General features: G+C 45.1%; 2 protein-coding genes, 2 long non-coding RNA genes and 1 pseudogene across 9 annotated transcripts; 1 reads left to right on the forward strand and 4 right to left on the reverse strand.

Annotated features, from left to right (window-relative positions):
- Positions 1-158,860: 158,860 nt before the first annotated feature.
- On the forward strand, positions 158,861-451,785 carry Fndc3b (fibronectin type III domain containing 3B). 5 transcript variants are annotated; one of them, XM_087899629.1, is made up of 26 exons: positions 158,861-159,009; positions 226,904-227,042; positions 253,875-253,950; positions 316,821-316,897; positions 330,454-330,697; positions 334,301-334,591; positions 362,891-362,949; positions 369,682-369,833; positions 372,900-372,959; positions 379,880-380,018; positions 382,696-382,749; positions 399,268-399,392; positions 400,428-400,602; positions 402,419-402,505; positions 404,017-404,155; positions 406,047-406,118; positions 408,238-408,356; positions 409,602-409,707; positions 410,728-410,900; positions 412,144-412,257; positions 412,475-412,624; positions 416,235-416,515; positions 427,215-427,427; positions 439,008-439,174; positions 442,030-442,157; positions 448,119-451,785. In XM_087899629.1, the coding sequence occupies exons 2-26, from the start codon at positions 226,932-226,934 to the stop codon at positions 448,428-448,430; spliced, it is 3,624 nt and encodes a 1,207-aa protein (XP_087755755.1). In that variant the 5' UTR covers positions 158,861-159,009; positions 226,904-226,931; the 3' UTR covers positions 448,431-451,785. The 5 variants fall into 5 exon arrangements, with proteins under 5 accessions (XP_087755755.1, XP_087755754.1, XP_087755756.1 ...); XM_087899628.1 differs by lacking the exon at positions 158,861-159,009 and adding an exon at positions 159,692-159,795; XM_087899630.1 differs by lacking the exon at positions 158,861-159,009 and adding an exon at positions 159,748-159,770.
- On the reverse strand, positions 378,238-381,686 carry LOC146890013 (uncharacterized). The gene is made up of 2 exons (XR_014999283.2): positions 381,435-381,686; positions 378,238-380,343 (listed from the first exon to the last, which is right to left on the reverse strand). It is a non-coding gene; the product is annotated as an uncharacterized LOC146890013 (long non-coding RNA).
- A 33,986-nt stretch (positions 451,786-485,771) lies between the features above and the next one.
- Positions 485,772-486,544, reverse strand: LOC125412126 (large ribosomal subunit protein eL8 pseudogene; annotated as a pseudogene).
- A 24,017-nt stretch (positions 486,545-510,561) lies between these two features.
- Positions 510,562-518,519, reverse strand: Ghsr (growth hormone secretagogue receptor). Its single transcript, XM_048452682.3, has 2 exons — positions 517,606-518,519; positions 510,562-515,161 (listed from the first exon to the last, which is right to left on the reverse strand). The coding sequence occupies exons 1-2, from the start codon at positions 518,393-518,395 to the stop codon at positions 514,857-514,859; spliced, it is 1,095 nt and encodes a 364-aa protein (XP_048308639.3). The 5' UTR covers positions 518,396-518,519; the 3' UTR covers positions 510,562-514,856.
- A 10,536-nt stretch (positions 518,520-529,055) lies between these two features.
- Positions 529,056-546,205, reverse strand: LOC125412138 (uncharacterized). 2 transcript variants are annotated; one of them, XR_007235491.3, is made up of 4 exons: positions 546,133-546,205; positions 538,242-538,398; positions 530,919-530,990; positions 529,056-529,266 (listed from the first exon to the last, which is right to left on the reverse strand). It is a non-coding gene; the product is annotated as an uncharacterized LOC125412138 (long non-coding RNA). The 2 variants fall into 2 exon arrangements; XR_007235492.3 differs by having other exon boundaries at positions 538,242-538,394; positions 546,133-546,183.
- Between the last annotated feature and the right edge of the window lie 13,626 nt (positions 546,206-559,831).

The following is a 559,831-nucleotide window of genomic DNA, read 5'->3' on the forward strand; positions in this document are numbered from 1 at the left end:
GGGCATTCGAAGAACCTTCTTATGGAGTTTGCTTTCAATGTGGCAAAGCCAGCTACTGGGTAAAAAAACTGTCCTTGTCTCAACTGCTGACAGTATGGTGTCCAAATTGGACAAGCAGGACACAAAAGAAGTCGACTGTTGAACTTAGCCAAGACAATGCATGCCAGTCCTTCACAATTCCTGCTTCACAGAAAAGTCTGTGAGATATTCTAGGTCTGTAGACTGAAGATGGATGCCCCAACATTGCTGAAGACTCCCAGGAAGCCAGCTGTCACTGTCATTTCTAAAGTTTTGGAAGTTGCTTGTTCTGCACTTCTTGTTTATTCAGGTAATATTTTATCCATCTCAGGTCTCTGATGGGGTTGAAGACTAGATAGTTACATTTTTACAGTTTTCCTTGCTAGCAAATTCAGAAAAGAAACTCACAAAAGAGATGTAAAGTTTATAAAGATTGAGAAACATAAAAGCTTAAGTTGATTATCTAAGAAAATGTTTTAAGGTCTAAAAGGATATTTTTAGACTGGTGATACAAGTTATTACAGAAAGTGGCTTAGGTATAAAACTTTGGATTTGCCAAGATAGGATAGATAATACAGTGCTTTCTCCAAATTACCAATACAAATGAACTTGATGTTATGCAGATGTAATTCTTACCTCATAGTTGTTCGTATTATATATAGTTTAACTGTGTTAGAGTTAAAAACCTTTCCTTTTTATTTAAGACATAAAGGGGGAAATGTTGTGGGATATTTGATCACACTGTGTAGTTGTTTCTCTGCTTTACTTCTCCTGCCTTTAAGGCACCTTCTGAATGGTTTCATAAAGAGCTGAATGACCAATAGCTATGAAGGAGCAGATAGGCTGAACTTCCAGGGAAAGAGAAGAACTCAGGAGAAGAATCTGAGAGGTGAGGATTCATCAGCAAGATGTGGAGAAAGATGGATGTAGTGTACTGAGGAAATGTAACAAGCCACAGGGAAGAATGTAGATTAAAGTAAATGGGTCAAGTTTTAAGTGTCAGTTGGGAACAAGCCAAAGATAAGGTCAAACTTTCATAACTAATAAAAATCACCATGTCATTATTTGGGAGCTGGTGGTCCTAAGAAAGACCTGTTACAGCTTTATAAACAAAGAGATTCCTTCTTAAAATGTTCCATTAGCAGTAGGCAGTGGTTGCACATGCCTTTAATCCCAGCATTCATGATGCAGAATTAGGTGAATCTCTGTGAGTTTGAAGCCAGCTTGCTTACAGAGTGAGTTCCAGGACAGTCAGGGCTACACAGAAAAATCCTATTTTGAAAAACCCAAATGAAATCCAACCAAATAAACAAAAACTATTTGTAAACTCATGGAGTTCTTACCCTCATCCATGCTTACCCATGTTTGTCCCACCTGGTTGACCCACATTCCCCACATTCTGTCTTTTCTTATTCCTTCAGTCTGTTCTTTTTCTTCTCTTCCCAATAACTGCTGTTTCATTAGAGTCCACCAGTTTTAGACATTTTTTTCAGCATTTATGCATCTCGTCTTTCTTACTGTTTGGTAGATTACATTTTGCTGGCTTTTTTGGATGCAGTCATGCAGCAATGCCATGACTTATTTGAGTCAATCAAATCTAAGAGCAAGGGCTGAGGAGTTGCCTCAAATAGCAGATGCTTGTCTTGAAAACATGAAGAACTGACATTGAGCCCCAGAATTGACTTTTAAAAACATGGCAGGTGACAGGCTTTCCCCAGTGCTGGGGAAACAGAGGCCTGCAAAAGAAGCCTGGGACTCACTGCTGGCCCGTCTAGCCTACCTGTTAATGGCTTTTGTCTTTTCCTTATTGATCAGTGGTTCTTTAAGCATTCTGTCTACAAGTCGTTGGTGAGTTCTATGCTTTACAAATGCATTCCCTCATTTTTGTGGTTGGTCTTTTTAATGTTAGTGCTATCTTTTGATGATAAAAACTATTAATTGTTGAAGTTCTGTGTGTTAGTCTTTTCCTTGGTTAGCACTTTTTTGTCATATGTTTTGTTGAATAAATATTTTTCCACTCCCGAGTAACAACACTATTTCTCTATATTAAGTTCTATAATTGAGTTAATTTTACATTTAGGGTTTTGGTTCTGTGAGTTAGCTGTCATATGCATGTGTGTGTGTTCACATGGAGGAGTCAAGGGCCACATTTGTATACATATGTGCATACATACATACACAGCACGTATGTGGAGTTAAGAGGACAGCTTTCAGGAGTTGACTTCATTGTGCCTTTCAGTCCCTGACCCCCAGACAGTCATGTCTGTCTTCATACCACACTCAGGACTGTCCACCAACCTGAGCATGCCCAGACACATAACCAAAACAGCTGTCAAAGGCATAGCCAAGACAAATGTTACCAGGTGCCCCTCACCTACACCAGACAGTGACATCATTGTGGGTCTTAATGTTATAAACACTGTACCCCTGAGCTTCATTGTTGAGAGTTCTGCTCTCAGTCACAGGCTACTGAAGGACTCTAATTTGGCCCTATATGCATGGCAGCCTTTCTTGCGCTGCACCTTATTGAAGCAGGGTCTCTCTTGGCTCCACTGCCGTGCTGTGTACATTAGCTGGCCCGTGACACTCCTGTCTCCAGCTTCACCTTGCTGTAGGAGTGCTAGGGTTATAGAGGCACACCGCTGCATCTGGCAATTTTTTTTAATAAAGATAAAAATCTCACTTTGTAGTCCAGACTGGCCTAGAACTCACAGAACTTACGTAGCTCTGGCTTCTGAGTGCTGGAATTAAAGGTGTGCACCGACATACTCAGCATATCTGAGTTTTTACATGCGTTCTGGGAGTTGACAGGTCTTCAGGCTTGTGTGGCAAGTGTTTTTTCCCACAGAGCCACCACCCCAGGCCTTGCATTCAGTTTTTATAACATAATGTGAAGTCTGGATCAGTGTTTATGTGTGTGTGTGTGTGTGTGTGTGTGTGTGTGTGTGTTGCTGTTATTGTTTGAGACAATGCGAACCTGGCTGGAGATCTGTGCCTGCTCTGGAGGTCACTCTGTGTACTATGCTGGCCTCTGACTTACATTGGTCTGCTTCTGCCTCTGCTTCACAAGTTCTGTCATTAAAGGCATGCTGATCACCACCATGCTTGAATTTTTTTTCTTTGTTTTGTTCTTTGGGGTGGCTTATTCTTTCTTTGTTTTGGTTTTTGAGAAACTCACGTGTTGCCCAGGTTGTCCTTGAATTCACTGTGTTGCCAAAGCTAGTCTCTGTCTGTTCCTGCCTCCACCTCTCCAGTGCTGGAATTCCTAGCTAGTGCCACAGGTCAGATCTACCATAGGGTGTTTGTTTTCTTTTTGTTTTGTTTTGTTTTTTCAAGACAAGGTCTTGCTATGTAGCTCTGGCTGTTCTGGAACACACTCTGTAGACTAGGCTGGCCTCAAACTCACAGGCCTGTTTCTGCCTCCTGAGTGCTGGGACTAAAGGCATGTGCCACCATGTGTGGTATATCATGGATTTTTAAGCTTCTCACATAGAAGGCATCTGATAGCCGCCTCCCATTATTTTTCTACTACTGTGCTAAAACCCAACTAATTGGTACTAACCCTGGGCCTCTCTGAGGTACAGCAGTGCTACAAACTGGTGTGAGGAGGTTGCTGTTAGTGCACAGGAACCTAGCACCCTTCCGTGAGTGTGCACACGCCTCCCACACAGTCCGGGAGCTCATCTTGATCAAGGAAAGCATTAATTTTATTTGCTTGTTTGAGTTTGTTTTGCCTCTTTGTTTGATTGCTTTGGTTTTTGTTTTGTTGTGGTGAAATAGAGTCTCGCATACCCTAGAGAGGCCTCAGAATCACTGTGCAGTCAAGGCTGGCCTCGTATTCCAGGTCCTCCTGCCTCTGCTTCCCCAGGGCTAGGATTGAGGTGTGCGCACTATGCCCAGCTAACAGGAGAATGGTTTCCATGTCAAGATTCTTTCCAGAGGTGTGCAGAGTAGGCTAAATAGGGAAATGTCATGCAGCTGTGGAACTGAAGGGTGTTGTGTGCCTCTAAGTTCTATGGCTTTGTTCTGTGGTTCTGGCTCATGGCTCCACTCTGTGATTCTGATTCATGGCTCCATTCTGTGATTCTGGCTCATGGCTCCATTTTGTGATTCTGTCTCATGGCTCCGTTCTGTGGTTGTGCTCTGTGGTTCCATTCTGTGGTATCACTCTGTGGCTCTGTCCTGTAGCTCCATTCTGTGGTTCTGCCTTACAGATCTGTTCTTTTGGTTCCGCTCTGTGGTTTTGTGGCTCCTTTCTCCTTGCTCGGGGCAGCATTTCCACAGTGACTATTTTATTTGGTTTTGTGTATCCTGAGGCAGGAAAGGTCTCTCTGATTTAACTGGCCTTTAATAATATAGTGCAAGAAAAATATTCTAGCTCATTAAAATAAATCAGTATTAAGATTACAAAATTATTTCAACATTAATTGATGTATTGAGGATGACTAAAGACTGTATTTCTAAAGATGAAGGCAGTCATGAGAAAGGATTAAAGTTCCTTCATTACCTTTCTTCCTCAGAGAGTCCAAGGATTACTGTGACCCTGCTTACCTCAAGTAGGCAAAAGGTCTTGTCCCAAAGAATGAGATCAACCACTTCAAATAGGAGAACTATCTTTCCCTAGAAGTTGCATTTGAATGATTCTCTTTTGGCTTCTTCCGTGATTCAGTCCTACCTAGTGCATACAAATGGTTAAAACCTATATGTAAGCAGTTTCCAAGACAGGGAAGTCCAATCTCAATGGACAGGCAGAAAGCTCTTCCTTCTAAACATATTTGCTGTTTGTTTTGTTGGTAACTTTGTTTTGTTTTGCTGTGCTGGACTTGTAGGCCAGGGTCTCACGAGGACTTTACAAATGTTCTACCCCTCCACCCCCAGCATAAAACCATGTCTCTGAAAGACTCCCGTGGGAGAGACCCCGTGCCCAAAGATCAGTCGAAAACACGCAGCCGGATGCAAACAGCAAGAGGTTTATTGGGGATACGCAGGTACCTGGGGCGACCAAGTCTCTCGGAGGACTTGCGCGCCTGCAGGTTGGGGGTGAGGGGTTTTTATAGGAGAGCAAAAAGCGAGGTTTACAGAAGCAAGATGCAGGGTGGTAAATTCTTAACCTAAATAACAATGAGGGGACTACTTAGCGGTTTACTGTTCCTCTTATCCTGCCTCCCCCCTTTTCCTGGCTGGCGACCAGATGTCTGATTGCACAGCCCCTGACTCGTGACGAGCCCCACTTTATACGTGACTCAGGCCTCACAATCCTCTCTTTCTTTGTTTTCTATGGCCAGTTCATAAATTCCCTGTCTTGCAGCCAGATAAGGCTGTCCTTACTCTAACCTCAGGTATCTTTGCTCAGCATTCCAGAGGCCCTGAATTCCGGAGGCCCTTAATTAAGCCTGTTATTTGCTCAGCATTCCGGAGGTCCTGAGCTAGTTATCTGTGAACCTTTGCAAAACGGTATAACTGTGGTTAAAACGAGGGGTTCTTCATTCCCCCATTTTTTTTTAGTGCCTAGTTCTAATCATAGAACTAGATTTCAGTATCTTCTTGACCTCATAAAGCACTGTATTGGAGGTGTAACATCAAAATCTGAACAGCACTTGTTCTTTTTCTAATAAAGGTAATATTAGTAGCAGAAGCAAAATTAGGAGTGGTCCCATAAGGGAGGATATCAAAGTAGTCATCCAGGGAGATCTATTCGCATAATCCTCCATCCTTTAAGAATAACAAATCTAATCCCCTTCTATTCTGTAAGACCATTTCTGAGAGGGAAGTCAATGACTCTTCGAGTTTGGAAACAGATTGTTCTAAAGCCCTCAAATCTTAATACATTGAAGTACTGAGGGGCCTGTATTAGGGCAGCAGTACCTGTCCCAACACCGGCAGCTTTTCTAAGGCCCAGGATTACTGCTAGTGTCAGAGAAATAGGTTCTCGTCGAAAGCGAGATGGGTGCCTGTCAAACTCATACCAGTTGTGCAAACACACAGTAATCTTTGGTATCATCAAAAATTAACATTGACATGCAAGGCATCAAGCCTGTACTACAAACCCATCATCTATCTAAACCAGGAACCAAGTACTAGGCGTCAGGAGTCTTAGGGCCCTTTAGAGTCTCATTACATAACCTCAGTAAGAGTCCGTCTATGATTAGTCCTCTAAACCCAAGCCTTTTGACTGGTAGCGTTGTCAAAAGCCTCGGATACTGTAGTTTGGGTAGTTCAGGAGCTCGCTTCATGTGGGAGGTGTGGATCCAGGCAGAGATGCATATTTCTTTCAGTTGTTTTCAGATCTGGTGTCTCTCCATTTCAAGGGCCTTTATACGGGGAAAATAAAGGTCTAGAAAGAATAACATCAGGATTATACATTTTATCCGACTCAGTGAGCAGTGGTGGTTCTCCATATAGGATCTCATAAGGGATGAGTTTAAATCGCCCTAGGGTATTCCAAACCTGGAACAGGGCAAAAAGGGAAGGAGGGCTGTCCAGTCATTTCCACAGGTCTCTTTTAGAATTCTATTTATCCTTTCTACCTGTCCTGACTCTGGGGTCGGTAAGCACAATGTAATTTCCAATTGATCCCCAATTGGGCGGCCAGTCCCTGACTTACCTGGGCAACAAAGGCAGGTCCATTATCAGACCCAATTACCTTGGGTATCCCAAACCTTGGGAAGATTTCTTCTTTGATCTTCTTAGCCACCACATTGGCTGTCTCAGTCCTGGTAGGAAAAGCTTCTACCCAGCCTGAAAAGGTATCTATAAAAACTAATAAGTACTTGTTGCCATATCTGGTTGGCTTAATTTCTGTAAAATATACTTCCCAGTAGGCTCCAGGCCAATTGCCCCTGAGCCTCTTCCCAGGAGCATATATGGAGTGTCCTGCATTAATCATAGCACAGGCCTTGCAGTTTTTGACTACTTCTTCTGCCAAGACAGAGAGTCTGCCATCTGATTTCCTTTAGCCACAGCATCTCAAGCTTTTTGGTGTCTTGGACAAGTATATGTCTTTTCCTGCAGATGTTAACAGTCCTCTTCGTCTGTATATTGCTCCATGAATATGAGCAGTGGCAAAAGCATACCTGCTGTCAGTGTAGATGCTGAGACTTCTCCCTCTGCCACTCGTATCCAAGCCGCAAGTCCGGCTTTTTGTGTCAACGTCCTTCAGGGAGGCTATGCCCAGGCCATTTGCTTCCCATCCACCACTGCTGTCCCCGCCTTCCGCTTACCTTCGATCACGAAACAGCTGCCATCCATACACCAGCTCGGACTTTCAGGCCACGGCTGATCCTTCAGATCATTTCTGGTGCCAGCTTCTCAGCGCATTGATGAGTAGACGAGATATCATCAGTCTCAGGCAGTAGGGTAGCGGGATGGAGGACAGCAGGGGGAGCGAAGGTCACTGGTTCAGTCAACAAAAGGCTTTAATCATCTCCAGCCTGGTTTGAGTAAACCCGATCTGGGCCTTCAGCTTCGTTAGCAAGTCTCTTTCTAATAAAGATAGGACGCTCGGGGATAACCAGGAAGGAATGAGTCACTTGTCCTCTCCCCAAATCTACAGTTCGTGAGGTGGTCCACAGATATTGTTTCTGTCCAGTTGCTCCAATTACTATAGTCTTTTATTCTCTCCCCTCTAATCATCTTTTGCTAGGGCCAGTACCTTAGAGTCCCTTCCTTTCTTCTTTGGGCAATTTCTTGCCCAATGTTCTTTTTCTTTGCAATAAGCACATCATCCTTTGTCCAAGGGGTGCCTGTCCATGTTCATCTTTGGTCTTCTGTTGCCCAGGTTCCCTATCTGTCCATGTTCTATCTTTTCTTTTTTTCCTACCATTGCGGCCAAAATTTTATCAAATTTCCCTTTTGTCTATGATCCCTCCAGTCCTCTTTCTTCTGCCTATATCTCTCTCTCTTTTTCTCTCTTTTTCAGTTTCTCGCTTATGAAACATTTTCTCTGCCTCCTTAACCAAATCCTGCAAGATATAATCCTGCAACCCTTTTAATCATTGTAACTTTTTTTAATATCTGATGCTGACTGTCCTATAAAGGCCATAGCTACCATTGACCCTCAGAGGTTGGGTCAAAGGGGAGTATAATGCTTGTAAGCCTCCTTTAAATGCTCAAGAAACATAGATGGCAGAGCCCTGTGGTGATGGACTGTCAGCTGCTCCCTACCTGCTTTAAGCTTGACCTTAAAAACATACACGGGAAACTAGATAAGGCCCATCTATTTACATATTTTTTTAACCAAAATTTCCCTTGCTTTTAGACAACATAGCAAAAATTTCTCTTGCTTTTTAGACAACATAAAAACTCTTACCAAAGTCTTTCTTGTGGTTTTTCTCAGTGGGGATATATGGCTATATTTTAAACAAGAACAGCATACAAGAACAGCATATAAAATCCTATACCAGTGTGAAACATTTGAGATCAACAATAGGCTCATTTTTTAAAAAAAAAATAAAACATTAACCAATGATAATTTTTAAATAAGAACAGTACATACCAGTATGAAACATTTGAGACCAGCAATTTTTTAACATTAACCGACAATAATTTGTAACCAGCCTCTATAAATGATGACAGATATTTATAATATTTATAACCCATAGGATCTGAAAGAGCTCTTCATAGGTGGAGTTAAGCCTTGGCCAGCTTTGACCAAAGGTTTGAGGCGCACAGCTCCCAGGGCACTGAGGAAAAAAAAAGATTGTTAACCTCTTTAGGTAATAGCAATTACTCCGCAGCCACGTGCTTGGGGCTGAGGCTGACTCTTTTTTTGAAATATACCCTTATGCTTATGGCCATATCTCTAAAGTCTTGTAAGTGATCACAATATCAAAGTCAAAGAAGTCATTAAGTCAGTCAGCGTCAGTCAAAGGCTGATAAGACAGATAAGGCTGTCCTTACTCTAACCTCAGGTATCTTTGCTCAGCATTCCAGAGGCCCTGAATTCCGGAGGCCCTTAATTAAGCCTGTTATTTGCTCAGCATTCCGGAGGTCCTGAGCTAGTTATCTGTGAACCTTTGCAAAACGGTATAACTGTGGTTAAAACGAGGGGTCCTTCATCTCAATATGTTGAGTAGGAGAACAACAAACCACCCAATTTTCAGAGCCCCAGGAAAGAAGAAATTGGCCCTAAAGCCTGGGGGTGATTCCCATTGAGTCAGTGTGTATGAGCAGTGTGTATGAGAGCTCAAACCCCAACACGAGGCTGAGCAGAGTGTCTGCCTCTCCCTTGCTGCAGATGTTGGGATTGAGCAGAGTGCCCGCCTCTCCCTTGCTGCGGATGCTGGAGCTCTGTGTCCTTGCTCTACAGACAGGGAAGGAGGAACTGGAAAATGATGTGCATGAGCAGAAGTGGCAGTCACCTTGGGTGAAGGTCAACTCTATGCAGAGCTAATTTCTCCACCTGTGGCCCACCTGCTGCTGAGGACACCAGTCACAGGACAAGAGACCTTTATTGACCACAGCAGATGCAAGCCATCTGGGATTCCCCTGTGCTCCAGGCAGGTCTCTTGTCCTGTGACTGGTGTCCTCAGCAGCAGGTGGGCCACAGCTGGAGAAATTAGCATTAACATATACTATCACTCCTCAGGCAACTTACAACCTCCATGCTTCTTCATCTATCAGAAACTCATAAGATAAGCAGTACACAGCCACATAGATGTACACAGGCAAGCTGGGGAGAGGCTGGGAAGCACTGTGCAAACACCGAGTGTCTGGAATTATCTCTAGTCACACACTAGTCACAGACCCATCTAGAAATGAGAAAAAAAACCCAACCCCTAAACTGAACAGCATGCCCCTGGCAAAAATAGAAAAGAGAAGGAAATTAGTTTGAATAGGTCTTTGACCATGAAAAGGTGGTGCTTCTGAAGAAAAATTGGAGCAGGACATTTTGGTAGATTGAGGGAGGTTTGAGCGTGTGGAACACACTACCACAGGAGGCAGCCGCTCTTTCCTTCCATGCCATTCCACGCAGAGCAAAGCTGACCACCCTGAATGTCCCTTTCGTTAAAATAAGAAACTTGAAATGGATGCTACAGGTACAGTGGGTACCATCATCATCATCATCATCATTATCTGTGAGGTTTCCTGGAAGAGCAGAAGTGGGGCTACCTTCCGGCCAAAGTCAGCAAAATTGAGCCTTGGAAGATTCCATAGAAAATTCACTATATGTTTTCAGGGTAAATTACTTGTAATTCTTTAACTAACAAGATGGTCTTCTCCAGCCCAGGGGTCCAATGAGATGGATAAAGAAAATGTAAACTTCATAGGTATATGTATGGATATAAAATAATGAAATCATCCACACAAAAATGGGTTAAATTAGAGCTGAGTGGTGGTGTACCCCTTTAATCCCAGCACTCAGATCTGCAGAGGCAGGCAGATCTCTGAATTCGAGGCCACCCTGGTCGACAGAACAAGTTCCAGGATAGCCAGGGCAACACAGAGAAACCGTGTCTCAAGAAAAACAAAACAAAAAGTGAAATAAGAATATTGTTTGTTTTCTTTCATATGTGGTTCCTAGATTTCATATAGACACATACATTTGATGTTTTGGTGCATACTTTAAACACCAACACTTGAGAGGCAGAAGCAGACAGATCTCTGAATTCAAGTCTAGCCTAATCTACATAGATAGTTCTAGGCCACCTAGGGCTACACAGTGAGACCCTGTCTCAAAAAATATAAAGAAATTAAAAAGAAGAAATAAAAAGAAGAGAAATTGAATTATCTAGTGGGCACATAGAGGATGAATGGGGAGGGAATAACCAAGGAAAGACAGGCAGTTGAGAGAGCACATTCAATAGACAACATGTCCTTGTATGAAAATATCCTTATGTACACAGTACCAGACACAAGTAATACACAATGGTGAGGATTAAAATACCCCCTAACAACCAAACAAAATACACCCTCTCGGTTGTTCAATTGACCATCCGTCCACAGATGTCTCTGCCCAGCAGCTACCCTGTGTGAGGGAGGCTTTAGGCTAAGCTTTTTGTGTCAGAGACATTTTGAAAAACAGCAAAATCCAACACAAAAGATAAAGCAGTGCTTGCTCCTAAGAGCTCCAAATCTAACTGGACAGATAAGGCATATACCTGGGACAGATAAGGCATATACTCGGGACAGATAAGGCATATACCCGGGACAGATAAGGCACATACCCGGGACAGATAAGGCATATACCCGGGACAGATAAGGCATATACCTGGGACAGATAAGGCATATACCTGGGACAGATAAAGCATATACCTGGGACAGATAAGGCATATACCTGGGACAGATAAGGCATATACCCGGGACAGATAAGGCATATACCTGGGACAGATAAGTGGCTCCACCAGGCTGTCACTGATGTGGACAAAATGACAAGTTCAGTCCTAAGCAGAAAGCAAGGGGCAAAGCACTTTGGGAGCAACGGTAGGGAAGGATGGCTCCTAAGAACAACGAAACAGCGAGTGGGCTGAACCCTGGGTCCTAGAGAGTCCGTGTGAGAGTTGGCAAAAGAGGGAGATGAAAACAGAGGTGGAGAAGCAGCAAGTAGGGGTGGTAAGTAGTCAGCCAGTAAACCCGAGAATCTTCCATAGAACTCACTTGGAGATGGTGGCTGTCAGGCCACCAAGATGTCTCAGCAGGTAAAGGCCATTGCTCAGTGACAACCTGAGTCCTGTTTCCGGGATCCACACGGTAGAAAGAACTGACTGTTGCCAGTTGTCTTCAGGCCTCTGCACACACACGTGCGCGCACACACACACGCATACACACATGTACATGCACACGCACACACGTGCTCACGCATACTCACACACACGCAATACACTCACACACATGCACGCACGTGCACACACACACGCACGCACGCACGCACGCACAGTGTAAAGGGAGACCGTGCCGAATGCGCAAACTGAAGCACTGTGGACCTCTCAATACTAAATGCTTTTCGCCTCTCATGGGCCCCTCTCTTTCTCTTCTTTTCCTCCCTTTTCTCTTTCAGTCTGAGTTTTCTCAGGCACCAGAGCACTGCTGACTTCCAATCGTTCTGGTATACTACAGAAAGGGCTTTAGGGGTCTGTTCCTGAGCATCACAGTGTTTAGGTCTTAGAACCATGGAATATTGCAAACAAAGAGCTCAAAGGGGCACTAAATTCATATTCTTTCAACACGAGCTCGATGAGGGGCGGCCATTACCAGCCTTTCTGCTTCACATCTTTTGTCCCTTTGATACTCCTTGAAGCAAGCGCATCGGAAACTCTTCGTGTACACTGAGTAGGAATTAGACCTTAATTTCTCAGATCGGATTGGCTTTCTGCCACTCACTGCGGTTTTTTTTTTTTGTCCTGTTTTTTGAAGCAGGGTTTCATGTAGCCTCGGCTGATCTCAGAGTCACTATGGAGCCAGAGATGTCCTTTAACTTCTGATCCTATGGACTCCACCTCCTAAGTGCCATAATTACAGGTGTGTGCCAACACATCCAGCTAATGCAGTGCTGAATCAAACTCACGGCTCTGTGCCTGCAAGGCAAGAGCTCTGACAACCGAGATACATCTTGAACCCTGCAAGTCATTGTGGGTTTTTAAAAATGATTATTAACTGAGTTATTCCATATCTGCATTAGGGTTCTCTAGAGAAACGATGTATAGAATGGATGTGTATTACCAAAGGATAGGGGCTGGATTGCATAGTACATGCTAAGTAGTCCGTGGTGGCTGCGTACTGGAGAACTAGAGAGCTTGGTATACCTCAGTCCTTGAGGTTGGATGGCTCAGCTGCTCAGGCGGTGCTGAGAGTGTTACAGGACTCCTGGTCAGGCTGGTGCTGAGGGTGTTACAGGAATCCTGGTCAGGCTGGTGTTGAGGGTGTTACAGGACTCCTGGTCAGGCTGGTGCTGAGGGTGTTACAGGACTCCTGGTCAGGCTGGTGCTGAGGGTGTTACAGGACTCCTGGAAAGCTTGTGGTCTTTGGTTCATACTGGAAGGCCACGATGGTGTATTCCACTATCAGTGAAGGATGGTGGTAGCCATAGCAGCAGCAGTGTAGTAGATGGGCTTCTCAGCAGGGCGTGAAGGCAAGCAGACAAAAGGAGCATGCTTCCCCTTCCTGTCTAGGCTGCTGCTGGATGGTGCTGCCCACTCAGCCACAGGGTCTTCTCCCCTCGGATCTAGGCTGCCACTGTAAGGTGCTGCCACTCGGTCACAGGGTCTTCTCCTCTCTGTTAGTCATTTCTAGAAATGCCTTCATGGACTCAACAAAGGCATGTCTCTTAGTTGATTACAAATCCAATCAAATTGAAAAGCAAGATCAGCCATCCAATTTATTGATGAAATATTTGGGTACAATGCTGACAGCATCAGAATCATTTCAAGTTCAATACATGTCAGTGGAACATTGGCATGTATTGTAGAATCTGTCTGACTTTACCCACTGTGGATTGAAAACGGGGGTGGGGACCAGAAACTGTGGTTTTCCTTTAAATCAGAGATTCCCCAGAGACATTGCCAAAAAAAGTGGCTCAAGAGTTTGAGCTAGCTGATGGGATTCATGTCACCTTAGCTTTGCAAATAACAGCAGCCCTGGCTGGGGTTTCTATTGCTGTGATAAACACCATGGCCAAAAACAACTTGGGGAGAAAAGTTTCTTTCAGCTTAAAGCTCTCAGGTAATACTCCATCCCTGGAGGAAGCCAAGGCAGGATCTAGGAGATGGGAACTGAGACAGAGACCATGGCTTGTTCAGCCTACTTTCTTATACAACTCAGGACCACCAGGGCATAGTCCACAGTGGGATGGGCCCTCCCATATCAATCATTAACCCAGAAGATGCCTGGTGTGCTTGCCTATAAGCTGGCCTGCTGGGGGCATTTTCTCACTGAAGGTCCTGCTCCTCACAAAGCTCCCAGTCAAGTGGAGTTGATAAGAGAACTCGGCAGGCTAGCAGATAGCTCAACCTTCTGGGCATTTCAATAATGGATGTCCATGGTTGCTATTGATGGACATGATCTAAAATCACCCCGGAGGCAGGTTTGCAGCCATGCCTGTGAGGGAGTTTCTACATTAGGTTAGTTAGGATGGCAAGACAATGGCTGTGAGCAGACTCATTCCGTGGACGGCGGTTCTGGATGGAATAAGAAGTAGAAAGTGGGTTGAGCCCAGCATCCTCCTCTCTCTGCTTCCTGGCTGTGGATGCAGTGTGACAGCTGCCTCACACCCCCAATCATGCCCTCCCCCAGCATAGTGCACTGACGATACACCCTCAAACTCTGATGTTCAAATGAGCTCTTCTTTCCCTGTGCTAATTTTGTCAGGTGTTTTTGGTTTGTTTGTTTGTTTGTTTTTGCAAAAACAAGAAAGTAATTGAGGAGTAACTTTTCACTTCCAGGCTATGATGCTATTTTGATGAGCTAGAGAGATGATGACTCAATAGATAGAACACTGGCTGCTCTTCCAAAGGTCCTGTGTTCATTCCCAGCAACCACATGGTGGCTCATAGTCATCTGTAATGAAATCTGGTGCCCTCTTGAGGAAGAGACCTTGTCAGTTGTCCTCATCAACTTAGACTGTGAAACCCAATACAGACGAGTCCAACAGAACCATCATATACGGGCTGCCCATGCATGCTTCAGCATTGCCAGGACATAGATTTCACTGTATTTATTCTTCAAACGACATAGACTTTATTAGCCAGATCAAATTCCTTCCAGCCCTTCGCCCTCCCCTCTCTTAAACACATGTTTGTACAGAGGATTCTAGGGAGAAAATGAAGAAACAGATTTAGTCCCAGAACAGCAGAAACTGAGAATTCCTCAGACAACAGATGAGCCATGTTTCCACTCACCTTATGTTGATCGGTGTGCTCTTTAATGCAAAAGTTTTTCACAAAATGTCCCCTTTGCCTTCACCGCAGGGCATTTCAGTCCTCAGAGCAAGCTGTTGTGATTTTGATGGTAGTTTACAGAATGACCTGACTGATGCTGGCGGGAAGGGTTTTGTTGTTAGGTTTTTGTTTGTTTGGTGGTGGGGGGGTGTTGTTCTCGTGGGGGGTGATTTTGACTTTGGGTTGGGGTTTTGAATTTTGAAAGAGCTCAAATTTCATGGAGCTCAGGTGTGCCTCCGATTTGCTTTGTGACCTTTGATGGTCTTGAATTCCTGACTGAGGAAGTATTGTACAAAACTCAACGAGGACAGAATCCTTTAAAATTGAATTTTAGCCTTGGTTCTGTGACATTGGATAAACAGCCTATTGAGATCTGGCCTTAGGCCTGATCCTTCTCTAATCTTTGACATAACTAATGACATTATTGTAAGCTGGAGTCTGGGCTGGGGTGACACCTCAGTAGTAAGGTGAGTTTGCTCTCCAGGCACCCACATTGAGAAATAGAACTAAAGAAAGCAGGCGTGGTGGCATGCAATTGTAACCTGAGCACTGATGAGGGACAGTCAGGAGGAAACGGGGACTTGCTAGCCTGTCAGCTGAGCCTACTCCGTGACCTCCAGACTAATGTCTGAAAACCTGAGGTGGATGGTCACAATTGAGGTGTGACTTCAGGCCTTTACAGGCCATGTACACATGTGCGCATGCACGAGCCTGTACTCAGGAACACATACGCACAGACAAAATAAACTGAAGTTCCTTTCTACTAAATTATTTAGAATTTCCAACACACGCGCTCTACATAAAACTAAAACTAATGCAATCAAGAGGTGGCTTCATTAGGTAAAGCAGAGCTTTTTATTTGAAATGCCTGTGCCCCCCCCCCAATACTTTCCGTTAAAGGAGACTTGGTCTGCTGCTACTGAAGAATACTGTCTTTCCTTCCAAACACGGCTTCAAAGCAGTTTTAATTTAATTCCAATCTTGCAGAGGCACGAGGGTCAGAAGAAGGCTTCTTGGCTACGTCAGGAGCTTCAGATTAGTCTAGGCTACCTCAGACGTTGTCTAAAACAAAAACAAAAACAAACAAACAATAAAAACTTACTTGCCCAGGTACAGCCGTTTTTTCTTTTAATCTCAGGAAACTGAGATTCCCTGTGTATCTAGACTTCCCTTCCTTCTTCCTCCCTTCTTTCCTTCCTTTCTCTCCTTGTCCTCCTTTCCTTTCTTTCTCTTTCTCCCTTCCTGTCCCCGCTCTCCCTCCTTCTCTTTTCTCTCTTCTCTCCCTGGTATCCCCCTCCCCTCTTTTGCTCTCCCCCTCTCCCCCCCATCCTCCCTTGCCTGAATACTTGAACCGTCTAAAGCACAGGGAGACTATTGATGTCTTCCAGGGCCTTAATTGGAAGAACAGCTTTATCTCAAAGGCAGACAGACACTACACAAATGTTTGGTTTACTCTATATCGCAGCGTTAACAAGGTCCTTACAGGTTCAAGGAAAATGATTGTAGGACTTCTCTAGGAGGACTCAATATTCCGGAAGAAGGAAAAAAAAAGAAAAACTAACAGATAAGTCTGAGGAGACTGAAGCATTTTTAAATGGCCCCCAGCTGGATGTGATTCTACGGGGAAAGGTGGAGCGTTGGGTTTAGAGGCCAAAGAGCAGGAGAAAAGCTAGGGTCTGCTCTCGCAGCCCCTCCCTAGACCGTGTGGCTGCTCTCGGCAGATGCTTAACTGATTCCTGGCCTCGTCATTGAACGCTGCCCTTCAAACTGTCCAGACCACAGGAAATGCTGCCGAAGAAAGCTCTTCAGCCCGCTGTCCCCTGGTCGGCAGAGGTTTCAATCAGTTTTAAAAGGCAGGTCCTCGCTCCATAAGCCCTGTAGGCTGCCTTCTGCATTTGTTTCCTCCTCTAGCTGACACCAGGAAAGGAAGTGAAAGGGCTGCTAAGCTGGGCTGTAGCTCCCTTAGTGGAGAGCTCACTTAGCATGCTCCAGTTGTGTTTAACTCCCAGAGCCACACAAACCAGGAATAACGGTGCCTACCTGTAATTCCAGCATTCAGGTGGGTGACTGGTCCTTTGCTCAGATGCCATCCGTGAACTCTCTTCAAAACAGTCCTTGCAGTTCTGGTTCCCTGCCATGGGGGACCTGCTGAGTCTCATTGGACCCGAAAATACTTAAATCTGAAGGGCTTAGGATTCCCACGGAGAGCGTGCTTGGTGAGTATAATAGGCTTAGGATGCCCACAGGGGCCGTGATTGGTGGAGTGTAGCTTTCTCTCTATGAGAGACACAGGGCACAGCACAGACACTTGTTGCGTCCTCTGTCTTTGACAAAAAGCTAGAAATGTTCTCTAGAAGCGCTTGAGGGAAAAATCAACAATTCCCTGAGGAAACCCGACGGCTTTGCACACGAAGGCTTAGAGCATGCGTCAGCTGACAGGCCCGGTAGGCAGGAAGATGACGAGCTGGTGGGATGTCTGTTCGACGTCAGTAAGGAACAAGGATGTACCCTGATATGAGCCTGGAGGATGCCAAGAAATGTCTCCGGGAATATCCTGCAATAACAGACCATTTCAGGTGACTGGGGGCTTCTGAACGAGATGTTCCTATTGGAAGACGGCTTCCAGCTGGGGCAAGTCCTCTTACACTAAATGGATGATTTGTCATTAGTACTTGGAAGGGATGGTCAGAAGAATAGGATGTGGCAGCTGGTTTTGGTCCCTACATAAAACAGCGAAGCATGCTAAGCATATGCTTGCAATCCTGGCGCTGGAGAGGCAGGGACAGGCACATCCCTAGAACCCTGTGACCAGCCAGTGTAGCCCACCTAACTGGTGAGCCCCGGGCCAGTGAGAATCTCTGTCTCACACAAACCAAGATGGCTGGTACCTGAGGCCTGGCTCTCAGGTTGATCTCTCGCATACACATACACATTCAAACATGCATGCACACACAACACACAAAATAAGAGAATTTGTGAACAAGCAGGGACACGAATAGTTTTATAAGCTGTCTCTGGGTCTTCCGATCTCCCTTTCCATTCTTCCATGAGCCTTTCATTGTTAGGAGCCCATAGTCTGACAAGTCCGTGTCTACAAGGCCCCGCAGCCCAACGCTATCGTGAGGCCTCTTCAGTTCCCTCCCTGCCGTGTCCTCTGGCCTCCACTGCCACCGTCATCTCATGGCCACCTCTGGCCAGCCTCAGGACCTGACTACCATGCCCCTCCTCCGTGTTCCTTTGCAGTGACGTGGTTCATTGTTTGTTCTCCTCACGAAGTCAGAGACCGTGTCTCCTTTGTTCTCTTTCCCAGCAGGGCTTAGCACAATACCTGGCTTCTGGAAGGGCCTCACAAATATTTACTTAGCAGAAGAATACAAGCAGAGGTACTGGGGCCAAAACAGGTGAAAAAAGAAAAAAAAAACGCTCAAACACTCCTAAGTCATTAAGAGAGCACGGGGCAAGCATGACACTTGCCTAAGAGACGCCGCCTTGTCAAGGTGGTGAGGACGGGTCAGGTAAGGGCTTTGACCTCTATGCAAGAGCTGGCGGTAATGCTTTGGAGACAGCACACAAGGAAGCTAGAAGAGGTGAGGATGAGGTCAGTGAAGCCGACTTCCGGTGGGCCTCATGCTATCCTTTCTCCTCCCCCAATTCAGCATCTCAGGCAGGCTAGCCTCCGTTATCCCCACCCCACCCCTAGGCTACATCTCATGACCCACAGCCCTTGGTTATAGCTTACTCAGGTCCTGTTCTTTCTCCCAGGTCTTATCTATGCAGTAAGACAATTGTTTTGGGTTCCCATTGCAGGTTTTTATTTCCAATGCTTATTTAGGGAGGACTGACGGGAGGGGGGGGAGGACGAAGATGGGGGAAGGACTAAGATTGGGGGGTTTAAACAGCGCTCTGTTTACAGCCTCTGTATAAAACCAGCTTTTAAATAGATGTTATCTTGGCTCTGCCTGAGTCAAGTACAGCGAGATTATTTATTTACTTTTTTTGTTAATATTTTAAAGGAAATCTTAATCCTAGTTTTGAAATTCCCCAGAGGATCTTCAGTAGCACAAAGGGTGTTACAAAATTCTCAAGTTGATTGAAGTGAAATTATTCAATCCAATAAACATGTCACACAATACACTGCGGGGCCAGGGAAAGGGGGCTTGATGAAATCAAGTAGGCCAGCTTTTAAGACTCCCCAAAGGACAGTCAGCACAGGGTACGTGATTCCTTGGTGTTGAGACGGGCTTTGTTTCTGTAACCTCATCTTTCCTCCATAATCACCCTGTTCTGCTCATACATGCTGTGGAAGGCAATAGGGACACCAAGAATAGCTCCCCTAGACCAATCCTGACCACGCTGTCTGGACTTACAGCACCCTTAGCAGGTGGAAATGGTTATCAATACTCCAAGTGAAAACTCAGCACTCGGTAAACAGCTCCATATTCAAGTAGATGCTCAGATCTGCCAGAGCCTTCGAGCCTGTGCTGGACGTCAGGGTTGCACCCTGAGTGACTGAGGATACGGCATTCATCTTTACTACACACGAACAATACCCACCTCCAAAACACACAATGTGAGCGGGAAGCCTCATGTGTGCTGGAGAACTCTTAATTCTCCCACTCTCAAGTTTTGAGGCAGAGTATCGGGTAGCCCAGGATGACCTCAAACTTGCTAAGTAAATGAAGATGACCTTGAACTAATATACTTGCTCCTACCACCCAAGCACTGAGACTGTAGGTGTGGACCAGCCTCTATCCACCCACCCCCGTGCACCAGCCTCCACCCCCAAGTGCACCAGCCTCCACCCTCCCCCCCCATTGCACCAGCCTCCACCAGCAAGCGCACCAGCCTTCACCCCCAAGTTCACCAGCCTTCACCTCCCAAGCGCTGAGATTACAGGTGTTCACCGCCACACTTGGTTTTATATGGTAAAAAAATACTTTATACTGGGATCAAACCCAGGGCTCCAGGCATGCCCCAAAAAACCATTTTATCAACTAAACTGTATTCCAGGCTGCTTCCTCTTTAAGAGGTCTGTCATCCGAGGTCACTCTCAGCAGAAATTCTAGAAGCAATAGTGCTTTGCTCTGGGTCATGTTACATGTGAACAGAACAAGGGTTGTATTAGTTCAAATTTTGCATTGAATTCAGAGTCCCATTTATAATACACCACAAGACCAGCAAATTAAAAACTTCAACCAGTCACCTGAATCTTTGAACTTATTTTCCCCAAGCTGTCTTCATATTTATGACACTCTTACTGCGTTACCTACTCAACGATGAGCATCAAGAAAATATGAAGTAGATATTGATGGCCTTCTGACAGCATCAGACTACCAGGGCGCCCATAACTGTAAAAGCCCTTTATCCCATGTACCCCGGCTCAATAAATGTATCTGATTTGGGTTGGGGAGACAGCTGCCTGAATAAAGTGCTTTCTGTGCAAGCATGAGGCTCCCCAAAACTCATGAGAAGGACTGGAATGGTGGCACACATCTGTGACCCCCCCCACAATGAGGAGGGCAGAGAGACAGATGTCAAGGGCCTTGCTGAGCAGCTGGCCTGGCTAAAACAGTCAGCTTCAGTTCTGGCACACTGTCTCAAAAATTCAGGTGAAGAGCAATAGAGGAAGACATAAGACAGCCAGCAGTGACTTCTGGCCTCCACGGATGCATGGGCAGGCATGTGTACCCCCACACATGAGTACCCCTCCCTCACACGTAACAGGTGTCTAATCTGTGTCATAATTCCTAAGTCTTATTCCTAACAGCAATGGGAAGAAGCTGCTGGTTCTCCATCTACAGAGAGCTTGCCTAGCATACACGAGACCCTGGGTTCAACCCTTGGTACCAAAAGAACTGGGTGTAGTGCAGGAGATGCATAACCCAGCACAGGGAAAGTGGGGGTGACAAGATGATCAGTGACAGGTCATCCTCAGACACACTGGGCTCTAAAGCTAGCCTGGACTGTGTGAGAGTCTGCCTAGAAAAAAAGAAGACTGCCAAGAATACCGCCGTCGCCTTTGATCCAGAGCACATCACCCTTCCGCCTAGGAGGCCAGCCCACTATTCCTAGCCATAATGGTTCCTATAACCAAAGGAACACAGCCCTGTGCCCTGTTGTTCTTCAGACACTGTCGTGGGGGGCACACAGAGACCAAGTGTCCACCTCAACTACTTTCCACCTGACTTTGTGGTTGCTGTTTCATTATTCCCTCACAATTTTATATATACATACATATATGTATGTGTGTGTGTAATTACTTTGGAAACATATAACTATCGATATGTACAGTGTACATGCGCACACTTTGCTCACATTTGCTCTCAATATCCTCCTTTTCTCCCTTATTCTACTTCCATTCCCACCAAACTCCTTTCTAGCAATTCCCCCTTTTATTTCTCTCTCTCTCTCTCTTTCTCTCTCCTTTCTACCTTCCCTCCTTTCTTCATGCATTTGATTAGGGAGACTTGCATGAGCACGGCTGAGGGGTTATTACTTGAGCAAAGGTCTCTCACTAACCCATTGTGGCTAGACTGACTAGCCAATGAGCTGTGGGGTCCTGTTTCACCATCACCATGCCTGCACCACACAGAAACTCTTTACAGTACACACTGATGCACCTGACTTTCACGTGGATGCTGAGGATCTAAGTTCAGGTCCTCACTGCTTGTATGGCCAGCACTTCTGATAGAACTAGCCTCAGCCCCTTCTGCCTCATGTTGACGGAGCTGTGTCGGGAAGAGGTCTCAGCCTGGGTTTCCTTTTGAGTTGGGGCAAAACCAAAGCCGATCAGTGCTGACCACACAGCGACCACAACACTGGCCTCTTCAGATGATGGTCTTGTCCTAGACTCGCACCGTCTTCAGCCACCTAGCAGAAGGTGGGAAATGCTCTCTTGCCAAAGTAGAATTAACCAGGAAGTTTCCAGGTCCTTACTAGGAACCAATTCTTTTCAGCCAGAGAAGGGACAACTGAGCACCCAGGACCTCCTGAGACTCTTCGTCTGGCTCCACAGTCTGGTCTCGGGGGCTGTGAGGTTCTTGGAGTCTGCTTTTTCTTTAAGCACACGTTAATTACACAAAGTAAAGACTTTATTATGACCCTTTCATATGTGCATGCAGTGGTCTATGATTTGATTCCTCTGAAAACGTAAATGAGGGCAGTGGTGTTTTTGTTTTTGAACTCTTCTGTAGGCCACACAAATAGGATCAAACTCATCGTGCAACCGAAGGAGGCCATAAACGGTTGGTCTTCTGCTTCTCTGCCTCCCCAGGGCTGGGAGGTCATTACACCTGCTTGATGCGAGCTAGAAGCGGTTTTGTGCCTCTTGGGCAAGCACTCTCCCTATGAACCTAGCTACAGTCCCACCTGAGGCCAGAGCATGCAAAGCACAGTTTGCTTGGGAATCACAGAAAGCAGCTCTGTCCGGAGAGCAACAGGAAGCTCTGTGCTCCGCACACTCAGCTCCTTGTTAGAGGAACAAGTGTGAGGCCCTCCTGGCTCTCGTTCTCAGCTCCCTGTTCTTTTCATGTGGTAAAGCTGCCTCCATAGTTTCAGCCCACAGTCATTCCATGGGAAGAATTTGCTTTCATGTTTTTTAAAATTCTGTTCTCTCTTTTTAAGAATACTTTAAAAAATGCATCATTTTTATTATGTCTCAACGGGTTTCAAATAATAAAACTGTTTCTAAAAGGCTTCCAAACTAGAGAACAATTTACAATGGCTTGTGTCTTCAATTTTTCAAAAAAGAGTTTAGTATTTTTGTATATTCCCTTCTAGTGTTCATATTCATATTCTATAGCATTTAGTCATAATTTATATAAAACGACTACCTTTTAATATACTTGCCACAATAAGACAGTCATTATGTATATAAAATTAAATATATAAAATAAAATAATATATAAAATAAAATTAAATATATGTAATATAAAATATATTTTTAATGTTGATTTTTGCTATCTTTACTCTCTTTCTAGCTGATTTCCAAATGATCACATTATCATGCCTATTTGGGGTTATTTCCATCTAAAATTATTTTAAGCTCACTTTTATAATTACATAAATATACAAACTGCAGAAAATTTGGAATAAAAAGAAATAAAAATCTACATATAAAATTTGATATACAAACATGCAGTTTTGATTCTTTTTCATGCGTTTACCTTGGTTTTATGGTATCCTGGGTTTGGATGTGGTTTGTTTGGCGTCGTCTCCAGTGTGGAGGTCTAAACGATGGCAGAGTCTTAGGTGGATCTGATCACCATACTGCAGACTCTTAACTGGCAATGTGCAGAGAACAGAGACTGTGGATGCTCAGACCTCTACAGCACCCTTCGACATTCAGGAACATCACAAAAGAGAGGCAGAAAGAATGTAGGGGCTGGAAGGCATTGTGGGATACTCTTCAGGGCATGATGTGGTCATGGAACTTTGAACTCAGCTGCTTTTTATTTACACAGGACCAAGACAAGATTGGGCCCATTGACATCCTGGAAGGCATGGAGAGGCAGCTCACATGGATGCCCCCTCCTTTATAGATTTATAGATTTATAGACAGATAGCTAAGGAGGTAACTAAGAAGAGCTAGTGAGGCGTGAATGCTCCCGAGAGACAGGCAAGGGCTGTTGGGGGAAGGAGAGCATGTCCTTCGGTGGAATAGCCACTGGTAGGGTGCCCAGACCCCATCAGTAACCCTGATGCAAAGCCAAAGCCATGAAAGCAGTGGAGAAGTCGGGAAGAGGAAGAGGACCAGCAAGCGTGGGTGAGGAAAAGAGAAGGATGGGGTGAGTATGATCAAAATATTCTATACATCCATGAAAATGTCAATGATCTCTTTATTGATAAATAAAAACATTAAAACGAGAGGAGAATCCAGCTGAAAGTGATTAGGTCGCTGGGCATCATGGAAGGTGATCAGTTCACTTGGTCCATGGAAAGTGTCAACTCACCGGGGTTATGGAGTTGGACAGTTCACTGAGGCCATTGAAGATGGCCTCACTACAGTTCAGGAAAGGTGATCAAGTCACTGTGGGCCCCACCCTCAGAAAGGATTCAAATCAGAGTGAGGTGGTTTCCAAAAGAGTCCACTCCAATCCACACACTTACCTCTTTTCCAAGCATCTGTCTCCTTCTGTGCTTCTCTGTTAAGTGTGGCAAACACCACCGGCCTGTTCTTATTGGAGATGGAGCAGCCAGTACCATTCTGTCTCAGGCTTTCGGCCTCCCGCACTAACCTTTCTTCGTGTTGTTTCTTATATTGCAGATGGATTAATGCACATGGTTACTACAAGAAAGGTCACTTGACTTCATGAGGCTCTTGGGGCATCACAGAGTCTCAGGCACCTGGAAACAAATCCAAATTTCAATCTCTAGTTTGTAATTGGTGTCACCTGCAGCCACTCTGAGATCACCCTGTCCTTCAGTCCCTATCAGTTTCCATGTTCTCTCTCTCTCTCTCTCTCTCTCTCTCTCTCTCTCTCTCTCTCTCTCTGCAGGGCAGTTCTGTGATGAGAATATACGCCGGAGCTCCATACAGAAGCACCCACGTCACCCACAGAAGGGACCATCCCCTCTCTCAGCAGCAAAGGTTTCTGAAGTGTGGAGAGCTGTCTGATAAACTAACCTGTCTACATCATTGTGTTTTTCTTTAATATTGCTTATAACATGAGGGGCCAGCTTGTTGGGGTTTCTGTCCTGCCCGGTACCCCAAAGCCGGCAACTCCCAAGGAAAATCACAGACGGGACTCCATAACATTATAAACTGATTGGCCCATTAGGTCAGTGGTGCGGGAGAATTATCTGTATTCTGTCAATCATATTTTAATAAAACGCTGATTGGCCAGGCAGGCAGTATAGGCGGGAAAGCCAGACAGGAAGTAGGGGTGGAGCAAAGAGACTGGGAGTATTCTGGAAGCAGAAGCTCTCTCTCAGCCACTCCTGCACAGACCACCGAAGAGGCAACATGTAAGCTGTCACACTGAGAAAGGTACTGAGCCCATGTGGCTAAAATAGATAAGGATAATGGGGTAATATATGTTATAAGAGCTAATAAGTAGCCTGACCAAATGGGCCAATCAGTTTATAACCTTATGGAGTCCTGTGTGTAATTTCTCTTTGGGATTTGCCGGCTGTTGGGGTACCGGGCGGGACGGAAACCCCAACAAGCCGGCCCTCATGTTACAGGTCAGGCTACTTATTAGTTCTTATAACTTATGTTACCCCATTATCCTTATCTATGCTAGCCACACGACTCAGTACCTTTCTCAGCTGGGCAGCTTACGTCTTTCCTCTCCAGTGGTCTGGGCAGAACTGGCAGAGGGAGCTTCCTAGAATACTCCCAATCTCTTTGCTCCACCTCTACTTCCTGTCTGGCTTTCCTGCCTATACTGCCTGCCTGGCCAATCAGCGTTTTATTAAAATATGATTGACAGAATACAGATAATTCTCCCGCACCAATTGCTGAGTATTTTTATAATTGCTTTGCTCAGCAAGCCTGCTAAATAATTGGTAGTCCTCGGTTTTACAGATGTGGGAACTGAGGCGCAGGGCGGACGAATGACTTGCCTTAACTGGTCACAAAACTGTATCAGTAGAGGCTCAAATGTGAAGCCTCCTCCCTGTTCAGATGGTGTTTGTAGGGTGCAGATAAATGGTACAGTTCTGAAGGGAGTGACCTCGAGGCGACCTTACACACTAGTGTGACCACACAGGAGATGAAGGAAGTAGAACGGAAAGGGCCCTGAGAGCTAAGAAGGTGGTTTGCAGGAAAAACACTTGTCCATCTCCTATGGCTTAGTGAGATCTCTTTGTGTGTGTTTGTGGGCACATGCTGGCTCCTGATTCAATCAGGGTTTGCCTCCATGTTTCTCTAAAGATGTATTTATTTTTATTTTATGTGTATGGGAGTTTTGAACTGCATGCCTTTCTGTCTGTGCACCTCATGCATGCAGTCCCGTCCAACTGTGTGGATTCATGAACAATTAATTGCTCTTAACCGCTACACCTTCTCTCCAGCCCTTCTTCTCCGTTTTTATCCGAACAGAACGGAAGTGTCCGTCATCTCAACCCCTTGCACGGATCAGCGTGCACTAGAACCTTCTGGTACCCAGAGATGAGCGTCACATGACAGTAGTGTCAGTACGATTCTGCTCTAACCCTTGGAAGTCTTCCGTGTCCCGCAGTGCACGGCGCTACCCAGGCTCACTGTTCTGCCTTCAGCACCCAAATTATCCTCCCATGGCCAACCCGACCTCAGAGGAGGGAGCCAAAACTCAAGGTTACTCGTGGCTTTCGTACCTTGCCTGTCCTTTCCCCAGAACCAGTGGCACCAGGCTCATGGTGTCACACCCTATGCAGGGTTTGAGTTGGAGAAGCATGAGATGGCTCCTGAGCTGAGCTGGTAGCTGAGGGAGGGCAAGAGAAAAATGTGTTCATTGAGCACTCCAAAATAAAAGGTAGGATAAAACCACAAATGCTCCGTATAATCGCTCCCAGAGCTCGGATACAGGAAATCTCTTGTACAGTTCTATCCATGAGGATCCCACGAATCCTGGCCAAGCTATTTTTGTCTTTGGAGCACCTCTCTATCTCCTATTTCTCCTGGAAGACTTACATTTTAGTTCTTCACAGTGTGAATCGCTGCCCATGCGGTCACCCTGACACCCTCACTACATCTGTCTCACAACCACAGGACAGTAATTCTCGGGAGTCTGATTCTCGGAACCTCCCCAAGGCCACCTAGAAAGACAAACACAGGCTTGTTATCTCGGCAGTGACCCAGGGTGGTCTTTGGGGATTCTGTTCCCAAACTTCCCGAGTTCCTCTGCCAAGATCAAGCAAAGGCATGGCTCTCATTCTCTTTGCAAATGTGTGACAGGTGTCCTGAAAGCTGAAAAGCAAATAATTCTTAGGAAATTCCAGCTAATCAAAATTACATTAATTAGAAAATTCTTCTCTATAGTTCTTATGCACTACAAAGACTTATCTAGAAATAAATGCTGAAAATAGACCCTTATATTAACACTCAGGACCTCTGCTTGGTTGTGGCTTTTTGTTTCTTTGTCTTTTTTTTTTTTCTTCAATTTCAGCTTCTAAATTCTTCCCCAAGGATGCACCAGGGACAAAGACACTGTCTGTTACAAGTCTATTTAAACATGACCCCCGTGTGCCCCCAGCCTTTATCCCGGACCTACGCAAACTCTGGCAGATACCTTGGATCCACAGTTTTTACTTAGTTTAGTGAATCTTTATCCAACTTGAACTTTTAGGCAGAAGTTTTTCCTTTGTCAACCAATTTCAGTCTTCGCATGAGGACTCCTTCAGAGTGAACTAGCTTCTTTCTCCCCTTCTCTCTCTCTCTCTCTCTCTCTCTCTCTCTCTCTCTCTCTCTCTCTCTCTCTCCCCTCTCTGGCTAGAAACTACAGCACATTGTTGACCTATCTTATTTCTGATCTTTGGACAGGATCTTTCAACCATTCACCTCTATGCAGACTGTGGTGTCTTGCAAATGACGTACGTCAAGGTGAGGGTGGTTGCTCTATTCCTAGTTTTTTGGATGTTTAAAAAAATATGTTAACATTTTGGCAAATGCTCTTGTTCATCTTGGTGAAGTTCTTTCGTTCTGTCTTCATGGTAGTATATTACGGTAATTGATCTTCATGCTAGTATATTACAGTAATTGGTTTTCACATGTTGGGTATGGCTCCATTTCTGAACCTATTTGGCCATGATACAGCATTTTCTTTAGTATTTTCAAGCTTGGTTTCCTGGAATTCTGTTGAGGGTTTTGAATCTGTATGCATTAAGTTTATTTGGTTTCATTGTGAGGATTTTTATCTAGTTTTTGTATTTGGCTAGGAGCAGCTTCATAGAATAAGTCGGAATGTAATTCTTCCTGAGAACTGAGTCCGTGAAGGGTTTGTGCTAGCTGTCCTGAGTCTTTGGCAGAGCTCACCAGGGCAGCCAGGTGACTCCGAGGTTTTCTATTTTTTCCCCTGGATCTGCTTTCCATGTTGTGTCTCCTCTGAGTTTATCGATGTTGTCCAGGCACGCTCTCTCTAACTGCTGGCGCATGCGTGTTCTTCATTGCCTTAGACTCTTTATTTTCTGTGCAGAGTCGATAGCAACACCCTCCCCTCCGTTTCGGCTCTTAGGAACATTCCCATTTTCTCTTTTTTGTTTGGTCACGAACCCTTGATTGTATGTTAACGAACCCAGAAGGAAGGTCTAGAGAAACAATCCAGTGGGTAGGAGCACTGGGTGCTCTCACTGCCGACCCAGGTTTGATTGCCAGCACCCACATGGGGTAGCCCACAACTGTCTGCAACTCTGACAATTCCCCCTTCCCACATCCACACAGAAGCACCGCATACATATAACACATACACTAACATGCAGGCTCACACAAATAGACGTAAATGAAAATAAAATCTTTAAAGAAATAATAGCAGAATAATTTGTGCACCCTTCCTCTATGCCTCTGTATCCTTATGAGGCAACATTGTGGAAGAGGTTTAGCAGCATTTGTGCGTGGACCTTGTAGCATTATTTTTCCACTGACTCTGGTACCTCTGTTCAATGCTAGGAGACCTCAGTCCATGAGAATGGCTTTACAGAGAAATGGTCTTCTCCTGGGATTTGCAAGAGAATCTAGGCGTGAGATTTCTTAATGTTTTTTAAGCATTTATTTTTAAATGACTTAGGTGAGTGTGGGAGAGGGTGTGAGCACACAGTACAGGTAGAGGCCGGGGTAGAGTCTCGGGGCCCCTAGAGCAGGAGTGCAAGCAGCTGTGAGCACTGGCTGGTTATGGAAGCTGTGTTCCTCTCTCCTGTAACCATCCTCCACCTTCCTAGCCCACCCCGTTCTCCCAGTACTCAGACACATGTTACCTAGAGCCTCTAGTGGCCACATATGTCAGGATACCAGAAGAATTTCCTATGAGACTGCACACAACCACCACACTCCCCTACAAACAAGAAAGAAAGAAAGAAACCAAGGGACAGAACACACACCCACAAAGACAACACCAGATATCAGTACCTAGAATAACAGTCTTCCCAATCCCAGATGCTGGCATAAAACGACAATCAAAAACAGCCAGGACGATATGTCTCCACTAGAGTCCCGCAAACCCTACCACAGCAGGCCCTAAATATTCCAACATAGCTGAAGAAAACATGCCAAAGGCACATATTTTCAACAAAATCATAGAAGAAAATTTTCCTATCTTAAAAAAGAAGATATCTATCAAAGATCAAGAAGCATGCAGAACATCAAATATACTGGACCAGAAAATAAAGACCCCTCAGCTCATAATAATCAAAACACTGAATGTACAGAAGAAAGGATATTAAAAGCCACAAGAGTAAAGTAACAAATAGCATATAAAGGCACACCTACTAGAATTACAGCCAACTTCTCAATGGACTCTAAAAGCCAGAAGGGTCTGGACAAAAGTGCTGCAGACTCTAAGAAACCACAGATGCCAGCCCAGACTACTACACCCAGTAAAACTTTCAATCACCATAGATAGAGAATATTAGACATTCCATGATAAACCCAAATTTAAGCAGTATTTATCTACATATCCAACCCTACAGAAGGTACTAAATGGTAAACCCCAACCTGAAGATGCTGACTACACCCGTGAAAACACAGGAAATAACTCAGACCATCAAAATCAAAATCAAAGTGCTTACACACACACACACACACACACACACACACACACACACCAGCACCACCAGCACCAGCACCAGCACCACCATCACCACAACCACCACCAATAATAGCAACAAAATTACAGAAATCAACAATCACTGGACATTAATGGTCTCAATTCCCCAATATACACAGACTAACAGAGTGGATTCAAAAACAGAGTCCATCCTTCTGTTGCATTCGAGAAACAGATCTTAGCATCAAGAATAGACATCACCTCAGGGCAAAAGGTTGAGAAAAGATATTCCAAGCAAGTGAACCTAAGAAACGAGCTCATGTAGCCATTTTAATATCTAACAAGATAGACTTCAAGCCAAAACTAACCAGAAGAGATAGTGAAAAACACTATATGGTCATTAGAGGAAAAATCCACCAAAGGAAAATCCAGTTTTTAGCATCTGTGCCCCAAGCACAAGGGCACCAGTAGCCTCAGTCACACATTGACCTTCACACACTGATAGTGGAAGAACTCACTCCCCCACTCTCACCCATAGACGGCTCATCCAGACAAAGCTAAACAGAGAAGCCTGGAGCTAACTGAAGTTATAAACTAAATGGACTTAGCAGATGTTTACAGAACACTTCGCCCAAACAAAGAAGGATATACATTCTTCTCAGCGCTTCATGGAGCTTTCTCCAAAATGAACCGTGCACTCAGACACAAAACAAACCGAAACAGACACAAGGAAATACAAATAATACCCTGAATCCTATCAGAACACCAAGGATTAAAGCTGGTTATCAATAAAAGAAACAACAGGAAGCTTACAAACTCATGGAATCTGAACAAGTCTCTACTGAAGGAAGAATGGGTCAAGACAGAAATTTAAAAAAAAATAAAGACTTTCTAGAATTGAATGAAAATGAATACACAACACCCCAAAACTTATGGGACACAATGAAGGCAGGTCTAAGAGGCAAGTTCATAGCATTAAGTGTCCACACTGAAAAAAAGTGGTGAAATCTCATGCTGGCAACTAATCATCACCTCTGAAAGTTCTAGGGAAAGAAGGAGAAGGAGAAGAAGGAAGAGGAGGAGGAGGAGGAGGAGGAGGAGGAGGAGGAAGAGGAAGAGGAAGAGGAAGAAGAAGAAGAAGAAGAAGAAGAAGAAGAAGAAGAAGAAGAAGAAGAAGAAGAAGAAGAAGAAGAAGAAGAAGAAGAAGAAATTATACCCAACAAAAGGAATAGAAAGCAAGAAATAATCAAACTCGGGGCTGAAATCTATAAAACAGAAAGAAAACAAACAATACAAAAGTATCAATGTTTTCTCTCTCAGACTGTTTGCCATTGTATATGGAGAGTTGTTGATTTTGGTTTTGCGTCCAGCTACTTTGTGGAAGTGTTTAATCAGCTCTAGGAGTTTCCTGGGGGAGCTTTAGGGTCTCTGAAGTACACTATCAGATCATCTGCAAATAAAGATACTTTGTCTTCTCCCTTTCCAACTTGTATCCCTTTGATCTCCTCCTTTTGTCTTATTCCTCCAGCTAAGGCTTCAAATACTATATTGCATAGGCATGGAGGGAGGGAAGGAGGGAGGGAGGGAGGGAGGGAGGGAGGGAGGGAGGGAGGGAGGGAGCAACCTTGTCTTGAGTTCCTGATTTTAGTAGAATTGCTTTGAATTTCTCTCCATTTGAGTTGAAGTTGGTTATGAAATCATTGTAAACTGCCTCTATTATGTTGAGGTATTTCCCTTGTATCCCTAATCTCCCCAGAACTTTTATCATGAAGCAGTGTTGGATTTTGTCAAAAGCCCTTTCTGCATGCAATGATATGATTGTGTGGTTTCTGTCTTTAACCTTGTTTAAATGGTGGATTACATTCATTGATTTATGTATGTTAAACTACTTTAAGATTTCATCTTATACTTGTCAGAATGGCTAAGAGCAACAAAATAGTTGACAGCTCATGCTGGTGAGGATGTGGAGTAAGAGGAACAGTCATCTTCTGTTGGTGGGAGTGAAAATTTATACAGCTGGTGCAGGAGAATTATCTGTATTCTGTCAATCATGTATTTTAATAAAATGCTGATTGGCCAGGCAGGAAGTATAGGTGGGTGAACCAGACAGGAAGTAGAGGCGGGGCGATGAGAACAGGACTATTCTGGGAAGCAGGAAGCTCCCTCTGCCATTCCTGCCCAGATCACCAAAGAAGCAACATGTGAGCTGACAGCTGAAAAAGGTACCAAGCCATATGGCTAATGTAGATAAGGATAATGAGGTGATATATGTTATAAGAGCTAATAAGTAGACTGAGCTAATGGGCCAATCAGTGTATAACCTAATGTAGACTATGTGTGATTTTCTTTGGGACTTGCTGGCTATGGGGTACTGGGTGGGACAGAAACCCCAACAAGCTAGCTGGCCTTCATGTTACATACAGCCATTGTGGAAGTCAGTTCCTTGGGAAGATGGAAATTGATCTACCTCAAGATCCAGCCATACCACTCTTGGGCATCTACCCGAAGGTCGCTTCACTATACCACAGGGACACTTGCTCAGCCATGCTCACTGATGCTCTGTTCATTGTAATCAGAAACTGGAAACATCCTAGATGTCTCTTAATGGAAGAACAGATAAAGAAAAGATGGCACATTTACACAGTGGAGCATTACTCCACCATTAAAATGAAGTAACAGCATCAGGAAATTTTCAGGCAAATGGGTGGAACTAGAAAAAATTATCCTGAGTGAGGTATCTCAGACACAGGTAGACCAATATGGTATGTATCCACATATAAATGGATATTAGCTGTGAGGTCAATGGTAACCAAGCTACAATCTGTAGAATCGCAGAGGGTAAGCATAGCATAAGGGACTAGAGGGAGCAGATAGATCTCATTAGGAAAAGGAAATAGAATAGATAATTATGGACATATGGGGGGCTGGAGCAGGAAGATCAAGTCAGAAGGGGAAAGAAAGGAGTGAGGAAGAGACTGTGAGGGAGTGACAACTAAAATTAGGGCCACTGAAGAGAAGTATGGAAACCTCATACAGTAGAAGCTTCCTAAAATATGCAGGCAATCTAAGTAAGGTCATCCAACAATTAGGGAGACCGAGTCCCATCTGGCCTTCTCGTGTCCCCAAACGAAGCTCTCAGTACAGGGGTTGGGTCACATCTAAATGGGTTGGTGGCTAAAGTGCCCCATGAAAATCCCCCAGACAACCAGGATGTTTCCAAGAATGTAGATCTCTCTCTGTAAACTAAAGGCAGGGCTCCATTGCTGAAGAGAGCGCCTACCCAGCTCACGGAACACTGGAGAGGTCAAGCTGGTGTCTATGTAGAGTCTTCAGCCTCATGTTCCAGTAGTCCAGGATGACGTCTACACATTGCCAAAAAAGAAATGCAAGTGTCATACCAGTCACACTCCCTTTGATCTGAAGTGTCTGTAAGATATACTAGGGTAGCAGTGGTACAAAGCTTATCGGAGCACCCAACCTGTAACTGATTTGACTTAAGCCCGTCCCTACAAGGTGGAGCCAGTACCCACACCACTTGGGTGGCCAGAGACTAGATAGGCCAGGGATCTAGGCTTAAACCAAATGGTACTTGTCTAAAACAAAACAAAGCAAAAATGTAGTGATAAAATTACTCCTAACAATATTGTGCTATACTCATAGCTTGGTGCCTTATTCAGGCATCATCAGAGAAGCTTCCTCCTGCAGCAATGGGGGGGGAAAATACAGACTCACAGCCAGACACTACACAGAAAGTGAAAGACCTTGAAACACTCAGTCTCAAGTGGGATGGCTCCCCCACCAAGATAAACTAAACCTTCAAACCAAAAGTGAAAATGAACACCTTGTTCTTAAGGTGATTCTCTCGGTTATTTCCTCACAAGAATGAGAAAAGTAACTAATTGTTCCTCCAGCTGCAGAAATGCTGTAACCGGGACAGCTGCCTCGACCTCCCAGGCTCCCTAGACCAGTTTCTCTTCCTCCAGTGACCCGGTCTGTGCAGTTGACATTGCCTGCTCTCTCGCTCAGACTATGAAAGATTCTAGACACTTCCCAGAGTTCCTTCTGCTAGAGCTAAGACACGGATTATAACTGTTCCTCAGCCAAAGTCTCTGTCAGTCCTAAACTCTCCCTTACGGCAAAGACACTAACCTCAAGGACTTTCCTGCTTTCCATATCTGTTCAGAACCTGCTTTCTGGAGAACCTCGCCTGTGATATACAGGCACGTGTAATAAAGGCTCCCTGCTAACAAAATCATGGTGCAAGTTCAAATCAGAAAGCAGGATGAAGGACATTGTACCACAGCAGTGAGCTCCGTCTCCCTTGTTCTTAACAGAAAGAATTAGCTTTATCTGGGGAAGTCTGTGCTCTACTACAAGGTTGTAGTGGTTCCACAACTATGACACAGCTGTTGAACCTCCACGTGTTGCTGGTCCTCCAGTGAGATCTCGTGAGGAGTATATCTAAATGCCTGGTTCTCGATGGGTGTCTCTACGCTTTCCTTCCTGCCTGGAATGGGAGTGCAATGGCTGGAGTTCCAGCAGCCATTCTGTGGAGGCTGAAAGCCACAGCGTGCATACAAGAAATCCAACTGCTCACAGTTTCATGGGACACCATGCTATACCGCATCTTCACTTAGCACTCCACAAACTTTGGTATGTATGTAGGAAATTTGATCAACATTTGGTATCGAGGCCCTGTCAGTTTTGATTTTTCATTGTAAGTAAGTGTGGTGGCAAATACATGTAGTCTCACACTTGGGAGGTGGAGGCAAGAAGATGAAAAACTGAAGGTTTCTCAGCTGCTGTGGTTTGAAAGAGAACGCCCCTCGTGTGCACAAGTATGTGAATGCTTGGACCTCCAGTTGGTAGAACTATTTGGGAAGGATTAGGAACTGTGGCCTTGTCGGAGGAGGAGTGTCAATGTGGGTGAGCTTCAGGGTTCAGAAGTCCATGCCTCTCCCAGTCAGTCTTTGCTCTGCCCTAGCTTACAGACCTAGCTGGGCTCTCAGCTACTGTTCCAGCGCCTTTCCTGCCTACCTGCCGCCACGCTCCCCACCAGGATGCTCATGTAGAACCTTCTGGCACCATTAGCTCAGATAAATGCTTTCCTTTATGAGTTGCTTTGGTCGTGGTTTGGGTCTCTTCACAGCAATAAGAAATAACTAACGCAGCTACATAGTGACTTAGAGACCAGCCTGGGAGACATCGCAGACTGTGGCAGAAAGAGCTTTATGCCCCAGTGGAAGACCGCACATCCAAGAGTATTCGGGTGGCACCAATCGGTCTTAAAAGGCTTTAAAAGGAGTGGGGAACACCAAACGGGGTAGTTAGAGAACTCAAGGTGAATCTGGGAAGAGCTGGGAGGTGACCGTGGTGAAATCACATCGTACAAAACTTGAGCCTCTCAGAGAACTAACAATGAAAGCTAAAACAAAAGCCTTGTAAACTGTCAAACTCAATGACGATTTAAACAAATGGACAACTTTATGCTCTGATGGTCAAAGAGAAGTGAAAATAAGCTTTGGAAAATGATTAAGCATTTGGCTTGTGATGTTCTTGCTGAGTAATTGTGCATCAAGACCTAAATTATAACAACAGTAATAAAATATGTGGATATTTTTCTAACACCATCACAATTTAAGAAAAATAAGAAATGTCTAAATATTTAGCATAATAACATTAAAAATCTGATATAACAATGGTATGGAAAACAATGTCATCAACTAACCAGCCAGGTATGGTGGCTCACGTGTACAGTCCCGGCACTTCAGGGAAGGACTGCCACACGTGACGAGGCCAGTCTGGGCAACACGTTCAGTTTCAGGCCAAACTGGGTCACTCTGCCTCAGTCAGAAACAAATCACATTTTTTTTGTAACAATGCAAGGAATATAGATGTTTCTGGAGTTAGAATCGCACCCCACTGCCTCTCCTTCAAGTCCCCTCTCCACCTGCCTGTGTCTGGCATGTCTTCCTACATTGTTTCCTTTGTCTGTAAAACACATAAAACACACCCAGATATCTGTGCACACATACTAGATTTTGTTTTTTTGAGACAGGGTCTATGTAGCCCTGGCTGACCTAGAACCCACCAAGTAGATCAGTCAGACTAGTCTAGAACTCACAACTCTAAAGTGCTGGGATTAAGTCTTTCATGACCACATCCGGCATATACAAAGTCTTTAAAAACTGAACTTAAATGCATCCAAAAGAAAAAAAATATCAATGGTTTGAAGCGATAATGTTTATACAACAATGGCAAGTTTTATATATAACATAAAACTTGATATAGCAAGAGCTTGATCACATTTCAAAAAGCTCTCTAAAAAGACTAAGATCCATATAACAAGCAAGTATGTAAGAAGATAAACAATGAATATCTTTAGCATTAGTAATGTTTACTGTTAATAGCAGCATTATTTTTCCCAAGACTGGACCCTGAGTTCTCACTATCCTCATAAAGCTGGTGATAAAAGCAGCATCCCGACTTTCCTGGCAAACAGTGGAGGCCAGGGGCACATATTTGAACCACCTGCTTCCACGTTCCATCCAAAATGACCCAGAAACTTTTAAAATATGTAAAACCCCGAATCAGGCATGGAGGCTGGGGAAGGAAACCACTCAAATGCCAAAAACTTCAAAGAATTTCTTTGAAATCCTTTGCAATTGGGACCAGACTAAAGAAGGGCATCCAGGACCAAGCCCACAACTGCAGAAGCGTGGTATAGCCCCAGATACAGGGTGCAGGACTCACCTGGCTCCTGGGGCTCTTCAGATGCCAAACCGGCCAGGTTGGCACGCAGTGGCAAACATTCCCAGCAGAAACATGTGCTTGGCAGCCTTACTTGCATTTTTGACTCCTAAAGGCCCAGAGATTTTCATAGTCTCCATGGAGCTGGCCCCAGCAGGACCCTTGTGCTGCTGGTGACAGCAGCCATCTTGGGTGATGCCAGTGACACCTGACCAGAGACCAGAGTTGAGCTGGGATCCCAGCATCGGAAGCAGCTCACCGCCAGGGCTTGCAGAGCCACGGCAAGTGTGATCCCTTGTGTAGAAAAGACCAGGACTGGTGGCCACGCCTGTACTCTCAGCACCTAGGACACCAAGGAAAGGGGATCAGAAGTTCAGGGTGAATTCTTACACAGTTCCTTGTACAGAACTGAGTTCCAGGACATCTTGACCTGTAAGAGACAAGTGAGGCTACCAAAAATAAATAAGGTAAAGGTGAAGTTCAGGTCACTACATTAAAAAAAAAATCCCTCTTCACATAATATATAGGAATTAATTTGAGATGGAGTTCGGAGGCCCATAAGAAAAGTAAACCAAGGGAAGCAGCCCTCTTCATGATCTTTGCTTGGGCAGAATGTCTCAAATAGGCCACCCAAACACTCGTCTGTGAAGGAAAGGTTGAAGTATTGAATTTGGTTAAACAAAGGAGCTTCATTTTAACAAAAGACAGTGTAAAGAGAGTGACAGGGTAGACCGTGATTGGAGGAAAATTCTGCAGCAATGCTACTGGGGAGGGACTCAGTCTGTGAAAAGAATTCCCCATCAGCAAGAACACAGTTGAGGGCCTGGAGAGATGGGCCAGTGACTAACAGCAACGGCTGCTCTTTTGAAGGCCAAGTTTAGTTCCTAGCACCCATGTCGAATAGTGTACAACCACTTGAAACTCCAGCCAAAAAGAAATCTTACACCTCTTATAGTCTACACACACATAAATAAAAAATAAAACGAAATAAAAAGAAAACCAAAAACCAAACCAAAACAAAAAAATCTAACTCCAAAGTTGTAGGAGGTAGAGATTTGGGGAGATGACCAAGTCATGAGCGCAAAGCCTTCCTGAGATGAAAATCGTTGTTAAAGAGGCCCCAGAAAGAACTGCTGGGTCCTGCTGTACGCGGAAGCAATCTGATGACCGTGAACAAGGAAACAGCCCCATCCCAGACACCAAGTCTCTTACAGCCTCCATAATTTAAGAAATTCATTTCTCATCTTAATAAGCCACACAGTTTATTACATTTTGTTACAGTGGCCCAAATGGCATGACATAAACAACCAAGATGACTTAAGGCTCAAGAGAGGAGAATATAGAGCAAGTGCAGTGGGAGCAATATTCTAAGTTAAAATACAGAAACCATGAGTTTCTAAACCGGAGATTTTCTGGCAGACTTGACTGTGAGATATGAGCACCTATAAGAATCCCGTGGAAGGCCTCAAGAGCTAAGGAGAGCTGAAACGGCACTGTGAGCATCAGGCTTCTGAGGCCAATTTCCTAGGAGTGGTTCTCAACTCTGGTTACGCTTTGAAATCACTGGGTAAGCCTTGTAATAGGCAGTATTGTCCAGGCTCCATCTTAAAGGGTTCTATTTAATCATAAATAAATAAAGTTGGATCCCGGGAACAGACATTTCTAAAAAGAAATCCCTCAGTAATTTAAATGTGCAGCCAGAGTTGAAAAAACACTGCCTTGAGGGGAAAAAAAAGCATGGACTTTTCCAGAAAACTAAACAGCACCAATAAGTGGAGAATTTCTTCCAATCTAGGGAGGGAAAAAATTATGTACTTAAGTCAATCGGTTGTTTGTAGGAAAACTCAACATTCTCCTGCTAGCCCGTCCGCAGAAAGCACCACAGTCGCAGCCAGAGCTGTGCTCACGGTTTGACACGTACAAAACACCTAGGAAGGGGTCAACGCTGAGGATCCAAGAACTGGGGTGCCACAGCACAGGAACTACTGGAAAGCAATGGAGAGGAGCCGGAGAGGAGCCGGAGAGGAGCCGGAGAGGGGGCTGGAGAGGAGCCGGAGAGGAGCCGGAGAGGAGCCGGAGAGGAGCTGGAGGGGGGCTGGAGAGGAGCTGGAGGGGGGCTGGAGAGGAGCCGGAGAGGAGCCGGAGAGGAGCCGGAGAGGAGCTGGAGGGGGGCTGGAGAGGAGCCGGAGAGGGGGCTCGCTGTGGAAAGCTCTTGCTGCTCTTGCAGAGGACCTGGACTCCGTTCTCTGCACCCAAGTCGTGGCTCAAACCATTCGTAACTCCAGCTTCAGGGGATCTGACCTCCAGAGGCACCAAGTACATATGTGGTGTACATTCATATATGCAGGCAAAGCACTCACACACATAAAAATAAATAAGAATTTAAATCTAAAAAAGAAAGCAGTGGAAGCGAGTCAAACCTTGTAACGCTGGTCATTAATATATTTAATTAATATGTAACAAGCGCACTACATCAAGTCATTAATACAATTAGAAAACAAGACACATTTCAAACATTAGTATTAAAATAAAAAGGTTAGTGCTATAAAACAGCAGCAATTTAGCTCTATATCTCTAAACTGAACAGAAGTAGCTAGACAAGATACAGTAAGCATAATAAAAGTCTGAAAGATCTTTGTTTTATACAGTTGGTAATTAATAAGTAACAAATACATTCCTAATGTTGATTCACAGAGACAAAAGAGTTTCAAAATCCTTTGCCAGGCGTAATGGTGCTGTCCTTTATCCCAGCACTTAGGAGATGGAAGCAGACAAATAAATCTTTGTGAGTTTGAGGCCAGCCAGGCCTACAAAATAATGTATGTCCCACCATATGCATGCTTAATGTCTGTGGAGGTCAGAAGAGGGTGTCAGATTCCCTGGAAACAGAGTTATAGATAATTATCAGTCACCATGTGGGTGCCTAGAAGGACCAACTGCTCTGGGCCACTGAGCCATCCCTTCAGCCTCAGAACTTGCTCTTGTAGAGAAGATGGGTCTAATTCTCATCACCCATGTGATGGCTTACAACGATCCATAACTCTAGTTCCAGAGGATCCAGTGCGCTCTTCTGATCTCTGAGGACACCAGGCAAGCACATGGTGCACATACATGACAGCAAACACACACACATATAAAAACACACAAATCTTAAAAAGAGAAAAAAAAATCACTATTAGAAATATGATTATAGTGAAGGGTTAAGCTCGACGACTTTCACACCTGAATCTAAGTTTCAGTTCTCTGAGAAGGGCAAAATGGGTGTCTCTCCCAGTGAAGGGCCATTTCTCCGCGACACCCTTGCATTCAGGGCTGAAGGAGAGAGAATGCACAGGCCTGAGTCAGTCCCACGGTGTCAAGGACAGTCCTTGCAACTCCCTTGAAACTGACCCAAGCACGTCCAAAGAAGTATACTAACACAACTGATGCTTGCTTACTCAATTACGTTTGAGATGACCTGGCTGTTCCCGGAACTCCCCCAGCTGCGCTGAACAGGAGCCTGCACGCTCCTCTCAGGGTCGTCGCATTTTGCACGAGTGAACGACCCCACACATGCTGGCTGTTTCCGCAGAATGAAGAATAGATGCTCTTTGCTTCTACATCCTATTTGAGTCTGGGGTCTTCTTCAGTGTTTCTGGACCTTACGATAGCTTCCAAACCACGCAAGACATAAGGACTAAAACAATACAGCTTATAAAAACATAAAAGGATTATGTATTGGTATATAACACGTGTTAAATGCTCAAGATTCTGCTAGTAATTTTCTTCCTATTGAAACCATAGAGCTGGTGGCTTGTTCTCCTATCAGTGTCTTTTAACTTTTTCTTAATATTCCATAATTAGAAGTGGCTTTTTTGATAAGTTGAAAAAATTAAATTGTGACATTTAAAATTAATATTCATCTCATTTATCCTCCGTGTGTTTCCATGGTACTGACTTATGCTAAGGGATAAAAGTTAAGTTTCTAAGTGGGCTCAGTTTGGCATTTATAAGATTTTCTTGGCTGATCTGATCTAATAATGTTTTAATAAATAAACATCTCTGAATACTGTAAAGGTTTTTCTACGAACACTTACACATGGTCACTTTTTGGAAGTGACTGGCTGTGAAAAGTCATGCCCCAAACCAAGAATATTAAAATGTGTTCTGAAATAAGAAGGAATCTATATTATAAGTATATTGGGAATAAACAAGATTTAGCAGTAAAAACACAACAGGAAACCAGGGGAGCTCAGGAAAAATGTGTTCACAACTGGAAATTCTTACCTGTGTAGATAGAACCCTTAGAGGCACTGTATCCAGGGGCAGTCAAGTTTGAAACTGAGCATGGTTATCAAAAATGTCTCCTGTTAGGGGCTGGAGAGGTGTCACAGCTCTTAAGAGATCTTTCAAAGGACCCATGTTCAATTCCCAGCACCCACAAGGGTGGGTCAGTGCCTTCCTCTGCCCTCCACAGGCACCAGGCCCTCACACGGTACCCATACCTACACGCAGGCAAACACCCCACACATAACATGATAGTGTAAGGAAGACCTTCTCAAGTATTCTCACACTGCTTGAATACATTGTAGACTGTTAACTCCTTTCTCCAAGGTGATATTCAGAGCTTTCTTGGCAGTTACAATGCCAGGCTCTCTAAGCCACTGGACTTTGAGTTCTTAGAAATGTGAAACAGAACTTTAATTAATTTTCTGTGGAGGCCCAAAAATGTGAGCCCATTTCCACCTTGACCAAAGGTCAGAGAGGTGGAACTTTCCTCTATTCCTTCAAGGTTATTGTGTTTCTACTTCAAAGGTCCTGCCTAGATTTAGGTCAGAGAGTTCTGCTAGCTTAAGGTTGTTGTCAACAGTTGTGGCTAATAGCCAGACCTTGTATTTCAGGAATAGAGAGGTAGATATGTTTCTACCTCAAACGAAAGTCTAAGGATCCATCTAAGGTTCCAGTTCCTTTAAGGAGATAACATTGGATTCCACCCAGGGAGTGGTTTGCCTACAGAATGTTTTGGTCTAGGGTGTAAGTGTGACTTATTTTGTTATAGCAACAGAATGTTTAACTATGGATGTAGCCTGTGACCTTCAACTGGTCTGGTCATTTCCTTATATCATGCTAATGTAGTTTTTTTCTTACTCCTACCCTTTGGGGTCAAGGGCATTTTAAGCAATTGAAAATTAAATGCGGTGATTTCAGTATGCACTGGAACTCCCTCCCAATACTAGTCTATGTTTTTCTGTTTTATTATTTTCACAGGCATCTTCATATTCTTTACTAATATTTTTAAATCCCAATGTCCCTACCCTAGAAAGTGGTATTTTTGTGAGACTGGTCCCCGACAATTTTCTTCACTAATTGGACAGACTAGGTCAATGGTTCACATGGGAAATTTGCCTTTTTTATGCAGTCAAAAAAACATAAAAGCTGGATTGTGATCAAAAAAATATTTCTTTCTCACTAACCAATTTTAATATTTAAAACAAGAACAACACAAAGTCAGTTGCCCTTCACTGTCATTCCAGGAGTTCTACCCAAGCAAAGGACTTGGAAGTCTATTTCATCCCTGGCTCTCTAAACTCCAGTGGCCTCACAGTAGGATCCAAATTCCATAACATGGGCTGCCTGCTTCAGCAGGACCCATCTAGTGTCCTGTTCTGTTTGCTTTTGAGAAAGAGTCTCAGTTTATAGCCCAGGATGCCCTTGAATTCTCTAGAATTCAAGGTTGCCTTGAACTTGTATCAATCCTCCTGCCTCAGATCTCCAAGTATAAGCTACCAAGTCTGGACTCCAAGCCAGGTTGGACAGGCAGGTCTATACTAGTTCAGGTAGATTCAAACTGGGCACTCACATTCGAAGGGACTTCAGGGGTTAATCTTTATTGTCTGCTTGATTGAAGTAACATCACCATGGAAACACATCTCTGGGTACATCTAGGAGAGTATTTCCAAAAGGATTTAACTGAAGTAGGAAGACACACCCTAACAATGGAAACATGTCTCTAGGTGTGCCCATCAGGGTATTTCCAGAAAGCTTTGATGGAAGAAGAAAGGGCTCTCTAAAAAATTTTTTGATTACATTTATCTATTTATTGGTAAATGGGTGGGAGGGTGGAGTGGGTTCACTTATACCATGGCAAAAATATAAAGGTCAGAGGTCAACTTTTAGGTGTCAGCTCTATTTTTACACATGGGTCCCAAGGATCAATCCTGGGTGTTAGTTTTGGTGGCAAGCACTTTGCTTGACAAGATGGCACGCCATCTTTAAATCTCCTTTATATGACAGTGGTTAGGGAGAAATTCCTACCAAGAATCAAGGGGAAGAAGAAAAAACACTTAGAGCAAGTATGAAGACTGTTCCAGAAAAACAGTGCTGGCGGGAGAGAGGTTTTTTGGCTTTTCTTTTCCTGAAACAGGGTTCTCTGTGTAACAGTCCTGGCTGTCCCGGAACTGGTTTGGTATAAAAGGCTGGCCTTGAACTCACAGAGATCCTCCTGCCTCTGCCTCTGCCTCCCAAGTGCTGGGATTAAAGGTGTGCACCACCACCACCCAGCTATAGGAGAGAGTGTTTAAGATTAAAATCACAGAATTTTTCAAAAGACTTGGTTTCTATTAGGGAACAAAGGAAAATGGTTCAGAGGCAATACTCCTTCTGGGAAGGAAAATGTGGCCACCGTGGAACTCGAAGACCAAGCAAGAGCTAAATTCTGACAACCATGTGGGCTGGGAACCCTGTGACCCTAGCACAGTGAGCAGAGCCAGTAGGCACATTGCATGGAACGAAGAGGACTGAAAGATCTAGTTAGGAGTGACCAGAGTCATTGGAATCCAGTTTTTTTAATTTTTAAAAATATTTATTTATTTTTGTTTGTGTATATGTTGGGGCTGCCACGGCGGCCAGAAAATCAGATTTGCCGAAGCTGGACTCACAGACAGTCGCGAGCCACCAGAAGTGGGTGTTGAAACTGAGACTGGGACCCCTAGAAGAACAAGTGTTCTCAACTGCTGAGCCATCTTTGCAGCCCCAAGAGAAACATGTGTGCACACGCATGTGGAGGTCAGAAATTCAGAAGTCACTCACCTTGTTTTCTGAGGCAGGTCTCTCGCTGAGATCTGAGGCACACAGACTAGGCTACACTGGCCAGCCAGAAAGACCCAGGGTTCTTCCTGTCTCTGCCTCCCCATCTCTGAGATAACAAGTCCATGCCACTGTGCCCAGTTTTTTATGTGTATGCTGAAGACTGAACTCAGGTCCTCAGACTTGAGTAGCAAAGCCTTTACCCTCTTAGCTATCTTCTGAGGACTTTGGCAAACATTTTATGCTGTTAAGAGAGAGAAACTCCCTTCTAGCCCAGTGTGGTGGCGCACGCATTTAATCCCAGAACTTGGTGGCAGAGGCAAAAGGATCTCTGTGAGTTCAAGGCCAGCTTGGCCTACAAAGTGAGTTCTATAACAGCCAGAGCTACACAGAGAAACCCTGTCTTGAAACCTCCCAAACACAAGAAAAGAAAGAAAGAAAGAAAGAAAGAAAGAAAGGAAGGAAGGAAGGAAGGAAGGAAGGAAGGAAGGAAGACAGACAGACAGACTACCTTCTTTAACCATAGTTTGACAGGTTAAAAGCTCTGATAACCAGCCATCTTGTTCACAGGGCAGCTAATGGAGAGAAAAGCAGATCAAGAGAAAGACTAGACACTAACTTTTAATGGAGACAATAATATCCTACTACAGTTCCTAGAATAAAGCTCTCCAAACTACAAAAGCATTCTTCAGTTTTTAAAAGCTTTCTTTATTAGTTTTTGGAGACGGGGTCTCTCTGTGTAACAACTCTGGCTATCTTTGAACTCACTTCATAGACCAGGCTGGCCTTGAACTCAGAGAGAGCAGCCTGCTTCTGCCTCCCGAGCACTGGGATTAAAGGTGTGTGCCATGAACACTATTTTGAGACCTCAGTCTAGACCCTGTGATGAAGAAAGCTGTGAAATACCAACCAAAGACTGAGGAAATCCTAGCCCTGTGATAGCCTGAGACATGGCTCCTGCCGGCAGTGCACCAACTTCATCCACCCTGTGGGCACTACCCAAACTCCTTCCTCAGCTTCAGCTGACTCTCTGCTCATCACTGACACTCTCCAATTACTATCTGATTCACTTCCTTAAAAAAACTCTCCAATTACTATCTGATTCACTTCCTTAAAAAATTTATCACATTTTTTTTTTTGATTTTTGAGACAGGGTTTCTCTGTAGTTTTTGGTGCCTGTCCTGGAACTAGCTCTTATAGACCAGGCTGGCCTCGAACTCACAGAGATCCACCTGCCTCTGTCTCCCAAGTGCTGGGATTAAAGGCGTGCGCCACCACCGCCCGGCTCACATTTTTATTGGAATAAAAACTCTAAGTTTTTTGAGGTCCAGAATTCCTGTCTGGTCTGCATGTGGAAGTGTGTTCTCCTAGCTCCTGGGATAATGCACGGTACATGTGCTGTGAAAAGTATGAGGAAGGGAGTGAATGAGGTTAAATGAGAGCTGATAGGAAGCCACTCTTCATAAAGGAACCTGATCATTGCTTGGTGAAGAAACCATCTGGGTGGCATGGAACAGGGTACTTTGGTAACAGAGACAAGGGTAATAGGTCACCCCCCCAAAAAAAAAGAAAGCCTTATCAGAAGGAATGCAAACCCAGCTTTAAATGTTTAGAAAAAAAAAAATCCAAGGAGTGAAAGAGGAGCAGAAATCCACCACGGAGAGACTTGTGGTCTCCACTGGGGAATTCAGACATTATTCAGAAGTGTGATGATCTGAATAAGAATAGCCCCCTTAGGCACAGATATTTGAAAGCAATGCTTAGTCATCAGGGAGTGGCACTACTTGAAAAGGATTAGGAGGCGTGGCCTCATTGGAGGAAGTGTGCCACTGGGGGTGACTCTTAACCAGTACCTCTCTCTTTCTGCTGCCCGCAGATCCAGATGTGGAACTCTCAGCGGCTTCTCCAGCACATCTGCCTATGTGCTCCATGCTCCTTATCATGCGTCCTGCCATGGTAACAAAGCCTCTGAAACCATAAGCAAGCCCCAGTTAAATGCTTTCTTTTATGGAAGTTGCAGTGGTCATGGTGTCTCTTCTCAGCAATAGAACACTAGCTAAGTAAAAAACTCAACATCTTAGACTGTATGCTATGGTGAAGGGTGGTGGGGGACAAGGCACAGGGCAGATCTGTACTGTAGAACACTCAACTGAAAAGCACTGTGAAGACCAGGATGGACGAGACTCGTGAGCTGACCATGTAGGAAGTGGTGAGAACTTGAACTAAAGCTGAGGTTATGGAAGCAGAGACCAGGGTGGATTGGAGAATGATCTGGAAGGAAAAAGCAAAGAAAGGGGTTACACTCCACCCTACCCCATCCCAGGCCCTTCCTCTCCCAACTCCTGCAAACAAAACTCCTCTGCTGAGTTGTCCAATGCTGTAGATTCCCCTGGGACTGTTGCTGTGCCTTTGTAGGCTGCACAAACTGGAGTCCCATCCATGTCCTTCTATGATCACACGGTCCAATGGAAAACTGGGAGGGCCAACTGCTCTTGCTGAGAGCAGCAAACAGGACATGGCAGTGTTAGGTTTAGAAGACAGTTCAGTCAGTAAAAGAGAGGAACCTTAGAACTGATGTGTTATTGGGGCTAGGGGGTCACAGACTATGCCCCCAACAAGCCCCAAACAAGAATTGGACACCTATTCTTAATAAGCCAATTAAAGAATCCACATTAGCAATGAAAACAAACAAATAAACATGTATTCAGTGTGACCACACTGGGAAGAGGGACAGAGAGATTCAATGACTCCCCCAAGTCTGTCTTAGGGAGGGGAATCACCTCAAGGTTTTAAATAAAAAGCCATAACTAAAGATCCGGGTAAAGTGACCCCCAGACCATGACTGCCCCAGCTCTACGGGTCTCCCACAAGGTCCTCCAGTAAACTACAAATCTTTGTCCAGATGACAGGTTCTTCTGTAGGTATCTTCAAGGCTTTGACAATCTCCTCTCCTCTCAGGAAACCCCTGGGCAAATTCAAATTTCTTTGGGTTTATTATTTCAACAGTCTGGTATCAAATCAGGGAGCACAGGTATCTCTTTAGAAAATACTCATTCTTGTCAGAAAGACTGGTTAAAACATTTAAAAGCCAACCATAAGGAGTCATGGACCTGTAATCTCAGGGGCAGAGAGAAAAAGCGGGCAGCACACATACACCTATATACATATACACACACTCACATCTATACACATGAATAGGCATATACACACACATGCATGCACACAGGCACACACATTCTAGAATGATCCAACCAAAACATAGACAAAGTTTCTCAAGTGTTAGCTTTGTATCCAGCTGTAAGGATTCTCTTTCTGCTGTGTACTGTAAGGTGGGATTTTAGGAATTTTTTTCTCCCTTTCCATAAAAATATCTTTCAGAGAAGGAAATCTCATCATGTTTGAGTTTATCTCAGAGAAGTTAGTGAAGGTCTGCTGTCTTTGCTAAACTCTGAGAAAAGAACTGTGGTCCTCAAACAGTCTGTAAGTTGATGAAAGAAACAAGAAAATACAAATACAATAAAATTTCAATAATATTTATAGTAAGCATTCAAATAGAAGTATTTATGCTAAAAGTATGAAGCAGAGACTGGTGGAGAGATGACTCAGAGGTTAAGAACACTGACTATTTCTTTCTGGAGGACCTAGGTTCATTTCCAGTACCCAGACAGTGGCTCACAACTGTCTATAACTCCAGTCCTGGGGGATCCAATACCCTCTTCTAGCCTCCTTGGGCATTGTATATATCTGGTGCTCAGATAGACAGACAGACAGACAAAACACCCATACACAAAAAATATGTCAATTTGGAGGGGGAAGAGTCTTGAATCAAGAATAATAACCCCTTCTCAAAAAGAAAAGTAACCTATAACAAACACAAGATAAGTGGTCATTAAAGAGTGTGTAGCCCCTGGAAAAAAGACAATATATCCAACATATCACCAGGTGGAGATGCAGCCCAGCTGGTACAGCGCATGTCTAGCATGCAAGAAGCCCTTGGTGGGAAGCTCAGCACTGGTGTGGTGGCCCATTCCTTTACTGCTACACTCTGTGGATGAGGTGGGAGAGTCCTCTGCCATGTAGCACATTCTAGGTTACCCTGGGTGAGACCTTGACCCAGACCCTGGCCCTCAAACAAACAACAAAAGCCTATAAAACAAAAATGTGAATGAAAGGGCTTATTTTTAAGGATATCTACAGTTAATATCAGTGGGTAATAAACACTGAGCGATAACACACCAAGGGCTTTTGAGTCTTAGGGGCTTTTATCTTCTAGTCTTATACAGGTTAGGAGCTAGCAACGCTTTTATAGACAGCAAGCTGAAGTTCAAAGACATTACAGGCCTCGCCCAGAAGCAGCTCACGCCTGGACAGCTGAAGGTGGAGTTCCTAGGTGGAATGTGGCCCTGTCCTCCACAGTGAGTGCCATTGGGTCTTCCCGTCTGCTGGGGAAGCAGCTTCGACAAGTATATCACTTACCAGGGTTGGGACATGGGGATGAGAAAAATAAGTAAAGAGAAGGAAGATGCAAGTGAAAATCAAAAGACAGAAACAGGATAGTGCTGGGAGGGAGTTTGCCAACGTTTAATTTTCCATACACTTTTATACCCAATTCAATAGAAGGGAGAAGGCAGAAGACGATTTTAACATGATACAAGGACAACTAGAACAGTTACTTGCTTCAATGCTAGAGACATAAAGTCATTCATTCTTGAGAAAAGCATTCTGTTGTTTAGGCAGTGAACCCACCCTAGACCAAGTATCCTGAAGGCAACCACTTCCTAGGTCAAACCTCCTAATTCAAAAGTAGGAGCAGAAGTATGCTTGAATTCTGACTTTTGGTCAGAGTAGAGAGAATCTACCTGTGTGGGTCATCTTACCGTCCAAAACACCAAGCAACCCCACCCTAGGACAGGGTGTGCAGCCACACTTGTGGTCAACAACTCTGAGCAAGCTGAATTCCCTGACCTTCAGACAAGGTGGAAATGGGTTCACAGTTTCAGGCCTTGTCACCTGTACTCCTCCGGGAGTATTGAAGAGACTTGCCCTGTGTCTTACACAGCCAGGACTGGGGTTCCATCCAGTTTGCCCGAGGTTCTGCCCTCTCATTCAAATCAAACTTCAGGCTCATATACACTTACCATGGAGAAAGAATGAGGAAATGGACGAGGAAGATGCACCTTCCCTCCATTTTCTTCTTTGCCTCTGTTCTTACAGGATGACCCAATGTGTATGTCCTGCCTCAAGCCCCAGTTTCACAGGAGTCTCTGTCAAAGGTTACTGGGCCTGGAGCAGAGAGGCTGCTCTGGTTGCTGTGGCTGACTCATCATTCCTGTCTGTTTAACATCCCCAGCCTGGATGCCTGGGAGTGGCCTGATGGGCCAGAACACCAGTAAATAGTTCTGAGGGAAAGGTCCTTCCCTTCCCTTCCCTTCCCTTCCCTTCCCTTCCCTTCCCTTCCCTTCCCTTCCCTTCCCTTCCCTTCCCTTCCCTTCCCTTCCCTTCCCTTCCCTCCCCTCCCCTCCCCTCCCCTCCCCTCCCCTCCCCTCCCTTCCCCTCCCCTCCCCTCCCCTCCCCTCCCCTCCTCTCTCCTCCCCTCCCATCTCCTTTCTTTTCTTCCTTCTTTATTTTATTTCTTCTTTGCATAGTCTCATTCTGGCTGGGCTCTCGTAGAACTCACAGCAATCAATCAGTTTGCCCTGACCGAACAAGTTCTGGGATTATAGGTGTGAGCCACTGTACACAGTTTTTAAAACTAGTAATTTGAAAGCAGGAATATTTTATAAATTCATTATTTTTCTTTATTATTTCACAATCCCTCCCTATTTCCCCCCCCCTTTTTGAAACAGGGTCTCTAGCCTAGGCTGATCTCAGACTAGTGTGTAGCTGAGGATGACCTTGGAGTTCTGCCCTTCCTGACTCTGCCTCTTAAGAGCTGGGATTACGGACACAGCCTCAAGGCCCAGGGTTTCATGAAGGCTAGACAAGTACTGCATCAACTGAGCAGCACCCCCAACTCCAGAACTGCATAGTGTTTACAGTCAGAGTGTTCAACATTTGTAATTCTGCATCCCAAGAGCTTGCTAATTACAGACACAGGGGCCCCTGTCAACGTGTGTGGCATTTTCATCAGCTCCTTTTTGTACAATTGCAAGACCTTCCTCCAATAGCGTAAGTACTCCAGGTTTTTTTGTGGGAGTCCAGGACACATCTATCATTTCCTGAGAGCCCCTTTCCTCTCAGGCTCCCAGAGCTACGGCTCGCCTGCCTCCGAAAGAACTGCTTTCATCCCTGTGCCTTCTGCTGCCTCACACAAGGACGCAGGAGCTTCTCCACCAGCACCTCGGTCCTCTCCGATAGGATGTGCCTCTCTCTTCACTGCTGCCCCTCACACCTCACTCGCTGGGCTTGGGACCAGCACTGCTTCTTGCAAAGTCGTTTGTGAAAACCTCCATTCTCCAGCCCTATCCTCCCTGCCCAAGGAGCTCTGACAGGAACAAACCCTAGAATTCCTTTCTTCACCCAGAGTTCCTCTCTGACACTTGCTCCCAGGAGACCCTGTGCCTTCTCTTCTGTGGATTCCTCTAAGGAGGTGCTTCCCCCAAATGGGGAATCAGACTTTCTCCAATAAACACAGACACAGTAATGATGACAGTGGGCTAGAGTATCTGTGAAGGGGGAAGGCTGCCCTGAGAAGAGAGAAAAAGTGACCGAATGTCCAAAGTGCCCGTACGTCATTTGTATACTTCCCTAAGAGCTTTTTCTTTTTTTTCTTTTTTTTTTTTCTAACCTTAAAAGTAGAACCTAATAAAACATCTTTCTCACCTGTTTGAGGCCTCTGGCCTGCTGGGAAGCCCAGGTAGACTGAGGCAGAGAAGCATGGCCCAGGCAATCACACTGCTTGTGAGACTAACGGTGGAGCCCACAATACACACAGTGATGGTGGAGCCCACAATACACACAGTGATGGTGGAGCCCGCAATACACACAGTGATGGTGGAGCCCGCAATACACACAGTGATGGTGGAGCCCGCAATACACACAGTGATGGTGGAGCCCGCAATACACACAGTGATGGTGGAGCCCGCAATACACACAAGCAAGCAAGTCTCTGAGCTTATGTTTGTCTTCATGGGAAATGAGGATAAGGAAATCATCCTGATGGGTTGTTTGGGCTCAATGTAATTTACTATGTATTTTTAGTTGCAAATGCCAAGATACAGTTGTAATTATATTGCTTCTAGGGATGAATTAGACAGGGAATACGTTGAGAAAGGATAAGGGCAAGAAAATTGAGGGAAGGATCTGGGGATTGTGGGAGCATAGAAAGTGGGGGTGAAGGGTGTCTGTGTGACTAAAGCAAAATGGTGCATCCCCAGATGGCAGGAAGAGGAGCCTCGAGGGATGGGAAAAGCACCAAACACATTCTCTACACAGATTCCTAGTTTATTTATTGGGTGTCCTAGGAGACTTCCCAAAGGCCTCACCTCATCCCTGGAGTGACATCGGAATACCGGAGTAACACTTGGGTGTTGGAGTAACACCCAGGTACTGGAGTGACACCTGGGCACTGGAGTAACAGCCGGGTACTGGAGTGACAGCCGGGTATTGGATTACTCATGTTTCTTGTTGCTGTAACAAAAAATTTAAAGGTGGCGAGAGCTTTGCTTGGTTTCACAGCTTATAGTTTAAGGTTACAGTCTGTCATGACTGCATAGGTGTGGTGTCAGGGTACAGTACATCATGAATATGTAGATGTGACTATAAAGATGTGGCATCAGGAGCTTTGGTCAGCTGGTCCATGGCATCCACAGTGAGGGTGCCGAGAGAGACGGATGCTGGTGTACAGTTTACCTTCTTCTTTTGAGTCAGTCTTGGACCCCAGCCCTGGGAAGATATAAGCCACATGTAAGATGGCTTTTTCATACTCAGTTAAAGTCACTGAACTCCCTCACAGATATGCCCAGGACTGGGTCTAGGTGTCCCAAGACGCTGGCAAGCTGGCAATGAAAATTAGCCCCCACAGACACACAGCAGAGACCTGTGGAAGAAAGCCGGGAACGCTCAGATTTGAGTTGATGCAGGAATGAGAGTCCAGAGCCTGTGTACCTGTGTGTGTGTGTGTGTGTGTGTGTGTGTGTGTGTGTGTGTGTGTGCGTGCGCGCACGCGTGTGGACCTGTGTGTTGGTAGTTTACTCACATGGCCAGACTTCTCCAAACCTGAGTTAAACAAGACCACACAGTGTTGATGGTCTTCATAGTTCACCTCCAGCTGCTGATCACTTTCCTCCCTCTCTGGCTGCATCCCTCAGCCCCTTCCCTGGGGCAGTGTTTTCCCTTCAGAGTAGGGACAATACTGAAGAATTTACTGTGAAAGTAGTAGACCAGTGTAACTAACCTCGCTAGGCAAGAAACTCAGGTAGGGTCTAAGAAGACCTTCCTCCTCCTCTTCCTCCTCTTCCTCCTCCTCCTCCTCCCACTTGAGACAGGGTTTCACTGATGCCAGGCTGGCCTCAAATTCTCAACAACCTCCTGCATCAACCACTCCTGTACTGGGATTAGAGGCATGCCCTGTCATGCCCAGCTGTACCCGAGCTACACAATGAAAGCAGTTTGTTTCAGGATCCGTTGGGAATGTGTATTTGGTAGGAACTGAGTAGTGAAGATTACAGTTTAATTATCACACTGTTTCTTTAAAACCGTAAAATATACTAAGTGATTCTATTTCGATTTCTGGTGGAAGCCTTGGGCTTCATGCCAAAGAGGCATGGGCAGATCATACACTCATTGCATACGGTCTAGGGAGGGTATTTAAAACACGGAGGGTGACGGGGACCATCTTACAACCAAAGGGGAAACCTTTTTCCTAGCAGAGAGGTACAACAGCGGGTATCCTGTAGATCCCCACACAAGCAGTTGTATGTAACAAACTGGGAAAGCCACCTGGACAATCTTCCATTCTAGCCGGGGTACACGACATGGCCCTATGGAATTCTGGGTAAGTCCTTCCTTTCTCTGCATAAGAGCTCACAGTGGAGCATCATGGTACCTGAGGCAGCTGGGGGGTTGCATCTCCATCCTTCTGCCTCTCTTGAGTTTTTCACACCTCCTTTAAGAAGTGTTGGTTTTAGCAATAGAGAATATATCTGGGGTGGGGTTGGGAGGTAGCTCAGGGCCTGCCTACCTTACAGGAGGCCCTGGGCTTGATCCCAGCACCGCATAAAACAGAGCGTCCTGGCACAAGGCTAAAATCTCAGTAGTCCACTGTGGTTGGTGAAGACAGGAAGATTCCAAGGTGAAGTTCACATCCTGTGAAGGATGGTCACATATTGGCTCAGGGCCAGATTGGACCACGTCAGACTCTGTCTCAGGAAGTGGTGGGGTGAATATAAAGGTCACTATCTTTCATTTGAATCTGTACCTTAAGTGTGCTGGCACCTAGGAGCAAGGTCTCGAGTTTGAATATTAAAGGGCCAGGAAAGAGAGCCTTTCTAAGAACTCTAAGAACTCTAATTGTTCTTAGAGTTCTCACTTTCATTTCTCTTGTCTAGATCATGTTAGTCTGTGGGCTTATCTTGATTATCAGCTGATGCAGGAGGGAAGGGACTGGTCTATTCTGGGTGGTACCATCCCTAAGCCATTGGTCCTAGGTTGTATAAGAACCAAGCTATGCTTGACCCTGTGAGCCAACCAGAGAGACAGCCAGCAGCATTGATCCTCCATGGTTCCTGCCTCCTGTTCAGTTCAATTTTTGCCCCGATTCCCTCAGTGGTAGACTGTGACCTGGAGTGCAGGGTGAAATAAATCCTTTCCTTTCTCTGTTTTTTGTTCAAAATGTTTCGTCACAGCAGCCAAAAGAACATGGGAAGTCCTATGAGTCACCTTGTCAGCTCCCATTCACATTTTAAGGAAATTCTAGTTAAAAGGAGATAATCCCTACTGTAAGGAAATGACTGAGTCAATAGCACTTGGGCTTATTCCCCCAAACTGCCCTTTAGAGGAACTTGGACCTTTCTGGTTTCTTTCAAACCATACAGAAAATGGCAGCCCATGGGCTGGTCCTCAGCACATAGGAGCACATGTCGATGTTAGTGGTCATGGGAGTTTGCAGGTGATCGTGGATGCAGAAGTTTCCTAGGGCTGGTGGTGAGAGCACTATATATCCAGGATGGCTGGGGCAGCCAGTGAGGGCATTGACATTTTAGTAGCTTCAAGAAGGTGGAGTATATTTGAGGTCAAGTTTGTCACAGACAACTCCTTCACCTGACATTTCTGTCTATCTAAGTTTTCTTTCCACATGTAATTCCTCTCTCCTCTCCTCCCTAACCCCGCCCCTCGCTGCAGTCAAGTTTCAGGCCTCCTGGAGGCTACTGGGGGTGGTACCTGCTCCTAATAGCCGGGTGGGTGTAAAGGGAGTACTTTCTCTTTGGTAAGACAGACAAGAATGTCTTCCTCTCTGGCAACAAGGATAAGCCCCCCCAAAAGCATCCAGATGACAGGCTCTAAATGTGGTGAGGCCTCTCTTAATCCCCTCTTAAACTCTCTCGCTTTCTCTCTTGCTCTCTCTCTCCTGTGTGTGTGTGTCTGTGTGTGTATGTGTGTCTGTGTGTGTGTCTATGTCTGTGTGTGTGTCTGTGTGTGTGTCTATGTCTGTGTGTGTGTGTGTCTGTGTGTGTGTGTCTGTGTGTGTGTCTATGTCTGTGTGTGTCTGTGTGTGTCTATGTCTGTGTGTGCCTGTGTGTGCATGTGTGTGTGTGTCTGTGTGTGTGTCTATGTCTGTGTGTGTGTCTGTGTCTGTGTGTGTGTCTGTCTCTGTGTGTGTCTGTGTGTGTGTCTGTGTCTGTATGTGTATGTGTGTGTCTGTGTGTGTGTGTCTATGTCTGTGTGTGTATGTGTGTCTGTGTGTGTTTGTGTGTGTGTCTGTGTGTGTGTCTCTGTGTGTGTGTTTGGTGATGCAGTGTGTGGGTGCATGTTGGCACGCATATGGAAACGAGAAGGACAACCTCTGATGTCATGCTGTCTGTCTCTAAGGTGCTGCCCACCTTGTGTTTTGTTTGGGACAGGGTCTCTCTCTGATCTGGAACTCACCAAGCAGCCTAGGCTGGGTGGCCAGCAAGCCCCAGGGACCTCCTGTCTCTCTCGGCTTCTGGACACAAGGGTTACAGCAGCGCAGTGCCTGTCACTCCTGTCACTCATGGGTTTGATTTAGTTTTTGTGTGGGTCCTAGGACTTGAACTCGGGCCCTTAAGCTTGTGCAGCAAACACTGTTCGAACCAAGCCATTTGCTGGTTCCCCATTGATATTTTTCAAATTTAATCTTTACCAGTGAAGAAATGTTTATCCAGAAGAAGACTCACAGTTTTTGTCCTAATGGAGACTTCACTAAAATTTCCAAGTCACAAATACATGTCTGCTTCTCGTTGCCAGGGCCCTGTGCCATTCATCTGTTCCTTGTCTTAGTCTTATCTCCTCTTTTCTCAAGTGAGCCTGGCTGTGGTGAGGACAAGCGGAACTCTGCCGGAACACTACCTCCCCAGTGCTGGGAAAACAGCCGCGAGCCGCCACAGCTGTCTTACTTGGTACTAGCAATTGAGCCACAGCCTGGGGCATGCCTGGGAAGCCACCTGGCAACTAAACCACATCTGCCCTGTTTGCTTCTCAATGCCATTGCCTGTGAAACCTTGAGTTTGGGCTCTACCTAAAGAAATACAAAGAGAAATTAGGGACGACCCTTTCTTCCTTGTTTTATTTAGTTATGATAGCACAGATTGCAAAATAATAATTTAAAAAATGTCCTGACTCTTGAACTCTGCGTGAACTTCTTTTATTTGTCATTGAGGAGCTAATGAGGAAAGAATTACAAATGTTCACAGGGCTCCCCAAACTTACAACCTGTAACTCAATTCAATGCTATTTTAAAGCTAATTAAAGTGTTCTAATTGATGTCATTCTCTACTTGAGGAGAGTGTTTTCCAGGTCAAAGTTTACAGGTCTATAATCGACAGTTCTTCTCTCATCTTGATCAGAATAATATGCAAACGCATACAGATACTCGGCTCACCTGTGGAAGGCAGCTTCTCGCACATCCTTTGAAAACAAGGTTTTAAAGAAGAAACTACTTACGTTTTATTATAAAAACACTTCTCACTCACATGTTGGTCCTAGGAGATACGTTGGGTTGTTACAGCATACATTCACTCACCGGCAAGCCTGGTGATTTGACTCCATGTAAATGACTCATTTTTGCTTTAATGAATGACACTATGTTATTCATTATGTATACTTGTAGCAATACTTCCTTTCTTTCTTTAAAACACAATTCATTTATTTATTATTAATTAACTAACATTCCCCAGCCTGATCACAGCTTCCTCTCCCTCCCTCCCCTCCTCCAGTCCCTCCCACACCCGCATCCCCATCCACTCCTCCTTTGTCTTCAGGAAAAGTGCGGGTCTCCCATGGACACCAGTCAGCCATATCAAGCTGCAGACAGACTGCGCACTACTCTCCTGTTGAGGCTGGACGAGGCAAACCCAGTAGGAGGAAAGGGTCCCAAAAGCAGGCCAAGGAGTCAGAGACAGACTCTGTTAGGAGTCCCACGGGGAGACCAAGCTACACAACTGTGACATGTATGCAGAGAACCTAGGTCAGTCCCGTGCAGCTCTCTGGTGGGTGCGTCAGTCCCGGTGAGCCTCTCTGAGCCCAGGTTAGCTGATTCTGTGTTTTGCTTGTGGTAAAACACACAGTTTTAGTTTTTCCTTCACGAATGTTTCTTGACCTTACCTGCTTTGCCCCTCCTCCCTCTAAGACCTTTCCCCTTCCCAATGATCCCCCCCACACACACACACTTTCACGCCTTTTTAACTCCATGGCATTTAATTAGAGTAGGTTGCCTGAGCATGGGCAACTCACCTGCGGCTACACTGCTGAGGAATAATGACCCCTCAGCCTTCAGCAACTGTTAAGTACCAGAGCTCCTCGGGGAGAGGCGGGACCTCATGAGCTCCTTTCCAGTTCATGAAAGGATGATGTCTGGCCTGGTCGTGTGCAGACAGCCACAGCTATTGTGGATTTGTGAGCGCGTCGGCCATGTCACGTGGAGAAGACAGTACCTCACAGCACTGCGCCCTGTCCTCCGGCTCCTTCTGCTCCCTCCTCAATGCTCCCCGAGCTTTGTGGGGAGCAGTTTACCTGTCTGGGCTGAACACTCAGCAGTCATTTGCTCTCCCTTTTGTGACCAGTTATGAGTCTCTGCGCTATCCGCTGCCCCCCTACAAAATTAAGCCTCTCTGATTAAGGCTGAGAACGTCTTTATATTTTGAATATAAATAAATATTTAAAAGGCAACTCTCATGGCCGGAGAGATTAGGAGCACTGATTGCTCTTCCAGAGGACCCAGGTTTAATTCCCAGCACCCACATGGCAGTTCACAACTGTCTGTAGCTCCAGCTCCAAGTGATTTGACCCCTCACACAGATATACATGCAAAACTAATGTGTATAAAAGTTAAAAAATCATTTAAAAAGTTTAAAAAGGCAACTCTTTCAACTCATTCCTCCCCCGTCTCTCTCTGTCTTTCTCTTTCTCGTGTGTGTGTGTGTGTGTGTGTGTGTCCACAAACACAACAATAGCACATGGATAAACATTTATTTAGCTTATTCTTCTACAACTTGGGCCATAAACATAGAAAACAAATAATTCCAGTTTGCTCTCTATCATTCTGTGATCTTGTGCCCATTGACAGTTTCAGCCATTAGCCAAATTATCAAGCAAGAGAGCGAGTGTGTGCAGGAAACCAACACAACTTGGAACTTTCTAGAAGTTCATGGAGTAGAAAGCAGACAGTAAAAACCTTTGTTCTACCCTCAGCAGTTTGCACTGTTTTCTGTCTGGTTACCCTCTCTTTATGGTGCTTAGGAAGTTATGGAAGCCAGGCATTGTCATTCCCCTACCCGTGATCCCAGCATGTCGGTGCTCGAGGGGTTCAAGACCAGTCCAGGCTATATGAAGCCCTGTCTCAAACAAACAAAAAGGACTATAGGACAGTTCCTAACATGTGAGTTACAACCCTTCTGGGGGTCAAAAGACCTTTTCACTGGGGTCGCCTAAGACCATCGGAAAACACAGATGTTTACATTGCGGTTCATAACAGTAGCGAAACTGCGGTTATGAAGTAGGAAGGGAAATAATTTTGTGGTTGGGGGTCACCGGAGCAGGAGGGTTGCAGCATTAGGAAGGCTGAGAACCAATGCAATGGAAGAATCTCATTGGAGACTCCCAGTAAGAGGGACTCTGCCTGAACTAGAAAGCAGAAAATAGAGCGCTGTGTTCACCAATACAAATGGCAAGCAAGTTTCTTTTTTGATTTTGAATTTGCATGTAGAGATACAGGTGTTATATGTTACATGTTGGGTCCATGGAGAAGTTACAGGTGGTGTGCAGCCCTTGGTGTGGTTCTGGGACTCGAACTCAAGTCCTCGGGTTTGGTAGCAAACGGTTTACCCACTGCGCCATCTTTCTGGTCCCTACTTCTTTCTTCGTGCTGCTGTATTTGACTGACAAGTTCTATATCTAAGCTAAAGAAGACAAAATTTAACTCTCATCCTAATGTTATGAAACTTGTGACCGGAGAGATTCAGTCCACGACCTAGATCTATGGAGTGGCCCTCTGCCTCCCAACAGTCCCCAGGTAGCCAATGACCATCTCCTAATGGAAACCAGAGCCACATTTGCCCAATTAGACACCCCAAGATGTCAGGACTATGGCCCTATCACAGTCAGGGGCTGTGCTAATGCCCATGCAGGGTTATCATGGACACCTCTGGTCTGGGCTGCCCATGTTGAAGTTCAAGGGCCATGCTGCTGCTAGGGTCATACTGAGCTGAGTGACCGGTACTGCCACCCAAGGCCATACTGATGTCAAGACCCACATTTCAGCAGAAGACCATTGCTGGGTCCATGGACCTATCCCAATCATGGTCTATGCTGATGTCCATGGTCCATTTAACCGCTGGAGCCCATGGGAGAACTGTCTCTGGCGGCCCTAACCAGCTACCTCGATGGAAGAGCTGCATCCCCAGGAGAATTGGCTCTGACTCTTGATGGCCAAGGAGAACTGCCCGCCCCCCAGTCTGAAGTCACTGCAAAGAGAGAGCTGGCCCCATACATAGAAAAGCTAGTTCCACCACTTACCAAGCAAAGGGGAGAGTTGGCATGGTTGGTTTGGGGCAGGCAAACACTCTTGCCTGAGGTCCCAGTGGAGACCCGGCCTGACCATCTCATCTACCACCCAGGTATATATCCAGGGCTCTGAGTCTGCCTGCCCCAACATCTACCCCATCCCACAGCAGCAGGATCTCCATGACTCGGGGCAATAGCAGGATATCTGAGAGAAGTTTTAGTGAGTGTTTCAATTAAGGTTTCTGTTGCTGTGAAGAGACACCATAACTACAGAAACTATTATAAAGGAAACATTTCCTTAAGGTGCCTCCCTTACAGTTTCAGAGGTTCAGACCCTTTATCATCATGGCAGGGAGTGTGGCAGCATGCAGGCAGACCTTGTGCTGGAGTCGTAGCTGAGAGTCCTACATCTTACAGGCAACAGGACGTCAACTGGAAATCTGGGCGGTATCCTGAACTCAGGAAACCTCAAAGCCCACGTAGATGTTCAGATATTGGTTTAAAAAATGCTTGAGGACTGAGAGATGACTCAGCAGTCAAGACTGCTTGGTTTATCCAGGCAGTGGGAACACATGCCTTAAGTCTCTATACCCAGGAGGTAGAGGCAGGCAGATCGCAGCTGGAGGTCAGCCTGGTCTATAGAGGGAGTTCCAGGACAGCCAGGGCTACACAGAGAAACCCTGTCTCAAACAAGAAAAACAATAAACAAACAAACAACAGCAGAAAAGAGTGCTCGCTGCTCTTACAGAGGACCAGAGATTGGATGAGTGGCTCCTAACTGCCCATAACTCCAGTTCCAGGGCCTGACACCCTCTGCTGGCCTCTGTGTGCAACTGCACACACACACACACACACACACACACACACACACACACACACACACTCACACACACACACACACTTCAAATATAAATAAATCTTTTAGAAACGTGTTTCAAATTATATACAATAGAACCCTATTTATAGACCCAGCTCATATTCCTGAATAGAACAATGAACTCCTCAAGTACCTGCCATGGGCTACTTCCCTACAGTCGTCTCTACCCAAGGACAAAATTCAGAAATGCCAACCCAGGTTTCCAGCCTATAAACATAGAAGCATATGCCCTACCTCCCAATCTGCACGCCATACAATCTTAAGGCTTAGGACTAGAGAGATGGCTCTGTGGGGAAGCTGTTTGGCGTGTCATCTTGAAGACATGTGTTCAGATCCTCGGTACCCATCCTGGCTAGTCTTACATCAACTTGACACAAGTCAATGAGGACAGTCCTGCAGTTGAATATAAGATCCAGCTGTAAGGCATTTTCTTTTTTTTTTTTGAAAGTAAATTTTATTAAATTATAAAAGTTTCCATTTCCGCCCCTCTTCCCAACACCCTCCCACTCCCCCCACTCCCTCTCCTCCTCCCTCTTCGTCCCTTAGGGCAGTCAGGGTTTCCTGTGTAAGGCATTTTCTTAATTAGTGATCAACGGGAGAGGGCCCAGCCCATTGTGGGTGCTGCCATCCCTGGGCTGGTGGCCCTGGATTCTATAAGAAAGCAGGCTGAGCAAGGCATGGGAGCAGAACAGTGAGCAGCACCCCTCCATGGCCTCTGCATCAGCTCCTGCCCCCACGCTCTGTCCTGTGTGCGTGCCTGTCCTGACTTCCTTCAACAATAGACTAGAATGTGGAAGGGCAAGCCCGATCAACCTTTCCTTCCCAGGCTGCTTTGATCATGATGTTTCATCGCACAGTAGTAAGGTGGAGCACATGTAGAAAGCCAGGTGTGATGACACAAGCCTGTGACCCTGGACCTGGGGAGGAAGGACACAGGATACCTGGAGCTCACTGATTGGCTAGTCTAGCCTCAAGCTATGGATCCAGTGAGACCCTAGTCTCAAACTCCGTCTCAAAAATAAGATGAAGAGCCCTTGAACAACACCTCAACTTTGACCTATGATCTGTCCCCAACACCCTAATGGTTTTGTTCCCCTTAAACTCTTTGTTGAGTTTATGAAAAGTGGTTTCAGCCCCTTCTGATGTCTAGCAGTGTTTGCTCCCTACGCGCAGGCCTGACTAGTGAGTTGCTGTATCCCAGAAGAATCTCGACTCAGAACAGATTTTAAAGGAACTAGTAGAAAAGAAACACTTATTTTGAATAAACAAAAAATAGTTCTTCCTTTTCCTTTACTTATGTGTTTTTATTTAGGAAAGTTGAAAGCAGATCGGTTACCACCAACAATAAAAATCTGTGGAAAGTTTCTTATTTTAGTTTGGTTTCGCTGTCTGTGTTCGTGGATGTTTCAGCAGTAAAAGAGAGCTACTTATCACATTAAAACCTGGCTTGATGATGCAGACTTTGAAATTTTTATAACTTGTAAACAAAGCTTTAATCCTCCAATTTGGAATTTCTTCAAGGCAGAAAAAGAGGAGGGAAGTTTGAAGAGGTTAGGAGGCTCACAAGGAATTTTCTCAGGAGCTGGAGCAGAATAATATTGAAGTCATAGCGAAGGGCTGACTGACACTGTATGGAACTGAGATACTGCAACCAAAGCTTGATGCTTCTTTCTCTCTGGACTGGGCAACACAGTGGCAAAGTGATTTTATAGTGTGCAAAATTGGACAATGTGTTTGTGAATGACTATGTGTTCTATGTTTTATAAAATTCAGCAGAGTTTTACCAAATGGAAAACAGTAGATTTCTTTTCTTTGTTATGGCCCAGTTAGTTAGTGCTTCTAAGTCCTCCTCTGCAGCCAGAACCCTCTGCCCTGTCTACAAACAGGGATACTAGAGTAGTCTGTCCTGTGTCGGACAGTTCAAGACTGAACGATGGGTACTCCGAAGCAATGCCTTCTGATTTGTGAGCTATCCATGGATGTGAAGTCAGTTTAGTAGATTACATGCAGAACTTTTTAAAGAATTACAAACAGTGGGAATAATTATAGTTTTGTGAAATTCTAGATTTAATATTTATTAAATTATTTGTTATATTTAATTTTATTAAATTGTCTAACTTAATAACTTATATTATTATGTCATGTTAAATCATTATACTTATATTGTATCTATGTACATACACACATGTGTCTATGTACATACACACATCTACAGACCATGATTCCTCTCTCTCTTTCTTTCTCTCCTTTCTTTTCTCTCTCTCTCTCTCTCTCTCTCTCTCTCTCTCTCTCTTTCTTTCTTTCTTCCTCTGTGTCAGGATGTTAGGCCTCATGTATGCATGGCAAGTATTCTTCCAAATAAGGACTATCCCCAGCCACAGGCTCATGAATACTTATAATAATGTATTTCTTTCTGCAATTCAGTCAAAATAATTTGAAAACAACCTCTCTAATAGTAGTGGAGAAAACCACAGCTATCAAATCTTCAGACACCAGTGGAAAATATTCCCTATCTTCAGTCTGGGATTGCCGTGCAAACCTAGTTTTCTCTTCAACAAGCCATGAAAGTCGTATAAGAAAACATGACAGGCCCAAAGCCACACTGCTAATTCTAAAACACACAGAGAAATGGTGTTCACCATACAGTGCTTTGGCTACACCTAGACTTCAGAGCTATGGCAGAGGCAGCTAAAGTCTTGGTTGTAAGAAACGTCCTGAGTACTGTCTCTAACATCACCTCCTTCATCCGCTCAGGACAGCAAGGGATGGCAGAAGTGAATAACAGCATGTACTCATTGTGCCTTTGAACACGTCTGACACATGACGTAAGGAAGGAAGGATGTGTGGCTCGGGATTTGTGGTTTTCAGCCTGTATAGTCTGGTTCTTTTAACTCTGGGCACCACAACAATGGGAATGTGTGGCAAGGGCTGCTCTCATGGGGCAGACAGGAAGCAGCACCCTGGTGCTGAGGAATTGACTCCTTTCCCATTTCCATTCAGGCCTCCAGCCTGGGGATGGCACCACCCACTGTCAGGGTGAGGCCTCCAGCCTAGGGGGTGGCACCACCCACTGTCAGGGTGAGGCCTCCAGCCTAGGGGGTGGCACCACCCACTGTCAGGGCGAGGCCTCCAGCCTAGGGGGTGGCACCACCCACTGTCAGGGCGAGGCCTCCAGCCTTAGCTGATCTCCTCTGGAAACAGCATCACAGACATACCCAGAGGCTCACTATCCTCTCTTTTAAATGTTTGCCATTCCAGTCAAGTGACCAGAGTCATCACTACCCCGCAGTCAGGATAAACTCAGACTTATACTAAAGTCCGTGAAGAGAAGGAAGAGGCAAATAACTTACAAATATTAGCTTCTAACTTTTACAAGATTTGGGAGGCACTTCACAGCTGGGTCTTGAGACCACGTGATTGGGGATCTCTGGAATGCCGCATCTTTAGATCTTCTCCCACGCTTGAGACTGAATATAGTTTTACATACAACCGCCTAAATTGGAGTCTTTATAGATGATATCCCAGGTGTCAAACCAAGGTGGTATCCTCAAAAAATAACGTACCAGAGCTGCCAGATTAAGAAATGGTCACAATTAGGAAAACCGGCTGACGCACCTCTTCACGTGATCGCTTTCTCTCAGGAGCCTCTTGTTTGGGGGCAGGGTATTAAGATTGACAAGAAAACATTCTCCCCTCATTTTTGTTTGTTTGTTGTATATAAATAATGCACAAGAAGCAACCTGAGGAAGAAAGGATGTGTTTTGATTTACCAACTCCAGGGGCTACAATCCACTGAGGCAGGGAAGGCGTGGCAGATAGAGCCTGAAGCAGCTGACCGTATTCTATCTACTGTCGGGAAAACAGGGCCCCAAAGACTACAGCTCATCTGCTCTCTCCAGTCTGGGACTTGGGCCCATGGTATGGTGCCCCCCACATCTAAGGTGGGTTTTCTCTTTCTCGGTTATAGCCTTTAGGAAGTACTTTTGCAGACATGCCCAGAGCTATAGTCGACATTGACTCTAAATCCAGTCAAGCTGATAGTGAGGCAGCACCATCCCATTAGATTCCTTTGACTGTTGAGTTGGTTGGTTTTCCTCTTTAAACTCTAAGTGTAGATAAAGGACCACTGGGTCATGGGCAACTTGTAGAGGGCTCATCCCTGAAGGAAGCCATCTCTTCCTCCTCAGCAGCTGCCCACTACCTACATCTCCTCAACTAGGGGTGGGGCCTTGTGAGCCCTCCCTTCACCCATGCTATAGTGTTGACCTGGCCTTGTGCAAACCTTTTGTAGACAACCACAGCTGATGATAGTTCATGGGCGCAGCATCCGCCATGCCCGGCAGATAGTAGTCTGTGGCAGTCCTCCAAGTCCTCTGGATCTTACGACCTTTCCACCCTTCTTCCGCTAAGCTCCCTTAGTCATGGGGAAAGGGGCTGTGTTGCACATGTTAGCTTTGGGGCTGGGCACTCGACAGTCACTTCTTCTCTTCATTTTGACAAGTGTGGACCTCTGTAATAACCTCTGTCTGCTGCAAAAGGAACCTGCTTTGATGAGGGCCGAGAACTGCACTAATCTATGGGTAGGATAGGTATTTTGAAGGCAGTTGGATACCACATCAATTTAGCCGAAAGGTAATAGCAGGTTCTCTTCCACAGTCTATGCCTCTCCAGCCATGGGAGTTGGCTATGTTTACAGTACCAAACACCAAGTCTATCCTATTGCAGAGAACTTAAGTCCAATCTGACAGCTGTTGGTTACTCCCAAGATATTAGTGTCACTATGGCACCACTGGGCACATCCTGCCCGGTCAATTGTTATTGTGGTTCATAGGATTCACAGCTAGGTAGGATCGCTTGTAAGTTTTCTCACACAGCAGTGAGCTTCCTCGCTCAGGTGGGGAAGGGCTTCTGGTCCACTCTGCCTCCTAACTTCCGGTGTATGCTAGGTGTATGCTAATCTTCTGTAGCTCTCTCCAGTCCCCGTGCTGCAGAATCACTTGTTTATCCACCCAGTCAGACGCTATCTCAGTTACAGCCGTGAAGGATTCACAGGGGAGTATGACTGATTCCTGCCTCATAAAGTTACTTCAGCACAGAAAAAAATCATATGAGATGAATAATATCACAGTTTAAAGAGGCGACCGTGTTCGAATAAACCAGTTTAAGAAAGTAGTAACTTGCTTCACCTAGGACTTCTGGTGACTGGTACCTGTGGCTGTTAGGGGATCATCCAAGAATAGAGTCAGCTCTGAGTTCAGCATTGCACCAGCAACCCAAGAAGCCACGTGCATGATCTGGTACAAGGTTCTCAAAGTTGGATGTGTACATCTTATTAAAATGCAGTTTATGAGTTAGTGAGATTCTGTGTTTCCAGCTAGACCCCACACGGCACACACCCGGTGGGTACAGGGTCCACACTGAAGAACACGGTCTAGCTCATGGAGGGAGGAGTGGAATTCTTCTTCTGCCTCCTATAGCTGGTGATCTCAAACCGGACTAATGGAAAATAGATCTTGCGACAGCTGAATAAGAAGGTATGCACAGTGTTCCAGAGGAAGGAAAAGCCCGATCCAAATTAGTTCCTTTCGTCTCAATTTTGAATATACAATATATAATTGCTTTTGAAAATAAAGTTGGCTCCAAAGGACAAACTTAACATAGGAAGCTTGTTTGAATCCACTGAGCCTCCACTGAGCCTCGTGACCCTTTTCCAAGTGAAAATCCCTGATATGCGTTTGCTTTTACAGCAAATTAAGGCATTAAGCTTCTCCCCGGGGCAGTAACCACACAATGGCCAAGTCAGATAAGAACACAGGAAGCAGTTTGCCGTACAAACCGCTAATCCACTCAACCTTTTCCTTAATGAAGTAATGTCTTCGTGGCTGAGAGAAGCCTGGGCCCTGCCGGAACTCACCAACATAGCAAGAGAAAGGAGCCTGCAACCTGCAGGCTCACAAGCCTAAGCTTTATTTTCCTTTGCAGGGGTGTGTGAGAGGAGGGAGCGGGGCATGCGTGTGTGCAGTTCGTGTGCTTCTGTGCATGTCAGGCATATGTGCGGTTCGTGTGCTTCTGTGCCTGTAGAGGCCAGAGGAGCACATCTGGTGTCCTGCTCTATCATTAGCCACCTCATTCCCTTGAGAGTCTCTCACTGGACCCTGAGCTAGCCGCTCACCAACCCAGTGATCCTCCTGACTCCTGGTCCTTCTTGCTAGTGCGCACGCAGGTTACAGGTGCAGCCGATCACGCCAGGCTCTTTAAGTAAACGCCGGGATCTAAACACAGCATGGCTGGGTAGCCAGCCCTCTGGCCCGCTGAGTCCTTCTCCGGCCAGCCTAAGCTTTCACAGAGATGCTTGGGAAGGCACCACGTGAAACAAGCTGTACCTGTATCTGCAGTTCCCTGCTTCGTGGTTCTCATGCCATTTGAGGCTCAAAAAGAATACGACAGGAAAGGCAGCTGCTAAGTGACGTCTAAAGGGGGCGAAATGACATCCTCCACTATCCATTGTCAAGTAGCAAAAGCCAATCAGAGCATCCCAGAGGGCCTGCTCCATGCTCGACTGCTGTGTTTTGTTGCTTTGTTGACAAGGGTGGAAGAAGTCTGGAAACAGAGGTGGAGACAAAGGGTAGGCCAGTGTGGGAGGCAGGTAGGAACCCTCAGAGGTGGAGACAAAGGGTAGGCCAGTGTGGGAGGCAGGTAGGAACCCTCAGAAGTGGAGACAAGGGGGAGGCCAGTGTGGGAGGCAGGTAGGAACCCTCAGAAGTGGAGACAAGGGGGAGGCCAGTGTGGGAGGCAGGTAGGAACCCTCAGAAGTGGAGACAAGGGGGAGGCCAGTGTGGGAGGCAGGTAGGAACCCTCAGAAGTGGAGACAAGGGGGAGGCCAGTGTGGGAGGCAGGTAGGAAACCCTCGGTAGACTGCGCTTCTTTCGCCTACTGCTCAATGGTGGGGCAAGACCGTGTGCTTGTGTTCTTGGTGACAGCTGTTGAGTTGGAGTTGAGGGAGTCACACTAGGTGGGGCTGAGGAGTCACGTGGCTATTTTCAAAATGTTCTGGCAAACTTGCAAGCTGAGTTTTGGGGGAGTCACCCAGTTTTGTTTCTCTTGGTTTAATCGGCATGCCTTTATTTGTTTTTTTTTAAATCTTGGCTTCATTTTTTTTTCCCTGTTTGCTCTAATGTTTTCTGATAATATTCCAACTTAAAGAAAGTTGACAAATGATTGAAACACCTCACTCCATCCCCATGCTGGGATTAAAGGTATGCACTACTACAACTAGTGAGAAATATTTGTGACTTTAGGGAATTTCGCTACTTATGTAGGGGAATGTGTTACAGTAGTGGTGTTTGGGATATTCTGACTTATGGGAAAGCCAGGCTATACTTACAGCTGCAACAGGACGGCTCTGGAGGCTGGAACTGCAATGGGACAGCTCAGTTCTGGAGGAAAGGTGTCCTGACTATCAGAAGCCAGGCTACCTGAAGCTGGGGTGCAGTGGTCTCCCCGCAGGATATTGGGAACCTGGAGAGTCGAGCCGCTACAGCTGAGTTCTGCTCTGTTCCCTTATGGGAGGGAGGGAGCATCCTAACAGAGCTATCTGCTTTTTCTGCTAACACTCTGCTAAGGAAAGTCCCCTGCAGAAATGTAGCAATCTCCTTTGGCTCAGGCAAAAAGTTGTTGCTTCTCCCCAGCTGGCCTTGCTCAGCCCCCTTAAGGAGCTTCCTAGCAAGGGAAGCATCTCAACAAAATTTTTTAGCTCCCAGCCATGTTCTTCTTCTCTGTGCCGGCAAATGATGGCCATCACCCAAGACTCTTTTGAGAAAGAGATTTATTTGGGAAGGAGGAGTCCAGGAGAGTGGCTGCCTCCACCAGGGAGGGATTAAGGGCAGCTCTTAACTGAAGGGGTGGAGAGGTTTATATAGGGCTTCTTCGGGGCGGAGTTTTCCCAGGGAGAGGGGGGGATTGGTTACTTTTTTCCTGCTCAGAGATTGGTCGGTTTAGCAGGTCAGGGGCAGAGATGGCTCTGACTTCATGGCCAAACTGTGTTTCGTTCACTGGTCCTTTTAGCTTTTTTATTCTAATCTTAGGACCAGGGCATATTTCTTCCATTGACTTTGATTCTAGGGACAAAGTGTGTTTCTTTGACACTAGTTTCAGAACCAGCACACATGTGTTTAGTCAGGGATAAAGATGTTTCTTTCCCTGGCCCAGGTCTCAAACATAGGGTGTATTTCTTTCTCTGACTCTGGGTTCAAAGTCAGGGTGCTCAGTGATTGGTTGGTTTCCTGCTCCAGTTGTCCCCTTTATCCTACAACTTATGTAAATCTACACCTGTAATACTTAGCCTATTTGAGGTTTTAGCCTGACCTGTGCCAGCCTGTAGGAACTACATAGTTTTCATGAGGTCTTATTGCTTTCTTACAACTGCAAACTCTCTCACATAGGCCAGAACCATAATAATAAAGATACAATGTTCAAAAACTACTATTTTGAAGAGCCTGCCTTGAGCATACAGTGTGTGTGACTTTGGGGGTGGGGATCCAGGGCTTAGAGTCATCAACCCCACCAACTGTTCCATCTACGAGCTGCGGGACCGCAAGGAGGAGCCGGTGCTGCAGAACAGATCCAGGAGCACATTGTGGCCACCAGAGATGAAACCTGAAGCATGACTGTCATTGAAGATGGCAGTGGTCACCAACATCTGCCTCAGAACCAAGAAGCAATTCCGAGGAGGCTGAGAGACTCAAGGAAGTCCCTATGAGAAGATTAGAAAAGTGAACTCACTAAATTAGAACAAAAGATGGTGGAACAGAGCAGCCATGGAGGTAGATGGTGAAACTACAGATGTCGTGAAGGAGGGTATGGGAGCAATGTGGAAGCGCAGCTGCAGCAAACAAATAACAGGGCAACACTAAATAGAACCGTAGTCCTCTGTCTGAGGGCTGGAGAAGCAGGGAGCTGCCACTAAGGCATGCTGGGAGATGTAGTTGAGGGCCCACCACTGCCCACAGACTGCAAGCACAAGAGTCATGCCCAGTACTTCTCAGGGTAGCATCGAGTGAAGGGAGGAGGGAGGCAGTCTGGAGCTTGCTCTGCTCCTGCCCTGGTTGCCCTACTTAACCAGCACCGTCCTGACTCTGGGCAACACCAAGATATCCCTGCCGAGGTCCTGTGATGGTCCAGTATTGATGATGCTTTAGAAACCACAAACCTGAAACCAGGCCAGTGACTCATTGCAATGAGTACTGCTTGTGTATGAAGATGCTTGGGCAAATACATAGACCGAGTGACACAATGCAGTTTCCAATGTCACTACAACAAACGAATTTGTGACGGAGAAGTGGGAAAGACGGAGGAACAAAGCCGTATATATAAGGAGGAGGGAGGCAGAGCCATGTGGATGTCCAGGCCCATGCTGTTGCTCGGAGCTGTGTTGATGTATATATAACCTATAGTATTACCTGAGTCCATGGTAACATCTGTGGCCATGTTCCCACAGAAGGCCATGGTAGCCACGTGGATGTCCATGGTCTGTGCACTGCCGGGGCCATATTGATGTTCGTGATCTGTGCTGCCACTGAGGAGTCCGTGGTCCTGCTCCAGTTGGGCCAAGTTGATGTCCATGGACCCTGTTATCACGAAAAGCCATGCAGATGTCCATGCTGACATGTGAAGCCATGTTGATATCCACAGGCCAGGATTCTGCCGGGGATCCTTTGGTGCCTGTGACCTGTACTGACTCTAGAGACCATGCTGAGGTCCGTGGCACATGCTGATGAAAGAGGCTAGGCAGATGTCCACGGTGTGTGCTGTGGTCAAATGCCACGTGGAAGTCTACGATCTGTGCTGCCCCTGCTTGACTATAAAGGACAGGGAGGGCTCTGCAGCGCTGTCCATGACTGCAGACTCACAGTGGAGAACGAGAGACTCAGAAGGCTTCTGCCACAACCCCCAGCCCCACCCCAAAGAAGCAACCTAGCAAGAAAGCCTCCCAAGAGAACTCTTAAAAATCATGATAAGGATGCTGAAGTGTAGCTCTCTGGAATAGATGGCTACTGATGGGGTGCGAGGGAGTGGGGAGATGACTCTTTAAGGAGCTGACACTGGAAGTTTGACCACGCTCCAGGGACCATATGAACAACACAAATTAGGTTTTTTTGTTTGTTGTTGATGTGTGAGGGAGCTCAGAAAGGTGGGGAGGAGGTGGACAGGGAAATAAGAGTAATTGGGGTGCATTATGTGAAATTCCCAAATAATTAACAAAAACATTATGTTTAAAAAACTCTTGCTTCTTTCTTATAAAGATCTATAGAGTATTAGATGTAAGCTTTTAAAAGGATGCGCTGTCTCTGCGACCAGGTTGATATTTGTTCCCACAAAGCAAGAGAATTTGAGATAAAATAACTATTTAATAAACTCTATTTCTTCGTGCTGTCAATTTACCAGATTTTCTGAATAATCTGCCCAGAAACTTGAATTCATAAATGTTACCTGAGTGACTATCATAAGCTCAAGGCTTTGCTAAAAGTAACTGAAAATGAAAACCAGGGACCTCGGTTCCAGGGCTCTCATAACCAGGGAGGGTTGAAACTTACCCTTCTGTAGTTAATAATCTCTAAAAACTTTTCAACCCAAAGATATGAAAGTGCTAGTTTATGCTCAGTAGACCTTTGGGTTCCCAGTTCCAGAGGGAGAAGAGTCTATGACCATGAGTAGTGACAGAGCAGCAGGCATAGCTGGTAGACTAGCAAGCTGAGGGCTTGCTTCTGAAGCCACCAGCAGGAAGCAGAGAGGATGAACCAGCAATGATTTGAAACTCAGTCTTCCACCAGAGAGTTACTCCATCCTGCAAGGCCACACCTCTTAAGCCTTTTCAAACAGCACTGCCAACTGGGAGCCAGGCCTTCCTACGGGGGACATTCTCATTCAGATCATCACAGAAGCCCATGGTAGGCAAAGGGCTTACTTGTGTGACCTGTCAGCTTCTTCTAAGACCTGTGACAACTTGACAAAAGGGATGTGGGATGTCCTTCTGTAGGTGTGTTGCTTTTATTGGTTGATGAATAAAGCTGTTTTGGCCAATGGCTTGGCAGAGTAAAGCCAGGTGGGAAATACAAACAGAGATAGAGAAAAAGAGAGTAGGTGGAGTCAGGGAGATGCCAGACATTGGCGAAGACAGATGCTGGAACCTTTCCAGTAAGACACAGCCTTGTGTCTATACACAGATTAAAAGAAATGGGTTAATCTAAGATGTAAGAGCTAGGCAGAAACACACCTAAGCTATTGCCAAGCAATGTTGTAATTAATACAGTTTTTGTATGATTATTCAGGTCTGGGCAGCCAGGAAATGAATAGGCAGCCTCTGCTTACACAAAAACATCTGATTGCTGGGCTGGGGAGGCGGGGCAATAAAGGGCTTGCAGTGCAGGCAGAGTAAGCACGAAGGCCTGAGCTCAGTCTCGGGAATTCCAGAAACAGCCGGGTGCAGTGGTTCACCCAGCAATCCTAGTGCTTCCAGAGAGTTCTGGTCAGTCACACTAGGCAGCTTTGCCAGCTCCAAGGTCAGGGAGAGGTCATGTCTCAATAGATAAGGTGGAGAGTAACTGAGTGAAATATCTGACCCCCAACCTCTGGCCTCCATATACATATGTACTTGTGCACATACACCTATACACATACATGCACTTACACACCAACATGCATAATTTTTTTCAACATAAGTATTATTAGGGACACATTTTAAGACAATACCGGCCCTATAGTCTTTATTTTCTTTTTCATTCAGCATGTCCCCATCTAGTCACTGATGATCAAATGACTTAATAGTTAAACAAAGTAAACTAGGACCTAACAAAATCTAAGTCACAAGACAGGATTGGGCTGAGAATGGCCCAACAGCCACTGTCTTTGTTTGGGTTTCTGTTGCTGTGAAGGGACACCATGACCATGGCAACTCTTACAAAGAAAAATGTTTAATTTATCCTCATGGCATGAAGCATGGCCGCATTCAGGAAGACAAGATGGTGAAGAGGTAGCTGAGAATTCTACATCTCGTCTGCAGGCAACAGTGAATTCTGAGCCCCTAGACATGACTTGAGCATTTTAACCTCAAAGCCTGCCCCAGTGACTTCCTCCATCAAAACTACACCTACTCCAACAAGTTCACACCTCCTAATAGTGCCACTCCCTATGGACCAAGCATTCAAACACAGGGTCTAGAGGGGCCATACGTAGTTAAAAATTTCTTATTAAGAGAAGAGGCACAGATATTGATGACTGAACCTAAGATCATCCAATGTCTTATAGCGTTTGATGCTCCTTGAGTGGGATGTGCTGGTAAGTATTTGACAGTGGCTCTCTGAAAAGAGAAACACCCTGGCCTACAGTGCTTGGGGATTTTCATGGCATCGTCTCCATCCACAGCTGGATGACAGGAAGTCCCAGAACATGGGATTGGGAGGAATGCTACAACTGGTACCGGTGACTCTGTCACACCACTCAGTAAAATATTACACAAATGGTAAAAATCAATTCACAGTCGAATTTGGTAAAATGATTGGCAGGCATCTCAAAGAAAAGAATTCTAAGACAGCTCTAAATACCTGAATCCCTCATAGGACAATAGGATGGCATTACAGACATTTAGAAAATGCAAAGTGCAAATGAAGGGCTCTATTAATCTATAAATAGATGGGGTGTTAACATTCTGTTTTCCTTTAAAAAATACATCTGTTTGTGTGTGTGTGTGCGCGCGCGCGTGCACACACACGTGCACACTTGTGTATGGCAGCTAGTAGGCTGGAGTGGTTGTTCAACAAACCCTAGGAATCTGCTGTCCCTCCCCTGACCACCCCCCAAAGTGGGATTAGACACGCACACCACTGAATCCAGCTTTCCCCTCTGGATTCTAGAAGTCAAACTTGGGCCTGAGTCATCTCACTAGCCCTTAATGTATTATTTTTACAAGTCAGTCTTCACTAGAAATTCTTTAAAATTGAGAATCCATCATTTAGTATTGCTAGGGAATACATATTGCATTTATTCTATCACTAATGTGGGGGTGGGGCCGCAGGCTTTGGTGCACATGTGGAGGTCAGAGGACAATAAGCAAGAATCAGTGCTGTCTGCCCACTGTTATGTAGGCTCCAAGAGCTAAACTCTTGTAGCTTGCATGGCAAATGCCCTTGCCCCAGTGGGCCATATCTCTGACCTGTGTTTTTATTTAGATTAGTAAAATTTATAATTCAGCTAAAAAAATCCTTAAATAATATTCTAGTCCTATTGCTTTAAAATCGGGGGAAATATCACATTTCTCTGGCCTCTTAGACAAAGCAGAATGGATGCTATTCAAGCCCTGGTTCTTTGGGGCCGCGGAGAAGGCTGGTCTGTGGAATGCTGGATGCTTGGAGGAGCTGTTCAAATAAATGAAGCAGTGGGAGTGCAGCCTCAAACCTGGTGTTCTGGGGTGTTTAGGTTAGCTTTTCCGGTCCCCCTGCCTTTCATCCTTCTGCCTGCTGTCATCTGTCACTCGCCCTCTGAGTGACTGGCCGCTGGCTATTTCATTGCCTTCTGGTTGCAAATTTGCTTCTTCCAACCTGCTGAGGATGGAGAAGCCAAGCAGGCAGCTCACCTCCTTCACCTAGTGTAGAAGAACAGACTCCGAGAGAAGTCCCGGGAGAGCCTCCTGGGGGGGAGGGGGGAACGGGCCACTATTTCAATCCATCAACTTGCCATGAGGCTTCTCTACTGAATTTAATCTGTACATGTCCTAAAACAAGAAAAATCATATAGTGCAGCTTTGATCCCATACAATTGAACTTAGGGCTAGCATCTATATTGTCACAAATTGACTGACTTATTGATACTCTGTCTTTCATCTGCCTAGTGGAACACCGAATGGCTCTTCCTACCTCAGGACATGCTGAAGGACAGACTCGCCCTACTAATCAGAGTTGGGTCTGTTGCTCTGCCTCCGACTCAGGGTCCTTTGCCACCCTTCATTCATCACCCACTAGCATACAAAAAGACAAGTCCACTTAAAATGTTGAACTCTTTCTTTTTCGATCTTTTCTCTCCACTAAGGCAAATTTTGCATCTAAAATTTACATATGAAAATGCACAGATGGAGGGTTTCAATTGTCCTCTTCCTGATAATGTGCATGCCCAGGAATCCATCACTCTAGACCTGTTACCAACATCCCATCCCTCCTGAGAGCTCTGTTCCTCTCCCCTTCCAACCCCTCACAGGCTGTCACAGTTCTGTCTGTTGCTGAATTTCATCTCTGTGCTATTTGAGCCATAAAATGTCATGGGAAAAGGAACATCATGGCATGTGTCAGTGACTCACTTCTTTTCTTTGAATGATTGAATAGTTCTCAAGCACATAAATGTATCACAGTTTAAATATAGATTCCTCCGCTGGTGGACACCATTTTAGTTCGGAGTCCTGAGTCTTCACTGAATGGTCACCAAGCCCAGGTCAGCAATGTGCTCAGACACAACTCAAGAGAGATTGTTATAACTCTGGGTGGCACAGAGGCCTGTGCTCCCAACACTTAAGAGCCAGAGACAGAAAGATCACTTTGAGTTCAAGAAAAAGACTGGTCTATATAGCAAGCTCCATCCAGCCAGGATCACATACTGAGACTACCTATTTTCTTTCCCTGCAGGAGGGTGACTAATTGACAGTGGCCTCCTAGGTCAGTTGTGTGGCCCTAACAATACTCTTCCAAAACTCAGAACCTATAAAGTTTTACTGAGAATGCAGTATGTTACAGAATGTGACTTGTAAACACACGTAGAAACACTCACACACACACACACACACACACACACACATGCATACACTGGGGATAGAAGGGAAAAAGATGGACAGGAGAAACAGGGAGAGGGAAGAGAGAAGAAAGATGATAGCAAAATGCACATTGGTTCAACAGCATCCCTATCCCTTCCCTCCCCTGGTCTCCTTCTCCTGTACATTTTCCTGCTCCTCTCCAAGGACTTGTGTCGTCTGTCACCTTCTCTAGGGTGAAGCAACAGCAAGTGATTCCTTGTATTGAGTCACGTAACATCAATGGTGAAGGGGGCTCGTGTGCTCTGTATGCAGGTGCTCAAAGCTCAAGGTTTTTGGTCTTTGTATTTTTTTTTTTTTGGAAGAAAAAAAAACCCTCTTCACCAAAACTTTTTCATAGCTCAAGCAGCCAGTCTTAATATCAACCATCAAAGGCCAAAGGAGACGCCCTCCTGCTGCTTTGTTGTCGCATAGCCCAATGCTGTGGGACAGTGGTCGTTGTCACTTATACTGTATTGCTTTAATAAAACACTGATTGGCCAGTAGCAGGGCAGGAAATATAGGTGGGGTGACCAGGCAGGAAGTAGAGGTAGGGTGACAAGAACAGGAGAATTCTGGGAAGAGGAAGAGTCGGTCTGCAGTTGTCACCCAGACACAGAGGAAGCAAGATGAGAATACAATACCTCACTGGTAAATGTACCAAGACACATGGTTAACATAGACAAGAATAATGGGCTAGTTTAAGATGTAAGAATTAGTTAATAAGAAGCCTGAGCTAGTAGGCCAACCAGTTTATAACTAATGTAGGCCTCTGTGTGTTTCTTTGGAACTGAACGACTAGGGATCTAGGAGGGACAGAAACCTCAGTCAACAGCCCAAGCTGGTAATGTAGTCAATAATTTGAAGGTGTTCCTCCAGCTCCACCTCCCAAAGTGCTGGGATTATGAGATTGAGTCTGTGCAGCCCTACACATAGAATCCAGGCACTGCACACACTAGGCAAGTATTCTCCCGAATGAACGGCAGTCCGGCCCCTCTGTTGTTCATTGATCTATTCTGCTGCCTCTAGAAGGCATGCCAGTAGGAAGAGCTGCACGTGTCTCTCCAGTCTTCTGTAGAAGGTGGTGGTTTCTAACATTACGAATCCATTGTGAAGTAGGGACCTTTGAACTTTGGCCTATCTGGGGGTCACTTGTCGTGTCCTCTAGAGACCAGCAGCTTCTTCTCTGTTGTGTTTAGTTCACCCGAGGACAAAGTCAGACTGTGGGAAAGATATATGCCCCACCTCTGAAAATAGTCTACACTGGAAATGTATTTAACGGTACTGGAACAGTTCATCTACTTGGTTTAGTAAAACTTGGTAGAGTAGTTCAGAGCATTTGCTGTTCTTGCAGAGGACTGGAGTTCAGATCCCAGAACTCACAACAGGACTCTGACAACCATCTCTCACTCCAGCTCCAGCGTTACTGAGTCCTCCTCTGACTGCCAGTGTACCTGCCCATGCATGCACGCGCGCGCGCACACACACAACTATACCAAACACTTTTTAAAATGTATTTGAGTTGTGTATGGTGGCATGTGTCTATGATACTGGCATAAAGGAGGCTGAGACAGGAGGATCTCATGTCTGACTGAGGTCCAACGGTTGCACAGAGAGATCTTGTTTTAAAAAGTGTGTGTGTGTGTGTGTGTGTGTGTGTGTGGTGTGTGCAATATTTTTTATGATTTAGCGCTGTAGAGTTTTGGGTTTTTGTTTGTTTTTATGCTTAATTTTTGGAATCAGGCCATTTATTTTACGATTGATAGAGGTCCTCAAGATGGACCAATGCTGCAACAGCTGCCCTCTTGGGTTTAGGGTGCTGGTCCCTCAGTGAATCCGTGCCTGATTCTGTGATAGAGAGTTTGAGGCGCCTCATCCACCCTGTCCTGACAGTGTTTCCTCCCTTAGCCTGGCACTCCAGTGAAACTTTCTCCTTGCACTCGGCAGTGTAGCCACATTTGTCGGTCTGGACTTCTGAAGTTTGTAGGCCATAGAACCGCGGCGGCGGCACAGTGTGTGCAACTTTCTGAGCATTCCCCAAAGGATGCCCCTTCCTTCTGCCACTGAGGCCCAGGCTGTAGGGATTTTAAGTGCACTTACAATGTTAAGTTCTTTCTTTCCCAGTACTTTCTCTCTATTAAGGTAAAGTTTACCTGTAAAATGGCACCGATGGAGGTTCAGCTGCCCTCACCTATGAATGGCACAGCCACGAAGTGCACTGGCTGCTCTTGGAGAGGACCTGGGTTCAGGTCCCTGCACCTCCATGGTGGCTCACACCCATCCATAACTCTAGTTCCAGAGGATTCAATACTCTCTTCTGACTCTTCAAGGCACCAGGCATGCATACGGTGCACATGTATCCATGTAGGCAAAACACATACATAAAATAAAAAATAATAAACATAAAAAGGAATGTGATTTATAGTTTGTTTAGCAATCTAAAGATTCTAATATTTTGCAGTTGTTTTGACTTCTTACCAACATCGCCTTTGTCAAATTGTCGCTTTAAGTAGACTTACTTCTCTTTCCACATCCAGTCTGCCCTAACAGTTCATACATTTAATTGTAACAAAGTCAGTAAATACAATAAAGTTTTGCAAGAAAATTCCTGGGTAAACATTTTAATTGGTGAGAGTATCATTAGTTTAAAAACCGATTAGACTAAATAAGGGTTGACAAAGTCCTAACCTTAAGACAAATTGTTCACATTTTTCTTTATTTGTTCATGCTTATTACCATGGAGACAGCACAGTCAAACATACCAGCCAGTACATTGTTCTCCTCGGACTTCCTACTATAGATTTGATTAGGTAATCTGGCAAGCCCATTTTAAGACTCTGAGAACACAACATTGTTTCTTTAGTGAAAACACAGTCAGCATTCAAACACAATCAATAAAACAATGGTTATTGGATTTTAAATTCCACCATTGCCCTCCCCCTTCTAATCTGAAAATGGAAGAAAAAGGCAAATCACCTCAATTAGCTATTTTTGTGGCAAATTCAAGTGTCAGATTGGTTCACCAGAACAACAGGGCTTGATCTTGCAAAGGGATTGGGGTAAAGGATGCTCATTCGGTATACAGGGCAGGGGACCTTTTAAATTGAAGTCCAAATATGGTGAGTTTCAAAGCATTTCCTTTCAGACGAACTGAATATCACTCTCCAATTTCCTGCTCTGTGCTACGCAGGAACAATGGGAGGTGCACTTCTTTTCAACGGGGTGCACCTGTGTTCTGATACATTTGCCTTTTCCAGACCCATTCATGCTGTGGGAATGCCAGTTTTTAATCCCTTTGGGGGTTCATCTAGAAATTATGTATGGTTACTGCATCTACATTCCATTTCTTTGCCCTCCAGACTGGCAAAGGGGACATTCCTATGTTTGTAGCTATTTCAAGGAAGACGTGCTAACAGTGATCAGAAGAGAGAGCCTTACACCCCTGGAGGCATTCCTTCCTGGCACCTCATGAAGACACAGGAGGGAAAATGGTTTCTGTTGTTTTTTTCAAATAAAATGATTTGGCTGAATTGCCAGCAGACAGCCAGAAGCCACCATTTCACCTTCTTCCCATGACAACAGAGAACGTGATTTCTATTTTAACCTCTATTTTCTCTATATCCAAGCTCCCGTGGACTTCTAAAAACCAGACCACAGACTGTGATAATAAACTTGACTTTGACGCGAGGCTTTTATTCATAGTGATCCAGTCACTCAAGAGGTTTCATAATTTTGGTCCCTTTCATTTAAAAAAATATGCTGTTTGGACTAAATTAATTCCTTAGGTTTTCCTACTTGGCGTTATGTGAAAATATTAATATTTCAATATAATACTAAGGGGTTTCTTCCTAATAATTAAATGTGAGCATTGGACCAAGTAATTGCAACTCATCAGTAGGAAAGTGTACAAGCATAATTTCTACACACTTTAAATTTTTACTATAGTGTGTGCATGCAAGACTGGGGTGTGGTGGGAATGTCCATGGCAAGGGGTATGTGTTTGGTGTGTGTGTGTGTGTGGTGTGTGTGTGTGTGTGTGTGTGTGTGTAGATCAGAGGACAACTTGTGGTCTCCTTCCAGGGACTGAATCAAGACGCCGAGCTTCTGTAGCCAGTACACTACTAACTGAGCCATCTCCCCACCCAGTGCCCTAGACAAGGTCCTGTGTCATCTCTTCACAGCTTAGTCGTCCACACCAGGCCTTCAGAAGGCACCTAGTCAAATACAGCTTTCAGGGTGTGTTGTTGGACAAGAAGAGATTGGGCCTTGAGCTTGCCCAATGAAAAGTCTGTTCCAGAGACACCTACTTTCTGTTGGTCTGGAGGTAGAGCCTGGAGGGAGTTGGCCTTCTGGAAGCTTCGGGCCTCTTTTCTGAGGGAGAGTCAGAACAGACCCGCAGTGTGTTTAAGAGGGAACCCCTGCATCCTCGATTCCGTGCCCTTCTGCTCTGCTTTAAAAGCAGCCCTGTTTTCCGTGTTGGAGTTGGCGGCTCTGCCGGCCGCTGGCTGCAAGAGAACAATCCTTCATTGAAGCCGGGCGGCCCCGACCCAGACGCAGTAGAAAGCTGGGATGGAGGTACAGAGGGCCTTTCCACCCTCCACCCTGCAGAGGGTGAGGGCTCTGTCAGACGCCCTGAGAGTCCACAGGGGCGGAACTTAGCCGCCTTCGTATACAGCATCCATTATGCCAGTGTCCCAAGGGCTCCCACACTGAAGGGAGGCACAGTTCGTCGTTCCTGACCACCTCTCTCTGGTGCCACCCACCAAACAGCCCCTAAGCAGGAGGCTTTGGTCCATCTCCTCACCCAGAGAGCTCTTAAACCACACCGTAGCACTGATATTTCTAAGTGAACCTCCAAATAAAATGTCCCTTCTATAGGAAGGAGGCCATGCAGCAAAGTGGGCAGGGCTTGCCACAAGGCAAGGCCAGAAAAGAATCAGAGGGGGGCCTGCTAACGACTTCAAGTCTTTCATAACAACAGAGCTGAGACATAGTCATCCTTAAAGTGAACTCTCATCTAAAACAGCAAACACCACCACCACCACCACCACCACCCGACATTCACGCAACAAAACCAGCTGTAGTCTACCACCATGGCATTCTGAGCACCGACCTTTGCTCTCCAATGCGGGAACCTGGTTAGTATGTGGAAAGACAATGCACTCAGCCGTTTCCCTTTCCTAAGGCTGCTATAACAAACCATCAAATAAAGTGGGTTCTTTGCAGCTGCAGAAACTGGTTATCTCAGAATTCCAGAGGAGAGAGGACCAAGATCAAGACCTGACAAGACCAGGCTCTCTCTGGTCGCTCTTGAGAACTTTATCTTGCCTCTTCTAGTTCATGGTGTTTACCAGCTATTCTCAGCAGCCATTGGCTTGCAGACACCTTCCCTCTGTTTCATGGTCACCTTCTCCCTTGGTGTCTCCTTTTCAGCTTCCCGTAGGGACACTAACTGTGTAAGATTGGGACTTACCCCAATAACCTCATTTTAACATGATTGCTTCTATAATGAGACTATCTGTAAAGAAGATCACATTTTCAGCTAATAAAATGTTAGGTTTTAAACAGACATTGTTGGAACAGTCAATGAGATAGTTCAGCAGAAAAAGGCAACTGTGCAAAATGTGACAACCATTGAGCCCCAGAACACACACACACACACACACACACACACACACACACACAGAGGAATGTTTGTGCACACATGCACACACATGCACATATGCATGAGCGCACACACATACATGCACACCAAAACAAAAAGGTTTATTTAAAAAGCATTGAAAGTATGACATAATTCAACTTTGACCTCAGCTATCAAAGCACTTCCCGCTGTCCTGTGCTTGCTTACTCACGAACAGTCCACTGCATAATAGGAGGGAAGAAACTCTTGGCATCATAGGACAAACTGGATAAGACCCATTTCTGTAACACTCTAAGGTACATAGATGAGGGCGTTGGAAGGCACAGGCCCCTTCTCTCTCAATGTCACCCCTGCTGTCTCCTCTGACTGTCTATTAACGAACTGATCCCAGGATACCCAGAGATCACTAAAACCGAAGATAGTCTAGTAACTTCTGCGTAATGTCAAGGCGTTTGCAAATTCACTTTGTCATCACCATTACTATCATCGCTAGACAGCTTATGATAGCAAATGCATCATAAGGCCTTGATACATACGGACTTGGGAGGCTGAGTCAGTTGTAGGCACTAGGTCGATGCTCTTTGCTTTCAAAATCATGTATCGTCTAAGGGGTGCATCACCTAGTTCCTCTTAACTTTGCTATCTTCTCAAATCCTAAGGACTTTACCTCATAGGAGACTATGGATGCTCCCCCAGAATATCAACTCTGTCTGGTGATGTATTTTAGGATTAGAACAGAGTTTGTGTTGCAAGGAGGGGACTTGCCTGTCCGTCCCAGCCTCCCAGCTAGCTTACACTTGAAATAACCACACAGAAACTGTATTAATTAAAGCACTGCTTGGCCCATTAGCTCTAACTTCCTATTGGCTAACTCTTACATCTCAGTTTAAGCCATTTCTATTAATCTGTATATTGCCATGTGCCTGTGGCTTACTGGGAAAGATTCAGCATGTCTGTCTCTGGCAGATCCATGGTGTCTCTCTGACCCTGGCTCCTTTCTTCCAGCATGCCATGTAGTTTTCTCCGTCTACCTATCAACAGGCCCAAAACAGTTTCTTTATTAACCAATGAAAGCAACACAAAGACAGAAGGACCTCCTACACCAGGTTTGGACCAAAAATTTATTGATTCAGCAGGCTTTGACTAAATCTTTCTTGTAATTAATTTTGATGGTATTTGGAAAATGGAAATAAACTCAACTTTTAGTTAGCCCTACCCCTCCCCAATCAGAGCAGTTAGGCAGGCTGACAGACTCGCCTGCATCACTCCCTGAGGTGTTGCCGTTTCCTGTTGATTTCTCTCAGGATTAGAGAGGATGGCAAATTCACTTTTGATGTTTTGTAGTTGATGTCCCTTTCCTGAATGACTGTGTCTTTGCCTACAGGTAGATGATGGAAAACTCAGAGAGAAATGGACACAGCCCATCTTCAGGAAGTATGAAGACTTGTGGAAGGAGGTAACCCCACTGTAAGAGTAAACATCCCGCTACACATTCTTTAATGTGTCAGGAGGAGGCTAGAGGGGCCTGGCAGTTGGATGGTCCCTAAATGCAAATTAATTGGGTGTTATGAGTTGGGCATTTGGTCCAGGATGAAAGTCTTTGTTGTGGAGGCTGACAGTGAGTTGTCATGGCTGTGGCAGCCGTGTGTCAGGTCCTGGAGACCAGACCACTGACAGGGGACTGGGGAGATGGCTGAGTTGGTAAAATCTGCTGCCCAAGTATGAAGACCTGAGTGTGAGCCCCAGCATTCACCTAGAAAGACAGATGTGGTGGTTCATGTTCATAATCTCTGGGCTGGGGAGGTAAAGACAAGCAGATTCCTAGCACTCTCTAGCCAACCAACCTAGCCTACTCAGGCAAGCTCTTGGCCAATGAGAGACACTATCTCAAAAACCAAGGTGGATGACTCTTGAGGAATAACTCCTGAGGTTGATGTTCAGTTTTCTACACATACCAGGTACACCAGGAACCCCCGTGGCACACAGTCATACATGCAGGCAAAACACTTATGTATGTATAAATATCATAAATAGTTAATTTTTAAAATTCTTTCTCTCTCTCTCTCTCTCTCTCTCTCTCTCTCTCTCTCTCTCTCTCGTGTGTGTGTGTGTGTGTGTTTTCATGGGCATACCAAGCTGAGCCTGTAGAGGTCAGAGGGCAACCTTTGGAAGTTGCCTTATTCCTTTTCCTCTGTGAATACCAGGAACTGAAGTCAGGTCATCAGGCTTGGTGGCAAGTGCCCTTACTCATTCAGCCATTGGCCCTGAAGTTGCTTCTGACGCAGGGGACTGATTGAAATAAGAGGTCTAGTGAAGCCCTGGCTGTGATGAAGGAACCTTTGGAATGCCTAACTTCTCTCTTACAAACACCCAGCATCAGGCCAGGGCTATCCTCCTGAGGTAAGCAAGTGCAGGTGTGTCTCAAGCAAGAAGGTAGGTATGTGCAGTTAGTATAACAAAAGTTATATTTTATTATGTAGAGGGTCATCCCACAAGGTTCACACTCTAAATTCCTAATTCTAAGATCCTAAGCTTAGCTCCCCAAAGCTGCTCACCTACGTGGATGCTTAGCCGAAGGTCAGGTCTAATCTCTAACAGAAGTCTCTAATTCAAGGATCAGGATCCTAGGGCAGACTCTCCAGTTATAGGATAGATCAAGATGGCGTCTCTCCAGATGTGCAGAGCAGAGCATTGCTCCTGGTCTCTGCTTGCATAAGTCCAGTGGGCATCATGGGGTTCTTGGACAGTGTCTGGTTATCTTGAGTGAGTGATGTCACTGGGTTCTGATTATCAGCTACAGTCTCGGGTATAGTGCAGGTCCTGACTAAGCTATTTTTACAGGTCTAGAAGGCAGTTTGTTTCACTGTGCTCCTTACAAGGTGGTACCCCCAAGCCCTAGCACTTCCCAGGAACCCCAAGAGAGTGCTTGCTCAGTTGTGGGAAAACTCACCTTCAGGGACCAAGGGGAATGCCCCTGACAGATTGTTGGGAAAGAGCCAGAAGGTGGGAGCTCCTGGCTTCTCAGAAAACCCTTTCCCCTCCCTTTGTTCTTCCTCGTCTACAGCACTAATTTCTAAGCCGTCTCCATAGCAAAATTCACAAGACATTGCGGTATGTCTGTATACGTGTTGTCCAGCTGAGCTGTTTCCAGTCATGGGTTCTGTTTTGTTTTTTAGTTGAAAGCTCTGAGCCATTTCTGAGATTGCCTTCCCCAAAAGTGAGATGTCATCAGGTCTCTCTGTCTTTGCAGTCTGGTTTTAAGAGGCCAGCATGAGGGAGAGGGGCTCATCCATGTCACGTTTGTGTCAGATTTGTCCAAAAAACACACTCTCTGAGAAGAGAAAAACAAACTTCAGAACAGGTTTCAACATTTCAGTTCCTATGACCCAAGTGCCAAGTAGGGGGAAAAATCAATTCAAGTTAATTTTATTTGGTTTCAGATATCAAGTTCTATCAAGAGATATCACATTCTATCAAAAGCTTCCGTCAAAACATTGTGTTTACATGCGCATTGATTCTGAGTAGAACAGGGAAGTTCAAGAAGAGTTTTTCTCAAAATTCCCTTCACACAACAAATGGGTCTGAACACATGTCCTGAAAGCTAACCTAGACCACAGACTACATAAGATGTTGGGGTTCTAAGGTACAGTCCCACTACTGCAGGAGATGAAATAAAGTTGACACATGTACCATTTTGGGGGGGAGAGATGTTTCAAGACAGGATTTCCTTGTGTATCCTTGGTTGTATTGGGACTCACTGTGTAGACTAGGCTGGCTTCGAATTCACAGAGATTTCTCTGCCTCTGCCTCCCGAGTGCTGGGATTAAAGGAGTGCACCACCACCTGGTTCTATATGTTCTCATTTTTTATCTTTATCATAATGAAAGAAAGGGGTCTGGGGAGGTGGTTCGTGACTCAGATGCCTGCCTGGTGCACAAGGGGAAGTGGCTTGTGACTCGGGCACCTGCCTGGTGCACCAGCACGGGATCTGACTCTACTCCTGAGTCCACATAAAAAGACATGCGTGGTTGAATGAATGTGTATCCCAGCACTGAGGAGGCAGAGGCAGGAGGGTCCTGCAGCTCAATGGGCATCCAATCTATCTTAGTAGGCGAGCCCTAGACCCCAGTCTCAAAGCACAAGTGGGCAGCTGAGGAATGGATCCCAGCATTGACCTCTGGCTTCCATACGCAGGCATATAATGTGTGTGTATCCCCCACTCACATACACCTGCACACTCACACACCCCGAAAGGAAACCACAGTGTAGGGATTCAGTTCGTAAAGGATCTTCTCGGCTGTGAATCAGATGTTAATTTTCATACAGCACAGACTCCATCTGGAGGAGGGAGGAAAACTGGGAGTTTTCATTCTTCTGTATGGGTTGGGGGTTGTGGGTGGTTCTGCAGGGTGGGACAGCCTGCTGCCCAGGGATCCTGTGACCTACCGAATCACCCTCCCCACATTCTAGCCCTTCAATGGAATTCCCAGGGCTTGCCTTCCTCTCCACCACAGTAGCCCAGAGAAAGATGACTTTGCCTCCTGCCTGTGTTCCAGGTGTGGCCAGAGAATGACTTCTCAGGAAGGCTGCTCCACCCTGGGAGATGGAAGGCCACTCTTTCCTGTTCTTGGCCTATCCCGCGGACAAACCCTGGGTATGACTTGAAGGCTCTTCACAGTTTACCACATCCTTTCCTCCCTGGTAAAGAGCGCATTCGCCGAGGGCAAAGGGGCTAGCCTCTAAACTTCAACAGCAGCAATCAGAGTGCAGCCAGCAGGGAAAATGGGTGGAAACGGGACCGGAAACCCGGCTTCCGAATTCAGCTTTGAATTTCTGAGAAAAAAAAAAAATCGATTGACTTCACTCAATGTCCTTTTTAATTCTCTTGTATTTTAGCTCTGTAATTTTTAGATGATTGGTTTTGAGACAAGGTCTCACACCGCAGCCTGGGTGGCCTAGAGCTCGCAGCAGCCCTCCAACCAACCGTGGTTGCAGCCGTCCATTCCCACTGCCCCTGTCCCCAAGGCATATGAAAAACGCTACTCAGTAAAGGTTCCAAATTTATTTTTAAAAATATAAAAATACGAATTTTGAGAGAAAACCCTTTTCAATTTTAAGACAAAGTGTAAACTAAAAAGAAAGAACAAAACAACGTTTAAAAGAATATAAAATACAAGCCCTGGGATTGCAGATATAAGCTATTACGTCTAGTGAATTTTTTAAATTATTTAAAACAAACTAACCGCTGTAGCAATTTCTTAGAAATGACGTGACATGGCAAAGCATACTGCACATGATGCCTGGCGGTCAGATCACGGTTACTGGTACACAGTCAGCCCAAACATTTAAAGAACACACACACCCCTTCATTAGCTATTCTGAAACACATAGAATAACTTACCTCATCAGCGGTGTCTCCAGTGCCACACAATGTTACAACGCCTGTCCCATCGCCCACGCTTGTCAACCACCAGTTTCTGGTGTTAATGTTGTTAGTGTTAGTTTTTTGTTTCGATGTTTTTTTTAATTTTTCAGTTTGTGGCTTTTACATTTTTTTTCAAGTTTTAAACAAATTTAAATTTTTACAATTCATAGTTTGTGCCATCTTATTTTGAGTTATATTTGTGCGTATGACTCAGGGTGCTGTGGTGGCCGAGAACAACTTTGGGGACTGAACTCAGGTTGTCAGATTTGCTTAGATTTGCTCAGCGGGTGTTCTCACACCCTGAGCCATCTCACTGTTCCCCTCCCCCCTGCCCCTGAGACAAGGCCTCATGCAGCCCAGGCTGGCCTCAAACTCACTATATAGCCAAGGATAACCTTTTGCCGCTATGTTCTGTGTGCTGGACTAATAGGCATAGGTCCCCCACTCCTAGTTTATGTGGTGCTGGGTCAAACCCATGGCTTTATGTGTACCAGGCAAGGTAGCTGCCGACTGAGCCATGTCCCCAGTCTGTTTTATAATTCTCATTTTTTAAATTTTCACTGAACTGTCCTTCATTGGAACAGCATTATTCTTTGGGGACACTGATCACTGGGAAGCGTGATAGGAAGAGACGGACAACTTTGCTGGTTACTTTCTGATATGAGGAGAGAATAGCACGACCCGAAACTGACTTATGGAAGAAAAAGTTCGCTTTGGCTTCCAGTTCCAGAGGGGGAGTCCGTGGTGGCAGCAGGCAGCAGGCAGCCGGAGCAGGGAGCTGGGTGACCACATCAACCACACAGGAAAACCAGAGAGAGCAAACCAGAAGGGGCCAAGACTACAAACCCTCAAAGCCATCTCCAGTGATGTTCTTCCTCCAACAAGGCTGCACCACCTAGAGATTTCACAACCTTCTGCAGCAGTGCCTCGAACCCAGGACCACACGTTTAAATCCGTGAGCCCTGGGGACATTTCTCGTGCAAACTACTACAACAACTGAACCAGTTTTTATGGTTGTAATGGTGGGCCCGAGTCGTCAGGTTGATACAACCTGGAATCTCCTGAGAAGAGTCCCGGTGAAGAATTATCTGCATGGGGTTGTCTGTCACATGTCTATAAGGGATTGTCTTCATTAAGTCAATCAATGTGGGGTGACCCAGGACAATGTGGGTGGCGCTATTTCCAAGGCAGGCGTCCTGACCTGTGGGGGGGGGGGATAGGAGGGATGAAGAACTCAAGCTGAGCACAAGCAAGCAGGCAAGTAATTGTGGGTGTTGTCCTTCCTCTCTGCCCTTGCATCTGGAGTGATTCGCTCCACTGCTTCCAGCTGCTGCAGTTTCCAGCTGCTGCCACTGAAATGTTCCTGCAGTGTTGGACTCAAAGCTGGAATTACACACACACACAAAAACAAACCCAGCAAAAAATAACAGAAACAAAACAAAACACAAAAGCAAAACCCTTTCTCCTCTAAGTTGCTTTTGTGAGGGCATTTTATTTCAGTGACGGAAATGAAAGCGGAACCGTAGCCAATATTAAAATGGAGCAAAGGCAGAGAGCTAGGCGGGACAGGACAACAGGCCATGGCCTGAAGAAAACACACCCTATGAGGGTTGCGAGCACGGAATCCAAGACAGATGACACGCACTCCGGTTTTCCCTAGCTGTATCTAGAAGCAGAATGAGCAGTCGAGAACAGCTGTCGGATCAAGGGATGGGAATCAAACGCAGCATCTGAGAATAGAGCAGAACTTTGAAAAGCAACGTCTACCAGCGTGGCATGCTAGCATCTGACCCCAATCTTGCAAACAAATGCCCACAGACCTGTCTGGCCAGCAGTTCGAGGCCTGCACTGATGCTCAATTAGCTATAGACTTGCAATCCGGATGCCAGCCGATGGTTCCTTTTCATCTACCTGGTTTCTGAGCAAACAGAGCCCTGAGTGGTGCTCTCACGCCAAAGGCTACACTGACGATTGCTCAGATCAATGTCACTACACTGGTCCTTTTCAGTTTTTAAGCATGGCATTGGAAATTGAAGATAAATAAGACAGGGCTCTGCCTCCAAGGGAGGGAGACAAGCAAACAAATAAATTACAATACAGCATCCTCAAAACCATGACACGGTGGCCTAGGCAGGAAGGAGGAGGAAGTGATTAACTCCTTCTGGGAATGTGTCACCGGGATGACAAAGCCGGGGGAGGGAAGATTGCATTCAGACAGACTCCTAAATTATTTATAGACGTGTTGTTTAAAAAAATGTGGGAGGAAACACTTCATTGTCAGCTCTTTAAACAGGTCTCGGCTTCAGTCTCTTTGGCCTTGAAACAGAAGCAAGATCACCACCATCACCTGGAAAACTCAGCCATGACGCACATGCATTGTCCCACCTGTTGCTCTTTTCCCTACAGAGGCCAGTGACTTGTGGCAAATGTGACTGCCCTGCCAAGCCCACAGAAAAGTATAGCCTTGCCCCAAGACTAAAGGGCCAAACACTACCAGGACTGGGCCAGTGAGGCTCCTAAAACTGTCTGTCTCCATCAGACACGAATATGTGGGGGAGCACCAGCTGAGCCCTCGCGTGAGGTGGCGGCAGCATCCTCTTCATCGTGAGGATTTCAGTGATCTGTCACAAAATAAAGGCTCTGATTTCAAAAGCCGAGAAAAAGGACGAGTCTTTACTGCAAAATTAGTTTCTCCATTGACTTTTTATTAGATTGAAAATGCACATGTGTGTCTTCACAGCTACCGCTACATCTTGGAATTACCACTCTAATTACACACGATGCTTAACCCCACCCTACAGGTGAAACAATGAGGTGAAGAGAGATCTGACTGCCTAAGGCATGTCGCCAATGAAGGTACAGGCTATACCCATGTGTGAAGGAACAGGCTATACCCATGTGTAAAGAGACACCCAGTACCATAATACCTGGGGCTGCCGTGTTATGAGAAGGAAGGGCAAGGCTAGAAATGGTGACGGCTTCCTAGCAGGAGGATCCTGGATCTTCCTATTTCACAAAAGGAAAGAGGAAATCAACAAGGAAAAAGCCTTCACTGCATGAGAAGCCCACCCATGCCTAGTCAGGACCTGTTAGTGTCTGAAGGGAAGCACAGAAAACTGTTCAGAGTCTTCAGTGTTGGGGATGAAGTCAGCTCCAGGCCACTCTGTTGAAGCGTGGACACATTCAAACAAAAACAACAGAACTCCTGACTGTGTGTCTCCTAAGCATTCCTGAGTGAATCAGGGTTGACGGTCCGCCTGATCTTCAGCAGGGAAACAGTGCCTTTCCCTGTTAGAGAGAGGTCGGGAGTAACAGCTTCTGCCTGCTGCAAACCTGAAACTTCAGAAGTGTTGCTTTGAGAGCAGAGGACCTAGGTTCGACCCCCAGAGTCCATGCGAGGACTCACAAGTCTGGAACTCTAGTTTCGGGGTCTATGTTCTCTCCTGACCGCTGGCACCAGGCACACATGTGGTTCACAGACAGGCACGCTGGCAAAACACTCGCAGAGTTTAGAAAGCACAGTCGCTTTGAGATCAGAGACGCCCAGGAGTTCAGACCCCAGTCATTGCTCCTATGAATGTCTCTCTGTGCCCTCCCTGGCAAGATATTAACTCCAGCCTCTCAAAGACACTGTGAAGACTTAGTGTCTCCTACACAGAAAGCACACAGGGTAAGAACCTGGCCTATGAACTCAGTCTTGCATCCGGTAGTCACCGCGACTCCGGTAGTCACCGCGACTCCGGTAGTCACCGCGACTCCGGTAGTCACCGCGACTCCGGTAGTCACCGCACCGCTCTCCTGAGAGCAGGTAGGACACATAGGTGGATGAGTTTTGGGAGAAGAAGAATATTTCGCTCAGCCCCTTGAATAACTGCAGCTGCTGTTCACTATCATTCATTTTTCAATTTATTTTTCTTGTCCGTGCACGGGTGTTTTCTCTGTACAAACGTCCAGGCACCACACGCGAGCCTGGAGTCCACAGAAGCCAGGAGAAAGTGTCAGGCTCCCTGGAACTGGAGTTGCAGACAGTTGTCAGCTGCCATGTGGGTGCTGGGAATTGAACCCAGTTCCTCTGGGAGAGCAACCAATGCTCTTGACCACCGAGTTATATCTCTCCAGCTCCTTGTTTGGTTTCATGAAGACAGGGTCTCAGACAACTCAGGCTGGTCTGAAACTGGCTAGGTAGCAGAGACTGGCCTTGAACTCCCCAAGTCTCCACCCCTTAAATCCTAGGCTTACAGGTATGCAGCACAAATCCAGATTCTTTTCTTTTTCTTTTCTTCTTTTTTTCTTTTATGTTTTTTTTTTCTTCTCTGTGTAACAGCCCTGGCTATCCTGGAACTAGCTTTGTAAATCAGGGTGGCCTCGAACTCACAGAGATCGGCTTGTCTCTGCCTCCCGGATGCTGGGATAAAAGGCCTGCACCACCACCACTCAGTTTACAGTTTCTCTGAAAGGAGAAATGCTGATAATGAATGTGAAGATGAAATCCTCACATACTGCCGGCAGGAATGTGCATCCACCTGAGAAAGCAGAGCCAGTTTCTCAAAAAGTCCGTCATGGAGTCCAGCGTGGTGCAGCCCACCACGCTATACATGCCTGAGAGAAACTAGCTGCTGAATTCCAGCAATAATTCCAAAAGGAATTCTTTGGGCCAGGGAGCTGGCTCCTGATGATTTGAATTTGGATACTCAGCACCCAGGGGGGAAGTTGAGCGTTGCTCTGCACATCTCCAGCAGATGGGAAGGGAGATAGACTCACCATTAAACTGTCCTGGAGTCTGCAGCACCAGAAAGCAAGAGACCTCATTCAGCAAGAGGGAAGGTGAGAACCAATTCCACACACTTGGCCCCTGACCACACACAGGCACGCACACCGCTTTTGCACGTATACACACACTTGAACACAAACACACAATAATAAAATTTTGAAAGAAGAAATACCATGGTACTACTTGGGAATATTTCCACTCCATTGAACATTTGTTCTCTTAGAAGCCATTCGAAGAATTAAGAGAACAGAAATCATAAGCAGCCATGTTAATGCAAGATCTTCAGTTACCAGAATTTGTGAGGTGAATACAGGCTGCTAGCAATGTCACTCCAGGAGAAAAGAAAAGAGAAAGTACCTTATCCATACAATGGGACAGTTTCCATCCATGAAAAGGAACTAAAGGTAATATACACTAATAGAGGAACCTTGAAAATGCTAGGCTGTCGCAAAAGGTCACTGTGCACAATTTCATTGTCAGAAAATATCTGGAATGGGAAAGCCCATAAAGGTTAAAAAGATTGCCTTCCAGTGACCAGGGAAGAAAGGGAAGGGAAGAGAAAGCCAGGGGATACGATCTTTGTTAAGGGAAGGACACAGATGGTCTAGACGGTAGCGACACTTGCTCAGCGCTCTAGATGTATTAAACTCCTGGAATTTACACTGTGGATTGCCACGATTTCCTTATGTAAAATATTTCTCAATAAAACAATTTAAGAACTCACAAAATAGAAACTAGAGGAATCAAGACACAGGCAGAGGGATGGAGACAGAGGGACAGAGAGGCAGAGGGAACACTGTGGGTCAAAGCTCAGAAGTAGTAACAGACTTTTGTCCAAAACATAGTGACAATCTGATAAAGACAGAGCCCTGTGGCCAGTGGACTATGACTTGTTTGCGACATTCTGTTGACCATATAAGAAGAGAGACTGAGGGTGAGCAGGGAACACCAGCAGCTGGACACGTAGGACAGAGCAGGGCTGGACAAAGCTAATAACACAGCTACTAAGCATGCACAGTAGGACCACAAAGGGAAATGAAAACAGCCGGCCCCTCCCTTTTCACAGCTTGAGAAACGCCATCATATGAAATATACTACAGAGGAACAAGCTGGAAAAGCACAAGGGGGACCATGTGTAAGAAGAAAAGAATACTTCAGGGCCTTATGCGGGTCCTTCTTTCATTGCTGTAGACGAATGTTAGTCAAAGACAGCTGGGGAGAAAAGCGTTATTCTGGTCTCAGCTTTCAGGGGACTGAGTTCATGTTGACAGAGAAGACAACGGCAGTGGGAGAGACAGTGGGCATGTGCAGTGGTAGCCGCTATCTGGGCAGACAAAGGACAGAATACAGCCTAGGGTGAGGAGCAGCTTAGACACTGTAAAGTCCTCTCTTGAGGGCCTACTTCTGTCAGGAAGGCTCTACCCTCCGAGGCCTCCACATTCTGCAAAAATCCGAAGGAGCTATAAGACAAGCGTTCAAAACATTATCCTTTGGAGGACATTTTAGGGTCAAACCATATCATTTCTGGTACCTATGGCACATTGTCTGGCCTCCTAGATTTTCCCCGGAGCCTTAGTATAAAGCCTCTTTAACGCCATGAGTCTTGTATTGAGCGTATTTGTGAGGCAACAGCACAGAGACGATGCCAGGCTCTGCTGCCAGCTCTCTATGTCACCGTGTCCCCTTCACGGTTGCTGCAAGAGACCGAGCGAGCACTTGTGTGACAACCCGAGAAAATATCCCCCCAGGTTGTCACTGTCCATCCAGGACCCCTTCAGCTGTCTCCTTCAAGGAACAGTGCTGACATGGGCTTATGCTTGAAGGGCGTGGTCGATCGGTAGTTAAAAATTAACCAGACTAGCTTAATATAAAAGATATAGCTTTAATAAACAGAAGAAAGGAAAACTTACAAAACCAGGGTTCCAGTGATCCGAGAACGCAGGGGGCAAAGAGGAGGCGGCAAGTGTACCTTGATCTTTTATTTGTTTTGTCTGGCCCCAGGGGGACACACCCTAAGCAGAGTATGATTGGCTGAAGTTCCCCATCATATGTTTTCACGCTTTGGAGCCCCTCGGTTGGGTCTGTCCTTCGAGCACACTTCCTACTGTCCCATGACCCTTTGCAGGGTCAACAGCACAAATCTCTTCAGCAGTTCTACCCACTTGGTCCTCATTTGCACCGACACCAACTTTAGCTGTGTTTGCACTCCTTTTCTCTCTACACGGAGCATTTCTTTACGTTTACATAGTAGTGGGGTGTATGTCCAAGGAACGTAGATGTGAGGGACTACACAGGCCTCAGCACACGTGATCAGGTCAGAGGACAACTTCGCGGTCGGCTCTCCTTTCCTGGATCTACGTGGGTCCCGGACCTCAAACCCAGGTCACCAGTCTCGTTCAGCAAGTCCCGTTCACTGCAGAGACAACTCATTCGCAGCACCCTAGGCAACCCATTTTCGACATCTTTCTGCTTCACTTCTGTCCATTTCTCTCTGTAAATCTGGCTGAAAGCAGCAATTCTCACAATCTGAATGCCATGCTCGCTTGAAATCTCTCCTACCGAATGAATTAGTCCATTTTTTTTATTAATTTATAAAAATTTCCACTTCCGCTCCTCCTTCCACTACCCTCCCACTCCCCCCACTCCCTCTCCTCCTCCCTCTCCAGTCCTAAGAGCAGTCAGGGTTTCCTGGCCTGTGGGAAGTTCAAGTTCCTCCCCCCTCCCTCCAGGTCTAGGAAGCTGAGCTTCCAAACAGACTAGGATCCCAAAAAGCCAGCACATGCAGAGGAAACAAGTCCCAGTGCCATTATCAATGGCTTCTCAGGAATTAGTCCATTTTTAATTGAGCTTCACTCGTTGTTTCAGGACGACAGAGTGTAACTCACGGTTTTTAGCTCCACCCCTGGCGGAGTTTTTGTTTGTTTGTTTTGTTTTATTTCAGCTGACACCTCATGGACCCCATGTTTCCTGTCCACCTTCCCATGAATGCTGTGGTCTTCTAAACATCCATCAGAATGGCTCAGCAAGCTCTGCTGACAGCGGCCTAGGGCTTTCTGCTGTTCCATCTTTTCCATGCCCTCCAACAATTCTTAAGGCCTGATAGTCACGTGGTCAGGCTCATCTCCACACACACACACACACACACACACACACTCACACTTTAGTTACTTGTCTTGTATCTGTGACCAAGATTTTTGACAGAAACAAGAGAGGGAAGATGGTGCAGTCCCTCGTTCCAGAGGTCTCAGTCCATCACAAGAGGTGCTCAGCTCAGTCCGTGCAGTAGGAATTTGTTGTTCGCATGGCACAGGCAGAGAGCAGAACTGGAAAATATGGCAGGCATAGATCTCAAAAGCCCAACTCTGGTGGCCTACGTCTACTGCCCATGCTCCACAGTCTTCAAAGCAGAGCCAGGAGCCAGGAGAGGGGAGTTCAGAGCATTAGCCTGCGGGGGCTCTGCACGTACAGACACAGCAGCCCACCTCCATCATCAATGGTTAGGATCCCTTCGTCAGGCCTGCCTAGTTCTGCAGCACAGCTGTGCGCCTTGACACTTCTAAGTATGGATTGTCTCTTTGGACCTAGAGAAAACAGAGCAATCAGGAAGTTGGGGGGAAAAGAAAACTTTAATGAAAACAAACTTCATGGAAATAAATAAAGGCCTATGTACTGCAAATCGGGATCAGAAAATAGTATATGGAATAACCAAAAGGGTTTAAAAGAGGTCCCGAGCACACCCAGCAGCCCTCACACATTGATTTACATTTATTGAGTGAGAGAAATCAGAAGAAAGCATCCCAGGAGGAACCTGGGCTGAGAGCCAGCTTAAGGGTGACAGTGGGAAGGCAGGGAAGGAGCAGGAAAGAGTAAAGCCGGCACCATGGGTGTGGGGGGGAAGGGAGGATGGACACTCTCTCAGCCAACTGAAGAGCCCTGACGAGATTCCAGACATTGATTCCTGCACACAGGGAGGTAGAGAAAGGAAGAGAAACTGAGGCACTGACGGGGAAAACTAGCTTCTATTTCCTCATCTGCCCTGCATGGTACTGTGAAGGGACCACGAGATGTCCCCTGGGGTCACACGCTGGCTCCTTTCTCACGCAGAGGCCAGTTGCTTAGCATTAAGTTTTGTTGAAGTCAATGAGTCTACAGCGAGGCCACCCTAGCTTCTTTGTCCATGCTGGTGCAGAATGGAGGAAGCTCACATCTAGCACAAGCAAAGCGATGTGTCATATCATATTGCCAAAAGGTTGCATCATTTCTAAACTTTCCGGAAGCCTGGATGGGAGAGAGGTCATCTGTGTTTATTTTGTGAAGTTTGGCCTACCAGGAAATGTGTGGGTACAAGAGATATTTCGGGCCCCTGAGACTAACTTAAGACACTCAAATCTGGCAGCCTGCGCTATAAGCTTTGGTCTCTAAGTAGATCTTTGAAAAGAGGGGCAAATTGCAAAGCATGCAAGGTTTCTTGGCTGCACGAACCAAGCCACGTATAAAACCCTGTTGCCAAACAGAGAATAGAACCAGATGGCAAGTCTGAAAACACACAGCACACATTGAGTCCTCCGTAAAACACTCCTGCCGCCTAATCCAGTCACAGTCATTTCTAGAAGCATTGCGTAATCCTCACCAATCCCTTTTAATTCAGGCTGCAAACTGACCTTAACCGAAGATTTTTTAACAAAATTTTTTTATGTCAAGTTGCTCTAAGAAAATAATGGAATCTCTTCATCATGGGAGAAAAAGGAAACATCTGATGGATGTAATTTTCACAACAGTTCAAATATATGTGGTTGTTAGTAGTCTGCTCACAGGCCTCCTCCATTTCTGGCATAGTTTAGTTTGGTCTTTGCGTCATTGGTAACCTAGAAGGTGACTAGAGCCCTTACTTTGAAGAAACCTGTTTTTTTCCTGTGGGACTGACAAGGAAAATCCTACACATACACACACACACACACACACGCACACGCACACGCATACACACATACACACACACATACACACATACACACACACGCACACATGCACACACATACACACACACGCACACATGCACACACATACACACACACGCACACATGCACACACATACACACACGCACGCACATGTACACACCCGCACGCATGCACACACATGCACACACATGTGCACACACATGCACACACACATACACACTCATGCACGCACACACACACACACACGCACACACACCTCCAGACCCAGTCCCAATCACATGAGAAAAGAGTATGGGAAGTCATAGCAGGGCTAATGCAAACAGCACACAGAGGAAGCCAATGCTAAATGATGGATGCAGAGGACAGTTCTGTCCCCAGAGGCAGGTCAATCGAAGGACCACCTCTCTTACCCATTGCAGTTACTATTACTAGGGCTCAGGAGGTCCTAACAAGAGGAACGCAGCATTTTCATTTCCCTAGCAGCCCACATTCCCATTCCATTCTGGGGGAAATCCTCCTAGACCCTGCAATGGGGCATACAGCCATGCTGACAGACAGTAAGTCAGAAGACCACCTAGAGCTGAGAAACTTCCATCCATCAGCATCGTGCACGAATCCCCTCCCTGCCTGGGCAAGCATCCAGTAGGATGCAGATGCAAGCCACTCCCAGGTTCACACATCTAAGAGGGAGGGCCCTCGGCTGTTGGCCCTCTCATCAGGACAAAGCAAGGACTGCCTCCTCCATCAAGACACCCACTCACACCCCCCCCAACACCCACGCCCCCCCCCCCACCCTGTTGGAACCAGGCCACTACCAGCAGTAGAAAGAGGCCAATTGCTTAAGCGTAATCCTGACTCCATGGTTCTGCTACTTGAGTCTCATGTTTCCAGTACTCCACACTGTACGGTCATTCCTCACTGTGCCTCAAGCCACACATTCTTCCATCTTGCTCCGTTCCCCAGGACAGTTTCTTCTGACTTGCCCTTCCTTGCATACTGGAGTTGAAAACCCATCTTTCCTGTCTGCTTTTAATATAACCCTGACTCACAAATGTCCTGCCTCGTCTTAAGAAGTGTTTTAAATCTTGGAATCTTTGTGTGTGGGGATGTGCATCCTTGCCAAGCCCTGGATTCTTATGTTGTTGGTTCAAGATATGTCTTAGAGGTTCATTGCGTGTAACTCCAAGGATCCTGAAATGTGTGTGTGTGTGTGTGTGTGTGTGTGTATGTGCCTGCCTGTCTGTGTGTCTGTCTGTCTGCCTGTCTGTCTGTGCCTGTCTGTGTATGTGTCTGCATGTGTGTATATAGATGCTCATGTGTGTGTGTATGAAGGTCAGAGATCAATCTCAGACAGCATTTCTTTTTTTCTTCTACCTGAGACAGGCCTCTCATTGGCCTGGAGCCTGCTGACTGGGCCAGGCCGGCTGCTGGTAAGCCCATGGACCCTCCTGTCTCCACCTCTCCAGTGCAGGTATTTCAACTATGTACAACTCTTTCTGGCTTTATACAGTGGTCCTGGGTATCAAACTCAGTTCTTCATGAGTGGCGAGAAGTTTACCACTGAGCTATCTCTCCAGGCTGCAGGGGTCCTGAAACTACCACAAAACCGAGAAGGGGCTCCTATCTGGAAACATTCTCAATAGAAAAGAAAAGCAAGACAAACTTCATTGTCACACCTCCAACCAAATTAATAGAAAGCAGCAATAGACAATGACAATATAAAAAACCCTGGTAGGTCAAAATACTATTCAAATATCTGTTGAAAGCGATGACTCCATGGGTAAGGCTGGCTAAGGGGGAGAGCCTGAGCATAGATTCCTAGCATGGCAGTGTGTGTCTGTGTATCAGGAATACCAGCATGGAGGGCAGTGGGCGGAGACAGGCAGATCCCAGCAGCCAGCGGGCCAGTCGGCCTAGCCATTGAGCTTTGCATTCACTGCAATAGCCCGCCTCAGACATGAGGTAGAGGTCAATTGTCTTAGTTATCTCTGGGTTGCTGTGTTTAAAGAACACACAAAACAAACAGCTAACTCTGACAAGGGCAGCACAGGAGAGAAAGAGCTCATCCTGACTCACAGATGGAGAGTATGAAGCAGGAGCTGGAGGCAGCCGGTCACTGAAATCCACCCGTGATACTGCACAGTTCCTGATTCCACAGGTCTCCCAGGGTCTAAAGGAATGGGGCGGGCCTTTCCACTTCATTTAGCCCAATCAAGATAATGTACCACAGATAAGTTCAGAGATTAACTAGGCCTGGAAAATCTCTCAGGTGTGCCCAATGCTTTGTCTCTTACCAAAGTTTAGATTCTGTCAGGTTGACAATTAACACGAATCAGAGTAGCTGTCGATAAAAAAGACCTAATATCAACCTGTGACCTCCGCATATGCACATACTATGTGCCCTTACACCCAGATGCACATGTGAACACACATACTAACAGGCACATACACCACACACACATGCACACAAAAATAGTTTTAAAGAGTCACTCTTAAAGAGTGACTTTGCACGCTGAAAGTGGAAAGGGGTGTGAGTTGGGCTGTAGAAAAACAGTGGGGGCCTTGAGTGAGTTGGGGTATAGGAAAACAGTGGAGGCCTTGGGTGAGTTGGGGTATAGGAAAACAGTGGAGGCCTTCTGTATAACATTCTTCCTGGAACCAGCTAGAAGCTCATCTTGGAACATCGCAACCCTGCCACCTTACTTCCACATGTCTGCATCAGTTTGTTTCCAGTCTGGACACATTCATTTGTTCATTCATCACTTTTGCATCGCACTTATTGTACCTTCTGTGCTCCAGGAGCCATTGTATAAACCAGGAATAGGGGAAAGGAGAGCAAGGCCTCCGTTCTTGTAGAGACTGTATCTACTGAGGGAGAAAGGCTGCAGACATACAACTAAGGCAGTCTCAGCCCACAGCCAGATAGGCACAAGATCAGGATTATCGCTTGCCTTGAATCCAATCTTGTAAAAATTGCTTCAGAACTGAACATGGTGGTGTATACTCCTGCTACCGCAGCACCCAAGAGGATCAGAAGTTCAGTAAATAAATAAGGCAATCAAGATGTCACCCAAGCCTTGCTGCCTGAGTTTAATCCCTGGCCAGAGTGTATGGAAGCCACTCTGGATGGATGTGGACTCTCCCCGTGGCCGATTGAAGCTAGGTGATACATCTCGGGGGATGCGAATCGGACAACAGTTGTTCTAAGTGTGTGCTGTGGGCTGAACGCTCCGGTCTCCTCCCCAGTTCACATGTGGCATCCTACCTCAGAATGAGGTAGTGATTGGGATGGGGCTGTGGGTGGGAAATGTCCTTATTGAAGAGAACTCACCGAGATTTCTGTGGTTAAGATATATTTACATATATATTAATTGAGAGCCTCATATATGTATACAGTGTATTTTGAACATATTTCCCCCACATTCCCTGTGTATACCTTCTCTCAGATCTGCCACCCACCCTCAAGCCCTTCCAATTTCAGGCCCTTTTTTCAGAATCTACCAAGTCTAATTTGTACTGACTATATATTCACTTTTATGGGGCCATCCACCACTCAAACTCCAGGGCCCACGCTTTTAAAGAAAACTGACTTTCCTTCCCTGAGAAGTCATCAACTGTCAACAACCCCTCCACTAGAAGTCGGGGCTCATGAGCCCCTCCCTCTCCATGCTGGGATGTTGCCTGACTTGATTTTGTACAGGTCTTATGCAGGCAGCTACGGTTGCCTTGAGTTAAGGACTTCTCTCATATCCAGAAGACACTGCTTCATCTGGTCCTCCGTGACCTCCGGCTCAGACGCTCTTTCTGTTCCCTCTTCCTTGATGGTCCCTAGGCCTTGGGAGCAGGGGAGGGGTATGTTCTTATAGCTGAGCACTCCACAGATACTATCTGCACCTTCGCCAGCACATAGTTTTCCTGAGATTGTTCTGCTATGAGAGAGTTCAACAGGAGGACAACACTTTAGAAGAGGCCCTTGACAGATGGTGACCATGCTGGCACTCGATATGGGACTACAAATAAACATGTTTTGATAAAACCCTAAGTCTATCGTACATTGTTTTTGTTTTCTTGAGTGTATAACCACGGGTATGTGTGTTCTTATGTGTGCACATGTGCACATGTGTGCACACACATGTGGAAACTAGAGCTAAACAATGAACCAGATGTCTCCGTCCGTTGCTCTATACTTAATCCCTTTGAAACAGAGTCTTTCGCTGAGTCCAGAGTCGTGATTGGCCAGACTGGCTGACCAGAAAGCTTCAGGGATCCTCTCTCTCCATCTCCCTAGCCCTAGGATTGCAGGGATGCACGGCTGTGCTCCACTTCATATATGAGGGCTAGGGATCCAAACTTGGGTCCTCGTGGTTGTACAGCAAGCACGTTGTAGACTAAGGCACTTCTCCACTTTTGTCTGGTTTGGTTATTTCTGAGAATTTTATACATGTTCGCAATGAAATTTGATCATATTTATTCCTTCTTTATTCCTTTTTCCTACTGTCCCATGTTAATCCTAACATACCCCTCCTAACTCCTTGCCTTTCACTTATTCAGTTATTTTATTTTTATTGATTGACAACCCACCAAGTCAAGCTAGAGCTACCTACTGTGCATGAATATGGGGCTATCCCCAGAGTATGGGAAACAGAAGACAGCCCTGCACAGCATTCTTCCCCTTCCTTCAGCTCATAAACGTTGCTGCCTCCTCTTCTGTAGTGCCCCCTTAGCTTTGAAGGTGAGGATATAGATGTCTCATTTATAGCTGAGCACTCACCGTTGCTGCTCAGCACTCTAACCAGTTAGGAGACTCTTCACTAACTGCTGCCCATTGTAAAAGGAAACTTCTCTGACCAAGACGTATAGCTCAGTTACGGGGTTAAAACATGAGCGTCCAGAAAGCAGCCTGACCACATGGTGTCCACGGGTGTCTCTTAAGTGAAGGAATGGCTTCATGGTATGGCAGGCAAGGCATAGGCCGTGCATGCCAGTATTAGTCAACCGTGACCTTTAAATGAGGGGAGGGGTGGGGAGATAAGTGAATTTACAAAAAGATCATCAGTTTCCTCTTTCCATACACTTTGGAGCCAGAAAACCAGATGTTCCCTTCTCCTCACTCTGTGTCCTTGGCAAGAGAAAGGCTTCTTCCACTCAGAGAAATTCACTCTGACCTTGGAGTTATCTCTTCAAAGATGGCATTAAACACAAAGCATGGGCCAGGAAGGAAGAAATTCTGCTCTTTCTTTTGTAACATAGGTGGAAAATAAGTAAAAGATTTAACATAAGATCAGAAAATACCATTTTAAAATGAGATGGCAAGGCAGGCTGGAGAGAAGGCTCAGGGTTTAAAAGCACTGGCTGCTCTTCCAGAGGACCCAGACTTAATACCCAGCACCAACTTGGTGGCCCAGAACCATCTATAACTTAAGTATCAGGAGATCCAATGTCTTCTTCTGGTCTCTGTGGGCACCAAGCACATGTGTGACGAAAAGACATACGTGTAAGCAAAATAATCATACATAGGGAATAAAACCTAAAAAATAAATGATATGGGGAAGTGGTTCAATTGGTGGAGAGCTTGCCTAGAAGACACAGCGTCCTAGGTTCAATCCCCACATTCCTGCAACCAGTGTTGCATAAACCAAATGTAATAATAGGGCCTGCCTATAATTCAAGCTCTCGGGAGGCAGAGGTAAGAAAGTCATCCCAGGCTACAAGAGCAGTATGAGGCCAGCCTGGGAATTATGATAACCTGCAAATATATGATATATGAATGACAATTTTCTGGGCAGAAGTTTTAGAATTATTTAGTGTTTAGAATTTTCTGAATTTTTTTTTTTTTTGAGGTAGAGGATATTTAGAGACAATCTCGTCTTGAAAACTGGGAAGGAGGAAAAACTGACATTTTCAGGGCTCAGGTCCCTCATCTGCCTTATTTGCTGAAGAAGGAATGCCCCATTACTGCTAGCTACAGAAACACCATTATGCAAGAATCTGAGGAACGCCAAGGAAAGGAGAGCCTGGTATTCAAAAATAAACAGAGACAACTTCTCTTGGTCACAGCCACATGGACTTTCCACACTACCTCGGTTCTCCAGCAGATTTCATTTCTCTCTGGTTTCCCTTCAGAGCTAGGGAGAAGGAATCCTGGATTTGGCAGGCGCTGTTCTGAAATCCACACCCACCGGAGCAACATTATTGGTTCAGTCCTTGAGGCCAGTAACACTTCTAGCCCCAGGGAAACCTCAGTTCCAAACTTTTCCGTCATCCCACCAGGGAGTTCTTTTTGCAAAAGGTTTTGGCTGCTCCTGGCCCTTTCTCTCACATTTCTCTCTTAAAGCATCCTTTGTAGGGCTGGAACGCTGCAGGGTTTGTCCTCTGTCTTCACCCAGATGTTTCTGGTTCCCAGGATGCACACCTGTGAATCGGGGTCACTGGGGAGGGAAGCTTGAGCTTTATTTACAGCAAAGAAGAATGTGTTCTTCACATGCAAATGTTTAAAATGGTCGGGTCAGTCCCAGGACTCAATTGCAAGATCTGCTAACATGGACTCTGCAGGGACATAAAAACAAAATGTTAAGGTCAAAACCATCTAATCATTAAATGTTTTCAAACGTACATCCTGGCTCCCTCACACTATTTTTGGTGTTGGGAATAGAGAGGTAGGGTGAGAGATGAAGAAAAATGTTTTAGTTAAGAAAGAAGGGGGCTTGGGGAGGATGGGCAGTTTGCAAAACTAACAAATGTGGAGTTGTAGATAGTGGGTTTGATGACATTGTCTTGAAATTTAGAAGATAAATGAGCCTCCTGAGCTATGCTTTTCACCATGCGGGTGATCTTGCTTGGATGACTGTCCGGCGATGTTCACAAAACATTTGATGCACTGGTTGAAAGAGGGTGGGTACTCAACACCAGACCTTAACTAACTGGAAGACTCCCACACTGCTGGTTAGCTTACATACTGCCGGGAGGTGCTTTGCAGGTAGAGAAAAAACATTAGCGGTCTCACCCAAAGCTGTACGCTTCCTAGTACAATATCAACCCGCCTGATCCTACATGCCTGCCGGTGCAGTGATGGCATGATAACTCTCAGGGTGGCCAATTTCAGATTGGATATGAAACCTGCAGAATGGAAGGGATTTCTTACCTGGTTCCATAACCTGGTCAAAAGTCTATGACTGGGGAGATCATAGGCCCTAGAGGGAATGTACTATTGTTGTTATGAAAAATAGTCATGTTGTCAAACTATCTTCTAAATATGTTTGTACTCAGGGATTGATGCAGCTCTCAACTTCGATCAGAGACGTCTCTTTTGTTGCAATGGGTGGGAACTAAGGCAGAAAGCCATCAGTCGGGGGAGAGTCACAAGTAACTGCGAGTGCTCAGCTGTCGGTGACTCATCTGGATTAATCTCCCCAGCCAAGAGTCAGGCACCAGCTCAGGACGTTTTGTCAGCGCAGAAGTACGTGCACCTTGTGCGTGCCTGGTGCCCACAGAGGCCGGGAGACGGCACTGGATCCCTGGAACTGAAGTTACAGATGGTTGTGAGCCACCATGTGGGTGCTAAAACCCAAATTCAAGCTCTCTGCAAGAGCAACTAGTGGTCTTAAACCCCGAGCCTTCTCACTAACCTTACAAAATTTTAGTCAAAAGCACAATAATAATTGTTACCAGCTTGAGCTACCAAGGCATGGCATACTCTCTTAGAATCAGGTTTAACCTCTTATTTATGACAGCCCATCCCTTCCTTTCCATGTACCTCAAAGTTCACACTCTGGGGTTTGACCTGTCACCCTCCCCACAGCTGCAGACATTTGTTACAATCCTCCATGATCTTGCTCTGTTCCGGCTGTTTTAACAAGGTACCATGTGGGACTAGTATTGTAGCTTAGTTGGTAGAGTGTTCTCCTAGCACCCCATAAACTGGTCATGCTGGTTCATTCATACTGTAATTCCGGCACTTGTGAGGTAGAATCAAGAGGATCAAGAGTTCAAAGTCATTCCCAGCTCCACCTTGATTTGGCGGCCAGCCTGGAACACATGAGACTATCTCAACTCTCCCAGACACTGCTAGGGAGCATATTCTACAATGGAGACGCTGGCACATTCCTGTTTGTTACAACTTTGTTCACAGTAGCTAGGAAATGGAGTCAACCTAGATGCCCACCAACAGATGAACTGATAAGAAAAATGTGATACATACACACAATGGAGTATTATTCATCTGTAAAGAAAATCAGAATATACAGGAATCTGGATGGAACTGGGAAAATTTTCTGGTGGGGTAACCCCAGTGTGCTGACAGCTACTGGGTCTTCTCTCATATAATGATCTGCTCCAGTTCTCTTGTTCTATATATCTGGTTTGTAGAACAACTGAAAGCCAGGAAACTAGAAAGGAACTTTGGGAAGAACAGCCATGTTGTGGTGGTTTGAATGAGAATGGCCCCATAGCTCATACATATTTGAAAGTTTCATCACCAGAAAGCAGAACTCTTTGATAGGAATAGAAGAATTAGGAGGCGTGGCCTTGGTGAGGAGGTATGCTGCAGGGGGTGGGCTTTGGGTTTCAGATGCCCATAGCAGACCCAGTCTCTCTCTGCCTGGGATGTCAAGCTTTCAACTACTTTCCAGCGCCATGTCTGTCTGCTTCGCCGTGATAATGCACGAACCCTCTGAAATCATAAGCAAGCTCCCAGTTAAATGCTGTCCATGAAATGCTGTCTTACGGACATGCCATGGCTATAAGAGTTCATGATCATGAACTCACAGCAGCTGCGGCTACCGGGATGACAAGTGTGCAAGACCAAGTTGACCAACGTTCCAGCATGGATGGGGAGAAGCTAAGGAATCCCCACCCCGAACAGAGAGGCTAGCTTTTTAGCTACCCGGGGGAGAAGAACCATCCTCTTTGGGTATGACTGTGTAGGCTGCTCACGCCCCAGTAGATGGCCCACACCTATGTGCACATGGACAGCACTAATTGGATGTGGTGGGGTTTAAAGAAAGAAAGGACAGAAGAACACATGGAACTGGGAGAAGGACAAGTAGGAAAGAATCAATGAAGCAACTTGCGAGAAAGGAAATATAAACTTAAACAATATATGTAAGAGGCCAGAAGTGAGACACAGCAGACATCCCTACAGAAGCATAGCTGGCTTCAGGAAGTTGAAGGGTCAATGGGAGGTAGAGGAGGTAAAACACAGGCTGACGAGGGACTGTATCGTGAAGAGTGCAAAAGTGAGCAGGGACCAGGAAGGGACATGACCAGAGCCTGAGAAAGATCGCTGTGTGTGTAGTAAGATCAGAAATCAGGAGGCTCATTCAGAGCCAAGGTGGTGATCTGCAAAGATAGCCAAGCTAAGCCAGTGTGGAAGTAGAGGCAAACCCTTAGAGCTGGGGACTGCTGGGGAGTCGGGATCTTCCAGGGTCGGTCATTGACTGGATGCCAGGGTCAGGCAGAAGGGGCAGAAACATGTCCAGGAGAGAGGAGAGGAACAAAGAAGAATGCCAGTCCTGCCCAGCTAAACTGGAAAACTCTCGAGCTTCCAAGACGAAAGCTCAGGCCATAGCATGTTTTCCAGGGCGATGGATGTAGGAGCATAAATTGTATTCATGAAAATGGGTGAGATCATGTAGGAAGCATGCACAGGGGACGAAGAGAATAAAGGTCAGATACTGAGAGCAGTGAGTTATACAGGAGGGCAGAGAGACTCATCAGAAAAGAGGGCAAACAGGACCAGTAGGGTACAGAGATACCAGGAAACTGAGGAAGGAGGCTGGAAGATGGCAGAGCTGGGAGCACTACCAGGTGCTCTGAAGAGTCAAAAAAATTTGCCCTAGACGTTTAGCTACACACAGACAGCTTGTGATGCAGATGAGGGACCTCTGTGGCCTTTAGAAGGGCAGTGAATGACAAGAATAAGGGCAGTTAGTGACCAGGATGAAGGATCTGACCAATGCTACCTATAAAAGGATGAGGGAAGTGGGCTGTCCTTCTATAACTGGCATCGGTCAGATCCTTCATCCTGGATGAGGGCATTCGTGACCAGGATGAAGGCAGTTAGGGACCAGGATGGGGGTAATTAGTGACCAAGATAAAGGCATTAGTGACCAGAATGAAGGCATTAGCAACCTGGATGAGGGCAGTTAGTGACCAGATGGATCTGACTTCCTTCGATGATGAACGACCACGGAAGAGTAAGCCAAATAAACCCTTTCCTCCCCAACTTGCTTTTGATAGTGGTGTTTCACCGCAGTAATAGGAACCCTAACTAAGACAGAGATTGCCCTAAGGCTGGAAAGCCCAACGGGGTATCACCACAGACATACATGTGCAATCCCAACACTTGGGAGGTCGAGGCAGAAGGATCAGAAGGGCAAAGTCATCCTTGGTGTCCTAGCGAGGGATATTGTGGCAACAAAACACCAAGACCAAAAAGAACATTTCTGGAATTGGAGAAAAGGGTTTATATGGGCTACATTTCGGTATCTCTGTTCTTCACTGAAGGAAGTCAGGACAGGAACTCAAACATGGCAGAGACATGGAGACAGGAGCTGATGAAGAGACCATGGAGGCGTGCTGCTTATTGGCTTGTTCAGGCTGCTTTCTTATAGAACCCAAGACCACCAGTCCAGGGATGGCCCCACCTACAATGTGCTAGGCCCTCCTCATCAATCACCAATTAATAAAACACCCTACAGGCTTATCTACAGGGGCTCCTGTGGCAGCATTTTCTCAATTGAGGTTCCCTTCTCTCAGATGAGTCTAGGTTTGTCAAATTGACTTAGATTGGCCATCACATTTGGCTATATACAGTGAGTTCAAGAAAAGCCTGGGATAAGTGAGAAGCTGTCTCAAATTAAAAATAATAAAATACAGCAGCAAAAATCAAAGCTGAAGGAGCACCATGTTCTGGAGTAAAGCGGGCATCAGGAAAGAAGAGATTACGTACAGAGGAACAGGTAGGTAGGTGTGTTCCCCTTCGCAAAGAAAGAACAGACATGGTCAGGAGAAGCATGGCAGCAAGGGCAGAGAAACTCCAGAGCACAATAGTGAGAGGAAAAAGTTGTCATCTCGAGAGACCCAGGAAGGCGGAGTACATAGATTACCCCATGACACGGTACAGAAGTCATCTCTTAGCCAAAGAAACTGCCATGAAGGAATAAAAGTGTCTTACACAAATGCTCTAAAAGAGTCCCGGCTCATCACCTAGGCCCAACGGGATCAGTGGCCTCTGTGGCCTTCCACATAGAAAGTTTATACCTCTAGAGCTGGAGTGTTAATCCTGCCAGTCGAGAATAAGAGCACTACCAGAGTTTAAAGTCAAATTTGAAGCAAGCTTTAATTAAATACTGACCAGGTGGATGGACTCTGGCCAGGTCCATACCTAGGTTCCTGGGAAATGGCCCAGATTGAAGCATGGCAAGGGCTTAAAAAGAAAAAACCCATAATTCATTGCAGTTCCTATCAGGTCCAATCGGGGACAAGCATATACCCTGGTGTGCCTTCAGCCTACATCCAGTCAGGGACAGGCATCTCTCCTGACATACTTTCTGCCTTTGGAGCTCCCGCACACATGAGATCAAGCACATCTTCAAGCACATCTGGTGCAGATGGGTCAAACAAGCTTGTTTAGGGGAGTGAAAACCATGTGACATGCTATCTCCCAGAACAACACCTCCAGCATCCCAGGAACTCTCTGTCCTTGAGCAAGAGGCTTGCAGATCAGAGACATCTTTGTTTTATGGATCTCTGAGGCATAGTCATTAAAACTTAAAATGTAGTTTTGGCTCTTACATTGGGACCCCAGTTCCCTGGAAGGAATGAGCTCATGTGGGCCAGCTCCTTTCTCTGAGGCTTTGCATAACTTTATTGGAGAACCTTGAGCCTGAGGAGGTAAGATGAGTTAGGACGTACCACCCGTCTCTCATTCACAGAAGGTTAAAGTTTAGCAGCTGCAATGGCTCCAGGCCTTTTGCTGAGGAGTGGAAGAAGTGGAACTGAGTTCATTTTTCAACCCTTCATTCAACCCTCTATGTTACAGTACAGCCAAACTTCAGTGACTTCAAAACCAAAGGTTTTAATGGTTTTGAAAATGTAGACTGATCTGAAGCTTACATTAGTCCCCGGAACCTAGGTCCCTCTGACTCACATGAAGACTACAGATGAAATGGTTCAGAAGTACTTTTAGTTCTTCCGGTGATGGAGGACCCCACTAGCATTTGCTGAATGGTCAACAATGTCGTGACAATCCTGCTTCAAAAAAAATTGCCCAGGACTGATGGCCATGCTGTTCCTCCTGGGGACACTGATAGAACACTATGATAAACAGCCTTCAAGATGGCACCCAACAGTCCTCACGTCTGGTTGCTTCGATCTGTGTGAGTTCTCTCACACTGTATACTAAAGCCAGCCCAGGAGACCAGAAGGATATGACAGAAGCATGACATGTCATGTCCCAGATTAACCTTTGAAAGATTGCACCGTCTTAGTCACTGTCCTTATGTCCCTTGCTCTGAGGAAATCCGTGTCATGAGCAGTCTTACGAAAAGGTCCCTGGTCAGGAAGTGAAGCCTCCTCTATGCAGCCACGCTCACAAGCTTGGGGAGGGCACTCCAGCTGCGGTCACAGCTTCAGAGACCTCACCACAAACAGCTTGACCATGACCTCAGGAGCCTAGCGACTCCAGCCCTCAGACACAGGGACACTGTACTTGTTTGACATTGCTAAGCCGGTGGGAGGATAATTTCTTATGTAACAATAGATGATCAATGTGAACAATTACTCATAGCTCAGCTTAATTCTCTGTCTTTCTGTCTGTCCTAATGCGGAGCAAAACTAGCCTTGCAAGCCAAGCCTGGGAGGCAGAGCCCAGAAAGTTCTGTAACTCAGAATGTGAAACAACAGAAGTTCACGTCTAAATAAGAGAAAAAGGAAGCAAAAATGCCTTGGGGAGGAGATGAGAAGATAATGAAGGAGAAAAAGGAAGCATTCAAGGACTTACATCATAGCCAGATGGATTAGCACGCATCTGCCATCCCAGAGGTCAACAGGCAGAGACAGGAAGATCACGAGTTCCAGGCCAGTCTGTGCTGTGTAGCAAGATCCTGTCAGGAGAGGAGGGGAGAAATTCGATGGAAAAAAAAATTCATTTGAATAGCAACTTTTGTCTCCAGGGCCAATGTGTACAGGCATGTAGTCCATCATCTGTATACAGACATGCATTCCATCTGTATGCAGGCATGCAGTTCATCTGTATACAGACATGTAGTCCATCTGTGTACAGACATGCAGTTCTTCTGTATAAAGACATGCATTCCATCTGTATGCAGGCATGCAGTCTATCTGTATACAGGCATGTAGTCCATCATCTGTATACAGACATACATTCCATCTGTATACAGGCATGCAGTCCATTTGTATACAGGCATGCAGCACATCTGTATACAGGCATGCAGTACATCTATATACAGGCATGCAGTCCATCTGTAATATCATAATTCATTTACAACCAGATACAACAGAAAACAATGGGTTTAGCTGGGTGGCTTTAGTATTTAGGAGGCCAAAGCAAGAGAATTCCTGCTAAAAGTGAGTTCTAGGCTAGTTTGCCTTGAGGGTGAGATCTCAAGAAGACCAAATACAAAACAACAAAAACAAAAACACAAACAAACAAAAACTCAGAAAAGCTCCTACCGTAAGTCACAATTTTGAGATGTGACCCCCACTCTACATTTATTATTCAGGTGACCCCACAGGAATTTTCAAGGTATTACAGCTGCATAGTCTCAGCAATAGATAGGACACCTGTGTCAACAACTGCCACCCCCAAGGGCTCAGGGAGCATCTCAGAAGAGGGTATGGAAAGAATTTAAGTGCCAGAGGATGGGAATTATGTTGTAAAATTCTATCTCCTGAACATGGCATGGCTATCACTATTGTGACCTCACAGCAGCTGTGGCTACCTGCAGAAAATCAAGCTATTTAAAATTTTCAGCATAGGAGACAAGGCCCCTGCTGCAGACTACCAACACTCCTTCAGTACCCGCCCACCCTGCTCCCAGCCTCCCCTCCTCTCCTCATCACATCTTGACCCAACTCCAGCCACCAGAACCACAGGTAGTCCAGCACCTGCCCAGCCTACCCTCAATCGCCTCACCCATTCCCATCACCATATTCCAGCCCCCAACTCCGTTGGAAGATGCAGGCTAAGCCAGAGACCATGCCAGCCTCCAAAACTACAGTCCCCAACTCATTCAGAAACCCTCAGTCTACCAGAGGCCACCCCCAACTCGGGTGGACCTGCTCAACCACAGGTCACAACATCAGAAGACCAGAGAGGAAAGAGAAGTCAGGAAACAAAACATTCATCCACCAAAGACAAACACGGAAACCTACGCCTAGATGACAGTGTCAGCACCAGTCAGGGCACTATGGCACCGCCAGAGTCCAACACTTTACTACAGCAAACCCTGAATGTTATAACACAGCTGAAGTGCAAGAGAATGACCTGAGATTCAACTTTATGAAGAAAATAGAGGTCTGCAAAGAGGAGACGAATAAACCCATTAAAGAAATCAAGGAAATGATAAACAAAATTTGGAGGAAATTAATAAATCCCTTAAAGACAGACAAACAAACAGTTGACGGAAATAAATAAAGCTATTCAAGACCTGAAAATGGAAATAGAAGCAATAAAGAGAACAAGCTGATAGGATTCTGTAAATGGAAATTTTAGGTAAGCGAACAGGAACTGCAGACTCAAACATCACCAACAGAATACAAGAGATGGAAGAGAGAATCTTAGGCATTGAAGATACATTCGAAGAAGTAGATACATTGATGAAAGAAAATGTTAAATCCAAAAATGTTTGACACGAGACATCTAGGAAATCTGGGGCAACATGAAAAGACTAAGAATAATGGAAATAGAAGGAGAAGAATCTCATCTCAAAGACCCAGAAAATATCTTTAACAAAATCATAGATCGAAGAAAATTAATTAATTAATTAATTAATTAATCTAATGTCTATACAAGTATAAGAAACATATAGAACACCAAATAGGTTGAACCAAAAAGAAAGTCTTCTCACCACTTAATAACCAAAACACTAAAGAAACAGAACAAAGAAAGAATATTAAAAGTTACAAGAGAAAAAGGCCAAGTAACAAATAAAGGCAGAACTATTCAGAATTACACCCAGCCATTAATTTGGTGCATGCATTTAATCCCAACACTTGAGAGACAGAGGAAGGTGGAACTCTGAGTTCGAGGCCAGCCTGGTCTACAGAACAAGTTCCAGGAAAGCCAGAGCTACACAGAGAAACCTTGTCTCAAAAAGCAAGCAAACAGCAACAAAAAAAATGATACTCAACTTCTCAATGGAGACTCTAAGAGCCCCAAGGGCCTGGACAAATGTTCTGCAGTCTCTAAGAGACCACAGATGCCAGCCCAGACTACTATATCAAACAAAACTTTCAGTCACCACAGATGGAGAAGACAAGATATTCCATGATGAAATCAAACTTAAACAATATATTATCTACAAGTCCAGCCCTACAGAAGGTACTAGAAGGAAAACTCCAACCCAAGCAGGTTAACTATACTGATGAAAACACAGGAAATAAACTATATCACAAGAGCAAAACCCAAAGAAGGGAAGCACACACACACACACACACACACACACACACACACCACCACCACCACCACCACCACCAACAACAACAACAACAACAACAAGATAACAGAAATTAAAAATCTCTCAATATCAATGGGCTCAATTTTCCTCAATAAAAAAGACACAGGCTAACAGAATGGATGTAATGTAAAAACAGGATCTATCTTCCTGCTACAAACAAGAAATACAAATCAACATCAATAGGTAAATATTACATTAAAATAAAAAGTTGGAAAAAGTTTTTTTAAGCAAATGGACTTAAGACACAAGCTGATATAGTCATTTAGTATCTAACAAAATAGACTTTAATCCAAAATTAATCAGAAGAGATAGGGAAGGATACTTCCTACTCATCAAGGAAAATCCACCAAGTAAAAGAATGTATTTGTATTATATGTACATGATGTTTTGCCTGCTTGTATGTATTTGTGAAGGTGTCGGACCCACTGGAACAGGAGTTACCGATGGTTGTGAGCTGCTACATGGGTACTGGGAATTGAACCTGGGTCCTCTGGCAAAACATTCAGTGATCTTAAGCATTGAGATAGCTATCCAGCCGTGACTTTTCGATTCTTAACATCTATGCTGCAAACACAGGGCACACACATTTATAAAGGAAGCACTGCTAAGGCTAAACCACACATTGACCCTCACACATTGAGAGTGGAAGATTTCAGTACCCCCTCTCACCAATGAACAGGCCATCCAGACAAAAACTAAACAGATAAATATTGGAGCTAACAGACTTTATGACCCAAATGGACTTAACAGAACATTTCCCCCAAACACACAATAATATGCCTTCTCAGTACTTCATGGAACTTTCTCCAAAACTGACCACATACTTGGTCACAAAGCAAACCTCAACAGACACAAGAAAACTGAAATAACTCCGTGCATCCTATCAGACTGCCATGGATTAAATCTGGATTTCAACAACAGAAAGAACAAAATGTCTTTTAACTCATAAAAACAGAACAACTCTCTACTGAATAGCTTCTGAATAAAGACAGACAGACGGACGGACAGACAGACAGACAGACAGACAGAAAGGGGGGAAAGAAAGGAATAAATTAAAGACTTCCTAGAATTCAATGAAAATGAATACACAGCATACCCAAATTTATGAGACACAATGAAAGCAGTGTTAAGAGAAAATTTCATAGCACTCATGCTTACATAAAGAAAATTGAGAAATCTTACACTAGCAATTTAACAACACACCTGAAAGCTCTAGGAAAAAAAAGAAAAGAAATAAGCTCACCCAAAATGAGTAGATGGTAAGAAATAATCATGCTGAAGACTGAAATCGATATGTAAAGAATCAATGAAAAAAGACTTGGTTATTTGAGAAAATCATCAAGATAGACAAATCCTTATACAAGCTAACCAAAAGACAGAGAGAGAATAAACAAATTAACAAATCAGAAATGAAAAGGAGGATAAAACAACAGACACCAAGAAAACCCAAAGAATCTTTAGGTAATACTTTAAAAACCTGTGCTTCACAAAATTTGAAAACCTAAAAGAAATGGGTTTCTCAATAGATGCCACTTATCGAAGTTAAGTGGAAATTATAGAACTATAATCTCTAAGGAAATAGAAGCAGTCATTAAAATCCATCCCCCCCAAAAAAGAAAAAAAAATCCTCAAGGCCAGACAGTTTTAGTGCAGAATTCTACCAGACCCTCAAAGAAGAGCTAAGAGCAATACTCCTCAAACTTTTCTGCAGAATAGAAACAGAAGGAACATTGCCAAACTCATTCTATGAAGCCACAGACTCCTTGATACTCCAGCCACAAGGATTTAACAAAGAAGGAGAATTACAGAACAATTTCCTCCATGAACATTTATGCAAAAATACTCAAAAAGATACTCGCAAACCAAATCCAAGAATACATCAAAAAGATCATCCACCCAAAAAGACTTCATCTGAGAGATACAGGAAAATCAGTAAATGTAACCCACCATATAAACAAACTGAATGAAGAAAAAAAACCACATGATCATCTCATTAGATGAAGAAAAGGCTCTGACAAAATCCAATCCCCTTCATGATAAAAGTCCTAGAGAGATCAGAGACAGAATGAACATACTTAAACATAATAAAGGCAGTTTACAGCAAGTCTATGCCAACATCAAATTAAATGGAGAGAAAAACAAAGGGAGTCCGCTAAAATCAGGCAAAAATCAAGGTTGTCCATTCTTTCCATATTTATTCAATAAAGTACTTGAAGTTCTAGCAAGAGCAACAAAACAGCTAAAGGAGATCAAGGAGATACAAATTGGAAAGGAAAAAGTTTAAGTATTGATATTCAAAGATAATGATACCACACACAAGTGATCCCAAAAATTCTACCAGGGAACTCTTACAGCTGATACATGCCTTCAGCAACGGGACTGGCTACAAGATCAAGTCGAAAAAAATCAGTTGACTTCCTATACACAAATGACAAATGGGCTAAGAAATAAATCAAGAAAACAACACACTTTACAACAGCACCAAATAATATAAATATAAAATATCTTGGGAATAACTCTAATAAAGCAAGTGAAAGACTTGTACGACAAAAACTTCAAACTAGCAATTAAGGAAGCTATCAGAGAATGGAAAGATGCTTAGGGATCGGTGGGATTAACATAGTACAAATTACCAAGTAACGGGTGTGCACACCTTTAATCCCAGCACTCAGGCGGTAGAAATAGGAAGATCTCTGTGAGTTTGAGGCCGGCCTGGTCTACAAGAGCTAGTTCCAGGACAGTCAGGGTTATACACAGAGAAACCCTGTCTCTATAAAACAAAAAAGTAAACTTGGTCATTTTACCAAAAACAACCTCCAGATTCAATGCAATGACCATCAAAATTCCAACATAATTGTTTTTTATTAATTTATTTTATCTGATTTTTTATGAAAAGAAAACAACTATCTTTTCTTTCATTTTATATACCAATCCCAGTTCCCACTCCCTTCCCTCCTACCATTCCCTCCATCTACCCCCTTCCAACACAATTCTTTACAGACTTTGAAAGAACAATTCTCAGATTCGTATGGAAAAACAAAGCAATCAAGGGTAATTAAAAAAACACTACACAGTAAGAGAATCTCTGGAGATAACCACCATCCCTGATTTCAAGCTTACTGTATAGCTATAGTAATAAAAACTGCAGGATACTGGCATAAAAACAGACAGGTATGGATCAGTAGGATTTAACCAAAGACCCAGACATAAATCCACACACCTATGGACACCTTACTTATTTTTGATAAAGGATTCAGAAAGACACAATGAAAAGAAAAAGCATATTTAACAACTGGTGCTGGCACAACTGATGTCAGCACGTAGAAGAATGCAAATAGATCCATATCTATCTCCCTGCACAATACTGAAGTCCAAGTGGGTCAGAGACCTCAATATAATACCAATACCCTGAACCTGATAGAACAGAAATCGGGGAATAGCCTGAAATGCAATGGCACAGGAGACAACTTCCTGAACAGAACACCAATGGCACAGGCAGTAAGATAACAATTCATAAATGGGACCCATGAAACTTAAGAGCTCTTATAAGCAAATGGGGCTCTTAATAAGACAAAATGGCAAAAATCTTCACCAAACCCACGTGACAGAGTTAGTATTCAAAATATATAAAGAACTCAAGAAACTATACATTAACAAACCAAATAATCCAATTTAAAAATGGGGTACAGATCTAAACAGAATTCTCAACAGAGGAATCTCAAATGGATGAGAAAAACTTAAATGCTTAGCATCCTTCGTCATCAAGGAAATGCAAATCAAAATGACTTTGAGATTCCATCTTACACCTGTCAGAGTGGCTCAGATCAAATGGACTTCCCACAGGGCAGGGTACCCTGCCCTCTCTCAGGGCTGGAGGGGAGGGGAGAGTATGAGTGGGAGAGTGGGAGGGAAATGGGAGGAGGGGGAAATTTTGAATGGTATGATTTTTATAAGTAAAAAAATGATTCAATTAAAAAAAATAAATAAAATCTTTGAATTTTTGAAATGTTTGAATTAAAATAAACAAATAAATAAATGTTTGAATTAAAAAAATAAATTCAAAGAAAATACAATCATATATATAAAAAAACCACAAATGACAGCTCATTCTGGAAAAGATGTGAAGGAGGGAGAGCACTCCCTCATTGCTGGTGGGGATACAAACTTGTACAGCCACTGATTCACCTAAGTACCCAACTACGCTACTCTGGGCAGATACCCAAAGGACACTCTATCCTGTCACAAGAACTCTTGCTCAACTATTTCATAGCAGCTTTATTCATAATACTCAGAAACTAGAAACACCTAGATGTCCCTCAACCCAAGAATGAATAAAAAAAAAAAAAGTGGTACATTTACACAATGGAGCATTACTCAACTGTCAAAAACAAAGAAAATGTGAAATTTGCTGGCGAATGGGTGGAACTAGAAAAAAAAATCATCCCGAGTGAGGTAACCCAGACCTAGAAAGACAAACATGGTATGTGCTCACTCATAAGTGGACATTAGCTGTTCAGTAAAGGCTAATCATGGTATAGTTCACAGACCCAGAGACGCTGTGACAAGGAGGGCTCAAGGGAAAACGTGTGGGGGATGGGAACAGGAGGGATTAGATGGGGGGCAGAGGGCGGAAGAAGAGAGTACTGAGAGAGACGACTAGAATTGGGGGCGTTTGGCTGGGCGGGGGTGGGGGGTGATATAGAAACCTAGTGCGGTGGAAACTCCCTGGAATCTACTCTCGTGAAGCTAGCACAGTCTCCTAGTGATGCGGGACACGGAGCCTGGGTGGGGGGCGCGTCTTCTGTAACCAGGCTGGGCTCCCAGCTGTGAGACTGGAACATCAAGCTATACTCCTAGATCAGTGCCTAGCCCAATTTTCATCAGAGAGGCATTATCCAGCAACTGATGGGAGCAGATGAAGTGATCCACAGCCAAAGACTAGGAAATCCCTCAGAAGAGGAGGAAGAAGAATTTTAAGAGTCAGAGGGGTCTAAGACATCACTTGATGTTTTTACATAGCCCACAGAATCAACTAAGCAGGGCTCACAGGGGCTCACAGAGACTGAAACAACCACCAAGGAGCCTGTATGTGTCTGCCCTAGGCCCTCTGCATATATGTTATAGTTATGTAGCTGGGCGCTCCTGTAGAAGTTTTAATAGTGGGAGCGGGGATGTGTCTGACATTTTCTTTAACTGCTTTTGGGCTCCTTTTCCTCCTGCTGGGTTACCTCATCCAGCCTTGATATGAGGGTTTGGCCTAGTCTTTTTGCAGCTTGATTTGTCATGTTTGGTTGATTACCCTGGGAGGCCTATTCTCTCTCTCTCTCTCTCTCTCTCTCTCTCTCTCTCTCTCTCTCTCTCTCTCGATCTGGGGGGTGGGGGAGGAACTAGGAGGAGTGGATGGAGGGGAAACTGCTCTAGGGATGTAATGTATGAGAGAAGAACAGAAATTTTAGAAAATAATAACATGAAGTTAGAAGAGAGATGTGTTTGTGGGATCTCAGGAGGAACTGGAGAGACCGATTTGGGGTGGATACAATCAGGATACATTGTATACACATATGATTTTTTTTTTTTTTTGAGACAGGGTTTCTCTGTGTAGCCCTGGCTGTCCTGGAACTCACTTTGTAGACCAGGCTGGCTTTGAACTCAGAGAGTCAACTACCTCTGCCTCTCAAGCGCTGGGATTAAAGGCTTACACCACCACTGCCTGATGAAAAATTCAAAGATCAAATAAAAATATTTTCAAAAAACTGCATACACGCCAGAGTTTCTGCGAGAGCACAGTGGAAAGGCATCGTATGGAGCCAACACTATCTGGAGCAGTTTCCGACACCACTTACGTGTGACAGTTCTAGACAACTCACACAGCAGACAAGAAATGCTTCTTCCAGCAAACAAGAAATGCCTCTTCCAGACCACAGCAAAGAGACGCTGCGGAGGACACGATGTGGGGCCAGCATATGTCTGCAACCCTGTTCCAGGATTGACAACCTGATACTAACTACCCAACGTCAGCCGAAGCAGAGAACATCTGTGATCTCACCGCCCGATGAAACAGGACGGATGAGATGTTCTGGGGCATCCTCCACCGAACACAGATTCTGCATAGTGAGTTTTAGGCGAGCCTGGGATATATAAGACCTTGCTTTAAATATCAAAAATGGAGGTGATCTCTCAGCCAACTAATGTTGAACCGATATTGGCATTCGCCAGGAAGTTAAAATTCTATCAAAAATGGAGGTGATCTCTCAGCCGACTAACACTGAATTGATGTTGGCCAGGAAACTAAAATTCGTCTTAGTAAAGGAGCTCCAGCTCTAGCAATACATGAGCTGGTTATGATATCACATCAACATCAATCAAGAACAGTGTGGTCCAATGATTTTATTACTTCATATCATTAAAAATGAAATTTGGGGCTATGGAGATGGCTACATGGGCAATGTGTTTTCTGCACAAACATGAAGACCTGAGTTTGGATCCCCAGCTTCCATATAAAAAACTGGTAGCCTGCACCTGCAACCCACACCTGCAACCCACACCTGCAACCCACACCTGCAACCCGCACCTGTAACCCACACCTGCAACCCGCACCTGTAACCCAAGCCCTAATGGGAGGAGAGAGCTAGATTCCAAAGGCTTGATGACCACAGGTCTAGTCAATTCAGCATCCTCTATGTTCAGTGAGAAACCTTTAGCAAAATAATAAAGTGGAGAGCAATAGAGGAAGATCTATGAAGTCAGTTTCTTGTCTCCACACATGTACAGACAGCACAAACACATATGCACACACATACAAACATACAAATACTACCTCGTCTTTTTTTTTTTTTTTCAGTTTTCACATAGACATTCCTGGAACTGGGACTGTAGCTCACTTGGCAGAATGCTTCACAGCATGGACAAAGTCCTGGGCTCCAGCACTACAGGAGTGTAATCTCAGCTCAAAGAAAGTGGATGCAGGAAGGAATTCAAGGCTAGCCTCAGCTACATCATGATTTGAAGCCTAGCCTGGGGTACATGAGACTCTTAATTTCTTTTCCTCTTGCTTGGATAAAAAACACTGACCATCTCCCTCTCCAAAAAAACAAAAAAAAAACTTAAGAAAGAATATGTTTATTTTGGCTCACAATCATTGTACAGTTCATTATGGTGGGGAAGTCTAGGCTATAGAAACTTGGAGCAGCTGGTCACAGTATTACATCCACCATCAAGAGCAGGGAGCAATGAATGCAGGCTCAACCTGCTTCTTTGTTCTCTACAGTTCAGGATCTCTGCCCAGAAATTGCTCCTGTCTACAGGTAAGATGGGTCTTCCCATACCAATTAATATAATCAAGATATTCCCCATAGGCATGCCCAGAGAGCCATATCCTAAGGACGCTAGATCACCCAAAGTAAACAATTAGCACTGACCATCACAAACTGTCTCAGATGAATAAGCCAACGTTCTTGTTAACCTTGTCTTATGCATGTATCTATTTATTTTGCACAAACGTGTGTGTGAACATATGCGTGAATGTGTATATGTACTTATGCACGAATGCGCGTGCCTGTACAAATGCAATCAGAGGACAGGTTGCAGGAGTCAGTTCTCTCCTTCCAGTATGTGGATTTGAAGATTGATCTCAGGTCACTAGACTTGGTGGCAGGTGCCTTTGCCCACTGAACCATCTTACTGGCTCAAATGTAAACATTCTTATGGGTTTGGGTCTTCTCCAAGCTTCTTTCACTGCGAGGCTGAAATGACTTGCAGAAGTCAGGGACAGGGAATTTTCTCCCCGAATTAGTTTGCAGACCTTAGACAGTAATGTGCAAGGGTGGAAGAGACCTGCAGATAGATTCACATGTCCTGAGCAATCTGAGATTTCCCATGCAAGAATGCTCGAAAGGGCAAGCAGTTCAGGTGTCCCAAACCAAGAGCTGGCTCTCAGTGGTCATGTTCACGGTCATGAAAACACATAGCGGGGATGTTCACATTATTGGCAAAAACAGGCAAGGTGGCAAGCTCTGCCCCACCGCAGCTCAGTGATGGGAAACCGTTGGCTGTGGAAGCAGATCAAACATGCCACAGAAAACACAGCTTTTAAGGAGGTGGCTGCTATTAAAAGCTGCATCTGTGGCTCTACGATAATGATATAAAAGCTAAAGTGTTATTTCCTGGTCTTTATTACATCTTAACTGTCACTAAAACTAAAGTAATGGAAAAATTACATTTGTATATGCAAAGTAACCATAAATTATCCATTCATTGCAAAAACACTTTATCCCGTATCTATTCAAATGTAATTACAGCCTTGCTCTTTAGCTGTAGGGGAAGGAATGCTGGCTGATAAAAATTCCAGTTAAGTAAGTGTTCCCTTTTATTTGGGGGTACTGGGGCTGGGGTTTCTTATTCCCTCCCACCACCCCATATACTTTACTCATCAACTGGCCAAAACAAGAGTGTCCCAGCGATATAGGATTTTTTTTTTTACAAGCAAATGAATGATTCTAAGCCTAGTCTGCACCATTTTCACAAAAACCATTGAAAACTTGTTTGACAGATTGCCTAATGTAGCTAGATCAGAAAAATACTAATCAGCATAATTTAGCTGTAAGTCCACTTCACCGTTGTCTGAGACAAGATTTTGTGTGCACTAGGCTGCCCTCAAACTCACTAGACAGTCAAGAATGACCTTCAACTTCTGATCCTCTTGCCTCTACCTCTCAGGCACAGCATCATGGGTGTGTGCCCCTGTGCTGGATGGAGCCCAGGGCTTTCTGCATGCTAAGTAAGTACTCTACCAGCTGAGATACATCCTCAGACCCTCCAATTCCTCTTTAAACACTGCAGTATAAATAAATACCTTTGTCCTATGTGCAAATAAGTTCTACTTCATTCTCAGTTCCATGAGGAGTAGCTTCATCTGTCTCATTTATTTCCATGTTCCTTGGATATAAAATAGTCCCTAGCATTTAGTAAGCATACAGAATATCTGATAATATGTATTTACTGTGTTATGGTTAGTCTTGGCAGAAGCTGGGTTATATAAAACTTCACAACGAAAGAGAGGAAATGTTTGGTCCCATGGTGTTATGTTCTAGAAAGGAATAAGGAGCAAGGAAGCAATGAGCCCATGAATACAACTTTGAAGAAAAAGCTAAGTAAGTAACAGATGTGAGTGGCCACCTGGTGCTGGATGGCAGCAAAAGCTGTGTGATGTCACCTGGATGGCCCTAGAGGATGAGAGGCTCCTTCCCCCAGATTCTGCAACTCTCTGCCAAGAGTTCCCAACTGGATCTTAACCAGGAGCTGTTCTCAGTGGAAGGGACCACTCCAGGCTTTCTCCTCACTGAGGGGGAATGTGTCTGATGAAATTGGGTCACACATGCATAGACCTGTCTTACCTCAACTGGAACGATTCTGAGTGTTCCCCCAGCTCCATAGCTGCCTATGTGGTCCCCCAAATCTCTGCTCTAACCTCATCTGCAGCTCAGTTTCTCCTTCTCGTCCATCACTAGGAAATCTCAGCAAGTATTCGTATCTGCATTTGGATTTTGTTCTCACTTGGTTAGTAAATACCAGTCATGTGACTCCGGAGTGCGAGGCAGAAGTGGAGCTCAAGATAGGAATTTGGGAACTGCAGCAATTCCCAAACAGTGAAACTACATAAATGGCGCCGGGAGTAGAAAGAAAAGACAAGGGGCCCAAGAGTGAAATTTCAGAGTCCCTCTGGCATTTACAAATCAGTGAATGTCAGGAATTTAGAAAGAAGATTGAAGAGACGCAACCACTGAGACAGTGGACTGTTGGCTACAGTCCTCAGGGCCGGGGAGGAAACCGCCCTGAAGGAAGGCACCAGCTAGGTCACAAGCTGCCGCCGCCGACGAGGTGGTAAAGCTGTGAACAGAAGAGGAGTGGCCATAGCGGGTCCCTGGTGACGCAAGGTTTCTAGCAGAATGACGAGAAAATGAGAGCTTCCCAGAAGAGTCCAGTACTCTCCCGAGGAAGAGCATCTATGACTTTGACAGGATGAACCTTTACTTCCTCCATATTTAAGCTGAGCTGGCAGTTCGTCTGTTTCTTCTGTCTAGAACAAAGCAGGCCACAGGGGTGGGTCTAGGACATCATCAGAATGGATGAATGAAGTATTCGATACCATTTTTGTTAGGTAAGGAGGCATCACTGGTCTAACAATATTTTAAACAGGAAAAGAGATTATAGATGCATATGTGCACATACATGACCACGTGTGAACACACACACACACACAGAGAGAGAGAGAGAGAGAGAGAGAGAGAGAGAGAGAGAGAGAGAGCTTTTAGAATGTAGCATCCCACAACCTAGAGATTACCACACAAGCAGAGCTGGAACGAAACCCCATCTTCCTTTTAGCTAAAACATCATGATACATGAATAAAGCTTTTGCTTTATGTAACTTTATAAGCCTAGAATTACCATCAGTTCCAGGGAGAGAGAAATTGGGGGGAAAATCCCATGATGTAAAAATAAACGTTTCGGTAATTCCTCAGTGAATTCTCTTCATACCGCTACATATCGCGGGAAGCCTTCTGATTAAGATTTACATGTCTTTTTGTTCAGTGTGGGAATCAACCCCCTAGAGCCTCCTTTGTGCTCTGCCACTAAACTCTACCCAAAGTCTCGAAACTGCTTTTAAATTGTATGCTTTCCCTGGCAAAAGGCTGGAAATGCATGTCGTGATGAGCGTCCATGCCACTTCCAGAGCAGCTCTGAGGAGATCAGCACAGAACTTAGCTTTTCAGACAAAGGGTCACAAGCTTGACTCTTTGCAGATTAGACTCTAAGGGAGCCAGACAGCATCATCTGTGCATCATTGGAACAGACTTGAAAACTTTTCATGTACATAGTCTCCTCTCTCTCTCTCTCTCTCTCTCTCTCTCTCTCTCTCTCTCTCTCTCTCTCGATGGAACCCAGGGCCTTACACAAATGAAACATGCTTTGCCACAGAACCACACCTCCAGACAATTCAGTTTAAGTCAAGATAATTTACATTTTTAGTCCCGGGTACTAAAAAGGATCTAGCTTACTTTCAAAGAGTCCAAGCACTAAACATCAAAAAAAACAGGCAGTAAAAAATATGTAGCATTGTGAAATTTCCCAGTGGAGACGGATTATTTATTTATTTATTTATTTATTTATTTATTTATTTATTTATTTTAGTCTACTCAGAAAATACTACTAATGTGTAATATCACAAAGCCAGCCTTTGGCAGAACTTCAAAAAGAAACTGTCAAATGCAGAAGTGTTAGAGTAGATAAATAATTTTATTCTGGTTTTACTAATCTATACCACCAATGCAGTTGCCAAAATCACAGGTATAGTTTACCTGTCTCTTTCACTAATAGTTTTTTCTTAAAGTGTAAGATAGTCTCGAAGAAAACACAATGTTGGCCACATTCAGTTTGGCTGTAGTGGAAACAAGCAGGCTTGAGGTAAGTCTCCATGTTTAGTTGATAGGGCCACTTTGAAGGAGAGGAAGGCCACCTCTATCGTAGATCATGCAGCCCCTGAAGCCTGTTGTGAGCAAAAGGAGTTTTAGAAATGATTGGATATTCTCCAATAGAGTTTATTTTAAATAAGTAAGCTTCTCTTTTGCAACCACCAACGGAGTAATTGATTTAGGCTAGGATCTGTGATGGGATGCTCACAGGATAGAAGGTAACTGGGTTACATGTTATTAATTTGACTTCAGAAAAGCAATGCATAGGTGGCATATTAGTTACAAAGAGAGGTGATACCATAACGGTAGAAGAGTCTAAATGATACATCCATTCATACACACACATTTAAGTACATAAATCTTCTTAAGTATACACATCAGTGAATCTTGTGTTTTGCATACAACAGAACCGCGCAAAATTTTCAAATCAACTAGATAGTTCTAGTTTGCCATCTCTTAACCTTTTAAATATTGAACAACATTCCGTGGTAATGAATACAGCATGATGTATTGATCCTGCTATGCCATCCCGAATTGCTACCTCTACAGATAATATTATGAAATAGGTATCCTTGTTAATATGATTTTTGAGTTGATTCTTAGCATTCAAGAGTGGACCCAATGTATGTATACCAGCTATATTAATGTAATGTCCAATACAAGGCTGCTTTTCAGGAGTTTGGGAGATAGTCGGTGGTAAGAGTCCTCACCACACAGCATGAGGACTTAAACGCAGCGCTCCCAGAAACCACGTGAAATGCAAGGCATGGCCAGGAATGCCTACAGCCTCCTTGATTGGATGGGTAGAGACAAGAAGATCCTGAGATGCCGCTGGCTGACCAGCGTCGTTGAGAGTTCAGTGAGAAACTCTGTCCCGGGGCATAAAGTGGAGAATGACAGCAGGCCATTCGATGTCCTCTTCGGGACTCTGTGGACACACATGAACACACACGAGCATAAATACTACACACAAACACGTTTTTTTTGACATTTTAATTCAAACGGGCTGATAATAGTACACAAGTTTCTACAAGAATGGTGGACGTGTTCTTGTTCCTCAATCTCATTCTCACCAACAGTAAATGCTGTTGCTCAATGCCTCTTCCACTTCGATGGCTGAGTCAACTGCAGTGTACTGTAACCTGGAATTATGGGCTGCACTGGACGGCTCCCTCCCCTAAGCGGCTGCTTGGTTGCTTCTCGGATGCTTGAGTTGGCGTGATTTTGGCATGCTTTGGTTGATAGATGGAAGGTGTGTTTCCTCAATTGTCTTTGCCCTTCAAGTCCTCGTCTCTTTTCTCTCTGTTTCTTTTCTATTTCTCTTGTACTGTTTAAAGGAGCTAGTAACAAAGGCTCATTTTGACAGCTGATAAAGTTTTCCTCAAATAGATTATTTTTGAAGTTGATCTTTTCCATATGGCACTTTTTGGCCATAAAACTATTTAGCTTTTATTTGTATATGTTCAAATTTAACAAATAATATCACTGAAGGATTTCATTAGTAAAGAAGGTCTTCCATTTTTATATTACCCATACCCAAAGAAAGAATATTTTACAGTTTTTATGCAAGTTCTTTTCAAATGTACTTCTGTATATTTTGAAATTTTCCTTTAATAATCACCTCACTGAGGCATAATACACACCCATCAAACACGTCTGTGCTTATGTAGAGTGCAATGTCTCTAGCAAGTTTGCACATTTCCCCATCCATCCTACTGTGTTTCTTCATTCCACTTTAGTCTGTGTCTTCTCGTCATAGCTCCTGGCACCTTGGGTTGCTTTCAGACTGTGTAGCCTTTTCTGAATATTTTGTATGAGGTTTAACTTTGTATGAGGTTTTAGCTTTTGGTGTTCAGCATTATTTTCCTAGATTCATGTTTTAAGGTTGTTTTCTGATGTGATCACAGCAAAGACTCCAAACTGAGTGACCCAAAGAGCAGAAATGTGTGACTTCTGGAAGACAGAGGCCAGAACAAAGGTATCACGGGGATGCTTACATTAAGCATTGCAGGAAGATGTGCCTTTCCTCCTCCTCCTCTTCCTTCTCCTCCTCCTCTTCCTTCTCCTCCTCCTCTTCCTCTTCCTCCTCCTAGGAGCTGTGTGCAGCTGCTGTTGGCATGCCCGTGAGTGCCAGGGAGGAATTATTTAGATCGACTTGGCCTTCAGGTGTGTCTGTGGGTGCTGTGTTATCATGTGGAGAGGCCAGCAGAAGCAGATGGCAGCATTCTTCGAGTTTGGACTGCACCAGAGTGCAGAGCTAGCTAAGCACAAGCATGCTCACCCATGCACCTGCTGCTCTTGACTGTGGAGCTGCGTGGTTTTCAAATTCTTGCTGCTGTGGCTTCCTCACTATGGTGGACGGGAACCTGCACTTGCGAGTTGAAGTAAACCCTTTCTCCCTTAAGCTGCTTTTGTCGACTTCTTAAAAAGATGTTTTGGTGTTGTTTATATATCTGTGTGTGTGCATACCTATGTGAGATTTGTTCACCACCTATGTGCAAGTGTCTATGGAGGCCAGAAGAGGTCAGGTCCCCCTAAGACTTGCGCAGCTTCAAGTCACCATGTGGATGCTGGGAACTGAGCTTGGGTCCTCTCAAGAGTGCTGAGATCTCTTCCACTGAGGATGCTTTTTCTCGAGCCCCAACTGTTAAGGGTCACAGCAACAGGAAAAGGAACAGGGACAACAGGTCTCTCAGCCTGCAGTGTCATCCAGCCGTCCCCTTATCGCTCTTCTTTCCTAGTGGCTCTGAGGTATCTACCTGCGTGCCTTCCCTTATATGGACGCTGGCTGCTGCTTTGGGTCCTGTGCTGGCTGATCTTTGTCAGCCTGGGGCAAACTAGAGTCACCAAGTCACCTCGGCTGAAGAGTGGCCCAAGGCAGATGAGGCATTTTCCTAAGTGCTAATTGATGTAATACAGTGACTTGTCCCATGGTAACCAGCACCACCTGGGCAGACAGACTGAGCAAGGATGAACAAACTGAGCAAGCCAAGGAAAGCAAGCCAGGAAGCAGTGTTCCTCCACTGTCTCTGGTTTAGTCCTGACTCCAGGATCCCCGCGTCGTACTTCTGCTCTGGCTTCCCTCGAGGAAGACTGCAATTAAACCCTTTCATCCTCCCAAGTTGCTCCTAGTATTAATCCCAGCAACAAAGAGCGAACTAGGGCTGGCCACACCCCGATAGCCTAGACTCATCCCGTCTCAGAATCCACCGCTAAATTGTACCTCAAAGATCCTGTTTCCAAGTGACTTTCTAGAAACTGAGATAATGGACACTCTTGTGCCATTCAGTCCAGGCAAGCCACTCCTCTGTGCTACAGTGTGGGTCGGTGTTCTCGTTCCCGAATAATGTTCCATTGTGTGGCCGTAATTTGGGTACCGTACTTTGTGTACATGTTTTTTCACCTTGTGGACGTTTAAGTTGTTCCAACTATAACAACAAATACTTCTATGAATATTCACAAATTCAAGTTGTCGTGCGGACATTTGAATTCTTTGGGATATGGACCTAAGGGGAGAATCACTGGGTCATGTGGATACCATGTGTTTAACCTTTTCAGATACTGCAAAGCCAGCACAGCTGCAAGTGGTTCCTCCATATCCTGTCTGATAGATGTATAGAGATCTATATGTATGTATATGTGTACATATATATTTCTAAATACATTACAATGGGTGTAATTAGATATATATCTAATATTATTAAATATGTTATACTTATGCAATATAAATTATATTACAATTATATTACATAAGTACATTTATATCATATAAATATAATATATACAATAATATATTATCTAATATATATCTAATTACAGTCATTCTAGTGAGATTGCTGGATTTCTTATAGTTTAAACTTACATATATTTCTAGCTCTATCTCTTTAGAGAGTCGGGAAACTCAGCACTTTAATAGTAACCACGAGGAACCTGAATTTGGTTCCCTCCCTTCCTTCTTTGCTTGCTTCTTTCCTCTCTACCATCTCTTCTTTCCTTCATTTCTTTTCTTTCCTTTACTTTCTTCCCTTCCATTTCTATTAATCTGTGTATCACCAAATGGCCGTGACTCACCAGCAACATTCCAGTGTCTGTTCCCAGTTATGGCTATATGGCACCTCCTCACTTTGCCTTCTTTCTCCCAGCATTCTGTTTAGTTTTCCCCGCCTAGCTTTACTCTGCCCTATCACAGGTCAATGCAGATTCTTTATTCATTAACCAATAAAAGCAACACATATACAGATGGACTTTGGTCTCCCCTTCCTTCTTTGTGTCCCTCTTTCCTCTCTAGCATCTCTTCCTTTCTTCCTTCCTTCTTTCTTTCCTCTTTTATTTTTGACAGTGTTTATGTAGCTCAGGCTGAACTTGAACTAGAAGGTCTCAGCTTTCTAGATGCTCAGATTACCAGGTTTTGGGTTCTTCTCTCTGTGCTTTCAAGACGTGGCCTCATGTATGCTGGCTGGCCTCCAAGGCAACATGTAGTTAAGGATGACCTTTGAGTTTTGATTCTCTCAATTCTTCCTCTAAAGTAAGTGTTGAGGTTACAGGTGTGGACCACCATGTGGGTTTTCTTTGGTGCAGACTATCAACCCCAGGGCCTTGGGAACACTAGTTAAACACTCTCACAACTTAGCTACATCCTCATCTCTGTCTCATCTTGGTTTCTAAACATGTTTTCTTTTAACGTGAAAGCATGACCTTTAGTAAACCGGCTGGAGTATGGTTAATCTTGAATCTTAATTGTCAACTGAATTCTAATCAGCTAGGTCTAGGTTAGTAAAACACACTTCTGGGTACAAGGGCATTTCCAGGATGATTGACACATGGAAAAATAACTGAGGAGAAATGATGTGCTCTGAATGTGGGCAGTATCACCTAATAAGCTGGGAACATGGGCAGAACAAAAAGGAAAGAACAAAAAGCCAACCATCAGTGCCTGAGCCAGTGGGTTCTGTGGCAGCGGTTTCTAATGGAGGTTTGCCTGCTGCTTCTTGTGTGTCTCACTGGGGTGCTCTTCGGGGAGTCTTCAGTCCTTCATCATCTGACTGGTGCTATTTTCTTACTGAGACTCCCATTGCTTTGATTGTGTGGTCACCAGGTTCTCTTTCCTTCCTTAGACAGGTTCATGACCATTGTCTGACTACCCAGCCTCTAATTATGTAAGCAAATGCAGCAAATATCTGTTTTCTCGTATTGTTTTTGTTGCTTTAAGGGAACCTTAACTACTACACTTGATTTCAAGACCGGAATGAGAAAGTAAAGGGTAAGTCCACCTTGCTGTGATGAAACATGGTGATGTGACCACAGAGAAAGAAGCATATACAAGAAGGACATCAGGAACAAAGTTATAGGGCCGTCATGAGTCAAGACGGACAATAGCTAGCTGTAGGAAAGGCTGTATCCCTGATACAGATAGGAAGTAAATAATGACAGGAAAGGACCGTGTTCCTGGGTAACTCTTAGTCCATATTGACATAAATGAGCAAATTAGAAAAGAAAGTTCTTTACAGCATGATGTCAACCACTAAGGGCAAAAGACACGAGGCAGTTGAATATATGCATTATATAACCACGGTCATAGCAATGAACTCAGGCCAAAAGCATCCAGTAAAAGGCTAGTGAGTGAAAGGCGGGCAGGACTAGTATCAAAACACCAAAACACCAACTACAAAGGGAAAGGAAAAGCTTTATAATGGAGAAACATGGCAGATGGGTGAGAACTGTTATCAGCAAGGGCATCGAATGCACTGTGTAGCCACCTTGAACTTCTGATCCTCCTGCCTCCACCTCCCAGGTGCTAGGATGACAGGCATGTGCCACCATCCTTGGTTTGCAAAGTGCTGAGGGTAGAACCAGGGCCTGAGATGCTCTACCATCTGAACTACATCTCTAGTCCCTAACAGTTATATTTTAAATAATCTAAAACTTTGCTTGTTTTGCTGTTAGTCTGTATGCATGAAAAGGTGATAGCTCCATTTTCTTCACCAGTTAATATTTGTATTATTGGAGTCCCCCCTTTTGTTAATTTACAGCTTTTAAGCTTAAATTCTATGCTCTATGCTCATATACATATTACAATATGTGTGTGTACATGCATGCGTGTGTGTGTGTGCTCAGTCATATCACAGTGCTCATGTGGAGGGTTTCTTAGAGAAGTCCGTTCTCTGTTTCTACCATGTGGGCTCCAGGGATTGAACTTAGGTTGGTAGTTCCATCAGGCTGGCTGGCAAGTGCCCCCGGCTGGCTGGCAAGTGCCTTATGCCTCTGGCCAACCCACTCCGAGATTCTGCTGGCCTTTCACATTTCACAGCTGCCCGCTCTTTACCAGCTCTCCTATGTAATCAAACAAAATTCCCCTATTATTACATGAAAGCGAGACATCAACTCTCCCTCCAGCTGAGAGCTTTCATTACTCCTCTCCACCCAGAGGTACAGCCTGAAGAGAGGCTCCCCATCACTTCCTCCTCCCTCTCCTCCTAAGAGATGAAGCCTCAGGAGGTTGGGAACTCTTGGTTTCTCTGCCCCTCCCCCACCACACTTCAGTTCTGCTAAGGTGGTTACTGCTTCACCTTGTGCACAGGGATCAAAGCTTCCTCTCCATAGGCACCCTCTCATGTGTTGGCCTTCAGCAGGTACCCTGCGAGCCCCCACCCCAGCGTCACACACATTTGTCACACCTTGGTATCCTTGCTCGCCGTCTCTTCATATCTGTTGCATTTGCTTTTCTTTGTAGAAAGACTTCTTCAAGTATTTTCCTCAGACGAGTTAGTTATGTGTGTCACCTCTCTGAATCCTCACAGGTCTGCAAACATATTTTATTTCAACAGGGAAGAAGCATATCTTAGCTGATTTTGGACACCCCAGTCTTCTTTGGAAAGGAGAGTTCCAGAGTTGAGGAGATGCTTTGTAGTGCATAAGATTTTGAGTTGCAATGAGGGAGCAAACTCCAAGAGAGAAGGCCTGAGTCAGCGATCTCTGTGGGATGGCCCAAGCCATCAACCTCCACAGAAGCAGATGCAAGCTAGTGACCTCCATAGGAGCAGGCCCAAGCTAGCAAACTCTATGGGACCAGGCCCAAGCCACTGGAGTAGGACCAATTCAACCACTTCCGTGGGCCCTCCATGGGAGCAGGCCCAAGCAAAACAACCTCTATATAGGGGAGCAGGCCTGAATGACCTCCAGGATTGCAGAGTGATCTCCAGGAACTCCAAGCAACCTCTGGAGTGCCCTCAGGGTGACTGGAACTGTGGCCCCAACTCCACCTGGAGGAGCAATCATCTGAGCTTTGGATCCACTGCCATTTGGAAGAGTGATCATCAGAGACACAGCTCCAGCTACACCAATCAGAAAAAAAGATGGGCAGACAAGGTAAGAACACACTCAACACCACAAAGAGCAACATGACACTTCCAAAAACTAGTAGCTCTAAAACAACAAGACTTGAACACCCCAGTACAGATGAAGCGGAAGAAAATTACCTAAGAAATGACTTTAGCAGACTGTTTGAAGAATTGAAAAATTCTCTCAAAGAAATGGAGGAAAAGACAAACAAAAACATTGGAAGAAATCAGGAAATCCCTTAAAGAAAACCAAGAAAAAGCAATCAAATAGGTGAAATAAATGATTCAAGACCAAACCAAAATAAAGGCAATAAAGAAAACTTAAACCAAGAAAATTCTGGAAACAGAAAATATGGGGAAATGATCTCAGGAACCACAAATGACCAAATAAGCAAATTAAATAGACCTATAACTGCTAAAGAAATAGAAACAGTCATCAAAATCTCTTAACCAAAAAGAGTCCAGGACCAGATGGTTTCAGCTCAGAATTTTACAAGTTTTTCAAAGAAGAACTAATACCAATACTCCTCAAATTGTTCCACACAGTAGAAACAGAAGGAATATTGTCAAACTCTGTATGAGGTTACAGTTACCCTGATATCCAAACAACACAAAGACATTACTAAGAAAGAGAATTATAGATCATCTCGAACTCATAAGCACTGATGCAAAATCACTCAAATACCAGCAAACCAAATCCAAGAACACATCAGAAAAATTATCCACCATGACCAAGTTGGCTTCATCCCAGAGATACAGGGATGGTTCAACATAGAAAATATGTCAATGTAATCCACCATATAAGTGGTGAGGAAACCCAGACTCAGAAAGACAAATATCATATGTACTCACTCATAAGTGACTTTTAGACATAAAGCAAAGAAAAACCAGCCTACAATTCACAATCCCAGAGAACCTAGACAACAAAGAGGACCCTAAGAGAGAAATACGTGGATCTAATCTACATGGGAAATAGGAAAAGACAAGATCTCCTGAGTCAATTGAGAGCATGGGAATCATGGGATAGGGGAGAGTGGGAGTGGGGAGGGAGGGGAGAGGAGAAAAATATATAGCACAATTAAATAAAAAGAACACTTGCAAAACAAGATTTTGAGAGTCTGTGCAGAAAGAATGTGATGATTGTTTTTAATCTCTAGATTTTCAGTCTTTCATGTATTAAGTGTGTGTGTATACTGTATTTTCACAGTTCCTGCCTTGGGTAGATAGGTTTGGGTTTGCTTGCTGTCTTTCTCTCCTCTGTGATCAGCACAGTTTCTCCTGTAGAGCTCCTATTATGTCCACATCTGTTCTCTTAAACCTTTGCTCCCTCTCTCCATATCGATCCTCATGGCTTACATTTTTTATTGTCTAAAGTTTTTAAAACACTTTTATTTTTACTCTTTTGGGGATAGGCTATGCTTGAGCCCCAGCTGGCCTCAAACTCTCTATGCGGTCAAGGATTATCTCGAACTTCCAATCCTCCTGCCTCCGCCTCTCAAGTCGTAACTTACAGGTGTGTGCCATCTGCCCATTTCATGCCACATTGTGGAGTGAACCCACTATGCTTTGTGCATCGTAGGCAAACACCCTGCCAGCTGAGACATGTTATCAGAAATTGCTTTTGCTCTGTGCTGCCCAGACACAAAAACTACATTAATTACAACACTGTTTCGCCAATGGCTCAGGCATATTCCTATCTTAAATGAACTCATTTTTATTAATCTGAGAATTGCCATGAGGCTTGTGTCTTACTGGTAAGATTATTGTGTCTTTCGTCTTCAGCAGCTACATGGCTGCTGGCTCCAACTTCTTTCTCCCTATATTCAGTTTAGTTTTCCTGCCTAGCTATATTCTGCTTCTTCATTAACCAATGATAATAAAACATATTCACAGGATATTGAGGAGGGTCCCATATCAGAGTTATGTCCCCAACCCTTGGAGGGTTTCTTGGTCCAGTTTCCAGTCAGTTGGTTCACAACCCTCGCCATTTGTGGGAGGGGGTGAATTTAAAAGTGTACAATTGTATGTTGCTAATCCAGAACATCTTCTGCATTAAATCATGTGTCACCTTCCTTAATCCTAATGCCTTTTCTTTTCTGATTTGTGTCCTAGGCCCCCCAGTCTCACCGTCATCCTGTTCTGAGTGTGGGCTTTACTCCTCTCCCCTGACAGCTTGCTCTTTCCCAATTTGTGACAGTTCAGGGCTGATGACCTACCCAAAAGTTGTCACCACACCGATAGTGAGTATCCTGTAGGCAGCAAGAAAGATCCGTTTATCCTTGGTCACTTTTCTTGTCCCTCCTGGGGTCAGAAGGTCATGCACACACCTGCTGAGTGAGGACAGTGCTCACAAACTCCTTCATCAGTTCTGGTCCTTTCCTTGTATGTGCACCTACAATCTCACTATATAAAATGCTACTGTTGTGGCTCCACCCTGCTAGCTTCCCCGCCAGCCATCCCAGCTTCCATCCAGAGGGCCTTCGGAGTGGTGAGTTGATTCGGGCCCGCGGCAGGGGCCTGGCGAGGGGGAGCTAGGACTCTCCCCGACCCCATAGACTCCCAGGTCAGCCTGCTCTGTTGGCTCCACCCTACTAGCTTCCCCGCCAGCCATCCCAGCTTCCATCCAGAGGGCCTTCAGAGCGGTGAGTTGATTCGGGCCCGCGGCAGGGGCCCGGCGAGGGGGAGCTAGGACTCTCCCCGACCCCATAGATTCCCAGGTCAGCCTGCTCTGCTGGCTCCACCCTGTTAGCTTCCCCACCAGCCATCCCAGCTTCCATCCAGGTACAAATTTCTATATTTCTCCCCTCCCACTGAGGCCATAAAATTTCCCCAGTTCAGCTGCCTTGCACACTGGGCCTGCTCTGTAGGGGCATCCCGGAAAGAGGGAGTGTCTGTGCTTCAATACCCTGCCTGGGGAAAGGTAGGCATTCTATCAGTGAACTCCCTGCCCAACAAGGGAACCTGACCCGTTACCAGAAGTTCCAATAGAGAGCATTTGATCGAAGAGATGGGCAGACGCCAAGGCAAGACCTCCTCCAACAATCTGAAAAACAACATGAAAATATCAGATCCCAACGACCCTACAACAGAAGGATTTGAACACTCTAACCCAGATGAAGTGGAAAAAAGTGCCATTATGAAAACAATAGAGTCCCTTAAACAGGATATGAATAACTCCCTTAAGGAACTGGTCGAGAAGTATAACAAAAAGTTTGAAGAAATGAGTATAGAAATGGATGAGAAATATAACAAAAAGTTTGAAGAAATAAGTAAATCCGTGAGTGATACCCTGAGAAACCAAGAAAAAACAATCAAACAAGTAAAGGAAACAGTCCAAGAATTGAAAACTGAAATGGAGGCAATGAAGAAAACACAAAACGAGAACCGGCTGGATATGGAAAACCTAGGTAAACGAGTGGAGACTACAGAATCAAGCATAACCAATAGAATACAAGAGATAGAAGAACGAATCTCAGATTCTGAAGATACCATAGAGAAAATAAATGCTCTGGTCTGAAAAACCGGCAAATCCAACAAATTCTCTTCACAAAACATTCAGGAAATCTGGGACACAATAAAAAAACCAAATCTAAGAATAATAGGGATTGAAGAAGGAGAAGAACTGCAGATCAAAGGCCCAGAAAATATATTCAACAAAATTATAGAAGAAAACTTTCCCAACCTAAAGAACGATATTCCTATGAAGGTTCAAGAAGCATACAGAAAACCGAATAGATTGGATCAGAAAAAAACATCCCCGCGCCATATAATAATCAAAACACAAAACATAAATATTAAAGAAAAAATTTTAAGAGCTGCAAAGGAAAAAGGTCAAGTAACTTATAAAGGTAAACCTATCAGGCTTACACCGGATTTCTCTATGGAAACCATGAAAGCCAGAAGATCCTGGATAGAGGTACTGCAGAAACTAAGAGACCATGCATGCAAACCCAGACTAATATACCCAGCCAAGCTATTGTTCACTATCAACGGAGAAAACAAAATATTCCAGGATAAAAACAAATTTAAACAATACGTAGCTACTAATCCAGCCTTACAGAGAATATTAGAAGGAAAATCACTACCGAAGGAATCCAACATTCCCAACACGACCTACAATAACTCGAACATCTAGCGACCATTCACAAGCACAAATCAAAGAAGAAAAACACACTCTACTACCTAAAAAAAAAAAAAAAAAATGACCGGAGTCAACAACCACTGGTCATTAATATCACTTAATATCAATGGACTCAATTCACCTATAAAGAGGCACAGACTTAGAGATTGGATACGAAAACAGGATCCAACATTCTGCTGTTTACAAGAAACACACCTCAACCACAAAGACAGACACTTACTCAGAGTAAAGGGTTGGGAAAAGGTTTTCCAAGCAAATGGACCTAAGAAACAAGCGGGCGTGGCCATTCTAATATCTAACAAAATCGACTTCAAACTAAAATCAATCAGAAGAAATGGAGATGGACATTTCATACTCATAACTGGAACAATTCATCAGGAGGAAGTCTCAATCCTGAATATCTATGCTCCTAATATAAAGGCACCCACATATGTAAAAGAAACTCTTCTAGAACTCAAGGCGGTCATCAAACCATACACACTAATAGTAGGAGACTTCAACACTCCTCTCTCACCAATGGACAGGTCAATCAGACAGAAACCAAACAGAGAATTGAGAGACCTATTGGAGGTATTGAATCAAATGGACTTAATAGACATCTATAGAACACTCCACCCAAATAGGAAAGAATATACCTTTTTCTCTGCAGCTCATGGAACCTTCTCGAAAATTGACCACATACTCGGTAACAAAGCAAACTTCCACAGATACAAAAAAATATTAGTAACTACCTGTGTCTTGTCAGATCACCATGGACTAAAATTAGAATTCAACAACAATGCTCCCCCCAGGAAGCCAACAAACTCATGGAAACTGAACAGTCAACTACTAAATCACCCCTGGGTCAAGGAAGAAATAAAGAAAGAAATTAAACTCTTCCTTGAATTTAATGAAAACAAAGACACAACATACTCAAACCTATGGGACACTATGAAAGCAGTGATAAGAGGAAAGTTCATAGCACTAAGTGCCCAATTAAAGAAAGCGGAGAAAGCACACATTGGAGACTTAACAGCACACTTGAAAGATCTAGGAAAAAAAGAAGCTGATTCACCCAGGAGGTCTAGAAGACTGGAAATAATCAAACTGAGGGCTGAAATCAACAAAATAGAAACAGAGAAAACAATCCAAAGAATCAATGAATCAAAAAGCTGGTTCTTGGAGAAAATCAACAAGTTTGACAAACCCCTATCCAAGTTAATCAAACGGCAGAGAGAGAACATGCAAATTAATAAGATCAGAAATGAAAAGGGGGACATAACCAGAGACACAGAGGAAATTCAGAGAATCATTAGATCTTACTATGAAAGTTTATATGCCACAAAGTTGGAAAATGTAAAAGAAATGGACATTTTTTTAGATAAGTACCATATACCAAAGTTTAACCAAGAACAGGTGAACAATCTAAATAGACCTGTTAGTCGCGAAGAATTAGAAGCTGTTATCAAAAATCTCCCTACCAAAAAAAGCCCAGGACCAGATGGTTTCAATGCAGAATTCTACCAGAACTTCCAGGAAGAGCTAATACCTATACTCCTTAACGTATTCCACAATATAGAAACAGAAGAGTCACTGCTTTTATGAAGCTACAGTTACCCTAATACCAAAACCACACAAAGACACAACCAAGAAAGAGAATTACAGGCCAATCTCACTCATGAACATCGACGCGAAAATTCTCAATAAAATTCTGGCAAACCGAATCCAAGAGCACATTAGAAAAATTATCCATTATGATCAAGTCGGCTTCATTCCAGAGATGCAGGGCTGGTTCAACATACGCAAATCTATCAATGTAATCCATCATATAAATAAACTGAAAGAAAAAAACCATATGATCATCTCACTAGATGCTGAAAAAGCATTTGACAAAATTCAACACCCATTTATGATAAAGGTGTTGGAGAGACTGGGGATACACGGATCATACCTAAATATAATAAAAGCAATATACAGCAAGCCGACAGCTAACATCAAACTGAATGGAGAGAAACTCAAAGCCTTTCCACTAAAATCAGGAACGCGACAAGGCTGTCCACTCTCTCCATACCTCTTCAATATAGTGCTTGAAGTTCTAGCAATAGCAATAAGACAACATAAGGAGATCAAGGGGATTCGTATTGGAAAGGATGAAGTTAAACTTTCGTTATTTGCTGACGATATGATAGTGTACATAAGTGACCCCAAAAACTCTACCAAAGAACTCCTACAGCTGATAAACACCTTTAGTAACGTGGCAGGATACAAGATCAACTCCAAAAAATCAGTGGCCCTCCTATACACAAAGGATAAAGAAGCAGAGAGGGAAATCAGAGAAGCATCACCTTTCATGATAGCCACAAATAGCATAAATTATCTTGGGGTTACTCTAACCAAGGAAGTGAAAGACCTATTTGACAAAAACTTTAAGTCTTTGAAGAAAGAAATTGAGGAGGATACCAGAAAATGGAAAGACCTCCCCTGCTCTTGGATTGGGAGAATCAACATAGTAAAAATGGCAATTCTACCAAAAGCAATCTATAGATTCAATGCAATCCCCATCAAAATCCCATCAAACTTCTTCACAGACCTTGAGAGAACAATAATCAAGTTTATATGGCAAAACAAAAAACCCAGGATAGCCAAAACAATCTTATACAATAAAAGAACTTCTGGAGGCAGTACCATCCCTGACTTCAAACTCTATTATAGAGCTACAGTATTGAAAACAGCTTGGTATTGGCATAAGAACAGAGAAGTCGACCTATGGAATCGAATAGAAGACCCAGTTATTAACCCACAAACTTATGAACACCTAATTTTCGACAAGGGAGCTAAAGGTATACAATGGAAGAAGGAAAGCATCTTTAACAAATGGTGCTGGCATAACTGGATGTCAACCTGTAGAAGGATGAAAGTAGATCCATATCTATCACCATGCACAAAAATCAAGTCCAAATGGATTAAAGACATCAACATTAATCCGTCCACTTTGAACCTGATAGAAGAGAAAGTGGGAAGTAGTCTACAAGATTTAGGCACAGGAGGCCTCTTCCTAAGTAGGACCCCAGCAGCACAGACAATAAGAGAAACAATGAATAAATGGGATCTACTGAAACTGGGAAGCTTCTGTAAAGCAAAGGACACTGTCAGTAGGACAAAAAGGCTGCCTTCTGACTGGGAGAAGATCTTCACCAACCCCTCATCAGACAAAGGTCTGATCTCAAAATATACAAAGAACTCAAGAAACTAGGCACTAAAACTCTAATTAACCCAATTAAAAAATGGGGTACTGAACTTAACAGAGAATTCACAACAGATGAACTTCGAATGGCCAGAAGACACTTAAGGTCATGCTCAACCTCCCTAGCGATCAGGGAAATGCAAATCAAAACCACTTTGAGATACCATCTTACACCTGTCAGAATAGCTAAAGTCAAAAACACCAACGATAGCCTATGCTGGAGAGGATGTGGGGTGAGGGGAACACTCATCCATTGTTGGTGGGAATGCAAACTTGTGCAGCCTCTGTGGAAATCAGTGTGGCGGTTTCTCAGGAAACTGGGAGTCAACCTCCCTCAGGACCCAGCAATTCCACTCTTGGGAATATACCCTAGAGATTCCCTAACATACTACAAAAGCATTTGTTCTACTATGTTCATAGCAGCACTATTTGTAATAGCCAGAACCTGGAAACAGCCTAGGTGCCCCTCAATAGAAGAATGGTTAAAAAAGGTGTGGAACATATACACATTAGAGTTTTACTCAGCGGTAAAAAACAATGACATCTTGAATTTTGCATGCAAATGGATGGAAATAGAAAACGCTTTACTGAGTGAGGTAAGCCAGACCCAAAAAGAGGAACACGGTATGTATTCACTCATAAGTGGATTCTAACCATAATTAAAGGTCTTTGAGCCTATTATTCGTGATCCTAGAGAAGCTAAATAAGAAGATGAACCTGATGAAGATTATTTAGCTATCCGCCAGGAGGTAGGAAATAGACAAGAGTCCCAGGTAACCTCGGGTGCATGGGGGGGTGGGAGGGTTGTCGGAGAGGGAGAGGGTTAGAGAGAAGGGAGTAGGGGAGGATTGGGGAAAGATCAGGGGACTGGGATGGGGGGAGGGAGGAAGGATGGATATTGGATCAGGCAAGTATATACCTCAACTAAGGGAATCATTTTAGGGTTTACAAGAGACTTGATTATAAAGGGGATCCCCGGTCCAAGGAGAGATCCCCAGATGGTTCTCTGGACAGAGGAGAGGGTGCCTGAACCGGCCTTGGCCCACAACCATACTGATGAATATTTTGCATGTCACCATAGAACCCTCATCTGGCGATGGATGGAGATGGAGGCGGAGAACCACGTTGGAACACTGGACCTAGCTCCCTAGGTCCAAATGAGAGGCAGAGGGAAGGAGATCGTGAGCAAAGAAGGCAAGGGCACAGGAAACCTTCATTCGACGTTGTATGGCAATACGGATGGAGACCCATATTGGAACACCGAACTGAGCACTCCACAGTCCAAATGGGGAACAGAATGATGAAGAAAATAAAAAAAGTAATCAGGACTGCGAGGGATGCGAGCACCCACTGATACAGGGGGACTGATATAATGGGAGTCCACCAAGGCCTGTTGGACTGGGACTGAGCGAGGACGTGATCCAGCCAGATTCTCTAAATATGGCTGGCCCGGAGCCTTTTTGAAGGGCCGTTGACAATGACACTGGGACTTGCTTCCTCTGCATATACTGGATTTTGGCGCTCCAGTCTGTTTGGACTCTCACCTTCCCTGGACCTGGAGGGAGGGGGGAGGAGCTTGGACTTCCCACAGGGCAGGAAACCCTGACTGCTCTGGGGGATGGAGAGGGAGGAGGAGAGGGAGTGGGGGTGGGGGTGGGGAGGTGGTAGGAGGAGGGGCTGAAATGGAAACTTTTATAATTTAATAAAAAAAATAAAATAAAATGCTACTGTTTTAATTTTGACAAATAATGATATTGCTAATGAGTGTGTGTGTGTGTAAGAGAGAGGAGGGAGAATGAGAGATTTAAAATTTATGCTTCCCTTTTCTTTTTCTAAGATTTCTTATTAAGACTGAGCAGGGCATAGTGTTTATACACCTTTTGTTAGTTTTTGTTTTGTTTTGATTCTTTTGTCAGCTTGACACAAGCCATGATCATTTGGGAAGAGGTAACTTCAATTGAGGAAATAACTCCCATCAGATTGTCCTGTAGGCAAGTGGGGAGGGGCATTGTCTTAATTCATGAACGATTTGGGAGGACCCAGCCCACTGTGGGTGGTGCCTCCCATGGCCAGGTGGTCTTGAGTTGTCTTCAAAAGCAAGCTAAGTAAGCCAAGGAGAGCAAGCCATGAAGCAGCACTCCTCCGTGGCCTCTGGTTCAGTTCTGCCTCCAGGTTCCTGCTCTGAGTGCCTTAACTTCCCTTAATGATGGGTGTAAGTGGACCTTTCTGTTCCACCAGCCAGCTCCCAAATCATAACATGGAGACTTACTATTATGGAATCTCGGCTGATAGCTTAGGCTTATTTTTAACTAACTCTTATAATTCAAATTAACCCATATTTTTTAATGGTGTATGTTCTACCGTGTGACACTTACCTCTATTCCATTTTATTTGTCTGACTAATTTGTGATTTTTTTCTGGCTTCTCTGCCCTTCTTTTTTCTAGCATCCTCCATGTCTGGCTGTCCCACCTATACCTCCTGCCTCACTAATGGCTGTTTCGCTTTTTATTAAAACAACAAGAAGGTACCTTGGCAACGACACATCTTCACAGTGTAGAAAAAGATTATCTGAGTTGGGCTGTGGTAGAGAAATTCTCTCCTTTTCAAGTTGCTCAGACAGAATGTCTGTCGCTGTAATAAGACCCACACTAGGGCACAGCATCACACCTGGAACCCCAGTCCTTGGGGATCTCAGGGAGTCTAGCCTGGGCTACACAGTGAGAGCTTATCAGAGGGAGGAGAGTGGGGGAAAGGCTGACAAGCCACCATGTCCAGGTCAAAGCATCTGCCTCTGAGCCTGGCCACCTGGGTGCAAACTCCAGAGCACAACCATGCACACACACTGCATACATTAAATAAGTAGAATTTAAATAAATGTAAAAAGAAAGAAAATTATAGCAGGATTTCATCACTTTACTGAGGAGATGGGGGAGTTGTTTCTGGGGACCCCAGAGTACACATGCTATACATGGTGGGTGTGCACCAGAGGTCAGCTTTGTGACGTCACTTCTCTACCTTTATGAGAATGCTAGAGACTCGAATCAGGTCACAGGTTCTTCTAGTCATTGCCTTTACCCATTGAACTGTCTCACTGCCCCCAAACCAACCACGGGGTGAGCTAGTTCGAGTATGAGAACATTCAGTGCTGTTCAACTGCCCGCACCAAGCTCTAGGAGCCTAATAGCTCCAAACAAAACCCCTACCTGCCACAGTTCTCTGCTTCCCTTTCTCCAACCATCGGCAATTGCTGAAGTGCTTTCAGTCTCCATAAAGTTATTCATTCTGTGTTTTCATGTAAATAGAATCATACTGTTTTTGGCATTTTGTGTCTGGCCTCTTTCACTTGGTACTTTAAAAAAATGCAAAGATTTTTTTTGCCGTTTATAGCAATACAGTGTACTGATAACCTCTTTTAAATGTTTCTGAGACCATCACACTACCCATGTGCACACACACACACACACATGTGTTCGCACACGTGTGCCTGTGTGTACATACCTACCTACACTAGAATTGGTATTTTCAGATTTATTGCTGCTTATCTTTAAAGAGACCATTACAGAAAACCACAATCAATCAAAACATAGAGTTCTGGGGCAAGTCTCAGATCATACATCTACAGCCCAACTCCTGCACCAAAAACTCATGGATTATTGACGAAGAGAGGCAAAGACTGTTAGAGCCAGGGAAAGATGAGAGAGTGGGTCTCCCAGGAACCTATGCCATCGAGTCTCACCGACAAGGCTGCCTTTGCCAGAGACACACAAAAGAACTCTCCTCCAAATATCTTGAAATTAGTAGCATCTTTCCAAAGAATTAAAAAAAAATCACCAAAAAAACCCTCAGAGAATGTCTTAAATGGAATAAAAATGGAAATATCATTGGAATTTAGGGAGAGCAGCTAATGTGGTATTCAGAGGGAGATTTGTAGCTTTCAAATGCTCAACTATAAAGTTACTTTGGGGAACTATAAAAGAAGTAATTCAACTAGAAATAAAAAGAAGAAAGGATAAATCTTAGAGCTGAAATAAATGATAATTTTTCAAAAAATCAATGACCTTTAAAACTGCTTTTTGAAGAGATTACACGTAAGCCCCTACTGCTTAAACATAACAAACAATTCAGAGCACTTTAAATTATTATTATTATTATTATTATTATTATTACTATTTTGTTGACCTGGAACTCACTCTGTATATCAGGCTGGCCTCAAACTCACAGAGATCTGCCTGCCTCTGCCTCCCAAGTGCTGGGATTAAAGATGTGTGCCCCCATCACCCGGCCACTTATGAAATTTACTGAAAATACAAATACTCCAATATTGAAAAAGAAAAGCAAAGTTGAGGAATGTGTACTTCTTATTTTCATAACCTACATTAATCAAGATGATAGTGTCAGCACAAAGACAGACATATGACTAAACATGTAGTGTAGAAACCAGAGAAGACACACATAGATACATAGACTGGCACTGGAGTTTTGACAAAGGTAAAAAAAAAAAAAAACAAAAAAACTCAGTCATAGTTATGTTTCCAACAAATGATGAATGTAGTCTAGATGGTAGATGTTTCCCTGAATACATGCAGCATTGGGTTCAATACAAGCATTGAATTAAAAGAAGTATGATATTATACTCCTATAATCATAATCCCAACACTTGGGAGGTAGAGGCAGAAATATCACAAGTTTAAAGCCAGCCTGTGCTACATGAGTCCCTGTCCAAGAAAAAAGAAGACAAGGTGGAGGAGAGAGAGAGAGAGAGAGAGAGAGAGAGAGAGAGAGAGAGAGAGAGAGAGAGGTGGTGAGGAAGGACATAAGCAAGCTTCAATCTTATGCCATATTTTAAATTTAATTCCAGGTTTGAAAAATGGCTCAGCAGGTAAAATCACTAGCCAAGACAAGTTTGGTTGCCTGAGTTTGATCCATGTAACATACACATGCATACACAAACACACAAACACACACACACACAAACACACACACACACACACACAGAGATAGATACACACACAAAACCAAATAAATCCAAACAGATCTAGACCTAAATATAGAAGCTGAAATAAGACTCTAAGAAAAAAAAATAAACCCTTGTGGCCTTCAGTTAAGCAGTTTTTTAAAACTAGGATACCCAGTATGAACCTTTGAGGGAAAAAAAAATTAGTTAAATTGAATTTCTTGAGATTAACCCTTTTTCTGAAGTAAGGCATGATTAGTGAAGGATCTGGGGCTCATGGCTGTTCTGGGTTATGCAGGGAGACTGTCTCAAAAACACAAAGAGGGTCAGGGCTGGGTTCAGCAAGCAAAGACACTTGCTGCTAAACCTGACGACCTGAGTTCAGTTCCAAGGCTTACATGGTGAAGGGAGCTCCCCGAGTCGTGAAAATGTCATGTGACCTCCACATACATCCTGTGCCATATGTGTGCCTCCCCCAGGCTCACTCCCAAGAAAGAAAGAACTAAAATGTAGCAATTTTTGAAAAAGTACAGCAGAAATTTGGAACAAGCCAAGGATTGAACCCCAGATGAATGGATCAGCACACCTGTCTTCTGTATTCGGGGGGCAACTGTGGGCCAGTGAGGGGAAGACAAGGCCTGGGGCCCTTCCTATCCAAGGTGGCCTCAACAATGCCACTCTGAGGCAAAGAAGCAAACCACAGAATGATGGCAGGAAAAGCCCAATGTAATCTACAAATGCCAAAATCAGAACCAGTGGCTGTCATGGTCCGGCTTGGGGCTGAATGGCTGCGTTGGAGCTTCATAAAGCGATAAAGATGGCTGAGCATAGGCATTTATCAGAGTTCCTGAAAATGTAAAGAAGACGCATTCTGTTGCTGGAAACTATAGGTCCTTAACATTGGTGTCTAAAACTGTGTGTGTGTGTGTGTGTGTGTATGGGTGTGTGTATGTGTGTGTGTATGTGTGTGTATGTGTGTGTGTGTGCGTGCGTGCGCGCGTGTGTATGTGTGTGTGTGTATGTGTATGTGTGTGTATGTGTGTGTGTGTGTGCGTGCGTGCGCGTGTGTGTGTGTGTGTGTGTCTGGGTGACTGGGTGGGAGCTAGGTGTACTTGCACATGCATACCATGGCAAATGTGTGAGGTAAGAGGACATTTGGACATTAGTTCTCTTCTTCTGCCTTGTGGGTCCCAGCGATTAAATTCAGGTCACCAGGCTGGGGACAGTCGCCCTCATTCACCCACTGGGTCATCCCACCTGCATTCAGTTGCTTTTTAAAAGTGGCGGAGGCAGGAATGATTAGGAAGGACATGCTTAGAATTACTTTTCCTGGCCTTTTGCTCTCTCTCTCTCTCTCTCTCTCTCTCTCTCTCTCTCTTTTCTTCTTCTTCTTCTTCCGTCCCCCCCACCCCACCCCACCCCCACCATGCTCCTCACTCAGTGCTCTCCTTCATTTACTCAGCTCTCCAAATATTTGAAGAGGTCTCTATCAATGGTGGCCTTCACCCACCCACCCCCACCAAAGTCTCCTCTCCTCTGGGTTAAACATTGCCAGCCCTTTCGCCTTTCACACGGCTGTCTTTCCACTGCTGATAAGTGGAACTGTTAGAGCTACGTGGTTTACAGCAGGGAGGCAAGCTCTGGAAGGGTTGTGGATTCCCCAGACTTCAGAGGGGGCAGCAGGGCAGGGTGGCCAAAACGAACAGAAACACGAATAAACAGAGGTCCACACACGAGAGGTCCCAGGAACCACAGGAAAGAATTTATCCCCGCTCAGATACAGTGCGGGAAAGAAACGATGTGATAGACTAGGCCAGGCCCTTGATTAACTTAACCAGCGCGCAGAACTAGTAACCTGAACTGTACCATTGCTCCTTTTCACACGTCCTGTGCTCTGTAAGCAGAGTCTCCTTGATGTCTTTGGATATTTCCTCATCCCCCATCCCTGCCTACTGGCAATCCTAACAATCAGTGGAAAGTATTTTATTTAGATCAAAAGCTCACTTAATCCCCTTTCCGTTCTGTGTGTCCCCCCCCCCCCCCCCGCCTGTAACGGAATATGGCAACCTTCAGTTCCAAAGCCTCATTGTGGTGATTGAGCTATGTGTGACCCTTTTGGTATCAAATGTTCCCTGCTATTTACTCAAGGAGGAGGAGAGAAGTCTTGCAAGCTTCCACGCAGAATTTGAATAAGAAGAGCTTCATAAAGAGGAGGAAAAGTTTCCTGGTGCTGGAAGTCTCCTTTACGTCCTTACAAACCCTTCAACCTAAAACCCTTCTGACTAGTTGCTTGCTACCTTGTTGGGGAAGTCTGGACGACTTTCTTGTGGTCAAGCGTGGTCCGCCGCACAGAGCAAAGGTTGGTGGGGAGGGTTTTGCCGACAGAGCCTGCTAATCTGCCTTCCTGGGCTGCAGACTTCTCCTGGCATTCCACACGTGCCATCTGCCTCCCTCCTCCCGACCCACCCTCCTCCTCCTCTCTTTCCCACTGCTCACTGTGCTGGTTTCAGCCCAGGGACAATAGAAAAGGTCTCTTTTCTCTGAGTTGGTGGCTCAGTTGTCCTGGTGTTCTAGTTAGTCAGATACAGCAAGGCCCAACGAGGACAGGAGAAAAGAGAATACACACGGTCTGTCTAAGTCTTAGGATATGTCAGAAGCCTGGAAGACGCCAAGACCAAAGAAAATTTTGCCTGTTTCATGAGATTTCCTTTGCATTCCTTTAATGTTTAAACTCTTAGCATCATCAGAATGTTCTGTGTTTTTTTCTGCGTTCTACCCGCCAGCAGCACATACATAAATATACACACACACTCATATTCACATTCATACATATATAATCATGCTCAGTTACACATATACACACATACACACTCAGACTCACACAAGTCACATGCGTATATACTCAGCACACATACACACACACACTCTCTCACACTCACACCACATATATATACATTCACACTATCATACATATGCATACATTCTCACATTCACACATACACACACATACATACATTACACTTAGACATACATACACTCTCATACTTAAACACATACACACATATACGTATTCATATATACACTCAGATACACAAACACACATGCATTCATTGCTTTTTTTCTTATAGTTGACACATTCATCATTTCAATATTATTCAATTATTATCTGATATTATTACTATAATTTATTTTAAGTTAATGTTCTAGTCCAAGCAGACTTCAAAATCTCTATACTGAGAATGGCATTGGGCTTTACCCTCCCGAGTCCACCTCTAGAGTACTAGAAATGCAGGTGTCGAACACCACACTGGGTGGGTACAGTGCTGGGGACAGGACCCAGGGCCTTGCACACACTAGGCAAGCACCCAGCCAACTGATTTTCCTCTTTCAATATCACGCCTTCTACCCCCCGGAACTAATTTCGTTAATGCCAATTTTAGAGTGTTTACAAAGCTGCCGTTTGAAATTCAAAAATTCAGACTTGACGAAGAAGAGAAAAAGATTAAGAAGCTATCCAAACATATCTGCCAAGAATTTTTAGCCTGACCATAGCAAGTTAAGGGGAAAAGAAATTCTTGGATTTTTAATTCATTTGTGTTTGCTTCATCAAATGGTTTTACAGAAGCTATTTGATGAGCTACTGGGTTTTGAATCCTTAAGACGTTGCAGTGTTTGTGGGTTTTACCCACCACTGTAGCCCATGCTTAACCCACACGCATCAGGCAGACCCACCTACTAGAACAAGTCTGCTCTCCCAGGCTCTGAGTATTCTCTTTTCTCTGCCTGAAACACTCAAGATTTGACACTTCCATGTTCAACCTCTTTGTCTCCCTTGTTGAAAAGTCATCTTTTCAAACCAGCCTGCATTTACCACACTATTAATAGATAAGTCATGTGTGTTGGCGCCAAACACCTGAGTGTCTGAGTCAAGGGGCTGGTGGAGGAGGTTCCCTGGGGAGGGGGTTCCCTGCGGGGAGGTTCCCTGGGGAGGAGGCTTCATGGGTAAAGCACCTCCTGGGCAAACATGGGGACTTGAGTTCAGATCCTTGTCATCCATAGACATACTTGTGAGCTGGGGGACATAGACGGATAGAACCCAAACTTGCTGACTCCAGGTTAAATGAGAGAGAGAGAGAGTTTGTCTTAAAGGATAAAGAGAGAGAGAGAGAGAGAGAGAGAGAGAGAGAGAAGAAAAATGTGGAGAAGTGACTAAGGAAGACATCCTGATCTACTTACATCTACTCACATGTGAACACACCACACACACATACACACATATACACCACACACACATGTGAACATCCACCACACAGGCACATACATCCACGTTCATACACCGCATGCAGGCATACACAGAAAAAACAACTAAATAAAAAAATGTTCAAGGCCTGAACACACTTGTCATCTGAATAGGCTGAGCCCGGAAGATTGCTAGTTTGAGGCTTGTGTGGGCTACATAATTAGACACTGCCTCAAAACGAAATAAAAATTCAAAAACTAATTAAAATGACCTAGTAGTGCATCTAATGCAAATGTCCCACTTTATGGAAGTCTAGAGGAGCTAAGTGACTTCCCCTGGCTCACAAGCAGTTGCGTTTAATAAATGTCTCGCACTCAACATGTGACACTGTGATCCCAGTGATTCCTGTTGTCCCCAGCCTGCTGTTTGGGTGACTTCCCTGGCTTGGCTGGGCACCTCCTCCAGATTCTCTTTCCCTTTTCTTGTGCCCCGTGTCTCCTAGGCTAGCAGTCTTCTCTACCCCACCATGCTCTATGCACCACCCTGTCCAAGGTGCCCTCCTGGGACTCCTAGAATTGGTCAGAGCCTTCCTACTCCGCTCTTTTCCCAGGCTGTCTATTTTTAAGCCGCACGCAGCAGAGCACTTCTCAGGTAGTTAGTTCAGGCCACCCTTGCAGTCCTCCTCCAGCCCTGGAGTTTCCCATTCCCCATGTGCATGAGCTGCTGTCGGCCGCTGCAATAAATGGCATGCCCAAAAGTGACTTCTGGAAGAGACAGTTTCTTTGGCTGACAGTTCAGAAGGGAGAGTCCATTATAGCAGGGAAGCCTGGCAGCTGTTGTCCTGAGTTGAAAGCTGAGAGATCACATTTTCAGCCATGCACAGGAAACAGAGTGAGCTGGAAGTAGGGCAAGGCTATAAACTCCAAAGACTACCCCCAGTGACATCCTTCCTCTCAAAGGTTCCATTTCCTCCTCAGACAGTGCCACCACCTAAAGGACCAAGTATTCAAATGCCTGTGCCTATGGGGGACATTGCTAGTTCAATGCACTATGCTGTAGTTACCTACAGAACCTTCCAGTGTTTGTCCTGCTAGCATTACTTCCTATTACTATGTCCTTGCTCTGTGCACTCTAAATTCATCAGTCTTCTTGCTAGTCCTTGAAAAACCAGGACATGCCCATTTGATGGCCCCCACGGCTTCTTCTGTGACCTGGAATAGTCTTCATATAGATATCCTCATAGTAGGGATGGGACTATAACTCAGTAGGTAGATTGTCAGCCTAGCATGCATGCATAAGGTCTTGGGTTTGATTCCAAGCACCACATATAACCATACGAGGCCCTTTCTAAGAAAGAAAAAAAGGCAGGAAGTACGGATTCCTAGAAGTAGATCCGTTTAGAATCCTTCACCCTACATGGTGAAGAACGGAGTTTACTTCCTGAGCTTGTTATTAGCCGCCTCTTCCTGTTGTGAATGAATATTTCCAAGGTGAGAAGCTTGATTGTAACATTGTATCCTGTACCAGGAACAAGCTAATTACAAGGCATTATGCAAAACCAAGCATTAGGATCTGCCTGCTCTGCTCTTGGGAGGGGCTGGGGAGGGGCTGGGGAGTTGGGGGGGTGTTGATGGGGGGGTGGGAGATATTGGGGAGTGGGGGGATGTTAGGGGATGGGGGGGTGGGGGTTTACCAGGGCAGACTCCATTCTACTTCTGTTAGTCTATTCAGAATTGTCCTGTGGAGTGTCTCTGGGAACTCTTTACCAGGGGGAACGTAAACAAATGTTAATACCGCCCTAAAAGGGCACCAAAAGACAAACCAAAGTATGATTGCATCTACATCAAACTTGGGGAACAAATGAGTCCATCGTGCTTTCTTACAAAGCTTGCATGAGGGTCACTTAAACAGCATGAATGAGGGGGGCACTTTTCAGGAACATAGATGACCCCAAAGCAGTCAAACCTAAGTCCTACCATATTGTTGATCGTCACTTGCCACAGATGCATGGATGGAGGCCCCCTCTGTCCACCTTCCACCCTCGATGTGCTCTTTAACCACCTGAGACCACAAAAAAAAAACAACAAAAACCCTCAGTTAGGTCAGAATTACAAACGGCTGGCTGGGAGGCACAGGAGGGAGTGGCTGGATTCTCAGGTGAGGGTCCAAGGACCCTCTCCATCTCCTTCTTCTGTGTGGGACTGTCAAAAGCCTGCAGTCCTGACCTCAGGGGTCTCGTGCAAGGAGTGCACAACCACTCTGATGAAGTTCTGTTCTAGATCTCTATAAATGGAGCTATTAATTAACCTAATTCTTAAAACCCTTCTCACTATAGCTTTGCTTAGCAATGCCTTACTCTGTCCTGGGTTATTTACATTTTAAGGTTAACCAGCAGGAAGAAGGCAATGAACCTGAGACAATGAGTCTTTATTAGTGCATTCCTGGCAGGATGGTAAGAAGTCTCAGTTTACCAGCACAAGTATCTGTTCAGTCAAGGTTAATTTACCCTACCTGTCTGGATTGGCCAAAATCTTATTAAATTAATGCAAAGTTAGTTGATGAACAAAATAAAAGGATAAATGTAAAGTGGACATTGTTTCCATATGTCTATGTCCTGTATAGCCAAAGCTCCGATTAGGAAGGGCATAAATCTTGTGCGACTTAATGAAACATAGTGGGAAATAAACTGCCACATTTATTGTAAGGAAGATGTAATTACATAGCAAAAAAAGTGAAGGTGGGAATTTATGGTGTAGGGGAAGAGGTGGAGGTGAAGTGTGGGTGCGCAAGAGGGGATGTGTAAGAGGAGATGGATAAGTGTGGATGTGTAAGTGTGGATATGTAAGAGGGGATTTGTAAGAGGGGATGTGTAAGAGGGGACATGTGAGTGTGGATGTGTAAGAGGCGACGTGTAAGAGGGGATTTGTAAGAGGGGACGTATAAGAGGGGACATGTAAGAGGGGATGTGTAAGAGGAGACCTGTAAGAGGGGACGTGTAAGTGTGGATGTGTAAGAGGGGACGTGTAAGAGGGGATGTGTAAGAGGGGACGTGTAAGAGGGGATGTGTAAGAGGGGACCTGTAAGAGGGGACGTGTAAGAGGGGATGTGTAAGAGGGGAAGAAAAAGCTTTTGAAGGGCGGGCTCAATTCATCATGGAAGCGGATGTCCAGATGGCTCCTGAAAAACGGTCTGTGTATTTTTGACCAGGCTGGTCAGTGTGGGGTCAGATAGACCAGACCAGCTTAAATACAGACAAGAGACACCAAAATGGGTACAAATGTATTAAGAAAAGAAAATTGACTTGGGGTATAACAAAACAAAACAAAAAGGTTGATTGGTTGAGGTGTGAGGCAATAACTTTGGGGTAGATTCATCAATGAAGGCCATGAGACTGCCAAGAATAAGTATGGCAGTGTGATCCACTGATGAAATAAGGTGATTCAGTCTTATTTAGCACACACAAAGGTCATTCCTGGAACTTTGTACAAAACAATCAGCATAGTTATTTTTTAATTTTTTTTAGGTGTGTGTATATGTGTTTGCACATGTAGCTGTGTGTGTGTGTGTGCATGTACGTGTGTGTCTGTGAGCACTCGTGGATATGTAGGTGTCTCTGGAGGACAGAAGAGGTTGTCAAACTCCTTGGGGCTGGAGTTGTAGGTGGTTGTGAACCATCCATGCATATTCTGGGAACCAAATTCGGGGCCTGCAGAAGCATCACACACTCTTAACCACAGAGCCCTGACATGTTTACTTCTGAGCAAGTTACAAAGGTGGGAAGATCAGGGTTGGGCAGAAGCAGGGGAAGGACAAAGTATGGGAAATGCTGCGATGAAGTCCATTACTTTTGCACTAAGTTAAAGTTTTAAAGATATATTTATGAAAAGAAAGCAATATTATAGACATTAAAAACTAGGTTTCTTTCTGGTGTTTCTGTATATAGGGCTCAGCATAAGGCATTTAATTTACTTGCAAAATCCACTTAAACTTTTACTGGTTCTAAAAGCTTGCAAAAATTATATAATTTCTTTCAGCTCTCTTTCTTCATATACAAGGAGATAATGAGACTAACAGATTCTAGAAGTTATTGCCTAGTTTAAATACAATAACATGCATAGTGCATTTCCTTTGGTTTTTGGAAAGTGTTTCAAAGTTTTCCCAAAATTTCTATAAGGAAAGGTTGTTCCAGCACTAGCATTCATTTCTTGAACCAAACTTCCGAGAATAAAGTAAGTTGTTACGGACTTTTACATAAGGTTCACTAAAAGAAAGAACTTAGAGATATTTACTTATTGAACTTTGTCAGTGATTTATTGTGATCAAATTATATGAATCCCTGATCACCTGCCCATGGGAAAACCCTAGCAATGTCCCTCTCTAGCTCAGATACAAGGTATGAGAGAAACTTCAATTTATCGTGTCACAAGATTCAGTGACATCGGGCCAACAGGCAGCAGTCCCCTGCACTACGTGGAAGCCTGTGAATTGCTGTCATTCTGAAGGGCTGGAGGAGAATGAGTCACCAGAGTCGTGCATACGCAACAAATCCAGACACATATCAGGTTCATCTGACTGATAGGGTCACCAGGCTAGTAGAATGGCCTAGAGACAAGTCTTGTGATACCTTTATGAACAAAATACAGACATGTTTGGGTTATTAAAAAAAAAAAAAGCTCATTCACTCATCTATAGGACCCAGACCTTAGAAGCAAATGACTCTACTGATATATCAGATCCAGTCTGAGCTCCACAGAAGTCAGGTTGTCATGGTAACAGTTAAGTTGCTGGCCTGTCCACCAGCACCCTTTCCTTTAGATAAGATTACCAGGCTCACATTTTGCTCTGACTGGGGCGGGAAGCAAGTAGATGTGCTTTGCTCATCCCTGAGGTATTTGTTTGGAGAATAGACTGGGCCGAAGGTTGGGGTTGAATGTCTGAAGGCCCCTGCAAGGTTGGTGTGGAGAATCTGTGAGAAGCTGGGGAGCAATCTTATCCTCCGAGAAGCTCCTTGTGAGGAAAGCAGGAGCACTGTCTGTAGTGGAGTGGGTCCCAGCTGTCCCCATCGGTCAGGGATCCGGGATGGAGAAGGGAGGCATGGTTTGGGCTTGCTTCTTTACCTACTGAGCCTTCAAGGAGTTAGTGTCTACGTTCCATGGACAAGTGAAAACGGAGAATGTAGTTTCTTCGTACATTTTTCTGCTTCCAGTGAGAAGTCAGTGAGCTTGGGTCTGTCCTATCAGACATCCCTAGTTTTAGTTCATTTATTTCTATCTTTACCACCGTTGCCCGAGCGCAAGCTAAGAAGCCATTTCTGACCTGAGCCGATGTGAAAGGCCTGTCTGCCTGGTGTCCAGGTGGCTGGATAGAGCAATGTTTTTGCAGAGTAAGTGATTCCCCCCTCCTAAACTCCATCCTGGGAACTGGGGGTGCAGCTCAGTTGGTACAATGCTTGCCTGTCATTCATAGAAGCCTTTGGTTCCATCCCCACATAAATATGGGTTGGTGGTCCACAATCATAACCCCGGAGCTTGGGAGGTAGAGGCAGGAGGATCAGAAGTTCAAGGTCATCCTCATCTATATCGTAAGTTCAAGGCTAGCCTGAGCTTTGTGAGACTGATTCAAAAATAAGCAAGCAAGCAATCGGCAGGCAGGCAGGCAGCCATTAGCTTTTGGGAGAGTAACTGAACCTCCATCCTGACCTGCAAAGTCTTCCGTGACCTGACTCTGTTTATCAGTTCAGTGTCCTCACTGGTCACTCAATCTGAGAGCCACCAGAGTAAAAGGTGTCAGGACACTAAGTTCTCCTCAGCGTCAGCCTCTTTCTTCTTTTTGTTGTTACTCTGCATTTGAGTGTCTGAGCCCCCTCTTCCTCCTCACCCTGGTGAATTTTCATGTATGCATCATTCCTACAGAGAGAGTCCTACCTGAGCAGTCCCCTGCCCTCTCCTCTTGATGGCCATCCCCTCACCTAGATCTCTTCGTTTGTGGCTCTTTTCTCCGTACGTTGACTTAGGGATTGTCTCTAAGGCCATAAGACTTAGTGTATGTGCCCAGCTCCCATCCACAATCCATAAAGTAGCAGCTGCATCATTGGGGCACTCAGTGAATTAATGAACAATGGCCATAAGATATTGAAAACCAAGGCTCTTTCGTTGGTTATCAGTATAACTAAATATGGCATTGAGAAAGAAATCTGTCAGAAGATTAATGTGACTTTATGAAGAGATGCGGAGGGGACTTCTGACTGGACTCCCAAGTCATCTCTCAGGCATTAACAGACTGAAAAAGTTGCTCACAAACGCATAGGAAACTTCCAGAAAGAAGTGGAAAATTTTGACAGTACTCACGAAGTTCTATAATAAAACAGAGAAAGAATGTTTCTGGGGGTTAATGAGTTTACATTAGACACCCTGACTAGTAAGGTTGGAGACACAGGAATTACAAAGGGACTATTAGAGCCTATGCTTCCAAGAACTGAGACAAATACTGTCTTATGGAATCTGAAAGACAGAGGGCTGCGAGATGGGTGCATAGGAACGCTGTAGCTTAAGCTTGGCCACTTAAGTCTGACCTTTCACGACTGTCCTCTGATCTCACATGTGGGGCACATTGCACCCCGAACACACCCACCCTCCCAGACACGCACTTGTGTACATCACACACACACACACACACACACACACACACTCACTCACGAATAAATAAAATGAACACTTTTCTCAAAAAGATGAGAAACTATTTTAGCTAGTGTGCTTCATTCTTCCCAAGCCAGAGGCAGCCCCATTGTCTCTGCAATGTCTTCTGGTTTCAAGTCAAATCTCAGACTCTTTCCTTTACCAAAACTGTTTATCTTAGAGCCAACCTGCTCAAACGAAATACTTTTTTTGGTTTATTTCTCTGAGAAGGAATTAACTGTGTTTTCCCCCAAATCTTAAACTCTAAGGTTGGAGATGGGAATATAGGTGATTAGCTCATGAGTGTGAAGAACTTCAGAAAGAAGAGTGATGTTTCCGTTTGTATTTGATCTCCTGGCCTTTTTCTCTTCCCGTCCTCTGTAGCTCTCCTTCAGGGGCACATAGCCTGAGTCTGATCTCCACCCTACAAAAGATCAGTCAGTGCATTGATCTTGGATTACCTATTCAGGGCTGTCAGAAACACATTTCCAATATTTAAGCCATCTAGTATATGGTGTTCTTTTATAGAATATCCAACTGGCTAGGATGGACCCACTCCCCCCCAGAGCATTTTGAATCCACACCAGCTAGGGAGGAATATATATATCATTTAGTAGTCTTGACTCCAAAGGAAGAGATAATGACCATAGTAGCAAATCAGATGGGAGGGATGGGCAGGAAAGATGGCCATCACCATGCAAACATGATTGAACCGTCCTGCTTTTCTAAGGTGACACAGTTCAGAGCAAGTCAGTGTGATGGATGTGTCTCATGAGAACAGTTTGTTCAGGTGTGTCCTTGGCTTTGTGACTTTATTAGTGACATCGATGGCCATGTGGAAAGCATTTCTAGAATGTTGATCAACGCCAAAACACCAAGAAGGGAAGTTCGTTGACTGTCTTCATTTCTTTTTCTGTTGCTGTGATAGCATGCCCCGAAGGATGCAATTTATTGAGGAGAGCAGTTCAGTGGTAGAGTCCTTCAGGGCAGGAGAGTCACGGAGGCAGGGGCTGGTCACACTGCTTCTGTTGTTAAGAGCAGAATTAACAAGAATGCGTGTTAGTAGTCAGTTTGCTTTCTCCAAATTATATGGTTCAGGATCCCCTGCCCAGGAAATGATTCCACCCACAGTTAAGATGGATCTTCCCAGGTCAATTAACAAACTCAGGATAATCACCCACAGCTGTGCCCAGAAGGCCCTCTCTCTGGTGAGTCTGTCAAGCTGACAGCTAACACTAACCATTATGTGGCTGGGCTCCAAAAGTCTTAATTAGCTGAAATGGGAGGATGTAACATAAATAAAATTTAATAAAATTAAGTATCCCATCAATTAATAAGCTAATATTAAGATTTTATCAGTTGATTATGCAGTGTGCATCTTGACATGTTTCTGTGGCACAAATGCCTGAGTTAATAGGATGAGCAACTTATTAACAAACTTAATATCGTATTTTGACTAAACTGGGGCCAGAACAAGAAACACTGTTTGGGGTTGTATTCTGGTCATGCCTGAAACACTAGGAACAGAAACCGGACACCTAGCTTTCAGAGATGAACAACTGGGTCCCCAGGAGTGATAGGACATCCTTGAAGACTTCCGTGTGTCACAGACATTTAAATATACTCTTCAGGGAATAATGGCAGGTGGGTGAAAGTTGAGTATTGTCAGTGTGTCTGTCTCTCAGGGGCAGAGGCAGGGGGAGTGCTGCAAAGAGGCAGGTTCCCTCTGGAGCTGAGGCTGAGAGTTGCTTCACAAGAGGCACTTTCCTTTTCTTTGGTGGTCTTTGGTTGGCTTTTCAGGTCTTAGGATGTGGACGGAGGGATGCTGCTTTGAGAGACAGAGTAAGACCGGAGAGCTGGGGAGACACCGCGTTTGGTAAAGGCCTTGCTGTGTATTATGCAAACCTGGGTTTGATTCCCAGTGCCCACACTGAGAGCTGTAAGTGATGTCATACACTTGTGATCCTAGTTCAGGGAAGGGAGAAACAGTGGGCAGCTTGGCCTACTTAGAAGGTTCTCGGCCAGTGAGAGAACCTTTCCTGAAACAATACGGATAGCTCCTGAGGCATGACACTTGAGAGTCATCTCCAACCTGCATGGGAGCCAACCCTGGGCTCAAAATTATGAGAATCGACAACCATTTTGCTTCTTTCTTTATCTTGGTAACTGCAGGGCAGATCTCATTGGAGATGTTTCATTTCTTCTCTCTTTAACATTTGTCTAACATTTGTCCATATTTTACCTTGAGCAATAGTAAAGAAGACAGAACCACAGCTTTATCTAGCTAAATTGTTCTGGAAGAATCAGTTTCACTGAAGTTTCTGTGATCATTTTATATTATACTGTGAACACAATTGACTGTCCTTTAGTAGTATTCTAGTAAATTCTGAATATTCTTCAGAAAGGAGTGATTAGCATTTTGTCATCATGCATCCAAAAGCTGACTCCAGGTCTGTCTTTGGACATAAGAATAAATTGTAAACAAACTAATAAACAAAAAAGTGGGGAGGTGGTACCACACACTTTTAATCCCAGCACTAGGGAGGCAGAGGCAGGAGGATCTCTGTGAGTTTGAGGCCAGCCTGATCTACAAGAGCAAGTTTCCAGAACAGGCTCCAAAGCTACAGAGAAACTCTGTCTTGAAAAAAACAAAAGCAAAACAAACAAACAAAAGAATAAATTGTATGTGGAAAGAGTTCATGTTTTCTATCTATAGCTAAGATTAAGTTTCAAAAATAAGAGCAAGCCCGAGCCTGCCTATGCTGTAGCCTCAGTGACCCTGGGAGGAAGGATACTGAGGCTGGGCAACAATAGGGGCTTGGAGAAGTTGTGAACACTAGCCTCATCCACCTTTGAAAGCCTCCTAGGTCCAAACCGGATGGAGTATGAGGGTGCAGGCTTCATGCTTCTGTGTTCCCCCTTAAGACAGTGTTGCCTTCCTTTGTTACAATGTAAATCAAGATCAGGGAAGTCTAAGTTTGCATTCTTTAGCTCTGTGTGAGGTAACCTACACACTCCATGAATGACAGAATGTTTTGCAGTCTCTATACTGTATTATCTATTTTTTTTCTTTTCTCAAGACATTGTTTCTCTGTGTAACAGCTTTGACTGTCCTGGATCTCCATATGCAGACCAGGGTAATCTCGAACTCACAGAAATCCACCTGCCTATGCTGGAATGAAAGGTCTGACCCACCACTGCCAGGTTAGGGTTATGAGGCTCGTGTGATCATTTTAATTTCATGGCACCTTCATTCAGATGTTATCTTGTGATTTAAATAAAACCTAAACTCTTTGGGAGTAGAATCGTAACTGTAAGCATGGTTTCCTAACTTGGGATGCAGGGCTGGTGGCTCAGGTTGCTGACATGGGTTAGTGGATATCATCACTCTAGATTGAGGCCCTTCTTTCCATTTCCAGAAACATGACTCCGGGCCCAGTCTTCATCATTTTCTAACTAGGCTCAGAATATGTCTCTGATTCAAGCTTTGTTCTCTGTCCTGCTGTGAAAACAATCAACCTTGAAACCCATTTCAATCAGTTCATGCCTCAGTAATCCCAATGTTTCCCATTGTATGAAAGCTAAGTACTCAGTGGTCAGGAGCCCGTGATCAAAAGTCGCTCTTTTTCTTTGAAGCTTCCAATTTTCTGTCTTGTTAATACCTCTAGGAGAGACAGCTTCATTCACGCAGTCACTCTTCCATTCATTTGCTCATTCATTCAGGGAGGAATTAATATTTATTTGGTGAGTATCAGGTACTGATGATTATGATTTTAGCAGGAAACAATGGCACAATTTCAAAAGGAAATTCAGGCACAGGGGACTTTGGTAACTTGCCTGTGGCTATGGCATCCATGCTTTTCCTTATTCACTGATTGCTACATTTTACCAGCGTCCACTGTGTTTCTTTTCCAGTTTTAAACCTGTTTCAGAGGCTGGGCTAAGAAGGTGTCTAAACACTGGGAGCACACCTGTGGACATGCGCGTTAGGTTTGCGCATCTTGGCACATTGATTCTCGGGATAGGCAGGATTTAAGACAAGTCCTTACCTCTGGCTAGCCTTGGACTGAGCCCGCAGAGGGCTGTGGTTGCTAGGGAGGTGTCACCGCACCTAGTGTGTTGACCCTTCTTAATAAAGAAAAATCCAATCAGTCTGTGGGAAGAAATAGGCAGAACTAGGTCTGTTCTCTTAATTTTTCGCGTCTACTTTGACCTTCTTTGCCAAGCTTGTCCTTTAATTCCTGGATTTAACCTTTCTCCCTCTGAAGTTTGCTCTTTTATCTCGTCCTTCAAATTCTCCCACACACTTTATAATCAATATATTCAACAAACAAGGGGGGTTCTATAGTCAAAGGACAGTTCCAGGCTGATGTGGAGAAGATGGAATGAACATGACTCAGCCAAGTGGAAGACATAAACAACTGCTGAGCAATATGAGAACCGGAAATAATTTTGGAGGACAGAACTGTGGCCTGGAGGCCGAGCAAGGGCAAGTGCTTTTGGTGGGAACTGTGAGGAGTAAAATCACCTTGGACAAAGAGGAAAAAGGCATGTGTAGGGTCAGAAATGTCTTTGGGAGCCAGGAGAGGTAAGCTAGGCTGGAAGGCATGGCTAGGGGAAGTGGGAGAAGGCACTGACTCAAACACAGAATGCATGGCTGGAACCTAAAACATGGGAAATGAGCTCTGTGGGCACCGAGGAACCCACTGCCTTTAAGGCAGGTTTCTCTTCCAGATAGGGCCAAGGTCTAGGACTAGAACTGTATTTTACTGTACTCCAGAGCCTCCGGGGACATCAGCATGAAAGGGTCAGCTTGATTATATTCACTATCTTAAAAATAAAAAAAAATCACACATTCCACCAGGGGAAGAGCTGTTTCTTAGGGTTCATATGTCCTTGGGTTTTAATAAAGTCGTATTTACTGTTATATTTTAAGCTAATGAACATGATAGATCCTTTTTGGTCATTGTAGAACAGTTTAATAGTAGATGCTGGATGGAGTTATTCAGCATACCTAAGTAATAGAGAAGGAGAATTGCATATCTGAGTTAATATTCCTGCTTTCAGAAAACCTTTCTATTTGTGGAGTGGGATGCCACAGCTCCCTTAACCTTTGATAGAGTCCATGAAACAGGAATATATTGCATATTTAATTAATACACAGCCAACAGCTATTGAGTCCTTTTGCATTTGACACAAAAAATCTGGATAAACAACATGAAGCAGTCTTCAGGGCCGGCCAGACAGCGTGTAAGGGCACTTGTTCTGTGAGCCTCACAACCAGAGTTGGATACCCAGACCCATGTGAGGTGGACAGAACTGTTTCAAGCTTCTCACCCACACAGAAGCCAAGGCACCTGTGTACCTGAAGTCTTGCTCATGCAACAGAAATAAAGTATGTCCAAACTAAGCATTACTGAAAACTAAAAGGAAGACTCTTAGCACACGGGAGGCTGAGGCAGGCAGATCTCTGTGAGTTCAAGGCCAGCCTGGTCTACAAAGCTAGTACCAGGACAGACTCCAAAGCTACACAAAGAAACCCTGTCTCGAAAAACAAAACAAAACAAAACAGAACAAAACAAACAAACAAAAGAGAGTAAGGTGCATAGCTGCTACTGATGAAAGGGAAAATAGACATTTAAATCTTGATATCATAAAGTTTGCCCACGCTATTAGCCGCATGATCAGAATGCGGTGGCAAGTTTAAGGAGTACAAATCCCTGAAAGATTCCTCTGGGAATTACAAATGAAAAAGGAAATATGTGTTCTAGGTGAAACTAACACGTCAGCTTGAAAAATTACTGAGCAAAGATTGTGATATTTCTGCCATCAGCACCTCCTCCGGAGTCTCCTAACTCCCTTCAGTTCAGACTTCTCTATCCCGCTGAACCAAAATGAGCCGGTGAGTAGTCAGCCCTGGCTTAGGGGGAAAAGGAGGCCTGGCCAAGCTACAGTGAGCTTGCAATTGTGGCTGCGTGTGTACTCGCAGGCGTACGGCAGTGGGCGGGCCCCGAATCCCCATGTGGTCCCGACATCATTGACATGGCGGAATCCCCCATCAAACCCTCCTGGTAGTTATTTGAGCAGCGGCGGCGGCCCGAGGAGGCGGCGGAGAGCAGCAGCGGGAGCGGCGGCAGCGGCGCAGGGGGCGGCGGGGATCCCGCGGACGGCTGGCTGGGACGGGCGCCCGGAGCCCCGTTTCAGCCCGAGGGGAGGTAAGGCGTGCGGGAGCGGCGGGCTGCCTGGGGACGTGCCACCCACGGTCGCTCTCGGGTCCCCGCGCTTCGGAGCCCGGGCCGGACACCGAGTCCGCCCGAGTGCGCTGCCGGCCCCGGAGCGCTCCGGGATGCCCGAGGAAAAACTTAGCTGCGGAGTCCCGGTCGCCTCGCGACCGCTCGGCTACCCCAATCTCCCGACCGAGTAGGGGGCGGCCCCGCCTGCCCCAACTCGCCCCCGCTCGCCGTGGAAGAAAGCGGAGGATGCGGGACGCGGAGCTCCCCTCCTCCCCGGCCCGTCGCTCGGAGGAGGAATCCGCTCCCCCGCCCGGATCCCCGCGGCAGGACCGCTGCCCGGGAGGGGGAGGGCGCGCGGCCAGGCCGAGGAATCTTCGACGTGTCACTTTGGGAGGCTGTAGATTTCCTTATGGTGGAGGGAGGAGGGCGTGAATGCGCGCGGAGCTGGGAGTCGGGGACGCCTCTGCCCCCTCGGGGGCGCGGGGCTGCGACCCGGGACCCGGGATGCCTCCCGGGAGGGTCCCTGGACGACCGGTCGCCCCCGCCCCCGCCAGGGCCTCTTGGGGACACTCCCCGCCCGCCGCTGGCCACCTCTGCGCGCCACGTCCTCCCTCCCCGTCCTGCCCCCTGGGCTCCCCCCGGGCTGGGGGCGGGAACCGGCGGCCGCGGCTGGACTCGGCGAGCCAGGCGGCTGCAGGCTCGGGCGGGGGAGCGGGGCGCGGCGGGAAGCAGAGGACGACCCGGTGCGTGTGGGCCAGCGGAGCGCGGGTCAGTCGGTCAGCCTCGAGGGGCGCCCCTGTCGGGGGTGGGGCGGCCGGGAGACGGAACGGGTGGAATCCGCGCCCTGAGGCGGCGGGCGGGCTGGGCGGGCCGCGGGGACCGTCTGGTTCGGATGGCAGGCAGGGACGGGCTGCCGTGGGAAGGGCCTGTCACTCCTCGCGGAAAACGGGGCCCGGGGCCGTGCCCGCCTAGCGTCCCCAGCGCAGGGCCGCGGGAGCCCCGGGGACTCTGCGGCCGTCCCGGGAGACCTGGCTGGGCCGCCGGGCGGCGCCGCTGGCCGGGAGCCTTCTCGGAGTGAGCGGCTGGGCTTGGAGATTTTTCGAATCTCGGCGGCTCCCACCCGGCGATCCCAGACGAAGGAAGCACTGGCATTTTATCCAGACAGTGCCGATTGCAGACTTCCTTAAAAGTTACAACTTTTATTTTCTTTTCTCGCAGGCCCAGCGTTTTCTTTAAACAAAATGTAGAATTTGGCCGCTATGAGGCTGACGCTGGGGCCAAAAATGCACACGTTTATCTCCATCCCGGCCAGTCCCCCTCCCCCTCTCCCCTCCCTGGTTTAATCATATTTTGGAACTGGTGAGGGCTTTGTTGGGTAGCCACCCTTGATGCTTGTCTGTTTATTTTTTAATGTGCAACTAATTTGATTTGAATTTCCTCCAGTTTCCAGGCCTTACTAGGAAAAGCTAGGGGAGAAGGAATATGCCACTTTCTTTTCTTTTCTTTTCTTTTTTCTTTTTTATAAATGTGGCAAGAGGTGGGGCATTGGGAAAGGGGAGGCACCGTGGTTGTGGCAGAGAGTCAGTAGGAACAGACAGACCCGGAAGAAAAGGAATCCGTTCTGGAATAACATTCTTTTTAAAACAACAACAACAAAACAAAACAAAATTCAGGCTTTGAGCAAAAATTCACTGCTCTGTTTGGATTTGAGTCCCCGGCCCTCCTGCACCTCAAAGTTAACCTGGGACCTAGCCTGGGACCCAGCGAACTTGAGCGATGCCACAGAGCCCACAGCAGCTCTGACCAGGTTTTGTGACTTTTTTGGGGGCTGTGGGCTCACTCCTCTTTGGAGGCTGACTCTGGCTGCTGTAAAGACTGGTTGCAGTTAATTTCCTGGCTCCCTAGGAGCAGCTGTTGAGGAGGGTAAAGGCTCTCTCTGGGCATGCTTCTGGCCGGGATGGCACAGTTCTCAACAGCAGTTCTTTTTTGTTGAGATCCTGGCTTGGCTAAAAAATGAAACATAGTTAATTGATAATTGTTTTTTTAAGGAATTGCTGTCCTAATATTGTTTTTAAAACCACATGTGCTTTTTAAGCATTTTGGTTTGAATGCTTATGCGAGAAAACATTCGTTTGTCAAGATAGTGTTCCGTGAGGATCTCTTAAAATTTTGAGATTCTGGGGTGGGGGCTTGCAGTATCTAATGACAGTATATACAGTTTCAGAAGGACATACTGGTAATCTTTTAAGACCCTTAAAAATAGCTGTCTTTAGAGCGTTGGCTGTATGGAGCTGGCTTCTGGAGGGGTATGTTGAGGATGGGCACCAGGAACTGGTTAGCTGTTTATTTCCCTGGCATTTGTGCCCTTTCTGTTCAACTCTTAAAACTTCCCAAACTTCTCAGTTTAGGAAAATGATGCACAGGGCATGGAAGGGACTGGTTCAGAGTTACAATCATAGAACAAAATACAGGATTTCTGTGTGTTGTAGCCCAGGCTGGCCTCCCAGAGCCTGCTCCCTGCCTTGGCTTCCCTGGTGCTGGGATGAGGGATGAAGCACCGTGCCTGTTCGAGATGTACTTACAGTTTGTTCCTTCTTAGATATACACCATTTCTGCCTTATAATTTTATACATTATTTGATTAAAATTCTCGAATTTTGACTTAAGTTGCAGTACATGTACATTTTGCAAACAAGGGCATCTAAGGTCATAGATCAGGATCAAGTAGTTCCAAACACCGTCTAGTAGAGTTTCTCCAGGCTAGACATGTTCTGTCTAGACTGTCATACTGCAGCCAGGAGGCACACGCAAACTGACTGTTTGAAATGTGGCAGTGTGATTCAAGAACTGTCTTTTGAATTTTAGTTTCTCTAAATTACTTTAAACTTAAATGTGAAACACAGAACTTTCCGACTCCCGAGGCATTCAACTGACCTGTATTGCTTTTTGAATCTCCAAGTTAAGTGTTGACTTTATTCACAACCAGAAGACTTAGGGCTACATTTTTCGTGTTTGCTATTGAACCCAGGGCCTTGTGCATGCTGGAGGCAAGTATTCCACTACAGAGCTAGATCCTCAGCTCATCCCTTGAATTCATATTCTGAATGGAATTTAAAGTCTAGGATGGCTGTGCTTTTCTAAAAAAGAGTGGAAACATAGGTACTTAACATTTTTAAGTGCTTATATGTCATAGTCAAAGCTGATTGGCTGCTCTTTAAATAGTTATTTAGTTGGAATAATTATGTGTAGGAATTGCTGGAAGAGTAGCCAATTCTTACCTGCATTTCAGGGCAATGAAGTTGCATAGCCAGGCATTGTGGCTCACACCTGTAATCTTGGCATTCAGGAGGCAGAGGCAGGAAGGTCAAGTGAGTTTGATGGGTTACATAGTAAATCCCAGGTCAGTTTGTCTAAGAAGAGAGACTCACGTTTCACCCTGTCTCTCCTCAAAGTAGTATAAATATTAGGAAGCAAGATGCAAGCCGTTAGCAGAGTTGGAAGAAATAGAAGCACAACTCTTCACACTCCATCACCTGGTCATTGGGGTGTTCTTTTTGCGTGACCTCAAGGTTGTCTTTCTGGAGTTGCAGCATTGGGTTGAAGAGTTTAAGTAAGTAGCCTTATTATCAAAACATAAAATTAAATCATCAAACAGGGTGTGGTGGCCCATGCCTTTAGTCCCAGCACTCTGGAGGCAGAGGCAAGTGGATCTCTGAAAGTTTAAGGCTAGCCTGGTCTACATAGGGAGCTCCAGGCAAGGATGTATAGTGAAACACTGTTTCAAAAAACAAACCAGACCCCCAAATAGTCAAGCACTAGATTTATTCACAAATTGTGCTAGACCAGAACAGCCCGAATGACCCTCTGCATAGCAATAAGCAAATGGTTAAAGATTTTTTTTTTGACAAGTAGGTTTAATTTCCATCTGTCACATTTTTGAAGTTTCATTTGGTAAAAGGAATTCCAAAAACTTCCTGATCTTGTATGAGATAGTGAAACTCCAAGCTCATTTATCTGACTCAATTCCATCTGTAGGTATTCCAGAACTCGGCACTCATTTTTGTTTTTGTTTTGAGGATAGGGGAGGGTGGAGGATGTTGGAAGGGGCATGCTCATTCTTCATGATGGCACAGCAGGAAGATCAAGTTAATGTTTGAGGGTTTAATTTGTAAAAAGTATTTTCCCCCATGATATAAAGAAGAGAAATATATTTTAACTTTGGGATGTGTTTCATTTATGAATGTGTGTGCACGCGTGTGTATTAGTTGTGGAAGCCAGAGGAGAATGCCAGGGTCCTAGCCTATCGCTGTCTGCCTCACTCTCTTGAGACAGGTTCCTCCCTGAATGAACCTGGAGCTAGGTTAGCAGGCACCAAGCCCAACAAGCCTCCGGTCCCGCTCCCATCATGCTGATGTGGTTACAGGAGCGTGTGGCCACACCAGGCTTTTTATGTGGGTCTGGGGATTTGAACTCAAGCCTTCGTGATTACAGAGAAAGCACTTTTACCCACGGAGCCTTCTCTCAGTTCTGTTTGCTTATACTTTTAATCGCTTGGCCTTATTTCTCAAACACTCCAGGAAAAGACAGGTGAGGAATAACGTCTGGTTATTGGGATTTTAAAGAAAACTTATTTTTCATTGTGTGTGTTTTTTTTTTGGGGGGGGGGGACCTGTGCGTGTGAATTCCGGTGCTCTGGGGGCCCACGCTGTAAAAGGTCTCCTGCAGCTGGAGTCACAGGTGGTTGTGAGCTGTCTCATGTTAATGCTGGGGACTGAACTCTCCCTCTGCCGGAGCAGAGCAAACTCTTAACTGCTGAAACTGCTTTTCAGCCCACACTTTAATAGGAAAGCAACAACTTCCATGTTCAGTATAAAGAGTTTGAATCTCTGTGTATCCTCTAGAGTTACAGGGATAATTGTGGGTTATAATTGTGACTCCAGAACACAGTCGGATCCCAAAGACTTATGTCAATGAATCAGTTTTAAACTGCAGTATTATTTTAGTGTGAGTATAAATCACATTGCCTCCAGCTATTGGAAAGTTACAAATTCAACTACAGGCAAAGCATTGGTTAATGAGAGCATGCAGACATTTGAATGTCTTGTTCATACCCATTCCTGGCCGTGGGGAACATCGCACTGTTTTCTCAGAATCAGGGTAAGAACTGTGTTATAAATAGAATTATAGTGTCCTAGGGAGTGTGCCAAATATGGAAACAAGATTTAACCATGATATATGTGTGGTTCAATTTGCTGGGACACAAAGATGCTTAATACAAACGAGAGCCTCACTGTGATCTTAAGATGCTGAGTGACAGGCAGAGATTAAGGGCTGTATCTTAGCATCCGTTTGGTGTCATCAAACCTAGTTTGTCAAGGAATCATTTTCACGTTCACCCACATGTCTCTCAGTTTGAGTTTTTCCATCTTAATATACGGAAAAAGCTACTCATGTATCTTTTAAAACGATTACCATAGACATTTGTTGGTGTCTTTAAATGTGTTTGACAAAGCTTTATATAAACTCAATAATAGTTCATTATTCTCCAGAGTTTCCATTGGACCTAGCCCTGTGGAATTTGCATGTATTTAGAGACTGTAGATTTGTGCTGGGACAGTTTGAAAAAATAATTTAGTTTTCTTTCTGCGGTCAGTAAGTAAACCTTTAAGCTTAGATTATTTCCTTACTTCCTCCCTACTCTCAATAGACTAGCCCATAAGTGAGGTCTCAAAAGCTGGTGCTCCACGTAAGCTATCCTCTCGGAACTGTTTGGCAAGTCACGGTAGGGTTGGACTAGCACTGTTGAGTGCGTGGCCTGGCCAGCGTGGTTTTCTCGGCTCAGGGTCACTGCTGAGATGAAGCAGGAAGTGCAGTTTCTGAGAGGAGAGCTTCCAGTACTAAATGCCGGGCAAGGCTTCAGCCCTTGTGTTATCTGCGCCTTTCCCTTGAGCTCACAGTCCTTGAGCTGGCAAACGAGTCGTGGTCTCTGTGCAGGCCGGTCTTCGCAGCCTCCTGCTCTCTACGACACAACTGTTGTTCTTCACATTGATGTCAGTGTGCTAGAACTGGAGTTTCCTGGTAGGACTCCATTTCCAGGTAAACCTTAGTCTGTGGGTGGTGGAGAAGCAGCTTTATTCTTCAGTTTTCTTTGGTATTTGAATTAATAAAATGCACATAAACACATGCTTAGATTCTGTTTTGGAGCGATGGAACATGCTTGGATTGTGTTGGCTAGACAGGGGAGCTCGGTCAAACCAAGTACAGGCACTCATGAGAGGGTCACTTGGGGATTACCTGAGCCCTTGTCAATATACAACCAAGGAGATGCCAGTCTGAAGTTGTGGCTTACCCCGGGGGACAGTTCTTTGTAGTAGATTTAGCAGCAAGGATCAGTCCTTGGAGAACAAAGGTATATGGGACCGAGAGGGGGATCAGACGGTGTGGAGTTTAAACCTAGTGAGTGCCAGCCTGTGAGGTTCAGTGGCCAGCTGTCTGCCGGTGAGGATGTTTCCTCCTGTGAAAATAGATCAATCAGTCTTTGCATTTCTCTTCTTTGCCCGGGTCTCAGATGCGCCGGTTTTGCATCCGTAAGTCCTGATGTTCCTGGCAGTATTGTCGGTTCCGATACAGTTCCTGATTGGAGCCCGTGTTATATTTCCTAACTATGGTGTCACTTAACCTCCTGTAACTTTTAAATAACAGACTGTTTGAGTGTGTGTGCGGGGCAGGGGGTTGTGAGCTGATATTGAGCGATGTGAGTTGAGGTTTTAGCATCAGTGTTTAAAGTGTCTTGTGGTAAATGATTGTATTTGAGCTGAGAGTTTAATTTTATTTCATACCCTTGTTGATGCAGAGGACTTTGACATCTAGACTAGGTTCTTTGTTAATGGAATATTCTACTTTTTTCCCTTTAGATAAAGGCAAAGCATTTTTCTTTTCACATGCAGAGCTACTTTGCTTGTCTTTTTGGGAAGTGTATGGAGCAGTCTTCCTCAACCCCTAGGGCAGACTGGTGGCGACTCCAAGTCTCTTGCTTCCAGAACCTGAAAAAGAATAAAACTGGAGCACCTTCCGTCTCCTGAATTTAGGGGCTTGGGAGCGGAATCCGTCAGTACTTGTACAAGTGTTAGAACCCGAGTTCAGCTCCCTAGCAGCACGTGACAGGCCGAGTGGAGTAGGCATGTCTGTTAACTGCCCTGCTGGGGCAGCCCGCACTCGCCGGTCAGCTGGGGAAGCTGTGTCCATTGGGAGACCCTGTCTCAAATACGAGGTGGAGAGTGACCGAGGAAGACACCAGTGTTGACCTCAGCCCCTCACCCTCTTACACACAAAACTCCAGGGCTTGGATTGTCCGCGTTCTGGGAAAGAGATCTTTGTTAGAAGTGCCTTCGTTGTTCTAGATACAGGTAATTAGAAATGTTCAACTATCCAGGCAAAACCAGGATGAGGTTTGACCTCCTATTCCTAATGAAGAGGTTTAGGGTCACCAAAGTGGCAAAGCCAGTAAAGGCACTGGCTGCCAAGGCTTGCATGACAAGCACCTTTCCAGGCCTGAGCCACCTCCTTGTCCGCTAAAGGCTTGAAGGATGTCCTTGCTTTTGTTTTCCTTTTTGAGGTCGGGTCTCATTTAGCTCAGGCTATCCTCCATCACCGTGTGCTGAGGATGCCTTCAGTGTCTGCTCCTCCGAGACCGAGGACTGGGATTGAGTGCTGGAATTGCAGCTGTACCTTAGCCCTGTATTTGCGGAGCAGGCCTTCTGACAGTTGACCGTCTGCTGTGCCTCTGCCTTGGTTGCGGAGCAGGCCTTCTGACAGTTGACCAGCTGCTGTGCCTCTGCCTTGGTTGCGGAGCAGGCCTTCTGACAGTTGACTGCTGTGCCTCTGCCTTGGGCCTACTTGGAGGCATTCGTGAATTAAGTATTTAGATTTCTACTAAAGAAAGACGTTCTGAGTGATGGGAGAAATTTACCAGAAATAAGTACATATCTTTAAACACATCTGCGATGACTAATCTTGGTTGTCAACTTGACACGCCTGGGAATAGGACCCTCAGTTGAAGAATTGCCTCTGTCAAGTGGTTGTGGGCAAGTCTGTGAAGCATTTTCATGATTGCTAATTGATGTGGTGGTACCATTCCCTAGGTTGCTGATTCTGCACTGTGTAGGAAACGTAGCTGAGCATAAGCCGGGTGGCGAAGTCAGCGGTGGTCCTCCGCGCTTCAGTTCTTGCTCTGTGTACTCGTAGCGGCTTCCTTCCGGGGTAAACTGCAACCTGTAAGCCAAATAACCCCTTTCCTCATGAGTTGGATGTAGTTAGTGTTTTATCATAGTAACAATCAGTAAGCTGGAATAACATCTCAGTATATTTTACACCCAGTCACTCAACTATGAGAGTTTTTACAGCTTGACTACTGTGGGAATAGATCTGTCAACTTAAAAAAATATTTGCCAGGTGGTGGTGGTGCACACCTTTAGCCCCAGCCCTCAGGAGGCAGTGACAGGCGGATCGCTGAGTTTGAGGCCAGTCAGGTCTACAGAGCAAGTTCCAGGACAGCCAGAGCTACACAGAGAAGCCCTGTTCCAAAGCAGAATAAAACAACAACAACAACAACAAATTTATGTATCTATTATGTATCTAACCCACTGGATTCCTGGCATGTGTACTCCCGCTGGGGTATGAGGAGAGAGCCGCGGGCCACACTTCCAGAGCAGCCGACCCTTGTGCCGTCACCAGCTGCCGGCAGCTCTTCAGTCTGAGGTGAAAGCTCAGGAGATTTGCCAACTTTTTATAGTAGTGTAAAATCTTTAATGTATTTTTAGGATGCGTGCTCCATTTCTCTCGTGTTTTAAGAGGTTTTCTGGGGGTCCTGGAGGGCATGTAGATGCAGCGCTCACCTAGTGTAGAAGCCCTTGGTTTAATTTCTGCACAGTACTTAATTATTGACAGCCAGTCACAGCCCCCTGGTATCTTCCATTGTTTAAATCCGCTGAGGAAGATAAGGAAAGCGATGAATATCGCTGTCTCTTTTTTTCTATTGTATGTTTTCTTACCTCAGGAAAAATAGTTTTGTTTTAGACTAACATCATTCTTGATGATTGAACCTGAGAATACTTAAAAATACATTGAGTTAGATCCCTTGTGTGTGTTGCAGTTGGGCATGTAAAATTGTATATTTTCTGTGGAAAAGTTTTGTAGTTCATGAAAATATTCAACCCGAATTACCGTATTGCCAGCAACTTTCTTCTGAGGTTTGACCCAGAAGAAAGTGGGGGCTCAGATGTGCTTAAGTCATGGTTTATAATGGCATTATTTGCAGCAGGCCGGAGGTGGAAATAACTCATGTCCATCTACAGAGGAACGCATAAACCAAATACGGTATCCCATGAATACTCAGCTCTGAGGGGGATAGAGTGCACCTTGCAACATTCAAGGACCCTGAGGCACAGAAGGGCGCGTAGTAGTTGGTGTGCTAAAATGCCCGAAGGAAACCAACTCAGGGAATAGTTTATTTTGGCTTCTGGGTCTGGATGTATAAAAGTCCATCATGGTGGGGAAGGCATGGTCGCTGGCAGGTGTGGGAAGCTTCCTGATGAGGGAGCAAGAGGAGAGAGAGGAGTAAAGACCGGAGGAGAGAGGAGAGAAGAGAAAGTCGGACTAGGCCACAGACCTTCAGAGCTCGCCCTGAAGTGTACTTCCTCAGCAAGGGTCACCATCTAAATGTCCCCTAACCTTCCCAGATGGCACCACCAAATGGGGATAGTGTTCACATCCATGAGCCTGTGGGAGAGGTTTTTCATTTAAACTACCATAGATACATATCATATATTAGATATCATACATTTCTACTTGTATGGGATACCAATGGTAAGGAAGGTGGCGGAGACAAAGTAGCTGGGTGGGGCAGGAGGATAGTAATGGAGGGCTAGGGTCTGTGTTGGGAATGATGAGGAACTAAAACTGGATTGTGAAGATGGTTGCGCAGCCATTATGGATGTATGTAACCCTATGAAATTGCATGCTTAAAAATGACTAGAATGTGGACTTGTTACTGTGTTGTGAGAAAAATTGAAGCTGTAATCTGGTAAGGCAGACTCCTCTTTCATCTTTTGCTTGTTTATTTTTTGAGATGAGGGCTCACATAGTCCAGGCCCACCTCCAGCTTGCTGTGTAGCTCAGGATAACCCTCGGATCCTCCCACTTCCATCTCCTGGGTGCTTAAAGATTTCACAGGCATCACACACTCTGTGTGGTGCTGGGGGTCAAGCTGTGCTAGGCATTTCTGAACACCAACTGAACACCACTGCCCCCTCCCCGTGTGAAGATGTGTCTCCTCAGTTTTAACTGGTTTCAGTGAAGAGGAAGCAAAGTTGTAGCTCCCTGAGGGTGAGAAAGGCACCTCAGTAGTTACACAGAGCAGGCGGCCTGTTTGTGTATGTGGCCGCATAAGAACACAGTCTTTCCTGACATGCACGGAGAGCTGCGGAGAAGTGAACTGGATGGATTATTCCGAGCCTTGAGCTCTCGATGCACTCTTATGGAACACGTGGCTGTTTCCGTCTATGAAACTAGCCTGGTCATCTCAAGTAGTTGTGTTGAAAGTGGTCACTTAACTGATGGGATAAAAAACCTGGGCATCCTGGGTAATTTATACATTTGAGACATTGGAACTATCAGGTGCATATGCCAGTGGAAAGACTTACATTCACATACAGATACACTCTAGGGACAATCGGACCCCACTTCCTGCTGCTCTTGGAAATAGTGAACCCACAAGTGTGTGTCAGCAGTGTGCACGTGTATTCTCCCAGTGGGTACATTTCCTTTTGACTATAACCATGTATAACTATCTATTGTATATCTATGTATACATTATAAAAATATTCCGTACATGTAAGTGACTTGGCACAATGCCACTCTGTGAGTGTTTGTACTGTGGCTGGTCATTTTTGTGACCTTTTTTCTCAAGAGGAAAACTATTCCCAAGCAATAGGAAAAGATGCTAGAGTCACGGTCTTCTATTGAGGAGAAGTGTGAAGAAGAGCCACGCTGCACTTACAGAATCACGGAGGGGCAAACAATGGGCCTTTCTTCGCCTATCACCAGCGTGTTCCAGCATTATCATTTTAGATACTTTATCCCAGTGGCTCTCAACCTTCCCCGTGCTGTGACCCTCCACTGCGGCTCCTCATGTTGTGGGGACTCCTACGATAAACTTCTTTTGCTGATACTTCTAACTGTGATTTTGCTTCTGTTATGAAGAGTAGTGTAAATATCTGATACGCAGGCTATCTGATATGTGACCCCCAAAGGGGTCATGACCCACTACTGCGTTATCATTTCCTCAGACTTGAACATCTCCTAGAACACGACCTCTTCAGGGTTGTTGGATTGTCTCATTGTCTCTCTGGACAATAGAGATGACTGCTGATCTAAATTAGGCTTCCCTTCCCCTCTCCTCCCCTCCACCCCTCCCATCTTTGGTGCTGAGATGGCCAGGGCCCATGTGCTATGAGCAAGCACTTTGCCAATGCGCTGGACCCCCAGCCTAACTAAAGGGTCTACGTGTTGATAGATGCGTCCTACGTTGAGTTTGAACTTATTATCTCTCTTCAAGCACTCAGTTGGGATTCTTCTACTGAAGAATCTTGTTAATTATAGATATTTTGAGTTCCTATTATATTGAGTTTTTTTCCATTCAGGGTAATACATATGGAAACAAATTAAAGACATTTAATTTGTTTAATTAGATTTTCATCTATTGCTATTTTAGAAAAATCAAACTACTTCTAAGAGTTTTGTGGGCTTTTCCCTGAACTCAGATTGTTGATTTAGAAAATTTTTATTTACTAAAAATGTGGCCTTTGATACATAGGTTTTGCTTGTTATTGGAACCAGCAGAAATTATAACTACAACCATAGCCATATATATATATATTTGTGTTCATATATATATATATATGCAAATACATATATACATACACACACATTAAATCAGGTCTGTCATATAGCTCAGGATAGCCTAGAACTTGCTTTATAGCCTAGGGTAATTTCAGACTCATGATACTTCTCTGTCAGCCTCTGAGGTGCTAGGATTACAGGCATGTGCCACCATGCCCCCTTCCACATTTGTCATGATGCATGTTTCTTCAGGCTTGAAACAATGAATGTGTGTGTTCCCAGGTAGCTGAATATTAAGGCCAACCAAAGTTGAATCCTTCCTATGTTCTTGTCTATTGCTTAGAAACCTAATTTTTTTTTGATACAATGATAATATTCTGAGCTCTCCCAAGAGGGAGCTTTTTCCTGGATTGTTTTCTGTAATGCCAATTTAAACATAGGTTGAGAGACCATGGAAAACAAAAGTAGGCTTCCCAGAAAGCAATCTGTATGTCTCTAAATGTGGAGAATGGGGAAAAGGTGAGGCATTGCTTCAAGAAGTAGCAGTGAGGCCTCACTGAACAGACGTGTTCTATGTGAGGGAGGCTCTTTGAAAGCTTACTCTGTGTCTCTGAGTTAGGCTGCTCTGTGGAATGACATGCTGTACCCCTCATTTGCACCTGGAAAAGCAAACACATTCCTGACCTGCCTCTGTTTTCACAGTGAACCCTGTGGTGCTGTCGGTTGTCCCGAAGCCGGCACAGGTCTGGGATGCACAGGTCTGCCTAGAGCTGGAGGAGCGGCTTCTGTGCTTAATTAACGGTGACCTCAAGATCGGAGGAGGCTAAACCCGGCTCGCTGGCAGCCCTAAATGCGTCCTTTGTTAGATGTCACTTAGCTTTCTGCTTCATCTTTAGAAGTGAGTTCCCTGGAGGTGAGTTAAGGACAAGGGGCTGAAGTGAGGCCTCACTGATTTCTGGCCTTGTTAAGTTTGTTGGACAAAGACCACGTAGAGATGTTCCTCCTGACCACCACCCACGGCCATTTTCTCGCTCCTTCATGGGAGTGTGGTCATGGTGCAGAGGGCCCTGGGTTGCTGTCTACTTGCACTGGTGACAGTGGTTCAGATCATCTTCTGGTTTGGCTGTGTATGCCGAAACAGGAAGCACCTCACAGAAGCCAGTCCTTAGAGCCTTTGTCCGTCTCTGCAGAGGGCCCTCATCCTGGCTATCAGGGTTTGAGTGTTTGTAAAAAGTATTTCCCCCTGAGATATAAAGAAGAGAAATATATTTTAACTTTGGGATGTGTTTCATTTATGAATGTGTGTGCACGCGTGTGTGTATTAGTTGTGGAAGCCAGAGGAGAATGCCAGGGTCCTAGCCTATCGCTGTCTGCCTCATTCTCTTGAGACAGGTTCCTCCCTGAATGAACCTGGAGCTAGGTTAGCAGGCACCAAGCCCAACAAGCCTCCGGTCCCGCTCCCATCATGCTGATGTGGTTACAGGAGTGTGTGACCACACCAGGCCTTTTATGTGGGTCTGGGGATTTGAACTCAAGCCTTCGTGATTACAGAGAAAGCACTTTTACCCACGGAGCCTTCTCTCAGTTCTGTTTGCTTATACTTTTAATCACTTGAACTTGGTTCTCACTTTACCACCATCTCCTACAAGTGGAGATTTAATTAATTAATTTTGGATAAGAGATGCCAAAATTTGCTTGTGTATCTGACATCCCTCCCCCACCACACGCCCCTTGATTTGAACCAAGTTTGACTATATAGCCCTGCAACTCACTGTGTAGACTGGGCTGCCTTCAGGTATGGGTATTCTCTTGACTCCTCCATGCTCAGGACGCTCTGCCCTCTACACCCAAATTTGAGGATATTTTTATGAAATTATAGTCTTTTAGGAAGTAAGTTGATTATTAGAAATCTTTTTTTTAAAGCGAGAGGTCTGTGATGACAATGAAAGAAATAGATTAATACATTTTGTAGCTTTTATTTTATTTCAGACTTTATTTAGCAGTACTTTAAATTGCCATAACTTTTCGTCATTATTGAAGAGACTGTTACTTGCAGGTTTTTGATTTTGGACATAATTTAACCTGCGCTGTTACCCATCTTCTGTCCCTATTGCCTGTGGCAATCTTGAGAGATCTTAGGATGCAATTTCCTTTTTAGCTTTTCTTGTTTGCTTGTTAGATTCGAGGTCAATGTGGGAACTGTGGCACTTTCTATTTATGTATTTATTACTATCTATTTTTGAAAATTTACTTCATGCTTCTTAGGAGTGTATTTAAGGGCTGGAGAGATGGTCCAGTGGTTAAGAGCACTGGCTACCCTTCCAGAGGACCTGACGTCTGCATGACAGCTCACAACTGTCTGTCACTGCAGTTCCAGGGGATCTTACACGCTCACATAGACATACATGCAGGTAAAACAACCAATGAATCCAAAATAAAAAGAAATAAATATAAAAAAAATCCAGCAAGACTCAGCGCTTGGCTAAGAGTGGACAGAGGGCTCCAGTGTCTCCAATATGGATTCTTCTAGCTTTCCTCTGTCACTGGAAGTTTGGGTCCCAAGTGTTTGCCATTCATTTCCTTGTTTTGAAAGTTTGTTTTTCTTAGTTTGAGGAGCTGAGATGGTTGGGGCATAGACTGGTTGGTAGGCGGGTACTTGAGGAAGGATGGGGAACCAGCCGAGGTGAGTTTGTTCTATTGCATTTCGTGTGGGGTGACAGATTTTCCATTCACTGAGTCATGGGCCAGTTTAGGAGAGCGACTGCCCTGCTCTTTGACAGAGAGCCCTCCCTCCCTTCTTCCCTCCCTCCCTCCCTTCCTCCCTCCCTCCCTCCCTCCCTCCCTCCTTCCTTCCTTCCTTCCTTCCTTCCAACAAAACAATAAAGCTGACTGCAGTGTTTGTATGTCTTCAATACTTTTCATTTCGAGGCAAAAAAATATATTTGACCAACATTTTCAAGAAATCATAACCAATAAATATATACATGAATGAAAATAGAATGATTTTTAGAAAATTAGATTATAGAATATGTTATATGTAAAGGAAACATCTTTTTAGGAAAACCATTTCTTTGGCATTCTTTAGCCTTTGTGCATAAATAATAGATCATTATCACATAGTTTTCATGCTTGGGGCCATGTGAAACTACTCACTTCGCTTGGAATTCATGTTTCAGTAAGAAGAGAAACCCTAATTTAAGTGATTTGTAGTCCGTGGCTGAAGCTGAGTGCCCCGGAGGGTTTCGTCCGGTCTGTAAGTCCAGTCTTGTCTGTCTGGAGGACTCCCCAGGACTGCCACCTGCTCAGAAAGTGACATTGCCATCTTCCTGTTTTCTTGCTTTCGTCAGCACTCAGAGATTGATGAGGTGCATTCCCAGGGGGATGGCAGGTACCTAAACAGTCCAGTCGTGTCGGATGTCTGCCCCCTTCCTCTGAGCTCCGGGGTGGGTGGGTGGGAAGGGCGTTTCTGAAGGGCAAGCATTGCTTAGGATGGCTTTATTCCTAGCGTTTTTCTTTCTCCTTTCCTCTATGAAGAAAAGTTCTTTTTAAAACGGATATATGATGAGTCTGCTGCTGCCTCTTCTCCATCCGGGATCAAAGGCAGTGATAAGGGAGAGTCCCTCTCCTCCACCCCTTTTCTCTTTCTGTGGATAGCTCTCATTTTTAAAGTGAGATCCAGTCTTGATATGAGTGGGTGAAACCACAGGGATTCCAGATCCTGCCTTTCATCTCTGAGTCAGCACTTCAGATACGTTCCTCCCTCTTTAGACATCAGAACTCCTTCGCAAGATGTCCTTTTTCATTAAAGTGACCTGGAGGACCTGCAAGATGGCTCAGCAGGTTAAAGGTACTCTTGGCACATTCTATCCCCAGAACCCACCCTGAGTGTGAAAGAGAATGGAGTCTGCCAGGTTGTCATCTGATTGCCACACACACACATACACACAGTTGTCATAAGTCAGATAAATGATACCAAATGTCCTGACTTTAGCAGTGCTGAACCCTCACTGACCTTGCAAGTGATAAACTTTGCTTCACAAAGTAGAAGATGGGAACAGCACTGAGTTCCAGCCAGCCGTTTGCTGGCAGGTTCTTTTGTAGACATAAACACGGTTGAATGGAGAGCGTGGTGGGGACTGCACCCTGTCCTGCATCAGAAGGACGAGTGAGCCAACGTTAGGCCTTCGTGCTGGGGAATAACAGCCCCTTTTCCTTTCTAAAGCTGCCTATGCAAACCGATGAAAATGAAAGGTTCTTTTTTTCCCAGACTGAGCTCCACCTCAGTGCAAGCCTCGGGTCATGTCAATAATGGCCGTCCCATTATTGTCTTACAGCTCCGGAAGTGCTGTGGGTACCCATCAGACCTGCTGGAGTGGCCCTGGCTGGAAAGGAAGAAAATCTAACTTGGTGACTTGCTAGGAGGAAGGGAAAAAGTCCCCACACTGTGCCACGGGGACTCACTCTTGGAATGAGAATAGTGTCATTTAAAAAACTTTGCAGGTTTTAGTTATTGGGACGTTTGGCCTTTTCCCACTTGGAAATGGTAAACAGGTTTATGTGCAAGTTAGGTGTGTAGCCAGCCTTTCCTGATGGACGTCAGACTGACCCAATTTTGGCCCTTTTTTTTTCTTAACGTTACGTTTGCAAGTTACCCCGTTGCTCCACATTCCTTGGCAGTTGGCGACCTGTTTCTCATAGACGACTTTGCTAGTTCCCAAGCACCCCTTGGGCCGGGGATGCGCTTAGCAGGTAGAGCATTTGTTTAGAGCATGCATGACACCCTGGGTTGGCTCTCTAGCAAGGCTTCAAACTGCTATGGTAGGACACATCTGTAATCGCAGAACCCAGGAAGCAGAGGTGGAAGGGTCAAGAGTTCAAGTCTGTCCTCAGGCTGCATATGGAGTTTGAGGTTGGCCTAGTTTCCTGAGCCCCTTTCACAAACACATGTGCACACATGCACACACACACCAGTCATGTTGGAGAGAATCTATATTCTTTAGGGTAAGCAGCTTTGTAATTTCTGTAGCAAGAAAGAAATAGTATTGGTACAGAGAAGAACTTACGTGATCTCACTGTGAGTTGGGATCTATATCAATTGATTATATATGCTGTGCTGTGTTTAATATTTATTTCTTTGGTTGACAACCATTCTTTTTTAATCTTTGTTTTTCTTATAAGCCATGAGATTTTTGCTGTTGTTGGTTTTTTTTTTTTCCCTCAAGACATCTGTGTAGCAACCTCGGCTGTCGTGGAACTCACTTTGTAGACCATTCTGGCCTCAAACTCACAGAGATCTGCCTGCCTTTGCCTCCCGAGTTCTGGGATTAAAGGCGTGTGCCACCACCACCCAGCTTAAGCCATGAGGTCTTTATTGCTATTTTGATAGGGTCTTTGATTTATTGAGATGTTTTGTTCTGGCTCTTCAGTTGTCTGGTTCACTCTGAGACACTCAGTGTCTGTGAGAGGAAGACCTTGAGTCACGGGGCCATGTCACCCTCTTAGAAGGTGACAGTCGACAGGAGATGCATCAGTCTCCCATCTAAATGGCTCTGTAGTGCACACTGAAGAAAACCTCTGTGTTGGCACCCTAGCTCAGGCTCTTGCTTTCTGAAGTGGTACAGAGGAAAGCAAGGACCTCCCAGCATCTTTGTAGGAGGATGGCAGCGAGGGTGGTTTCATCAGCATTTTTCTTTCTTTGTCTTAATTAGTGAAGCGTTGGGTACAAGGCTGTCTACGATGTAGGCCCCTTTACCTTTGACAAGTTGTCCACATTAATTAATGGTATTCCAGATCTCATGGCTGCCAGCATTTTCCCTGCTCAGTTGCCTCATTCCTCACAAGTGCAGGCCCTTGACTAGCATCATGACTGTGTGTTAGATGGTAGCCCTCTGTGGGGTATGTATCAGGAAATGTGCCACTAACCTTTTCCAAATGTTATATTCCATTTATAAAACCATCAGGCTTTCTTTGTGACCTTTTCCATGTCAGAGGCTGTAGGACCCACAGATGTTGTGTTGAGATTTCTGTGACATCTGTTCTCAGGACTCTTGACACTAATTGTGACCTGTGACAATGGAGAGTTTGAAGCTTTTACCAGAGAGTTAAAGGCTTTGAAAAAATTCTCTTGTTACCTAGACATTTGGGAGTAAAACTTTTGATCTGAAGAATTACTTGCTTGGGTATTTAGATTTAAAATGATTGTATGGATTATTAACTATCTGTACAGGTGTAGAATAATGCATTTATTTGAAATGTATCTAATTTACTTCAGTTTGGCAAGAAATTAGGGCATAGATACAGGTTAGGTGTGATTGTTTATTTTTCTTAGTCAATAAGGTAGTTTGTTTTGCCATGGAAAAGCAATCATTGAACACATTTTACTTGATAACGTGTATAAACTTGCTTAACCTTGAGCATAATGCTGTTTCATTGTTTCCAGGATGTGGATCTAATGCTCACATACAAGGATGTTTATCACCCAGTCAATCAAACCTAGTTGGCAAATATTCCTGTCCCTTTGATCTGTTTGACTATTAAAACCTTCATTTAGAAGTGTTTCAAACCAGTTAGCTAGCCATCCTATGAACTTTAGCCTTAGGGAATGCATATTTTGGTTTTCTAGGATTTAGCCAGAAAGTCAGTTGCTACAGACAGTGAGAGATTATTTGTTTTAAATGACCTTACTAAATGTCTGTTTTCTATAGACCTGTTACCATCATGAAAGATACCCAGTGGACAATGAGACTGACTAATGTTTCTTGATTATTTTTTTAAGGGTTCTTAGACTAGTCCTGTTGCAGACTCCCTAAAAGGTTTAAATAATGACCAATGGGACTTTTAGAAAAGATTCATTTTATTTTATTTAGTTGTGAGATGGTGGTTACCTGTGAGCAGAAGAGGCTGGGAGATGATCACTTGGAACTGGACTTCCAGGCTGTTGTGGACTTCCTGATGAGGGGCTGGGAACCATTGGGTCTTCTGCAGGAGCAGTGTGTGCTCTCAATGCTGAGCCTTCTTGCCAGCCCCAGATGGGACTGTTCGTTCAGTCTAGACCTTCATCTTCTGGGTATCTTGCAGTGATGTGTTCTGGGTTGGTAGTGCTGGACAGTGGCGAAGCCTTTTATAAGTCGGTTCCTACCCCATTTTCTCTCCTGGAAACTCTGTCCTGTATGAATACTGGATACTTCTAATATAATTTTAGGTTTTCTTCTGTATCCCTGAGCTTATAAAGTTGATTCCCCCACCCCACCACACGGGGAGAACACCTTGAAGTGTGGTCCATGCCTGACATTTCATTTGCCCTTTAGAAGAGGAGTGTGGTAGGAGCCATGGGTCACATGGACCAGGACCTGAAGTCTGCTCTCTGCTCAGGGTACTGGTGCTGACGTGTGACAAGGCAGTGGCCAGGATGCGACAGACTTCTGAGTCCTCTTCCCAGTGGTTTCCCACTAGATAGGAATTCATTGAAGGCAGGTTCCATGTGTTTCTTGTTCTCTTGTACACAGTGTCTGGCGAACAGTGAGTGCTCAGTTAGTGTTTATTGAACGAGTGACTGAATGAGCGTAAGACATCTGTTGTTCTGCTGCAGAGATGCCGTGTGTTTGAGCTAGTAGGGTACTGCTGGTGGATCTTCTCTTGAAAGCAGAATTCTAATTCTATTTCTCAGAACTGTAGGGAAATTTCAACCAAAGGCAGCAGCAACTGTGCTGCTTGGATATGTGTGCAGATGGAAAGAATTGTAGTGTTCAGGGAAAGTTTATTGTGTTTACAGATAATAAAAACCCACTCCACCTGGCTTCCTCTAAAGGACTTGGCCTGCTGGAGGGGAATGTGAGCCCCAGGATGTGTCCCTCCTCCTTCTGTGTTCTTCCTTTTCTTCCTTCCTTCCTACCTGTCCTGTAGAATTAGAATTTATACTATGTGGAAACTGGATGCTTCTGAACTTATAAAGTTAAGTTCTGCCAGGTGTTTTGGGAGGCAAGGTCTGTGTAGCTCAGGCTGGCCTTGAAGTCACTGTGTAACAGGTGGCCTTTCACTTCTGATCTTCCTGCTTCTCCCTCCCAAATGCTGGATGTCTGGGCATGGACTGCATGCGGGAGTGGAACCCAGGGCTGCATGACGCTGGGCTGGTGGAGCTATACCCCAAGCCCCATAGCTGAACCTAGTTTGTATATTTCTTTAAAGATTAGAAGTGGTGTTATTATTGTGTGTGTGTGGTGTGTTGTTGTGTGTACGAGTGTAGACGCTTGTGGGCCGTAACACTTGTGGGAGTCTGGGACATTTGTGGAGGTTGATTCTCGTCTTAGTTCTGGGGCGTGCACTTGGGTCATCAGGTTTGTGCAGCAAGTGCATCTACCTGCTGAGTCAGCACTGCCAGCCCTCCCTATAGCTCCGCTAACCACGAATGCTGAGGAATGGGTGCAGCTCACTGTTTCATAGCGGTGTCGAAGCGAATTCTCCTGGCTTCGCCATCTGCAGCGCGTGGGGGAAGACAGCACAAAGGAGGGACCGCTGTTCGGCAAGATACCGGTGACCAGTGTTTTCCTTTCCTCTTGTGCCTTTAAGACACCACCAGGCTGACTTCTTCCATTAAATCTTCCCCCGGGTTGTACCAGTCCAGCAACTGCTTTGTGCAGCGCACAGGAAATGGCTCTATTTGTACAAGTTGCACAATCTTAACGAAGTCAGGGCGGAGAGCCAAAGGGACCTCTGGTTTTCCTTAGGGTTAACCTTTCAGTTGCACAAATGAGCATGACGAAGTCACTGGGGATATGTGTTAAAACATGGCTTTGTCTGTCGGTAGGGCAGGGATACCTGTGTAGGGACACTGAGGAAAGCTGTGTGTGGCTTGCCCAGGTCTCTGTTTTTCTCAGTGGCTCCCCACACAGGCTTGTGGAGATGGCCTGATGCTGGTGCCTGCCAGCTCGGACGGTTCTGTTCTTTCCCAGGCTCTTTGACGGCTGTTGAGAAGTTGGCCACTTTCCTTATCTAAGGCTGGTGGCTTCCTTCCCCCCCCCCACCTGCCCATCCCTGCTCCTGTACCCCAGCTGTCAGCTACTTTCTGCCTAGAAAGTGGCATTTCTTTTTGTCCCCGCTCTCTAGGCACAGTGATTGCTATGTCACAGTTTTAGTAGGACTGATTTTGTATGTACTATTTTAATGCACTTAGGACCCAGCCTAAGTCTTTTTGTTTGTTTGTTTTTGTTTATTTGAGGCAGGGTCTTATATAGTTCAAGCTGGCTTTAATCGAACTTGGCTGCACAGATGAAGCTGGCCTTTTAAACTCTGATCCTCTGGCCACCATCCCCCAACTGCTCTGATTATAGGCATTTGCCACCAGGCCCAGCTTTCTGCTTTCTGCCTAAATCTTTGTTTGTTCATTCATTTTGATTTCTTAAGGACAAGGCTTCTCAGTGAAGTCCTGGCTGTCTTGGAACTAGCTTTGCAGACCAGGCTGTCCTCAGACTCGTAGATCCCCTGCTGCCTCTGCCTCCTGCGTGCTGCGATTAAAAGTGAGCTTATTAGTTCCCCCCTTCCGTTACTCTTCCCCCTTTCTCTCTTTCCTTCTCATTTTGATTTCTGTTGGTCTGATAGAATATGGTGTGGATACAATATCAAGTGAGCGATTAAATGATAAGAGTCAGAATTCGAGGAGAACGGCAGAACCGAGTGGAGGTAGAGTCAGGAATGGGTTCTCCTTAGCCCTCTGACCCTTGGCAGAAGTCACTGTGAACTTTTGCTGCAGAAGCCTGTTCTGCTCCTGTCGGTAGTTAAGGTGTCTCTATTGAAGGACCCACCAATATTTTTTTAAAATGTATTTGTGTCTTAGCTGTCTTTTCTTACTTTCTAAGTATTTGTTTTATTATAAGCCCTTTGTTTCTTTTTTGAGTCAGTTTTCGTGTAGCCCAGGCTAACTGTTCTGGGAGCTGGCCTTGAACTCCCCATCCTCTGTTTCTCCCTCTCAGTGCTGTGACTATAGCTTTGAGCATTTGCACTGGTTTTGATGCACGCTTTTGAAGGATGTCCCCATTTTGTCTGTTTTTCCCACTTTTTTCAGTTCTCTAGTTCCTTAGAAGTAGCACAGCATCCCCAATCTTTGTCATTCTCTCATTTGACGTTTGTATCTTTGCTTTTTCCTGGGCTCTTGCTTTTAATTGTGCTTACTTATTTATTACTTGTGTGTGTGTATGTGTTTGTGTGTGTGTTATTGTGTATGTGTTTGTGTGTGTGTGTATGTGTGTGTATGTATATATGTGTGTATGTTTGTGTGTGTGTATAGCATAGTATGCTTGTGAGGGTCAGAGAACAAATTTTCAGGGGTCAGTTCTCTCCTTCACTGTGGGTCTGTGGGTTCCAGGGATTGAACTCAGGCCTTCAGACTTGTAGGACAAGCTCTTTAGCCCATGAGCCCTCTTGGGGCCCTGCTTGTGTTTTGAGTCTTCCCCCTGGTTGGCTGCCAACGATTTCTGGGGTTCTCTTCCCAGTCACTCTGCTCCCAGCAGTTTCTTGGTGGCTCTGCTTTCGAGGCTCCATTTGAACGTGTGACACCAAGTTTGTGGGAGATACGATTTTCTCAGTGTCCCTTTTCCTCTGTGGTCCTACGATGAGCCTGTCCTAGGGAGCCCTTTCCCTCCGTCGTAGTTCTGAGTTCTGTGCGACTCCATGCTCAGTCACTAAGTCACCAGTCCCTTCCCTTTTCCCAGGGTAGATCCTGGGGGCTGCAAGGGGAGGGGACTTGGTGCAGTCCATCGAGTGGCCATAGATGTAGACACGAGTAAGCACTACCCTGAAGGCCAACCGCTCATAGAGAAAAGAGGACTGGAAGGAAGCTCAGACAGGAGTCTGCACACTGGTGAGCCCTCTACCTGCTGATCCATCCCTCCCCCCCATAAGAAATATGTTTCTGTTGTTTATTATCCAGTCAGAGGTCTTTTTGAGTAGCCTAATTGGGCAGCCTTATCACTTAGTTTATGTTTTTATTGACTATCTGCGGCCTGCTTTGAAGTCCACAGTTATTTGACTCATCTGTGGAACTCCTTAGGACTTCTCCTTCAGAAGCCGTCCTTGCTACTACTGCATCCAACTTCAGATGGCTCTGTTTTAAAATACTCCAATTAAAGTTCTCCAGTGCTGAATGGTAAGGTGGCTATCATGTCTTTGAGCCCTGCTCCCTCCATAAAACCCTTTTTAAAATAGAAAGTCTGTATTGGTTGATGTCTTCTCATTGAGCTTCAAGGAAGATTTGCAAGTATATTTTTTTTTAACTAATTTTGTTAGGTATGTGTGAGATATTTTGTCTGGTATATATAATTTTTAGTGTGTGTGTGTGTGTGTGTGTGTGTGTATGTATGTTTGTATACCTGGGTGCATGTATGGGACAGAGGTAGGTATTAGGTGTCTTTTTTCCTTTCCTTTCCATCTTTAGACTTTGAGGTAGAGTCTCTCACTGACCACGAGGTTTGTTGATTTGGCTAGTTTGGCTGGCCAGTGTGCCTAGTGGTCTGTCTGTTTCTACATGCACCCCACCTTCCCCCCAGTGCTGGGCTTACACATGTACTCTTCCTTATCTGCCTTGGACGTGCATTCTGGGGATCCAGACTCAGGTTCTCATGTTTAGGTGGTAGGTACCTACTGTCAGGTGCCTATCAATGACTTTGCAGACTTGTGTTTTGTCCTTTGCCATTGAACCTGGCACATCATAGCTGACCATTTGGTATGGTGATGAAGAAAGGGATGTTGCTGACTTAGGGCTTAAGAAGCTCCTGCCCATGTACAGGTTGCCATCAATACAGAGTTCGCCACTGTAGTCTAGTATATAATGTAACCCACATGATTGTGATGTTTGATGTCCTGTGGGAGGGGCAGGATTTCACATTTCTCTTGTTCAGTCTGCATAGCAGTAATGGATGCATACAAACTTTACTGCAATTCACAGGTGGCCCTTTTCATTAAACTCACAAATGTCCTACTTCAGTGTATGCAGTAGTGTAGTGTGTGTGTGAGCGCGTGCACACACGCGCGCGTGTGCACGCACACACACACACACACACACACACACACACGGTGTCTTCTTCTGAAGTTATGCTGTTGCCGCATTACTCACAGGTTTTGTTGGAAGCACATTGTTTGTACTGTGTGTGTGAAACTCCAGGGAGCACAGAGGATGTGAGGTGCTCTCGTTGGCTGCTGCTGGAGACGTGGCAGTTACTGATCTACCATTTACGAAGTGTTGGCCCTGTGCCTGTAGTAGCTCCAGATGGTCAGAAAAGCCTTGTACTATAGTCAGAAAGTGTATTGCAGTGACAGACCTGGGCTGATCATATTTGCGTGAAAACAGGGCTGCCCTGCTTTATCCCTCTGCCTCGGAGAGGACAAACTGTGTCTGGACTTATGGAATCTAATTTTCTGAATACCTTTGTTCTTGATGAGAGTGGTGTGGAGGTGTGATCTATGGTGGATATGCTTGCTCTGTCCCCTTTGGCAGCTGTGGTGGTTTTATATTTCCAAAGGATGCCGAAAGATGAAGCTAGCCCATGACCGATGTAGCTCCATCGGTAGGAGGCTTCATTGGGGTTCTCTGTGCTGCTCAAACAGGCTGGTTCTAGTTTCTACTGGACCATGGCTGCTGTAGGTGGGCATCGGTAGGAGGCTTCACTGAGGTTCTCTGTGCTTCTCGGACAGGCTGGCTCCAGTTCTTACCGGTAAGTTAGTAGTTTTTCTTACTTCATCTCCTTTTTCATTTCCTCAGGATTCTGTCGTCACTATGGCAACGATGAAATTTCTTGTGTAGTCTTGCAAGATAAGCAGTGGAGAAGGGGTCAGGGCACTAAGCCACCCACGGTCACCCAGGTTTGCTGTTCTGGACCCCATAACTTCCTTAAGTCTAGTCACACTTAAGTAAGAAAATGCCACACTGAAGCACATTGCTGTCCACGGGCCTAAACATTCTCTTAAAACGGCTGCACCTAACTTTATATTCCTTCTGATTAACCCCAGAGGGGGGTGAATTGTGGTTCTTAGTTTCCAGATGAGAGCAGTGAGACTCGGGGAAACAGTATCTGCCCAGGCTAACAACGGGAAACTCCCTGCTGCCTGCCCACATGCAGCCCTGGTGAAACCGTGAGAAGGTCTCTGCTCATTCCGGTGACTGCTACAGGCTTCATGAAACACAGCTCCTTTTTCCCCTGGGAAACACAAGGCTCGCCTGAGTTGAGCCTTTTAAGTAAAGCATGGTCACAAGGCTCCAATTAAGTCCTAAACTGGCCTGTTGCTCTAACAATGTTCAGTTACTTTTGTGGTTATTGAGTAACCTGGGAAGTTTGAAAGCCATTAACACTGCTTCATGTTTTCTAAGAAAATGCTGCCCAGGTGGGAAGGGACGTTCTATTGCATGCGTTGGTAAGGAGTACTTATCCCTCTTGAGATTTCGATATATTGTTGAGATAACTTTTAAATAGCTGTTTGACTATTACTTCTAAGAGGCTGCAAGGGTGTTCGAGGCAATGCATTTGAGGCTCCTTCCATGAAAAGTGTACGGATTTATGTTGTGGTTGCTCAGTTGCAGACACAAGATCCTTTATTGTGGTCTCTTCGGACTTGAACCAGCTCCCCTTTCCTCTTTCTTGGGTTTCTGCTCTGGAAGGAACAGTTTCTTGGGTGGATGCTTTTCCTGGCCAGGGCTCTCCTCACCAGCCACCCCGCCCCCAGCCAGTCTGCGTGAGCCAGCAGCAGCCTGGAGGCCTTTCGTGTTCTGCCTCAGTTTCCAGGACTGGCACTCCGCCCCCTGTTCCCACAGCAGGTGCCCATTACCTGACCTCAGTTAGCTCTTGAACTCCTTGGGCACTGAGTCCTCAATTGATGTGCTTCTTGAAGCCCCTCACCGTCTTCAGAATAACGGTGAAAAGTATGGAGGTGGGTTTGTCAGTCTGACCATTCAGGCTTTTCTGTCTCACAATAGCACCAGAGTAAGGCTCTTTTCTTTTTATTTCTTTATTTCAATTATGAATGAAACATTATGAAAGACCAAAGGAACTGCTCCTTATTTTTTTAATGTATTAAGAAAAGACAAAGTGCTGTGAGTCAGAGCTGAAGTTTCAACAGGTTTGTCACTGGGGACGAAGTCTTAGTGTGACTTTTCATGTACTTTTTATTCTTCCTTGCCTTAATAGAATGTGATGTCATCATTTCTGAGACCTATTGAGAGTGGAAGTTTGAATCTGCCCAAGACTTGTGGTCTCCCTTGCACTGTGGGCTAGGGAGACCCCGTTACTGCTTCACCCCGGAGACACCCTTCAGTGCTTTCCTTCCCTGCTTATTTCTAATAGGATTCTGGGAATTGGTGGTAGAGGATTTGTGCCCCCCACCCCCAGAAGCCCCAATAATCAGGACATCTTCTTGCCTCTGTAGCCTTCCTGATGGTGTTCAGCTTGCTGCTTCCCAGCGGTCCCCAGATGCCGCTGAGCTCCTCCTCTGTGTAGGTTTTATGTTCAGTTTTTGATTTTCAGGAGCATCGCCCTGTAGCCCTTCTGTTAGCTGTTGTCTCTCTGTGGCAATACTTGAGGGGCATTGATGTAGAGGAGGAGTGCTTTATTTGCCTTGTAGTTCCGAGGCTTTAGTCCGTGCCCCAGGCAGGGGCTTTGCTGTTTCGGGGCCAGTGGCTGGCCAGAGTAACAGTGACTTCATTGTTCTGGCACCGCAGCAGGTTGGAGGAGCAAGGCTGTTTGTCCCAGCCTGGTCAGGGAGGAGAAAGATGTGTGTGTGGGAGGAGCCAGTGACCCCTTCAAGAGCCCCTATTGTCGCCACCTCCTTAGGTTCCATTGCCTGCCAGTACCAAAGGCTGGAGGCGAAGCCTTTGAAGGGTTTTAAAGTCCAAGAGGTAACAGCCCCCACAGCGTTTCCAGCAGTGTCTCTTTTGTCTCTCAGGTGGTTGCCATTAGTCAGAGGGTGTTGCCCCCCTAGACTCTGAAGATGGGCTCCTTCAGAAGGAATGTAGCGTCCCTTTCATATTTCCGGGACCACAGACATTTGTTGTGGGGGGTATAATGCTGAGCCCAGAAAAAGAAAAAGAAAGACCAACTAACCAAACAAAACTAGCACCCCCTTCCTGCCTTAAGTTTACTTCAGTTAATGTGTCTCCTTTACAACTGTTACCAAGGATTTGGACCAGAACCTAGTTTTAAAAACTTGTTTGAAGAATAAGTGGTTTATGCAAGAATAAGAGTGTTTTATAGGGACTCAGCCCTGGACTGAGCGCCTACTACCTGCCAGGTTCTAAGCTCTTGGTATGTCCTGGTCACAGCTTACCCAGGAACTTGGGGTCACCTTCACCTGGCGAGGGAAGAAACTGAGGCATCCAGAAGCTGTGCCTCACTAGAGCTAAGATACAGAGTAGAGGTATTCATTCCTCTGCAATGTGTGCGATGGGGAATGGCAGATGAGCTCTTCTGGAAATGCCAGATTCCCTGTAAATAGCTCCAGCGAACGTTTCCTTGACAAGTATGGTGGCTTGGGTCAGCTTCTTGCACGGCTGCAGTAGAACCTCACTGTCAGCTTTACCTGGTGCAGTCTTGCTCCCTTGCACTTGTAGGTCTGGAGGATGTGGGAAGGGGGAGAGACCTTACACCCTGCCCTGCAGGAGGCCTGCCCTGCAGGAGGTGATCTTACGCTCCCATCCCTGCAGGAGGCAGTTTTCAGTATCTTTGTTGTTAGGAAATTAAAAGATTGAGCCCAGAGCCGCATGGCTGCTGGGCAGATGTCTGCCCACTTAGCTGTATCCCTGGCCCTTTTTGTTTACTGTCTTACTTTGAATTGCATTTTCCTTCATTGGTTGTGTGTGTGTGAGTGTGGGATGCACACATACCAGAGTGAACGCCTGTGGAGGACAGAGGACAGCTTGGGGGAGTCTGCGCTCCCCTTCCACCACGTGGGTCCTTGGGTCGAACTCAGGCCACCAGGGTCTAAGCCTCTGTCCCTTGGGCATATCCTCCTCTCTCTAAAGCCCAGCTCTTCAGTCTGAGTTGTCAGTTATTGGCCAAGGGGCCTTTATGTCATCCTCTCCAGGAAGGAGTCCTGGAGTCCCCACAGAGGTTATTTTCTTGTCTTTCGGAATTGAAATAGGGGACTAGTCTCAACCCATTCCCAGAGAGGCCGCCGCCGTAGCTCGCGTGTTGATGCCTGATGCCTTATGCGTGAGCGACACCTGTTTGAGGACCGGTTTCCTGTGTCTCGTTTATCGTGTTCTCACGGTGACCTGAAGTGAACAAGGTAGTTGATGTTCCTGTTAACAGGTGAGAGAAGCTGGTCTGAGAGAGCTTGTCCTTCTTCAGCACACAGAACGAACACTGAACACTGAGCAACGGTTCAGTTCCAAGTTCTCACCCCGTTTCTTCCTAGGACACCGTGTCTCAAAGTTGCTAATCTGTAACTGCAAACGTGTAGGTCGGCACGTCTCTGTGTGCTTGACACCGGGCAGAAAATAAGATGCTTTTATCCTGCTGACGTGTTCTCCTGACTGTTGTTAATGGAGTGTATTGACATTTTCCTTTCTAGGCAGGGAGCGCAGTGAATGTGCACTAGGCAACAGTAGCTTTCTGCTGGCTGGGGCCAGACGGGGTCCACAAGGACACTGCAACCCCAGCCTTGAGTTTTTATTTTATTTTGTTTTACGTATTGGCTTTTTGAACAAAAGGAACACATTTTGAGCTCAAGAATTATGATATCCAAATAAGACCCTGACTATTTCCATATTGTTAGCTAATTTACTTTGTTGTTTACTTTGGAATTGGTGAAGAATGAGACAAAAATCCACAACCAAGTTACATGAAAGAATTAACACTCAGTTGACTTGAGGTCACTTGGGCTAATTATATATTCATTTTCCTGTTCTGGCTGACAAATACATGCCTTGATAATACTGAAAGTCAGTACATTTTACTCTTGTCTTTTTTATCGGAAGAAACAGTATGGTTTATTAACTGTTGAACTGCTGTGTAGGAGCATGGTGGTTTTCAGGCTTTGATTTTATGGCTACTGTATTTTCAGCTGTTTATGTGGTTCTCAGAGTATCCCCAGAGCATCCGCAGTCTTTCCTTAGACTCTGTTGGCTTGAACTTTTAGTAAATGTAACCTAAGTTCTTCTACACTTTTCACTGAAGAATGGACTTGTAGGTGGTTAAGGAGACTAGAATATAAGGAAGTGCCTCCCAGGCACATACATATTACACATATATAATAGATAAATAGATAATGAGAAAAGAAAATTATATATTGGATGCTGTGAATTTATTCTACCTTAGAAAACTCTTGTATTTGTTAAATCAGCTAAGTGATTCAATTAAAAAATATTTTTTGAGAAAGGTCTCATGTAGCCCTGGCCAGGCTAGCTTCACATTTCTCCTGTATCTTAAGCTGGCCTTGAACTCCTGATCCTCCTGCCTTAACCTCCCACATGCTAGGATTACAGATTTATTTTAAATAATGAAACAAATAAAATCAGAGTTGAATTTTTTGTTTTAAAATAGTCATTCTTGGTAAAAACGTCATTTGTGAAATGTCGTAGACTTGGGAGGCCGTCTTGGCTGATGACCCCGCTTCTTTGTATGGTGCAGGAGACCAGCCCCAGTGCTAGTGTGCGCTGGCCAAGCATTCCACTTAGCTGTGACCCTTCAGAAGGAATCCGAGTTGTTTTCTCTGAGGTCCCTTGGAATTGGTGGAGACTTGCTGTCCCAGTAGGTGCACGCATAGGAGGAAGGAATGGTTCTTAACTAGAAAAAGTTATGAGCATTTTTTGGGAAGGTTTTGAAAACATACGTAGAGCTTCCTAAAAGCCAGAGCCCTGGAGACTGGTGAGCTGCTTCTGTGGTGAGAGTCCTTGCTATGTAAGCCTGGCAACTTGAGTTCAAGCCCCAGAAAGGCGGAAGAAGAACCAACTTTGCAGAGTTGCCTTCTGGCCTTCATTCCACCTACAAAACAAGTAGAAACTGAAGAAAGAACACTATAGGAGAATTAATAATCAATCCATTCACAGTAGCTCAAGGTCAGTCTTTAAGAATTATTGTTATATTTTACTGTGTGTGGTGGTTTTGGTGGTGAAAGCTGGGTGTTAGGTGTTCATCTTCATCAGTGTATTCTAATAGAAGTCAGCAGGCAAATTGTAGGGATTTAGTTTCTGTACCTGGTGTTACTCCCAGGGGATCGAAACCTGTGTCATCTGGCTGGGTGGCAAGCCTGTTTACTGTTGAACTAACTTGCTGACCCAAATGTAGCCAGGCCTTTTAATTGCCTTTGTTTCACAGATAGACAGCTGAGGTTCAGAGAGGTGTAGTAATTGACCTAATCCCATTGGTAGTTAAGTGGTTGAGCAGGGGTGGAGAATTATCACTAATAGCCCTGCTACAGTGTCTCATTTGCCCTCTGAGGTGAAATACTTTGTAACATGAAGGGCCTGCTTGTTGGGGTTTATGTCCCACCTGGTACCTCTCAGCTGACAAGGTCCCAAAGAAAATCACACAGAGGACTCCATAAGATTATAAACTGATTGGCCCATTAGCTCGGGCTACTTATTAGCTCTTGTAGCTTATATTAACCCATTATTCTTATCTATGTTAGCCACGTGGCTTGGTACCTTTCACAGCATGGCAAGTCACATGCTGCTTTTTTGGTGGTCTGGGCTGGACTGGTGGAGGGAGCTTCCTGCTTCCCAGAATACTTCTGTTCTCTTTGCATCATTTCTACTTCCTATCTGGTTTTCCCGTCTATACTTCCTGCCTGGCCAATCAGTGTTTATTTAAAACGTGATTGACAGAATACAGACAATTCTCCCGCACCAATACTTGTATTCTCTGTGCTTTAGTGAGATTAGCACAGAGTGCTAGCTTAGCATATAGGTGCCCTGGCTCCATCCCCACCTAGCACTGTGCAAACCGAATTCCATGACTGGAACCCCAGCATTAGGAGGTATGGGAGGAATAAGAGATGAAGACCATCTTTTGTTACATGGGGAGTGTGAGGCCAGCCTGGGCTACATGACCTGTTAAAACGAGAACATAGCAAAACCTCGAATCAAAGCTCATGGCGCTCCATAGCACTGGCTGTTGACTAGCGCTTTCGGAATCGTGAAACTACCCTGTCTGTGTTATCTAACAAACCTGGTCACACACTCTACTGAGCGCTCGAAATGTGGCTAGTGAGACCAAGCAGCAGAATTTAAGATTTTATTTTGTTTCAGTGAGCTTTTAAACTCAACGGGAGGTTTTAGAGTGGAACCCAGAAGAATTTAGAGTGTGTCCTTTCTTGAGGTAAGGGCCATATCTCACCATTTTTGTGACTGTGTCTTGGCCTTTTTAGGGTAGTGTGTGATTGTGTGATTACATAGTAATGGTGCTAATGAGAGTGAAGGTAGGTTTACAAATCAGATAATTGAATGTTTAAAATTAGAAAGCCTCAGAACAAAATCCTGTTTGATCGCTTACATCCGAGATTGCCAGCCTGCTACACCTGGAAGGTTCTCCTCAATTCCTTTTAGGTCAGCGAAAGTTGCTTTGACATGCCTGTGTCCTTTCCAGCCTCACAGAGGGGCTCTCCATCTGTAGAGATTCTAGCTTCTTGGTCAGTCTTAACAATAAGAAGTGATGATGATCAGAGGTTAAAGTGGACTTTTTGGTTAACAGCGTCCTGGTGAAGCCAGTGTGTGCTGCGTGTCACCCTGTGAAGCCAGTGTGTGTTGTGGGTCACCCTGTGAAGCCAGTGTGTGTTGTGGGTCACCCTGTGAAGCCAGTGTGTGATGCATGTCACCCTGTGAAGCCAGTGTGTGTTGTGGGTCACCCTGTGAAGTCAGTGTGTGCTGCGTGTCACCCTGTGAAGCCAGTGTGTGTTGTGGGTCACCCTGTGAAGCCAGTATGTGATGCATGTCATCCCGTTAAATCACTGTGTGCTGTGTCTTCCTTCTGCTGTCAGGCTCTGCAGACTCCTGTTGACAGAGTTCCTGCCTGTGGATGTGCATCAGGTAATTCAGTGGTAATGAAGCTGAGTTTCATTTCCAATGAGATCACATTAACTATGGACGGGCGCCTCTTACGATGCACTTCCATCTCAGCCTTTCTGAGGCACTTAAGCCTGATGATTTTAATCTGTTCTTTATGCTGATGGAAAGGGCCTGGGTGGTTGTTCCGCCGGCCGCGGTGGAGCTCTGAAGCAGGCAGAGCCTCCACATGACGGCAGGTTTTGGATATTAGCCACTCAGCTGACGAACTTAAACATGTCTGCAGTCCTCTCATTTAGTGTACTAGCACAGACATTTTAATGTTTATGGTTTGAACTGTTAATATTAGCAGCGAGTATCTAGCCAGGTGCAGTTACCCACTTCCTTGTTAAGTCCTGGGTCTGGAATTCGGCTTTGAATTTTTTTTTTAAACAAAGTTTGTTTCTCCAAACATGGTGAGCAAGCAAACAAAATTAGTTTTCTGTTGTATATTTTTTCCTCTTAGACTCGGCTCTTCCCCTAGTAAACTATCCTTCAGAACTGTTCTCTTCTTGAAAGCCAGGCCTTTTGTTATTAATTTTGGTGATTGTTCAGTATATCTTCAAGCAAGGGATGTATCCCACAGGTAACTTTGGTTATGACCTTGGGGACCTCAGGTTGAAATGGCCTGCGAGTGAACTGATCCTGTTAGACGTCATCTTGAAGGAAAGGGTGCTTCGAACTGAGAGAGGCATTTATGAACCTCTGGCTTGCGGACACTGTGACTGCCTCTGAGGGGACCTTCTTGCTGTGTGAGCAGAAGTGTTTCATTAGGCAGGGATTCAAAGCTATTTCTCTCTTTGTAAATTCTGTAGCTTCCATAACTGAGGTGCCATGCAGACCCTTATGTGTGTAATCACATGAAATCAACCCCTCCCATACAAGAATTCCTGAAGGGCTGGAGAGATGGCTCAGTGGTTAAGAGCATTGCCTGCTCTTCCAAAGGTCCTGAGTTCAATTCCCAGCAACCACATGGTGGCTCACAACCATCTGTAACGAGGTCTGGTGCCCTCTTCTGGCCTGCAGACATACACACAGACAGAATATTGTATATATAATAAATAGATATTTAAAAAAAAAGATTAAAAAAAAAGAATTCCTGAAGACATTTGATCCTTGATCTCTATATTAAATGAGTTATGCGATTTGTATGTTGTATATATTACATGTTGTGTGCATTCATACGTGTGGAGGCAGGATCTCTGGCTGAATTCGGTGCTTGATGACTTGGCTAGTGTCTCCTTCACCTTGCCCCAGGAGCCCTGTGTCTGTCTCTCTGCTCACAGAGAGCTGGGATTACAGGCAGGCTGCCACGCCTCCAGCTTTGACATGGACTCTGTGCATCTGAGTCCTGGTCCTTATGCTTCTGAGGCAAGAGTATTCACCACTGAGCCAACTCCCCAGCCTTGACCGCTTTTTCAACAGGAAAAAAAATAGCATAAGGTTAAATCCATACCAAAAAACATTAGATGGATCCAGTTCAGAGCAAATTGTCTCTTCATGTTTTTGTATGTCATAACTTGTTCCACAGTCAGCCATATCTGTTGCCTGCACTATGGAATCTTCTGACTGTAGAGGGTGATTTCATGGTGGTTGCGGGTATTTTAGCTTGCTATTTTGCAGCACTGGTCATGCTTTTAAGGCTAAAAAACAAGGCAATTTAAGTCTGTTTTGAGACACATGGAAAGGAAACGATTTCATAACTATCGGTCACGTGAAACTTGGTCGGCCCTAAGCTCATTAGTGGTCACAGTCACAGGATTGATTGCCAGTTGGGGACCCATCGTTAGCTTATTGCAGAACTGCATGTGGCGTAATTGGTGCTGTCAGCCATTGCCGACTTCTTCCCGTGACAACAGCGTCTTGCTTCCCTTGTGCAGAATTAACTACAGTTTAAACATGAGGCAGCCATTCCCCTCCTGCTGCCACCAATACCATGCTGGGGTTGAACCCCAGGGCCCTGTGTGGTGCTAGGCAAGTGCTCTACTGGTGAGGGAGCTACACTCAGCCCCTGAACGTGAAGATCTCACCCGTCTCCTCATCCCCATAGTTGGGAAATTTGTGGGTTTCTTCTTACCAAGTGGGTTAGAAGGAAGAGACAAAGATTGTCCTGAATATGGCAATTACTTTGTGTTTTCTTTCTAAAAGAAATTACAGGAATAGGTGGGCCTCTAAGTGATCCAGTAACTTGAGAATGTTGAATACTACGAATATTGAATGGTGGTTGTTGGCTTTATGGAAATCAGTGGGTGTTTCCTGTGGAGTTTGCTAGAAGGAGCCATTTTGTTCTTGTAGATGGAATGGGGGTGGGAAATAGAAATGAGGAGTTGTGCAGACCAGGCTTCCTACACACTGCTACTGCCTGCAGACACTCAAGGCTTAGGGGCTCACTTCTCTCTATGGGGAAAACACAGCAAAGGGCCATTTTGATTTCCAAGACCCCAAGTTTCTAAAACTTACCCTAAGATAGAGTATGTTTGTTCTCATTGAGACTAATCTAATCTTTATTTTATTAGAGTTTTTTCTTTAAAGAATAATCATACCATTATTTTATTAAAAGTGAGTAAACTTAACCAATATACAGAAAATTATTTTATAATTTCAGTAAATATGTCCCCTGTGTAGTTTGAGTAAATAAATTGAATTTCAGGTTTATAAAAGGCTTCCAGAATTGCTTATGAATACATAATAAAAAATTGGAGTATATTCCTGTTTCCCTGTCTTGCTCAGCTGATGTGGTCACAGGGAGTCCTATTGGAGGCTGGGATACTGGATGGGTGAAGGAAGGTTGAAGGAGGAGGTCTTTGTGATCCATTGGGGATGGGGTCAGAGAGGAAAGGGAGACCACAGCAGATTTTTCCGCTGACAGAGCTGCAGATGAGGCTGGGGAATGGTGTTTTTTTTTTTTTTTTATAGTTCACTTATTTTAATTTTAGCCAAAGAAAAGCTAGTTAATTCTCTTGCCAGATTTATTATGGACCACTATTTATTTTTATTTTTTTCTTATTTCTTTAATCCATGCTTGGGGTTCTGAGTTCTGTAAAAGAAGTCTCTTCCTTGTCTGTATGCTGATAATCTACAAGTCTGGCCCTCCTAGATGGGTGAGGTCTGTTATCTCATGCAGCCTTAACCTTGAGGAGCCAGGTGGACCACAGCCTGCGCCTCTGCACTGCCGTCTTGCATGCCTCGGCATTTAGGTATCTTCATTCTGTGAGAAAAGCGGACCATGGCCATGAAGGTTCCTGCTTGACATCTGGGAATGGCCACAGCTTGGGGCTTCAGCTGTGAGGAGAGAGACATCCAGTAAGCCTTGGTTTTTGAAATCTCTTATAGTTTAGAATGGCTTGAGTGTGCTTGTAAACAAACACACAAGTATTTATATGCATCTAACTGAATCTGAAGTTTCACAATCCTCGCTAGCATTTCTCTGTGCCACGCAGTTCTCTCCTATTCATTTCTAGCGGAAGAATGCCGGTCAGTGATCCAGTGACTTGTTTATATGTCCAGCAGTGGTTTTGACCTGTAGTTCAAGAAACAAGTGTGTTGTAACCTAGAAGAGACTTGCGTCTTCATAGAGGCAGCACCACGCTTGGCTCTGTCACTTTGCGGGGTGTACCTTCTCTCTGGCTTATGGTTCCAGCTCTTGAGGTTGCCCTGACTTTATTTAACTTGATTTTGACTTAATTCCATCCTCAGCAGTGTCTCTGGATCTATGGTTCTCTTAAAGTACAGTAATGGAGACATGCAATTGCAAGCTGGAACTGGACCGGGACGTCTCCTTTTGCTGCCGTGTTGCTTTTTGTTACACAGAGTCTTGTCCTGCCCGTGTGTACAGGCTCCACTGTATGTGAAGACAGTTCACGGTTCCTGTGGCCACCACTGTCACAGAGACTGCTCTCAGGCGAACTCTGTAGAGACTTGTCCTAGCCTCCAGGACTGTGAAATATATCTACCAGCCTCTTTCTCAGAGGCCCCTGTTTGGTGCCGCGTTATGTGTGGCCCTTTGAGCCTGGGGTAATGGCATGCTAGTTTGGCATTCGGAATTCAGACTGTGAGCTCCTCCTGCCTCTTCCACCTAAGCACACATTTTGGCAGAGGTGAAGTGACAGTTTCTAGGGAAGAGAGCTGTTTTGATTTGTACCTTGTTGAACAAGGTGGTTTGAAGGTAGGAGCTGGAAGGCCATTCTGAGGTCCTGAGTGGTATAGGAAAGGGAAGCACACACTCAGTCCAGGTCCCAGGAACAGCAAGACCGTCTCGTTAGCCCTTTGGGAGCGTGACATGTCCTTAGAGAACAAAATTCAAATTCACCTGGAGTTATACTGTCTTGGCCTGATTTGAGTCAATGATTGTCTGAGAGGTTGAAATTATTAAAATATGTGTGGTACTGGAGAGAAGTTGTAGTGGACCAAGTAAATAAGCGATGGTTCGGGCCATCGAAGATTACCATGGTTGTTGCAAGAAAGTAATTTAAGGAATCGGTACATCCAGAATATCTGCAGAAGGGAAGTTGCTGTCTTTTCTCTTTTAGAAATTGTCTGAATCTTACTTCTTTTGAAAAATTAGCAACTTTGGAGTTTGTCATAGAAGACAGGAAGATATCTCGCAGAGGTGTGGCTGCTCCAGGGGCACAGGACGCAAGCCTCTCTGTAGCCCATGGGGAAGGTTGTGTGGTTCAGGAGGCGGCGCTCATCTGGGAGTGTTCACACAAAGCTCTCCTTTCCGTGGTCTGAGCTACATGGCTAGCAGTTAAAGCTTTCTAGTCCACGTTACCAGACGGCAGTCTATGTCAGGCCTTGAGACAAAGCTGGGAACACTGCTGTACTTAATTCACGAGTGCACCCTCCCTTCCTGAAACGAAGATTTTGGCCTCCTGTGTGGTTGTCTGAGAGAAAATTAGTGATTTATTTTCTGTGATCTCATAGAGAAAGGTCCTCACTATAGAAAGAAGTATTTGACTTCCCCTGCCAAAGAAGGAAACTTGAATATTTAAAAAAAAAGTGTGCGTGTGCGTGTGCGTGTGTGTGTGTGTGTGTGTGTGTAAACATTTGGTGCTAGAGGACAGGTGAGGTGAATCACTTCTACCATTGTGAGTCTCTGGAGTAACTGGACTTGCGTTATCAAGCATGGCTGCAAATCCCTTTGCCACATTTTCCTATCTCATTGTTTCCAGACGCGAATACATGCTCAAAAAGCCCTTGTACATACTTGCCTGCTCCCTCAAAATCATGGCTTTTTATTTTTTATTTATTTATTTTTTTGGTCGTTGTTGTTTTTGCTCAGTCTGTTTAGTATTACTTGTGTGTGTATGATTTGGGGTCTGACTGCTTAGTACTGGATAACCAGCTAGGGGCTCGTCACTGAGGATTTATTCCTTGTGCTGTAGGCAGTTCTTAGTTGCCTGTAGTTCTCTCTCTCTCTCTCTCTCTCTCTCTCTCTCTCTCTCTCTCTCTCTCTTTCTTTTTTTGTCTGTGGCCCTATGAGATTTCCCCTTCCCATATGGCTTGTCTATTGGTGTTGAGTTTGCCCTGGGCTTCTCTAGTCAGCCATATTGTTGTGGTATCATGGGTGAAAATCTACAACCTGGGTGCTGTAATTTGCCTGCAGGTTAAGCTCACGAAGGTAGACTGAAGTGGAGCTCTGACAGGACGCATTCAATTCTGCAGTGTCGTGGTTTCAGTTTCAAACCAGAGTGATGTCCCCAGCATCTAAACTGAAGCATCCAGAGAAGTGAGAGAAATTCTGAACGTAGAGCTCAGGTTTTAAAGCTTATTAATATTTTTCATAATTTGCATTTTTCCTTTGGATTGATTTTCATAAAGAGTTTATTCCATGGGCTAGGGAGATGGCTCAGTATAGACCACGTATCATGCAAACTTAAGGACCTGAGTTCCTTCAGCTCCTTAGCACCCTTGAAAATGCCAGGTGGGTGTCACCAGCACCTGTAATCACAGCACCTGGGAGGCGGAGGCAAGCTGCCTAGAGCAAGCTGCTAGGTTGGTAGCCGTGTAGCTAAAGAAATCTTGCCTCAGTGAGGAGGGTGCAGAGTGACGGCAGGACTCTTGCTGCTAACCTTTGACCTCTGTGCACATGCACGTGCATACTCCTGCACACACTGCACACCCCAGGAATGCACGACATCATCCCCATGAGCACACGCAACAACAACTTCTTATTTCAGTTTTTAAAATGCACCCTTTCCTCAGAGTGAAATCTGTAGAAGTAATTGTTATAATGTGCCAGTATCTGCGGGGTCTTGGAGTTCATGAAGCTATTGCAGGTGCGCCTGTCAGTGGAATGTGGATCTCTGTATCTGAGGGGGGGATGAGCCACTCGACTGACGGACCTTGTTATGTCCCCTTTTGTTACATGGAAATGTTAGTTTCAGCTTGTGGAAAAGCCTACCTCTACCTTCCACCTAGCATGTGTGAAATGTATGGCAGTTTGAATGTATGGAAATAACTGGCTGCTTTAGATGAAGACATTGGCCATGGCTGAGGACAGTGTATGTAAACACTTAGGCATTTAGCGATAGATCTCCCCTGGCTGCCATCCCAGGAGATTTCCTTATTGTCAACAATTTGAGGGGCATTTCACAAGTAGGAGTTGGGGTGGGGTATCATATGGTCCTGCCAAGCAGCTTTTTGAAGAGTCACATGATCCTGATGGGTCTGTGCTCATTTGACCTGAGCTGAAGAAGAGTCATGTGATTAAGGTGGGCTGGTACTCATTTGACATGTGCTGAAGAAGTCACATGATCGCAGGAAGCCTTGCTCATTTGACATGCCCTGACAGTGATACAGGAGATGAAGAACACTGGTCTCTAGTTTCTGTCCTACCGATATGCGATTCAGGTGGTAATTCACTCACACTTAATAGGATGGTCAGCGTTTTCTAGATTCCGGGGACGGGGTGGGGGAGGGGGGAGAAATTAGTCTGCATTATCCCAGAACTGGGAAGACATGGCTTTAAAAATAGGACTTTGTGGATTTTTGTAATGTCTGGATAGAAGTCATGCTGTTGACACAGAATTTGAGCTAAGATTTGAGGGTTGTGGGTGCTGGTTGAAGAGAAGCAAGAAATAGACAAGAGTTCTAGTGGCCTGCCTCGTCCTCTTGCCTCTTAGCATCCTGAACAGGCTGTGGGTTTTTCCAAAACTGGAGAACTTGTCAGGGGCTGCACCCTGGTACAAGTATGCGCGCACACACCCACCCACACTCACACGCACACATGCTTTTGCTAATTTAGGAGAAGGAAAGAGCAGGGTAAGTCGGCCAATGGGAAGTGAATTAATAAGTCTTTAGATCATTGGAAAGAACCTTGTCAGGAGGGCTCCGCATGTTTTGTAACCAGCAGGCAGAAGGGCTCCCTTGACACAGATTTGCCTGAGTATGTGGAATATGTGGGGTGATAACTAATTCCTAGATAGCTGCAGCCTGGGGAATTGCCAGTGCCCGTCGAGGAAGGGGCTGGGTCGGGGAGGAGCCAGGCTTGTTTCTGAGTGTTCCTTGTTTGTTTGGCAAGTCTCGACTTGTCATGGAGGGTGTTGTTCCTGGACGGGGACCTCAGGGCGGCAGAAGTCACAGTTGTAGTCTGTCCTCTTTGTGGCTGTGAAGATTCTCAGATGCCCACAAGGAGTTGGTCTCAATCAGCAAAGCAGCAGTGCACAACTCAAAAGCAGAAAAGCAAGGCTGACTTTATAAAATGTCCAAATGTCACACTCACATCCCCAGAAAAGTTACTGAGTGTGTGGCTGTGTGTGTCCCACCCGGCTCCCCAAGTCCAGAGTTCAAGGGAGATCTGGCGAGTCATGGAGTGGTTGTTTGAGGTTTGATGTACTTCGGTAGTGACTGACTGTTGTAGGTTTGGTGTAAATTGGTAGTGACTATGGCTGTTGGAGGTTTGGCATAGTTTGGTAGTGACTGTGGCTATTGGAGGTTTGGTGTACTTCGGTAGTGACTGACTGTTGGAGGTTTGGTGTACTTCGGTAGTGACTGACTGTTGGGGGTTTGGTGTAGTTCAGTAGTGACTGTATCTTGGGAGTCTTCAATTTGAAAACATTCCTTCAAAGCTTGGAATTTGGGACTGTTGTTAGTTTAAGGGGAACAAAGCTGTGTGTCTGGAACTCATTTTGGGGTGTAGGTTAGAGCCCAGCTCCTACCTGTAATTTGATAGACAGGTTGACATATCTTGGGTTCAAAGTTGACATTCATTTAAGTAAAAACCTGCTCACCCCAAGGAGCACATACATAAGTTGTGAGTCCGTTGTTTGAGTTTAGTTAAGGCTTCTCACAGGCTGCAGCCAACTTCGCGTCGTTTAGAGTCTTTGAGTCTGGGTGTTGGAGCCTTTGCAGAGCCTGTGCTGCCGTTCGAACCACGTGTAGAAGAGCCAGCTGAGAACCTTACCGCTTACTTTTCCCAGGGCTTGGGAGTAACTAACGTGCCTTTGAAAACTGGTGAGCTGATTGTCGGAGGTCACTGGAGCCAAAGATTTGTTTGTTTAAAACTTGAACACAAAGACTGGAACCTGTGGTTCATTTACTCTGTTTCGCTAAGTGTTATCTGTCCCGTTTACTCTTGTATCCCTTTAGGATTGGCTGAGACCTTGGTCTTTACTAGCGCTTGTAGGCTATGAAAAGGAAGGGTTTAATTATCTTTTGGGTTCTCCTATTGTAGCAACCATGGAAATTGCCTCTTTGCTGCTTTTCTGTCTTGAGTAGGAGTAGCTATTTCTTCACCAATCCGAAGTGGAGTCCCAGTGGCCTTTCTTTTGTCTCATTGGCATTTTGAATTTTACCGTTTTTGCTCCTTCCTACTCCTTCTCCCCTCTCCTCTTTTCATCTTTTTCAGTGGTGATAGTTGTACCTAGGCCTCACTCATGCTCGGTGAGCACTCTGATACTGAGCCATGCCCTAAGATCTAGAAGTCTTAAGTTTGGGCTGGTTGGAAAAATTGAGATTTTCCACATTTGTACTGTATATAAAGAGACTTTTGAGTTCCCTCCCACCAGGATTGAGCTAAAGGCCTTGCCAGCCCTGTGCTCTCTGCAGGTATAAACCGGCTCCCCGGCTCCTCTAGTTTGAGTTTTGCATTTTATCATTTGCAAATCCTATCGCCTAAGGCCTGAAGAGAATGCCCAGTGGTTAAGAGCGTTTGCTGCTCTTTCAAGGACCCAGGTTCAGCTTTCAGTACCACATGGTACTTTGCAATCTCCTGTAACTTCAGTTCGAGGGAACATGGCACCCTGTTCTGACTTCTGAGAGCATAGAGCCATGATGCGGTATACATACATACGTGTAGGCATCTTACACATATACATCCATTTATAATAAAACAAATAAATCTTATTCCAAGCATTGATTTTAAATACAGTGTTGACTTGGTACAAGTTTCTTTTATCTTCAAAGAGTAGTGAGTAATTTAGGGTGCCAAAGCTAAAATGAAGAGCAGTGTTGTAAAATTAGAAGTCAGGTGCCTGTGTTGGTTAGGGTGCTGATAGGGGACAACTTTCCCATTTGTGACTTTTAGGTCATCATTCCTCATGGAATTTTGGTCACCATTCCTCATGTGTTAAGCTTCTAGGCTTCAGATGTGCTTAATGCCAACCGGACTGGCTGGGAAGAACTTCTGTTCTGTTGAGAGCAACACTTTTCTCTTTGGTGAAATCACTTTTAGCTTACAACACATGGTTTATGGATGTGACTATTTCCTGAGTGCTCTTGACACTCTGATCCTAGTTGGTTGTGGAACAGACATAGTCACATGTAACATGTTGCTATAAGTCGGGGGATCGACAGTGTCTATTGGTTCAATAATAGGAGACTCCTCATTCACTAAGATTGTAAGAAATACATGGTATTTATCTTTTTCTGTACCACTTACATGAATTAATATGAAATTTGGTTCAATACATATTTTTTTCTTTTATAAACATTTTCCTACCCCAAAATTAACTTGAATACACTAAGCTTTATTCCTGCCTGTCCTAATCATTTCCTTTCAATGGATAGTGTTCCTTGTTATTTGTGAGGTTGATGTAACAACACAGCTGTTGAATGCTTGGCATTTCTGCTTCTAGTGAAATGCTATTTGTGCAGGTTTATCTGATCCAGATGTGTGACTAGCGAGCTCCATTTCTAATTATAAGAGCAGCCAAATTCCATTATGAGCAGATCATGGGATTCTCAGGCTGAGAGGCATCCTGAGAGGACATCTAGTTCATTCTCTGGCCTTGCAGCAAAGCCACAGTCCATAGACCACTCCAGCACTGAACAGAGCAGTAGGAATGCTGCCCTCAGACTCGGTTCCCTCTGCTCTGACTTTCTTGTGACAAGGGGAAGCAGATTTAGACCCAGAAGAGTGTGACTTCATCTGGCTGGACTTGTAGGTCTCTGCCTAGAACTCCCAGTGCTTATTCTGAAGTGTTCTGTGCTAAGGGAGGGTGGAGGAGGTGGTGGCCTGGTTCAGTTTGACAAGCAGGCCATTCGCTCCTTGTTTAGAAGTGGTGAGTTTGTGACAGCTGAATTCCACTGGAGTCATAACTGTTTATGAAACCTAATATGGAGTGAGGTATTTCATTATATGTGTATGTGTGATGGTGTGCTCAAATAGACATGCTATTAGAACTGAGAGATTGTCAGATGTGCATGGGCTTATAAAGACACATCAGTGTTTCTGAATAAGTGTATGAATAAATGAATGAATGCTCTTTAACTTGACATTGAATCTTGGATTCCATTTGATTCATGTTGAGCTCTCAGTGGCCTCTGGCTGTCTCACCTGTAGAAGAGGAGGAAGGCCTGCATCATCGAGAAAGGACTTTATTGTTTGGGTCACCAAATAGGATACACGTCGACATATTGGTCAATCCTTGCTCTAGCTTCTGTGGGGTGATAGGGAGTTGTCCAAATGACTTCATCTCACTCAGCAGTGAGTTTGCGTTGCTGCCCAGCAGTGCTGAACTGGGAAGCCTCTCTGCCTTTACAGCATGCAGTCAGTAGATGAGCTTGGTTCTGACTCCAGGAGCAAGGTTGTTCCTGCAAACATAATTCGGAGAAATGACCCCAGTGCAAACAGGCTGAGGAGGACACGCAGGAGCATGCGATGAGAGCTCTGTAGAGGAGAGTCTCGCAGAATTGATGCTCTTTGGTTTCCACACAGTTATATGCAAGGACAGATGAGGGCAAATGCAAAGGCTTAGCTGGAAACGGCACTTGCCTCCAAGCCTGACGACTTCAGTTTGATCCTCAGGGTCACATGGTAGAAGGAGGGAGCTGACTTGCACAGGTTGTCCTCTCTCCTCAGCACATGCACTAGGGCACGCATCAGTGCACGGATGAGTGTGTGCACATGCACCCACACACTAAATGCAATAAACAGTTTTAAAAGGGAAACTGATGAGCATGTGGAACAGTATGGGCAGCTTCATAGGGGAGAAAAGTTTGGGGGATTATGGAGAAGCGTATTCATAATAGAGAATGTTAATGTTGGATAATCTGGAGCCTCAAAATGGAAGGAAAATAAGATGTTAAATTTGATGTCTTTCATAAATCAACATTACCATGACTTCAGAATATGGTAATATCATTACAAATTAACATTACAAACAAACAAAAAAAGGTTAACAGGTCATGTTTTGGATCATATTATCCATGTATCTTTTTGTGAAGTTCAAACAAAGTTAGCCCTTTGGATGTACACATTTGATTGGCTGTTTCCCAACCATTTTGATCTTTGTCTAAAGTATAGAAGTTCTTGATATTCTTTATAAAAATTATTTTCAGGTTAGGGGTAGGAAAGGCAAGCCCTGTCCTTGCCTCCCAGCTCTCCAGCCTTCACTGAGGCTGCTGTTTGTGACCTTGGACTACACAGAGGGTGGGAAGGGAGTGTGCAGGTCACAGAGCACCTTATGGAGAGAACTGAGCTTGCTTGGTTTGTTGCTTGGCAGATGGTTTTCCTTTTTTTTTTTTTTTTAAAAAAGATTTACTTATTTTTATTTTTTGTGTTTAATTCTTTTGCCTGCATGTATGCCTGTGTATCATGTGTGTATGGTACCCGCAGAGGGCAGAAGAGGGTGTCACAATCTCCTGTAACTGGAGTTACAGATGGTCTGACCTATCATATCAGTGCTGGGAATTGAACCCAGGTCCTCTGGAAGAGTAATCATTGCTCTAAAGTGCCGAGCCATTGTGCAAGCTCAGTTTCTTATAGTTTAAAAACATTTTTTGTTCAAATAAAACATTACTTTTGTCATTTAAATTAGTTCATTAATTGATGTGTTAAGAATTTGTTTACTTTCCATTCTGTATAGTGTGCATGTGTGTAGACATGTTCGCATGTGTGTGGATACATGTACAAGTATATGTCCACCTGTGTGTGCTGCATGTGGAGGCCAGAGGTTGATATCTAGTGTCTTCAGTCCCTCTGTGCTTTATTCTTTGAGGGTCTGTTGCTGATCAAGAGCTCACCAACTCAGCTAGTTCATCTAGCATGTTTGCCCTGAGCATCTCTTGTGCCCCTCGTCAGAGCCCTGGGATTAAGGTTGAACTACCGCTCTGCCAGGCTTTTGATGTGGGTGCTGGGCAGCTGAGCCCCCATCTTCATGCTTGGGTAGCAAGTTCTTGATGTACTGAACTGTTTTCCCAGCCCCACAAATGAAACTTTTCTAATATAGAGACTGGTGGTTTGCAGTCACCTGCCTTCAGCTCCAGGGATCCCTCTTTGACCTGGGTTGGTACCTGCACTCCCCTGCTCCCCCACTCTCTCATATATACACTTGCCCCAAGTAAAATACATGCTAAAAATGTAGGAGGCTAAGTATGGCAAATTTGCGATTCTAGCTACCCTGTTTGTTTTAATCTTGTGTGTTATTTTCTTGCATATTAGATAACTTGGTTACTACTTTCATTATTTCCCCACATCATAGTCTGAGCTCATGAAAACGGGGGGTGGTGACAGGACACATACTGTGGTAAAGACACTGGAGAAAGGTCACCACCCCCCGCCAGTGTGTTGTATATCCATGCTCCTATAAGGAGACAAGGCCAGACTCTCAGCTCATCAGTTCCCAGTCTTGGGCAAGTGGTTGTATTAGATGTCTTTGGATGCCGTGGACTGCCTCGCCTCATTCTATGAGATGTAATTTATCAACTCGGATAAAAAGGTGGAACCTGCAGGTTTGGCTTGGATTTTGGCTTCCATTTTGTGTTTATGGAAAATTGGAAGTGGTATTGGAAGTACCTAAGTGATTCATAGGAAAGATTTCTAGTTTTATTTGAAAAATGGAGAAACCTGGCTCTGTGACCTACATTCATCTTAGTGAAGGGACAATTGCTCTACAGTGTGTCCCCATGTCTCTCTCTGTTTACTCTGTAACACTGAAGTAAGCGTTTTTGCTATCATGTAATAGTTTAAACAACTAAATATGGAAACCTAGCCCTCTGTAGCCATCTTCTGAGCTGTGTGGGCGGGGACACAGATTTGGTGCTGATGGGCACTGTGGTTGTGATCTTTGCAGGCCCTTGAACACCATAGCGCTTGATGTATTTGTGTCTAGAGAACTGAGTCCTCCTCCTTTAGAGTTTGTGGTTTTGACTGCTGACAGTATGCAAGAGTAAGAGAGAGTTACCTCCAAAACAACTCAGTGCTCTGTCTGTGGAATGAGAATGGGAATTTACCTCAGTTGTTAACTGGTAATTAACAGGCGTTAAGAGGGCGTTGGCCACATTGGATGGCAGCCAGATAAAACACTGCAAAGGCCCTAAAGGTATAACATATATCCCTTACTGGAGAGACAATCATTGTTTCTATTTGTAATGGTGCTATAAAATGCAAACGATTAAAAACAATTGTTTGGGGAAATGAAACTTTGTCAGGACAGAACAAATGCTCAGGTCCCCTGGCATTACACGTGGCAGCAGGCCCTAGAGTGTGTTAGAATGGGGGATTTCAAACTGGGCTTGCATGGAGAAGTAGCTTCTATGTTGATACTAAATGGGTGAATAAGATTGTACGATGATTCTTTTCTACATCCAAACTGCTTATTTAACATGGGCTTAGCTAGTAGAGCTGATTTTATTTGACTCTACCTGAAAATTGAGCGACGTTCTTACTTGAAGGGATTATGTAAGTGACGTGCTAATAACATTTTATATGTTCTTATTATCTCTATAAAATTCATATTTAATTAGGAAAATTGAGATTTATGTTGTTATAGATTACCAAGGGCATTCTCCGGTGAGCATGAGGAACATTGATAGTCAGCCCTGTCCATCCTGAGGTGATTCTTTCTGCAGGTCTAGTGTTCAAGAACCTTCTACTGCTTAACTTTCTTAGCTGACTTGCTGAGGGCATTCCTTTTCCCGTGGGATGTAATTGTATGTAGTATGGTATTTGTCCCATGGCAAATTTGGAAATTCTCACCCAGGTGGATTCAGGAGCAAAGCCACCACATGTGGCACATTCTTGGTCTGAGTACTGTTTTTTGCTTTTCTTACTTCTAACCTGGTTTTATAGTGACATTTCTCCAAGGATGCTCTCAGGAATATAATTTTGGAGATACGATTTAGTTGGCCTAGAATTCAGAAGGAATGGAGAAAATAATTGTTGAGTCTTTGTTTGGGGACCAGAAGACAATATATCCATGTTGTAAGAAATTGCTGTCCTCCAGCTCCTAGGCGGGGAACCCAGTTTACCATGGCTGTGTTACAGCTGCCAGCCTAGCCGTGGGAGCTCCGCTGCCCCTGAGCCCCAGCACTTGTGTTAGGACTGTCTGCAGAAGCTGGTGTGCTGGGCAGAGACATTGGGCATCATTTGGAGCGTCTGGTGAATAAGACTGAGTCTGTATTGGTGTGGGTGTGGTAAAGAGATTGTAACTTGGTTGTGTGGAAAATATAAATTGTGTAGACTTAGATGGCAAGTATATTTATAAATGCAAAGTGGTTTGAGAGTCAAGAGGCCTTTCCTTGTCATTTGGATCCTGAAAAATAAGAAACAGAACACAGATAATCCCAAAGGGGCTGCTGATTAAAGAATATTTTTAAAATTCCCATTGCAAATTTTAAATGCTGAAGTTAAGTTTTTCAAATTAGTGCTGATAGTAATGTGCTAGAAGGGAAATCACATCCTGTGGTAGAGCAGTAATACTGATGTGAAAATAGTATTTCCTTGTATTTGCCAGGGGCTGTAAAAACTAAAGTGTTCCTTGTCTGTCTTGTATAACTCATGAAAGAAATCCAGAAACCCCTCCCTCAAAATAATTAGCCGTGTGTAGCAGGGACAGCCCAGCTAGTAAGGAACAAGAGGAGTGTGGTCCCCTTCCTGGATCTCCGCTCCACCTCCCAGCCAGTCCTTTTCCTTAGTGAGTAAGGAGCGACTGAGAACCAGGAAGCTGCTTGCCGTGTCTTGTTCCAGGAACAGTTAGCAGTTCAGAAATGCTTCTCTTCTAAGGCGTGACCCAGCAGTGGCCGTACAGCAGTCCTGTTTTCTTCAGAGGTACGTGGCTACATGGGGTGCTTTCTAGGGCAAGCGTCCTCCTTTATTGGTAACTCTGATCTCACAGACACAAAGATCCAAATCATAATCACAGACCCTCACAGTAGGAGGGAGTCTGTCTGTCATCTGGGCTCAGTATTCGATACTATACTGTAAATAAATGGCAGTCTGAGAAATTGAGTTCCTCAGGGCAGAACTTGGATTGGGCTTAGCTCTCAAACTTTCCACGTCTTCCTCAGTATCACAGAGATTGATTCAGGCCACGATGGCATGTGGTTGGAATCCTTCAGAAATGTCTTTGCCACTTAAATATAGTTAATCTTTGTTAGATTACTGGAGCCTTCATGATGATGTATAGAAGTATAATTGATTGCTAAGAAACACTTTCAAAATAGCTCTCAAAAGGTACAGTGCACGGCTTTGCTCGCGCTAACTGTGCTGTATGGAATGCGTGATACGAAGCTGGTAACTGCACTGAACACATAGTCATTTCGTCCAAGCCTGCAAGATGTACAGACAATGGCCAGATGGCACTGAGGCTCTGAAGTGGTAAGGACCTTGGCTTTCTTGTGGGATAGAGCAGGCATTGATAGAGAACTGTATATGGGAATTGAATTGCACAGAATTAGCTTTGAATACATGCACTTTTCAATTTCTCGAGTTTCTTAAACTCACTGGGATCAACTAATACCCACAAGATAAGAATTAGATTTGGGGAAATTATTGCTAATCTTCACTGATTTTTGGCTTCTGAGTTAGATAAAAGAATCAAGAACATACAAAGACATCCTGTGAAATACCTGATAGGATATGACATTTGAGGCAAGAAGCTTACCACAGAATTTTCTTAACCCCCAGAGAAAACCAGTAGGAATTCATCAGGGATGAGTAAATTTCCGGAGGAACGTTGGAGACAGGATGCAGTGTGGCACAGCTCTGTGTGTGTGTGTGTGTGTGTGTGTGTGTGTGTGTGTCTGGAGGGTTGCCCTGGATGGCCAGACTTGAGTCATTGGACCGTTGATGTGGCTGGCTGCACAGTACAGCACCCACCTTGAATGTGAGTGTTGTCAGGCTCTCCACACTGTAAAGACTTTAAGGAGCAACGGCAGCCAGAGCACTGTCTTAGTTATGACGGAGGGTCTCGGAACACTGCAAACAGATTCTCAGGCCATTCTGTGAAAATCACGGGTGTGAAGCAGAGTCTGCACAGTGGGTGTCTGAACAACGGAGGGATGAATTTGCTCTCATCTCTTACACTTAAGTTACAGTGTGATTGCAGTGCATATTCTTCAGCTGTATCACTGTTTGGAGTGTGATGTCTCTTAGATATGGTGTCTATTGAATGAACTAGCTGTCTGTCTGTCCGTCCTTCTGTCCGTCTGTCCGTCCGTCCATCCGTCCGTCCATCCGGGATCCATCCATCCATCCATCCATCCATCCATCCATCCATCCATCCATCCACCCATCCGTCCATCCATCCGTCCACCCATCCGTCCATCCATCCGTCCATCCACCCGTCCATCCATCCACCCACCCACCCACCCATCCATCCATCCATCCATCCGTCTACCCATCCGTCCATCCATCCGTCCATCCACCCATCTGTTCATCCACCCACCCACCATCCAGTTTTCTGGAGACAGGTTTCACGTAGCCCAGACTGTCGCTAAGGATGCCCCTGAATTCTGATTCCTTTGCCTGCACTTCCTTGGTGCTGGGATGGCAGGCATGTACTACCACACCCAGTTTTACACAGTGCTGTGGATGAACCCCAGGGCTTTGTGCATATATATATGATGTGAATGTATGCACATGCATGTGGAGGTCAGAGGTTAATACCAGGTGTCATTCTTCAGGTACTGTCTACTTCTTTTGAACTTGCCCATTAGGCTGGGCTAATTGAGCCTAAGACTCTTGCTTGTCTCTGCCTTCCTAGTGCATAGATTCTAGGGGGATTGAACTCAGATCCTTATGCTTGCAAGGCAGCCACTTTCCCCAGTGGGGACCCCACATCTTTTCTTTTTGAGACAGAATCAGACTGGCGGTGAGGCAACAGTCCACCTGCCACAACTTCCTAAGCTCTGGTGTCGTGAGAGTGTGCCACTGCTCCCTGCACAGGAGCTGAAGCTTCGTTAGCGGCACACAGTAGAGTAGTTCTTGGTGCCTAGGAAGGTAGTATTGATGTTGACACCGATGTCCTGAGGAGTGCTCTGAAGTCTGTAGTGAGATGCACACAAGCACTCTTTCTGTTCAAAGGAAAGATACCCTGCCGTCTAGAGATTCCGGTCTCTGAAATGTAAGGTAGGATTGAGATCTCTCTCTCTCTCTCTCTCTCTCTCTCTCTCTCTCTCTCTCTCTCTCTCTCTCTGTGTGTGTGTGTGTGTGTGTGCATGTGTGCATGTGTACACATGAGAGCTTCTCAGGACACTTGTCTACCTGGTTTTTCATTTAGTTTTGCTCTTGAGTCAGGGTCTCTCCCTCATCTTTAACTCATCGCATAGGCTGGGCTGGTAGGATATAGAGCCTCAGGGATCCACTTGTCTCTGCCTCCCCAGGACTTGGCTTTTTAAATGTGGGTTGTGGGGATTAAACTCAAGTCCTCCTGCTTGCTTGGTTAAGCACTTTACTGAGTGAGCCATTTAATACCTGTGAGTTATAGTCCACATATAATTCAGTCCATTTGTTTGACTTACAAATGGCAAGATCACAAGCGTATGTCTAAAGGTGTGCATTCATTGCTGTTATCGCGTGCCTTAAAAAATCAAAACTCTGCCTGTATTAGGGGTAGCAGTTGCTTCTTACTCAAACTCCAAACAACCCAAGACAGTCTTCTTTCTGTTTCTGCATGTTCTGAACATTTCATTTAGAGGGGATCATACAACGTATGAACCTTTGTGAACTTTTTCCTTGAGTAAATTTTTTCAAGGGTCATGTAACACGTATTAGCACTTCACTCTTTTTATTGTTAAAATGTTTTTGCTGTGTGGATCTTCCATCTTTATCTGTGAGGAGTCTCCATTTCAAACCTGCAGCCCCTTGGGTTCTGCTGACAACAGGCCCAGTACCAGACCTGGAGAGACCATAACCAAAATAGTTGTTTTGTGGAACTATCTTCTCGACCGTTCCCTCTCTCATGATGCTCTTCTGACCCAACCCCTGCTTGGAAAATCTCTGCTCAGTGAATGAAGGTGTAGGAGCTCAGTGGGAAGGATGTCCTGGAAATGAGTCATGTGGCCTGCATTGCTGGACAAAGTGGACCAAAGGGAAAGGAGAGAGAGAGAAGACTGGAGAAACTGGTCCTACTCTTTTTTTTTAAAAAAAAAAATATAAATGTGTCTGGATTCACTTCAGAGCTAGGGAGCTGCTGTGCTTTCTAGTGTCATTGGAGAGGAAGGAGCAGAGGTGACAGGCGTCTTCAAAGCAAGATACCATTCAGCAAGCATGGCTTAAAAGTATCCCGCAGTTCATGTTTTTCATCGACTCAGGAGCAGTTCTGATTCCGACCTTAACTATTCTTGCCTTCCTGTTGTTCTAGTAAGTACATTTTATTGACTGTTTGACAGAGGAAATCCTGGGATAACTAACCGAAGGATATGCTATAATAAAAGAAAATTCTGGGTTATGATATTTGAAGCTCTGATATGTGGGGGATGTTTACATATTCTGCAAGTCTGAGTCAGAGTTGAAATTTGTGAAGTTCCTTTTTAGACTGGATTTTGTAGTATATTTTGAAATTTAAAGTTGTTTCTGGGGGGTTCACAAACCTGATGGTCTTCCCCGTGGTTCAGGGGTTCCTGCAATGGAGGGGGGCATATTTTCTTATATCCACATCTTCTATGGTGAACTGTCTCATTGACAGCTGTGGGGAGGTGGGGCTGTGTAGGGAGGTGGGCTGTGGGGAGGTGGGCTGTGGGGAGGTGGGCTGTGGGGAGGTGGGCTGTGGGGAGGTGGGTTGTGGGGAGTGGGCTGTCACAGCTAGTGGTTCAGAACTGGAAGTTGTGGGGCTGTTTTTGTTTGTGTTTTCTTGTAATAGAATTGTCTTTCCCCAGATGTCCATTCTCTGTTTCTTATCTTTTCACCAGAACATTTGACAGGATGGTTTTACCCAAGGATGCTGTGTGTAACTATGGAGGTTCCATAAGATTCTGAACAATTCCTGCTGCCTAGTGATCCCTTAGCCACCGAATGTCATCACACATTCCACGGTGATGAGATGTACACAGACTTATGGATCCTTCTGGAGTTGTTCCAGAAGACCATTTGGTCGTAGGAGAGGGCAGCCCTGAGTGTGTTACTGCATTGAAGGTACCCTCTGGCCCAATGGAAAGACACAGAAACCGACTAGGGACTGAACCCAGGTCCTGGAAGTTGGTAGGGAAGTGCTCACCATGTTGATACAGCTGATGGAACTCTCCAGAAATGCTGGGCCTGGTAAAGCAGATATACACAGATGTCCATCTAGCCACTGAGAACATTGGGGCAGGAAGCTCACAGGTTCAAGGCCTGCCTTGGCTACAATGTGAGTTCAGACTTAACAGGGGCGACTGAGTGAGACTCTATTTCAAAATTAAAATTAAAAAAAGGGCTGAGACTTTGCCCTGTGGTAGAGGGTACTTCTAGCATGTATGAGGCCCTGGGCCCCGTGGTACAGCATTCCTCTAGCATGTGTGAGGCCCTGGGCCCCGTGGTACAGCATTCCTCTAGCTTGTGTGAGGCCCTGGGCCCTGTGGCGCTGCCGGGAAGAAGAGGAAAGCTTCATCTTACCTACTTTCATAGTGGGAAGACTGTTACCTTTTCTGTTTTCTTTGGTTCCTCTTCATTTCTATTCCTTTTCCTCCTCTCTCCCATCTGTTTTTTTTCTCCCTCTCTTCCTATACCCTTTCTTTCTTGAGAGAGTTTTCTTGTGTGTTCAGACTGACTGTGATCTTGTGACCCCCTCTTCTACCTCTGATGCGATGGGATCATAGGCGTGCAGTCGTCCTCCCTAGAACCCTATACCCATTCCAGGAGAAAGTCAACATGTACCCACTCTGTTTTACACAGATAGGTCTGCAGCTTGAGCCTTGTTGGTGTCAACATGTTCATCTCTGCATGGCTGTGCAGTGATAGCCCCCCATCTCTGAATGGCTGTACAGTGATAGCCCCCCATCTCTGAATGGCTGTACAGTGATAGCCCCCCATCTCTGAATGGCTGTACAGTGATAGCCCCCTCATCTCTGAATGGCTGTACAGTGATAGCCTCCTCACCTCTGAATGGCTGTACAGTGATAGCCCCCCATCTCTGAATGGCTGTACAGTGATAGCCCCCCATCTCTGAATGGCTGTACAGTGATAGCCCCCTCATCTCTGAATGGCTGTACAGTGATAGCCCCCCCATCTCTGAATGACTGTACAGTAATAGTCCCCATCTCTGAATGACTGTGCAGTGATAGCCCCCAGTCTCTGAATGGATGTACAGTGTGATAGCCCCCCCATCTCTGAATGGCTGTACAGTGATAGCCCCCTCATTTCTGAATGGCTGTGCAATGATAGCCCCCCCATCTCTGAATGGCTGTGCCATGATAGCAGATTCCTTTCACCAGCCATTCAAATTGCCATAGTGTGTTTCATTGCATGGATGAAGTTCCTCCCAACTTCCAGGTGTCCATGCTTCAGTGTTTGCCTTTATATGCATAAGGTATTTGGAGTCATGCCATACATTTTTCCAGTTTGGTTCTCTATTACTATTTTTACTGGCAAGATTATGCATCGTTGCTCAAGGTGAAGTGTTTTGGGGCCAACTGTCCTGGCATTTGATTGTTGGTGTGTGCCAGTTGTGAAAGAGGTGTGAACAGCCAGCAGGAAATGTCCTTTCTTTGCTCTAATGGAGATTTGGAATGAACTTTGTGGTTTTTCAGAAACTTGCATTGTAGACATAGATGCATAATTGTATTCTAATTAATTCAGAGTTCATTCATAATTCTCCTCAAGAGATGCATGCATCTGAGTGATACGCCTTTCCAGTCTACTATCTTTTCCGAAGAAAACAAACATGCCTTTGTGCACCTACGGCTCACCAGTGGCATGCTCTTCTCGGTTCTTCCACCTTTCTGCTAAGGCTAGGAACCAGTTCTTGCTTTGGTCTATTATTATTATTATTATTATTCTCTTGTAGTCTAGACTGTCCTCAGACCCAGTGTATAGCAAGGATAACCTAGAATTGACCGTCTTGCATCTGCCCCATGAGTGCAGGAACTGCAGGCAGGCAGCAGCTCACCTGGTAGACCAGGGCTTTGTTCCTGCTGGGCAAAGGCTCCACCAGCTGAGCTCTCTCTCCAGTCTTAGTTTTCAAAAGTTGTCTGTCTTATCATCATAACCACCAGAAATAAAAGTTAGAGGTAGATGGCTCAGTAGGTAAGAATACTTACTATGCAAACATAGGACCCCAACTTCAAGTCCCCAGCGTCCATGTAAAAAGCCAGGCATGTGCCTCTAACCCCAGGATTGTGGTCTGGAGAAAGACCAATCCAGAGAGCTTGCTGGCCAGCCAGTGTAGCCAACACGGCAAGTACAGCTTCGGTAAGAGAAGAGGTGGTAAGGTGGAGAGCAATAGAGCAAGTCCAGACAGCTTGATTTTTGTCTCTACATGCTCGTGTGTGTGTGTGTGTGTGTGTGTGTGTGTGTGTACGTGTGTGTACATGTACCTACACAGTAATGTGTGTGTAACACACACACATAAAACAAGATTGACATGCTGACATTATCATTTTATTTGAGGCTGTCTTGGAGTATGTGATTGTGAACAGTTATACCTGGCTTCATTCTTTTTATTATTATTATTATTTATTTATTTATCCATTTATTTCTGGCTTCATTCTTTAATGTATTTTAAGATTGAGCCTGTGTGTTCCGTAGGGAAACATGGGACAAAAACGTGACACCAATGGTTTTGTACGATTCTGAAAGAGGGCTGGGAGTGGAGCGGACCTGCCTAGGTAACACTGGGTAGTGGCTTCTTCAGTACCGAAAGACTAGGCCCGCTCACTCTCAGGAACAGCTCTGACCCCACCCTCTATGCCTCTCAGTCAGAGCTTTTGAACTCTTTTATGGCAGTTAGGGACTAGCATAGTTGCTGCAGCTAAAGTATGTGGCAGATTCTATTCTTAGGTTTATCCTAGTTGGTTCTCACTTGATTGACAGAACGCACTCCACCCAGAAAGTCTGATTTATTTTGGCAAAAGAGGAGGCTTTTATGGATCAGGTTATCTAAAAAAAGTAAGCCTGGGGAACGGGCCCCACCCATCACCCCCCTTTAGATGTTTGGGTTGGTCTTAGTGAGCATGCCTAATTTAGGGATTACTCAGCAAGATGACCCAAGGGCGGGTTTTGTGAATGTTACTGAACTATTACTGAACCACAGATGTTCTGCCATTGTTGAGTCCCACAGTCAGAGTTGAATGGTGACAATTAGTTCTGTGAGATTTGGGCAAACCCAGCTCCCCCAGCTCTTTTTGTTCAATGGTAGTTTCAGAACATTTCATTACAAAAATTCTAACAATCACATGGTGTAAAATAATTGAGTTATATGGGTTTTTAAAAGTTAATTTTTATCACTATACAAATTATAGATGCTCATTTTAGGTTGTTTTAAAAGTATAAGCCAGCATTGGCCAGCAGGTTAGCTTGTCAGCACTTTGTTTCTATTTCAGGTCAATCTTTTAAATAATTTATATAATCCACCTGTGTGCATTTCTCTGAGCATTATGCTGTGAGCCCCTCCTCATGAAATTCTGGCTTGCCTTCTTCCCATTGCATAATGGCTTCCTGAAGCCAGCGGGTAGTAGGATTTCTGGGCTGGGGAGATGGCTCCATTGGTAAAATTCTTGGCATGAGTTCTGGAACCCACATAAGCAAAGCAGGATATGGCGAGGCATGCCTGCAATCCCAGTGCTGGGGAGGCAGAGATAGGTGGACCCTTGGCATGGATGTACACACACACACACACACACACACACACACGTGCACAGCACTAGATATGATTTCTGGTTGTCAGGCATAGAGTAGTGGTCTAGCAGTTTTCTATAAAATATAGAGACTCTGTTTATGCTAATTGTGATCCCGTTGCTCTCCTGGGATCTGTTGTTTATTAAGGCTGACAAGAAATTCAGTGCTTTAATTTGAGAAATGAGAAGAAAGCCAGATGAGCTGCCCTTTGCCCAATAATTGCATCACTTTTTATGGTCTCAAAATATTACCATTAGGGAGTGGACATTATTTCTCTTTTGCAAGTTGAGAAGCTGAGGTATTGAGAGCGGAATCAAATGTTCCTTACAGAAACAGGCTGTGTTTGTCTGGGCAGAGGAAGAGTTCCAGCCGTGTAGAGCGGGAGAAGTCGTAACAGTAATTTAGTACCAAGCTGACCAGATTTGGTCATTGTATTTTCACCTGCTGGTAGACCCACTTGATAGTTATGTGTCAGTGGCCTCTGTTATCTTTAGTCCCTTTGCTGTATGCCTGAAAACCCGCACTTTCCTAATTGTGGTAACTTGACCATTTTTCTTTTTGCTATGCGGTCAAATATCAGTAGCCAGGCTTTAGAAGCCATGCTTTTCAGGCATTAAAAAGCAATAGCTTCTTGAGAATTCCTGAATTTAGGAAAATAATTTCATGGCTTAGGGCTTTGCATTTTAAAATTGTTTCACTTCACGCATGTGGAAGGCAGAGAGATCGTGAGTGTTGCTCCTCGGAGGCTGTCCACCTTCTTTTTTGAGACAAGGTCTCTTACTGACTTACAGCTCACTAGGTAGGGTTGGTTCTGGGGATCAAGCCCAGGTCCTTACACTTGCAAGGCAGCACTTCAGTGAGTGAGTTAGCTTCCCTGTTCTGGTGTGTGTGTGTGTGTGTGTGTGTGTGTGTGTGTGTGTGTGTGTGCGTGCGTGTGCGTGTGTGCGTGTGTGTGCGTGCGTGTGTGCATGCGTGCGTGCGTGTGTGCGTGCGTGCGTGCGTGTGTGTGTGTGTGTTAATTAAGCAAAGTGATCCCCTGGAGGATTTATCTAGGAAAATGAAATGGACCCTTCGCCAGTTTTGCTTTCACCTTGGGAGGAATTCCAGAGAATTGCGGTAAACAACACAGGCTTTGTTGGCCTACAAGTGTAGGCAGCCAGGGCCTGTGAACATGGCATTTGGAGTGGCTCACCATCCTGGCGACCTTGGCAAGTTCTGTGGAACTGCAGAGGTGCTCTGTGCAGAGGCCTGCTTCCTGTGTGAGCACCTATTGTGGAGCTGCCTTTGAATGGGAGGCCTGTGAAAAGTGGTTCCCACAGCTCACAATGCAGCCTCTGGGCAATGTAAACATGCTTTCCACTCGGGTCAGGCGAGCGGGGCCTGGCTAGAAGTCCCTTGCAAAGAAAGATATTTTGGAGTTCCACTTATTTATAGTGGCCAGTGGAAAATTAATATGCCTGTTAAATCTATTTTTAAAAATGAAAGGGAAGTCTCTCGTCCACATTGCGTCTGCTGAATGCAAGTCTGTTTGCTGTGGTGTATTTAGATTTTGTTAGCTCACTACTTTAGGAAGTGAATTTCAATGTCTTCCTGATCATTCTGTCTCTTTGAAACTTGAGGTTCTTGTCTGAAGAGTTCTCTTTATGCCCCAGGAAAACTCTTTTTGGGTTCTTTGAAGGATATAAATAGAGGAGCGATGCTAGACAATACTTAATGAAATCCTCGCAAGATTTCAAGTGGGCTCGAGTGCACAGCCAGGGAGGATGTGGACACCTGAGCAGGTAAGAGTCCAGGAGTGCCCACACAGTGTTGATTGTCCTGACATCCGAGATGCTGATCTTTGCTTTATGGAGGGTGGGCGTCTGATTACAGAGGGACGGGGTGTAGAGTTTGCACTGCAGGTGTACCCATTGTGGCTGGGCACTCCACAGACACTCTCCGCTTTGACCAGTCGTGGGTCTCTGTAGTAGTCACTGTTGCAAAAGGGATGCGCCTTTGAAGAGGTGTGGGAGCTGCACTTAACAGCCTGGTGGGCACAAAGGCGAAGCGATCGAAGTTGGGCCCCGCTGAAAGTCACTTTCTGCGCTGGGGAGTCGCCTCAGCGGTTAGAGTACACTGGTCTTGAAGAGGATCCAAGCTCAGTTCCTAGCACCTGTCTGGAGTCACTTTAACTCCAGAAGATCTTAAGTCCGTGGGCACCACACACAGACATACACACATATGTATAATTAAAAATAATAAATATTATTTTAAAGTGAAGATTAAGGCAGGGGGCATGTTTTGCAGATATTTACCTTGTCAACACCTGCCAGATTTCAAAGATAATAGAGAGACCACAGCTGGGAAACTAAATTTAGACAATGGGGCTTATAGATGAAAGGGTTCAGGCAGAGTGGAGGGCTGCAGACATGCATGGAGTTTGGCCAGAAGTCTGGCGTGGACTGATTCCTACCTAATCCCATATAGTGTTTCACTATGATGTCCCTTAACCCCTGGCCTTTAGTTTAGACTCCTGCAACAGGTCCTGGCACACAGTGGGGCTTGTTAGGTTGGGGTTGGTTATCTGGTCTGCTTCACTGATGTTGTTTTAGAAGGTGCCTTTTGACTAAGTCCTTTGTGGAATATGGTTGGTATTAGTTTGTTTCTTACAGAGAGAAGCATCTGAGGTTTTTTCTATGTACTAGATAAAAGGCCCTAAAAACTGAGAACTTTTGTAGCAAAGTTTGAACAATTCCCCAGCGTCAGTAACTTGCACAGCTGCCCCCCTCCTGTAATTTTGTTTTCATTGATGACACACCTTCTCGTCATTACAGAAGCCAAACTTTAGTCTTTTATACTTTGATTTCTGCCTTTTTCTACTATATTTTATTTTAAGTTTTATTATATTTGCATGTGTCCGTGCGTGCGTGTGTGTGTGTGTGTGTGTGTGTGAGTGAGAGAGAGACAGAGACAGTCAGATTAGAATTGGTCCTCCCCTTCTGCCGTGCTGGTTGCAGGGATAGACCTCAGGCTTTTAGGTAAAAGCAAATACCTTTACCCACTGGGTCCTCTCTCTCTCTGTCTTCTGCTCTAAGTTTTCACCACCTGGGCTAAGTTGGTGTATGTTGGATTTGTTTAGCTTTCCTTAAGATGTCTTAAAATGTGCTGTGAAGTGATGAAATCTCTGTCTTGGTAAAGGTTCTCCCAAAGCTGGAAGCCACTTGCAGAAGGGATGGGGTGGGGCTGGAAGGGGAGGCTGAGGTTCTTGTCTGAAGAGTTCTCTTTATGCCCCAAGAAAACTCTTTTTGGGTTCTTGGAAGGATATAAATATAAATAGGGTATCTTCGGAATTCACTTGCGCACTCCTGGGTTCTGTCTACTGTGTCCGTTTCATCGAATCGTCAAACTCAGCAGCTCACACAGTCTGCCGTCGGCTCATTCAGTCGTGTTCTGTGGTTGGAGCCTCAGCGTCACTGCGAGCCTGGCTCTGTGCCCACCGTGTGCACTTCTGTCTGCTTCTCCTTGGGCAGATGACTTGGTTGTCATAAAAATAGTGCTGACCACATGCGTGTTATGAGGCCACATGGAAGTAGTGTGGAAGATGCTCTGAAAGCAGGCTGAAGGAATGTTCTGGAACTCCTCCACACCCTTCCAGAAAGCAGTCCATTAATTCTGCTCACAAGACCCTTCCCCTTGAAAGGGTGCTGTCCTTGGTTGTTAGTACCCAGGTAGATGCTCAGATGGTTTGCACATGAACTTGGTTCATATGTGATCTCCTGGTGTAGACAGAAAGTGAACTTTGGTGGTATGAAACGATCTAGAAGAACCAATTACTGACTCTGTAGGAGGAACTCCTGAGAGTCCAGGAGCCTGTGCAGAGACCTGGGATACAGCAGGCTCCTCGCGGTGCTTTCAGGGTGTCAGACATCTGTATCTCAGGCTGCTGCAGTCTGGCCAAGGCAGGAGCTGGGCTGGGAGGGAGCATGGGGTGTCTGACTTCCGTTATCCCTCACCCCCATTCACCAGGCCAGCTGAGAACCACCTTGAAAGCCTCTTTTCCATGACGATAGACGGTAAGAGGGTAAGGAAATGTACATGAAATTCCACATTCACTGACAATACCTGCTTTCTGTTACTGCTGTCCGTAGAAAAAGCATGCCACCAAGTTGGCTTTGCTGTGTGCAAGAAGGGCTCATAGTTCTGGAATGTTCTTGTGATGCTAAGCTGTCATCCTTGGGATGGCAGGGAGGGGTGTGGGAGTTACTGTGGTGTGAGGGGACCTGGAATCTAGGTGTTCCAATAAAAATGTCTAATTATGCCAGCAGCCCTGCTTAAATGCTATTCGAAACAGTGAATAAAGCCAATAAGCTTTGGTAAACTTTCTTTAGATAAGCCTCCGTCCCTTCTCAGTTAATATTTGAGACTACATGCAATGTGCGTTTGAAGTCACAAGAGTGTATGTAAATAGTGATGTAATTTTTTTTCTGTGAAGGTTTGGCTTGTAGGGTGGTACTCTGAAAGCTACCTCTGTATATTAATGGAGACTTGTATTTGCACTTTTGTCCTCCTGAAGGTAATATTTTCCTGAGTAACTCTGAGTTTTGCCATGACTGCACTGTGTATGATTTAAGCAAAGCTGCTTAGAAGTGATCAAAGCCAAGTCACTGACAGGCATCATCTGTGAGGCTGTCCTAACCCCTCACATCCTGGGCGTGACCTGAGGACCTTGAGCTTGCTAGGATCTACCCCCTGCCCACACCTGTGGATGTGGGGATTGCTGTGGCAGGGCCAGCGCAGCCAACCAGTCAGTTACCCTCCTTTCTCCGGCAAATGGGCTGCTCTCTGGGGCTTGTCCTTCATTTTTACTATTTATGGTGTTATTTTTAATGGGAAGAACTCAGTTTCATGGGATTTCTGTCAAACCTCCTGTGCTTCTAATTGGATGCAAAAAGCTGGAATGTTTTTTAAGGTTAAGATTTTTTTCCCCTAGACAAGTGTGATTTGACTTCACTAATGAACACATATCAGACAAGAAGGCAAATTCCAGACTATTCGTGCCTTAGCCAACCAGCTGGGCACATACCTCCAGGTACTGCTCATGTCTCAAGAGGTTTTTCTGCATGAACAATTATCACCTCCCCTTCCTTCATTCGAGTGGCAAGCCGTGGCAAGTGTCCTTCGTGCAGCGCAGAGCTCAGCTGTAAAATTAGATTTCGTTGGCACGGACACAGCAGCCAGGACGAGCACAGCATGCTGAGTGCGTCTTGGTTTTCACCGTTCCGGTGGAGTTGTTCCTCCCTTTGAGTAAGGAGACTGAAGGCACTCCTAAACAAGGAAGACAGACAGGAAGTTTTCAGATTCTCCTTCTTGAGTCTAGCTTTGGTGTAATCTATCTTAAGTAACCATGGTAGGGAATTGGTGCAAAGAACAGAAAGGACCTTGAAAGGTTCATCTCTTATTGTGTTACTTTATAAAAGACAGAATTAATTGCTCAGCTTTAGAGTCAATCGCTGATAAACTCCAGATTAGAACTCCTGTTTTCTAGGAGTCAGTGTTGGGGCAGCCTCCCCATCGAGTCTCCCTCCCCTTGCTCCCTTGAGCTGTTTTCAGCAGGCAACATGGGGAGAGTTCAGTTGCAGTCACCCCACTGTCTCTGTTTTCCCATCCTTTTCTTTTCTCTCCATCTATTAATTTGGTTTCTGAAACCATAAAGGGAGCTTTTACCCGCACTGCCTACCTTTCCTCACGGTCACACAAAGTGTGCAGCAGAGATTTAGTTCAAGGAAGCTCTTGGAACCACCCCTGGGCTTTCATATCTAATGTCCGCGTCCTCCCATTAGACTCCTGGTGGCCACACTGGAATTCCACAAGGCTGAGCTGGTCGCTGTGCTGATGTAGCGCAGTGCTCCTGGAAGAGGCAGGGGAAGCCCTGTGTTTCAGGAACGGGTCTAAGCGGCTGTGTGTGCATGGATGAGACATGTTCTTAGGAGTTTTGAGGTAATGGAGATGGCAGTATACTTGTACGTTGTTTTAATCCTTTCCTCCTTCCCTTGTTGATTCTGTTGCTGTTTCCATAGTTGTTATGTTAAAAACCCCTGGCTAGGGGTTGGAGAAATGGCTTGCAAACGGCCCGATTTTGATTCCCAGCAGCCACACATTGGCTCATAATCATCCAAAATCCAGTTAGGAGCTGATGCCCTCTTCTGACCTCCTCAGGCACCAGGTGCACATGTGGTACCCGCAAGCCACACACACACACACACACACACACACACACACACATAAAGTAATCCTAAAGACCCTGGCTAGCTTTGCTGTGAAGGGCTTATAGGATGGAGGCCTCTTCAGAGTTTCTAGGTCAGAATTAGTAGTCAAGGGTTTACATTTCAAACTAGTAGCTGGTCAAGAAGGGGAGAGGGAAATGGAGGTGCTTGCTGGAGCCTCTGTTTAAGAACTGCGTAAAGCAGGCTCTGGCTGGTTTACTGGCCCTCTTTGTGAAGCTTGCTGATGAAGAGACAGAAGGATGCTGTCTGTCCTGAGACAGGCGGCAGCTGGATGGAGCGAGCACCTGAATGGGGAAGCTCTGGGGTGCAGCCTTCTCTTCTCTGCCGTGTGATTCTATGTCAGATTTTGATTTTTCTTTTTTACTACATCTACAACATAAACACATAAATCAGCTGCACAAATGTCTGTCATTACTTAAGTTTTATTAGTTTTGCTTTTTTGTTGGAAGTGATTTAGAAGCTAGTCTTGTAAAACCTCAGCCATCTCATGGTTAAATTAGTTTAAAAGAAAATATACAATATAGTGATTCCTTAATAACCTTCCTAACTCCCCCACCCCAACAACACAGCTCTCCCCGACCCTCAGCAGCACAGACAGACCTCCCTCATCCCTAACAGTACAGCCCTCCCTCCCCACCCCCGTCCAACAGCACAACCCTCCCTCATTCATAACTACACAGCCCTCCCTCATACCTAACAGCACAGCCCTCCCCACCCCACCTCCCATCCAACAGCACAATTTTCCCCCATACCCAACAGCACAACTGTCCTTCATCCATAACTACACAGCCCTCCCTCATCCCTAACAGCACAGCCCTCCCCCGCCACCAACAGCATAACCCCTCTCCCTGGCTTCTGATGCTTTTGCAAGTGTCTGTATGTTGTATACTTCCCCCACACTTTGACTACATGTATACTTCCTCCATGCTTTGACTGGGTGTATACTTTCTCCATAGTCTGACTGTATGTATACTTTCCCCATAGGCTGACTGTGTGTATACTTTCCCCATAGTCTGACTGTGTGTATACTTTCCCCATAATCTGACTGTGTGTATACTTTCCCCATAGTCTGACTATATGTATACTTTCCCCATAGTCTGATTGTATGTATACTTTCCCCATTTCCCAGAACCGTTAGAAAGGCTGATTTAGTGTTAGATAGGTAGGCCATTTTTCTGGTTAGCAGTCACAGTTTTCAGAAACTTGGCCTGTGCTAGTCTCACCATTAGAACCGATTTGTCTGTTTATTTTTACATACTGTACCAGTGTGTCGGCTCTTCACCTGCCTTGGTCTCCTGAGTGGCTGGGACTACAGGTTATACTGTCTCACTTGACTTCCATTGGCATTTTTGATAGAGAAGGAGCCTTTCATGAAATCTGAATCGGGCTGTGAATTTTCCAGGGAGTCCATGACCAATTTGTTCCTTAGACTACAGGACAAACATGTAGCATGTAGAATTCGATTATTTTCATGGTATCTAGTTTGTCAGATAGTGCCTAGTTGGACTGTTTTTCATTGGGAAGATAGTAGCTCTGTGGAGTCAGTAGACTAGACGTTAACACCAGTGACATGGGAAGCGTCAACTTCGAGGTGATCTGCAGGTTCCTGTTAGGCCCTTGTGTTTATTGGTCTTGGAACGTGTGTTTCTGGGGTGAGGAGACAGAAGCCTGGGGTGAACGGGCTGGATAGGCTAGCTAGAATTTTCAAGCTTCAAGCTCACTGAGAAACTGTGCCTCAATAAATAGTCTCCAAATACACCTACACATGTTTACCTGCACTTGTACTTGTGTGCCTACACACATCTGAACATGTATACACACATGCACATACATGGCACACACATATACAGTGCAAAAAAATGCATTTGAAATTTGGTCATGAAAACAAAAGTTCAAACTGACTTGTAGGTTTTAGTTGCCCCTCCTGCGTAGCACAGGGGCCAGCGTACTGGGAGGTGAGCAGGGGCCTGAACCTTTGCTTGTCTTTGCTTGCTCTCCATGTAGCCTGGCCCTGCTCCCCGAGCTCTCATGGCCTCGCCTTGCTCCTTGTGGTGGTGTTCTGTTGTTCTTTCTCTTGTCATCTGAAGCTAATTTGTGCACTGTACTGCTAACTCACATCTTGAATTAATGTATGGAAATTTGGGTCATTGGCCCACTGAGTGAGGATCAGGACATTTTGTTACTAATATGAAGGCAGCTTTGCAGACATCAGAGTTTCAGCAGTGCTTAGGGCTTTGCCTTCCAAGAAGACGTTCTTCCTGTGTGTAGTTGCTCCTTTGGAGATGAGTCGTCAGGTCTCTTCTGCAAATCAGGTTTTTCATGATTTGATCTTCATGTTTCATAGACTAGATGAGGGCCAAGGCGCAAAGAAAGGAGAAAAGGCACCAAACCAAATGTCTAGAGAGATGGAGAAACCGACGGGTCTGGTGAAGTTATTTTAAAATAAGGTCATCTTTAACAAAGGCATTCATTATTAACAGGGAAGAACTGCACCTTTCATTTCTAGAGTGCCTGCTCCCCACTCTTGTAGCTCAGGAGCTAATGGTGGGCATCTTGTGGCTAGCAGCCAACCAGGGATGTGCTCTCCTAGGAGAACTGTGACCACAAGGACTCAGGTGGCATCTGCCCCTTTCATTCAAGATCACAACTGGTTGGGTACAAAGCACTGTGGCTTTAGTGTTTTGATGTGTGGTGAAAGGGAGAGGTTATGAGGCTGTGGTTGTTACCAGATTCTTTCAAGCTGGAAGTCTAAGTCAAAGAAAGATAAAGAGGGAACCTGGGGAGCTGTGTGCACATGCCCAGTGAGCTCAGTAGATGAGAGAGTATACTGTAGACTCAGTCCACTTTATTTTTTCTGGTTGGATTTGTAGCATGTAAAAGTTAATGGTCTCCTTTAACCGTACAGTGTGAGATCTCCTTACTGTTAGTAGAGCCTGTGGGTTTGGAGCTTCTTGGACTAAAATACATGAATCTTAAGGTAGATTTGTCTAGTTCAAATCCACATCTCTTGGGCAGAAAGCCAAGTAAACAAATGCCTCCTTAGTGTGGCTACTCCTGAGACTTTCTGACTTGGGTGTCCATCTTCACCAGAGAGTACATATTGGCCCCTCAGCTGCGCTTGAAGTTGATGAGGAAGCAGTGACCAAGGCAGATGTTGTTTTAGGGTGTATAAGGGGTTTCTGAGGCCTCACCCAGAGACCGCTCTTCTGTGTATGTAAGTGACAATTGGGTGGGTTTTCAGAGTAAAGGACACCAGACTTACAGTGTAGTCCTAAGATGAGAGAAAGTGATCATTAATACTGTGCGCCTATGCGGGAGCGCATGTGTGGCGTGTGTGTGTGTGTGTGTGTGTGTGTGTGTGTGTGTGTGTGTGTGTGAGAAAGAGAGAGAGAGAGAGAGAGAGAGAGGAAGGAGAGTGGGCCTGGGATATAGGACACAGGAGAGACTGAGTCTAACAACTCTAAGAGGCTAACTATGGAGGTGGAATGTTTGAAATTCACACGTTGGAGGCCAACCTGTGCTACATAGCCGTGACTCATCTCTGTAAGCCAAAAAATCACAAGAAACACCTCAAAGCAGATGTATGTGAGTTTCTTTGGGTACCTAAGACCAGAATGTTACAGGGGCTCCCAGGCAGGTCACTCTCTTATGAATGAATTTACTGTTGTGAATAACGGCTCCAGCTCTATTTTATGAAAACTGTGTGGTCTGCTCTTGAATCTGTAATTCCCAACCCAAATCCTTACAGACGAATCCTGCTGGATAGGAAGCCTCCTCCGAAAGATCCCACTGCGTAGCCTAACGTTTCTTCTACACATGGTTTCATTCTTTGGCAGTCCTCTTGCTTGCCTGTCTCTTCTCTCTGTGGTCCATGGTGCTAGGCTGTTTCTGTCCTAGAGTAATTTTAGGGGCAACTTGATAGGTGGTTAAGTATCTGGGTAGAGCCGATTACTTCTGTGTTTCCCTTGCCTTCTGGTCAGATGGTAAGTGTCCCATGTGTGCTCACACGGAAATGGCATTTTAAATGCTGACTGCATGGTTGTCTCTTCTACCTTAGTCTGCTACCTTATAGTCTGTTGAAGATAAAACTAATGTTTTTCTAAAATTTTATATATGATGTATGATCTCTCTGTGAGTGTGCTGCTGTGTGTGTGTATGTATGTGCGGTGTGTATGCCATGCCATGCGTGGGTGTCAGAGGGCATCTTTCAGGAGTTGTTTTTATGATTACACCTTACCTACTCTTGCAGAACTTGGAGTCTAACTCTGCTCTGGGACTGACGCTCACGTGTGAGAGTGCTGCTGAGTGGGGTTGGGAAGGCCATGTCTTCTTGATAACAGGCCCTATTATTCAACGTGAAGAAAGCCAGGAAGATTTTTAAAATGGAACTGTCAGCCTTAGACTAGGTGGTGTTGAGGTTTTCTTTAGTCCTAGAGGGCCTGGAATACTTGAATTTTGTGTCTGGTTAAAACTCAACTCCATTTTAAACAATGTTAGTTGACTGTGTTGGACCGTGTGCAGAATAAATAGCTCTGACTGTCAGCAGAACTTGGTTAAGGAGACATTCTCCCAGCACCCTCTTTCCTAGCCTCTGAAACATCTGTCTTTCTTTTCTATACTCGTACATAATGGTGGGAATTCCACCATTCAGGTGGGCTGGGGAGGACCTCCCGTTGGTTTTCTCCTGCCTTTGGGTGGCAACAGAGAGTTGAGGTTCCGTGTAGTCTAGAAGATGGTCCAGGGAGTGTTGGGCCATCTCAGTGGGAGAGGAGGGAGAGGACCTGGTGCTCATTGCTGCAGAAAGGGAGAGAGAGAGAAGGTAGAGTCATCGTCTGCGTCACTTTCTCCAGCAACTGCTGGAAGCTCCTGGATGGGAAGAGTAGGGGAAAAGAGCAGAGATTTCTTACTAAACAGGAGCCCAGCTATTCAGCACTGTAAGCCAGCCTGCAGTGTGTGTGTGTGGGGGGGGTGGGGGTAGGAGAGCCTGCAGTGAGACACTAGCAGTAAATTATTCATTAGTCAAATAGCTTTGAATGTGTAATTTTGAGGGAGTTTTTATGAATGATAAAACTTTGGTCTTTAAATATATGATAATTTTCTTCTGAAATTATTTAAAATTGGGTGTGTGTGATCTATATATATCACACACATGCAAATGCATGCACATACACATACACACACACACACAGATATGTTTCCATGTTCCTAGACTTTTCATGCCACAGTGCGCGAATACACACGTAGTTTTTAATGGAGCAGCTGTGATCCCCAGGATTTATTGTACTTTCTTCCTGGTGTGCTGTCACACTGACTATATGAGGAAGGTGCAATTATGGGAGAGAAAAAAAAGCTCTTTTGAATTTATGATATTTTGAAGATAGTGTGGATTTCATTTATTCAGTGTAAACAAGGGAATCAGCTTTGGGGCCCAGCTGGTTTGGGTGCGTCATAGATACAGGGGAGCCCAAGGAGTGTCTGAGTAAGAGAGATCCTATGTGTCTGACTCAAAGAAATGATCGAGGAGAAATAATTGGAACATGGGTGATTATCAAATTACTTAGTCTTTTAACATGATAATTGAGGCTGCAGTGTATGTATTAACCTCAGTTTGCTCGTGTTAAATGTTTCTAAAGTATGTTGATCTTGATGGAAGAGAAAGCTTCTTGTGAAAGACAAGTATAGTTCTTTGGGGATGTAGCCTCTGTTTTGGTCATTCCCTTATGATGATCACTGTCATTTCTGGTTGTCATTTTTACTGTCTCCAAATGTGACCTCAAATTAAAGGCACTTGCTGCTCTTGCAGAGGACCTCAGTGCAGCTCTTAGCAGCCACACTGTCTCACGACCAGCCCGTAGCTCCGGCTTCACCGGACAGCACACTCTTCTGGCCTCCGCGGGTGTCTGCACACATGTGGCACACGCATAAATAATCATTTTAGCAAATGCAATCTGATTTTATCCTCAGATAAAATGGGGTAGGGTTGTTACCATTATTCGTGTTTTAAAGTTTTGAACTAAATGCTGGGAGCCTGATTTTGGTCTTTGAATTCTGCCTGTTTCCTTGTCCTTCCCTGGCTCACTGTGGGGACGGACAGAAAACTTAGCAGCAGCGCTCTGTGACGAGGGCGTGGACCTCAACAGAGAACACTTGGCTTGCTCATAGCTGTAGTCATGGACCTTTTATTTGTTATTTTTGTAAACATGGGTGTTTCTCTTGTCTCTTGCAGGTAGCAAGTTGAGGGCAGTTCTCCATGAATGTACGTCACCATGATGATGACCGACCAGATCCCCCTGGAACTGCCGCCCCTGCTCAACGGGGAGGTGGCCATGATGCCCCACTTGGTGAATGGAGAAGCAGCCCAGCAGGTTGGTGACCTTGTCTGAGAGGGAGACCTTACCTGGTATTTGATTGATTTGGGGATTCAGAAGTCTTTGCCTTTTGAACTTTCATGGTTCTAGAGATGTTTTTGTTATCGTATAAGTACTGTATTGTTTTTAAAATAGTTGAAAAAAATTGAGATCAGAAACTCATCTAATATTCTTAAAAAACCAAAAATATGTTATTTTTAAATGTCTCATTTTAAAACCGTTCATTCATTCATCCACTGTACTCGACAAATCAGCACATGTCCAGGAGAACCTGCCCTGAATTCTGGGGTGACCCTTCCTCTATGGAGCCTGTGGTGACCCCTTCCTCTATGGAACCTGGGGTGACCCTTCCTCTATGGAACCTGGGGTGACCCTTCCTCTGTGGAACCTGGGGTGACCCTTCCTCTATGTGACCTGGGGTGACCCTTCCTCTATGGAACCTGGGGTGACCCTTCGTCTATGTGACCTGGGGTGACCCTTCCTCTATGGGACCTGGGATGACCCCCTCCTCTATGGGACCTGGGGTGACCCCTTCCTCTATGGGACCTGGCTTCCTCTATGGAAACTGGGGTGACCCCTTCCTCTATGGGAACTGGGGTGACCCCTTCCTCTATGGAACCTGGGGTGACCCTTCCTCTGTGGGACCTGGGGTGACCCCTTCCTCTATGGGACCTGGGGTGACCCCTTCCTCTATGGGACCTGGGGTGACCCTTCCTCTATGGGACCTGAGGTGACCCTTCCTCTATGGGACCTGGGGTGACCCTTCCTCTATGGGACCTGGGGTGACCCTTCCTCTATGGGACCTGAGGTGACCCTTCCTCTATGGGACCTGGGGTGATCCTTCCTCTATGGGACCTGGGGTGACCCTTCCTCTATGGGACCTGAGGTGACCCTTCCTCTATGGGACCTGGGGTGACCCTTCCTCTGTGTAACTCCTAAGGTTTCCATATGAGGACATTTCCAGATGCACCACTCCTGTGCCCTTCATGGCTTAACAGTATGGTACACAATAGTATGGTACACAACAGCTGTTTAGAAAGTCAGCTATGTAGCTCTTAGGGAAATATCTGAACTGTAAGGTCAGTTGTGTTTTTTTTTATCATTGGAACTGAATTGTCTCTAATAATGTTATTTTTTTTAAAAAATGACAACCAAAATTGTGGTTGTTCTATCTTGTAATTATCTAAATATTTTTTTCTTTGAATATTTCTGTCTTTGTTAGGGTTTCTCTTGCTGTGAAGAGACATCATGACAGTAACAGCTCTTAAAAAGAAAGAACATTCAATTGGGGTGGTTTCCATTTTCAGAGGTTTAGTTCATTATCATCTTGGTGTGGCATGCTGGCATGCAGATAGGCATGGTGCTGGAGGAGGAGCTGAGAGTCCTGTCCTGACTCATGGGCAACACGAAGTGGTCTGAGACACTGGGCTTGGCTTGAGCGTATATGAGACCTCAAACCCTGCCTCCTCAGTGACACTTTTTCCAACAAGACCACACCTACTCCAACAAGGTTACACCTCCTAATAGTGCCACTCCCTTTGGGGGCCATTTTCTTTCTTTCTTTTTTTAATCATTTTTAAAACTTATTTTATAAACTAAGCACAGTTTCTCTTCCCTCCTCTCCTCCCATTCCCCTACCCCACTCCCTTTCTCCCCCCCCCCCCCCCGCCCCACTCCTCCTCTGTCTTCATTCAGATGGGGTAAGGCCTCCCATGAGAATCAAATTGAGGCAGGACCAAGTGCTCTCCCCTGCTTCAAGGGTGAATAAGGCATCCTACCATTGGTAATAGGTTCCAAAGAGCCAGCTCATGCACCAGGGACAGGGCCTGATCCCACTGCTAGGGGCCCCACAAAAGCCCAAGCTGCACAACTGTCACGCAGATGCAGAGGGCCTAGGTTGGTCTCATACTGGCTCTCTAGCTATCTGTCCAGAATCCGTGAGCTCCCACAAGCTCAGGTAAGCTATATCTGTGGGTTTCCCCATCATGATCTTGATCCCCTGCTTGCTCGTATAATCCCTTCCCCCTTCTTCACTGGACTCACGGAGCTCAGCCCAGTGCCTGCCTGTGGGTCTCTGCATCTGCTTCCATCAGGTACTGGACAAAGGCTCCATGATGACAGTAGGGGAGTCACCAACCTGATAGCAGGGAGGCCAGCTCAGGAGCCCTCTCTGCTGTTGCTAAGGAGTCTTAGCTGGGGTCGTCCTGTGGATCCCTGGGGGTTTCCCTGGCACCAGGTTTCTTCCTGACCTCAGAATGGACCCCTCTATCAAGACATCTCTTTGATTTCCCTCCCCTTCCTTCCCGCCCCCATCCTGACCCCTCATGCTCTCATCCCCTCACTCCCTCCCCCACACTCCTCTGTACCGCCAGTTTACCCAGGGCATGCTCTATTTCCTCTTCTCGGGGAGCTCCCCGCATCCCTCTTAGGGTTCTCTGTTACCTAGCTGCTCTGGGGCTGTGGGTTGCAGTCGGTCAGCCTTCGGTCGGTCAGCCTTCGCTGTACAGCTGGTGTCCACTATGAGTGAGTAAAACGGCACCACATACTCTGAAGTATAAACACGCTTGTTTTTTGAATGGTTGAGTTGGGAGTAAACTTGAAAAATAGTTATCCAAAGTATATTAATAATTCAAGTAAGTTTACTTGTCCTTTACATACCTGTCCGATATGAGCTTCTGCTCCCCATTGCCCACATCATGATCTGTTCTTGACACGCTTGGTCAGCTACCTAACAGAGGTACTTTGTATGTATTTCCTATGGGTCTGACCTTGATGCTCAATCATTTATTGCTTTATTCTGTATTATGGTGTTCTTACGACCAAAATATATCTCTTATGAACAAAATATATTTCTTACAAACAAAATATATCTAGCAAGGGCTAGAGAGGGGCTGGAGAGATAACTCAGTGGTTAAGAGCACTGGCTGTTCTTCCAGAGGTCCTGAGTTCAATTCCCAGCAACCACATGGTGGCTCACAACCATCTGTAATGAGATCTGGCACCCTCTTCTGGCATGTGGGCATACATGGAGACAGAATGTTGTATACATAATAACTAAATAAAAATCTTTTTTTAAAAAAGGGGGGCTTGAGAAATGACTTAGCAATTAAGAGCATTTGTTCAATTCCTAACATCATGTTAGATAAGCCACTTGTAACTGCAACTTTGGGAGGATCTGCCATTCTTTTCAGGCCTTCATGGGTACTACATATGAGCACACACACACACTCACACACTTTATCGCACATCATCAAATAAAAATAAAATTAGTCTTACAAAACAAAAAACTGCATACACCTAATGTGCGCTTTCTAGCGTTGGTTGTTTGGGCTTGGTTCACCCCTTCTCACAGCACTTCCTTCTGTCTGGATCAGACTCTATCACACTGTGTAACACCTGCTCCTTTATACACATAAACAGCCACACCGCACTCAGCCAAACAAGCCCCGCCCAGGGCTACTCTGCTTTCTCCTCTCCCTCTGCAGTGAACTTCTCTTGGCCAAGCCTTCCACCTCTGTTTCCCTCCCAGCATTTAGCTCTGCAGTCTCCACAGTGTCTTCTCACCGTCCACTTCTGGCATTTCATTCTAAACTCTGGGCTTTCCATTGGCAGTGCTGCTGAGTCCATACCTTGCCAGGTCTGTTTCATTTCTGTGACTACCTGGGCCCCGTGCCCATGCCTTGCCAGTGCCTGACAGTTGTCTTCACTGGTCTGTCTGCTTCTGATTTTTCGCTCAATTCTCTAGACAGCAGCCAGAGCTATCTGCTCAAAATATAGTGTCTTTCATGTTCATCCCTTATTCAAAGCCACCCCGTCGGCCCTGGAGCAGAGCCTGCCTCGGCCTGGTAACCTTGCCGCGCCCTGGCCTTTTCTCCTTTCCTCTAGTCTTGCAGCTGTGTTTGGAGAGCTATGGCAGTGCTGTAAATGGTTTCAGGATTTTAAGTTCTGTCTCCCTCATATTTACTAATTAAAAGAATTTTAATATCCAAGGTATTCAAATGTGATTAGCTTGGACAGCAACTCAGGATTCCCTGTGGACACGCAGCCTGACTTTCCAAAGCCACCTTTCCTTGTTGCCTCATCCCAGTTTTGTGCTTTGGTGACTTTACCCTCATTTTTATGAGTCAGTTTGCCCAGAGCAGCCTTTGTAGCTTATTAGCCGGCATAAAGAGCCCTCAGTTTCAGAATTTTCCAGTCTTCCTTCAAAAGTGAACTCGGCCACAGAGACGTGACTGAAGACCGGAAAGACTGGGTGTCCCAGAAGAACACTGACTTAGTAAATCTGCTCCACTGGGAAGAATTCTATAAAGCTAAAAGTGGAAAATTTATCAATTTATCTATTTTGTAGATAGATGCCAAATTTTTCTAAATGGAGAGTGCACTTAAAAAATAGCAGTGTCTGGGATGGTGGTTCACTCAGGAAAGTATAGGGCTTATGCTTGATCCCCAGAACCCATGTTCAGAAAAACAAAACCTAAACAGCAATGGGGCATAGCTTGTGATCCTGATGCTGGAGAGGTAGAGCCAGGGATCTCTAAGTCCTTCTGACCAGCCAGTTTAGACGGCTTGGCAAGTTCCAGGTCAGGGAGAGACTGTCTCAGAGTAAAGTTGTCTATGTTCAAATAACAGCACAGGAGTTGATCTGACCTCTACATGGGTGTGTAGACATGTGTACAGTGGCCCCACATGTGTATGCATATGAACTTGCATAAACACATGTGCTCATACATGTGCACTTGCACAAACATGTGTATGCACACACAACATCATGGAGAGTGTTTCAGCCTTCTTAAACTGTGTTAGATTTTTCTGGAAGCTTTAATATTTACATTTAACTATTTGGTATAGGTGGACTTTCTTTTTGTAGCCAGCTCTAAATAATGACACAGAGACTTATTAATTATGAGAACTTGGCCTTAGCTTAGGCTTGTTCCCAGTTAGCTCTTAAAACTTAAATTAGTCCATTTATGTTAATCTATGTTCTGCCACATGGCTCATTACCTCTACTGTACTGTGAGTCCCACTTCCTGCATGTCTGGCTAGCAAATCCCACCTCTCTTCTTTGCAGAGTTTCCATTTCTTCTCAGAAGCCCCACCTAGCCTCTCCTGCCTAGCTATTGGCCGTTCAGCTCTTTATTAAACCAATCAGAAGGTGCCTTGGCAGAGTCACATCTTCACAGTGTACAGAAAGATTATCCCACAACAATTTGGTGTTAATATAAATTTTCTTAAAGGGAACATTGTTTAGTCAGCAAGCTATTTGAAATATCTTACTCATCAGTACCAGACCAAAACTCATCATGCAGTGCTGTGGCAACTTCATTATTACTTGCTGCAGGCAGTGACCCCTGGTCACAGGCTACCCCTGTGACGAGCTGGATCGAATGCTTGTGTGGACCAGGCGCACCTTGCCTGTGTTTACGGTGCTCGTAATAGTTCAGAGCTATGCAGAGAACATTCTCACCACTTCTGCAAGGGCAAAGGGCCTATGCCAGCTAAGGGAACCGATGCTAGCCACATCCTCCTCCTGTCTGAAGCTTTCTGGGTTGAATTAGTTCTAGTCAGGATTTTTGGCTATGTTCTGGCTCTAGTCTAGATAAGAGAAATCGTTATTTTCATTATTTGAAGTTATGCTATGTTTAAAACTTTGGCTTGTTGTTTTATGTAGGTAAGAGAAAAGGGGAGATGAGTGGAAAGCAGAAGACAATATTTTTAAAGGAAGTTATCCTTATCCTAAGTGGAATTTTAATAGATACATTATCATTTGAAAAATAAACAGCAGAATATCTGTGAGCAGGGATGACTTACCCAGCAGTCCTTCCTTAGCTTCCTGGGCCTCCTTAGCAGCTATCTTGAGATAGTCACACACATGCACCTCACGACTTTACACGAACAGATCATGGAACTTTGTGTGCTGGCCAGTTTTTACCATACTGAAAAGATAACCTGAGATGAACATATTGAGGTAAGAAAAGTTAATTTTGGCTCAGTGTTTTAGAGGCTCCTTGTCTTTGGGGCCAAGCAAGGCAGGGCATCATGGTGGACAGGGCACAGTGGACAGAACTGCTCACTTTGTAAAATGGGAGGAGGTAGAGAAGGGGGGAAGGGAGAGAGATGGGGGAGGGAGGTATGGAATATGTATCTACGTTTTGTTTCTTCTTCTTTGCCAATTAGTCCATATTATGAAATAGCACATTTGTTTGGGTCATCTGTCAAGTGAGTTCGTTGCTTTCTTGTCACTGTGACAAAGACTTGATGAAGCAGCTCGAAGAAGAAAGGGCTCATTTTGGTTCAGTTTGAGGGTACAGTCCACAATGGCGGGACTGCCAAGCAGTGAGAGTGTGAGCCAGGCCACTGACGGTCTACGCAAGCAATGAGTGCGGTGCTCAGCTCACCCTCGGAGTTACAGAATCCAGTTCAGTGCCCCAGCCCTGGGTGGTGTCGTCATCTCCTCCACCTCAGCTGACCTGGGTAGACTGTCACAGGTGTCCGCAGAGCTGTGTCTCCTGTGTGACTGTAGCTAACCCTGGTAGACTGTCACAGGTGTCTGCAGAGCTGTGTCTCCTGGGTGACTGTAGCTAGCCCTGGTAGACTGTCACAGATGTCCGCAGAGCTGTGTCTCCTGGGTGACTGTAGCTAGCCCTGGTAGACTGTCACAGGTGTCCGCAGAGCTGTGTCTCCTGGGTGACTGTAGCTAACCCTGGTAGACTGTCACAGGTGTCCGCAGAGCTGTATCTCCTGTGTGACTGTAGCTAACCCTGGTAGACTATCACAGGTGTCCGCAGAGCTGTGTCTCCTGCGGGACTGTAGCCAACCCTGGTAGACTGTCACAGGTATCTGAAGAGGTTTGTCTCCTGGGTGACTGTAGCCAACCCTGGTAGACTGTCACAGGTATCTGCAGAGGTGTGTCTCCTGGGTGACTGTCGGTCCTCCAACTTTGCCGTCAGAGTTCAGTGGCTGACATTTTGGTTGTTTCCACTCATTGGGCAGTGTGAGCGGTGGTGCCATGAACACACATGCAGGTCCTCTGTGCACCTAAGAATGATGGGCAACAGCCTCCTCTTGCACTGCTATTTCCCAAGTGTCCTTTCTCTTCCTTGGATGTGTTTTTATTTTGTGTGGGCTGTTGTGGCACGGTGGGAGCCAGCAGGGGTGAGAGGACAACTTGCAGGTTCCAGGGACCCAACTCGGATCCCAGGGTGGCAGCAAGGGCTTTCAGCCTTTTGAGCTGTCTTTTCAATCCCTCATACAGCAGATCCCATGGTGGTTAAAGGGCCTTTAGCCTGGTGAGCTGTCTTTTCAATCTCCCCCCAATACAGTCTGTCCTCTGCACCCCCACAGTAATTTTGTCAAACTCTGGATAGGTAGAGATCACAAAAACTAAATAAACTTTGCTTCTCTTTAATAGCTAGTTATTTACTGTTCTTGGTGTAAAATGCAGATTTTGATCTGGGTTTTTAGCATAAGATGCAGCAGGTAGTTTTGAGCATGAAAGGAGTCAGTATCTACAGTTTCTGACGGCGTTCTGTTCTGGAACTGTAAGGCTCCCAGGAGCTGTGAGCTGAAGGACAGATGCTCACACAAGCTGATGGAGTGAGGGACTTGCTAAGGTGTCCCCAGACCTTGTCACTTACATGTGGAGAGAAGGTGATGACTGAGTTTATTGAGGGTCAGCTCCCAGGGGTCAAGGACCTGGACCGATGGTCCTTTACACTGTGTAGCAAGCATTTGGAACAGGACATCTGTTCTGTTTGGGATGTTCCTTATCTCTGGCTTCCTTTTTAAACTTCTAGAATATTTGTCTTTAAGCTTTTTTTTTTTTTTTAAAGTTTCTTCAGAAAATGTAAAGACCTTCATCAGTCTAGCCAGCCCAGGATAACACCTGGCTTGTTCTGGGGTCAGGCTGTTACAGAGATCTCATTTCTAATTCTCTTGACTTGTTTATTCCCAGGGTCTGGTCTGTAGTACTTTGTTTTATTGAGATTGAACTTTTTTTCTCATTTTTTGGGGGGATTATTTTCTTTCCTGTTTTGTTTTGAAATCTCTTATTTCCCCAGGACAGACTCTACAGCTGAAGTTTTCCTGACTTTTTTTTTTTTTTGAATACATGCCTCTAGGCAGTGTGCTAGGCCCAGAAGTTTCCGTGCTTCAGACGGTGCTCGCTCGTCACTGGTGTGTCTGTGACATCAAGTGTTCTCTCCTAGTTCCATGACCTTTGCTGTCTTGGCTGAACTCTTCTTAATAACATTTCCCCTGACCGCCTCTCTCTTGCCTTCAGTGCTTCCAACCTCACACAGCACAGGTTTGGCCCCATGTGGACTTGTACATTTACAACTCACCGTTTCTGCTTAAATCCAGTGAAAAGGAAGTCTTACAATTAATGTAGTGGATAAAAATGGATAAATACTTCTTGCTTATTCAAATGAGAATGGGATCAGCCATAGTAATAGCGGCTGCTGCTCTGTTGGTGAATAGTGCCATGTGTACCTCTCCTCTTCGGTAGAATCTCTGTTTGGAACTGGGTCTTCAGCTGGAACGTGTAATGAAGCATGGCTTGCCCTTGGGCCACACTCTTCAGCATCTGACACATAGGAGAGGCACACCTTGTACATACGTTTAGCATCCTTTCAGACTGGTCCCCAGCTTCTCTCCATTCAAATCCAGAGGGACCTCTCTCTGCTGGTATTAGGAGTAGTAAGGAACGAGAGGATTTGTGGGATGGATTATGGATTGACTGAATAATAGATATAGTCATCTTAAGTATTTGCAAATGTCTTCCATGGCAGCAACTTCTTAGGTACTGGAGACACATTAAGTAGACACTGCCTTTGCCTGAAAGGAATGAACAGTTTAGTTGCTGCTAAAATCTATCCCCAGATTCTGTGTTTATGTTATGTGTTAGGCTGCATGAATGCTTGGGATGCAGAATATACCAGAGCATAGAGGAGAGACTGAGGAAATGGAACAGGGAGGAAGACCGTGAGCTGGGCAATGGGAGACCAGCCTTGCCCCAGGATTTTCCCTGATGTTGGCAGCCATTAGGCTTCTCGGATCAGTTAACCTTTGTAAACAGAGGTTTCTGTCCTGCCCAGTCCCACAGCCATCCAGTCCCAAATAAACACACAGAAACTTATATTAATTATAAGTGGTTTGATCTATTGTTTATGCTTATCACCAACTACCCCTTACAACTTAAATTATCCCATAATTCTTATCTATGTTTAGCCACGTGGCTTGGTCTCATCTTGCTTCCTCTGTTTCTGGATGACAGCTGTCTCTCTGCCTTTCCTCTTCTCAGAATTCTCTTAGTCTGGTCACCCTGCCTGTACTTCCTGCCTGGCTGCTGGCCAATCAGCGTTTTAGTAAATTAATTAGAATGACAACTCATTCCAGTGTACCAGAGCATTACCACAGCAAACCTACTTCAGTTTTATTGAATGATTGGGCTCTGTAAAGAGTGTTTGTTCAATGGAGAGTTCATGTTTTAAGTTTACCCTGAGAAAATCTCTTGTGAAGAGTTTTTGATTTCTCTTTAATGAATTCTCTTGTATGCATATTTGTGTGCAGGTGCGTGTGTGCATGTGCAGGCAGAGGGTGAGGGTCATTTTTACAGTTGTCTCAGGAACACTGTCTTTGTCTATGAAATCGTGTCTCACTGGCATGGAGCTTACCAGGTCAGTTAGCCAACGAGCCCCAGGGATCCTCTGTTTTGTTTGTTTATTTGTTTATTTTTGTTTTTTGAGGCAGGGTTTCTCTGTGTAACAGTCCTAACTGTCCTGGAACTAGCTCTTGTAGACCAGGCTGGTCTTGAACTCACAGAGATCCGCCTGCCTCTGCCTCCCGAGTGCTGGGATTACAAGCGTGTGCTGCCGTAACCCTTCAGGGATCCTCTTTTTTTTTTTCCCCATCTCTCTCGGGCGTTTTTATGCTGATCACGGGGATCGAACTCAGGTCTTTGTGCTTTCCAGGCAAGTGCCTTATCCACTGAGCAGCCCCCCCCCCCCCCCCCCCCGCCAGCCAGGCTCTGATGTCTTCCAATTCTGCTTAACCCTCAGTGTTCCAATCTGGTGGTTAGTCGCCCTTGGCCCTCTGTTGTCTGTTTCTCAGCATCACTGACTCCATGGAATCACAGACAGCAAGCATCCCCCACCCAGAGCAGTTCCCAGATGCAGAAAAGCTACCCTTGATACCAGGGTCTTCTTGCAACTTTAGAAAAAGTGTTAGTTCAGTCCTTTTTGTGTTAGGTTTGCTTCTCACTACAGAGGCTTCCAAAAAGGCACAGCATGGGCAGAATCCTGGCCTTGGGAAGGTAAATGTTGATCTGTATTTTTGGAAGGTGTTGTTATATGTGGCACCCACAATAATTAGGACACACAGCATGTAATTATGACATTCTGAACTGTCTGGGTTGAGAGACACTTCAGAACTGAATTAGCCAAAGGCGACAGTGGTCTGCAGTAGCCAGCAAACGGCGGTAGTGGAGCTGCTTCCAGGAGATGAAGGCAAACACTGGTGTGCTTGGGCTGTGCCGCAGAGGCAATGAGAGCCTCTGATGGTTCAAGCTTTACCATTGTTAGCAACTTCGCTGTCTTTGTCTGATTCCATTTCATTAAGAGAAAGAAGTCCCGTCTCTCTTCTTCACGCTGTGTCCCACATCTGCGGTTTCATGCAGGAAATCTTTGTGAATGGATGTAGGATGAAAGAAACGAGCAAATTTGATTCATTTAAAACAGAGCTTTAAAAACTGGCTGCTTTTTAAATTTGCCATAAGCCTTTACACATAAAATTCTTTATTATTTTTGTGTGTACATGTTTGTTTGCATGTGTGTGGTACATGCATACAGTGACTGTGTTTGTATGCATGCATGTGCAGGGCATGCATTCCCTATAAGTGCATGTATATTGGGTGTGTATGTGTGGTATGCATACCACGTGTATGCATGAGCATGTGTGGAGATTGGGGGCAACTTTTGTGGAATCCGTTCTCTCCTTCTCTCTTTATGTAGGTTACAAGAATTGACTTCAGATTGTCAGGTTGGGGGTGGGGCAAATACTTTTACCTGTTGAGCTATCTCACCCCCTCTTTTGTTTTTCTTAAAATTTCATTTAATTTATTAATGCTTTATTATACCTGTGTACCTCTTTTGGATAATAGTTAAAAGAAAAAAAAAGTAGACTCATTTGCCAAATAGCTGGCCTTCTATGTCTCTGGGCTTCTTATTCTCAGATTCATTCAATTGCTGTGGGTTGAAAATATTTACAGAAATGAAGGCAAATGGTGCCTGCACTGAACACTCCCAAGCAGTATGTTTCCTTGATCATTAACCCCTGTATAATAATCCAGTGTTGCATATTTACATAGCATTTGCATTTAGAGATGTTTTGAAGCCTGCAGAATATGTATGAAGGTTATATGCAGATATTCTGCCTTTTGTTCCTTGTTTGGGGTTTTCAGGACAAGCTCTTCTGTGTTCCCCAATAGCCTGTAACTGAAAATGACCGTGGACACCACATGCTCTTGCCTCTGTCTCCCAAGTATTGTTAAATGGGCAGCCACCATCTCAGCTGATTATACCATTGTCATGAGGGACCTGAGTCTTTTTACATTTTGGTGGCTACTGGTGGAAGAATGGGGACTCTGACTAATTCCCCTTAAATCCTGAGGAACAGCTGTTGATAAGAGAGGAAGGTTAGGACAAAACCCTGAACTTTGCTGTTTGTTTGGGAGCCCAGCTGTTCTGACTACACTGGCTTGGATGTCCTAAGGTATCAGCAGGGGACTGGCCGCTGCTTCTGCTGGGGATGTGGTTCTCAGCCTGCAGTCTCACCACGAGGCAATTGGCCTCTGAGTTTGACTCAATCTCATCTGAATATTTTAAACTTATTGACCCTTGCATCTCATGCATACCATAGTTTAGTTTTGAAAAATTTATTCTTTGACCATTTTATGTATGTGTATTGTATTTTTATTATGGTGGGAATCATTCCCATTCTTAGGCATACTTAATGTTCTCACATAGATTCAACCTTTCTGTTGGACTTGCCTGATAATGTATATTGTGAAGCAGGAAGCCTGGGTAGCTGTTTTTGTAGGAAGGTTTCTGTAACAGGTTAGAGCCTATGTATTGTTTGTGGCCCCAGCTTTTCAGTGAATAATGTTTGAGCTCTGTATAGAGTGCTTGTCAAACTTGATGCGTTGGTTGTTCTGTTACAGTTCAATTAGGGGACAATGGACAGTTTCAAGGTCCAAGTAAGTGTTCCAGAGGTAAAGATGTAGCTTCTTTAAATGGAGTCTTGAGTGGGAGTTTTTAAAAAGTAAACATTTCTGTTACTGCCTTGCTGAAACTTCTTTGGAAAACATAATGTTTTACATTTGAAGGAAAATGTCCCCCAGAGGTAGTAGAAGGAGTGGCTTTGTTGGAGTAGGTGTGATTAAAAATGCTGCAAGATCCCCGGAGGCAGTAGGCTGTGGACCCACAGAGCAACTAGTGGCTGGTCCCAGGCAGGGCAAGCCTGGGGGTGTGATCAGACGGCGGGTAGAAGGCACATGGACAGACACATTACATCATACAGAGTTGAATTAGATATTTATTACTTAGAGAAAGCGGGGAAGAAGGAGAAGAGGAAGAGAGAGACAGAGAAGAGGGGAGCAGGGCAGAGAGAGAGCGCGCGCATGCCGAAAAGGAAAAGTGAGGATCAAGATGGCTAGAGGAGGGCAGGGGTCCCCGGGAGTGGGCATGGCTTGTCTCTTAAAGTGACAATTAACTATAACAGGTGTGGTCTTGGCGGAGGAAGCGTTTGACTGTAGAGGGGACTTTGAGGTCTCATATATGCTCAGGATACCACCCAGTGTCTTGGTCTACATTCTGTTACCTTTGATCAAGGTATAGCCAGAACCATATGTATAGGGCCTACACTACAAGAAGGTACATGAGCCGATAACTAGGCTGGAGATTTAAAAACATACACATACAGACAGAGACACGGGGACACGGGTCATTCAGAAACATGAATTTTTTTTTTTATTGTGCTCCAGGGAAGCTTATATAGGCATCCTTAACTGATAGCTATGCCCCAGCTCTTGGGATTTCCAACTGTAAACCCCACCAGAATTCACTCCCCTGCCATCAGGAATCATGAGGGTCCCCTGCTCACAACAGCTGCAGGCACAGGAAAACAAGTTGTTTCCCTCCAGCAGGTAAAGGGTCTAAGGCAGACAAAGAAAGTCAAGGGGCCAGGGGTCTGCAGCCCCAACACATATGTGCCTACATGCCACCATGTTCCCCACTGTTGCAGGACATTTGATCACACTATGAAGCAAAGATTGCCTTGTTTACTAGTGAAACCTGCTTCGAGCTGTGGTGTGGCTCAGCCCTAGCACATGTCTTTTCTCAAGAGCTTTTGCTTAAATGTTGCAAACAGGATTAAATACAATCGACTGTAGGTTAGGAGACAGAGCAAGCAACCAGATGATAGGAAATATTCATAGCGAGAAAGAAGAAGTCAGTAGGATGGATAGAGAGATGCACGGGAAGTAGAAGGGAGGGACACTCAGTTTGAGTTCTGTTTGAGACGGTGGCACAGGAGAGAGTTCCTTCTGTGGCAGAGGAGGAAGGCCGGCCGGGTGCTTCTCTGCCTCTCTGAGCTAGCAGGCTTTCACCCCAGCATTTGGTTCCTGAGTCTTTATCAGTAAAATCAAATGATTGAGAATTAGATTAAAAAAAATCCTGCCATAGTGATAATAGACTCAACCTCTGAAACTGTTAACCACTCCCTCGATTAAATGTTTTCCTTTATGGAAGTTGCTGTGATGTCTTCGCAGCACTGGAGACCCAATAAGACACAGGCCTGTGTTTTCCTGTTGCAGTGGTGAAATACACGGACAGGAGCAGCTTAAGGGAGAAGTCTGTGTCTGAGCTCACAGTTCAGGATGCAGTTCACTTGAAGCAGCTGTCACGTGGCATCCACAGTCAGAAAGCGATGGGATGAACACAGAGTACAAGGGCTCCTCTTGTTCGCTCTGCTTATACAGTCTAGGGTCCCGTGTAGGGACCCGTTCCATGATCAGTTCATGTAACCTAGATAGTCGCCACAGACATGCCCAGCTCCCAGCTGCTCTAGATTCTGTCAGGTTAAGAACCCTGATCATAACACACATGTAGGAATGTGTTTGCTTGAACATGATGATATGTGATAGACTTCCAACCTGTAGTCTTTTTGTTTTGAATATGTATTCGTCACATTGGATGTGATATGATAGCTTTTGATGTATCATATAATAAAAATAATTTATATGTGTGGGAAGATGAGATTTTTCTAAATCCAGAATATGTTAAGATATATGTTAGTACATAATTGTTTCTGGTAGGCATTTTGTGGTAAATGATTGATGTAAAATCCTGGTACAGCCCCTTTGGGTATCAGTATGGTGATTTCTCAAAAAATTAGGAAACATCCTTCCTCAAGACCCAGCAATTACCACTTTTGGGTACATATCCAAAGGACGCTCAATCGTGCCACAAGGACACATGCTCAACCATGTTCATAGCAGCATTGTTTGTCATAGCCAGAACCTGGAAACAACCTAAATGCCCCTCAATCGAAGAATGGATAAGGAAAATATGGTACATTTACACAATGGAGTACTACACAGCTGAAAAAATAATGACATCTTGAGATTTGCAGGCAAATGGATGGATCTAGAAAACATCATATTGAGTGAGATAACCCAGACCCAGAAAGACAAACATCATATGTACTCACTCATAAGTGACTTTTAGACATAAAGCAACGAAAACCAGCCTGCTATTCACAATCTCAGGGAACCTAGACAATAATGAGGACCCTAAGAGAGACATACATGGATTTAATCTACATGGGAAATAGAAAAAGTAAATTAGGAGTAAATTAGGAGCATGGGGACCATGGGAGAGAGTAGAAGGTGAAGGGAGAGGCAGGGAGGGGAGCAGAGAAAAATGTAGAGCTCATTAAAATCAATAAAAAAGTTTAAAAATATGACTATGTAGTGTAACAGTATGACTGTTGTATTCCAGAGATGACCATAGCAAACAAATCACATAATTTAGAAACATGAATCTCCTTATCATGAATATAGATGTTCACCTTCATTTTCCGCTCTTGCATTTCCACGTGTAAATCACACCCTTCTAAGTAGGTTGCCACTAATGTGTCATCTATCCAGGTAACCTGGATTCAGCTCCTTTCAGGTTATACTACTTCCTCTGTTTACGTGGCCATTGTCCCCTCTGTCACATCCCTCTTAGCCCTAATGTTATAATGATGTGAAACCCCAGAAACAGTAGAATTCCATGCTGTCAGACTTCTTGCCTATGCTGGTAGCTGCTTCTTGGACTCTGGCTTTTATGTCACATATAACCATCAGATCAGATCACCCAAGAGACAGAACATGTATTTTGAGATTCTAGTGTGATTGCTCTCTCTCCCCAGCTGTCCTGGAACTCACTTTGTAGACCAGGCTGGCCTTGAACTCAGAAATCTGCCAGCCTCTGCCTAAGTACTGGGATTAAAGGTGTGCGCCACCACCGCCTGGCTTCCACTTTACTTCTTATACTCTTTTGTGTTTATAAAGTGATTTGCTGTGGTTGAGTGCTTAGAACGCTCTACCTTACAGTAACTGCCCCCTCTCTGCTGCTTTAGCCCCTCAGTGAACATGCCTTAGAGACATCATCTCACCTGCGTGAGCACTTGCTAGAGAGAAGGACAGTGGCCGGTTCAGTGTTGCTTACCCCGTAACCTTGGGGGACACTTAGGCAACAGTCTGTGAACTTGACTCTAAAGATATTTCATTGCTTTAACAATGTGATAAACAAAGTTGTGTTTGGTTAGACTTACGGTTTTCCCTCAAGTTCAACGTGTGATTTGTAAACTTGCTGGTCACTGGAAAACTTTGAGTCTCAATAACTTTTAGTTGGACGATCACTTGAGCACAGTAGTTGAACCATTGGAAAGAATGAATTTTAGTTCAAAGTTTGATTCCTTTGCTTCATGTGAAGGAAGGGAAGGACATTGGAGTTGAGGGCTTATGAGGTGGGAGTGTTTGTACTTAGCACTTATTCAATCCTCAGGTGGTCATACAGCATGTGAGCTGAAGCCTTCTGTATTTCTAGGGCAGCCAGAGGGAGAAAGGTTGGGACTTGCAGCTGGCTAGTCCCACGGCCGGGTCTTGAACTCACCCAGATCCTTTTTTGGGAACTTCCAGGAAGGTAGAGCTGCCTGGGTTGTGGTGTGCAGGTGAGCACTTCATGAGTTTTGCATGGTCACACACACATTTACAAACAGAGCTGTTCTTGGGGCTGGGGTGGCCCAGTGGGTGAAGAGCTGTGCCGCACAGTCATGAGGACCTGAGTTTATATTTCCAGTGCCCTTGTCAAAGCCCGCTATGGTCACATCTGTAACTTGGGTACTGGGAGTGGAGTTGAAGACAGATTGCCTTTGTATGCCTGTCATTGGTGAGGTCTGGGCTCAGGGAGAGACTCTCTCTCAAAAATTAAGGTGCGAGCAGTAGAGGAGGGTACCTAACATTCACTTCTGATCTTCACAAGTGTGTGTGTACAAGAGAGATGACCATTCTCTCTCCCCTCTCCTTCCCTCCTTCCCTCCTTCCCTCCTTCCCTCCTTCCCTCCCTCCCTCCCTCCCTCCCTCCCTCCCTCCCTCCCTCCCTCCCACTCTCTCTCTCTCCTCTTTAACATACACGCACACACACGCACGCACACCTTCACTAGTTCATGTGTTATGATCCTCATATTATTTTCAAGAGCTGGCAAGTGACTGACTCAGATGTGAGAAGCAAGCAGCAATGACGATTTCTGGAGGTCTGATTCTCTTTTGGAAAAGAAGTTGGGAGTCAAGTTTTTCAGATCCAACCTAGGTCTCTGTAGGGTCCCAGGGCTTTTAATTAGGAATAATTCTTTTCTTGAGGTTGGCACCAGTTCCCTTCTGGGGTCATAACTGGTGAGATTACTGGTGAGCAGAGAAGGGTAGCCAAGAAACTTCCCCCATGAAGATGAGGGGCGTAGGAGAGGGCCTCTCTCCTCGTCTGTTCTCCCAGACACACCCTTCATTTCCACTCAAAAGGTAAATCATCCTAGAGACAGGTTTTCAGACTCCAGAGACCTTGTTAGAAGACTTGAATGTGGTGGCGGGACACGCCTTTAGCCCCAGCACTAGGGAGGCAGAGGCAGGTGGATCTCTATGAGTTTGAGGTCAGTCTAGTCTATAGAGTGAGACCCAAGACAGCCAGGGCTACACAGAGAAACCCTGTCTTCTGGACCCCCCCCCTCCACCATGGGAGAGAGGGAGAGGGAGGGAGGGAGGGAGGGAGGAAGGGAGAGAGAGAGAGGGAGAGAGAGAGAACTTGAAACTATTAGGTAGTTTGTTTTACTTTCTGAATTTGCAATTATTTCTCTTAAGTAATGCCAGGGTAAAAACACAAGCTGGGTTTTACTCTTCAAAAGGAAGGGAAATGGCCCCTTGGCTGCCCAGTTATATCTTAAAGATTTCACTGGTCTCGAAGGAGGTGGGATCAAGTGTCGTGTGGCTTTGTGTTGAACTGTGTTACCCTCACCACACCCACTTGCTAGTGAATTCCTCCTTTTCTTTGTTTCAGCTTGAGGAAGGGCTGCTTGGACTTAGACTCTCCTCAAGATGTTAATTACATGTTCCAAAATCATGTGTTCTGTTAAAAATCACTTACGCACACCCTTGGAAAGAACTCTAAACAGGGAGTTTCTTCGGGGTACAGAATATTGTTCTGAAGGCCTTGGGAAATAAATCTCAAGAGTTAGTTCATTTACCACCAAGACATATTTAGTCAGTGTATATAAACAAGAGAAGTCACAGTGTGCCTGGACATTATTTGTCCCAGATGGAGCTTACACTTGGCTCAGAGCGCAGCACTGATGTCATGGTGCACCAGCTGGCCCCAGATTAGATGTGCAGGGAATCAGCTCTGTGCTGGTGTGCAGCAAGGGCTGTGGGGAGGAGCCGCAGGGCAGACTGGGAAACCTTCGCCACATTTCTTGCCTGTGCACTCTGCAGAGACTAGTGTCTGTCCTGACTGTGGATTTAGTGCAGAAAGAGGCAAGATTCGGAACAGTCAGTGATGTACAAGTTGGCATTCAAGTGTGCTCAAGGCCTGCTCTTCTGAGACGAGTTGTGTGCTAGGCCTGGCGTTCCCACAGTTCCTTAGCGGAGAGGCTTTTGCACTCAAATACAGAAAACTGGAAAACATTTCCCTCCCTCCCTACACACAACGACGGCGATGGGTTTGTACCTAGGTCCGTGTACATGCTGGATGAATGTCCTAATGCTGAGGCTTGTCTTCATCCCCAAAGCATTACCTCTTTGTTTTCTTGAGACAAATCATTCCTCCCCACCACCGCAGACAAGGTGTGCTGTAGTCCAGCCTAGCCTTGAACTCATTTGCAGCCAATTATGGCTTTGACCTCCAAATCCTGCCTCCCCTTTCCAAGTGCTGGACTTGGCAGAACATACAGCTATTTTCCTAAAACTCTACAGTTTTGAAGAAAACTTTCAGTCTTTTTTCCTTGTTATCATTAAGGAAGACAATCGCCTTAAGCTTTGTAATGGTCCTAAGTATCCAATTGTATAACCGTGTAACTCCGTGGAATCCATTTGTTTAACTGTTGAGCTCTTTCATGCAAGTGTGGTAGGCAACTCTCAGTGCGTTCTGTAAGTAAGCCAAATGCTTGGAGCATCCTGAGGGGTCTGTGTTTGCATCTTCAGTGTGCTTCAAGAGGAAGCCTTTGGGTAAGAAAACAGCCAGTGTTAAGTAGTTCTGCCTGGATGGGCTCTTCTAAAACGTTGGTTGTAGACTATCTAGAAGTTCTCCTCCAGAGTGTGCACTCTAGAAACAGGAGTTACTCACCCATAGACACGCGACTGTGACTATTTGGGGCACAATTATCCAAAACAACCTGCATTTTAGAAACAAATCAACTGTGAATTAACTGATAAATAGATGAACCAAATGGAGTATATTCACAAGATGAACTATTACTCAGAAGGAAAAAGGATGACGTGGGGACGAGCTGACACAGACGGCCTGGGTAGCTGTGTCAGGTGAAAGGATGCGTTCTCGCTGTGTTACTTTTGTCTTCCTGTAAGGTTCACAGTGGACAAATACACAGAGACCAGGAGTCCATTGGACGGCTGGCGAATTGAGGGAAGGTGGGGAATGAAGAAGGGTGTTGAAAATTTCCTAAAATATTTTGTGTCATGGCTACCAGCTATGTGATTGCAGTTAAAACACTTCATGTAGATGAACTGTATGGTATGCTACTTAAATCTCAAAGATATTAATACAAAATATTTGAAATTAAGAACTCAAAAACAAAACAGCCAGATCCACAGCAAGCAACCTTTTATTGCTTGCTTGCATTATGGCAATCTTTATTAGAAGTGTTTCCAGGAAGGTCATATCATTTCAAAGCTGTAAGGGACTTAGATTTCAGAACCTCTGCAAGTGGATTCTAGACTCACCCTGTTGCCAGGCTCCACAGAGGCTGGACAGAGCCCGGAATGCGCATGCTCGGGAGGTTCTCGTCCAGAGAGCCAGAGTGACTGAGCGGAAACTGGGCCCAAAGTGAGAGTCTGCTGGCGTTAGATTTTACTGAGGACATGAAGCATGGTAAATTGGGTAAATTGTTTTTCTCCAATCTCCCTCACGTATTTCAGACTTGACAGTGGTAGGAAGTATTAGTAATAATGCTCACTGAGTAAGGCCTGCTCCTGTGGGAGGTGGGTAAATATTCTCTACTTTTTATAAATGAGGAAATGCGGGCCTTGAAAGGTCATTTGGGCTTCCTGGCAGAGCCGGGACCAAGCCTCCATCTCTCCAGTTGACTCTGTTCTCTGTGTCCTGGTGTCCTTAGACGTGTGGTTATATCTTAATTAAGGTATAATTTTAAACTCAGAGCAAACCCCTAAGTTTAGCCGAGAGTGGCTTACCGATTCATTATTTACATCCTTAAAAGGCTCTAAGGCATTTATATATCATTGAACGTTGGAATGCAGCTCCAGCCTGAACGCCTTCTACAGGCGATGGACCTCATGTGCAGAGGAGCCTGTTCTTAGGTTTGACATGTTGAAAGTACTTAAGGTTATTTTTTTATTTTCCATTGAAAGAGTGAATTATAAGAGATACATTTTCTTTCTCTGTCTCTCCCTCTCATCCTTCCCCCTCCATTTTTCACTCCCTTCCTCCCCGTGTATGCTGTATGGATGCACACATACAAAAAGGTATGAGGTCAACCTTGGGTTGACACCATCTACCTTGCTTTTTGAGTTGGGGGTTCTCTGCTTGGCCTGGAACCTAGGTCAGGCTGGCTGGTCAGCAAACCTGAGGGGTCCACTTGACCTGTCTTCTCCTTTCCACAGGGGGATTACAAGGTGTGCCACCATAACTAGCTAATTTTTGCTTATGGGCTGCGCAGCAAACATTTTACTGAGGTATATCCTCAGCTTAGGAGATACTTTTTCTTATCTGCAATTTAGATTTCTTATTCTTTTAAGACCATTTTGAGTATGTATAATATGATAAAGGCTAAATTGTAGTATCAAGAAATAAGGAACCAATCATTTAGATGGTTTAAAATGGAATTACTTTGGAGTTAAAGGAGGCGTTCTAGAGCTCTGGTTATCGTGGACCCGAAGAGCGTGCAGATTCTCCTTAGAGCCCTAGATCTGTCTCCCAGGAAGTCTTTTCTTTGGGTCCGCACAAGAGTAAAAACTGGACTAGGTACAGATACTGTCCACCGTGACTGCCCGGAGCTAGCCAGAGGAAAAGGCTGAGCTGATTGCTGAGAGCTTTTCCAACTAGTATTTTAGAGCAAGAGCCAGGAAATGAAAAGAGAAATAAATATAGGGGAAGAGCAAGTCCAGAAGAAGGGAGCATCAGGAGCATGTGTGGTAGCTCAGCAGCAGTGGATGTGGAAGGCAGGAGGAGGCACCCAGGGATGCGCACTGGCTGTTGCCATGGGAAGGCAGATGCATCATTGGATGGCAGAATTAGTGTCACTTCAGACGGTGAAGTTCATGCCTCTTAGAGGTGGAGGTGGCGTTATACATTCTGCTCAGTCCGAGCTGGGTTCCAGCCTGCTCGGCCATTTAGTCACGTGACTTTAGGCCAATTTCTTTTGTGTTCTTTAAGCTTTAGTCTTCCCACCCATAAAACCTGGTTAATAATTCCATTGGGCGAACCTCCGATCATAGAGAAAATCAGGTATTAAAACATCTAGGACCCTTTGGAAAGAGTCCTAAAATCCAGGAAAAAGCAGAATGACCAAGTTTGTCCTGTCAATCGTGCCTTTGTCTCACTGGGGTAAGCCAGTATTTGTGGAACCCACCTGGTGGCTTCTTAGCTCCTCAACTTCTGCAGACTGAAATCTGGTGCAGGGAGGATGGGTGAACAGGACATGATACCAGGTACTCTCTTGTCTCCTGCAGCATCGTTGCGGTGTGCCTGCTTGCTTCTTCAGCCCAAGGCATTTTCCTTGAGTGTATTGTTGCTACAAATATGAGTTTTGTTGTTTGCAAACCATCACTTTTGGAGAAAAGAGACCAAATTCAGAAAACAAATCCGTACACTTCAGTTATACCTGAGGTCTGTTGTGTTTTGTGCCAGAGAGATGAATATACCAAAGGTGTGTGGAATGTATGAGTTTGAGAATCTGAAGTGGTTGGTGTACATGTTCTCTCTCTCTCTCTCTCTGTGTGTGTGTGTGTGTGTGTGTGTGTGCGTGTGTGTGTGTACACGGGTGTACATATTGGCATAGGTGGCATTTGCAGTTGGAACAGATCTGATGAAGCAGTGTAGCTCGAGGTTTGAAGCCTGCTTCCAGCTCCGACAGCTTACTTCTGTGTCGCTGTCTCTGGGAAAGTAAGATCTGCGTGATGTGTGTCTTTAATCCCAGCACTCAGGAGGCAGAGGCAGGCGGATCTCTGTGAGTTTGAGGCCAGCTTGGTCTATAGAGCGAGTTCCAGGACAGCCACAGCTACACAGAGAAACCATTTCCAAAGCAACAACAAAAAAATCCTTTCAACAAAATCCTTCAACAAAAGACAGACAGCACAGCATGTTTAATGCTGACTTTGAGAAGTAAAAAGTGACCAATGAGTGAACAGAAGTGACGATGGGTTTCACATAGTGCAGTAAAGGAAGCTCGTAACAGCTGTGTCAGTGGAGGGCAGCTGTGGGGAGAGAGGCGGGGGCAGAAGAGGACTGACTTGCATGGCACAGGAGATTTGGTGACTCACGCTTCTCCAGGCTTCATGATACAAGGTGATGCTGGTGGCTCATTTGTGCCCGTTGTCAGGACAGGCCACTGGGGTGCTGCGCCACCGCTGTATTTAATCCCTGCCGTTGACAGTGGCACAGTGGGCAGCCCATTCCAGTTGTGACTTCTGCTCTTGTGAGAAGAGAAATTGCTATTAGGAGGCGTGAACTTTGCCTCATTTCTAAGGTAGCTTGGTAGATTACAATCGGGTTGTCATAGCAACTCTGTAGCAGTGAAATTACATGAACTGAACAGTAGAGGAGAGATGTGTTGGTATGATGGCCATTTGCATATCTTTTTTCCTGAAGGATTGAAGTATAAGAGATTAGGAACTGAACTCTGTAAGCTAGTGTGTGTGTGTGTGTGTGTGTGTGTGTGTGTGTGTGTGTGTGTATACAGCACACAGACTTTACACAAAGATTTTGGAAGAGGCAGGATGCTTCAATGCTTTGAATTGTGGCCTGGTATCAATGATTATAAAATACTGTAATGACTTTTCATGCAGTCTGGTAGGCAGACGGTATGACATCAATTCAGAAATCATTTTTCTACTGGTCCATTGCTGACAGTTGTATGAGAAAAAGAGAACATATGGACATGAATTGTCAAAGAGGAGTAAGGCCCACTCTCCAGAATGAAATGCATGCCTGATGCTTTAAATCTGACTAAGATTCTTACCTCTTGGTCAGAAGCTCATAGGCCCAGGACTGAATGAACATAATATCAAAATACCCTCTAAATTTATCTTTCCTGATTAGTGACCTCATCAGAGAACTCTATGTGCGGTGGATGGTGGTCAGCAAGCCCAAAGGGTCAAGATGTAGAATGTAAGCCCCTGTGCAGTGCTCCACCATCAGTGGGTCTGTCATGCCCCTTTCCCTCAGGGTTCATGGACCACCATAGAAGATGGGGCAGAAAGGTTGTAAGAGCCAGAGGTCAGGGAGGACTGGACAGAAACAGTCTTCTGGCTGTGACAGAACAGCTGTACTCATGTGCTTGCTGCAGCTGTGCATGGCCACAGTCAGTGGAGCTGCAACTGTGCATGGCCATAGTCAGTGAAGCTGCACTCATGTGCTTGCTGCAGCTGTGCATGGCCACAGTCAGTGGAGCTGCAGCTGTGCATGGCCACAGTCAGTGGAGCTGCAGCTGTGTGCTCACTGCAGCTGTGCATGACCACGCAGTCTCCCGTCACTTGAAATTCTGGCCTAGAAGGAGGCAAGGTGCACCATGCCCCTGCCTCTGGTTGAGGAACTCGTGACAGCTGATGGCAGCTAGGGATGAAGAGTCAGTTTTCTTTAGGTGTGTGGCCTCCAGTAGCATGGCCATGCTCCAGTGGTCCCACACCTATGAATATTTGGGCAACACAAATTCGAATCAGTGGATTATTGCAGGAAAAAATGACATGAAGTAGACAGTGGGCTTGGGAGAAGTGAGTGCAGAGTGAATGTGATCAAATACATTGTATACATGGATAGAATTCTCAAAAATAAAAGTATTATTTTTTAAAAGAAAGTGATACTTGTAGTTTTATAAGTCCTTAGACAAATTCTAGCATCATGATGATGGGATCAAAATCATCTGCTTTAAGCTTAAACTTCTAAGAATAAGTTTATAAAGTATGCCTGTCGATTTAGGGCAGGGAAAATTTCAGTGGAACCGCACCCGGACTGTGTCCTAGATTGCCCTTGACAACCGCCAGTTCATATACTCTCTCTCCCTCACAATTGTCAGCAATGTTCCTGAGAATACAACCCAGCAATGTTATGGAAAGGCCCGTGAAAGAGAAAGGATCTCTGAATTAGAGATTGGTTGGATACCCCTGTGACATTCACACCACTATTGAAACCATCGGCATTACCTACCGTGCTGGCCACTGTTGGGCTCCTAGTGCTCAAAGCTGCGGAGGAGTGCTGATGGCCTTCTGCAGCTTAGAGTGCATCTTGTGGTACTGTGAAAGTTCTCCTGCACTGAGGGAGCTGCCGGGTCAGTACCAGCCTGATTGCTCTGTTTCCTGTGACCAGAGTACTGGAGTCTTCAGCAACAGAGTTTTGTCCACCAAGTTCCGGTGGCCAACCAAGAGCAATGGTAACAGCTTCTATTGTTCTGGGGGTCTGGCCAATCTCCTGAGGGGAGATTTCCCACACCTGACACTGGAGTTTTGGACAAGCATTATCTCCTGTGTAGGTTAAGTTCAATCAAACCCTTTTATATGAGCAATAAATAGATTTAGGAAGCTTAGGAAGTACTAGATTTCCATGTGGTTTTCCTTAACATCCTGCTGTCTCTGTTCTTCATCCTTCTCCCCACTTAAACCTCGCTCCCTGCTCCTCCCTCTTTGTCTTCTGTCCCTTGTATTCTGTGGCCTCCCTTCTTAGGCTCATTTCCCTCCCTTTATTGAAGTGCTGTTTTACTGGGCATAGTGTAATAGAGCCGTGATGTATGTTTATGTAAAAACAAAGCTGACTCAGACGGTTTCCGTGTTAAGGGAATGACTAAAACCTCCGGCTGGGGAAAGCAGCGGAGATGCTTTAATCACTCTGGAGATCTAAAGGGATTTCCTTTTGAGTTCTTAAAATGGCACACCGCCTTCACATTGGTGAGAACTGGGGTGAACACACACTGCCTTCACATTGGTGAGAACTGGGGTGAACACACACTGCCTTCACATTGGTGAGAACTGGGGTGAACACACACGGCCTTCACATTGGTGAGAACTGGGGTGAACACACACGGCCTTCACATTGGTGAGAGCTGGGGTGGATACACACTGCCTTCACATTGGTGAGAACTGGGGTGGGCACACACCGTCTTCACATTGGTGAGAACTGGGGTGGGCACACACCCCTTTCACATTGGTGAGAACTGGAGTAGGGAAGCTTGGAAGATTTTTGATGCCATTACCGTGGGGGAAAAGCAAATTATCTTGAAACAATTTATCCTTCAAAATAAGGTGAAGCATCTGGGGTGAGGCTTGGACTGCTTTCCTCTGAATGATCCTGATGATTTTTCAGTTAATGTGTTTCCTAATTAAAAGAAATTCATGCCTCAAAATTATTTCCTGCTGTGAATTACTATTTGAACAATATATGTGGATGTTAAAGATTTATATTATAAATGACATGACTTTGATCTGAGTAGCATTACAAAGTAGATAAATTGTGGTACATAAAAGAAGTTGATGTTTAAATTGCTTCTCATGAGATCCTTTAAAATAAAAATAATTGTGTATATGTGTGGTCCCACATGAGTATATTGTGCACATGCCTCTGCAGAGGTCAGAAGAGGGCGTTGGAGCCCCTGAAACCGGAGCTGCAGGTGACTGTGAGCACTGTGTGGGTTCCTCAGCAAAAGCAGTGAGCTCTCTGAACCACTGAGCCCTCTCTCCAGTCTCTAACCTTATGAAATCTTAATTCTTGACCAATCCAAGATTTTCCTTAGATTTTGCAACCATTATTCATTCAGGGAAAGTATTGTCACCCATGGGGTTAGTCAGTCAGATCTTATCCTTATAGCACCTCAGGTAAAGAAGGAAGCAACTGCTAAAAATAATTAGTAATGTACTTAGTTAAGTGCAGCAGTGAGTTACAGAGAAAAAGAGTAGACTCTGCTGTTTACAGAAGCAGCATTGTGTGTGGAGGACCAAGCTGAGGAATAAGGGGCCTTGCTTGAAGCTTTCAGAGCGTTGGAGCAGGCTTTCTGCCAGGTCCGTGAGGGAACGACAGCCTTGTGGTCAGTGCCTACAGACCAGCCGACGGACTTGACGGTGTGGGTCGTCCCTGCTGCTGCACGGCTACAGTTACGAACTTCATTTGTCTTCAGTTTTAGATCGACGATTTTCCCTGTTGTTTTCCTTTGATTCGCACCAAATCTGCGAGGCCGCTGGAGAGATCCTGCCTCACCGTACTTGCTTCCCATTGCGTGATTTGAAAGTTATTTTCTAATGTTAAATATCTGTGTCTATGTGAAGAAAACACTAATTCTAGGTTATGTATTGAAACATTTGAGTGTTTGCTGAGGTTCATTTATTTATGCTGTTTGTTTTATATGCAAATCTTCTTTTCCAACCTTTTTAATTTTGTAAATTGCCTCCTACCATTATTTAATGCAACCGCGTCTCCCAGTGGTGGCCCGTCAAATGGTCGTTTCTTGTGCGGCTTTCCTTTGTATGTAAAGTGTGTGTTGTTTTTATAACTTAAGTTTGTGTCTAAACTCATGAAAGAAAAATGAAAATTGTGTTTTCCAAAGAAAGAGTGTAGTATACTCCAGCTTTAGTTATATAATATGAACAATATGGGGCAGTATACCAGGCTGTGTGCAAATGCACATTTTCCTGTATTTCCCAAAATTTGAGTGGAGTTAAGATTTATACCCTAAATTTTGTGCTGGTTTGGTGTCATGTGCTTCCTGCCAAGTAGAGAACCTCAAATCAGAAGAGAAACCGAATGTGTGGTACATTGGTGCTCACTGGAAGTGTCTGTGTTGTTCTCACAGGTTATTCTTGTCCAAGTTAACCCAGGCGAGACCTTTACAATCAGAGCCGAGGACGGAACACTGCAGTGCATCCAAGGTAAGGAAGGCTCTCGGGAGACATTCTGACAAGGGTTTCCCCTTTATTATAAAGGAAGTAAACATTTCCCACGTGTTCACATATGATTTTCTACGAGCAAATATATCTTCTCTTTATTCTTCTGTCATATGGTCGGTCTCAAGTCTATATTATTATGATACATCCAGTGGTATTGTGTACTGGATATCTGTTAGTTATCCATTGCTGAGTGGCATAATACAGACCATTCATCACCTCAGTTTCTGTGGACCAGGGAGTGGCTTAGCTGTGTCCCAGGGCTCTGGGACCCAGAAAGCTTGAGTCAAAGTGTGGGTACAGACTGCAGTCTTTTGACAAGGCTAGATACGCATCCAGACACACTCAGGTCCCTGTTGGTGACACTGTGTTTTGTGAGGCTCCTCGTAAAACGTGTCCCTTGTTTCCTTGCTAAGGGGACCTCTGCAGAGGATGGGTAGTGGATGCACGTGACCGCTGGCTTCAGAGGGACTAACTTCAAGATAAGAGGGTCTCAGAGCTATGCCTCCCACCCTCCTGCAGATGGGAAATCAAGGTCATGAATACCAGGAGGCAGCTGCCAGGCACTGTTTATCCCGTGGCCCCTGATGGTTCATGCCTTTTCTCACATCTAAAATGCTGCTCCTGAGAATACCACCAGGCTTACCCTAGTTCACTGTCCCCAGAATCCAGAATCTTGTTCCTAAACAAGGTCCACTAGTGAGTGAGACACTGCGGATAGAGGTCTTTAAGCCCCACGTCCAGGACATCCGTGGCTTGTTCTTGGTGTGCTCTCCACGGGCCATCCTGCAGAGCTCTCCTCAGGCCTGCCGATCCCTGGGGAGTTCCGTATGGAGTGAGGATGCCAACCCTGCACCTGGACTGTAGCTGCGACCGTGTTGGAAGTATAGTTCATGAGAGCTCTTCTTGTTAGTGGTTGGATTGTGGGGCAGGGAGTAAATTGATGAAATTGAGCTCAGTGTTAGGCTATTGATTAGACAGAATCTAACCAGAAGACTAATTTATAAAACCTGGCCATGTTATCAATACCTACTAGGAGAGAGGAAACTCGTGTTGTCTTTGCTTTACTGCAGTGACCTTCATGGCAACAGATCTTTGCTTTACTGCAGTGGTCTTCATAGCAACAGATCTTTGCTTTACTGCTTGGATTTAGAAGAATAGTAATTTATAACTTAAAGAAATGAACATATGTTAAAGATTTAAGCCTAGTGAATTTTAATTGGAGTTAAACTGGAATAATTTCATGATTTTGTTAATGATTTTTTTTTTTTTTTTTTTTGCTGACTGTACTTCTCTAGCTAGGGCTGTTTGAATTAATTTTAATACTATAAACTTAGTCTTCATTGAGAAAAAGTTTGATGAAGCTTCAGGTCAAGGAAGAGAGTGCCAGCCATTTTGAAATAGTGTGGGATATTTCCTGCTGGTAGTACCATTATAAACGGACCTTGTCTGCCGTTAAAACCTCCAAGTCCTTCTCTTCTGGACGCACGAGAAGGTCAGATGGAAACTTACTTCTGTAGCTAGAGGCTGAGGTTTTCAGTTCAGGAAGAAGGCAGTACAAAAATCCCAGCCATTGGGAGGCGGAGCCAGGAAGAGCTGAAGTCAAGGTCACCCTCAGCTACATAGTACGACTTATGGCCAGCCTGGGCTGCTGGGAAATTCTGTCTCAGACAAACCACACAGTAGCTGAGACTCTCCTGGTTATGGTGACAGTGGAGCCACACGAAGCTTCAGGTAACCTGTGTCCCCCCCCAGCAGAGGGTGTAAGATGGAACAAATAGAAGCAGATTGCTGCGTAGATCCGCAGAGATCCTTGTAGTTGGTTTCGCAGGAGTGTGTGTATCCACACACTCCTATATACATATAGGAGTGTGTATATACATATATACATACAGGAGTGTGTCTGTAGTCACGGATGTGACTATTTAGTACATGTGCTTAGACGTGTGTCTATGTATTGATAGAGTTGACCTGTTCATCAGAACTTGAGTCCATTTTGGTAACTGGCGCGCTCCACAGGCAATGCTGGAAGTGTGTTGCTTTGTTCACAAGGGACCTTTGGGTTTATTCATGGTGATTTTTGGTGATAAGCGATACTAAGACCCTCCCAGTGATTTAAGAATGCCTTCGACTAATGCAGAATTTTGAAGTCTCATTATCTTTGGCTGCCCCAGTCTTCCTATTCTTTGTTCTTTTTCTACATTTTGGGGCATGGGGGTCTCTGGCCCAGTTAGCTGAAATGCCACCATACAGAATGAGAGAGGCAGGGACCAGGAACTACACGCTGTGCTAGGGTTCTGGGGAGGACGGGGCAACTGGTGAATTTAGAATGTGGAAGGAAAGTAGCCAGCAGGTCTGGAGCTCAGACAGGCACCCAGTCAGAAAATTCAGTCTTCACCTGAGTACCCCTGTGAACTGCTCACCCACATGTGTTGATTCGGTCAGTAGGATGTGGGGTTGCCTGTCCATTGCAACTTCTGGCACAGGGTGTTATGGCTTCCTTCTGTTAACCAGGATTTCATCCCTGTTGCCATAACATTTATTGCACTTGGGCTATCTGTGTGTTCTCCTTTAGTGAGTGTGACAGACACGTGAGGAGACTGAGGTGTGTGCATATTGACACATATTCTGAAAGCTCATGCCCTGAGAGAGCAGAGGCCACTTTGTGTCCCTGATGCGGCTGACTCCATAGCCCAGCTTCTTTATTTCCCTGCCCTGTGGTTTTCTGTCAGCCACATTACAAGATTTACCCAGCAAGAAGCCTTGGGACAGGATGCCAGCAGGAGGGCTCAGGACCAGAAGGAGGCAGGGCTGCTTTGCGTAGCTGCACTCACTTTGCCGGTGGAGCTGTGGCACACCTGTTCGTTCAGGAAAGCAGACAATGTGTAGAACTTAAATTCTTTTGGTCCAGTGTCACAATTGAACTCAGCTTCCAAGTTGAGAGTTCATTCTCTCATTCCTGAGAAAGGAGAGTATAGCAATGGAGTACTAGGGCCAAGGAGAGCCACTTTTCCCTTTGTGTGTGTCTATGTTTGTGTGTGTGTGGGTGCTTGTAGGTACACGTGGGTGTGGGTGTGACTGTGGCTGTGTGGTTGTGCGTGTGTCACTGTGTGTACACAGAAGTCATGGGACAAGCTCAGGTACCATTCACCGTGTTTTCTAAGACTGTCTCTTGTCCTGGGCTTGTCCTGAGTGAGCCCCAGATCTAGTTTCCTTTCCCTCCCTCCCTCCGTCCCTCCCTCCGTCCCTCTCTCCCTTCTTCCTCTCTCTTTTTGATTTTTTTGAGACAGGGTTTCTCTGTGCAATAGCCCTGGCTGTTCTGGAACTTACTTTGTAGACCAGGCTGACCTTGAACTCACAGAGGTCCATCTGCCTCTGCCTCCCAGTGCTCGGATTAAAGACGTGCACCACCACCACCCTGCTCATGCCTAGTTTTTTAATGTGGCTCTGGGGGTTGGGTTTAAGCCTCTATGCTTGCAAAGCAAGCTCCTTCCTCAGGGAGAACTGTCTCACAGCCCCTTGTGCCTTATGAAAACCTATGAAGAAAAAAAGAATCAGAAGTTGAGTCATATTGTACAGCCCACTGAAAGAAGTCTTTAAATTGATATTGAAATTGCCTGGGTTAATTTAAGTCATTAGTGGAGGTGACTGTCCTAGAAATTCTTAGGCGCTCACATTGTTTTACTCCATGGTTGGAATTGTCAGCCTGCTAACTTGGCTTTGCACAGCAGCCTGCAGGCTAGAGAACACTTTGGGGAAGCTAGTGATAGAAGATTAGAGTTCTGGGAATTTTGAAATCATACTGAGGTCAGCCCTTTTGTTTATAGTTTAATTGATTTGCCACATAACTTTCTCTGTACATCATTATGGCTTCACTAAAAAAGACCCCAGAAACTCAGCGTGATGTCACTAAACAGCAACTTGGAAGTTGAGAGCACATTAATGTTGAAGAATATGATTGCTTTGGAAAAAAAGATTTGTATTTTTGGGAATGTCCTTGGTGATAACGAAGGAAGAACAACACAGGAAACATACAATATGCTGTGAAAGCGGATTCATTTCTGATGGAATATTTCTCAGTATTTTTCACGAAGTATGAATCCTAAGTGTTGAAGGGGACCTCCACAGGGCACAGCATGCAGTCACTGGGAGGCTGTACAATACCTGTAGCAGCAGAGACCAAATAATTCTCCTTCTTTGGCCAGACAAAATTGTATAACGAGCAGACAGGGAAAAGAGTCTTAGTAATCAATATGAATTCAGGCCTTTGCTTGCAGTCAGGAATTAATAGACGCAGTGTGGGTCTCGTTCTTGTCGTGTCCCTGTCGGAGCCGCGGCGCTGGCAGGGTAACCTTCCTTCCTGTCCACACATGCCATCTCTATCTGGGCCATTTCTCCGCTCTCCGCAGCATCCTGCCAACACAAACATTCCACTTCCTGGAAGGCCTTAGGTCTGCCCATTCCTAGAGCCCTTCTGGATCCCTGCCAGTCCACTTTGACTGTTCTCTGGGAGGAGCAGGTAGAGGTGCAGCACCCGGGTTGGTTAGACTAGAAGTCAGTGCTCCTCCTCCCATTCCCCAGCAGTCCAGCTTGATTGTGAGGGGACTCAGGCTAGTTTGCGTTATGCCAAGTGTGATTCTTTTACACTTTACTCTTTTAGTGAGAGTTTAATTATGTTGAGTTAATATGCTTTCTCAGAAATCTCCCCCGAACCCTGAGAATTTCAATCACACTGATGCTCGAAGCCACCTGTTTGCTTTAGAGAAACGTTCAGCGACTTCTTTCTTTTCGTGAGTTGCTCCTGCGCATGCTCATTCTCTTCCTCCCTCCTCACCCCCTTCTGCTTCCTTTTCTCCCTGATGCCGGGAATCGGGACTTGAACCCAGGAGTTTTTACACAAGCTCTCTTCTGTTGACTAACATTTCCAGCGAAACAAAGTTGTGAAGAATTATCATAATGACCTTCTGTAAATGATACAGTTTTTGTGTTTTAAGGCCTGGAAAAAAGGAATATCATCACAATTTAAGCAAAAAAGATGAAATTGCTTCGAAAGCATCATTATTTTAATAAATACATTATTATTTAAAAATGTTCCCTTGCCAGTAGTTTTGTCCAGAATAATTTTGGTATTTTTTTTACAACAGCATTATTCTACTAACTTGTGTTAAGCGGGTCAAGACCTTGAAATGACAGCAGCATCTGGAGGAAATGTGAGAAATGACTGTAGAGCCGCACTGAGATAAAAAAGCTTTGAATCCCTTACAGTGTGCGCAGCCCTCCCCAGCTCCGTGCCATTCTTCTCCTCCGGCAGAGAGTGTGGGAACTGCATCTTTGATGGACACTGCGCTCTGCTCTCTGGCTCTGTGAACGACACCATTGAGAGGAGTTCATGTTGGGTTTCCCCATTTGTCCCTTTGCCCCAACATGTGATTCAGCAGACAGAGCGGCCCAGGGCGCCTGATGTTCCTTCAGAAACATTGTGTCCTTCCAGTGCATTGTTAGATTTGGAGGGATGGAAACAGTGGCTCTCACCCTTTCCAACACCTTCATGGCAGGTCCCAGGTCTGAGGGAACTCAGGTTGCTCCTTGCTGTGAATGGTATTGTAGCTGGGCTTCACAAGCTGAGGCAGACTGTAATTTCAGCTTCTTAAATGTAAGCTGGGCATTAATGAGAAATTACTCTCTAACTTAAAACCAAGGAAAAGAGATGGCTTTCTGTGCTTCCAAAGCCAACCCTGCCTGGGCCTAAATGAAACCATGTTTTGTTTGGGGTGAGTCTTGAGGTGGTTGAAGGCGAAGCTACTGTAGCCTGAGTGTACTTCCTGCTTTCGCTTATTACAGGATGCTGGGTATGGAACTGACGGTTTGATGGTGTCTTTAATTGTGACCTATCCATATTAGGAGAGATTCTTTCTATCCGGGGTTAGGATGTGGTGGCTCATTTTTCGCCATGAGAAGCTGCTTTGGACTTGGTAAAGGATTCTGACCAGCTGAAGAGATTCTGCGATTTGAAAACCAGAGCACTGAAATGTGTAGTCTTTTGCCCAGGCTCGCCCCAGTGTCTGGTCATCTTTCACACTGTCCCCGAGCTGTTGTGCGTGAGAAAGAGCTCATTCCTTCTGGGAGACGCCAAGCCAAGGATAGCTGAGCTTGTAGGAGATCTGGATTATACCGGGTATGAAACACACGCCTCCTGTGAGCTGGGTTAATACTCCGCCCCTGAGCTGGGTCGTCACAGCTCAAGACAAACTATTCCTTCACCTGTGTGTGTGTTTCCATTTCTAGCTTTTTTTAAAAAACCTCTCCATTCTTAGATGTGTTCTCATGAATGGAGAGGAATGACGTCAGTGTGAGGCTCACCTTTTCCCTGCGATGTTTCATAGCTTTACTTTATAGTCGGTGTCGTCTTTTTCCAAACATGGATTGAAGGATGCATCACCATGTGTGCCACATCTGCCTCCCGGATACTGGCTTGTTGGACACGCCCCTCAGAGCAGGCAGCTGGCTGCCTTGCTGCTGAAAGTTCACCCGAGGAGGCAGAGCAGGACGTCCAGAGCATGCACGGGGAGACCGAGGGCTAGGAGTGTGCAGATTGCCTTCGTCACATGGGGACCGAGTGGTGTCACAGAGCCGGGTTCCATCAGTGTCAGACACCTTCCCCAGCAGACATGATGCCTAGTGTATCTGTAGTCTTACCATGGGGCCAGTGACAGTGACTCTGATAGGACTGTGAGAAAATTCATTGTGAGTGCTATTATCATTGTCACGATTATTGACATAGCATTGTCGTCGTTATCAACATTATCTAGTATTGTACACAATGTCAGCTGTTTTCCTAAAGTACTTGTGTGATTTATTGTGGGGAGTGACTTACTGTCCTATTGTGGAGATCAGTTAGGTGAAGGTCCAGCCCCCAACCTGCTGCTGCTTTCCAGTAGACTGCTTCCCGGGTCTGCTGACGGCACCTGTGGAGACCTTTCCGCTGGAGCTCGTGTGGACTGCGCACACGGCTCAGCTATAGACTGGAGCACAATGGCACTGCTGTCCACATTCAAAGTAGGCCTCCCTGCAGCCCAAGCCTTGGATGTTGCTCTTCTTTTGGACGTATCTGTTCAGTTTCATACGAAGCCTGAGCAGCTATTCCCACACAGGCTTTAGATCCTCTTATTACACCCAGGAAAGCAGGCTGTCCAGGATGCCTGCCATCTGTGGGCATTGCCATCATCTCTTAGGCTTCTTTCTGTCTTTATCTAATTTAAGGAGGAGGCACTTACATTGGCTCATTGCTTGAGAATAGTTGGACTCCCATCGTGTCACGGTGGGAACACGGGGTTCACTTCCTGTATCTGCCGTCAGGAAACAGTGCTTGCTTTTTCCTTTTTATTTATTCAGTTTGGGTACTTCCATAGGTTGGTGTTGTCCACATTTAGGGGGATCTTCCCTCCTCAGATAAACCTTTCTGGAAATTCTCTACAGACATTCTCAGAGGTGTGTCTTCTAGGTGGTTCTAATTTCAGGCACTTTGAGACTGAAAATGAATGACCACAGACAGTAAGGCATTTGGTAAGGTTCTGAAGTGACATTGCCTGGCCTAGAGCTCTTTACACTGGGCCTGGACAGTTGGCTCAGCACTTCAGGGCCCTTGCTGCTCTTGCAGAAGCCCCTGGTTCAATTCCCAGCACCCATGTAAGCTGGCTCACAACTGCTTAGAACTCCAGATTCAGGGGATCTGCCACATTCCCCTGGCTTCTTCAGGGTATTGATGTACACATACCTACATGTGAATGTGTGTGTGTGTGTGTGTGTGTGTGTAATTAAAAGTAAAAATATTACAAATGAAATAACTATTATAAATTATGTAGCAAGTTCCTTCCCTTTTCTTCCCCTCAGTTTCCACTTCTCTAAACTTAGAACAATGTCAACATTGAAGGACTGCTGTGTGTCCAAGGCAGAGGCTGCACAGAAGGCACCATGAATTTCAGGACTGTGGGGATGGCTCAGTGCAGGTGCTGGCTGCACAAGCGAGAATCCCGCAATTTAGATTCGCAGCACCCATGTAAATGCTAGACATGGTGCTGACACCTGTAATCCCAATATCCTGGAGATGGAGGCAGGTGATCAATCCTTGGGCCTGCTGCTAGCTAGCCTGGCCAAAGTGGTGAACTCCGGGTTCAGCGGAAGACTCTGAAAAAATTGAGGTGAGGAGTGACAGAAGAAAACATCTGTTAACCTGTGGCATCCTTAAGTTACATGTCCACATACCTATGAACACGTGTACTTGAATGTCCACACACCTGTGAACATGTGTACTTGAATGTCCACACACCTGGGAACATGTGTACTTGAATGTCCACACACCTGGGAACATGTGTACTTGAATGTCCACACACCTGGGAACATGTGTACTTAAATGTCTACACACCTGTGAACATGTGTACTTAAATGTCCACACACCTATGAACATATGTACTTAAATGTCTACACACCTGTGAACATGTGTACTTAAATGTCCATACACCTGTGAACATGTGTACTTGAATGTCCACACACCTGTGAACATGTGTACTTGAATGTCCACACACCTGTGAACATGCATACTTGAATGTCCACACACCTGGGAACATACGTACTTGCATACCCACATACCTAGGAACATACATACTTGTACATACATACACCTATGGACATGCATACTTGCATGCACATACACCATACATGCATATTCATGAAAAAGAAGAAAAAAAAGAACACCTCGTGAGTCCCAGTGAGCCCACCAGAAACAAGGCCAGACAAGCTCCAGGTCACGGGTAGAGGCTGAGCAGCTCCTCCTCATTATTACTCCGCCTGTATAATTACAGGAAACGCTCTGGAGTTACTGCGATTCTTCTTAAAGTTTCCTAACGCTTCAAAATAATATGTTTAAGAATTATGTAACAGGAATGCTCCTTCTGAACCCTTTTGCTTTTCAGGTTGTTAATCAATGATTAAAATGTCACCTCTGAAGGTGACACCACTGTTTGGAGTTCTTTAAATGTCGCAGATCTTCCCGTGTCAGGCAACCCAGAAGAGCAAACAATGCCACCTTACCCAGCTGTCTGTCACATTTAACTTCATGACTTATAGTCTTTTAGTTTTTGCCTAAATTTTTCTGCTTTTTTTTCTTCTTTTAATATAAAGCTTTGCTCCTATACCTGCACTGAACTAGAAAAGCCAGGTTTATGGGCACGTACACATGCCTATAACCATAGCACTGAGAGGCCAGCATAGGAGGCTCCGTGGACCACACAGGTCAGCCAGTCCAGTCAATTGGTAAGCTCCAGATTCATGAGAAGCTATGTATCAAAAATATGGTGGGGGAAGGAGAGATGGGTTGGCAGTTAAGAGAGCTTACTGGTCTTACAGAGGACCGGAGTTTGGTTCCTAGTGCTCTTGTTGGGTCACTGCAAACAGTTGTAACTCAGCTCCAGTCAGTGTCCCTGACTGTCTGGGTACCTACCCCCAAATGTGGCACATACTCTCATGTAAATAATAAGAATAAATCTTAAGATAAAGTGAAGAACTAATGAGGAAATCAGCGAATGTCAACCTCTGGCCTCCACATGCACACACAAACATATGCACGTGCATGTACCTGCACATATAGAAGCATGTACATGTGTATATGTCACACTTCTGCTTGTTTTGGATTTTTGAGATGGGTTTTCCTGCCCTGGCTGTCCTGGAACTCATGGAGATCTACCTGCCTCTGCCTTGCTGAGTACTGGGATTAAAGATGTGTGCGCCACTGCCCAGCCTACACACAGATTTCTTAAGGCATTAGTTCATAGAATTGTTTTCCTTTTTGTGTGTCTGAAATTTTCCTCTTTCTTGTTCTATTTAGTTCTAGTGAACTGAAGTCTGCACCCAGACTCTGCTTTGGAAGGCTTTGTTGAAGTCTCTTTGTTTGTTTGGGGAGTTCCTTTTCTCTTCTCTCCTCAGTTCCCACATGCTAGGATTAGAAAAGACACCCTAGTGGTATTTTAGACCCTAGTCCTTAGCGATTTCTGAGTTAGGAAACTTATAGAGATGTGGAAAATTATTTGAATGCTTGTAAGAAGCAAGCACATGTCTCAATCAGCTGGTCACAGTGGGGGGCAAATCAAAAGTGGGAGGCCTGACACGGAAAATAATCTCAAGAAACAGGAAAGGGCTCAAGCAGAGAACCAGGGAGAAAGGAAGTGAGTCCGTTCAGGAGAGACAGGAGCCGGCTTGCCTGAGCTCTGGCTGCAGGAGAGGGGGGTAGCCTGGGAGGGTCTCATTGAGGGGAGGGGGTGCCATGGTAACACAGATCACAGGATTGCTTCTGTCATTTTTCACTGCTCCCTGTAGACAGGGGCCCATTGTAGAAGTTTAGAACTTTGGGCTCACAGTTAAAGACCTGTTTCAGGCTCACATTGTTTATTCCCAGAGCAGTTGTCTACAACAGTCAAACACCAAGGAGTGTCTTAGAGTCTGGTGGATATGGGGGTGCGAGGGGGTGGGGGAGCAGGGGCGTTCTTCGACTGTTTCTTGAGCTGACTTTATTGATCATTTTTTGACTTCTTATTGCACCTGCCACGCTGGTATTTGCAATTAACATTCTTCAGAAGCAAAGAGAATGCCAATCTCCAGCTCAGATATAACTCAAGAACAACAGGTGCATTCTGCCTGCTTCTTGGGCTCCCCAGAGCCATCAGAAGGCAGGGATTTAGCCAGAGGACAGACTCTGAGGCCAGTGAGCGTCTTTAGGATTTGAGCCCGAGAGCTGAAAAGCCTGAGAAATGGTGCAGCAGGAAAGCAAATCAGGTGGCCTTGGCCCGCGCTGGTCTAACTCGCTAACTGTGGGCTGTCCACACTCTCTGCTTCATGTCACAGGTTTATGTCAAAGGTCACTGGGCTTGGGCCCACGCAATAAAAATCGGTTGGTTACACCTGAAAATTTTCTCTTTGCCTTAAACTAAAAAAACCTGACAAAGCTCTGTGCTTCCTGAGAAGAGCGGTGGGGTCTCCTGATGCAGGGGTGACTTCTGTCCAACCTGGTCCCTCTCACCAGGGCCTTGGGGTTCCCCACCACACAGTGGAGAAGCCAACCAGTCATCTGCTCATATTCTGTGACCACCAAATTTCTCTTTTTAAATTTTTACTTTCACAAGAATCCTAACGTTTGAATAAATTGTAATGTGACATATTTCAAGAGTTCAGATGGTTTTTTTTTTATTTGAAAGCGAGGTATTCAATTATTGCTTGAGACTTCTACTTTTGGTAATATATTAATTTCTCTGAAATTTATTAATATATCTAACCTGAGCTAGTAACAAAAGATAAAGTAAAAGGCCTGGTGTTTTTCTTTTCTATTTAGATTTTAGTTAGCTTACAGATCACACGTTTCTTCTGGCATTGTTTGATCCCCTCACCCCCGTAGCTTTATGCCGTCATCATCTTTTCTAACTGTAGGCTGACTTACCCAGAGTTAAAAAGATGGATAACTCCGTAGGTAATGGACAGAATCCTCGGAAGATGGGGAAGCAGAGCTAGGTGGCTCTCTGGGGCTTACTGTCCAGCCAGCTAGCTAGCGAACTTAGCCTATCAGGAGAATTCCTGGACAGCCTGTTAGAAAAATGTGGACGGCTTCTGAAGAATCACACATGATGTTGGCCTCTGGCCCCTATATGTATGTGTGCGCACGCACGCACGCACGCACGCACACACACACACACACACACAAACACACACACACACGACAAAATAGCCAATGCTTGATGCTCACTGTCTGAGAAATTACATTTAGTTTGTACCTAGTATATATGTATATTGTATTTTTAAATTATCTTTATTTTTTTCATGTCTCTGTGTGTGTGTGGTTTACATACATGGTGACTCCCACCTGGCATTTATGCGGGTTGTGGGATCCAAATCCTGGCCTTCTTGCTTGCTCAGCAGATTGCTTATTCCCTGAGCTATCTTCTGGCTCCTGTCCACATGTATTTTAAAAGTAGTGTTGTCATGAGTATCTAGTTTACATTGTGTCTCAAAAACTGTGGATTTTATTTTTTATGTCCTCTATTAACTATGACATTAAATTATTTATCATTGATTAAAACCTAGAAATACAAAAGTGGTTCTTTTCTCCAAGGTGCTCAGGTGAGGCGATTGTGCCCCTGCCTTCTCTCCTGTCCTGAGCTTAATTGCTGTGTGTGCCTCAGTGTGACTGGATTCTTTTAAACATCACGAGTGTGCACTAGAAGACTTCTGTAGTCATGATCTGATGATGATCTTTGTGAGCTTCAGCTTCTCATCACACACCTGTCTCATGCCAAAGTGTGCACGTGTGGTGTGTGCCTGTGCCCATGTGTGTGCATGTATTGTTTGCACATTCTGTGTTTGACGCCCAAGGTCAATATTGAGTGTCTTCCTCTGTTGCGTTCCACTTTGTTTCCTGAGCTAGGGAGCCTGAGGAGTCTGCCTGTTCGTGCACCCTCCACCCTGTCCTGAGTTCCAGACATGCACTGTCAAGCCCAGCTTTTTATGTGGGTGCTGGGAATCTGAACTCAGGACCTCATTGCTCATACAGCAAGCAGTTTATTCACTGAGCTGCCTTCCCAACTCCAATTTGCTTATTTTTTACAAGTCTATATATGTATGCATGTTGGCGTGTAGTCACATCTGTACTGTGAACACTGTGTGTGAGTGTTCACATTTGCAGTACTATTGGTTGCATCTGTTCTATTTTACCTAGCCTTGTTGTAAAACCTGTCCTTTCCATTTTAAAAGTTCCTGAGGCTTCCACTCCCACCTTTGCATTTGCTGGCCTAGGATATTGGCCTGGATCGTGCTGGCTTCACAGATGGTTGGTTTGGCGTTTAATGAGGTAGCCTCATGAACACAGGCTTGTCCTTGCCTCAGGATGTCCGAACAGGGTGGCTCGCTGCCTGCCGTGAGTCCATCTTGTGAGGCGTTGCCTGGCATCTGACATGGCTTCTTTGTGTACTGTATTTACTGTGTGAGTTCAGAAGAAAGAAAAGGAGACCTGTACTGACCACTGTTCTGCGTCAGCCCCTTAGGTCAAGTTTTCCACCCTGACTCATGCCTAGCAGGCTGCGGAGATTGCTCGCTTGGGTTTGTAGAATTTCCTCTGTCGCGCTCTGGAGCCAGAAAGCCACGCTGAAGTTTGATTTGGCTTGAGGCAGCCTTTTCCAAATATGAATTTGGAAGTAATACAGTGAGTGCTCTGAGAAAAGGAGGAGGGGGAGGGGAGAATTACTGTAACTGCAGCTATTTGGGGAGACAGAACCAAGGTGTTTGGTGTCTCCCTGAGCTCTTGTCGCTGATGATCCGAGCCTGCCTTGCTCTAGGCTGGAGAAAAGCCACAGAGGCGGCCTCTGTCCTAGGCTGTGGGCCGCCCTGCTCCAGACAGCCTTGAATGTGACCTGGCAGCCAATGCTGTTTCCTGCTGACGTGGCCTCCTGCCACTGAGCAGAACAGAGCATCTCAGTGTACTGAGCAGGGAGCCAGGAAGGTGGGCGTCTCCAGCTGGACAAGGAGCAAACAGGGAGGGGAGAGCAAGCGCCTAACTGTTGAGGGTTCCCTGCAGATAGCTGTGAAAGACACCTTTCTTGGAGGGAGGGAGTGGGGAGAGGGAAGGGAAGAAGGAGGGGAAGAGGGAGAAGGGAGAAACTCCAGAGAGGAGTGAAGGCTGCCCAAGGAATAGTGGTTTGTTTGGCTCTAGGAGGAGTCTTATCAGTGGGAGTGAACTTCCCGGATGGGATTATACCTGGTCTGCCCAGACGTGTGAGATGCTGGGAAAGGCTAGACTGCATGCTGTAGCTTTCAGGGGTCACCCTCTTGCTGAGGCTGGGGGCATCTGTCTGTGCTCTTAGCCATCCCCTGCAGCCCACGGGCAGGCAGATGCCAGGGGCAAAGGAAAACACCAACAAAGTAGATAAGCATAGCACAAAGCTAGCAAGCGGAGTGTGTGTCTTGTTGGAAGCAGCCTGCTTAGGGCTCAAGCCGAGGATTCAGAAAGCACACAGGTGCAGTATCTAAGTGTCCCTTCCACCTGTGGCAGCGGCTTCGAGGGGGTGGTCTGTACATCCTCTTGTTCAGCCGCCCTTAAAAGCCTTGCAGTTTGCTGATTTGAACAAATAGAGTGATAATTCTTCGTTTCCTCTGTTTTTAGAGAGTTAAGACAGAACGGTTTCTTCAGTTATCTCACCCTAGTGCCCATGGGAGGTCTAGGCTGCAGCCTGAGGTCCTGCTTCTCTTTCTCCTGTGATGACCTGTGGCATTTCTCTGCCCATCACCCCGCGCTCACAGCCTGCCATGCTGAGAAGCACTGACCTTGGGCACTGTTCTCGTCTTGTCTGTGAGATCCCTGCCGTGGGCAGGGTCCTGTTGTAGACCCCAGTGCAGTGGCTTCTGCGCTGCCGCAGACTGGAAGCAGTTGTGGTTGCAGGCCAGAGAGAACACCCAGATGTTCCCAGTTTAGGTGACTGGAAGGTCAGAGATGCGGAGTCTGGGGAGAGAGCCTGCTCTGCAGACAGATGTGAGGGTGAGGATGTGAGCTCAGATCCCCAGTGCTCATGGGAAAAGCATTGGGGGGTGAGGTGGGGTGGGGGAGGGTCATCCCTGGAGATGGCCAGCTAGCCAGGCTTGTTGATACACTGAACTTCCTTCCGGTTCAGTGAGGGACCCTGCCTTAAAAAATGAGATGGGAAGTGATGTTGAGGAACACCCGGATGTCGGCCTCAGGCCTCCTCATGCCTCTGCACACATCAGCATATATACTCACATAAAGGTGTTGGAGGTGAAGGCGGACGTTTGAAAGGAAGAACCGTCAGTACTTAAATTTATGATCACTGCCAAATGTGGTAGAATATGCCTGTCTCAGCAGTCAAGAGGCAGAGGCAGGAGGATCTCTGTGAGTTCCAGCCTAGCCCAGGCTACAAAGTGAAACCCTGCCTCAGAGAAAGAGAGAGAGAGAGAGAGAGAGAGAGAGAGAGAGAGAGAGAGAGAGAGAGATATGACAGGAATTGGAATTGGAAGCTTTCTAGGAAAATGTAAAGGTTACATACCTAGTCAGGAGAGGAGGGCGGTGAGAGGGTGAGAGAAAGTGGAGAAGGCGTGTAACAGAGATACTGTTGGGGAAATTCTCCTGTTTCAGCTTTCCTGGATTTACAAAGCTAGACTTTAGAAATGGTTCACGTTGACCAAATGCTCCAGTGTTTCTCTTTGTCCATTAGCCATGTACCTTTGCTGCACGTCATTCTACACCTACTTCAGGCAACAGAGGCCTGTTCCTAGAAATTAAATTTCAGGGCTGGGGAGATAACTCAATTACCTTGCAAACAAGAGGGCCTGAGTAGAGCCCAGGTGAAAAAGGTAGGCGTTCGGCCCCCCCGTGGTGGCACACATTTAATATTGGCACTCGCAGGCAGAAGGAGCGGGGTCCTGGGGTCCTGTGGGTTCTGGGTCAGCATGGGCATAGTGAGCCTTTGGTCACCCTGACTTATGGCGTAAGATCCCGCGTTTAAAAGTTAAAAGTTAAAAAAGATGAATACAGTGTAATCTCAGGCCTGAAAAGACAAGACAAATGATACCTGGGATTTGGTGGCCAGTCAGTCAGGTCTCCTTGGTCAGCTGTAGACCCTTCCGCAAAACAAAGACAGTGAGTGGTACCAGAGGAACAGTACACAGACTGTCCTCCATGTAGAAGCATGCACCTGCCATGCATGTGCAACACATACATGCACACCAAATCACATAGCAGTGGGACAGAGAGAGCCAAATTGAAAACGAGCAGCGGTAAGTCTAATTCCATTTCAGTAAGTCATTTAATAGCTTTCCCATGTGTGACTCGCCCAGGACTTCGCTGTTCTTATTGCTGTGTTTTAGATGAGGTTATCCTTTACATGGTTAGAAGGGGAGAAATAGCTTCATTTGGTCTTCCTTTCTCAGTGACAGAGGTGCCCTGTCTGCAATGATAGGCCCCCTCCCTCTTTTTTTCTGAACTCATTCTGGAAGAAAAATGCCCGAAGACTCTTTTTTCCTAATGTTCCTGGTGAATCTCTTTTTCCAATGCAGCTGTGCGTAGGGAGCCACAGCAGTGGGGCAGTCATTCTTTTGTGTGTTCGTAATGAGATAATTTCTGCATTACAGATTTTTCAGGAGACTCTTTGTTTAAATGAAACTTCAGAGCCCTTGCTAAGCCACATCACTGCCTCTCTTTTTATTGTTTTCTTATGTTTTCCCGTCATCAATTGAATAAATGAATACAATTGTTGTGCATAAAGGAACTTAGGACATCATTTGTTTGGTGTCTTTTAAAATTGCTTTTCTTTTTCCCAACTGTAATTTGACCAAGTCTGACCCAGAAATATTGTTCCCAACATTAGGGCATCTCATTCTAAGTGCTAGCCTCCGGCTGCCAAGCAGAGTACATCCTGGTGTTGGTTGAAGACAAGCCGGAAGTTAGAGCAGAGGGCAGAATGTAGCTGGGCAAATCATTGCCCCCAAGGCTAGCTGTGGCCTTCTGTTGGCAATGACAGGACACAGGAATTTCCGTTAATTTGCAAGAGGATACCAGGTAGGCCTGAGGGTGTCAGATTGCCAGTGGAATGAAGCTTTCTTTGTCTTCTTTCTGCTTCTGGGACCTGGAAAGCCCAACTGTGGAAAAGATCCACAGAGAAGTGGCGGGTCACCTTTTGAAGTTTCTCTGAAGTGCTCACTCTGCAGAGCAAACTGGAATTTGTTGGTTAAAAAGGAGTTAATTAATCCGTTTGATCTTGATGGGGGAAATGAACCCTATCAAAATCCGGGGCAAAGCACTTTCCCCTGTAGAGTGTTTGCTTAACCTTTTGAGGTGTATTTCACCGACTTAGAGACTGTAAAAGTTCATTTGTGCTCAACAGTCTACATGGTGATGTGTCTGTCGCTCTTACACATCAATTCTGTTTTATCCACAAATAGAAGAGGAAAAGTCACATTTGCATGTAGCATATGGAAAATTGCAGAGTAGGTAACTCTTCCTCCCTGTAGTGTTCGACAAGGTGTCTACATTTAACTGCTGAAGCTACCAGCTTATATCCTTAAGTGTTAAGAAACAGTATCAAAGCTGGCAGTATATCTTCAGTGGGTAGGGGTGCTTGCTGCCAAGACTGACAAACTAAGTTTGATCTCTGAGACCCAAAACGGAGACAACTGACTTTTGCAGTTGTCCTTTGGCCTTTACAGAGAAGTGGCTGAAGTTACCTTTTGAAGTTTTTCTGAAGTGCTCACTCTGCAGAGCAAACTGACGTTCATGTTCACGTTTACACACACACACACACACACACACACACACACACACACACACACACGTTGTTTTTGAAAAAGAAACAATTGTTTTCCATCTTTCTCTTCCTCACTTCTTGCCCACCTGAGCTATAGCCCAAGCCCAAAGGGTAGTAGGGCGGTGGGCAGCGGTCGACGGGGCTGTCGGCCTTCTGTCTTCTTATATGTCTGCTATTACTCTTTTTCATATGAGTTGGCCCAGAAACCAAGGTCAGTGGGTGCCTCTCTAGAATTCAGTCCTCGTACTTCACAAAACTATAGCCCATCCATTCTGCGTAAGACCTTGTAGCAGTAGATCCATGCTGGAGCCAGACTGAATGGGATCACTGAGTCTGTAGTTAGCCGTTTGATGAAGAAGGGTTGTTTGCACCCTGACTCCCACCCTGGGGCTGGCCTTGCCTTGCTGACTGTACTCCAGACTTCGTCCATCTTCAGTACCACCAACCTGATCCTCACAGTCACTAACCCTGGTAAGCTCCTCCAGCTGTCCCTTAACAGGAGATGGAAGGTCAGTGAAGAATTCGAGCCCCAGTCAGATGTACAAGGCTCAGTGTACAGCAGGATTGGCCAAGGGATCTATAGAACCTTCCTAAAACCATGCTCTTTACCTGTAAAGAATGAAGTTAAACTTTGGTTTTTATTATGTTTGCTCTGGGTTACTTTTATTTGAGTTTAAAAGTTAAGAAGCTACATAATAGCAAATTATTACTTAAAGATTGATTATAACTAATAAAAAAGTCTAAAATAATTTAAGATAGCCCTATTTTCACCTTTGGATTCATTTATTCAGATATTATATATATATATACACATACACACACATACACATACATGTATATGTATATATATGCCATTTGTTTACTTATGTATTGACTTGCTGCATGGGGAGCAAACTGAGCCTCCCTTTGCTACGTGGCCCTGTTCTTTGTTTCAGCTCTCGTCCACTATTGTAATAACTTTTGTTAAATTTCATCTTTCTTAGTGATTTATATGATGTTTTAAGAGATGAAAATGAACAGATCACTTGCTGCCTTTGCTTTTGATCCCTGACTGTGGATAAATCAAGGCTCGGTTCATCTGCAGGAGAGACGTGCTGACCTCCGTTCTCTGTCTCTGTGTTTTCAGCTAATAGGAATTGTGTTGTTTGCTTTTGATAGTTAGGTATTTAGTGACAGCTCAGGGCTGCTTACTCTTCAAATGCTATAGGAGATCATACCTCAGAGTGAATTCTGTGTTTAAGTTATGTACTTTTTTCAGAGGTGAACAATTTCAAAGAAAAGAAGGCAAGAGGTAGCACTGTTGATCTGGACTTTCAGATGAACCTGCTGAATAGGTTTACATTCTTTGAATTTGACATCAAATTATGGTTATATTTCCTTATGAATTTCCTTACGTAACTGCAGTGTCTTATAAACTTAATTCTAGACTTAGATTTACTGTGTTGCGTGGAATAGCAAATATTTTATTTTTGTTATGCTGCATTTCAGTTTTGGGCCAGCACAATGGCTCAGCATGTCTAGGTGCTTGCTGCCAACCTGATGTCTTGGACTTGATCTCTTGATCCCCCATGATGGAAGGAAAACACTGACTCTTGGAAGTTCTGCACACATGTGTCATGGCAGGTGCCCTCCACACCCCCCATACATACTTAAAATAATAAGAACATAGAAAGATTAAATTTCAGTCTTAAGATTGTACAAATTTTTCTTGTGTCCTTTCTAGCTAAGATCACATTTTTTTTTTTAATTGATGATCTCTTAAAGTTGTCCTTTTGTAAAGCAGTGTTTGAAAGTAGTTGAAAATCAAAAGAAACTTCAGGGACTGTCTCCTCATCCAGACGATGTTACCTGAATTTTTTCTGTAGTTTTCATGAATTGCTTGAGGTCCAGAAACACAGGAATCTCTGTCATACAAGCACACCTGCTAGAAAGACCTTGACTAGCAGGAGAGACTGTTCCATTCTGTCCCTTTAAGGAGGTCCGGGTTTTATTCTTTGAAGGCTCTTTCTGTATTGTAGATGTAGGAGTACCACGAGTATCAACAATATTAGCTTCAGGAGAAATGTAAGCAAACATCCTTAATTTCTATTAGCAAACATATTGGTACTTCAGGGAGCTTACAGTCACTTTCCAGCATAAAAGAAACAACAGTCTTTCCAGAGTGTGGTTTGCATGGTGGAAATTCAGCATTTCAAAGCTGCCCATTCATTCTGGCCTTACCTGAGAACAGTCAGCTCTCAGTTTGTGAATCTCGAGGTCTTACAGTGTATCCTGGGCAGCTCCATTTCCTGTTGTAATTCTTAATGTCTTAAGGAAAGTATCTATCCTCTAAAGTTTGGGGGAACTGTTACCAGCCATATTTGAATTGCCTCTCAGAGTTCTTAGTCATATAAAAAAATTTCATAACTGGCTCAGAAGAAAGCTCAAAGACAGTTGTATTAAACTTTAAAGGAAAAACACCAGGGCAGGCAAGCTGTAAACCTTGGCAGCTGCCCAGAGGAGGAAGATGGAGAAGAGGAAGTGAGAAAGCCAAGCTGTTAGTGTTGAGTCAGCAGTTCCTCTGTAGAGGTCACCCATATGACAGACAGTGATTGCATGGCAAGGGTAGGGATGCAAGATGGCGCCCTTTGGAGATAGGGTGAGGAAGCCCAGTGTCAGCCACGCGGGCTTAGGAAAGAAATAGGAAAAGAAAGACTGCAGAGAGTCGGGGAGGGAGATGCAAATATCTCATGGTAAAAAGAATAAATATTCTTCCCAAATATTTGACTTAACATTAGGTGAATCCATCTTCCCGAGGGGCGGTACCTAGATGATTGGCCGGGCCAACTGGATTAATTCCTAAAGGGGAGACAATGGCATGTTGCTGCCCAGAGGTAGATTCTGCTCCTTTGGCTAAGAGGACTTCATGGGACCTGGCCTTTAATGCCTCTGTCCCAGGATGGCTTCATGACGTGAAGAATGAGCGAGTGAACGGCTGTTAGTCTGTGTGTGACTGCTGACAGCCTGTGTGACGTGGTGGTGTTGGCCTTCTGCCATCGACCCTTGTCGTGTTCGAAAGTGACGCATACGACGTGTGCTGGCTTCATCCAGCCCCTCTGCAACCTTGACCAGTGGAATCTTGTGTCCATTTTTCTTGTAAAAATAACGATGACCGTCTTAAGGTAGTAGCTGGAAAAACTGGGATCCGAAAGCACTCTGAGTGGTCTCATTAGCTATCCCGTGTGTCAGGTGGCTCAGCACTCAGGGAATCTGGTCATCTTTCTTCTTTACAAATTTTTCAGAGAAATTTAAAAAGGGTTGAAAATGTCAGTGTCGTTTACTTTCTTCCTGTGTCCATGGAGTCGTAGGTGGCTTTCCATACAGGAAACCGGTGAGGGCTGCCATGCTGGACGCCAGCCCTCCTCATCCCAGTGCCTGTGGCCTGAGGTTATCACCTGTGCTCAGTGGGACCCTTAGAAGGGGTTTGGATAGTGTTGCCTTTTGTGTTGTTTATAGTACTTGGTTATAGTGGAGGAATGCAGGAGCCAGGAGAGGGAGACGCAGTGAGGAGGAGACCCGAGGTGCAGTGAAGATCTTCAGCGAGGAACCAGACAGAACTCAGTGTGTGGCGAATCTGTTGATACTTCTAGTTTGTACAGCTACATAAACTAATGATCACCCAGTACCTATTTTTACTACTTAAAGTCATCTGTAATGTCCAGGTTTCTGTATATAAACAGCTCTAGGATAATTTTATAGTCTTACCTTTTTTTTAATTCTAGCATAATATATATATATATATATATATATATATATATATATATATATATTTCTTCAGGAAGTTAGAATTGCTTTTGAAGAGTAAACATGTAGATCCTTGCTCCTGTTCTGGTTAGCTGGTTATTGTTTGATCATGTATAAAGCTGATAACTTAGCATTTCATAACACAGGTTCCCTTGGAGACATGGTTCAGTGGTTTTCACGCTGGAGCAGTGAGGTTAGATTGCTCAGCTTTCCCCATCTGTCTCAGCTTAGTGGTTTACAGCAACCATATTCTCGCATAAGCCCTCTAGAAGCATCACTGTTGGCAAGCCTGTCACACATCCGGTGGTTTCTTCCCACTGTTATCTTATAGCCTCGTAGTTCATGGAGTGCTGTGTTGGTACCCCAGAGGTGCACCACAGGCCTCTGGGGCAGCAGCAGAGGGACTGCCTGCATGGGGTTTTGCATGTGATCTGTTGGAGGGCCAGGATCCAGAAACAGGCCTGCCAGGGGAGCCCAGCCACCTGGTGGCTTACAGTGGCAGCATGGGAAGGGGTTGTTAAAATGACTCAGGGGTTAACTGTTTCTAAGGGTTTTTTTTATTTTCCAGCGGGTCCGTTCTGTTTACTTCAGGGATTGGGTAACCAAGTTGGAGAACAACATTGAAAACACTGGAGATGACTCATAAGTTTCCTGGCTGCTGAGCAAATATCAGATAATTAGAGAACATTACACAGATAAGACCATCAGCCAGGAAAGCTCTCTGCGGGGACCGACTTGGTGATGCTGCTCTGGCTCAGCCCCTCGACTGGGTCACTAACTGCGTGGCTCACAGTTGAAGAGTACAACGGTCCATCATGGCAGGGATGGGGATGACGGAAGGAGTGACCTGCTGCTCTGGTGGTGGCAGCTTCTTACATTCAGTGGACCAGGAAGCAGGGCTGGCCTTAGCCGCTAAGACCCGCTGCCCAGTGGCACACTTCCTCCAGCAAGGCCCCACCTTCTAAATGGTTCATGGCTTTGCCCTCTGGCGACTAAGTATTGAGCCTGTAGGGGACAGTTTGCATTCAGGCCTTAAAACTGACCCATCTTGTTCTTCCTCTGAAAGTTCACTAAAATAGGCTTAATAAAGTTTCTCCTTTTTTCCCCACAGAGGAGATTTGTTGCTTAACTCAAGTGGGAGTTTTAGAAGCTGAAGGGGCAGCTTTTGGGTGTTGCCTAGAGGTGGAGCATTTGTCTTTAGGTTTAATTTTCAGCACGTGAAAGAAAACAAAACAAAAACAAAACAAGCACCACAGCAAAACTAAGGTAACCCCAGAGCCGCCTTAGATCTCGCAAGTGACTGAAGATGCTCACCTTCCTTTTAGCCCTGTCCCCTGCTGCGTCACAGTGACCCAGCTTCATACCAGTGTTCGCCATGTACTTTACTTCAGGAGAACTCCCAGCATTCACAGCTAGGTATTTTTTGTTCAATTTTAATTATCTGTGTTATTTAAATGATACGCTAAAACGGGGTAGCAATGTTTTAATTACTAAAGTTTAATTTAATTAAAACTTGATTAAAAATTTAAGTTTGCATGTATATACATACATATATATGTATACACAATGTGTGTATGCATATATACACATACACACATATATGTGTATATGTATATATACATATACATATACACATACACACATGCACACAGAAGTATATAAATGCCCTACATTGGTGTTAGAAATGCAAGCCCACGGGGGAAATTATGCTCAGCCCTGTGAGGATTGGCAGGCTCTCCCTTCCTGGGACTGACACACTTCTCTGGCATCTCCAGCTGGGTGCAAAGTGCCGTGGTCGCCCATGGATGCGTGGAACTGTCCTGATGCTCCTCCTTTTCATGTTCCCAGACCAACAAGCTGTGGATGTTACCACACAGAAGAAAGGTGTTCAGTGCACCAGGTCCAGCACCAGAAGTTCCCCTTTGCTGTGGTAATGACTGGTCAGGGTCAAGCCAGGGCGCACTCACTGCTTTTGCACATGCCATTTCTTATTTGCTGTGGCCACCTTTCTCCTCTGGAACCCCGAAACTGATGGGGGAAGGAAAGGAGAGGCTCCAAGTCTGTAGACCCTTGCCTCATCCAAGGGTCAGACTGGAGACTATGAAACATGGGAGCCACAAATGTTGTCCAGAAGGAGACTTCTGGCAACTTCTGTCCCTTTCATCTCCTGCCTTTTTGGTACTTCCTAGATGGTTTGCAATGGCCAGCTCAAACATTTTGCATATATGCCTTTCAGACAGTGAACTTCTCCATCTGTCTCTGTCTCTCTCCTCTGTGTATGTCATGAGGCTTATGCGTGTGTGTGTGTGGAGTTCAATGCTCCATTGCTCTCCTCCTTGTTTTCTGAGACAGGAATCTTTTTCCTGAACATAGAACTCACCTATCAGTTGGCTAGCATGAGCTGGCCAGCAGGCCTGAGAGCTCCACCTGTGTCTGTCTCCCTAGCACTGACTTTTCTTTATACAACGCAGATCCTTATTTTTACCCACTGAACCTCCTCGGCACCCTTGCTGATTCTGCTAATGATGCCACTTTTACAGCGCCCTGTGATAGTGATACTCTAATGTTAAGCATTGTATCTCTACTGAGAGAAAACCTTGGTGGGCAGTCAGAGGAGAAAGGAGATACGGGGAGGGCTTTGCTCGTGGCTGCATGAGGATAATGGCCGACCTCTACTTATAGCGACCTTTTGTGTAGGGTCACCCTGGGGAGGTAGTGAGAGGATGTTACAGAAATGGAACATGGAGGTTCCTGAACCCGCATTTTCCCAGGGAAGCTACTCCTTTATTAAGAAACAGTCACAGCGGACAAGAGCAAACACTTTAGCTAATTATGTTAAGATATGCTTAGAATGTGCTGACGTGCACTTCGGAGCACCTGGTTCTGACGTGAACTGAGCGTCGTGACCTTTGTCGGCGGTGGTCACGTCTGACCCAGCGGAGCCTCTCCTCTGTGAGTTCGGTTGTCGCTGTGACACATCAGGAATGTCACGTTTGATGTCATTACCTCTGCTCATTCTTCTTATCAAAGCAGAAGACAGCTTCACCAGCCTTCACACACTAGCATGCACAAGTGATACATATTGGGGAGGTGGCTATGGGGGAGGCTTAAGGGGAGGAACTGGGGGTTGCATTCTTTGGACATTCCTGGAAGGAAAACAGCTGTACTAATTTTTCTTGTGAAAGTACAGGGCCTCTCCCCGACCCACAAGTCCTGCTCTTGTAGCGCAGTACAAATGGCTTGGCACGGGGTGGACAGGCATGGATTTTGCCTTTCTGCTGTTAGCCAATAGAAAACAGCCTGATGTATTACTAATGAAAGGACCCTGAAATTAAAAAAAAGAAAAGGAAAGAGAGAGAGAGAGAGAGAGAGAGAGAGAGAGAGAGAGAGAGAGAGAGAAAGGAAAAAGAAAACCCTTGGAGAGATTTCCCAAGTCAACACTAGGTGTGTGTAGTAGCCAGACCCATGTCTACCTGGTGTTATATTGTCATTTTGCCTAGTGGGAGCCAGCATCTGAGACGTGGTCTGCAGGAAAAAGTAGCTGTGTGTGTAGTGAAATGGATCTGTTGGGGTTGACACGAAGCAGTCGAAGGGTTATGTTTTTAGAGAGCCTTTGTGTTTGGTCAGCCATTGCGTACTTCTTACTTCTGTGGTCCACTCTCAGTGTTCAGACATCGGGCCACCCAAGCCGCCGGGCACATCATAATGGCACCTTTGTTGCTTGTTTTTATTTTTTAAGTGTATTTAGCATGACTGAAAACCACTTAGATGTCAGGTTCTAGATTTTTTTTAATAGGGACTTAAAGCTATCTGATAGTTAGATTGTTTTTTAATAGGGACCTAAGGGCTATCTGATAGTTTTTTGTTTGTTTGTTTTAATAGGGACCTAAGAAGTATGTGTAGAGATCTATGCTGGGGAGGTGGCTCTGTTGTTAAAGCCCTTCTGCACAAGTGTGAGAGCCTGAGTGCCATTGCTGGCTCCCACAAAGAAAAGGTGGACCGGAGGATCCTAGGGTTGCTGACCAGCCCGTCTCACAAGATTAGTGAGTTCCAGGTTCAGTTAGAGACTCTGTCCCCCAAACAAGATAAGAGTGATTGAAGAGTGACTGAGGAAGAGACAAGCATGCACATGCATGCACATGCATGCACGTGCGTGCATGTTCACACACACACACACACACACACACACATACACACACACTTCCCTTCCCCCACAAGTAGGGAGATCTAGAATTGGCTGTCTGTCAGTTTCTGATTTATTTGTGTTTGATAAAGTAAGATGTTGTTATCTGAAGCAACACATTTCCTGGGGGAAGCAGCATTCCTGGCTGATTCTGGGGAAGAAATGAGGTAGAACCGGAAGCAAACTGGTGAACTGTTTTCCTTACTCCATTGAGGAAAACACAGTGAAGGTGTGTTTTCAAGAAATTCTCTGGAGAATTCTCAGACCCTTTGAACCCTCATGGGTGAAACAGCTTGCTGAAGTGCAGGCTCATGTGCTCTGGCTGGACGTTTCAGTCCCTAATCTGTATAACACCATCAACGGGCCAGTCTGGATTTCCAGTTGGTCACAATTTAAATGTAAGAAACCTGTATGTCACCCTTTAAAATATTCTTCAGTAAAAGACAAGGCTCAGAAGTGAGTTCTAAGGATGTTTTCTGTAATGAATAATACCAGTTTTACTATGAGTATATTTCATCTCTGTGTGATATATATGTATATATATTGCACATACATGCATGCATTTGTGTATGAATGCTGTATATATATGTGTGCTCCCGTACACATGTGGAGGTCAGAAGACATCCTTAAGTAAGTCCCCACTTTCCCCTTCTCTTGAGAGGGGATCTCTTCGTCTTGCCCTTTTTTCAGTTTGCTATACCAAGCCCGCTGGCCAGCGAGCTCCAGGACGGGCTCCTGCCTCCCTCCCATTTATCGTGCAGGGACTATACATGCTAACTCTTCTGCATCCAGTTCTGTGTCGGCTCTGGAGATTAGATCTCAGGTCCTCAGACTTGAGTTCCCCTCAGCCTGGCAAATCTAATCCTAGCTCATGTTTCCTGACTGTATACTCAGGGTGCCGAAGTGGCTCTTCAGGCTGTTTAGAGAGAATTCCATTGACACAGTTTATAGAAAAGTTATTGGTGAGAAGTTTAAGAGAGTTTTCTATTCTTCCTTACAGCAATCAGAGAAGACGACACTGAAATTAGTGCATGATGTAGAAGTAAAATAAGAAGGGGACTTGTTGTTGTGGAATGTGCCAAAGGGAACTTCCACAGTCTCTCTTCTGCTTGTCATGTTGTCTGCTTTGTCGTCTAGAAACAAGCCTTGTGTCTCCAGTTCTTCTTATCACATGAGTCCCATATTTGGCTGTAACTGTTTAAAGTTAATCCACAGATGACAAAAAAGGTGAGGACTGGTCATGGTGGCTCACACCTTTAATCCTAGCTGGGGAGGCAGAGGCATGTGGATCTGAGTTTGAAACCAGCTTTAAACTGGTATCAAAGACAGCACGTTTCAGGCCAGCCAGGACTACACATTGATGCTGTCTCAGAGTTCCCAAGAGGAAAGCATCTGTGCTTCCATGTTCTGCGGAGTTTTTTCACTGCCCTGCGAGAAGATGCATGGTTGTTGGAGCTTGTTAGGTTGTTTGAGTCTTGTTAGGAAGGTTGGAACCTCCTGCTGGGCTAGAATAGAAAGCCCTTGCTGTGTCCAAGACAGCTTGGTAGGAAGCTCTAGTGAAGCCTGTTCAGTGTTGATACAGTATGTCTCAGGAATGTGTTATTTACCAGCAAAGCTTGGCCTCCGCCAGCGAACTGAGGATCCATTCATGGTGCAGTAAAAGATGCCCATTGGGGAAGTGTTTCCACCTTTGGGACCTCCTCAGGCCAGAGGAATGAGGGTGCCTCTGCATGGGGCCGAGAGCGTAGTGCCACTTCTACCTCCCGGGTGCAGAATGGTTTCCATTCTCCCCAACCACAGCACATTCATCTTCTACCTCACAAGCGTTGAGAGCCTGGAGTATGTTTTCTACTGAGAACTCTCTTAGAGGTTCCCGAGCACCGGGCCTTATTCCGTAAATAGTCCTGTTGTAGCTGTATTTTCTGTTGCCTGCTCAGACTCCCACTTGGTTGAGTCTTGTGAATTGAAGCTTAGTTATACAGCATGGAGTTTAATGTGCAGACTATTATTTTTAGCCTGAGAAACACAAAACCCATCTATTTAAAAACTCCCAAATTTGAATGGCAGTTTCATCTTGCTGGAAATTCCTTCTAGTATTTTTAAGATAAAGGGAAAAATTCTAAAGAGTTTGGTAATTGCAACAGCTGGTTCCTAAGTACGTGTGTATGAATGTCTGGAATCTGTGAATGTGGAGCCTTGTCCTGTTCAAACGTCAATCTTGAGGTGGAGATTATCCTCATCATAATGAACAAACAAACAAACAAACAAACACTCATTGAGACACCTGAACAGATGGGGAGGGTGAAGCCCTGGTGGCGTTCTGTTGTGCTAGTGAGGAGTGAAGACAGCTGGTCTTGGTTTGGTTGTGGCCGAGCCTCCTCTAAACTTAAGCCGATGTTTATCTAACTGCTGTGCTGAGCAGTGAAGGCTCTTGGGTAGGCAGTTAATTCCTAACCATTCTACTGTGCTTCAGCCAAACTGCTGATTCTTCCTGGGCCCTGGGTACCTCCTTTCTTCCTCCCCGACTGCCTGTCCATGTAGTTCCTGTGCTAATTCACCTCTGCACATCCTTTCTCGCTGAGGCTGGGGGCAGTGCCCTCATTTTTTTTTTTTTTTTTGTCTCATCTCCCACTGCTTTTCCTTCTCTGCGTGGTCCCCATTTTCCCAGACAGTGTAGAGTTCTTGTCTCCTGCTGCCACTGGTTTCTCATGTGTCTGATTGGTAATAAAGAATGTCACTGATTGTCTAAACAAAGCTTGGAAGAAGAGGACACCTGTGGACCGTTGGATCCCAGACTGTGGAGAGCAAGGGCTTCTTCTATGATCTCTTCTAACCTGGTCTTCTAAATGGCTTCCCCAGGATTCTGCAGCCCAGTGCAGCATAGGTGGGAGGGGAAATGTTACAGGGAAATATTTCATTCTTTGTGTCTTTGTTTTGTTTGCACCTTGGATTCTGTCTTCTGTTGCTGAAAGGCGAATTATTAGAGAGGGGCCATTGGGATTATTGTGTCTGAGGAAAGCCCAGCCCTGGGAAGGCAGTGTAGCTGTGGCCGTGAAGAGCACCTCCGCTCTCTTCTTTTAACCAAAATTTCTTCGCTAGGTTTCTTTTGTCAGTGAGAAAAAGCTTTGGTATTTTTATTTTCCTATTTTGCCTTGTGGCTAAACATTACTACCACATTGGCTCGAGAACTGGTTTGTTTTCTGCTGTCTGGGTTTCCGAACTTTCCCCTTCTCTAGTAGTCAGTGCACACAGAAGCTCCGGGGAACCATCGTGATCAGGGGAAATATGGAATGTGAAGGAAGTGCAGAAAACACACGAATTAAACAGTCAGGTGGCGTAGTTGGTAACATGCCTGCTGCCAGTGATGGACGGAGAGAACTGACTTCTGCCATATGTCCTTGGACCTTCACGTCTGCACTGTTACACACACACACACACACACACACATGGACATGCACAGACACACATACTAAATGAATTTTAAAATGAAAACAGGGTCTATATTAAACACAAACTGTTTCTTTCAGATTTACATTTATTTGTCTTTAAGGCAGGATCTCACGGTATGGCCTGGCCGGTGTGGAACGTGCTGTGCAGACCAGGGAGACTGCCTCTTGAACTCACAGAGATCCACCTGCCTCTCTTTTCCAGGTCTGGGATTAAAGGCGTGTGCCCTAACACCCAATCCCAAATTGTTCCTTTCAAATTTTCAATATAGCTGGCTTAAACTGGAGTACTAGGTCTTCGGTCAGACAGATCCCTTCCTGGAGCTCACACACATTCGCCCCTCAGTCTCAAGAATTGGAGCAGATAACTGTACTTGCTCGGCCTTGATTTGCTGTCTGTGCATGGCTAAGTGTGCATGGCTAAGTGTGCACGGCTAAGTGTGCACGGCTAAGTGTGCACGGCTAAGTGTGCACGGCTAAGTGTGCATGGCTAAGTGGCCTTTCAATTTTTCAGTCATCATACAGAGTTCTCATAGTTCTGCTGTCACCCTGGCTCAGCCCACTCTTATTTGGTCATAAATGGAAGCATTTTACTCTTTTATCCCTTATTGGTGTATTTGTGTGTGTTTGGAGCAGTTTGGCCATAAGTAAGGAAAGTAGGCATTGTAGTCAGTATTATCCCATCAGCCCCATCATGGTCCTATGGTCTCTCCAGCTGGCCACAGCCTTTGCCAGATGTTGCCCATGGATCTCAGGCTCTTCAAAGTCACAGGATCTGGGCTCTGTATATCCACTTTGAGACAAGTGCTCTGGTTATGAGTCCCTGGCACCTGTACTTCAGTGAGCCCCTGTGTAGTCCTGGTCCTTGGGCTCACCGCAGATTTAAAACATGAGTAATTTGCCTACAAGTGATCTTTACAATGGCCCGTGGTTTCCTGAAGGCAGAGGCTGTGCTATGTGAACATAACCAGAACCTCTCAAAGCAATACATTTATCTGTTCTATCTGCTCGTGGAACATGCGTGCACATGCTTGTCATACCCAGAGCATGGTATCAGTCGCTGTGATGGACAAGGAGAAAGGACACTGTGGAGAGTCAGAGCAGACAGGGCTTGGCAGCTGATGGTGTGTGAGGACTCAGGAGACCTCTTTGGGGACAGAAATCGTACTGTGCTTTAGAGAGACGGGCACTGACACAGCCAGCCGTGACATGGGAACCCTATTGATGCTCAGCCTGAATTTCTACAAGCAGTCTTAAAGCCAGCATGCCTATCTGGTTCATGGCTTATCAGTGGGAAGGCCTTCTAGATGTAACTTCAGGCTCTTGAAGTGTAAGGAAAATGGACACTTGGAGGATCTGGTTCAGGTCAGGGAACCTCTGATGATGAAGGTATTAGTGGATGTGTGCAGGTCACACCTGCTCTCAGACTGGAGGAGGCTCCTTTTTCTTCATGACAACAGTGTCTAGTTGGTTTTGAATTGTGTCCAGCATAAGCCCTGAAAGTAAGATTTGAATTGATATAGACAGTCTGAGTAGACACATGTGTTCTTAAAAGCATAAACAAAAACAAACAAACAAAAAGCCTTGAGGGTTTTTTTTCCAGGACCAAGTGGAGTGTTGTCTTGTATTCTTATAAGACAGCTGTCTAGTGCCAGGTCAGCTCCCCTCTGGGCTAAAGAAGGCTAGATGGAGGCCTTTAGTGGGAAGACAGGGCACAGGGGAAGAGGTGCAGCTCACTGTTAAATTGTATGGCTATCAAGTTCAAAACACATCCAAACAAACAAAAGGCAAAAGAAGCAGTCTGTTATCCAGTCAGTGAGGGGGTCTGCTTGAGCAACCTCAGTGTTTTCCCATGGTGCTTCGTAAAGCAAGGCTGTATACCTTCTTCACACCGGTGTGTGGGGCATTCGGAGTCATCTCCAGAGCTTGAAACATCTGGTATTCCACATCTGAAACTAGGGGTGCTTACTCTTTAGTAGTGTGGTCTACCATCCTCAGAGATTCAGTATGGTGTGTGTGTGTGTGTGTGTGTGTGTGTGTGTGTGTAGAGGAAAAATTAGTAGAGTCATTGTTTCTAGGGTAAACATCGGAATGCACAGTTGTTTTCTAAGTACTTGGTCCTTGAAGAAGTCATGTGGAAACAGTGATTGTTGGCTGTTATCCACAGAGCTCTTTTTCTGAAGGAGCTGTACAACCTTTGTATGACTTTGGTCACAAGACAATCCTGGCACACCTAGAGTGCCTTGTACTGTTGGATAATGCAATATATAGTGATATAATTCTATATATTATATATAGTTATGTATGATGTATAATTATAACTACCTAGTCTTCAACTCCATCAAAGACTCAAGAAGGAAATGATATTACCTGAGTAAGTAGAAAATATAGGCAAGCAACTTCCAAAAAAATGTGAGAAATGACAGAAACAGCTGACTGCCTGGACAGTCACCCAAGGTTCCTCTGAAGCATTGGGTCATGTGTCTTTGTCCTACAGGCCTAAAATATCTGACAGACTTTTCTGTGAAGTAGGGAATTTTGAAGCACTGTCTTATTTTGTCTTGGCAAAGCTCAGCAGTCTTCTTTCTTATGTCCTACTGGTTCAGTTTGGACAGCAACTGTCAGCAATTGAGGTAAGGGAAATTTCTTTGCCCACATGACCAGCTTTTGCCATAAAGTGAACAAATTCCACACAGAGTTTCTTCGATGCCTATCATCTTTTCTGGAGTACATTGGTGCTGCCAGAAGCAGACATACATGACTATATTAGTGCAGGTATAGATTGTGCATTGTACTCAAGTCAGACAAAGATGATTGTTTTATGTGTTTGAGCAGATAAAATATATATCATGCATCTTGTAGTTCCTTTAGGTTCATTTCTTTATGTTTGTAGCCAGGATTTTCAGGGAGTCTTTCTCGAATAAACCTGATTTTTCTTAACTCTGAATGAATTCAGAGCCTCTCATTTCCTGTGGAAAAAAAGTATAACCTTTCTTTCAAAGTCACATATCTTTTGACTTCCATTTTGAAGTCAAGACACTTTTAAAATATATAGGCTGGTTTAATTCAGCAGCATTTATAATCAAATGTCTCTTAGTAGCTTTTGTTCTTTTCTCAACAAACAATTTAAAGCAACATAATAGCATGCAGTATCTAGACTCTGTGTATTTTCCATGTTTATGTGCCTTTTTAAATATTACTTTTACTGTTTCTTTAAAGACTTCATTTTGTAAAGCTATTTTTTTCTTTCTTTCTTTCTGTGACTGTCTATACCCTTTTCCTTTTTCTCTTAAGCCTATGTCATTTTTCAAACATGCTGCAACCTGTTCAGAGGCCCCTTTGTCTAAATCTGTCCTTATTGTCTCTCCCTAACTTTTTTTGTCTGTATGAACAAATCCCTAAGCCTGCCCTGCAGCATTCTGTGCTCTTGAGCCCACAGGCAGCAGCTGAGAGAAGCTTCTTTACCAAGGCCTGTGTCAGAGGCTGCAGGAGTCCACCATGCAGCTTAGCTTGTGTCCATTATGACTGGGGACTCGGTTCTGTACTACAGTCCACAGTGAGCGGCATGAACTATGAAACTGCCCTTGGCTCCATTTTTGTGTGTCTAGAGCCCTTCTTAATTTAAAGCTTTCTTAGGTCTTATGTGGAAATTCTGATCCCATGTTGAAGCACCCATGTTGAAGCACAAATGGAGATGGTCCCAACTGCACAGTCCCAAACAATATGAGTTGTTGAGGTCATGGTGTCTCTTTATAGTAATAGGGCACTGATTCAGACAACTCACTAGCCAGCAAGCCCCATGAATCTGCCTTAACCCCTTCTCCTATGTCCTATGATGTCCTCTGATTGCAGATTTGTGCCTTCACACCTGGTTTTTCAGGCGGGCGCTAAGGATCCAGCTCGGGTACTTGTGCTTGCACCTAACTGACTGAACCAGCTCCAGATCCAACAGGGACTCGATTCTTCACTTAGCAGTGCCTTCCAGCACTCTACCAGAACTGGAAGGTACAGCTGGGAGAGAGGTCCTTCCCTAGCAGGACAGGAGGTCCCTGAAGGGAGCAACTCAAGGAGCTGATGCCGCTATAGAGAGGACAGAGAACACAGGAGAGAGGAGCACTTCCAGGCCTTTGATCGTCTCCATACAGCCCCACTGGAGAGCTGGGTGGAGGGTTGAGTTAGCCTGGCGTGGTGTCCAGGCGGCACCTGGAATGTGGTTTGTGAAGACACCAAGAGCTTTCCTGCTTGGAAAGCTCCTATGCTCTAATTGGATTTGATGGAAGATCTTGGCAGACGGAGGCTCACTCTTTATCCAGGGTGTTGTACTGTTGCTGACAACATTTCTAAGATGAACACATTTGTCTTGACATAGTTCTCAGCCCAGCAAAGCTCTCCTGTTGCAACCATGTACAATCCTGAGAACTCTCTATGGGCAGGGGACAGTCTGGGATTGGAGTGGGTTTCTCCACTTGACTTTCTCTCCATGCCTTTCATGTTAGAGAAGTACAACTGTGATATTTGTGGTGTGTTTTCACTGTTCTTACAGGAAGGTCTGCTTGATTTGACTTCAGAACATAATATGCTAATGGTATGTCAATGGTAGAGTGCTTGAGCAAGCATGGGGCCCTGAGTTCAGTCCCAGTGCTTCCAGTGACAACAAAATCCCCAGACAGTTTTCTGCAGTGCATTACATACACGTGTGAAGCTGACAGAAACAAACTCAAGATGAAAAGGGAGCGTAAAGGAGAAGTGGAGGCGCTGCATTCAGTTCCTCTGGAAATAGGATAGAAAGACCCTGGTCTCTGCACCCAGCGTCAGCTGCATTCCACCCTTTCGCTGTCCTGGCAGCAGAGGGATTACAGAAGGTTGGCTTTGTCTTTGCTTGGCAAGTCAGATCAGGATAGAGCAGCTGAAAGATGAGCGTCCTAGAGCGCTGCTGTGTGCGTGACAGGAAGGTGTGGCACCCTGGAGCCCGGGGCACCTGCTTCTGGAGTTTGTGTGCACAGATCCACACCAGCCTGGTACTTTGTGTGCACAGATCCACACCAGCCTTGTACTTTGTGTGCTCAGATCCACACCAGCCTGGTACTTTGTGTGCTCAGATCCACACCAGCCTGGTACTTTGTGTGCACAGATCCACACCAGCCTGGTACTTTGTGTGCACAAATCCACACCAGCCTTGTACTTTGCTTTTTAAGAAGTAAGACATTCTGACCCATGAGTCACCATTTCTTATAGGGAGCTATGACATTTGGTTTTGGGAAGACATGCTTTCATATGGAAGTTTTAATTGATAATTTTGTATAAAATAGGAGGTGAAAAGAGCTATCTTTCTCTGTTTCAATATCAAAGTGTGTGTTTACTATGTATAAAAGTTTGTAATGTCTCCTCTACTTTATGAATGCATAAGACTAGTCTTTGTTCTGTGCTATTAAGATATTTACTTTGCTTAATTATGTTCAGTGTGTGTGACAGAGAGAGAAAGAGAGAGAGGGGAGAGAGAGAGAGAGAGAGAGAGAGAGAGAGAGAGAGAGAGAGAGAGATATTTTTAATCCATAGTTCCTTTTCCTTGGAAATATTTCAGCCTTCATCTGCTCACTTGCCTCATAAGAAAATGCAATCAGTGTTTTGTCCTTAGATATCACACTCGCATTTCCTTTGATGGAGTCAAATTTAGATATGAAATGTTTCCCACAGGCTTCTGTTTTGGAAGTTTCTTTTTCACCTGGTACTACTGTTTGGTGAATGTTCTGGAAACTGAAATGGGGCTTAAATGAAAGAAATAGGTCTTGGTTGGGGTCTTTAGGGTTGTGTTTTACCTGCCTACTTCCTGTTTCTGCTTTTCCTTCTCTCAACCTCCCACCTACCATGATAAAAACAGAGGTCCCTCCATGTCTCCCAGCGCTGTGTTCTCAAGTGCATGAATGACAGGCGTCATGTGGTCCGAAACAGCTATGGGAGCCATGATTTAACAATCTTTCAGGGCTGGGGAGATCATGGCTCGGTATCTCAGAGCTCTTGCGGCTGTTGCAGAGCTGAGGCTCCTAGGATCCAGCTCAGGTGATTCACAACTGCCTCTAATTCCAGCTTGGGGGTTATGTGCCTCTGTCCTCTGCAGCACCCCCTCTTCCGCATGTATACACATGTACATAAATGTACACATATCCATACACAGAGCTGATTAAAAAGAAATCTTAAAAAGTGAGTCAGTTCTAGAATCCAAAGAAAAGACATCTCGAATCCAGGACTCATGTCGTTTCACATGCTGAGAAGAGAAGGCCAGCGTGAAGACCGGATGAGCTCAGTAATGGCGTGCCCCACTCGGTGGTGTGCTCAGCGGAGGTGACAGCGTGGCGTCAGGAGCACCAGCATCGGTGTCTCTGAGCTGCATCGGGGAGCATGTATGAGGAATTTTCTTATGGATGTTTTCTCTCCTTTAGAAAATATGTTTATACTTAAAATAAAATTCAGACATCGGGAACTGGAGAGAGCGTAACGCTTGAGAGCGCCTTCTGTCCACGATGAGGGCCTGGATTTGGGCCCCAGCACCCGTGTTAATTTGGCCACATTAACATGCATCCTCCAAGCTGTGGAGAGCAGAAGCAGGGCTTCCCTGGGGCCCGGCAGCTGCCAGCCTAGTCCATGCTTAGTAAAGCAAAGTACTGTGTCTGAGGATCTGCGTGGAGACGGAGGGATGGGGCACCCGACTTCCTCCTCCAGCATCTGCTCATCATGTAGGCGTGTGCACGCGCCTGGGTGTGTACACTTGGACACACATCCCCCCCCTTCACACATTCAGGGGTTTTGTGGCTGTTCTGTGAGTTGCTGTCTCTGTGTTGTTCAGGAGGGGGGATGGGAAGCTGCTGGACTCTGTCTCTCAGAAGGTGTGCAGTTTCATCAAGGACATTACCATGGACATCATTTGAGCACAGGACGACCCTAGCTCCCCATTCCCCATTTGGCAAGTTCCAAATGTCCACATGACCCATATTTTTTTTTTTCATTTATAACAGGCTGGAGAAAGAATCTGCCATTTTTTTCTCCTTTAGTTAGACTCCAAAAATGCCCTGAGCTTGTTCTACCCTTCACCTTCCTGTACCACACCTGTTAATTGGAAAGATAACCTGGAAATTGATTAGAAACAAACAACCCAAGTAGACATGGAAGACCCCCCCTCTCCCACATAGGGCCTTAGCTTGGAAAAGCGATTTGTGTTACAAAGTAGCATTTTTAATGTCAGTTCTTCCCTTGAGAAGGCTAGAGACACTCAGAACTACAAACTGACTTACCTGTTTTCAGGTATTTAAAGATATGTAGAGATATGGATTTTTTGCAGTAATCTGTGTTTTTTATTTTTAATTGAGATTTGGAAAGGAATGTATTCATTTTAACAACTTACAATCAAAACAATTCCTGGTGCTTATAGTATGTCCTTTATACCCCTCCCCCACAAGACAGGGCTTCTGTTTGGCCTGGCTGTCCTGAAACTTGCTTTGTAGACCAGGCTGGCCTCAAACTCACAGAGAGCCGCCTGCCTTGTCCTCCTGTAAGCTAGGATTAAAGGCATACTTCACCAAACTCAGCCAGTCTATTATTCTTTAATTAGAGTATATTTCTCCTAGTTATGAGAAAATCTAACTATTGTTATATAATGGACCAATAGAGTCAACGAATATGGCTTTGGTAATTTAGCTATTTGCAAAGACAAATAGACTATCCAATACTGCATGTTTTAATTATAAGGAAATAATTGTACTGTGTAAATTTGGTGGGGATTTCTTGTCATTGTGTCTCAAAAAATGCATCCTATGTATGCCTCCGCTTGCCTTCTATTTCACTGGGAGTTAAGATGTAAAAAGATAAGAGAATAATAAAGAGCGACAGACAGACAGACGGACACACACACACGGGGGGGGGGAGAGAGAGAGAGAGAGAGAATGAATAACAGGTAAGAAAATGATAGTATTTCCTATATGCATCTCATATGAAAGGCTGGAAGAGAAAGGACGATATGAGACATGCTGTGAGGCTCGGGCGTAGAGAATTAACAGGCCTTCAGCATTCTTGACGTTACTTCATCTTTTCCCTTCTTCCCTCAACCAAAAGGACAGTGATTTCTCTTGAGGTGCAGTCAGTTTTCTTTTTTTGTTTTCAGTTTCTGTTCATGGAAACTGCAGAAGGTAAACAACAGACTCCGTGCCCTTCATCTTTCCCTCTTTGATCTAAATGACTCAAGTGTTTTTTCTCCTACCATCATGCTAATACTTAAAAAAACCTCGCCAAATTTGGAATTTGAGCTGCTTGATGACATCCTTGTAGAAACATCCAAAATATTTGTCTTATTGGTTCAGTTAAGAATTTAAAGATTTATGGGTAGGATCCATGCGGTGACCTCATAGGAAATGGTCCCCAGACTCCTTGGCTGCCCCTGTAGCCCTGCAGAGTCTTGACAGACTCTGTGAAGCCTGCCCTGAGGGGAAATGCCTTTCCCCAGTTTGCTGATCTCTGTGTTTCCCCCACTGCTCCACAAATCCTACCCCAGTGGCTCAGAAGAGAAAGCCCCAGTCCTTTCACAGGGAAGGTGGAGGGGTTGAGGTGGAAGAGTTTCCATCTCTGCAGCCGCCCTGCCCTGTCCTCGCTTGCACTTCCTGTGAGTCACAGTGGAGATGACCTCTCTTCCCAGCCAGCACCTCACTGTGTGTCTCAATGTCATCCTCAGTTACCAGAGTGGATTAGGTCACCCAGCCTCTGTAACTTGAGTTTCAGAACTCATTAAGATCCATCTAACTTTTAATATAGCAGGGAGTGAGGAACCGGGAAATCCTGGTCCCATTGTGTGACACTTACCACTTCCTGCAGACAACCCTTTCCGTTAACCAGAGGCACTGGCCCTGCCTGGTGGCTTGTGGTCCTGATATCAACTCTAAGGGACACAAACATGGCAAAAACTGGAAACACAGGCTTCACTTCTTTCCCGCAAATCTTATGAAAAGCATCAGCCATACATATGTTCCTCTGTTTGTAAACTTCTTCTTTTGAAAATGTAAGTATTGCAATCCTATTTTTATACTGTGTTCAGAGCATCCTACCCTCCTTTCTCAGCCTCCCTGGTACTGGGATTAGAGAAGTGTATTCCAGAAACCAATCCTGGCTAGATTGCACTAAAAGAAAAAAAAGTCATCTCTTTTTAATATATTTTTTTTAAAAAAATGAAAATATGTTACACAAACACTTGGCCTCTTTGTGTATGTTCAGTACTAATAATATGCAAATCATAAAATAAGTGCTTTACTTGCATATGCATTGACTCTCCAAGCCTCATTTGGGTAGTGATACTGTATGCTGTGTTTGTCACAGTGTGATGCCGGAGACTCAGTTGCAGGTGAACATTGGAGAAATGGTGAAATGTACATAGCATGGGTTCACTCTCAAGTATGTTTGTGGTAGAAACAGCGGTGAAACTGAATAAAATGTACGCGCTTGTTAGTTTTTTAACTCTTTAGGTAACGGTGAGGAGTGGTGGTCCGAAGATACATTCCAGGTATATTTGACCGAACTCTTGTGTGTATCACCATTAATTAGAACTCACCAAGTATGGTGGCATACATACTTAATGCCAGCACTTGGGAGGCCGAGGCAGATCTTTGTGAGTTTGAGGCCAGCCTGATCTATCTTAAAGAAAAAAAAAATAATAACCAAAAGAAACCTAACAAGATTAGAGCTCAGCCCAGACAGTGTACATTGAGTTATACTTAGCACATCGTCTGTATTAGCTTTTTCACCGTACTTTTTATTTAATTTGCTTCTTATGTGTGCCCATTCGTGCATGTGTGTACGTGCACACCAGTGTTATGGTGTCCACGTGGAGGTCAGAGGACGTCTCTCCTGCCTCCATGTGGCCTTAGGGATTGAACACAGGTTGGCAGGCTCAGCAGCGAGCGCCCTTTACCCACTGAGCCCTCTCAGCAACCTCCCGCTTTTATTTTGAAGCAGCATTTTATCCTGAGCAGCCTAGCAGTTTGTCCTTGTTAGAGTGGTGGGGTCAGTGGGGCTCGAGTCTGGGGCTTATGCTGCGCACACCCTGCGTGGTCTGCGCTCGGACGTTTGTCTGGCCCCCCAGGGCCAGTGCACCCTCTCAGTGTGAGGCTCTGCACACATCCTTCCTTCACAGTCCTTTTAATGCTGTCTGCTCACTTTCCTTCTGACATGGTTTTATTCTGTTTATCACTGTTTCTCTGCCAGATGTTTCCCTTATCTACTGGAAGAGGGGCCCTTGGAATGAATCACCATGTAGGCCAGGGTAGCATTTAGAACATATTTGCTATGCTTTTATAACTGGGGAACTTTGTATTTTCCATTATATTAATATTTGCTACAGAGAAACAGTATGCCTAAATAATACATTTTGATCACAATAACGTGATGTTCACAGTTGCTTCTGATTTTTAAAACGTAATTTACTTCTTCTATCATGGTTATGTTTTAAGAGAGAGAATACAGGAGTTTTTAATTACAATATCGTCATGGTAACAGTATTAGTTGCCACGATGAGGAGAAGGTTGTAGGGGCTCACAGTTCATCTCTGTCCCTGGGTTGCCCTTCATAGGTAATTGGCTGCTTTTCATTCCAAATTTTCTATGGCAGGGTACTCTTATCTCAACCAGTGATCACCATGGCAACAAGGTACTCTCTCCTATTTTTGGAGCATGAAAATGGTGCCGCCTTATCTCTAATAATAAATGATAGTTCCAGAAAATCAGAGCTTTGAAGTTTTATTATTTTTTGCCTCTTCAAAAATTATGCAATCTAGTCGCATTCCTGACGTTCGGAACCTGTCCTTGTTCTGCTGGCCTTGCTCACTGGCTGCACTCTACTGTACGCATCCAGACGCTCAGTGAAGTTAGTAGCTTGAACAGGTTTGTTGGAACTTGCAACAGTGGGGATTAGAGTCTAACACAGTCTAATGCCTGCCTTTAGGGTCCTCATGTTAGACCATGCCACCATCCCTGTGGGGCCCCCTTAGCACAGGCTATGATGCCTGCCTCTGAGAATTCCTGATGCTTCAAAGATGTGTGCCTCAGGGCACACAGACTGGAAAAGCAGATGACCACCATGCTGTTGGGGATGAGGGCACAAGGTAGAAATGCGCAGACATTCAGCTGGCCAGATGCCCTTCCCCTGACTTTTCAAACTAGATAGTTTCACTGTTCTTAGTGCAGACTGCATACAGGTGAGCCAGAGGTAGGGCAGCATTCAGAGTGAGGGGAGTTTCCTCCAAACAGTGGAAATCTGATTGCAGCAGCATCTTCACAGCTTCAGGAGGAAAGCTCTCCCATTTTCATGGATCCATCTTCAAATTGTGTGCTGGTAAATGGGCAGTTTAGTTCATCTGTAGTCGTTAAGCTTGCTTAGTGTAGCATCCTAGAACCTGTAGCATTAAAGCCTTCTCTGGTTTGCTTAACCCTTTGTTCTTTAGCATAGGGGAAAGCTGTGGCTGAGTTGGTACCCTGTACCACAGACTGTCTTGTGGTACCTAAGACGTCATCTGGCTTTAAAAGGAAGTGGTCCCTTAGAGTAAACCGGCTCTCTGTGTGTTCAGGACCAAGGGGCCGAGGTCCAGAGCAGCTGGATAGTCTTCCTGTCCCGGGTTATAGGTCAGAACAACTGGAGCTTCTGCCAGAGCCTGAGGAGGTTTGGGGGAGGGGATGTGGAGGTGGAGGGGGGCAAATTGAGGGAGAGTGGAGGGAGAAAGGGGGGAGGGAGTTTGTTTTTAGTTTAGCTGATATCGATGCTTATTTAACACCCGCTCTACCTGGGTGGGGTCTTACTCCTTTTGTCCATTATTCACGGGAGAACCAAGGCTGTTTTCACCCTTGTCCCATGCTATCAGGAGGAGAGCCTAGTTTCTCACAAGCTAGGCAAACTATCCAAACAAAGGGTCCAACTTGATACTTCTTTGTGTTATTGTTTAAATTGTTTTTATTTTCAATTGGCATATAAAATATTGGGTTTCATTGTGGCATCAAACTTTGTCTAATTTCCCCTCATAGTCTGTTCTACAGGAAAAGTGAGGTGTGTGCAGCCCTGGCAGCTCCTAGGCAGTGCACTGAGGTTTACTGCTCTGCTCACCAGAGTGGCTCAGGTCCTGGGGGTGGGGCGGGGCGGGGCGGGGTGGGGCGGTGCTCTGTGGGTTAGCCTGCTCTGTCCTGAAAAGAAGCCAGGATGGCCCAGGGACCATGAATGTCACCAGACCTCCAGTTTCTTCCCACTTAACCTTCTTAGTTCCTACTTTGAGGGGATAAAAAGTTCAGCATTGAGTTCACAGGGAAGAGGAGGTGGGGTGGCAGAAGACTCGCTGGTGTGATCCAAATCAGGATGAGCTAGATCTAGTTTAGGTTGGCTTTGCAGTTTTGAAGATTCTCCCATAAAGAACCCAGAAGCTCTAGGGCTGACTGGGCTAACAAGGGGTTTGTTGCTGAGCACTGGGACTCGTTTGGTATCGGTTCATGTGGCCTTACCCAGTGCAAACTGTCTAGACCAGACACGGGGAAGCACATGTAGATTTCGTTACTGAGTGCTTGGTATCATCAAGAATGCTGCTCACTTGCCAGCCACCAGCATCTAAATGTCCACGTGGACTGTGTGCTCTTACCTCTGCCCTTCTCATCTGTTTTTTCTAAACCGGTACTTTGTGTTATTTTTGTTGAATTTTGGGCCTCAGTCTTTCTTCTCTGTGTCTTTTATGCCATCTAACTGCTTGGACACTCAGAAGTTTTTGACAATTTTTAGTTTGCTAGTCTCAAGTATAAGAGAGTTGCAAGACCACTCCTGTGTGGCAGAGGGTGCCACGCATGGTTCTTAGCAGGCTACCTCTGTGGAATGCTTCTTATTTTCTTGACTTGGAACCTTCTTCATGGGGTCTTCTCCTATTCCCCAGATCCCATGACAACACTGAGGCTATGTTTGGCACCTCTACTGCCTGTCCTCAGTCAAGGAGGGGCAGGGGCTTTGAATTTGAAAGCCTGATTTGTTGGTCCTTCTTGGTGAGGTGGTGCGGTGTCTTTGCTTCTCCTGTGCTGGCACTCTGAGTTGGAAAGAAAGAGGTTTTTGATTTCTAAAAAGGTCCCCATGTAAGAAAAGAGCAGCAAGTTATTGTCACAAAAGAAGATCAGCAGTCTTTCCAAAACTGTATCATCCTTTGAACAAAAGAATTACAGTGAGCACCAAACAGTGAGTGGAAAAATGATTACATTTTAGGGTCAAGACTGGTTACAGGTGAGCAGGCAAAAGTTTACAACCATGCAGGGAGCTACACATTTGTAAATGAATACTGATGGATACATTTATTTATCCAGGAGCTATTGCTGAAGGTTCAAAGTTTGCAGGTGCTTCAGAGGCCACTTGAGAACCCTGTAGAAGCAATGGAAATGTGAAGTGGGGCTCTTGTCTTGATGGTCACATTGAATCCTAAGTCCTGTGCGTCTTTAGGAATATTACGAGACAGTATGGGATAGACTGAGAAGAAGCTCCCAGCATGAAACAGTAACATTTGTGAAACACAGTGCTTTTTTATGAATCAGAGATCTCATGACATTAATTCCCCTCTTGAGTTTCTTCTTAGCAGGGGTAGAGTTACGCCTAGGCCTGTAGCACATGCAATTCTTGATTGAAATCCAAAATAGATATTTTCAGCTCATATAGTATGTGATGTTTATTTTTGACACTGTCATTCATACAAATTCTGGATTTGTGTCTCTTTGTATGGAGAGCATTTATTAGTCTTCTGTAATATGTAGGCAAATGTGCATAGCCATTTGCCTTCATAGCAAACTACCATTCTTTTGTTTCTCAGGGATTTGGAATGAATTTGAAACCATTATAACTTTATTTTTTAAAAAAGATTATTGGCTTGCGAAATGGAATTTAGAATCCTTGATGATTTTGTTTTGTCATTTTCAAATGATGCCTCACAGCTCCTGTGTTAGCCTACACATGAGTTCCACAGTAGCCCGGAATGGAACCTCAGTTGGTAAAGCTGATACTCTTAATCTCAGGGTTGTGGGTTCGAGCCCCACGTTGGGCATACAGAAGAGTTCCACAGTAGCCTGGAATGGAGTGTAACAAAGGTTTATTTATTTGGGGATAAACTCACAGAAAGGGTAGTGAGCCTCAGTCCTCTGTGTGTGCTGGGAACTGAACCCAAATCCAGCAGCCAAGAGGCTCAAGGCAGGTTTTTTTGTCTGCATTTATAGTATAGTATAGTGTGACCCTGCTCAAAGTAGGCTGGTGTCTTAAAGGCTATTGACTGAAGAAATCCCCCAGCACTCCTAGAAAGTCCACTCGTCGGAATGATTTGAGATACTTATAACTCTGTAGGAGAATACTCTATGGAAAGAATATAATTTTGAACATAAACCTGGCTTCATGTGAAAAGAAAGTTATTACAAACATTTGGAGGAATTAAAACTGATCGCAAACACTTTATTCCAGCACTAAAGAAGCTGAAAACAGCATGCATTCATAGATGGATTGCAAAGGAATTTGCCAGTTTGGGGTTACCTTGAACCTATAGATTTAATGATTTTAAAATGTTGCTCTGGCCTCAACTCAGAGTGGGCAGCCTAATTCTCACACCATAGTGAATGGTTACTGTGACTACCCTGTTGCTAAGAAACCTGTTATGCTCTTGAGTTGCCTTGGTGAGGTAATGACTCCTTTCGACTCCTTAGCTGGGTGGTTGCTAACCAGAGCTATGAAGAACCTTACAGAATTTGTTTCCCAGGTCACAAATAAATCTTGATCAGGAGAAAAACCAACCTGAGTTTGTGAAAACTGACAGAAAGCAAAGTTCAAGTTATTGTAAGTCAAGTCATGACTCAGACATCAGATCAGTGATAGAACAGAGCTGTGCTTTGAGCCACAGAGCCATCCTTGCTAGTCATGAGTCCAGCAACTGTGTGCTGGGCAGTGTGTTCCCTGCCCCATAGTCTGCATTTATTAGTGGTCTCAGGAACATGTGTGGGATGCGGAGAGGAATGGGTACATGGAGGTGGCGAGGAAGAAAGTATGAAATTTTTTTGTCAGTTGGTATCAGTCTTTATGAAATGATCTAGCACTTTATAAGTAAACAAGTGTTGTAACACATAGCATCTTTATTTTATTTTTACTGTGCCAAGCTTGATTTTGAAAACTCCCACCATATTGGTGACAGGGGTAAGTATGGCCCCTTGTGCCTGTGACGACCTCAGTGCTCCTCAGCTTCACCTCTTGGTTCTTTCTTGTCACTTTGCAAAGATCTCCCTTTTACCCTGTTTGACTGACACCATTGCCAATCTGCTTCCATGGATGCTGTGTTCCTAGGACCAGCGCTCTGTCACGGATGCTGTGTTCCTAGGTCCGGTGTTCTGCCACGGATGCTGTGTTCCTAGGTCCGGTGTTCTGACACGGATGCTGTGTTCCTAGGTCCGGTGTTCTGCCACGGATGCTGTGTTCCTAGGCTCAGCATTTTGCACCTCCCACTTTGTTATGTGAGCATCCTCTATTCCCCATCCAGATGTCTCCCTACCCCACTCTGGCTCAGTTTCCCCGTGTTAGGTATCTCCAGTGGGGGAGAAGGAGCAGGAAGAGAAAGAAGACAAGAACTGTTTGTGTTTTTAGTCTGCCAAGTGAGGGCAAGTGGAGCTGCCCCAAGTACACCATCATCCCGGTCACACGTTGGAAAAATTTCAGTTGTTTCAGTCATGTGAATCAGAGCTCAGATAAATGACTACAGTGGTCCATATGCCCTTTGTTTGAAAAGTAAAACCAAGACTGCCATCAATCCTGATGACCTGAGTTTGAGTCTTGGAACTCAGGATAGGAGAGGACTGATTCCTGAAAGCCGTCCTGCCTACCATGACACGTCTTCCACCCCCAATGATAACTTAAAAAATAGGAAAGTTCTAGAAGTGGTTGGTGCTGGGAGGAGAACAGCTGAAGTGCTTTCTCCCTAAGTACACTCATGTTTTCAGTTAAAAGGTTATTATGGGGGCAGGCATTGCCACCACATTCTCCACACTGTGCACACGGGCAGAGTCTGAGTCTGAATAGCCCTTGTTAGCTAAGCCCAGCTTCTTGGTGGGTTTATATGAACAGAACTTTATAAATTCTCATGCTCATGTCCTTGAGTGGCCATTTACTCTGGCCCTGTTCTTAGAGTGCCTTGCTTCTGCCAGTCCCTGACAGTTGCCGTCACAAGGAAGAGCTGTTGGTACCTTCCTTTGGGAACCTGGCCCAGAGTCTATGTCCTGACAGAGCACCTCTCAGGGAAGGCTCACACAGGGCGGAGCTCTCCTGTCCTGTCTTGGCTGGTCTTCATGCCCTTGGAGTGAGTGAGTCAGTTAGTCTCTTTTCTTCCCTGCCTTGCGCGCTCTCTCTCTCTCTCTGTGTGTGTGTGTGTGTGTGTGTGCATGCGTATACAGGTGTACACGTGTGTGCATGTGCCTAGAAACCAGAGATCAACCTTCAGTATCTCACAGCATTCAGCTTTCATTAACTTTTTTTTTTCTTTTTGGACATGGGGTCTCCTAATGGCTGTGACCCACTAATTCAGCTAGACACGCTGGCCTGTGAATCCCAGGAATACTCCTAACTCTATCTTCCGAGCTCTGTGATTACAAGCATTTATCACAAGTGAATTCTACCATAAATTTTAGGGGTAAAATCCAGAGTTCCATGATACCTGAGCCATCTCCCCAACATTTTTTTTCTCCGTAAAAAGTGAAAATGACATTGTTGTTTTCATACCACACTTGGCATAAAGACAGCGTGCAGTGGGGTGGCCCTGTGCTTAACTCCCAGCAGCACCGCCGCCAGTTACTTGGTGAGTGACTTCCTGAGCAAAAGCAGCAGTCCTTGGGTGACTGTCTCCCCCAGGTTCCCCTGCGCTGGCCTCTTTCCTTTCCTGCAGTTGGCCAGCAGCAGCCTCCAGCCGGGTCATGAACCCTCATTCTAGACTATTCTCTGCACAAAGCTCTGATGACATGAGCTGCCCTGTTCTCCAGAGTTTCTCACCCTCCTGTCTGCGAGTGCTGTGCGCTGGCAGATGTTTAACAGATGTTAATGTCTTCTTCATCTCTGTGGTAAAGGTACCATTTAACCAGCAAATGCACAAAATGCCCAGATAAAGCTGACTTTCAAATATACAAAAAATAATTTTTTAGTGCATTTCTCATGCAGTGTCTGGAACCTTCTGGTCTGAACTCCTTGTAGAGCACTGGCAGCTTGGTGCCAACTGGTGTGACTTATCTTTTACCTGATAACCCTCTTTAAGTTTTTTGATGATGTAATATCTTGGCTAGAAGTTATTTAGAATTTCTCTCCATGCATGCATATATACATATATACTCACATATGTGTATATATGATTAGTTTCTGAAAATTGACTCTTTGGGATGAAGAGATGCTTTAGTGGGTAAAAGTACTTGCCTGCATTCCTAAGGTCCAGAGCTTGAAACCCTATGGCCCACACAAAGGCTGTAATCTCGGGGCTTCTGTAGGGATATAGGAGGCAGAGACTGGAAGCTAACAGTCAGGCATCTGGTGTACTCAGCAGCAAGACAGTAGAGTCCCATCTCAGAGTAATTCAAAGGTGAGGATAGACCTCTGAGGTGTTCCTCTGTCTTCTACATATGCACTTTCATGCCTACCTTCATGTGCATAGATGTTCACACCTGCACACATACACAAAAAGAAAAGTAAGTTGACTTTAAAAATAAATAAATATAATATTGGCTGTCTTCCTAAATACATTCTCAAGTAAATGAAATTTGGAGTCTTTAAAAGACAACCTTACCTACTTGGACTGCCAGCCGTACAGAGTCCCAGGCTGAGTGAGCCTGGCCATCCCGAGAGTGGGAGGACAGCTTTAAGACTGGAGAAAGTTTTTCTCCACCCCTTTCCGCTCCCTCTCTTTACTGATGCTTTAGTTAACTTGTATAAATTTCAGTGTAGCAGCATGTTCAGAAGAAGCCTCTAACCTTTATTCATCACAAACGGTAGGAAGATGTGGATGCAGACCGGTCTGTATGCATCTTACGGGAGGAGGCGTGGGTGCAGACTAGTCTGTCTGAGGATGCCCGTGTTCATCTTACGGGAGGAGGCGTGTTTGACAGAGCACTCTCCTTGGATGTCTCCCTGTTTGTGTTACCTCTGGCATGTTCTCCAAGAAGACGAGTGAACTCCAGACAGTACAGTAACGCCCCTCCTACCTGGGTACACTCTCTTCACTGCCCTTTTCTCACTTGGGTCAGTGAATACCCTCTTGTAGAGGCAAGCGGTTATTTCCCTGCCTGTTATAAGCCAGGAATTCTGCAGGTTGTAGGATTTATCGGGTCTCTTCTCAGAGGATGAAGGGTTTGACTTACTGTAAGGTTTTAGAGTTGTCTTCATAACTGCCTGTTGCCAAGTGAGCAGATTCCTAGCTGGGTCCTCTGTTCTAACGCTTGCATTTCATCTTCAACAGGGCTCGGGCCTCTGCTCCAACAAGCATTATTTGAAAATGCATACTTCATCTGTCTCTGGCAGAACCAGGAATTATTATTTAAGACTTTTGTAGTGGCTTAGTGCAGGGATTGGCATGCTGATTCTGGCAAGGACAAGAAAATGTCGTGCTTTGTAGACATATAGTTCTGCTGCATATATTCTGTATTTCTTTTATAGCTCTTTAAAAGTATGAAAACTGTTGGCCTGTTCTGTGTACAAAAGACCACTGAACTGTCATCGTTTTCCCAGTTAGAATGTTCTCTTTAAAATACATTTGTGGGGAGTTGTCTGGATTCTGACATTTTCCCTTTACACATCGCATTGATGGAGAAGCAACACTTATAAGTAATGAGAATGTATTCAAGACTGTGAGGCCCCTTATGCCCTGGAAGATACGGACTTTCTTTCTTCTCTCCTTCTCCTCTCTCATTACCCTATTTTCAAAGTGAAAACCTTGGAAATCCTTTGCCTGTTGGCAGTGCTGGCAACTGGACTCAGAGCCTTGTGAGCGCCAGGCAAATCCTCACCCACTGAGCTAGGGCCCGAGCTTGTCCGAATTTTGATCCTTGCTTTTGTGTTAACAAAAGGCTATTGTGATAGGTTTCTGGCATTGGGTATACTGGTAGTGGCAGCAGGTCGCCCAGTGCACAGAGCCCAGGCAAGCCTGTGCTCCATGTGCATCAACTTGTGTCTTGGAGGACCGGCTGAAAATGGGTTGAGTAGGACTTTTATCCAGTGTTTCTGTCTTTCATTTCATTCTGTCTGATCATCTTAATGAAGCTGAGTAAGGCTTTTCTTCTGCAGATCTGTATGGAAAGAGGAACTGCATCCGTAGAGGAACAGTAACCTGGCCAGGATTTGCTTAGCTTTCACGTGCTCATTTTCTCCTTTGATCTTGTGCTCTGCCTGCAGCACGACCAGCGCCTCTGCTCCCGAGCTCCCGGAAGCCTCCATGATGCTTTCCTTTCCAGCCTCATCCTAGCTGCCCAGCGTGCAGCTTCCTAGTCCTTCCTTGTCTGTCACTATGCAGATGGAGATCGGGGTGTTTCCCATCACTCTTGTCCTTTCAGAACTTTACAGATGATTCTTGGCCCCAGTGCAATTGTAAATAGATGGGCACAGTTTCTAGGAGGGCACTTGGGACCCACTGAATTGTGACTCTGGGAACAAAGGCGTTTTGTTCAGAAAGATTGTCCCAAATTGGAGTTGGAGTCTGAAAAAGGGGCCTAGACCGTCTCCCTCTTTCTTCTCTGAACCCGTTGGGAAGCTGGTGTTTGCTGAGTGGATGGGCCGTGCTCACTGTCCAAACAGGTTTCTGTTTGCCAACTGGGAACATATTGCCGCCTCTGTGAGGCACTCCATCATGCCTTGAATGGACCCTGTTGTGTTCAGACTTTCTGAGTCAAAGCGAGGGAGAGAGAAATATTTCTTTCAGGCCTCACTGTAGCATCCAGGGTCTCATCAGGCCCTGAGAAGCCAAACACGGAGCAGAGGCACTTCTCAAGGGGAGTGAGAAAGGAGTGGAGAGAACAGAAGAAAGGAAGAGACAGCCCCGCTGAAATGCCTTCCTTCTAGCTCCTTGTTGCCAGTTTTTGTAAATAAACAGGCTCTTCTAGCTAATAGAATTGTATCACTAGTTCTGATTTCTCCTAAGCAAAATAAAACTTCCTGCAGGGATCTTCCAAGGAATGGTTTGTTTCTGCTCACAGTGTGTGGTGTGGATCCGGCACCACCCGAGGCACAGTAGTGCCCTGCCACCACATGGAATACACTTGCCATGTACTACTGAGTAGATGATAGGTTTTCATCATGCCTGAATAATTGTCAAGCGTGAAGGCTAACTGATATGAAGGAGTTCCTGTTATTTTGCAAACACCCCTTTATATTTCAGAGTTTATGGTACACAAGAATGAAATGAAATGAGTTTTCCAGTGTCACATTCTATACGGAAGTCTATAGTAATTGTATGCTCTGGTAAAGTCTAGTATTTACTAAATAAATTGAGATCTTGGTGTCTGGGAAAACATTGCTATCCCTGATGGTTACCATCATTCTGGGTTTTAAAATCGAGAAGCCAGTTATGTTTATAGACCGTCTCTGCGAGCACACAACAAGATGCTTATTTATTTTGACCTGAATAGGCTACTAAGTACCTGTTACTGCGCTGGGCAAGCGCTGCTTGGCATCGTGGAGAAAGCACAGAGGGCTTTCTGTAGCTGACTGCAAGATCCAAATGGTTTTACGAGTGGAGAGGAGAGTCTCATTCAGCAGTAAAATGCACTGCCTGATCTCCTCAGTGAGCCCTCAGTCTTGATGAGCTCAGCTGGAGTAAACAGTTCTCGGCTCACTCCGTAGGGAAAGCGTTTACTGTTTTCCTTATCTAGTAATACCTGTGCCTGGAAATGTGCAGTTCCAAGACCTTGATGGCTTGTATCTGGACTGTATCAGCTAGGCCAGGAGAGGGAGGTCTGCTCCAGCTGTGGGCCATGATGACAACACCAGCTAGCTGAGCAGGCCAGCTGAGCATGTGAGCTTTTGATGCACGGCATCTCATTTGTTTAAACAGCGCCAGTCTGGAGAGACTGATTCCGGGGTGGGGGGGGGAGGGGAGAAGGGAGGGGGCGGTTGTTCTCACCTGAATGCCTAGGACCAGAGATGTTGTAGTATCTGAATTTTATTTTATTTTTATTTTTTTCAAAGTTTATTAAATTATAAAAGTTGGTATCTGAATTTTAAATATTGTGTGACTTTACTTACTGAACATCCCGAACCTGAAAATTCAGATCCGTAGCTGTAAAGCATCGTCAGTGCTCACACATTGTTGACCTTGAAACTTTGATTAGGGATGCTCAACCTATAACAATTTCTTCATTTAGGGGAAGACTGAGGCTTAGATAGAGGCTTAGTAACAGGCCCGGAGTGGATTGTGAGGTGAAATCTGTAGGGGCGTGGTCTTGGCACCTGTGCTGCAGCTGTGCAGTGGGGACCGCCCAGCAAAGACTGCTCAGCCTTCTCTCAGCCTGCTCTTCTCAGCCAGGGCTTTATGCATCTCACCTTGAGTGTTTGGAATGTGTAGTTCACCAAAGGTTTTAGGTCTATTGATACTCAGAATCCGGCATTTGTGAAGCCAAGATCGCTTTAAATACTGTGTTCAGTAGGTGAATCAATCTTTCGGTTTTTATTATGGAAATGAGTTTACTGCTTAATTCATTCCCTGTTGTTTGTTATAAATTAATTGAATTGTGTTGTGGTCTCATAGGTAAAGCTAGGCATTTCATTTTGCTCAGAGCTCATTGGCAGTTTGATTTTGAGCTTCAAATAAATTGTTCATTATAAAGTATCCGCGAGCAAAGTCAGGAGGTATGTGTGTGCGTGTGTATGCATGCATGTGTATGTACACACACACATAGAAAGTAATATATATGGTATGTAAATTGTGCAACCATGTATTTCTACAAGATGATAGGAAGAAAATAGAGTATTTGCATAAGGTTTTGACTTTGTGTGTGTGTGTGTGTGTGTGTGCATGCGTGCATGTGTGTGTTTGTGGAGAGAGAGAGACATTTTCAGACTGTTTTTACTACTGCAGAGTCATATGATTGTTGGAGAGTGTAACTAGCTCTTCTCAAGGGGACATAAGGCTAACTGAACTTGGCTGGTCTGAGGTGACATTCTGAGGGAATGCCAGTGTGGCAGTGGTGCCAGTCATCTGAGATGCTCAAGGCATTCTTGTGAGCACCTGTTAAAGGAAGTCCTGTGGCTCTTATTCAGGGAATTAGATTCCCAAATAGCTGGGTGTGAAAAACTCAAGCCAAATATTAACATAGTACTAAGGGGTCATTAGAAACTGAAATTTGCTGTGGAATGTATTTATAGCAATCTAGTTTGAAAAAAAATCCATGTAAAGAAATAAAATTGGATCATAATATATTGTGATTTTTTTGTAATTTATAAACATGGTATTTGAATTTGTTTTTGCAAATTTGTTGAATACAAAGAACTTCTTCAGATGTTTTACACTAAACTGATTTATTTTCAAGTTTTGTCTTTTGAAAGAGAAATTGTAGTGAAGAAGGGATCCGTGATTTTCTGCTGGAACCCTTGTTTTGAGCTTACCTTTGCTGCTTTCTGCTCTCATCTCACGCTTTCCTGCTTGTGCCCATTTGGGCCTGCGTCAGGCCTCCAGAGTGAGGGTGCCCTCACCACAGACGTGTCAGCTCCGGGACTCTAAGCTCCACCCAAGACTGCCACAGTACTGCTCTTAGCTGCTTGTTGGCCTTCCTGGCTACATACGGGTTCATCTGCAAAGGTGGCCAGGATATTAATTATCATGAAAAGCTGAAGAGATAGGAAGCCTTTTGTTGAGTATACTTTGTATTACAGCCACACAAGAGTAGAAATGGAAGTGCTATATGATGTTACTGGTGTTCCCTCTCTGTGAGTATCAAACAAACCAGGCTTTTTAATGTTTTCCTCTCTTGATCCCTTTTTATCAGAAAGTTTTCCACAACCTTGGTACATAGGTATTTAAACCAGGGATACTAGACAACTCTTCAGTGTGCACATAATTTTACCATTTACTAAAGACAAGCAAATGTGCATATTAATGAAAGAGATATGCTTGTTTTTTTTCCCAAATAAAGAATTAGCCTAGCTGGATATTTGAGGAAGCATTGCATAAGCATCTACAAGGTTTCTCGTAGTCGATTGATACTTTTATTTTTAAAATTGTCAATGCAGACAATATTACATAACTATGTAGTATGAATTGGCAGAGATGTGTTTAGAGTCAATTTAGAAATGGATGAAAATTCTTTTCTAAGCACTAACCATAATTAAATAACATTGGAAAAGTGAAACTCGAATCAGCAATCCAGACAAGGGTTTTAAAAATCAAACATACTACCACTGCCATCTAAACACATGCTGAAGATTTTTGGTAGGAAAATATAAAGTCTTATTACCATAATTAGACCTTGTGTTTCTATACGAGCAGAAAACTTCATTCCTTCATTGAAGTCACCACATTCTTCATATGCATTCTTCTCTGCTCTAAGCCGAGGCGCTTCAGGCAGTGTTTGTTGGCGTGGGGTGACATGACAGCCTGCTCCGTGCAACGTTGTGCATCCGACCCAAGGCTGCGGTAAAGTCTCATGATGCTGCCTTGGTGTGAGCTACCAGGAACGTCTAGGATTCACTGTGTTTGAGTTCACATTAGGTTTTGATAACAAACCCTTTCAAAGCCTTTCACTCTTGCCCCATCTTACTCCCACGTTCACTCACGCAGCTCCACACAGTGTCTCGCCCCACGGCGAGATACTGGGAAGTTAGCAATAGGGTTTGCCAGGGAAGAATGACCAGAATAGCATGTGGATCATGTATCAAGTTTGAACACACACTCACACGTGTGCACATGCACACACAGTTTGTGTGTCAGAGAGTGGGGTTTACTATTCCTCAGTCTACTTTTGTTTAGTAGATTTTGATAAGCGGTCCCTCCTCAGATCTGTTATATTATTTTACAAGTAATGAGTTTAGTAAAATTGAAGCACTGATAGGTTAGCAAAACTCCAACATTTACATGCTCTACCCCTGTACCCTAGTCTTTAAGGCAAAAACTTGGTTTTTGCTCCCTTTGAAGCCTCTGAGTTGTGAAGAACTTTCTGCTCTGTGACTGACGTTGGTAGGAACAGTGTGATAGGGTGGGGATGAATGGGAGCAGAGCCTGCACTGGAGCACAGTTGAGAGAATCTGGCAGTTTTCCCAAGCACTCCCAGGGCAGGCGTAGCCGGAACTCGCTGTGGGTAGGGCTGTCCTGACATCAGGCAGCAGTACCTGTGTCTATTGTAGGCCTGTCCAGAGGGTGGGGGTATAGTGGGTTATTGTAAGTGGTAAACCAATGGAGAAAGTAGTATCGTTTAGTGGAAAGGAATTAATGATTCCATGGTTCAGTGAGGATAAGAAGATACTGAATTTCTCAAAGTGTGGTATAAAACTGTGTTATTTTTATTGTTGTGAGTCAGAGTTTTAGGAATTGCACACATTCATAAGACGTGTAACATTTTGACTCTGTTAGGCCTGCTGCAGGATCGTGGGCGACCCTTGTCTTCCTAGCTTTATTTGCTCCCACTCTATCTGGATATCAGCCTCCTTTGTCGAGCTACTGTGGTCAGAGATCTGATCCACTGTGTGTTCTTCCAAGACATGAAGCAGCTATTCAGGGGACCAGCCTTCAGTTTCAAGAGTACTGAGACTGCTAGCGTGTTGCTGTGTTCCTCTATCGACAGAGTATGTTATGATTTTAGTAACCGATCCTGGACTCATGAGACTATGTTCCTACCATACAAGGCTGTGTTCACGTCCTCAGCAGCCAATAGCAGCCAAGCTTGGTAGAATGTATCTGTAACCCCAGCGCCGGGGATTGAAAATTGGTGGATCCGAGGAGCTCATTGGGCAGCTGGTCTAGCCAATTGGAGAGCATCAGTCTCCGTGATTCCCTCCCTTGGAAAACCAGGTAGGAAGTGATCAAGAAAGACACTTTGAATTGACTTACTGGCCTCTGCACAGACACACGTGAATATATACAGAACCAAATGGTCCATATGGTACATTAGTGCATCCTACAAACACATATATCCTTGCTCATATACACATGCATGTGTACAGAACCACATGAGTACATCAATACATATACACACACATGTTCAACACACGTACATGTGTACAGACCACATGAATACATTAATGCATCCTATAGACGCATACAGTCATATGCTCAAATAATTTTCTGAAAGACTTTTATTGCCTGTCTGTTTTGCACTTAGACTCATGTTTTTTTGTATTGAACTATCACAAGGAGCTAATAATCATTGAAAGAAATGCAATAATTGCAAAGTCTTCTTAATATAGTGCTTATTACTTTATGTTATATAAACTCCTGTTCTGTTGCTATGGAAGCACAGTAATTGATTTATTATGTGGAAAGCTGGAGAACTATTTTTAGACAAATTACACTCATCTCTGTTAGTTGAAGTTATTAAATTAAATATCCATTAACAGGATAAAATTTATGGTACTCTGCTAACATCTTATTAACTTTTTCTTCTCTGTTTAAAAATATTAGACTGAAATTAAGACTCAGCTTATTGGACTTTAAGTAACCACAAATAAATTGTACCTACAGGATCTTGTGTGCACCTATTTTTCATAGTGTTCATGAAGTTTACTGTTCTTTTGTGCATGCATTGCTGTATGTGTGATTTGCAAATGTGTGTAAGTGTGTGGGACGTGATATATGTGTGGAGGTCAGAGGGCAGCTTTCAGGTGTCTGCCCTCACCTCTCCACCTTGTTTGGAGACAAGGTCTGTTGCCATCACGACAGCGAGGCTGTCTGGCTCAAAGCTCCGGAGACTCTCCTTGTCCTCCCTGCATTTTTCTTAAAAGCTGTGCTTCCAGCTTTCACGTGGGCTCCAGGGAACCTAGACTCGGGTCAGAGGCCAGTCCTCTCTGCACTGAGCTGTCTTCCTGCCCGTGGATTGTGGTGTGGTGTTCTTCCTTGGTGCCCATCCCTCTAACCTGATACAGCAGCATCTGCATCAGAACTAGTGGATCACTCAGTTCTGTTGGGGTGGAGGGGTAGATGGGCAATTTATGAAAAAGGAGCAAACCCAGGAGTCAACATTTTCTAAAGGCCTCAAATTCTAATGTAACAAGCACCCAGGGTGACAGCAGGAAGGATTTAGGGAATATCAGCCAACAGACCTTTTCTAGAATCTGTGGACCGAGTGCTTCCAGAATTGGTCACCCAGATGGAATCATAGAAACCCGGGCAAACTCAACGGCAGTCTTGCCTCATCCTCTCAGGTGCTGTGTTGCAGGCATGAGTCTCCACACCTGCCTCGTGGGATTGACTTTTAAAAGTGAAGCAGCTGCTGGTTGGGAGTAATTGCCAGTTGTTTCTGAGATCTGGGGAGCAGTGTGCTGGGAGCAGAAAGTACCCTTAGTACAATCACAGGACTGTCTCAGTTACACTGTCACTGAGACAGATCTAAGTCAACTGGGCTCAGCTCTCTAGGCCTTTCTGACCTTCCCACCCGTACCCACATTTAGCTGGAGGTCTGCACCTGACTTCAGGCAATAAGGAGATGGTACCGCCTGGCCTCCTGCTAGTGGTCTTTATTATCAGTTCCCAGTCTGCTGTCACCCCCTTCACGCTCAGAGAGTGGAGCCCTGGCTGTGCAATTGTGGACTGACTGTAGGAACTCTTGTTTCTTGCAGGCTTATTTTGTGTGGCTTAGCAAAGGTGGAGATGGCAAATTGCATGCAGCTAGTCATCTCCAAGCCTGCCACTCTCAGGTAGTGGCCACTGGGCAGCTCAGAGAATTTTTATTAGCAAGTATAATGTCTTTGTAAAATTTAAGTTCATTTCAGAAAATTACTGGGTTGAGGGATAGCTTCCATTAGTGGCAATGGGTGCTTTCATGCAAGCGTAAAGCAAGGGGCTTTTGTAGTATTCTTTAACAACATTGTTAACATATTAACTCAAGATGTGATTCAAATGTAATTGAAACACCCTTATTTTGTAGGGGCAATGTTGGAAAGCTTTTTACGTTGTGAAAGATCACTAGAGCACCCCACCAGGGATTCTGGGTACCCGTTTCTTCACACCATTTCTAGAAACTGTTCCTTTGCACTGCATGGTGTATGAGGAGCATCTTTCTACTTGATACCCCAGTAAGCAGCAGACAAACATCCTGGGAGGAGCTGGCTTTAAACTGAGGCTCAAAGTCTGACCTCTGGTACTCACATGGACGGAGGATAGGCAGCTCACTTGTGATCCCAGCGTTTGGACAGTGGAGGTAGGAAATTCCCATGGCAAGCGGGCGGCTAACCAGACTAGGCAAATCAGTCATCCAGTAAGAGACCAAAACTCAGCATTTAAGGTGGAGAGTGATTGGGGAGTGCATGTAATGACAGTCTCTGGCTTCCACATGTGTGTGTTCACACAGCCGTGTGCACTGTATGCGCACATCCCTCATGCAAGGACACATGGACACACATTCACACATGCACATGGCTTTGAAATGCTTTTTGTCTCAGTTGTGATTATTGTGCCCAGGGATTGTAGATGTGCAGCTTCCCTCAGAAGCCCTTCCTCACCCACCAGAAACCCTTCCTCAGCATTAGTGAGTTGCGCCTGTGTCATTCCTCAGAGATTTGAAGCGTACAGGGTCCTGGCTCCCCTATAAACAGGTCATCCATGGGCATAGCCCATCCCCAGTCTAACATGGAAGACCAATTCGGAAAGTCTGAGTTTCAGTGCTGCTGACATCTGTACTGATAAGATGGTGCCAGATGAGCCTCGTTCCTAACTTGGGTTCAAAGCGTGAAGAACAGGACCCCACAATTTCAGAAATCAGCTTGGTTCAGGTTGGGAGTGAAAATGAACTGTCTTTCATTTTCCCAAAAATCAACCTTCATCTTTTACTCCTTCATGGTTTCTGTTGCTTAGACATACCAAGAACATCTGCTAGAGACATCTGGACTGTAAGTCCTGTCCATGCTGAGACTCAGTGTCTGTCACAAACCTCAGGGCCCCTCCTTCCTTGCATGGCTCTTTGCCTTGCTGATGTCTGTCCTTTTCTCCACAGTTAGGAATGGAAATGCTCCTTTTTTAACGTCACCGTGCCCTTGGCCTCCTGTATAGCCCGACCCTACACTGGATGTAACAAAGGTGTGCTGGATTCAGGAACATGCCAAAGAGAGTTTGGATTCCATCACAGGCTTCTCCCTGGGGCCCGATCTCCTTGGACAGTCTTAAGGCTTTGTATTCATAGCTCTGAATTTAAATCCGGTTCTTTGAAATCTGTGTTATTACAGTGTGCATGCAGCGAATGGCTCACCAACTCTTTTATTGTTCACTGCCAGTGTGAGGGTTTTAAATATTCCTCAGCTACTTTAAGAGTAATTGCTGCCTTGCAGCCCCAAAGCTGTTTGCCTCTTTTTTAAAAAAATACTGAGCCTTGTGTGGTGGTTGGTTGTTTTTATGGATCTGTTGTTGAATCTGGGAGACTTTTCTTTCCTCATCTTGCATAATGTTTATTGAACTGAAATCAATAAAATATTAACTAATGTTTTGTAGTAGGAACTATGTAGATTTCTCTAAAACAATGAAGTCTAAGGCCATCTGATAATAAGTGGTTTAGATATATGTCTTGAGTTTATTTAAGCTAAAAGAAGTTGGGATTTGAGCTCCATGTCTTATGTGAGAGCTAAACCCTCATCTTTTGTTGCCCTGTTTTACAACTCAATTCTTAGAGGAGTGCTTTGAAAGAAAATTTAAGTTTTAAACTAACAGAGCAGACCGACCACAGACTATGAGCCCCATCTTCTGAGAAGAGAAGATGGCAGACAGGCCATGGACTCCGAGCCCAGTGTTCTGAGAAGATGGCAGACAGGCCATGGGCCCTAATCCCTGTCTTCTGAGAAGATGACAGTGACCTGCTTCTCAATTTCCTGCCCTGCAAAGCATGGGTTCTTGGTAGTGATTTACTTGAGGAGGAAGCTCCGGGAAGGCTTTGCTGTTATGGTTGTTTGCTTTTAAGGACAGTGGTTGGGCCAGAGTAGAAATTCTTGTCCTAAAGCCAGTGTTCAGTGTAGGAGATCCACTTTCAGAAAGCAAGAACTGGACCTTTGACATCCAGCTAGGCACACCCAACTGTCGAAGGTTTCCTAGAAACTGGAACAAGAACAGGGAATTTTGGGAGATAGGGAGTTATGATTAGGGATATAGGGATAGATACCAAATGAAGGAAAACAACCACCTCTTGCTTTTTTGTTTCTCGTTATCTAAATTGTAATTTACGTATTTGTATTTTTTATATTTAAAACAGGATATAATTTTGCAGCTAAAGTAGAAATACTGGGAGAAAAAACTGAGGGGCAAAGCAAGTTACTTGCTCTCTTGGTTTCTGCGGCTGGAGCTTCTGCTGGAATTCTTTTCGTTCACATCATTTGCTCCTCTCTTAGATGCAGTGTTAAAGTTGCTGAGTCACCAGATTTGCAGAGATGCTGTTGAGTCCCTCTGTCCTGTCCTCAGAGCAACCCCTGGAATTATCAGGTGCTGTCCTCTTGGGGAAACTGCAGCAGCAGAGGCCAGACACAAACAAGCTTCTGTTGGGATAGGGCTGTGTTCTGCAAGTCAACTTTTGGTCTTTGGGAGAAGCTGTATGTTGGAGAGAGCAGTATGCCTTCTTCACTTGCTGTTGCCAAAGTGATGTGCTCAGTGCCTAGCATCTGAAATGACACTTTGAGAAGACACGAGCTTCATCAGTGTCTGAGGCCTTATTTACATGTCTGTGTGTCCATCCTGACGCCATTAGCTGCTTGCAGATGGGATGTTCCTGTCTCTACCTAGCAGTGTTTGGAACTAGCATTGTCCCAGCATGTCCTAAGTCTTTTGAGTTCAGTTCTGCTGTCTTACCTGTCATGGGTTATATGTGCATAGTGTTTTAGTAGTATTACTTTTTTCAGTGAAGTGAATGCATGTATGGTTAGTTATTTTTAGTTTCTTGGCATTTACCTAGTTTCTGTGTTATGTGACCACCATCTCTGTCTAAACGTTTTCATCATTGCCGGAGAAACTCTCTATCCATTGGGCAGCTGTTTGGTAACCCCCCTGGTCCTCTTCTGCTTCCCTTTCCTGCCTCTACTCTTGTCAGCCACTGATCAGTTCTGTCGGTGTGGATTAATTATTGTTACTACTTCCACACTGGGGATCAAAACCAGAGCCTCACACATGGTCAGCCAGCATTCACTCACTGAGCTATAACCAATGTCCCTCTGTGGATTGATTTTTCTTCCTAATGTTTCATGTAATTAGAGTCACAGACAGCATGGCAGTGGTGACTTGAACGTTTCTGAGGTTCATCCACCCGTTGCATGTCTGTGCTGTATCCCCTTTCATAGATGATAGTATTGCATTGTTTGCACACCATACATTTTGCTGGCCTGTTCATCCCCTGGCAGATACTTTGGTTGTGTTTCTGGTGAACAGTGCCACTGTGAACATGCCCATGCATGTAGTTATCTGAGTACCTGCTTTAATTCTTTTGGGGTATATAATCGGTAGGGGAATTCATAAACATGTTAGCTAGCTCTGGCTGCCTTGGACCACACTGTGTAAACCAAGTTAGCTTCCTGTAGACATCAGCTCATAAGATAGTATTGTGCATCACTTTGTGGGGAGGTCCAGAGTTCCAGCTCTCACTTTGAATCTCCCCAGCAATATACAAAGTTCAATTTCTCTGTTTTCGTACCAACACACATCTTCTCCATGCCGGCCACATTAACGAAGCTGCCCTGCTGTACATCAGGAGGCTTTCTGCTGTGGTTTGATCTGAACCCTTCTAACTGACGATTCTGAGCCTTTTCCAAGTGCTGCCTGTGACTCTCAGGATTTTTCTGAGAAATGTTTACTCAGTTCCTCCTCCCATCCTTAAGTTAGTTATTGTGTTTTTTCTTTTTTGTTGATGTGTAAGAATTCTTTATATTCTAGATAGAAGTCTCTTCTCAAATGGGATTTGCCTTTTGTCCGTTATATAGTTTTTATTTTCTTAGTAATGACTTTCATGCACAAAGGCTTTAATTTTGATTGAGTTCGGTTTTTCATCTGTCCCTTGTGCTTGTGGCATTGTACCTGACTCACTTATGGTGTCTTGAAGACTAAGTCTGATTTTCTTCCATGAAAATTAAGTCCATGAACTAATTAACATTCAATGAGTATATTTAGTTCTATAATCAATTTTGAGTTAATCATTACATACGATCTCAAATGGAAGCCCAAGTTTATTCTCTTTGTCTCTTTGGTGTCCGTAGATTGTTTTCTTTTGAGACCGTCATGCTAGGTAGGTCTGCTCGGCCTGCAGCTCACTGTGTAAACCAGGGTGGTCTTAAGCTCGCAAGCAGTCCAGTAATCCTGTCTGTGCTTCATACACGCGCTGGAGTAGAGTCTTCAGCATGCCTAGGTGTATGAGCTTTAAAGTTTTTTACATTTAAATTTTTTTTGAATTAGCATGCAAAGTAGCAGTTTTCCTTAGGGTGTTTTAATCATCCCTCGCCTGGTTGATCCTTTCACTAGTTTGTTAGTCGGGGTTCCCTAGAGGAACAGAACATATAGAATGACTCTCAAGATAGAGAAAGGGAGTTCATTAGAATGACTTAGAGGCTGTGGTTCAGCTAACCCAGCAATGGCTGACTTTGGATGGAAAGTCCACAAATCCAGTAGTTGCTCAGTCTATGACCTGGATAGCTCAGTTGACCTTTGTATATGCTGTAGTCCCGAAGAGATATTTGCTCATTATGTTCTTGCTACTTTTGCAGGTATTAGTGCATTCCGTTTTTCATCCTGCCGTTATGAAGTAGCCATTCTCATTCTCACTCACAGCAGCTAGGAAGTGAGGCTCAGAGAGGCCGAATGAGCTCATTGTTCAAGGGCACACAGGTGTGAGACTGGGGGAGCTCAGGCTCCTGGAGCGTGCTCTGTGGAACCATGTGCATTCATCTTTGGATTTCAAAGATAGTACGATTCTTTTTAAATGAATCAATTCAAATATGGATTCAAAGAAATGCCTTATGTCTTGATGGCTATGTTAAAGATGCGGAAGCTGGTGAGGAAGGTGAACTTGGAAACCAACACCCTTGGCTGTTACCATATAAGTTTAATTCTACTTAAAAATAAAATGGGGACATCCATTGGTTTGGTGAGGCCAGGCATAGTGGAAATCAAACTTGGGGTTTTGAGAATGCTAGCCCTGTGCTCCACCACTGAGCTGTGGTGCATGTCACCCTCTCTTTGGTTTTGGTCACAGACACCCACGAGGCCACCGGGTTTGTAAGTGTGGAGCTCCTCAGAGTTCAGTGTCGTGCTGCGTTGTCCATGAACTTCATGAACTTAGAGTGAGCACTCATGTGGGAGTTTCTGTGCCGTCCTTCACCCTTTCTCCCCTTCTGCTGCTTCCCCCGAGCTGGAGACCTGCCCGGGCTTCTTCCGGTCCTCTCCCATACCCGCCCGTCCTCTCCTGCCATGGCTGTGGTGTGAAAGGCGCTTATGCTGTATTGTAAATGCAGTGCTTGGGTGGCAGGGTGGTCTCTATTTGCCTGGAATTTCTCCTGGGTTTTGTTCCAGCTGGGCAGTTTTTACTGCTAGCAGCACAGCACCCGCCAGGAGAAAGCAAATAAGTAGCACTGTACTTGGAGCCGGGAAGTCGCATCTCACAGTGAAACACATGGTTTTTGGGGGTGAGTTGCTAACTCCATAGGAGAGCAGCTATGGACGGGAAGTTCTAAGGTTCCTTCACTTGTTGGGAAATTGTTGGATTGTAGGTTCCTTGTAAGGAAGTCAAGTTGTTTTTGATATATGGCAGTTATTCTGTAATGAAACATTAACCCAAACTACGTTTTAGGTAACTGTTAACCTTGCCATTCATTAGATTGCCTTACCCAAGTGATTAGGATTTGTTGGTAGATTGCTTGGGTAGCATGCACAAAACCCTGTCAGGATCCCTAGTATTGCGTAAAACTGGGCGTAGTGGGAGTTCCAGACCAGCCTGGACTACATGAGACCCTGTCTCCAAAACAACAGTTGCAGGGAAGGGGAGGTGACAGCTACAGCAACAACAGCAACAACAAAGCATTCATTGAATTAGCTCCTGTCAGTTTAATGTTTTACTATGGAAAAGTAGAAATTTATTCAGCATGAAAAATCTTAATGTTACTTAATTTTATAATATGATCTATTTTTTCTATACTTAATGAGGGACAGACCAAACGGTTGGTTGATTTTTTTAATGATATTAAGAATTAAAACTAGGATCTTATATACATTAAACAAGTGTTCTACTACTGAACCATACTTCAAGCCCTTTAAAAAAATACCCCAACATTTTATTTTGAAGTAGAGTTTTATGAAGTTGTCCAGGCAAGCTTTGAACATGTGATTCATCCTGCTGTAGCTGCTCAACTAGCTGGGACTGCAGGACTCTTCTACCAGGCCCAGCAGGTTTTGGAATATTTTAAAGATTTTATATCTTTCACATTAATGGTAGATTATAATTAATTATTGACAATAAAAATCACATAAAATCTTAAATCCAAAGCTTATAAGAGCATTTGAACCTAAAAAACATTGACTTCAAAAATGTGTTCATGTATTAGTTATAATACACTTTTATAAAAAGTAGAGTTGGAGTTTGTTAGGAGGAGATTTAAATTATTCTCCTGTGTCTTAAAGTCAAGAGGAGAAAACTTTGGTTCCATCCTGTTAGGCTGGCTTTGACAGAACAGTTTTGGTTTATGGAATCTGTGGCCTGTAGGGGATTGTTAAACATTAATAGAGATGGTTGTAACTTTCTGGTTGTTGCTCTTTTTGTGTATGTTTTGTTTGTTTCCTTGACTTGTACAGCCAGGAAATTACTTCAGCCGTGGTTTCAGGTAGTTATGGTGTGTTCCAGACGCCAGGGATGACACTGGGTGATGTGCGTGTCTCTTCACCTATTAATGTTTTGTTCTTATAACTTTCAGGCCCCGCTGAAGTTCCCATGATGTCACCCAATGGGTCCATTCCTCCCATCCATGTGCCTCCAGGTTATATCTCACAGGTATGACAGTTGACTGGCATCTCCCTCACTAATATACTGTTATTTTTCCAGCAAAATACATGTCAAGACTTAACAAACATCCTTCATGAGTTAATTTAGTTATGCTAACAAAAGAATTGTGTTCTTGTTTGCTTCCTGTTGCTGTGCTAAAAACACTACCAAACCAACTTGGGGAGGAAAAAGATTTATTTTAGCCTACAAATTACAGTTCCTCATGGAGGGGAAACCAAGGCAGGAACTTCAGGAAGCGACTAAGCAGAATCATGAACGCATCATGCTAACTGGCTTGCTCCCAGACCCAACTCAGCTGTCTCTCTTCTGCATCCCCTGCCTCCCTGCTTAGGGGATGGTGCCTCCCACGGTGCACTGGGCCCTCCTACACCAGTCACTAATCAGAAATTGTCCCACAGCCCTGGCATCGGCCGTTTGACAGAGGCAATTCTTCTGCTGAGATTTAGTTGACAAGAAATGTAACCAGCAGAGACTGCTGTCTTTCAGGGCACTGTTGACACTTCCCAGGTCTTGCAACCTGAGGTACCAGAGTCAGAGGGAATCAGAAGCCGTAGGCTGCCTACATAGAAGTTCAGTTACACGCCTAATGTCTGTATGACATTCCTCTGTCTGTGGAACTTTCTGTTTTAAGATTTTCATCCCATCTGTCCTATGACTCAAAAGCCCAGGTTGAACTCACCACGTGGCCGAGGATAGCTTTGAGCTCCTGGTCTCCCCCAACCCCGTCCCCCTGTCCTCCCTGCGTCCTCACCTCTTGAATGGTTACAGGCAAGCATGACCACATCCTGCTCCAGACAAAACTTTTAAAGGGTAAAGTTTTACTTCTATGCCTGGATAAGAGGGAGCGGTTTGGAGATAGAGGTTTAGGGTGCCTGGGAAGTTTGGGGTGCTTGAGATCCAGTGGGTGTGTTTATATTTTGAGTTTTTGTTCAAGGCTCAGCTGATCCTTATATCTCACCATTTCTTACTAATTAAGTATCTTTTTTTCATTTTGCCTCCTTTATTGGTTGTTCTTAACTGTAAGATCATCATACATACATTGTAAAAATAGGGAGAAAGCTTCAGAAGACTTGCAAAAGAAAATATTTGCAGTTTACTCATAGATGGTGACTACTGTTGGCTTATTTGGGTCCTATTCCACACCCCCTTTAAATTTTTCCTTGGTATCTATACCTTAAGAAATATTTAAAAACAGTAATTTCAATTATTAATATTTTGGGGGTTGGTTTTTGAGTTTTTTCTTTTCTTTTGTAGAAGGAAAAAAATTGGCACCTACTTAGGAAAATTGTTGAAGCCCAGGCAAGAATCAACGAAGATTTATCTTTCTTTGATGTGAAAAACAGAGCCATTTCTTCTACGTGCAAGGCATACAGCAAACACTATAATTTCATCTTTTTTCCACCCTTACTTTGGTGGGAGCCAATTTGACATTCTTTGAGTTGCCAGATTGTTGGCCAGTTCTCCAGCTGTTCTGAATTTCTGCACATAAGACTCACTGGAGGAAGAAAGGGTGCAGACCAGCCTCTTGATGGGGTGTGGTAATGAATGACATTCACGTCACCAGTTGGTTAATAGAGAGGAACAAAGAATGTCAGCGTTCTATTCTGTCCCCCGCTCATTTATTTTGAGAAAGTGTTTCATTCCATTGAGCACAGTATGGCTCTCACCATTATGACAGCACAAATAACACCTCCCTTTATGCTAAAGGCCATTAGTGGGTACTAGTTAAAACTAGACACTAATGGAGGAGAAGCTGTGTGGGCCTTCTCTTGCTAGTGGTGTTGCTGTTGTTCTATTAAATGCAGAGTATTTGTGGGGAATCCTAGAAGAACAAATGAGAAAATTTCTACCTTAGGATATTTCTGATTCTGAGAAACTTCTATTAAAATTAACATAGAAAGGATAGAAGCAGAACTGTAAATTCATGATTGAAGCACACTGACAGTCCTTCCCAGCTGACAGTTCTGCTAGAAAATGCTGGAAGATTCTGGAAGTATACAGCAAGAATGGAATAATTGTGATGTGGGGTTGGAAAGGAAGAGGAGGACGTAGTTGCGAGGCCTGTGACCACCTGTGTGAGGTTGACTTTTTTTCAAGGCCGAGAGTTGAAATCAGCAAGGCAGGGGCTCCACCCTCAGCTGGAAGCTGTTTCAGTTGGGCTTTGGAACCCAGGGTGTGCCGAGAATTTATTAACCTTCTGCAGTAGATTGTATCTGTAACAGAATGCTATGGCGAAGTGTCCGAGGAAAACAGGTTGTTGTTCGTATGAAAAAGATTGAATTTAAAAGGCAGTAGAATGTATGTTCATCTTCCAGGGATGGACGAATTCCACACTTCAAAGGAAGAAAGGGTGGAACCCAGCGAAAAACATCTGGGGAAACTTGTCATCAGCAGGAGCTCTGAGGAGCAAGAGACAGAGTTGTCATGAAGTTGTGGGAAGGGAGCGTCTTAGTCAGTGTTTCTGTTGCTGTGATGAAACGCAGTAAATGGGTTTATTTGACTTATGCTTCCACTTTACTATTCATCACTACAGGGAAGTCAAAACAGGAACTCAGAGGGCAGGATCCTAGAGGCAGGAGCTGAAGCAAAGGCCATGAAGGGTGCTGCTGACTGGCTTGCTCCCTATGCCTTGCTCACTCTGCTTTCTTAAAGACCCAGGACCACCAACTCAGGGATGGCACCACTCCAATGGGCTGGGTTCTGTGATCACTAATAGGAAAATGCCTACAGCCTGATCTTTTGTCAGCATCTTCTCAATTAAGGTTCCCTCCTTTCAGATAACTCTAGTTTGCGTGTCAAGTTGTCATAAGACCAGGCAGCACAGAAAGAACCATACAAACCAAGAGAGGTTGTACATCAGCTGGGCATTTGTCAGGGGTGCTCAGAACCCAGCAGTTCTGCTTTCTTCCCAGTGCCCCGTCCTGAAGCAGGCATGGGTGTCTTCCTCAGGTCCAGAGCCCACTTCCTGTTAGAGTTAGATAGCTTGGGGTTTGAGACCCTTGCCACTCAGCCTTGCTCACCTTCATGGTAAACATCTGACTCTAGACAGTAACTTTTCACTGCTTAATTCTGTGTATCTGTGCTCATTATTTTGCCATTCGAAATGCTAAGAGCTCTTGTTTGTTGAGCAGTTCAGCCACCCTTTCTGACCCAGTGACCCTCCTGGTAGAGGTAGTCCTTTAAGATATTGCCAGGCTGTTCTCTCAGCATCAAAGGGTGCTTTGTCCCTTTGATATATATAATATTACATATATATATATATATATTATTCCCAACAAGAACTGTCATTGCTTGAGCCTGTGCTAAAATCTTCTAAATCAGATGCTTTCAAAGGATGGACTTTGTGTTGTGTAAATCATATTCAACAAAGCTATGACACAGGAAAGGGGAGACAGTGATAAACTTACCGCACTATGAAAAGGCAAAAAATAATGGTAGCTGGGGACAGCCCTGCCGCCCTGGTGCTGTTGGTGCAGCAGTGCTGGTAGGAGTGTCCGTGACGTTGCTCGCTGTGACTTAGTTGTCTGTAGTTTTCACCTCAGACCACATGTGAGGAGCCTGAGGATCAGTCGGCAGCCCAGGCATTTCTGAATATTCTGGATTCTTTTCCTTTGCCTGCCTTGATGGAGGGGCCCCTGACTGGCAGTGTGAGTGTCGCTGTGCAGTGTGCCTGCTATGTGCTCCAACACACAAGCTTCTGCTGATTATGTGTGTGTGGTCTGTTGGTGTAAGAAAACTAAGGAGGAAGGCTAAGCAGATAGAGCTGTGTTACCACACATACACCTCAGGGTGGGTAGAAGACGTCTCGAGTGTAGCAGTAATTGGTGTTGCTGTTGAGGAGCTGAAAGCCTTTAAAGACAAACTGATACATCCAGTAAATCCATGCATTAAATGTCCGTGCAGTCATGTGAAGACAATCTTAGAGAGGACAGACTGACAGGCACAGTGGCGAGCAACCCTGGAAGGACTGTCAGCGGCACAGCCTACATTTCTTTTGGTGAGAAAGACTGCCCCAAGGACCCAAGAGCCACTATTCCCTGAGCGCCAGGGCATCTGTCATTTGACTTGGTGGCCTCTGGTAAAGCAGGACTTCACACATTTTGGGTGTGTGCATGGTGCTTTAATTTTGATTGGATTATGGAGTTGAGAAAGATTTGAGAAAAAATTCACCTGACCTTTCAATTTGAGAAAAATTTCAACTACTGGAAAGTACACATAGGTAAGATGGCGTGTTCACTATTTCTCTTTTTGTCTAAGTGTTTGACAAAAGCCACGGTCTGTCATAGCAGGGGAGGCAGGAAGGCAGGGGCTGAAGCGCCTGGCCACATCACATCCATGTCAGGAAGCAGAAAGAGGTGACTGTGCTTCCAGCTGTTGCCAGTCTGGGACTGAATAGCCCTGTGAAGTGGTGCCACCTACGTGGAGGGTAGGGCTTCCTTAGCTAACCGAATATAGAAACTGCCTCCCAGACATGCCACAGCTTTGTTCACACAGTGTTTCCGGATCCCGAATCCTGCCAGACTTGGCAGTCAAGAGTAAGCCTTGCAAAGGGGACTTAGTCCTCTGGTTGTCACTGTTGACATTCCCCTAACCTAAAAACACCCAGAACAGTGGTTCCCAAACTGTGGGTCATGACCCCTTCGCAGGGGTCACCGAAGACCATTAGACAACAGATGTTTACATTATGATTTATAACAGTAGCAAAATTATAGTTCTAAAGTATCAGTGAAAATAATTTCATGGTTGGGGTCCCCAGCACATGAGTAACTGTATTATTAAAGGGTCACAGCATTTCAGGTAGGGCTAGTAGTGCATTTGAAAATATTGTACCCATTGATAGAGGCTCTGTTCATGAACCCTTCCCACTTAACTTTTCCATTTTCCTTTGCTGGGTACATGAGTGCCTACTTGGTGTGATAGAAGTGTGGCATTCCTTACAGGCACCATAATGAAAAAGACTGCTCTGGGAAATGCAGAGTTTGGCAGGGTTTACCTCGCTCAGTGTGCACCACACAGACTGAAACAGTTTCCTTCTATTGGATATTGACTGTGGTTCTGTGGTTCCTTCCCTCCACCATTAGCTTTCTGGACAATTTATGTGTAAAGATGTCTTAGCATATTCCATGAACCTTATTTTCCACCTTATGAACTAATAATTTTTGATGGCTTGTTCACATGTCATAGGAAAGCTTCATGTTGACCCAAAGATCTAAAAAGCACATGGAGAAAGTTGAACACCCTAGTGTCCCCTCTCCAAGATGACTGACATAATAAAGAACGTGCCTTGGTCAGAATGAGTGTCTTTTTATTTTGACAATAGAGATATACCTTTTTTTAAAAACCTCTATCCATCCTTTGGGGGAGTTAGTTAATGGATTAGTACTCACTGAATTAGATACTACCTTAGCCTGGGCAGAGAAAAGCATAGACTGGAAAATGCATTAGATTTGATTTGTGGGCCAACAAAATGGTTCCATGGGTAAAGTTCTTGCCCCCTGTGTTAGACCCTGTGTTAGACCCTGGAGCCCTCGTGAGAGAAGGATAATCCTGCAAATCACCCTCAAGTATCCACTTACACTTTGTGGCACAAGGGCTTACATATATGTATGTGTGTGTGCGTGCACACAAATAAGTAAATGTAATAAAATTTTGACTAAATTTTTATTTTGTTGTTCTCCACATTTGGACAGCAATGTTCTCCCTTTGGAGAAACCATGGACTGATTAAAGTCAGAGTAATGAGCTGATATGGAGGTGTTAGCCCAGTTTGCCTCCTTTTTATAACCGCAGCCTGTGGGTAAACCACTGCTGTGTTCCACCATTAGCATTGTGAAATTCACGAGCAGAAGGGAGTGTAGAGGTTGCCCTATGCCATGGCCCTCTTGGCTATTGTCATAAAAACACTGGACTCTTTCAAGCCTTGGGTCTGCTGATGACGCTGCTCTATAAGACATGAGGGGATTGTTCCACAGCATCGGGTGTGCCTGAAAGAGAGAAAGCACCTGGTTATTAGTCCCTGCCCATTGTCAGTGGATTTGCGGCTGTTTTTGTCTTCACTTACACTCTTTTGTATGAGGAACAGCTACAGAGCTAAAGGAGGGAGCTCAGCATGGCTTCTTGCCACAAAGTGGTGTGCAGTTTTCTCTCTGTGCCTTCTCTCCATCTCCGTACCCTGCATTTGCTCTCGTATTTTTGTCTTGTTTCTGTGATTCTGGCATCATGGGATTATAGAAGACAGGTTCAGCAGGAGAGCACACACAGAGAGGAACCTGTGCCAGGCAGTTATTTATTTGGATGAATCTTATCTGCTCATTTGTCAGCTGTGTTTTAACACTGGTGCTCCAGAGAGGTGGGCACTTTCATTACTGGTCATCAGTGGACTGATACCCAGTTATCTGGAAGGTGCCTGGCACATCACAGGCATTTATCAACACTCGCTAGGAGGTGGGACTGTTTTTTTCTTACAGAAGGAGGAAAGAATTTGAGGGCATCTTGAGTCCCTTCTAATTGGAAATGAGGCGATTCTTCTGTTTATTTTGTACTTCACAATGATGATTACCGCGAGTGTAATTAAGTCTCCCAAGCCACCCTAACAGGCACAGCTGTCTGGCGATTACTGTCCTCTTGGTTAGAATGCTGTTCCTTACTTACATTCAAGAGCCACAGTTGATGCTCATGGTAGTGTTGATATCGAAACAGCATCACATCCAGAAATTGTTTCTTTGTCATACCGCACACATTACATTCGATTTTTATCACGATGATCACAGTATCTCCTTACAAATTAGTAACTCGTTTGTCATATCTGATTTGTTTTATCTTTAGTTATATGTACCAGTGTGTCCCTGCTTATCTGTATGTGCACCATGTGTGTAAAGTGCCACAGAGACCATAAGAGAGCATCATGTTTCCTGAAAGTAGAGTTACAGATGATTGTGAGATCCCATGTCAGCTGCTGGGGATCAACCCAGGATTCTCTGGAAGAACAGCCAGTACCCTTAACCACTGCACCATCCTGAAGCACCTTTACCTGCCAAGCCATCTCACTGGTCCCAAATGGATTTGTTGTTGTTGTTTGTTCTTTGGTTTTGCTTTTTGGAGACAGTGTTTCTCTGTGTAACAGCTCTGGTTGTTCTGGAACTATCTCAGTAGACCAGGCTGGCCTCGAGCTCACAGAGGACCACCTGCCTCTGCCTCCCGAATGCTGATATTAAAGGAGTGTATAACCACTGCCTGACCCCCAAATAAATTCTTAATCACCTGGTGAACTAAGGAATTTTTTGTCATAGTGCTGGAGCCTTTTAAAAAGTGAAATATAAAACTTATAGATATGAAGACAAGCGGTTCCAAATAGAACAGATAGTTTTTGATCAGTGGTAGCACTGGGTTCCATTGCTATGTAAACAAATTAAATGACAATGTGTAGCATGGCTCGGTTCAGCACAGTCACTTTGCCATTGTGGTAAGCATAAATATTATTAATATTCCCATAATACTGTTGTGATATGGGACCATGTAGGGTTTTATAAGTAACAATGCCAAAGGAGCTGCCAGAACCATTGTAGACTATGTGTATATTCATAATCAAAGGAAATAAACATTCACAGTTTAGAAGCTAAAGAAAACGGTCTGGGGTTGTAGCTCAGTGGTAGACTGCTTGTCTAGCACACGTGATGCTTTGAGATTGGTCCCTAGAATACACATGTGCACACATTTATGCACACATATGCAAGCTCATGGGCTTGATCCCTAGCAACACTGTAAACAGAAAAGCAAGCAGATAGAAAAGAAATACAGAGTGCTTTCTGAACTGAGGGTCCTCTGGGTGCTCTCTTACTTTGGGAGAGGTCCTGGTAAAGGTTTGGGAACTAGTACTTGGCAAATCACAGTAAGCATTTGGAGCTTGTAGTCTTGGCTCTGTCCATCACTGGAAACAAAACAACTCTTTTTCCCCATTTCCTGATGCCTGGTCCCTAAATTCTACTGGGACAGTGCAGGAGGAGACGTAGTATGGATGTCAGAATTTCAGGATCTTCTTCTTGAAGGCCTGTCTGGGTTCTTCCCCCAAACAGCATGGCCATGAGTGAGTACTTGAAGGGGGGCCACTGTGGTATGGGCGTTGTTTACCCATTGAATTGGCTGCAATTGGCTGCAGAGGGCTCGGGTCTGTGTTCCTCTAGAACAACTCTAGAACAGTCTGAGGATGTGACCATACCTGGATAGCTGGGAAGTTCTGCTTTAATATCTGAAACAGTTAAACTATAGGACCTTTGTTCCATAAAGCAGTGCTAAGTCTGAAGCAATTGCTCTGTTTTAGGAGTGACTGGAAACTTACGGGATCATTCTATCTACATGTATCCAGTGCCTTGGTGTACCATAACTGTTAGATGAATTTGGTCTGACTTTTCCCATAGAAATGAAGTGATGTATCTAGTCAGCCTTTGATATGGACTTTATCAACTACCCAACTCACCTCACATTACATTGCTTGATCTCACCTGAAGATTTTTCATATAGACTTTAGGATCATCTTATTATTACTGTGAGTTAGGTTCTCCTCCAAGCACTCTATAAATGATAAGTTGATCCATACATTGCAGAAGTCATCACCACTGCTTTTGATTGTTAGAGTCAATTAGCTTCCTTCCCTTTCCCACTCCTTCTCACGCTGCAGCTCAGGGTGTTCCCTGCTACCCCAGTGTGGATGTGGGGTAACCCTTGCTCTGTCCACTCCTAGATCCTGCCTGACCTAGACGCAGGCTTTTGTTTTGCTTTCTGCCCCCTGCCCTTCAAGCTCCACCTCTTCTGTACCTTTGCAGGCTGGTGGGAGTAGGAAGAAAGCATTTTGAGAACAAAGGCATTTGTTCCCATTCCCAGCAAGCGCTCCAGTGAAACGCTTTTCTTTTAAGAGAAAAGACACTTCAACTGTGCATGTGTTTTACAAGGCCATCTAACTCCTGGAATCAAAATTGATTTTTATTCCTGAAAGTTCTGTGTTTGGCGAGCTATCTTGACCTCCCTTCAGTACCTCCTGCCTGTTATAGCTCTGTACTATAGCTCTGTGTCTCGGGATTGCTGGATTAGCGAGGCGATGGACACGGGGAATGGTAATGGTGACCAGGTTTATAATGGGATATGTCTTGCCCCGTTCCAGGTCTTTTCCTCCTTTCAGGTTGAGGATATTAAAGCACAGCAGCTACAAGGAGGTAGTGTATCTGGCTGTGTCTTGAAGCCTCTTCTGTCTCTTAATAGCACACATGCCCTAACTCTCAGTGGTTGACTGCCTGTTGACTGGCCAGCCTTCAGGATTTCTGTGTAATCCGTCACATGGTAAAGTGACGCATCAACCATCGTAAAGACCTGGTCTCTCTTTGTCTAACACAGCGAGCTCAAGTCTAAGTGTCCAGTGCACAGGGAGCTTCCATGTGGCAGCTGGGATTGGGCTGAGAGTTTCCCTCTTAACGCTCCACCCCCGCCCTGCTCCCACTAGATCCCCTCAGCTGTTGTCTCTGGACTAGTCTGTATTGGGGGGGGTTGGTGTGTTTTTTTAATGGTTCTTTTGGTCACATGTATTCAAACACTTGTGAAAGCAGGACCCAGGTACTCCCTGTTATGTGGTGCGCCTCCACTGGCCACTTTGCCTTTGCACAAGACAACAAGCATGCCCAGCATCTAGACGGTATCTCACTCATGTGACTCTCTAGTCTGCCACCTGCTGCTTCTCAGGAGGCAGGTGATGGGGCACCAGCAGCTGCTCACAAGGTGAGGATGGGCACAGAGGGGTGAGAAGTATTTGGTATTGCTCTCTAAGTTCAGATGAGATATGGTAATCAGATCTGGACACTGTTGGCCGTCAGGCTGGCTTTCTTCCGTGGGCCATGGAAGAACACTGTGTGTATGAAAGATGAATGGAACACTTACTGGTTTTACTTCGTTTTGTTTTTCATAGCAGGGAAGGCTTACAGACTTAAGGTAAAGGAGACTTGGATTCAACCACCCTGCCCTAAGAGTCCTCTAAGTGCCATGGGTTTTTACTAAAGCTGCCCCAAAAGTCCCCTAATTCTGGAGGCTAAAAGTCCAAGATGGCAGAACACTTTTCAAGGTCTCTATTTCTGCTCCGTAAATGAGTATATTTGTTAGGTGGCTTCACAGGGTCTGCCATAGGGCCAAATCTCACTCTGGGTTAGAGTCTACCTGCACACACAGTCTGAGGCTCATCCTGAACAGGAACACTTGTTGGTGGGGTGCACAATGCAGCTCACAGTAGGTGGACATCTGAGAGAAAGGGAGAAAGAGACAGAGACAGAGACAGAGCACACATCCACCTTTCCCAGAGTTCTCTGCTTCCCGGGGATGTGTGAGTGGCACTTCTGTAGAGCCATTGATTTCTGAAATCATTGTATTTGGGCTTTTGTAATAGCACTTATTAGAATCCAGGTCAGTTTTCTCCTCATCTTTGAATACTCAGTGGTTATCAGAGGTATGTGTCAGGAAGTCACTGAGGAATTGAATATGTGATTTGTCTGCCTACAGACATTGCTGTAATTTCATTCACCCACAAAAGGAAATGAATTTGTTTTTACCAATAATTAACTATGGAGAGTGAAGGTATATTTTGTTGCCTTGAGTATTTTGAACTGAATTTCTGAGATGTCTGATTTCTCCTACTAGAAATATATATATATATATATATATATATATATATATGACAATTACTTTTATTAAACAAAAGATATTATTGCCACCATTTCTGAAGTTGCATTATTCTCTAGGAAAACCTGAGAATAATTTCTTTAGGCAGAGTTCATAGCTGAGTTTGATAAGTAAAGTTTGCTATAATTTGTGTTATAAAATAGCAGCAGGCAAATTATCATTATGTGCTTTTGGTTTTTTCTTCTTACTTTAAAATTAATACTTCATTTTGGGAGGATGAAAGACAGGCCTGTTTTGGGTAAGAACGGGTTTTTGAAAGTGTCTTATTATATATGTGCATGCAAGTAATCACAGATACTCCAGAAAGTCAGGATAATTAGAACAGAGAGCTTCAGGCAACTTTTATATGCACATCAATTTACAGCTTCATAACGCTACCTCATTTTCTGCCTGGAAACCTGTTGTGTGTATATAAAGATAATTTACTCTTCAGAGTGAAATTATTATTTTTTTTAAGGATTTCTTTACTTATTATGCATATATAGTGTTCTGTGTGCATACCAGAAGAGGGCACCAGATTTCATTACAGAGCCACCTTGTGGGTGCCAGGAATTGGACTCAGGACCTTTGGAAGAACAGCCAGTGCTCTTAACCTCTGAGCTGTCTCTCCAGCCTCTTATTTTATTAATTTTTAAGAACAATATTTTAAGGACAATGTTCTTATACAAGTGGGAAGAAGACAGGTTTTCACCTGTGTGTCATTTTTTTTGACAAACTTTAGAAAAAAAATATGCTTATAGCAAGCCAGAAATTATAAATGCTGAGAATAAATTATTTCACTACAATGACTGCTGTGGAAAGTGGCCGCTGTCAGCTTTCCTACATAGTGAGGTCCATGTGGCTGCACCTGGAGGGAATGTGGACCTGCTGGGAAGTTCTTTGCTTCTGTGAACTTCGGGGAGTGAAGGAAGGTTTTATGAAAATGGAGCACCGTCTGTGTGCCTCCCCCTTTTCCTAGTAGCTGGAGGTGAGCCCTGGGGTACCTGTTTTTTGTATTACTGGTAAGACACATCTCCAACACAGATGTGACATGTAGTTGTAGGAAGTATGTTCTAGAGAAGTGCATTTGTGCTCCGTGCTTTAGGCTGAGGACAAGATACTGTCAGTCTGTGCCTGTGCTTTCCAGTGTCTTGGCACATGGGTTTGTAAATAGCAGCTGCATGGTCAGAATAACGTGATATGATTAGCGGGCCGTGCCCCGGCAGTGGGCAGCTTCATTCAGAACTGTAAGGGCGGGAAGGGTTGCCCTGAGTGTTAGCACAGAGAGTGAGTCACAGCCTCAGTTTAGGGAGTGTGTGCTGAGTGTAATGGGACATTAGTATTTAGAAAGTTTCTTGTTAATTTATGTACACGTATGTGAGCCTGTGTGTTTATGTGCGACTTGTGTATACAGCTGCCCACAGGGTCCAAAGACGGCATCTGATCCCTGGAGCTTGAGTCTCGGCTCTTATGAACAGCTATGAGGATGCCGGAAAATAAACCTGGGTCCTCGTGAAGAGCAGCACGTGCTCTTAGCCATCCCGCTATCTCCCCAGCTTCCTGTGTTCCTAAACACTGGCCAGTGCCTGTTAATTCAAGTCAGATTATCTAGCACTAGAATGTAGGCTAAGCACTGAGAGACTCACCGGTTTGGCTTTAGCGATACTCTTTTGTTGTCAGGAAACTAAGCATAGGGTATGTTTTTGTTGTTAGACACAAATTATTTTATTTTGTCCTCTTAGCAACTTCCTGAGATGCAATGCAAAAATCTATTTCCTGAGATACAATGCAAAAATCTGTTTTAATACAGAGATTCAAATTCAGGTATTAAAGAAAAAGAAAAGGAAACCAAAAATAAAGCCTGTCAGAATGTGTGCCTCATTTTCTTAAACAATTGATTCAATTAAGTATTTTCAAGCCTGGTCCTGGATTCCAGTTTAATCGTGTGTACATGAGTGTGTGTGTATCCTGTTTTTCTTTAATTTGACCACAGCCAGGCCCCTTCCTCTACAATGAGCCATAGCCTTCCGTCTTGCGGTTCTTTGGAGCCCCTGTAGCCTTAGCGTTGCTGTCATTTCGGGATTTCCCTTCCTGTGTCATGGCTCTGCTGGTTGTAGTGGTCCCTGTTCCATGGACTACATCCTTGCCTGTGTTATATCAGGATGGTTGGGGTTAAAATAGTCGCACAGCACTTACCAGGTACCATTAGCTCTCTCTCAGGTTGTTCTTCCCTAGTTGCCTTCCTAGAGTGAGAGGGTGCCCAGGATAGGTTGTCCTGAACGGTCTCGTCTGCCAGAGTTCTTGGTGAAATCAGGACAGCTAGGTACACCTTTGACCATCCTGATTGGCGATTGCTTAAGTTATTCATTGGTCAGAATCATTTTTTCCCTCATCCTTAGTCTAGGTAAATGATACTTTAGTGTATTTCCATGGTGTGTTTCCTAATATCCGTGGACCTGTGTATACTAAAGCAGAAATAGGCTAGATGTTCTCAGCTAGGTCTAGAAGCCCAGCCCTAGAAGTGTTCTTGCATGACCCAGAGAATCTCTTCCTGCGAACCCATCGAGTTTGTGGTTATATACAAAGTTACTCCTAGCATCGGTTTGTACACATGCTCAGTTACTTGTCCAGTAAAAGTATTATGACCACAAACATTTTATGATAAACCAAGACTTACTAGCAAGATAATGATCTTTCCTAAATGTTTCATGGAGTTGGAATCGTTTAATTAATGAGGAAGTAACTAACTCCTTTGTATAATTAACAGGGGAGTTATTAATGCTTTTGTATCCATGGGTGTGATTGTTAATAGTCTGTCTGTATTACATCCAGTCCTTTTGTCTCCTTCCTTAGGTGATTGAAGACAGTACTGGAGTCCGCCGGGTGGTGGTCACACCCCAGTCTCCTGAGTGTTACCCACCAAGCTACCCCTCAGCCATGTCTCCAACCCATCACCTGCCCCCTTTTCTGAGTCACCACCCACACTTCCTTCAGAACTCGCACACGGCCTATTATCCGCCTGTCACCGTTCCGGGAGATATGCCACCGCAGTTCTTCCCCCAGCACCACCTCCCCCCGACAATATATAGTGAGCAAGGTGAGTCCGTTACAGCTGGCATCTCTGGAAACTGGGTACACTGCGGTAACTTTGTGTGACTTCCTCGCTTTGTCTCCTGTGGAATAAGCAAAGCAGGAAGAGCCCTAACTGGAACAGAACTCCATTGGCCGGCCCAAGCTTCCTTTGTCTTGGATCCTGTCTCATACGAGTCCTTTGACTTGGTGGGGTCACAGCTGTTTCTTGTTTCTGCCCCCCCCAGAGCAAGGAGCAGGAGAGCTCCTCTTTATTCTGGAAGCGAGGCAGCCATCTGCCCTGTGTTCCTGTTGATGAGTGTTTATCTAACAGTGGCCGCAGACGGAGCTGGGCCCCATTATTTCCTTGGCATCTTCATGGTCTGCCAGCAGAAGCGAAATTGAAGTGATTTTTGCCCCATTTCAAATGTCAGAAGATTGTAAAGTTCCAATATCCTTTGGATTTTCTGGAAGATATGTCCTGGCAGAACTCAGCAGTTACCTTGCTGCTGGTGAGGCCGTCCCGCAGCTGGCCACTGCCTTGACACAGTGTCTCTGGTTGTTAGGCAAATACTTACATTGAAAGGAAGAGAGTCTCAGAGTTCTAGGCAGTGTGTCTTTCAAAGTTCTGCCGTGGGTTTAGTCTGAAGCTCTGACTATCTGAATGGACGCTCAGCAGCCAGAGAATAGGGAGGGCGAAATTAGACTTTGGCTCTGGGACTTTGCAAAGGCTCTGCTCACTCTGATTGGAGCATTTGCCTCTCTAAACGTGTGTTCTGTTAGTTCAGAGGAATTCCCCCTCCGCTCCACAGGTTTGGAGCAAATTACCACAGCGACGCTCTCTTACCCATGGTCTTCTTTCTGTTCAGCTCACATTGTCAGTCGTCTTTCTGTGATTATGAACAAAAGAGAAATCTGAGATGAGTACCGTAATTAAATATCCTATTGTGACTTAGGAATTAAATTTGATTACTTTGTTTGTTTTGGTAGTTAGAGGAAATTTAACATGCTTTCATAAAGGGGTGTAGAAAGGTCACAGCCAAACATGAGGTAAATATCACCACTCACATCCATCATTTACTAATTTGATTTTTATCATCTTAATGACATAAGCCCCTCCCCCCAAAGAGTCAAGCATGTTATGAAGACATTTAGAAAAACATTGTTAACTTTTTTTAGACATGGTCTCTATGGAGTTAAACTCACAGTAGTCCTCTTGCCTCTGCCGGCCAGGTGTTGAGATTGTAGGCATGTACCATGTCACTCAGTTCATTAGCGTGTGGAGAGGTATTTAGTGCTTTGTCATAGTCCATATGGAATGCCGAAAGTTTGTCAGCACGTCTGGTTGGCTGTGACCTCCCTGACGTTCTGTAGATTCCTGGCCGCTGACTCACAGTCTGATGATGCTCTCCGACCTGCATCATTGTAGCAGCTGCCCTCTACGGTTCCCGGTAGTTACTCTGGGATAAACCCTGGCTTAGGTAGAGCTATGGTTTTAAACATCAGTAGAACTAAGTCAGCGCTGCCACTTGTTCCACAGTGTGCTTTGATCCAAGTTCATCAAAGCCACGCAGAACAGTAACACAAATAAAGACGTGATAAAGTCTTCATATCACAGAAACATCTGTGGGACTTCCTCGGTGTGTATACCTAAAGGCAATTAAACATTAACTCCTGGAACCATGAATGTCTAGAAATTCTTACCCTGTCTTAAATGGTTCTTATATTGGCATCCACAGTGCCTACTTTAGCTCTCAAGTATAATGCTTGTGCCGTTTAGAACAGTTGCCAGCTTCTGACATATGTTAGTATGGTTAATTTAAACACTTCCTTTCTAAATATGGTTGTACTTGGTGTCTTGCATTCTCTAGTCCACACTGGCTGTCTTGTAAAGATGTAAGGAAGCTGTGTGAACAGACAGGACATGAGCAGTAGGGTTTCCCTCTAAGGAACCGAATTAGTACTTTTATAATTAGGTGAATTATATAGTTTCCTGTGTGTTTCTGCTCAGCACTGTCTGGCTTTAGGTTGCTCATATCTAGAAATTAAGGTTAGTCCTCTCTTTTTATGCCAACAATGACATATAATTTATACAGTTACTATATTTTTGAGAAATTATTTTATTCCTGAAAAGAGATAAGGAAATGTTATCTCAAAATATAATTTAAAAATACCACATTTGGCCTTTCCATCTCTGACCTGAAGAGGCAGCTTCTGCTTCTCTCCCTTATTCCCCCTTCTCCCCTCCCCCCTCCTCTCTCTCTCTCTCTCTCTCTCTCTCTCTCTCTCTCTCTCTCTCTCTCTCTCTCTCTCTGGTTCTCTCCCCCCTTTCCCCCTTCTCCCATCTCCCCTCCTCTCTCTCTCTCTCTCTGATTCTCTCTCTCTCTCTCTCTCTGGTTCTCTCTCTCCTCGTCTCCCTTCTCTCTCCCTCTCCCCTTCTCTCCTTCACTTCCATAACCCACTAAATAAATATCCAACCTCAAAAAAAAATACCACATTGGACATGTTCTGGGGCCGGAGAGGAGGCCCAGTGGTACAGAGCACTTCCCCACCCCTGCAGGACCAGTGTTTGGTTCCCAGCTCCCTCCTTGGCATCCAGTTCTAGGTGATCCAGCATGGATTTGGGCCTCCATGCTACCTGCACACATGTGGTACACACATGAGAAAAAGATAAATCTTTAAGAAAAAATGAGTAAGGGGGTAGAGAGCTGGCTCAGCAGTTAGGAGCACTGGCCCTAGATTCAATCCCAAGCACCTACATGATGACTCACGAATTATCTGCACCCCTGTTTCCAGGGAACCCAACACTTCTGGGCTTCCTGGACACACACATGGTACACAAACATATATGCAGGCAAAATAGTTATGCACATAAAAAAATTAAATGAGTCAAATAAACTTGATGTCTCCTATCATCCTAAGAACTGTTACAAGTCCCCGTTTTCTCCGTTTCCAGTCAGAAGTGTGCACAGTGAGGAGAGCCCTCTCTCTGTCCTCCTCCCCACTCTCCAAGAGCAGCTTGAAGTGGCCGTTATTTCTAACCACAGATTGCAAAGGCGGCTCTTCTTTTTAACACCTCTTTGTCCTCCATTTTATATCTTTGCTTCCTTTGAACAACTATTTGTCATTTTATCCTCTTTAAAAATTTTCTCTAAATGTTGGCTTTTTTATGCCCCAAATATCTTTTTATAACATGCTAACTCTGTGTTTTTCAATAGAAACATGGTTGTATCTCTAAGAATAGTCATACTTTAAATGTTATGAGTCTGTGTATACATGTAAAGGGGTATTTCATTTCTTGTATGTGTTGCATCTGCTGAAGACATCAAGGAAGACAGGGTGGTCAAATTTGGTTACATATTCACCAGTCAGTCTTTGGGGATAACCTTGTCTTCAAGGTTATTTCTCCATAATTTATGGGAAATTCTAAGTGCACTGTGTTGTGTTTAATAACTGATGATACCTTGAGTATTTGGGAAGGAATGCAGATCCTATGAACGTGTGCTGTATCTGCATGGTCTAAGTATGTTTGTAATGTGTGCAGTAGCTATGTGCATCTCTTCCTCTGGGGTCATTACCCACTGTGGTCGATGTCGACTGAGCTTGTGTTTGTCACACACATTCGTTCTAGAAATTATCCCACTTTATGGAATGTCGAGCTACATCACCCGAGAAGACCAGTACAGCAAGCCACCGCACAAAAAACTGAAGGACCGCCAGATTGACCGCCAGAACCGTCTCAACAGCCCACCTTCCACCATCTACAAGAGCAGCTGCGCGACCGTGTACAATGGCTACGGGAAGGGCCACAGCGCCGGAAGCAGTGGAGGAGTGGGAGGCGGAAGCGGAGGTGGACCTGGGATCAAAAAGACGGAGCGAAGAGCCAGAAGCAGCCCAAAGTCCAGTGATTCGGACTTGCAAGGTAGTGTGGAGACATGGGCATTTTCAGGGCCCCGTCTGTTACAGGGGAACAGTTGAGTTGACCTTATCCCTCTCTTAATAAGGAAAGACTACTGTAGTGTTATTATTATGTGAATTTTTCATCACACTTCATCTTAGAAACAGTATTGGAAATTGTTTTCACACTGGCCTGCTTCTGCTGCTTCATGCTGCATTGAGAGATATGGAAGATATCACATTGAATCTTTTTCTAGCAAGCATGTTCTAACTCTAATGCCTCATGAAAACAGCTGTAGTTATGTTGTTGTGAAGCTGGCCATGTGTGGCAGGAGTGTATACCCCTGTTCAGCTTCAGACAGGGTTGTCCCTGCATGTCCATTGGCGTATACTCACCATTCCCAGACCAAAGAGACAGCAGGGTTAGGCTCACCATGAGCAGAGACAGCCGCTCAGAAGGCCATGTGTACTTTGTAGGCTAATCTTGTGGAGATAGATCTTTTGGGCTGGGGGCAGGGCATTCTTATCTTTATTTACATTTTAGGTGAAATTCAGAGGTAATCATTATTATTGCAACAAGAGAAAAAAAGCAGCCTTTCTCTGTAGGTATATAGAAGGCTGAAAGACATTAGACATGCGAGATATAAATAAAATAGCTGTTAACATTTTCACAACTATGAATTTATAAATCTAAATAAATACTGGCAAGCAAAGATGAACAAATCTCAGACTTAGATAATTTGGCCTAGCCCATTGTGTGTATGTGTGTCTGACTGTGTATATGTGAACGTGGTGTGTATGGTATATGTGCTCATATATGTGATTGCTTCTCTAAGTGCACTACAGAGGCCAGAGGAGGGTACTGAGTGCCTGGCTTGTTCTCTCCACCTTATTCCTTTCAGACAGGGTCTTTCCCTAAACCTGGAGCTAGGCCGGCATCCAGGAAGCCCCAGTGATCCTTCTGTCCCATACTCCACGGCACTCGTGTTAGGAGTGTGCGTACGTGTGAGTGTGTGTAGGTGTGTGTGTGTGCGTACATGTGAGTATATGTGTACGTGCATACGTGTGAGTGTGTGGGGGGTGGTGTGCATGCGTGCCTGGCGCTTGAATTCAGATTCGCATCCTCATGCTTGCGCAGCAGGCAGCGTGTCCTCTAAGCCTTCCTCATGCGGGGTCCCTGAGTGCAGCTCCTCATGTTGTGCCGATCCCCAGCCATAAAATTATTTTCAGTGCTACTTCTTAACTATAATTTTGCTCCTGTTATCAACTGTAATGTGAATATCTGTTTTCCAATGGTCTTAGGTGACCGCTGTTGCCCCTAACTAAGGGGTCGAGACCCACAGTTTGAGAGCCATTGCGCTGTCTTCTCTCTGGTCCAATTCCTTATGTCCATAAACCAGACGACATTTGTGATGGGAAAAAGTAGAAGCTGTGTGTATCTGCATGTCTGGAAGAGGGGCACCTGTAAGAAGAGGGCAGGCTGGGAGGTGGAGTTTCCCTGTAGACCCTTCGCAAATGAGAAGCTGTCATGTCTGAAGAGCGCAGTGCTGAGACAGCCCGTGAGGGTGGTGTGAACTCTTTTGATGTTCTCCTTAGCATCTTCTGCATTGTCGCTGTGTCCTGCAGTCATTGCACGTTGACAGTTATTAATCAAAGCACAAACAGATGGCGTGTGAAAGAGACTCCAAGTTGAGAACCTTTTAAACAGCTCCTAAGTGAAGGTGCTGCGTCTGGTCTATGAAATACTCTTTCCTCTGTGGCAGGGGGCTTCCTGTGTTGCTCAGGTGTGTTTCAATGTTCCAGGGCATAGCTGTCTTCCCAGCTCATTTGCCCATATTTTGTGGATTTTAGGTTCATACCACGTGTTAAAATAACTCAGTCAAATCATGCTATAGTTGCTGTTTAGAATTGGTTTTCCTGTTTTAAACTATTTTATGTCCTGATTGACACATTATTGATTATGCTTGTGAAATAATGTGTCAAATTAAATATAAGAAGGGAATTAACAAGTATTAACAATACTTGATTTCAACCAAAGAAGAGAATTATTCTCTTACTCTCTCTTTCTGTCTCTCTCTCTGTCTCTCTCTCTGTCTCTCTCTCTCTCTCTCTCTCTCACACACACACACACACACACACACACAAGTATAGATTATTCAAAGGAAGATTTTTCACCCAAATGTGAAAAGGGAATGTTCATGTTGTCTAGATTTGCGAGAAGTGATGTAGGTCCTTAGAACAGAAGCAAGTAAAGTAAATTGATGTGAAAGATCGTAGGCAGAGATGAAGAGGGAGATTGGTCAGATGACGTGGTGCTGAAGTGCATGCAGAAAGTAGCGCGGCTGCAGACCGTGTCCACACAAACAGCTTCCTCTGTGTGCAGCTTCCTCACAGCTCATGTGCCTGCTGTGCTCTCTGCTCTATGTCAGTATCAGCACACTGAATTCCCAGGTTCTCTGGGCATGTTCGTGTTTTACGCCATATGAGAGAAAGTGGGTAGAATTTTTGGGAAGTGTGTGGCCTGGCTGGTGTATAGAAAGCAGTTGTTTTGTTAAGATGGTGGTGAGCTCACATTTGCTTTGGACCCAAAGAACCTAGCGTTTCACAAGGGGCAGAATGAGATCGGGCCGCTTGCTCTGTGTCCCTTCGCTCATTATGTTAGCTTTGGCCTCCAGAATCACTTGGTCCTTCTCTCCACATGGTTTAACCAGGGCCAGCACGACAGCTCAGCAGGTATCTTGCCCGCTAGAGCTTTGCTCAGTCCGCCGCCCTCACCCCGCCTAGTAAGTGGTACGCCTCAGTTACACCGTTAGCATCTACATGTCTGCTCTGCTCAGGAGCGGGACCTATCCTTCCTCCCAGCATGGGGCTTGTGGTGGCTTCCCATATTCTGCTTCTGCTGTGTCGTTTGCATTTCCAGAGACCAATCTCATTGCTTCATAACGTTCTCATTTTGGGGGGAGTCAGCATTAGTCATCTACCGTTTGCTGCTTTCAGTAAACAACCATAGGACGACGGTGCAGCTCAGTGGTAGGCTGCACGCCCAAGCTTGCGTGAGACCCATTTCAGTTTTAGAACTGGAGGGGGTCAACCGGGAGGGTTTCGGTTCATGTAATTTGTATGATAAAACTAACTACCTAAAAGACTAAAAAGCTGACATTGCCATGAAGGCACATGCTTGTGACTGACAGCCATAAAAAAAAGAAAAAAGAAAAAAGAAAGTAAGTCCTGGTTGTCAGTTCACTGCTTCCGAAGCACAAATAGGACCTCGAGCCAGAGAAACCTGGACCTCATTCACATCAGAATCTTCTCAGTGATTTTTGGCTTCATGCTCTCTCCCCCAAGCCCCCAAACTGGGCCACTGCTCAGCTGAGGCAGAGCAGCTAAGGTAAGGTGAAGGACTGCTGGAGGGCAGAAGTTCACACAGCACGGTAGGGTCTGGAGCAGCTTTGGCCTGTTTCCACCTCCCCAGTACTGTGCTTACCACATAGTAGTTCCTCTGCCTCTTCATGCAATCGTAACTGACTCTGAGCTCTGAATGGTGCTGTTTCCCAGAGCAAGCTTCTCTTTGAACAGGTGCAGCCACGGGGCTGGTTCCTCTTCCTGGAACTAATTGCTGCTCTGCCCAAGTACACTCTGAGCTCACGTCGCTGTCCTCCTGTCTTTGACTTCGCCTCAAGAAAAACAGCACAATAGTCCAAACCCCGTCATCGCTTTGGCGATGGTCAGCATTCTTGCTCCCTTGCTGTCCTTGGAGCTGATGATACGCCGTGGGCTGAGAACGGTTGGAACTTCGGTATCGAACATGCTAGGCTTCCTTGTCACTCATGAATGATTTTCCTTTAGCATTCCCCAAATTTGTGTCCTCATTTGTACAATGAATATTTTACTTCCCACGATTGAATATTTAAAAGTAACCTAACTCAGTTTTTGACACCTTAATGAAATGATAGCCCTTAGAGCTTGAGGATTCATTTTTTTCTCACATGTGTAGGACTCATTATTTCATCTCAGCAAATGGCCTTCCATCCTTCTCTGATGACCTTCTCGTTCCCTACAACCTCCTTTCTTAAATTCCCGAAATTTGTATTCCCAAATACAAAGGTTACAGACAAACACCCCGACTCCTGTTTTGTGGGATGCTGGGTATTGAACTCAGATTCACGTGCCTTCCAGGCAAGTGCTCTACCAATTGAGCTACATCTCAGCTCTCTTTTTCTCTTCAAATCCCCTTCTTTATGTTTCTTCTGTAAGTCAGACAGGCTCCTAGCTTGCACCCTTGGTGTCTTATGGGTGTTTACCCTAACACTTGGACCACTGCCCTGAAACTTGCTTCCAGGTGATCCTGAGAGAGGTTGCCACTGGGGTGGAGAGGCGCCCCTGTGCCCGGGGCCAGTGACAGAATCGGTGCAACTCATGAGTGTCTCATGGCCTCAGTGTGGGAGGAAGGAACTCTGAACCTCTTTCCTATGTGCTCTGTCCTTGGCTCCATTCAGGATTCCCCTGCCTCCTTCTGTTTCTTAAGAGCCCTTCAGAAAGGATGTGTCACAAGCCGTGGCTCTCCCATTCTCATGTTATGACAATAGTTCTGACTGCAGATCTGAGCATGCTGTTTCCTCCTGAGCCCCCGAGGCACCCCCATTGTCTGCAGAATCTAAGCCGCCTAAAGCAGTCTCCTGCTTTGTGTAGTCTGAGAGGTTCCAACAGACACTCTGCGGTTTGTCCCATCTCATTCAGTGTTTCATAGTCTTTTTCTTCTCTGTTTTTCCGGGTTCTCTATCTAGTAAATTCTGACTCAGTTCTTCCAGAACCAGCTCAGAAATTCCTTCTTGGTGAAGCCTCCATTGTCAGGATGTTGGGTAGAAGATATGTTAGTGTAAGCCTCTCACCTCAAGGTGTTAGGTTGGTGTGAAGCCTCTCTCCTCCAGAGGTTAGGTAGCAGATATGTGAGTGTGAGGCCTCTCTCCTCCAGGGGTTAGGTAGCAGATAAGTTGGTGTGAAAAGCACAACCAAAGCCAAACAAAACCTATAAGCGTTGATAAAGATCTGCTATCAATAACATAAAAGTATCTGCCAGGTGTAGTGGTGTGTGCTTCTGATCCAAGGTTGAATCAGGAGGATTTCCTATTCAAGGTCAATCTAGCCTACATAAGGAGACCCTGACTTTAAAACAGAAGTTTACAGGGAGGTAGAGAGATAGCTCAGTGGGTCAGTCCACTTGCTGCTTTTGTCAGGGTACCGAGGCTCAGTTCCTAGCTCTCACAGGGCACCTCACAGCTCTATTGTTCCATCTATAGGCATCAAACACCTTCTAGCCCCCATGGGTACTACATACATGTGGTACACATAAATACATGCAAAACAACAATAAAAGCAACCCGCAGAAACACTTGTATTTGTGAAAATTCTCGTGTTTTAAGACTCCACTCCAGAACAGTCCCATTAACCATGAGCACAGCTGAGTGGGGAGGAGGGAGGGAGAGAGAGATGGAGGGAAACACCAAGAGGGGTTATCTCCCGTGTGGCAGAGCAGAGTGGTGTGTGCGGCTGCTGTGCCAGCAGCTGTGCTCATCCATGGCCCGGGAGTGAGGCTGGCTCCTCATGCGTTGCCTCCACACGTTTGACATCTGGTGTGTGTGATAACCAGATGTTAGGTTGGTGACATTAGAGCAGTTCCTGTCGGTACCTAGATTCTTTCTTTCGGAGAACACTGTTATTTTCCTTTTTTTGAGACAGTGTCTCTTGTTCTGTAGCTCTGACTGGCCTGGAACTCAATACATAGATCAGGCTGGCTTTGCATTCCCAGTGCTCACCCGCTGTTGCCTGCCCTCTGCTCAGTGGGCACTCCAAGTGATGATCAGCACTGTAGCTGGACAGACAGTGGCTTGGTGAACGCCATCGAGTTTAATCATGATTCAAAGTGCCGAGGGTAAGGAAGTAGGAATGGGTCGAGAGAGGTGAGAGGCATCTAGTGAAAATTCATGGTTTCAGTTGAAATGATACATTAATGGTGGAGAATTCCTTTTGTGTTGCTAAGATAGAAGTGGCAGCTGACACTGTGACCTCTGGGGAAGATGCAATGGTAAGAATTCCAAACAGAGGAGTCAGACACAGGCCTCCTAGTTTCAGCATTTGACCATTGGAATAAATAAGAATCCCAAGACTCAAGTACGTTTCAGAGCAGATTCCCCTAGAGAGAGACAGACAGACAGAGACTCCTGGCTTCTGAGGTAACACAACCACCAAGGAGGGTGTTGTTCCTGGCCTTCCTCCTTCAGCAGTGACTTCTGCCCCCACAGTACACCCCGTTATCTGCTGCTTAGATTTCAACTGTTTACTTCGGGGTGGGGGGTCCTCCTTGACATCTTTTTTTCTTCCTATATTTTGCAGTGTAAATGAGTTGGCTCAGTGGCTAAGCAAGTGTGAGCACCTGTCCTCCGTCCTCAGAACCTACTTAACTCTCGGGGTAGTAACATGCACCTGGGCGGTGGAAACGGGGGACTCTCCAGGAGGTCATGGACTGACTAGCCTGGGATGCCATGAACATCGAGAGAGTCCGTCTCAAAGTGGAACCCACACGCGTGCACACACAAGCAGGGCACACACAAGGACACATGGAGGGGAGGGGTCTTTTTACCCTCAATAACCATGCAAGTTGACTTTCTCGTAATAAGAAATACCGAGTGCTGGGGAAATGACTCAGTGGGTAAGGCTCTCGCTGCCCAGATTTGAAGCAGACACCATGTGAAAAAAGCCAGGCAGGTATGGCTGCCACCTTTAATCTCAGCATTGTAATGAAGGCGACAGTTTCCCAAGAGTACTTGCTCGGGTAGCCAATCAGTGACCTGTGAGTTCATCTGGGAAACACTTTCTTCAGTATATAAAGTGGAGAGTGACTGCAGACACCAACTGTGGGCTGCCTCTGCTGTGTGGATGTGCACACACACATGTACCCACACATACATGAATGAGAGGGAGAAAGGAGATCAACTGCCCCCTCTGCATTGGTACTCTAGCTTCTCAGGGTGTGTCATGCGTACCTCCGTCGCTGATGGAAATCCCCAGTGTTTGCCTGCCTTCTGCCTCATGTAAATCTTGAACATGGCAAAGGTACCAAGAAAACATGAAAAAACATTCAAAGTGAGCTCAGGTCCCTGGAATTCACCCATTTGTTCTGCCAAGTGGCGTCTGAAAAGTGAAAATAGTCTGAACAAGCCCAAGTAGCTTTAGTCTTTGGGAGGACAGTGTGCATCCCTAAAACTTTCTCCTCAGCAGGGAGCAGCGGCTGCCACCACCGCTTCCATCTCCGTCCTGCATTGGCGGCCAGCTCCAGCCCCTCAGCCTGGGCAGCCCCGGGCAGGCTGTGGTGAGGGCCCAGCTGACACAGGGCCGCATCTTTGTGGGATGGGGAAGAAGACTGAGAGACCGATGGTCATGTTCAGATGTGAACTTCCTGACTGAGCCATTCTTCTATGAGGTCCTAGAGGGACCAAACTATATCCAAACTGTGAGGGATTCTATAAGACTGCAGCATGCCCATCCCCCGCCATTACTGATGTGCTAGCTTCACTGTTATGAAGACAAACTTAAAAGCTCCACAAAGAGGAGACTGGCAGCCCAAACTCAGTAGCCATTTGCTGTCCTAGTCCAGTTGCCATGTCCCTTTAGCCTTCCCTCCTCCCCGTATTTTGTCACAGTGTAAGATTTTAAAGATGCTAACCATGTGACATTTTTTTTTTCTTTTTTGAGTCAGGGTTTTACTATGTAGCCCTGGCTGTCCTGGAACTGACTCTGTAGACCAGCAGGCAAGCTGGCCTTAGACTCACAGAGATCCGCCTGCCTCCGTCCCCCAAGTGCTGGGATTAAAGGCGTGCGCCACCACAGCCTGGCACAGTCTCTTAACAGGCAAGACACTGATGCTTTTCCATGTCAGTTTCTGGATCTTTACCCATTAAGTCATGCTTAGAGTCTCACCAATTTCAAACACAGGTACAACATACGAGAACTTCTCTGCTTTTCCTCTGCAAGTCGGTGTTCATGGAAGTCTGAGGGCAGAGTTGGTGGAGTTTCCCCCACACATAGCACCAAGCTCTGCCGACCTATGTTATTTTCTCTGCTGTTTTACTTTCTTGGACACTGATCAGAGCAGCATTTAGATGATGTCATAGCCCATTTTGGCAAAGCGCATGCCATCTCCTAGATCCCTTTAAACCACATGTAGATGCAATGATATGGTGTCTTTCTGGTATATGTGTAGCATTCAATTTGACTGAAACATTGGTTTTGCTAAAGTATATTCTGAGTGTAACTGGGGTAGAGGTCATCCTCTTCATCAGTGTGTTGTATTTAGAAGCAAAATCACTTAGAATTGGCATTTCACAGATTGAGGTTTCCTTTCAGCCTGTCACTGTCTTGTGGGAGCCTTATACCCTCGGACATGAAAGCTCTCATTTCTTCTTCGTCTCCGTCTCCGTCTCCGTCTCCGTCTCCGTCTCCGTCTCCGTCTCCTCCTCCTCCTCCTCCTCCTCCTCCTCCTCCTCCTCCTCCTCCTCCTCCTCCTTCTCCTTCTTCTTCTTCTTGGGATGGGTAAGAGCAGTGACTCACGGGCCTGCCGTGAGTTCTCTGTGTGATTGCAGACACTTACCAAGGGGTTTGAAAATGTTAAGGATTATGGAAAAAAGACATTTTCCTGATATGAGAATTGCTTTCTGTCAGAATACAGAGAAGCCAGGCCTCCTGCTGTCTGGGTCAGAGTGATAGGGCAGGGACAGTCAGGGACAGGGGGTGTTTGCCTATAATCACAGCTCTCAGAGACAGAGGCAAAAAGGTTACCTTCCTATGTGTGTAAGGTGAGAGCCAGTCTGAACTGCTGACACCCTATCCAAAACAAACAAATAAATAATTGTTTAGTAGAGTTTAAGAATAGCATGTTCAGAATGTCAATTCAACGTGGTTTACATCATGTTTTAGAATTTTGATATATTTAAAACCTAGAATCAGAACTTTTCTAATTTTGGGTTTTAAGTTGAAAATTTAGACTTACAGAGGAAATGAACACATGTCCTCTGTCCCTGGGTTACTTTGCTCTGGCGAGCAATCCACCTTAGTTGGCATGATTCTCTTCAGTCCTCTGGAAGCTGAAGTCACTCTCAGGCCTCCTTTACATATAGTACAAAGAGTGTGCGTACCTCTTTCATGAAATCTCACCCTTGATTTGTGGATTTATCCGAATTCACATGAAAGGGACGTGGAAAAGGTGCGAGGAAGATCCAGATCTGCCAGTGACTTTGGAACAAGTCTTTGTTAAGCGCAGTAACGACCTGCTTCGTACCGCGAACTTCCCCTCACCTCTCCCCGCTACTTGGAAAGACAAACGAGAAGGAACAGTGAGTGTCTTCGAGTAAGAGGCCAGGGAAGCCACCAGCGTTCAGGTTCACCGAGTTCCTCAGAACTATTGGAGTGCCTTGCCAAGCACATTTTAAAAATTAATATGTAGTCCGTTGGGACAATTTCTCTTTTGGTGCAGTATTGCTCCAAAGAGCCTCATAAGGGATCAAGATCTCTTTCTTAGAAACTCTCTTGAGAAAATTATGTTCAGTGCAATGAGACTATCAGTGCCTGAATTACTCGACTATCAAGTTCTTTGCTTTTTTTAAGTATATTGACAATATCATTACTACTTACTCCATGGGACAGTGACTCAAACTCGCAGAATGCCGTTTGATTTCAAAATGATGTTTTCAGCTCAGAGAAGAATTGCATGTATGTGAAGTTTTGCTGTTGTATTTTAATCTCTGGCTATAGTGGTCTCGTGAACGAAAGCACAACTGTCTCTTTTGAGTTAGATAGTTTCCACCATATTAATATTTCCCCAAAGAAAACTCTGTTGTCGATCTAATGCATGCACCATAACATTTTGACCTTTTGGTTGCCTGATTCTGTAAAGTATACATGCTTGTTTCTGTATCACATTTTAAAGATCATGTTAGGCCATTTGTGTATGGTTCCATGACCATGCCACTCCATGATTAGAATATCATGTTCTCCATACTCTGTCTGTACTTAGGATGACAGAACTTTAGTTTTTCTGATCTGGATAATGTATAGGATGCACACAGAAATTAGGGTTCTTTTTTCTCTTTTATATTTTTCTTTGTTCTTTGTATTTCTTCATTCTGTATAGCTAACTTATAAGACTTGATATATTTGTTATCACTAATAACCTGTCTGGATTTTATCTTTTTATTTTTATTAAGTTGCTCATCCATTTACTACCAAGATATTTTTATTTTATGTTTTAGAGTGCATCAGAAAGAGTAAAATGAATGTTAAGGAATATTTTTAGTACTGATTTTGAAAAAAAATCACAGCTGTCAAGATTTAAGAAAGTGAAGTTCAATTGCTCTTACATTAAAATCTATTGCATGCTCATGGGGTTCATCTGTGCACTAGGAAGATTCAGATAAGTCTATGGCCCTTCCTTTGGAGGTGGGTGACCCCTACTGACCTCTACCTATTTCCAAACCCTTCCTGCTTATCCCTTCTGTCTATTTGTGCTGTTGTTATTTGTTTAATGTTTTTGAGAGAAGATCTTGCTGGCCTTGAGCACACAATCTTCTTGTCTCAGCCTTCACTGGATGTGACCTCCTTTTACCCATTTTTATCTTTAATAATCTCCTTGGTAGCGGAGTAAGCAGCCTAGAAAAGAGAGTATTTCAGTTGCTGATGTTAAGAGTTGCAGTAAAGATTGCTGTACATCTTTAAATAAAGGAAAGCTGAAACATGCATTGCTCATAATTTCTCTCTAGGACCCATTTGTAATGTTGAATAGGAACAAGGATGTTACTATTTTAATAGGTCAATAATAATCAAATATTGAAAATTTGATCATATCCAGACCTCCAGTATGACTGACGACTGGTATTCATCCAAACAATGTGCCTCTGTTCTGTTCCTCACCTGCTGCTATGCCAGAGTTAATTTTCATCTCTTTTCAGTGTCAAAAAGTAATTGAAAGGCTTATGGCGAAGAACATTGGACACAAAGAAATAGGGTAATTGTTCACTAATGCTCTAGCTTTTGCAACTAGCGTATATTTTTTTAATGTTCTATTTTGAGCCGGGAGTGGGGATATAGTAACCTACTTAAGGCCACACTGGATTTTATAGTGAAGTCAAAGAGGAAGGCCTGGTACGGCAGGATCTGCCCGGAATCCCAGCATGTGGAATGTAAAACAGGAGAATCAGGAGCTCACGGCTGTCCTTGGCTGTATAGGAACTGTAGGCTTGTCTGGTCACATGACACTTTGTCTCCAAAAGACACTGGTGATTGAAATGGAAGGAGCCTGGTATCCGAGACTTCCTTCACAGTGACTGGAGTGCCCTTGTCTGTGCTGGGGAGGACGGCGCCACTCAGCGGTAACCTCTCCGAAGGACTAATTGGAGTGACAGTTGGGTCAATTATATTTTATGTAGATGCTGGTTTCATTCCTGGAAAATTGCTCTTATTCAAGAATAATTTGAGTTATTAGAGGACTGAGTGTTTTGTGGGAACACTTACTTGTAATTTTTCCATTTTATTCAGTTTCCCGAGTCTCATGGGCATTTTCAGACTTGGATCTATGAACACCACATATAGAACCTTCTGCGTAGGAGCATTCCCAGCCAAGCTCACTAGGTAGCATCCCGTTAGGGGTGAATGTTCTTGCGCAGCTCAGAACTGAGAAGGGGAAATGGGAAAGAAAGGGAAACGGAGCTGCCACGCTTCCATGGAGCTGTGTCACTTCCTGTGCCTAGGAGACCGCCCTGAGCAGGAGTTAGGCTACATCACTTCCTGTGCCTAGGAGACTGCACTGAGCAGGAATTGGCTGGTGTTTCCCTTTATCTGGAGTAATTTTGAATAGGCCTATCTGCTGTTACCAGGCACTCAAAATTAAATAGCAGATCTGAGTTCTGTCTTGGCGGGAAAATGGCTTCTACAGAGGCTCTGTCACAATCCTGGTAGATCTGATCTCTGTCACTCTTCCAGGGCCCAGTTCTTGCTGCTGCCTCTTGTCATACTGTACTGACTGCATCCACAGATTTTAATACCATAGATCAAAACTGGGTGTGCCGTTAGTTTCCTGTGTCTGACAAATTACCACAAAGCAGGTAGTGAAAAGCACCAGGAAGTCATTATTTCTTTGTGTAGAAGGCTTGGGGATAGTTCCAGAGGCCAGAGTTCCTAGAGGTTTGTCATGAGACTGGTCAGCTAGCTTGTGGGGCCAGGCTACCTCGAGAGTCTCACTAGAAGAAACCATTCACATACCTTTTCTAGTCATAAGTGAATGCCAGCATCCCTTGGCTGGTGATCATATCTCTCGCATCTTCTGGTCTCTAGCACTGTCTTCATATAACGTTCTCTCCTGATCCTGCATGTGTTCAGTCTATCTCTGCTTCCTCTTGCATGGGATTTCATTTAGGGCCCACCTAGAAAACCCAGGGACATTTCCTTATCTCAGAATCCTCCATCACTGGGCTGGAGAGATGGCTCAGCAGTTAAGAGCATTGCCTGCTCTTCCGAAGGTCCTGAGGTCAATTCCCAGCAACCACATGATGGCTCACAACCATCTGTAATGAGGTCTGGTGCCCTCTTCTGGACTACAGGCATACATGGAGACAGAATATTGTATACATGATAAAATAAATAAATATTGAAAAACAAAACAAAACAAAAAAAGAATCCTCCATCACATCCCCCAAAGATTGGACCATATCAGATAACTCATCCACTCTGAGGGTTGGTTTCTGGGATCTTTTCAGAGACTGCTTCAACCCACCCCAAGTGACTTCCAGTATATCTGTTCTAAGAGCCGGGCCAGGATTGGCTCTTGACGACATGTCCTGTTTAGGTCTAATTGATGAATTTAGCCTTCTCAGCATTGGCCGTAGGATTTAAGGAGTAATGCCTGGCAGCACACGGGTCTCTCTAGTAATGCAGGGCAGGAGCCATTGTTAGAGCTGTCTCCTTTCTACGGGAGCAGTGCCCTTAGTAGTGAAGGCCACATCTAGGGTGTTTATGCGGGTGAGTCCTCAGATTGAATGCAGGGACGACTTCTCTCCTGTGTTCATCCTCAGCTTTTATTGTTGTGGCAGGTAACGTGAGAGAAGCTATGGCAGACGGAGGGAGGTGTGGTTTAGCCGTGTCCGTCTGTGGTCAGCTGGCTCCGTTGCTCTCAGGCCCAGGGACGGACTCATGTGGGAGGACATGGTCTGGGAAAGCCGCCCCCCACGTGTTGACCAGAAAGCTTGGTGAAGAATGCAGTAGCAGATGTAATAAATCCATTTCTTGGGAAATGACAAATCTGTCCAGTTTGTTAGGTACATGTCCTTTCAAAAGGAAACAGTTCAGTTCTTACCTAGCGTAAGACTCATGAAAGTTATTTTTTAAAAAAAGAAAAATTTAATAGATGTAATATTTCTTCAAAGTTTATTTCCATTCATGAAGACCCATAGCGGCCAAGCTTGTGGACATGATCGATGGTCCCAGTATCTTCTCCCTGAGAGCTGCCATCTATTCAGATCTAGTTGGTCTGCTCCTGAAGTTGTACGTGTGTCATCTGGGCAATGCATTCAAGTCTAAGTGTCTGGTTGTGGTTTTAATCATTGTTGATTGTTCCAATGAACTTGGGTTTTATGGATTTTCAGTTTCTACTTTTGGGCAGACATTTTACCTAACTAATTTTTAAACTACGTAAGATAATATTTGATACCTGTTATTCCCTTTGCTTGCAGAATTATATAATTTTCTCAAATTTGGTGAGATAGGTTTATGTATAAATGCACGGATCTATATCCATGTGCATGGACATGCATGTATACTTACATACATATGCATCGTTGCTGGGCAGGCATCATTACACGGCCTCTGCATCATCAAATGGATGATTGAGTTAGCGGTGCTCCTCTCTCCTGTGAGTTTACAGAGTTATACAATGTTCTAGAACAGGAAGTTGAGGAGAGTGATGGAGCTCAGACTTGGAGTGCAGGTTGTGCAAATCCAGATGAAACAAGTTTTGACCGGACTCAGCTGGATCATGCAATTACCAGGCATAGTCATGACCAACAATGTCAGGACAGCAGATACGTGCAGATAGGGGAAGGAGAAGGCTCTGCGCCCTGCTGCCCGTCTCAGGTCAGCCCATTTGGTTGTGTGCTCACTACTTAGGATGCTGCAAGGATCTCAGTGAAGGGCAAGGAGGATGCAGGGCACCAGACAACATGGCCTCTCTGGACAGCTTTTCCAGGCTAACTTCTGAGGAATCTAGAGCTCCGTCTAAATGGCTTTGCTCTGACTGCCTTGGAGCTGGTAGTTTTAGTTACTGACGTGTTCTTTCCAGCGGAGCATCAATCACAGCATAGGATGCCCTGCCAGCTAGTTTTGGAACCAATTTAGATGAGAAAAATAAAGGATTTTGTACAGAACTGTCTAGGTGTATCTGGTTAAGTCATTTTACTGTTTGAGGGCAGCTTTGGAGACTGGAATATATTTTCCATTTACTAGAATTTGCCTTTTCTTGTGGGCTACATTTGTGGAAATATGTTGAAATTCTAAATGTAGACAGTATGGCTTACTGCTTTTGGGATTGCTTGCTGTCTAGAGGGATGTCCCCCTACTCTGATGTTTCGCTGATTGGCAGCAGTGGAAGCAGGATGGTTTGAGACCGCGGTGATGGGAGCTGACCTGGAGTCTCGGCTGTGTCCCTGTGTAGCTCCTTTGGACGTGGAACAGGCACTCTGTCCCAGAACCTTTAATCAGATATGCGCTTTTGTAATTCCTCCTACGTGTTAGTATCATATATGAGCACTTAGGTATGGAAATTTGTGAAACAAGTAACAAGGTTCTGGATATCCAAAACATGCTTCATGAAATGTGACTTTTTCTAACTTTCTACTGTCTTTACGTGCATGTGCGTGTGTTCGTGTATGCGTGTATGTGCGTGCGTGTATCTGTCTGTGTGTGTATATGTCTTGTGTGCATGCACATGCGTATGTGCATGAACACTTACAGAGCTTCCATGTCTGAAGTGGAATTCTTGTTTTCTCAGTCTCTCTACTGCCATTCTGTACACAGCAGCCAGACAGCTCTTGTTTAATCCATCGCCATATTTTCCTTTCAAGCTTAGCCATAGAGTGCAGGCCCTTCCCAGCATGGGACTGTGCCTGCCTCCACCCCACACCTCCCCTTCAGTTCTGTCACGCTCCTACCCGTCCTGCCCTGGACTTCCTCTCTCCTTGAGAGTACTGCTGTTTGGACAGTGGTGGGTTTTTACCTTCCTCTCTTAGACCAAATTATTCAGGGTCAGAGGAGCCATGCTGGATGACTCCAGCCACTAGCTACCCTTGCATCCATGTGTGTATCTGCATGTTGTCTGTAATCCCTCATGGGAGCTCACCCTTTGGATATATCCAGAACAGACCGAGTTGACAGAGGTTCAAGTGCAAAGCTTACCCAAGGGCTCTTCCAAACATTCTTATAGATACCATAAATTGCTGAATTTGCTTTTTATTTACATTTTTGTTTTCCATTTTATAAGGTTGGGGTCAAAATATAGAATTCCATTGTAGCTGGAGAGACTCATGAGATAGTTTATTAATCCACACACCAGGGTTAGATGCCATTAGAAACAGCTGAAATGAGATGCTTTTCTTGACAAACTGAATGCCAGGTAAAATTCCCTGTTAAGCTTGACCCATCCTCACTGATGGGTCCTCCTGCACTAAGCCGTGCATTCTCTTCTGCTAAGTAAACGTGAAAAATCCTCATCACCATTCCTTCATGTTTTCTAGGGAAGAAAGAGCCTCTTTTGGTGCCTGTGGTTATGTCTGGTTGCCCAGTGTTATTTCTACTAGCATTTTTTCCTGTTTGTTTTTTTGGTTTTGCTTGCTTGCTTGCTTGCTTGCTTGCTTGCTTGCTTCCTTCCTTCCTTCCTTCCTTCCTTCCTTCCTTTCTTCAAGACAGGGTTTCTCTTTGGAGCCTGTCCTAGAACTAGCTCTTTTAGACCAGCCTGGCCTTGAACTCACAGAAATCCACCTGCCTCTGAAATGCTGGGATTAAAGGGCGTGTGTCATCACCACTCAGCTGTATCCAGTTAGAATCTGAATTTTGTGTCCTCCCTCTTTTCTCCTAATCCTTGTGATGTGTCATGCAGTTCAGAGAAATTAAAACTTTCAGGAGCATGTTTTTGACTACATTTCACAAGCATTTTGGAACCATCAATTCACCCTTGTCTTTGTTTGGGAGTGTTTTCTGTCACAGCTGTCACTAGAGTCCATTAACACTCGTGTGAAGAATAAATGCATTTTAAATGTGATGTTAACTTTTATTAGTCAGCGCCATCCAGACTCAGATGGATTTGTGTCTTCTTGATTCTGTCAGAGAATGTGGTAAAAACTCTCCTTCCTAAGTGTTAGGAAGAACTGTGGAACCTCACTTGCTGGGCACTTGGTTCTAACACTTGAGTCTCTGCCTCCATGCCCACGTGGCTGTGCTGGCAAGGACAGCACCATCTGGTCACTGTTCTTACAAGAGTGTTCACAATGTAAACACAATAAAAACTGAGAACCATCACCTTCCAGATGTTAGGAAGAGTGTGAGATGCAAACAGATCCTATCAGGTTAGTGTGTGCACTGGCATTTTCAAAGCGGAGACTCATCTTAGTTCAGCCATCCCTCTGATAATAGCGTCTAGGAAGAGGACGCTTGAGAGCTGTAGCCTAGGATAGAAACATGCTTCTCATACATGTCTGCGCAGAAACAGGGCCTGCAGCTCATGCTTGTGACAACCTGGGTCTAGGTCAGCACGGGATTAAGCAGAGATTTGTAATTCTGGCTTTAGAAAAAGTATCCTAGCAGTATAGATTGAAAGTACAAGAGCTTAAAACTGGATGTAAACAAGTAAATACAAATATGCTTTCTTAGGAAGCAGGCGTGGCTAAGCTCACACGTCAGAAACGAGAACATCATGGGGCAGTGGTGGCTGCGTACTTCAGCGCTTGGGAGTAATAAACAGCACCCTGCAGCTGCCGCAGCCTCCAGACTTAGTGTTTCTCTAGCACATGAATTTGGAATGGGGCTGTGGTGGCCGCCCTGCATGGAGCCTTGTAAGAAAGTATCACGTAGGCCTGAAGAACCCAGCTCTGAGTTTGGTGGAGGTCAGTGGCCAAGAAACAGTTCCAGGACTAAAAGCATTTCTGCTCAGTCCCCAAACACAGCAGAAGTGATAAGTGGGAAAGGACATGGCCTCATGCTAGACAGTGAGACATCACCTTTTAACTACAAATGTTGTTCTTTTCTCAGGTAAATTTGTTTTCATATTTGAGGGAGAGGGGAGTCTTTATTGAGACCCTAGGCCTCTGCCGGAGAGCCCAGTCCCCTGAAAGCCCTCACCTTGCACCCCACATTGCTTCCCTCTCCTGTCGGCCTTCTCGTTCCTCTCTCTGCTCTGACAGTTGACACCTGCCGCTCACATCCAGTCGATGCTGCTGTCCACTGCAGGCTGATGTCTAAGATCGATCCTGGCAGCCAGTGTGAAATGAAACTTGGAAGATATCTTGATTCTCATGGACTTGCGCAAGCTGAAGTTATTAGAGAGGATTAGGGGCCGCAGCTGGCAAGCAGATGGCACGCCTGCTTTTCACAGTTGAAGCTAGTCAGAACCACCGCCTCACAGAACTTCTGGGTGCTTTCTCCAGGTTTTCTCACTTGCTTCTGCCGGACTGTAACCCTGGTTCATCCTACATGATCTTTAAATTGTTGAATTTTAGAAATATTAATAGGTCTTTTATTTAGGTAGCATCCTTATAATATGATGGAGTTTCCCGCTCCAAGTCTTAACTTGGTAGCCAGCTCTTAATAATGAGCTTAGCCTATAAAAGGAAGGAAAGAAAATAAGACTTCTGCACTTCTTTCAAAATGAAGACTTGCATTTTGCAAGCCTGGAAGTAAGGACTGGTTCACAGGCAGCCGCAACCAGACAGTGCAGCAGCCACAGCCGGACAGTGCAGCAGCCGCAGCCGGACAGTGCAGCAGCCGCAGCTGGACAGGGCAACTCGTTGTTACTGGGTGCTGCAGCTTCTCCGTCTCCAGCTTGTGTTCATGGCTGATAGGAGTATTTATTGTTTTACACACAGTTCACTCCAGAAGCTCCTCTGCCTCATTGCTGATTCCTCTCTGCCTATGTAACTTGCGCCCCCCTTGTATACCCGACTTCCTCATTGCCTTCTTAGTCCTAGCCTGCAGTAACATGGGGGCCTTTTACTGGCACAGTCATCTTCAAAAACATAACCCTGGTTCAAGTTTGCTGTAGTTTTTTTGTTTTCTTCACAAAAGAAACTTCTGCCCATTGGCTGCTAAGGTTGTTAAGAATGTCATCCAACTAATACAGATTAATTCATATTTTGATGGTTGGTGCTTTACATAAGAGCAGAATCCTTCTCTTTGCTGAAAGTCTTCAGAGAAATGACTGCTTTCTTCTGCAAGTGTGAAGTGCCTGTAAATATCACAACAGCTGGGGTCATAACTAAGTTATGCCGTTTGGAAACACTCTCTACTCTCTGTTCAGGAAGAACACTCGGACATTTCAGACAGTGTAACACACTAAAAACAGCCATAGTTTTTGGGCCAACTAAGTTTCTGTTCTGTTGGAACCAGTATGCACATTTTCTGTCAAGCCATAGTCAGCTGCAAAAACGTTCTAGCATGAAATTATTGCCCAATACTGAGTGTTCTAGCTTCTAACCATCCTGAATGTTATATATCTATGCATGAAGGGAGAGGGGAGAATATTGTGTTTCCAGCACATTGGCATAAAGTAGTCTGTAGAATTATCCCAGCAAATGGTCTTTTTGGCCACCAGCTTTAGAAATGAGTTCCAATAGCTTCTATTTGAATTTTGAATTTCTAAGTTGAACTTCTATAATTGAATGTGATACGAGAGCAGTGTAAACATACCTTAACCCTACTGTAACGATTTTGTATGGAACTGCATACTGGGTGATACTCTATAGATCACCAGCAGCTGGAGACAGAATATTCCAGTGCCCAAGCCTGTGGGGGACAGTTCACGTTCACACCTCAGCACCAAAGCTAACATGGTGTCACAGAAGTCTCATGGTGTCATGGTGTCTCAGCACTGGGTGGGGAGGGGGCGTTGCCAGATGCACCTCTGATCGTTGCAAACTTGGTCCTGAGTTCCTTTTTGCCCATCGCTCAATTTACTGTTGCCCAACTTTTCAAAGCACCCGTATTCACTGTGCAGCCTCACCTGGCGTTGTCACCCACAGTTTAAGAAGCTGTCCTCTACAGCGAGACCCAGGAACTCCCCACTGCATCAGTAATCCCCAAACTGCATTTTAGCATTCTACTTTGACAACAGGTGTGATGGCCGCCAACGGCGTTGCTGAGCAGACTTCAGTCTGGCTAGGGAAAAACTTCTAGTCTACATGAAATTTAAGATTGTAACTGGATGTGTTTAGGTTGTGTGTTTGTATCTCCTGTGCCAGTGTAGATCTACAGAGTTTTGGCACAGTTTTGTCCTAGTGATATTTGATGCGATGCTGTGGTGTCCTAAGTTACCTTCCTTGCAGTTCACTCCCTCGTGATGACTTGTTTACTCACTCTGAGAAAAGAAAACTCAGTGTTTGTCTCGGGAGTTGCGTTTCTCATTTGTTTAGAATTCTTTTGCCAGGCGCTCAGGCCCTGGGGTGTCAGTGGTCCACAGCCAAGATTTGTTGACTACTCTCATTAAGGTTGAATTCATGGGGGAGGTTGGAAGATTGCCGTGGATGAGGAGCTGAAATATAGTATAATCTGTACTACGTATGGAGAGGAAGGCAGAATGTCAGAGGAAACCCTACAGCGAGGGCCACTGTAGCCCTGGGAGCTAAGGTAGTATTGATAGGAAGTGAGTGATGTGGGCAGAGTCCACTGTGGCAGGGGAGGAGGGACAGTTACCCTTCACATTTGACACTGCCCTGACCTGGTTAACTTAAATTTTGTCTGTTATCTTTTGTGTTATGCAATTTTATATCAATAATGAAATTTTTATATTAAAATCAAAATTATTTTATATTTACCTAGGTTAGAAATTATTGATTTAGGATAGTCATTGAAAGCTGTATTTTGAAACTTTTCATCTGTCAATCATTCCTATGTCTATCTACCATCCCCCACTTTAGGACATATCTTTCGTATTTTTTTCCTATCTTACCTTTTATATTTTCCTTTTGTACATTTTATTTCTCACCCAGCTTAGACCACAATCCAAATAGCTGCTTTTGCTTGTAGGAACCCTTTGAATCCTGTGAGTTCAGGATATGGCTACCTCCATTATTAGGATATGGCAGCCAAGTGAATATGCCATAGAATCTATAGACTTTGACATGTCTATATTGTAGATGATGTCATTTATAGAATGGATTTGGAGTCAAAATGTATTCAGTTCTTGGTATTTTGGGAGAATGTTAGTGTCATTGTAATGGGGTGAATATATGTGCAAATGACATTTTTATGCCATCTGTCATGTTTTCCAACACGAGCATCCTATTTGGACAATATAAATCGCTCTCCATGGCTTGTGATGGATGACTCCTTTACATAGAAAGCCGGGTTTCTAGGTTCCAAGTAATTTGACTTTAGGGGGGCTCTAGAATGAGATCGATACAAAGTAGGAGGTTTGAGAACAAATCAAAACTGCCTTCCTAGTGACTGACTTGAATCCACAGATGTTTCCTCATCGTACCTATGCCAGAAGGTAAATGGGAATCTTCTGATGATGGGGCGGCTCCCCTCTGGTCCTCTTCTCCAGCTAGCACCGAGTGCCAGCATTCCTTCCTCCTCACCAGACCTTAACTCTTCATTTTCTTTCATTTTTCACCTCAGCGCATTTAGAAGGCAGTCCATTGTCTTCTGGGTGTTAAGGCAGATGGTGCTGTCTCTTTTGATTATCTAGTTTCTAAGAGGGAGATGTTGATGAGGAAGAGCAGGTAGTGAGGCACAGTCCGATTAAACTGAGAGTAGAAATTACACTCACAGGAAGAGTAAATTTGCTCTATGGATTCTCTGTGAAGTATACTCTAGCCCATATTTGAGTGGCAAGAACTGAAGTTCGAAATATTCTAAAATGTCACTCAAGATGGAATTTGGGTTATTGGTTTGTTTATTTTCCACTTTGTTTTCTAAAAGGTACAGAGCTTAGATGGTTTCCTCAGGGCTGGGCTGTAGCTCAGTGCTAGGCTGTTGATCCCTCGTGCATGAAGCCCAAGATTCAATCCCAGTACTGTGAAATAATGGAGGAATGTTGACCTTTGCGGGTTTTCTTTCTAATCACAGTTAGGTAAAATCCTTAAGGTAGGAGTGGATTTGACAGATCCAAATGCTACACTTGTGGCACGTCATATCACAGGTGCTGATGCAGTGCTGCCAGTTTTCACACACCGGCAAAATAGCTGTTTCCTAAGACGCACTCTACTGAGGGAAGGAGCTCAGACTCAGAAAGAAAACCCTCTCTCATCTGCACGGCCGAGCTTCTAGTGTTCACGTGTTATGTGTAAGTAGCAATGATTGTGGTAAAGGCTGTGAAACTAGAAAGGAAACTTCCAGAATGGAAAAGACATGTTGGGGGAGAGAGGCAGTCGGACACCCAAGATGCCCAGGGGAGGGGAAGGGAACCCACAGAAACGACAATCTTCGTTTGAAAATGCCACCATGAAACCTAAAAATTATATTGCTAAGTAAACAGATTATAAAGTAAAAATAAAAACAAAAAGCATCTGAACTCATACTTTAAACATGAAAAGAACTCATTCACATAGACTGTTAGGATCAGAAAGACACTATCTTATAGCTGCCGACATAACAATGCAAGACCCACAAAGGTCAGTTTTGTTTACTGCAAGCGTGTCTTAAAGGAGAAGACATGAGCTGGGCATGGGAGTGCTTGCCGCACAACCGTGAGGACCCCATGGAGAAAGCCAGATATGGTGGTACACACCTGTACTTGAAGTCACAATCATGGGGAGACAGAAACAAGCAGATCTCTGGGGCTCTGGTCTGCCAGTTCAACCAGCTGGTGAGTCCCAGGGAGGTCAACATCCTACGGACTGACACTGAGGCTTGAAGTCTGGCCTCCACTGGATCCAAAACAAAGCATCATAGCCCAGGTGGCTTAAGGAACTAATGTTTATTGTGATGGTTGTGTGGAAAGCTCTGGATCCTGGTGTGGGCAGATCCAGTGTCAGGTTTCTGCTTTCAGCACACCTTGCTACCGTATCCTCAGATACAGATCCCTTTCACAAGTCTCCACATTTCCGTCCCCAAGGCCTCGTCTGATCCCATCTCCATTCTGAGACCCCGCATCCAGTTTCATCACATTTGGAAAGAGGCTAACATGAATTCTGGGAGAATAGACATCCCACCCATATCAGTGGCTATAATGCTCCTCCAGCGTTCCTTTATGTTTAAACTATTTTAATGTGTACATCTTTAGAGATTTGGGCAATTTCCTATTAGACATTGAATTTCCATATTCCCAGGAAAAATGAGAATACCCATCCAACTGGTTATCCTGTGAGTAACTAAATGTCTGTTGCTACCCCATTAGAGTAAAGTACTCTTCCTCCTCCTCCTCCTCCACTTCCTCCCCCTCCTCCTTCTCCTCCTCTTACTCTTCCCCTTCTTCCTCCTTCTCTTCCTCTTTCTCTTCATCATCTTATAGTGCCTCCTCCACTCATTGATATTTTCTGTCTGCTGACTGGGAATTTGCTTTGCCACTCCTGGGGATGTCCTGAGGGAGATAGCATGTCTCCTAGAATGTAATAGTTTTTCAGTGTACCAGACTGATGGCTTCAGTAGATTCTACCTGAGATTCCTATGTCAGTGGCTAAGCACAGTAGACTGAATGTCTAGTCTTAGCCCCAAATAATTTAATTACATGAAACATAATTAAGAAAATGGTTCTATAAAACAATTCAAAATTTGCTGTGTAAATAATACAATTATTGGAAATCTCTCTTGGATTGTTGTATTAAAGAACTGTAAGGGTAGATTAGTATGAAAGTGTCTGGCAGGACTTTGTCTCAGACTTGCTTCAGGAAAGAAAATGGTTCTTTCCCCTGAATTCTACAAATTGCACCTGAAGCTCAGAGGAAACTAGGCCCTGTTGTCATTTACTTTCTGTGGCTAGTTCTCCTACCCAGCTGGCCACTCCACCTGCAACAGGAATTCAGCCCACCTTCCATTTTTCTCTCAGGTTCCAGAATCTTTTTGGAACCCATGTCACCCTTGAAAAATCTTGAAAAATATTTTTCTAGACAGAATGCAAAGTCTCACATCCTGGAGTATAGCTTTTTTTTTATTTTTGTCATTGATGGGTTAGTGTTTATCCATCTTTCAGAATTTCAAGGAGTGTAATCATTTTCCCTACTAAATACTTAGAAAGACTTCTGTTTTGCATTTTTGTATCAAAACATTCGATGTTGGTATTGTGGCTATGTGTGTGTGCCCACCCATGTTTATGCGTGTACACGTGTCTGTGCGGGTGCATGTGTGAAGGCCAGAGGTTGCTCCTGGGTGTGCTCCCCAGTCACTCTCCTTGTGTCTCTGAGACAGGGTGTCTCACTGAAACTGGAGCTCACCGAATCGTACTAGTGAACCCCAGGGATCTCCTTGTCCCCGGCTCTCTGTCACTGGGATTACAAGCACACACTGCTATGCCTGGCTTCGCTATGACTGCTGGGTGTCTAGACACAGGTCCTATGGCAAGCACATTACTTACTGAGTTATCTCAGCAGCCACTTTGGGTTGCTTTTTTTGTTTTTGTTTTTTAAATATTTGCTCTATAGGGATTAACTGTATTGTCCTTATATTATGAAAATGTGCTTTTTAGTAATCTTACTTAACTTTTTTGTTCTGGGGTGTGTCTGTACATATGTGTGTGCATTTTGTTCACATTTGTGTGCACAAGCATGGAGGCCAGATGAAGGGATCGGGTACCTTTTTTTTTTTTAAAAAAAAAAATCACTCTCAGCCTTGTTCCTTTGAGCTAGGTCTCTGCTGAAGCAAGGGCTCCTGTTGTATTTTGGGGGCTTAGACTGGCATCCAGCAAGTCCCAGTGATTCTCCTGTCTCCACCCACTGTAGGGCTAGGGTGTCCAGGGTACATGTTGTCTTTATGTGGGTGCTGGGATCTGAACCCAGTCCGCATACTTGGGCAGTATACACTAACAGCATGATCTAAAGTCATTAGAGGGGACTGGAGAGCTATCTTTTGTATTTATACCTGGACCATCACCTATAAATCCTAACCGTTTAATCAAAGGTCCTCAAGTAATTAAACTTTTATATGTACTTGATTCCTTTTTTTCTCTTTCTCAGAGAAGTAATACCTTTTAAGTTGGTAATAGTCAATTTGATTTTCTACATAGATAATTATCTGTGAGCATTCTTATTATTTTCTTCCCTTGCCTGTATTCACCTTCACGGATATTAGCAAAGCTTGACTGGGTCTCCACTTTGCTTTTATTATTAATGCCTATCTTTCCTTTATCTACAAATATTTTTTGTCCATCTTGTTGTTACAGACAAATGATTAGAGCCTGTAATTTTAGTCCACTGGTTCAGTAGACTTAGCTCGCTTAGAGGGCAGCCATAGCAGCTCCTTGGCAGATGGGGAGGTCTGTGATGTGCGGAGGGGCATCTACACCCCTGGTCTGCACTAGGAGATCTGTGATGTGCGGAGGGCATCTACACCCCTGGTCTGCACTAGAAGGTCCGTGATGTGCGGAGGGGCATCTACATACCCCTGGTCTGCACTAGGAGGTCCGTGATGTGCGGAGGGCATCTACACCCCTGGTCTGCACTAGAAGGTCCGTGATGTGCGAAGGGGCATCTACATACCCCTGGTCTGCACTAGGAGGTCCGTGATGTGCGGAGGGGCATCTACACCCCGGGTCTGCACTAGGAGGTCTGTGATGTGCGGAGGGGCATCTACACCCCTGGTCTGCACTAGGAGGTCCCTGATGTGCGGAGGGGTATCTACACACCCCTGGTCTGCACTAGAGTGGGGGAGGTCTGTGATGTGCGGAGGGCATCTACACCCCTGGTCTGCACTAGATGGGGGAGGTCCCTGATGTGCGGAGGGCATCTACACCCTTGGTCTGCACTAGGAGGTCCCTGATGTGCAGAGGGCATCTACACCCCTGGTCTGCACTAGAGGGAGGTGTGGACGTTATTCTGCTGGAATGAAGGCGCTGGTACAACGTAAATACTTTTTACAGCTACAGCCAAGTGTGGACCCAAGTTTCTTTACTAGAAGGAAGAAAAAAAAAGTGAAACAAACCAAAGAGTAAATTGTGTTTATAAAGGGGGCATGTTTAAATTAGTTTAGCCTGTACAGTTAATTAAACTGTCTGAACTTGCGTTTTTTGGAGCAAACATGAAAATCATTATTTATGGAAAGTTTAAATATCACATAATACATGCTCCCTTGTTGTGCAGCGTTCTTTTTTAAAAAAACTGTTCACTTTATTGTGTTTTTAATTTAACTTCACTGTGCTAAAGATATTGTGAGTTCTAGGGAAGAAAGGTGCTTTGGCGAGGTGAAACTTGAACCAACAACAAAAGAAAAAAAAAGAAGTGTCTCTGTTGTGATTCCACAAAAATGTTTCCATGCTTTTAAAATTAGTTTCTTCTCCTTTTGTATCTTTTATTGGTTGATGTGGTCTTTCCAGAGCATGCCTAGATCCTGGGGTTCCCACTGGTACCTTCTTCCTAGTCTGTTCCCTTGATTGTCCAGCTCTTCTCTTTGTCTTCAAGTGCAGACATGCTGTCTTCTCCTCGAGCCCTTCTGTTACTGAGACTTCCGGAGAGCTTTTTACTTGGCCATCATGTCGGCATTTCCAGTCGTCTTCACCCTCCCCCCATACCTTGTATTACCGTCTTTATTTCATTCAGCCGTTGGTATTCCCAGTCAGGAGCTTATCTTCTTGCTGTGTAGCCTAGGCTAGCCCGGAACTCAGATCCTCAGCTCTCCACCTTTCAAGTGTTGAGATTACATGTTCTCTTTATATAGGAAATATATCACGTGCTCTAGGCCTGACGTGTCTCTCCTTCCGGACACATTGTAGCGGCAAGACCAGGCTCAAGCGTGAGGGGAAATGAGCAGGGTCGTTGTTCTCATTCAGTAGTAGATGAGCCGTCAGTGGGACTAAAGCAACAGCGTGGGGATACCGAGACAGTCCTTCAGCAAGTGACGGAGACTGTACCTGAGTAGAGAACAAGTGGCCCTGTCAGGTGCAGGGCCGGCTGACCCATCATTGCCCCAGTTCTGTGTCCACATGACTGTGGCCCACAGAACTTACTTCATCTAGGCTGGTCTCGAGCTTTCCCGCCGCCCTCCCTCAAACCTGGAGGACAGCTTTGTCCTCTGATGTTGCAGTTACCATTGGATTTCCTGCCACCTTCCCCCACTAACTGGGAAATTACTGGGGGACAAGGACTTATCCCCAGGAATCATACCGTATTTTTATAGCATTGACTTATAAATCAGGATGGACAGTTGTGGAATCCACCACAACTCAAGAGTTAGATTCCTTAAGGGAAGCAGACTGAATTCTGTTTACTTACTGTTTTTTATTTGGCTATCTATCCTTCCCATCCCTCTATGCCAGGATTTTCTCCTCCTTGTATTTCTAAAGTACAGGTTTCACCGCACTATGAAGATGTGTCCCCTTCCTAATCTTATTGAGAACACCATCGTCCATCTAGTTAGCGAAGACTAGAATTGTCCCTGCTTGTTCCCTCCCCACTGTCTGTTCCATCCAGCCTTGTAGCTGCTGTGTTTCGCAGCCTAGTCATGTTTTCACCATGTTTACCACCAACTTCATGTCCTTTACCTGTAGAACTGCTGCAGTCTACCAACCCAGCACATACACCTTCCTTGTATGCATTTTTTATGAAGATGTCTGTTTCTTCAAACTCCAGTTAAGCTGTATAAGTCCTCCCACTTAAACACTGCAGTTCAAATGTAAAACCCGAACTACAAATGGATACATGGATACATTGTACATACATACATCCTAAAGAAGAGTTGGAACTCACTCCATTGCCGCTGGAGATCATCTCCTCTTAGAAGCTGGGCGGTGGTGGCGCACACCTTAAATCCCAACACTCAGGAGGCAGAGGCAGGTGGATCTCTGTGAGCTCAAGGCTAGCCTGGTCTACAGAGGGAGTTCCAGGACAGGCTCCAAAACCACACAGAGAAACCCTGTCTCAAAAACAACAACAACAATGATGTTCTATATACTTCCAGTTGCATGGATTTCCTGCTTGCCCTTCTTATGACCCAGTGTGTGTTGAGTGAAGTAGAACAAATCTAGTTAACCTAGTGGATACATACAGTGTATTCTGGGAAGCTAGGATACATACAGAGTACATACAGTGTACTCTGGGAAGCTAGAATACATACAGAGTACATACAGTGTACTCTGGGAAGCTAGGATACATATAGAGTATATGCAGTATACTCAGGGAAGCTAGAATACATACAGAGGACATACAGTGTACTCTGGGAAGCTAGAATACATAATAGAGTATATACAGTGTACTCGGGGAAGCTAGGATACATACAGAGTACATACAGTGTACTCTGGGAAGCTAGGATACATAATAGAGTACATACAGTGTACTCGGGGAAGCTAGGATACATATAGAGTACATGCAGTATAGTCAGGGAAGCTAGAATACATACAGAGGACATACAGTGTACCCAGGGAAGCTAGAATACATATAGAGTACATACAGTGTACCCAGGGAAGCTAGAATACATACAGAGTACATACAGTGTACGCAGGGAAGCTAGAATACATACAGAGTACATTCAGTGTACCTGGGGAAGCTAGGATTCATGCAGAGTACATACAGTGTACCCAGGGAAGCTAGAATACATGCAGAGTACATACAGTGTACCCAGGGAAGCTAGAATACATGCAGAGTACATACAGTGTAGCCAGGGAAGCTAGAATACATACAGAGTACATTCAGTGTACCCGGGGAAGCTAGAATACATGCAGAGTACATTCAGTGTACCCGGGGAAGCTAGAATACATGCAGAGTACATTCAGTGTACCCGGGGAAGCTATCACAAGCACAGGGATGCCCTCAGCCAGTGCTCCAGGTAGCACCACCAATGTGTAGTAGTAGGCAGCTGAGCGACTTGATGATCTGCGTGACTACGCTCTGGGAAGGAAACTGACAGTCTTCTAACATTTGTCCCTTTCTTGTCTTTGCAGAGTATGAGTTGGAAGTAAAGAGGGTACAGGACATTCTTTCGGGAATAGAGAAACCACAGGTATGTCTTCTGGACCTCTTGGCAAGAACAGCATGTTCTTAAGTATTCCCAGGGTGCTTTTCTTTTTGCCACACCATCAGTAAGCAGAAGGACCCCTTTCCATTGCAAAGTATAGTAAGTTTGAGATCGTAGTTAGTTATTAATGGATCGTGAAAATCTAGAACGGGATTCTGTTAGTCACCCACTGAAACGCCACCTTAGTGCGGATGTTCTGAATTTGGTTAGAAGCATCTAGATTTTCTTGGGTCTACAGAACAGTTTGTTCTTGGTAATTCCTTTTTACCTTTGTAAAGGGCGGAAGAATACATTTTGAAAGCTTCAGAAGTTGCACATATCTCCCTAGGTAGATTTCAGAGCCGTGTTTCTATACCGGAGGACTCTGGGCGCTGGGCGCAATGGCAAGGAAAGAGGGCGGGAGTGGTGGTGTGCTAGACTGGAGTTCCATTTGCCAGGTGTTTTGAAATTGTGCTAGAAATTTATAATGTTGATTCAACCTTTTTGTCTGAGCTAGAGCCAAAGTTCTGGGAGTGTTTTTCTGGCTGAATTGGAAAATCTTGATTCTTGGTCTGTTACAAAGACAGAGCCTTTTTAAGAGCAGACTCCAAATTGACCTCGGGTTCATCTGCACCACACCAAGAAGCATAGGTGTTGGGGATGACACTATAGGGCATTTGTCAGGGACCTTAGTGGAGACTTGAGGCGTCTGAACTCACTCTGGACACGCAGCAGTCTTTGGGAGTTCCCAGGCGAAGCTGCTAAGTAGTCAGGGCTGCATTTGCAGACTGGGCCAGGTTTCCAGGAGAGTTGGAAAGAGGATGGGCCGGAGGGGGGCAGGGAATATTGGGAACTTTCCCACTCCTCATAGTCCACAGGCTGGGCAGGATAGGGTCCAGGAGTCAGAATTGGGTGGTTGTGTCCCGTGTGGCAAGGAGGGTCAGATATTATGTCCTTTCTGAAAATAAATTTATTCATTTATTACCCCGTTTGATACCGAAAGTAGCTGGGCCTTTAGCTTCAGTGCATCTCTTTCAACAGCTTCCCCAGATGCTGTCCTTGCCACTAGGTGGGTGGTCCTTTTGGTCTGTAGTACCTGGTGGGGCCTGCAGCCTCACTGTGGCCTGGATGTATCCCTGCCATTGCTTAGAACACATTGCACTCAAGGGTATTTCTGAAGGTGTCTTCCATCTGTCTGCACTTACTTTAGGGCACACTCATCTAAGGCTCCTTTTGTGTCTTCCTGGCCCTTCCTGGACATAATAGGTCTGTTTCACTTTCAGAACATCCCAAAAAATAAATACAGCACACAGTTGGAAGTGTCTGGTAGGCTCAGGGCTGTGGAAAGAGGAGGACCAAGAGCAGAAACGGGCGGCTGTAGACACAGCAGCAGACTGGGGGCTAGAGGTAACGAGCAGGGAGGTTAGAAAAGGGGCTAAGGGGCTGAGAGATGACTCAGCGGGAAATGCTTGATGTGCAAACGTGAGGACCCGAGCTTGGATCTCAGCACCCACATCAAAAAATGAAACGAGCAAACAAAATCCCAAGTGTGATAGGACATCTGTAATCCAAGCAGAGAGAGACAGAGAGGAGAGGTTCCCAGGGCTTGGTTACGACAGACGCTGCTGAAACTCTGAGCCCCAGATTCAGTGAGAGAACCTGTCTCAGAACGAGGTTCTGTCTGAGCCCGAGAGAGGGCTCAGCTAGTAAGAGTTCGGATGATTCTTGCACAGGACCCAGGTGGCGTCTCAGACTGAGGCAGGTGGTGGGGAGCTCCGCTGGTACGTGTCCCTTGGTCCTGGTAAACGGCCTCTGCCTGCTAACAGCCGCTCGTTCCCTGCCCAGTTAGCTATTTGCAGTTTTCTCACCCCATCTTCTTTCTCTTGTCCCTTCTTTCTAAAGTTCTTATGCATGATTGTCCGTAGTCTTCATGTCCCTCAGTCCAGCTGTCACTGTCCTTGACACATACTGAACCCTTGACAGTTGCTGCCAGACACGCCTGGATTCTGGTGGGTAGGACAGATGCCTTCAGACTCGCCAGAAAGGAGGAAGGCAGGGACAGAAGATGCCACAGTGCCGGGCAGCAGCTGGAGGGAGGGACCCATGGAGGTTTGTACCCAGTATGGCTGTTATCTGTCTCCCTGACCTTAGCCAAGATTTAGCTCCTTCCTGACATAAATTGAAGTGCCTCAATGTCTTCATCTTTTAAAGTTAATGTAATAAAAACCACATGGGGATCTGAGGAGAGAGTTATATGTTGTGTTAGAATGCTTAGAAGAGGCTCTCATTAAAGTTTGCAGCACATAGCTAGGCAAGAGGCAGCTCCATGCTACATTCAGAGAGGAGGAGGGCACCAGGTTGCCCTCCAGATGAAAAATCCAGGCTGCAGGAGAAGGTTGGGCACATAAATTGAAGAGCAATTCTTTATCCTTGTCCCTTTCAGCTTTCTCTTATACCAACTCTAAATGAAAGTCAATGCTTTTTCTTTGAGATTACTACTAATGATTCAAGTGTAGAAGTGTCATCCGGGGCTTGCAGACCCCAGTCATCTTTCTGTAACTTTAGGTACCCCAAATTGAGTGAGTCACTTCCTATCCCCTAAAAAAGACTCAAATACCTGGCCAGTTTCATAAAGCCTGTCTGCTGACTCACGAAGTATTTGTCCTGCAGCTGTGCACTTGGGTACCTCGGGGACTTAGCTGTTATGGACGCTGCCATATCTCAGGTGGGAACACTATGCTGCCCTCTGTGATTTAGGAGTTAGCAGACTCACTGGTTGGATCCCCTCAGATAGTGGTGCTCAGTGCAGCCCCCATGTCCTGGTGGACTGCTGGGTTTCAGGACCTGTTGGCAGCGTGCAACCTGGTGTGTTTGTGTGTTGTTTCCCATCGGCCAGTGTTTAGTTTGAAGAAATGATGGATCAGTGCAGAGCGAGACCTAGGGGGACCATTCCCTGTAAGAAGCACTTCCTTGAGAGATGTCTGGGAGCAGCTGAAGTGCACAGCACATTGGAGCCAGAGTTGTGGATTTGTGTCCATCATTTATCCTTTCTCTCCTGTGTGTTTTTCTTCTGCATTGTTCAGCGTGAAGGCTGCTGTAGTGGTCAGGCCAGTGTTTCTGTGGAAATATTTCCTTAGGATAGAACTTCACCAGATTGGAGCCTCCCACATAGCTAAATTCTGAGAATACAATAATACATGCTTACAGGCTAATTCAGACACTGAGCAGTAGGGGCAGAGAGAAAGGATCTAAGGATGGCTACAAGTTGATGCACTTTACAGCTCACACCCACAACCACTCCCCAGTTAGAATCTGCACTATGAAATAGGTAGGAAAGTCCAAGTTCTGGCAGTGAGCCCTTTAGAAGTAGATAATAGTTCCATGAGCCCTCGAGGCATTTTTAAATGATTAGCCAATTCCTTTTGCAGACTCACTCATCTACTCCCAAAGACCCTTTGACATCAGTTACCTGTGTCAATACCAGAACCAACAATCATCCCTTCTATCACTGCTTCTAAAGGCATTGCCTTGTAGTGGTCCTGAGGTCCATACAACTGTTACACTTCCGGAGTGGAGCTCACTGCAGTGAACAAAAGAACAGCACCCTGGGCTGCCCCGGTGACCAGCACTGCTGAGAAACTTTTCACAGGGAGAAAAGTTGGCAATGTGAAGTTCATGGACACATGCTGTCACTAGACAGGCTTGACCCCCCAGTCCCGCCCTGACCCACTGACGTAAATACATCTGGGGCTGAGGATTGACCCCTGGGTGGCATTGTCTTCAAAGACGAAAACTAGTTTTCTGGAGTCATCATTGAGGTAGTAGTGACTTCCACGTCCAAAGAGAGGCCCAGCACTCTTTCCCACAGGGTGCCAGTGGCCCTCAGAGCTTAAAGGACGAATTCATAGTAACTTCTATCCTTAGGAAGCAATGCTGCGTTCCCAGTATGCGCATGTGTTGGGAAAGCCCTTGGCAAGGCTGCAGTTCCACAGGTGCCCACATCTCAAGGTTGGCTCGTAGTCTAGGGAGAAGGAAACACTGTTAGCTGCTCCATCTAGCATCCCATGTCTCTGCTCGTTCAAATAGGAGAAAAGTGTGTTTGTAACAGTTGCTAGGACGCGTGAACTTTGAAGGGTGTGAATTTATGAATGAGTGCTTGGTATCTGAAACGCTGGCTTTCACTAGACTTCTGAGGTGTGCCGTTCACACCACCAATCCTAGTGTCAATGTCACTACCCACCTGGTTCAAGGAATGGTGCAAGGCTGTCACTCACAACCTAAGCAGGTGTCTCCCAGGTCAGGGATCCTCCTTTTTTAATGGAAGTCTTTGAAATTAAAATTATGTAAAATAACCAATAGCTCAGGATTACTCACGCAGGCTGTTGGAGAATTCAGCCTATGCCCTGGTCTACATGGGAAACTGTCTGAAAAGCTAATCTAAGAAACCAGCTAACAAGAGATCAATGCCCCAGCAGTGATATGACCACAGAAGACAGAACATGTGGCCAGAGCACACCGTGTGCACACACTGTCCTGCTCTGTCCCCGTGTTCTTGTATTTTCTACTTGTCTTGTTGCTGTGACAAAGTGTCTGAGAAAGGCAGCATGAGGGAAGAAGAGTTCACAATGGCTCACACTTTGAAGAACTATGACCCAGCCAGGTGGACCGCGTTGGTGGCAGGCACATGAGGCAGCTGGTCACGATGCCTTCCTAGCTGGAAAGCTGGGCAAAGACTGCTGCTGCTTAGCTCATTTCCTCCTTTTTATCCAGCCTGGGACCCCGGCCCGTTGATTGGTGCCACCCACATTCAGGGAGGTCATCCCCCCACCTTAATGCACCTGATCTTGGTAATCCTTCAATAAGCAAACAGAGGCATGCTTGTTCCATTGTAGAGCCTCTCTTAATTCCACACTCCTCGGACTTGTGAGCCCGGAAACTGTCCTGATCATCTCCGTCCAGAGTTCCTCACAAGGGCACTGTGACAACTCATGCAGAGATAAAGGCAGCGTTTGACCTGGGTTTAGAAGTTTGTTAAGCCTAGGGCAGTAGGAGAGACCAAAGCCAAGTCTGAGGCAGGAGAGTACCTTGGACGATGTGGATGGATGGTCAGTCTGCAGATCAGAGTGCCTAGTGGTTTCTGGTCCCACATTCTGGCTAGTTAGTTGGTATAGTTCAGTGGTATAGTGGCAGCAGGAGGGCTGCAGTCTGGAGCCCCAGCTGGAGACTGGTCCTTTGATGATCTCTCCTATGTCCAATGAGATGCTACATATCGGCCTGTGTGTCTTACTGCCTCTCTTGGAGACTAAATGTAGCCGGGTGGTAGTGGTGCACACCTTAAATCCCAGCACTCGGGAGGCAGAGGCAGGTGGATTTCTTTGAGTTCAAGGCCAGCTTGGTCTACAGAGTGAGTTTCAGGACAGCCAGGGGTGTTATACAGAGAAACCCTCCCTCAAAACAAAACAAAATAACAAAGAAACTGGCTGTGCCATATTCTCTGATTTAGTTTTTACTCAGCAAGCATTTGTTTAACAGCCACTGCTCATCACTGACTATAACTTGGTTTGTGCCCTGAGGGAGCGCTAGAGTCCCCAGGTTGCGGATGTGGTTGAAGGTGGTAGCAGCCCACACTGGGTTCCGTAGAACACAGGTGTGATATGAGTGGAGCACTCGGAGACTTGGAGGCCAGCTGGTGGCAGTGAGGGGAAGTTCTCCTGGGATCTCGAAGGATGCATGGGAATCTAGCTAATGCGCTCCGGTGTTGTGTCTGTACAGGACAGAGGCTCCGCAGAAGGAACGTCTGCAGAGTGAAAGCTGTGCTCAGCATTTGTCCCCTTATCGCTGGTGCTTTCAGATTATGTTGAGTATATAGATTTCCATAACTTATATCAATCAAAGAGTGGCAAAATAGGAGAAAACAATAGGACCGCATGGTTGTGTGTTCCCGCCTGGAGCTGAACTCGTTGGCTCTGAGGCCTCTGTGAATGCTGAGCTGTAGCACTGAACTGAGTCTCACTCCTTTGCCCATCCTAACGGGTTTTCCAGACCAGGGCCCGCGGTGTGACAAGTCAAAATTAAAGTTTAAATGTTACATTGTTACATTTGTCCTTCGAAATTAAAGTTTAAAAGTCGGTTGTTAGATTTGTATTAAAGAATTAAGCCTTGCGCATTGGGTTAAGTTTCTCTGGAAACAGATGTTAGAACAGAGACATGTGATAGTTGTTTGGGAAGATGACTTAGAGCCTGAGGTGGAGGGACACTGAGGCCAGACAGGGGAGGAAGCCAAGGCTAGACCTGTTCTAAACTGAGCAGATCGGAGCTGTGGGCAGCAGAGTCCAGAGATGTGTGAGGAAACCCTGGAACTAGAGCAGACTGAGCAGGGGTGAGAGGAGACTGGGAATCCATAGGACCTCAGGGTCAACTCCCAGAGAAGCTCCAAGGCTTCTAGAGCATGTTTGTTCACCTTGAAGTTGTCAGGAACAGGAGACCTGAGTGTGCATCAGACTTTGTGAGCCTGCACACTGAAGATGGTGCTACAGGAGCTGAGTGTCCTCTGGTCCTCAGGCCTTTGACAGAAGAGCAACAGATGAGGCTTTCATTAAAATTAAAGTTGCCTCGGATTAACTTTTGTGTCTCTGTTACTGATAACAAAGCCATAACTCAAGGCAGCTGCACTGGAGCGTGTAGAGTGCATGTAGAATGCATGTAGACGCTTTAACCCGCCCCTCCTTCTCTTTGCAGGTGTCTAACATCCAGGCAAGAGCAGTTGTGCTGACCTGGGCACCCCCTGTCGGACTGTCCTGTGGACCCCACGGTGGCCTTTCCTTCCCTTACAGCTATGAGGTTGCCTTATCTGACAAAGGGAGAGATGGAAAATACAAGATCATTTACAGGTAGTATATATTTCCACGCGGGCTTCTTCGCTACTAAATTGCATCATTGAAGAGAAAAAAATTTAGACTATACAAGTGTCCTTTTAGGTCAGTAATTTTAAACATCAATAATGACAGGGCTGAGTGGGTAGCTCACTGGCAGAGAACTCACCTACCATGCTTAAGGCCCTGGGTTCAACTCTCTGTACTGGAAAGAGGGATAGTAATTATAATGTTAGGAATTAATTAATTTTGTCCAAGTAATTATTCATCAGAAATTAATATTATAGAGCTATGTGGTGAAATAAACTTATAGTACTATTGCCAATATAGTATTAATAAAAATTTTCTACCAAGGTCTGTCAGGACAAAAAGTGACTAAATTTTTCAGTTATTACATACATTAAATGGCTATAAAGTGAATTATGTTAGAGCCAATTCTTTTTCTAGGCCTATGTCTTAGTTAGGGTTTCTATTTCTGTAAAGAGACACCATGACCATGGCAACTCTTATAAAGGAAAACATTTAATTGAGGTGGTGGCTCACAGTTCAGAGGTTCAGTCCATTGTCATCATGGCGGGGAGCATGGCAGCAGCAGATAGACGTGGTGCTGGCTACATCTAGATCAGAAGGCAACAGGAAGTGGACTGTGATACTGGACAGTATCTTGAGCATGTAAGACCTCAAAGCCCGCCTCCATGGTGATACACGTCCTCCAACAAGACCACACCTGTTCCAAGAAAGCCATACCTCCTGATAATGTCATTCACTCCCTAGAAGCTTATGGGGGCCAGTTGCATTCAAAGTACCACAGCCTGTTTTTTGAAAACTACAATATTTTCATTTCCATTTCGCCCTGCCTTTTACCCTCCTTACTGCACTGAAGGTTACTCTAAAACATGTTGTTACGAGGCTTCATTAGATGGTCCTGCGTTGGGTTCCCCCCTGTTTTAAGGAGCTGTTTTCTCAGTGTCATGGAAAGGTTAGGGTCAAGTCCTTTCTCCTTCCTACAGCTCATGTTTGAGGAGCAAGAAGTCAGAAAGTCATGTTTGTCTGAACTCCTTGTTGAACCTCCCTGTGCGTGGCCTTGATGAGCTGTGCACAGCAGTGTAAATCCCACGAATCCCACGTGTGTCTCGAACAGAAGCCTTATCCCTCTTCAGTCTCATCCCATCGATCCATGCAGCGTTGCCCACTTTCTCTTCTGCCTTCATGGTGTGCTGCCCGGATGAGCCGACTTGTGGACTAGTAAGGAGAAAAAGAGAGGAGAAGAATCCACCCTCTGTTGACCTTCTCCCTTGCCTCCCACTCTTCTCTTTGGTCTCTTCCTTGGTCCCTGCTGCGTCCCCTGACGGTCCCACACCTGCTCCTCCCTGGAGAGCCACACCAGAGGCCATGGGTGGCATCACTCCTTTGCAAGAACACTCTAGGTATTGCTGCTCTCTTTGCCTGGAATAAAACCTCACTTGTGTGCTCTGGCTCTTAATCATTTTATTCCGTTTTGAAAAGGGATGCATTTAGAGACCCAGTGGAAAAACAGAGCCACCACGTCCTCAGAAATTAGAGGCAGGGAAGGCAAACTTGCTTTATTGCCCAGGCTGGTGAAGACCTCACGTGATCCTCATTCCTCAGCCTCTCCAGGAGCCGGAGCTATTGGCGTAGAGTAGGGGTGTATACCGTTGTCCCCAGTTGGCTGCATCCTGATGATTAGAGATAAACACTGGTGCTAGCAGCTGGAGTCACAGGTACTCCAAGGCGCCGGGCAGGCGGTACAGTGCAGCACGGCTCGCCGTGGGAAGCCTGCCTCTGCTTGAAGGGAGCACTTAGCACTTGCCCTCAGCTACAGGTGTCGGGAGTTGTTGACTCTTTGGGGATTTTTACCCCCCAAGAGATGCTAAAGCTCTCAGGGACTGTGTTGTTTGCCTCGTGTCGACCTAGTTCGGCAGATATCAAGACATTTTCAGTCACAATGAAGTGGAGCTGCAGCTGTAGGCTAGGTGTGGCCACAGCTTCTGCCTTGAGACTTAACAGGGGCAGCTTTATTTGAGAAGTTCAGACATCAGGTATAAGAACGGATGCAGGCTGCTGTGTTCCGTCGCTGACCTCCCACCCTCTTACCTTCGCTAGCTGTCATGTTCTCTGTGTGTTCCCGTGTGTTTCATCCATCGCTGCCCTTTACCACTCAGTAGTTCATGTTTTCTGAGCACAAGGATGTTTTTGTAGATAACCATGTTGTAAATATCAGTTTTGTTAGTACATGTCTCCCCAGAACTTTCGTCTAACCCATTGTCCTGATTCTAGTTTTGCCTGCTGACCTCATAAATCTCTTGTTTTGAAAACTATGTCTTGTTTTGAAAACCGTGGTAGTGATTTATTCCTTCAGGATAGTGTGAGATAATGTATTTAGCTGTCTAGTCTACTTTAATGTGCCATTTGATAATTTTGAAGAGTGAGAAATAAGGTATGGACACACACGTAGTATAAAAAAATTAAATCAGTGTTTTGCTGTGTAGTTTCCTTGCCTGTCCTTAAATTTCTGATTATGCTGCCTCAACATCCTGAGTTCTGAATTCCAGGTGTCTTCCCACAGCTGGCCTTTGGCCACAATTAAACGAAATGTCTTATTTTGTATGGGTTGTTCCTTTATCACTTAGGTTGAGCTCAGATTCCTCTTTTGGTCATAGAAGTGGTTTTACTTATGTCAGAGAACTGTTTTTTTTTGGGGGGGGCCTGGGATGAACTGCAAGTTCATTAGGAAAGGGGGGCTGTGCTGAGGGCATCAGGGTTTCTGCCAGGCTAAGTCTGGGAATTACCTTTGCCTGACAGCTGGCGTGTTTTCATTTAAAACTTAATCAACTTTGTTATATTTTAGATCTGAGTGATGTCACTCAAAACACTCTGATTTTCAATTTAAAACAAAAAAAAACAAACAACTGACAACCACCAGATAAGGTTTGTTTCTGGGTTTTGGTGAATGCGAACTTAGCAGCACTGAAATTACTGTTGACTAATAACCGTGAAACCCAGTCCCAAAGCTACTGTGCCTTTGAGACCAGTGTTAAACTAACAAATACTTTGTTGTTGCAGTGGAGAAGAATTGGAATGTAACCTGAAAGATCTCAGGCCTGCCACTGATTACCACGTGAGGTGAGTTAGGACCCAGCCCTGGAAGTAGCAGCAGAGCCCAGGTTGCAACGATACATCCCATGGCTCCTCCTGAAAGCTGGTGTTGAATGGCACTTCCCTTGTGGAAGGTGGGGCCAGGCCATGGTCATTTGTTCACTTTCTGTACACAGGCGTAGCAGCTCTGAGGACCCAGCACTGCTTCTGGAACAAAAAAGAGAGGTGTCCTGAACAGTGTATTTATTTTTAAAGAATAATTTTCAGGGCTGGGGAGCTGGCACAGTCAGGAAAGTGGCATTAGGGTGTGAGCTCAGTCCCCAGAAACAATGTGTAGGCTTCTCTGCAGACATCTGCAATCCAGTGCTGGAGAAGGGCCCCTGGGCTTGCTGACTTCTGGTTCAGTGGTGTGTTCCAGGTTCAGTGAACTTCTTTGTCTCAAAACGTGGTGGAGGGCAATTAAGGAAGCTACCCAACACCCATCTCTGCACCCCATCCCCCCCACAAAAATATATTTGTAAAGCTAGGACGAAAACCACAACTGTTTACCCATTCTCCAGTGGTCGATAGAGCAAACCACAATGGTTGACACCGGTAAGCACTCCTGGTTAGCACAGGTTCCCCTTGCTCCCTCTGTGATGTTGTGGAGTGGATGCTTGCTTTTGCTTTACCAAAGGGTATTTTCTTGATCTCTTGTTCCTTTCATGTTTTGCAATGATCTTCTCCAGCAACTTGAATGTTGGGATGATTTGCCCTTACAGAGGACCCTTGGAGAACATTTGATAACTGGATCTTTTTATAACAGTATTTTTTTTAATTTTTTGAAATTATAATCACATCATTTGCCCCTTCCCTTTCCACCTTCCACCCCTTCCGTGTCCCTCACTTACTCCCAATTCATGATCTCTTTTTCTTTAATTATAGAGATATATAAGTATCCTGAATATAAACTACAGCCTGCTCAGTCCATACAGTATTACTTGGATGTTTTGTGTCCCAGGGCTGATGAGTTGGTTTTGGATAGCCACGGAGGTGGGATGGGGCATTCCCTGGGAAAGAGTATTTCTGGTTCTCAGCTTTCATTAGTTGCTCATAGGTCTTTGTCTAGGGTTGCGCCATCTTGAACTTTCTTTTAGGCAGCCATGTTATGAGTCGTCATGGGTGTAGCTTCCCTGACATTTCTAGGAGACAATCTCGTGGGAAGCTTCGTGTTCAGAGCTATGGCTGTTGTAGTCTCCTCTGCCCTACCCTTCTGAACTGATTCCTGAGCTCTGGTTCAGGAATCGTGTTGTTAGATGTATTGTCTGGGTGTGGGCATCATGTAATCCCTTACTCTCCGAATTTTGATCAGTTGTGATTTTCTGTAATATTCTATAATGATACAGCAATCATTCAGTGGTCCAGGAACATATGCCAATCACAATTTAGTAGTCACTGTTAGACTGCAGAGAGCCATGGGGAAATTCCCTTTGCTGGGGAGTCCTGCATTATCCAGTGGTCACAAAAGGAGAGCTGAACTCTGGCCCCTTTCATTAGGAATTTAGAGCCATCACCCTGCCGCAAGCACACAGAGCCAACTAAGACAGCCAGGATATTTCTTTCAACAGCACAAAGTAGGCTGCATTTCCCTTCCTGTTGTTTCGTTTGTTATTTGGAGAAAGGGCCTCTGTAGCCAGGGGTGACTTGAACTTCTGCTCCAACCTCCACTTCCCAAGTGCTGGGATTGCAGGTCTGAGCCACGACACCCAGTTTACACAGTGCCCCCTCTTTCCAGTTCTTACTATTACAGTTTCCATTGAGGCCTAAAGAAATCTTGGCACATAAATATTTTGACCTTAAATTATGTGCTGAAGTTACATGTAGACTTTCTTGTTACTTTGTTGTTAATAATGAAATTTCCTGTAGTTAATGTGCAGACTCCATCACTGCCTGCTCTTCCAAAGGTCCTGAGTTCAATTCCCAGCAACCACATGGTGGCTCACAATCATCTGTAATGAGACCTGGTGCCCTCTTGAGGAAGAGACCTGGTCAGTTGTCCTCATCAACTAAGACCATGAAATCCAATATGGGCAAATCCAACAGAACCGCCATATGCGGGCTGCCCATATGTGCTTCAGCATTGCCAAGGCATACATTTCATTCAGTGTCAGTGTGCAGAATAATGGGCCTCATTGTGATATTTTCAATTATTCTTGCACTTTGTTCGTATTCTGTTCCCATCTCTTCTCACTGATTCGTGGTCTCTGCCTCGGGTTTCCTTTGATTTTTCTGCTTGGTTTACCCTACCCACAGACTGTCTGCCGTCTCTGCAGAGTGCTTCTCCTCACTTTCAGCTCCCTCACCCTGCCTGAGGACTGAGAGGCTACAGGAAGCTTCGTGTTCTAAGTAGGGAGTTCCTCTCTGGAATCCCAGCACGAACTGCCTGCTGGTTGATCTTCGCCTTTGCTCTTGCCTCCAGTCAGTGTGGTTTCCTGGGACCAGGACCTCCTCCAGGCCATGCTGTCAATCATGTGCTGCTGTTATTAGCATTGCCATCCGAACCATGGGCCGTGTGGAAAACCATATCCAAACTCATTTCAAGTTTTAAAAAGTTTTCTTCTTTCTTCTTTCTCATTTTTTTATAAACATACATCTGTTCCACCATGATGTTTCTATTACTATTATAATTGAAGCAAAATATCTTTATGTAATGATGTATTGATTTATAAAACCTTTTCTTAGACTTTTATTAAAATAATAGTTTTAATTAACTGATATAATATTTAAAAAGAAACAATTTATAATTATTAAGGTATAATTAGTGCTTCCATTAGTCATATACTATTATGTGTTTTATACTAAAACATATACCATTAAACTAAGATCTAGTATAGTTTTTGAGGGAATGTGAAGAGAAGGGGAAACAAAAACACTGAGATTCTATGTTGAAGTGCGAGGGAAAAAAATCTGGTTTTGTTTTGTGGAAAGATGTTTCAGTCAGTAAGGGAGATCCCTGAAACACACATTAAACAGCCAGCCACCACAGCATGTGGTCACAGTGTCAGTGCAGAGAAGTCTGGTCCCTGGGACTCCCTGCTAGCCTACCCCTCAGTGCGTGAAGCCCAGCCTAGGAGAGACTGGAAGATAAAGTAGACAACATTCCAGAGGAAAGATGCCCAAGCTTGTGCTGCTCTCTACAGAAATGCTCACACACACGTGCACCTGCACACACATGTACCTCTACACACGTATTTTAAAGGTAAGAAGAAAATCATGTAAATAAATACTGTTGTAAGTATTCATGCTTGACTACACACACACACACACACACACACACACACACACACACACACACACTTCTATAAATAAGTATTTGATGTATCTGCAGACGTGTGCCCCAGACATTGCTCAGAGGAGTGTCTCCCTCTTTTAGTTGTCAGGGTTATAGTTAACATGGTGTTAAGATGGTTTTTACTGTGCGAACCTAGGACCCAGACTTTAGAGACTGACTCTTGAGACGCCTGTGCCGACTGTAGGGCGGGAGCCGCTGTCATCGCTGTCCCTGCCCACTTTCTTTTGCCTGTGTTTCAATCTATATTAAAGTCTTTAAAAAATAAATTCCAGCTTTGTTTCAAAAACAGGAACTACTATTTCTGTCCATAGTAGCCCCGCTGGGAATTTGAACGAGGGAATAGACAGCAAGCTCACGACAAAGTCGGCGGCACTTTTCAGTCACTAGTGTAAGAAGTGTGCCCAGAAGTGACGTAATGGGATGACATTTCCCAGAAAAAAATGATGTGCTGAACCATTTCTAAAAATCTAGTTGGCTAGCCCAGGGTGAAGTTATGAAATCGGGAGACTCTGGCTCTTAGGATGTCCTAGACGTGTAAAAAGGAGCTACAAGCCTGTTGGTGAAATTCTTAGAGCACCTGTTTCCTAAGTGTTTGCCTGCATTGACATGGAACCTTGTAGAACCCCAACACAAATCAATTACACAGGAAAATGTTCTGGTTTGGGGATTAAGTGCAAAAGAAAATCCAGCTGATTTATTTAACCCAAGAATATTATCCTGTGCTGTAGATCTTCCCGTTACAGGATATTAAGGAAAACATATCACCCTCATGTGGAAAATTTTGAATTATTTTATCTATCTATCTATCTATCTATCTATCTATCTATCATCTATCTATCTATTTGGGGGAAGGTTGCACGTGGAGATCAGAGGGCAGCTTGCAGGAATGGGTTCTCGCTATGACGTGAGTTCCAGGGATCAAACTCAGGTCATCAGGGTTGGCCGCAGGTGCCTTTAACCACTGAGCCATCTTGCTGGCCCCTGGAATATTTAGTATATACATCATTTTCAAAGATTTCACTTTTTCCTAGACATCATGGGTAAGAATGTAGCAAGCCACTGTTAGAGTTATAATTAGTTACTATTTGATGAACAGTTTTGATTAATAAATAATCCTATTGTGATTAGATAATGTATCAGTTTTTACTGTATGCAGCACATCAATGGTATGCTTTAAAATTAACCTCATTTTTCCTTGCTAACCAGCTTGTATATGTGAAATCACTGAACTTCTCATGTAAACGAATGATAACTGTCCCCTTTTGGAGGGGGTTTGCTGGAGACTGAGCCCGGGACCCCATACATGCTGAGCGCATGCTCTCCTACCACCACCCACCCACCCACCGAATTTAGCAGCCACCACAGTTAAAGATGAGCAGCGTGGCTTCATGTGGTGTGGGTAACCACTTCAGACATTTACTTCTGCCCTCCAAACTCTGTTTAATCAAATATCCTGAAGTCAATATTAGATATTATGTATTTCATTTTAAAATAATGTCACCATCATCACATGCCACTTAAAACACAATAGTAATTCTTAGTATCTTCAAAACTCGAAGATTGCTCACTTTTCCTCAGTTGTCCTAAAAATGAAGGGTTTACTTTCTAGATTAGTTTGTTTTATGAAAGCTCAGGCATAGCCTGAATGTTACTTGGTTAGTGGATCTCAAATTTCTTTAACTTCATAGTGTTTCCTTTAGGTCACATGACTGTACTGGGGTCATTTTGTGACATGTGGAGTGTGCCGTACTCAGCTTAGATGACTGAGGCTTCCAGGAAGGTGACAATGACATAGTTAGATCTGCACGTGGAGTCATATATGGTGGCCTGTCCTCTTCATCTATCTTTTCTTGGTGCGTCTTACTGTACTATAGCAACACTATAGTCTTACTATACAGCGTAGCCTACCCTAGACCTCATTTTGTAATTCGTTGGTTTCTATTGATGTGATAAAACATCATGACCAAAAACTACTTTGAAAGCAAGGAGTTTATTTCAGTTTTCCACTGTTTTCGGAGAGTGGGTGTCGTCCCAGCTATCCTGGAATTTGATCTTGAACTCAAAAAACTATGCCTCCGCCTCTGGAGTGCTGGGGTTAAAGGCATGCACCATCACACCTGGCTCGAGGTTAAAACTCTTAGGTCACACCGAGGGAAGTCAAGGCAGGAACTCGACAGTAACCTGGAGGTGGGAGAGGCCGTGGAGAAAACACGCCTATAGTTTGCACTTCTGGCTTGCTTTCCCTGTTTTCCTATACCATCTAGGGACCACCTACCCAGGAATGGCACTGCCCACCATGAACTTTGATTATTAAGCAATGGGACCCTACATTAATCATCAGGCAAGCTAATGTCCCACAGGCTTGTCTGCAAGTCAATCTGATGACGGGATTTTCTTCACGAGGTTCCCTTTTCTCAAATGACTGTAGCTTGTATTACATTGACAGAAGACTGACTAGGTTTGTAGCTCAAGGCACCTTTGAACTCACGGTCACCCCACTTCGACCTCCTTCCTGCAGGGACCAGGCCTGCACTCTAGTGCCCAGGTGCTGTGACCATGGACTGGGGATACACAGCATCTGACTGTCTCCTATGTGGTGATCTTCATCAAAATCCTAAAATTCATAGGTACTGATATTTAAATACACCAGCTCCCCCCACACATGTATCCTGGTCTAGGCACAGTCTTACGACTTGAGTTGGAGCATTGTGACATAAAGTTTAAGCTTGAACCCCACCATGTGTGCAACAATGTATTGTTCATTAAAATCCATCTGACATGTGGACATGATCTTGGTGGATCACTGCAGTTTGGTTTTGTGTTATCCTGTTCATCTTACACTGTGTGCCCAGAGGAACCTTCTCTCAGTTGGCCAGGGAGCAGTCTCATAATTGGTATCCTTTCTTTGCCTCAAATGCTATGATGTCCTCCCAGAAGGCAAACAGCATAAATGGATTCAAGATGGATTCTTATGTTGCCTTTTAGAATTGAGTCTACATTTGTGCTCAGTACTTTTGATTTACATACCCTAAAATCAGGCACATGTGTTGAATGCTGAGCCAAGTGCTTCAGAGCGTAGAGAGAAAATCATTAGCCTTGGTGCTGCGCGTGGGCATTAAATATGCATGTGGATGGGCTGTTCTGGAATGTGTCCGTATTTGCACGGAGATGTTGACGGTGCTCTGAGCGATGCTGAGGAGTCTGCCCAGTTGTGCTTCCGCACATTCCCTGCAGTCTGTGAACTCTGATCGCTGCCTCACATGCCTTCCTGACAGCTCCTAGCTAGTGCACTTCTCACCTTTTCTAGACAGCCAGGCCATGCCTGTTGGCATTTAGTGTATGTATGGAAGCCACTTTGGGAGTGAGGCTCCACTCTCTTACGCACAGTGTCTTTTCCAGTCAGCAGAGTTAGCTCCATTGCAGTGGGGCTGGGTGGGAACTGGCTGAATAGCAATCCTAACAAGGTGGTTGTCCCTGTCCTTACTGGCCAGGCCTAGGCAAGGACACGAGCAAGCACAGTGTGCTCCTGTGTCAGGACTCTGCTCAGCTCTGGAAAGTCCATGAAGCAGAGCTCTCATGTACTGACGCTCATTCTGCCTGTCCGTTTCCTTTGCAGGGTGTATGCCATGTACAATTCCGTCAAAGGGTCCTGCTCTGAGCCAGTCAGTTTCACCACCCACAGCTGTGCACCAGAGTGCCCCTTCCCTCCCAAGCTGGCACACAGGAGCAGAAGTTCGCTCACCTTGCAGTGGAAGGTGAGTAAAATGCCAAGAACGTGCTCTGCTCGGTGGGAGCAGTCAGGGGCTGTTTCAGACAGCTCGCTTGCACGGGGACTCAGGTTCCTGTGTAACCACCACATGAACCCAGTTAGGATGTATCGGAAGTGGACGTTTGTGTGGCAGGCAGAGGCAGAGGAGGTGGCGGAAGAACCTTGGTAGATGTCCCGGTGCATCCTGGTGGTATAAGTACCTCCGTTTCATCACTCTCCTACTTGAGTTCATGTCTGCAGTCGTTTGGAAACTTCAGCACGCAGTGTGAAGGTTTACAGATGAAGTAGGTTTGAGTTCTTGGAGCTTCTTCCTAAGGTGAAATATTTAATAGTTAAAGCTTCCCAGAATATATTGTGTTCTGTACTCCATTAAGACTTGATTAATTTTCACTAATTAGTCATTATCTCAATCAGGATTCCTATTTTTAACAGCCTGAACCATGTAGTAGCTCTCATAAAATACAGTGTATGTCTAAAAATAGCCATTGCCTAGCAAGCGATCTTAGTGTGTGTCGCTTCTTTAAAGTTAACCTGTTAATCACAGTTTCATGTTTCCAAGCAAACGGACCATTACCCCCTTGACAATCATTATTTCTCTGTCTTGGTATCCTAAACTGTCGTTAGAAACCATCAGGCAGATGGAGATGATGGAGGGTTGTGGTCCAGAGTGTGGAGGGGTGCGAGATTCCGGGAGAGAGTAGCGAGTGACATACACTGTGTGCTGGTGTGTGTAGCCAGGCGCTCATAGTCAGTGGCTGACATTGACTGTGTTGTTGGCTTAGACTCTGAACTTTTTTATTTTCCTTCCTGGCTTCCAGGGATAATGCAGGTCAGTGATTTCCCCTTCTCAGAGTTTTAGCACACAACAGCTCATCGTGGTTGGTTAATCCCTTGGCAGTTATACAGTCATTTAAAAATAAGTTGACGTGAGTTAATAAAACTCTATCTTTCCCGAAGGAAAGATTTAAAATCTATTTCTTTTGAAAAAATACAAGCAATCTGAAGATTACCAGAGGGACCCCGGGGTCTTACAGATTTAAAACTGGGAATCACTGATACATCTCTGCTCTGCTCGGGTGGTATTCGGGTCTCAGGTGGACCAGCAGCTTCCAGAGAGGTCACTTGGAGACCAAAACTACCCTGTTCCATTCAGTTATCGGCAAACATAAGGCCCTGGATTCAGCTCAGTGTCCATTTAAGTGTGCCTGGTGCGGGTTCCCTGGTAGCACCAGAGACTTCTGGCTGCCACCTGTTCTTTACTCCAGAAAGAACCTAAGAAAGCCAAAGAATTGGATTTTCCTTAAAGTTTTGCCAGTTACTTAAAAGTTCATCTACATCCCTACCCTGCCCTGTTCAAACCCACCAGAGCTCAAACCACCAGTTCCCAGCCCACAGCACTTACCTGCATGCTGGCTCAGCAGGAAGGAGGAAGGGAGGGGAAGATGGGACCTTAGCCCTTACAGAGCCCTGATGATAAAGTAGCAGCTGTAGTCTGCTGAGTGCTTCTTAGAAACCTGGGTGTACTCGTGGGTGATTTATGTATAGTCTCCCAGTTACCCATCGCGGATCTTCAGCCTTGAAATGAAATTTCCATGTTGATGTTAAACAGCTCACACCAGACTACTTACTGGCAAGCAGACAGCTGGGCTGTGGTTCTGTCTGCAAGGGTGTGGTGGAGTTCACTGGGCCCACCTCTCTCTCTCTTGAGAAAGAACCAAACCCAAGCACATTTTTGAGACAAGATAGACTCCTACTGTTTGCCTGTGCTGCGATAACCCGGTGGCTTCACCCCTTCCAGTAGTTCAGGTCTATAAAGTTCTCTTTCCCAGAACGTTCTCATTGCCTTGTCGAACCTTGTCTTCTCAGTGACACTGGTATCAGCTTCCTTTTGTGAGCACAGGAAATGTTGACGCCTCTTTTTGCTAACATGTGAAGGGCTAGTACCCTCTGGTAGTTTATCCAGAGGATGTAATCTTTCCATCTGTGTGCGTGTGTGTGTGTGTGCGCGCACGTGTGTGTCAATGTGTGTGTGTGTGTATGTATGTGTATGTGTGAATGTGTGTGTATGTATGTGCGTGCATGTGTGTGTGAATGTGCATGTGTGTGTGAATGTGTGTATGTGTGTGTGTGTGCGTGTGTGTGCGTATGACACACCTGTGTACAAGGGAGGGTGGGAGGAGGTAGCGTGGGGATGGAGGTATTTAATGCTGCAGCTGGTTCTCTAATCCTACGTACCTAAAGGAAAAGTAGAACAAAACAAAACTCCAAAGCTATAAGGGGGGTCACAGAATGGCAGGCATGAGTGCTCCTGCCCCCAGCTCCAAGCAGTGTCCTGCAGCACAGCGGTCTTTTGTCTCTTGTGCAGTGAGTTTTGTCCCAGGGGCGCAGGCTGCACAGTAGTATGTGCACGGTAGGGTAGGAGCACGATAGCGGTGGGACTGGGTGTGCTTTACTGTCCAGGGAGGCCTGTCGGGGCGGGAGCCGCTCCTAGAGCTGAGCTGTAGAAGGTCATAGGTAATGTTGTCTACCAAGGCCCCGCGGCAGCTGCTGGTTCCTCCTCTGAGGGGATGGCATGGAGCCATGACAGCCACTGTCTTTGACCATGTTGCTAGCTTGTCTCTGAGCAGCTTTCTCCAGTCTCATTTCATTATTTTCTTTTTTAGGCTCCAATTGACAATGGTTCAAAAATCACCAGCTACCTTTTAGAATGGGATGAGGTAAGCATCTTTCTACATTCATCCACTCAAATGCCATTTCAAAGATACTGGTCTTCCCTGAGGCGTGTCAGACAAAGGAAATGCCACATCAATACAGTCATTTTGCTCAGGAGCTGCTGGCTTGGAAAAGCAGTTAGATTGAAGCAGCACAGCGGATCGTGCATTAAAATAAATCTACCTGCTCTGATGCACGCAGTGCTACTGAAAGCCGAGGTCTTATCTACTCCGAATTCGCAGCGCCTCCCCCGGCGTTAATTTGTCGTAGCAGTTGGTTGTGTTCTCTCCACTGCATGGGTGGTTTTGATAAGGCAAAGCCTGCTGTTGGGGAAGCATGCTTTAGTTTCTTTTTTGTTGTATGACATGATGGTCTTCCTTATATCTGTCTGGGAGTAGAACAGCGCCTGGAGTCTCATTCCTGTCGTGCGTGAGTCCCTGTGGATTAGACCATTGTGTGATAGGGACAGTGCCCATGATGGAGGGAGGCTGTCCTCAGAGCCACTCTGCCACAAGCCAGTGCCCACGGCCTCTCCGTCCTCACACGTCACACCAGACACCCAGAACCTCCTGCAGGAGAAGCGTGTGCATGGCCAGTTCTTGCCCCTAGCAGGCTCCTGGGTCGTCTGTTCCTGTGCTTCAGTCTCCCTTGTTGTGGTTTGAGAAAGGGCCTAAGGACTTAAAAAATAGAAAATGTGAAGAAAAAAAAAAAAGAGCGGGGAGGGGGGATAGTTGAAGTTAACTAGTCTTTGTGACTTGAATTCGAAGAGATTGAAAACGAATGTATGCATGAGCAAAAACACGACTTGTCAGGTGAGGACAACTTTCAAAGGGAGCATTTTAGATGGATAAAATAGTTAGCGATGACTTTTTGAAGTGACACATGGGATCTTCACTGCCTTCTGTAGGCTGTATTTGTATTTGGACTGCATCTTAACAGCTTGAGTGACCAAGGATAATTGCCGTGGTGGCCTTAGAACCTTAGAAGTCCCTCATCAGTACAGATAGATGAAATCTCTACCTTTCCAAAGATTTCCATTGTAAAGTGGTTCTAGTGGCCAGTGGAACCCCGCTGTAGCCCCTGGCTGTATATAACCCTGTATGTGTGCCAGTAGAGACTCGGGTGCTGTTCCTCACGACCATCCACCCTGCTGCTAGAGACAGGGCATCTCACAGTCTTCTCTTCAACAATTAAGCTAAACTGGCTGGCCCTCAAGCCTCAAGGGTCCGCCTGTCTCTGCCTCCCCAGTGCTGAAATCACAAGCTTGTGGCACTGTACCTGGGATTTTACGTGGGTTCTGGGGATCAAACTCAGATCTTCACGATGCTGTCGGCACTGTACCAGCTAAACCACCTCCTTAGCCCCTGTGTGTGACTTTTTGTCCCATGCTTTTTGCTGTTTGTCTTCTTAGGATGGTGACAATCTAAGGTCGGAAAAGTCAGAGAAATTGAGTGGAAAATCTCCTAGGTAGGCCCCTGAAGGAGCCAGCGGTGGAAGGGCAGCTCCCTCCTTCCCGTAGGGTTGATGCGCTCCCCACCGTGGACTGGTCATCAGGAGTTTACAGTGCTTAGCCAGGGGCCTTGTCCCTTCCCCTGTGTGGTCTCCTTTCTTCTCCCTCATTTTTACTTCATCCCCCGCCCTCTTGATGCTTCTTTGTCTCTGCTCTCCGACCTTCCCACTCCTGCTGGTGTTGGCTTTGCTGGCTTCTGCTGGATACCAGGCTGCCCTTACCTACAGGCCAACAAGGGCTCTCCTTGGGCTCTGTGGCTTCACGTTCGCCTCCATCTTAGGAGACAGCAACCCTGGCAGCCGATGATCACAGAGAGCACAGACTAGGAGGTGGACCTTCTGTCCCAGCTTCATGTCACGCAGCTTAACTTCTAGTTACCCAGTCTGTGAAGTGGCAGCCAGGACAGTCATCATCTCGCAAGCATCCCTGCTGTCACACAGCAGGTGATTGGTGCTCACCTTTTCTGGTCAGCGAGTACTCAGGATTGTTTTCAGTGATATTTGTGTATTCATTTATTACTTACTCATTCTTGGTGCATACCCTTCCTGCTTCCACATGGCAGACTGTGGGGGAAGAATGATAAGGTAGCTCTCTCCCCCCCTGATAGCTGAGCAGGCTCCCAGGTGCTTCTCCTGTGTGCTTCTGAGCATATGTAAATGATATGCAAATGAGACCAACCTAACCAAATCCTCCTCATTTTTCTGGCCAGTTATTTCTTTGTTTTATACCCCACGTTTCTCCTTCAGTTCACCTAAAAAGGTTGAAAACTGGTTTCTAGGAGTTCATGGCGGTGCGACTACATACAGTAGTAACAGTTCATCCTTGTCCAGTTCATCAGTCTAGAGGTGAGATTCCTACCAAAATAACCTAGCAGTGTTGTTTCCAAATGCGACCAGAGGATCCGCGGCCATCCCCAGAGTGGCTCACTTGAGTCTGCATTCCCGTGCTGCCCAGGCCCTGGTTCCAAAGCTGATGTTCAGAGAAGGAAAATGACGTCTGACCTGCAGGAAGTGAAAGCATATGAAGCCCTGGCTACCCCTCTGCAACCTTCTGGAAGTTCCTAGAGCCAGTGCACCTGGTGCAGGGTTGTTTCTAGTCTCTGCCCTAGTACAGCATGGTGGTGTAAGCGACTGGGAGACGGGCACTGTGCTGCAGCCAGCCCTGCCTGCTCAGTCCACTGCCTTGCCTCAGCCGCACACCCAGAGGCTTGGCTGTCCAGGGACTGGAAATAAACCTGTGTAGAGAAAAGTTGTGGGGGTATGGAGAGGAACAGATCACTGCCCAAGGCTAAGAAAGATGGGTGAAAAATGTTTTTTTTTAAAAAAAAAGCCATGGGAGTAAGGTCTGACAGTCTGAATCAATCCCTGGACCTCACATGGTGGGAGGAGATAACACCTTCACATGTCCTCTGACCTCCGCATGCATGCCTTGCACACATGCACGCACTCGAAGACCCATGCCAAGACAATGAACAAGTGTAAAACCGCTTTTTAAAGATGGATGAGTCTCAAAGAAGGTTGTACTGAGGAAGCTCCCCCGCCCTCTGTCCTCCCGCTGGGCCAAGGGTGATAACTTGGAGGGAAGATGCTCCTCTCCACTCACGTACCATGTGTCCAAGGTCCTCTGGAGCCCCACTCAGCACAGTGCGGTGGCCCCGGGAAAGTAGATGCTCTAGGCAACTCCGCTCCACGAGTATTCCTGTAATAAAACCAGGCCTTGACCTCTGCGCTGCAGGGGAGGAGAGCTCAGTGGGGACAACTCTTCTTCAAGCCTGTGGCCGGCTCTTCCTCAGAGTTCACTTGAAAGTTACTCGTGGGGCTTCAACAAAAGACTGGGTCATTTTTTGCCCTAGTAACTAACTTGGTAGCTCCTCAATTTTTAAATCCATGTGGAATAACCAACTTTGTGGTGGGTATGAGCATCTAAGAATGGAACCTTCTGGAATCCTTGTCTTCCCAGCCGTGAGATCAGTTTTTCACTTGATGCGGGTTAGTTTTCATTATTTGAAGTAGTGTGGCTCTTCCTGACCAAACAAGGGTCCTGCAGCTGTGACTCATGTGACCTTTGGACTTTGAGAACTTGGCCTTGCCTGTTTGCAGATAAGTGTCTGGCCAGAGACCCCCCAGGGGACTCCCTGGCAGGAGCCTGGCAGCAGAGGTCATTGTCAGGGTGGGTCTCTATTGGATGATTGACAGCAGGCTTCCCTCCCACTTCTCCCCAGGGCAGTTCCTGGTCTCGGGATTTCTAAGGATCCCAGCTCAGGTCCTCACACTTGTGTGCTATGGATGTCACTTAAGGAGCCTTCTCCCCAGGCTCCTCAGCAGTTTTATGAAACAGCAGGCAGACAGTGGTTAGACACTGGTTTTCTCAACACAAAGCATCCTTCCGGAGGGAGTCAGTGAGAGAAAGAGGAAGTAGCGTTGGTTCCGGTTCCTGTGGATTACCCAGTGAATCTCTTAGATTTGTGGAGGGCTGTGCCCATCCTCCTTGGGCTCCTCTGTGTTTCTCCCAGCGTCCTGTAGTGGAGGTGGGAGGGAGTTCTCTAGAAGAATTACTCCATGGTGGCTTGACTTACTCATGGAAATTGTTAGGGATAGCTTCTTGTATTTATCTACCAATAGCTAATGTGATTACCCCATAAATTTAAACCCACATGGAGTGACTGATGATAGACTAGGAGATTATAGAGGTCTGTAGGTTAGGGAACCGAGCAGTGGAGCCTTTGGATTCCCACGTGGTACGTGCCTTCTCAGCCTGAAGCTTTCTAAATGGATGGAGAACTGGTCTTTTTTGCTTAAAAAAGAAATTTAAAAAGTTATACATTTTTTGGTTAAATAGGAACTTTTTCTATTTTAGTAAAAAAAAGCTCTGTAAAGGAAGCATTGATGGAAGGTCGGCTTGTAAGTCACGCTCTTCTCTGCTGTGCACGTGTGCGTACTTGTGTGCACATGTGCGTACTTGTGTGCATACTTGTGTGCACGGGCATTCAGCTCATCGCCCAGAGCGATGGCAGATCCCCTGAGCCTGTTGTTTGTGTTCACTAGTGAGAAAGAACTGTTCTGGACTGGGATAGGTTATGGTCTTGTCGTCTGATTGTAGGTCACGATACCTCAGCAATCAGTTGTATCCCTGAGCCTGGGTCTCTGCAGTGGGAAGACAGCGTCTGTTGTCTGGCAGTACTGCTGCATTAGGACTGGATAAGGTGACTTAGCAACAGAAAATTTTGTGTACTGACCCCTCCACATGTAAATCCTTGTGAGGGACTGTTTGGGAATAGACCGTCTTCTGCCAGGAGTTTAAACAGGATTGCTGCTGACAGGCCGTATATATATAGAGAGAGATGTTCAAGTGCTGTTGGCTTAGCTTCTGCCTGGGATGTGTGGAAGAACCAGAAGAACAGTTCTGTGGGTTGAGATGATTGAAGTTCACAAGAATCTTCTCACATGTGACTCAGCTGGCTGAGATAGATGTTCACATCGGCATTCCCAGCCGACTAGAGAGCCTGCAGCTCTGGAACTAAGAGTGGACTGCCAGTCAGGGAGAGCCCATGAGCCCTGCCAACAGACCACAGGCCATGCTGCATCCACAGTTGCATTGCACAAACCACCTGGGTGTGTGCAGACTCATAGAGCAGCTCCTCAGTGTCCCTGGGGGTCGGGGCAGCCAAGCGCACTGAAGGATTGAGTTGCCTCCACAGGAGGAGTTTGGTGACTTATTTGTTGTCAACTGGTCTCTCGCATGGCTCGGAAGTCAATACCCTCTCAGAGTGCTTCTCGTCACAGTGGGTTTCCATGTGACTCTTCTGGTCAAGTGAAAGTTATCATGGGGATGCAAGTCAGGACAGTGCCACCAAGCAGAGAGACATGCTGAGCTCCACAGAACCACATAGCTTGCTATGACTTGAATCTGAAGTGGCCTCCACAGGCTACTGTTTTGAACACTTCCTCTCCCATGTGCAGTGTAGTAAAGGCTGATGGGCGAAGGTACTTGTATCTCCCCATAGGTCTGGTCTATCTCTCTCTGCTTCCTGGTATACCAGGATATGAAGAGCCACCTCCTCATGATCACATACACACACACACACACACACACAGAGAGAGAGAGAGAGAGAGAGAGAGAGAGAGAGAGAGAGAGAGACACTTGTATACATGCATGGCACACCACCTTTTCTCCATGAGGGAAATCAGAAACCCTGGTTTCCGTTCCTCACTGACAGCACTGGCTAGAATGTCCAGGGGAGGTACTGCTTATCCAAGTCTGTGTGGTCTTGGGTCTTTTCCAGTGACTGTACCCATGGGGATTTGAGTGGGGTCGAGGGCTCACTGGGCATGCGTCTGTCACAGCTGGTCTCCAGCTCCAGTGCAGCAAGCTAGACTTTACTAGACCAAGTAAAATGGCAGTGCTTTACCCTTTACCACCGCAGCCAGGGCTGTCAGAGAGCCAGTGGCTTCTCCAACCAGATGAAGAAACCCAGCCAAGAAGGTGTCTTAGGTGACCATGCTGCGACCGACGCAAGCTGGGGAGGACAGGGCTTCTCTGGCTGGGGCTTCCACATCACTCTTCACCATTGAAGGAAGTCAGGACAGGAACGCAAGCAGGGCAGGAACCTGATGCCAGAGCTGATGCTGAAACCAAGGAGTGCTGTTTACTGGCGTGCTCTTTGTGGCCTGCTCAGCCTGCTTTCTTTTAGAACCCAGGACCATCTGCCCAGGGATGGCACCCCCCACAATGGCACAACCCCACCTCCACCCCCATAAATCTCTGAGTAAGAAAATGCTCTACAGGTTTGCCTACAACCTGATCTTGCGGAGGCATTCTCTCGGTTGAGGCTCCCTCCTTTCAGATGGCTCTAACTTGTGCCAAGTTGACATAAAACTAGTCAGCACAAAGGTCTTAGAAGTCAGAAGCGCGGTTGAAAGGCGAGGAGCACCTTCCCCCTCCCAGTTAGGATCTTGGCACCAGAGGCAGATTCTCTCTATTCGCTGCATGTGCAGAATGGGGCTATGGGGTGGGAAGCAGACTTCATAAGGAAGGTTCTGCCTGAAATCACAAATGCCTCGATCCCTAACTCCTACTCTGTCCACTGTATCTGTCATGCTTACTGCCAGCTGGAGGGCGGCCACTGTAGCCTTGCCTGTGTGGTGGCCCAAGGCCAACCATCCTTCAGTTCAGGTGTCAGTTGTACAGACCTCTCTGTCTGCACACACATCACACGCTTTGTAAACATGTGGAGGCCGGAGGCTGATGTCACATGTCTCCCTCCATCCTCTTCACCTTTTCTTTTGAACCATGAGCTCTCACTGGACTTTAGTGATCACCAGTTCAGCTCGACCGGCCAGCATGCTCCCGGTAGCCTCTGGCCGCCACCTCCCCAACACCGACGTTACAGGCACTTGCTACCTCAGGTGCTGTGAGACTGAGCCGTTCCCCAACCACAGGCAACTGCTGCTTTTGTTAATTCGCTCTGCTCCTTTCCTTCCCCCTTCCCTGGAACACCCTTAACACGTTTGCAGTGGTCATCAAAGCCCTTGACTGTACCAGGATCTGGAGACGTGTGTAGCAGAGCCGTATCAGCTCCTCTAAGCCTAGGTCCTGCTTCAGGTAACCAGGCCTCTCCTGGGAAATGAATACCTGGTGTTCCTGAGGATGAAATGTAAGCCGGTTATTCAGTGTTTGCAGCCACGGACCACCCCACCCCACTTCCTGCCTTAGAAAGGTCTGCTGTACCAGTATGAGGGTCTGCTGTACCAGAGTGGGGTCTGGCGCTAGAAAATATATAAATCCACCCAGATGTGGAGTGTCCCCAGGTCCCCTTTATGAGCCCCACCTAGTATATAGCTTGCTGAGCACATCTCAAGCCAATATTTATCTTTGATGTTGCCTCGGGTCTGCCAGTACTGGAACAGCATCTAAATATAGATGCATAAGCAGACTAAACTATAGCATAGAACCTGGCAGCAGTTCATTTGGCCAGAGCAACCTCACTTCTTTGATTTTCAGTTGCATTTCTAGCATATTAAACTATGTTTCTGCAGAGAGTGCCCAGCTCAATTACTTGGCCCATGTCTGCACCCCATACATAGCCATGGTCAAAGTAGATGACACACCATTAGCTTCATGTAACTAACATAGCAGGCAGTTAGGCACCTTGGAAAATAATGTCAGTACGACAGTGGAGAGAGTTGATCACAGGACGGATCCAAGCATGTAGCCAGAGAGAGCTGGTTTACCATGGGGTCTGGCACCCTCATCCTAGCCTTCTTAGTTTTGTGTGTTCATACAGGTGTGTGTGGAGGCAGATGTCACATTCCTTGGGCACTGTCTACCTTGCTTGTTTTGTGCTTTTCAGACAAGTAGGACCGGCAGCCCTGGGAATGAATCTGTGTGTCTGTCCCCAGCCCTGGATTGCGAGCATGTGCCACCACACCCTTTTCTTACATGGATTCTGGGGTACAGCTCAGGTCCTCCTATTTGCACGGCAGGCGCTTTACCAAGTCAGCCATCCACCCCCCACTCTTACTCCTGTGTGCCAAGAATGAAGATGCTGTGGAAAATAAACAGGGGACATTGCTAATCTATTAATTTCAAGGTAATTGAAAATACCAGCCAGCTTCGTCTACTGGTGCCAGTTCTGTTGAACACACTCGCTTCCAGCGCTGGTGGTGCCAAGCTGACTGGGAATGTTAGCCAGGGCACCACAGCCCCCACAGTGCACAGAATTGCTCTGGCAGGCAAACACGAGCCTGAATTAATTGGGATGCTCGTGAATTATGTGTGTAGAATTAGCCCAGAAGTGTTAAGTTCCTGAAGCAGGAGCCAAGCCTTGTAGAAAGTCCATCTTCCCACATACTAGAGACAGCTGCTCCGAGGATATTCAGCAGCGGGAAAACTACTTGAGAAAGTATTTTTTACTGTTTTCAATCTTTCTGTTACATTCTTTGACAAATTAACACAAACAGTTACATGCTGTTTTTAAACACATTTTAACTTTAATTTTAACTTAATTTTAGTCAGGTCCTAGAAACAGCATCAAGTACTTTTTTGTGTACCTCCCTGCTAGTTTCCAGGCAAGCCGACCCTCCCGTAAAGTGGCTTTTCTCCTGGACCCTTTGTCATTGTGTGCCCTTGGCGACCGGAAGCCGGCTCGGAGCTGAGGTCCTGGGAAAAGCTGTTGTGTTTGTGCTCAGGCCTTGGAATCGCATGCTAACGAGTTTTATCCCAGGGACTGGGAATGTGGCTCAGTAGTGCAGCACCTGTCTGCTGTGCCAGGGCCTTTCGGTTCCACCCTCAGGACTATAAAAAAAAAAAAAAAAGAAAAAGAAAAGAAAAAGAAAGAAAGAAGCAAGAGTTTTATTTGGTCTAAATTGTAATTCTGTAGATGAAATAACGGCATTGCTGCAGGTGCAGTTTGGGTTAATCATTGTTGTCTAGGAGTTTGGTGATGATTTCAGCATCTGCAGTAACAGGTGACCACAACAATGGCTTGCAGTGATCACAATTTTCAGTTAGTTTTTGAGACAGAGATTCATGTGTCCCAAACTGACCTCAAATTTGTTCTGTAGACTAGTTTGTCTTTAAACTCCTGACACCCTGCCTTTGCCTCTATGTGCAGGGATTGCAGATGTGTGGGCTCACCCCATTTATGTGATGCTGGGGATCAGACCCAGGTCTCCGTGTGCTAGGAGAGCACTCTGCCGGACGACAGCATCCCAGCCCTACCGACTCTTGCTTGTGTTCATGGATCCTGGAGTAGGGATTGCACTGAACTCATGGATGGGTAGTCAGCTCTGTGGAGTCCCGAGTTGCAGCTGGGAGGGCCCTTTGGCTGAGTGGGAGTCCTTCTGAGCAACTTGGTTCTCTGGTCTAGAAGCCATTAATGGATTTAGGATTTCTCACAGCATGGTGGTCTCGGAGTGGTCAGGATTACAAAGTGAATGTTCTTACGAAGAGGCAGATGCTTCGTTTGTCTCTGTTCCAGAAGCTGTGTGTGTCCCTCCTTTACCTTCGTTCTGAGAGACACAAGCCCTGTGCTGTGAGGCCTGAAGAACGGCTTTATGTTTCCACAGATAGAGCATAAAAGCGTCCCATGTCCCAGGTCACTCCTTTGTGTCATAGGCTTCTCTTGACTGCCTTAGTCCTGACAGACACCACCGGATGCCCAGCGCTGTGCCCTCAGGCTGTCAGATACAAGATCACAGACTTTTGAGCACAGAATGGTTTTTCTACTCCTGCTTTTCTGTTGTGTGTCCAGGCGAGAAAGAAGAATGGGAGAAACAGGTATCAGAAATGTAGTCAGAGAACACAGGAGGCAGAGAGGGTACCCCGTGCAAGTCCCAGGCCAACCAGAACTCTGAAGTGAGACCCTGTCACAGTGACAGAGAGAAGCAGAGACAGACAGAGAGAGCCAGAGAGGAGGGATTCGGTAAGAGGGCAGGACAAGACCCTCAGTGCAGCCCAGCAAGCTGGAAGAGTGTACCCCTGGTTCTTCTGTGCCCCAAAAAGAAAGGCGCTGTGCCTGCTCTCTGAAGGTGTCAGACCCCACCGCTGAGTGTCTGCTGCTCCTGAGAAGTGGATCCCGTGTCCCACTTCTCGGGTGACTCACCACAGTTCAGCAAAGTGGTTCCTTTGGTTGGGGGTAAATTACTTTCCCAAAACTATAAACTTACTTTATAACCAACTTTAATTTTAAGCTGTAGATTAGAAAAATAGAAATATTTAAATAGGCACTAAGGGGGTAAGAGAAACATGTCGTCCAATTCTCAAAATCTCTTCCCCAAATCTCACTTTAAGATAAAGTGTACAGTGAGACATCTGAACTGCCTGGGGAAAGGGTCTCTGTCCCTAGAGTGCCCATCCTGTCCTCAGAGTTTGCAGAAGTAGGTCCTGCTCTGCTGTGTCCACACAGGCGCCTCCCTGAACTCCCTTCTCGCCCTTACCTATCCATGCTTGAACACTTTCCCAGGCCAGAGAAAGCTGCCGGTGATTGCCATTCCTCTGAGAGCAGGACCCCGGAGAGTGTAGAGTTACAAGCAGCCAAATGGGGTATGGGGGGATGGGGGGACACATGCTGACCATGGGGGTTCAGTTCTGTTAGAAGGCTATTCTCCCTGAAGATGGTGGACTCCTTTAGAATGTGCATAAAGAGAAGCAATTGCTTGCCCGGTTCAGATGAAGTGTGCAGCCTAGGCCAGTTGAACCGTAGCCATACTGTGATGGTGACCAGGCTTCCACAAGCACAATGTGGGGTTCAGGGGGTGAACTGAGTGGCATTTTCTTCCAAAAGAAGAGGAAAAAGGAACAGGGATGGGCTCTCAGGAATGGGAAGGTCTGAAGATGCCGTGAACACAAGCCAGCTGGCTGGCAAGTCCTCGTCCTTTTCCTCGAGAGCAGTTTTGACCAGGAGCTTGTGGGGCGGGGACAGCATCTGAGCCCTGCTCAGAAAATAGCTCCGAGGGTGATGAGCTGGTACCACTGGGCTACAAAGGGGTGGGGATCGTGAAACCTGGAGAAGGAAGCGGCTCGAGATTGGAAGTGAAGCACCTCAAGGCTGGTCTGCACCCAATTTGCTCCCAAGACGGTCTCACATTCTAGTAAAGATTAATGCTGCCCTGGAATGAACTCAGGGTGAGCTGTGGAAACACGCATCGCTGCATGCCACAGTTTATGAACGGAAGCAAGCCAGTGAGCCTGAAAGGCAGCCTTTCTTTGGGATTCACAGGCTCTGGCAGTGCAGTCAGGTCAGACCATGGCAGGGGTTACTTCAGTTCATGTCAAAGTAAGTCAGTAGCCTCGTAGCCAGGTCTGCCTTAAAATGACCAAGGGTGTGAGCTTGGCTACTCTTTCTCATTTTTCCAATTGGAACAAACTTGTCATTCATTTCCTACCAAGGACAGCACAGAGCCTGCCTTCCAGTCTACTGCTCCAGACTGCATGTGTTCAACATGCCTGGTTTACCAAGCTGCAGTCCTGCTGCTGCTGGGGACCTGACTCTCTGTGCACCACACCTCAGAGAGCCCAGCAGGGGTGACCAATCAGAGCCTGGCCTGGTCACAGCTCTTCTGCTGCCCATCGTTGACCAGATTATTGATGAGAGCAGACCTGAAATACCTAGGGATATTATCCATTCCTCTTAAGGCCATTGTAGCAGAGAACTTTGCAGTGACTGACTTCAGTTATGGGGGGGAAAGTTGCCTCGGTAAGAAGGTTAAATGCTTGCTATGTAAGCATACTACCTGAATCCAACTCCCCCAAACCATGTAAAAGCCATGATGGACACAGCCCCAGCTAGGAAGGCAGAGAGCCTAGCCAAGTCAGACCCAGTGAGAAACTGTCTTTAAAGGGGTTGGACAGTGCCCAAGGATCAATACCCAGATTGTCCTCTGGCTCTATACTCACATTCAGATGAGTGCAACTGTGCATATATGCACACAAACACACAGTTTTCTAGGTGAAACATCTCAGCAAACCTATGGCACTTTAGTTAGGTCTTGTTAGAAGTGAGAACATGCCATAGCTTCTCTCTCTCTCTCTCTCTCTCTCTCTCTCTCTCTCTCTCTCTCCCCTTTTCCCCTCCCCCCTCCCCTTCTACCTCCCTCTCTCTGTCTTCTCTCCTCTTTCTCTTTCAGAATCCTATTAAATGTAAAAGGGATGATCTACACAATGTAAACCTTCACTGACAGGGACAGTTTTTATGGATTTAATTTCTGATTTAAAAAAATCATGAGCATTTATATTGTCCTTCCTGTCAGTTTGTAGGAATTTTTCTGTCTTTAAGAATTAGCTGTTTGTTTTTTTTTTTTAATCATGTCTACCTCTGCCCACAGAAAATAGTATTTCACTCGTAGATGTTACTAGCCCAGGATCCTACTTGGTTTGTTACCATTTCCCCAAACCTCCTATGAATTATTGGGGGGAGGGTCTTTTATAAATGGTATTTGTTGATTTCTCTTTTTTTCTTCTGCATTTTCAACACTATTTGCCTCTCCATGTAGAAGTCAGGCTGGTGGACAGACCAGCAAGAGGTGTGTGTCACCGCATTTGCCCCCAGCCCAGTGTCTTGCTGCATCTCTGCTCTCTAACCTCTCCCTGGTCCCTTTGGGAGCAGCAACAGCTTTCGTGGATGTTGGTTTTTCTTTTCTTTCCAGTACCTCTCAGTAGGAAACCTGTCACACATGAATGTTTTCTTTGTTCAGAAACCTCTCTATCATCTGAAATATTTTGACAGCCTGCCTGCTCTTGGATTTGCTTTATACTCAGGGACTTCTGACAAGGTTTGATTCTTTAACCCTGCAAAGTTTAATCACCGGATCAAACTCGACAAATACTGCTTCTGAAATTCAATTCCAAGGTCCAACCAACTCTAAATCTTTCTACATATTCCTAAGTTTTAGTTGCGTCAAAGAACATCTTGGGGTTGTTATTGCATGAAAGGTTGGAGGAGGGGGAGAGAGAGAGCGAGAGAGAGAGAGAGAGAGAGAGAGAGAGAGAGAGAGAGAGAGAGCGAACCCAGTGGTTAGAGGCATGTAACTGCTCAGACAGGAATATCAGTCCCAGCACCACACCCATGCCTCACTTCTGCCTTGAGCCCCAGCCCCGGAGCTCTGACGCCCTCTTCTGACCTTAACAAGAACTACACACAAACACACTTGATGTAAAAGGAAAAAGAAATAAGAAGGAAAGTTTGGATATTATGTCTAAAGCCATCAGAGCGATGTCTTGAAGGACGCAGGATGTTTCTATCCCCAGGTCTCCAGTGAGCACCACAGCCACGCCCCTTGAAAAGCAAACACTAGTGTCTCCTGCAGACAACTCTCCACTTTTATTTAAATCATAGACAATATGACTTTTACTTGTTAAAACAAATTGACTGGTAAGGAAAAGACTCTTTTATTTACTGGCTATAGTTCTAAGTACCAGAAATAGGTAATGGACAGACATAGAAAAATGAAAAAAGAGGCACTTGGGTTAGCCAAGGTTTGGAATGGTAGCAGCTCCTTTGGCAGGGCCGCCCCGCCTTTCTCACACTGTTTACTTGGAGCTCTGCAGTAGAGGTGGAAGTAAGGCAGATCCAACTTCTACTGAAAGGAACACAAACACACTGGGTTGCTCATGTGGTATAATCAGACACTGGCCATAATTTGGCAAATAGATATATAAAGTTTTCCTATGAATAAATATACTATACCAACCTTAGCACTCAAGATGAAGATCAGCGTACATCAGCAGTGAACCAACACACAACAGTTTACTCTGTCGCGATGGAAGAGTCTTCACTTTTTATCCTCTACCTCCATAGTTGAACCTGAATGTATTTTGAACCCTTAACAAAAAGAACTTTGAATCTTCAATACTGTTGGGGCTTCTGTCAAAGACAGTGCCATCTTGCTTGGGGAGGAGATGGGCAGTTGGGTTATAAGCAGTGTGGTTTGCACTGTTGTGTTGAGTCTGTCTACTCCAGTGCACCTGTCTGTAATTATTTGTCACCTAGAGTATGATGTTCTCTCAGTCTGTGCTCACAGCCTGCTTACCAAAAGGAGACGCTTAAACTGGCTTAGAAGTAAACTGCCAGCTTCCTGATTTAGGATGTGATTGGAGCATCTCATATGTGCTCCTGGGGTCTCTGAGAGTCTCAGATGTGCTCCTGGGGTCTCTGAGAGTCTCAGATGTGCTCCTGGAGTCTCTGAGAGTCTCAGATGTGCTCCTGGGGTCTCTGAGAGTCTCAGATGTGCTCCTGGGGTCTCTGAGAGTCTCAGATGTGCTCCTGGGGTCTCTGAGAGTCTCAGATGTGTTCCTGGGGTCTCTGGGAGTCTCAGATGTGCTCCTGGAGTCTCTGAGAGTCTCAGATGTGTTCTTGGAGTCTCTGGATCAATGAGAATGTTGGCTCTGTTGTGGATTTGTTAGTTAGTTCATATGTGAGCTTGTTTTGTTTTGTCTGGAAAAGGGTTTTTCTACGTAGCCCTAACTGACCTCAAACTCAGTGTGTAGACCAGGTTGATCTATCTTATGGTTATCATCTTGCTTGTGCCTCGTGATGTTGGGATTGCATGTGTGCACCACCGTGCCAGGCTAGTGTGTTTACTTGTTTGTTTTCATTGTCCACTAATAAGATAATATGCACTGTGTGTGGAAATACTGTTCTAGAAAACTGCTTATATGAATTTTCTATATCTGTGGTTATAGCCCAATTTAAATGACCCTTTTCCTTAACTGTGGCACTGTAAGATCCCACTGAAGCACTCAGCCTAGTGACTTAGGTAAGCTTGCTTCTGTCACTAACTCCTAATCCCCTCACTCCATTTTATTGTAAGGCAGGGTCTCCATAACTCCTTACACTGGCCTTGAACTTTTGACCCTCCCTTTAACTTGTCAACCTCCTGAGTAGCTGGGTTACAGCCTAAGTCATGTATGGGAACCAGACACCTTACTCGGTTTTCTTTTTACACAAAAGAACTTGTGTGAGGGTCCCCTTTCTCTCTTGATCCGTCGGCCATCAGTCCGAGAGGGTAAAGAGACAGAAGGGGCTTTGTATGTGAGCACAAATGGGGACAGCCTTCCCCGAGACAGATTTTGGTGAAACAGCTCAATTTTATTCTAGAGTTCAAGGAATATATAGGACTGGGGAGCCTGGGGACAAACCCTTGTCTGTGTTAAGCAGCACACTTCTGTCACAAGGCTTGGTGTGTGGCAGAAAGGTCCTGTAACAGAACTAGAGCAAATCTTCTTAGCCGGGATCTGTGCCAAGGGGCAAGCTAAAGATGAAACAGGAATCTGGTTTTAGAGCCAGGCATCTGGTTTAGAGACAGCTTTCAGATAAGGTCAGTCCTCTAGGCCCAGGGACATCATCCTCCAGATAAGGGCAGGTAGAGAGCAGGAAGCCTGGTTGGGGAGGGAGGGAGTTTCCATATTGCTGAGCTTAGAGGAAACTGCCAGGCTATGGCAGACTGTGACCTCTGACAAGCCAGCAATGTATTCCAACAAACTTGAAACATATTCATAAAAAACTTAGAATGAATGAAGTGGGGAGGGGGAAGGGAAGGAGGGGTATGTATACTTTCAACCAATCTTCCAAGGATTAACAGACACTGAAGTTCAAGTCCATGTGTAGTTGGACTCTTTTGGGAAGAAAACAGATGTGTACGAAGACTGTGATCCGCTTTTAGGGAGCCATAAACAAACAGCTCATTGTCACTGTAATGTATATGTCGAGTCTTTGGGCCACCGTGACAGAAGAGACAAACACCTGCCTGGTGTTCAGCCGTAGGGACAGGTCTTTGGAGTGTGTGAGGACTCCTGAGAAAGACCAGGCCACTTCCAGGGTGGCGAGCCTCAGCTCTGTCAGAAACTTACATGCTCGACTGACCAGGACACCCACCCAGGATCTTAGTGGTGGTCCCTATGATACTGTCAACCAAAACTGTTAGAAGTGCAAGTCCAAAGGGCTCTGGGCCTCGGTGGTAGGCCTGTGGGGGCTTTTTATGTAGTACTGAAGAGTTCCACAATAGCCTGGAATGGAGTATAACAAAGGTTTGTTTATTTGGGGATAAACTCACAGTAAAGGTAGCAATCCGCAGTCCTCTGTGTGCTGGGAACTGGAACCGAATCCAGCAGAAGAAAAGGGGCCATGCACACTTTCTGTCTGCATTTATAGTACATGAGAACACTCCCAAAGTGGGCTGGTGTCTTAAAGGCTATTGGCTGAAGGAGCTCCCCCAACGTGTATGCTCCACATAGGTCCCTCTCTGCATATCTTCTTCTGTTGCTAGTTTACCCAAACTGAAAATTTCAACAGTTGTTTAAAAATGCTTCTTCATTTTCTTATGTAATTTGATTTCTTTATTTGCATCCATTTGGAAAATCACAGCAAAACCCCATTTATTTGTACAATAATTTTAAAAATTTTTCAATGAATAAATCAATAAAGCTAATGATAAAAATAAACAGGAAAGTTAAGAGTGTGTTGCACTGGGTGCCGTTCTTCTAGATAATAATCCTGTCCTCATCTCTGCTCTTCCAGGGAAAGAGGAATAGTGGCTTCAGACAGTGTTTCTTTGGGAACCAGAAGCATTGCAAGTTGACAAAACTCTGTCCAGCCGTGGGCTACACCTTCAGACTTGCTGCTCGGAATGACATCGGCACCAGGTATGGCCTCTCCTCTGCTTCTAGCTCTTCAGCCTTCAAGACATGCATGATTCTGGCTGTCTCTCACATTGCCTGAAGGTTTGAGGAAGCCACCTCCACACTGAGAGGAAGTCCTAAGGAGGGAGAAGGCCTCTAAGGTGACAACACACCGGCCTGTGCTCAGCCCCACTAGTGGTCCTAGGGACCAAGGGGAAGGTAGCAGTAGAACTCCGTGAAGGAAGCCCTCCCCTTGCCCCGCCCAACACCCAGTCCTTGGTCTGTATCACCGTCCTGCAGGTCTTCCCTTTTCATGTGTGCGACTGTTGCTAATAAAAAGAAAGCTCTGCTGAGCAAATGTTATCGCCAAGTTATCGAATCAGGGAAAACCCAGGCTACTTTGTCTGCAGGTGTCTCCAGGCTGCAGGAGGAAGGGAAGAAGGGGACCTGACCAAAGAGACCATTGATTAAGGGGCTTTGAAAAAAGGCCATGTCTCAGTTCTTGCTATGTAACTGTTGATCAAGGGGAAAATCTCTTCATTTCATGACTGCACCTTAGGGACTAAGCCTTTAGTGGACCCACCTGGAGATCCTCCTGTACCATCAGGAGGTCTCAGAACTGCTCCCAGTGCCTGGAAAGCAGCGTAGCTCAAGGGTGTCCTGACCAGAAAAGTTGGAATGATAAGGCTTCTACGGTTCAGGAATTCTGAAGGGAATTAGAAGCACCACAGACTTGAAAAGCTGTTTGTAACCCCATGTTCCTTCAACACCGTGACTTGTTTGTACACAGTCATCCAGACTCTCGGTAGCCGCTGCTCTAACATTGATGAATGTGCTGCCATGCTGTGCCTTTGAGGGAATAATACCATAAGCCTGTTTTCTTATAGCTTGGCGTGCTTTCATAAAATGCAGATTCTAGGGGCACAAGAGGACAATTGAAAGCTGTGGTGGGAAATGTCCACCCCACGCCAGTGGGGCTGGGTAGAGGCATGTCTCCCCTCCTTTAAAGCACCAGGACTCCCGACATGGTCCTCAGGTGTCATCTGTTCATCTCTGCAGTGGTTACAGCCAGGAGGTGGTATGCTATACGCTGGGAAACATCCCACAGATGCCCTCAGCACCCAGGCTCGTCCGAGCTGGCGTCACCTGGATCACACTGCAGTGGTCCAGGCCTGAAGGCTGCTCGCCGGAGGAAGTGATTACGTACACCCTGGACATCCAGGAGGATGAAAACGTGAGTCTTGCTCGCTCTACACCTGCAAAGCTTCAGGACATCTTATGGCCCAAAGTCAAGGCTGCTCTTCGTTCTTCCACTGCTGTCATTGCTGTGAAGGTCCAGCTGTCCTTCCCCAGCTCAGCACATGGCTGCTGGTCCTTTCTGCTGCAGTCACCCTATGACCCCAGATACAACCAACCAGCAAACCTTTTAAACTGTCCTTCAGATTATCCAGACTCTAACAGACGTTCACCACCTCCACAGCTGAGAAAGCCTCCTAGGCAGCCTTCCCCTTGCTCGGAATGATTGCAGTGGCCCCAGCTGTGCCCCAACGTCACTCAGGTGTTCTGTGGTCACTATCACAGAGCCCAGGCGACCCAGACACCCGTTTGCAAAGGGGCCACAGTTCTCTAATGCCCACCCTCACTGGCCTATGTCCTTGTTCCTTATCCCACTATGACCTGGCCTTGTGAATCTGCATTTCCTGGGTTCTCCTTCAGGGGGCCCCTTGAAGATACCTTTCTCACTTTCCTGGTTTCCTTTGGGTCTGCTCTCACATCTCAGCAAATATCCTCCTAGAATAGCCCTTACCTGACCACTCTGGACAATCTCGGCCATGTGGAACTCTCTGCAATGGTCGATATTTCCTGTAGTTTATGCGGAATGTGTGGCTGTGAGCATTTGAAATATGGCTGCAGACTAAAGGAGTTTTTGATTGTATTAAGCTTCAATCCCAAGAGCCACCAACTCTTGTTGCCGTGACAGCATCTCAGGGGCTCCAGCAGCCTGCCTCTTGCCTTCCTGTGCCTTCACAGCCCACATGGCATGCCTTCTCAGTGTGTAGGGCTTTCTATTTTCAGTTGCCTTCTTTAGCTGATATGCAGACCAGGCTTTGTATGTCTTTTAGCGGGACTGATTCTCGAGAGCCTGAAGCAAGCCTGTGCGCAGATGTTGCCTTGGATGGAGGGAGGGAGGGAGGGAGTATTGACAGAGGTTTCTGTCCCGCCTGGTCCCACAGCTGTTCAGTTCCAAAGACACACAGAGGCCTACATTAATTATAAACTGGTTAGCCTATTAACTCAGGCTTCTTATTAACTCTTATAACTTAACATTAACCCATAATTAGTGTCTGTGTTAGTCACATGGCTTAGTACCCTTTATCAGTGAGGCATTCTCATCTTGCTTCCTCTGTGTCTGGGTGACGACTACAGACCGACCCTTTCCTCTTCCCAGAATTCTCCTGTTTTGGTCGCCCTGCCTATACTTCCTGCCTGGCTACTGGCCAATCAACATTTTATTAAACAAGTACAAGAGACAAATCTTTACAGGGTACAGGACCATGGTCCTGCAGGAAGGGAGGGAGGGTAGAAAACGCTATGGATTGAATTCAGTATACTTGCCTGCTGTGGTAAGGTCTATCCTGAAGGAGTATGTCCTTTGCCACCCAAGCCTAGCTTTCTCCTCTAACAAGAAGAGAGTGCTGCAGCTCAGGGACCCTGCCTGCCTGCTATGGTGCAGCCCCTTTGCAGTGTCTGCTTTCCCGACAGCAGGCTTTTCTCTTGATAAATTAATTGTTAAATAAAAATATGTCACATGCTTACTGCTTTGTCATATTACAGTTGGCCAGAGCCAGGCTACACTGCCGTGTGACAAATGAGACCTAAATTTAAGTTAGAAAGCTGTCCATGGCGTGACTGGTCCTTCTTCAGCTATGGCTGCCAGCCTCTGGGCTCATGGTAGCGATAGGAAGCCACGGTAAAAAGTCCTGGGTCCTTTGGAATTCGAGGTGTGGGTATGAAGATTCTAATGTCTCTTTCTGCCTTTGGCTTTTCAGGATAACCATTTCCACCCGAAGTACAGTGGAGAAGATCTGACCTGTACTGTAAAAAATCTCAAAAGAAGCACACAGTACAAGTTCAGGGTGAGTCTCATCGCCTCGGCACTAACTCTGACATTTTTAGTGTTTCCCCACTTACATTCCCAGTGGAGTCTGTAGTCAAGAAGGGGTACAGTGGGCGGCACCTTCAAAGAAGCAGGCGTACTCTCTAGTCAGAAAACCATGCAAGAAGATGCAGTTGCAGTGAGGGCAGGTATGCACCCAGGAAGACCCTAACTTGACACTGTGTGTCCCCCGCCCTCACTGGGGACTCCTGACTCTGTGTGCCCCGCCTTCACTGGGGACTCCTGACTCTGTGTGTCCTGCCCTCACTGGGGACTCCTGACTCTGTGTCCCTCCCTCACTGGGGACTCCTGACTCTGTGTATCTCTACCCTTGCTGGCCATGCACTCCTTCCCAGTGCTGTCTTCTCATGCTCTGCCCTCTGACCATTCCTCCCATTTTAGTCTTCTCTCCCATTCCCCACCCCTTGCTCAGCTTAGCCCGGAGGTTCTCAACCTTTTAATACAGCTCCTCACGTGGTGGTGACCTCCAGCCACACATTTACTTTTATTGCTACTTAATAGCTGTAATCCTGCTACTATTATGAATCATAATGTAAATGCCTAATATGCAGGCCGTCTTATAGGCGACCCCTGTGCAAGTATCATTTGACCCACAGGTGGAGAGCCGCGGGCCTATAAAGAGGCACCGCTAATGTTACAGTAAGGATCCGTGTCAGAGCCGCAAGCGTGAAGCTGGTTTGCATTGCTCACGCAGTGCGTCCTCTGTTGGTCCTGTGCACAGCACTCTGCTTCCTCGTATGCCCTGAGGGTTCTCCACCCTCGCTTCTCTAATTTTAGGACAAAGTAATTTAATTTGGCATGTAGTCACCCCAATATTTGTCAAATTATCAAGCGGAGTGTTGAGACTGACTATTTGAGGAATATAATTGTTTTGGGTATGCTAAAAATACCAATGTTGGCTCCCAGATCATAGCTGTGCTGCTGCTATTCTCCACCAGATGGCACTGCTTGACTCTTCCATAAGTTAAGTTTTTGTCTGACTTACCCATGTTTTCACCAAACAGCACAGCATAGGTGGAAACATTCTGATTTTAAGTAAGTATACTTCCACTACAGCCTCCTCTTCCCCCTCCTTTATTGAAACATGGCCTTACTCTATTTCAGAATTGCCTGGAACTTGCTACATAGCCTAGAATGGTTTCAACCTCCCACATGCTAGGATTATAGGCATGCACCATTACCCTAGGCTTATATTTCTTCCTATAAGGATATACAAATATCCTTAGCTAAAACTACTTTATAGTTTTAGTTTTAATTGTTAATAACCAAATATCAGCAAAATGAATGACGACAAACACATCGACTGTCTGAAGAAAGCAAGCACTGGCTGGGTGGCTGGCTGGATGGATGGTGGCTGGGTGGCTGGGCATCAGTCCCCACGTCTGGCCTTGCTGTCTCAGAGTCCCTGTCGACATTGCTGGAGCCTGTAACTTACGTGTCCTGCTCTTTCTTCTCTTGGCCGTGTTACAGCTGACTGCTTCTAACATGGAAGGGAGAAGCTGCCCAAGTGAAGTCCTGGTTTGTACGACCAGTCCTGACCGGCCTGGACCTCCGACCAGGCCGCTCATTAAAGGGCCAGTCACATCGCACGGCTTCAGCGTCAAGTGGGGTACGTTTTCTGCCTCTGCTGCTGCTTTTCCTTGTTGACGTAATTTCAGTGGTGACAAATCAAACACAGGCACGCAGTATCGTGTATGGGAGCGTCATGCATGTGCTACACATGTGTGAGAAGCATCCTGAGGACTGGAGGAGGCCATGGGATTGGAATGTATGGCCAGACTTTAGTGGACTATTTAAATGAACAATTTTAAGAGTGTCTCATTTATTTAATAATTTTCTTATATTACAGTCTTCCTCCCTTTATAAATACATTGTTGATTTGAATCTGAGGATTCATAATTAGATAATTCATTCTTTAATGACTCACCTTAAAAATTTAATAAGAATACTATTTTTAAATTAATACTGAAATTTCAGATTTAGATATATAATTTTTTAACATGTAAAGTGCTGCAGTGAAATAAGAAAAAATGTGTTGTTTGTTCTGTAGCCACCATGCCGAGCTTCGGGATCTTTTCACTTAGGGCTGAGATACAGCCTGGAAGGACACTGAAGTGCATCTCTGCAGTGTGGCCACTTCAGGGACAGGCATATTCCTTCCTGTGTGGCTGAAACATTTGTGATTGTGTGTGGAGTGGTTAAGACGTCTGTGCTTTGCACTAACGTCATATATGAATATGTGTATATAGCAAGTGAAAGGCAAACAGAAAAACGTAGAGTTCTAAAGGTCCTGTATGTGGGGTGCAGTTCAGAGCACAGGCCATCACTGGACACCAAGTTCAAGTGTGCTGGCTTGAGTTATCAGAGAACGCTGAGGCCCTCTCTCCCTGGAGGACAAGTATGGTTAAGAGCAGGTGAGGGACTTGGGGCTGCCGTGGGTCCTTCCTCCAGGAAGCCTGTCTCGCTGCGTACTCCCTCCTCCTCCTCAGCTCAGTGCTTGGTTTGACCTTATCCTCGCTGTTGTCAATGTCACCATGGAGATCTCGAGTAGTGCAACAATCTGGGAGAGGGAGCTTCCTCAGTCCGTGTGAGGAAAGTCCAGTCTCCCCCATGACCAAGGATGTAGAGGTGGCAGGCTGCTGCCAGGCATGAATTGAATTCTTCACAGTTTGGCAAAATTATTCTGCCTCACGTTTCCATACTCAAAAACCAAAGCTCTTGCAGGCAGAGTCTGTGTCCATTTTTCCAGGGCGACTTAGGGGACTCTGGTAATTGGCAGAGCCCTCATCCCGTGCTGCCTGGTAACACGTTGATCCAGGCTCCATGGTGGGGATAGAGAGCTGATTTGGGAGAAAGTGTGGCGGAGTGAATTTATTCCATTACGAATTTTATTTATTTTATCAGTGCAGTTTTCTTGTCTCTTCCCTTCTCATTTTTCAGAAATATCTGCTTGCCCATAAAATATATGAAGTAAAAATAATAAAACACGATAAATATCTAAACATTTCTACTTTACGTAAAAGTCACTAAATCTTAAAGAGTCACCTCCGATTCTCCAGAGTAAAGTCTTTGTTCTGGACGTCATTTCCCTTGCCTCGTTTTGCGCATGTCTCACTAAGTGAACGCTGACTCTTACACGCCATCCTGCATCTCAGCCACCTTAAGTAGAAGCCTGACAAATGTCACAGTTTCTTGTGACAAATGTCACACTGAGGAGCCAGTGTGGGAAGCGAGGCACTTATACCTGTACTCTCAGTGATAGGGTGCGGTGCCGAGGCAGGAGGATTGCCGAAACTTTGGGACCAGCCTGAAGTATGAGATACTGTCTCAAGAAAAAAAAATTAAAGGGCCAGAGGTCATGATCATAAGGAATTGTGCCTTTTGGTCCAGTCCAGACTGAAGGGCACATAGCAGTAGATTCTTTGGTTCTCTGTGACGATGTTTACCAGTCCCGTCCTGTCCTCTCCTCTCCTCACTGATGGTGTTTGCCTGCTCTCCAGATGCTCCAAAGGACAGTGGCGGCTCAGAAATCCTGAAGTATCTGCTGGAGATCACAGATGGAACTTCTGAAGGTGACAGACACTTCAGGAACTTTTATACAGTGCATTCACACCGTTGAATTCTTGTCCTGATGCGGTCAGACCCTTTCTATAGCAGCAGCCGGCAGCCTTTAGTTCTATGATATACAGCCAGTAGTGTGGTCAAGCTATTTATGTCTGTCTGTCTGTCTGTCTGTCATCTATCTACCTACCTACCTACCTGTCTGTCAATCTACCATCTATCTATGATATATGATATATATAACCTTCCCTCCCTTTCTCCCTCCCTCCCTCCCTCCCTCCCTCCCTCTCACTAGCGTTTGATCTTGAGTTAGTTTTTCTTCAAGCGCTGTCAGCAAGCCCTCTACCCCCAAACTGTACCCCTGAGTACGTCCCAGTTTTCAGACACCACAGTTCATTGCACTTGAAGTGTGAAAACATGCTGGGTTGTTTTGTTTTCTATTTTCTGTGTCAATTATAAGCCACAGGGTAAATGAGCTCTTCCTCCCCTAACCTGCCACACTTCTGGAAATTGTGGGCGGAGGGTCAGAAGTGGTCTCCCTGGCACCCTGCCATGTCCAGTGGCAGCCAAGTCATAGTGTGGCCAGTGATAGAAGTCAGACTTTGATAGTATTTGGTCTCCATGGTGACCCTGGAGTTAGAATCCCATCAGCAGTCTCACTACAAGGATTAAAGTGGAGCCATGGGGCTTGCCGCCACATCTAGTGACCTGAGTTCAGTCCCTGGAACCCATGTTCCAGCTCCACAAGGTTGTCCTGTGAGCACCCCCATGCGCGCTGACATACATGGATGTGAGCGTGCACCCCCAGCACACACAAAAGTCATCATTTAAGAGGGACAGTGCCAGAAAGGAAAATCTTTGGAGCCCTGAAAATGCTCTTGCCTTTCTTTCTAATAAAACTCACTGGGCTTCAATAGATAAAGATAATAGTTGTCAAAACTCTAAACCTGGCCTCACTTTCCCGGTCGGGCTGCTGTAGTCAGTGCTTCTGTCAAGTGTGTGTGCCTGTGCCGAGAGAGCGCCCGGGCCCTGGGGACAGTGGGGCCCTGGGGACAGTGGGGCCCTGGGGACAGTGGGGCGCTGGGGACAGTGACTCTGCTTCGGTCTGTGCACCACAGTCCCCTGGAGCTGTCTTGTTGCTGTCTTTCTTTAAAGCCTGTCAGGGACTACCTTAAGCTGAAAATAGGAGAATTCTATAAGACGGGCACAGCTGTTCTTAACATGAAATCAGTTTCTGCACTAGCGAACACACTTAGTGTTTACATTAAGACTGGGAGAGAAGTCAGTGTCTCCCAGTTGTTTATGGAGAAAGTGTAAGTCTGCTCCCCGTCATCCAGCTCCCTCAGGTACTGAGTCAGTGCACGAGTGAGTGTTATTTTACCTTAGCACCGAAGCTGGCCGTGCATGGGAGTAATTAATAGATCTTTCCATGTCTCATTGTCCTAGCTGTTCCTCAGTGTAGGCTGTCCGCCCCGTAACTCAAGCACTGCTGTCTAACTTCCAAGTTCCCACGGAACTTTGTCCTAACTCTGACGTAATAAGACCTAGGACCACAAGGTAGGGAGGGATAAAGTCTACCGTAATAGCCAGCTGAAGGGATTTGTGGACGTTACTGTATAAAACACCGTAGAACAGGGCGAGCGTGTTTCCCCTAAAACAGCTGGGGGGGGGGGGGGGATTGAAGGGCTGTGTAGAGCGCCCAGCTGGAAACCACATGAGAGAAGATGTCCCTGCAGCCTGACGCTGAAGCAGGAAGTGGCGGGATTGCTTCTCGGTGCTTCTCTCCAGGGGTATCAGCCTGGGGACACCCCCAGCCACCCTGTCTGCTCCCTTCAGCCTGGTCTGCAAAGGTGCAGGTGGCCTGGCTGAAGCACTGTGGGCAGCCCCTGCATAGCTGGTCCTATGGCCTCCTCACCATGGCATTCACGGCTGCTCAATACTGTCTTAGTCCCCGCCTCCTGTGCTAACGCCCATGGCGTATGGCTTCCCACCTCCCTACCTCATGGTCAGCAACATCACAGTGGCCGTAAAAAACGGCCGTGTGTATATTAGTGTTGGGTGGCGCTGTGGAAGCCACTTGGTGTTGTGCCTCAGATGCTGTTTCTAACTTGCATGCGTCTCGTTTCACAGCTGGTCAGTGGGAAGTGGCCTACAGCGGCTCTGCTATGGAGTATGTCTTTACCCACTTGAAGCCTGGCACTTTGTACAGACTGCGGGTCTGCTGCATCAGCACCGGTGGGCACAGTCAGGTTGGTCAATCAGTGTGTGACAGGCCGGACATGTCAGTAACAGTGGACCATGTAGCTGTTCCTTTACTGCAGAACCGTGCAGGTCCTTTACTGCCACCTGCTGGGAGATTGTTGTAAAAGCAATATTGTTGGTTAATGTCCCCTCTTGGTCTGCAGGCTGCAGCCATGTCTCTATCTGTATGAATGCAGATCAACCCGGTGGCATGTCAGGAGGCTTGGTTTCTGCCTCACACAGTGCTCAGAGGTTCCATACAATCCAGTGAATGCATGCAAAGTACTCTTGAAATGAGTGTAGGTGTGGTATTGAGATTCATGAAATAGGCACTGTGTTCAAAGTGTTTTCACCGTAGATGATTTAAAACCATATGATGAGAAAGAGAGATGACCTAGTCACCCGGTAGAAGATTGATTATTGAATATACGGCTTGCCCTGTCTAACATGTTCCTGGATCTTACACACACGCACACCCATGCACGCACACACGCACGCACACATGCACGCACGTTTAGCATAGCTGTTCCCAAAGTCCAGTCAGAACACTCTTCCCCTGTGCGGGGAGCACATCCAGACCATAGCCGTAGAGCCTCAGGGCACCTCCCACGTGAGGGGCTTTGCAGGGCAGCATCTGTGTTACTTGACACAGAGTTCACTTCCCGTCCATCACGGCTCTGGAGGGAACTGGAGCTGCCTGGCTGCACCCCATTTCTTTGATTCTTGTAAGATGGTGAGCTTTTTTACCACCAGCCTGGCACAGCCTGATCCCATCAAAGGGAGGCCTAGTTATTTTAGCGTTTACAGAACTACTGTGAAAGTCAGACTCGGTGGATGAGTGCTCCCTCTGACCCTCCTCTGCCATTTCTGTGACTGGCTGTCCATTAAAGTGCCATTCTTCATTTTATCCATTTGTTGTTTTGTGTTCTCTTGCATCCTCATGAAGGGTCCTTCTAATGTTGACGTAAAGGAAAATAAGTGTGCTTAGAGTGGACGCTTCTCCATCCTAGTACTGTGGCGTCAGAGGGAGCCGCTCTTGCTATAATCGGCACTGTATGCAGTGAGAGCCCACACTTACACATGTAGACAGGCATGGACCCTTCTGAAGAGTTTGATACATGACAGGCACACACATCTAGTATGTAATTCCTTTCTGGTCCCATTTACAGTTGTGGGATAGACGTAGCCTGGTAGGTGAGGTATGAGCAGCTCACAGTAACTAAGCAATGGTCTCTCCGGTGTTTCTCCCACAGTGTTCTGAAAGTCTCCCCGTTCGCACACTAAGCCTTGCGCCAGGTCAGTGCCGACCGCCGAGGGTTTTGGGTAGACCAAAGCACAAAGAAGTCCACTTAGAATGGGGTGAGTGTATAAACCTTCATGTGGGTATCAACCAGGAGGACAGCGGGAAGTAAAGACGCAGTGCTTTGTCACTCGGCTCCAGGGCTTCCTTCTAAAGCTGTGCCCCCTGCTGGCATAACTGTGCTCTCCATAACCTGGGCACCTTGGGCTTCCCTCACCCCACACCTTTTAGCTCCCATTGCTGGGGTGCTGCACACACTGTTGCTACTCCACCTTTCAGAGGCCACATTTCTAGAGGAAATCCAGAATAGCCTGCCTGTGCAGGGATTGTTCAGCCTGTGAAGGAAACATGTGTAAAATGTAGAAATTAAACCAGAAATGGCTCAATGAGTAGCGTTGAGTTCCTCAGTGGGTCCTGGTTCTCCACAGTGTATGCTTCACTGCCCCCAGTGTGCCAGCAGCCCACGTGCGCACACTTCTAGTGTAAATGTGTAGAACGCTAGTAGACAGTTTGGGGTCCCGTAGACTTGGCATGACATCTGACATTAAAAAGATTTTTCCTTCCCTCCTTCCTTCCCTTTCCTTTATTGAAGTGTGATGGTCTTCCTAGTGTTCATTATTCCTTTTTAATATGACCGAACCTGTTTGAACTTCCCTGCTTTGGGTGGCTAGGATCACTCAGGAGGCTCCTCTTGGAATAGAAACACAAAACACTCAATAGTTTCAAATAAACACACTCAAAGGACACACCACCTACATATTTTGAAAAATATTGATAGAAAATCAAATGTAACTCAGTCAACTGAAATCCAAAAACTTCTCCAGTGGCTAAGACAGCACTTGCTGCTAGAGCAGGGGACCCAGGCTCAGTTCCCAGCACCCACATAGCCTCACAGCCACCCATAGCTCCAGTTTCAGTGGCTTTGCTGCCCTCTCTTGGCCTCTGCACCATCCACACACGGTGCACACACATACGTGCAGGCACACACACACAAAAAAAACTGTAAAAATAAAACAAACTTAAAAAGAAATAGAAATCCAGAAACAGTGCTCAAAGATGAAACATTTTTACATCCCCAGACGTCCCTGCATCAGAGAGTGGCTGCGAGGTCTCCGAGTACAGCGTGGAGATGACAGAGCCCGAGGCCGTAGCTTCCGAGGTGTACCATGGGCCCGAGCTGGAGTGTACAGTCGGCAACCTGCTTCCTGGGACTGTGTATCGCTTCCGAGTGCGGGCTCTGAATGACGGAGGGGTGAGTGTGCGGTTACCCCCGTAGTAGGAGTGCATGTACCTCTTCAGCCCCCGAAGTTCCTCAGGAGTATGTGCCCCCTGCCGGCAGCCGCTACACTGTGTAGTAAGATCCTATTTGAGAAGAATTACTGTCACAATTTCCTACAGGCCCGGCACACAAAGGGTCTGCTTCCCTCAGTTAAAGTTCTCTAGGGGAATTAGGCAAAGTGAGTCAGGAGAGCTTTCGCACAGCTGAGGTAGAGCCCAAACCCTCCATTTTAAAAAGCTAGGCATGAGGGAGCATGCTTGTGCTCTCGACACTGAGAAGGTAGAACAGGATACCTGGGGCTTCCGGCCAGCCAGCCTAGCCTACTTAGTGAGGTCCAATCCTGTCTTAGAAAACACGGTAGAAGCAGAGGTTGTCTTCCATCCTCCACACGTACACACAGGTACTGTACACACATGAATGTATACACACCCCCAGAAAGCATTATAACATATTGTCTGTGCATTGAGTTGTTTAGTCCTACAGACAAAGTGGGTGGGGCCTGAGGAGGCAGCTTACTGGTTTCTATTTGATTCCTCTGGAAACTCCACAAGTCTCTGCCTCCTCCTTCTGTCTCATGTGTCTGGTATTGGGGGTCAGAAGTTGAGAGGATGTGTGTCTGTGTAGATCCACAGAGGGACTGTCCTTTTGTCTCCGTGAAGTGGTAGACGAATGGGTTCTTTAAGAGACATTCAGGGGCTTGGAAGTGAGGAGTAGATGGCCCACAAAGGGTGTCAGAGAAGGGCAGAAAAGTGAAAGCATCAGCCAATGCCCGCGGCTCCCAAAGCCTCGGTGGTGTGTACCGATGAGCTCTGTGAGAATTGTTGCATTTCATTAATTGGCAGAGTTTATTTAAAAAGAGAAAAAAGGCTAATTGACAGTATGTGCTGGTCATTGACAATATAAAGAAAAGTCATGTCACATGAGACCCAAGGGCATTCTGAAAACACGGTACAGCAGTGTTGCTTCTCAAAACAGAATCCAAGTAACTAGCGGGCATGGTGGAATGCCTGTAAACCCCGCATTCCGGACACTGGGGCAGGAGCTTCGTGGGTTCAAGACTGACTGGGAATACACGGCAAACTCTTGTCTCCAAAGGGAGAGGGGATGCCAGCAGCCAGAACAAATAACATCAGGTGACTGTGGATGCTGTTGGCCTCTTCTTTAATTATAAGATTTCGATGTTTCACCTGCAGAGACTTGTGTTCTTCTCTTTCAGTACGGCCCCTACTCCGACGTGTCAGAGATCACGACCGCCACGGGGCCGCCTGGGCAGTGCAGAGCACCGTGCATCTCCTTCACGCCTGATGGATGCGTCTTGGTGGGGTGGGAGGTGAGTCCCATGTGTGCTGTCCGTCCCTTTCTGTTGCTTCTGCCTTCACCCCCCCCACACACACACAAAGTTGTATCACTTCCAGCTGTGGAAGTGGTCAGACCTGAGAGGAAGCCGAGTGCCACCCTTCCCTTTGTGTGTGTTGTCCTACCTTGGGCATGCTGCCCTCCTTCCCCTCAGTGAAATGGCTAACTGCAAACAAACGTGTGCCCTGCAGAGTCCCGAGAGCCCTGGTGCTGACATCTCCGAGTACAGGCTGGAATGGGGTGAAGATGAAGACTCCCTAGAACTCATTTACCATGGTCCAGACACCTGCTTTGAGATCCAGGATCTGCTGCCTGCTGCCCAGTATTGCTGCAGACTACAGGTAGGTGACTGTCTGGACACCGCTCGCAAAGGCAGGTGTTCCCCGAAGACCTTGTAGGGGAGGATCACACGGAACAAAAATCCTCTGTGGACAGGGAGAGGGAGCCTTTGGAGCAGTGCTTACCACGCAGACGTGAGGACATGAGTTCAGATCCCTGCAGGCATATAACAACTAGGTGCTATAGCACTTTCTGGAACCCCAGCACTGGGAGTGGATAGACTAGATATGGGTAGGTTTCAAAGAGCTTGTGGTGCAACCAGTAGCCAAACTGGTGAGCTCCACTTTCAGTGAAAGACTTTGTCTCGGAAAATAAGATGGAGAACAGTGCTGAGAATAGAGCAGAGTGATCAGACAGAGCCTGCATCATAGCCCTGTGTGTCTGCCTTGGCAGCCGGGGTCATTTAGAGCCTGTGTGATAGCCCCGTGTGTCTGCCTTGGCAGCCGGGGTCATTTAGAGCCTGTGTGATAGCCCCGTGTGTCTGCCTTGGCAGCCGGGGTCAGACAGCGCCTATGTGATAGCCCCGTGTGTCTGCCTTGGCAGCCGGGGTCAGACAGAGCCTGTGTGATAGCCCCGTGTGTCTGCCTTGGCAGTGGGCGGTAAAAACAGGTTTTTAAATGTCTGTGCTTGTCATGAACTAGAACCTTTGACAGGAGAGTCAGCTGAAGAAATGTCACCAGGAGCAAGTCTCTTCTTACTGACATCTTGGTATCTGTGGACCACATAGAATTACAAATTCCAGCCACTTGACCTTACTGTGTGGTCAAGTCAACCCTGAATATTCTTTTGAATATTTGACATTTCAAAAGAATTCGTTTTTTATAACTCTCCTGTTTTCTAAAAAGTGATTTAAAACATTTTTTGTTTTTCTCAGGAATTTTTGTCTTGTTCCTTGGGAATATTTTAATTAAGTGTCTTAGTTAGTGGTAGAACTGCCCTTTATCCTCAACCATCCCCGACCATGCACACACACTAATGAACAACCAGTAAATATTCACAAGAGGCGTTTGTACATCACGACCATAGTCATGCTCAGTAACAGGTGCTTTTAAGTTTCCTTTGAAAAGTTTGAATCAGAAGTGTGTCAGTCAAGACGGAGTTTTCTACACCGCCAACCAGAGGGAAGTGGGGCAGCGGGCAGAACCCCAGGTAGAGAAAGATCACTGCTGGAAAGGTGTGAGATTCGAGTTAGGTCTGTGTGGTTTGCAGTACTGTGCCAAGGATAGTTTCCGGGATGTTCTGTCTTTTTAAATTTTTTTGGACTTATTTTTATTTTATATGCGTGGTTGTTTGCCTGAATGCTTGTATACCACATGCACGCAGTGTCCCCATAGGCCTGAAGAAGGGCGATAGCTAGAGCTGGCTGTGAACTGTCACTTGGGTCCTGGCACTTGACAGGGGTCCTCTGGAAGTATAGACAGCACACTTAGCCGCCGAGCCTTTTCTCCGGGCCCAGCTGCCTGCTTTTGATTGTTACCTCTGATGTGTAGCTGTGGGCATTAGGGGAAGCATGGGAAGAGCTGTGCAGACGTTAGTGTTCCTGCGGCTCTCCGTGAGTCCAGAGCTTGCTCAGAGAGCTTCTGTTGTGGCTTTTCCTAGTGCTGGCCCCTGTGGCTTTACCACCCCTTCACCAGTACAGTAGGACCGTCATCCCGGGGCTCGGCTGTGCCAGCCCATGGGACACTGGGGGAACCGGCTTCCTGTCCCTGTGCAGAGAGGAACCCTGCTGCCATTGTGTCTTACTTCTTCAAGTCCTTGTAACAAGTTTATATCTAAATAAACTCTGGCATGCACAAAGCTACAAGTTCAGTCCTCGGTACAATGAAAGAACAGAAATTAAATTAAATCTCAAGATACAGATTCTTGAAATAATTTGTTAAGCTACAGTTCTCGGGCAAAGGGGCCAAGGGGTTGTGATGAAGCCATACTGTCTCAGAGCATTACCACACAACTTCTGTGGGAGTTCGTGAAAGAAATGTCCTTAACCTGTCCCTTGTTTAGGGAATTCTGTTTTAATTAACAAAGGAAGGAAACGTATGCTTTGTTTGAGGCCTTAGAAATTCAGATTTGTCTCTAGTTTCATTGCTTGTGCTGACACACTCTCACAAGTAATCGAGAACTGGCTTTTACCACTTCCTTTTCTTTTGGAAAAAGTATCTTATTGTTTTCTATGTATGGGTGTTGTGCGAGTGTGTGTGTGACAATGCATGGCACATGTGCAGCACCACATATGTGCGGAGGTCAGAGGAAGGTGTCATATCTCCCTAAACTGGAGTACAGGCAGATGTGGTTGCTGGGAATTAAACCTTGATCCTCTGGAAAAGCAACCAGTACTTTCAACCAGAGACCAACTCTCCAGTCCTGAGATTCTTGTTGCTATAAGAAAGTTGCCAAATATTTTATTCTTTGAAAGAGAATAATACTTTTATAACACTTATGTAGTACTTTATAACACGTATGGAACATGTCTTCCATATCAGCTTCTGGTTGAGTTGTCAGAGGCATTCCAGGCCCACAAATGAATAAGCTCTGTCTATGTTAGTGATGAGGGCGATGCTGAAATAGGATGCTAGCGAGGGCTTGCAGAGAAGTCTGAGATGAAGCGTGTCTGGGAGGAAGGTCTCTGGACTTAAGAAACCACAAGGGCACGAGTCCTAAGGTAGATGTCCGTGAGGACTGGCAAGGAAGTCGGCAGAGCCAGTGAAATTAAGAACAGTGAGTAATGAAAGCCAAGTGCTGAGGGTGCTTTTGACGTGCAGTTACAAGCCTCAGATAGGGTCTCTGTGTGCTTCTGTGGTAAAGGGCTTCCATCTCGTTCTGGTAAGAAGGACGCCAACGAAGATTCAAACTGAAAGTCCTGGAGGGAGCACATGGTTAAAAGCCCTTGTTGTTCCAGAGAACCCAAATTCGATCCTCAGCACCATGTCAGGTTGCTCACAGGCACCTGTAGCTCCAGCTCCAGGACATCCGCCTTCCTTCTCTGGCCATGTGGGTCACCTGTACATGTGCCATGCACTCCTACACATACACATAAAGTAAAATGTAAAACCAAAGGAAGTCCTGACCTCTGTATTAGCATGTCCTTCTAATCACTGTGGGTACAGACTCTGGGGCGGGGCCAGTGCCGAGACCAGGGAGGGTTGTCACATTGGCTAGAGAGGAGGTGGTTGTGCTAGGGTGACTTCAGATGGTCTGATGGGCGGGACATGGGTGATTGGGAAACGGGTGCTCCCAGGAACTCTGGATACAACCTGAACAGCTTGGAGGATAGGGAAGATGGCAGCTGAGAAGCCTCCTGGGTGTTCACAGGCAGTAGGGTACACATGCCACCCTAGACATCAGTGCTGAGGTAGAGAGCAGTTAAGGATGACCCCTGACCTCCACATGCAAATGCATGTACACATACATATACATAGATGCATACCAAAAAAGTTAACATTGGCTAACGTGGAGGTACTGGCATGTGCTCATGCCGTGATGAAGTTAACACTGGCTAACGTGGAGGTACTGGCATGTGCTCATGCCGTGATGTAGTTAACACTGGCTAACGTGGAGGTACTGGCATGTTGCTGATGCCATGATGTGACCTGGCGACACCCTTCTGTTTTCCAGGCCTTCAATCCAGCAGGTGCAGGGCCGTATAGCGAACTTGTCCACTGCCAGACGCCTGCCTCTGCCCCTGACCCTGTCTCCACGCTGTGTGTGCTGGAGGAGGAGCCCCTCGATGCCCACCTGGACCCGCCCTCTGTGTGCCTTGTACTGAACTGGGAAGAGCCGTGCAATAATGGGTCTGAAATCGTTGCTTACAACGTTGATCTCGGAGACACTAGCATTACTGTGGGCAACACTACCACACACGTGATAAAGGACCTCCTTCCAGAGACCACGTACCGGTGAGTGCAGAGCGCTGTGAGAAAGCTGGCCACAGTGTCACAGTGCCAGTTCCAGGGCTGAGCATCTGTCCTAAGTTACTACGTTCCAGACCAGGTACTAAGTGAAATATAGTTTAAAAGCTTGTACTGCTTCTAACTACAGTAGTGATACATTCCCACAGTTCCTAGCTTCTGAGGGAGAATTTCATCTCAGACTTGAAATCACTCCCCTCCTGTACCCATGGTTTCCCCTTTTTTCATGTTTTCTCTGTGATTCATGTGACTGCACACTCCATCCACAGCCACTTTCCTGACAACCTTCAGACCCGACACCCTCATTCTGCTCACTCCCCCAGAGCAGACACGGGTTCATTCAGGATTCCACAGTGGACAGAACAGAGTTCCTCACATGGGTTGCTCCCACTTGCCTGCTGTTTCTCCTAGCTGGCCCTTCACACTTTCAAAACACTTAGCACTGGCTCTGAGCCGCCTTGACTCAGGCAAAGCCTGAGCTTGCAGCCAGCAGGCCCTCTCACTGGGGGAGATCCAGAAAGCCTGTCTTGGTAATCAGGTGTGGCCCAGCAGGAGCTCCTGCCTTGGGGCTCTGGGTTATCAGGTTGGGGGAGCGTCAGCTCAGGCTCAGGTCCTGGTTGTCTTCAGGCCAGGTATCCCTGGTCCCAACCTCTGTTAAGCGGAAAACAAGATGATTCCCAGGCCAGCATCTAGTAAGGAGGAAATGCATGGGTATCAGATGCTGACAACTGAGCCAGCAGCAGCAGCACAGCAGGTGGCCAACAGCAGGCTCCTCCCACAGAGCTCCAGCTTCCTGGGTGCTGGGATGACAGCAGGGCCAACAGCAGGCTCCTCCCACAGAGCTCCAGCTTCCTGGGTGCTGGGATGACAGCAGGGCCAGCAGCAGACTCCTCCCACAGAGCTCCAGCTTCCTGGGTGCTGGGATGACAGCAGGGCCAGCAGCAGGAAAATCGGCCATTGTTTTCTGCAGTGCTTTCTCATTCTCTAGTCCTGAGTGTGTGTGGGTGCACTTGTGTGGGTGCATGTGTGTACATTATGTGTGTGCATGTGTGTTCATACTTATAGAAACCAGAGGGATCTAGCTGGGAGGCAGAGGCAGGCGGATCTCTGTGAGTTCGAGGCCGACCTAGTCTACTAGAGCTAGTTCCAGGACAGGCTCCAAAGGTACAGAAAAACCCTGCCTCGAAAAAGCAAAAACAAAACAAAGCAAACAAACAAACAAAAACCAGAGGGATCTTCAATGCTGCTCTTCCTCAGGTGGTCCCACCTTGGTTGGTTTGGGATGGTTTGATTTTTGTTCATTGTTTCGGTTTTAATTTAATTTTGTTTGATTTGAAGCTGTGCCATCCTGATTGGCCTGGAACTCAATATGCAGACCTGCTGACCTTGAATTCAGCGATCTGTCTGCCTCTGCCTCCCAACTGCTGGCATTAAAGCCCCCCAGTGCTGGCTCTCTCTCCCCATCCCCATCCCCCATCCCCCCCCAGCCTGGGACTGACTGATTAGACTCAGGTGTGGCTGGCCAACAAGCCCTTGTCCACTCCTCTCTACCTTTCCTTTGCTTGGATTACAAGACCTTGCCATACACTTGGCTTTTTTTACATAAATTCTGACACTGGAACTCAGTTCCTGATGCTTGCAGGGCAAGCAGTTGCTGAGGAAGGTGTCTCAGCCCTAGGCTCTTCTTGTTGCCAGAAGCTAAAGAAGGAAGCAGCTCAGCAGCTGTGAGGTCCAGATGTTCCATCCTGGCATTTCTTATCACCCAGTTCTCTTTCCAAATACCTTTTTTCTGAGTAATTCAAAAACCAGCTTTGCTTTTTAGAGCAGTGGCAGATTTTTTCTTGTTTGCTTTCAACATTCACATCGTGTTGAGGACCCTCTTGGCCACAGCGTGCCCGGCAGGCTTAGAGTGCATGTGAAGATTTCAAAGCTATTTAAGCCACGGCTTTGGAGAACGGGTGATCTGCAGTGCGAGGAGCCACCTCTGGAGTTTGAAAGAAGTGAATTTGGTTCACTGTAGTCATGCTGAATGGCATAGGTGGCACTAGCGAGGTCTGGGGCTGTGGCTCGACATGGAATCTTTGCTTAGAATGTGTGCAGCCATAGATCCCACGCTTAACCCTTAGACACACACAAAAGTGGGACCTCAGGTCAGAACTGAATAAAGGGGAACATGGCTGGTGAGATGCTTGCTCAGCTGGTGAAGCTGCTTGCCTCTGGAGTACATTTGGATGCTGTGTATGGAAGTCTAGTCAACACAACTGTGTGCTTCTGTCTCGGAGACAGAGCAATTATAGTGAGTCCTGCCACTGTTTCCAAACAAACCTAACGGCTTAATTTTGGTCTGGTCAACTTTCCCTCACTTTTTTCTGTCCCATAAATTGGTTAAAATACAGCTAAGATGATCACCATGTGTGAGGTTTAGATGAAGACTTGTGTCTTTATTTTTTATTTTATTTTGTTTTAGAATTTTTATGTGTCTTGTCTACATGTGTGTCTGCACAGTGTGCATGCAGTGCCCACGAATCTGCTGGAGTTTTAGACAGTTGTAACCTTCCATGTAGGTACTGAAAATAGAACCTAGGTTCTCTGGAAGAGCAGCCAATGCTCTTAACCACTGAGCCATCTCTCCAGCCCCTTTTGTTTGTTTGTGAGTATAGGAATTGCATGTTGTTCTCTCTAGACTGCATCTGTAGTGACCCCTGGGACAGAAATCAGTGTTCTAACAGACTCCTCTCCCCGCTGCTGTCAGAACTGCCTAATAAGGGTTTGCTGGCACAATCTATATTTGAAATTTGGCTGGAATTAAAAAACAATTGTTTAAAGTATTACATTTAAGTTTAGAACTGTATCTGAAATTGAATTTGTGCTTTGGATTGCAGAGAAAATGGAAAACAGGTTTCCTTTGTACATGTCCTGCCAAGTAGAGTCACAGACCATAAGCAGAGAGAGACTTGGGGTCCCCTGGTGACACCTGTCCTGTCCTGGGCGCGCGCAACTCCCTGACCAGCGTAGTGGTCCAGCTTTGGCTTGCCGGGCAGTCCAGCTCATCCCTTGAACTTACCAAAGCCTCTTTGTATCCAAAGCTGCTCTTCAAGCAGCGGTTCTCAGAGCTAGCAGCAATAGTGGCTCCCGAAGACCCGTGAGAAGGTGCAAAGGATCAGGCCTAAGCCCAGGCTTGGGAAATAGTGAGGTAACCGCGGCTCAGAAAAGTAAATCCGGGAGGCTCTCGCTCAGGAGCGGGACCCCAGCTTCTCAGGTTTATATGGGAGTGAGTTGGTAGATGCCAACACGGGCAGAAAGGGGCCCATAAGAAGGGGAGAAACGAGCCATAGGAGACAGAGCTAGAGCACATGGTAAAGGAAATGAGAAGTCTGGGTGCAGGAAGATGGGCCAGCAAAAGAGAGTGTCGATGCAGAGAAAGGGTAAGCTTGGCATGGTGGCCTGTGCCTGGTATCCCAGTCTAGAGGTGGGGACAAGTGAATCTCTCTCAGTTGGAGGCCAGCCTGGTCTACATAGCAAGTTCCAGGCCAGCCAGGGCTACCTCCTGGGTCTCTGCCTAAGCAAACAAATAAACAAACAAATAAATAAGAAGAGTAAGCTGAGCTAGCTGCTGAAGAGACGGCTCAGCAGTTAACAGTGTGTACTGTTCTTGCAGAGGCCCAGTCAGCTCCAGTACCCACACCAGACAGCTCACAGCCGCCTGTCCTGTATAATTCAGCGTCAGCAAATCAGCGCCCTCTTCTGGACTCTGCAGGCATCCACAGACATGTGGCATACGCATTAACTAAATCAATTAGAACAGGAAAGGAATTTTAAATAAAATTTAGGCTAGCAGTATGGCTCAGCAGGCAAAGGTGGCTGCTGCCAAGGCTGCCGGCCTGAGTTCAACCCCCAGAGCTAATGTGGTGAAAGGAGCAGCTCTAGTGAACAGTTCTCTAACTCCTGCTGTGGCGTATTTGCAGAAATGTGCTCGCTCTCCCTCTCTCTCTCTCTATCTCTGTCTCTTTCTCTCTTTCACACACACACGCACACAATAAATAAAGGTAAAAAGTGATTATGTAAGAAATTGTAAGGACGAAAGGATAAATGCATCTTGACCACGGAGCTTGGCCCTGAGATGGTGTGCCGCCGTTTGCCATCTGGAGGACAGGTGGCGTTGTTGTTATTTAGGAAGTACATTGAGGTGCCCAGATCCGGGCAGATTTGGAACTGGAATCCAAACTCCTTTCTTCCACGTAGAGAAACTTTGCTGTTCCCAGCTCTTTATGGCAAACTACAACTTCAGGACTCGAGACTGGTTGTCTGTGGGTCATTAATGAGAATAATGTCCTATAAAAAAATAAGTCTGGGGTGGGATCTGGAGTCCAGTTTAATTAGCCCACCATGGGAAGCGTGTGTAAGTGTGAAAACCTCTGCCCTGAAATGGACACGCATATGCAGGTTGAGAGGGGAGGTGCCTGAGCCCCACTTCTGTAAACTGAGCCTCAGTGGGCCTCATTGAGGAGCCTCATAATGGCAGACACCTGGTGTCTCACCCCTCATCAGCCCTCTCTTGCCTAGCATGGCTTTCATGGCCTCCTTCATTACCCACTCTGACAGCCTGTCTCCTGGTGGCCTCTCTGTGCAGCAGTGATCTATGTGGCTTGGGGGGGAGGGGAGGGGAAGCTGCAGATGCCTCTCTCCATCCTGAACCGGTCGTGAGGTCACCTACGATCACAACCTCATTATACGTCTGACTCACACTGAACTGCTGCACAATGAAAAATTGAGCTAGGTTTGTTTGTTATGCTCACTTACGCCAATTTTTCCTAAGTCAAAGGGGTGAAAATAGCGTTTATTGAGTTCTTACTATGTCGTAAGCACAGTGTTCACTGCAGAAAGTGAGTCATAAACCCCTTCACCATAATGAGATGGGGCGGGGTTTGGGGAGGCCATGGATTCAGCCCCTCGCTCATGTCTAGCTGCCTGTGGAAGTAACTGAAACTCTTCATGCCTCTGTTGCCACCTCTGTGAAGTGGACCAAAACTGAAGTCAGCTGGCAGCGTTGCCTGTGTTTGGAGAGGTTTCAGCCACCTTCTTGGGTTAAACATAAGCATGCAATAGATTACTGGCTGTTCATGGTTTTGATCAGAAAGAAATGAGTCAAGACTCAGGCAGTTGCCACCTTATAGGTTGGCCTGTGTGCTTGTGTGGAGGTGGGCTGGTGGTGTTGCTGTCACCGAGGCATCAGGAGGGGCTCGGCCCAGGCCAAGAGAGACCTCTCCAAAGAGCTTTTCTCTGAGTCCACTTTTCCTCACAAAAGGAACATTCTGTGTTTCCTCTGTTGTCTTTTCAGAAGGTTCTCCCTAACCATGGTCATCTTTTCTTAGTTAAAGGAGGGTGGTGGGGCATGCCAAGAGTCTTGTGAGAAGCCTCTCCTATTCCCGGGGCCTACGCTACCCCAGGCTTCCTGGGCCTTGACCTCAGTCACCCCATCCCACACTCACAGCAACATGAAGCTGAGTAGCCGATCTCTTAAGGACAGTCACTTTCTCCCTGAAGGACAATTTGTTTTGAACGTCATTCTTCTTATAATACAGTCAATGTCAGAAGTCTGAGCGTGTGTAGAGTGCGCTGTGGAAGGTTCTGTGACCTCCTGAAGCAATGAATAGTTGGCATCTAGAAGAAAGATACTGGAAGCCTGAAAGGCAGGCTTCTTAATTTAACTCACTCAGTGATATTAGCATACTGATGAATAGTGAAGACTTGGAGAATGTTTAAATGTTCCCCAGCAGTTTGGCCAGGATACCGCTAGATTAGGAATACGTCACTTCCCTAATTTGGAGGCAGTATTCTGCTTCCCTTGTATTCATTTTAATTGCTCTAAATTTCAAAAACTGACATAATGCACATTTTTGAAGATAACTCTGTAGGTCCTACCTGAGTTTCAGGGTTAATGTGCTTCTCTCTTTAAGGTGTGGAATAGATCTTAATATTTAATAAAACTTAAGCTCATTTTTCTTTCTCACTCTCTTAGCACTGTTACCCAGTGTGTCATGCTCACTGTTCTTTCTCAGGAACGGACTTAGAAATTGGGAATTATTTCCACGCCCCCACAAACAGTATAGTAGCTGTCTTTGTCATTTCCGGGCTTCCGAGCCACCTCTGTTCCTCATGTGGCATTTCCCTGGTGAACAAGACAGCTTCCTTTTAGCTCTTCAACTCAATTTCAGCACCGAGTGTTATTTTGTCTTTAGGACTAATTAATATTAGCTCAGTGCATCAGTGACACAGATGTCGTTTTTACTGACACGCGGTGTATTCTTGTGAAGGTGTGGGACAGTTGGAGTGAGTGTTCTGAAGGCTAGGTAGATGGTTTCAAGGACCAAATGCTGGATAAAATGAAAATAAACTTACTGGCTCTTATTGACAGAGCAGTTGGTGACCTGAATGTGTGACTTAAATAAAAATTATCCTTTTATTGGATTCATAGCCATGTTAGGTCCAAATTTTGACAGGAAAATAAGGAATGCAGGAAGATTCTAAGCCAAAGGAACCCAGTACGCACCCACATCTGAGCACACCCCACGTGTCGGTCAGTGCGAGCCACTGAGCACAACTGAGCTATGGTTCTCTCCTTTGTCTACTAGACAAAGGTTCTGGCCTTGCGGTCAGAATGAGATGTGGCATGTTGCTATGAAGTCAAGACTTCTGCTGTTGAGGCCACTGAGTCAGCAGCGCCATAAAGAGTCACTTTGGATCTCACTGGTGTGCTTCTGCCCACTTCAGCCCTTCTCTGGTTGAATCAGACTAAAAGACATTGAGAAGTCACAAGTAAGCCGTTTCCCTAGTCTTAATTAACTGTTAGCTCAGCAAAGGTGTCACCATCCTCGAGGAAGCTTCCAGGTAGGTGGTAGATGACTTCAAAAGAACAGGAGGAGAAGAAGGAGGAGAGGGAGGAGGCGGCTGCTTGTTCCTACAGGTGCTGGGGACAGGTGAGCAATGCTTTCAAGGGGGAGACCGCATGCCCCACTAAGGAGAGGTGCCTGCCCCTGTGGTATTCTTGCTGGCACTGGTGGCTGATGTGTTATATGAAAGGAAGATTAAGTGGCAAGCACACGTAACCAGTCAGAAAACCATAGGCCTCGAGCTGTGTTGAGCCCTTCCTAACGCTGCCACCCCAGTACAATTCCTCATGTTGGGGTGACCTCCAATCAGAAAATTATTTCATTACTACTTCATAACTGTGATTTTGTAGTTATGAATTGTAATGTAGACAGCCAATACGCAGGGTATCTGATTTGTGACCGCTGTGAAAAAGCCGTCTGACCACCCCCTAAGGGGTCATGACCCACAGATTAAGAACCACTGCTTTAGAGGCTTTGAGAAAGTAAGGGAATTTAGTCAAACCAGCTAAAATTTGAATTTTTAAGACAATTTTTATTCCCATAAATCTCATTTCTTAGGTTTTGTTTCATTTCCTATTGTGTTGCGCACAGCAGGACAGCAGCCCCAAGCAGCTGGCTGCCTTTTGTGTACTGAATACTGCTGGGCTGCACAGGTCGCAAGAAAGGGTAGAGGGCTTTCTGGAAAACATGGTGAGCTTGGCTCTGAAGGGCTGTGGGCCAGGTTTGCAGGACACACCTCAGCCTGGGGTGTGGATGGACCCTGTCCTTAGAGGCAGCAGTGCAGTCTATGCCCTGATGAAGAGCTGGATTTGCTGTGTGGCTTCCCTTTCCCTGAGAAGAGAGAGGTTGCCATGACTTCAGCAGTTGCAGACGCCTTTGTTGCACTTTCTGCCCGGGTGTGGAGAAGGGGGCAGCCACTAACACTGTGGAGCATTTGTGAGGGCTCCTGTGAGAAGGAAAGAAAGTTCTAGACTTTTATTGTTATTTTAGATGACTTCTTGTACAATAGAAATAAGAAAAGGCAGGCCCGTCATGCTGGCTGGTAGCCTTTCTGTCATCTCTGTCATCTACTGGGTTATGGATTTGCTGTACCCTAAACCTCGTCTAGTCGCAGGTGGGATCACACTGTCTTGATAGTTTATGTCTGGGTTCACACTGCCTTGGTAGTTTTCGTCTAGGTTCACACTGTATTAGTAGTTTACATCTGGGTTCACACTGTCTTGGCAGTTTACGTCTGGGTTCACACTGTTTTTGTAGTTTACGTGTAGGTTCACACTGTCTTGGTAGTTTACATCTGGGTTCACACTGTCTTGGTAGTTTATGTCTGAGTTCACACTGTCTTGGTAGTTTACATCTGGGTTCACACTGTCTTGGTAGTTTACATCTGGGTTCACACTGTCTTGGTAGTTTATGTCTGAGTTCACACTGTCCTGGTAGTTTACGTCTGGGTTCACACTGTCTTGGCAGTTTATGTCTGGGTTCACACTGTATTAGCGGTCTACTTCCTTTCCATATAACTTTAGAATTAGCTTGTGTTTATCGCCTAAGAATCCTGCCAGGACTTTTTAGTTTATTCTTAGGTATTTATTGATTTCTGGAGATAAGGCCTTACACTGCAGCCCAGGCTGACCTTACATGCTCCGTCCTCCTGCTTCAGCTTCCCAAGTACCAGGATTGATTTTAATGACATTTTGTCTATGGGTCAATTCTAAGAGAACTGAGACTTTCTCTGTGAAGCACCCCGTCCGTGACTCCTGTGTCTCTGTGTCTGGATAGGTTCTGTACAGTGTTCTCATTGGCATCTTGTGGATTCTGTTTCTCTTTTCCTCTACCTCTCTATACCTTTTGCTCTCGGAACAGGGTAGTATTCTTAACAAATGCTGATAAATAGGAGGGAGAGCACTCCAGGCAGGCATCCTTGTTGTGGTCTGGCCTTGCTGACCTCGCTTCTAGTGTTAGGGGGACAGTATTTCCTCTCTCACAGCTATCATGGTAATTGTGGCCCCTTTTCTTCGATGTCCCTTTTCAGATCCAAGAGATTCTCCTGTTTGCAACTAGAGGTTGGATTGTGTTAGATACTTCTTCAGTTGATATGATCATCTGGTTTTTCTCCTTTAGGCTGTAAGCAAGGTAGAATTGCTAAGGTCTAGGAAATGGGGGAATATAGAAAAAGAAATTTCCTACCTCATTCGGAGCCACATCCTGGAGAGTGGCCTTTCTCCACAGCTCTTTCTACACAGAGGCCCACTTCTCAGCTTACTTCAACCCCCTGGATAATGAAAGGGGAAACAAATAACTGTTGACTTATGAGAAGCCCGATCCTACACTTCCTGACATTTGCCTGCTGGTATTTACGGTTTCAGAGCCCTGAGGTGGCTGTGTCCTTTGCCCCAAGATGAGCAAGAGGGGTGGAGTGTGGTGTTCTGTCTTGTGTGCGAGAAACCTTTCTTTTCTAAGCTACAGATACTCCAGGTTGACTTGTACGCTCCTTTAGTGTTGTGATGTTTAAGTGGCACTTTGTATTAAAGTATAAGCAATAAAAGCTGCAGTGAGGGCTGTGGGGGGGTGCGTGCCCTTCATCCCAGCACTGGGTAGGCAGAGGAGGTGATACTCTTTGTGAGTCCTAGACCAGCCTGGTTTATCCAGCTGGTTCCAGGACAGCCAAGGCTACAGAAAGAAACCCTGTCTGGAAAACAAACAAACAAAAGCTATAAGTGAGTATACCATAAAAGTAATTAAATCATAGAAATATGTAAAAAATGATCTGCTTTCTAAATATTTCTCTTTAGACTATATTATTAATTGTAATGTGTTTTGAAAAACTGTTATGAATTCAAATCAAGTTTTAAGTATTGAAACTTTTTGAGCTGTTAACACTATCCTTCTCAGTCAACTCAGTGATCTTGAGTTCAGATTCCTGGGAACCTAGCAAGGAATCTGGAGAGAGGGTCCGATTGGATTGGCCGTAAGGATTCAGGAAGAAACTCAAAGTCACAGACCTAAGTGTGATTAACATGGGTGACACTGTGAAGATATGAGGTTGAGAATTCTGTTAATGATGTGGAACTTTGGTAAATGCTTATATTACCTAGAAAAGAGAGGAGGCGAGAGTAGAGAAGGCCTCTGCTCAGAGCGTTAAAGGAGACATACCCTGGAGTTGGCTGGTAGGGCCGTCTGCAGTAGCACCCAGTGTAAGAGGTGTGAAGGTGGGGAGCACAGTGCCAGCGACGTGGAGGGCTGGCTAGTCAGCAAGTGCTGAAGTAGAGGGAACGGAAAATGGGGACAGTATCTGCACCGTGGGAGGTCTCATGCACATTTTAGCTCTGCTGGTTTTTAAGTTCTGGCAGGATTGACACATCTTTACTGCACACAGCAAGCGTCCAGCTAAGAGCTCTGTACACCTAAGTGGCACCCACTACTATCAGAGGTGGCCTCTGACTCTGGCTAAGGGGAGAGGCCAGATGTCCTGTTAAAGGGCTATCGGGAATTTGTTCTTTTAATGAATTCTTTATGCATTGTCTAACTCCAAAGCTGGCTTTGAGTTAATTGTCAGTGGCTGGACCCAGTATAAGACTGTGTCTGTAGGAATCCTTCACAATCTGCTTTTTTCCAGGGAATATTTGCTAATCACTGTTTTGCTACATTCAGAAGCACAACAGAGATACAAGCCCTGCTAGCTGCCCAGTGTTTACCCTAGCTGGTCTCCCGCAGCTTTGCAGGGACAGGGAATGTTCATTTTGAATGAAGGAAATTCCACTTCCTAAGCTTTCATTGTCTTTTTATTTCCCCACCTCTAGGATCAGAATTCAGGCCATCAATGAGATTGGAGTCGGACCATTTAGTCAGTTCATTAAAGCAAAAACTCGGCCATTACCACCTTTGCCTCCTAGACTGGAATGTGCTGCGTCTGGTCCTCAGAGCCTGAAGCTTAAGTGGGGAGACAGTAACCCCAGGACACATGCTGCTGGGGAGCTGGTGTACACGCTGCAGCTGGAGGACAGGAGCAAGAGGTGAGCTGGGGCGTGTGCATACTGGCCCAGCCAGCTTTGGTGTTCATCTCATACTCGTCTTCCCCAAAACCCCTTCTCCTTGCTTACAGAAGGAACTCGGATGGGTGGCTCTTGCATGTTACCCAGCAGCGTACCCTGTTCTCCCTCTGGAGTTCTTCGTGTTTGAAACATCCCGATCTCCCGACGTGACAATAGATGCATGCTTTTCCCTTTATGAAGGCCAATGATGGAAAAAAATTATCAAAACAGAAAATTGTCAGATTCAAGTCCCCACTGTCTAATAACATTATATTAGTCATAAGTGCCGAGGAAAATGATACCTCTTTAAATATTCAGTAACCATCAGGACAAACATGTTTACCAATCTGAAATTGCTGTGGGTGATGTACAGATGGGGAATGTACTCTCCAACTATGGGTGCTGTGATATCAAATTAACCAGAGCAAATACGAGATTTGTTTCTTATAAGACTTCCTGCTTAGAAGACACTTGGAGATGTTGAAATCAAATTCAAACTTTCACATCACGCTTTCTTAACCTAGCTTTATCTCCTCAGAAAATGGCCAGTCAGAAGACAGGCAGCCAAATGGTATTTAGGAATAGTTAGATGCTGAGCAGAAGTTAATGGTCACAGAATATTCTACTAGCAAAGGTTCTGATCAGAATCAGGCAGAAGGGAAGATTACCATAAAACCAAGGCAATGATGAGTTATTAGCTGTGTCCAACTTGTTGACAATATGGCAAGATGTTAGTATACAGATGTGTTGGGCCACGTTCACAGCTGCCATGGGGCTTATTTATGCTGCAGGTTGGACATACCTGAGTTAGATGGATGTTCCTGGTAGTGTGGAAGCATTGCTGCCGTGGTGGTTGCCCCTGTTGTATCCCTGTCTATAGGACCACATTCTGTTCCAGTGTGTGGGGTCTCCTCTCCCACACACATTCTTGGCCCACTGCTCTGTACTCAGGAGGTTAGACTGAGTCTACTGCCATGGACCTCTGTTGACCTTGAGTGGAAACCAAGATCCGGAGAAGTAGCCATACCCTGGGTTCTGTGGAAATAATGTCAGGGCCAGTGACAACTGGAGAGGCAGTGGGTGGATGCTTGGCTGAGGAAAAGCAACCAAGCAAGGCCAAGGAAACCCTGAGGAACCCGGGGCAGATACTGTCCTGTGCGTCTACTGTGCAAGGTGCCAGGGCAGCTGGGGAAAAAGCACCCCTATGCTTCTGCCAGCTTCTTAGAAGTTGGCAGAGGTAGAGACCATGTCTGCTAAGAACAAAGAAAGGTGTACAGATGTGGTAAAGTTCCAGAGACCACAGTGCCCCTTTAGGCCTTCCTGTTCTGTTCTGAACGTCCTCACAGCCTTCCTATCCACTGGTAATGTCTCAGGGACACTGGAGACACGCGAACAGAAGATAGGGTGTAGGAACTGGTGTGGAGGCTGAAGGCGAGGTCCTGGCCTTCAGCACAGTTAGCTCTAGCAGGGAGTGGTAGCAGCAAACAAACAAAAACCAGGAGAGAGTCACAGCTGTTTTGTTGACATCCGAATGGAAATAAATACAATATTCATAGAAAGAGGGGAAGGAAGAAGGGAGAACACACAAGTACATATCATTAACTCATGGAAAACCCTAGAATTTAGTGCCATGGGGAAAAGTGTTCTGAGAGTTTGGACATGTGCACACAGACCACACATTTGAACTTGGCTTGCCTTCCCCAAAAGACCAGGTGGAAAGAACATAAAACAGCCATTGTCCCGCTGGAAACATTACCAGCGCCAAAGCGCGGAGACAGTGAGCTTGATTTGATAAGTTCGTTGGAGATTAAAATTATCTTTTATATGCAAAAACATTCATCCTGTTGAATATGTTTCTTTGGATCTGTTTTTAATGGGTCATTATTCTACCTTGAAAGAAGTTCTCAGCCACAGAGGACTAGCAAAATCAAGCATTCTGAACTAACAAGAGTCATGATATGTGTAAGAGTCAGTATTAAGAAATATTTCCAAATCTTTACATTTTTTTCTTCTAGGCCTTTGCTTCTGTTGACAAGAGAAAGAACCTTCTTGGGGATGTTGTGTAGTTCTCCAAACACATAGCACAGAAGGGGTGGAGCCTGCACTGTACTGCTCCATAAACCTGGAGAACCGGGGGATTAGGGAGACTCCCTACTCTTCTATAGTTCTGCCCTGTTGGGACAGCCACCCAAGGGTACATTGTGGAAACTGTGCAGATGGTGGTCAAAAGCTCTAGAAGCATCTGTACAGATGAGTGTGGCTCACATGAGACACTTCCCTATGGCAAACAGATAAGACTGCAGAATCTAGGAGTCACTGCACGCTTGCTCCTTTGACAGAAGAGGTGGGGGAAGGAAGGAGGCAGAGAAATGCTAAGGCTTGCCTTGTTCATCAAATAAATCACTTGCCTAAATAGAACTGGCAATTTAAGAAATTTGACCATTAGGAACAATATTTTTCTTAATTTTATGAGCTGGAGTCCACATTTATCTTTCTAAATTAAATTTGTCAGTGCTCTCAGAAAGTTATTAAAGTGATGTGAGTCCTGGGCATAATACATTCCTATTCTATTTGTGGAATAGTTTTCCTGGGATTTAACAGGATGAGGACAGCCTGACTTTAGTTTGAAGATGACCTTCCTTAGTGTCTGAAAGTGAACACTCGTGAATGGTCCAAGCCTTTAATGCCAGCTCTTGACGCAATGCTGGGCTTGAATATGTCACAGTTCTGTTAGCTTAATGTCTGCTCTTCCTTCCTTCCTTCCTTCCTTCCTTCCTTCCTTCCTTCCTTCCTTCCTTCCTTCCTTCCTTCCTCTCTCCCTCCTCCCTCCCTCCCTCCCTCCCTCCCTCCCTCCCTCCCTCCCTCCCTCCCTCTCTTTCTTCGAGATAGTTCCATGTATCCCAGGCTGACTTTCAATTCACTGTGTAGCCAGGATGAGCCTACACTTTTGATATTCCCGCCTCAGTCTCCCATGAGCTGAGATTATAGGCATGTACACCACACTTGATTTTATGCAATATTGGCAGAGGCATGAGGATCCCAAGGCTCACTATCCAGCAAATCTAGCCCTGTCAGGTTCAAATGGCAGGCCCTGTGGCAAAGGAAGGTTGACAGCTATCCTGAGGACAGCACCACTGTTGACTTCTGGCCTCCACACGTGCCCACCCACACACCTGTACCGATACACACGCACGTATGTGAATGAGATGACCCGGGGATTCAAATATATATTGAAAGCTTTCTGAAGAAAAATTCTGTGTATCGAGAACATGCCAAGCACTGGGAGCTTTGTTTACATTTAGTTCTCTGACTAAAAAGTGAAATATGCTAGTATATTCTTTCCCTCCCCATTTGGGCTCCTTTCCTACAAACAGAAGGCAATGAACAGGCCAGCATGGCCCAAAGCTTTGCCTCAGGGTAACTACATCAAGAATTCTTACAGCCCCGCTGACTGAGTCCATTCCATTTTTGTTAGGACGCGATTTCCCGAGACTTCAGGGCCATGTTCATGGAGAAGCATCACAATCATGCTTTTCTGTAGAGGGCTAAGTTTATGCCTCGTGTTTGATTATGATTATTCAACTATCAGAACGTTTTCTTGAATTACCACTGTGTGCTAGGTCTTATGAGGTATGTGGCAGATTTGGAAGAGCTGATCTTGCTGAGAAAATGAATTAGCATTAAACAGTGAACAGACAGTATAAGAGATTTTAATTTCAACAGAAAAGCAAAAATTAGATTAGTTTGGCCTTGTGGTGATTAGGTCTATTATTCTTAACAGATCCAGCATAGAAAATCTGAATGGTTCTGGTTTCCATGTTACACAAGAAAAATACACACACTGAGCAAATATTCTCATAAAGCCAAGTTCCCCTATCACGCTTGCTAGAGTAGCAGCTTCAGCTCATAGGCTGAGGTCATAGTGCTGTCCTGACAGTTCGGAAGATGCGTTTGTCTGTGTTTATGAAATGAAATGGCGCCTGTCCTAATGGAATTGGAGCTGGTGTTGAGCCCGACCCTCATCGGGCCATGTTCTTGGTAATTGTGCCCAGGACTGCAACAAGAGGGCTGTAAACTCCAGGACTGTGTTTACGGTTAATCTGTCGCTCGGGGTTTTGGTCAGACAGCCAGTGTTTTTCAGAGTGAGGCTCCGGGGAGATTAGACAGGGGAGAGGCGTCTAGTGGAATGAATAATCATGACTGTAACACTTCCCCGACAGCCAGGGACTATGGAACTGTGTGATGCTTCCGGCATTGCTAGCTACTGACTGTTACCAAAAAAAAAAAAAAAAAAAACAAACAAACAAACAAAAAAAACCCCTGCATCTCATGACTTCAAGTTTTCTTTAAACTCCAGAAGAATACGCTGTAGGGAACTAATGAAAGGGACAAGAGAGCGTGACCGACCTGTCTCAGTATGTCTCTGCTACAGACCAGACTCTGGTTCTATTCTCAAACTGCATTGCTGTTATAAATGACTGCTGGGAGATTCAGAGCCAACCATATGCTCCCCATTCCTTTCCCCTGCACTTCCGGTCCACATGATCATCCTCCATGGGGAATGATTTGTGTCTAACCAGCCTGTGTTCCCCATTCCTTTCCCCTGCACTTCTGGTCCACATGATCATCCTCCGCGGGAAATGGCTTGTGTCTCTTTCCTGCAATCCCAAGTAGCAGCTGCAGTCCTCAGCACCCATGTCAAACCTCTGTCCTAACCCTAGACCTGTTCCTGACTTTTCAGATGAACAGAGCTGTATGCTTCAACTAGTTTTTGTGTGCGTTTTCCAGGCTACAAAGTACACATCGTCATGCCTGGGACTCCAGTCCTATTAAGAGGAAAAGTATTTTAGACACATTTTAGTTCTTAAAGTAAAATCATAAAGATTCATCCTAAAAAAATAAAAAAATTTTTTGCTAACTTGCTCAACTTCAAGCAAATGTCTTGGACCAATCAGGGCTGAAGGGTGGTAAAGTAACTATTTGAGATCTGATTGGATCCAAAGTCAAATCTAGATAATGCATTTTATCTCTGAATTGGTTTATAAATAAATAGAAGGAAAATGAATTGCATTTTCCTGCACTGAAGCAAGACCACTGCAGCAGAAGTGGACAGACATCTGGAAAGCTCTGGGACCCGTGTCCTCAGCGGCGAGACTCATTCCATGTATTGAGAACCCACATAGAAAACTGGTGGTGTCAAGTATCTCAGAAGAACCTTAAAGTTGGGGGAGGGTGCTTTCTAGGAATGCAAATGAATGGGGGAGGGGACTTCCTATGAACGCAAATGAATTTCTATTTTGAATATATCAATGTCTAAAATGCAGTTTAGGCAGTAAAATGTAAGCATAGGATTTCTGTTCATGACTTTATTTGTAAAACGGGCTGAAAAGATGGCTCAGCAGTTCAAACCAGTGGCTTCTCTTTCAGAGGACCCAGGTTTGATTCCCAGCACCCATATGGCGGTCTGCAACCATCTGTAGTTCCAGTTCCAGGGGATCTGGTGTCCTCTTCTGGACTCTGGATACCAAGCAAGCATGTAATATACATTCATTTATGCAGCAAACATAAAATAAATCTGAAAGAGCTTAAATTGGTATCATTAGTAAGTATAATGAAATTTTATTTCTTGGGGAGAAGCATAGAAATCCAGCCCATTAACCAAAAAATTGTTATAGTCTGTATAATTCACAAGTTAAAAGACCGGTAGACACCCGGGATCAGCAGGCAGAAAGGCCATTAATGCTTCTCCCTTTAGTCCTTCTGGGAATAGCTTCTGGCACTTTTATATAAACAGGGACTCTCACCATTGTCTGCATCCGTCTAGCAAATGGATTCCCTGCCTGGGGTGTCCCCACACACTGCCATCTGTGTCCATCTGCTTCTGCATTGGAATGGTAGGACGCTGTGTTCCTGGCACAGTGGGGGCATTTACTGTCCATGTTTTTAATCTCTTCTATTTCCAAACACAATTTGAGTGAGATAGGGAACACACGCGCATGCACACATACACACAAACACATTCACACACCCAACACACGCACACACACAACCCCTCCCCCCGCCCCACATACACACCCTCCTTCCATGGAGCCCAGAGAAAATAAGGAAAAAGAGGGGAAAGACAGTGATACAGTGCTGGTAATGAGTAGAGCTACACCGGGCCAGCAAGCAGCTGTTGGGCTGTTGTGAAATGTGTTTTGAAGGGTTCCCACCTAGCAGGCTAGTCATGGTGAGTAGTGAATGTCTATGAACTGTGGAGAGCCTAGAGATGTCATGAGCAGTGAGGTGGTAAGAACAAGCCTTAGCACAAAGACTGTTTTCACAAAGAATGTAAGCAGTTGTTCACAGCATTCTTGGATATTTTTCCCAAAAGAAAACGGTTTTAAGAAAATACTCAAAACTAAATTCTTTCTGTATCGTTTTCTCTTGCCCCCTAGTGATTTAAAATGAACAAGCACATAAATACATGGTGTGGCTGAGCTGACTCCTCCAGTCGCACTTGATACAAACACATGGCCTTTCTGAGTGAATGGTAAAGACAGAACCCTCAGGGGACAAGCGTGGCTCTCTGGGGCTTTGCTGAAACTGTCCAGAACCTCTGGTTTGCTTCATGAGGTGTTTTTGGTCATAGAGTTTTCTTGATTCTTTTATTTACATCTCATAAAAATTCCTGTCAAGTAAGCCCCATTGTTGGGACTTTGTGGAAATTGGACCTTTTGTCTGACTCTTTCGAGTCCATGGTGAAGGTCACCAGTTCTGTGCTCAGGCCAAGGTTTCTACACAGGTCTGCGCTCCCAGCACGGCCATCTCCACCCTTGGCCCCTGGAGGACTGTGACAGGCAAAGTGAGAAGGTGGTGCAGAGATCTTCCAGACCCTCCCTCCCCTCATCCACAGCCGCCCCCATACAGTTGGCAGGCCGCAGGAAGTCTAGCCTGCCCTGGGTCTGGCCTTGCTGTTGTTCACGATTCTCTCTGGGTAATAATTGAGGACATGTATTCACCAGGATATCACCGCAGAGTTGTCCCATTGGAGCATTGACTACTCTAAGTCCCACGTGTGTTTGTTACCATCTAGCGCTGTATTGCAAGAAGCCTGGATAGTCACACTGGCCCAGGCTGGAGTCATTTATATAACATGTTAACTACCCAGCTAAACTGTTTGCTTTCCCAAATGTATTTTTAATACAGGAGAGATTTCTCCCCAGTTTTCTCCCTCCTCAGTCAAATCACCCAATCTTGGCATGTTATGTACATTTGCACATCTGTAATCCCAGCACTTGGGAGCCTAAAGTAGTAGGATCATGAAGACTGTACAGTGAGGCCCTCTCTCAAAATGTCTCTGGCTCTTGTCTTGGGTGCTTTGTTTGAGCTGCCCAAGATTGGGTGCAAGGCATTCACCTACTCCACTCCAGACCATCTCAGCGCACTGAGGTGACAGGAGGACCCTTGCAGGGACATCTTAATGTAATGCAGTGTGCGTTATCCCGTGACGTGGGGCATGCTGTAATGCAGTGGCCGTTATCCCATGACGCGGGGCATGCTGTAATGCAGTGGCCGTTGTCCCATGATGCGGGGCATGCTGTAATGTAGTGTGCATTATCTCATGATGCAGGGCATGCTGTAATGCAGTGGCTGTTATCTCATCTCTAGCTCACAGCAGCCCCACAAGGTGAGTCCTGTTACTCCCTTTCCCAGAGGAGGAATAGTTTGCCAGCTTAGACAACCCAGGTTGGTCAGTAGAACTCCACCCTTGCTATCCGTTCTGCTCTCCGGAGGTGGGGGTGAGGTTGGGGGTGGAGAGAGAGAAGAGAGAGAAGACCAACAGTTCCGCAACAGTGGCCCACAAGTATTCTCACACTGACTGCTTTCCTGTTATCTCAAGAGTCCTTGGGCTGATGCCTGTGGGGGGTTCACCAAGGCAACAAGGTCTGGCCGTGGAGTGAAGACCCCTTAGAGACCTGGCCAGGGTAGGATGCGGACTTCTGGGACACCTCTGAGGATCTGTGATACGGAAGCCGGTGCTTGGTCTGTGAATGCCTCTACCATGGTTGACAGCATCATGGAGACATACCGCACTGCAGGAACCAGGCCGCCTGCTTATAGCTGGTTGCGTTTAAAAATGGGAAGTCTTAAGTCTTCATATCTTGGTATGCTTGGTGTGGTTAGTTATATCCCAGAGGGATTCCGACATGTTTATCAATGAAGTTGGCATTTTACAGAAAGAAATGGAAGAAGGCAAGGTCAGACTTTTAGAACAGTATTTGGCAAGTATTTTAAATTTCTCCCAGAATGGTTCTAGCCATGAGTTTGATGTCCTGCCCTAACTCCAGCATGACCACAAACACAGGGCCATATGCCCCTTCGTCTCCTGCCCCCTAGAGAGAGAAAATGTGAGAACCGGAGGTGACAGTAAGGCCAGTGCTGCCTTTCGTGAGTTAGGTTGTGTACTTCTTCCTACCTGCTGGTTGGTGTTTTCTGCCTGATGTTTCAGGAGTACAGGAAAGCAGAAGTTATTGTCAGCAGGAGAATCTTATGCTAAGGCCTGCCAGGGGGATGCTCAGATCTCAGTGGGACACTTCCCTGAAGTCTGCTGTGCATCAGGCACAGGCACTGGGTGTGGCTGCTCAAGTTTCATGCTGCCACAGTGTCCCTGTCCACATCCCCCGGCCAGCTAGAGCATGGGAAGGGTTACATCATCACTAGTGAAACCGTGACCATGGGGTCATGTTAGCTGAGGCTAACACAGTGGCCCTGGCGAGAATTTCCTCTTTCCACGTACCCAGCTTTCCACCCACAGAAAGAAAAGTCATTCTGGGACTTCCCACGGTGTCAGGGTGTTCTCTTGGGAGGCAGAGCAGGGCCGTTTCCAAGTCCGTCGTGTTGTTCGGGCTTTAGCTCAGTGGTTAAGGCCCAGGTTTAGTCCCAGCACTGAAGGAAACGACTCAGATAAGAATTCCTGTCTCTTATCCAAAGCAGCCGTAGTGGGGAGCTCCGGCTTCGGTGAGTTGCCCTGCTGCAGAGTAAGGTTGAAAGCAACAGAGAGCCCCAAAAGTGGGCCTCTGGCATGTGTGGGTGGTACATACACACAGTTATGACAACACGGGTGGGCTGGTTGTTACATAGCAAAACTAGTTTGAACACTTCTCATAGCCCACTTAATGTGAGTTCGCCCTACCTTGCCGTGCAGCTGAGAAGCTGAGGCTCACAGAGGCTGCAGAGCTCGCGAGAGTGCAGGGTCCGCAGGCAAAACACCAATGCACATAAAACAAATCTATAAAAAACGTTGGGTGTGGAGTTATAAAGGAAGAACAGCCTGTTTTCCTGGCTTTCCTGGCCCCTTCCACTGGGAGCTGTAGGCTGCCAGAACCCAGCTTGTACTCCCAGGGGTACTGATGTCCCAGGTTGGCTTCTTGTGGCTCCCTGATTCTGCCTTTACTACAGGCTCGATGCTTCAACATTACACCTCCAGCAATTAGCACTCCAGGTTAATGGCTTCCAACCGTCCTCACCCTGCAGTCCCTTTCTCCACACTAATTCAGCCCTTGACACAAATGTGGGTAACACTGTCTCTGAACCTAAGGAAGTGCATTAATGACACATTTGTCAATCTGCCATTGCTATTAGCCCTTCCTGCGATGCTTTTTAATAAGTCGGAGTACCAGTTAAGTGCATGAGCAATCCAAGAATGGACCAAAAAGTCTAGAGTCAGCAAGTCTTGATGTTTTTGAGAATTGTATGTGTTCTACTTATTCAGTTTGGATCATAGTATGAAGTCAGATTACTGAACTTGCTTCAGTGAGTATCGTAGTGACGGCGAGTGCTTCTACCTAGATATGTGATTGGACCTGGCACAAATGTGTGTCAGACGCCTTTTCTAAAGGAAATACCATCCTCGGAGTGGGGCAGGACTAGAAACAGTTCTACAGACAAACGCTGAGCTTGCAGGTCACCATAATGGAGGTTTAACAGTGTTGCTTCTGAGACCGTGACTTCCATTTGTGATACAATTAAGGGCAATTACTCCCGCTGGTGATTCTCGCCCAGGTGAAGCTGAGTTAATAAGTAGCCATTTGCCTCTACATTAGCTGGGGTGTCTTCATTAAGGCAGTAATGTGTTGAGGGCTAAGTACGTTGCCATGGTTATTTGTGGGTTTCAACCTGGGCTCTGGCTTTCCTTGAAATTGAGGATGTTCGGCCTCCAATAAAAGACACTTCCTCCTGATCAAAACGTGCAGAGCAGTAAGTGAACCTGCCAGGGCTCCGGAACTCCACTTCAAAGGCTGGTGCGTGCCTGGATGGCATACACTGAGTATTGGTTAGCAGGGTTTTATAACTTCGGTTGTTCGGTCTGTCCGTATCTCACTGCCCACGGATCCACCTTTCATCTAGACCTGTTTCACACAGAACGAAGTTGCTACTGCCCTCCAGAACTTCCTGCCCCCACACAGGGCCGACACCCTCAGGGTGGTTCTCATTCAACTCCAGAGCCCAGCACACTTCAGGTTGCAAAGAATGACTGCTAAATAATTGTAAGAACTCTCCTCCCTGAGCCAAACAGGCCCCGTCAGACATTTTGAATGATGATTCTGTCACTGAGTGCCTTACAGTCGTTTCTGAAGACAGTGGGGTGTCCTCGACCACTGAGGGAGCTCTGGGAACCAGTAGCCAGGCGTGGCCTATGTGGGCCAGGGCTCTGAGTCTGGAGTTACTCAGTGTTGGTTCTCAGGGTATGCCTGGGCCGGTGATGTTTAGATACTGGAGATCTTTTGGAAAATTGCATTGTTTTCAGAAGTCATACAGTTATTAGGGGATAAAAGTCGATCTAGATAGTCCAGTTTCACTGGGGGAGGGATTAAATTTTCAAGATATGCTAAGAAAATACCTAAAGTACAAGGCATTGTTTTCTAATTCATACTTTATGTAATTATGTTTCATAGTAATAATAAGAACAAAAAGCTGGCTCAGTCGGTAGGTTACTTGCTGAGCACACCTGCAGAGAGGGGGGCATGAGAGCCATCGGTACAGCATTGAGAAGTGTGCTTCGCTTACACACACAAACAGTAAATTAAGATTTTTAAAAATATTTTAATTTAGCAGAAGTATAAAATAGTTTCAATCAAATGGTAGAAGAAACCAGAATCTGTCAGCCAAAACTGCCCAGCTGGCCCATGCTAAACTTTTGTTCTTTGAAAAATGTGAGAAAACAGGCCTCTTATTTCTCAAGTGACCGTTGAACAGTATCTTCATTGCTGAGTAAATAATACGTGAGTTACCACTGACTACAATGAAACACTTGAAAATTCTGCTTTTATTAGTAAATAAAAACATGCGTGACTAATGTTTCTGAAAGTTGATTCTGCTCTTTGCATGTGCTTTGCCGTGTGTTTTCTTTTATACGAGCATTCCTTGAACATTGAACTGAACCATTACATAGCAGCCGGTCCCCTCAGGTGGTAGGAGGCATTTATCAAGCTAGCCCGGACCTTTCCATGAGTCTGCCTCAGAATTTATCACCACAAGAAACTCAGGTGGCTAATGGATTCTGCTCCTCTCTCCGTGCAGGTTTGTTTCCATCTACAGAGGACCCAGCCACACCTACAAGGTCCAGAGGCTGACGGAGTCCACCTGCTACTCCTTCAGAATCCAGGCAGCGAGCGAAGCAGGGGAGGGACCTTTCTCAGAAACTTATACCTTCAGCACAACCAAAAGTGTCCCTCCCACCCTCAAAGGTGTGTGGAAGTAGACCTCACACTGTGGGGAGGGGAAAGATGCACTGACATCACACCTGCCAAGTTCAGGTCTGACCACAATATATTCTGTAACATATATATATATATATATATATATATATATATATATATATATATCTAGTAACAAGATGAAATCAGAATTTCTCAAAAAAAAAAGCTGTGTGGTAGGTTATCTGAAGTAAATGCCTACATGTACAGAGTACTGTATTCTATATGCATGTTTATTGCAAATAATATAGTAGTATAATATATAAAGATATTCTAATTTCCAAACATAACAGACAAGGAGCTGATGTGAATGACAGCTTCTCTGTTAGACGTGAGAGGTGGGTTAAGACAGATCGCCTTCTTTCCTGAAGACATTCAGACGTTGGTATTGGCCTGTGTAAGTGTATCAATGAGATAAAGGAGGTATCGGAAGTTTATTGGGGAACATGCATGAACCACAAGGTAGAGAATCGCTGCAGTGGCCTGCTCTGTGGGTGGTGGGAACTGCCATCAGACCCTCAACCACCACCCAAGAAAGCGAGTGAGCCCCTCCTCTCAAAAGTGATCATGTCCACAGACAGAAGGCCACACCCCTAAGTCCAGTACCCAAAGCTGTTGGCTGAATGAATTTCCACAGTACTTCCCCTTTCTGTCTAAATAAGCGGGGACAGAGAATTCATCCCTTGACAGGTTGGCATTCATCTCTGGGTGATTTTGGTGCCTGGAAGTTAGAGCCTGATTCTGGCAACACCAGCATCTCCTGTGGGCACGCACCCTCTTCATAGAGGGCGCTGTTGAGAACCCATGGCAGTGACCATCAGTGTTTCTCCCGAGGTTTTCCCTCGGAGGAATCAGGTCCTGCAGAAGTGCCAAGACAGCAGATATCTAAATCTCCCATCTTTCTCAAGGAGGGTAGATAGAGACACTCCTGCTGGGCCGAGGCTCCAAGTCGGCCATGTCCCTAGTCACAGAATTGTGGATGAGTGAGTGCCAGAAGACTGGTGGTGACAGGAGCCGAAGCTTGCACTTGGGCTCCCGAACCTTGTCGTTTTCACACAGGTCCCTGTAACGGCTCCTTAGACAAAGCAGCATTGTTCCAGCCCGCCATTGTCCAGTGACCCTGCTGTTGGTGTGTGCTGCAGGGCGGGGTACTAACTATAGAGGCAGTCCCTCTGTATGTACCCCTAGTTCAACTTCCATAAGGAGTTGAGGCCCCCACATCCAGAACATAGTCAGTTATAGGAAGTGAGGGGCTGTCAGAACCTGGATCACTGTCTGGCTTAGGCTCTGCCAGGTTTGTTGTAACCACTTCCAGGGTTACTTCATGACAGTGCCTTCAGCCTGCTTCCCCGCCCCACAGACACCTTGACCACTTCTCTCTGTGTCATGTGCCCCTTATATGTTCTGTGCTGGGCTACTTTGGCAGTAAATGCCCAGCCCTTGGGTACACTTTTGCATCTGGGCTTTAGAAAATACAGAACCTGCTGGGCATGGTGGTGTACTCCTTTAATCCCAGCACTTCTGAGGCAGAGGCAGGCAGATCTCTGTGAGTTCAAGCCCAACCTGGTCTGCAGAGTGAGTTCCAGGATAGCTAGTGCTACAAAGAGAAACCCTGCCTAGAAACAAAACAAAAACAAAACAGGAAGGAAGACAGAACCTAAGTGTTCTGTGACTTACTGATTTGGAAGGTGCCTAGCAAGTGTTCCTGAGGCAGTTGCTACCAGCCTTGAGTCTGACGTTGGGAGTGCTCCCCGTGCCTCCCAGAGTGACCCTGAGTCTGTCTGATGCTGGGAGTGCTCCCCATGCCTCTCAGAGTGACCCTGAGTCTGTCTGATGCTGGGAGTGCTCCCCATGCCTCTCAGAGTGACCCTGAGTCTGTCTGATGCTGGGAGTGCTCCCCGTGCCTCCCAGAGTGACCCTGAGTCTGTCTGATGCTGGGAGTGCTCCCTGTGCCTCCCAGAGTGACCCTGAGTCTGTCTGATGCTGGGAGTGCTCCCCATGCCTCTCAGAGTGACGTAGACAAGAGCTGCTCTACAGAAGCATGGATAGCACAGAGATTCCATGGTGCTTTTATCTCCTGGGGCAGGGTCCCGGAACACCTCACCAGGATCTTCTCTGGGCCCTAGATTTAGAAAATTGTTGTCTTGGCTGAAGGTCTGCTTAGTCTGGTGACATTCCTTATTTAGTTTTTCAGCACAGTGGCCTGGGCGAGGAGTGGTGGGGGTGGTTTTATGTACCTTACTATAGACCAATTTAGCTTTGAATGTTCATGACAGAGCCAACAGATGAGCAAACTAAGGTAACAATGTAGGATAGGGTTTTAAAGCCTCAGGGCTGTCTGCTCTCTGGGTCTTTGCTCAGCACCACCTATGCTTCTTGTCTTAGCCGGTTGCCTAAGCTTAGAGTCCATAGAAACAGACTTGACCTTTATTTCCACATCCCTAAAGGAAAAGTGCTATAAACCTTGTGAAGGTGACATGAAGGAAACAGCCATGGGAGGGAGGGGCTGGCTGGCTGGATGGATGGATGATAGGTAGGTAGGTGGATCGATAGATAGATGGATGATAGGTAGATCAGTAGATACATGGATAAATAAGTAAACTGAGACCCAGGCCACCAACTCATTAATGAGCTAGTGAGAAGATGTGCCAGGAACGGGCCTCCTGGTCCTGGAGTAACTTCCCTTTCTTGAGGGTTCCCTAGCAGGGTTAGCAGGGAGCTGGACAAACAAAGCTCCCTCTCAGGGTGGACACAGGCACCGTCGCGCTCTCCCAGGCTGAGCGCTGGGAATCGGACTGCTCGCGTGAGGCTGAGCTTTGACGTGGGTGTGTGGGTTTGTGTTGCAGCACCTCGAGTGACACAATTAGAAGGAAACTCGTGTGAAATCTTATGGGAGACGGTACCACCGATGAAAGGCGATCCTGTTAACTACATCCTGCAGGTACTGGTCGGAAGAGAATCTGAGTACAAACAGGTAAGGCCCGATGTCCAAGCGTGCGCCGTTCTCCGGCATCAGGCTGGCTGCTTGCCTTGAGAGCACAGCCCTGACTGATGCCGGGAGCTGCGGGTTTGTGAGGAGGCAGTGGCTGAGCCGCTCTTCCGGTCTTCTTAGTTCCCCGGGCATAAACTTGAGGAGTTTCAAGGGCTGTGTTTGCTTAGCAGCATGAAATCTGCACGAATCAGTTTTCATGTGATTGGAAACTGAAGTGGCCCCAGAGAGGAAGGCATCTTAACCTACCCTTCAAATTCCGGGTCCTTCCGGTTCCTTCCGGGTCCTTCCAGGTCCTTCCAGGTCCTCTCTGCCTGTTACAGAAGTGACAGTGAAAGGCTGAGGGAGGTGACCTGACTCATGCTCTGGGCTGATTATTGTCACCCTTTAATATGTATATCCATCACATGGGGACCTGTTAGGGGACAGATTCTGATTGGAGATGGCTCCTGGTCACATGGCCATCTGTTGTGTCCAGAGTAAATAGATCACAGTCAAACCTATGCAGCAGAAAGCATGATCCTTATAGCCAGACCATGATTTGGGTTTTACTGTTTCTCATACCTCGTGACCCTTAATATCTTACAGAATAACGCTTTATGGGTCACTGACTGCACTGAGTTCAGTCCCCTGGAAGACTGCTTGGGTGGAACCAGGATGTAATTGTTTATTCCATCGGGAAAGTAAGGCTCTTCACTTGGCACTCTCCATAATCCATTTGTAGTGAACTCATAAGGTGAAGATCAGTGTTGCCTGTCCTGGGAAATGCTGGCATTGCTTGTAAAGGCTGCTGTTTTAGCCTTTGAGTCTTCAAATGCACACAAGAGAGGAAAATCTGATTTAGCATGTCGCTTAAAGTGCTTGCTGCTGTTTTGTGTAATAAACTTTTAAAATGCTTGTAAACAAAATGTGCTTAAAATATCAAAGAAGTTATTGGAGGTTTTGATACATTTTGTTACTATGAGCATCAGATAGACTGAATATTTTAACCACATCTTGCACAAGCTTTATCTTTGGCCTGACATCTGCCAGTATTGATTCCTCTGAGTCGATGACATCACCAAGACCTCCATCATACCCCTCACAAGGGAGCAAAGGCCCTGGGCTTCTCTTTGGCCTTCCTGTCCCCTTCCTATCCTGTTGCTGTCTCAGAGCCGTTCAGGTCACACGTGCCATTGCTCCGCTTAGCAGAAAGGAGTTCTCTCCAGCTCGCTCTAGTTAATCCTTGGCCATCCCACAGCGGCAAGGGTGCTGGGAATGCCCACTCTTGTTTGACTGAGCAGCAGTTCGTTTCTCTACCGGGCATTCATCACATGTTTGCTGCTGTGGCTTTAAAACCTTTTGTTCCATGTTCCATGCTTTTCCACGCATTCTTGGAAAAAATGTTCTGCTTCTCAGTGCACACTGAGTGCTGCTTGGCAGAGGGAGGGCAGCACTGTGTGCTTAGTTTCTGCGCGCCCACCATTGTCAGAGTGAAGACTAATCTCTGCAGGAATTTAGATTCGATCAGGTTAGCCTTTCTCAGCCCACTCTTCGCTGCTAAGTCCCGATGTGATGTACAGTCATGTATTTACCATAGAATGTTTTCTTACCATCAATGCTATAATGGTTATTGATTATCGAGAATGTGGCATTTTAGGACAGCTTCTATCAGTAGAGATGCCCACATAGTTCCTACCTTTACCAAGAAGTGAGTAAGGGCAGTCGTGACAATGAGAAGCCTCAGTTGACACAGCTCATCAGGGACAGTTTGTACTGGGTTTGGGGATTTTGTTGTTTTTCCTTTTTCCTTTCCTTTCCCGATTCGGTAACCATTCCCTTGCTGTGCTGTTTTGAGTATTGCCTTTCCTTGTCCTGCCGTGAGAAGGAATGAAGGACATTTGTATAATGTGTGGGGAAATAGACAAGCAGGCTTTGAATTCATAGCAGCAAAGCCAAAACAGATGGGAGGTAATTGTTCCTGTGCAGCAGCCCAGCCAAGCCAGGACCCTCATGCTGCACTGCATAGACCCCATTACAGCACTAATCACACCATCCACTAACAGGACCACTCGGCTGATTCAATTTGTTTTCTGAGTCTGGCACATACTCGGGCACTCAGCAAATGCTTCCTGCACGCATGAAAGAGGCAATATCCAGGGAGCTGGTAATTTACACCTGCAGTAGCGAGTTTGCTTTGTAACGGGAAGAATAGAGATGCTGATTCCACTGGACAGGCAGGTCCAGCGCCTTTCCTGTCCTGAGTTTGTTTTAGTTCTAGCGTCCCTTTGGTTCAGCTCTCCTTTGCTCTCATTGTGATGTGACAGGCAGCCTGTTTTAAGGGCTACGCAGGCATGCCTTAACCAGCTACCAGATCCTTCCTGACGCTTCACTCCACATTTAAATGCATGTATATGTCTGTCTTTCGGCCACTTAAATATTCCAAGCTCAAAGTGGTTTTCAAGAATCTTGATCTTTCTTCCATGGCATTACTGCAAAGCCTTGTTGAAAGGGTGAAGATTTCTCTAGATGCGTGCGGCTCACTTTTGTTTTTGCACAGCACACAAAAGAATGAGGCAGAAGTATACAGATCCCTATTCAGACATCGGTAGCCTTTATCGAAAAATACCGAATATAAGCATTGAAGATAAGAATAGAGTTGACAAATTACAAGAAACCATTTCCTGTTAATTATTGCTCAGATTTATTGCAGTTAAGAAACCTCCAAGGCATTAGAAATGCTGTGGAGCCCACCTTCGGTTAGTTGGCACGTTTCTGTATGTTGACAGCACTGAGGGAGATACTGATCCTTCATATTGTCACCAGGGGCTTGGTGAGGGAGCATCTGCTGTTGATTTTAAAGTCATTTTAAAGCAGATTCCAGAACCAGCATGGGTCAGTGACTTTGAACACATAACTTGACGGCAAAGCTGTTTTAATCACCTAAAGTTTTCCATGTTTCAAATCCAAAGCAAGAACAAAATAGATCAAAATAGAAATCTTTCAAAGCTATCATTTATTTTACTAATTTTTAGGTTTGCAGTTTCATATTCATATCTCATAAAGATCACTTCCCCTTAAACCAGAACAATGCTTGTATAAACGTCTACTTGAAATGTCACATAATCTGTATTTGTTCAATCTCCTAGAGTGCAGGTACCCAGCCCAGGTTGTGGCTCCTAGCTGCTTTGTATTGTGGAGGTGTCTCAGCAATCGACTCTGTTTATGGAAGAAGTTCACACCGGTTCACAGGCAGGTTGCAGTGTACACCCAGCACCTTTGCTGTACCTGTCTGCTGAGCAGCATAGGTGCTCACCCACCTCTGCTCCCTCCCAGGAGAGGTCTGTAGGATAGCAGACTCCCTCTTGAGCCAGGATGTCTGAGGACACACTTGCCTCCCATGGTCCTAGGATTTAGAAGAATTAGTTCATTTTGCCAAGCCTCCATTACTAACCCAGCAACTTGGACTGTTCCAGTGTGCCTCACGTCGGTCCACTCGTGACAGGGAAACGTGTGGCTAAACCATGAGGGAGAGGCAGCATTCTAGCAAACCCAGCAGTCCAGCTCGGCGCCCCTCTCCAAAAGCTACCACTTAAGGGATTTCAGCCTTGCAGCTTGTTAATCGGAAGTAGAACTCTTGGGTTCTTCACTTCAGTTATCTGTGGGCTACTTCATGCCCCCCCCTGTTCACTTCAAAATGAGTTTAAAATATGACACCAAGTCAAGAACAAAAATAACTTTGTAAAAAATAAATAATTTCCACATCTATCCTTACTTTTACAATATTATGATTGGTGACTTCAATAAGAAAATCTTAAATGGAGTGTCGCCTCTTAAATTGAGTTGAGGCAGGAGAAGAGGCCCATAATGAGGCCCCTGTCAGAGCAAAGGGATATGAGGCATGACCAGCCAGTGCCACCTGTGTGGAGTCTCAGAGTCCCTTGGGAAATCACCCTGCATAGGCACCGCCTGAGGCCCTGGTGACTTCATGGCAGCTCATAAGAGCTGCCGGCGTTGGTGCCCACAGATGGGCCGTGTGCACCAGGTCAGTGTCGTTGCATTGTCCTTCAGCTGATCGCTGCAGCTGCTGTAGACAAGATCCTCGAAAGTTCCCAGCAGGGGAGATAGGGTCAGCTAGGAAGGGGTCAGTTAGTGCCAGTTTCTTAAATCACTCATTAGCCAAATGTCACCGATTTGATTTAGTTGCAGTCCCTATATTTGCTAAACCTAATGCAATCCATTAATTTTCATATAATTTTAATGTATTGTTTCTTTGACATTTTCTAAGAATGGGTACCACACACATGACTCTTCCTTGGCCTCCTGTTAGCTCGGCTGATTCAACGTGTGATCATTTCTAAGGAAACTGAGTTTCAAGTTCCTGAAATAGTCAGCCTCTCCGTGATTGCATTAAGGGTCTAAGAGGCGGGACATATCTCAGAATCCCAGGTCCTTAATGGGAGAGAACAGACTGGTTTTGCTCATAGACTATTAAAAGAAACCCCTCAATCAGTTGCATGTATTTGTTTGTGTTTGGTTTGGTGGGTTTGTGAGTTAGCTAGTTAGTTAGTTAGTTAAGTTAGTTAGTGACAGCCTGTCACTATGTAACTCAGGTGTCTGGAGCTGGCTGTGTAGATCATCAGACTGGCCTCAAACTCACAGAGATTCTCCCACCTGCCTCTGCCTCCTGGATGGATAGAATTAAAGGCATTACCACACCTAACTTCAATATTAGTTTTTAATGTTGAACTGCATCAAAGAATCTCTTCAGATAGGCAAGCACAAAACTACCAAGAAGTAGATTTTCAAAGCAGATAGCATTCGTTTCTTTTTTGTGAACATTTGGGTTTGAAGGTTTGGGAGGTTTTGTTTTATTTTGTTTTTGATATCATGGTTGTTTTTTGTGTAGATCTGAGGATTGAAGTTTTCAATTTTTCTTAGATCTGATACTGAAAAAGTAGAAAGACTGTGTCTCAAAGCAGGTCTTTGTAACTGTAACCCATGGGAAAGACTAAGACCATGCACTCCCGGCACCAGGGCTTGGTGCCAGCCTGTCCTGCTGCTCCACCCTCCGTAGTTATGGCACGGGCGTCAATGGTATCTCCTCCCCGCGGTACTCTGTACCCTTTCACGTGTGTCAACAGCTCTTCTGCGCAGAGATACATGTGTCTTCCACTCTGATCTGTAGGCTCTCTCTGTGTGCTTGTGTGTGTGTGTGTGTGTGTGTGTACTTATACCACAGGCAAATGAAGTTTCAGGGCTAGAAGTCAATGCGGTGCTTACCTAGGCTGAGATACCATGACTGGGGCTGCATCTGTGTGTGACTGGGCTGCATCTATGTGTGATGGGCTGAGTCTGTGTGTGACTGGGCTGCGTCTCATGTGTGAGCTTCAGATGAGGTGAGCCAGAGGCAGATGACAGCCAGGAATAAGATGTATCAAAGTACACAAAGAGAGAGTTGGCGAAGGTGGTTTTTGTTTTGCTTTGTCTTTTGTGACTTGACTACACACTTCTTACATGTGAACTTTATAGATAACATGTCACAATATCAGAAGATTAGATGTGCCTGAAAGCCAATTGTCAAAAAAAAAAAAAAGGAGAGAAACTCGGTGCTTTGTTACCAGCGTCAGCGGTTACAGCTTCGGTGTAAACGTTGCTGAGTCTGGGGATGAAAAGATAGAGCTGTGTATGTTGAGCCTCTTCTGATAAGTGGTCGGCTCTATAGAAATAGAGCTCTGTGTATCTGGATTACTTAACATGTTAGCTTCATCCACTTCTGGCAAAGTCATTGGATTTTACATTGCACTTTGTTCCAAGTAAGTTCCCAGGGTGATTTCATAAGAACGTATTGCTGTTGTGAAGGGTTTGTCTGAACAGGTGTCCATACGGCTCCAGGTGTGCATGATATTTCCCGTGGCAGCCACAACGTTCTGACTTGCTCATCTACAATTTTTTCTTTTTCTGAAGGTGTACAAGGGAGAAGAAGCCACATTCCAAATCTCAGGCCTCCAGAACAACACAGACTACAGATTCCGAGTGTGCGCATGCCGCCGCTGTGTGGACACCTCCCAGGAGCTCAGTGGAGCTTTCAGCCCCTCTGTGGCCTTTGTGCTACAACGACGTGAGGTCATGCTTACAGGAGACATGGGGAGCATGGACGATCCCAAAATGAAGGGCATGATGCCTACTGATGAACAGTTTGCTGCCCTCATTGTGCTTGGCTTCGCAACCTTGTCCATTTTATTTGCCTTTATATTACAGTACTTCTTGATGAAGTAGACCTGCAGACTAAAGGTGTGGGTGGGGCGCCACCCGTTAATACACATTTACTCAGAGCCTTCCCTTCAGCCTTGTTGTCCTTTGATTTATATACTTCTCTTGTTTTACAGATTTAGCTAGGAGAAACAGTCAGTGTTTGGATGCACCTATTTGAGATGCAAAACTAGGAAGAGGTTAAACTGGATTAAAAAAAAAAATAAAGAAATAAGTAAGAGGAAAAGGGAGCAGCAGGAAAGCACCAGCCACCAAGAGACGGTGAGCGCAGTGAGCCCAGTGTGCCCAGTGAGCGCGGTGTGCCCAGTGTGCCAAGTGTGCGCAGTGTGCCCAGTGTGCGCAGTGTTCCTGGTGAGTGCAGTGTGCCTGGTGAGCACAGTGTGCCCAGTGAGCACGGTGTATCCACTGAGCACAGTGAGCCCAGTGAGCGCAGTGTGCCCAGTGAACCCAGTGTGCCCAGTGTACACAGTGTGCCCGGTGAACACGCTGTGCCCAGTGAGCGCACTGTGCCCAGTGAACACAGTGTGCCCAGTGAACTTACGTTTTCAAGCTTTCCAGTATGCTTCTATTCTGTTTCCACTGAAGTCTTTCACAAGCCTTTGATTTTTTTTTGTGTGTGTTCCAGTTTAGTAATTTATATTCACAGTCTATATCTGTAAACAGAATCACAGTGTATGGAGTTCAGGGCTGGGATTTCGCTGTTGTCAGAGTAGTGCCACACAAGAACATATAGAACATGTGTGCCTTCGGCTGAGGCCACCCAGACCATCTGTCATCACTCAGTTCTTAACCGTGTAGCTCACTTAAGTCAAACTGTGTACTTTAATCTAAATGTGTTACTACTCTGTATCCCTTATCATTTAACACTATGATTTGCCTGTCTAAGAAATCACATAACCACATGCACCTGTCAATGACGGAGCGTTGTAGATTTCCACGTTGGTCCATAGCAGTACCTTTAAGAGGGCATTGTGCAATAGTTAGCTTTCCTGTTCAGCTGCTTTAACTTGCCTGTCTGTGTGTGTGTATAACTACTTCTAATCACTAGAGTTATTATATTCTGTTGTGTTTGACCAGAACTACGTGATGAGAACTCATGGCAGTCGAATGCCTCACAATTGTGGGCTGTCTTCTTACATGTTGGTCCATTAGTTTTGAAAGATTTGTCTTTGGCTATCCCTTGGGGTATCAGTACAGTGAGTGAAGTCCAGTACCTGATTTCAGTGCCCATACGACTAATGTAGCGTAGACACAAGTCTTACTGATAAAGCCCACAAGGGAACCATCTACACTTGCCCTGTTTCTGGGGGCTCGATCCGGCCACATGTAGAGAGGGGGTGGTAACTGACTGGAAGCACAGTGTGTTTGTGGCCAAAGAGCCTCCAAGATTCTCTCCCTGGATCTGTCAATAACTTGCTTTGTGACCTCTCTGTGCCTGTTTTTCCATGCATGAGAAATCAAGTCAAATCAAATGGGGATTCAGTATCTGTAAGTGCTTTGAGATCTCAGATCCAGCGGTGCTATTGGAGTACAAATGTTATCTCGCACATTCATTTAGAGTCATGATAATCAGTTCTAACCCAAAGTCATTGGATTACTCATATGAAGTCCACAATGTTCAAGTACCTCAGGGACACTTAAGAGTTGGAGGTGCAACTGTATTCCAAAAGGGTGCGACAGACACAGCCGATCCCCCGTTCCTGGTTTTTTGTATATTTTTGATCCTTGGTTTTTCTTGATCATAGCTGTTTTGTGCTTGGTCTATGTTGTCTATGCAGTAAGTACCCTGTACTAGCTTATAATATTCCCATACCAAAGTCATGGGGAAACCAACATTATTTTGTTTTGGGTTTATTTATACTATATTCTGCATACAGTACTTTAAATGCCAATTACAGTGCAATCTTTATTTATTGTAAAAATTTTTAAATGTACTTATGTACTAATTTGCCCTCGTAGCATGTTATATTTTGTGTGTTTTATACTTTTGTAATTTTAAGTCAGTTTGTTCCTTGGCAGCATCTGTAGTATTAACCTTCTGACATTTCCTTGTGTTTTTAAAGATAAGAAGAGCGTCTAACTCATTAAATGCCAAAAATCCCATTATCAGTGATTGAAAGGTTTACATGTACCCAGAAACCGTAATCATCTCTCGGAAGAGTGCTAAGATCAATACATTATTGTGTGCCTATATCAATGTAGTTAAGTACTAGAGAGCTCTGTATTTTGTTATTGACTATCATAATTAGTGTAATTAGACTTGTAAACTGATGGTATCAAGGTAAATATATTTTTGCCAAAGCTCTGGCCTTCAGAAACTCATCATTTCATCGGAAGGTGTCATCTGACCCACTGTGACATTACATCTGCATTTTCCCAGACAGGTGTAAGCTGGTGAGAGCAAACTCAGTGGATCACTTTTAGAGCTATTTGTGGGGCGAGTCTTTTTGGAAACACTTCAGCACTGCTGCTGTAGAGAATTCTCTAAACTGGTTGAACGGTTTTAAAGGCAACAATGCTTCCAGCCAAAGTCTCTGAGCATCTGATCTTCTGGAGATTCCCGTGCCCTGTGGCCATCAGGGAGCTGAAGTGTGTGACTCTCGAGCGGACAGCACTTTATTCTATTGCCCCCCATTATCTGTTTCCATTATGATCTCTTCAGTCAGGAAATTATTCCTCTACATGGCACTATTTTCTATCGCAAGTCTGTATATGTGCTATGGATATATAGCTATTATATATATATATATATTGTCATTACAAAGGAACAATAAGATGAAGTGTTTTATTAACCTCCTTCTGCCCTTTACCAAGCGTAGGAGTGAGTGCGTGACTTTCCGATGCTCTGAGGCTTCTGTATGTCACACGCATCCCTGACACAAGAAATTCCAGTCATCTGAAGCAAACTGCCCTTTGTCCTCAAAGAAAATGTTTAACAAGAAAACTTTTTTAAAGGCTATTTTGCATATTTTCTGCCTTGTTTTTATCAAACTTCAGATGTTGACATTTTCTAACCCTGTTTCTCCGGCTACAGTCACTCAGTATTTGTGTCAAAATTGAAAAGTGCCCTAACAGAATGTGTCTGAATGTTATCCTTGCACAATTCTTTAAATTGAAAGGCGAAATGTTTTACCTCACTGTTGGACGTACATTCCAAGCTTTTCGACTTTAGGAGAAAAAAAATAATCATATGTTTTCTTGTCTTGTAAATTTTAGATTATTTCATATACATTATATTAAAACTGCCATATCAATTTTAATGTATAGATTTTGCAAATACTATGCTATATGTAATACCTAACTGTATCTGTAGTGTATATGTAATATATTTATGCCCAATAAATGTTTTAATTCTTTCTGACTTAAGTAGGGTTCTTCAGCTTTGAATAGGACTACTTTCATTGTTGCTCCTTTTAAATACTTAACATCCCAACAAGTTACAGTTTAAGTGTCTTGAGCAGCCTGGCAGGTGGGGCTGTACAGGGGATGTAGTGCGTGATGCTTGCTGTCACCTGTCTCATGATATTTGAGGTCTTGCAGGAGCAACCCCTTCGATCTCATCAGTGCTATTCCAAAGTAACTCAAATTCCAGGCTACTTCTTTACTCAGTCTCTGTGTATACTTAGTTATTAGCTTGATACTTTATCTGTTGCTGGAAGTCAGGCGTGTAGGTCTCCCTGTGTCAATCATTACTGGGTGTTTCCTGTCCCATGATGCACTCATACAGTTTGAACTCCTTCCTCCTTTGGGTGTCGCTCAGCAACAGCAGGAAACTTTAGTGTTCTCCTTCATGAGACTGCGGGGAGGAAGAAACCACAGTAGTTAAGATTAGGCTGGTGAGGAGCAGAGCCTCGTGATTGATTCATCATTTTGGTTAAGTTGTTTCACTAGTAAGCCTCCACCCCACCCCATGGGGAGAGTGTGCACAAAAGTTGCTTGTAATCCAAACCTCCCTTTTTTGTCATGACTGAACAATGACAAGTTGAACAAGCATCAAAGTGTACATGAACTTAATGCTGCAGAAAATATAGCAAAGGATTGTTTTCCCATAAGAACAGAAGCATGAATAAAAAGCTTATTAGCACTAGAATTTTGGAAACCAGACCAGGGAATGCAAAATCTCTATTTGTCAAGACGGAAAATGAACACCAATGCAAAAATCAGTGCAGAATTCTCAATGCAGAAAGTCCTGAAGACCGAGAAACAGATGGCTGTGTCTCCCCCAGAAACCGGAGTGAAGAACAGAATGGTTGAGGCTGCTTCGCTCTCTGATGTCACCGCCCCTTCTACGTTGCCCCTCCTTACCCTCACCACAGCCTAGAAGTTTCTCCTAAGGAGGCTAAACTTGGAATTCCCTGCCTGAGGAGTTGGGATGGGAGCTGGGGAGGGGGATACGAAGCAAAATGAAACCTCATGAGGGGAGCTGTAGGAGGGGGCAGAGTCTCTGGCTCCTCAGTAAAATGGCTTTTAAATCTGAACCTACGTGATGACACTCCTGGGAAGCTTTTCAGGATCCCCGCACTCACAGACAAAAGGAAGAAGTCATGACCAGCCGCCAGCGGTTTTTTTTAAGATTTTCGACTGATTGCGCTGCACGGCTGGGTTGAAACCTCACTCTTTCTCATTGCAGCTGCCAGTTGTGCCTGCTTCAGTTCTCTGTCTTGATCGAGGGCAACCTGATAGCTGGTAGAAGCTTCCAGCATGAATGAACAAAACCCCAAATAGCCACTCAGAAGAACCCATTAGGGGGAAGACTGAAACACTAAATTACTGTCACTGGAGAGGAGAAAACGGCATGTCTGCGACATAAAGATGAACAGCACCAGAAAGGAGCTGAAGAGCAACAAGAAAAATCTTGGAAATGAGAATTTCTGGAGGGAGGAAGCTGAAAGTGAAGATTTCAAAAAATAGAGCAAGGATAGACCAAGATACCCCAGGGGTACACTTCAGAATCTCAGGGAATAGGAGTCGAAAGGGAAAGGTACTCCGTACATTGATTTCCAGAATGAGACATGATGTCTTCATCGCAGCGACAAGGGAGGCTTCCATCAAACTATGGCAACCAGAAATTTCAAACCTCTAGAGTCAGAGTAATTTCCAACAATGCAGAAAATCAGACCACGTAGAGAGATTATAGAAGCTCAATAACTTTAGACTTCTCCAGGACCATGTTGGAAGCTAGATGACAGAGCCACCGTTCCTTCAAGACTGTAGGATGTCCCGTCCACCTTAACAACACAGTATGAAGTGTAAGGATGACATTTTAGAAATGCAAGATCTCACAGACTAGTTTCCATTGTGCCCTTCCCCTGGGCATTTCTGCTTCACATGCTCTGCCCTGTAACATAATAAAACAGGAAAAGGGGATCACGGGATCCCACCTCCATACTTCTCCTTACGACCCGTATTTGGCTGTCTGGCCTTTTCTGCAAATAGATTCATACAACTTTCACCCACCTTACCCCTTTCTCAGTCACCCTAAGTATGGCTAAAATGCCAACACTTTAGAGTTGTAAGTTGGAGGGAGGATCAGAGAGTCCAGGCCATTGGAGGCCGTGAGTGTCTTAAGAGCTGGGCAGGAGCACAGATGACAGGGCAGGAGTTCCCTGCCAACCGCAGCAGCTGGCATGTTACCTGGCCAGGTAATAGAGGGCACAAGAGACCTGTTGACCTGAATTCAACAAATTCAACAGGGAAAAGTTTACATAGCAGTAACACGGTAAATACATTTTTCTAATGTAGCCCTATTATTTTACCATGATAAATTTATTATTTGGGGAGCTTGTTTTTTGTTTGTTTCAGTAAAAAGATTTTTTTCTTGAGTCTTTTTAGTGTAATTTCAGGCTTTGCTGAGGAAGAATGGATGTGTTAGTTACATGTCTCACCGCTATGATGAAATTCCTGATAAAAGCAAGTAGGAAAGAGTGGTGAAGGCCTAACTTTAGCTCACATACCTAAAACGAGAAATTCCGTGGTAGCTGGGAAGACATGGCGGCAGGAGCACACATGGCATCTGCGGTCAGGAAGCAGAGATGAAGGCTGGTGCTCAGCTCACTTGGTCATTGTTATTCCGTCAGGGACTCCAGTGCATGGCATGGTGCTGCCCACATTAGGGCTAGGTCTTCCCTGCACTGTTGAAACTCTGGAAACACCCTCAGAAACATACCCAAGGATTTACGTTTGGAGCGAGCCTGTCAGCTTGACAATGAGGATGAGCTGTCACAGAATGAATAGATGTTTTATTTATTGTACACCTCCCAGTGAAAGTTATGCTATATTAATAGAGCAAGAGATCTCTTTAAAAACATGGCCACCTCCAAAGGCACAAAATATTTGACAAAAATTCAAGTAATTCACAATAAAAATATTTACCAAGCTAGAAGAACTTTATTCTCAACCTGATAAAGAACATCTCATACTCATAATAAACATGGCACTAAAGAAAAACTAACCCCCCCCAAAACAGTCAGGTATGATGACCCTTGCTTCCCATACGACACTGTACAGTGTTCTGGTGGAGGTGACTCAGCGGTAAGAAGTAAGAGGCACAGGCTCAGCATGCCTGAGTGTAACCAGGAGCAGCACCAAACAAGGGGAAAGGCCACAGATTTAAGAGAATACAGAGACAATGTTTACTGTTGACATGAATGTAGCAATTCCTAAAGAATGTACAAAAAAGTGCCAAACAAGTTGTTCAAGGGTTCCAAGACAAGATATTGATAAAAAGAATTGCATTTCTCCAGGCTAGTAATAAACTATACAAAAATATAAAGCTAAGGAAATAAATCCATTTACAACAGTGTGAAAGAATAAAATGCTCGCAGCAAGTTAAAAAAAAGGAATGTAATACTTCTGTACCAAAGCTGAGAAGAAAAATTTGAGCTCTATGAAAATAGAAATTTTTGTTCATAAGTTAGAAACCTTGAAATCACAAAGATACTTCCTAAACTGACTGAAGTCACTGTGAGAATGCCAGGTATGTGTGAAAATTTGATAATCAGATTTTAAAATTCTTGATAGCCATGAAACTCAAAGCAGTCAAAAACATCTTGAAAAAGGACAGTCAAGTTGGAGGAGTTACACTTCCTAATTTCACGACTCAGTACAAACATGCAATAATAGAGACAGCCTGACACTATAAAAACTAAACCTTAGATAACTGGAATGAACCTGGGAGGCCAGAAATAAATCTGCATTTCCAACTGTTTTTTGATAAGGCTGCTAAGAAGAGAAGTCAAGGAAGAAGGACAGCTTTCAGTTGATGTTGGGTTGACCAGATGGCCACGTACAAAAAGATGAACTTCAATCTCTATTTTATAGCACAAACAAAAAAGTCAAAGTGGATCAAAGATGTCAATGCACAAACCAAAGTGCCAAAATATTTAATATTCAAACAGACAAAACTTGATGAAATGTGTAATGGCACTCTTCATTCCTTGTTAATAGGAATTAACTTGTCAATAGAGCCACTGCTTTGAGAAATAATGGAACAAATTTTCAAAATGTTAATCATGTAATTATATCACCTAGCCATTCCACTCCCAGATTTACCCCCAAAAGAGATCATCTGTAAATGCAAAGTACATTAACAGACATAAAGAACAGTGTTCAGTCGTAATACCCAAATGTCCATTAGCAGATGAGTAAACAAAATGGTGTATTTGTTGTATGAACGAGTACACCATATAACAAAGTATATTACGTGCTACAGTGCAGGTGAACCGTGAAAACAGTACGCTAAATTAAAGAAGCCAGATTAACAGCTACATATGTCATTGTATCTATATGAGATGCTTAGAACGGGAAACTCAAGAAACAAAAAGATAAGTTGCCAGGGACTTTGTGGGGTTAAATTGAGAGTGAGTGCTAAGTGCATTCATGGTTTCTTTGGGGGTGATGAAAACCTTCAAGAATCAAACAAATGAGGATGGCTTCATGCCTTGTGGATATATTAAAAATCACAGAATCGTATATTTGTGTAACGAGTCTTTGTTTGTCCTGCCAGCTCCTGTAACATGAGGGGGCCGGCTTGTTGGGGTTTCTGTCCCGCCTGGTACCCCACAGCCAGAACTCCCAAGGAAAAATCACACACAGGACTCCATAAGGTTATAAACTGATTGGGCCATTAGGTCAGGCTACTTATTAGCTAATTCTTACATCTTACGGTAACCCGTAATTCTACTCTGTATTAACCATATGGCTTGGTACCTCTTTCAGCTGTCAGCTCACATGTTGCTGCCTCTTCGGTGGTCTGCGCAGGAGTCGCAGAGGAACCTCCCTGCTTCCCAGAATTCTCCTGTTCTCATTGCATCACCTCTACTTCCTGTCTGGTTTTCCCGCCTATACTGCCTGCCTGGCCAATCAGCGTTTTACTAAAATATGATTGACAGAATACAGACAATTCTCCCGCATCAAGCTCCCAAATGATACAGAGACTTATTATTTATGAAAACTCAGCCTTAGTTTAGGCTTGTTTCTAACTTGTTCTTATAACTTAAATCAACCCATATCTATTAATCTGTGTACTTTTATGTGATTCAGTTACCTTTACTCTGTATTCCCATCCTGCTTCCTCTCCATCTGGCTGCTTCATCTGCCTTTCTTCTTCCCATAGCTTTCTGTCCCCAGAAGTCCTGCCTAACCTCTTCCTACCTCGGTAATGGCTGTTCGACTTTTAATTAAACCAATCACAGTGACACATCTTCACACAGTGAAGGAATATTTCATATTTCCCCCTTTTTCTCTAAATAAAAAGGAAAGGTTTTAACTCTAGCACAGTAAAACTATATACAATAAGAACAATTATCAGGTAAGAACTGTATTAACAATGTTCAATCTATTTGTGTCTGGTAAATTCAGAGAAAATACTCCATTAACTATCCTCTTTTGTCACATCAAAGACCTGAGAAAGATGTAATATTACCTGAGAAGACAGGAAGAACCAAGCAAGCAACTTCCAAAACTAAAAATGACAGAGACCGCTGGCTGCCTGGACAGTCACCCTAAGGTTTCTTTGTAACATTAGGACATCCATCTTATATGGGCCTAGAATATAAGACAGACTTTTCTGTGAAAGGAATTTTTGAGGGCCTTTACTACCATGTCTTGGAAAAGTTCAGCAGTCATTAACTTTTGTGTTCTGCTTGTCCAGTTTGGACAGCATAAATATCAGCAGTCAAGGCAAGGGCAGTTTCTTGCCCAAATGGCTAGCATTGACACATTGAAAGCAAACTCCGTATGGAGGTTCTTCAATGCCCAGCATCCTTTTTTTTAAGTAAATTGGTACTTCCAGGAGCAGACGTATCCCACTTTCATGAAAAGCCTTATCATAACATTTTAAATGTCATCATCTGTAGGTCTTTGAAATGTTTGAAGATCACTTGTCTAAAATACATCTCTGTATGACCTTGAAAACATACCTAACAATGACAATAGGTTTTATTTTTGTAGATGACTATTAACCTGTATCTCTATTATCCTAAGTAATAGGATAATAAAGACTAAATTTTTACATTTTTAAGTGAGCTGTATAGGTCCAGTTCCTTAAACAAGATTAGAAACACACACACACACACACACACACACACACACACACACACATAATATAAAAATAACCTTAAATTTGTATCAGTTTACAAAAATCCATACCAATGTAAAATATCTGAGACTAGTGGGTGTTCAAAAGTAGACTCAACAATGCACCCTTTTATCCCATCATTTCTATACTATGTCCCCATTTTTCCCTTCAGAAAGAGATCCCTGAATTTAATCTCCTTTGTTTAGCTTTCTTCCTGAACAAGACCAATTGTAACCAACCCCATAAATGATGACAAACATCATCCATAACCCACCAAATGACTAAAAACCACCCAACCCACCTCTTGGGAATGTGGATATCATATTCTCTAGATTGATTCCTATTGTCTGGGGGCAATGACACCGTTAGAGGACCCTGAAAAATTGGAAAAGTGGTCAAGTCCTGGCAGAGCTAGGACTTTTATTGCCCATTCTGTGTGCAATGGGAAGAGGCAAGGCTTATGTATAGTTCTGGCTAGAATAGTCTGAGCTATTCTAATAGAGTGCTCAGCCAGCAGCCTCGGAGCTGCTCTGGATACAGAAGTTTGAGGATACTGTACAGAGGCATTTTGAGAGGCCAGATCACCCGAGACATCTGTCTACATTGTCTGGTCCCCTTGCTCTGAAAACACGGAACTTTCAAAGATAACTTATATATTGTATTAACACAGTATGGACTGTGTGATATACACAAGTCAGCCAAACATGATGTTTTTGTTTTATATTTGAGCAAGTAAAATATACATTACCTGCCTACCTGTTTTTTACGTTTATTTCTTTATGTCCGTAGCCAGGATTTTCATGGGGTCCCCCTGCCTCAAGCAAACATGATCCTCTTAACCTTGAACAAATTCACAGCCTTTTGTTTTCTATGGACATAAGCATAACCTCTTCTGCAAAGCAATACAATTTTTAGTTCCATTTTAAAGTTAAGGTATTCCTAAAATATCTGGGCTGGTTTAATTCAGCAGTTCCTTTCACAGTCCAGTGTCTCTCGGCATTGTTAGCAAGACATCATATAGGCTCCAGACTCTGTATATTTTCCATCTTTACATGGCTGATCTTTTTTACATTATTTGATTTTCTCTTTAAAGACTGTTGCAAGAGGAGACCACTTGTTTCCAGCTACCTGGCAACTTAGACCCAAAAATAATCACACAGAAACCATATTATTTAAATCACTACTTGGCCCATTAGCTCTAGCTTCTTATTGGCTAATCCTTACCTATTAAGTTAACCTACCACCTATTTAATTTAACCATGTGGCTGTGGCTTACCAGCTAAAGTTCTGACATCTGTCTCCGGTGGGGCTACATGGCTGCTTTCTGACTCTGCCTCCTTTCTCCCAACATTCAGTTTAGTTTTCTAAACTAAGTTCTTTTCTACCAACAGGCCCAGGCAGTATCTTTACTCACCAGTGGAAATTACAGCACACAGAGGGAAATCCCACATCACTTACCTTTTTTATATTATTTATTTTCTTTTAAAGACTTTATCTTGTTTAGACTTTGTTTTCTATGACTGTCTATACCCATTTTCTTTGTTAGGCCTATACACATTCTTAGAGTTTTTCTTCCTTCTGCATCCGTCTTTACTGAGCACCTTCAGCATTTTCTGATCTAGTGAGACAAATCTTAAACTGCTCGGTCAGCTGCCTGTGGCTCGGCTCAGCTCAGCACATGGCGCCAGTGCATGGCAATAGCAGCTGACTCCAGCCCATAGGCAGCGGCCAGTCGCAACACCTCTGCACACTGAGACCAGCCCGCCTGAGAGACTGCAGGACTAGAAAGCCACGTCTGGCCCCTTATCCAGAACTTTTCTTAGCTTTCTCAGACCCTGTGTTTGGATATTCAAATCCCATGTTGGTTGCCATCTGTAAATGGATTCTTCTTGGGTCTGCCAGCTCACAAAACACAACACAGAGACTTATTGTTAATTATGAAAACTCAACCTTGGCTTGGGCTTGTTCCCAACTAGTTCTGAAAACTTAGATTAACCCATATCTATTAATCTACATACTTGTATGTGGCTCAGTTGCCTTTACTCTGTACTCCCCACCCTGCTTCTTCTCCATCTGGTTGGTGACTCCACCTCCCTTCTTCCCAAAGCTCTTTGTCCCCAGAAGTCCCACCTAACCTATTCCTACCTAGATAATGGCTATTTATAGGAAGTCAAGGTCTACCAGGCCAAAAGGAGCCAACCTGGAGTCTGCCTGGAGCTGTCAAAGGGCCTAGCCAATAAGAAGAGACCAAGCAGTGGGTGTTTCCTGAGTGCCTAGCAACAGGCACTGTCAGAGGTCCTGATTGTGTGTGCCTAACAAGTGAGAGACAAGCATGAAATGTCACCTGCCAATGAATCAGAATGTCTAGGTGCTGGGAGGGTATGTAAGCTTTTCCCCCTTTGTTTTCCCCATCTGTTGTAAGCCTTCCACCTGACTCCCGGCACTTGTGGTCATTGACTTTGTGCCTTTTCACACATCCCCAGGAAGACGTTAGGACCCAGAAACAGCCATTCAGCTCTATTACACCAGTCACAGAGACACACCTTCACACAGTATAAAGGAATATTCCACAACATACTTGTGTGATACCAGACAAACACAGATTTAGACTTAACCAAGAAAAGAGACACCTCTGCCTTGGGAGCTGTGTCTCCTGCTGGTCAGAATGCCCCTTTGTGGCTAAACATCGTTGAAGCCATAGTTGACTGCTCCGTGTCAGAAGTGAAGGTGTTGGGGCACTTTTCCAGTTGTCACACATATGTCCTAATGAAGCATCTGCATCTTCAGGTGATGCAGACTTCGTTATCAAATCACATACATCGTAGCTTCAGCTCTGCCCCTTTGGAGACTTTTCTCGAGGATCATGGGAGGAAATACCTTAAGAGGGGAATCCGACCATGACTCAGGAGGAAAAGGGGGAAACCTTAACCCGGAAATATGCCTCCCACTTCATAAATACTCCTGAAAACTTCTTTTAAATGCACAGCATAACCCAGCTAGAGTCTCCCTTTGAGTGCGCACGTTGCTTTTCTGTGCTCACCAAATAACTTAGCTAAAGTCGTTGTGTCTCTTGACTGAGTTTTCTGGAAGATGAGAACCAGAAGACTTGTGACATGTTTAGAGGGTTGATTTCAAAGCATGTTAGTTATACCTAGGAAAAAAGTTGGAAAATTAGATCATTTTTGCCCAGCAGGAAATACATCCCAAACTTACTATGAAATGAAACAACTCCTTGCGCAGAAGGGTAGGAAAGGATCATAAATCTGTCAGCATTTAGTTTCTGAAATAAGGTAGGGAAGAATATACTTCACCCTCCCATTTCTGTGATCTCCTTGTCTATCAGGAACTAGTCAATGGAGGGAAGGATCGTTTTGTCTCATGATCTGGGGGTTTTAGTCTGGAATGGTGGAGGTCATGGCAGCAAGCATGTGTGATAAAGACCCCTCATCATGGTGGGCCAGGAAACAAAGAAAGAGAATGCCAGCAATCTCAGGCCTTCTCCTCTTCCCCTTCGATACCACCTGGGCCCCCAGCCTACAGGGTGGTACTTGCCACATTCAAAGTAGGCCTTCCCATCACGAGTTAAATCTCTCTGAAGGTACCTCACAGGCATGCAAAAGTGTATTACCCCTCACAGGCATACAGGAATATATTACCCCCCTCACAGGCATGCAGAAGTGTATGCACCCCACTCATCCTGTGACTGTTTCCTAGGTGAGAAAAGACAAATACAGAAGCTGAAGAGGAAGCCAAGATCGAAGAGAAGGTGTTGCTGGTTGGTGTTTAGACAGGAGACCAGGAATAGGCATTTGGTAGACTCTTGTGGAGGCCATTGAAGATGCAGGAGGTTCAGTCTGTGCAGCTGTAGTCCAGAAAATGGAAGAAATGGGAACTGTGGAGCAGCTGAAGGACTTAGCCTCAGAAACAGGTGAGAAGAAAACCAGGGTTGCTGAACAAAGAAATGGAGAGAGAGAGAGAGAGAGAGAGAGAGAGGAGAAATTCCGTGCCTAAAAGGACCTCCATTTTTTTCAAGGAAGGCTAGAAAGAACTGTTGAGTAGCAAAAGGCTTTGAGGACCTGGGAGATGGTGGAGAGCCTGGGAGGGAAGGACAATGTTGACGGGCAGGGAAAGATGTCTTTGGAAGGACCGAGCAGCCTTTGGTGGCATGCCAATTCGCCATGAGCATTTGCCTTCAGCGTAGAAGCAGAGTGACAAGAAACAGTGTTCTGAGGAAGTGGCCAGGACTTGGGGAGGGATTGAGCATTATCAGAGGAGGAAAAAAAATACCTCAAAAGATATGTAAGAAGTGGGGTCCAAGACATTTATAATTTGAAGATCACAAACAGATCTGACATGATTTTGAATACCGTGCCTATAAAGTAGAAGCAAAAGTAGGCTAGCAAACAATTTTTAAGGTACGTGTTGAATTTCCATGTACCCACGCCTCTTGCAAGCATGATTTCATTTGCCATAGCAATCCTTTATAGCATGATTCTTCTCATTTTATAGACAGGGAAAGTGATCTACTGAGAACTTACTTGCTCTTGGTGTTGGGTTGTGAGCCTAGCCTTTAATGGCTGAGCTGCCAGAGTAGTCATTTCCTCAAGGTCACTGTGGCTTGTATTTCCCAAAGATGGCTGTGATACATTTCCTATCCTACACAATATGGCCTTTCATTCTCGTCTCACAGAACAGTCAAATTCCCCTTCATTCTAGGTGGAGTTGTAACTGCTTTAAGCAACATAATATGTCCAAAATATCCCTATGTTGTTTTTAAGACTGTCATGAAATGTCATGTGTTTCTGTTGGACATTTCTCTATCCTAAGATAACCACATATTGGAATTTTGGAACGCCTACAGCCACCATGATGCAGCCCAGCCTAAGCATGGGTATACATTTACTCCCACCTCTGGTTCAACCCAGCTGACTTTCTTCCCAGCTTATGAAATCTGACCGCAGGCCCTGAAAGACACCCCCCTCCAAGTAAAAATATCCCAGCTCAACCCATTCTGAGATTCAGATCGACATCATCAGAGAAATTTACTGGTCTTTACATTGCTAGTGAATCTTCCCTGTCATCTAGACTGGCTTTAGAATCACTTAGAAGACATACCTCTTGACATGGGGAGGGGTAGCATTCCAAGAAAGGTTTAGCTAAAATGGGCAGACCTAGCCTGAAAGTGGGCATCACCTTTCCGTGAACTCGGGGCTCATGTGGAAAAAAAAAGGAAAAGCTGGGATGAACAGCAGTGTTCTCTGAGGATAACATGTGACCAGCTGCCTGTGGCTCCTGCCAGCGCACCACATCTGCCATGATGCTCAAATCACGGGCCAACAGGCAGCCTTCCTTCTTAGTTGGCTTTTGTCTGGTGTTTTTTGCCACAACAATGAAAAGTGTAACTAACACAAATATTTGGGGGGGGGGGGTTATGTGTAACAGAGCAAATATGTGCATGATAGCCTCATGCCAACAGAGAAGAAATACCCAAGGCTGGCTGGCAAGATGGCTCAGTGCCCTGATCTGAGTTTGGTCCACAGCACCCATGTCGAGCAGCTCACAACGACTCGCTACCGCACCTCCAGGGAGATCTGATGCCTCCAGACTCCAGAGACACCTGCGCCGATGTGCACTCATATGTGTGCTCAAGTACACACAATATGTGAAAGTAAAAATAATACAGATGAATAAGTTTTTAAAAGAATAAACCAGGATCCATGAAAACCGTATCAGGCCAGCTTTTTGTTTAAGGTTTATTTTTTTACCTCTCTCTCTCTCTCTCTCTCTCTCTCTCTCTCTCTCTCTCTCTCTCTGTGTGTGTGTGTGTGTGTGTGTGTGTGTGTGCCCTTGGGTTCAAAAGAGGGTGTCAGGTATGCGGTGACTCTCCGCACTGCTCTCTGGGATTTTCTGACAACCACTCTAAGTTTAAAGAGGCCCAAACCACAACAGACTTTGAGAGCCCAAACAACCGGTCATATTTAGAAACGTGTGAATTAGAACTCAGAGTTTCAGTATTCACAGAGCTAAACCTTCCATTCCTCCTGTACTTTGTCCCACTGTGACCCCTTTAAGTAAGAAGGCCCTACTCACCCAGAAAGCCACGTGACAGCAGACAGCAGAGCATGTTAGGGACCATGAAGCAAATTAAATGTCAAGCAGACACAAGTAGCGAGACCGTGTGTTTCATTAGCACCGTCCAGCGAAGTAGCAAACCCCATCTGAACTGAAACCTAAGCCACTCCAAGCTCAAGAGGCCTGGGGCTGTCGGGTGTTTTCTTCCTGATTCTGAAGAACTGCACTACTGTTATTGCTGAACTAATAAACAAGGCTATCCTCGGGCCACACATGGCATTGAAGTGCCATTTGTAACAGACGGTGCTTGCTTGTTACTCCTTTGTCCCTAGCTGTGTTACCGTCTCACTGGCTCTGGGCAGGTTCGTAGTAGGAGGAACGAGAGGCTAGCACCCACAGTCTCCGTCTCAACACCATGGCACCAGTAATGTTTTTCTGCAATGATCCTGAACCATATCCTAATCTTGACACCAGCGAGTGGCACAGTTCCCGTAAAGCATCTTCTTTGACAGCATTGCCCGCCGGAGACACTGTCAGCTCGGTGTGGGCAGACACGGTGTGTTTTCTTTCCCGCAGTAATTACTTCTTAAGAGGTGAGGGTCTCTTGACCCCAGCAGTCACTAGAAGCCGGGGAAATGGCCTTAGCAAGTCAGCCACAACATCCAGCTCCTGCCCACATCCTCCAAGTTTGTTCTTCCACTTTTCCTTTATCCAGTTTGTCCTGTGCTTTACTGAGTCCCCTAAGGTGAATAGAATAATAGATTCACCATGAGATAGTTTACAAGATCGCAAGCAAACATCATGTGATAACCATATCAAACAACTGTAAATCTCACATATTTATGATCCGATGTTTATTTTCCTTGCTGATGGGTTGGGGATCGAATTTCACAGTGTGAATTCTGCAGGGAAGGCTACCATACTCATTTCACTTACGTTGCGACTGGTCTTGTTTTTGTTTTCATTCCTCCCAAAGTGTTCTTGGTAGCTGCTTATCAAATTTTCTACTTAACTTCTGGAATTCTAGGTTGTAGGAGAACTGGGTGATAGTGAAAGGCCAGGCATGGAGTCACACCGCTCTGCCGTTGCTGGATGTTCCTTGAGAAGATGCCTTGGGGCAGATAAAGGCACACCAGTCCTGGTGCAGCTTCCTGACAACATTGGAAGTAGCTGGAGTCCTGTGGAGGTGGTGAGAAGTGTTGGGTCTCTGCCAGGCCTGGCAATGAAGTTTGCCATATATAAACCTATTGAATCTCTTTGGTTGATGACTGGCTAAGAGGAGGGGGGTGTCCTGGAAAACCAGAGGCTCTCAGAAAGCAGCCCCTCTGTGTTATCATCTAGAGGACGGCCAGCAAGAACCACCTGAGCTGGGAAACAAGTGATAGGGTTTCATGTGGAAGCAGGAAAGTTTTTTATCCTAGCAAGCTGTGGAGATGTGTGCGTGGCTGAAGAACCTCTGATGGTTCCTTTGAGTTCGGATGAAGATAGTGGACACGCTAGCAGGTCAAGGCATGTGCTGTGTCGCAGAAGTAATGGTAGAAGGTAGGAGAGCCATCAGGGGCTCATGATCAACAGAGAACAGGCATCCAAAGTACACGTGGTCAGTAGTGACAAGGGGGCAGAGCTTGTCATTTCTGCAGCTGGGAGGAGACGAGACCCATTCCTACAGTCCTCAGGGGACTTGAGAGTTGTGTACTGTTGTTATCTCATGATCGCTAATGTGATTCTTTTCAGAGATAAACCCACATTTTTAGATTATTTTTCTTACTTTATGAAGTTTCTTCTTAGATCCATCCATGGCCAGTTTGACACTGACCAAAATGAAAAATCTGGTCCCACAATTTTGAATAAAATTGTCAGTAAGATTTCTGACTAATTATATTAAAGTTTCAACAAAGTTTGCTTGTATCAGCTGACAATTAGAATCCTAAATAATGCCTGATGTGGACTTCCAGATCCTAATTACAATGGTAGGGGTAAATGACAGCAGTTTTCCCACATGGCAGTTGGGAGCTGGGGCATGGAAACCTCGTTAGGCTGTGCCTGTGAACTAGTGCACAACCTATAGCACGCAGGGTGGAGACCCTCCAAGCTTCCATTTATCCTTCACAACAGCCATAGCACTTCTCCAATTGGTTGGCTTTTGAGAACCTCTGTCTAAAGATTTAATGAGAATAGACAGTCTAGCTCTGTTCTTGTACTAAGGGTTAATCATCAATATTCCTCCAGAACTTTTAAAGTTATACATAGGTTTTTCAAAGATAGGCTTTATAAAGTGGATAAAGTTATCTTTTATTTATTTGTTTGTTTAATATGTGTTAAGATGACTGTGGAGTTTTCCTTTTATTTTATTTTATTTTTTTTAAGAAGGGTTTCCCTATGTAACCCCAGCTGGCCTGGGCTCACTGTGTAGACCAGACTGACCTCAAACTCACAGAGATTGATTGAATCTGCCTTAGAGTGCTGGGACTTGTGTGTGCCACCAAACCCACGCCATAGTTTTCTTGTTTTAGTTGGTTAACTTTTAAAGTCCATGTGACTTTGCAGTCTTCCAAACAGGTACCACCTGGTTGCAAATATGTTTTATTGAACTCAACTTGCTGAAAACCAGGAATTTAACAGCAATGCCAATGGTAGACATTGAGATGTAGGGATTTTGTTCTCTCTTAAAATACCTTTGCCTGCTGTTAGAATGGAGTAACACGTGCTCAAGGGTTGAGAATTATTCCATCCTCTTGTCTCTCTGGAAGAAACTGTGCAGAAAAAAGGTATTTGTTATATTTTGTTTGTACCTACAAATTTCTTTTTAAAAGTAGCTTTTAATTCTAGTTTCTTCTGTAAATATGTGCCTGCTCTGCCTGTTTCTTATAGTCACCTTTAAAAAAGTGTCTTTCAAGAATTTTTGTCTAATGTATCTAAGCTGAAGTTACTGGCATGAAGAAATCATAATTTCTTGTTATTATCCAGTTAACTGTAAAGGCTGTAATGATGCAATCTCTCTCCTTCACATTGGTAATTTATTCTCTTAGTTTTTTCCCTCTAGTCAACGTGGCCAGTAGCTTTTCTGTGTTTTTATTTTCCTCAGTTTACCGTTTCCCTCACTTCTGTCTCGCTGTTCTCTGTCTGGGTTTCATTTGCCCTTTGTTCTAGATTTTGAAGCAGAGGTTATGATTTAGAACTCTGATTGTCTAGCCTATGACTTTTACTGACTTAGTTTTTCCCTTGGCACTACAATAATGGCACCCCCAGAAACTTTAAATGTGCCTTGAATTTTTATTAAGGATTTATCCGCTTTTATTTATACATATGTGGTTTTTTTTTTTTTTTGCCCGCATGTGTGTCTGTGTACCACACATGTGCCTGGTGCCCATGGAGGCCGAAAGGAGGCCTGGGAGCCTGGAACTGGAGGTGCAGCTGCTGTGAGCCAGTCCTTTGCAAGAGCATCAGGTGCTCTTAATCACGGAGCATGCCTCCTACGTCCACTATGCCTTGATTTTTATTTAGTTTAAGATATTTTGCTAATTTTCCTTTTGGCTTCTCTGAATATGAGTTATTCAGATGTATTTCTGGGTAGCCTTATGCAGTGCTTCCTAATTTAATCTCATTGTGATAGAGAGCAGCCTCTGTACAACTTGAATTGTTCCCTAAATTGTGTTCTCATTTTCATTCATTTGCAAGGACATCCCCGATTACTCCGATTTCTTCATTGCTTATTTAAGAATGTTTTATTTAATTTCCATGTTTTTGTGGATTTCTCAAACTTCCTTGTAAGTAATGTATGATTTCTCATTAATTTTATCATAGCCAAATAACTTGCCTGTATGATGTCATTCCAATCTTGTCTTTTTCCCTCCTTCAGGACCTGTTTTCATGAAGTCAGACATGTAATGCCGCCATGTAGACGCCTGAGACAGAAGTGTCTAGAGTTTAAGACCAACCTGGGCTACAGTGTGATATGTAGCCCAGGTTGGTCTCAAATGCTCAGTTCTCTGTGCTTCTACCTTCCAAGTGTTAGGATTGCAGCAAGTACCACTATGTATACCTGTAGGGAGCCGCCTGGATGTGGCCTTGGCCAGATAGTGCCAGCACTCCTACAGCCTGGAGGTATACATATCCTTTGATGTTGCTGCCTTGGGCGGGTGTGCTCGAGCCTTATTTTGCATCTCAAGAGACTCGGTCTCCTGACCTGTCCCGTGGCCTTGGGTCCTAGTAGAATGGCATCAACCAATCAGCATTCGAGCCTCTCACCCTAGAAAAGCAGCTGTCTTTGGATTTCTCGCTCTCTCTCGTCATCCCTGTTCCCCATTCCCCCTTTCAAGCAAGGAGCTCTAATAAATTGTGATTGAGAAGGATTCTTGATTTTGTGACCGTCCATTCCTGCTGGTCAGGGAGCGCGTCGCATTTTGGTGCTGAAAACCGGGACGCCGGATTTGAACAAGCCAAGGAGGGAGCAGAATTCAGAACTCAACACAAAGAGCGGTGACTGACGTCAGGAAATCCTCCAGATGTAAGCTGATTGCTAAGGCTGGTCCAGAGTGGTAATGTTTACATTTGTTCTTCTCTGTTGCTTTGGGTTGCGCTGTGATTAACCAGGTGGTGAGTGCCTTTGCTGCTGCGACTACAGCTCTAGTCAAAAGTAAAAATAAGTCCGCAGTAGATCAAGCGGCATTTTTCTAAAAGGACTTCCTTGTAAGTAAAAAGGAGGTTTTTTTCTTTAGCCCAGGGGGTAAGTGCGCACCATGGGCAATTCTTATGGAGCCAGTTCGAACCCCAGGGAGATTTATCGCTCAATCCAGGCACTTTTGCGACAGCGTGATTTAAAGATCTCTTCTAGCACTGTCGCTAACATTGTAAAAGACATTATTGATGTCTCACCTTGGTTTGCAGCTTCAGGTGACCTAACTTTACCATCTTGGAATAAGCTAGGCAGGGATTTGGAACAAGCAGAAGGAAATATTGGGAGAGGCACACTTCCTTTTTGGAGGATGGTGCGGGACTGCTTGAAGGAAGAACGTAATATAGAGATATTAAAACAGGGTCGCAAGGCATTACAGAAACATCAGGACAGCTTTTCAGAATCAGATCAGAAGGAGGAACAAGAGTGTAGGCCTAGAAAGAAAAAGGAAAAATTAAAAGATAAGGATCCGGAAATAAAAAAAGGAGAAAAGGGGAAGAGAAGCCCCATAGCTTTAGTAGTGAAAGAATTTGTAGATTTAGATTTATCAGAGGAGGAAGAACAACTAGAGGGAACGGCTGCTAAATCCGAGAAAGAGCAGCAAGGTAGCCGGAGGCGGGGCGATGTTGATGTGTTTACTACAAAGGGCAGAAGAGACGAGGCGCCAGTTCCTGCTGCCCTCCCCCCATCCGCCCCTCCACCCATGTACCAGCAGGTAGCTACAGAAGGTCACAGCTTCATAGGAAGGCAAACTTGGTCGCAACTGGCTGCTGCCTTTCCTGTTTTTGAGGAGCCACAGAATTACAATAGGTGGTATGAACCAATCCCATACAGACAGCTGAAGGATTTGGTTGAAGCTGCGAGAAATTATGGAGCAAATGCCAGTTATACAATCGCATTATTGAGAAGGATTGTTACAGTAGCACTGACTCCTACAGACTGGCAGGAGATTGCAAGAGCAGCTCTTCCAGCAGGGCAGTTCCTGGATTTTAAATCTATAGTCCAGGACAAGGCTCAGACCCAAGAGCGCATTAACATACAAAGTGGCCACCCAGAGTGGACGGCTGATATGCTTCTTGGACAGGGGGCATTTGCTGGAAATCAGAATCATTATCCTTGGGAGGTTTATAGGCAGGTTAGTGAGATTCATTATAGAGCATGGAAATCACTCCCTAATAAAGGTGAAACAGCTGGTAACCTAACCAAGATTATTCAAGGTGCTGCAGAGCCATTCTCTGATTATGTGGCTAGGATGACAGAGGCAGCTGAAAGAATGTTTGGGAATTTAGATATTTCATTGCCTTTTGTCCAGCAAATAATATTTGAGCAGAGCACCAAGGAATGTCAAAGAGCAATAGGTCCAGTAAAGGGAAAGGGATTAGAAGCCTGGATCAAAGCCTGCCGTGAAGTTGGGGGGCCTCTAACCAATGCAGGGCTGGCGGCTGCTGTGCTTGCTGCTGCCAGAGGTGTCAGAGGAGATAAGGGAAAGGCATGCTTTAAATGTGGACAGTTGGGGCATTTCAAAAAACAATGTCCCAATAGTCATAATGCCTCAGATTCTTCAGGGCTCTCAGCTGCAACATCGCAGAGGCAGCCAGACATTTGTCCCAGATGCAAGAAAGGGAAACATTGGGCTAATGAGTGCAGATCAGTTAGGGATATAAATGGACAACTTATTCCTATGCCTATTCAGTCATTGTCAAAAAACGGATTGAGGGGCCCATGCACCCAGGGCCCAAAAATATTTGGGGCAATTCAGAACACGATGGCAGTCCCCGAGATGACTCCATCGTCCCAACAAGAAGGACAGCCAAAGGCTCCGGAGGGCTGGACCTCTGTGCCACCTCCAAACTGCTATTAACTCAGGATATGGGAATTCAGGTCATAGAAACTGACGTGTTTGGGCCATTAGAAAAAGATACTGTTGGCATAGTCTTGGGACATTCATCCTCAATTATGAAAGGCCTGATAGTCCATCCTGGAGTCATAGACCCTGCCTATGAAGGTTGCATTAAAATTCTTTGCCATTCTCCATACGGGGTAGTTTCCATCGCCCCAGGAGACAGAATAGCTCAACTCTTAGTTCTGCCTTCAGGGCGTAATAAGCTTCCAGCGGAGGGGCTTGTCTTAAAGGACAAAAGCCTTGCTCCCATGGGAGTAGATTTGGCTTGTTTATCCTTGGAGCTTGATCAGCGACCAATCTTAAATTTAGAAATAGAAGGAAAGATTTTTTCAGGCCTGGTGGATACTGGAGCAGATAAAAGTATCATCAGATCCCAAGCATGGCCAAAACGCTGGCCCTTACAACAGGCCTCCCAGTCCCTTCAAGGGCTGGGGTATGCACAAACACCGCATATAAGTGCTAAGGAGTTAGTCTGGAGAACAGAAGATCAGAGAGGGACTTTTCAGCCTTTTGTGGTTGATTTGCCCATCAACCTATGGGGCAGGGATGTGCAGTCTCAAATGAGATTGAGACTTACAAATGATTATTCTGATACCAGTAAGCAAATGATGGCACGTCAGGGCTATGTTCCCAATAAGGGACTTGGTAAATGTCTCCAAGGTAGACAGAATCCTATTGAGACTGTCTCCAAGTTAGATAGAAAAGGCTTGGGTTTTTCATAGGGGCCACTGAAGCTGTAGCTTCCACACAAAAGACATTGCCCATCCCTTGGCTAGTAGATAAGCCGGTATGGGTCCCTCAGTGGCCCCTTTCCTTGGAAAAGCTGGAAGCTGCAAGACAATTAGTACAAGAACAGTTAGAACTAGGACATTTAGAACATTCTGTATCGCGTTGGAATACGCCTATTTTTGTGATTAAAAAGGCTTCTGGAGGTTGGAGGTTACTGCATGACCTTAGGGCAGTCAATGCTCAGATGCAGGTCATGGGCCCAGCCCAGCAGGGTCTTCCATTGCTTTCAGCAATACCAAAGAATTGGCCTGTAATTTCCTTGGACATCAAGGACTGTTTCTTTTCAATTCCCGTGTGTCCCCAGGACCGGGAAAGGTTTGCATTTACTCTTCCATCTGTTAACAATGAGCAACCCAATGCTCGGTTTCAATGGAAAACTTTGCCTCAGGGAATGGCCAATAGCGCCCTCATATGTCAGTTATATGTAGATGCAGCATTGAGTCCTGTTAGGAGACAATTTCCTACGGTAAAAATTGTTCACTACATGGATGATTTATTATTATCTGCCCCACATCAGGAGACCCTGAAGGAAGTTTTCCAAAAGGTTACATCCCTTTTGGAGGAGCAAGGACTCCACATAGCCTCAAATAAAGTACAAACATCTTCGATGGTGAAATTTTTGGGGACTATAATCACCCCTGAAAGCATCAGGCCTCAGAAAGTGCTTATTCGCACCCATCACCTTAAAACTCTTAATGATTTCCAGCAGTTGCTGGGAGATATAAATTGGATTAGAGGATATCTAAATATACCTCGATCTGAGCTCTTGCCTTTATTTTCCATCTTAGAAGGCAATCCTGATATCTGTTCACCTAGAGCCATGACCCCGGCTGCAATGCAGACCCTTAAGAGGGTAGAATCTGCTATTACTACAGCTCAATTACAGCGAGTGAATCCATCCTTACCAATTTTGCTATGCATTCTCAAAACAAAAAATTATCCCACTGGAGTGTTATGGCAAGATGGACCCCTCTGGTGGATGCATGGAAATTCCATAGGAGCAAGATCTGTTCAATATTATCCAGAATTGGTGGCTGGCCAAGCATTAATGGGAATAAAGCTTTGCTTAGCCCACTTTGCGAGAATGCCTGACAAGTTGATAATTCCCTATACGAGGGAACAGGTAGAAGTTTTGACAGCCACAGTAGATGGCTGGGCTATCCTGCTTTGTGCATTCCCTAATGTTATTGACAATCATGTGCCAAGGCACCCCTTAATAAATTTTGTGGAGAAAAATTTGGTGTATTTTCCCAGGATTACCTCACCCCACCCATTAGAAGGAGCCTTAACTATCTATACAGATGGCTCAAAGACCGGAAAAGGGGCTCTGGTGGCAGGAAATGCTAAACCTGTGGTCTTTCAATTTCGGCCTGATTCCCCCCAAGTCACTGAGTGCTTGGTGGTTTTGGAGGTGTTTCAGAGATTTCTTGAGCCATTTAATTTAATTTCAGATTCACAATATGTGGTCAATGCTGTGGCCTCTCTTGAGGTTGCAGCCTCAATTCGCAGCTCAAGTACAGTGTCTAATATTCTTTTACAAATACAAAAACATATTTTAAAAAGAGAAAATCCCTTTTATGTTGCTCATATTCGAGCCCATTCTCTCTTGCCAGGACCTATGGCAGAGGCTAATGCTCAAGCTGATGGTGCTACTCGAGCACTCGCCCTTGTGGCTACAGATTCACTCCAGCTAGCTAGAGATTTCCATCAGCTTTATCATGTTCCAGCGAATACACTTCGCTTAAAGTTTAAGATCTCTAGGGAAAATGCCAGGAGGATAGTAAAAGCCTGTCCCTCCTGCGTGACCATGTTACATCCCCCACATATTGGGGTAAATCCCAGGGGGTTAAAGCCAAACTCACTCTGGCAAATGGATGTGACTCACATCTCGGAGTTTGGCAGACAAAAGTATGTTCATGTGTCGGTGGACACATGCTCTGGAATAATTCATGCCACCCCACTGGCAGGGGAAAAGGTAACTCATGTAAAAATGCATTGCTTAGAGGCCTGGGCAGCTTGGGGAAAGCCAAGTCGTTTAAAAACCGACAATGGCCCAGCATATGCCTCACAGGGCTTTAAAGCCTTTTGCAAGCAATTACAAGTTGAACATACCACTGGCCTACCATACAATCCTCAAAGCCAGGGTATCGTAGAAAGAGCAAATAGAAATTTAAAGGAAATTTTGCGAAAGCAAAAAGGGGGAATAGCTATAGCAGCTTCCCCCAGAGAAAGGATTTCTCTTGCACTCTTTACACTTAATTTTTTAATCCAAAATATTGCTGGAAAAACAGCAGCAGACAGGCATGCCCTGTTTGAAAGCTCTACAGAGCGAGATTTGGTCATGTGGAAGGATGTATTGATTAATAAATGGTGTGGACCGGATCAGGTAATTACCAGATCCAGGGGAGCAATTTGCATTTTCCCTCAGAATCGTGAAGATCCAATCTGGGTGCCAACGAGACTGACAAGAGAAATAAAGAAGAAAGATGATCCAGTGGATGCTGAGTGTCCTGCTGTGGAAGATTCATGCGGAGACAGCAGAGATGACACCCTGGGCGGTGTCAAGAGCAACTGTTTCACGTTATCACCTTGAGCAGCACCCTGTGCAACCTCTTATCTCTTAACAATTTTCTGACTGACTCTATTCTGCCTTTCTCCCTCCTTGGGGATGGGTGGGAGCAGAGATATCCTTGGCATGCTGTGTCTAGGTGGAAGTGCTGTATGTCTTTGATTGGTGTGCTACCTGCTAGCCCAAGTGAGGAGGGACAAGGTCTTTGTGGCACAAGCCTTGGCAGTCTTGGAATGTGTATCCTCACCCCAGGTTTGGCTCTCAGCCTCAAAAGAGCTCACAGGCAATTAGCCATGCATAGCCTTTGCACCCTCTAGGGACCAGATAGTCCCACGGCACAGAGGAAGGTATGCATAGGCGGAGGGTGTGCAGACACAGCCCTAGCACTCCCAGGGAAGTAATTGTCCCATTGCACGGGAAGGGTGTGTCTTGCTTTTCTTTTCTTTAATCAGTCCACACATCATGAGGTGGGGACCAGATTGGAAAATAGTTTTGCCTTATTGCTCTAAAAGACAATAAAAGGAGGAGCTGTAGGGAGCCGCCTGGATGTGGCCTTGGCCAGATAGTGCCAGCACTCCTACAGCCTGGAGGTATACATATCCTTTGATGTTGCTGCCTTGGGCGGGTGTGCTCGAGCCTTATTTTGCATCTCAAGAGACTCGGTCTCCTGACCTGTCCCGTGGCCTTGGGTCCTAGTAGAATGGCATCAACCAATCAGCATTCGAGCCTCTCACCCTAGAAAAGCAGCTGTCTTTGGATTTCTCGCTCTCTCTCGTCATCCCTGTTCCCCATTCCCCCTTTCAAGCAAGGAGCTCTAATAAATTGTGATTGAGAAGGATTCTTGATTTTGTGACCGTCCATTCCTGCTGGTCAGGGAGCGCGTCACATATACCCCAGACGGTTATCTGAAGCTGAATTATCTATTCCAATAAAATAGAAGTGCCACAAGAACAGGGATGAAACATAGTTGTGATATCCTCAGAACACTGCCTAGAACAGAGTGAGCACTCAGTAGCTAATGAATAGGTTAATTTTATATGATCACTGATTCTTGTGTGATAATCCTTTTGCATCTAATTAGCAACTATCTTGACTAAATATTGAGGTCCGGGTTGGCAGAGCACGCTCCCTCAGCTGTTTCAGTTCTAACCTAGGCTCTTGCGTTGAGGGAGTAGCATCAAGGTTTATGCACTTGGGTGAACTCGAACTACAACACAGTACTGAATAACTGGAGCATCATTTGCTTCCTTCGTGGTGGATCACAGAGTTACAGGATCAGGAGGAAAAAATGGCACGGCAGTAACAGCTGCTTTCTCCCCTTGCTGTTGGTTCTTGCTTCTAGATTTCTCCCCCTGCCTGGGGTTGTTTCCCCCCCAAAAAAAACCTGCTCCTAAATCAATAAAATTGGTCCCAAGATGATGAGCATCCTTCATCACAACTAAACTCTAATCCCAGGTTCTAGTCCTAGTTCCTCGGTTACGCTCTTGTAGAATCCTGTTGGTCACCGTGCTGTGCTGAGGCTCACTTTCACTGAAGGACGCGTCCTGCTTCACCAGGTCATTGTGGGACAGAGAGGAAGTGTGACAGTGTTGTGAAAGTAATGACGTAGGTAGCAATACTCAATTTTTAATTAAGAAATGAAACTAGAGACTCATTCTTTATGAGATTTTGATTACAACAGTGATGGGTACCCACCAGGCCATCTTAGACTGTGCAGCACAGGTCATCAGAGATATTGTTAAACTGTCTAAAAATCATGACATGGGGCTCGGTTGGGAGAGTGCCTACCCAGTATGCAGGAGACTCTAGGTTCAAATCTCAGAACCACATAAACAAGATATGAGACACAATGATGCAAGCCTATAACCCACGTATTTCAGAAGATACCGAAGGGTAAGAAGTTCAAAGTCATCTTGGGTTACATAGTCAGTTCAACCTAGTCTGGGATATGTAAGACTCTGTCTTTAGGAAGAAAGTCATGACATCATAAGTATATGTTCCCTCGATCATTTCAGCCTTTGATCCTAGCAGAGGCAAGTGGATCTCTGTGGGTTCAAGGCCAGCCTGGTCTATAAGAGCTAGTTTCAGGACAGGACCCAAAGCTACAGAGAAACCCTGTCTTGAAAAACCAAAAACCAAAACCAAAGTCAAACACAACCCCATACCCAGGAAACTCACACACACATTAGACTCTAGGTTTGCATAGGAATACATCAGAGTAATTGATAAAAACAAATTCCCTTCTGTCAAGGGCAGAGGAAACCTGGTCTGTGTTACAAGCTCCACTGTCTGCCTCAACTCTTCCCCAAGCCTGCTCTGTGGCTGTCCATACACTCCTCTGTGGTTTTGCTCTGTGACTGTCTAAATTCTCCTCTGTGGTTTTCCTCTGTGGCTGTACATATACTCCTCTGTGGTTTTGCTCTGTGGCTGTCCATATTCTCTTCTGTGGTTATGCTCTGTGGCTGTCCATTTACACCTCCGTGGTTTTGCTCTGTGGCTGTCCATATACTCCTCTGTGGTTTTGCTCTGTGGCTGTCCACATTCTCCTCCATGGTTATGTTCTGTGGTTGTTCATATTCTCCTATGGTTTTGCTCTGTGACTGTCCATATACTCCTCCGTGGTTTTGCTCTGTGGCTGTCCACATTCTTCTCCGCGGTTTTGTTCTGTGGCTGTCCATATACTCCTCCATGGTTTTTCTCTGTGGCTGTCCATATACTCCTCTGTGGTTTTGTTCTGTGGCTGTCCACATTCTTCTCTGTGGTTTTGCTCTGTGGTTGTCCATATATCCCTCCATGGTTTTGCTCTGTGGCTGTCCACATACTCCTTCGTGGTTTTGCTCTGTGGTTGTCCACATTCTTCTCTGTGGTTTTTCTCTGTGGCTGTCCACATTCTTTTTTGTGGTTTTGCTCTGTGGCTGTCCACATTCTCCTCTGTGGTTGTCCATATTCTCGTCCGTGGTTTTGTTCTGTGGCTGTCCACATTCTCCTCCGTGGTTTTGCTCTGTGGCTGTCCACAGTCTCCTCCGTGGTTTTGCTCTGTGGCTGTCCATATACTCCTCCATGGTTTTGCTCTGTGGCTGTCCATATACTCCTTCGTGGTTTTGCTCTGTGACTGTCCATATTCTCTTCTGTGGTTATGCTCTGTGACTGTCCATATACTCCTCTGTGGTTTTGCTCTGTGGCTGTCCACATTCTCCTCCATGGTTATGCTCTGTGGTTGTTCATATTCTCCTCTGGTTTTACTCTGCGGCTGTCCATATACTCCTCCGTGGTTTTTCTCTGTGGCTGTATATATACTCCTCCGTGGTTTTGCTCTGTGGCTGTCCACATTCTTCTCCGTGGTTTCGTTCTGTGGCTGTCCATATACTTCTCCGTGGTTTTGCTCTGTGGCTGTCCACATTCTTCTCCGTGGTTTTGCTCTGTGGCTGTCCACATACTCCTCCGTGGTTTTGCTCTGTGGCTGTCCACATTCTTCTCCATGGTTTTGCTCTGTGGCTGTCCACATTCTTCTCTGTGGCTTTGTTCTGTGGTTGTCCATATACCCCTCCGTGGTTTTGCTCTGTGGCTGTCCACATACTCCTCCGTGGTTTTGCTCTGTGGTTGTTCACATTCTCCTCTGTGGTTTTGCTCTGTGGCTGTCCACATTCTTTTTTGTGGTTTTTCTCTGTGGCTGTCCACATTCTTCTCCGCGGTTTTGTTCTGTGGCTGTCCATATACTCCTCCATGGTTTTTCTCTGTGGCTGTCCATATACTCCTCTGTGGTTTTGTTCTGTGGCTGTCCACATTCTTCTCTGTGGTTTTGCTCTGTGGTTGTCCATATATCCCTCCATGGTTTTGCTCTGTGGCTGTCCACATACTCCTTCGTGGTTTTGCTCTGTGGCTGTCCATATTCTCCTCCGTGGTTTTGCTCTGTGGTTGTCCATATTCTTGTCTGTGGTTTTGCTCTGTGGCTGTCCACATTCTCCTCTGTGGTTTTGCTCTGTGGTTGTCCATATTCTCCTCTGTGGTTTCTCAGTCTGTGGTGACCTTCCACTCTTGACAGTCCTGTGGCTTGAATTCTACTCTGTCCAGGTCTGTAGATTGAAGAACGTAAACACACCAAGGGTGTGGAAGGGCTATATTCCCGATGATCCTCCAGGAAGGCTTTTCTTTTTCTGTGTTTAAATAGGATATCAACAAATTATAGCTACATATTGGACAAAGTGGTACCATGATCCATGTATCAGGCCATACTATGATGTCTCAATATAATTGATTCTAGGATCTCTGAGGATACCCAAATCCAGATGCCCAATTTCCTCATATAAAGTGATGCAGTTTGCATATAAGTCATGAATATTCACCCTATGCTCTAAACCAATTCCAGATTGCTTCTAACACTTCATACAATGTAAGCTCTACGTTAGTATTTGTTATATCCTGTGTTGGTTAAGGGAACCTACATCAGTGCTACAGTCTTGCCTAGTATGCACAAAACTTTGAGTTTGGGCCCCAACACCCACCCTCACACACACTTTATGGCTCACCCCATGGCAAATAACTAAAGATGACCTTGAGCATCTGACCCTCCTAACTCCTCCTCCCTATTTGCTTTTTTTTTACTTGAATTTTTGAGGTCAAATCTAAAAACCTGTTTACCAGAGTACTGTGTATTTAGAGAAAGCTTTTCTTTCTATTAACTTTTTGAGTTACCTTTATTAGGCCAGGCATGGTGGCACATACCCTTAATCTCAACATTCTGACGATATAGACAGGTAGATATCTCTTTGAGTTCAGGGCCAGCCTGGTCTACATAGCGAGTTCCAGGTCAGCCAAAGCTACATAGTGAGACTTTGTCTCATAAAAATTAAATAAATAAACTTTATCATTCAAGTATTTGGAAATTAAAAGAGAAAATTGCGCACTGAAATTATCCAGACCCAAAGCCCATACAGCTCAGTGGACGTCTGTTCAGTTAGACCAGCCATTTGTGATGGAAGCTGCGGAACTTCACAATGGATTTGACACTTCCATTATCAAATATATTTACATACTCACCACCGCCATGAAAGTTAGAACTAGAAAAACAATTAGGTTTATATCCTCTCTCATCGACGCCTGCCCGTTGGCCAGTCCTTCCTCATCTTCTACAACTTAGCCTTCCCTTTTCTACCCGTCAGTCCGTACCTACATATATGTTTGCATATATGTACCTACATGTGCATTTATTTGCATATATGTGCACACCATTGACTAAGTTCCACGTATGAATGAGACCATGCAGGCTTTTCGTTTCACAGTTATGTAACCTCATAATATCATACATTCTAACTCCATCTATTTCCCTGCAAATTCTGTGATTGTATTTTTTCTTTAGAGCCGAATAGTATCCATATACATGGATATCAGTGTTTCATTACCTGTTCATCGTCTTTTGGGCATCCAGGATGATTGCAGTTCCTCACCACGGTGAATGAAGCGCCAGTAAACAAAGGGGTGTAGATATCTTTATGGAAGGGTGTGGAGTTCTCTGGGCATGTGGCCAGGGTTTAAATGGCTGGAGACGTTTTTGTAGGCTGGTATAAAAGTACTGGGTCTGCTCACGGAATCTTCACACAGAGGAGTCTCTGTGCTTAGCTCTTATTCTCTCCTGTCTCTGCTCCCTTCTGTGCTCCCCTCCACACTGCTCCCTTTCTTCCTGGTAAGTCACCTACAAATGCTCACCACGTTTGGCCCATGCCCCTCATTCTTTGAGATCTCTACCTCCTTTCTCATTTTCTTTCTAGGCTCATGACCTGCAAGTGTACATGTAAAAACAGATATATAATTTTAAATCACAGTTCCATATGTTAGGGGAAGTGTTCAGTGTTTTGTTTCTAATTCTGTCTTATTCACTTTCCTATGATTTCCATTTGTACTCATTTTATAGCAAATGTGATTTCACTTTTCTTTTTGGCTCCAAAAATTCGATTACATATTTTTTTTGTATTTTCATTGTTGACTCATCAGTCGATGGACATTTAGGCTGCTTCTGCTTCCTTGCTTTCATGAACAGAGGTGAAGCACACATAGGAGTGCAGGTATGGAGTCCTTTGGAGCAGGCCCAGGAGTGATATGGCTGGGTCATACGTTGGCTGCAGTTTTAGATTTTTGAGGAACCTCTGCACTGATTTCCCCTGGAGGCTCTACAAGTTTACCTTCCCACCAATGGTAAATAATGGATCCTTGGCTTGGCTTTTTTTATATTTGAATGCATACATAAAGCAACTAAGGTAAAGGGCATATGAATATCTGTTTACAACCGAAAGAGCCTTCTCGGGTTGGGGAAAGAGACCAGGAAAGAAAATAATATACATGTTGTTAAATGGTGCAAGAGATACCTTGGCAGGTGAGAGCCAAAGGCCTCACAGTGGGCAGGAGACAAATACGTCAGGCAGGCAGAGCTTATGTGGGAAGGGTAAAGGGGAGGGAAGAGACCGGGACCTGGGGACAGGAGTGACAGGAGAGAGAGAGAGAGAGAGAGAAAGAGAGAGAGAGAGAGAGAGAGAGAAGAGGCAAGGACCAGCCTGCCTCTTCAGGGGAGCAGCAAGGAAAGAGAGTGGGAAAAGGTAGAGCCTGTCTCTTAAGGGACCTTTTGCACCTGCGTACAGACTATGTAGTGACATAGCAGCCATAGGACCCTGGGCTGGCCAGGGTACTGCCTGAGTGCATGTAGGGATGGCCACTCTGCCTCTTTCATGACCCCCATTTGCCTGGATGATGACATTCCTCCCTTCTTTTATTAAAAAAAAAAAAAGGTAAGGAGTTAGGTATAGCAGGTTAGGGAAATGAGGGCATTGAATTCTCAGGACTACTTCCTGCTGACCTGGGACACTGACCATCTTTGGATGACCTGAAAAAGCTAAGATACTGGCCATGTCTAGGGTAGCTGGCTCACTGTCCAGGCTCTATGGAACTCTCTGGCACTTCCTGGACCTGGCAAGATGTTGGCAGAGCAGAGGACAAGGTTGAATTTAGAGAAAAAAAATTTCTTTAGGTCCTGGTGATTGAGAGGAAGGTTGTTAGGACAAGGGAAAGGTGGACTTAGGCTCTTGGGGCCTGGTTATTGAGGAGGGGTACATACGACCTGTTCTGCATGAATCCTCCAAGTTGACTCCCTGGAATTCACAAGAACTCCTTGAGTGTGGGAAAGTGGTGTAGGAGTCGTTCTGTTTGTGTGTTGCTTTTATAAGGTAATGAATAAAGAAACTGCCTTGGCCTAGTTGATAGGGTGGAACTTAGGTAGGCAGAGAAGACAAAACTGAATTCTGGGAGAAAGAAAGCAGAGTGAGAGACACAATGGATCTGCCGCCAGACATAGACATACTGAACCTTTGCTGGTAAGCCACGACCTCGTGGTGATACACAGATTAATAGAAATGGGTTAAATCAAGATGTGAGAGTTAGCCAAAAAGAGGCTAGAGCTAAAGAGCCAGGCAGTGATTTAATTAATACAATTTCTGTGTGGTTATTTTGGGTGTAAGCTAGCCGGGCAGCCAGGACAAACAAAGGGAACCTCTCCTTGTAACAGAAAAGTATAAGTTTTGCTCTTTTTACTAGGCTACAATTACCCTGCTACCCAAACCACACAAAGACATTACTAAGAAAGATAATTACAGACCAATTTCATTCATGAATATTGATGCAAAAATACTCAATAAAATACTGGTAAATCAAGCCCAAGAATATATCAGAAAAATTATCCACCATGATCAAGTCGGCTTCATCCCAGAGATGCAAGGATGGTTCAACATATGAAAATCTGTCAATGTAATCCAACATATAAACAAACTGAAAAAAAAAACACATGATAATTCTATTAGATACTGAAAAAGCCTTTGACAGACTTTTTCAGTACAACAGCCCTTCATGATAAAGGTCTTGGAAAGAGCAGGGGTACAAGGAACATACCTAAGCACTATAAAAGCAATATATATAGCAGGCTAATAGCCAACATCAAACTAGTTTGAGAGAAACTCACAGCAATCCCACTGAAATCAGGAACAAGACAAGATTATCCACTCTCTCCATATCTATTCAATATAGCTCTTGAGGTTCTAGCTAGAGCAATAAGACAACAAAAGGAGATCAAGGGGATACAAATCAGAAAAAACTCAAACTCTCACTATTTGCTGATGATATGATAGTTTACATAAGTGACCCAAAAAATCTACCAAATAACTTCTACAACTTATAAACATCATCAGTAACGTAGCAGGATACAAAATTAACTCAAAAAAGTCAGTAGCCCTTCTTTACACAGATGATAAATGGGCTGAGAAAGAAATCAGAGAAACATCACCCTTCACAACAGCCACAAATAGCATAAAATATCTCGGGGTAACTCTAATCAAACAAGTGGAGGACCTGTATGACAAGAACGTTAAATCTTTGAAGAAAGAAATAGAAGAAGACACCAGAAAATGGAAAGATCTCCCTTGCTCTTGTATAGACAGAATTAACATAGTAAAAATGGCAATCTTACCAAAAGCAATCTACAAATTCAATGCAATGCCCATCAAAATCTCAACAAAATTCTTCACAGACCTTGAAAGAAGAATACTTAACTTCATATGAAAAAGTATAAAACCCAGGATAGCCAAAACAATCCTGTACAATAAGGGAACTTCTGGAGACATTACAATCCCTGAGCCCAAAACTCTCCTACAGAGCTACAGTGCTGAAAACAGCCTGGTATTGACATAAAAACAGACAGGAGGACCAATGGAACCAAATCAAAGACCTGGATATCAATCTACACACCTACAAAACACCTGATTTTTGACAAAGCTGCAAAAAATATAAAATGAAAAAATGAAAGCATATTCAACAAATGGTCCTGGCATAACTGGATACCTACACATAAAAGAATGAAAATATATCCATATTATCATAATGCACAAAACTCAAGATCAAAATGGATCAAAGACCTCAACATAAAGCCAGCCACATTGACCCTCATTGAAGAGAAAGTGGGAAGTACACTCGAACACATTGACACAGGAGACCACTTCCTAAATATAACCCCAGTAACACAGACACTGAGAGAAACTAAATGGGACCTCCTGAAACTGAGAAACTTCTGTAAAGCAAAGAACATGGTCAACAAGATAAAATAGCAACCTACAGGATGGGAAAAGATCTTCACCAATCCCACATCAGACAGAGGGCTGATCTTTAAAATATACAAAGAACTCAAGAAATTGATCATCAAAATTCCAAATAATCCAATTGAAAAATGGGGTACAGACCTAAACAGAAAACTCTCAACAGAGGAATCTAAAATGGCTGAAAGACACTTAAGGAAATGCTCAATATCCTTAGCCATCAGAGAAATGAAAATCAAAACAACTCTGAGATTCCACCTTACTTACACCTGTAAGAATGGCCAAGATCAAAAACACTGATAACAACTTATACTGGAGAGGTTATGGGGTAAAGGAAACACTCCTGCATTGCTGGTGGGTGTGCAAACTGGTACAGCCCCTTTGGATATCAGTATGGTGATTTCTCAGAAAATTAGGAAACAACCTTCCTCAAGACCCAGTAATTCCACTTTTGAGTATATACCCAAAGGATGCTCAATCGTACCACAAGGACATGTGCTCAGCTATGTTCAGAGCAACATTGTTTGTCATAGCCATAACATGGAAACAACCTAAATGCCCTTCTACCAAAGAATGAATAAGGAAAATATGGTACATTTACACAGTAGAAAAAAAAATGACATCTTGAAATTTTCAGGCAGATAGATGGATCTAGAAAACATCAAATTGAGTGAGGTAACCCACTCAGAAAGACAAATATCATACGTACTCACTCATAAGTGGTTTTTAAACATAAAGCAAAGAAAACCAGCCTACAGTTCACAATCTCAGAGAAACTAGACAACAATGAGGACCCTGAGAGAGACATACATGGATCTAATCTACATGGGAAGTAGAAAAAGACAAGATCTCCTGAGTAAGTTGGGAGCATGGGGACCATGGGAGAGGGTAGAAGGGGATGAGAGAGGAAGGGAAGGAAGAGGAGAAAAATATATAGTTCAATAAAAACAATAAAAGAAAATATACATTTTAGACAGAATAGCATTTCCACTGTTTATAATCTGTACTGAAATTTACAATGTATAAGCTGCAGTAGATTTATGCCAGAAATGACTGTGACAGATGTTGTTTGTACAATGAAAATTATCTTTGAGGTCTGCGGTTAAGAAACCACCAAAGGGAATTTGAAATCTTCAGCTTGTGGCTATGATGGTAGTGGTGTAGTGTGGTGTTTAGCACTCTGTCAGAGTTGGATTCATAGCTTATTAGAACTTTATTGATTAATATTAAGACTATGAACAGTAGCATGATGAGAAAGAAATCTGCTAACTTGCGTTTGTCCACCTCAAGTCACTTTCTTATCCCCTGAAGCGCTCTCAGATCCTCACATCCTGAGCACACATCTTCACATGATAAACCTCAGAATACCTGTTCTTCTCCATCATCACGGCATCGCTAATGCTCACTGACGGCGGTCACTGGAGAGTAAGTTCCTCTAACAAAGAAATGGGAAGAAGTCACACTGAAATCCGATGTGTGGGTTTATCTCTGTTTTTCAGTCTGGTAACGAGGTCAGTTGTGCCTAGACTTAGCCTTGATGCCTGCTGTGAAGCTGGCAATGCTATCAGTCACCAAATTGCACCAGAGATCTTGAGAAGGATAAATTTGACCTGAGTTAATGCTTGAAAAATGACAGCGACTTCCTTGCTGGCCCATGGACAGCCAGTGCCCAGGGTCCTCCATAGGGCAGAGGTTCCAGGGCCACATCATCTTCGGCCTGCAGAGGTCTAGGCCTGCCAGGCTTCAGAAGATCCTGTGGATTAGGAGTTTGTAGGAAGACCAGCCTACCTTGTTCTAGGCAACTTGAGGCAGTCAACTCCTCAGGGTCCTGTTTTTCACAGGATGAAGAGGCCTTTGCAGCAGCTGAGGTGAGAGGCAGGTTTTCTCGGTGGCTGGGGCTGCCGCTTATGTAGCAAGTTGTGGATGGAGTTTCTTCTGTACCCAACCCTCTTCTTTGAAGGAAATACGGGTGCTACAGGAGCTGGCATGTCTCTCTATTACAAAAATCTTTTTTAATAATTAAATGCCATATTCTCCAGATCTCTGAGCATTTGAGGGCTATCTATTGGGTACATCTGAGTTATGGCTACAGAATAGGGTCCACCTGAAGAGCTGGGTCCAAACTCAGAGGTCTCTATGTCAGCTTTGGTAATCTGAAATAGAGCTTTATAACCTTAAATTTTTATCACTATCATTTAAAAGTATATGCCAGTTTAGAATATTGAGACTTTTGTTTTCGTCTAGAAGGAGATACAGTGAACGGAGCTCATTAGGACTGTTTAAAGCATTTTTCTTAGACAGTAGCTACACACACACACACACACACACACACACACACACACCAGGAATTGAGTAAACAAGAAGAAAGGGAAAACCGGTGTTGCAAGAGAGAGAAAACTTGCTTCTCCATCTGACTCCCATGTTGCAGACCCAGCTGCCAGTACTGAATGAAAGGCAAGGTGGAGAGAGCTTATTACAGGTGGGTGGGGCCCATGTGAAATGAACGCCCCAGCAGGCCCTGCCAAGGCAAACCATCATGCAAACCTGCCACATGCAACAAAGTCAGTGTAAGAGGAATTTTATTTATTCATTTGAGGTTTGTAATTATATTTATGCACAGAAAACCCAGCAGTACATTTAACCCAGTCTAGTGGCGAGTTCTTTGATCTTTGCCTTTTTCCAGCTCAGCAATTCGTGGCAGATTTAGGACCCAGGACATTGCCTCCCCAGTGGCGGCGGATCTCATCATATCTGTCATTGCTATTGATCCTAATAGCTCCCACCAGCTTAGGCAGAGCACCCTTGTCTTCTGGGTTAACCTGTGTGAAGACAACAGTGGTGCACATCTTCCTGTGGACCAGCCACCCCCAGCCTGGCCTTTCCCTTGGTGATGCAGTAGGGAATCCCCATCTTCCCACACAGGGCAGGCGGGAAGATCACCAGCTCAGTGAGTTCTACACCAGCTGAGCCTTCCTGTTCTCCACCAAGGTGGTGGCTGTATTGACAGGCGGTCTCTTAGCTGGGACATCCCCTTTGCCAGCAGCTTTCTTCTCAGCACGGGCCAGGAGCCGTTGCTTCTCCTCCTGCTTTGTCTGTGACCTGTAGTCCTGTGCAAGCTTAAGGAGCTGGGTAGCTGTCGGCCGGGCCAGGGCCTGGGGGAACTGGTTAATGGCAGGAGGTACTTTGAGCCGCTTATAGAGGATGGCCCTCTGCTGCTGCAGCCTAATGTGGTGGGGTCATTTGACGAAGCGTATGAGATCTCTTTTGGGCTGAATGTCCTGCCTAGTGCCAAAGTGCTTAGGCCTTTCCTCAAACAAAGGATTCACCACCTTTTCAGCCTCCTGTTTCTTCACGATGGCGGAGTGGGGGTTTGTGCACTACAGAACCTTGGCCTCCCTTCCCTTGGGCATCTCGCTTATCTGGAAGAGGAATTTTTGAAAGCTTAGCAATGGTGAAAAGGCAGCTGGCAGCAAGTGATGTAACCGCTCTGGCAGTGGGGGCAGTTGCTTCCTGTGCCACTTGGTTAGGGGTAGGGCCGCCCAAGTCTGAGGCTCCCATTTGCCTCAGGGGGCCGACTGATGCAGGGGTGGCTGTCACGTGACCACTCTTAGTAAAGATGGCTGGTAGGTCATCTGACCTGTCCTTAGCCAAGATGGTGCCTGCCCACGTGTTACAAGGCACTGAAAAGCTACATTTTTGTTTTTGTTTTTAAGAGCAGTTGTGTAAATTTTAAACAGACCAAATTAACAAGACAGACACATAGGGCATTCATAAACACATATGTGGCCACACCGTTCACACATGTGGATCAGAAAGGAAATATCCGAAGCATATGCTGCTATCTCATACCAGCCCTGGAAGAGGGACCACCCCCACAGAGGGTGGAGCGGTGTGGGGGTGGTGGCCGGAGGAGAACAGGAAGATCAGAGGCTGCTGGGGCAGAGAACATCAAGTGTAGGGAAAGGGGCAGTCTCTTTCCGTCTACTGGATGGCTGGCAGAAGTTGTGAAGTCCTGTGAAACACCGCGAGATGGAGCGCCAGTAACTTGCCGTTTGATATCTGAGAGGGGTGTTGGAGTAGGCACAGTTTCTGTGAGTGAGGTAGAAGGCCCAGCGGCTGGACCCCAGTGCCCCAGAAATTCAGGTGAATCACAACGCAAAGTGGCCTTGGGTATGTCAGTGTCAGACCCAGGGCCTGTAGCAAGTAAGTGGGCACAAGCTGCACCCCAGCGCCGTCACTCGGGTACAGGGGCCCAGTACTGGGACTTTGAACAGGAGCCAAAAGGCGAGAAACCCCAGTCACGAGATGAATCCTCAGTCATGGGAAACGCGATAACAGGTGGGCGGGGGGTACCATTATTGCTAATTTTGCCTGTATTGGGTGTAGAATTCCAGCAATCCTTAGTAGGAAAAGCAACTGGATCGAAGTGTTCCCCATGCTCCTAAGACTGCCAGTAAGCAGGGAGGAGCTACAAGGAAGAGGGCGCTGAATGGTGTAAACCAAACCGGCAGGAGAGGGACCTTGGTGGGCCAAGGGGCCATGCAGCAGGTGAAAGTCCATGGGGGAGGGAGGTGAGAGACAGATTTGCCATGCAGGCAGAGCTTCTGTGGAAGTTTTATTGAGATAAAAGGAGTAGGGGGAGGGAAAACAGAGAGATACAGAGAGGAAGAGGAAGAAGAGGCAAGGACCAGCCTGCCTCTTCAGAAGAGCAGCAGGAAAAGAGTGGGAGTGGGTGGAGCCTGTTTCTTAGAAGGACTTTTTCAGCTGCAGGCAGACTGGTAGTATTGTAGCAGCCTAGGACTCGGGACTGACCAGGGTACTGCTGAAGTGCATGCCGGGCGGCTGCTCTGCCTCTGCCAGGTCCCCAAGGGGCAGGGCCAGGTATGTGTTTGCCTGGATGATAACAATGCAGGTTTATCAGAGAAGGTTAGGTACATTTTAGTCAATGAATTTACAAGATAAATATTTTTGGCATAGCTTAATTTCTGAAAGAATTCACACTGGGAATATTTCCTTAGTTACTTCTTGAGTTGAAGCAGGTAATTGTACACTTTTATTGATATAAACATATGTGTGGAGGGGCAATATATATATAGATAGATAGATAGATATCTGGAATGGTGGTCACAGAACCTTCACAGTGGTTTTTCAGATATACACTAAAATACATGTAACTATCTGGTATGTATTGCTGTTCCCAGCACAATATGAATGCTATAAAAGCAGAAACTTAATTTTGCTCATGACTTTATTCCTATCTAGATGAGTATTCACTGCTCAATATGTGTGTAGTGAATAAGCAAAAGAAAGAAATGCAGTGGGGCTGGAGACCCTCAGGAGGGCAGTTTAAACAGCCTGTGGGAGTGGGCCCGACCTTCCCTGGGGAGGGAGGGGCTACCATTTGGCCGGCTTTCTTGACTCTCCCTTGGGAGTGGTCACTGTTTGGTGGGCTGTAGACTGAGGGAACTCCCAGGCAGGGAGTTTATTCCAGGAGCTGGGGTGAAGCTCCCAGCCAAACAATCTGGACTTTTTGTATAAAGGGGTGTTAGGGAGCTAAGATGATGCTTTAGATCAAACATTCCAGGCTTTTTGGATAAAGGGGTGCCAGTGACCTGAGGTGATGCCTCTCAACCAAGCACCCAGCACTTGGGAGACAGAGGCAGGCGAATTTCTGTGAGTTCGAGGCCAGCCTGGTCTTCAGAGCAAGTTCTAGGACAGCCAATGCCGCTACACAGAGAAACCCTGTCTTCGAAAACCAAACAGAAAAAAAAGAAAAAGAAAGAAAAAAGAAATGAAGGAAAGAAGAAGAAGAAAAAAAAGAAGAAGAAGAAGAAGAAGAGAGAGAGAGAGAGAGAGAGGAAGGGAGGGAGGAAGGAAGGAAGGAAGGAAAGAGCACAGCGTCTATGCAGGACTAAGCCATAGTTCAGATCCATGGAGTCAGGGATGCCGAGGGAGCAGGTCACTTGAGCAGATGTGGACACACACAGCCTTGAATCTCAGTATTCTTCAATACTCAGGTAGCCACCGCTTATGATGACAGCTGATGATGAATGGCCTGTGATTTCAGACTGCTTTAGAACCTAGAGGATGCTTTTCTCTACCGCTCACTGCAATCACCTACGATAGAAAACAATGATAGTGCTTTCATCATTATATATCATACAGTGTTTGATAGACAACAAACAAGACATGCAGACACCTTCCCGCAGGCTCCTAATGAAAGGTCTTAAACCAGCTAAGACGCTAGAGAAGACGTTCTCAACCTGTGGGTCATGACCTGTAATTTTTCAGCCACAAATAAGGCTGCACTTCCAGGTTTTAGAGCCATGCACATGCAGACAAGCCAGACATGCCCTCCGGCAGAAGTGCCTGAATATTAAAGGGCCCTGTGTAACCCACATGTGTGCATACATGGTTACATCCACTGTGACACAGCTAATCCCTTGTACGCATGCCTGAGTCCATCATCTGCATCATCTGCGTATGACATAGTCACGCCAACCCCCTGTGTGCATGTGCTAGGCAGCTTTTAAAAAGCTGGATGCGTGTTCTCTCTCTCTCTCTCTCTCTCTCTCTCTCTCTCTCTTTCTCTCTCACTCTCTCTGCACACCAATTATCCAGGCCTGTACATGCACCCCCTAATTAACTCCTAAGCGGGTTCATTGCGTGTTCTGTGTTTCCTTCTCACTCGCGCCAGGTAATTTCACGACCCCCTTGGGGTCAAACGACCCTCTCACAAATGTCGCTAAGACCATTGGAAGACACAGATATTTACACTTTGACCCACGACAGTAACAAAACTGCAGTTATAAATTAGCAATGAAAGTAATTTTGTGGTTGGGGTCACCACAATGCGAGCAGCTGACGCATAGGAAGGCTGAGAAGGCTACTGTAGGGTTTCAGACTCACTTGCTGGTTGACGGAGGCCCAGAAAAGCTTCTACTTTCCAATCTGTGTGCCACCACCTGCTGTTGACTCCCCCGGTGACTGTCATGGGGAGAAATACAATAAGGATAGCCCAGGAAACAAGAGACTCATTGATACCAACACAAGAGAGATTCTGGGACCCTGATTGAAGAGGAATCCTCTATGATCATTTGTCTTCAGCAAAGCTGGGGCACTCTTCAGGCTGAATACTCATGTATCCTTTGCCCAACCGTCTGGTCAGACATGATATTGTTGTCTCAAAGACTTCCCTAGAGAAGCCCTTAATTATTGTTGATGAGGCTTTTTATCTTCTGCTTCGCTCCCTTCAACCCACCCCACTGACAGGGTAGCCTTTATATGCAAATGTTACTTCTTGACTCCTATTCCAGCCTTTGTTAGCTCTTCACTGATCTTAAGATAATGACCAGACCAGGTATGGTGGCACAAACCATAATCCCAGCAAATGGGAGGCAGAGGAAAGGGGACGTGTCTGTAAATTTGAGGTCATTCGGGTCTAAATAGTGAGTTTCAGGCCTGCATGGACTACATAGTGATATCCAGTCTCTAAAGGAAAAAAAAATAGATAAAAGAGAGATAATGACCAAAGTCATAGCAATATCTTTTGGGCTCTGCCCACTCCTGGATGTCCCAACAACCCAGAAGTGTGCTCCATTCCAACTCACGCCGTTCACGCTGTAGGTCCATTCTGGAAGTGCTTCCCCCCTTCGGTGGTCACTCATCCTTCACATCATGGTTGAGTGTCACCGCTCAAAGGACCCCTGCTCTGTCCTGTGCTGTAAGCTGTGTTGTAAGGTAGCTTACTTTGCCGTGATGAAGCGCCATGACCTAAAGCCTTGGAAGGAAAGGGTTTATGTGTCTTACATTTCCACATCTTACTCCATTACTGAAGCAAATCAGGACAGGAACTCAAGCAGGGCAGGAACCTGGAGGCGGGAACTGATGCAGAGGCCATGGAGGCATGCTGCTTCCTGGCTTGCTCCTCATGGCTTGCTCAACCTGCTTTTGTATAGAAGCCCAGGGATGACACTACTCACAATGGGCTGGGCCCTCCCCCATCAATTACTAATGAAGAAAATGCCTCCAGGCTTTACCTACAGCCTGATCTTATGGAGTCATCTTCTTAATTGCAGCTCCCTCCTCTCTGATGGCTCTACCTTGTATCAAGCTGATATAAAAGTAGATGTAAGAGTTTCTCAATATATCACCCAGCGCTTCTCTAGAGAATAGAATTCTCTATTCTGGCACACAATCCCATTCTAATTTAATAACTATCGAGCAATTATTTGTGTAACTTCAGTTTTCCTCACTGGAAAGACCGCACCTGTTATGATAAGATGCAAGATGGACCTCGGGGGGTGGGTCAGTGAAAGATGCCACACAGACCGCATTTACTTGGAGTTCTACTCGGGGAAGGGAAGCGAGTGGAAAAAGAGAAAGGGAGTTCAGGGTGGCTTCTGGGAAGAGAGAAAGAGGAGAGAGAGACTGACAGAGATGCAGAGAGAGAGAGAGAGAGAGAGAGAGAGAGAGAGAGAGGCAAAGAAAGGCAAGAAGTCAGAGAGAGAGACAGAGAGAGAGAGACGAGTGGGAGAGAGGAGAGGAGAGGAAGGAGTAGACAGAGTTTTGCCTTTTAAACAGATGGGGTGCAGCGCATGTGCACAGAGACCACACAGCAGGCCAGGGCACTGTCTGCCATGTGCCCAGGGGTGACACATTCTGCCAGGTCCCCAAGGGACAGGAACAGGTGGTCTTGGATGCTAACATCAGTCACAGCACTGTGATGGCTGGTATGACTTACTTACATTTTCTTCTTTAGGACTGTATAAAATTGGTGGAATTATATGTGTATAGAGTGAAAGAGGAGATTACACATCTCAACTGGCTTGTTTATAAAGGATAACATGAACTAGGGCAGAAGTCGGAGGGATTTGTGGGTAATACTGGCAAGCTGTGTTTATGGTACTAAATAACAAGGCTGTCTGGATCAAACTGCAGGAATATGGGTCTCACTCTTGAGACCATATGGTCTAGGCTACAATGCCAGTGTGACTGTCCACCAGAAGAGTTTCTTTCCTAGGTTGTAGATGATCCCTTGCTTATTGTGTCCCCTCAGTTTGGAAGGGAGGCTCTGGTCTTTTCATTTTTTGAGGGGGCAGTGCTGAATTACATGATTGTGTGTATGTATGTTTGCACATGTGCACACACATGATCAAGCAGTCAGAGGACAGCTTACGGGAGTCGGTTTTCTACCACCATGTGGGTCCCAGGGCTCTAACACAAGCTGTCGGGCTTAGCAGTGGCGCCTTTATCCACTAAGTCATCTTGCCTGTCCTGTCTTCTTTTTCTTATCAATGGCACAATCCTACCATATGAGCCCTATCCTCATGACCTCACCTAAGCTTAATTACCACCTCAGATTCACATTTCTAAATGACATTGGAGGTTAGAACTTCATATATAACACGGGTGGGGTGTCCTGGTCACAACTCAGTCCACAGCAGGGCTATAAAAAGATTTCTTATGGTGTGAAGTCCTGAGTAGGCTTAAACACTGATGGTTGATCCCATGAGAAAAAGGGCAATATAAAAATGCCAGAAGAGAGGGGGTAATCCCACGAGTCCGAAGGAGAAAGAAGGCAGCACCTCCTTGGGAAACACTATGATGTGGGCATACGATAGCAATTGTCATTTCAGTCAGAGCAGCATTGGTAGCCCATGGGAGACCCTCAACAAGACTGGGCCTGTTGATGGTCCCTCGCAGAAGGCAAGGAGAGTCATCAGAGCATCATCTGAGAGTTCCACTAGTAACAACCTTCTGCATACATACCCCAGCTCTGTCCAATCCTCCGAGCTGCTCTTGGTCTCAGGAATTGTCATTTCAGAGACACTGCTCCCAGATGAGAGAGAAACAGAGGACATGATCGGCTCCCTGTGACTGCTTCCACATAGTAGAACAAGCTCAGACGCTGGCCACAAGTTCAGAGGCTCACAACTGAGCGTTTGAGGCAACAAAGAGCCAGCTTATTCCTCTCTTCTACCATCCTAGAGCTGAGAGGAGACTTGGTTCATAGGGAAGAAGAGACTGAAGGACTTCTGTGTGGAAGGAATGACAATCGAAAGCTCTAGAAAATTCTAGAATTTCTCCGGATTGAGAGAAAGCCGTGGTGTTAGAACAGGATATGAAAATGTCGGCATTCAGAAGGACTGCTTCTGGTACAGCTCCCGTGCATCACACAGGCATGATTAGCTGACCCGCAGTGGAGGGACGTGCCTGGAAACAAGGCTCCTGCTACTTAGGCATGTCCAATCTACCTGCATCCCAGGACAGTTGTGAATGTGGCCTTAACACCTGTGTGGAGGACAATGGTATGTCTTACTCTCAAGAGGCCGGACACATCCTGGTAGTGATTAGAATGTGGTGAGCCTGGCATACTTATAATATAATCTCTTATAATTCTGTGCCTTGACAGGGCTGACTCTCTCACTCGGGGCTTCCTTTTAGCTCTCAGAAGTGTCGTGGAAAATGGCCGGTTCCTCACTCTCCTCTTCTCTCTCTGCTCCTACCAAGGCTTCATATCTGGAAGCTGTTTGGGACAGATACAAAGTTTAAGAAGGTAGGAGAAGCAGGAAATGGTAATGAGTCATCACAGAAGCCCCTGGAATCATAGGCGACAGCTGGCATTTATCTGTTATCCGAGGCTTGCTCTTGCTCCTGAGACTAAGTGGAAATCTTTGGTTTGAAACAACCATGTTAGGGAAAAATGGCCGTGGGAGCCAGCCACTGCCAGCACTGCCTCATGACTGTTTTTCCTAAAGAAGAGGTTGGAATTAATCATTGTAGTAAGTAGTGTCCGTTTAAAGAACTGCGAAATTAGGAAACACTCTATCAGTCAGAGACGACATCACTAATAGATTGGTTTGGGTGGTGGTGATGGTAATGGTGGTAATGGTGGTGGTGGTGGTAGAGGTGGTGACAGTGATGATGGTGCTGGTGGTGGTGATGGTGGTGGAGGTGGTGATGGTGATTGTGGTGGTGATGGTGGTGATGGTGGCGGTAGTGATGGTGATGGTAGCAGTGGTGGTGGTGGTGGTTGTGGTGATGGTGGAGGTGGTGGTGGTGATGATGATGGAGGAAAAAGACTATCTCCATGTAGCACTGTAGGACCACCATAAGATCTTCCTGGACCTGCTCGAACATCTGCTCTATGGCTGCCGTAGTTTGGCCCATGTGCCCACAGCTCCCAGACACCCGACAGGTGTTTCAGTCTCCTGCTTCTGTTGCTCCCTCTGTCTTCTGCCTACGTCTCCTTAGTCCCCAGAGTCTAACAACCATTACGGCTTCACTTATGAAGCTAGATGATCACTTTTATGTAAATACACAACTTTTATTCTCTTTAGATGGCTTTCTTAGTCCCACACCTTCTCCTGTACACCCTGACTAAATTCTCAGCATTCCCACCACAGATTATAACATTAAGACACCTTCTTGTGTGTCTTCCTTTCTGTCTACTGTTAGCTAAAGGGCCGAGATTGCATCTTGCACACTGTTTGATTCCCATAACACTCAGTCAGTGATTAATAAAGTCAGGAGCATCCTCCAAGTCCCAGCTTTTCTCACGTCTCACCTCCAAGTCTCAGGCAGGAGATGTTGAAGGATTTGTCTCCGTGTTCAGCCAGAGGGCAATAATCAGCTCAGATGCCTGTTCGGAGTCACGCATACTCTGTCTTTTAAGAATTCTCCCCAAGTGTTGGAGGATGGAGGTGTCTTCTGGCATGAGTTTGCATGCTGGTGTCCAGTGACTTTTCTTTTGGTGTCTACCTAAAGCTGCCCTGTTTGCAACAGGAAAGCAGGATAGTCAAAGCATTGAAGGCAACGGATCTAGTTAAATCTCGGCTACACCACAATCTCTAGCTATTACAGCTTTGGACAACTCAAAATTTGTTTCCTCAAATTCACCTGTTAAATGGATTAGTAACTCCCCACCAATGCCTTGCAATCCCTAACCCCAATCAGGAGCAAGGAAGATGCCTTCCTCTGTAGTAAGGAATTAGGACACACCAAGAGTTTCTGGCCTCCTGAGTCCCATTCTATATTTAACCAAGCGCCATAGCCATTTGATTTCTTCTGTCTTGTCCCTTTTGAGCCCCCTCCCTGTGCTTTTTCTTGTTTTTTTTTTTTGCCTCTATAGAGTGTTAGTTCCATGAGGGCAAAGCTTTTATTTCTTTGAGGTGGGACACCAAAGTATCTAGCATTGTATAAGTCAGGCCCCCCCATAAATATTTGCTTACCTTTGTACAGTGTCAAAAAAAATATATAGTTTTTTTCTTATTTATTTATTAAAAATTTCCACCTCTTCTCCGTCTCCCTTTTCCCTCCCCCTCCCCACCTCCCTCTCCCCACCTCCCCATCCCTCTCTAGTCTTAAGAGCAGTCAGGGATCCCTGCCCCGTGGGAAGTCCAAGGTCCTCGCCCATCCATACAAGGCTTTAAAGGTGAACATCCAAACAAACCAGGCTCCCACAAAGTTAGTCCATGCAGTAGAATTAAGTCCCAATGCCATTGTCCTTGACTTCTCAGTCAACCTTCATTGTCAGCCACGTTCAGAGTGCCCATTTTGATCACATGCTCCATCGCTCCCAGTCCAGCTGGCCTTGGTGAGCTTCCATTAGATCAGTCCCACCGTCTCAGTGGGTGGATGCACCCCTTGTGATCCTGACTTCCTTGTTCACTTTCTCCCTCCTTCTGCTCCTCATTTGGACCTAGGGAGCTAAGTCCAGTGCTCCAATGTGGGACTCTGTCTCTATCTCCATCCATTGCCAGATGAAGGTTCTATGGTGATAAGCAAAATATTCAACAGTATGGTTATGGGACGAGGCCAGTTCATGCACCCTCTCCTCTGCTGCCCAGGGAACAATCTGGGGAATCTTTCCTTGGACCTGAGACCCCCCTCTAGAATCAAGTCTCTTACAAACCCTAAAATGGCTCCCTTAGTTGAGATATTTACTTCCCTGCTCCCATATCCATCCTTCCTCCATCCCACCCATCCCATTCCCCAAACTATCCGGAATCCTCCCCTTCTCCCTTCTCTCTACCCGCCTCCGCTTATATCTACCCCCAACCCCTCACCTTCTACCCCCATGACCCCAAGTTTGCCTGTCAATCTTGTCTACTTCCAATATCCAGGAGGATAACTATATGATTTCTTCAGGTTCACTTTCTTATTTAGCTTCTCTAGGATCATGAATTATAGGCTCAAAGACCTTTAATTATGGCTAGAATCCACTCATGAGTGAGTACATACCATATTCCTCTTTTTGGGACTGGGTTACCACACTCAGTAAAGCGTTTTGTATTTCCATCCATTTGCATGCAAAATTCAAGATGTCATTGTTTTTTTACCACTGAGTAAAACTCCAATGTGTATATGTTCCACACCTTCTTTAACCATTCTATTGAGGGGCACCTAGGTTGTTTCCATGTTCTAGCTATTACAAATAGTGCTGCTATGAACATAGTTGAACAAATGCTTTTGTAGTATGTTAGGGCATCTTTTGGGTATATTCCCAAGAGTGGAATTGCTGGGTCCTGAGGGAGGTTGACTCCCAATTTCCTGAGAAACCACCACAGTGATTTCCACAGTGGCTGCACAAGTTTGCATTCCCACCAACAATGGATGAGTGTTCCCCTCACTCCACATCCTCTCCAGCATAGACTATCATTGGTGTTTTTGAGTTTAGCTATTCTGACAGGTGTAAGATGATATCTCAAAGTTGTTTTGATTTGCATTTCCCTGATCGCTAAGGAGGTTGAGCATGACCTTAAGTGTCTTTTGGCCATTTGAAGTTCTTCTGTTGAGAATTCTCTGTTCAGTTCAGTACCCCATTTTTTAATTGGGTTAATTAGAGTTTTAGTGTCTAGTTTCTTGAGTTCTTTGTATATTTTGGAGATCAGACCTTTTTCTGATGAGGTGAAGATCTTCTCCCAGTCAGAAGGTAGCCTTTTTGTATTAGTGACAGTGTCCTTTGCTTTACAGAAGCTTCTCAGTTTCAGGAGGTCATTTATTGATTCTCTTATTGTCTGTGCTACTGGGGTTCTACTTAGGAAGTGGTCTCCTGTGCCCATGTCTTGTAGACTACTTCCCACTTTCTCTTCTATCAAGTTCAATATGGTCAGATTAATATTGAGGTCTTTAATCCATTTGGACTTGAGTTTTGTGCATGGTGATAAATATGGATCTACTTTCATTCTTCTACAGGTTGACATCCAGTTATGCCAGCACCATTTGTTAAAGATGCTTTCCTTCTTCCATTGTATACATTTAGCTCCCTTGTTGAAAATCATGTGTTCATAGGTTTGTGGGTTAATATCCGGTCTTCTATTCGATTCCATAGGTTGACTTCTCTGTTCTTATGCCAATACCAAACTGTTTTCAATACTGTAGCTCTGTAATAGAGTTTGAAGTCAGGGATGGTAATGCCTCCAGAAGTTCCTTTATTGTATAAGATTGTTTTGGCTATCCTGGGTTTTTTGTTTTGCCATATAAACTTGATTATTGTTCTCTCAAGGTCTGTGAAGAATTTTTATGGGGATTGCATTGAATCTATAGATTGCTTTTGGTAGAATTGTCATTTTTACTATGTTGATCTTCCCAATCCAAGAGCAAGGGAGATCTTTCCATTTCCTGGTATCCTCCTCAATTTCTTTCTTCAAAGACTTAAAGTTCATGTCAAATAGGTCTTTCACTTTCTTGGGTAGACTTACCCCCAAGATATTTTATGCTATTTGTGGCTATTGTGAAAGGTGATGTTTCTCTGATTTCCCTCTCTGCTTCTTTATCCTTTGTGTATAGGAGGGCAACTGATTGTTTGGAGTTGATCTTGTATCCTGCCACATTACTGAAGGTGTTTATCAGATGTAGGAGTTCTTTGGTAGAGTTTTTGGGGTTGCTTATGTACACTATCATATCATCTGCTAATAACGAAAGTTTAACTTCTTCCTTTCCAATTCGAATCCCCTTGATCCCCTTATGTTGTCTTATTGCTATTGCTAGAACTTCAAACACTATATTGAAGAGGTGTGGAGAAAGTTGACAGCCTTGTCGTGTTCCTGAATTTAGTGGAATGACTTTGAGTTTCTCTCCATTCAATTTGATGTTAGCTATCGGCTTGCTGTAAATAGCTTTTATTATATTTAGGTACGATCCTTGTATCCCCAATCGCTCCAACACCTTTATCATAAAGGGGTGTTGAATTTTGTCAAATGCATTTTCAGCATCCAATGAAATGATCATATGGTTTTTTTCCTTCAGTTTATTTATATGATGGATTACATTGATAGATTTGCATATGTTGAACCAGCCCTGCATCTCTGGGATGAAACCTACTTGATCATAATGGATAATTTTTCTAATGTATTCTTGGATTCGGTTTGCCAGTATTTTATTGAGAATTTTTGCGTCGATGTTCATGAGTGAGATTGGCCTGTAATTCTCTTTCTTGGTTGTGTCTTTGTGTGGTTTTGGTATCAGGGTAACTGTAGCTTCATAAAAAGAGTTTGGCAATGATTCTTCTGTTTCTATATTGTGAAATACATTAAGGAGTATAGGTATTAGCTCTTCCTGAAAGTTCTGGTAGAATTCTGCATTGAAACCATCTGGTCCTGGGCTTTTTTTGGTAGGAAGGTTTTTGATAACAGCTTCTATTTTTTTGCTACTAACAGGTCTATTTAGATTGTTCACCTGGTCTTAATTTAACTTTGGTAAATGGTACTTATCTAAAAACAAGTCTATTTCTTGTACATTTTCCAACTTTGTGGCATACAGCCTTTTGTAGTAAGATCTAATGATTCTCTGAATTTCCTCTGTGTCTGTTGTTATGTCCCCCTTTTCATTTCTGATCTTATTAATTTGCATGTTCTCTCTCTGCCGTTTGATTAGTTTGGATAGGGGTTTGTCGATCTTGTTGATTTTCTCCAAGAACCAGCTTTTTGTTTCATTGATTCTTTGAATTGTTTTTTGTGTTTCTATTTTGTTGATTTCAGCCCTCCGTCTGATTATTTCCAGTCTTCTACTCCTCCTGGGTGTATCTGCTTCTTTTTTTTCTAGAGCTTTCAGGTGTGCTGTTAAGTCTCCAATGTGTGCTTTCTCCGTCTTCTTTAATTGGGCACTTAGTGCTATGAACTTTCCTCTTAGCACTGCTTTCTTAGTGTCTCATAGGTTTGAGTATGTTGTGTCTTTATTTTCTTTAAATTCAAGGAAGACTTTAATTTCTTTCTTTCTTTCTTCCTTGACCCAGGGGTGATTCAGTAATTGACTGTTCAGCTTCCATGAGTTTGTTGGCTTCCTGGGGGTAGCAATGTTGTTGAATTCGACTTTAATCCGTGGTGATCTGACAAGACACAGGAGGTTTCTCATATTCTTTTGTATCTGTGAAAGTTTGCTTTGTTACCGAGTATGTGGTCAATTTTTGAGAAGGTTCCGTGAGCTGCAGAGAAGAAGGTATATTCTTTCCTATTTGGGTGGAATGTTCTATAGATGTCTGTTAAGTCCATTTGATTCAATACCTCCAATAATTCTCTTATTTCTCTGTTAGGTTTCTGTCTGATTGACCTGTCCATTGGTGAGAGAGGTGTGTTAAAGTCTTCTACTATTAGTGTGTGTGGTTTGATGACTGCCTTGAGTTCTAGAAGTGTTTCTTTTACATAAGTAGGCGCCTTTATATTAGGGGCATAGATATTCAGGATTGAGACTTCCTCCTGATGAATTGTTCCTGTTATGAGTATGAAATGTCCATCTCCATCTCTTTTGATTGATTTTAGTTTGAAGTCAATTTTGTTAGATATTAGAATGGCCACACCCACTTGTTTCTTAGGTCCGTTTGCTTGAAAAACCTTTTTCCAACCCTTTTCTCTGAGCAGATTTCTGTCTTTGTGATTGAGATGTGTTTCTTGTAAACAGCAGAATATTGGATCCTGTTTTCGTATCCAATCTCTAAATCTGTGCCTTTTTATAGGTGAATTGAGTCCATTGATATTAAGAGATATTAATGACCAGTGGTTGTTGACTCTGGATATTTTCCTTTTTTTGGGGGGAGGGGGGTAGTAGAGTGTGTGTGTTTCCTTTCTTTGAGTTTGCTTGTGAAGGGTCGCTAGATGTCTGAGTTATTGTAGGCAGTGTTGGCAACGTTGGATTCCTTGGGTTGTGATTTTCCTTCTAATACTTTCTGTAGGGCTGGATTTGTGGCTACGTATTGTTTAAATTTGTTTTTTATCCTGGAATATTTTGTTTTTTCCGTTGATAGTGAATGATAGCTTTGCTGGGTATAGTAGTCTGGGCTTGCATCCATGGTCTCTTAGTTTCTGCAGTACCTCTATCCAGGACCTTCTGGATTTCATGGTTTCCATAGAGAAGTTCAGTGTAAGTCTGATAGGTTTACCTTTATAAGTTACTTGACCTTTTTCCTTTGCAGCTCTTAATATTCTTTCTTTAATCTGAATGTTTTGTGTTTTGATTATTATATGGCAAGGGGATTTTTTTTGATCTAGTCTATTCGGTGTTCTGTATGCTTCTTGAACCTTCATTGGAATATCATTCTTTAGGTTGGGAAAGTTTTCTTCTATCATTTTGTTGAATATATTTTCTGGACCTTTGATCTGCAATTCTCCTTCTTCTACCCCTATTATTCTTAGATTTGGTTTTTTTTATTGTGTCCCAGATTTCCTGAATGTTTTGTGATGAGAATTTGTTGGATTTGCTGTTTTCTTTGGTCAGAGCGTTTGTTTTCTCTATGGTGTCTTCAGAATCTGAGATTCATTCTTCTATCTCTTGTATTCTATTGGTTATGCTTGTTTCTGAAGTCTCTGTTTGTTTACCTAGATTTTTCCATATCCAGCTGGCCCTCGGTTTGTGTTTTCTTCATTGCCTCCATTTCAGTTTTCAATTCTTGAACTGTTTCCATTACCTGTTTGATTGTTTTTTCTTGGTTTCCCAGGGTGTCATTTATGGATTTATTCATTTCTTCAAACTTTTTGTTATACTTCTCTTCCATTTCTTTACTCATTTCTTCGATCTTTTTGTTATACTTCTCTTCCATTTCTTTACGGCAGATTTTCACCTCCTGTTTTAGTTTCTCTATTATTTTCATATAGTTCCACTTAAAGTCGATTTCTTCTATTTCTTCTGGAGTAGGGTGTTCAATTCTTCAAGTTTCATGATCCCTGGATTCTGGTGATGTCATGTTGCCTTTCAGGTTGTTGGAGGAATTCTTGCATTGGCACCTGACCATCTCTTCCTTCAAATGGAGCCAGGAGAGTCTTGGTGTCTTCGTTCAGTTTTTGCTGTTACTGACTCTCTGGGTGGATCTCTTCAGTGCAGGATCAGGAACTGTTCCTGTCCCTCTAGATGGTACTCCTCAGCACCCTCTGGATGGAACTCCTCAGCACAGACACAGGGATAGCCCTCTTGATGGAGTTCCTCAGCATCCTCTGGATGGAACTACTCAGCACTGAAATTGGGACAGCTGGTATTCTAAGGACACAGGAGACAAAAGGGTGATCGTGGGGGCAGGGCAGAGTCGAGTGGAACACAGAAGACCCTGCAGCAGAAGCTGGGCAGGGGGACTGTGCTCTCTACCAGGACAGTCCGCCCCAGATAGCACAGACTCACCCCTCTGGATGGAACTCCTCAGCACTGAAATAGGGACAGCCCTCCTGATGGAACTTCTCAGCACTGAAATAGGGACATCTGGTATTCCAAGGACTCAGGAGACAAAAGGGCAACCATGGGGGCAGGGTAGAGTCCAGTGGAACACCGAAGACCCTCGAAAAATATAGTTTTGAAATAATAAAATATAAACAAATGGGCCTACAACAGATGATTTTCAATTCTGTATTTTAAAATACCATGTTATAACAAAAACTTAAATTCACTGTGGCCCAGAAGCAGCTGGGGTCTGTGTTGATGTCTGTGGCCCAGGTTGCCTCAAGGGCCCACACTAAGACCTGGTACCTGGGCCAGAGCTTGTGGCTTGGTTGGTGTCTGGGTCCACACCACAGCTGGGACCATACAGATATGGGTGACCTGTGCTGCCACCTGGGGCCATGGGTGATGCCGAGGGCCATGTCTGGGTCTGTGACCCTATGCAGCCAAGGTTTGGATTGATGTGTTTGTGGCTTCTGTTGTCACTGGGGGCCAAAAGGATGCCCAGAGTCAGATTAGCCACCTGAGTCCAGGTTGATGTCCGAGGGCCAGGATACATCCAAATGCCATGGTGACATCGGGACCAGAGCTGCAGCTGAGGGCCATGTCAGGGTCTATGGCCCTACTGCAGCCAGGGTGTGTACTGATATCTGAGGCTCCTGCTACCATCAAAGGCTGGCAGATACCTAAGATGAGGGCCATGATAGTGTCTAAGGGACCTGTGCCAATCTGGGTGGCCTGCACTGCCTCCTGGGACAATGGTGACATCCAGACCCAGTTGCTGCCAAAGACCGTGTCTGGGTCCTGCTGTGTCTGGGGTCTGTGCTGAAGTCTGAGTCCCTTAATGCCACCAAAGGTCACACCAAGGGTTGGGGCCACAGTCTGAGGCCTTGGTGGTGTCCGACAGTCACATGGCTGCCCAAACCATCCAAACTTGCGTGGGCACTGCTTCCTCCCAGAGCCAGCAAGTCTGGGCCCAACCTGCTGCTGAGAGTCATGAGGGTCATTGATTCAGCTGCTGCTGGGGTCTATATTGATGTCTGTGGCCCGTGTCGCCTCAGAAGGTCTTAGGAACAATGAGAAATGAAATCAGAGGGTCATGCTGAGCTGGCCTGGCCCTTTGCTCGCCCTGGGAAAGCTGAGCATGTCTCTCACTGGACACAGCAGCAAGAGAGGTGGTCCCTACACTGGGAAGAGATGGCCCCACCCCTCACCACAGGCTAGGGTGAACCAACCCTGAGGGGATGGATTTGGGGGAGCTGACTCCGCCCCCTCACCTGAGGCAGGAGGCCTCATAGGTAGCTATGAACAGCATAGCTACCACCCAGGCCCACAGCTGCACCTTGGATTGGCCCACCCTAATATCTACCCCATCTAGGACCTGCTGGGGCTCAGGAAGGGACCGACCAGTATTGTGGAACAATATCCACAAGATGAGTCAGGGCAGCCACGGGATGTCCCAGAGGAGTCCCTGTGAGGATCCAGTGACGGTGGTGCACCAGAAACCAGAGGCCTTGAACCAGACCAGTGACTCATTGCAATGAACCTTTGCTGGTAAAGCTGACAGGACAAAAGGGTCTTCTGTGTGACACACCGAGGTCCCCAATGCCACCAGGAGGAATGAAAAGGTGTTGGAGAGGAAGGGAAGAAGGAGAAGCAAAGAGGGCTTTTGTTTTAGATTTTTTAGTGTTTGTTTGTCTGTTTGCTGGTAAGCAACTTTGGTTTCTTTTGTCGGGAGTGCTGCAGGGTGAGGGGAGGATATGAGAGACTGGAAGATTAGCAAAATTGGGATCCATGTTGTGAAACTTCCAAAGAATCCTAAGGAAGTTAAAAAATAAAAAGAAAGAAAATTCCTGATGTGACCACTCTTCTTGATTGTCAACTTGCCTAACAGCCGGTTACACATGTAAAGGACTTTTTCTCGACAGACTCTTGAAAGATGGGAAGACCCACTCTGAATCCAGATCTTTTACGGTGAGAGGATGCACCTTAAATCGGGCCACACCTCCTGCTGGCAGCCTGTACACAGGACAGGGAAGAAGGTGTTCTTTGTCTGGTTTCCTTTCTCTGACTGGGAAGTCCATTCCTTCACTGACATTAGAGCCTACTTTGGGACTCCAGGATATACTGAAATCAACCTGAGGCATCGGGCCTCAGGGACTCAAAAACTATTCAATTAAATCTTCCATCAGGAGACAGCCATTGTTAGACTAGTCAGACAATCTACAGAGCATTCTAATATACTATGAATATTATATGTGTATGTAAATGTGTATATGTATATATACATCTATCTGTCCATTCAGTTTCTCTAGAGAACCCTGAATAATACACAGAAGTTATGAATTACGCAGGCTCCCTCTATTAATTGTCAAAATCTGCTGTCTATTTCGCGAGAGCCAAAATCCAGTAAGAACGCTGTTTTTAACCTTGACTGTATGTCCAACCAAAGGGTTTTTGTATTATCACCCCAGAAGGAATGCATTTAACTTTAATGGAGAGTTTTTTATCAAAAATTATTACATTCTCAATCGTGTAAAGTACTTCACTATAGCAGAACCACCTCACTATGACATGAACTTTCCAAATGTTTGCTTCTGTTCCATCAGTTAGATGGGAAAACCAAAAGCCCCAGCATTAGTGAGCTCAGCTGATCTGTTGTTTAACTGTGTCTGATGACATTGATACAAAATCGGCCCCAACCAATGGTGTCCAAGATGTTCTAACAATGGGGCCAGCACAGCAGCCACGTGGGCTCTGTGTAAGTGTGGATACCCAAAACCAGTAAAATTAGTTTGAAAGGACAAACGCTTACTTAAGTAAAAAACACATATGGCATACTGGATTGACAACTCCCTCCATGGTAAAGGGCCATCTCAAAGCATAGCTTTCTTAAAAGGATCATCAAAATGATTAGAGCCGGGTGTGGCACACGCCTTTAATCCCAGCACTCTGGAGTCAGAGGCAGGTGAATCTCTGTGAGTTCAAGGCCAGCCTTGTCTACAGAGCAAGTTCCAGGACAACTGGATCTGTTACACAGAGAAACTCTGTCTCAGAAAAAAACAAAAACAAAAACAAAGAGAGATGATTAGACTTAGCAGAAAAATTAAAAGCCTGTTGCCATTGTAACAGATTTTCCTCCCAAGAAAGACAGTCCAACTTCTATTGCCTGCCATTACTCCATAGATATCCAAGCTATAATTTTCTGTTTCCCATTTACCCTGATGTCTGCCAGCCTGGTGACATCATCCTGTCTTAAAGGGAGCAATGACAACGGCCACCCAGGCAGAGAGGGCAGTAAGCATCTGCCCCTGCTGAGATGAAGTGACCAGAGCCCGGCCAGTGTGTCAGTCACTTGTAAGTGCCTCCCCTGTCTCTCTAGAAGACTTAATTTCCCTGAGACGCAGCGGGAAGAGTTCAGCTGGCGGGCTAAAGAGAGAGCTCTGTTCCCTGAGCATGAACCTGTCATGTGACTCGATGTGCTTCAGGGTATTCGCCAGAGAAGGCTGCTTGGACACAGGTGAGGTCAATAGACAGCCTTCATTAGCAAGCCAGCAACTACACTAGGGTGCTTGGGATCCCAGTGGAGCACTGAGCGCTTGGGATCCCCGTGGAACACTGAGCCTTTCTCAGGATGAGCTTTTAAGCACGAAATCCACATTCTGGGTTGATACACTTCAGTTAACAAGAATAGTTAGCCAGAATTGGAGCTACAGAAGCTAAGAAGCAAGGTTAGTACCTTTTGAGATGTTTCTAGAGCTATGGGTTTTGATGGATTAGGCCTTTGTTTTAGTTTTGGCAGGCGGTGCTGTCTGTGTGGTGAGTTTTACAGCCTGAATGGCATGTCCATCATGGAGTCAGTGGTGCTAAGGTCTGGGGCTCTGTAACAGACATAGCAGAAGCCGGAAACAACCCGGTGCTGACATAATGACCTCACCCCAGCTTACTTCTGACTGATGATCTGTTCTGGAAAATCGAGAGGATTCAAGCCCAATGCAAACTGGATGAGGTGCCTGGACATCAGGGGTTCCCTGTCACATGTGGAGTGGATTCAGTGTCAACCTGTTAGAAACTGTCTCAGCTTAGCATGTCCAAGAGCCAGCCCACAGGAACTAACCCAGTTATGAAGCTGCCAAGGCTTCTAGTGAACCCAGGCAGTCTCTAACACCTTTATTGCTTTCTTTATTTCCTTTCTTTGTTTTCACTTTTAAAAGACATGTTCTCGTGAAACTCAAGCTGGCCTCAAGCCTAGTGTGTATCCTCAAATGGCCTCTGCCACCCCAGTGCTGGGAACACAGGTGAGCGACACCAAGGCCGGTGTACCAAATCCAGAATGTTTTTCCAGCTAGACAAACAATCTACCAACTGAGCTGTTTCCAGTGCCAGGTTTACTCTTTTCGACAATTTTACCTGTTGCTATTTTTAGTTGGCATGCAAGAATTGTACATATTAATGGGGTGCAGCATGGTATTCTGATGCATGTATGCAGCAGATCAGCCGAAATAGCATTTTTCTCTTTTTGTAAACACCATCTCTGTGTTGGAAAGCTTCACACTCCTCCCTTCAAGCCTTTATAAAATATATAATAGTTTGTTACGGACTTGGATTTCTTCCCTTTTGAGAGATCAACAATTCTCTGGTCTACGTGCTCGTGCATAGGGGTGAGACGTTCTCTGAAGCAGGTCACTGGGGTTCAACACTTCTGTTTAGCATCTCAGGGACTCTGAGAGATGTTCAGACCAAACTGTGCCATGTGTCACACAAGTCCACACTGTGACATGTCCAAACACTTCTGCTCCACCGATCTGTGTTAGCCAAACTATACTCTTTATTGTAGCTACTTACTTAAAATGTACCTGAATTGAATGTAATTGCAACACAAAATTAAGTTTTCTCACAACTATACTGAATTCTTTGGAAAGAGTCCACAAAGATAGCCAGTGACTAGTTCCCTGACAGGTGGAGGTGAAGTTACTCTCAACATTGGGATGAAGAAGGTCCAAAAACCTTGGGAGAAATCTGCATTCAGGCTTCGTCACACATGACTTAGAGTTTCAATCTTCAAGAAAGAAGATCAAAATTTCAAACTCAGCATGCTCAGCAGACTCAGTATGCTGGTGTACCCCTGTAGTCCTGGAAATTAGGAGGCCGAGTTTGAGGTCAATGTGGGTTACATAGTGAGCCTGTCTCGAAACAAAGCAGAAAACTGGAAATAATGTATTGGAGACAACCTAATAAATGGGTTAGCAAAGACATGGATGTGACTAGATTTTCGGATTAAGATGCTTGATTCTGTTAACAATGACAAAAAGAAGGCACTTGTGTTCCTACTGTGCGCTCAGGTAATCTGGGGCGTGGAGAGTCTGGTGTTAAGTCATTGTCTGGTGTCTGAGACTAATGTCTGTGTCAGTAGTGAAGCTGCACATAACATCAACTGTTGGCTTCAAAGTCAATGCTTACTACATGAGCCTTCTTTCTGGAGATCAGACTCCAAGTGGAAGAAGCTGGTGAAGGCAGGTTCTAAAGCACTGAGCAGGCCTGGGGTAGTGAGCAAGGGGATGTGCACAGAGATACACTGCCAGGGATGCTCACTAGGTTCCATCTCCTTCTGCATCCTCCTGAGCCTAAAAGTACATTTTCATCCAGAAATAAAGGTAATTGTGTCTACTGGGAGAGGATGCAATGAGTTTCTGCAAGGCATGTCTGTACACAAGTACATATGTATCTCTCTCTCTCTCTCTCTCTCTCTCTCTCTCTCTCTCTCTCTGTGTGTGTGTGTGTGTGTGTATGTGTGTGTGTGTGTGTAGGCCAGAGGTCAGTCCCAGGTATCATTCTTCAGGTGTCATGCACCTTGCTTTTTGATAGAGGGTCCCTCGTTGGCCTGGAGCTTGCTGATTCGTCTAGACTGGCCAGTCAGGGAGCCCAGGGAGCCGTCTGTCTCCACCTTCTCTATCTGCTGAATTTTGGCGAGCTTGCCAGTACGTGGTCAATATCTCAGGCAGAGCAATTAGTGAGCCTGGCTGGCTGCAGCTGCTTTCAATCGCCTCTCTTGAGTTCCACAACCCATCAAGAAAGTGACTACGGCTTCTCTGAGTAGCAGAAGGTTAAGGAGCTTGCTGGAGCTGTACAGTGTGTGTGTGGAGGGCCGGGGAGAGAGAGAGAGAGAGAGAGAGAGAGAGAGAGAGAGAGAGAGAGAGAGAGAAAGAGAGAGAGAGAGAGTCTATCCTCTGAGTTGTTTTTGAGATAGGGTCTCCCACTGATCATGGAGCTTGCTGTTTTGGTCTAGGCTGGTTGACCAGCAAGCTCCTAGGATCCGCTTGTCTTTGCCCCCAACCTTTTGTTATGCATGCATGTGTCTGTGGCTGACTTTTAAGTGGGTGCTGAGGAGTTGAAATTATGTCTTCTTGCCTTCACAGCAAGCATCTCAGCCACTGAATCATCCCCTTACTGTATTAGCGAGGGTTTCTATTGCTGTGATGAAACACCATCACCAAAGAAACTTGGGGAGGAAAGGGGTTGTTTGGCTTATGTTTCCATATCACTGTTTATCGTTGAGAAGCCAGGACAGGAACTCAAACAGAGTAAGAACCTGGAGGCAGGAGCTGATGCAGAGGCCTGGGAGGGGGCCTGCCTTCTGGTTTTCCAGCCTGCTTTCTTACGGAATCTCAGACCACCAGCCCAGAGTGGTATCGTCCAGAGTGGGTTAGGCTCTCTCTCATCAATCACTAATTAATAAAATGCCCTACAGGTTTGCTTATAACTAGATCTATGGAGTTGAAGCTCCTTCCTCTCTGTTGATTCTAGATTGTATCAAGTTGACATAAAAGTAGTCAGCGCACGGGTTCATTTTCCTTACTCTTCCACATCACAGTCAGACACCCAGAGAAGTCAGGGCAGGAACTCGGGGCATGAACTCGGGCAGGAACCCGGAAGCAGGAGCTGATGCAGAGGCCATGGAGAAGTGCTGCCTACTGACTTTCTCAGAGAAAGACTACTGGTCTTTCTCAGAGACCCCAGGACCACCATCAGCTCAGAGGTGGCACAGCCCATAATAATCCAGGCCCTCCTGCACTAATTATCAAACAAGAAAATACCCTTCAAACTTGCCTACAGGCCAGTCCTCTGGAGACATTTTCCTCAACTCAGATTCCTTTTTCCCAGATGACCATAGCATATGTAAAGTTGACATAAAAGCTAGCCAGTACACCTAGTCTCCCAAATTTAATTTTAAAGACCCTGAATTCATGATGGGGGGGACAAGAAAAAATGTTGGGAACCATGGGGAAACAAAAGATATTTTCCACCAAATCTCATATTTTTCTGGTCCTTTTACTCTTCAAACGTATTTCCCTTTAAGATGAGCCAATGTGCTTAACCGTGTTGTGGAAACTATTTTACAGTATCATTTTTGTTTGATTTCATGTCTATGAGACACGATGTGCTGGAGAGATCAATGGTTAGGACTGCTGTGGCCCTTTCAGAGGATGTAAGTTCAGTTCCCAGCATGCAGAGAGAGCAACAACCACCTGCAAGTCCAGCTCTAGGGGATCTGACACCTGCTTCTGGCCTCCATGGCAACCAGCACTTGAGTGCATATACCCACTCCCACACACATATGTGCATAAATAAAAATAAATTTAAATAAAATGATATGGGGGAAATGGGAGGACTCAAGTCTTACCAATCTGGGGTCAAATTGCAGATCTGGTATATGGTTATTTGTGGCAGCGCCGAAATTTCTCTTGTCTCCGTGTCTGCTGTGCCTCCTGTCCCAGTCTTACCCTCAGACTTCTCTCTCCCTTCTCTGCCCCCTCTTCCTCCCCCTCCTCCGCTCTCCCTCCTCCCCTCTCCCTCCCTCCTCTTCTGGTAGGGATAAGATAAGAATCTCTTCCTGGGTACATTGGAGAAATTATAAGAAAATTAATTGCAGGCCTTTAACATGGTGTCTCATAAATGATGACCTTCATCATTGCTCTAAACTGTTGATTCCGGTTGGCACCCAGATTGGCTTTCCAGTGACTCGGATGCATTCACCACTGTCTGCTTCCTCCACAGATTAACCTCTGTGTTTCTCCACAACTGCGTGCTGATGAGAAACGGCCGCCGGAAGATATGCACAATTTGGAAGCTTGTTGCACAGACTCCCAAGCTGTTCTTGGCGTTGTGTACTGATTTGTGATGCTTATTATGACTCCTTGAAGGAAACTTGTTAGGAAGTCACAAGCTGTGGTCCGTCAAATGAGGAGTGCTTGGGTGTTTGATACCGGCAGACCATCCTGAGACTGCTCTGGAGAGAGACCGAAACTAAGGACGGTCATGCCGGGGTAGTAGACTACTCCAACACCTTTTACTTAGCAAATGAAATGTTAATTAGAGATAATTTTAGCTCTGTCTGGAATCCAGTGCCTGACTGGTACATATTCAGCCTTTGAATTCCCATATGACTAGCATAAGTGAGTAGCTGCTGAGTGAAAGGGACTTTGTCCCTGCCTGGAAGGGCTCACAGGACAATGCTGCACAGGGCACATGACTTTGGGGGACAGGCTGGAAGAGACCAAAAAGTGGGTGGTCAGAATCACAGTCCTTCACAAGGTCCTATGCTCTTCTGAATATTTACACACATCAGGGCCAAGACTTCTTATCAAACACCAAAACCCTGGGAGAAAGCTCAGTACAGCAGACAGCTCCTTAAAGCTGCCGACTTAGGAATGTAAAGGACCAAGCAGAACTAAGCCAGGACCAGAGGGCAGGAGAGTAACCCACAGACTCATAACTGTTAACAAAATACTACACACTTTAAAAAGATATTTATTAAGCAATTGTTGGTTATTACACCCAAGGAAAGGGAATGCATATTCTATGAGAGAGGTGTATGAGAGCTGCAGCAAAGTCTTAGTTAACGTGTACAAATCCTTCAAAGAAAGAAGCCAAAATACCACAGTGACATTCTGACACACTATGGTGACTTACATGGACCAGCTGCAGAAGTGCTTAGGACTTCATATTTTAGTGATAGTGCTACAGTATTTAAAGATATTCACACAAATGAATGTTCTCTTATACATTAAACACAACATGGAATGTGAAGAATATAAATATTTTTGTGACTTGAGCTACATATGTGATTTGGGTTTGAATTGTTAAGACCATGGACATATTTTCAAGCTGTTTCTCCCTGGGCTCTCTGTTCTGGGGGAGGAGAGGGGCCTAAAGAGGACATCTGTGAATATTTTGATAGAATTTTCTAGCCATATCTTTATGAGGAATGTTTTCTGAAAGTAGAGGGTTTGTCTTTTCTTTTTTGCCAGTTTCCAGAGTAGCCGGCAGTCCTTTGAGAAAAGGTCTGTAAAGTAAAGGCAAGAAGTAGCCTTGGCAATGCCAGGCTAACAACAGCAGGGACAGAAACACACAGCATTTAGAAAACAAGACAACGATGATGTTGGCCTAATTAGCTACGTCCAGCATCCCAAAAAGTTTGGGGTTCAGAAGGAAAACCACAAAAATAAGCCCCATCAGAACCTTCCTCCTCAACTACTCCACGTTTGTATTATTGCAAAGAGCTGGCTGACTGAATCTGAGGAATCCAAGTTGGTCAGTGGCATGAGCTTCATGTTGGGAGTCTGTGTCCACCACCAGACTATGTAGCTTCCTGATGATTTTGAATAGTAGTTTGCTTTCTGCTAAAAACAGATCGATAAATAAGAATGAGTTCCCATTCTCTGAACTACTGTTTGTCACTGGTCCTCTGTGCAGCTTGCTGCTGTGCTCTCTAGCTACTGTGACCGTTTATGTCCCAGCGAAATCACAGGCGACCCACAGCTAGCACAGTGTGTCTTTAAGAACATCACTTCTTTCTTTGAACACTGTTATTTACACTAGATACAGTGCTTCTGAAAACAGAATGACTCTATTAGCTTACACATCAAGAACACTTTATATATGTAAATATTATGCAATATTTTAAAGAGGTACACACTGTTCTTTAAAAGACGAAAGAGTGTAGGCACCAGTCTTGCACAAAATCTCAGTTTTTCTTTTTAAAAAAATATTGAATTCAAGTATAAGGATAAATTAAAAAAGACAAAATGAACTAAACTGTTCATGATAAACCCAAAATTCTAACTATCTTGGGTAGTTAAAAGAAAGTATTTGCATGAAAAACAAAATTAGACTTGAGTCTAATTTCACCTCAGCCTTCTCTGCAGGCAGGTCACCGACAATGGTGGTCCTAGGTAGAGGGGGTACTGGCGTGTTCCTAAACTTCCTCATCACAGATTTTAACATGGTCGTTTGTTTGTTGAAATGAAGTTTCACTCTGCATCCCAGGCTGTGATGGAACTCACTCCTCAGGCAGTCCTTAAACTAATGATAATCCTCCTGCCTCAACTTCCAAGGGCTGGGGTAACAAGTATGCATCATCACACCCAGCTAAATTTTCCAATTTAAAATAATTGAAAGACATAAATGTCTAAAGTGATCATTTGAAAAGCTCCTCTTCATATAACGGTGTCTTCCTCTATGGAAGACGATGACCCTGATTTGACAGTGCCTAGGCTTTGACAGAACCCTGACTGCTGACAATGGGCAAGGGAAGCAGAGACTACAGGGAGAAGTTGGCTTCTTCCCTTTGCGAATGTCCTCTACGTGATTCCCACTAACAGACATGTTAGCTCTGTCTACAATATTGTAGTGGCAGTCCATTCAAACATATTTGGAGTCAAGAATACAACACTCAAGTGGGATAAATGGCCCATTGCAGTTCTGTGGTGGGGACATTTAATATTTGCCTACTAGAGAGATCTGCTTTGTAATTCAAATATTTTTATCCACTACCCACCCAGCAACACAACATGGAGATGATTGTGAGATCACTAAGAAGAAAAAAATCTTTGGCTTGTTAATCAATTTCTCAGAACTCAGAACATAGCAGGCACACAGCAAATATTGAGGAATAGTAGGCTTTCCCACACAGGCTCCTTCAGGGTAATTTTCTTTAGCCCTGAGTCTTAAACGATACACAGAATGCAATAACATAAAAAAGTTGCAAGTAATAAAGGAGGAACGATTGGAGAGGACAAATTAAAGAGTCCTTCTCTAAACACACCCTTTCATCTCCCAGGTCAGCCACTGGGAAGCTCAGAGGCCCTTACTCTGCAGTCCATTCCCCAGATGTGAGCTCAGGACTGTTGGCATGGACCACAGAGACGGGCCCACTACAGAAATTAAGCAACTGGTCAGAAGTCAGACTTGTTTCTCTCTAAAACAGTGATAAACATTACCTTTTGAAAACTTGTTTCCTCTCAAGTGTGGTGTATTTATAGACAAAACTGATCAGGAAGTTAAACTTCCTCTTTTTAATTTTTAATTTCCTCTTGAGGAGATGGATAAGCTGAACGTACTATTGACAACTCGTGGGACTGAAAACATCAGTGTTCTTTGCTGATACAATCTGGGTGGTTAGAGTGAGCTTCATGTCCACATGGGTTCCAGAAATATTTCTTTAAAGGTAATTCTCATTATGCTTGTTTTTGATGTTTCCAAAGCAAGTAGGCAATCTGCTACTTCAGCTTAATAACCTTGCCTTAAATAGCTTAACCAGTCCTTTCTGTAGGAGCTGCTTACTTGACAGCAGTACACAGAAGAATGGAAACAATCATTGGAAAGATAGATTTAGATCATGCAGTTGAACATACAGAAAGTAGTACCTTTACAAATGAAAATTTGGTCTTTATAGCTCAGATGCATGATATTTATTGAAAGGTGTACTCATTCATAATTATGACTAAGAGACCATGAGAGCAGAAACCCATAAACCATTGAGCAATGAGGTGTGAATAGCAAGACTACCTTGCTATTCACATGGCAGGGACAAGTAGAGATAAATTATTAAAACTTTTAAAGTTTTGGATAACATAAGGCATAAATGTTGGGGAAAGCATGAGCCTGCCTTCACCGTTTGTAACTTTCTGATATTCTTTAGGTTGCTATAGGCTGGCCAGAATAAATAATAACTACCTATCGACGAATGAAAGGCTCATGATTAGCTAATATATTAAGTCAATGAAGGCAGTCTGTGTCTCTTACAATGTTTCACTGCCTGAACTGGTGCATGCAACTTAACTGGGTTATTAATTTTGCGGATGCAGTTTGCTCTCATCCACCATGAAGATGGAGCATTAGGTGTGACCTTGGCATCTGTTGCTCTAAAATCCTGCAATACTATTATACTACTAAAAATCATTTGGAAGGAACAGGTGTTTATTTTTAAACATTTTGTGTGAGATTAATAATTATTTCCCATGCACTCTGGAGTGTCTGCTTGCTATGATAACCACCAATCACATTTGTCTGTTGAACACTTGAAATGTACCTGCTACAACTTAGAAGAACTGAATTGTTTATTTTAAGCAACTTTGAATTTTAAAAAAATGATAGACTATGCTACTTAAGTTTTTGTGTACTCGTGAAATTTAAGCTGTTGAATCTATTTTTCCATGATCAAGTTAAATGTGTCAAATATTACTAATGAAACTAACAGTCCAGCTTCAAGTTGGCTGCCTGTGTAAGGAACATACTAGGTTTCAAAATTACTGTGGGGGAGGAAAGGGGACTTCTCAGTCATTTCATATTGATTACATATGTGCCGTACATTATGGTGCATTTAGGTGAATGCTGTGGAGCATTGTGGAGATTGCTAGCTTTGAGAAGTCATGTCTTAAGTTGTTTGTAATGTTATTTCATTTTTAGTATGATGAGAAAAGCAAATGGGGTTTAGTGTTTGCCCATCAAGAAGGAAAGCCGTTGCTCAGCCTCTGTCTCCTTCCTCCGTGTGGCAAAGCTGTCAGTAGCTCCAAATGCAAAACCATGGGGACATGCAGGGATGGCGCAAGAGCACTCTGATGTGTGCACAGTCACATCAAACTGCACAGACACCCCCGCATCCGGCTGTACTCCCCGCCCCCCGGTGTCTCCAGATCCCTTTGTCTCTACTCCTAACCTGCCTTTCTGCTTCCTCCCTAGTTCTGCATGGCTATGGCTTCTGGTGTGGAGCAGTGAGAGATGATTGGGCACTGCCACGTGCCGTCATGTGTTGATGCTCGACTTGGTCCAGACCCGAGAGCTTTCATCCTTCAGAGTGGAGAGCTTTCTCTGGGAGAAGGATTCGAACCCGAGAAGTTTGAACACTGCCACGCGGTACTTCTTGGACATGATGTTGTACAGAATGGGGTTGATGGCGGCACTGAGGTAGAAGAGAACAAAGGACACGAGGTTGCAGTACTGGCTAATCTGCGCAATCTCCAGGGAGCCGGGCTCGAAGGACTTGGAAAACAGGTATCTTCCCACGTGGAAGGGCAGCCAGCAGAGGATGAAAGCGAACACCACCACAGCTGGAGGAACAGAGCAGGAGAGGCTGTCAGTGCGAGGCATGTCACAAACCACTGTATCAGTGTGAGGCATGTCACAAACCACTGTATCAGTGCGAGGCACGTCACAAACCACTGTATCATCAGTGCGAGGCATGTCACAAACCACTGTATCAGTGTGAGGCATGTCACAAACCACTGTATCATCAGTGCGAGGTATGTCACAAACCACTGTATCATCAGTGCGAGGCATGTCACAAACCACTGTATCATCAGTGCGAGGCATGTCACAAACCACTGTATCAGTGTGAGGCATGTCACAAACCACTGTATCATCAGTGTGAGGTATGTCACAAACCACTGTATCATCAGTGCGAGGCATGTCACAAACCACTGTATCAGTGTGAGGCATGTCACAAACCACTGTACATTTTTAACTCTTGGCTTTGTTTATTCCACGAGTGACAGGCCCACAGACAAACATCGTGTTACTCTTTATGTGGGAAACACAATGTCCTGCTCCTCACATAAATATTGCTCTGCTCCCATCTCATCTATCCTGCCGCGTTTACGTGCAGTGGGTCTGCCAGACCAACAGCTGAACAATCTGCCCCCATCCTCCCAGTCTTCCTACTTGGTAACTGCTCGACTTTGTGGATGACTTGTCATAAGGACTCAACGAAACAATGGATTAATGATTATCCTCCGTTTATATGCATTACACAGAATACAAATACAAATGAGGCAATGTGTTTGTACTCCACCACAGCAGTGGGTCAGAATTTACTCTTCCCACTCCATGCTGGGGCTAAGCATGCCCAGTCAGTACTCACCACTAAACAATAGCCCCAGCACCCTCTTGGGCATGCAGGTTCCTTGACTATAAAATAGACTCATTAACTTGAATTATCTAGGGAAGGGAAGGGGGAAACACCTTCGTTTTCTTTTCCTGTCTTGCCCTTTCTTTCCTCTGATTTTAGGATGGGGTTTTGTTAGGTTTTGTGGACTACTGTGCCCAGATTTTTCAAGTGAGTTTTACAGGGGGCTGTATATGCCATAGAGATTAGTAACAACTGACAAGACCTCTCTATGTCATCTACATAGATATAAATAAAGTATAAGGAGTTGTTAATCCAGCCAACATTAATTACCACCTATTCAAGGCTTCATTTTGCACATATGTAAGATACTTTCTTCAAGTATTCTAAATTTTTAGATTGAGTTTTTAAAATTCAGAAATGAGAGAAAAATAATGTTCTGGTTCCCATCTCGCTTTGACGATTCCTTCAAATTGTAAGGGAAGAAGACAATGGGGAAACATCGGGGCGTAGCTTACAAAACTGGAGGGAATTAGCAATCCCTCCTTCGGACTAAGTCGTGTAAGAAGAGCTGGCATGCCACAGCAGCACTGTGTCACCCTCTTCAGTGAGAGAACTGGAGAATTGATGGTCCCATGGAGGACACAAGAGGCTTGCTGACGGTCCCATGGAGAACACGGGGATGGGGGAGCTTACTGACCATCTCTCCCTCCTATCAGGGCCATCCTGGTCTGGGAAACAGCTTTTGACATCCCCAGGGAGCTCTCTAACATTTTGATATGGAGAATTTGAGTGTAATAAAGTTGCAAATAGGAAACCATCCTGCAAAAACTAAGAAGTATTAAATGCCAATAGGCATGGAATGTCTTGAGAAAGGGAGCTCAGCTGTTCCTCTTGGATATGAGCACGGTCTTCATGGCTTCACTGTACATACACTTCACGTGCCTCTAAAGAGGAGTGCAGTAACCATCAGTGCACTCAGCTGTGACCTTGTCCCCAGAGGTTCCCGAGCACAGAGCACAGGTAAGATAGCTTCTCTACCCTTCCATGGCGTATGCTAGGGGGGAGACAGATAATCAGGCAAATAGCCGCAGGAGACTCCCACTTTCCATCCTACAAAGCCTTACATAGGCTGAATAAATAGTGTAGCTGTGATTACCTGCGAAAGATACACAGGGCCGAAAAACCCAATATTAAAAGCAAACCAAATACATTCATAAACAGTCTTCAACAGAGTGATCCAACTTTTTGGTTAAATTTACCACGGGGTAATTTCTCAATCCGATGCCTGTCTGCTTATAATGCTACTTTGATGGCCACAAATTCTATATGAGTCAGGAAGCTGAACCTCTCCTTCAAGGACCTCAAAAAAACCCCATGATGAGATATTTCCATCTTAAAGCAGGTTTCCGGAGTGATATTCATTTTATGGAAATGCCAATATGAAAAGCTTTGTCGTGGAGAAGCGAAGATACAGGAAGGGACAGAGAAAGAAAGGGAAAAGCAGTAACTGAGAACAAGAACGGAGAGGTGGGCAGAAAGTGAGACTCCGGAGGCATGGGGACACAGAAACGGCTAGAAACAAAAAATTGAGGGCCCTTGAAAAAGGCAAGCAGGGGAGGAAGAAAGGCTGGCCGGCGCAAGACTCACCAAGCATCTTCACTGTCTGCTTGTGGTTCTGGTCCCTGAGCGAGGCGCCCACCGCCGCGTCTCCGCGCCTCCGCCACAGCTTCCTCCCAATGAGACTGTAGAGCACGGTGAGGCAGAAGACCGGGAGGAAGAAGAAGACACTGGACACCCACACCATGACCGTGAGCAGCCCAGAGCGCACTGCGAACTCGGTGGCGCGGCACTCGTTGGTGTCCCGAGGATCGGTCCCGTTCTCGTGCTCCACGCCCACCAGCACGAAGATGGGCCCCGCGCTGCAGAAGGCCACGGCCCAGATGACAAGGATGACCAGCTTCACGCGGCCCTTGGTGACCACCACCTTGGCCCGCAGCGGGAAGCAGATGGCGAAGTAGCGCTCGACGCTCAGCGCGGTGATGGTGAGGACCGTGGCATAGGTGCAGCTCTCGCTGACGAACTGGAAGAGTTTGCAGAGCAGGTCGCCAAAGTTCCAAGGCCGGTACTGCCAGAGGCGGAAGAGGTCCAGTGGCATGCACAGGAAGATGAGCAGGTCCGAGAAGGCCATGCTGGACAGGTAGAGGTTGGTGGTGGTGCGCAGTTCGCGGAAGCGGGACACCACCAGCATGGTGAGCAGGTTGCCCGAGATGCCCACCACAAAGAGCGCCACGCAGGTGGCGGTGACGCCCGCCAGCAGCGGCGCGGGGAACAGAGGCAGTAGCTCGTCCGTCAGCGAGTCGTTGTCTGGGGAAGCGTCCCAGTCCAGGTCCAGAGTGACATTAGGCTCTGGCTCCTCGCTGGGCGTCGCGTTCCACATGTTGCTAGGCTTGGGGTCGCAACCGCGCGGAGATCTGCTCCCCACGAGAAGATCCCCTTAACGCGCGGGAGAGTGCGAGGGAGAAATAGGCTCCGGCGGCAGGAAGGAGGTTTGGAGAGGAAAGAGAGAATGAAAAGCCTAGGGAGAAGGTGGGATGAGGTGATGGTGAAGGGATTAGAGGTGAAAGGAAGAAAGTGACCCATCGCGCTCCTCTCCGACTTTCCCTCCCTTCCTGGCTCCCTTGCTCCCTCCTTCCCACCACTCCTTCCCCACCTCTCTTTTCTTCCCCTTCCCACTCTTCCCCATAGTCCTTGTCTCCCAAACCAGTCTGAGACCGCTCACACAGTCACTTACCCGTCACCTTGTCACCCGAGCAGAGCCAACAGCTCTGCCTGGAGATCTCGCCCCAGTCACATGTCGTACTCCCCACAGCGTCCGAGTGCGTGGGCTCTACGGAAGGCAGGCTCTGCAAAGTGAGGGTGTGAGGACTCCTCTCCCTAGTCTTGGGCGCGAGGGTGGCCGGGAAGGACAGGTCATTTGAGTAGAATAGGGAAGGGTGGAGGAGTCGGTCGTGGCGTAGTGGCGTAGAAGACGATGCCTTCAGCAGCGGAATGGGGATCAAGCCTTTCCTCCGCAGGGATCGAACAGGTTCCGCTCCTGAAAAAGGAAGCGTGCCTCTCGGTGGGGAAAGAAGGGTAGAGGGGAAAACAGGAGCTATTTGTATTCAAATCAGACGAGGCAGTGCGCACCTGGGAAGAACCTCTCTTAGAATACACCTTCGTGTTCTCCCGGATTTTAAAACCAGAAGCATGTTCCCTAGTCTGAGGTAACTGAACAAGATCGGAGCTGTTTCACTCCACAAGTGTGCAAAAGTCGCGGTTCTAAATCCTAGCCCTGTGAGTGGATGTGGGGAAGGGGCACGCTGGATGAGCCTGAGTGTCACCTTTACCAGATGTAAACTACAGGCTGGATGGGAATACCACAGAGCAGGGCACAGGGGAAAGCAAGTTGCAAGTGCAGGAGCGGAAGCAGCCAGTGCTGCAAGGCTGGCATACGTCGAGGGTGCGCAGTAAATTTATGTGATTTTTTTTTAAAAGCATGACTTGGAGAGATCAGCTATTTAGAAGCTGTGATTTTTTTTTTTCTGGCAAGATCGCCAACTTTCTGAACTTTAGTTTGTTGTTGTTTCTTTGTAAAATTACAGACACCCTGAGGATCATTGTGGGTGAAAGTCAAGCTTTAGAGATATATTAACCATTCAATAAGTTAATAAAGGCTGCGTTGCTTCATGGTTGTTGGTAAGGGGTGGGGGAAATCTCATTCAGTGGAAATGAATTTCAAGGAATCACTATAGTATCAAGGATGTCTGAGAACGACCCCGTGCATCTGTTGTTCAGGTCTTCAAACCCACGCCATAAAAAAAAAAAAAAAAAAAAAAAAAAAAAAAAAAAAAGCCCTTTGGCTGCTTTCACGCGCTTAAGGGAGCCTTTTCAGCACCTCGGCCAGCTCCCGGGCCCTTCCGGCTGCACCTTCCTCAACAACTCAGTCCTGCAACCTTGGTGAATAGGGAGAAAGACCATCCACCAAAATACAGATCAGCCATTAAGCTCCTATCTAACCCTATTCCTCTACTCCTAGATAAAATGATCCATTAACTACCATTGAGAGGTTTTTGCATATCAGAGTGTGATACTGCATATCTTTGCTAGATGGTTTACCGCCTTCTCTTATTACCTAAATTGTTAGAACACAAGCTTATAAGGCAAGAAACTGGGTGTGTGCACATGTTCATAACAGGCTCAGAATGAAAGGGAGACTGTGTGGGGGAAGTTTGACTCACAGTTTACCTGTGAGTGCACTACATTATGGCTTAATTGTGCTGTGTTGCCTTACAGTCTTTGGACCGAACTGACTTAGATTTTATTTACAATATTGACAAATCCAGAGCCAACAAGATAGCTTAGCGAGACCATGGAGAGTTGTCCTCTGACTTCCACATGCACGTGTGACCAATTCCGCAGGACACAAAACAAAAATAAGTAAATAAACACAAGTAAAAGACAGAGAAACCTGGACTGTGCTATCAAGCAGCAGCTCGGGGTTTTATTGAAGCTGATCCATTTATTCACAACACTTTTTTTAGATACTTATCACACATTGCTAGTAACAACATAGGTACAACTCAGTTTCTGCATGTATAAACCTCTGATCTAGAGATGAAAACACAATTAGATAAGGCATTCAAGTACAGCAATGACAGGTGTATCTAAAAGGCATCTTCAGAGTCTACAATAAAGAGAATCGTGTTGCACTGTGCTCAAGAAAAGCCTCCTCAGACTTTTAGGCATCTGAACAGAATCTTGAAGAGGCTGAGTTCTTCTGGAAAAGCAAACCTTGTTCAGCTGTTCAGGAAAAGGGCACAAAGCCAGTTGAACCCCATCTGTTGTATTGGGCTGGGGGAGGAGGGATGCTATGGGCCCTGGATCCCTATAGTCAGTGAACAGTGGGAAACCCCAGGTCACTTGTAACACGAGAACCATCCTGATGGGTTCTCCTTCACATGGGCCCAAGTCTTCCTTCCACGACTCAATTTTGAGAACTGTGTTGTGGTTGTGGAGCATCAGAAGCGGGGAGCTCACCTTGTAAAATTTTCTCTAGATGGGAAGATAACAGTACTCAAAGGTTCTCTGGTACTTGTAGTGGGAGGGGAATGGGGGGGGCTCTGTTTGAACAGGAGAAGTAATTTCTACTGCCCCAGAACTTTATGAACTAGTACTTTCTGCAGAGAAGCGTATACATACACGTGTGCATGCATGTGTATTTCATATTCTAGCCGGGAATGCAAAATCTTAATGTAGTCCCAAGGAAGCCTCAAACTCCAAATGAAGTTCCTCAAAGACCGTGATACATAAGACAAAGAAAAAGCTGGAGCTCAGTCTTTCATAAGTGCTGACACAAAGCAAACAGTGCATGCAGGGAGCTGATCATTCTTGGCCATCACTGTGAATCAGAAAATGCTCAGGATCCAGGGGCGTAATGACTAAATGCTGCTCCTTGTTTGCCACGGAATCCAAACTACCTGAGTGGACAGTCTTGAGCCAGCTGACACACTTAGATATGGATAGCAAAACAAACAGAATGATTAGATTAACATCAAATTTCTGAGCTGGGTAGTTTTACGGAAAAGAGTAATTTGATGCTTAGAAGTACACACTCAACTATGATATAAGCAACTTACCTTCAACTGTTAAAGAAAAATGTGTGTGCACATACACTCGATGCCACACTTGCGTGTGTGTGTGTGTGTGTCCATTTGTGGATAGATAGAGCAAATGATAAGGCATAGAGTTTCAAAATGTTAATGGCAATTGAATCTGGAACTGGAGAAATGGCTTAGTGAGTACAAGTGATCGCTCAGCAATTGTGGAGACCTGAGTTCGAATCTCTAGCATCTAAGAAGTTGAGCCCTTCTGTACACGTCTGTGGGATGGAAACAGGCAGATCTCAAGAGCTCTCTAACCAGCAATCCTAACAGAAAAGGCAAGCTTGAAGTTCAGTGAGAGACCTTATCATGAGGAAATAAGGCAGACATATTGCTCTGGTCTGCACATGTGCATGCAGAGACATGTGCACAAACCTACACACTCAAGTGAGCATACGACACAAACATACAACACACACACACACACAAGATTAGTCAGGAAAATGATATAATTAATTTTACTTGTATTTTCTTACAGCTTTTCTGTATGTCTGAAATCATATTTACATCAGAGGTATGAGTGCCATGTTTTTGTAGATACTCTCAGTTCAAGTTGCAGTTAGAAATTTAGTTTCAACAGCTTGCTTTCTAACAACATAACCATAACTATTTAACTTATTAATACCATACTCAATTTATTTCAGCCTACTACCATTAAAATCACTACTAATAAAACTGACAATGAAGCTTGGGATTGTCTTGCAATTCTCTTTTATCCTTACAATAAATATACCCTGTGTGTACCATTACCGTGCTCTACAGTTCCCTGGGTTAAGGCTTTGGCATGTGTTACCAATCACCTTAACAATTTAGTGCATGATGCACCTCCCAGTTATCTCCAAGTTCAGCAGCTATTTTTAACTTTGTATTCAAATACACAATGCACTCATGTATTCAAGAGAATTTTTAAATTATTTGTTTATTTTATGTGCATGGGTGTTTTACCTACTTATTTGTCTGTGCTGCGTGTGTGTGCAATGCCCATGGAGGCCAAAAGAGGGAGTGAGATGTCCTGGTGCTGGAGCTAGAGAAGGCTATGAGCCACCATGTGGCTTCTGCAGATAGAGACAGCTCCTCTGGAAGAGCAACTGGGGCTCTCAACTGCTGAGCCATTTCTTCAGTCTCTCAATTGGTTCTTAGAACACAACATGGTTTAAATGTAAAACTGTAAAATAAAACATATCCAGGAAAATGTTTCTTTTCATACTCCTCAATAGATTGACTTAAAAAGCTTTATGTCTGAAGTGATGGCACATGCCTTTAATCTCAGCACTCTGGAGACCCAAAATATAACTTTAAAAAATCTTGAGGGGAAATAGACAGCAAAATACAACACATAAATAAAGCCGAGAGCACTGTGTTACCAGACCTTAGGCCACACTCTGGGGACTGTGGGTGGAATTGGTGGTGGAGAGCTTGTCTAGCACGCACAAGCTCTGGGTTGACTCCCAGCACCTAAAACCAAAACAAAAGCCAAACAGAATACTACAAAACTACAGCAGTTCAAGCGTTGCCACTAGACCAGTGGAACAAAACAGAGCCACCAGCCAGGGACGCAGCAGAGAAAGAACAGTACAGCGTCATTTCTGTGGACTAAAACTAGGTCCCGGCCTCTTCTACTCACAAAAATCAGTTCAAAATTCATGGAACATGAAGCTACAAAATTACTACACATGTAGGCAAAGGGTTTTTAGACAAGATCTCCTTCCGTCCATTCACCCCCCCTCAAAAAAACCAGGCAACAAAAATGAAAATAGTCTAATGAAATTCTACTAAAGAAAGCTGCTCCTTATCAAAGAAAGGTGGGAGGGGAAATGTCTAACGATGAGGGGACTCATGGGTTCCCACAGAGTTCACATGCAGAAGGTGACTATCCAAGATGTATAAGGAACACTGAAAATTTTACATCAAAGAACCCCCACCCAATAAACCAATTAAATGGACTACAGACAGGAGACATTTTTCAAAAAAGATACACCCAGTTCTGCTTGCTAATCATAACCCTTGCAAATCAACAGCATGAGGTATTATATCACAGCAGGTAAGAGCGCTATCATCCAAAAGTTAACTATGACAAATGTTGGCAAGAACGCGGTGTAGAGAAACAGGAACTCATACACTGTTGGTGAACACATAGGTCAGCACAACCATAATGGAAACCAGTGTGGCTACTCCTTAAAAATGGAAATGGAGCCAGAACGACGGTTCAGTGAGCAAGAGTGCAAGCCTAAGGGTGAGAGTTTGGATCCTAATGATCACACAACAAACCCAACATGATCTCGCTCACCCTGTGACCCCAGCAATGAGAGGGATGTGGACAGGACTGCCGTGGCTCACCAGCCACCAGCAAATGTAGCTCTAGGTTAAGAGGGAGAGCCTGACTCAAAATAGCTCCATAGAGAGTGATAGAGGAAGAAAAGCAAATGCCCCTTTAGCTTCTGTGTGCACACAGGCATGTGACCTCCACACACACATGCACACACCTCATATACATACATCACACTCACACGCATGCCCAGTCTGAAAAGACAGCTACCCTGTAACCCAGCAACCCCACTGCTGGCACACGGCAATTGCAATTCATTAAACAGTATACAGCCAAAACAAACAAAATAATTACATCAGAGGCATTTGCACTCCCAGCATTCTTATTTACCACAACACTCTTCGCAACATCCAAGATATAAAATCAAGGGAGGTATCCACTGACTGCGGAGTATATAAAGAAAATGTGGAATAAACAATACATGATGGAGTGTTACTCATCCACAAAAAGGGCTACGTGTTTTTATTTGCAGCCAGTTTGATAGAACCAGAGGTCATTGTGTTAAATGAAGTAAGCCGGGCACAGGAAGTCAAGGTGCAGGATGTTCTTACTCATTTTCAGAAACAGAAGCTGCTCTCGTAGGACAGCAAAGGAGAAGAGAGATCACTGGAGGCTGGGAAGGGCCAGGAGAGGAGGTCAGAGAGCTTTCCAACACGGTCATTAAAACACAGAGGGAGGAACTGCTTCACTGTTGGTCACAACCAACTAGGATGCACTTTATTTTAATTCTTTTAATTTTAGGTATTATTATGTGTGTATGAATGCATGATTGTGTGTGTGAGTGCAAGCACACACATGTCATGGTGTGTGTACGGAGGTCAGAGAACAACCTTCAGGACTCCGTTGTCTCCTCCCACCGAGGGTTCCAGGGACTGAAGTGTGGTCAGGCTTGTGTAGTGGGGCTTTGACCCACTGAACCCTGTCATCAGCAGGATAGATTTCAAAATGACTAGAAAAAGACAAAATTGCCCAACACACAGAAAGAATTAATGTTTGAAGAGAGGGAAATGTGCATTACTCTGATTTGATCATTGGATATTGTATATGCTCATAGCTTTATCATGTGATATGTGCCATAACATATGTATTCATAACAATATCAAAAATCAGCAATGAAAAATAAATAGAATAAAATTCACCCAACCTGCATTGTTCTAGGCCACATAAAAAATGAGTACATCCTTCCCTCCACATCTGCGGGCTTTTTATGGGTAAACTCAATTAATTTTTTTAAATGTAATTGTATAGAGCAAGTAAGATATTTTTCTTCAGTGTTCCCAACACGATTCTGTATAGTAATAGCATTCAATATTACAAATAATATAGAAATGATTTAAGGTGCACAAGAGGGTGCTCGTACATTATCCACAGATCCTGTGCTCATTTATGAAAGGGACTTGAGCATCTACAAGTTTTGTTATGTGAGGTCTTGAAAAAAACCACTCGTGGTCAAGGGGTGACTATATACACTATATTGTAGCCTTTCTGTTGTTCTTTAAATATAATAGTACACTATATTGTAGCCTTTCTGTTGTTCTTTAAATATAATAGTATATCCTGGAATCTCTTACATTAATATTATTTTTTAAAAGGTTTGCTGACTTCCATCCACAGAAAGTTACAGGGCTTCCTCTGTGGTTTTACTTCTGGCTACAACATCTTTGATAAATTATCATTTAAAAAATTTTATTTCAGCTACTATTGTGTGAGAACCCATGAGTGTCTATGTACACATGTATAATCTTTTACTGCTGCCTGTGATAGTTTCCCCATGTGCAGATAGTGAAATAACATTAAAAGTAAGAATTCAATTTAACAACAGTGACAAAGGTTGGCATCTTTCAGGTTGCACAGACCAGGCCAGGTAGAACATGGAGTGCCTGGGGGCTGAAGGTAAGCTTTAAGGACGTTTAAGCAAATTGAGTGCGAAGCAACAGGCAGAACCCACATTATATACTGAGGAGGAAGACTCTGAATCACAGGACAACAGCCAAGCGGCTAGAGCTGCATTGCGCGTTTCTCCGGATCAGAGTGCATCTCGCTAGTGATGACTATGAGGGCAGGGCTGTCAAGGCCTGAATTTTTGCCACTTTGCTAAATAAAACATGGATTTTTTGTGTGTGTTTTAAATGTGCATTCTTTTAGTTTGAGTGAGACTGAACATAATTTCATACATTTGAGAGAAATTTACTGACTATCGTATAAGCCGCTGGGTGATGATGTCAGCCTGTTTTCCCATGGGGCTATTGTTCTTCTCGGCTGAATTCTTAAGAGCCTTGTGTTGAGGAACTTCCTGGAAATTTGGATATTAAAAATACTTCCTCAAGTTTTATTTGTTTTATTATTTCAGTTCTGCTTATACTTTTTTCCTCCTTATTGACATGTAAATGTCTTAACACCTATTTCGTCGTGCTTGTTGTGACTCCGGACTGTATCCACATTTGTGAACGCTATGCTCCTTGGTAGTTTACAAAGAAATCCATCCGTTTTATTCTATTATTTTGATGTTTTATTTTTGACACATTTCTGAATCTACTTGCAGTTTATCTTGGTATGTGATGTGTCGGATGGGTTCAATTTTATTTTTTCACTACTGGCTATCCAGTTGTTTCAACATCAATTACTTAAACACTCATTTTTCCCTCTGCTGATTAGAGCTGTTTTTTGTTATTTATCAAATTTCTATATTTCCAAATTCAACCCTTCGGCTCTACATTCTACTTCTGCAGCGTTTGTTTGTACATTCAATGAACTGTTCGCTCTTGGGTGACATTCTTCCACTAAATGCTACTTACTAAATGCTAATTACAGACTAGGGAAGCAGCTCAGTGCCTTGCAAGGATGAGGATCTGGTGAGGATCTGAGTTTGATGCCTAGAACCCACTTTTGAAAAGGCAGGCACAGTGCATACATTTGTAATCCCAACGCTGGGAATACAGAGACAGGCAGCTTTCTGGGCCTCACCGGCCAGCCAGCCCAGGTGAATTGGCAACTTCCAGGTCAATGAGAGACTGTCCCAAAAAATATCCCAAGTGAGTGGACCCTGAGAAATGACACCTGAAGTTGACCTCTAACCCCCATACACATGTGCATATGTGTTTGTACACATGCAAAATTGTTAATTCTATTTTAAATATTTATTTTATTCTTATTTAGGTGTGTGTCTCTCTGTGTGTGTGTGTGTGTGCGTGTGTGTGTGTGAGTGTGTGAGTGTGTGTGAGTGTGTGAGTGTGTGTGAGTGTGTGTGTGTGTGTGTGTGTGTGAGTGCACGCAGCCATGCAGGTGCCTTTCGAGGTCAGAAGAGGATCTACTGTAGCAGGAGGTGCAGACAGTCATGAGCCATACAGTGTGGGCCCTAGGAACCAAACTCTGGCCTTTTTTAGGGGCAGCCAACACTTTCAACTGCTGAGCCATCTCTTCAGTACCCCAAATACTAATTATCTTTCACTTCATTTTTTTTAACTTTTCTATTCTTTCATTATATCCCCCATATTAATTAATATAAATTAATATAAATAGAATATTCCTGGCTGATACTAGGACCCCGTGGTTCCTTTGCCTTTCTGTTCTGTCAACCCTCATGAGTGGCGTTCAACATCAAGTTTGCTTTATGGCTCAAGGCTGATACTAGGAGATCTAGTTATCCAAATAAATTCTGAGCAAGAAGGAGCAGAAGACAATGTTCTTAAGATGTAGCTCAAATCTCTCACCTTTATTGTATTAGCCAGGCACATATCTCTGAGAGACAGGGAAGTTGTTGTATGGACTCTTTTCCTATGAGCATAACAAGATGCCATCTTGGACTTTCTTGTGGCCATGGCAACCAAAGCAGAACAAGACAGTGGTACCAGGTCTACGGCAATGATAACAGCAATAAAGCTATTGAGCCTCATATTGAAGATTTGGAGACCCTCGCCCAGTAATCCAGTGATTATTCCCTCCCCCAAGTGCAAGTGATCTTGGGAGATGCTGGAGTATAGAAGGAAAAGGTTGATTAAAGATGGGACTCTATGATACAGCTCCTATGAGGCTGTCATCCGTGGTGGGGTGAGATCTGGCAGAGATGAAGTTGTTTGGTGGGGTCATATACTCATGGAAGTGTGATGTCATCCATGCTCTGTACACAAGTCCAATAAATCCATCGATCTCACCAAGTTGTACTTTGGTGAAATTGTACTTTAGTCTACCTCTGGGGATTCGGCATCAACAACAGAAGTGTACCAGGTACTGAGGGTCCCTATGCTGTGGCAGGGCATAAGATTGCTCCCAGGGTTCTAAAGTAGGAAAAAACAAGTTGCATTCTTTGCCATGCTCCTCCCAGACAGATTGCAAATGATTTAAAAGCAGAGATATTCTGTGAAATTCCATGACCCATGAGACCTATTACAGTGTGTGTGAAGGCAGTGGAGTACCCACAATAAACATTCACTAACTTGATTGCTTTTATCTTTCCTTTAAATTACATGTTTAAACATAGGACACTTAATTTAATTTGAGCGTTGCGTTGTGTCTCCCATAAAATACATCATTTGCTTTAATGTTCGATTCAAGCTTTGGACATAATGTACTAACACATTTGGCTTGGCCTCTTGTACTCCTTCTACCATATCTTATAGCCTCATTTAAATAATCTCATGCACATATTTTAGAGTAAAAATGCACACACACACACATCTTGCTTTCCAGACCAGGAAGCTGTAAGAATCCTAATTTAATATTAAGTACAAGTATCCAAGACAAGTGTTGTTATTTAACAAATAAGATGTATTATCATTCGCAAATATTTTGAATAATTAAGTACACAGCTTAGAAATTCATTTAAAAATACTAAGATTCTCTAACCAGACGAGTAGTATATTCCTTAAAAACTCAGCATATTGGAGCCCGGGAGACGGCACAGCGGTTTTAGCTCTTGGCAAGCATGGAGACTGGAGTTTGGATCCCCAGAACCCAAGTAAATTCAGGGTGGGCATGGTGGCCAACCTGCAATTCCAGCTTCAGAAGGTGGAAACCGGTGCCCTAAAACAAGGTGGCTAGAGAGGCTCGAGGTTTGATATACAGCCTCTGCCTCAAAGAGTGGGAGAGGGATAAAGGCAGTCCTGTCACTAAGGAAGATGAGAAAAATGAATGCTGGTTTAGCTTGCTTTTCCCTTTCCACTCTTCCTCAGCCTGGGATTGCAGATGATGTCCACATCCACGTAGGCCTTCCATTCTCAGATCAGCCTCTCCGGAAAGACCCTCACACACAAGTCATGAAGTGCGTCTCTTAGGTGATGCTGAATCCTGTAAATGGACCGTGAAGATTAACCACTATGGTCACTTTGATTAATAACCTTAATTTTCTGTTAATAGTTATCCATTAAAAGCTACATACAGGGCTGAAAGATGGTTCAGCAGTTAATAACACTTGCTGCTCTTACAGGGGACCTAAATTTGGTTATCAGCACCCAAGTTAAGTGGCTCACAACCACCTGTGCCAACAAACTCCAGGACATTGATGCTGTCTTCTGGCTTCCATGGGCACTCACATACATGTGCACACTCATGCCACACACATAAATAAACATTAAAGATTAAATATTTAAAATATATGAGTAGGTTTATAATTTCATATAGATAAATTGGCTTATTAAGTGATTATGAGACTGGTTTATTTGTTATCTTTTGACAAGTATAAATAAAAGAAGTTTTAATTCTCTTGCTTTTGGGGGGTGGGTTTCAAGACAGGGTTTCTCTGTGTATAGCCCTAACTGTACTGGAACTAGTTCTGTAGACCAGGCTGGCATCATACTCAGAGATCTGCCTGCCTCTGCCTCCCAATGCTAGGATTAAAGGAGTGAGCCACCACTTCCCAGGTTCTTTTGCACCCTTGATTCACTCATCACTATATGTAGGTGTGCACATCACCACAGGAAGGTGTGCACATACATATGCCCGTGTGCACATCACCATATGCAAGTTTTCACATCGCTATATGAAGATATGCACATCCCCATAGGAAGGTGTGCACATCACCATAGGAAGGTGTGCACATCACCATAGGAAGGTGTGCACATCACCATAGGAAGGTGTGCACATCACCATAGGAAGGTGTGCACATCATCATATGCAGGTGTGCACATCACCATATGCATGTGTGTACATCACCATATGCAGGTGTGCACATCACCATATGAAATGTGCACACGCATATGCAGATGGGCACATCACCATATGAAGGTATGTGCACGCATGCAGGTGCACATGTCGTCTTCCATCATGTTCCAGAGCAACTATACTGTGAATGCAGGCCAGAGTGACCCTTAACATTTCATACCATTGTAAATCTCAGTATATCCAGATTACACACTATAAAGTGGTGACATTTTCCTTTCCTGGAATACTTTTTTAGTATTAAAACAACCTCCTTAGATGGTTTGCCTGATTTCCATGTAACTCATAATCTCAGTGAACTCTTCTGTGTCTTCCTCAAGTTATATTAAAAATTTGATGGATCAGGTCAATGATATGGTTCAGGGGTAAAAACACAAGCCTGGTGACCTGAATTTAATTGTTGGGGCCCCGGTGGAAGGAGAGAATTGGCTCACAAAAATTGTCCTCTGACTTCTACTTGTGTGCCCTGGCACATGCGTATAAGCACACACACACACACACACACACACACACACACACACACACATAAATGGATGGATGGATGAATGTATTTTTTAGGAAAGAACATGCTGTTTTGTGAACACAGCCACTCTCTGCCTCTCTTCTTCACAGATACTATTAGCTTAGGTATTTCCTCTGCCCAGCAGTTTTCCTGAGATACTGTTTTCTCTTTGAGCCTTTTTCTTCCTTGGCTTGTCCTCGGTTAGGAAGAATGCATTCTTCAATATCTTCCCAAGCAAAGACATATGAAAGATGCAATTTTGAGACTTTTATGTTCTCACCTTTGTGATAACAGCATACTGAGTCAGGTGTCTGCTTCCTTGTTTTAAAACCATCTTTGTCTTTTTGGAATTCTGTAACACAGAACCACAGACAAGGTGCCTTTACAGATAACAGCAGTTCATTCCTTACAGTTATGGATGCTGTGAATTCCCAGATCAGGGCAAATTTCATGCCAGGTGAGGGTCCACCATCTCATCCTAGGCTGTGTTCTTGCTGTGCCCTCAATAGCAGAAAGGTTATTCTGCTATTATTATAGCCCCTTGGAAGTTAGTTTTGGGGCCCCTTTAAAGAACACTACCTCCTTCATGAAGGCCAAACTCTCACCACCAGCTGAGATGCTCAGACTTCTGCTATTCATTAATTGTATGGATGGGGTGGTAAATAAAAAAGTCTATAACTGCATAATTTTAGTTTAAGCATTAGTTTTCCTAGAGAATTCCATCCCTGTCCCTATGACTGATATAGAACTCATTATACTGCCCATTTTGACTTCAAATTCACAATTTTCTTGTCTCAATCTCAAAATGCTGGCATTACAGGTGTTTGACACCCTGCTCAGCTTTCCCCCAACAGAAATTCAAAGGAATTGTTTCATGGGATTTATCAGTGAAAAGTATGAACATTTACACAAAGTAGCCAGGGAAGATGACTTTTCAGTAAGGCCTTGAAGAACATGTGAATACTGGCAGTGAGGGTGATTACTTGTAGGCCAGGCAAAACAAATACAGAGGCAGTGGGGGAGGTGGGGGGCTTTGTACTGGGCCAGCCTAGCAAAACTGTGTCTAGACAGCTGCCTCAAGCGGTCAGTTTTTGCTCAAAAAAAAGTTTCTGAGGCTGATGATATATGGTTACCAAAATTCTGTGGGGCCATCTCTGTCGAGGCAGCAGCCGGGTCCTGTAAGATGTCGCCCTTCAGTTGCTCTGACTGCTCAGCCAGACCCACATCTGCTCCACAGGGACGAGCACCAGCTTCTCCTGAAGCCCGAGGCTAGAGTCTGGAGGGATGTGAGACCACTATCTGCTCTGAAGAAAGACCCTGGGCTTCGGTCTGCCATTGATTTCAGCTCCTCATCAAAGGCTCCGGATTATTCCACATCCTCGGCTCTCTGTCCATCTGTCTTTGTAACCGTCCCACCCCGATGACTTTAGAGTTAGCACCATGTGCAATGGCGAAGCCATTGGTAGACTGGAGGGTAGGATGACAACCGCAGGCTCATGAAGCTGGAAACCAGAGCCACACTTCCTGCTCCAGGTCACCACTAGTGAGTGCTTCCGCGTCTTAGGTCAAGCCTGACAGTGTGGGAGAACAGACAGAGAAGGAGTAAGGAATCCAACACAGCCTCAGTGGCGGAATCAAACGGGAGAATGACAGGACCTGTGACGAAAGAGGCAGGCATGATCCAAAGGGTTTGAGACCACCGCTGTGATGTTACTGTCCTCTTGTGGATATGGAAAGTAACTGGCTGGTCACAGCAATGAGGCCTGATCTGATTTACATTGGAGCATTGTAACTCTGGGGGTCATTTAGAGAGTTGGAAAGAACTCTAAAGCATGGAGGCTTCTTAAGTGACTTTAAAAGGTAGGATACCATGGTGACAGGAGACATAGATGACTTGCTTCAGGGCAGTGTCGTGGAAGTGATGAAGACAATCACTGACGTTTGTACTCCTGAAGGGTCGAACCCATGTGCTGCATCTATGGCTCAGTTATGTGTGTCTTTTGGCCGTTGTAACCAAGGATGAACTCGCCATTAACATGGAAAGCAGAAAAGAACTTACTTTCAGAGGTATTAAATTAGAGTCTTAGAAAGAGAATTTGGGAAGGCAGCTGGATATACTGCCGTGGAGGCAAAGCTAGAGATCGAACCACGGAGTGGTCGGCTGTGGGTACGTATATCAGGATGCCAGTTTAGATGACCGAGCAAGTGGGTACGGCTAGAAAAGAAAAGCGACCCAAAGGCCTGGAGATTTGAAAGCTATTCACACCGAAAGTTCAGGTAAAGGGCACAAGCCGCCAGTGGCGTAGAAGCAAAGCCAGGAGAGTGTGATGTGCTCAAGCCCAGCACAGGAAGTCATATCTGATCTACCAGGTGGTGGACCAAGAGCAGACCGGGCGACGTCTGATTGCTCTGTGGCAGAAAGCCCACCTGATCCTGCTACGGTTCAGAAAGATGCATGGTAACCTTCAAAGCTATGTGATGATCATGGTGGTATAATGGAAGTTAACCTCATTTCAGCACAGAACCAGCCAGTTTGAAGACTGGGCAGAGACAACAGTGGAGCGGTAACTAGAGAAGGCTGTGGAGTTGGAGCTGAAACTGATGGCGAGACAGATGGGGATGCTGCAGTAATGTTCTTACAGAGCAGGCTGGTGTGACCTAAAGCCCGGGATAAGACGGCTCTGCGGGCACAGGTGTAGGAGACTGGCAGAAGTAGCTCACTAGGCTTGTGGGAATTCTCTCTGGCGGATTTTGTTTTCTTGGCAATATAGGAAGCTGAGGCTGTGATGGCGAATTTGGAGGATAAAAGCACTGTGAAATTGGGGGCAGCCAGTCAGTGATGCTAATTGCCAGGCAGCAGAATGGCCCACCTGAAGTTAATGATCATGAGTTTAAAATAGCACCAGTTGGTAGGACGATTACATTGTTTTTATGTTCAGTTGTACGGATGTGAAAATGGAATGAAAAGAACATGGAAAAGGTTATAATTTCCCTTAGAAGAGACAACAAAGTGTAAGGTGACACAGATGCAAAGGTTATATCCAAGGGAATAATTAGATTCTTGAGCATTGAGTTTAAACTGGAGAATGCAGGGGAGACCACAAGGAAGGCGAGGAGCCAAGGAAAGATGTTGAGGTCAGGGACTTTCACTTTGCTTCTGATGGTCCCTGCATCCCCAGATGACCCTGGGAGTCTCTTCTTCTCCCGCGTGTTATTAGAGGCTTTTTGTCTTTCAACTGATGCCCTTTCATACCAAGAAGTTTAGTCGAATTGTGTCTTTGCTAGCACACACATGCACACTTGCATACACATGTGTACGCATACACGCACATAACATGTATATGCTTACATGCATGTATCATAACATACTACTAATAAATAAAATTTAAAATAACAAATAAAATTAAAAATCAGAGACAAATTTTAAAGAGGAAGAATGATGTTATTCGTTACCTTTCTGTTTTCCAAAGCTTACAGTTCATGATGGAAGGGAAGGTGGACGGCGAGAGTCAATCTAGCATGGGGCAGGTGTTCACATAGCATCGATAATATGTATGTACCATGGCCTATGGGTGGAGGTCAGATGACAGTTCTGTGGAACTGGGTTTTCTCCTTCCTCCTTTACTTGGTTTCCGGGACTGAACTCAGGTTGTGACCAAACTTAAGTCTCAGGCGAACACTTTGCTGAGCCATCTTGCCCACCCCTCCCCTATTTTAAATTACGCCTGCCATTGTGCACCTAACAGATGCACTCTTTAACTGAGTCCTGCCTGTCTGTCTTTAAAAGATTTTCAAGACTTTTCCATTTAAAAATAAACAAGTGACTCTTCCTTCCCTCTTCACCTAAGCCACCCCTTCCCACGAAATCTGCGGACACTCGGTCTGTTCCGACCTCACCTCTGTCTGAACGCTGCACTTGCTCGAGTTCGCCCATGCTCTCGAACTTTACCTTCTTCACACAACGATTCTCAGCTCCTCATTTCTGAACACGCTTGGCTTCTGTGACACAGCACTCAGTTTTTACATTAACTGTCCATTTTTTTCTCGTGAATCCTCTCTCGTCTTAAAGGCTCATATATCTTTTACAGTAATAGCCAAACCTGGGATCTTGCACCTGCTAAGGAAGTTCTCTGGCACTGAGCTACACCCCAGCTAAAACAGCTGATCTTTAAGTGATAGACTTCTTTTATTTTAAAGATCGTTTTTAAATTATGTGTACACATGTGGATACCATGTGTAGGAGTAAGCGCAGGTGTCTGCAGAGTCCTGAAGGGCCTCAGGTCCCTGGGAGCTAATAACCCAGTCCCTCGGCAAGAGCAGCATCTGCTGAGCCCTCTGGCTCCCAGATGACAACTTTTTCTTCCTTATTCCTCTGCTTCTCCTCCTCTTCCTTTTCTTCTAATTTGTTTTTAATGTTAGGGCCTTAGTTTCTTTTCTTGTTGCTGTCATACAGAATCTTGAAGGAGGAGAAACAATGAAAAAGAATGGGGTTGTTTGGGCTCAGAGTTTAAGGATCCAGTCCATCAAGGTAGGGAAATCAAGACAGTAGGGTTTTGAAGCAGCCGGTCATGTCACATCCACAACCAGGAAGCAGAGAGCGGAGAAGGAAAGGAGCAGCAGGCTGTCTTCCCGCCTGGATCCCGGCTCCCTGGCTAGTTTACACCCGAAATAATTACACGGAAACTGTATTCATTTAAACACTGCCTGGCCCATTAGTTTCAGCCTCTTATTGGCCAATTCTCACATCTTGCTTTAACCCATATTTAGTAATCTGTGTAGCACCATGAGGTGGTGGCTGACCAGGAAAGATCCTAACCTGCGTCTGTCTCGGAGAGGAGAGTCATGGCAACTGCCTCACTGCCTTCTTCCTCCCAGCATCCTGTTCTGTCTACTCCGCCTACCTAATTTTCTGTCCTATCAAAGGCAGTTTCTTTATTAGCCAATGAAAGTAACTAACACATAGACAGATGACCCTCCTCCATCAAGAGGGCAATACTTCCTCTTTTCCTTTTTCTCAGTCCAGTACCCCAGACTTAAGAAAGGTGACACCTACCTTTAGGATGTATCTTCTCACCTCAGTTAGCCTAATCAACACAGCCCTCCCACACCTCAGAGACTACACAGTCCCCTGACACTCCTCAGAGACTACACAGCCCTCCCACACCTCAGAGAGTACACAGCCCTCCCACACCTAAGAGACTACACAGCTCTCACACTCCTCAGAGACTACACAGCCCTCACACACCTAAGAGACTACACAGCCCTCACACACCTCAGAGACTACACAGCCCTCACACACCTCAGAGACTACACAGTTCTCACACACCTCAGAGACTACACAGCCCTCACACACCTCAGAGACTACACAGTTCTCACACACCTCAGAGACTACACAGCCCTCACACACCTCAGAGACTACACAGTCCCCCCACTCCTCAGAGACTACACAGCCCCTCACACACCTCAGAGACTACACAGTCCCCCCACTCCTCAGAGACTACACAGCCCCTCACACTCCTCAGAGACTACACAGCCCTCACACTCCTCAGAGACTACACAGCCCTCACACACCTCAGAGACTACACAGCCCTCACACACCTCAGAGACTACACAACCCCTCCCACACCTCAGAGACTACACAGCCCTCACACACCTCAGAGACTACACAGTTCTCACACTCCTCAGAGACTACACAGCCCCTCACACTCCTCAGAGACTACACAACCCCTCACACTCCTCAGAGACTACACAGCCCTCACAGGCACCTGTCAACATGACAGTGAATGTGAACCACACAGTTGCAAGTACGTGGGCTTTGCTGTGGTATTTTCATGCTTGTGCTTAGTTCCCTTCTCTTGTACCTCGCCATACCCCGGCTATTCCCCTTCGCAGTCTATCTACTGTGTATCATCACACTTCTTTCCTTACTATTCTCCCTTCCTCTCACAAAGTTTCATGCCCTACATCCTCACATGTAAATACATCACACACACACACACACACACACACACACACACACACACACACACACCTTTAAATCTAGGTTCTACCTAAGAAAAAGCTGTGCTTTTTTGCCTTTCTGTATCTGTCTACTTTGGTTAACAGTAACTTCCATTTCTATGCATTTCCATACAAATGTCATGACTTCACTTCCCTTATCAAGTTCCGGTGTGTTTGTGCACCATGGTCATCCATTCATCTGCTAGTGCTCACGTAGGCTAGGTCAAGGCTTACACAGTGTCCAGTGCCAGGGATTGAACTCAGAGCGGCATTCCTGCTAAGCAACCGTTAAACCCCCAACCACACACTTCGCTGTTAGAATTCTTTTCCTGGGTTCTCTTTCTCCACTGGCTCACCTCTTGGCAGATGGTATCCTTACACATGGAGTTTCTCACAAACACACACAGGTTGTTAGAGCTCTTCTGAGTGTGAATAGTATAAAAACATCATTGTTTGTGTATCCCAAAGGCACCCAAACAACATTCCCCAAACTGAACTGGTGATCTGTGTAAATAAACCATAAAATCACAGGACCCCAAGCTGAACCATGATGTCTCCCTACCTCTGTGATAGCACTGTCTATCCAGATGGGCAAGCCAAGGATGAAGGACTCATCTTTTGTACCTGCCACCCCTTTTCAACTATAATACCACATCTAGCATATCACCAACATGTACTGATGGGGCCCTACACACACTCTGAATTACCTGACTTTCCTTCTTTTCCACTGCCCACCCCTAACACCACTACCCACCCAGGGCCTTCCATTCACTCTGAACTTTAGCTGTTTGCTCTGCATATGGCAGGCAGAATGAATTGGACCCTGTCAGGCCTTCACCCAACCCCAACACACTCAGTGACTCTGTGTTACTCTTGTAAGAAAGAAAGGACCTCAAATCTTAAGGCGCTCTCCGAGAGATGAAGCCACTTGCATGGGCTCGATTATATCTGCCACCTTATGGCACAGCATGATGGCCATTTAATTCCTTGAAGGGTTCTTGGCATTGGCCCAAAGTCATTTCCTCTGTGTGGGAAGGCCAGTAGCCCTGCCCCATTACTCAGTTGCTCTCCTTCATTGGCCCCATGCTGCTTTGGCCCCCAGCCTCACAAAGAAGCCTTTTATGTCTCAGTCAAGTCAATCCGCACTTTCTGTGCAGGTGTCCACTCACGCCTTCTGTGGCTAATGCCTGGCTTGCATTGGCTCCTACTAAGGTTAGCCTCTGGGCTACCCTGGACACATAGTGTGTACTGGGTGCATGTTGGCTGAAGGAATCCATCATCAGTGCTTGCATTTTTTCTATAACTCCAACATGGGTGGTTTAACTTAATCAATATTGTGATATGTTCTCCATTTTCTGTGTGGAGAGTATGTTGGGAATACTGTAGTAAAAGGCCTGTGTGAGAGACCTCCATTAAATACATTTGGGGCTGGTGAGAGGGCTCAGCAGGTAAAGGTGTTTGGTACCAAATCCATCAACATGCGTTTGATCCCCAGAACCTGTATAAAGGGGGAAAGAGAGAAGCAGTTCCACCAAGCTGTCCTCTGACCTCTACACGAACACACATACACCATAATAAAAAACAAAAAGATGGAAAATTATACCTTTGCAATCTTAGACCACATCTTCACATGAAAAATGGAGCAAATACCATATTCTTTGCCATGCGTGATCACTCAGTGCTTTATGAGGCTCCGCACTCTGCTATTTTGTCTTGACAGCCAGTTGATACCTTTGTTCCAATTTTCATTTGATATCTGCCTGAGAATAGAGTCAAGGAAATGAAAACTTCATTAAAATGCAGATGATCATCATACAGTTTATAACAACCTTCAGAACATGTCAGCAGTTCTGTTAAGAAGGGTTTTCAATTCTTAACAAATGTAACTGCAGCTGATATAATCCAAAGAGGAATGTGTTTACTATTGAACCTGGTGTGGTGCACTACCTGCAGTCCCAACATTTGTGAGGCAGAAAGATCAGAAATTCAAGGCCCTGCTTAGGCTACATGTGACATAAAAAATAAATAAACAAATTAGTTAAAGTAAAATATTAAAAAAAAGACAGCTTGTAGGATTTCCTGAAGGCGGGAAAACCCAGGTTGGAAATGAGGAGCCTGTGGGAACACTGTGGTCAGCACTGGGCCCCTGGGGTCTGGTTGGCCGGGCATCTCCATCTCTGCTGCCCTATCTGGCCACACGGGTGGATGACCTGGTTGCCCTTGGACGCAGATTTGGCTACAGCTCCCGCCACTGAGGTCTGACAGGTTCTCTATCATCACACTTCTTTGGGTCTAAAGAACTACAAACCCGGGGCTGGAGAGATGGCTCAGTGGTTAAGAGCATTGCCTGCTCTTCCAAAGGTCCTGAGTTCAATTCCTGGCAACCACATGGTGGCTAACAACCATCTGTAATGAGGTCTGGTGCCCTCTTCTGGCCTGCAGGCATACACACAGAAAGAATATTGTATACATAATAAATAAATAAATAAATAAATAAATAAATAAATAAATAAATAAATATTTAGAAAACCTACAAACCCTGACACATTCTGGAATAGGTGCTTTGCATTTACAGGGAATTTAACTTTTCTCCAGCTACAAGGAGACTGGAGAAGAGAAATTTGGACTCTTCTTTGTCCAGGACTGAAGAACCTTCCTCCTGCCACAGGTTCAGCTGAGTTGGAATTCCCACAGCACTGGAAGCGTTAGATAGTACATATCCTCACCAGTTAAATAATAGGAAACCATTGTATAAATTATGGTTAAACCATGTCAGGAAATTCTGTGACTATTAAAATACCTTTGGGGAAAAAAGGAGAAAAAAAACCAAGAAGTTGGGAGAAAGCTGTGTTGGGAGAGGGGGAGATGCAGAGGGGGTTGGATGTGGAGTAATAGAGGGAGGTTGTGATAAAAAATACATTGACTGAATGTGTGAAATTTTCATAGAATAAATAAAATTATTTTGTTTCAAAAAAACAAAATAACCAAAGGACAGGTTATAAACTCCTCATCCTGAAGAGGAGTTCCCAGTGATCCAGAGGTGTGATGCCCCAAGCGAATATGTTGAACTTAGTGCCGAGAAGGTGGCAATGCCAGTCCTAAGCACACACCAGCCTCCCATGTGGGTACACGTTGTCTGGGTCACATTCCTAAGCACCCATCAACCTCTCACACGGGTACATGTGGCCTGGGTCACAGTCCTAAGCTCACACCAGCCTCCCACATGGCTACACGTGGCCTGGGTCACACTCCTAAGGTCACACCAGCCTCCTACACAGGCATACATGGACTGGGTCACTAGGCTTGGGAATTATACAGAGAAAGATGGAGCTGATGATTCCATATTGAACACAAATGTTAAACTGTCATGCTCTACTTGGAAAAGTGTACAATTTTAAAATAATCCTTATTAATAAAATTAATTATACAGAGGAAAAAGTACACTTGTCCAGTGCTTAATAGCATAGACTGTAACATATTAAAACAGTATAAGTACTTAAAAGCTTGAACTTAGACACCTCACTATATTTGTCAGTATATGTGCTATATACTACATGTAACTATTAGCATAGTTTGCCATTTCTCATGGAATGCATTCATCTGTCTGTCGGCGGTAGGTGGTTTCTTCCTTTGGTATTGTGAGCAGTGTTGTGCTGCATACAAATAGCTCTTCTGGCCCCTGCTTTGAATTGTTTCCATTGAGCACTGAGATATGGAACTGCTGGACCATATGATTTTAGAAACTCCTACTGAAGAAGTGAGGGCTGTGGGAAGTGGGCTAATGTGGGCGACCTGCTTGCCACCCAGAAGCAGGGTGGTGTCTGGGATTGGGCTGCTGCCCACAGTCACATCTGGGTTGGCGACAGACGGGGTATATATGCTACCACTAAGGCCTTGGGGATGCCCAGGTGTGGGCCGCCACCTATAGCCATTTGGTATTCAAGGACCATGCTGCCACCGGGGCCATGTTGATCTGAGTGACCTGCGCTGCCAGTGGAGGACATGATGCCATCTGGGCCTGGGCTGTTGTCAGGAGCCATGTCTGGGTCCATGGCCTTGCAGCAACCAGGGTCTGTGTTGATGGCCATAGCTTCAGTAACCACTGAAGGCAGACTGGATGGCCTGAGTCCATTTTGGTCTCTGAGGGCCACACTTCTGTTGGGGCCATGCTAATCTGGATGGCCTGCACTGCTGCCTGGGGCCATGGTGACATCTGAGCCTGAACTGCAGCAAGGAGCCATGCCTGGGTCCACGCCCTACTACAGCCAGCAATGTAAAGGCCTTACCATGTGTCTGGGTTAGTATCTGTGACTCCTGACGCCACCAAAGCCATACAAATACCTGGTGTCTGGGCCATCACCTGAGGCCAGGTGGGGATCTGAGCGTTATACTATAACCAGGGCAAACAACTGAGTGGCCTGTGCTGCCACAAGGTGCCATGGTGATGCCCCAGCCCGGCTGCAGTCCAGGGCCATGTCTCGATCCGTGGTACAGGAGTAGCCAGATTCTGAGCTGTGATGTTCATGGTTACTGATGCTATTGAAGGCCATGCTGATGCCAGGGTGCTTTCCCATCATCTGGGGCCATGTTGGTGTCTGGAAGGTACTCTCCTGCAGTAGCTGTGTGGATCTGGGTGGCCTGTGTTGCCACCTGTGGCTATGGTGACATCCGTGCCTGACTGTAGCCTTATATGTGTCTGTGGTCCTATCATAGTCGGGGGCTGTGATGTCCATGGCCCATGGTGCCACTAACGGCCACATGGATGTCCATGGTCTAGGCCACATTCTGTGGCTATGTTGGTGGTGTTCAAGGTCTGTGTTGCCACTGGGGTTATGGTGTTGTCTGGGCCAGGGTTCCTGCCGAGGGCCATGTCTGGGTCCATTACCCTACCACAGCCAGGTCTACGTTGATGTTTGTGGCTCCTGATGCCATGGATGCAATGGGAATGCCAGGGGTCAGGGCTTCCACCTATGGTGATGTTGGTATGCAATGGTCTGGCTGTCACAGGGGTCACGCAGCCACATGGGCCAGCCTGGGATGCTGCTGTGTGTCATGTCTGGGTTCATGGCCCAACAGCAGCCTGGGTCTGGGCTAATGACCATGGCTTGTGTTATCACAAGGCGTCATAGGAATCATTTGTGTGAAAATTTGAGAGCTGTGCTGAGTTGATCCTATTCCTCACTGGCCCCAGGATTGCTGGCCCTGCCCCTCACTGCAGCTGGAGAGGTGGTGCCACCCTCTCCCAATGGTAGAAGAGCCGGCCCCACCCCTCACCACCAGCATGTGAAAGCTGGCCCGGATGTCACAGACTTTGGATACCTGGCTCTGCCCTTCGCCTAAGGGGGTGATTCCAATGGCCTACCAGTTCAGGCCCACATCCTGGACCTTGGGTTGGCCCACCATTACATCTACTTCATCTGTGACCTGCTAGAGTGTGTGAAGGGACTGGTCTTGGGGAACAATAACCACGGGTTCCGTGACTCAGGGCAACATAGGATATATGAGAGGAGTTTCCATGAGGGTCAGTGGTGATGTGTGCCAGAGGCCAGCAGCCTTGACCAGACCAATGACTCATTACAATGAGCCTTTTGTGGGTGGGGCTTACTGGACAGAGGGTAGAGGGTGTGACGCACTGCAGACTGTGGCTCCCAGTGCCACTAGGATGAGTGACGTGGTGTTGAAAAGATGGAAGAGTGAGGTGGGTTATTTTCTTTGTTTTATATTTTTAAGTTAATTTGGGGGGCAACCTTCAGGGGTCAGGAAGTGAGCAGGATTGGGGTGCATGATGTGAAATTTCCAAAGAGTCAAAAAGAATTATGTTTAAAATAGTAAACAAATTCTATCTTTAATATTTTAGGACCCACCATGCAGTTTTTCAGATTGAACAACTCTATATCCTCAACAACAGTGTCCAGGGTTCAAGTTTCTCCAGTGTCTCTAACACTTGTTATTGTTTTGTTTTTCTTGGAACAACAGCCATTCTAACAGATGTGAGGTGGTATCACACTGTGGTCTTAATTTGCATTTTCATGATGCCTAGTGATGCTGACTGTCTTTCCGGGTGCTTCTTGGCCATTCATAGGTTTTTGGAAGAATTTCATGTAAGATCTTTGTTCATTTTCAAAAATCAAGTTGTTTTGTCATTTAGTTTGTTTGGTGTTTGAGATCATATTTTTTCCTCATCAATTTATTTTATAGTGACTTTGAAAACACACGCACACACACAAAGTACAAAGGGAAGTTAGTCAAAAGTGGTATTTCAGTTTAGTGGATACGGTCATTACATCTGTCTACGTAGGAAGGCAATCGAGACTGCCCAACAGATGGTGCAGAGACAATGAGCTTCGCTGATAGAATCACAACACATTCCATTCAATTAAAACTCCCACTTAGCAGATGCGTCAACAGTTGGTGTCCTGCGATGCTAATCTACAGCGGAGACATTATTCTCTTATATTCGTCATCGGTAGCATGTTTGGATCTTTGGAACTTGAGACGTTTGATAAAGTACAACGAGAAGACTTTGAACTTTGATTCTCCTGCCTCCACTTCCTGAGTGCTGGCCCCACAGACACTGCGGTCATAGACCTCATTTCTGCAGCCCTGGGAATCAAACCAGAGCTTCATGCATGCCAGACAAGCACTCTGCCAACTGAGCAGCATTTCCAGCCTGGGGTCAACATTGCTTTAAATCATTACTATCTAGGTCTTATAGATGCTTAATAGACATTTGTTAACCAAATAAACTCACTTTTGATATGGAGAAGCCTCTCAGAGCCTCAATCGTCCTCTCAGATCTCAGGGAACACTGCTTTCCACCCGCAAAACCGTATGAGAATTCAAAATGCTGGAGCCTTGTATGCCAATGGATAGGCCCTGCTTTATCCATACACAGGTGCTTTTCACAAGTCGCATGCTATAAATACGCTTGGCATTTCAGCTAGTAAGATCTTTTTCTCTTGTTGATTTCACCTCTATAATCTGAGATAAATATTTAACCTCTAAAAGAAACTTAGATAAGCAAAACATAAATTGGGTTACTTTACAGAAAGATGGATTTCCCAGACCGGCCATTTCAGACTGAAAATTCATTGTGAGCCTCTGATGTATTTTGACTCTGCCCCGATGCTGTACGGATGTTGTCTCTTATGCAGTTAAACAACAGCACAGGTATGCAAGGTGCTAGTGATCCCTGAAGCCATGGTAGCTGGGAGACATTTAACTACGTTTTCAAAGGAAAAAGAAACATGATCGTGTGATGTAACAACTTCCAAAACCACGGGTCCGTGTCACACCACCGCGGAGGCTACCCCAAGGCTCCTGAAGGCAGCACTGGAAGGCATGGCCAACAAGCCTTGGGAGTGTCAGCTCTAGCTGCATGGCCCTGCACTTGCTGGAGCGCTGTATAGGAAGCGTGAATCCCATGGAGAAGCAGAGTGACTTGTCTTCGTGGAGGTATCCCACCCTGTCTAGACTAGGTTTCCTCAGTTCGGGAAAGCTCCAGAGAAATGGGCAGACCATATCTAATCACACAACAGTGATAAATGGAGGACTGGCTGCCTCCAATAATAATAAAGACAAAAGACCTGTTTCAAGAAGGCAATTAAAGGTAAATAAAAGAAATGCCTAACCCCTACACCACCACCCTTGTGTGTGTGTGTGTGTGTGTGTGTGTGTGTGTGTGTGAAAATGTTTCTTGTAAAGGCTCAAATACACAATTCCTTCAGCTGGGTAGGTCATTTATTACTGTAAGGCACAGCTGCTTAGATCTGCCATGGTAGAGAAAAGCACCCATGACGGTTGTGTGCCTGCAATCCCAGCACTCCAAAAGCAGAAGTAGGATTATCGCATCAAATTCCAGGCCAGCCTGGTCTACCTGGTGAGCTGGCTTAGTCATTGAGGTCTTGACTTAAAAACAAATAACCAATGAAATGGCTAATGCTGTGTTCTAGTACACCTTGTTTACAAAGCCATGTGCTGATGGAATCAGCCTAGACACCCAACAACAAAGGAATGGATAAAGAAAATGTGCAATGTATACGTGTAAGATATGCATAAGGAAATACTTTTCAGCCATAAGGAATGAAACCATGTTGTTTCCAAAAAAAATGTATAAAGGCAGAGATAAGCAAATTAAACCAATCCTTTAAAAAGACTCATTTGTTGTTGCTAGATTTTATATAGACATGTAAAGTCGTGTGTGTATGTATGTGTGTGTGTGTGTGTGTGTGTGCGCGCATGAATGCAGTATGATTAATAACAACCTAGAGACAGATATTGGGATTCAACCTGAAGTTCAGAAAAGCAAAATAGCCAGTTACTGGGTCTTACCTCTGCCTCAGTCCAAAATGGCAATTCTATCTCTAGGAATCTCGGAATGAGATTATGCCTGAGAGCTGTCTCCTCCCGTCTTAGATTCCTCTCTAGTGCTGGGATTAAAGGTGTGCACCACTACCACCTGGTTTCTATGGCAAAATAGTGTGACCACTGGGATTAAAGGTATGTATTACCACTGCCTGGTTTCTAAGGCTGACGAGTGGGCCATTTACTCTCTGATCTTCAGACAAGCTTTATTTATGAAAATACAAATGAAATGTCACTACATTACCCCTTTTTGTCTAATACAAAAAAGCAAAGCTATAACTAATATAAGAAAAAATATATATAATAAGGACAGATTATATACAATATCTATAGGCTGTAAGTACATCAACAATGTCCAGTCATTTGCATTTGACAAATTTAGAGAAAATATTCCATATCAATCCTATCTTGGTGAGTTCAAAGTCTTATGCTTAACTTACTATCTATCTTAACTTGCTTTCTGTGTCTGAAGTGTTTTAAGATGACCTATCTAAAATATATCTTTGTTTGACTTTGAAAACATACTTAGTGCAACTACAAGTTTGATTATACTATGTGTTAACTACTAACCTGTGATTCCTTATTATCCTAAACAGCTGGTAATAATAATTTTCAAGGACCAGAAATTTGCATCACATCATTAAATGAGTTGTATAGGTGCCATACCTTGAAGAAGAGTAGAAATGTACATACAGTATTTTCTAACAAAATTAATATCAATATACAAAATTTGTATATTGTATTTGTATAAAAGTCCAATACAATGTAAAACATTTAAAACTAGTAGTTACTTTTTTAAAAAATAGATTAAATAACCCACCTTTTGTCCCATCATCTCTATATCCTCCCACTCTTCAGAGTAGGTTCAACCATCTACCCTTTAGTCCTATCATATCTGTGTCCCCTTTTATCTTTCCAAAATACGAGCCTTGAATCTAATCTAAGCCTTTGTTTAGCTTTTTTCCTGACCATTATCTGTAACAACTTGTAACCAACACTCTAAACAAAGACAAACATTCATAATCCATTTGGGGGGGATGTGAACATAATTTTCTAGACTACTTCCTGCTGATTGAGGGCACCGATATTCTTATGGGGACTCAAAGAAAATTTAGGATTATGGGCAAGACCTGATTGGAGTATTCTGTGAGGTTGGATCATCTCAGTCATCAGACTTGAAGGTGTTCTGGATGTAGAACTCAGAGAAAACTGCAACAGAGGTGTTCTAGAATGTTGGATCATCTGGACCATCCACTCCTTTGGGGGATTTTTTTAGGGGTCTTCCTTGATCTAACCTTGTTTTCCTTAACCCAGAATGAATCCATAGCCTCTCAATACCTGTGAAAACAGAAGCAAATCTCTTCTCCACAGTAACATATCTTTTGACTTAAGTTTTGAAGTCAAGAGTTTTTCAAAATACAAATGTTAGATTAATCCAGTTCAGAAGCTGTTTCTCCTTCCTCAGAAGTCAAACAATTCAAAGACAATGCAATAATATACAGTATCCAGAATCTCTGTGTATTTTCCTTCTTTATATGGCTTTTTAAAACTCCATTTCTTTTATTTTATTTTTTAATTTTTGATTTTTTAAGACAGGATTTTTCTGTGTAACTTTGGCTGTCCTGAAACTCACTCTGTAGACCAGTCTGGCCTTGAACTCACAGAGATCCTACTGCCTCTGCATCCCAAGTGCTGGCATTGAAGGCTGATACCACCATGACTAGCTACATTATTTTCTTAAAGAACTTTCTCTATCCTTTTTCTTTTCTCTCCCAAGCCTAAATATATTTTTTAACACACTGTAAACTGTTTCGTATTTTTTTTAATTTCCATCTGAATCTGTCTTTACTATGTATCTCTTTCTTTTTCGGACCACATGAGTCTTTAATCTGCTAAGCAGCATGGCTAGGATTAAAGTTGCATCTTTGGCGGCTGGATCCATCCTACTCCTTGGTTTCCCGAGAGTGTAGCTTCATGGCGGAGGTACTAGCAGGAGTCACTTTTATTACCACAACTCTGTGGAGCTTCTAAGTCCATGCCACTAACAAGAAGAATGCCACTAGATACTCACAAACACCATATAAGTGTTTGGTGGCAGGGCCTCTTAAAAGAGCTGCAAGATTTTTGCTGCTAAGGCTGAGTCAGGAAGCCTCTCTTAAAGGAGCCATGCCTCTGCTGGTCCCCACCAAAAAGAGACTACCAGAGTAAGGACGGTTACCAAGAAGCTACGCTTGACTCTGTTCTTGTCTGTCTAGAGTCCTCTTTTTAAAGCTTTCTCAGACTTTATGTGGAAATTCTTGCCAAACATTTGAATGTCATTTGTAGCACAAATAATAAAAACCCAGAGACAGATATAAGGATTCAACCTGAAGGTCAGAAAAGCAAAACAGCCAGCCACTGGGTTTTACCTCTACCTCAGTCCAAAATGTGATCCTGCCTCCAGGAATCTCAGAATGAGACTGTGTGTGAGAGCTGTCTCCTCCCGTCTTATATTCCTTTCCAGTGCTGGGATTAACAGTGTGCACCACTGGGATTAAAGGCGTGCACCACTACCACCCGGTTTCTATGGCAAACTAATGTGGCTACTGGGATTAAATGTGTGTGTCACCACTGTCTGGTCTGTAAGGCTGATCAGTGTGGCTGTTTTACTCTCTGATCTTCAGGCAAGCTTTATTTGTTTATTAAAACACAAATGAAATATCACTGCATGTGCGTGTGCGCTCGCGTGTGTGTGGTGTGTGCACGTGTGTATGTGTTTGTGTGTTTGGGCATGCATGTGTGTGTATGTGTGTGTGTGTAGAGGAAAAGGGTACAAGGGAAGGGCAGGAAAGGGTGCTCACTAAACAAACAATATTTACTTGGATGAACACAATTTTAATGTGTTGGAATATTACTTTGATGACACCTGATCTCAATGACGTTGAGTTTAAGAGATAAGAAGACATGGTCACAGCAGTCACCATAACAAGTCTCAGTCAGAACTCTCCTGTAGGAGGTGTTTACTAAATCACTTGTCTGTGGAAAGACCCACTGAAGAACGGGCACATGGCTCAGTTCTGGCCTGAGATGCAGTGAGAAGCCTGTTGGGAAGGCCCTCCCACTCTAATGGGCTGGTGGCACCCCTTTGGGGGCAGCCTCTTGAGTGGTTGTGGTAACAGGAGTAACCTCAACCACCAATTGGCTCAAATGGAGCCAATCTGAGGAAGGTGGGGCAAGAGATGGAAGAGCGGAATCAGTCGTCCTGGGAGCCATTCTCTCTGCATTCCCTGTGACTAACGATGAATCGTCTGACCATGAGGCAAGCTGAGATGGAGCTTCTGTGAATTGGAGCTGAGCACATCGAGTTGCTTCAATTAATTATGTTTTCTCCAAAATTGCTTCGAGTTACACATATAATACAGAATTTACTCTGTCTTCCAGGTAGAGTTTCCTGTCTCTCTAAAGGGACATCATAATTCTATTTAGCCTTTCCTTGAAAATGTATCAGGGTTTGAAGCTGCTGTAGCAATTTAGAAAATAGAAGGGACCTCTGTTCCTAACTTGATTCTCTTCCACAAAGCAGATGGCTGGAAGTGCCGCCCTACTTTGGGAACCACTTCCACTTTGGCTTCCCTCTGACTAGGGAGCACAGTCATGCAGATACTCCATCCACTTACCTTTTCTGCAACCAGAGCCCTGAGTTAGGTCTTTATTGAGATGATGCACACTTGTGATGGATAGTGTTAATTGCCCACTTGACGTGACCTAGAAACTTCTGGGAAGAGTCTCAGCGAGAGGTAGCCTAGAGCAGGTCAGCTTGTGGGTATGTCTGTGGGGACTGTCTTGGTCACCATTACTGAGGTGAGAAAACCCAGCCTGAGAGTACACAGCACCATTTCCTGGTGTAGGGCTCCGGAGTGTATGAGGAGAGAACACTAGTTGACTGCCAAGCGTGCATACATTCATCCTCTCTGTTCTTGAATATAGACAGGATGTGGCCAACCGTCTTACGATCCTTCCGTCTTAGCGTTCCTGCTGTGGTGAGCTGTATTCTGCAATTGTGAGCTGATATATCCCTGCTCTTGAATAGTGTTCCTGCTATGGTGAGCTATAACCTGCAATTGTGAGCTGAGATATCCCTGCTCTTGAATATGTACAGGATGTGACCAACTGTCTTAGTGTTCCTGCTATGGTGAGCTATAACCTGCAATTGTGAGCTGAGATAGCCCTGCTCTTGAATATGTACAGGATGTGACCAACTGTCTTAGTGTTACTGCTATGGTGGTCTGTAACCTGCAACTGTGAGCTGAGATATCCCTGCTCTTGGATAGCGTTCCTGCTATGGAGAGCTATAACCTGCAATTGTGAGTTGAGATATCCCTGCTCTTGAATATGGACAGGATGTGGCCAGCCGTCTTACGTTCCTTCTGTCTTAGTGTTCCTGCTCTGGTGAGCGGTAACCTGCAGTTGTGAGCAGAGATATCCCTTTCTCTCTAAGTCGCTTTGTCACAGCCTCAGAAAGCAGCTGCGGCGGCACTTCAGAATTGCTTGGCTCCCTCCTCTGCCCGAGGAAGGGTCATCTTGATTCATCTAAGTCCATTTCCATGCCACTCTCCTTGCCAATGAGAGGTTAGGACGGGAGTGTCTATAATTCTGGATTGCAGCTGTTGGTGAAGTTTTTTTCCTTCACAGAAACATATACAAAAATCTTTTTTTTTTTGAGAATTGAATTGATGGAAGCTGTGGCCATCATCCTGCCTTCAAAAGCAAGCCGAGAGCAACACGCATGGGGAAATGAGGGGTGCCTGCCTCGACCCTGGCGAGGAGCCACGGTGTAACGAAGCCAGCTGCCCCACCTCGGACTTTCTGTGCTATTAGTGCCAGCTGAGTTAGGCTTTCTGCTGGCTATGCTGGAATAGCACCAACTGGACACTTAGCCCTTAGCTGCTGTGGGCAGACGGCACCAGGGCCCTCTACCTGTCTGAGCGGGCTAAGGACAAACAGCGTGATGACTCTACCTCTGGGCTCTTAACAGTCTTGGCAGGAATGAAGACATCCTAAAGAGAACACTAAAGGTAAACACCCTTAACCTTTGACTGTCAGAGGATAGAGAAAATGAACCCCATGACAGTGGGATTTCCCAGGACACCCACGCTGGGAGCCTGATATTACCCAGGGGAGGAGCTCGTCTTTGGAGACGAGCGTTCATACCTTCCGACTCTATCTATCACTACAGGAGCCTCTGGAATCTAGCCAGTGATGATGGTCAGGACCATTACCAGGACTGCATAGTCATGCATAATTCTTGCTCTCTAAATTAAACCCCTCTAGGCCCCAAAGAGGAACACCTGCTCCTCTTCTCAAAGTGGCCACATTGAATAAACCTGCTTCCCTAGTGCTCCTCTCTTGGCTATGGAGGAGGGGAGGTCTAGCTTGATACAGTGGGGGTAGGGGAGAGGAGGACTTGATCCTAACAACTTTGGTAACTGTCTCTCCTTTCTCTCCACGTACAGTGCACAGGGGACTAACTATGGAATTTTACGGAAGACCCGATGGCTACAGACTGTCTTTAAAGTATCAGGAACAATTCATGTGCAAGCCAGATGTTTTATATAAGTAGCAAAAATTAGCTATAGATTGTTAAATAAATCAGTTTAAAACTTGAACCAAGGACCATTAAAAATATCAGGCACAATGGTGCCTGTTTACAGTCCTGGCCCTTGGGAATTTGCAGCAGAACGGTTGAGCCCAGCCTGAGTCACATAAGACTTGGTTTCAATACCCACTCCCCAACAAATTGATTTAGTTTGATTTAATTAAGTAAAATGCCATAACCAGTTCTAGGTTAAGCAGCTTATTCTTTGTGCCTCGTCTTCACAAACAGAAAGTATTTAAAGTATTAACACGACAAATAAGTCTGCAATGGTGGCACTCTGAGAGCTAGATGCTTGCCATGCAAGCCTGACAGCCCAGGTTCTGGCTCTGGAGGCCACAGTGAAAGCACAGGATTGACTCGAGCAACAACAGGCTTGGGCTGGACATGGTGCTGTACGCTTCTAACCCCAGCACTTAACCGCAAAAGCAAGTGCGTGGATCACTTAGAGTTCATACCTGGGCTGGTCCGCATAGAGAGATTCTATCCCGAAACAAAAAAATGTCTCTATATTAAAGAAGGCCAATTTATTGTGTTTTTGTAAAATATACCTTTGAGACCCCCCAGTTTATTGTATCTATATTATCCATGCTATATATCTGTTATTACATATATATTACCCATAACATATATTATAGAAAATTATTGTAATTTTTTTATCATATTATTACAGAGAATGGTGTGTTTATTGTACCACTAAGTGTGAAGATTATTAAAAAACCATCTTCCAGCTGGGCAGTGGTGGCGCAAGCCTTTAATCCCAGCACTCGGGAGGCAGAGGCAGGTGGATCTTTGTGTGTTTGAGGCCAACCTGGTCTATAAGAGCTAGTTCCAGGACAGGTTCTACAGAGGAACCCTGTCTCGAAAAGCCAAAAAAAAAAAAAAACCTTCCTTAATTTCCCAGCAAATACTGTCTGCATTTCATTTAGTACTAATTTAAGGACACTTAGGGACTATAATATGTTTTAACACTTGTTTGCTTTAGTACTTTCAGGAGAGCGTATGGAGGAGCACCTAAATAATCACATAATTTTCCTGTGGCTCCTGTCACCACCAAGGGCTGTGTGGATACCCAGGGCCTTGGTCAGACACCTGAGACCATGTTAGTGTCCAAGCGCCATGCCTTTAGTGGCACCATGGTGGCTTCTGGGCCCAAGCTGCTGGCGAGGATCATGTCTGGGTCCATGGCCCTGCAGCAGCCAGGCCTGAGTTGCGATACATGAGTCCTGTTGCCACCATGGACAGTGTAGAGAGATGACTGGGACCTGAGGCCATGTTGCTGTCCTAGGGCCATGCCGCTGCCAGGATCACACTGACGTTGGTGGCAGGCTACCAAGGTCCATAGTGACATCTGGACCCGAGCTGCCATGAGGCCATGGTGATGTCCAGGCCTCAGTTGCTGCCGAACGCTATGTCTGGGTCCCTGGTTCTGCCGCAGCTGGGCTCTGTGATGCTGTCCATGGCCTGAGTTACCAAAGGGTTATAGGTACCATGAATGTTGAAATCTGAGGGCTGTGCTGAGCTGCCCTGCCTTTCAGGGGCCCTGAGATAGCTGGCCCTGACCCGTGCTGGACTCTGCAGCAGGAGAGCTAGCCCCCTTCACTCGGGAGAGATGAGCCCATCCCTCACCACAGGTGTGGGAGAGCTGGTTCTGATGGCACGGACCTAGGAGAACTGGTTCCAGTCTTGCCTGAGGGGGGCCATCCCAGGGGCCCAGACTGACCAATTCAGCTACCACCCAGACCCACATCCTGAGTCTTGGGTTGGTGCACCGTAATATCTACCCCATCTGTGACCTGCTGGAGCGTATGAAGGGGCTGTTCCTGGGGAACAAGAGTTGCAGGATTTTCATGACTCGGGGCAACAGCAGGGTGTCTGAGAGGCATATCAGTGAGGGTCCAGGGATGACGGTGTGCCAGAGGCCTTGAGCCCAACCGTGACTCATGGTAGTGAACATTTGCAAGTGGAGCTGGTTAGACAAAAGGGTGGACTGCAGGACACAACTGGGCTCCCAACGCCACCAGGGGGAATAAAAAGGTGCTGGAGGGCGGGAAAGACGGAGGAGTGAGTTGGATATTTTATTTGTTTTGTTTTTAATTAATTTGAGAAGACTTTCTTCGGAGGGGTGCTTCAGGGGTAAGGGACTGGAAGATAAGCAGGATTAGGGTGCATGACATTCCCAAAGAATCAAAAAGAATTGTTGCGCGCGCGCGCGTGTGTGTGTGTGTGCACATATTTGTAATATATATTTCTATATTTTTAAAGTCAAGTAGAAATTTTTATTATTACTGTGATGGCCAATCTTGGCAATTTGACAAAATAGAAAATCAACATGGAAACAAATCTCTGAGCATGGCTATGAGAGATTTTTCTAGATTAAATTAATTGAGATAGGATGATTCACCTTGCATGGGGGCAGCACTGGTCCATAGATAGACTGGAATGTCAGACTGAATAAAAAGGAGGGAGCTCGATAGAAGCATTTTGTCACCTTCCTCCTCCTGACTCTGGGAACTACATGACTACCGTCTCAATATGACAACTCGGCAGCCAGGAGCCTCCATGCCTTCCTCTCCATGGTGAACTCTGTCCTCAAATGTGCAGCCCAAATAAGTCATGCCTTTCTTACATTGTTCTCAGGTGTCCTTTCAGGGCAACAAGAAAAGAAACTAAGACAGCATGAATGTTCTACTTCTTTTGAAGCCTCTTCCTAGTTTTAAAGGCAACCTGTTCTAGAAAAGATACCATAATAAGGAGAGTAACATCTTGTTATCCTCTTCCTAATGAAGTCTGTGTTCTGTTCAACTACAAGTAATCTGTGTAGCAATTTTCTCTTTGAAATTTGTTATCAACGAAGCATAGGAGAGGAAAATGCACTCGTATTGAACTTCTCCGGTCCTCAGCCCTTTATGCATTATAGTCCATTTTGTTTAAAAAATCAAATTACAATTTTAAATAGGGAAGGATGTGAAGAAGCTTTTTCTAATATTCTAGTCATGGGTATGACTCTCACCTTAAAGTCTGCCAGCTGAAAATAGTTCAAAACTGCTCAAATGAAATGATTAATGTTTTTCTTCTCTCCAGGATTTTTACCCATTTAAGATTTAAGAGGAAAAGAAATACATCTCTATAATGCATCACAGACATTTTATCTAATGTGTTTTTTAAGAACTGGAACATGTAGTCTCTCATGTCGTCTAATGAGCTTGTACAAAGCAGATTCACAATTCCAAGCAGGATAGCAGCTCACTCAGACCTCTGATCTGGTCCCATCCAGGACTGTCACATCCCAGGGTAATACAGAGATAGGTGATGTGAATCATGTTCAGAGATCAACAAGAGGGTGAGAGGTTCCCTCCCTCTGTTGGAGGTTGCTCAGTCCAAGGGTGAGGAAGTACGGGGAGAGTCACAGATAAGAAGGGGGTTCAAAAGATCTCTCACAGGGGTTGTTTCTTTCCCTCTGAATTCAGTGAAAGAAATGTGCAGTGCTCACTCATGGTGATGGTAGAGGTCAGGGCAATGGAGAGATCTATTGCTGTCTTGCAGGAATAACTTAGGCTCTCAAGTCTAAGTGAGCAAAGCCCCCACTAGCAACAACAGCAGCACTGAGACTGAAGGCTTCAATAGCAATATGGAGATGCCACAGTGAAAAACAAGAAACTTGCTTAAGTTTTCCATTTGTTTGGTAGACAAGAGTCCAAGATTCAAAGATAAATAACATTTAAATTTAGATGGATAAATGAGCATAACTATTGATCTTGTAAGATAGAATTATCAGATATTAACAACAAACCTCAAAACTGTAAAGATACCTGTGAAAGCTTAATTCATCTTGAAAGAATAACCAAACTTTCCTCCCTTAAATTGTGGTTGCCAGGGTATTTTATGACAGTACAGGAAGTTAAACTAAGATATCACCTTAAAAGTTCTAAGATCCTACAGAGGATTGGAGAAGGAGGAAAAATACACAGCAAAAACCTAACCAGGAGCAAGGGCACATAAATGAGCTCCTATTTTACAGTTTTTACAATAAGTAAAAATGGGTTAGATTCACTGATCAAATACAGAGACCCTGGGAATGAGGACAGTGTGTTTCAGCACTATATAATTCCGTAGAATACACTGAGCTCAAAGGTATAAAGAAAAACTGACAATAAAATAATTTAAAAAGTGTAAAAAGAAAATATAAACCCCTAGAAATCAGAAGCATCAATCTTATCAGACAAAAAAAAAATGTACCTCTCAGGGCAGCACTACTTGGACTGAAGGGAGAGAAGAAGAAAGTGGAGTAGACACCTGAACTTCTGTTTTTACTAGGATGAGATTCAAAGGAACACTGCGAGTGTGTGATTGTGTGTGTGTGTGTTTCAGAATTTACAGAGGCTAACAATTGCCAGCCCATAAAAAGGCATCGACATGTTTGAAATAAACGTCATAGTTAATATACTTTTTTGACATTATTGCTATCAGTTTGGAAGTTGAAAAAAAAGAAAGAGAAGAAAAAGAAAAATTTTTGAGATTTTCATGTCTCACAACTGAAAATATCTAAACATTTATTTTAAAAACAAACAATAAGGATGGTGATATAAAATTTCTGACATTAGTAATTAAAGTGTTATATGCCAAAATGTATAGCATAGTAAACAGTGAAGATAATATTTGGGAGGAAACTACAGAACTGAATTGAATTGCCAAAAGGAGAAGTGACTGAGAACCTTGGGTTCAAGTCTCAGCACCCACAGGCCAAGCTGGCATGACCACAGGCGCCTGTCCTCCCGGCACGGCAGAAGTGATGTCTGCCAGGAATGCAGCTCTGAGGAGAGACCCTGTCTCAAAGAAATAAAGCAGGCGGTGACAGAGCGAGGAAGGCCACAGTCTACAGCTAAGGGCAGAGGGCAACACCAAGCTGTCAGGACTCCTCACTTCAAGGAGCCCCTGGGAGCAAAGGGGATTTAGAAAATGCTCAAATTCTGTTTCACTTAAAAACAAAAGCAAACAAAAAACTCAAACAGACAAACAAATAAACACCTCAAATTCTTAATACAGAATCTAAACTTACTCTCGCAGGAAGCCTCTGGTGAAACTTTCTTCAAAATATCATTTTGCAAAATCTAGAGGTCATGTTTGGTGATCTCAGGTGTTTTATGCATTGGTTTTTCACAAAATAAGGAGAATCGGAACCCATTTCTGCCCCTTTTCAGTTATAACTAAATTGTTTTCAGTGTCAACATCAGTATGACTTTCAAGACGAAAGACCAATATGACTTACAACTTGACATAAAAGCAATCAGAGCTAGGCATGGTGGCCCTCACCTTCAATCCCAGCACTCGGGAGTCAGAGGCAGATGGGTCTTAGCCTAGGAAGCCCTACCTGGTCCCTCACAGACACAGCCTCAGTGTGGAGTTCCATCAGGCAACGCAGGCTCATTTTCTGTCCATTTCCTGTCGTTGCTTATAGTCCAAAGGTAAGCCACCTAAACCTGAGAATCTGAAGATGTTTGTTCTTGCATCCTCAAAGGGATAAACACCTTGAGGAAATTAAGGGAACCTCGCCACCTGGTGGCACTCATAGAGTGCGACAATAACGTGACTCCTTCGGCCTGAAGAGTGGAGGAAAAGCTGTCTAGACACTTCTCCAAGTCTGCAGAGCTGACCTCTCTCTGGGGTCATCAGAAAATGCTGTGCTTTGGCCAGGTCCCCCAGGCTGATTAAGCGGAATGGCAGTTTCCGGGGTTTGCTGGGCTGGAACTCAGCAAGGAACAGACAATCCCTGCCCCACCCCCTGAATTTATTTCCTTCTCAAACAGATAAGTATTCATGACTTTTTTTAAAAAAAGGACTCATGATCCAGGAAGTCGTCATTCTGGAATATTCTCCCCACTATTGCTTCCTGCGTCATAGGCTTTAGAGTTTAGCCAAGGAAAGAATATGTAGGTATGCTTCTTTAAACAACTCATAGAGATTAAGATGGCACAAGAATTAGATCTTTGAACATGCAATCATGAGCGTCTGGGTATGCTGCATTTTTAAAAATTTAATTTCTAAATCACAGCACTTGGCATTTTGGTAAATATGTGTCCTGCAGGCTGCCTGCTAATTACTTGAGAAAATTAAAATGCACACACAAAAAAATCTATGGGCACCACTCTGAGAGTCTGGTCTTATTGACTTGTGGTTGAATTCGGGCACGAGCCTTATAAGACGCTCCCCAGGAGACGATGCTGCAGAGTGACCCTGGGGGTCGTAGCTTGCGAACCGTGTGGAAATAGCAAAGAGAGTCTGTGTTAAACACGAACGTTAGAACTCTGGCCATTTCACTCGCCCACTGGGCGAACAAGAGGGAATGCTGGGAATGCTCCCCTTGGTGGAGACTCAGTGCTCGGCTGTTTCTGCCACCTAAGCATCAAGGCTGGAGTGTTGCTCAGTGTTAGGGCACATGCCTACCGGGAGCAAGACCTTGGGTTTAGTTCTCAGGCCTGCTTCCTCCCAAAGTTAAATCAGCTCAGTGAATCCAGCGTGGGACTCAAAACCTAAGGACTGGTGACAGAGAAGTTCATTGTCATTTGCAGTGACAAATGATAGGAAGCAGTCTCCAGTTACTGGATACACACTGCAATGTTTTCATTATTTACACTGCAATGTTTTCATTATTTTAAACGATTTTTGTACGTCCTGCTTATTTTATTGTTTATTGATGTTTTAATTTAGTGTGCAAAGTAATGGATTTCTATGACACCTTCTTACTTATCATTTCTCCCTACAATGGTCCTTTCTCTGCTTTCATACATATGTAAAGTCCAATGGCATTTGAGAGGCTGTTTTATCACTTCCTCCTTTCTTGTTCGTCTTCTTTCCCTCATCTTTCCTCTCTCTCCATTCTCTTCCTTCTATCTTCATATATGGTGTGTGTGTGTGTGTGTGTGTGTGTGTGTGTGTGTGTGTGTGTGCTTATTTGCTACTGCACATGTATAGAGGTCAGAGGACAACTTGTAAGAATGGGATAGTGGAAGAGCTCCTATCACTATGCAAGTTGCTGGGACCAAACTCAGGTTGTCAAGGTTTTTGGCAAGTGCCTTTATCTTCCACCTTAAGTTTTCAGATTTTCTCTATTATTATTTCTCATTAACTTTTCCTATATGGCTAGTTATTAATTCTGTTACTGATATATTTAATGTAGACATTCTTTACATACAAATACTTTGCTAAATACTAGGGATATAGTTGTAGGCAACACTGAATGTGCTTTGTTTTTACAATGCTTATAGTCTAGAGAGGAAGAAAAACTTTAAAACGGTAGATACAAAAATCCATTCGCTAGTTTGTAAGGGCTTGACTGGAGTCATGAAAAAAAGCTGTCAGAAGTGACAACTGTCCGTAACCTTAAATTCAAATAAGTTTTTTTAAAGGCATACTTATGTGTATGGATTTTTCTCTTATATCATCTGTCTGTGAACACATGCATGCATTGCCTGCAGAGGCCAGAAGAGGGTGTCAGGTTCCCTGAAACGGTAATTACAGTTACTAGCTCTCATGTGAAGGCTGAGAATTGAACCTGGGTCCCCTGGAAGCGCAGTCAGCGCTCTTTACACCTGATCATCTCTCTCCAGCACCCACACAGGCCTAAAAGCAAGCAAACAAACAGAAGCCTGCTTTATGAAAAACACATCATGTCGGGGGTTAGTTGGGGTTAGTTTGGGGTTAGTTGGGGGCTAGTTGGGGGTTACTTTGGGGTTAGTTGGGGGTTACTTTGGGGTTAGTTGGGGTTAATTTGAGGTTAGTTGGGGACTACTTGGGGGTTTCTTTGGGGTTAGTTGGGGTTAGTTTGGGGTTAGTTGGGGGCTAGTTGGGGGTTACTTTGGGGTTAGTTGGGGTTAGTTTGGGATTAGTTGGGGGTTAGTTGGGGTTAGTTTGGGAGTGCTGTTATTTGGTTTTTAGTCAGTTTTGTGTCACTGTCCTGAAACTTCAGGCACAGACATCTTGAAAGACCATCTGTAAGAGGTCCCTACACCTAAGGTTCAGGAAGCATGTTGGAAGAAGAGGAGGAAAATGTAAGAGCCAAAGAACTGGGAACAGCTGCCTTCTGGAGAATACAAGCATGTTGAGACTGGCTCAAACAGTCTCCTGAGACTCAAGGCAAATTCTTATTATTTATTTATTTATTTATTTATTTAATTTGTTTTTATTGAGCTATATAATTTTCTTCTCTCCCCCACTTTCTCCTTCCCTCCCCTCCTACCCTCTCCCATGGTTCCATGCTCCCAATTTACTCAGGGGATCTTGTCTTTTTCTACTTCCCATGTAGATTAGATCCATGTCTCTTTTAGGATTCTCTTTGTTGTCTAGGTTCTCTGGGATTATGAATTGTAGGCTGGGTTTTTTTTTTTTTTTTTTGCTTTATGTCTAAAAACCACTTATGAGTGAGTACATACGATAATTGTCTTTCTTTGTTTGGGTTACCTCACTCAATATGATGTTTTCTAGGTCCATTTGTTTGCCTGCAAATTTTAAGATGTCATTATTATTATTATTATTATTATTATTGCTGTGTAGTACTCCATTGTGTAAATGTAACACATTTTCCTTATCCATTCCTTGGTTGAGGGGTATTTAGGTTGTTTCCAGGTTCTGGCTATGACAAACAATATTGCTATGAACATAGTTGAGCACATGTCCTTGTGGTATGACTGAGCATCCTTTGGGTATATACCCAAAAGTAGTATTGCTAGGTCTTGAGGTGGGTTGTTTCCTAATTTTCTGAGAAATCGCCACACTGACATCCAAAGGGGCTGTATCATCTTGCACTCCCACCAGCAATGCAGAAGTGTTCCCTACATCCTCTCCAGCATAAGTTGTCATCAGTGTTTTTGACCCTAGTCATTCTTACAGATGTAGGATGGAATCTCAGAGTTGTTTTGATTTGCATTTCTTTGATGACTAAGGATGTTGAGCATTGCCTTAAGTGTCTTTCAGTCATTTTAGATTTCTCTTTTGAGAATTCTCTGTTTAGGTTTGTACTCCTGTTTTTTATTGAATTATTTGTTCTTTTGATGACCAATTTCTTGAGTTCTTTGTATATTTTGAAGATCAGACCTCTGTTCGATGTGGGATTGGCAAATTTTTATCTGAATGTTTTTTGTTGTTTGCTTTACTCTTTGGGGTCTCAACAACCAACTCCCAAATAAATACAGAGAGTTTAT

Source organism: Myodes glareolus, chromosome 20 (assembly GCF_982192425.1).
Source record: "Myodes glareolus chromosome 20, mMyoGla1.1, whole genome shotgun sequence".
Classification (NCBI taxonomy): Eukaryota; Metazoa; Chordata; class Mammalia; order Rodentia; family Cricetidae; genus Myodes; species Myodes glareolus.

Excerpts from the sequence above, each read along its gene's own strand:
- Fndc3b (XM_087899629.1), top strand. The coding sequence starts at position 226,932 with ATGTACGTCACCATGATGATGACCGACCAGATCCCCCTGGAACTGCCG. Across the intron at positions 362,950-369,681 it reads CGGGAATAGAGAAACCACAG|GTGTCTAACATCCAGGCAAG; the intron begins GTATGTCTTCTG and ends TTCTCTTTGCAG. Across the intron at positions 408,357-409,601 it reads GCACCGGTGGGCACAGTCAG|TGTTCTGAAAGTCTCCCCGT; the intron begins GTTGGTCAATCA and ends TTTCTCCCACAG.
- Ghsr (XM_048452682.3), bottom strand. The coding sequence starts at position 518,395 with ATGTGGAACGCGACGCCCAGCGAGGAGCCAGAGCCTAATGTCACTCTG. Across the intron at positions 515,162-517,605 it reads GCAGACAGTGAAGATGCTTG|CTGTGGTGGTGTTCGCTTTC; the intron begins GTGAGTCTTGCG and ends CTGTTCCTCCAG.